Source organism: Stenella coeruleoalba (assembly GCF_951394435.1).
Source record: "Stenella coeruleoalba genome assembly, chromosome: 5".
In the NCBI taxonomy this organism is placed as follows: domain Eukaryota; kingdom Metazoa; phylum Chordata; class Mammalia; order Artiodactyla; family Delphinidae; genus Stenella; species Stenella coeruleoalba.
In genome coordinates this window covers 77,797,490-78,295,401 of record NC_137150.1, presented here as the reverse complement: position 1 = coordinate 78,295,401, position 497,912 = coordinate 77,797,490, and the positions used below count along the sequence as shown (strand labels likewise).

The 497,912-nt window shown below is 36.0% G+C and overlaps 1 protein-coding gene across 2 annotated transcripts; it reads left to right on the top strand.

The window, feature by feature from the left end:
• Positions 1-118,924: 118,924 nt before the first annotated feature.
• Positions 118,925-488,486, top strand: STXBP5L (syntaxin binding protein 5L). Of its 2 annotated transcripts, XM_079922719.1 has the most exons (29): positions 118,925-119,130; positions 120,263-120,459; positions 168,787-168,884; positions 208,744-208,825; positions 212,497-212,597; positions 238,785-238,919; positions 245,336-245,399; positions 266,717-266,800; positions 272,062-272,185; positions 303,346-303,424; positions 306,639-306,793; positions 311,828-311,900; positions 315,051-315,198; positions 316,114-316,181; positions 345,690-345,730; positions 349,414-349,631; positions 351,762-351,934; positions 354,867-354,992; positions 395,085-395,236; positions 410,161-410,226; positions 416,805-416,897; positions 430,424-430,474; positions 462,223-462,393; positions 464,632-464,871; positions 475,928-476,288; positions 480,610-480,775; positions 483,229-483,340; positions 485,309-485,529; positions 486,106-488,486. In XM_079922719.1, the coding sequence occupies exons 2-29, from the start codon at positions 120,271-120,273 to the stop codon at positions 486,145-486,147; spliced, it is 3,633 nt and encodes a 1,210-aa protein (XP_079778845.1). In that variant the 5' UTR covers positions 118,925-119,130; positions 120,263-120,270; the 3' UTR covers positions 486,148-488,486. The 2 variants fall into 2 exon arrangements, with proteins under 2 accessions (XP_079778845.1, XP_079778846.1); XM_079922720.1 differs by lacking the exons at positions 118,925-119,130; positions 430,424-430,474 and having other exon boundaries at positions 120,265-120,459.
• The last annotated feature ends 9,426 nt before the right edge of the window (positions 488,487-497,912 follow it).

Genomic DNA, 497,912 nt, shown 5'->3' with positions numbered 1-497,912 from the left:
AGCTGCTTGTAAATTTTGGAGATTAATCCTTTGTCAGTTGCTTCATTTGCAAATATTTTCTCCCATTATGAGGGTTGTCTTATTCATGGTTTCCTTTGCTGTGCAAAAGCTTTGAAGTTTCATTAGGTCCCATTTGTTTATTTTTGTTTTTATTTCCATTTCTCTAGGAGGTGGGTCAAAAAGGATCTTGCTGTGATTTATGTCATAGTGTGTTCTGCCTATGTTATCCTCTAAGAGTTTGATGGTGTCTGGCCTTACATTTATGACTTTAATCCATTTTGAGTTTATTTTTGTGTATGGTGTTAGGGAGTGTTCTAATTTCATTCTTTTAATGTAGCTGTCCAGTTTTCCAGCACCACTTATTGAAGAGACTCTCTTTTGTCCATTGTATACTCTTGCTTCCTTGATCAAAAATAAGGTGACCATATGTGCATGGGTTTATCTCTGGGCTTTCTATCCTGTTCCATTGATCTATATTTCTATTTCTGTGCCAGTACCATACTGTCTTGATTACCATAGCTTTGTAGTATAGTCTGAAGTCAGGGAGCCTGATTCCTCCAGCTCCGTTTTTCTTTCTCAAGATCACTTTGGCTATTTGGGGTCTTTTGTGTTTCCATACAAATTGTGAAATTTTTTGTTCTAGTTCTGTGAAAAATGCCATTGGTAGTTTGATAGGGATTGCATTGAATCTGTAGATTGCTTTGGATAGTATAGTCATTTTCACAATGTTGATTCTTCCAATCCAAGAACATGGTATATCTCTCCATCTGTTTGTATCATCTTTAATTTCTTTCATCAGTGTCTTATAATTTTCTGTATACAGGTCTTTTGTCTCCTTAGGTAGGTTTATTCCTAGGTATTTTATTCTTTTTGTTACAGTGGTAAATGGGAGTGTTTCCTTAATTTCTCTTTCATATTTTTCATCATTAGTGTATAGGAATGCAAGAGATTTCTGGGCATTAATTTTGTATCCTGCTACTTTACCAAATTCATTGATTAGCTCTAGTAGTTTTCTGGTAGCATCTTTAGGATTCTCTATGTATAGTATCATGTCATCTGCAAACAGTGACAGTTTTACATCTTCTTTTCCAATTTGGATTCCTTTTATTTCTTTTTCTTCTCTGATTGCTGTGACTAAAACTTCCAAAAGTATGTTGAATAATAGTGGTGAGAGTGGGCAACCTTGTCTTGTTCCTGATCTTAGTGGAAATGGTTTCAGTTTTTCACCACTGAGGACGATGTTGGCTGTGGGTTTGTCATATATGGCCTTTATTATGTTGAGGAAAGTTCCCTCTATGCCTACTTTCTGGAGGGTTTTTATCATAAATGGGTGTTGAATTTTGTTGAAAGCTTTTTCTGCATGTATTGAGATTATCATATGGTTTTTCACCTTCAATTTGTTAATATGGTGTATCACATTGATTGATTTTTGTATATTGAAGAATCCTTGCATTTCTGGGATAAACCCCCTTGATCATGGTGTATGGTCCTTTTAATGTGATGTTGGATTCTGTTTGCTAGTATTTTGTTGAAGATTTTTGCATCTATATTCATCAGTGATATTGGCCTGTAGTTTTCTTTCTTTGTTTGGTTTTGATGTCAGGCTGTTGGTGGCCTCATAGAATGAGTTTGGGAGTGTTCCTCCCTCTGCTCTATTTTGGAAGAGTTTGAGAAGGATAGCTGTTAGCTCTTCTCTAAATGTTTGATAGAATTCGCCTGTGAAGCCATCTGGTCCTGAGCTTTTGTTTGCTGGAAGATTTTTAATTACAGTCTCAATTTCAGTGCTTGTGATTGGTCTGTTCATATTTTCTGGTTCAGTCTCGGAAGGTTGTGCTTTTCTAAGAATTTGTCCGTTTCTTCCAGGTTGTCCATTTTATTGGCATAGAGTTGCTTGTAGTAATCTCTCATGATCCTTTGTATTTCTGCAGTGTCAGTTGTTACTTCTCCTTTTTCATTTCTAATTCTATTGATTTGAGTCTTCTCCCTTTTTTTCTTGATGAGTCTGGCTAATGGTTTTTCAATTTTGTTTATCTTCTCAAAGAACCGGCTTTTAGTTTTATTGATCTTCGCTATCATTTCCTTCATTTCTTTTTCATTTATTTCTGATCTGATCTTTATGATTTCTTTCCTTCTGATAACTTTGGGGTTTCTTGTTCTTCTTTCTCTAATTGCTTTAGGTGTAAGGTTAGGTTGTTTATTTGAGATTTTTCTTGTTTCTTGAGGTAGGATTGTATTGCTATAAACTTCCCTCTTAGAACTGCTTTTGCTGCATCCCATAGGTTTTGGGTCATCGTGTTTTCATTGTCATTTGTTTCTAGGTATTTTTTGATTTCCTCTTTGATTTTTTCAGTGATCTCTTGGTTATTTAGTAGTGTATTGTTTCACTTCCATGTGTTCGTATTTTTTACAAATTTTTTCCTGTAATTTATATCTAGTCTCACAGCGTTATGGTCGTAAAAGATACTTGATACAATTTCAATTTTCTTAAATTTACCAAGGCTTGATTTGTGACCCAAGATATGATCTATCCTGGAGAATGTTCCATGAGCACTTGAGAAGAAAGTGTATTCTGTTGTTTTGGGGTGGAATGTCCTATAAATATCAATTAAGTCCATCTTGTTTAATGTATCATTTAAAGCTTGTGTTTCCTTATTTATTTTCATTTTGGATGATCTGTCCATTGGTGAAAGTGGAGTGTTAAATTCCCCTACTATGATTGCGTTACTGTTGATTTCCCCTTTTATGGCTGTTAGCATTTTCCTTATGTATTGAGGTGCTCTTATTTTGGGTGCATAAATATTTACAATTGTTATATCTTCTTCTTGGATTGATCCCTTGAACATTATGTAGTGTCCTTCTTTATCTCTTGTAATAGTCTTTATTTTAAAGTCTATTTTGTGTGATATGAGAATTGCTACACCAGCTTTCTTTTGGTTTCCATTTGCATGGAATATCTTTTTCCATCCCCTCACTTACAGTCTGTATGTGTCCCTAGTTCTGAAGTAGGTCTCTTGTAGACAGCATATATACAGGTTTTGTTTTTGTATCCATTTACCCAGTCTGTGTCTTTGGTTGGATCATTTAATCCATTTACTTTTAAGTTAGTTATCGATATGTATGTTTCTATTACCATTTTCTTAATTGTTTTGGGTTTATTTTTGTAGGTCTTTTCCTTCTTTTGTGTTTCCTGCCTAGAGAAGTTCCTTTAGCATTTGTTGTAATGTTTGTTTGGTGGTGCTGAATTCTCTTAGCTTTTGCTTGTCTGTAAAGCTTTTGATTTCTCCATCGAATCTGAATGAGATCCTTGCTGGGTAGAGTAATCTTGGTTGTAGGTTTTTCCCTTTTGTCACTTTAAATATGTCCTGCCCTTTCCGTCTGGCTTGCAGTTTCTGCTGAAAGATCAGCTGTTAACCTTATGGGCATTCCCTTGTATGTTATTTGTTGTTTTGCCTTGCTGCTTTTAATATTTTTTCTTTGTATTTAATTTTTGATAGTTTGATTAGTATATGTCTTGGCATGTTTCTCCTTGGATTTATCCTGTATGGGCCTCTTTGTGCTTCCTGAACTTGATTGACTATTTCCTTTCCCATATTAGGGAAGTCTTCAACTATAATCTTTTCAAATATTTTCTCAGTCCCTTTCTTTTTCTTTTCTTCTTCTGGGACCCCTAAAATTCGAATGTTGGTGCATTTAATGTTGTCCCAGTGTTCTCTGAGACTGTCCTCAGTTCTTTTCTTTCTTTTCTCTTTGTTCTGCTCTGTGGTAGTTATTTTCACTATTTTATCTTCCAAATCACTTATCTGTTCTTCTGCCTCAGTTATTCTGCTATTGATTCGTTCTAGAGAATTTAAATTTCATTTATTGTGTTGTTCATCACTGCTTGTTTGCTCTTTATTTCTCCTAGGTCCTTGTTAAAAGTTTCTTGTTTTTTCTCCATTCTATTTCCAAGATTTGGATCATCTTTACTGTCATTACTCTGAATTCTTTTTCTGGTAGACTGCCTATTTCCTCTTCATTTGTTAGGTCAGGTGGGTTTTTGCCTTGCTCCTTCATCTGCTGTGTGTTTCTCTGTCTTCTCATTTTGCTTAACTTACTGTGTTTGGGGTCACTTTTTCACAGGCTGCATGTTCATAGTTCCCGTTGTTTTTGGTGTCTGCCCACAGTGGCTAAGGTTGGTTCAGTGGGTTGTGTAGGATTCCTTGTGGAGGGGACTGGTGCCTGTTTTCTGGTGGATGAGGCTGGATCTTGTCTTTCTGGTGGGCAGGACTGCATCCGGTGGTGTGTTTTGGGGTGTCTGTGCTCTTATGATTTTAGGCAGCCTCTCTGCTAATGGGTGGGATTGTGTTCCTGTCTTGCTGTTTGTTTTGCATAGGGTATCCAGCACTGTAGCTTGCTGGTCGTTGAGTGGAGCTGGGTCTTAGTGTTGAGATGGAGATCTCTGGGAGGTCTTTCGCCATTTGATATTATGTGGAGCTGGGAGGTCTCTGGTAGACCAATGTGCTGAACTCGGCTCTCCCACCTCAGAAGCACAGGCCTGCCACCCGGCTGGAGCACCAAGACCCTGTCAGCCACATGGCTCAGAAGAAAAGGGAGAAAAAAAGAAAGAAAGAATAAAATAAAATAAAGTTATTAAAAAAATTTTAAAAATTATTAAAAATAAAAAAATTAAAAAGTAATAAGGAAAGGAAGAAAGAAGGGGGCAGCCAAACCAAAAAACAAATCCACCAATGATAATAAGCACTAAAAACTATACTAAAAAAACAAAAGCAGACAGACAGAACCCTAGGACAAATGGTAAAAGCAAAGCTACACAGACAAAATCACACAAAGAAGCTTACACATCCACACTCAAAAAAGAGAAAAAGGAAAAAAATATATCTATATATATATTTAAAAAAAAAAGGATGAGAGCAACGAAATCAATCAACAACTCTACCAATGATAATAAACTCTAAATACTAAACTAAGATAAACATAAAACAGAAACAGAAACAATTTAGTTGCAGAACACAAACCCCAAGTCTACATTTGCTCCCAAAGTCCACTGCCTCAATTTTGTGATGATTTGTTGTCTATTCGGGTATTCCAGAGATTCAGGGTACATCAAGTTGACTGTGGAGATTTAATCCACTGCTCCTGAGGCTGCTGGGAGAGATTTCCCTTTCTCTTCTTTGTTCGCACAGCTCCTGGGGTTCAGGTTTGGATTTGGCCCCGCCTCTGCATGTAGGTCGCCTGAGGGCATCTGTTCTTTGCTCAGATAGGATGGGGTTAAAGTAGCAGCTGTTTAGGGGGCTCTGGCTCACTCAGGCGGGGGGAGGGGTACAGAATGTGGGGCGAGCCTGTGGCAGCAGAGGCCAGCATGACGTTGCACCAGCCTGAGGCGCCCCGTGTGTTCTCCCGGGGAAGTTGTCCCTGGATCACGGGACCCTGGCAGTGATGGGCTGCACAGGCTTCCAGGAGGGGAGGTATGGATAGTGACCTGTGCTCGCACACAGGCTTCTTGGTGGCGGCAGCAACAGCCTTAGCGTCTCATGCCGGTCTCTGGGTCCGCACTGATAACCACGGCTCCTGCCTGTCTCTGGAGCTCGTTTAGGTGGTGCTCTGTGTCCCCTCTCCCTGTGAACCCTAAAACAATGGTCTCTTGCCACTTTGGCAGGTCAGACTTCTTCCCGGACTCCCTCCCGGCTAGCTGTGGTGCACTAGCCCCCTTCAGGCTGTGTTCACGCAGCCAACCCCAGTCCTCTCCCTGGGATCCGACTGAAGCCCGAGCCTCAGCTCCCAGCCTGCCCTGGCGGGTGACCAGACAAGCCTCTCAGGCTGGTGAGTGCTGGTCGGCACTGATCCTCTGTGGGAATCTCTCCGCTTTGCCCTCTGCACCCTGTGGCTGTGCTCTCCTCCTTGGTTCTGAAGTTTACCCCCCACCCACCCCCTACCCGTCTCCACCAGTGAAGGACTTCCTAGTGTGTGGAAACTTTTCCTCCTTTCCCCTACCCAGGTATGTGGGGAGTTTCTTGCCTTTTGGGAAGTCTGAGGTCTTCTGCCAGCATTCAGTAGGTGTTCTGTAGGAGTTGTTCTACATGTAAATGTATTTCTGATATATTTGTGGGGAGGAAGGTGATCTCCACGTCTTACTCCTCCACCATCTTGAAGGTCTCTCTGGATTTTCTTTTCTGAAGGAATTAGCTTCTCTGCATTGCCCTTTATATCCATTCCTGGGATTTAGACTCTAAGTCCTAACATAGATTCATTCTGGCCATCTGAGTACTAACCTGTGACTGTGATATCTGTGCTCCAGTTCTCTGTCACAGAGTCAAGCCTTTAAGTCCAGGGTCATAGTGGGCTAATGTCTTCTTTTGGTTAAGTATGAGGTGAAGCCCTTCTGTTTGAACATGCTTGGAAGTGTACCAATATCAGGGGTGGAGGTGATGGTAATTGTTAAGATCCAGAGGATGGATCCAGAACTAAGCATTTTCTCAGTATGAAGTCAACTTTGATCAGCCCTTTTCTACCAGATTCAAAAACGGGAGGCTGGCAGCTTTTCCTTTCAGGGTAGTGACCTACCTGGGAGGTCTAATGAATGATTCTGAGAATGTTCCAAGAGAATCCTTCCCTGCTTTTATGTGCCTGTGTGCAGGTATAATGTGTATGTAGGAGGGTGGAAAAAAGGCAAGACGGGTGGGCCTTTATGTTTAGTTGGTGGGTGGAGAGGACCTAGCATGCTGTTTATGTCACATTTCACATCTCTTTGACAGGTTATAACTGTAGTAAATTTATGGATAATTTCTTTGCTGCTTTTTCCACTGAGACTCATTAAGCTATAAAATTATGGCAGTGATATGGAGACCTCTCTCCATGTCTCCTGCATTAGTCTAGTTCCTTCAAGACTGACACAGTCTTTTTCCTCCTTCCCCCACCCCAGCAGTTAAGAACAAAAACACCTAACAAGCAAAAAACTAATTGAAAGTCTGTGACAGTGGCTGCTTTTGCCTCCTAAACCACTATTTCTCAAAGAGTGCATTGAGCTACTTTGGGGATTCTTAAACATATCCTCACAGTGTTTTGAGCAACAGATATCTTCATTTCAGCATCTGTCACATTATACCACCTCCCTATCTCCCAAAGTGCACTTGGTAAATCCCTTTTTTAAACTTGCTTTTCTCCAATAAGTGGTACTTTCCCTCTGCTGCAAATCCTCCCTTGATGTTCTTCCCTCCTGTGTCCTGTGTCCTCTTCTCCACAATCATCATTTCAGGAACAAGCCTCTTAAGCCTACTTCCTATGGTGGACGTGGGTGGTTTTCATTTGTTCTCCCACAGTTTGCATTTCTCCCCCATTTTCCATCCTTATGATTCAGCTGGGATTGATGCCAGTCATAGTGATTGATTCAGAGAGGAGCATATGATCCAGGCCAGATGAGAGTTACTTCAGGACTTTTGTTGAAATGAGAAAAAGGTACTGCCTTTTTCTACTAGGGTTACTAAACTGGTAGAGCATAACTGGTAGCTGCTGGGGCAATCTTTGTCACCATTTGAGGACAACCTGCCTGAAAATGAAACCAACATAGAGGAAGGCAGACACTGGAGATGGAGAGAGCGATTTCCAACCACAGCACTTGAGCACCTGAATCCTGCCATACTTGAAGCCATTTTTACCCTTGTAATTATTTCTATTATGTGGGTCAATACATTTAATTTTATTCTTATACCGGTTTGAGTTGGGTTTCTGTCTCTTGCAATTGAAAAAGTCTTGACTTATTAGACAATGCCTATCAGCCCACTGATATCTCTACTTCATCTTCACTCTGTCTTTCACTCTGGGCTCTGTTCAGTTGGAGATAGTCTCACCTATATCCTAACCACCCTCAACTCTTCCCACTGATCCACATCTCTGTTATAATCCCACACATACATTTATCTAAGGCTTTGTAGTCTACCAAGGGGCTTTCCTATCTCATTTGATTCACATAAATCACTGAGGAAGGTAGAGGAGGCATGATTATCCCCTTTCTTCAGCTGAGGAAACAAGTTGAAAGAAGTTTATGATGATTTGCCTGTATCATATTTATAGTCATTGCTGGGACTCAAATACAAGTTCCCTGACTGCTGATCTAGAAGAGTTCTTTTTTCTATATTGTGTTTCCTCCCCTGGCTCTAATGTAAACTCACACTCTCCTCTCCCATGGAGGCCTCCTTTTTCTAACATGTATAGACTCAGTGGACAGAAGGCCTTATCTTTGTATCAGTATCTCATATTGGCTGTCCTCTGTTTTCCATCATTTGGATTCCATTTTATCTGTCTGCACCAGCTGTCACAAGTCTTTGTTGTAGGTTATTTCTCAAGGACTTAACCTAGTTTAAGAATATGACTGGTTCTGGGTTATATTATGACTTTGGCCCCACTGCCCATTTGAGGACCCCTTGACTTCTTCAACTCTTCAACTTCTTTAACAACCCAAGACCTCACACAAAACCCCTCAAATCATCCACCATCCCTACATACCTTCCTGATATACTTTTTATGTCCCCATGCCTGGGCTGGGAAGTGCAGCAGCAAAGATGCTAACTCATGCCCTGGCCCTGCTGCCTATTTTCATCTGGGCCCTTCCTGCTGTGCAGATCTCTAGATGGCTACAGTCCTACAGTGGTTCTCTCTCCCTCAACCTTTGCCAATCTGTTCATGATCTTCCTTTCTCCATTTCTGTGATGTCTGAGATCATTTTGCCTTCATATAACTTCTATAATAAACATTATTGATTGCCTATTTAGCATCCATTGCTCCCTTCCTAGTAGTACCTAATTTTTGCTAAGGGATCCCTTTCCCAAGGAAGTACATGTGCTTCAGGAGAAGTCATCTATACAGCTGGTCCTGATTGGGCCAAGAACAATTGCAGTAGTGATTGTAGCTATTCTCAGATATTCTCGTTCTCCTAGATACATAATAGAATTGCATTTCATAACTTGTTGAATGTAGGTGTGGCCATGTGACTTGCTTTGGCTAATAAAATGTGAATAGAAGTGATATATGTCATTTCCAGGTAGAAGCCTTTAAGGGCTAGTGTATGATTCACCGGGTCCCCTTCCCCTTGATACAGTGATTGCTAAAGCATGTGTCAAGATGAAGCCTCCATCAGCCTGGGTCCCAGAGTGACTATAATGGTAGAGCTCCCCCTGACGACCTATACCAGCATATAGTAAGAGCAAGACAAATTTTTGCAGTATTAAGCCACTGAGATTTGGGAGTTGGTTGTTACTGCAGTATAAGCAGGCCATTCTAACTGATATAGTAATCTCATCCTCTTAACAGTGCCTGGGTCAGAAACCTAGTCCAAGCCAAGTAGTCATGGCATTTCTTGGTCAAGAAATTGGTTGAGAAAAAGGTTGTGACTCACTTGGTACACTGAAATGAGAACGGAGATTTGCTGGGGCCTTGAGGAAAGATCTTTCCTCACTTTTAAGAGAGCCGCCAGAAGAGGTGAATTCTCTCTTTCTCTGGATGCTGTGTATAAATGTGAAGCCTACAGTTACTACAATCATCTTGCTACCAGCCTGAGGATAAAGCCAAAACAGGGGAGTGGCACCAAAAGAATCACAAAGAAATGGAGACAAAACCCTGACTGGATCATAACCACTCATTACCCTTCCTCTGGAATTTCTCAGATAAGCCAGTAAGTCCCCTTTATTGCTTAAGTCATTTGAGTTGGGTTTCCTGTTACATACCTCCAAAAGTTACCTAATAGTTATGACTTCCCTTCTTAGTTCTTATCTCTACTTCTCACTCTTTTATCCACTATCACAGAAATAATAGCTAATGATAGTTCACTTATAGAAGACTTACTATGTGTCTGGAACCGTGCTAAGTGTTTTCCAGACGGATTCTGATTCCATTTTAGAATAGAAAGTGTATGTGTGAGCTCCTTGAGAGTTCTTTTCTTATTTATATGTTTCCCTCACAGTGGTGATTTGGTGCAAAGTAGATGCTTACCAGATACTGAATAACTGAACAAATATAAATTGAGTTTTGCTTTTAAAGAGCTTATAGTATTATTGACTATCCAAGTCTCACAAACCTCAAAGATTGAGACTAATACAAAACATTATGAATGCCTTTAGGTACTAAACTGAAGTTCCAAAAGGCAGGTTAAAGGCTGTGAAGAAAAGATATCATTATTGGGTGAAGGCTGGGAGTGAAAAGCTTTTGGAGAAAGTCAGATCTGTTCTTTTTAAAAAAAAAAAAAGGATCAGATATGGATAAGCATAGCAGAGTGGGAGAGTGATATTACTTAAAGTTAGGGCAATAACAAGCAACAGCATGGTATCAAGAAGGAACATGGTGTACTGAAGACCATTCAATACATTCAATTTAGGTGCTCAGTAAATGTTAGATCTTTTTTTTTTTTCATTTTTCTCACCATGAGACAATAGAGAGCCACTTTCCCTTGCAATGTTTGACGTAGACTTGATACAAAAGGGATGTTATGGACACTACTCTGACTACTTAGCTCCTTACCTGCTCAAACCCCTTGCACATAGTAGGCAGTCATAGATGTTTGTAAAATTACAAAGACATCCATCAATGCACTATTTCTCCCTAGAGAAAGAAGTTTTTGAGGGCTTGTCTGCCAAGCATTCTACTTTTATGGCTCTTAACTCAATGCTGGGCACACACCGTTGCACAGTAGGCCCTTAGTGAAGTACTTGATTGAATGGATTCAAATTATCTGGCTTGGGAAGAAGTTCTTTACCTAGTGAGCCTGGTTTTTCAGTACGTCAACGCTTCACCAAACCTCTGTCAGATCAGATTCTCAATAGGGTATCTTAAATACATGCTATTAAAATACCTAAATAGAAGTCCCATCTGTTTGAATAGACTGAGCCTGATGAATCAGCCAGAGAGGTGGGAGGTTTATCCAGCCAGACATGAACTGATCAGGCTGGGAACAGGCAGCTCTCTCTCCCTTTGCCACCCCAGAGTGCTCACATCAGAATGTACAGATTTATAAAGAGAAACCAGTTTGCAAAATATGAGGACTGAAGCATGCCACTGGGCAGGGTCTGTGGGCTAATCAACAGAGAGGTCTGGCTGGAGCCCTTTGTCCCAGCTGCAGATCATGCTGAAGAGCATGTCAGAGCAGGAGAAAGAGGAGCACAGGGACTTGCCCCTTTCATAATTCCTGCTCCTCTGGAATCTAGATTTTGTTTTCATGCAATTGCAAAAAACAGGTTTATTTTGGGAACTGTCACTGGTGAAGTCAGCAAAGACTTAAAGACCTAAGGTAAAATACAATGATGGAAAAATGTTGAGGAAGCTGCAGTCTTTTTTATTCCCCAAGAAGCATTTTGCACAAACATCCATCCCTGATGAGATGTCATCAAGACCTCATTTCCAAATGGTCTTGGCTGCCAGAGTCCTAATCAAAGTCAGCTTCTCAACTACCACAGTCTCCCTTTCCACCTCCCCGAAATACACTGGGTGTGGATTATACTCTTTGGTGCTGCATTAAAGAAGGAAGAAGATTTGGGGGTGGGGTGTCACTCTTTGCCACACCAAAATACATGCTTAAAAATATTCTTTCTGAAGCTCTCCTCCTCTTGATAACACTTAGCACATGAGGGCTTGTGCACAATAGGTACTCAATTCAACTGAACCATTCCTCAGTTGTCTGGGCTAAGAAGAAAGAAAATGTGATGTGCTTTCTTATTATCCCCACTGATCTGATTTCTCTTCTGCTCTGCTGTCTACCCCTCCATACCCATGTCCTTAACCTAATCTCCCATACACATGTGCAAACACAGTCCCACTCTATCTCATTCAGGTGATTCTATTGCTTCTTTAGGGTTTTGTTTAGAGTATTTTTTAAATTAAATTAGAGGAGAAGTGAAAGGAATAATGTATAAGAGCCAAAAGATCTGGATTCTGGTCCTAACTGGGCCATTTACTTTGGATCTAAGGTAAGTGACTATGTGCTCAGATTCCTCATCTCAGGAATAATAATAATAATAATATATGCCTGACTCACCTCGCAGGTTGGTTCAAATGTCAAATGAGCTAATACATTTGAAAGCCCTTTGAGAAGAGAAAAAGCAATTTAAATGACTCTTCTTATTAGGTTAGGTTCTTACAACATAACCCCTTCTGAGCTAATGTACCCAATAACACACATGTAGTATCTAGAAAATCTAGGGAATTCCCTGGTGGCCCAGTTGTTGGGACTCCATGCTTCCACTGCAGGGGGCCCGGGTTCGATTCCTCGTCGGGGAACTAAGATCCCACAGGCCACGTGGCGTGGCCAAAAAAAAAAAAAAAGGATAAAAGAAAATCTTCCATAGTGTGTCTCCCTGGGAAATGGGCTCCTTCTCATTTTCCTTCTCCAAGAGAGGTTAACTGGCTGGTTTCCTGGGGCCTGCATGGCATGCTTTTACTCTGATGAATTCACTGGGACCTAGGGTCAGGCCCTCAGCTTTGCAGCACCAGAATTCAATTTCTGCAGAACCTCTGAGTTGATCAGACTCAAGGATGCTGACTCATACTAACTCACAAGAGACAGATATATAACCAGAATGCCAGTTTATTAATTTACAATAGGAAATATTTGGCCTGATCTGCACCTTTTCTCCCTATAGACTAGTTGCAAGGGAAGAGAAATCATTAGAAAGTTGCTCAGTGAGCAAGGAACTTTGATAAGGGGAGTCAGTCGATTCAAATGTTTAATAACATCAGGCTCTGCTCATTTGGCTTTGCTATCTTCTCAAAAGGAATCCACCCTCCAAATAGTCTGGATGTTTCTGGAACCCTGGCAGGGCACCCAATTCTAGAATTTTGCTTACTTGAGCCAGAATGTGCCAGTTGTGCCCTTTTCTCCACATTCCCTTTGCTGACCAGCCCTCTTCAGACCTACACATTGTTCCTTATATATGTTAATCCTTTTCAGACCTCTTGCAGTGGTTCCCAAAGCCAGTCTGCTGGCTAGGCTGGGGTTTATTGCCACAAGATCACCTGGAGGGTTTACAAAGAAAGATATTTTTTGGCTCAACTAGAAATTCTAATTTATTGGGTCTGTGGAAAGGCTTAGGAATCTGAATGTTTACAGGGATCCCAAGTGACTCTGATCATTAGCCAGGTTGGGGAACCACTTATTTGGCTAAGAATCTGTACTGTCCCTTTAAGATGACTTTGCATATTCTGATTTGATCCGTTATGAATTGGTTGTATAGATTAACTCTCAGAACAAAATTTTATTTCCTAATTCTCAAGGACCAATCACAGTTGCATCCTTGAACCAATCTTCCTGCCTCCTGCCTTCCTTCCTACCTTCCTTCCTGCCTTCTTGCCTTCTTTCTTCCCATAAATATTTATAAATATCCAATGCATAAGGAAGCTTACTAAGAGAAGATTGTGGCAGTCAACCCTTCAAGTGCCAAAAGCAAAAGCTGCTTTTAGGTGATAACAGACTTTGAGGATTGGGATATATAATCCCAGTGCATAGACAGCTCTAAGGCCAGCCAATAAAACCAAGGCCTGACATTAAACAATCTAGAGACAATTTCCCTGTGATAAGTAATCCTGGGTCTTGGTATACTTCCTGAGCTGATGTCCTCTAGGAAACAACCTTGTACCCACAAGTAGCCTTGATGGAAACTCCAAGTACCATGTCCCCATCCCACCCATGACAAAGAAAACAGGTCAGTGTCTTTCCTCTCAAACGTGGTTCTCATCTCACTAGCACCTGGCAGTGGCTTGCTCCTAGCAAAGCACCAAAATCAGGGGAATCAAGTGAGCATCATCTAAGGAGGGGTGCCAACATGTGATGGGTATCTCAATATTCCAGGCATTGTGTCTCCATACTTGGATGAGCCTTGTGCATCCCAAAAGCCACTGATAGGGGGTAATATTCCTGTCTTGGTTAAATGACTTGCTAAAGGTCATATAAGCAGTAAGTGTTGGAATTGGGATTTGGATCCAGGCCCACTCAGTTTTCAAGTTCTATGCCCTTTCCCCATGACCCCATGCTGCTTAGTAAAGAGGTGGTTTTAAAGTAGGAGTTTTGAGCATAAGATTCATTGTGCTATAGTTAATATTTAAAATTTCTCTCTATATAATAATATATATGTATACCAATTACATATAGATATATTATATATATTAGCATCTAAATCTGCATTTGGTTATATAGCTGATTCTGATTCCTTTCTGCTATAACTGGGGACAGGATTGAGAATCAGGATACTTGGTTTGTAGTCCTGGCTCAGCCATGCACTCACTGTGTGCCTTAAGAAGCTCCTTTTTCCTACCTGGGCCTCAATTTCTTCATCTGCAAAAGGACGGGTCAGACTAGACCTCTAATATGCTAGGATTCTAAGAATCTGGTGACAACAGTTACCAACTTTCTTAATTGTTTTAGATCAAAGCATAGCAATTGAATACCAGAAAAAATGAAAGCTGAATATATATATTAGAAAACTATTTTAAAATAACATATTTATTAAGAACTATATAGATGCCAGGGACCATAATAACTAATTTAAGACTTGATTAATTCTTATCACATCAACTCTACTTTTATGTACCCATCTCTGAGGAGCAGAAAGATAAGTAATTTGCCCAGGACCACATGGCTGATAGGTAAAGAATCCAATACTGAAATCTAGGACTGATTTTAGAGCCAGGTCCCAAGTACGGTCCTACTCTCTATTCTCTTGTTTTATGGCTCCCACTCTGACGACTGTGTAGGACATTTCTTAAAGTTCCATTTGAGATTACCTGACCTTGAAATATGAGGAAAAAGCAGCCCATATAATCCTATGTAAGGGGATCTCCTGGAGATTTTTGTTACGATTATCTCCCTGTGGGAGGGGAGATATAAAAGTCAGATTGAATATGTTTGGGTTCAGAGAAAACATTATACTGGTGAGCAGACCCTGGCCATAAAATTGTTTCTATTTGTTAGTTTTATTAGTAAACTTTGTTTTCCTAATATTAAGCTCATAAAAGTTAGCCCCATTTCCTCTGACTGGCTCTAAATAGTAGGAACTGAATCAATGAGGGAAAAACTCCTTTTCTGTCTGGTACTGATCCTGTGGAGGTGAAGGGAAGAGGGAGGAAGAGCTGGTTGCTGGTGGGAAGATAGAGAATTATCAACAGGCTGGGTCTTGTACAGACTGGGGCTGCTGCATCTGACTTCCATCCTCTTCAAATGTTGCCTCGATACCAACCTGTTGCCTCTGATCTTCCTGGACAGGGAAGTTGGGTGGCTAGGCTGAGCACTGGTCTAGAAAGAGCTATAAACACATTGTCAGCCTCATTTACCCCAAGGGATGATGCCTGAATCAGAGCACAAGAGTGTACAATCCTGGGACTAGGGATAGGAGAATAGGGAAGATGGAGGTAGTGTCACTACTTCTTTCCTTTTTCTTTCTTGCTCACTACCCACGGGAAAGAGGCCTCTTTTTCTTCTTTGTGTGCCTTGCATTGCATGTCATGCGGGTGGGTTGGAGAGAATTGAAAAATGCTGTCTATAAATTGCTCAAGCTAATTTAGAAGTCATTCTGCAACATGTACCCAAGCCTACACTTCCAATAATGTCAGAAAAGTTTGCTTTACTTTTGCAATGCATTAATAGGTTATGGCATTTTTACTAAACCTACGAGTGACACAAAGCTAGAAAGTATAGCCACAGAACTAAATCAGAATGCAAAATTGTCTAGACAGTCTAGAGTGTCTTGTCTAACTCAATAAGATAAAATGTATCAGAAATAATTGCAGAATTCTACATTTAGGGTAAAAAAGAAACACAGCTATTAAGAATGGAGGAGATTACCTAGACAGTGTTTATTCATATGAAAGAACTGGGAATTTTAATTAACCACAAGTTGAATATTTGCCAAGACTATGATGTGTCTGCTGAAAAAAACCAACCCAACCTTTGACTACTGCATGAAGGGAAGTGAGGTGGAGATCACAGGCAACCCTGGTCCTATTGCAGTGGGCTGTGGTCAGACCACACTGAAGTACTGGGTTCCGTGGTAGGTACCACAATTCTTGGGGGATATTGACCAACTAGAGCAAGGCAAATTGAATGGTGAGAGTCAGGAAGTCAGAGATAGTTGATAGAAATGGTCACATTTAGCCTGGAGAAGAAAAAAATATCAACCAAAGGAACAGCAGATTATTGTCTGCAAATGTTTCAAAGGCTCTTATGTGACAGGCAGAATAAATTTGTTTTTCCCTATCAAGATGTAGAACTAGATCAAGGAGTAGAAATTAAAAGGCAGATTCCAGTTCAGCATGAAAGCTGTTCAACAGCTGAGCCATTGCCCTAGAGAGAGGGAGCTCCCAGATTCCAGAAGTACTATGGCCAAGGCTATCTTGGAGGAGAATTTTACACTGGGCAATGGTGAGGTGAGACGTGAGGAAGCATTATTTGTTTGACTTATGTTCCCTACACCAAAGAGACCACCATTTTCTCTGTTTTCCTCCAGTTGGATTCACTTCTCTGATTTCACCTGATACGTATTTTATAGTTTTTCTTCGGCCTTAATTTGGGAGCCACTGACATCTGCTGGAGGTCCAGGATTCAAGGCCCGTGACTTCCTGAGGAGGGACCACCATTCTGGAAAACGTGAGTGGCTTAGGAATTCTCCCCACAGTGAAATTTAAGTTCTTGTACTCATCCATTAGCTTAATAAGAGAAAGACTCACTTTACTTTTTGAGTATATATTAGGCAATTATTTTTTCTGCTGCAGAAATATTTTTATTATTTCATATATTGTACTTTTATTTATTTGAGTTTCATTAGGTAATTCTTAGACACTTTTTCCCCTGCTTTTAAAAATGATGAACAGACCTTTGATAATATAATAATTTTAATTGATTACACGAAGGAAAAAAAAGATGAACAGGAAATTTCTGCTCTGAGTGTTGACTGTGTAGTTAAAATGATACCAGGAGACTTCTCTCTGCAAAGTGCATCCATTCAGCCCCCAAAAGGATTGACCACCATGCCCCCTTCATCCCTTACCTCACAGCTATCCCGCTAGGAAAGGTCAGGCAGTCTCATTCTTAAAATCCTTGATCCAGGAGCTTAGGAGAATTATAGCCCAGATTTCTTTTCAGGAGGATACAAGCCTGGCTTCAAAATATCTTGGAATAAAATAATAATAATAATAACAATAAGGACAGCAATACTTCCATAGTACTTACTATGTGCCAGGCACTACTTAAGCATTTTATGTAATATAACAGATTTAATCTTCACAATAACCCCATAGTAGGTGCTATTATCTCCATTATGTGGATGGAGAAAATATGGCATGGAGAAGTTATGTAACTTGCCCAGGGTCATGGAGGTAGCAAGACTGTACACTGAGAGTTGAACTCGTGAGTTCTGGCTCCAAAATCCAGGCTCTTAACCACCATGCTATATATACTACCATGCCATGTACCCTCTCGTTTTTAGAACAGTACAATCCCTTGAGATAAATCCATGACTAAATTTCTAGTTTCAATATCTTATAGTCTTTTTTTAATGTGTACTTTTTCCGTTATAAAAATAATATTGTGGTAGCTAAGAGTCCTGACTTTAATGTCAGCTAGACCTGGACTTAGATGCAGGCTACTCACTGATAAGTTACTTAATTTCTTTAGTTTCCTTATATGTAAATCCATAGATTTTTAAAGAGGATTAAGTGAGATAAAATATGTAATGTGCTTAGCAGAGTGCCTGGCCCAGAGTCAGTACTCAGGAAATGTTAATGTTTATTAATATGTATTATAATCAAAGAAAGTATGGGAAGACTGAAAGTAGAAAGAAGAAAAAAATAAACCACCCAGAATTCTACCACCTGAACTGAGCTATTTTCATTTTGTCTTTTATCTATGTGTAAAAGAAATTAATGTTTTGTTGTTTATAATTCTGAGAGGAGGTCCTGGTAGCTAGAATACTCTCTGTTTGCCAAGTCATCATGGGTGGTGGGGAGAAAATTTGGAGGTAGAAGTTGGGCTGTATGTGTGTGTAGAATTGCTCTGCATAACACAGACGGTAAATGAGATTTCCTAGGGAAGAAATAATTTAATCTCTGGATTAGATCTTATAAGCAGCCTCTATTAAGATAGAGAAGGAAGCTATTGAGGGCCCCAAGTTTTAGAACTGCCCCTGTCAGAATGGACTTCCTTTGTAATGTCTTTATAGCAGTTCTTTTTTTTAAAATTTTTATTTCTTTTTTATACAGCAGATTCTTATTAATTATCCATTTTATACATATTAGTGTATATATATAGCAGTTCTTAATTCATTGAGAGTAATATGACTCTCTGAAAACCAAGCCTCAGATACTCATGCCCAGAGATGTTTATCTAGCCTTCCATCTCTGCCAAGTCATTCTTCTCTGACCCATTCCTCCCAGGGCCAGCCAAGCAGGTCTCTTCTGTGTTTTCCTATCTCAAACCAGGCTCTTATGCAAGTGGGAGCACACATGAGCCAAGTTAAATCACATTAGTCAATAGTCCTGTGAATGCTTTATTAGTAGGGAATCTGGACCAGGAAGATTGCTTCCCTGAGGGTTTGGGTTAAGGATAGCCACGAGAATCCAAGGAGAAAATACTTGACCAGACTAATTTATAGTCACAAGCTAATGTTGCTGAGTGATAGTTTAGGATAGAATTGTACTTACCACTAAAATCCAGGCACCGAGTTACTATTTAATAATTTACTTTGCTTATTTTTATCCACAAGTTGGATATTTTAGATTGGCTTAAAAGTTATCACTTATCCATTAAGTAAATCTACATCTTAAAAATTTCAGATCCTATGTGTTGCTAGAATAATAACTCAAGGAGAAAGATAAGGGGTAAAAATAATATCATGGAACAAGGGCCTCTCTAGTTCTATGGCTAAACTTTGGGGGAAAATTTTCCCCCAAAAGCTTCTTCATTAGCCACCTATGGATAGATTTTTTTTCAGCTGGGTCTAATCAGCAATGATCACCCCTTGCTGGAACTATGGGGACTAGTCACTCGATTTGATAGAGACTGTTAGGAAGGGAAAATATATATCTGGAAATAGATAAAATTTAAGCACATCTTAGGTGATGTTCTACAAAGAAATATTACATGTAAATCTTCTGTTAAGCATTTAGTATAAAATTGTCTAGGCTGACCCCCAGCAGGTGCAGACACTAAATTGAGGAGGGGGTGGAATGAGGAGGGGCGGGTTTAGAAGGAGCAGCAGCTTCCCAGGCAAAGCCAGGCCTTTTCAGCAAATGCAACGGGAAACGGGCAAAGGTAAGAGGAAAAGAACCTAGCCCTGGGTGTCAAGAGAGTCAAGTCTAAAGAGTCCAAAGGGTGAGGTTGTGGCCTTGCCAAGGCACCAATGTGGGAGGCGGAGGTGTGTAGAGAGGACTGAGAAACCCCAAGTAACCAAAGGATCCAGACTTAGAGGAACCATTAGGGCATTCAAAGAGAGCATTCAAGGGAAGCTATCTGAAAGCATTTCAGAGTTGTTTGGCTCTTGTGTCAGTAATTTTTGGCTTCAAGTAAAAAAAAAATTCTGATAAAAACATAGCTTAAACAAGATGGACATATACTTTTCTGTCAAAGAACATAAAGTTGGAAAGTTGGTAGTCCAGAGCTGGTATAGCAGCACCACAATGCCAAGGTTGGCCTTATTCCTTAGCCTGTAGTTTTCATCTTCAGGATTGCCTTATGGTCACAGTTGGTTTCTGCAGCTCCAGCCATCACATCTACCATACAGGTAGGAAGAGGGAGGAATCGGGGAGAACAAAACAAATGTTTATCAACTGAGTCAGCCAGTCCCCTTTAAAGAGCATTCCCTGCACTATTCCCCCCTGTGACTGCTGATTACATCTTTTCACCAGGTCTGTTTCATTTGACCAATCCTAACTAAAAGAGAGGCTGCAGAAATATAGTTTTTTAAGCTTGGTATTAAGTTGCTTTAAATAAAATTGGGGTTCTCTTAGTAAGATAAAAGGGGATTATGGATATTCAATAGAAAATTAGCAGGCTATACCACAAACCCCAACCATATAATGACAGAAAATTGATAACTCCCAGTTATGTGCTGGGTGAAGCTCTAAGATTTATTCGTGTTCTGTGGATGTCCTTTCACTGATTCTGAGGAAGAACAAGACAGTTTGTAGACAGCTTATTCCAGCACCAATTTAGAGCTAAGTCAGATTAAGGACATATAACAATGATATGAAAAAGAGATGCCTATGAGAACAGCCCGGAGGAAGTACATCATAGTGATTACAATGGTGGGTAAAGTGATAGGATCACGACTTTCCCAGTTTTCTGTTATGCATTTGTTGTATTTTCCATTTTCTTTAAAAAGAAAAAGAGAGGATTTTCTGTTGAGTTCTTTTTTCCTGTTTTAAGACTCCTTTTAGAAAGAAGGAATTTGGGCCAGCCTACTTAAAGTGAAACATATGTCCAATGTGCAAAGTAAGCCAAAAGGCCACAAAATGTGTTTAGGAAACAAACCAGGGCATTTGAGATTGCCCTTGCATAAACATATTGTGTGTGTGTCATACTGAGCTCCCTGTCATCTATAAAGATGCTATAAAGAGCTGTCAAAGGCCCCCAGGAGGGAAAATTAGAAGATAGAGAGCTGCCCAAGGAAAGCTACTGAAGACCAGGCATGACAGTAGGAGGCCTGTGGGAGGGGGACCTGGGTTCTATGTCTTTCCCCACCCCTGCCTTTAACTGGCTATATGATCCTGGGAAAATTAACCTATCTTGTCCTGGTTTCCTTATATAAAAAATGAGAGAAGGGGCTTCTCTGGTGGTGCAGTGGTTAAGAATCCGCCTGCCATTGCAGGGGACATGGGTTCGAGCCCTGGTCCGGGAAGATCCCACATGCCACGGAGCAACCAAGCCTGTGTGCCACAACTACTGAGCCTGTGCTCTAGAGCCCACGTGCCACAACTACTGAGCCTGCGTGCCACAACTACTGAACCCTGAATGCCTAGAGCCCGTGCTCTACAACAAGAGAAGCCACCGCAATGAGAAGCCCGCACACTGCAATGAAGAGTAGCCCCTGCTTGATGCAACTACAGAAGGCCTGCATGCAGCAACGAAGACCCAACGCAGCCAAATTAATTAATTAATTTAAAAAAGAAAAGAAAATGAGAGAATAGGACAAGATGATCATTAAGGATCCTTGCAGTCCTAAATAGTTTTATCTTCTGTAATTGTGCAACCAAGAGAGAAAACAGAAATATTTTGTAAGGTAAGTGTAAGGGGGAATGAAAGTAAGCAAGTAGCCTAACATGTGAGCATGTTTAGCCAAAAGTAAAGACTTGGAAGTGGAACATGAAAGCAAGGAAACCATTTGGGGGTGGTTTTAGGTACGTGGTAGCTATATGGAACCCCTCTGAATTGGGGGATTTACCATCCCCCATTGATGAATTGAACATGCTGACTGCAATTCTAGCACTAGGAGGGGTTCCCCATGTGTATACGGTTGTAGCCACCCAATTAAAATTCCTGAAAAAGGGGATTACTTTTGTAATCACCTAAGTCCGTGAAATGGACTAATTCCCTGAGAAAGATTTTTAACACAATTATTTTTAAACAGCATTAATTCCACAGTTCTCTTAAACTTGTCATATAGCTTTCCTTAATGTCTGTTCATCCAAACTCCCAGTCCTTTTCTCTCTAAACTTCCACGGGTCTTTCTGCCTTAAATTTAGGAACATCTAGTGATCAGTTTATATTACTTTCTGGTTGCTTTTTAACTTGAAAAGTATGTATGTACTTTTAATTGGAAAATTAAGGGTATATGTCTGTGTCTGTTTGTGTGTGTACATGCAAGGCATCGCTATGGTTCTTCTGAAATGTTTTCCTGGAAAATATCTTATAATCTAATACACTGTTCTAATGAGATTGTTTTTCAAATGCAAATAAGGCCCTGAATTCAGCAGAAGAAATGGAGCTTCTCTCCCTGCACTACCACGCTAATTATAGTTATTTTGTTATAATAGCTCTTCCTTGAGCAAAGCTTTGCTCGTTCTTCTTGCCACCAGCAACTTGGGGATCAGGACATAAAGTCTGTTCTTGGGTGGGTGGGTAAGTCAATGAGCTGAATGTTAAGGAAGAGGAAGCAGAACAGTGCCGATTTAGCTACAATTTGCTGGAAATTAAGGCTTTTCACCTTCACTGTGGCCTCAGTGTAGACTCCACTCCTTGGCTCTCCTGAGCCTTCGGGACTACTTTGATCAACATGGGAATTCTAAAGCTTCTGCACAAAGTCCCTGCTTTCATTTCCTTGGCACCGACATTCCATGAAACTACTCTTTCAAAATTGCCCTTCACTGTGACAGAGAAAACCCTTCCCAACTGTGTTCCCTCATCCTACCCTCCAGATCTAGAGAAAGAGGTGCCTCTCCATTTAAAGTTAATGTCTGTAATGTACACTTCTCCAGAGTTCCCAGAGACCATACCTTTAGGGAAATCTGAAGGAGCTGGGCTATCTAGCTTTCATCAAGGCCAGACTTGGCACATTATTGAAGACTAAAAAAACCTGAGGTAGAAAATTCTAAAGGGCAATGTAGATCTTCATTAAAAATTCTTGAGGACGTTGAGAAGGGATATGCAAAACTTCCTTAAAGTATCTTGTAAACTTTTCACCTTTCCAAATCACACTTCCTTCTTCCTTGCCTCTCCTCCCTCTACTTCCCACTACCCAATCTTTCCCTCTGGGGGTCAACTTCATCTTCTAAGCCATTTGGCTTCTATCAGCTTTTCCAGTGACCCTCTCCCCTCCGACCACATGACATAACTAAGGCTCAAAAATTAGCTGCCCAGGAAAATGTTCTTTCTCTTTAGAGCTCAGGGGACTGGGTGATGCTCATCATTCAACATTACAAAATAGGGATAAGAATCATACTTCATACAGTTGTTGTGAAAATTAAATGAGATAATATATATTAAGTTCTTTGGACAGTAACTGATACAATGTAAGTGCTAAATACATTTTAGTTCCTATTACTACTAGCTGTCTTTTCCTAGCACATCGCATTTATTTCTTTCCTTTTCTAGCAGTTTTCCCATTTGCTCCTGTTCTCCATCGTAAACAATCTATATTGACCATTTCTGACTATTTTTTTAAACAATAAGTTTTTGGGAAATATAAGCTATTCCTCTACATTTTCATTTTCTAAGTGCCTGTTACTCCTCAAGCCCTTGATTTCTACAAGTCAAAAGAGGGGAAAATACCATGAAAAGAACACATTGCAATACATACCTCTGCCTTACAAAGTTTTTAGTGCCAGAAGGATGGAGGGCATATTAGGCTAAGTGGAGTGGTCTGGGACAACTTTAGCAGGGTTTGAGAAGAGGGGAAGATAATTTTTGCAGAGGGTGGGGAAGGGCATCCAGATGGGCATGAACTGTGGTTTGGAGCAGAAATGTATAAAGTGTTCAGGGAATAGTAAGGTTGTTATGATGAAGTAAAATGTCTGAAACAGAGCAATGGGATGTGAGCTTATTGAACAGTATAATTTGTGATGAATGAAGACTAGGCTGGAGGTAATTGGTAGAGAGCTTAAAGCAAATGCAAAAGTGTCTAGATTTAATACAAAGAGCAAGAGTAAGAGTACATAATTCAGGCTTGTAAGTATTAATAATAACGATGATTGGTCTTATATTTGGAGGGCTTTCTATGTCCAAGTCATTGTGCAAGAACCTCCTAAATGGTCTCTGTGCACTTTTTCTTGTTCTTCTGTTAATTCTTGCCTCAACAGAGCAGCCACAGTAATTTAAAAAAACTGCAAATCTGATCGTGTTGTTGACTTCTCCCTCACCCTTCTTAAAATTCTTCACCAGCTTCTCTTTGCTCTTCTGAAAAAGACCAAAATCCTTTTTCATGGCCTACTAGGTCCTGCCAGATCTGGCTCCAGCTTCTTTAGCTTCAAATCTTGTTCTCTTTTGGTTCCTTAACCCAAATCCTCCCTCTCCTGGCAGAGTGCTTTCACAGATGCTCTTTCTTACCCTGGACAGCTCCTGCTGGTACCTCTTGGTCTGGTTAACACTACTTTATCTTCTACATCTCCATGTAAATGATACATTGTCAGGGAAGCCTAGGTTAGGTTCTGCATTAACCTCTCTTAGAGTTTTCCTTCATAGCATGGACAGCCATGGAGGTACACCAAGTGGATCTTCCTTCAAGAATTTGCTATGCAGCTGCAAAGAGTACAGATGACTGAATGCCTTGTTTTAGTGACTTCAGGACCTGCCCCAGCTTTCTAGCCACGGCCACACTCTTCCAGGAAGCCCCAGTCTAATGAGTGGACATAGCAGATAGTCCTACTGCCTGGTCATTTCTATCCAATGTGGGATTCCTCTAATGGACAATCTTTTTTCCTAAGTCCCTCTTGACCTGGCCGAGCCTTTGGCAGATCTGCATTTCAGTCTGAGACTCTTCTGCCCTATTCTGCTTTCTCTGCCCTTAATGTTTCTCAGGCATTAACCTCCCCCCAAAATCTCTTTTGCTTATAATTCTGTCTTTGCATCTGTTCCCTGGAGGGTCCAAATGACACATAGCACTTATCGCTTTTTAAACTATATATTTACTTGTATGACATCTAATTAATGTTTGCACCACTGAAAAATTCATGAGGGGCACTTCTGCACTCAAAACTGTATCCTTAGTTATCTTCCAAAATATATAAAAACCCTCAAAAACTATGACAAGAAAGTAAAGAACTTTTACTTGCATTATTATCTCACTAATCCTTTGAGAGAGGTTCTATTTTTGTGATATTTTGAAGATGAGGAAACTAAATGGGAGAGATTAATTTGCCCAAATTTGAATCCAGGTGTGTCTGATGTCAAAGATCTTCTGAACCACTACTTAATTCCCTTCCTGAGCAGGTGAAAAAGAGGATCAGAATGATTCTTCAAGTAGGATCCTTGGGTTTTTGCCTTGCTGGGTCCTTGCGCTCCTACCAAATATTGTAAGCTTGATTTGAAAGGAATCTTGCCAAATTAATTTTTATATTTCTAATAGTGCCTGACATAGAAAAGTACTCGCTCCATGTGTAGTAAGCTGGATGGGCAGTGGAGGGCAGGGATAATGCTTAAAGAAGATGATTCTTGCTGCCTCTGTAGATGCCAGTAGAGGAATGTGTGTCAACTCTATGAATTCTCAAGAGGAATCGATGCCCAGGACTCTGGAGCACAATTTTCTTTGCTCACAACTCTCCTCCCCCCATGTCTAAGGCAATATGGCAGTGTTCTCAGTAAATTTTCCATTCATGCTGCAAAGAGAAATCAGTGCATCTGAGAGCCAGTCATTTCTCTCTTGCCTTCAGAGTTGTGATGCACTTGATGCAGTTAAGAATGAATTATTGCAGCAGAGCCTGGAAGGAATCTTAGAGAAAGACTTAGCCTACTTATTTTGTATGGAGAAGAAATTGAGGGCCAGAGAGGTGAAGAAACTTGCTCAAGTAGCTGAGGTAGAACTGAAACCAAATCACATGTTTCTCCATTCCTGACTTTCAGCTTGCAGAAGAATCTACGGATCTTCATTTTGCTTCCTAGCAAGAAGGCTAAACTTTGCTTCAGGGAGAGTCACACAACTCCCTTTTGCTAGGATGTGGCCCAGGGGGAGAGGAATGGGGGTAAATAAAGGATTCTAGAGCAGCAATACTGTGCAAGAATCAGTATTTCCAAGTCTGACTTCTGAAAATAAGATATATTTGCTGGAAAGAGAAGTGTAATTGCTTGACTACAGAGCTAATCTAGTTTGGATCTTATTGTTGGAAAGTCTGAGCAAATTTGAGTTCTCCTGTACTGCTTTCTCAAATCTTTAATAGTTCTAGCCTAAAGCAATCACTGCTTTCTTTCAAGGAGCTCTTGCCACTGCTCTGACATTGAGTGTCTCTGTGTGAAGATTTGTGACTTCTGGTGTTGTTTTCATCTTATAAATAAAAAAGGAGGCAAGAATAGATCCTGCCAAAGGTCACACCACCTCAATATTAGGACCAGTCTCTCTTCATTTACAAAGGGATTCTCAGACTAGGAGGGATGGACCAGGTAGCCTTGGTTCTTTTCCAGCTGCTGGTCCTCTCTGGTGCCTGTCAGCCCGCCAAGAACCAGTGCTGCAAGGCTCTTACTGCTCATGATTATCCTGGTTGGTGAGGAGGCCCTGCTAGGTTTGGAGAGGGTCAGGGCACAGGGCCAGCCAAGGTGAGAGGCCAGAGAGAAGAAATGAGGGGGAAAATCCTGGAGAAATGCATTAAAACAATGCTGAGAGCACAACTCTGGCTATGGACTGAGGACTGGCAAGAAACTGAAATAGCCTTGTTCAAGGTCAGAGCAGTGAGGACATTCTGTAGCTGGAAACTGAAATCAATTCTTCTTTCCTTTCAGCCTGGCAGCTGAATCTGGTGGGTGCCTAGGAAGCTGGAACACTAAGAGGCAGCACTGGCAGCAGCACAAGTAAAAGGTAAAAGGCTCACAAATACAAGGCTGGGCCAGAAAGGAGCCCTTCTTTGACCCTTTTCATGGGTCCCTTGCTAATAAAGGCAGAGCTACTCCATGGCCTGTGAAGGACATCAGGGGAGTATCTATTCTTGTGGGCTCCCATTTTCATCACAATTAGTTTTTCATAAGTTCGTTTTTAAAATACAGGAATCATATGTCCTTGTAGCTAAGGCCATGTTTTGATAAGAGTTGGGGTGGGAAGAGGCTCTTCCTTTCTCATGAGTTTTAAAATTCAGGGCAGGCTAGAACAAAAAATTTTACAATTTGTATGGAAACACAAAAGACCCCAAATAGCCAAAACAATCTTGAGAAAGAAAAACAGAGCTGGAGGAATCAGGCCCCCTGACTTCAGACTATACTGCAAAGCTACAGTAATCAAGATAGTATGGTATTGGCACAAAAACAGAAGTATGGATAAATGGAACAGGATAGAAAGCCCAGAGATTAACCCACGCACATATGGTCCCCTTATCTTTGATAAAGGAGGCAAGAATATACAGTGGAGAAAAGACAGCCTCTTCAATAAGTGGTGCTGGGAAAACTGGACAGCTACATGTAAAAGAATGAAATTAGAACACTCTCTAACACCATACACAAAAATAAACTCAAAATGGGTTAAAGACCTAAATGTAAGGCCATACACTATCAAACTCTTAGAGGAAAACATAGGCAGAACACACTATGACATAAATCACAGCAAGATCCTTTCTGACCCACCTCCTAGAGAAATGGAAATAAAAACAAAAATAAACAAATGAGACCTAATGAAACTTAAAAGCTTTTGCACAGCAAAGGAAACCATAAATAAGACAAAAAGACAACCCACAGAATGGGAGAGAATATTTGCAAATGAAGCAACTGACAAAGGATTAATCTCCAAAATTTACAAGCAGCTCATGCAGCTCAATATCAAAAAAACAAACAACCCAATCCAAAAATGGGCAGAAGACCTAAATAGACATTTCTCCAAGGAAGATATACAGGTTGCCAACAAACACATGAAAGAATGCTCAACATCATTAATCATTAGAGAAATGCAAATCAAAACTACAATGTGATATCATCTCACACCGGTCAGAATGGTCATCATCAAAAAATCTACAAACAATAAATGCTGGAAAGGGTGTGGAGAAAAGGGAGCCCTCTTGCACTGTTGGTGAGAATGTAAATTGATACAGCCACTATGGAGAACAGTATGGAGGTTCCTTAAAAAACTAAAAAAAGGAATTACCGTATGACCCAGCAATCCCACTCCTGGGTATATACCCAGAGAAAACCATAATTCAGAAAGGCACATGCATCCCAATGTTCATTGCAGCACTATTTACAATAGCCAGGTTATGGAAGCAACCTAAATGCTCATCGACAGATGAATGGATAAAGAAGATGTGGCACATATATACAATGGAATATTACTCAGCCATAAAAAGAAACGAAATTGAGTTATTTGTAGTGAGGTGGATGGTCCTAGAGTCTGTCATACAGAGTGAAGTAAGTCAGAAAGAGAAAACAAATACCATATGCTAATACATATATATGGAATCTAAAAAAAAACAAATGAAGAACTTAGGGGCAAGATGGGAATAAAGATGCAGACCTAGTAGAGAATGGACTTGAGGACACGGGGAGGGAGAAGGGTAAGCTGGGACAAAGTGAGAGAGTGGCATGGACATATATACACTACCAAACGTAAAATAAATAGCTAGTGAGAAGCAGCCTCATAGCACAGGGAGATCAGCTCGGTGCTTTGTGTCCACCTAGAGGGGTGGGATAGGGAGGGGGGGAGGGAGGGAGAAGCAAGAGGGAAGAGATATGGGGACATATGTATACGTATAACTGATTCACTTTGTTATAAAACAGAAACTAACACACCATTATAAAGCAATTATACTCCAATAAAGATGTTAAAAAAATAAAATAAAATTCAGGGCAGGAAAGCTGCTGCACTTCTTACCAGAGTAAATTCTTGCCAAGACAGGTTCAAGTGTTTTGGGTTAGTGGAGCAAGAGTAAGGGAGGTGGCGGAATATAGAAAAAGCAAGCCCCTTTTCTCTCTCTTCTGCTTCACTGCTTAGTGGGTGCATAGAGGAGGATATAATTTAGGAGTGGAGAAGGGGTTGAGGGAAAATAATGTCCAGAGGAAAAAAGTATCACAGAACGAGAATTTTTAGAGAAAGAAGAAAATCCATATTTGGAGAATTTCAGCATGAAAGACACATTTTCCACACACAAACAGTTTATGTAGATCTGTAATTGAGCAAATAAACTAAGAAGGGAAAGGGAAAGACAATACAGTGGCCAGAACAAGGTGGGCTGGTGGCAGGTCTGCCAGCCTCTGTAATGGAGAAGAAAGAGAAAAGATGTGGTGGTGAGAGCACATTTTCACGTTTCAATTCAACATTTACTGAGCACATATTAGGTGCCAGGCAATGTGCTGGACGCTGGGTGTTCACAAACTAACAAGATAAAAGTTATACCCCTAAGGATTTCACATTCTAGAAGAGGAGAGAGATCTGTTCACAGACAATCTCAAAACAAGGCATAATGTGACAGATTCAATAGAGCTACACACTGCTTGCTACAGAAGACAGATGAGGCTGACAATAATTCCATCTAGCAGAGCACGGATACCATCACAGAGGAAGTAACATTTGCTCTGGAATGTGAAAGATGATTTTATTTTTCCTTTTCACTGTGCTTTGATGCTTTCCTTATATGTAAAGGTAAAGTTATTACCTTAAGAAAATTATATCTCTCCATTTTGCATTATAACAACAGCAGGGACAATATGTGAGATGACTCCTTGGGGATGTTATCATTATCTATCAGAGGGAAGGTCCACATTCAGTTGCTCCAGTAGCCAGGCAAAGGGTCTTATGGAAACAAAAGAATGCAGAATCCAGAGAGAACTCAACTAGCTACAATAAGAAATAGGAATTTCTCCAGGGCAAAGACAACTCATTATTTAAGACAAGCAATATTGCCCCTCCCTCAATAATATCCAGCTATTACATTCTTGTAATTACGTCTCAGATCATATTTACAATCCACTATTATTTTTACATGTGAAATTGCTTTAAGAACATAGCCAAGTATTAAAGTCAGGGACTGGACTGCCTTACGCAGGTGTTTTAACCAGAGGTCAGCAAACGTTTTCTGTAAAGGCCCAGATAGCAAATATTTTCAGCTTTGCAGGTCACATGGTCTCTGTTGCAACTACAGGGCTCTACCCTTATAAGCATGAAGACAGCCATAGGCAGTATGTAAATGAATGAACATGATTGGTTTCTAATAAAACTTCATTTACAAAAAGAGTGAGCTGCATTTAGTCCTAAGGCCATAGTTTGTCAACTTCAGCTTTTAACCCTCAGTTTAACACGACTCTCCACAAACCCTCCCACGTCTGTAGCATGAAGGGCAGAGGAGGTATCCATTAAAAGCATAGCCACCTTTCCAGCCCCTCATCAGTATTTTCTAATCAATAATTTCTTTTTATATTTTAAAATCAAAGCATTCTATACCTACTTTTTCACCTAAATTTCCACCTCCATTTTTTCTACCTCTAGCCAGGCATATCTTAATAGCTACATGGATTAATCTTCTCATCCCTAGCAACAACTGTGGCTAAGCTGCTCTAGAATCAGAATTTCCAGAGCTCTATCCTGAAATGTGGCATAGATTGCCAGTTGTTAGCCTCAATATTTATTCTTCTCTTTCCTTAGTAATATAAACCCCAATATTTACCTAGGCATATAGCCTCCCAGAATATAGACATTTTCCAGTTTCCTTGTAGCTGACCCTCAGGACAAGGTAATTATGATCTTGCTAATGTGAGGTAAACAGAAATATTGTTCAGCACCTTTCAGGAAACCATTTTAAAAAGCAGCTGATGGGTGTCTTCTGCCCTTCTCCTTCATCCCTTTCTGTATTATTCTGCCTGGAAATATGATGTGATGACTGAATTCTAGCTACCCTCTTGGACCATGAGGACAAAGACTTTGTCATAGAATGTCAAAGCAGTGATCTGGAAAAAGCATTAATACTTGAAGACTGTGGATTCTCATACAAGCCCTGGGCCACCTTACTTTTACCTGATAGAGAAATAAACTTCTACCTTGTTTAAGTCACTGTTACTTGCAGCCATACCTAATTATAATGAATACGTTCAGTTGCTTTAAATTTTTAAATAAGGAAAAATTTTTTTGAAACGACTGAGATGAGCTTCACTGTAGTTCTTAAAATGACCATTTTTTTTTAAAAAAATGATAATTTTAAGTCTTAAATCACCAAATATTTATGATTGTTAATTGTGGCAGAAGAGAGCACAGATGACTATTTGAATTTATTGCAAGTTTGTACTATAGCCTGTAAACTTTTTGCTTCTTACGAATTCAGATAACAAATAGAAGCAATGGAGAAACATTTACTAATACATTAAGTAATCCTGGGATCTGGAGCCTGCCTGGATCTCTCAGCAACAGGGCAAAGGTTATGCTATGTAACCAGGTTAAATTGACACCATCAGAGTGCTGAATAGAGCTGAGGGTGTACATCTACAGTTCCCTGTTGCCTACTTGCACTCCACACTTGTAATCTGCAGCAAAGCCTGTCCCCTCCCACCCCAAACTTGTATTCTAAGGGCAGTTTGTTGGAAGAGGTAATCAAAAGGACATGCCCTAGCACAAGGAGATCAGCTGGATGCTTTGTGACCACCTAGAGGGGTGGGATAGGGAGGGTGGGAGGGAGACACAAGAAGGAGGGGATATGGGGATATATGTATACGTATAGCTGATTCACTTTGCTATATAGCAGAAACTAACACAACATTGTAAAGCAATTATACTCCAATAAAGATGTTTAAAAGAAAAGAAAAGAATGTGCTTGGCCAGCGAGAGGATCAACATGGAAATTAGCTGTGGCTGGAGTGAGGGGAGCAGGGGAAGAATTCACAGAAAAAAGGGTTGAAACTACAAAGCTACCGTAATCAAGACAGTATGGTACTGGCACAAAAACAGAAATATATATCAATGGAACAGGATAGAAAGCCCAGAGATAAACCCATGCATATATGGTCCCCTTATCTTTGATAAAAGAGACAAGAATATACAGTGGAGAAAAGACAGCCTCTTCAATAAGTGGTGCTGGGAAAACTGGACAGCTACATGTAAAAGAATGAAATTAGAACACTCTCTAACACCATATACAAAAATAAGCTCAAAATGGATTAAAGATCTAAATGTAAGGCCATACACTATCAAACTCTTAGAGGAAAACATAGGCAGAACACTCTATGACATAAATCACAGCAAGATCCTTTTTGACCCACCTCCCAGAGAAATGGAAATAAAAACAAAAATAAACAAATGAGACCTAAAGAAACTTAAAAGCTTTTACACAGCAAAGGAAACCCTAAACAAGACCAAAAGACAACCCTCAGAATGGGAGAAAATATTTGCCAATGAATCAACTGACAAAGGATTAATCTCCAAAATTTACAAGCAGCTCATGCAGCTCAATATCAAAAAAACAACCCAGTCCAAAAATGAGCAGAAGACCTAAATAGACATTTCTCCAAGGAAGATATACAGATTGCCAACAAACACATGAAAGAATGCTCAGCATCATTAATCATTAGAGAAATGCAAATCAAAACTACAATGAGGTATCATCTCACACCAGTCAGAATGGCCATCCTCAAAAAATCTACAAACAATAAATGCTGGAGAGGGTGTGGAGAAAAGGGAAACCTCTTGCATTGTTGGTGGGAATGTAAACTGATACAGCCAGTATGGAGAACAACATGGAGGTTCCTAAAAAACTAAAAATAAAACTACCATACGACCCAGCAATCCCACTACTGGGCATATACCCTGAGAAAACCATAATTCAAAAATTGCCATGTACCAAAAATGTCATGTACCATGTCATTGCAGTTCTATTTGCAATAGCCAGGACATGGAAGCAACCTAAGTGTCCATTGACAGATGAATGGATAAAGAAGATGTGGCACATATATACAGTGGAATATTACTCAGCCATAAAAAGGAACGAAACTGAGTTATTTGTAATGAGGTGGATGCACCTAGAGATTGTCATTCAGAGTGAAGTAAGTCAGAAAGAGTGAAACAAATACTGTATGCTAACACATATATATGGAATCTAAGGGAAAAAATAAAGGCCATGAAGAACCTAGGGGTAAGACAGGAATAAAGACACAGACCTACTAGAGAATGGACTTGAGGATATGGGGAGGGGGAAGGGTAAGCTGTGATAAAGTGAGAGAGTGGCATGGACATATATACACTACCAAACGTAAAATAGATAGCTAGTGGGCAGTAGCTGCATAGCACAGGGAGATCAGCTGGGTGTTTTGTGACCACCTAGAGGGGTGGGACAGGGAAGGTGGGAGGGAGGGAGACGCAAGAGGGAAGAGATATGGGAACATATGTATATGTATAACTGATTCACTTTGTTATAAAGCAGAAACTAACACACCATTGTAAAGCAATTATACTGCAAAAAAGATGTTAAAAAAATAAAAGGGGGTGTCCTGGGGCCAGATTATGTAAGGCCCTGTAGGGCATGGAATAAACAGTCGTGATCTGGTTTACAGTTTTAAAGTGTTGTTCTGGCTGTTGTGTGGAGACTAGACTGTAGAGGAGCAGGAGTGAAATGCCAGTCAGGTGGTGAGTACGTATAGTAATCCAAAGAGGGGTGATGACAGCTCAGACTAACATGCTACTGCTGGGAAGGTAGGAAGTGGATGGATTGTGATAAATTTTGAAGAATTTGCTTTTGCACTGGATATTGAATATGAGGGGGAAAAGAAAGCAAAGTTGACTTAAATCTTTTTTTGGCCTGAGAAACTGCGTGTTGTCATTTTCTGAGAAGGAAAACATTGGAGGATGAATAGGTTTAAGTAGGGGATATCAAGAGTTTGATTATGGTAAACTTTTTTTCTTAGATTGATGAGTTTATTTTAATCTCTGAAAGCATCTGTTAATTCTCAACATCATTTCTATAACATATAAAGATAGTAAATTGAGTATGTCAGTTTAGATACTTGTTGCACAGCAGCAAATGTAATTTGGAGTTAGATAAGACATAATTTTCATGATCTTTAATAAATTTAGTAATAAAAAGTAGTAAAATAATAACAACAGAAAGTACTTGACTAGCACTTACTATGTATCAGACACTATTCTAAGTGCTTTACATTCTACTAACTTAATCCTCAAAATAACCGAGGGGGAAACAGGCATAGAAAATTTCTGACTTGCCCTAGATCACACAACTAGCTAGTGGTGGAGCTACTATAGAAACCTATGTAGCTGGTTCCAGGGACTGTGCTCTTAGCCATTATGCTCTACTACCTCATGTGGTTTTGTTTCTTGGTCTATTAATATGGTGTATTACATTGATTTTCGTATGTCAAGCTACCTATACATTCCTCGGGTGGATCCCACTTAGTTGTGACATATGATTCTGCTTTCTGGTATTTTGTTAAAGAGTTTTGCTTCTGTATTCGTAAGGGATATTAGTCCCTAGTTTTCTTTCTTGGGATTTCTTTGTCTCCTTTTGATATTACTGGCCTCATAGAATTAGTCAGGAAGTATTTCTCCCTGTTTTATTTTTTGGGAGAATTTGTGAAGTGTTGACAACCTGGGCTTTTCTTTTGGGAATTCTGTCAATTACTAATTCAATTTCTCTATTTATTATAGGTCTATTCAGATTTTCTACTTCTCCTTGAGTCAGTTTTGTGTCTTTCTAGGGATTTGTCCATTTTCATCTATATTATGTATTTTACTGGCATACAATTGTTCATAGTATTTCTTTATAATCCTTTTTATTTCTGTAAGTTTGGTAGTAATGCTCCCTCTTTTACTCCTGATTTTAGAAATTTAGATATTTTTTTCTTGATAAATAAAGACTTGTCAATTTGTTGAATTTTTCAAAGACTCAACTTTTAATTTTGTTAATTTTCTGTATTGTTTTTCTATTATCTATTCCATTTATTTCTACTATGATATTTATTATTTCCTTCCTTTTACTTGCCTTAGGTTGAGTTTCTTTAGTTTCTTAAGGTGGAAGTTTAGATTACTGATTTGTGATCTTTTATCCTTTTTTCCCCAGTTTTATTAAGGTATAATTGACAAATAAAACTGTATTATACCTAAAGTATACAATGTGATGATTTGATTCATGTATATGTATGAAAGAACTCACACTATCAAGTTAACTAACACATTCATCATCTCATGTGTTTAATTTTTTTGATGAGAACACTTAAGATCTACTCTCTTAGCAAATTTCAATTATACAATAAAGTATTATCAACTATAGTCACCATGTTATATATTAGATTCTCAGACCTTATTCATCTTATAGATTAAAGTTTGCACCCTTTTACCATCTTTCCCCATTTCATCCACGCCAAGCCCATGGCAACATTCACTCTACCATCTCTTTCTACGAGTTAAAAAAAATTTTTTTAAAGATTGTACATATTGTGATACCATGCAGTATTTGTCTTTATCTGTCTGATTTAGTTCATTTATCATAATGCCCTCCAGGTTAATTCATGTTATTGAAGATGGCAGGATTTCCTTCTTTTTGGGTCTGAATAATATTCCATTGTATATATATACCACATTTTCCTTATCCATTCACCCATTGATGGACACTTAGGTTGTTTCCACACCTTGACTATTGAGAATAATACTGCAATGAACAGGGAGTGCTGATATCTCTTCAATATCCTATTTTCATTTCCTTTGGATATATCCCCAGAAGTGGGATTGGTGAATCATATGGTAGTTCTAATTTTTCATTTTGTGAGGAACCACCATACTGGCTTTCCAGGTTTTCTAACACCATTTACTGAAGAGATTATTCTTTCTCCATTGTACGTTCTTGGCACCTTTTTTGAAAATTGACCATATCTGTGTGGGTTTATTTATGGGCTTTGCATTCTGTTCTATTAGTCTATGTGTCTGTTTATATGCCAATACTGTACCATTTTGATTACTATGGCTTTATAATATAGTTTGAAATCAGGAAATGTGATACCTCCTGCTTTGTTCTTCTTTCTCAAGATTGCTTTGGCTATTTGGAGTCTTTTGTGGTTCCATATGAATTTTAGTGTTATTTTTCCTTTTTCTGTGAAACGGGCACTGGAATTTTGAAGGAGCTTGCATTGAATTTGTGGATTGCTTTGTGTAGAATGTATATTTTAACAATAGTAATTCTTCAAATCCATGAACATGAAATATCATTCCTTTATTTGTATCTTCCTAAATTTCTTTCATCAATGTTTTATAGTTTTCAATGTACAGATTTTTCATCTCCTTGATTAAATTTATGCCTGAGTACTTTATTCTTTTTGATGTTATTTTAAATGGGATTGTTTTCTTAAAATTTCTCTTTCCAGTAGTTTGTTTGTGTATACAAACACAACTGAGTTTTGCATAATGGTTTTACATCTGCAACTTTACTGAATTCATTTATTAGTTCTAACAATGTTTTTTTTTGGTGGAGTCTTTTGAATGTTCCATATATAATAGCATGTCTTTCTGGGACATCTATAATACATATGTTGGCCTTCATGATGTTGTCCCATAAGTTATTTAAGTTATCTTCACTCTTTTTTATTCTTTTTTCTTTTTGGTCTTCTGATTGGATGATTTCTACTGCCCTGTCTTTGAGTTTGCTATTTTTTTTCTTCCACTTGATCTAGTATGTTGTTGAACCCCTCTATTGAATTCTTTAGTTCAATTATTGTATTCTTCAGCTCTATGATTTGTGTTTGATAGTTTTCAATACTTTCTATCTCCTTGTGGAAATTATCACTTTGTTCGTGCATTCTTCTCCCGACCTCAGTGAGCTTCTTTATCATCAATAGTTTCAACTCTCTATCATATAAATCACTTATCTCTGTTTTATTAAGGTCAGTTTCTGGAGATCTATTCTTGTTCTTTTGTTTGGAATGTGTTCCTATTTCTTCATTTTCCTTGACTCTCTGTGTTGTTTTCTGCACATTAGATAAAACCACCTCTTCTAGTCTTGACAGACTGGTCTTGTGTAGGAGAAGAAGCTCATCAATCAACCCGGCTAGAATTCCTGCTTACCTATCAAACTTTTGTCCAAATTGCTATCTTTGTTCTTAGTGGCTGTCTGTAGTTGAGGTTTTGCCAGGACCTGTCAGTGTCCGAACAGCATGGAGAATGCCCATACTTATGCCTGTTCAGACTCCCAGAGGACTACAAATTGCCTGCACCTTCAGCTCCATGATGCAAGAAGCCTGAGCTTTAGGCAGTGTCTAGGAAAGTCAGCACATTAGATATGTACTTTAGGCCCTATCAAGGAGAAACTGGGAGCAGCATTTTCTTTGCTACTCATTCTGTGCTGAACCAGAAGGAATAGTTCCTGGGAGTGCTTACAAACCAAATAGAATCACCTCTTTGTTTTGTGTGGCTCTGGGAGACTGTGAATGCTGAGCCTTGATAGCTCTCAGAGCTAAGTGATTTGGGAGTCAGTACCTTGGGTGGCAGCCATAAAAGTTGGGGTCCTAGATATGCAGACAAGCTTCTTTCAGGGAGAAGATAGTGGCTTGATTTTATTACTGGAGTGAGCCAGAGGGTGACAGCAGGAACATGCCTACTCAGACTCCTTGAAGGAGCCTAGTCAGCTTCCATAGGCAGGCTGATTAGAAACCAGGACTTCAAGAAGCATCTGGTGAAGTGTGCAGTCAAACTCCTTCCAGGGAAAAACTGGGAGATGGGCTTTTTTGCTTGTTTCCTCTGTGTTGAGCCTGGTGAGGGAATAGCTGCGTCAAGTGTTTCTGTGCCTCTTTGAAAACTCCTTTTTAAAAATTAATATGGTTCTGTGGGACTTGTGAAGGCCAAGCCCTTTTGGCAATCAGAACTAGGTGATTTGAAGGCCCATATTTCAGATGGCACACAAAATTTGGGGTGCTAGATATGTGGACAAGCTTTTACCAGGTAGAAGCTGGAGACTTGGTTCTTTTGTTGGAATGAGCAAGAGGGAGAATGTGGGGTAAGTGACTACTAGCCCACCAGTTCTTTTTGGTTCCTGGGAGGATTCCAGTCCTTGCCTAGGTGCAGACTGATTAGAAGCTAGCCCCTCTGGCAGCAGCTAGTAAAGTGTAAGTAAACTTCTTCTGGGGAGAAACTGGGAGATGAACAATTTTGCCTGCTCCTTCTACAGTGAGCCTACGTATATAGCTGCAGACAGGGCTCACATGCCTGTTTAAATACTGCTTCTTTGGGAATTTCCTGGTGGTGCAGTAGTTGGGATTCTGTGCTTTCACTGACAAGGGCCTGGGCTCAGCCCCTGGCCAAGGAACTAAGATCCTGCAGACCATGTGGTACAGCCCAAACAAACAAACAAAACAAAACAAAAAAACCCACCTGCTTCTTTGTTGGCTAAAGTCCTGTGGAACTCATGAATGAATGCAAGCCAGACTGGTTATCACAGCTAGGTGATTTGAGGGTCTGACCCTTAGGTGGCAACCGTAAAAGTTGGGGTGCTAAATGTATGGACACGTTTCTTCCAGGTAGATCCTGGTGAATTGGTTTTACCTTGGAGTTAGCCACAGAGAGAAGGTGGGAGAAGGTACCCACTGGCTGTTTTGGGGTCTGGGCACGATCTCAGTCAGCATACAGATGTGAGCTTATTAGAAGCTGGACCCTCAGATAGCAGCTGGTAATCAGATAGGAGAAGAGAAGTGTTATAATTCTTTTTTAAATTTTTAAATTTAATTTTATTTATTTTTTAATACAGCAGGTTCTTATTAGTCATCAGTTTTATACACATCAGTGTATACATGTCAATCCCAATCGCCCAATTGATCACACCACCATCCCCTCCCACACGCAGCTTTCCCCCCTTGGTATCCATATGTTTGTTCTCTACATCTGTGCCTGAACTTTTGCCCTGCAAACCGGTTCATCTGTACCATTTTTCTAGGTTCCACATACATGCGTTAATATACGGTATTTGTTTTTCTCTTTCTGACTTACTTTACTCTGTATGACAGTCTCTAGATCCATCCACATCTCAACAAATGACCCAATTTCGTTCCTTTTTATGGCTGAGTAATATTCCATTGTATATATGTATCACATCTTCTTTATCCATTCGTCCGTTGATGGGCATTTAGGTTACTTCCATGACCTGGCTATTGTAAGTAGTGCTGCAATGGACATTGGGGTGCATATGTCTTCTTGAATAATGGTTTTCTTTGGGTATATGCCCAGTAGTGGGATCACTGGATCATATGGTAATTCTGTTTTTAGTTTTTTAACGAACGTCCATACTGTTCTCCATAGTGGCTGTATCAATTTACATTCCCACCAACAGTGCAAGAGGTTTCCCTTTTCTCCACACCCTCTCCAGCATTTGTTGTTTGTAGATTTTCTGATGATGCCCATTCTAACTGGTGTGAGGTAACACCTCACTGTAGTTTTGATTTGCATTGCTCTAATAATTAGTGATGTTGAGCAGCTTTTCATATGCTTCTTGGCCATCTGTATGTCTTCTTTGGAGAAATGTCTATTTAGATCTTCTGCCGATTTTTGGATTGGGTTGTTTGTTTCTTTAATATTGAGCTGCATGAGCTGTTTATATATTTTGGAGAATAATCCTTTGTCCGTTGATTCACTTGCAAATATTTTATTCCATTCTGAGGGTTGTCTTTTTGTCTTGTTTATGGTTTCCTTTGCTGTGCAAAAGGTTTGAAGTTTCATTAGGTCCCATTTGTTTATTTTTGTTTTTATTTCCATTACTGTAGGAAGTGTATCAAAAAAGATCTTGCTGTGATTTATGTCAAAGAGTGTTCTTCCTATGATTTCCTCCAAGAGTTTTATAGTGTTCGGTCTTACATTTAGGTCTCTAATCCTTTTTTTTTTTTTTTTTTTGTGGTACGCGGGCCTCTCACTGTTGTGGCCTCTCGCGTTGCGGCCTCTCCCGTTGCAGAGCACAGGTTCCGGACGCGCAGGCTCAATGGCCATGGCTCATGGCCTTAGCCGCTCCGCGGCATGCAGGATCTTCCCAGACTGGGGCATGAACCCGTGTCCCCTGCATTGTCAGGCAGACGCTCAACCACTGCGCCACCAGGGAAGCCCCTCTAATCCATTTTGAGTTTATTTTTGTGTATGGTGTTAGGGAGTGTTTTAATTTCATTCTTTTACGTGTAGCTGTCCAGTTTCCTCAGCACCACTTATTGAAGAGACTGTCTTTTCTCCATTGTATATCCTTACCTCCTTTGTCATAGATTAGTTGACCACAGGTACGTGGGTTTATCTCTGGGCTTTCTATCTTGTTCCATTGATCTATGTTTCTGTTTTTGTGCCAGTACCATATTGTCTTGATTACTGTAGCTTTGTAGTATAGTCTGAAGTCAGGGAGTCTGATTCCTCCAGCTCCATTTTTTTCCCTCAAGACTGCTTTGGCTATTTGGGGTCTTTTGCGTCTCCATACAAATTTTAAGATTTTTTTTTTCTAGTTCCATAAAAAATGCCATTGACAATTTGATAGGGATTGCGTTGAACCTGTAGATTGCTTTGGATAGTATAGTCATTTTCACAATGTTGATTCTTCCAATCCAAGAACATGGTATATATCTCCATCTGTTGGTATCGTGTTTAATTTCTTTCATCAGTGTCTTATAGTTTTCTGCATACAGGTCTTTTGTCTCTCTAAGTAAGTTTATTCCTAGGTATTTTATAAGTTTATTCCAGGTATTTTATTCTTTTTGTTGCAGTGGTAAATGGGAGTGTTTCCTTAATTTCTCTTTCAGATTTTTCATCTTTAGTGTATAGGAATGCCAGAGATTTCTGTGTATTGATTTTGTATCCTGCGACTTTACCAAATTCATTGATGAGCTGTAATAGTTTTCTGGTAGCATTTTTAGGATTCTCTATGTATAGTATCATGTCATCTGCAAACAGAAGACAGTTTTACTTCTTCTTGTCCAGTTTGTATTCCTTTTATTTCTTTTTCTTCTCTGATTGCCATGGCTAGGACTTCTAAAACTGTGTTGAATAATAGTGGTGAGAGAGGACATCCTTGTCTTGTTACTGATCTTAGAGGAAATGCTTTCAGTTTTTCACCATTGAGAATGATGTTTGCTGTGGGTTTGTCATCTATGGCCTTTATTACGTTGATGTAGGTTCCCTCTATGTCCACTTTCTGGAGAGTTTTTTTATCATAAATGGGTGTTGAATTTTGTCAGAACCTTTTTCTGCATCTATTGAGATGATCATATGGTTTTTATTCTTCAATTTGTTAATATGGTGTAGCACATTGATTGATTTGCATATACTGAAGGATCCTTGTATCCCTGGGATAAATCCCACTTGATTATGGTGTATGATCCTTTTAATGTGTTGTTGGATTCTGTTTGCTAGTATTTTGTTGAGGATTATTGCGTCTATATTCATTAGTGATATTGGTCTGTAATTTTCTTTTTTTGTAGTATCTTTGCCTGTTTTTGGTGTCAGGGTGATGGTGGCCTTGTAGAATGAATTTGGGAGTGTTCCTTCTTCTGCAATTTTTTTTGGAAGTTTGAGAAGGATGGGTGTTAGCTCTTCTCTAAATGTTTGATAGAATTCACCTGTGAAGCCATCTGGTCCTGGACTTTCGTCTGTTGGAAGATTTTTAATCACAGTTTCAATTTCATTACTTGTGATTTGTCTGTTCATAGTTTCTATTTCTTCCTGGTTCAGTCTTGGAAGGTAATACCTTTCTAAGAATTTGTCCATTTCTTCCAGGTTGTCCATTTTATTGGCATAGAGTTGCTTGTAGTAGTCTCTTAGGATGCTTTGTATTTCTGTGGTGTCTGTTGTAACTTCTCCTTTTTCATTTCTAATTTTATTGATTTGAGTCCTCTCCCTCTTTTTCTTGATGAGTCTGGCTAATGGTTTTTCAATTTTGTTTATCTTCTCAAAGAACCAACTTTTAGTTTTATTGATCTTTGCTACTGTTTTCTTTGTTTCTATTTCATTTATTTCTGGTCTGATCTTTATGATTTCTTTCCTTCTGCTAATTTTGGGTTTTGTTTGTTCTTCTTTCTCTAGTTCCTTTAGGTGTAAGTTTAGATTGTTTATTTGAGGTTTTTCTTGTTTCTTGAGGTAGGCTTGTATAGCTATAAACTTCCCTCTTAGAACTGCTTTTGCTGCATCCCATAGGTTTTGGATTGTCATTTTTTAATTGTCATTTGTCTCTAGGTATGTTTTGATTTCCTCTTTGATTTCTTCAGTGATCTCTTGGTTATTTAGTAACGTATTGTTTAGTCTCCATGTGTTTGTGTTTTTCACATTTTTTCCCTTGTAATCCATTTCTAATCTCATAGCATTGTGGTCAGAAAAGATGCTTGATATGATTTCAATTTTCTTAAATTTACTGAGGCTTGATTTGTGACCCAAGATGTGATCTATCCTGGAGAATGTTTCGTGTGCACTTGAGAAGAAAGTGTAATCTGCTGTTTTGGGATGGAATGTCCTATAAATATCAATTAAATCTATATGGTCTATTGTGTCATTTAAAACTTCTGTTTCCTTATTTATTTTCGTTTTTGATGATCTGTCATTGGTGTAAGTGAGGTGTTAATGTCCCCCACTATTATTTTGTTACTGTCAGTTTCCTCTTTTATAGCTGTTAGCAGTTGCCATATGTATTGAGGTCCTCCTATGTTGGGTGCATTTATATTTATAATTGTTATATCTTCTTCTTGGATTGATCCCTTGATCATTAAGAGTGTCCTTCCTTGTCTCTTGTAACATTCTTTATTTTAAAGTCTATTTTATCTGATATGAGTATTGCTAGTACACCTTTCTTTTGATTTCCATTTGCATGGAATATCTTTTTCAATCCCCTCACTTTCAGTCTGTATGTGTCCCTAAGTCTGAAGTGGGTCTTTTGTACACAGCCTATATATGGGTCTTGTTTTTGTATCCATTCTGCAAGCCTGTGTCTTTTGGTTGGAGCATTTAATCCATTCACGTTTAAGGTAATTATTGATATGTATGTTCCTATGACCAATTCTTAATTGTTTTGGGTTTGTTTTTGTAGGTCCTTTTCTCCTCTTGTGTTTCCCACTAAGAGAAGTTCCTTTAACATTTGTTGTAGAGCTGGTTTGGTGGTGCTGAATTCTCTTAGCCTTTGCTTGTCTGTAAAGCTTTTGATTTCTCCATCGAATCTGAATGAGATCTTTGCCACATAGAGTAATCTTGGTGGTAGCTTCTTCCCTTTCATCACTTTAAGTATATCATGCCACTCCCTTCTGGCTTGTAGAGTTTCTGCTGAGAAATCAGCTGTTAACCTTATGGGAGTTCCCTTGTATGTTACTTGTTGTTTTTCCCTTGCTGCTTTCAATAATTTTTCTTTGTCTCTAATTTTTGCCAATTTGATTACTGTGTGTCTCGGCATGTTTCTCCTTGGGTTTATCCTGTAAGGGACTCACTGTACTTCCTGGATTTGGGTGGTTATTTCCTTTCCCATGTTAGGGAAGTTTTCGACTATAATCTCTTCAAATATTTCTCGGGTCCTTTCTCTCTCTCTTGTCCTTCTTGGACCCCTATAATGTGAATGTTGTTGCATTTAATGTTGTCCCAGAGGTCTCTAAGGCTGTCTTCATTTCTTTTCATTCTTTTTTCTTTAGTCTGTTCTGCAGCAGTGAATTCCACCATTCTGTCTTCCAGGTCACTTATCCTTCTTCTGCCTCAGTTATTCTGCTATTGATTCCTTCTAGTGTAGTTTTCATTTCAGTTATTGTATTGTTCATCTCTGTTTGTTTGTTCTTTAATTCTTCTAGGTCTTTGTTAAACATTTCTTGCATCTTCTCGATCTTTGCCTCCATTCTTTTCCCAAGGTCCTGGATCATCTTCACTATCATTCTGAATTCTTTTTCTGGAAGGTTGCCTATCTCCACTTCATTTAGTTGTTTTTCTGTGGTTTTATCTTGTTCCTTCATCTGGTACATAGCCGTCTGCCTTTTCATCTTGTCTATCTTTCTGTGAAGGTGGTTTTTGTTCCACAGGCTGCAGGATTGTAGTTCTTCTTGCTTCTGCTCTCTGCCCTCTGGTGGATGAGGCTACCTAAGAGGCTTAAGCAAGCTCAGGGACCGGTGGTGGGTAGAGCTGTGTGTTGCTCTGGTGGGCAGAGCTCAGTAAAACTTTAATCCGCTTGACTGCTTATTGGTGGGGCTGGTTTCCCTCCCTGTTGGTGGTTTGGCTTGAGGCAACCCAACACTGGCGCCTACCTGGGTTCTTTGGTGGGGCTAATTTCAGTCTCTGGGAGGGCTCACACCAAGGAGTACTTCCCAGAACTTCTGCTGCCATTGTCCTTGTCCTCACTGTGAGCCACAGCCACCCCTCACTTCTGCAGGAGACCCTCCAACACTAGTCGGTGGGTCTGGTTCAGTCTCCCTTGGGGTCACTGCTCCTTCCCCTGGGTCCTGATGTGCACAGTACTTTGTGTGCACCCTCCAAGAGTGGAGTCTCTGTTTTCCCCAGTCCTGTCAAAGTCCTTCAGTCCAATCGTACTAGCCTTCAAAGTCTGATTCTCTAGGAATTCCTCCTTCCGTTGCCGGACCCCCAGGTTGGGAAGCCTGACGTGGGGCTCAGAACCTTCACTCCAGTGGGTGGACTCCTGTGATATAAGTGTTCTCCAGTCTGTGAGTCACCCACCAAGCAGTTATGGGATTTGATTTTAATGTGATTGTGCCCCTCCTACCATCTCATTTTGGCTTCTCCTTTGTCTTTGGATGTGGGGTGTCTTTTTTGGTGAGTTCCAGTGTCTTCTTGTGGATAATTGTCCAGCAGCTAGTTGTGATTCTGGTGTTCTCACAAGAGGGAGTGAGAGCATGTCCTTCTACTCTGCCATCTTGGTTCCTCTCCAAGTGTTATAATTTTTAAAAATATTTATAATTATAATTTTTATAATTACCTAAATAATTAATGTTACTGGTTCTCTTTATTTTTTATGTGGATTTGAGTTATTTTCTTGTATCCTTCACTTTAGCCTAAAGGTCTCCCTTTAGTATTTCTTGTAAGGTAGGTCTGTTAGTGATGCATTTTCTCAGTTTTTTGTTTATCTGGACTTTCTTTATTTCACTGTTTCTGGAAGAAAATTTTGCTGGGTGTAGAATTCTTGGGTGACTGTGGTTTTCTTTTGGTCCTTTGAGTATATCAGCTCACTGTCTTCTGGCCTCCACAGTTTCTGATAAGAAATCAGTTGTTAATTTTATTATAGCTTCCTTGTACATGATAAATTTCTTGCCTTACTGATTTCAAGATTCATTGTCTTTGGCTTCCAACAGTTTGATTACAATGTGTTTCAGTATGGATCTCTTTGAGTTTATCCTACTTGGACTTTTTTGAGTTTGATTATGGATATGTTGATTAATGTTTTTCATCAAATTTTGGAAATTTCCAGCAAATATTTCTTCAAATATTCTTTCTGCCCTTTCTCTCTCTGTCTCTGTCTCTCTCGTGCGCGCGCTATCCCTCCCTCCCTCCCTCCCTCCCTCCTGCCCTTCCTCCTTCCTGGGACTCCTGTTGTGCCTATGTTGATATTTTTGATGTGTCCTACAGGTTTCTGACACTCTGTTCATTTACTTCTACTTCTAGAAGCATGTATACATTCTATTTTCTCTGCAAACTGGATAATGTTGATCTATCTTCAAGTTCATTGATAATTTTTCTTCTGCTGTCTCAAATCAGCTGTTGAGTCAGTAACAGCTGAGGTAGTAAATTTTTTATTTCAGTACTGTACTTTTCAACTCTAGAATTTATATTTGCTTTTTAGAAAATCATAATTTCTATCTCTTGATAGTTCTTATTTGGTAAGACATTCTTCTTTTATTTTCCTTTAGTTATTTGAACATATTTCTACTAGGTTATATAAAGTCTTTGTTTAGAAAGTCCAATGCAGTATTCATAGATTGCTTTTCTTGTTTCTTTGTATGTATCTTAATTTTTTTGTTCATAACTAGGCATTTAAAATAATGTGTCAACTTTGCACATCAGATTGCCCCTCTTTCCTGGGGTTTGTTGTTTTTCCCCTTATTGTTGTTATTGCTTCTTATTTGTTTAGTAACTTTTATAAACTAATTCTGTAAATTTTGCACATGTTCCATTACTAAACTCTCTGCTTGATTATCTTAGTGGTCAGGTAATAATTGCACAGTGATTTTCTTAAATGCTTTGAACTAATATGTCTCCTATCCTTTGCTAATGAGCTCTGTGTGTGTGTTGGGGCACACCCTTCAGCTCTCTGGTAGTTCACAACTCCGCTTTATCCCTCACTACCTGTTTATGTAGAACCTCAGTGTTACCCAGAGTCAAGAATTTAGGAGCTTCTCAATTCTTTCCTGGGCATGTTCACAGGCTTGCACATGTGTGTAGCCTTCTAGATTTCTAAGAATATGATGGAGCTTTTCAAAGCCCCCTAATGATATCTTATTCCCCAGCTTTTCTTCTTAGGTTTTTTTGATAACCTCTTATTTGTCCCAACAATTATCTTCCTTGCAGGCATTTGTGACATTAAACAACTACCACAAATTGTTTTTGACAGATGCCTCAGGGAAAAGACTATATAAACTGAATGAGTTCTGGGCCAGATCAAATAAAGCCCTGTGAGTTGGGGCTTCCAGGGAGCTGTCAAACAAGTAAGATAATGGTAATTCTCTGATAAGGTGGTGTTCCAAACCAATTTTGTCTCCTACCAGTGGCTGCTAGGCTGATATTCACAGCTATGTATTCACAAGGTTGTTAATATTCAAGGCTACTGAGGAGCTGGGAAGAGTGGGATGGGAATAGGGCAACTTAAACACTAAAAAACCTCACCTGTTTTTTGACCACTTTTCTTAAATAAATGCCTCTCAGATTATAGCAAGTCTTTGGTTAATTTCCAGAGTTCTGAAACAGTTGATTTTGACTATTTTTTTTGCTAGTGCTCTCTTTGCTTTTATGGAGGAAAGGAATTTTACTCTACCATTTCTTATACCACCATTCCATAAGGGCTCTCTTGAATATGTTAAATTTGAATTATTTATTAGCATAAGGCAAGATTACAAAATTAACAGCATGTAATCTAGAACCAGATTTGCTTGGTCTGCTGATTTCTAGCTGTGATAATTTTGCCTTAGTTTCCTCTTCTATGAATGGAACATATTAATAGTAACTATCTCATAGGGTTGTTGAGAGTATTACAAGAGTTAATTGCAAGTACAGTATGTAGACTAGTAGTTGGCAAACCATTGTTTGTAGGCCAGTCTTGCTATTTTGCTTTTTAAGGTCCATAAACTAAGAATATTTTTTTCATTTTTAAATGGTTTTAAAATCAAAAGAATATTTCCTGACACATGAACATATGAAATTCAAATTTCAGTGTCCATAAATAAAGTTTTGTTGATACACAGCCACACTCATTCATTTACATATTGTCTATGGCATCTTTTGCACGAAAAAAGCAGGGTTGAGTAGTTGTGACCAAGGCTGTATGGCCTACAAAGTCTCAAATACTTACTATATGGCTATTTGTAGGAAAAGTTTGCTGGCCTCTAATATAGTACACTAAAAGGCATCAAAGAACTCAATAATTGTTAGCTATGATTTTTACTAGACAGCTCATAGTTACTGCTCAGTCTCTGCTCTTTTTTAAAGGTATCTTTCACTTAGTCCACAGAGGTCTCAACTTTGTTTCATTAGGTCACATTGTACTCACCATGGCCTCCCAATCTCAGCATGGTCTGGCTCCTGTCTCCCTCTCTGAGCTCATCTTTCTGTCTTTCTCACTCTGATCTAGTTGCCCTGGCCGTCTGTCAGTTCTGGGAATGTGCCAAGCAATTTCCTTCCTCAGGGTCTTTGCATTTGCTTTTATCTATGTTTGGAACATTCTCTCCCTGACTCTTCACAAATCTGGATCTATGTCATTTTTCAGGTCTCAGTTTAAAAATCACACATCAACAAGTCCTTCCCAGACCCTAGAGTAGGGTCTCTCTCCCTTGCTATTCCTTATTCAAATATTCTATTCACTTCCTTTGTGGCAATAATAATACTCTGTCATTATCTTATTTATTTATTTATTTTTAACTGCTTTTTGTCTGCTTCCCCACTAGAACATTAGCTCTTTGAGAACAGGGACTTCATATTTCTTATTCCTTATTATAGCATGGTAGTGCCCTCGCAAAAAATATTTGTTCAATGAATGAATGATATTTTAGCTCCAACTCCCATGGTTAAGTATATTCATTCTCTCCTTTTTCTTATATTCACATGCCAAGGAAACTGATAGCCCTTACATATCTTTTTGCTCAAGGGCATGTCATAGTCTCTGGCTGAGCTATTGTTTGGCTGACTGCTGCTGAAGGTTGTCTTGTTCCTCACAGAAAACCCTCCTCGGCACTGTTCTAACCAGTTCCAGGTCAACAGCCTCTTTCCTGTGTTGTCCACAACTGACTCACAGCAAACAAGCACCTTGGCTATGCTGTCAGTGGGGATGTAGTTACCTACCAGCTGCAGTGCTCTATTCTCTGCCTCAGGGTACTTCCGTCAGTCTCTAACCCTTTAGATACCTCACCGTTGACCTGGAGATGCATTCTGAACTCTGGTGTTCTCCCTGATACTCCTCTCACTGGGCTTGAGGTGGAATAGAGGGTTCCATGTTGGTGCGAGGTGGGCATGATGGGGAAGGAGAATGTCATCCCACTTCCACAGCTCACTCTAGAAGAAATCTTTTTCTCAGTCTCCAAAAACTCTCTCAGCATCTCCAGCCTTATTTTCCTAGGTAGGGAATGGGTGATCAACTAATGGTTACAAAACAGCAAGCCCTGCTTAGGGGATTTAGCACCTCACGTTGGAATGTGGGAGTGGTTGGTGTTTGTTATCCTTGGAGCTTTGGCCAAAGGCCGAGTCTTATTTTAACATCTCATTACACATGTCTGGTACCCTCTGAAACATTACGTCTCATGCATGAAACATTCAACTTGTGTGCGTGTATGTTTTGTGTGTGTATGTGTGTGTGTGTGTGGCAGTTTTTATTAATTCTAAAGTTTGCACCATATGCTTTTCAATCTGTTCTGGAGGGTTTGCAAAGGTCTGCGGCCAAAATGTTTTAGCCTCATTTATGATCTAACTTAGACTATTGAGTTAATATTTTAAAAATCATGAGCAAAAATTAAATTTTTTTTTTTTTTTTGCAGTGCATGAGCCTCTCACTGTCGTGGCCTCTCCTGTTGAGGAGCACAGGCTCCGGACGTGCAGGCTCAGCGGCCATGGCTCACGGGCCCAGCCGCTCCGCGGCATGTGGGATCTTCCCGGACCAGGGCACGAACCCGTGTCCCCTGCATTGGCAGGAGGACTCTCAGCCACTGCGCCACCAGGGAAGCCCCCCAAAATTAAATATTTTAAAAATAGTTTCAGGTGTGTTAGGTGGGGTGGTAGAGTTTTACTGCATGGCAGATTCTACTTGTATCCCTTGAGGCATCTTTTCTGTAACACAGTTTATAAAGGCAGCAGAAGGTAGTTCTGCGTTTATTACTTATGTGTTGGTGGAGTGAGAAAGAACAATTTCTAATTTCTGCCAGTGAAATTCTTTTCTGTTCCTGTCTGTTGAGCTTGTTCTGGCAGTAATCATATTCTCCCTCCCATTTTCTCCCCCTAGCCTTAACAGAGATACATTTGTGCTCATGCTGGATTGATGTAGGAAAAGTGGAAAAACTCTTCTTTTTTGGAACCATTAATTTCTTCTTGAATTCAGAAATTAGGATTGAGCAGCCTACACATCTAATTGTCTTCTCTGCTATAAAGTAGAAAGAGCTTATGAAGACAGATAAAGAGTTAAATGCTTTGCGTCATCTTATTAGCAGCCTGTATCTCTTTAGCTCTTACTAATTATTTTCTCTCCACTTCCTTGTCTATTCAGTGACTTACCCCTTCTTAGAACCTTCTTTTTTTGAATGTGGGTGACATTGGGCCTGGATCAGAGTCGGTACTCAATATACGTTAACAAATGGATAAATGATTTTCTAGGAGTAACTCGCTATATGGGTACCATGGGTACTATGGCATTTAAGACGTCTCATGTTAGGGCTGCTTGACTAGAGAGCTGTCCAGGTACAGAGTGCTGAGGTCAAGTGGCCATAAAGTTGGATGAGCACTACAAAGTGGAAGTCCCTGTTCCATTTGATGCTAACTGCCCTTGGACTTAACTCAAGCAAGAATACTTTGTGCGGGCTTCCCTGGTGGCGCAGTGGTTGAGAGTCTGCCTGCCGATGCAGGGGACACAGGTTCGTGCCCTGGTCCGGGAAGATCCCACATGCCGCGGAGTGGCTAGGCCCATGAGCCATGGCCGCTGAGCCTGCGCGTCTGGAGCCTGTGCTCCGCAACGGGAGAGGCCACAGCAGTGAGAGGCCCGCATACCGCAAAAAAAAAAAAAAAAAAAAAAAGTTTGTGGCCCCACGGTTGATCTTAACTGGCTAGGAGAATAATAATGGTAGACTCAAACTCTGGCTTAAAAAAAATATCTGTGGGTCATATTTTACATCACTTCCAGTTAATGCCTGAATGAACAATTACTACTTCTCTCAGGAATTCAACCCACCAACAATATTAGCTGTTAATATTCAGCTCTTTCCTATAGTTCGTAAGGAGTTTTGTGAAAGATGATTCTCAGGAGCCCTGGGGCATCCTTGCACTGAAGGCTGACTCCCTTACCATGGAGACTGCACTCTCTAATCAGATAGGGGAGCTGCTGTGGTTTACCATGCATGCCTCTCTCCTTTGAAAGCTCCTTGTCTGCCTTATCTTTTAAATCTGTGTTCTTAACTATAGTAAAAGCTGCCATTTATTGATCTCTTACTATATGCCTGCCACTTTACATACATAATCATATTTAATTCGCCAGTGCTCCATCTTAAATCCTGAGTTATGCTCTGTCTTTCTCTATTCACCAGGAGAGCTTATCTGTTTCAATGGCTTCAACTATCATCGTCATACTTAATCTGGATATAGCCACATCACTGGGTCCACACATGAAAACCTCAATCAATGTTTCCCCATGGATGACTCGCCATCACCACTCTAATTCAACATTTTGGAAACCCTTTCATTTTCCTCCCCCATCTTCTTTCTCTGTGTGTGGAATCATCATCTTTGCTATCACCCAGACTTAAAACTTGTAGTCATCCTTGACTCATCCTTCTCCTCCTTTCATTCATATATATATATATATATATATATATATATATATATATATATATATATATATATATATATATATATATATATATATATATAAGAGACTCACCAAGTCCTACTGATTTTCTTCCCTCCATTCCCTCTACCAGAATGTTACTTCAGATCTCCTCACCTTGCAGAGGAGTTACTGCAGATCACTTTTGGGGGCCTTCCCAATTCCAGGTACTTTGCTCTTTGATGCATACTGCTACCACACTTGGCCAATCTTTACACACTGTTTTCTCACATTACTCTGGTTGCCAGTGGCCCACGGAGTGAAGTTCACACCCTTATTCTGACCCTATTTATCTAACTTTATCCATGCCACCTTCTTCTTCTTTTTTTTACAATATGTAGTCTCTGCCTTAGTCAAGCCCAAGATCTTCTATAACTTTCACCTCCAGGCCTCTGATCATAAGGTTCCCTTCATCTAGAATTTTCTCCCTTCCCTCTCTTGGGATAAAAAATCCAAGGCTCAAAGAAGTTGAATGATTTTTCTGAGCTTGTATTGCAAGTGACTGAGCTGGATTTAAATCTATTCTTCTGACTCTCAAGACAGTGCTTTCTTTCCTTAGTCACACTGCTTGTTTCAGAATCAGATTAATATAGGATGGAACCATAAATGGAAACTCAAATTGCATTTGTATAGCACCTGCCTGACAATAAAATACAGGAAAACATTAGCCTCTGAAGACTCTCTCCCTTATACTGGACCCTAGTCCTGGCAAATGAAGATATTTTAACATATCCAGCCAAATTAATCTGTAAAATATGGCTTAATTTTTATGGCTTTTCAATCTGTAATCCTTAAAGGAAACTTAAAATTCAAAAAAATGATAGTGGGATGCCCACTATTTGTTTTAAAATTACTAAAAATTCTCTATTCAAATTCAATTACAGAGGCATTGCTCCGAGTTGTCCTGGGTTTGTACTTTAAGATGCACCCAAAGTTCCAGCACTGTTTTTTTTTTTATGATTCTAAAAAAGGATCAGATAGCACATGTTCAAGCTGAGCAAGCTACTAGGATGCCAATAGTATGTTTCTGTAAACTTTTGATTGTGGATTTCCTATGCAAATGGGATTTCTCAGGGTCCTGCCTAGTATTGCTTTTAAATGAGGACATGACCTTCAGTTCAAACGGATATCAAAGATCACTGGACGCTTATTCAAAGTCTTTCTTAGGTGTCCTTAGAATGCAGAGATTTGGATTTGTGATCTGGCTGCTAACTTGCTGAATAACCAACAGATATCTTTCTTCATCTCTGTTTCCTTCTCTAGGGAAGAAAGGTAACAACTGTCTCTTTCTATTCTCCCAGGGGTATCAAGGATTAAGGATGTTGTGAACATTCTTAAAAGAGAGGTTGTATTTTATTGCATAAAAATATCATAAATGTAATCACATCATGACAATAGCTAAGTTTTATTACAGGTACATACAAAGGGCCGTTCTTTTTGCTCATTTATTCAGCTTAATTATTTACCATCACCACATTGATTTCCATCTAAAAAGCCAGAATCTCAGGAACATACATAAAATTTGATTCAAACTATCAACACTTATGCAAATGTCAGATCTTTAGAGACAATTAGAAACTAGACATTGTTAAAATCTGCCTCCGAGTCACCTTCTTTTTTCTTAGATTTTAGTGGTTCAGCTACACAGGCTAGTTGCTGATAGTAGCAGAAGATATGTCAGCCTCATCCTGAGCTCTCCAAGCCATGATGAAAAGCTAGTAACTTTCTGTGGTGAACACAGCAACTTCTCTCTACTGCTTTCCCAATAAAAGAAAACCACACATTATACAACAAACCAGATACCACTGACCGCTAATTCTGTTATTAATTCAGTACCTACAATGTATAAAACATTCTTTGCAATGATGGGGCTGGGGAAGAAGGTTCAATGCTGAATAAGAACACAGTCTCTGCCTTCTAGGAACCCATAATCCAATGCAAATTTGTTGCACTAGCAATACTGTTAATTTGTAATTCATATCTAATAACTGAATTATTTTTCTGCGTTTCTTTTTATACATGGAGTGGTGTAAAAAGCTTCATATGAGTGGTTCAAAAGCTTGGGTCTTAGGACTGGCTCTGCCATTGACCAGCTTATTTGACCTCGACAAGTCACTTTACTTCTCTGGACCCCAATGTCTTTAAAATCCAAGCTTTAAAGTTCTGCTCATTCCTCCAACATTCATCAGCTTTAAAGTTCTGCTCATTCCTCCAACATTCATCAGAACCTACTATATGCCAGGCACTGGTCCAGTTACTTGGGTTACCTTAGTGACCTAAACAGACGTATATCCTGCCCTCTCTTCTCTTATATTCTATCGGGGAGGAAGACAGACAATGAACAACATGATAATAAATATATAATATAGTATATTAGAAGGTTATAGTACTATGGAATAAAGAGCATAATGAAGAGGGAGTGTGGTGTGGGGAAGAGTTGCAATTTTATATAGAGTGATCAGGTGGGACTGAGAAAGTACCATTTAAGCAAAGATGTGGCAATGTCCTGTCCAATGCCCTCTCAAAGTATTTTTTCCTATATGGTAAGAGGGAAAAGAATTAGTGAGGTGCTAGGGCAAATACCACAGAGCAGGTCCACCCTTTCCTTGCTTTGCTCTTTCCTTTCCTTGCAGCTGAAGTTAGATATATGATCTAGAACTTCTCTGACCAACATAGTAACTGCTAGATATATGTGGCTATTGAGCTCTGGAAATGTGGCTAGTCCAAATTGGGATATTCTGTACGTGTGAAATGCACACCAGATTTCAAAGAATGTGGAATACCTCATTAATGCTTTTACATCGATTGCATGTTGAAATGATAATATTGTGTGTACACTGGGTTAAATAAAATATATTTTAGTGTAGCTACCAGAAAATTTAAAGTTATCCATGTAGTTCACATGATATTTCTGTTGGGTAGCTCATACCTAGAACTTGAAATGGGGGGTTTGCTATTAGAGTGAATGTCATTCTTGCTTTGCTAGGTAAGTCAGCTCTCATTTTGTTGAATGTCTTCCCTCTGGTGTCTCCTCACCCCCACCACCGTGGCCTCTGGGTCAAGAAATGCAATCACAGGGTTCACATTTCTAGAATTCAGGATACTTCAGAGCTACAATTAAGATGTGGTAGGGCCAGGGAAGGAAAAGGAATTTAGGTTCCAGAATAGAACATAGATTCACAAGGGCATGTTTTAGAAACTATAAGACAGAACATTTTTATTTAGTTATTATGTTAATTAGACTGAATTATTTCTATCTTTAATATTCATTCTGAACTTGATGACAGTTGAAAATGTTAGTGGTCACAAGTGGTAAATGAGGGTAAAACTGGTATAAAATAGGAACCATTTCTCCAAACCACAACTAGTCATGGAAGTCAACAAACTTTGGAAAGTCAAATTTAAAATTAAGAGAAGGGCCCATATAAAATACAGATACCTCTTTTTGTTTTTTATTTTAGAAAGTCAGGTTATAGCATGGGATCAATTCAGCATACAGCTCTAAACAATTCACTTTCTAGAATCCTGAATTCCCCTGAATCATGTTTTTGGAAGTATTCTAAAGTCAGGCAGAATCTGAAAGATTGTTCAGCTACCTTTCTTTAAGAAGGCAAAGAATTAAATCTTCCAGCTCAGGGAGTTGTCTGTCCTCTTTATGATGATTCCCTAAGGATAGCAATAAATATTTATTGAATAATTAGAGATTTTACAGTCCCCTTAGGAGCCTGTTTCAGTATTTTATCCATCTGAGAGTAAGGAAAGCTTTGCTGGTATACAACTAAAAATAATATTCTTTATTCTAAGCCAATTTCTTTCCTTTCCCTTCCTTTTTTTTCCTGTCCCTGGAGAATGCCTGATGAGCACTAGTCTCTTAAAATTTTTCAAGTATGTAAGAAGTCTAAATGCAGTTCATCCCTCTCTTTTTCCCTTTGCAAATCATTCTATTAGCTGAAAAGCTCTACACAGTTGCACAGTATTGTTCCCTACCTTGTATTTATATATTTGTGCCTCTGTCTATAAATCAACTACTTTGAATTTTCTTTATTGAATTTCATTTTATTGTTCTATTTTCACATTTATCAGAGTCATTATCAACGTTTTTTTCCTTTCACCTCATCTTACCAAATAGATGTATTTCTGAACCTGCAGTATCAGAATGCCATGAACCATGACACTCACACTCCTAAAATATATGTTCCAACAGGGAATCAAGACAAACCAGTTTCCACTGAAGATCATAGAAGAGAAGGAACAAAGAATGTGCGATTATGAGGAAGTCAATAACTGAAAATCAGATAGGAGTCACTTACCACAGAACACCAGGGAAGAGGAAAAGACAGAACTTGTTGAAAATAAAATGATTCCTGGATATCTCAATTTAAATTACATAATTTGGATCATCTCAAGAAATAGGCTATTTAGAAGTTCCCAGCCCATTCAGTTTAGAACAATTCAGTTTGGGCTCTTTTATTCAGAGCACGTTTCCTTGAGAAAAACAGAGAGTAAATCTTGTTCAGGTCCCAAAATTTCTTCTAGTCATTGTTTTTAGACCAGTATCACCACTGGTGAGTTAGTCAATCTAACTGCTGTTGTCTTGCTGGGCACCAAATAAAACTCTGACTGAATGATATATAACTTTTTACCGCTGGACTTAAGAATCATTTCTTCAATAAAAATGTAAAATACTCATGAGATAATTGCTTACTAGGGTAGGGTAATACTGCCTTTTGTGACTATGTGGGTCAGGGAGGGGAATTCCTAGAAAAGTAGCTGACAATTCCAGGTGTCTGATATAATTGCAATTATCTAGTTTTTTCTCTGTCTCCTCACTGGTCTGTAAGCTCCTTGAGCGTATTGATAGTGTCTTATTCATCTTGGGGTCTCCAGATCACACTTCAGTTTCAGAACAATAGGTGCTCAATAAGTAAGTAGTTGATCAGTGAATGAATGAATCTGTAGATGTATGGATCAAGTAATCTATTTATGAAGAAAAACAAATGGCAACAGCAATATTTCAAAGCAAAATTATTCATTTATTTCCTCTAAAATCATTAGTAATAATCTAATTTCTGTATAATTCTACGTTAAAACATTAAAGTAATAAAGTCCCTTAATTTTATATAAATTAGTTTGGTTGATAAAATAAGCAATATTAATATATAAAAAGAATTATATACATAATTTATGTGTATATATATATATATATATATATATATATATATATATATATATATATATATGAAAGTACTTGGAAATGAAAATCAAGGTGATTATCAGTGTAACCTAAGCTTAACCAAAGAAGGTAGCAAGTCAGTCTTGAATCTGACTTCAATTGAATGCTGGTCATGAATTTATGGAGAGATGTTGAGAGCCATGCAGGCAAAGAGAAAAATCATTAAAAAATGAACAAAAATGGGAATTATCAAGAGTTGGTAGGGGGGAATGGTAAGAATATCAGTTTGACTTATACCATGCAGAGATACTAAGAAATGAGGAAATATTAATACATAAACATCTATCTACCTGTCTATTTATATTTGAGTCAATAGACAAGTGGAAGAAATTGGTTGTTCTTAAGAGAATGACAAGATGAAAACTTTTTTTGAAAGCTTTTCTGGGAAGAGTTGGAGACCAGAGGAAGAAAGTCCAGTCAGGGGGATATTATGATGATATGATAGTGAAATGATTAGTGTTTGTACAAGAATGACAACTATGGGATAAGATAGGAAAGAAGAGATATGAAAGACATTCAGTAAAACAAACCACAGAACTTTGTACAAGGATGTACATGGAACAAAGAAAAGAAAGTAAATTTGAGATTGTGAGTAAGGGGAAACTGAAGATACATGTGTCATCAATAATAACGGAGAATTTAGGAAGGTATAATATTTTGAAGGGGATAATTTTTGACCTGTTAAGTTTGTGTCATTAAAATAGGTACCTCTGGAAGTAGCTGGAAATTTAGGACTAACAAGAGGAAGTCAGGGCTGATTTTTGCATATTCCTTCCTCTCAGCCTGATTGTTTCTCTGCTCCAGGGATGATTTTCTATTTATTTGTTTGTTTATATGTTTTATTTACTGGCTTTGGGCCAATTTGGAGACTGATATTTGCCTTTACAGGAAGGCTGTGTGAGCCTCTGAGCCAAGACAAATCTTTCATTTATTCATTCTTCCAAGTGATATGAACTGAGTACTTTCTCTGTGTTAGGAACAAAGCTGAGTGCTGTAGACACAAAGACAAAAAGATGATCTCTTAGTAGTCAATCAAACAAATAATTATAAAAATATAATAATCACCAGTGAAACCCAGGTTACTTATTCATCCTTGCTTGAGGGTAAAATTCAGAGTACAAAATTCATCATGAAACTAAGTCCCTAGTTTTGTCCCTAACATGCTCAGCAGAAAATCTGGCCTTTTCAAAAGCCTTTATAATAGTTTAGGATTCCTTATTAGTGTCACACGTTTTCCCTTACCTACCACATGGCATCTCCTTTACACACTAAGGTGTGTGGAAATTTCTGGATCTAAACCCACCTCAGTATTGCTAGAATATAAAGTATGAAGTGAAGCCTAGTAGGATATGAGGCTGGACAAGTAGGGATGGTCAGATATCCATCTGGACTTCTCTGACTTCATAGTTTGCTTTTATGAAATGGTACCTAGTCTTCATAGGAATATTCCACAGGACTGCTGTTTGTTCAGAGGAACAAAGAAAAGCAAACAGATTTCTTTGTTTTGCATACTTGGAAATCTTTTGGTGTGAGTTGGGCTTGCTTCCTCTGATGGAATGCAGCCATTTGCCTCCTTTGGATGCTCCATCTCTCTTTTTCTCTTCTTTTTTTGTCTTATAACAGAGTCTGTTACCAATTTAATCCCTGGCTCTTCATGGCTAAGTATCTTCTCCCAGTCATCTAGAACTTTCTCCTGAGAGGATCTTTAGAGTTGCCTGATATTTTTTAAACTCTTACCTGCTTTGCTGGCCAAGGAAAGGAATCTGTTCTCTCACCAAGAGGTTCCACCCTTCCCCCTGCAGTAGTGCTGTGCTGGGCCTTCCCCCTCGGATTTTTCCCAGTCTAGCTTTGGTTCAAACTGCAATTCATCATCTGTCTCCAGTTCCACAGATGAGCTTCTTCCTCCTGTCCTCTCTTTATATAGTCTGTAATGCTCTTTTGGATTCTCCAAGGATGTACTAGACCAGTATTTTTCAAGCTTTAAATTACATAGAAATCACCTGTAATTTAAAATGCAGATTCTAATTTAGTAGGTCTGGGCTGGAGCCTGAGATTCTGAATCTCTAATAGTATCCTTAGGTGAAACTGATGCTGCTGGTCTATGCATCAGACTCTAAGTAGCAAGGTTCTGAAGATTGTCTTCTTGGGGGTCTATCCTAGCTCAGGTCTAAGTAAGCCACCTCAACTGAAGATGAGATGGTGGCCACCACTACATCTGCCTGGCTGAATTATGCTTTCATTCACCTGCATTCCTGGGTCCCTGAGTTTCCAACCAGGCCTCATGAGATTCAGCATGAGTCCAAGTGGAATTAACCTCATATCTGGTCACCAAATGTCAGGGAACCTCATATAGGCCCTTCTACCACTCAGCCCCAAGGTTTCCAAAGCAGCTCTCTGTGCTCTCCTGTTTTTCTTTCTGTAGCTATTGCCATCTCTGGAGATCTGTCCCCCTACCCACCCCAGTTTGGCTACAGAGACACAGACTCCTTAGCTCCCCAGTCTCTTGAGGATCACAGGCTGTGTAGGTTTTAAGGGTGTTCCTTCTAATTGTTTTGAAAATAGTTTTTTACTACATTTATAGTAAAAAGTATAAACATAAAGAAGTTACAGAGATTAAAGCTCTTAAAATCCTGGTCCCTGTTTTGCAACAGCAGCTATCTTCCTCTGAGATGGTGAAATGGATGCCTAAAATCCCTTCTCTCTGTTATCAAAGTCCTGCATTCCTCTGGTTGCCTCATACCTGTCTTTTGGTTTCTCCCTGTTTCTCTGGTTATGTGACTTTCTTCCTTAGTTGCTGTCCAATATCTGACCCACTGTCTCATGACCCTCTCACTTCTTGTACATTCCAACTCTAACTTCCTACTTCTGGTCCCTTGCCTGCTCCAGCCTGTCCAACTCGCCATTTTGCTTCCTCCAAGGATGCAAGGGACCAGGAAACCCTGTTGGTTTGAGAGCAATCTTTTAGATGTTTTAGAATGCTGGCTCTGCCAATATTACTTGACTTTGTTCCCTTAGACTGAAGCTCTGGCTCCTGACAAACACTTTGAACCTCAGCTGTGTTAGCGCTATGCCTTTGTCAACTGCCCTGGTGTTCCATTATTTCTGCCACTGATTATTTTCTGTCACTTAATTTGGACTCCTTGTTCCTATCCCCATTTTCCAGTTCTAATCCACACACCTGCTGCCAAACTACAAGTATTTAGCATAGAGCAATTAGGGCTATCTCTCACATTTATACAAGATTTACTATTAACAAATTGACTGTCCTTGCTACATTTTAAACGAGTTGGAAAATCCAAAGTTTGTATCATAAATTCAAAATAAATTCAGAGGGAATATGCATTTCTTTAAAAGTTGACCAGCCATTCCTCAGCTGCACTGGCCTTTTTGCATATGCTGTTCCCTTCCAACACTTCCTCCCATGGCTCTGTAAGTGGCTGGTTCCTTCTCATCATTTACATTTTTGTTTAAATATTACCTTCCATAGACCCCAATGTCCTTCTTGTTTCATTATGCTTGGTTACTTTATTCTGTTTATTTTCTTCTTAGGCTAATCACAAGCTGTGCTTATATATTTACTCATCTCCATTTTTTAAAACTATTCACTAGGCTATAAATTCTACAAGGACACATGAACTATATCTGGTTAGTCCAATATTAAATCAGCAGCATGCTGATTTAAATAAATATATAAATGAGCATGCTATGTTGCAGGTGTTCAATAACTACTTGGAGAATGGATACTCGAATTGGATCTAAACTTGGTTGGAGGCAAATATACCAGCATTATGTTATCTACCAAAAGAGTGTTTTAAGGCTTCTCAGTGATGGTGGAGGTCCAAAACTTTGAGTTGAAACAGACTGAATGGGAAGCCTGAAGAATCATGGGAGTTCTGTAATTCCAGAAACCTCACAAAGGTTTCAAGGCTAATCAGCAATTGAGCATAGTTCATCCCTTGACCTACTTTTTGCTGAAATCCTTCCTGAGACCATCAAACAATTATTGGATTAATAGACAAAGGATTAATGGGGCCTCTTGTTCAAATGGTTTGAAAAGCTGATATAAGGCATTCATATTCTCTTAGTCTGTCCCTTGAAAGATTATCTTTTTTCTCTGTCCTTAAATTATTTGCTGTAGCTCCTATATATAGTTCAGTATAGTTAAAAAACAGATGTGATGTCTCTAGGTGAATCAAGAGGTGAGTGGAGAGAAGTACAAACTGGTATGATTAGGGAATGGAACTATGCATGATTTCAGAAAATTTAAATATATGGTTAGAGCTCCTGAAAATAGCGCTGAAGAAAATTAAAATAATTTTCTGCCATGGTTGTGAAAAGGGCAAACAGGAGCACAGTGAAGAGTTTTATACAACATTCTCAGTCTCTCTTCTCAGAAGAAGGCTCTGTTAACCTTAGACTATCCCACTTTTATTAAATCTAGGAAAAGCAAATAAGCTTCATGTAAAAGAATAAAACATATATGAATGCAGGGAAGTTTAACTATAAGAGGGAAGGAAGAGGAAAGTTATTCTTTGTGTGCAAAGCAAAAACCAAATTCTTTCCCTGAAGTGTGAAACCATTATATCCCCAAAAGTGCTTGGTAGAACTGAAGCCAAAAATGTGCATATGACTCAGCAATTCCAGTCCCAGGATATAACCAATAGAAAGGCATACACATATTCACCAAAAAAACACGCACTTGAATGTATATAGAAACACTATTTATAATAGCCTCAAACTGGAAACTACCCAAATGTCCAACAAAAATAGAAAGGAAAAATAAATTGTGGCATATTCACACAATGGAATACTATCTTGCCATGGAGAATTAAGATCTAAAACTGAACACAACAATATGAATAAACTTCACAAATGTAGCATTGAGCAAAAGAAAACAGTCACAAAGAATATATATGATATGATTCAAATGATATAAAATATGAATACAGGCAAATCTCTGCTATTAGGAAATAGGATAGCAGTTACCTTTGAAGAGGAAAATAAGGACTAGAAGGGGCCTTGGGGTATAGGGTTTCTGGAATGCTGCTAATATTCTGTTTCTTGATCAGAGTATTGGTTAAATGGCTGCATTCAATTTGTGAAAATTAATCAAGCTATATGCTTATCACATATGCATTTTTCTATAGGTATACATTACGTATTAATTTTTAAAAAGATAGTTCTCCTTTGGAGCTAAGTTTTTTTTTCTCCCCAACTATCAGATAGTTACACTTTCCCCCCTGCTTTCATCCTTTTTGGTTGGCATCTTGAAAATTTAAAAGAGGAACAAGAAGCAGTGATTTAAATGGCTAAGCCCAAGTGAAAGGAATGATAATCAAAGAAAGCTTTTTCAAAAAGGAGAAGGAAAGAAAGCAAGATTAAAAAAAGAAAGAAAAGCAATCCCATCACCTAGTGTCAGCCCCTATAACTCCCTTTTTGTGACTGGGCTACTAGATCTCCCATAAACAGCTGCCATCTTCCTGTAGCCTCTCCATCACAGAGAAGCCAAGTCCTACACAGTCTGGGGGCTTTGTCAGGAAGACATGGCTGAATGGAGAAAGGAGAAAGAAAAAAAGGGGAGGAAAGGATAGAAGGAAAAGGAGTCACCATCTTCAGTGAGGCTCTTTATAAATCACTACCTGCACAATGTTTTGAAAATTTTACTTATTTTCTTGTCATTTAACTATACAATGGACACTTTGAAAAATACACTCAGTAAAAAACATTAGATTGTGGTTTTCAAATCAAACACATTTAAGCTAGATATAAATTCTCCACTTATTCCTAAATATAACAAAAATACAAAACTTACTTCTCCTTTCAATACCATGATCAAATTTTATTTTTTATCTATTTCAAACTGTATTTCTGGAAGTAAATTGCTTTCATTCTCAAAAATGTCAATGGCCTACAGGAGATAAAACTAAAAATTACTTTCTGACAAGATTCTTTTGAGCGACTAAAACTTGATCTGGCTGAGGCTGAGTTAAGCAACAGAGTAAAAAGACAAGAGTCAGTTTGATCCCAGATATTACTGTTGTATATGGTAATTTGTGATGGCTCTTACCTGTTCCTGAATTGTTTACATATTAACTTCTATATGAAAAAGCCCAGTTGGCTCTTTTGTCTTCACAATACCAAAACTTCAGGAACATCTCAATGATCTCTTTTCCATCCAGAAATAAAGCATTAACATAAACATTGTTACTGTTCTCCAAAAAACTGGAAAACAAACTCTCAGAAGTCAAAAGAAGTCCCATGGCCTGGAGTCCTAGGTAAAGAAACTCCAGTGATTACCAGGTGCCGATTCCTCATTTTTATAGATGAGGAGGCAGAGGTGAAATAGCTCACTTAAGGTTAGACAGGAGTTGGTAACTGGAACCCAGGCCAATCCAGTCGTGGCATCCCTGGATAATATGTGATGCATGCTATCAAATATTGTTTTTCAGAATCTGGTTTCAGTTCAGGGCACAGGAGAGAATTAAACTACTTTCAGTTTTTAAACTTTAGATACAATTATCATGGAACTAGGAGTATAGATTATAGAATAAATGTCCCCCAAAAACTTCTTTAAAAAAATGTGTTCCTACAAGGATATTTTCTCTGTGTGTCATCTTTTCTTCCATAATATTTTTTCTGCCCTTTTCCCAAATCACTCAGTCTTGCATTATCTGTTTTTATTCATTCATTCTTCTCATTTCTGGGTTCAACTGGGAGATGATTTAAAAATAAATATATGGTTGAAATGTTCACGTATAGACCTTTCACTAGTTTAAAGGGCCTACTTATAAAAATATTGAAGTAGAAATAAAAGTTTATCTTACATAAAATTTTACTCAAATTCTATTTCCTTTTGAAAAATATTTTGATACAGAACATCATTCTGAATTTTTTTTTCATTCTGAATTTTTAAAAATAAATTATTTTCTCCTCCTTAATCTAGAATAATTGTGGAAATTTAAAGAATATTGGGTAGTAAATAACTATTTTGTTATGTAAGTAAATTTTTTACAAAGCCTTTAAAAGAAGAAAGCATTTATTTTTCTCCTTTGGGAAAAAAGAGTTTAAAAGAGTTGTCTTAGACACTAGGGTATCATGAGATGAGGATGTAATCTTTTACAGTTTACAGAGTATTTTAACACATATTAAACTTGCTTGATCCTTGTTAAAGTATGAGAAATAAGCAAGAGAAACATTATTATTACCGTTTCACAGATGAGGAAACTAAGACCAGGAGAAGTGAAGAGATTTTTTTGCACAGTCAACTAGCAATTTAGTGGCAAGAAACAATTTGAAACTAGATTTTTGATCTCTTAGGTTCTGTGTTCTGTGACACATGGCTGCTGCCCGCTTTCCCCCTCACCTCCCCCGTACCCCTCCACCTTGTCAACTGCCCTTCCCATAGTGCTTATAAGGTGGCCTGTTCAGAGAATATACTCAGGAAGATATATTGAATTAAGAATTCTGGCTGTACAAGCCTCCACCCTCCTACCCAAGTGAAAAAATTCTGGATGGCCATCTGTTTAGTCAAGCATGTGCCTGATGGCTGTGGGAGGATCGACAACTGTACCACCATGGATTCAGGCCCCAGAGAGTAAATATTGAAACATGTGTTTGTTTCTGTACATGTGTCTCAGGGCTCAGTGATGGGCACATTTCAAAGATCTAAATAATAATAGTGATGGTGATGCTTCCAGCCCCAGTACTATTGCAGTACCTGAGCTTCACTTGAAGAGCTGTGGCCATTTTGCTGATTACACAGTCTCTCTCCCTTTCATGCTATGTCTCCAAAAATCCCTGCTGTTCCCATACTTGCCTTGGTTCTCTTCTTCCTACTCTCACAGCCATATTTTCTCTTTTGAAGGGGCCACTGTGTATTCCCAAGGATTCTTGACAATTGATTTCTTCCAAGGAGATGCCTAAATTCCCATTTTTTCTCCTCTATATGTTGGGCTACCTCACTCCATGTATCAGTTAGAATCAAATAACACATCATCAGGATTTTATGAGTATGGTATGTATCGGGTGTTATGGGAGTATGCAAAACAAATGGAAAGCTGTATCTTCCCTCATTACAACTGGTTTAGAAAGTAAAGGATGAGATCACCTAAGAAAAGCAACATTTAAATGGGTGCCAAGTGTTATATGTGATGGCACTTGTAGGAGAATCAAGGGAATTCTGAGTAAAGGTATCAGGTGGGGTTACACAGGGGTAGATTTAAGGAAGAAGAGAAAAGAGTGTCAAGTAGTGATTTAAGTGTGCTTAGACTCAATAATTTCCATGAGCACTCATTCCCAAACTACCCCAAATAAACATACTATCCAAGCTAAGAAAAACAAGTTTCCTATACAATTTCAGCAGTAAAATAAGACCCGTAACTACTCCCCTCAGATCAGGTTGCCATATAACCTGAGTTCCTCAAATTTAAAAGTCCTGGAGGTATACTGAGAAGAAATGAATTTCAAAGAAAATGATGCATGTAGAATTTTATTTATTTATTTATTATTTATTTAAGCAGCAAAAGGTAGATTATTAAATTATGTAACTGAAAAGTCCAGGGGATGTTCTTGTTGTGTGTTTGTTTTTCGTTTTGATGCATGTAGAATTTTAGAAAAAAGGTTAAGGAAGATTTTTCCATTTGGAGATAGAGGTTTGTACAAAGCCAGTAACAAGCATGGAGAAAGGAGATATGGCTAAAGCAAAAAGAAAGCCATGTCAGGTTGTAGGGAGAAAAAAAATGGAGATTGGAAAAGGGTAAACTGATGGAGGTTCCTGAAAGCCAGTTAAATGATAACAAAGGCTAACACTTCTCAAGCCTCAGTTATATACTGGGCTCCATGTTATGTATCACAATAAGATAGGGTACTATCTTAGCTCTACAACAGTCCTACTGTTTTGCCGAAAGATTTATGTTCTGCTGGAAGACTTACTTTCGGTTTTAGGTTTAGAGGATTTACTGGCAAAATAACCACTCCACACTGCAATAAGCAAGAAATAAGGAAATTTATTATATTAGTAGTAGGTTACAGTATAAGGACAAGCTATATATATATATATATATATATATACACACATACATCATTGACTTGGGAGCACTTACATCGCCACATACGTTACTAGTTTGAGAGAACTTTCATCACCAAATTGAAAGAACAAGCATCATCATCAACCTGGGAGAATTTGCATCACCAGTTTGGGAGAACAAGCAATACATAAAGAGACAGAAGCGCATACATCAGCAATTTGGGAGAACTTCATCCAGATCCAAGCAATGCTGGGGAGTCCCTGGAATAGCAATCTGAAGTCACAGTTGGGAAGGTCCTGGGTGGTGCTTCCACCCAAAGGGTGAGACTCTAGAGTGTCGTCCAAAGGAATCCTGCTTTTATCGCCAATCTGCAAACTGATAATCATCAGCTTACATGCAAATGTGTAGCTCTGGCTATTATGTTAAATGCTTGTATTTCTAATCATAAGTCTCAGAATGTTCACTGATCCCCAGGAACTGGCCAGATTCCCAGGGCCCAGGAAGCTTTGTGACTTACTCCCTTTGCTGGTTCTCAAAACCTGCCAGACTTACTCCCTCCCCTATCTGTTGGTTCTCAAGACCTACTTTCGTGGCTTCTGCTGGTCAGCAGTTTGGCATGTAACTCTTTTAAGGTCTCTGTTCAGTCAAAGGCCTATTATTGCCTATGAAGCCTAAACAAGACTATTTTTATTAACTTCCCTCACACCTACCAGAAAGTATTATGAATCCTGTTTTAGATGATGCAATAAAAGGCTTAAAAAGGTTGACCAAAGTCACACAGCTAAAAAGTGACACATCTGTCTGAATCTGCAGTTCATGTTCTTTCCCCTTTTCAAAATTTGAGTGACAAGTAGTTTAGATTGACTATGCTAGGAAGCTGGGGGTATTTACAGGTTTTATTTTTCAATTCAATTTTACTTTTGTCAGAATAATATGTGCAAATTGTTTTGAAAGTCAAATATAAGACATAAGAAAATTTATCAGTTCCCTGTCCACTTCTCCCTCCCTGCCTCTGGTACTGCTCCTCAAAGGCAACCATGCCCATTTCTTTTAGTTTTTTTTCATTCTATTCTGTTTCCTATATTTCAAAATGAAATACTTGACTGCTGTTTATTGTTTCATCATTTTAAAACATTATCTATCGATATCTTGTTTTTGTAGATGAGGATTTATCTTTTATATACCTCTACCTCTTCTTCCTCTGTCTACTCCATCCTCTCAACAATCATATAATTTGGGAGGGGTAAATTAATACTTAATGTTTACATTATGATGATGATATAAATAATGTTTACTGCTTAGCTAGGTATTGTACCCTGATTATGTTTCCTTCTTGTATACCTCTTTGCCTTTTTTTTTTTGAGTAAGAAATTTCCTTGTTTTTTTAATGACTTTGTTTCTTATCCACTTACTGCTAATTCTTTCTAAATGAACCATAGATTTTTAGAAACATCTCACAATACTATTTCTATATGGTCAATTTCATCAGATAACCTATCAGTTCCCCACCCCCCCTTTTTGTGGTCTTTGAGAACCTTCTTTCTGCCCCCATCTCCTGCTCAAATCTGGACTTGTTATCCTACTATCATCTTTCACTGCTCCCTTGTGTTAGAGTTCATGTTTCCTGAATTATGTAACTCTTTATTTCTCAGTTTACTCTGTTGCTTTTAGTGGTGCACATCTCCCAGAAGCATCCTAAGAAAGGGTATATGGAAGGTCCAGTTTTGAGTCCTTGAATGCCTAAAAACATCATTAGTCTGTTCTTATAATTGATTGATAATTTAATTTAGCATAGAATTAAGGTTAAAATTTCCCTTAGACTTTTGAAGGTATTTCTCCAGTATCTTACAGCTTTCGGTGTTGATGTTGAAAAGTCCAGTCATTTCCAATCCTTTCTTTGTGATTTGTTTTTTTCATCACAATTTTCTCTTTATCTCTTATGCTATCATTTTCTATGAGCCTTGGTACTTGGCTCTCTTCTTTTTAATCTTTTCCCTTCTATTATTCATCTCTTTGTCATTTATTCTATATTTGAGTGCTTTCCACATCTTTATCTTCCAAGCCTTTTATTGCATTTTTATTTTTATCATATTTTTGTTTACCAAAAGTTCTTAGCCTCTAATTGTTCTTCCCTTCCCATTTTTGCTTCATAAGTGCAATAACTTTTCCTTTTTTCCCACAGATATTAAATCATGAGTATTTTGTTCTTGGAAATTTTTTTCTTTTCCTTGCATTTTCTTCTATGCTCTTTTTCTCCCTGTTTGTTTTGGTCTATTTTTCATGTTGAAGGCTTTCTTTACGTGTCTGGTCACCCTAGCCTGACCTTTCATATTTAAGAATGACATACTATAAAACTGGAAACTCCATGAGTGGGGGCAGTGTAGGGTGATAGAGCAGTCAGATAGCTTCTTCATTGAGGACCTTCAAATGCCAGTATTGAGTAATTATGTTTTTTCTGAAGTCATTCAGTTTCTACAGAGAAAAATCCCCAATCTATTTTTTGAGGTCAACACTCCAGCCTTTGTGAAGAGAACTTATAGGAGTAAGCAGAGGGGAGGGGAGCAGTCTTCCTATTCAACATTCAGATTTTCATTTATTTCCAATATTTTCAGCTCCGAACCTCACTCCTCCTCTGGTGATCCTAGGATTCACAAATTCAGAGTCTCCCTACTCTGTTTTTTCTAGGAAATAAATCTCTAGTCTTAAGCAAAGATAAAAGAAGAAGCCTAGGAGCTGTAAGCATTTGGCATATTGATTTCAATCAGTCCCCTCTTGTCAACGTCGTTTTTGCATCTGCATCCAGAGGCTCCTGTCCTTCCAAGTCCTGAAACTTTCAGCGGTCTTCTGGAAGAAATCGTCCAACTTCTCATTGGTATCCTACTCTACAAGCATTTTTACTGCTTCCTCTTTTCTGCTAAAACAACTGTTATCCCTTCATAGACAGAGCTTCTTTTCTTTTCACCTGAGTTAAAAACAAGACCAATATTACTTTACCTTCATTTTAATGGAGTTTCTGAGATATAGAATACATATGTGTATGCCTAATCTGTCATGTTTAACATAGTCACAGTTTGGTTTCCCTGGAAACAGTTGCTGAGTTAGTTTGAGGTTCAAGGTTAGAGATCAATACTTGTGAAAGGAAAGAGGAGGAAGCAGGATTGAGCAGAGGGAGAAGTCAAACCATGATGCAGGTCTGACAAAGCCTCAGGCAACCCAGCAAGGAGCTCTGTAGTGAGCACTGCTAGTCAGAACTGCTCTTGATCCAGTGGCAATAGCTGGGTCTTTATACTCCTGCCTTACTGGAATGTGGGCTGCCCTGGGAAGGGTGTGACCTTGGATGTAAAGGAAAAGCTCATTTTTCCACCTGTGCTTTTCTCCTGTGAGTCTCCTTTACTACTCACGCAGAACACTTCACTTCTGACACTTCTGGTCACCGAATGTGTGGAAGTTTACTCCCACAGCAAGCAAGTCTCTGCAACACCAGCTGGGCGTCCCACAATTTAACTCAATTATGACACTATCTACCGAAGATAGTGCCAGATCCCACAGGATAAGGGCTCAGACCCACCACCTCCTACCTTACTTTAGATGCCTACTCACAGGGAGTAGGCCCCCGGGTTACCCACAGCTTCTGTCCAATTTGGCTACAAATCAGAAGTTCCCACGACCCCCTCCTCCACTTCAATTAATTTCCTAGAGTGGCTTGCAGAACTCAGGGAAACATTTATATTTAACAGTTTATTAAAGGATATGATAAAGGACACAGATGTACAGCCAGATGAAGAGATATATAGGGTGTGGTCTGGGAAGGTCTGCAGCACAGGAGCTGTGGTCTCCATGGAGGTGGGGTGTGTCACCCTCTCAGTAGGTGGATGTGTTCACCAACCTGGAACTCCAAACCCGGTGCTATTTGGATTTTTATGGAAGTTTCTTCATGTACTCATAGTCAATTACTAACTCCATTTCCAGCCTCTCTCCCCTCTCTGGAGAAAGGGAGCAGGGGGATGGGGCTGAAAATTCTAAGCTTCTAATCATGGCTTAGTTTTTCTGGTTACCAGCCCCCATCCAGGAGCCACCCAGAGTCACTTCATTAGAACAAAAAATACTCCTAGTGCTCTTTTCACTTAGGAATTTACAAGAGTTTTAGGAGCCCTGTGTTAGGGATGGGGTCAAAAACAAGAGGCGCTCCAGGTGTTCTTACCACTTAAAAAATTACAAGGGTTTTAGGAGCTTTGTGCCAGGAACCAGGGGCAGAGACCAATGTATATATTTTCTGTCATCTCACATTGGGCAAGGCAGCTCCCTAAATCTGAGGGTAACCCTGAAGGACCTGATAGCTGTAGGCTCTCTGCTGACTATGCCCCTCACAGCTGGGCAGCAAGTCCTTCCTTGAAGGGGGATGTGGGTAGTGTATCTCCATGTCTATGATAAACAGGAGGCCCACAATAGGTTTTCTTTTAAAACAGCTTAATAGAGGTATAATCCACATACTAAGTGATTCACCTACGTAAAGCATACAATTCAATGGCTTTTAGTATATTCACAGAGTTGTGCATCCATTACCATAATTTTAGAACATTCTCTTTACTACAAAAAGAAACACTGCTCCCCTTATCTGTTACCCTTCAGTCCTCCCGTCATCTCCAGCCCTAGGCAACCACTAACCTACTTTCAATTTCTATACATCTGCCTATACTGAACATTTCATATAAATGGAATCATACAATATATAGTTCTTTGTGACTGGCTTCTTTCACACAACATAATGTTTTCAAGGTTCATCAATATTGTAGCATACATCAGTTCTTCAGTTCTTTTTATTGCTGAAGAATATTCCATTGTATGGATATTATTTATCCATTTATCAGTTGATGGACATTTCACTTATTTTCACTTTTTGGCTATTGTGAATAATGCTGCTATAAATATTCATGTACAGTTTTTGGTGTGGACATATGTTTTCATTTCTCTTAGATATATACCTAGGAGTAGAATTGCTGGATCATATGGTAACTCTATGTTTAACCGTTTGGGGACCCGCCAAACTATTTTCCAAAGTGGCTACACCATTTTCATTCCCACCAGCTGTTTATAAGGGTTCCAACTTCTCTGTATCATTGCTAACATTTGTTATTGTCTATCTTTTTAAAATTATAGTCATTCTAACGGTGTGAAGTGGTATCTCCTTGTAGTTTTGTTTGGCATTTCCTTGATGGCTAATAATGTTGAGCTTCTTTTCATGTGTTTATGGGCCATTTATACAACTCTTTGGAGAAATGTCTATTCAAAGTCTTTGCCCATTTTAAATTGAATTATTTGTCCTCCTGTTATTGAGTTGTAGTAGTTCTTTATAGACTCTAGATACAAGTCCTTTGTCAGATATATGACAAGCAAATATTTTCTCTCATTCCATAGTTGTCTTTTCACTTCCTTTATGATGTCCACTGAAGTACAAATGTTTTAAAATTTTGGTGATGTCCAGTTTAATGTATTTTTTCTTTTGTTGTTCATGCTTTTGGTGTTATATATAAGAAACCATTCTGTAATCCAAGGTCATGAACATTTACATCTTTGTTTTCTTCTATGAGTTTTATAGTTTTAGCTCTCACATGCAGGCCTTTGACCCATTTTGAGTAATTTTCGAATATTGTGTGAGATAGGGGGGCCAAATGTGGATATCTACTTGTCCCAACCACCATAAATGTTAAAGCTTGAGAATGGCATGATTAATTTTTTAAAAAGTTAAGAAAATAGCTATTGAACACCTATTCTGTATGCAGCACTATAATAGACATTATGAGACATAGGACCACAATCCTCTTTCTGGTTATGAGTTTCTGATTCTTATGCACTAGACGACTTGCCTTTAAAATTTTACTTGTTGATTGCTAGTATGAGAGTGTTGAAAAGGATAATGGTCATGCACAGGGCATTTAAAACATGCCACTTAATAATTCTGCTGTGGTTGACCTCTATCTGTTCTGCTGTGGTTGACCTCTATCTGTTAAAAAGTTCATTTTGAGTAGACTTGTTTAAGTGCCTATGAATTCAGGAAAAATGGCTTGGGTACTTAGTATTTGTCAAGCATTGAATTAAGTACCGGTGATACAAAGACATATGAAATATGTTCCATTCTGTCATTGCGCTCACAGTATAGTGGGAGAGAGTGACACATTCTGAAGAAATTTCAACCCACTGTAAACCATCATCCTATCTCACAACAAATCATCTTGTCCATGACAGTCTAAAAGCCTTACTGAAATCATAATTTGTCTTTAGAATTTCTTTTATTTAGCAAACCTCTAATCTTAATGAAAGAAAATAATTTTTTTTTTAAGATCCCATACTGGGTCCTGATGGTCACTACTTCTTTATCTATGTGCTTATTCACCATTGTAAATAAATCTGTTTGTAATTTCATACTTGTTTGTCCATAGTTCCAAGTCATAGAAAAAGTTGCTCTCTTTTACCTTGCCACTTTTGTTAATTAGGTAAAGTTATCTTTTTCTAATCTCTAGGCTTCTTTACTATCTTCTATGATTACTAAACATTAATCTGTAATGGTTCTGTAAAATTGACTTTTCTTGCTAATTTAGTTAGGAAAAAATTTCAACCTTACATATGACTTTTTACATAAGAGTCTTCTTTTCCATTTTAGTAAATGCAGTCACTTTATAGTGGACCAAGTAGGGCAGGGAGATATAGTCCAAAATCAAGAGCTATAATGAACAAGAATTTACCTTATATGAGGTAGGAAAAACAATTTAAAAAAATAATGGATGATGGTGACTCTGTAATTTAATGGAATGGAAAAATAAGTAAGAATGAGTATAAAGACATTTACAATGTTCTAATTTTTAAAGCACAGCATATATTTTTGGTGCTAAGGATCCTAGTAAAGGTAGCAAAAGCTTATCTGAGCCTCAAATCTCCTTATCCTAAAATAAACATACTTTGGTCTGAAGACATGGTGCAAGTTCATAAGTGTCTTTCCTACCATTTCTCTCAAATTCCGGCCTCGCCTTGGCTATATGGATTCTGGGAGTCTGATTATATTCTGTTTCCTAGGAACTGGCCTAACTGGCTTTCTCAATCCCTCTCAGAGCAAATTTCTTTTCTTCTGGCTCAAAAGTCCCAGAATTGTTTGAGTTCTTGCATTTAACTTGGATTTCTCATCCCAGAGATGTGCTTTATTTACAGGCATGGCAAAAGTAATTGACATGAGTTCCCCTCTTGAGCTCAGGTTATTGATTCTCACAACTCTGGGTAATTTGAAGACATGGAATTACCAGGGAACGTAATGTTTCTTCAAAGTTTGAGGATTTTGTAGAATGAGTGAATCTTCCTGACTGTCTATCACCTATTATTGCAGATGATGTACCCAGCAGAGGTTTATAAGATTGCACCAATTCATTATGGACTTCTGAACATGCTTTAAAGTTAGTCTTTTAAAAAAATTGAACCCATGATGTCTAATTTTTTCTTGTACTTGGTCTCCTTCTAAAAATATAAAGCTATAGTAAATATCCGCAAGTGAACTCAGTCTCAGTAGCTGGGTTCCTATTAACAAAGATTTTACTATAAGAATACTCATGAAGTAGAAAATGTTATTTTTTTAAAAAAGTGATTATAAGCCAAACTCTACCAGTGTTCCCAACTCATGATTAGAAGTGAAATATCTTGTCTTTCCCCTGATTTTCATGTGCAAACAAAGAATTGTGTAAGCAGTATTTTCTGTTTATCATTTTTATTATAATTTCACTGTTTATGCTGTACCATGTTGAGAGGAGCATTATATGTGAAATCACTATGAATTATTGTTGGCAGAAAGAAGAACAGCCAGAATAAATGATTAGAAAAAGAATGAGGCAAGGGTCTGGTGGAGATAGGTTGCAGTGCTGCAGCTGCTACCTCAGCATGAGAACAGAGACGTGTTATGCACGTGGTGGGGAACACATGGTCTGCTTCCATCCTTGCAGAGTTCCTATTTCCGCTGAGTTCTCTGCTGACCCTAGTTCTCAGCCCAGAAAGAACTGGCACAATGTTTACTGCCTGGAGGGATCAGAAATAAAGACCAAGGCCCCCATGGTGCCTTTGAATAAGTAAGCTTAGAAAGCCACAGAAGGGTGGACAGATTGCTAATAGCAGTGGGAGGTGGGTGTGCCTTCTATAGTATGGTCCTAAGTGAGTACTGTCTATGGGCAACCAGAAAGAAGAGTCAGATCTCTGCTAGAAAAAAAAATTTCATTGCCTGGGTAGGGACTGATCAGAGACACTGGCCCTCTGTATATGTACTGTTGAGAGGACTGCTTAGGAAGAATGAGCACACATAAGCAGCCATTCCCCTGTTGGAAATTGCCTCTTGGCATGGTGAGCTCCTCATTTTTCGCATATAACATGTTGGCACCTAGACACAAAGCTCCTTGGAAATTCTCCAAGTGCACTTTCTGGGACATGCCAGGTTCATAGCAGTCACTTGGGATCACAGAATCTTAGAATTTAAAAGTCAGAAGGGACCTTAGAGGTCATCCAGTTAGCTGTGTATGCCCAACAGACATGGAGTGAATCATGAGTTTTCATCAAGTTTGGCATCTGCTTGTGAATTTACATGATGTCACTTCAATGCTGACAAAAGAACAGCCCAGCTAGAGCCAACACTTGTGTGGGATGCTTCATCCACAGGCGTTAGCTGGTTAATTTGATGAGAAATCAGTTCTTTTTGACTCAATGGACTGCAGCATCAGACTGTTGCCTGGTCTGGGCTTCATTTTCCTGTCACTGTCAACATGATTGCTGGGGCTCTGATCCTATCCTTTCTCCACTCTCCTGCTGACTTTCTGGTGGCTAGCTAATTGGCTCACTCTTCTCTCCTCTGTCCAGCTCCCCTTGCACTCTGTATTCTCAAATTTCTCCTCTCAAATCAGGGAGAAAGAGGGGCATAGATCAGGCCTCCTGTCTCAGGATGAAGGTTGATTGTCCATCTTCCCTCAACCTGAAGTTCCTCCCTTCTCTTCCCCTCATTCTCTCCCTCATCAGCACACTGGGAGGATTAGGCAATGGGAACACCTACACTGATCCTGATTTCAGCCTGTGGGTCAGGGCCTGAGACCAGGCCAGACATGGAGAGGGAACTGCAGAGATTTAGTTCCAAAGAAGACCTTTGAGTTGGGTAAAGACACAGGAGTCTGCAACCTTAAATTAAGGGGACCTGCAGCTATAGCAACAATGAACCAGAGGTGGGATAAGCTTCAGACCTTTCTCTTAAAATCACTTGGCCAAAACCTGTCTCCTCACCCGAGGCCATGAGCCCGAGAGAAAGATACATACACATCAGAGAGATGAACATTAAGGTCAAAACCAGAGAGACAAGTGTGACTGAGATAAACCAAAACAGGGAGACAAATTTTACCTTGGGGATGAATAAAAGCAACGTTTGTCCATTCCATTTCTAAATGAATAAGTAATCCTAATCTTGTTGGAGAATCTTGAGAGTTATGATAGTTAAACATTTGTACTAAGGGGGAAAATCCCCATAAATTCTGAATCTGTGATTTTCAACCTTGGCTGTACATTGGAATCATCTGGGGAGCTTTAAAAATACTGATGTCTGGGTCCTAGTCTCAGAAATTCTGATTTATTTGGTCTGGGGTGCTGCCTGAGCCTTGGAATCTTTAAAATCTGTCTAGGTAAATCTAACTTAACAGTCAGGGATGAGAACCAATGTTCTGAAAAGGAATGATGATAAGTAGCAGGGAAACTTTCCAGAGATTAAGTTTCTTTTTCTTTATTCTAGGAAGAGAGATACAATGAAGCATCTTGGAAATTACTTCAGGACTCTTTTAGAAGGCAAATTACCTTGGAATCTGAAGTTGGTTCCTTTCAGACTGGCAGGTGTATAGGAGCCCTGGAGTCTGAACTCAGCAGTCACTGTCTAGATAAAAGGGGATATGACATTAGATGCTTTAGGTTTTGAAAGTTCAAAAGAAAAGTCTACTCAATCCTCAGTTTCAGATCCTCAGAGAAAAGAGATAGTGGTACAGGGTTGACTGATGTCCTGGTAGGTGTCTGTATATGATTTGCTTTTGCTGCTCTGTGCCTGAAATTCAATAGAATGGTAGAAAGCAATCATATGAAATCATCTCCATATTTAAAGTACTATGACATTGGTTTAAATACACAGAATAAATAAGAACATAAAATATAGAATATATAAATTTCTCAGCATGTTACCAGTCAGTGGTCCAGGCATCATGTGGAGTGGCTGGAGGTGAGGCTGGGAAGACTGACTGCAGCCTACTGTGAGAAGCTGTGTGTGCTGTAGGAAGCATTTGGAATTTACACCAAAGTGTTAAGGAGCCAGAGAAGTCCTCCAAGCAGGAAATAACAAAATCAGATTAGTAATTTAGAAAAGGATCAATGAGTTTAGAAAAGGGTCCATCTCATGGCTTTCTGACAGATTTAAAATAGTGCAGCAAAGTGTGATATCAGGTAGGAGGCTACTGTCCAATTAAGAGATGGCAAAACGTGTCCTCTATTCTTAGTTCCAAATAATAGACTTACCAGTTGTTATGGGCTGAATTGTGTACACCCCAAAATTCATATGTTGAAGTCCTAACCACCCTCCTCTACTACTTCAGCATGTGATTATGTTAGGAGATAGTGTCTTCAAAGTGGTACTTAAAAAAAAATGAGGTTATTAGGTTAGGCCTTAACCGATGTGACTGGTGTCCTTATAAGAAGAGGACATAAGGACACATACATACACACAGAGGGGAGACCATGTGAAAATACAGGGAGAAAACAGCCATCTGCAGCCAAGGAGAAAGGCCATAAGAAACCAATTCTCATGACAACTTAATCTCAGACTTCTAGCCTCTAAAATTGTGAGAAAATAAATTTCTGTAGTTTAAGCCACCCAGTCTATGTTATGTGTTATGGCAGCCCTAGAAAACTAATACACCAGTAAACTCTTAGGACACGACACATTGGTAAGTTGTATACTGCTGTTATGTACTATTTTTCATGATTGGCTGCTCTAGGGCTTGGTACAGTTTAGGGGCTGGGGAACAGATATTTTAACATACAGTGTGTGACTAAATTGTAAGATAAGAACATCCTAGAAACCTAGGGTTTGAAAGCACAATATGAACCTTTCAAAATCCTTGAATAAAGATATTTTTCATCCATTTTAGCTTTCCCTCAATGAATATATTAGAAATTGATATTTTTCACTTTCTCTCCCCCTCCCCTCCCATTCAACTTCAAACATGCACTCACATCCACTTAATTGTATAACCTATTGAGAGGATCTGCAGTATGACTCTGTTGGTAGCAAGTAACCCTGTCCCACCATGGCTACAGTGACCACAGGAGAAGTAGTCATCTGACTCAAAGAGATCTAATGTATAGGCAAGGCTGACCAATCAGCCTCTCTGTCACACACACATGCATTAAGAACCAAGAAGCCTAGAAGTTGAGGGCATTGGCAGCTGAATACTGTTTATGGTGGAATCCTAGACTGAAAACTGAGAATGACTGTTACTGAGGTTGATTTGACTTTTCTGAGGCCTCTAGGTTTGTTAGAGATCTGTATCATTATAATAAACTCCAAATCCCCCCTATTTTTAAAAATTTAAGTATAGTTGATTTCTAATGTTTTGGGTGTACAGCAAAGTGATTCAGTAAGTATATATATATATATATATATATATATATATATATATATATATATATTCTTTTTCAGATTCTTTTCCATTATAGGTTATTACAAAATATTGAGTATAGTTCCCTGTGCTATACAGTAGGTCCTTGTTGTTTACCTATTTTATATATAGTAGTGTGTATCTGTTAATCCCAAATTCCCGATTTATCCCTCCCCTCCCTTTCCCCTTTGGTAACCATAAGTTTATTTTCTGTTTCTGTGAGTCTATTTCTGTTTTGTAAATAAGTTCATTTGTATCATTTTTTTCAGATTCCACATATAAGTGATATCATAGGATATTTGTCTTTCTCTGACTTACTTCATTTTGTATGATAATCTCTATGTCCATCCATGTTACTGCAAATGGCATTATTTCATTCTTTTTATGGCTGAGTAATATTCCACTGTGTGTGTGTTTGTGTACATATATATACCTTATCTTCTTTATCCATTCATCTGTCAGTGGACATTTAGGTTGCTTCCATGTCTTGGCTATTGTAAACAGTGCTGATATGAATTGGGGTGCATGTACCTTTTCAAATTAGAGTTTTCGGCTTTTCCAGTTGTATGCTCAGAAGATTACTTGAGTCATTTTAAGAAGCCTTCTCTTCCCTGCAACCACATGTGACCTAATACAAAGGATAAAATTACTTCTATGGATGAGATTAAGCTTTAGAGACCAAAACCATGAATAACTATTGGTATATGCCAAAATGTGTGTAATTCTACATATCCTTTTATTCTTTAGAATAGAGGACAAAGTTCATACCATATAGAGGGGGCAGAGTAGAGAAAGAAAAACAAAGGTGGTTAAATAGCTGCTTCTGTGATTCATGTAAACTTTCTTTTGAATCTTTTAAAAATAATATTTTCGGGCTTCCCTGGTGGCGCAGAGGTTGGGGGTCCGCCTGCCGATGCAGGGGACACGGGTTCGTGCCACAGTCTGGGAAGATCCCACATGCTGCGGAGCGGCTGGGCCTGTGAGCCATGGCTGCTGAGCCTGCACATCCGGACCCTGTGCTCCACAATGGGAGAGGCCACAACAGTGAGAAGTCTGCATACCGCAGAAAAAAAAAAACCATAGTATTTTCATTTATACATGAAAGAGCACATATGTATGCATATATGCATATGCCAAATTTACCAGAATACTGGATAGAGTGTTACTTAGAAAAGAAAGAAGGCAGAAGATATGGAATTGAAGCATGAAGTTCCATGATATATATAGAAAGCAAACAATTTAAAATCTATTCCTATAAATACTAAAATGTACATGTGAAACATGAACATAGTCTAAATTTTTTTTCAGGAAACTCTAAACAGATGCCTGAAGTTTTCATTTTCTTCAGCAATTTTAAGTGTTATGACTAACCAATTGAAAGGCTTTATCTAAACCCATGTATTATTTTAATCAAGGAAAATTTAGTAGATTTCTGAATTATAATTGAATTCCTGTACATGAGTATTTAAGTCATCCTTAATTCTCTGAAAATACCTGGTGGGATGATTCTGGAGTGTGATTCATTTTCCTCTTCTCTCTGACTCAGTTCTGCCACAGGAGCATTGCTTTCTATGGGCATTGCCATAGATTCTGACTAATGGCCCAGCTTCCTTTTCCTTCTAAGAGGGTTTGGGGAAGCTTTCTGGACTTAGTGGAACATTTCTGGCAGGGTTCTGCATTCAAGGTTAGGATCTGAAAATGGGATTCTAAGCTGATGAGGTGTGGCTCTCCAGGAAGAGGCCTGAGTGCTTCATCCCTCACTGACCCAGGACCCGCTGCGCCTCAGGGTGGCCCTCCAACTGGCTCTCATTACGAGCAGAGAGAAGCCAAGTGAAGTGAATCTGACCTTCCCTTCTCAGCATCTGTGACAGAGGAAATAATTGGAAATCAAAGATTAAGTGATCAGTCCAGGGTCAGAAACATGGAGGCCAGGCTGGCTCAGAGAACAGAAGCAGCAAAGCAAATGTCCATGTAAGGACAGGATAGGATGGTCTAGCAGTTAAGTGCACAGATACTGAAGTCAGGCTACTGAGGCTTGCACTCCAGCCTGCCATTTATTTACTGAGTCTCTTGACGTCCCCAAGTCCTAATGCCCCCATCTGAATAGACATATGGTAATCATAGAACCCACCTCATAAAGTTACTTTCAGTACTAAATGTGATAATATATGTAAAATGAGTTGAGTCTATCTCATGTGTGACAAATGTTTTATGCTAGTAATATAAGGCTTGCCAACCTAGAGGAGAGACACACCGTGAGGGGGAAGGGTCAGGGGCCATAGCACAGAGGAGATACAGGATAGGTATAGGCTGCAGGTCATACCACCTTGCTCTCTACCTGTCATAGGTGTAGCCTGTGCTCTTCTTGTCTGGGCAGCTGCACCAACACAGAATAAAATAAGAGATGTGTAAACTCCTCAGAAAGGAAAGAACAGCTGTGATTTTCTCCTCAACGCAGCTTATTTTTGTTCCCATGAAGGCCATTATAGCTACTGAGATTAAAAACAACCCCCCTCCCCACAAAAAAGCCTCTCTCCAGTGAACCAAGAGATTTAAGTGGCAGCACCAGTGACAGAATATTTGGTTGTTTGGCTCCTGTGTGCTGGCGTTTCTCCACCCTACCCATCTCCATCCTAGTTTTGGCTTCCTTAGTCAGACTTCTCTGCATAGCAGCAGAGGGTATGTGCAGCAGCTTTGTCCAATGACTGATGGACCTGCTGCAGCCCCCCGCTGGGGAGGCCAGGCTGAGATTCAGACTTCAGAGCACATTTGGAGGGTATTGCTTCTCAGCTGCCAGTAACAGTATTAGATGTTGTGTTCTGTTTGTGATGGGCACTCCGTGGTCATTTTTCTTTTTTTTTTAATATTTACTTATTTATTTTTGGCTGTGTTGGGTCTTCATTGCTGCATGTGGGCTTTTCTTTAGTTGCGGTGAGCGGGGGCTACTCTGCTGTGGTGCGCGGGCTTCTCATTGCGGTGGCTTCTCTTGTTGTGGAGCATGGGCTCTAGGCACATGGGCTTCAGTAGTTGTGGCACACGGGCTCAGTAGTTGTGGCTCACGGGCTCTAGAGTGCAGGCTCAGTAGTTGCCGCGCACGGGCTTAGTTGCTCTATGGCATGTGGGATCTTCTGGGACCAGGGCTCGAACCCGTGTCCTCTGCATTGGCAGGTGGATTCTTAACCACCAGGGAAGCGCTGTGGTCATTTTTCTGATTAATCACTTCTCTTGTCTACCTAACCCTCTTCCCAATGACCCTGTATCTTTACCCCATCTCCCTTTTCTTTCACCTCCTTATTTGCCCTTGTGAACAACTACGCATTTCAGTGTATTTGGATATAAAGTTCTCTCTCTAATCAGATGGACAATGAAACTTAAATGTGAATCACTTTGGAAGGGTTCTACTTAAAGACAAATGAGGCTACTCAAAAGAAGCCCCTTAGCCTACAACCAAAGCCCGTCCAGGGGTATATGAGTTTCTTCAGCTGGAGGACCTATAGACATTTCATTGAGCCCTCAGGTTCCCAGATTCATCCCCTCAGAATGATCATGTGTGTAATCAGACTATTCTTTTCAGAGCCTGGGACCCTGAACCTTCAGAGACATGTCTGGTGCCCCTCATCATCCTATGGTAAGTCCAAGTTATCTTATTCACATGCATATTGTATTTTTGCAAAGCACACAGACCTGTTGTTTATTGTGACTAAGGTATTTATAACATAAGTAGTAGACCAGAGCACTGGGGTTTGACAAAGGTACCCTAGAGATTGCTGTGGTCACAATGAGCAAGATTAGAGAGAGGCAAGCTGGCAGACCACCCTCCCCCACCCCGCCACCACCCAATTCAACAAGAGTAGCTCTGCTTTATGAGTTTTGCATATTTGGTTTTGCACTGGATATTCTCTGTTTGCCTGTTTAAATCCATTCTCTGCCCTTCTCCATCTTGCTCTTTGCCCCCAAGAAGCTGACTTCCATGGATTGCATCATCTGGTCTTCCTTGCCCTCAAGCTGGGTTCAGCCAAAGGGAGGAGCAGTAGGAGACTGTAGGGCAGAGGAGAGAGAATCAGGGGTGTTTATTTCCCTGACTCCTTCCCTTCTAGGTTGTGGTTTGGCAATGGCTACATTCCTCTATAAAAGTCCACAGCTCCTATCTGCTGGTGCCTTCCTATAGCTACAGTTCTTGCCAGATTCTGGTAACCATTCTGTCTCCTTTGCCCCTTCAAGCCTAGGGGTGGCCATTGCATTCCACTGTGGTTAGTCCTGTGTTATTTTTACCATCCCTTGCTGGTTTCTCTTTACCCTATCCAGTCTTTTGTGAATAGTCCATTCATTAAACCCTTTTCAGTCACCCTTTTTGAGTTTTCCATCTGTGTTTGAATTTTCCATGCTAGGACTATGACTGATTCAGTCTTCTATTGTAAGATCTTGTTTAGTAGAGGATTCTACTGCTAAATAAAACCACAAAATTCTACTGCAAAATAAAACCACTTGGAGAACCACAACACTGGATCAATCAGAAGCATTGTAAGAACAAATGTCACATTCTTTGTGAATGTGAATTACCCAAGATGGAGCAAAGTCTTCAAAAAACTGTTGAATTAGATAATCTTTACCATACATTTTAAAGTTTCTATTGAAGAATACATTTAATTCAGTACTAAATTTAGTTACTAAATAGAGGCTAAAATGACTCTGGAGTCAGACAGACTGAATCCTGACTCTGGCACTTATCATCTGTGTGATTTTGAGTAAGTTATTTAACCTCGCTAAGCCTCCGCTTTCTCATCTGTAAAATGGAAGTAATAACATTCTCTATCTCATGGAATTGTTGTGAGAATTAAGTTAGATACTATATATACAGTGCTCAATACTAAGCTTGATACTTAGCTTGATACCCAATAAACTTTAACTCTTGCTACTATGATTTATAATAATAAAATACAAAAGAATATATCAAACTAGTATAAGTCAACAGTTTGAAGAAACAATAGTTTGAAAATCTAAAAGTCTGGATGGGGAAGCGACAAGTGCTTCACTCACACAAATGCCAGACCTGTTTCTTCCTGGAGCTTGTAGGAGTTTAAATCAGTCTTCCTGTTCAAAGACCCATGGTGAACCAACATGCATCCTGGGCCAGCAGAGATTCACTGGTGCCATCAGTAAATTCAGCCAGGTGTACAAAAGGCAGTGAAAGTAGAAGTTACCTGAGGAAGTTACCAATGTTGGAGATCCTTCTTCAAATCTTGGCTCAAATGTTGCCAATCTGTTTATTTATTACATTTTTGGTTTACTGTCTGTCTCTTCCAGTTGGACTATAAACTGTGTAAAGGCAGGTTTTTTTTGTCTTATACACTGATGTTTGCCAGCTTGGTACTTGGTAAATATTTGGTGAATATGGTTGAGTCATCTCTGCATTACACTGTGTGTGAGATTTGGCTAACGTAGTATGCTAAATGATAACCTCTGGGTAATTATTTAATTGTATTCAATAGATGTTTACACCAGTTTAACAGGTCAGTTGTCATTTATCACTTGTGTCTGGCCTGTACTTGAACTGTTTCTGTTTAGCCGTCTCGCACAAAGTAGACACTCAGGTGTGTTAGTCCCCTTGTGTGTTTAACTTTTTGTTGGATATAGCTTTTTTTTTTTTAAAGATTATTCTTTGTGTACATGTATCATTGCAGGTGGGTATACCTCAAGGCGCATCTGTGCTTGAGAGCAGTGTTAAAAGTCCTCAGCTATCTATTTGCAGCTTAGCAGAGAGAAGACATTAATTACCTCTTTAGTATTCCCTCTAACTTCGAGTGTTCCCCCTCATTTCCTTCTTCTCCACAGAGTGACACATTTAGTTTTCTAAGTTTTAACCATTTAGGTTTTTTCCCACATTGAATGCTTGATAGGACAGAAGCAAGCAAAGTCCAGCATAATTTTTCTTTGTCAGTCTGGGGACTGTTTGTACTGTCCCACCCACTGTTAGAAAACCCTGTGATTCCTGTCCAAATTATCTTCTAAGGGTAGCAGATACCCCTTCACTGCTTTCTTCTGATCAAAGGTGAGATTGGAAATTAACTTGATAGTTCACATATTCAGTCCAAAGGCATAGTACAAAAAGCTGGATCTAAGTCCAAGACAAAGGACATGAGATGGAGAATACATGATACTGAGTAGAAGCATCTTGGAAGGAGAAACCAGAAGTTTTGTGAATCAAAGGGAGGAGAGCTTTTATAGGATACCTGTAATATGAACTGTTAAGGGTTCTCTTCTGCTCTGGAGAGCAGTTACCTGTTTTCTGAAGACCCATGGGGATAAGGTATCCTAACAAGTGATAGCAAATAGGGTCCGTCTTAGGGCCAACTGTGTTCAGTTATGGTAGTAACTGACTGAAGTAGTGTTTCTCACAGTGTGGCCCACCAACCAGCAACATTAGTATCACCTGGCAACTTGTTAGAAATGCAAATACTTGGTCCTTACCCCAGACCTACTGCCTCAGAAACTCTGAGGTAATCTCTATTTTAATAAGTCATCTAGATGATTCTGATGCACATCAGTGTTTGAGAACAACTGGTCTGGAGTAGTGTGTTGAGCTCAGGGGAGAAAAAAGTGCAGTAATCGACTGGTGATGTTACCACGAACGTGGGTGGGAGGGGTAGCAGTGAGTAGACCCTGTAATTTGTGATCTCACTTCTAGACAGAGTTTATAAATATAATGCAAATGAGTGATCTAAACAAGCCACCAAACTTTGGCAACCCAAAAGTTCTGAAGAACTAAAAGAACAATTGGTCAAAGTAAATAACAAATGCAGATGGAATTGTGGCAGTGGACTGAAGGAGAGTCACATGACTCCTCATCTATGAACATCTATAAACAGGTAAGAGAAGATGGTTATTGGAAGGATAACATAATAGGCCAGAAAGCGAAAGGAGTAAGAACCAGAATGGGCTGGTTTGGGGAAAAGATTTATTCTGAGTTTTTAAAGCAGTTTGGAGATAGAATTGAGGGAGGTGAAAAGTACATATAGAGAGAGATGGAGAGAGAAAACTTAAAGAAATTTTGCTATGCATTAGGATAAAATTGATATTTTTGAGAGACTTCTGTAAAGATTTAAATTTTTTTAAATTATTATTATCACAATAATTTCTATTTTGGTTGTTGAACTGTTGTTTCTTTCTGAGTGATATCATACTAAAACTGAGCTTTATTGGATTAAGTATTTGTATATTTATTTGTTACTTTGTTTTTCCTCTGTCTTCCTCTAAAAATACTTTATTTAAGGTAGCTTATAGACAACAGTAGTGCTAATAACTTACATTTGCTTAAAGTTTTGTAATTATAAAACTTTATAATCTTTGATTATCTTTTTGGTAGAACATTATGATGAGGCAGGTGGTGAGGGGACATTATTATCCCCATTCTCCAGATGAGGACACTGAAACTTAGTGAAGTTATGTACCTTGTTCTGAGTGAAACAACTAATAAATGATGGATTTGGGATTCAAACTTGGGTCTCCTAACTCCAGATCTGGCATTCTGTTTATTACCTCATATAGTAACAAAGAGTAGTGTAAAGAAACGTCTCCTGTTGGGAAGGGTAATTTGTTTTAAACTTTAAATTTACACCATGTCTCATAAAATATGGTTCTACTTTTAAAGCTTTTTTTTTTTTTTTTGGCCATGTCCTTCGACTTGTGGGATCTTAGTTCTCTGACCAGGGATCAAACCCGGGCCCTCGGCAGTGAAAGCGTGGAGCCCTAATCACTGGACCGCCAGGGAATTCCCTTGGTTATACTTTTAGTCACACCTTGTAAGGAATTAGGGTCTCATTTGAAAGGTGAGATTACTGTAGGTTTTTGTAATGGGAACAAGGAAAGTTTTTCATTACCAGAACTGGAGCAATGACATTTTGAAAGCAGAAGGCACTCAGTCTAGCTTAGTCTAGTTTACAGAGGATTAAAATGACCTCTTGGTGAGAGTTATTAAGAGAGGGCTTTGAGGCTCAGCATATGTCTTAATAGAGAGGATACAGATGGAATAGGATAGAAAGCGAGCTGGCTACAAGACTGTCAGAAACTGCTGCCTTGTTTTTATCCTTTTGTACTCTGCTTATTTTCTTTTTCTTCTTCTCTTCCTATTTAATAGAGTTGTGTTGAAGGTTCCATCCTGCCTAGCCAAGCCAAAGGGAACCAAAGAAAGGGATTTGGTCTTATTGGGTTGGAGCTTTACCTGCAGACCTCTGAGAATTCAAAATGGTGGTGTGGATGGAAAGGTCAATTTCTAGGATTTAGAGTTGGGGTGATGTGGTCAGTTGGCTCTTCTTACATAGAGATACCCCTTTCTTGGATAAAATGTTGGAGGAATGTGTTCTTTTAATTTTTATCTGTTATTTCCCCCTTAAGAGAGAGAGAATCTTCACATGATTTGATGAGAATTGAAACAGGGTAAAGGAGTGGGTGGGAGGAAAAATTAATAATTATCTTATAAACTCAGGAATTTTTAAAATGTTCTTTTAAAAGAAAACTGACGCTAAAACTGTTTTAAAAAATAAATGTTTAGAATGAGGCTTTTTTCTATTGATGGCTGGTCTTTGCGCATTCCAAATTCAAAAGGAATTTTTTAAAAATGTAAACCTCTGTACAGTGTCAGGTGACAAGTAATACAGCACAGCTCTCAAAAGCAAAAATAAAATAAATTTCAGAATATCTTTCTATTTTTCCAAGCTGAAGAGAACAAAGAATTAAGGGCTTTCTTTCCTTATAGTCTTCTAATTTAAAAGTTGGGGAGCTTTCCTATTCTGCTGATTAGGCTTTGAAGTCTAGAGTGAAACAGTGGTTACAACAAACATCTACCCGCTTAGAGACTGGAATCAAGAAGCATATTGCCCTAATTCTTCAAAGACTATTGAGGAAGAGAGAAAGTGAAAAAGAGAGAGAGAGAGGGAGAGGGAGAAAGAAAGAGAGAGAGAGAGGAAGGTGAATAAATAAATCTAAAGATATAATAATTGGAATATGGCTTTTCCTGATTCACCAAGGAGTTGAAAGATCACCACTGACAAATAAGAGTTCAAATATACACAAATGGGAATACTAGACTATATTTTAACAACATTAGCATATTTTCCTAGCCTTAAAAATTGTCATTGAAGTTCTGTTTACCAAGTGTTATTGCATAATCACCTACTCAAACTTGGCAGTGAAATGAAGCCTAGACTTCATTTGTTTACATTTAACTTTGTGGGGACCCATCCCTATATTGGCACATGCTGTAGGTTGGCATTTACATGCAAATTAGCCAATTATTTATATATTTTTTTGTTACCCCCACAGCAGAATGGTGAAACCAATTCCTTGGATGTATAATTCTAAGAAGAAATGTAATTCTAATGAAAAAAAAATCACAAATGCTGTCCAATAAAATGTACAATTCCAATGTTACCAGGATGACCAAGCACATTTTTATATATAGGAAGTGTACTGCCGTTTTTTTTTTTTTTTTAAAGGAATCCTTCATGGATATAGGAGAGAAAGAGTCATAAAGAAGAGAGACAAGTTGCTTTGCCACTATTCTATCGCCACATGTTCTGCTGCTACTTTTGCAAAATGAATAGAGAGGTACCCAATTAACTTCCTTGAGTAATCAAATATTTAAAACAAGTGAATACACAAAAACCTTTCAGTGACCTTCATTTGTAGGCAAGGTAACCACAGAGAATCAATAAATATATTGACCAAACACTTGTAAGAAGAATGAATTTGTCACAGGGCAGTGTTGTTTACTGACAGTACACCTGACTTTCTTCCTGCCCCCAGATTCCCCTCACCTAAATCTACCTGGAGGCTTTGCTTCCTCTCAGATCTTGGAATGAGTTTATCCAACTCATTGATTTGAGATCAAGTCAGGTTTGTTGATGGCCCCTCTCTAACCCTAGTGTCTGTTCTAACTGTTCCGGGTTAGGTTCATTTCCTATTTCCTAATTACACAAGTGACTGAGCTTCTTGTCAATTTCTCCATATCTCATGTTTTTCTGTTCTCTGAAGCTTATATATTAGTTTGCTAGGGCTGCTGTAACAAAGTACCACCAACTAGGTGGCTTAAACAACAGAAATTTATTCTCTCACAGTTTTCTGGAAGCTAGAAGTCCAAGATCAAAGTGTTAGCAGTGTTGGTTTCTTCTGAGGGCTGTGAGAGAGAATGTTCCATGCCTCCTAGCTTCTGGTGGGTTGTTGGAAATCTTTGGTGGTCCTTGGCTTGTGGAGGTATCACCCCAATCTCTGCCTTTATGTTCACATGGTGTTCTCCTTGTGTGTGTATGTCTATCTCTTCATATGGTATTCTTTTTATAGGGACAACAGTCTCATTGGATTAGGAGCCCAACCTACTTCAGTATGACCTCATCTTAACTAGTTGTATCTGCTGTATCTTTCTGGGCTTCAACTACCTTTCCCTTATCTACAAAAGGGAGGTAAAAAGGCATACCTTTTACTATGAGGATTAGTAATAATATCTGTAAATGCAACTAACACAATGAATTGTACATTCATTGTACAATTAGGTACATTGTACATTAGGTACTCAGAATGTGGTAGTTATTATTATGGCATTTTAACTTCTTAAGACCACTCTTCCATTTTTCTACTGCATGCTCTATTTAATCAAGGCGCATCTTGGAGTCAGAATATAAACAGGTCATGGGATCTTGAAAGGAAGAATCAGTGAGGAATTGTATCTTCTATGAATCCTAGCCTTTGAGAGTTTTAAAAAACTTCAAAAAATAGCATTAGTTATTAATAATCTTACCGTACTCAGAAAAACAGGGGCAAATCACCTAAGGCAGTATTTTGAGTTTAACTACAAAATTTAGCTACGAACTACAGAATATTTTAAAACCACAGTATTTAGTAATCATTGCCTCTGAATCAAGTAGCAGTTTTGTTAGGTACTTGTCAACTAAATTATGGGTAAAGTCAACTTAAAATATATTTGGGATTCAAAATGTGTTTCTAATTTTAAGAACCAAAGAACATAAATAATAGACTTTTATTAAGAAACAGGAGTAATTGTTGTTAGTTAATTCCTGCTGCTGCAAGTTTCTTAAATCCCAGATTCAAAAAAGAAATATGGAGCCAGCTCTATGATCACATTTTACAAGACTAGAAAGCAAGTGGTATCACTCTTGGAGGAACAGATGGGATCCAATGGGTAATTCCAGTTGCAGAGAGCAAGCGCAATGACTGGAGTGAAGCCAGAATAACAGTTGTAAGAAAGAGGCTCTCCAGAATTTAGGGGAAGCTCCAGGATGGAAGTGGAGTACCTGGAAGAAATACACACCTTCCTCCTGGGGAGGAGCCAGATGCCCTGTTCAGACAGGTTGAAGATCAAAGTATGACACCAGAATGTGTGTAATGCACAAGGAAGTAAGTGGGATTTATGAGGAAGTAGAAAGTTTCTGGGTGTGTCTAGAGGAGAGAGGACTGAAGAAACAGAGTCAGGAACAGCATGACATCACTCAGGATCACTGATCAAGAGCAAAGTAGGGGATACACAAGGGGACTTCAGAATCCAGCAGGCAGTTACTTCTAAAGATGAGCTTGTAGGCATGGCCTAATTTCCACACTGTCAACCAGGACCTTCTGCCCACTATTCTCAGTTCTTAAAGTGGTCAGGCCTGGCCAGGTGGACAACAGTGTGAGTCTTGGCAAGCAGCATCCTTATGATTTGATACTGCAAAGACAGAATATCTTCAGGTGGTAGGTCCCAGAATACAGGCTAGGATTCTGCTAAACCAACATGTCCTGGAATATGCTGAAAAGGCCTTTGCACAGCAAGGCTGCTGGCATCTCCTGCTTCTTGTCTGACTAAGATGTCCCTGACTTCTTCAGCCAGTGACAAAATTAAATGTTCACTCCAAACCAAGCTATAACCTGGCTTGCCATGAAGCAGAAAATTGTTTCAATTTGAGCAATCCTGTAATTTTTAGAAGTCTATAAAATGAGAAAAGTGAGATATCAGATGACCAGAGTCAATTGGAAACTTCCTAATTCATCTCAGTTATTGATTTATGTAATGATTTCAGTCAATTGGCCTTGCACGAGAAGTAAAGTCCTCAACTGCATTTATAATTCTAAATGTAATATATTGGTGTGATATCTTGCTCTTTGAGTTGGGAATACCCTAACCTCATTCCAGGGTTGATAAATGGTTGTGATATGAACTAGGAGTGTTTGCTGTATCTTACCTAGATGAATAAGTAAGTATACCTAGATAAAATACAGAAAAATATCTGAAACGTTGCAGGTTGCTGCTACATGCAACCCACATTTAATTAGAAACCATATTATTTCAATTCTGCCTCCTAAATATCTCCCAAAACAATCCACATTTTTTCGAGGCCTTTTAGTCACATTATCCTAGTTTAGAGTCCATCATCTGGATTATTGAAACAGCTTCTTAATTGGCCTCCAGTCTTGCTCTCTCTCATTTATTCCAATTCTTTTCACACTACGGGAATTCTGGTTTTTCTAAATATTTGATCTAGTCATTTCACTTCCTTGGGTAAAACATTTAATGGAGCTTCACTTTTCTTGGGATAAAATATTCTTTTCTCCTATATTTCTTAAAGTGGTCTGCAAAGATGTTCATGACCTGCCCATCATTCACTTCACCAATTTGAATTCCATAATCCAGCCCTAATGGACAACTTTCAAGTCCCACATGCTAAGCTCTCTCACCTCCGTGTTTTCTATTTTATGTTCTCTCACCCTATAACGTGCTTCATTATCTCTCTCCCAGTCCTCTTCCCCTTCAACTTTCACAGCTACTGCTACTCTCCCTTCAGATGTGGTAGGCACTACCTGTGCTCACCAGCATCGACCTTTCCCTCTTCATCCTTGGCTCATGGCTACACTACAATCCTAGCCTCCATTGCAGTTAAGTGTGACCATGTAATTTAATAAAATGTGGTGGAAGTGATGTGCCACTGTCAGGACTGGTCCATAAAACCCTGCCACAAGCAAACCTTGTTCTATTTTGCCATCCACCATCTGACTGAAAAGGATTCAGTACTTTTCAGAACTTGGAAGAGGACAGAGGCCAAAGATGAAGGTGCCTGGGACTTTCATTTGGCTGTAACATGAACAAGGGTAAATCACTAGTGTATTAAATTGCCCAGAAATTGGGGTTTGTTTCAGCAGCTGGTATTACTTTCCTAAGCAATACAAGGTTTTAGCTTAGTTTTAAATTTCCTTGATAAACCTTCTTTGACCGACAATGTCTGTTTCTCCACTCTACTGTAAGCTCGGTAAGAGTAAGGGCAGAGTCCATTATTTTATTCACTATTGTAGCTTCAGTTCTTATTACAGTGTCTGTATACAATGCATGAACAAACAAAAATATCTGTTGAAACTTTAACGAATTGGCTTTATATTGAAGCTTAGAAAATTCAAATTTGAGTTTTCAGAGGTTAAACATGTACGATTAAATTTGGAAAAGTACATTTAATTTCTTTACAGAACAAAGAGAAAACTATGAAACACTGGAAAATTCTTACATACTTGCAAACAAATAACTTAAAAGACCAAATCAGCATGTTGGGGACAAGAACTTTAATACAAAGTGCCTCACTTTGCCACTCTAGCTTGTCTGATTTTTTATTTTACTTAGAAGAGAAAACCATGATAAGGATATCTGTCACCTAGAGTGTCAAGAAGCTTTTGAAAAGCTGAAATAAGCTCTGATTTTTCTTATCAGTTTTTAGAGCTCCAGGCATTTCAAACCTGTTCAAACTGGCAGTTGACATGTCTGATAATGGTTGGAGCACTTTATTACAAGGCCACAAAGTAATAATCATCTACTTATGAGAAAAATGTTGCCAAGAGAAAGAAACTTGTTTTCTCTATAGCATTAATATGAAGCAATTTCTACTTGGACAAACCAAATCTCTAAATTTGGCCAAGATTTTTTTTTGTGTGTTAAGTGATTGTTAGGCTCTCTCTTAATTAGGATGTGCTGGGCTTAACAGTGGCATATAAAAAATATTCTGGAATGACAGTGTGAATGATTTTCAGAGAGGGAAAGAAGAGAGAGAGAGAGGGAGAGAACATACTAGAAAATTCTCTGTGTGACTAGAAAGCCTAAGGTTTTCATGTTTCCTAGAACTCCTTCAGCTAATAGAAGTTATACAATTGAGCGTCGAGGGACATATGGCCAAGATGGCAGAGTAAGAAGACCCTGCACTCATCTCCACCCACCGGCACACCGAAGTTACAACTATTTGCAGAGCAGCTATCTATGAGAACAACCTGAAGACTAACAGAAAAGTTTTCCCACAATTAAAGATGTAAGGAAGGAACCACAAGATGGGTAGGAGGGGTGGAGATGCAGTATAGTAAAAACCACACCCTTAGCTAGATGACCTACAAACAGGAGGATAATCACAACTGCAGAGGTTCTCCCCAAGGAGTGAAGGGGTTTGAGCCCCACATCGGGTTCCCCAGCCTGGGGGTCTTGCATTGGGAAGACAAGCCCCAGAACACCAGGCTTTGAAGAACAATGGGGCTTGTGTACAGGAGGACTGGAGGGCTGTTATAAACAGAGATTCCACTCTTAAAGGGTTTGCACAAAATCTCACGTGCTCTGAGTATCAGCACAGAATTAGTAATTTGAAAGGAGACTGGGTCAGACCTATTTGCTGATTTTGGAGGCTGCCTGGAGAGACAAGAGGCAACTGAGATCCACCTGGGGACATAAATGTTGGTGGCAGCCATTTTGGGGAGATTGTTCTACCAGGACACTGATGCTGGAAAGCACCATTTTTTAAAAAAAAAGACTTTTATTTATTTATACAATTAATTAATAATCGAAATAGTTTATTTACAATATTATATTAGTCTCAGGTGTACAACATAATGATTCAATATTTTTATAGATTATACTCCATTTAAAGTTATAAAATGTTGGCTATATTCCCTGTGTTATACAATATATCCTTCTAATTTATTTTATGCATAATAGTTTGTACCTCTTAAACCCATACCCCTATCCTGCCCCTCCCCCATTCCTTTTCCCACTGGTAATCACTAGTTTGTTCTCTTTATATGTGGGTCTGTTTCTGTTTTGTTATATTAACTTGTTTTATTTTTTTATATTCCACTCATAAGTGACAACATATAGTATTTATCTTTCCTGTCTCACTTATTTCGCTAATTATAATGCCCTCCAGGCCCATCATGTTGCTGCAAATGGCAAAATTTTGTTCATTTTTATGGCTGAGTAATATTCCATTGTGTATGTATACCACATCTCCTTTATCTATTCATCTGTTGATGGATGTTAATGTTGCTTCCATACCTTCGCTATTGTAAATAATGCTGCTATAAACATTGGTGTGCATATATTTTTTCAAATCAGTGTTTTCATTTTCCTGGGATTTACTCCCAGACATGGAATTGCTGAATCATATGGTAGTTCTATTTTTAGTTTTTTTGAGGAAACTCTGTACTGTTTTCCATAAGGGCTGCACTAGTTTACATTCCCACCAACAGTGCACTAGTGTTCCCTTTTCTCCACATCTTTATCAACATTTGTTATTTGTGGTCTTTTTGACAATAGCCATTCTGACCAGTGTGAGGAGATATCACATTGTTGTTTTGATTTGTATTTCCCTGATGATTAGTGATGTTGAACATCTTTTAATGTACCTGTTGACCAACTGTATGTCTTCTTTGGAAAAATATCTATTCAGGTTTTCTGCCCCTTGTTTAATTGGGTTGTTTGTTTTTTTAATATTGAGTGATACTGAGTTGTATAAGCTGTTTATGTATTTTGGATATTAACCCCTTGTCAGTCATATCATTTCCAAATATTGATTTATTAGTTCTAATAATTTTTTGATGGCGACTTTAGGGTTTTCTATATATAGTATTATGTCATCTACAGTTAGTGAGAGTTTTACTTCTTCCCTTTCAATTTGAATTCCTTTCATTTCTTTTCCTTGTCTGATTGGTGTAGGTAGGACTTCCAATACTATGTTAAATAGAAGTGATGAGAGTAGGCAACCTTGTTTTGTTCCTGATATTAGGGAAAAGCTTTCAGTTTCTCACTATTGAGTATGATGTTAACAGTAGGTTTGTCATAAATGGGCTTTATTATGTTGAGATATGTTCCCTCTATACAAACTTTGATGAGAGTTTTTACCATGAATGGATGTTGAATTTTATCAAATGCTTTTTCTGCGTCTATGAGATAATCATTGACTTTTATCCTTCTTTTTGTTAATGTGGTGTATCACATTATTGATTTGAGGATATTGAACCATCCTTTCATTCCTGGAATAAAATACCAAGATACATTATAATTAAAAATGATAAAATTTATAGATAGAGAATCTTAAAAGCAACAGGAGAAAAGTAACTGGTTACATACAAAGGGACTCCTATATGTATCTCTGCTGACTTTTCAACAGAAACTTTGCAAGATAGAAGGGAGTGGCATGATATATTCAAAGTGATGAAAGGAAAAAACCTACAACCAAGAGTATGCTACCCAGCTAGGCTATCATTCATATTTGAAGAAGAGATAATCAAAAGCTAAGAGTTGGCAACACTAAACCAGCTTTACAAGAAGTCCCTAAAGGGACTTCTCTAAGAAGAAAAGATCACAACTAGAAATATGAAAATTATGAAAGGAAAAGTCTCATTGGTGAAGGCAAACACACAGTAAAAGTTGTAGATTGTACAAAGAACTCATACAACTCAATATCAAAAAACCAAACAACCTGATTTTAAAAATGGATAGAGGGGGCTTCCCTGGTGGCGCAGTGGTTGAGAGTCCGCCTGCCGATGCAGGGGACACGGGTTCGCGCCCCGGTCCTGGAAGATCCCACATGCCGCGGAGTGGCTGGGCCCGTGAGCCATGGCCGCTGAGCCTGCGTGTCCAGAGCCTGTGCTCCACAACGGGAGAGGCCACAGCAGTGAGAGGCCCGCATACCGAAAAAAAAAAAAAAAAAAAAAAAATGGATAGAGGACCTGAATAGACATTTTTCTAAAGGAGACATACAGATGGTCAATAGTCATATGAAAAGATGCTCAACATCATTAATCATCAGGGTAATGCAAATCAAAATCACAATGAGATATCACCTTACACCTGTTAGAATGACTTTTATAAAAAAGACCAAGAGATAAAAAATGTTATCAAGGATGTAGAGAAAAGGGAACTTTTATACACTGTTGGTGGAAAAGTAAATTGGTATAGCCATTAAGGAAAACAGTATGGAGGCTATTCAAAAACTTAAAAATAGAACTGCCAGGCTTCCCTGGTGGCACAGTGGTTGAAAATCTGCCTGCTAATGCAGGGGACACAGGTTTGAGCCCTGGTCTGGGAGGATCCCACATGCCGTGGAGCAACTAGGCCCGTGAGCCACAACTACTGAGCCTGCGCGTCTGGAGCCTGTGCTCCGCAACAAGAGAGGCTGCGATAGTGAGAGGCCTGCGCACCACGATGAAGAGTGGCCCCCACTTGCCACAACTAGAGAAAGCCCTCACACAGAAACAAAGACCCAACACAGCCAAAAGTAAATAAATAAATTAATTAATTAAAAAAAAATAGAACTGCCATATAATTCAGCAATTTTACTTCTGGGTATTTACCCAAATATACCAAGAACACTATTTTGAAAAGAGATATGTACTTCAATGTTCATTGCAGCATTATTTACAATAGCCAAGATATGGAAGCAACTGGTAGATAAAGTGTCTACTGGTAGATAAAGGGATAAAGAGTATGTGGTATAAATATACAATGGAATATTACTTAGCCATAAAAAAGAAAAAGCAAAAATAAATGAGTAGGAGTACATCAAATTAAAAAGCTTCTGTATAGCAAAAGAAATAATCGGCAAATTGATAAAGCAACCTATGCAATGGGAGAAAATACCTGCAAATCATCTATCTGATAAGGGGTTAATAACCAAAATATATAAGAAACACATACAACTCAATAGCAAGAAAACAAACAATCTGATCAAAAAATGGGCAGAGGACTTGAATAGACTTTTTTCTATAGAAGACATACAAAGTGCCAACAGGTATATGAAAAGATGCTCAACATCAGGAAAATGCAAATCAAAACTACACTGAGATATCACCTCACACTTGTTAAAATGACTGTCATTAAGAAGATAAGAGATAACAATTGCTGGTGAGTATGTGGAGAAAAGGGAATGCTTGTGCACTATTGGTGAGAATGTAAACAGTATAGACGTTCCTCAAAAGATTAAAAATAGAACTACATATAATCCAGCAATACCACTTCTGGGTATTGATCTGGAGAAATTAAAATCACTATCTTGAAGAGATATCTGCACCTCTATGTTCATTGCAGGATTATTTACAAACACATTGATAAATCAATGAATAAAGAAGTTATGGTATATATATTGTATATGTATATTATATATATATGGCATATATATGATATATATATATCATATATATATATGGTGGAATATTACTGAGTCATGAGAAAGAAGAGAATCCTGCCATTTGTGACAACATGGATGCACCTTGAGGGCATTATGCTAAGTGAATAAGTCAGACAAAGACAGATACTCTATGTTCTCACTTATATGTGGAATCTGAAAATGTCAAACTCATAGAAATAGAGAGTAGAATGGTATTCGTCATGGGCTTGGGATTGGGGGTAATGGGGCGATGTTGGTCAAAGGGTACAAACTTCCAGCTATAAGGTGAATAAGTCCTGGGGATATAATGTACAGCATGATGACTGTAATTCACAACACTGTATTATACACTTTAAAGTTATTAAAAGAGTAGATCCTAAATGTTCTAACCACACACAAAAATAATGTGAGAGGATACAAGTTATAACCTTATGTGGTAATCATTTCACAACATATTCACGTATCAAATCATGTTGTACACCTTAAACTTATATATGTTATATGTCTACAGTATCTCAAAAAACTAGAAAACACACACTCTCTCCCTCAGCGAGGAGAAGCAAGTACATACTTCCTCAAGCTGCTAGTGAAGCTCCTCATCACATCAGAAGCATCTTAATGAGGATTCACTGAGGAACCCCTGCTAGTCAGGAACATGTCAAGGTTGCCCCCTGTAACCACTACTAGTTAATGTTTCACTGGAGGTATTACTCATTTCAACTATATGAGAGAAAAAAAACTAGTGATATAAAATCTGAAAGAATATGTAAAATTATGACTATTTACAGAGGATATCATTGTATGATTGTAAAACACATGAGAATCAAATGACAAAAACCACTACAAATAAGAAGGTAAGTATGTTGCTGGGATATAGAATTAAAACAAAAATAAATAATTTGTAAAAAAAAACAAGTCTTATAGTTATAAGAACCTGGGCACCATATTAGATGGGACTAGCAGTCAGACAGATAATACTGGAATGGTGAGATATTATTCTCACATGTAAGAATTTTTTTTAAATTACCCACGATAAGAACAGGACTGGTCATCAAGTCTGGGGCATGGCCAAACATTTGGTCCAAGCCAGGTAGGTAGACTCAAATTGTGGCATTAGGGAAAATGAGTCACTGGTAGGCAATTGTGTAGAAAGAGTTTTGATAAAGTTATGGCTATAGATCTCTATTAACCTATTATGGGGATTAGAGATGTTTGATTAATTATGTTTTGAGGGTTAGAATCTCAGGACCTCTTTATCAACTACCTCTCAGTATCAGAAGTTGGGCGAGCTCAACCATTCAGCTGACCCAGAGCATAGTAAGAAAAAATAAATGCTTGGAATCAGAAAATCTGGATTTGAGTTCAGTGTTGTGACACTTAATAGCTCATTGACCTTGGAAAAATTACTGTTACTCAGTTTTCTCCATGAATGTAATACTCCTTTTCCTCAGTTCCTTCCAGGGTTTTTGCTAGGCTCAGATAATATAATGTATATAAGATCTTTTTGTATACTTTTAAATGCTACATGAATGTTGCTTGTCATGATGATGGTGACGATGATAGCAATTCATATGCCCACTGTGGTGCCTGGATATTACTCAGGAATTACTAATCTCAATTACCTCCTTCTAAAAACCACAGCAGGCTCTTCAGCACTGTCATTCATAAACATCTCTGTCTGGATTCAGACAGCAAACAGATATCTAGGGTGTAATTGCTGGAGTCATGGCTGGGCTATTGGCTAGCACATTTCTGGTAAACTCTCAATGTTACTGCCAACCTGAGGTGTGTTTTTCAGCTCACAGACTCCTGTCATCTGTCAGAGGCTGAGAGATTTTTAGTGAGGGAAGAAAAGTCTAAGGGCCATTTGCCCTCTTGCCCTTGAAAAGAAAATATAATTGTTTGGTAGAAAAAACATTCAGAGGTCTGACAAAGGCCTAACGTTCTTTTAAAATGTGCTTATTATGAAATAGTTCAGACATATAGAAATTCATACCAATTTATAGTGGACATTCACAAACCTACTGCCCATTTTAAGAAGTAAAACACCAGCAATACAATTAAAGCCCTCTGGTACCCCTCTCAGATTGCATCTCAGGTAACTAGTATCTTGAATTATTTTGTTGTTTATCATAGAGGGAATTTCTCTATATTTTTGCTAGTAACCAACCTCAATTCTTTATAAGCACAGCTCTTACTAGATTTATCACAGTTGTATATCCCAATATTCTTCTTTATCTTCTTTATCTCAAGAACTCAGTTTGGTGGAATATATATATTTTGGTAAAAAGTAAAGCATCAATACTTATTATCTTTATACAGTGCAGAATGTCTCCCCCACTCACCTCCCTCTTCCTGAACCTCTTCTCCCTTCTTTATTTGCATTGGCATGTGGACTTCTTGTTCCCACCAGATGAGTCAGTCAAGATAGAACGGATGTCAATGTCTCCTGAAAAAAAGATGCCATACTTTCTTGTAAAGTCACGAAAAAGCATTAGTTTGAGCCAACGCTGAAAACAATTGGGAGAGCTCACATAAAAGTCTGGATTTCTGACTTCTTTTGAAAAATTGAAAAGACTGATAACATAGTGCCCATGTTCCTAAGTGGCAATAATCCACCTGAGCCAAAGAGCAGCTGCCTCTTTTAGATGGGGCCCTCTTCATTTTGCCATATTCCTGTCACTCCTTTTTGATCCCTGAGACTAAGACCAATAACATTTGCCATTTATTATCCTACTCGGACTGCTGATGATCCACATGGTAGAGAAAAAATTTTTCCTTTACCCATATCAGTACTATCAAAAGTGGTGAAACAAAAAAATCTATCAAAAAGGCCACCTCTATTCTCACTCTACCCTTAAATAAACACAGGTGCCTAGAAAAAACAGTGTTCCTTTCACAATCACAATGTTAAGAGAAGTCCCCTTATCACTCAGATGGTTGCCTCTGAGGTCCTCTGCTGTAAAAATGTACTCTGGTCATCCCCTTCCCCTGCCCTGCCCCCGCACACACAATCACCAGCCTCTTCTCTTGTCTAGATTCATATGTAGTTTTCATAGACTTGAGGCAATGGGTGTGGAAAATGAGGCAAGAGAAATATAAGAAGAAGATAAATGTCAAAACACTCCCAATGTAAGCTAGAGCTTTAAATTTAGGAGTGAGACACAGGAATCAACACTTGGTAGATAGCACTCTTTGCAAAACAATTTCACAGGGGAGACCCACTTTAAATATCATTTATAAAGTGTTGCTGGTGAGATTAAGGTGTCCGATCTCCTAACATCTCATCAGGAAGCCAGTCTAAAATGTGATGATGAAGGCTAAGCTCTAACCTTGGAAATTATATTGAGAGGTAAGGCTGTAACGACTGAAGCACTTTGTGGACTAATAGGGAATATTAAAAAGGAAGAGAAGGAAAGTGAAAAAAAAAAGATGAGTCTTCAGCTAGTTGTGTCCAAGGGCAAAAAGCACTGTCTGTCTGGCAGGTAGACATAAGAATTCTAGTCTCTAGCAAGGTTTTCTCTGGACAGAGCAGGTATAAATCTTTTGGCTTTTGCATAAATTATTCAGATACCTTCTCTCTGGCTTCAGGTTTAAGGAAAATCTTCTAATTATTATTTTGGGAAGAATATATCTTAACTAATAGATATGAGGTCAAGTACTCCCGGATCTGAGAATATCTGATTTACAAACAACTGGAACCTTTGGAATATTTTCTCAATATTACTCACAACCCTGTTTCATATACCATCCTTCCCATCTCTGATACCCCTGCTATTTGTTCTCTTATTGTAGAGCACATGAGAAGTGAGGTGTAGGTGGGAAATTAAATGTTATGTGTGCCTAGAAGTATCAACCTAGCATCGGGTGACTGCTCCTATGTCACTTCTCCTCCTTCCACTTCTTCCCTAGGTCCCTGTACCATCTCTGTCATGGGAGGGGGAGTGTCACGGGAAAGCTGCTGTCACAGGATAAATGTATTCTTGGTGTCTTTATGTAGAATTCAGAATGTCTTTTTGTCTATAAATAATATTATAAACTGTGGCTAAGTGTAGTCAAAATAATATGGAAAGCACCATACTCAAGCATGTTTTGGGGTGGATCAATCTTTTAAAATTAGCCTGGGACTTCAAGTATGATTGAAAAACATATCCCACACTTAAAAAAATAAAATCTATGTACACATGAGATTTGGGGAACAACCAGTTTCGGAATTTGGGAAATGTCTTTGCTCTATCACTATTATAAATTACTGCTCATCATTAATTTATAATAACCCTATTTTCATTATTTTTGATTTTTTAAACAAATGAATGTAATTAGGAGACCTGACATCCTCCAGGAGTTAGGGAAGACTAAGGAGGGCTAATTGGGGGCCTGAAAGATGTGAGGAGTTAGCCACTTAACCAAATGGAGAACAGGTATCCCCATTAAAGGAGCAAGTATCTGCAAAGAATCTGAAGTGAGGAGGAGCTTGAGGTACTGGAAGGACTGAAAGGAGGCCAGTGTGGCTAAAGTATATTTCATGAGCTAAGGCTGGAAGGTAGGCAAGGACTAGATCAGACAGGATGTTGCAGGCCTTGTCACAGATTTTAGACTTCATTCTAAGATCCATGGAAAACCACTGGAGTATGTTAGTCAGGAGAATGACACGACGACATGATTAGATTTAGGTTTAGATCCAGTATCAGGTCTACAGTGACCCCACGAAGGTTTAGCTGTCCCCCTAATTTAGCCTGTAGCAAATAGCTGCCTCAGTCCACTATACTGCAACCAGTAGCATTCTGTATAATGCATTTTTATAGTGTAACCAGTAGCATTGTATATAATGCATTTCTTAGTCCATTCTTGGAGTAAGTCCTTAAAATTTAAGATCACTGTGCTGCACATTGCTTCTTAGAAAAATTGACTTTAACTTCTTAGCCTAAGGCATGAATGCAGGGACTAATGTTTTCTTTATTTCATCTTTAGTCTTTTAAAATCTAAATAATTTATCATTTTTTTCCTACTGGCCTCTAAGTTCCTTTCCTAGAAGTCTGACAGGGTTTAGAGTCAATGTCAACTTTTAGGCCACTAGGAATTCATTTAGGGAACTGAAGAGGCAATTTATTAGCAAACTGGCAGGGAAGCCCGTTTCTTTACTTTATATTTGTTTCTGCATTTGGGCCATTCTGCAAAGTAGCAGTTACTTAAGGTCTGAGAGATCACGTGCAGCAACCAGATTGCTTAATTTATGACTAGTGAGATATTCTACTGGGAGAATTTGGTTCATTATAAAATGCTTTATAAGCATATCTAGAGACTCTTTGGCATCAGTCTCCTTAAAAAGATTAAATAAATAAAAGTAACTAAATATAACCCACCCCAGACTTGAGCTATTGTCTTTTTCTCACATGTGCAGAACTATCTCTGATTATGCAGAGAGCTCAGCCTGCAGAAACAGTGTGGCGGGGGGGCTGGGCGGACAGAATGAAGTCTTGGCCCTCCATTGCAAACTGTTGCCTTTCCAAATGATGCACACATGCTTGGTCCATCTGTCTTCAAGGACTCGGCAGAGTAGTCAGTAAAACTTTCTATTTAGTGTTTGAAGCTGCATTGCCAAATATTAATAACTCATTTTATTTATAACTGAGTCTCGAGAGTAGGAAAAACAGGTGGTACTCATGGAAAACTCAATAGTAGCCAAATTTCAAAGGTCAGCTGCTGCAAGTGTGGAATGAGAGAAAGAATTTTGTGTTCATTCTCTTCCTGTAAAAATGTTTCCTGTGGTTCCTTTTCCCAATCATAAAACTTGTACTTAAGACTGCCCAGGACTTCTCTCTAGAACTGCCCCCCACCCCCAAATCATCATTCTCAAGAAGTTCCCCAGAATGCAGACTTTTAAAATGTCCCCATCGTCCTTCGTTTCCTTCCCACATGGTCTTGCTCTGAAAAATTATGGCCATCTAATCTCACAAATTTATCCATAAATTGTTTTAGTGATGATTGATGTTAAACCCTTCCTGGAGATGATGACTGTACAACACAATGTCTATAGTGGTGAAAGATTTCAGCTATGTGGCATGTCAGTAGGAAAGATAATTGTGGGCAGACAAGATCTTTCTCTTAGTCTCCCATCCTATGACCATGAGAATATTAATAAACTTCTGAGGGATCAAGAACTGAAGGGATGCCAGGAGACAGCATAATGAAGCTCAGATTTTCAACAGGGAAAAAAAGGTTACTTTTTGGTTTTCCAGTGTCCCTCTATCCTTCTTTTCATTAAAACACTGATACTTCTTTTGAGAAATTACCTCTTTCCCCACTGACATGGGATATTAGGGGTACTTGATGTCCCCTAGCCATGGGGTGGGCATGTAACTGATTATAACCAAGCTATTCCCAACCCCTGGATGAGCATCAAAAACACTGAATTTGTGTGGATTTCATTCACCCTAATAGGGACACCTTGAAGAGGCCGTTCATTTATTTTTACTACTGAGACACCCAGAATGGCTCTGATTTTCTATCTTTCTGAACCTGGTTATTTAATCTTCTCTTTTTAGTCCTTTCTATGAATTCCTTTTTGTTGCTTAAGATAGCTAGAGTCAATTTCTGTTGTTTGCAACTAAAGAACTCTGATTGACAAAAATGTTAATTCTAAACTGGTGAATATGGTATTCATCCTGTAAGACTCTAGGGATGTGGACAGTCATTAGTATTATCTTTCCATTTCCCTTGCTACTTACTTGGTAGGACTGGCCTTCCTCGTCTCCTTAGAAGGAAAGTCATATGACTTTTTTTTCATTTTGGCCAATGAAACATGATTGGAAACGATATGGAGCATTTCCAGGTGGAAACTTTAAAGAGCCTGTGTGCAATTTGCCACTGTTCTGGTGATCAGGGAAGCTCCTGTCCAGATGAAGTCTATTAGCTTGGGTGTCTGAGTGACTATGATGAGGAGAGATTCTCTCCTGTTCTACATGAGACTTGTAGTGTGAGGAACATAGAAACTTTTGTTATGTTAAGTTATTGAGATTAAGGAGTGGGGAGTGTTACTGACAATACTACAAGAGTGACTTTATAGGATGTAGAAAAGTGGATAGTTTTCTGGTTGCCAGCATGCGGTGATAAAGGACATGTCTCTCACTTTTTAAAATCAGAGTCATTAGACTAGAAATATAAGGAAAATGGAAAAGACTGGTGTTTCTCCAACTCTAGTAATAATTAAATCTAAATTATTTTTATTTTAATGATAATCAAATATAGATAAGACTATATACCAAGATCATCCAATATGAATCTAATAAAGCTACAAAACCAGAATTATTTAAATTCATCCCATTAATTTCATGTGACAGTTGGCATTGTTTAGATGAGCTAAAATCACTGTTTAGCAATGTGAATGTGGTACTAACTTCCATGGGTTTGATCTTCCAATCCTACCACATGCCATGTGATGATTCAGGTCACCCACGTCTTTTCTTTATTTGAAACACTGCAGAATCATCACTTACAGAGGACACAATGATGTCATTTGGCCTGCTTTTTGTGTGCATGCGTCATTTAAGTATTAAGGCATCCTCTGTGTTTTTTTTTTTTAAACTAACAATTAAAGTAGTACTTCTTGGTATCAATGTGAGGATAAATGCAGACCCAGAAACAGAAGTGTAGCAGTCTTAACTTATAAAGAGGTCATCCAAATTATATTGAATATGTCTGTATCAATTTTAAAAATTTAAATAAAAGGACACTAGAATAGTTCTCATATGGAACTTGAGGACCTCTGAGGATATATCTGCGGACTACTAGGGGCAGCATATGCTAAGCTGAGAAACACTGAACTTGATATAAAATATCAAAATTTCAATAAGGCATGCCTTGTCTCACAATACTGGACATCCTTATGGATGCACAAGATAATTATATTATTAAACCATAGCAATAATTAGTTGGATGTTTATTAATGGGTCAGTATCAACCTGGAGGGAGGTTTCTAGTGGCATGGTTTGGAGCTCTATCCTTAGATTTATTTTGTTCTATCATTTCATCTAAGTCACAAATAAAAATGTAGAATATGTGTTAAACAAAGATCAATGATAATCTGAAGATGAAAACAAGTATGTTGCGTACAGAAATATCCAAAACAACCTCTAAACCATCTCCTCTTAAGATTTGATTTTTATGTCATCAGATGTCTATTCCACCCACTACCCCACCTGTTTGCAGTCACGTACTGACCCCCGGTAGATCACTCCTCCTCATTTTTGTCACTCTTTCCAGTAACACTGCTGTCTTGATTCTTCGTAATTTCTTTATATACATAGATGATCCTTCCAGTTGCCTGATTTTTCAGTTTCTCAACTTCCTCTCTTCCAATGACCTTGTCTTTCACCTTACCTCACTCACCCTATAGGTCACAACTTAAACCTTGTGCTTGTCAATAAGTGAAACCTCTGCATGATTTCAATGTCAAACTTTACACACCGACTACCTCTTTCTCTAACCTTTCTAGTTCATTTCTTTTAGTACCTCAATTCCAACAATCCCTTGAACTCACCAAGACCAATAAAGTATCTATCCTGTTTCCTTTTCACTATCTCATCATTTATGTCTTCACTTCCTTAGTTATTCAGCTTGAATTCTATAGTCAATCACTATACTAACTCCTTGCCTATACTCTCAGCCTCTTTCTACTTTCTTACTAAGTTGTTCTCACTTGTCTTCAATCCTAGTTAAATCCAATTTTATGCTTCTTGCATGCCTGTACTTGTTTAGTTGATATGACTAAAGAAAAACACACAACCGAGCTGGCCAGTCTCCATTAATATTCACTACCATTAATCTTAAATGGGCCCTTAATGCTGCCTAGGAATTATACTCCCACTCTGTTAGACATAGATAATTATTTCATACTTCTTTCTTGTTAAACCTCCAACACTTCTTCCTTCATCCTCACTTTTAGTTTATGATCTTTTTTCCTCTTTTCCTGAGAAAATAGAAGCAATAATTAAAGAACTTTCAAAAGCAACACCACCTTTTCTATCTACCCTCACGCGTCTGTAACCATATACTCTGCTTTCTCCCTGTTATTATGGATAAATTCTATGTACTTCTAGATAAGATCAGGCCCTCAACCTGTGTTCTCAATGTTTTCCCTTCTCTCCCACTCAAGGATATTCTCCAACTATTCTCCCCACTTTTCATGCATCATTGATTTCCTCCTCTCTAATGGATTTTTCCTAATGGTAAACAAACATGCTGTTTTTATTCTATCTCAAAAAAAAATCACTCTTCTCTCAGTCTCAGTTTCTTCCAGCTCCATGCTACTTCTCTTCTTCTTTCTGCAGAAAACCCAAAGAAAAAGTATTTATACACTTGATCTCCAATTCCTCTATTCCCATTCTTTGTTGAATCTGCTCTAAATAAGCTTTTGCTCTTGGCACTGCATCACAACCACCCTTGTCAATGTCATTCATGACCTCAAGTCTTCATCTTACAGACTTTCAGCAGTATTTGACATAGTTGAGCACACTGGCATGCAGAACACGCTCTATCAGTTTTTCAGCTATCTCATTGCTCCTTTTCATTCTTGTTTCCTGGTTACTACCTACTACTTTATGTCAGAATGCCCTAGGGCTCAGTCTTTGCATCTCTTCTCTTTTCTATCTATACTCATTCCCTTAGTGGTCTCATCCAAAATCATGTCTTGAAATACCATCTAAACACTGGTGACTCACAAATTTATATCTTTCTACTATTCATAGCTCAGACCTCTTCCTTGAATACCTGACTTAAATATCCAACTACCAACTAACAGGGACCAAAATAGTAACAGGTCCAAAATTAAGTCCTGTTCTGCCCTTCCTTCAAAACTTTCTCCTTCCTAAGTTTTTCCCTGACTAGTTAATGGCAACTCTAGTCTTTTAATTGTTCAGGCCTGAGACTATAGCCTTTCATTCATAGTGTACCATTATATACTAGAGGAGTATCACTTTTTTAATGGTTCTTCATATTACTAAACTTTTTAAATTGTTGATCAACTACTTATCTTAATACTTTAAGTAAGATGACCTTTATTTTATGGTATCTAGGATCAAGAAGATAATCTCCATATTTCTGGGAACAATAATTTAAGAGGGCTACAGGTATTTGGAAAGTAATAGGAGTAAAATGACCAAGATATTGAAGGAAAGTAACATGTTTTATGAGGAATAGTTGAAGAATTTGAGGGTATATTTAACCTAGAAAAGAAATTGAATAAGATGTGGTATCTATTATTAAATATTTCTAGAGTCCTTCGTGTGAAAATGTGATTACCATACTTGGACTGTCCATTTTGGTTCACTTAGATCATTAAAGATGTGACAATGCTTTCTTCTTCTGAGAATGGATGGACTTGATAATCAGGAGAACACGATACTGTAAGACTTAGGTCATTTAGTTCCCAAGATATCTTTTATATATTTATAACAAAAAAGGAAGTAAACAATACCTTAAGATGTTTTACAGTCTTAATATCTTGCTCTATGTTCTAAGGATTTTTGTATGGTTGTTACTTTGCAATATCTCTGCTAGGTACAGAGGAAGCCCATCATTCGGTGTCCTAAAAGAAAATGTTTACTTGGATGTTATCACATCTCACATGAGAAAGAGATGGGCAGGCATCTCATGGGTAGAGAAGCAGTGACAGGGTCATGTCCATGGACCCAGACTCTACATGAAATTTTCCTGTCTAATCCTCTTTAGACAGGAGCTTCTCTTCCACTCAAATATGCAAAAGTTTAAGGAAAGAGATATTTCCTTCAAGCACTAAAGACAAATGGGTATCAATGTGATGTCTTCACTTATAGTTTTGAAACTTTCACTCATGCTTATAAATATAACCTATTATTTCATTTTTGATCTGACAAGGAGATGAGAGTCTTTCCCTGCACTTCAGCTGAGAATTCTCAAGAAAGCTGCTTTTAGGACCAGTAGGCAAAAGTTGCAGCGTGACCGACTTTGGCTTCCAGTAAAAATCTTACCATTTTCAGGACGTATTGCCTCTAGAGAGGTGATCCTCAACCTTGGCTGCATTTGGAATCACTTGGGAAGTATTAAAAAATTTTGATTTCTGGGTCCCATCCCCAGAGGTTGATTTAGTTGACCTGGTCTGTAACCTCAGTGTGGAGATTTTAACAATCTCCCATGGATGTTCCATTGTGCAGCCAAGGTTGAAAACCTCTTCTCTAGACGTATTTTACTCCTTCTTGCTGTTGCAGGGGATAGGTAAGGGTAGGATACTGGGAAGAGGAGGGTAACATTTCAGATACCTGCTGGAAGACCACTTGGAGCAAATATTGTTGAGATAGTTTGAATAATAAACAGTTGATTGCAGTAGATGACCTTTTATATCTTTCCCAACCTTGAGATTCTATTATTTTATATCAGCCCACCACAATGCATGTATATGGAATCAAAGAATTATACACAAGGACACAAATTCCACTGAGCTATATTAATGAGGATGATTTTGCTAGTATAGCTGTGTTCCTAGTTGCTGCCTCTTTGGGTGGGTGAGCTATTCTTTTATTCTGGCTGCTTTTCAGTGTACATGACACAGTTTTATTAGATTACGTTATGCACAGCATCACTGAGTCAAATAGATGTTATTAGCCTGCTAGAAGAAGCTTCTTAACCAGCTGTGAGGGCTTATTAATATACATTACGATGTTAATAGTGCACATGAATATATGTGAGTAGGTGGTAGGGGACAGAAATTTAAACCAAATAAAAAACGTGAGAGACTGCAGCACATGGGAAATAAATGCTCATTGCCACGAGTCTCAATTATTTTTCATTATTTTCAAGGTCAAGTTGGCAATTTTTCACTTCTACCCACAAATGCCCTTCCCGATTGATTGACTCTTACAGCTAGAAGCTCTCCTTACACCCAGGAGGCAAGCCTGCTTTTTTATTGTATTAAAAAAATCTAAATGCCAAAGCAAAAAGAATACTGGGCTTCTGTTTATTTTTATCTGAATATCAAAACACCATGCAAATTCTAAAGCAATTAATTTAGTAGTAATCTGGGATTTTAAAAAAAGTTTCAATGATTTAAAAAATAATATGTTGAGGAAATTGTTATTCTTACTGAGAAGCCGAATAAAGCCTATTATAATCCTCCTAGGTAGGAATCTTCTAAATCTTCCTTCCCATGCTCCCTGGCATTGCAAAAGAAAATCTTTCCTTCACCATTACTTCATTTCTACTGTAGAATGAAGAAATATCTTATGTTCACTTATAACTGTGTAGGACTTTTTCTCATGAGTATTTTTGTCCTAAAAATCAACCATAACTTGGAAAATTAGGGTAAATGATCATTTTTTTTTTTTTTTTTTTTTTTGCGGTATGCGGACCTCTCACTGTTGTGGCTTCTCCCGTTGCGGAGCACAGGCTCCGGACACGCAGGCTCAGTGGCCCTGCATTGGCAGGCGGCCTCTCAACCACTGCGCTACCAGGGAAGCCCTGATCATACTTTTGCATGTAGAGAAGGTGCGAGGTTCCCAGGAATTCTTAATTGTCATACTGATAAACAAAGAGAAAGACATATGTGAAGCTTGGTAGAAGCAGGAGAGTGTAGCTAAATGTGAGAAGGAGGGAACAAGGTGGGAGGTAAGGGCTGTTAGTAGGAGAATTCCCTCTTCAATTAACAAAGGGGTGGGATGAGAGTGTGAAGGCACAGAGGGTGCTGATGTTATTATCTATTACTGCCTTGAAGATGATGGTAGGAGGACGAGAATATTCTCATTTAATGGCTTCCATTTTCTCTGTTAAGGGCAAAACCATCTGCTAGGGTTGTAATGAGAGGGGAGAAGTTGGAGGGTTGGGGAAAGTACAAAGATTATGAAATTGTTGTTATGGACTATGACCTTGTTTCACTGGTTATCTTATTTTACTCTTGAATCTTTAATATTTTTCTTTCTGGTTTTACCTCTCTGTCCAAGAATATTCTTCATTTCTATCCCCTCCAGCCCCTCTCTTTTCACTTTTAAATTTTCTCTACTTTCTTCTTTTCCCTTACTACCAAACTTCTTGAAATAATAATTTATGATCACTACCAATTCTTGTTCATATTCCATTTGCTCCTTAAATCCTTAGGGGTTGGGAAAAGATGACTCAGTGAAGGAGGTGGAAAACACCTCAAAGCAGTAGAAGGAAAATCAACATAGACCTGTGTTGAGGAAGCTAAGTATACAAAAAGATTCAGGGAGAGCTAAAACCAACCTTCTCAATTCTTTCAGCTCTTCTTCACTGAGGCACCTGTAAGAAATAATTGTTTATTCTTTCAATGCAATCACAGGGCTCTGCTTATACCATTCACATTACTCTCAAAATTCTGTTTATAAGTAATTGTTTGCATGTCTGTCACTTTCCATACTCAATTATTGTAGGTCTTTTGAGTCAGTATTACTCTTTCTCTTTCTTTTGTGCCCTATAACATCCAGCATCCTACCTAGTGCAAAATAGGCATGCGATACATACTTGTTAAATAACTGAAGCCTTTTATCTAATTTGTGGCTTAATTACATTTTCAAAAAATTCAGACCTGAAATTCTTGCATGGAGCATGAATATCATACACTAATATTCATTTGTTCAGCAAATCTAAACACCTACCACGTGCCAGACACTACTGTAAGTGCCAAGGATATAACCATGAACAAAATAGACAAAATTGATGTTTGTAAGCCATTTTACAGATTATAAAACTGACTCATATCTATTCTTGGTATTTTTCCTCTTTTCTCATCCTGTACTATAAAAGACTAAGGCCTTCAATAGGCCTGGTATATATAAGGGAAATTAAGCTCCTTCCTCATTCTCTGCTTTGCTTCTCACATCCTTTGGAACATATGCTTTTGTAGCCACCACCCTTGATTCCTTTAGCTTCTTTCTTTCTTGGATTGTGGAAATCTCTGTAAGAGTTGATGAATTATAAATATGGTAACCACATTTTAAGATTTATAAATAAGGGCATATATTCTTACAAAAGGTTTATTTTTTCTTATTTGTAAACAAATTGACATCAAAAGTCTTACAGTGGCATAAGTCTTTATATCACATTAGATTATACATATAATGTATAACTTTCATTTAAAAAGTATACAATTACGTGAAGAGAAATTTAAAAATTCAGCCAAGAGATATATTAGTTAATACAATATTTGCATTGTCAGTTTCATCATCTGCTGTTGAAATGATGGCACATTATTCTCCGCATACTTGTTTGAAGAACTCGGTTTGCTTAATAATTATTTATTCTTTCCAGTTTTTTTCCAGCATTTCTTGGCAAGTCTCTGAGTACTTCATGTGGATTATCAGGAAAGAGTTTATAATACCCAGTGGCTGCCAATGGTTATTCCAATTTCCAAAAGTTGTTAATGAGGAAAAAAAGACAAAGCACAAAACAACAACAAAGAGTAAGCAAGTAAACAATAACAGCAACAACTTTTCTCCATCCGGAGTTTGGACAAAGAGAGACTGAGTTTATACATTTTCTTTCTGTTTAGAGGAACAATGTTTCCTTGTTGAAAACCTTTAAACATATTCAACCATCTTTGATCTATAGATACATTTTCCTTCCCATATTTCACTAGCAAGTTCTCATTAAGATGTGACTTAAGGATACAGTGTTCATTAAAAAGATAATATGACTAAATTAATTGCCTATTTTCCAAGATTTACCATTCTGGGCCTCCCCAACTGAAGCCAGCCAAGTTTATAGTTTCTACGAAGATTTCCTTTCCAAAGGGCTAGTTAATTATTAATCTACAAATACCCAGCTGCCTACTTCCCAAGGTCCTAATCACAACAAATAGCATTTTAGTAGTTTTCATGTTAAGATATTTTACTTTAGCAGTAGAATTAAATTTTTTTCTTACAATTCTTTTATGATCACCAATATTCATATGAGACTTCTGGTGCTGAAAAAATAATAGCTAACATGTATAGAGGGTTTCCTATGTGCCAGGCAGTGTGCTGAGTGCCAGCATGAATTCTCTCACTTAATCTTTACAACCATCCTATGAGGTTGGTAATTTTATCTTCCTTTTATAGATAAGAAAATTGAAACACAGAAAAGATAAATAACTTGTCCAAGGTCTCATGCTGAATAACTAGCAGACCTGATTTCAGGTCTGTCTGAAATCAGAGTTCCTGCTCTTAAAAATATATTATTGTGTATCCTCCTTCTCCACAGGTTTTGCCAAATTTTAAAATGGCATCATGGAAAACAGTGGTATTTGTTGAGTAGCTGGAAAGTTTTTTGAAGTGGTTTTAATGGTTTGTGAGAAGAGTGGCATAGAATATTTTAAATAGAAACTGTTCCAGAAAATCCAAGAAATTTGGTCTCCATAATTAAAGAACATTAGATAGACACAGACATGCTTGAAAAACTACACAAAACAAAGTAATATTTGCATTAAATAAAGGATTATGGCTGAAGACAATAGAGAGTGTGATAATGGGGAGGAAGGAGTGACGCAGAGAAATAAAATTTGTTTTTCTAACTGAGGAGAGCTAGAAGAAGCCATAAATCACTCTGGATGTTACTGAAAAAATACTTGTAAGTTTCCTCTACTTTGCAAAAGTTAAGAGAACAACAACGTTTTGTCAGCCCAAGCTAGCCAAGGAGCTGATTGAAAGGGAAAGCTTATCCTGCAGGGCCAGAGAGGACACACAGGGTTTTCTCTTGTCTTAGAGTCTGCAACTGGGCAGACAAGAAGTCACTCATCCTTCTACACTCCTCTCTTTGGGAACTTTTGTTTATGGGAAAGCAAAGTCATGCCGGCACCCTGGCTTATACTCTGAAATTCTAGGGTGCCAATTTTTGCAGAGCTAATAACTAATATGGACATTTTATTGTCCATATTATAAAAATCTTATCTTAACCCTTTGTTAACCATTATAAAAAATTAGGTAATGGCATTATTAAATTTTGTGATTGCCATCACAAAAACAAATGCATATTCCTACTTAAATTGGTCCAAGCATCATGAGTCATGGTGAATCAAAGCTTCAGGAAACAAGAGGCTGGTCATAAAAGAAACTGTTTCCACTTATCTCCATATTCCAAACCCAGGAAAGGCTGTCAACACTTTATAGTTGTTATCATCTGCATTAGGGACAGAGCATCTATGGTCTGTGGTCTGAATCTTTTTCTCCTGTTCAATTTGTATAACAAATTCCAAGAGTTCGCATCTCTATTTAGTCTATAGTGGCAAAAATCCAACCTATTTTTAAAAGCCTTAAATATTCTTTTAAGATTTGGTTGTTTTCCTGTGAAATTATGATTCTGTAGGTCTATCTGTATTTCTTTTTTATCCTTTAAGCTCTCCCTGTGCTTATTTTCTCATTTTCCTCCTCAAATAACAATAGCATATGACAAAATTATAATTTTAATTTGTTGATATAACTGAATGGAAGTTTATGTTATTTCTTTTTTTTTTTTTTAAATTAATTAATTTATTTTTGGCTGCGTCGGGTCTTCGCTGCTGCGTGTGGGCTTTCTTTAGTTGTGGCGAGCAGGGGCTACTTTTCATTGCGGTGCATGGGCTTCTCATTGCTGTGGCTTCTCTTGTTGCAGAGCATGGGCTCTAGGCGTGCAGGCTTCAGTAGTTGTGGTGCGTGGTTTGCAGTAGTCGTGGCTCAAGGGCTCTAGAGCGCAGGCTCAGTAGCTGTGGTGCACGGGCTTAGTTGCTTCCTGGCATGTGGGATCTTCCCAGACCAGGGCTAAAACCTGTGTCCCGTGCATTGGCAAGTGGATTATTAACCACTGTGCCACCAGGGAAGCCCCTGTGTTATTATTTCTTAAATTTCAAAATCAAACATGTGAATTACTGTTTCTTTCTAAGTTTAAAGTTCTATGAAAACTTTTATATTTTCTTCCTCCAAACTGAAATTACAAGCATTACTCAAATTATATGTTTTACCTTGTCATATTTTTCTGCTCTGTTTAGTTGATTATGCTTACCAAGTCTTATAATTTCAAAACCTTATTAATTTTTTTCAACATCTAAACAAAAATGTCAATGTAGCTGGTATGGGATATCACTTTACAAAAATGTTTATTGTAACTTGAGTTCTCCACAGGAACATAAGCTCATAATGAGGGTATAATGAGGGTGCAACCTTTTAAAAATAAAATGTAGAAATAAGTTTGAAGACATATTATTTTGACACAGTAATATTCCCTAAAAAAATCTGATTGAAGAGTTCCTGTCTGAGGAATTAATATCATGCAAAAATTTAATATACAAAGCACATTTATGAAAAAATGATCTGAAACTTTGCCAAAGATCTAGTATAAAAGTCTTCTCACCATTATCATTTATAATAGTGTAAAATTAGAAATAAATGAAATATCCAAGAATGTGGAAATGATTAAATACATTGTATAAATATCTGTATGACTGAATATATACTGACATTCAAAACAGTATTTCTGAAGAATATTTAATGAAATACGGAACACAAAATTTTGAGTTCACAACAAAACGTTTAGTTAAAAAAACCCCCAAATCAAAGTGGTATATACTGGACACTTCCAATTTGTTCAAAAATGTCCTGAAATGGACTAGAAATAAATGCTTAAATATTGTAAAGTTTTTATAACAAGCACACCTTACTTTTATAATCAGATATATATGACATTCATATAAATAGAAATATTAATAAAAAATGTGATCTCCAAGTATGTCTAACTGGTAGACAGAAGGTTTTTAGGATTCCTATTTTTTTTGCCTACTGTAGGCTGCAGTTCAACTCTGTTGGCCTGTACCTAAATGGATATCTTTTAAATTACTTTTTCAATGATGCTTTATAGTATTTAGGAAGAGAATGCAGTGAACCTTGACTAAATAAATTATATAAAGACAGAATTCTGGATTGGAAAGAACCTTAAAGATCATCTAGTCCAAACCTCTCCTTCAATTTCAGCAACAGTAAATCCAGAGATGCAAGCATCTTTTATATTAATAATAATGGGAAAATAAATTCAACTCTAAAGTAAGTTCCTATAAACTGTTTCACTAAAGCAAAAGAATAATGAAAATAATAACAATATATTTGTATAGTGGTTTGCATTCTACAAATTCATACATAATCCCATTTTTTTCTTAAAATAACCTACATATATAAAGGAAAAACCGAGGGTAGGAGGCTGAAAGGAATTGTTAGTGCTTCAGTGAGTAAACTTAGTCCTGTCTCAAGACTAAATCCCTTTCTTTTACCACATCCCAACGTGATGGATGGATATGTGAAAATCTATTTTTAAATATGCACGAAGAGCTGACTTTAATTACATGTTTAATGGCAAATATTTGCGTTTTGCCCTAGAAGGCATGAGTTCTGTTTGCAATTCTGTCATTGATTGTGTGCTGAGCCATACTTTGTATGTTTTGGGTCTATCCTAATGACACTTGTCTGTTTATCTAAAACCCATGAGGGCTATGACATTATTTAATTAACCCTGTGGTTTCTCCCTTTGTGGGCTTGGAGTAGGCTGAATAAGGGATTTTAATGCTGGTTGCTATTTCCTGCCATATGACAGAAAGCTGACAATTACCAATCAGTACCCCTCCTGAAGGATATATAATAAAGTCAGAAAAAAGTCAGATGAAGATTTAGGAAGGAAATATAATTCCTAATCCTTTTGAAAGTTTTGCCAGAAAGGCTATAGGTGGAACCTGTTTTTCAACTGTGTTCTCTTAATGAAATTCTAATTCTTAGACTGGCAAATACTAAAGGATGGTGCTATAACTTGACTGAGGAGTCAGAAACGGGTGATAAGTTAAGTTGCTCAGTCCAAAAGCCAGTATCTCTAGTAAGCAGATTGGAAACGTTCACACTTGCTAATGTAAATAATTCCCAGCCTGGCCTTATGGTAAGTCTTGCGTCATCATCCAGCTGTTATGATATTTCTGAGACTATGGCCTCTCTGAGCAATGTCTAATTAGTTACAGAATAACTGATTTTCTTTGGTGGGAATACTCCCCTGGGACTCTTAATATACTTCAAATTATACTTAGATTTATTGTGAGATAAGACTTCCTATTATCTTGCCATCCCAAATGTTCTCTGCTGCTAGTTCTCACTCCCCCGCCAACTCTCAAATGTCTTTTTAGGTCTAGTATCCAAACTCCTTAGCATATATTTTTCCTTTCTTTTATCTCTTCTGTCTGTTTTACCCTAATATTTATATTCTATAATAATATCCTTTTCTGATATCAAATATCTATATAATGGGATTTCTTTTTTTTCTCTAAAGAAAGCTAACAGCATGAGGAAAGAGCTTTGAGGTATGATTTATAGGAGTCCAAATTCCTATTTCACAACCTACTAAATGTATGATATTGGACATACTACTTAACCCTTCTTTGCTTCCATTTTCTCACCTGTAAAATAGAGTTCTCAATAGCTACGATACATGACTGTGTGAGAATTAAATAAGAAATGAAATGTAAAATTGTTTACACAGTCCCAGGTCATAATAGATGCTCTCCTCAAAGAACCTTGAATTTGATTGCCACATTATTATGGACTGAATTGTGTCCCTCCTACCCCCAAATTCTTATTTGAAGCCCTAACACCCAGTGCCTCAGAATGTGACTGTATTTGGAGATAGGGCATTTAAGAGAGTAAGTTAAAATGAGACCATTAGGGTGGGCCTTAATCCAATCTGAATGGTGTCCTTATAGAAGAAAATTTGGACACACAGAGACACCAGTGATGCACACCACAGAAGAAAGACCATGTGAGGATACAGTAAGAAGGAAGTAATATACAAGCCAAGGACAGAGGCCTCAGAAGAAACCAACCCTGCTGACACTTTGATCTCGGACTTCTAGCCTACAGAACTGTGAGATACTTAGTTTCTGTGTTTTAAGCCACCCAGTCTGTAGTATTTTGTTATGGCAGCCCTAGCAAACTAGTACACATATATTCACTATTTCAGAGGAATTGACCCCCACACTTCTCCTGTTCCTGTTTTTATTTAATCCTCTACTTAGTGATAGGGCAGTGATTAAGAGCATAATCTTAGAAGTTAGCCTTGAATTTGAAGACTGGGTTATATACATAAGTGAACTCAGGTGAACTTCTCAAATGTTTTTGAGTCGTAAATTTCTTCACGTGTGAAATGGGGATAATACCTATCTCATAGAGTTATAGTAAGGATGAAGTTTAAAAAGATGTTTATAAATTTCATAGTATACTGTCTGGCATACAGGTGCTAAATAAGTGGTAGAATTTATCAACTTTATGTATGATGGACCATTTGACTGCGTTTTGTCAATTTGGCTTAGTTTTTTCTCCAAGCCTGGTCAGTTTAGTAAATCTTCTCTTTATGAAGTGCCACACACATACATACTTTCTATGATTATTTGATTATTTTTGGGGTGTGGAAAAGCAGCATCTGTTAGCTTCCTTGTTGGCTTGAAGCCAAGATCACAAACCCATGAAGTGAGTTGTAATATATTTTCTTTTTTTTTTTTTTTTTTTTTTGCGGTACACGGGCCTCTCACTGCTGTGGCCTCTCCCGTGGTGGAGCACAGGCTCCGGACGCGCAGGCTCAGCGGCCATGGCTCACGGGCCCAGCCGCTCCGCGACATGTGGGATCCTCCCGGACCGGGGCACGAACCCGTGTCTCCTGCATCGGCAGGCGGACTCTCAACCACTGTGCCACCAGGGAAGCCCTGTAATATATTTTAAACATATATCCGAAAAATCCTTCTAATGTATTAGACTTGTTTAGATTATCTGATAACTTTTCTCCAAGGACCAAGTTAGGCTATTTTTCTTTCTTGAAGTTCTTCAAACTTTTCATTTTAGGAAAACATCACGGCTTATCAGAAACTCCACTCCATGAGGTATTCTAGTTTGCAGTAGAAAGAACATAGTTCTACAATTTCAGTATCTGACTCAATTCTAAAGTTCTCTATATTATTTATAAGGTATATTTCATAGTCTGGTCTCATTCCCTTTACCAGATGGTTTATAGAATAACATCTTATTTCTCTTTAATTAATTAAGAATGGAATTTGCTTCCATAGATATTTCACTATGCTTCTCTTACCTGGTAAGAATTTTAGGCTATAAATGTTTATGCTGTCTCCTCATGTACATAATTCACCCTATCTCTTGCTCATTTCTATCTTTTGCTCACAGTTTGTAAACTGGCATCATAATATCCTTTGTCCCCAGTGTCTCTCTCTCTCTCTCTCTCTCTCTCTCTGTGAGACTGCAATTATGTGAAGATTTTTACTTGCTATAATTTATTCAAATTAATATTTACTGAGCACTTACTATGTATAAGACACTGTGTTATGTATCTACTGTGGAGGAAGAAGAATATTTAGAATAGCCTCAAAGAGTCCACAGTCTCATTCTAATCATATTTTTTTAGGCTTCTAATATTTGTTTGAAAACATTTATATATTCTGATGACTTTTCTTCTACTTCCCATTCCTATTTGTTGTCCCATCTGAAGAGATATCTACTCTGTCACCTCTTTTTTTTTTTTTTTTTTTTGTGGTACGTGGGCCTCTCACTGTTGTGTCCTCTCCCGTTGTGGAGCACAGGCTCCGGACACGCAGGCTCAGGGGGCATGGTTCATGGGCCCAGCTGCTCCGTGGCATGTGGGATCTTCCCGGACCAGGGCACGAACCCGTGTCCCTTGCATCGGCAGGCGGACTCTCAACCACTGCGCCACCAAGGAGGCCCTGTCACCTCTTTTTAACTCAAGAAAGCCAATGAATTCCCTCCAGGTCCTCAAGCAGAGTCTTTGTCAATCTGTTTTGTGTGCTTTTTCATTCTCAGTTCTCCCATAATATTTAGAATAAAACCACCACTTAGTTTGCTAAGATAGTATAGTGTTAGTGATTAGCAGCTTAGGGGGTTTTCTTGCAAACATTACCTGTCACTTTGCTGAATTAGGATATCTTCTTTCTTCATTCTCATCAAAAGACCAAACGATCACTTGCTATAGGTTTGTTTCCCTTTATTTGAAAATTAAGGAGTTGCCAATAGACTTTCTGATGAAGGAGAGGAGGGCATCTAAATCCATTATTTTAGACCACAATGCCTACTTCTCAAAGAGTTGAAGCAATTCCCCTCTCCCCTTTTTAAAAGAAAAGCAAGACATAAAAAAGAGGAAAGCAAACTCTTCAGCCTCAATAGGCACCCATGCTTAGAGGTGAAATGGGCCAGGAAGAAGAGAAGAAAAAGAGAGTAAGGACAGATACACATTGTTAGGAATCCAATATAAAATTTGGAACCCTACTAAAATGGGTTTATATCAGACATGGCATTTGCTTCACCCTTATTTTTACCCCTCCAAAGCTAGATATAATTGGGTGCCATCTCATAAATCTTTTACTAATGACTGTCAATAACCCAGTTGTTCAAAACCCTTTAAGCACCTCTTATGTGTGAAACATTGTGTCAGGTGCTGAATAAGATAGGAGAAATATACAATACCATGTCTGACTACAAGAGCATTACTTTCTAACTGTGGCAATAAGAGACTACTAAGCAGTATTGGAGGGGTCCTTGGGAGGTCTCCAAAGGAGTAAAATAGTACTAAAAAAATAAAAAAGAGAACATGAGCATTGAGCTGAGGATCCAAAAAAACTGTGCTCTATTCTATCTCTGCCATTTCCTTGCTATGTGACCTTGGGCAACTCATTTCTCTTTCAGGTCTCCCCTTTCATCCCTCATCCCTTCCATTCCCTTCCTCCAAAGGAAAAAAAAAGAGAGAAAAGAAAAGAAAGAAAAAGAAGAGGTTATCCTAGAAGATCGCTAAAATGTAAGAATATATGGGATGATTACTAATAAGCTCTGTTGCATTGCCCAGATTGTAGTCTACAGCTTGCTATGGTCCCCTGAGCTGCCCTTCATTTTCGGAGATGAAGAAATCGAGGTCCAAAACTCCCCAAATTCAGTAGCAAGTTAGGACTCAGAACCACATCTTCCCATGCATCTTTCAAAATGATTATAGTGACTCATAGAAAAAGCTTAAAAAATATTTTTGACATGGCTTACTAAGTGAGAGAGATGTTTCTTAAAAAATTTTTTTTGTATATATGAAAATGGGAGGAAGGGACAAGTCTACGTATTGGAACAAGGTGAGCGATTCATTCCTCAGGATCTGAAAGGCTGTATATTCCAAAACTCTATTGCAATAACATTCCATTTGGCAGATGTGACCTGTTAAGCAATTATACAAGTAGCACGGCAGTGAGGGAAGCCCATAGATGCACCTGGAGAGCGGGAAGAGGCTCAGAGGTGGTAAACTGCAAAATAGTTGCCCAAATCACAATATTGTCCAGAGTCAGACGTAGGGAAACCCTTCCTGTAGCCTTGAAGGCGCCCAAGTTCTCACGCTTCCTGGCATTCTATTGATTCACACTTGCGTCCTTCAACAGGTAGCGCCAATTACAGCCCACAAAGCACGGCCCCCCAGCATAGTGGCCAATACCGCTGTCAATCAAATACTTCACCTGCCTTTCTAAATTTTCCCCTCCCCCTTTCATTGGCGCTTCTTTCGACCTATCCACAAATTTCTTCCGCGCCTCGCACCGCGGAACTTGGCTATTTGGAGCCTAGGATTGGAGCCGAGGCTACTCCCGCCCTTTGACGTACCGGAGCTCTCCGCCCCTTTCGCGGGCCCCTAGCAGCCAGGGGAGAAAGGGCGGGCGAGCGAGGGGGTGGTTTGGGGGCGGGGCTTGCCTCCCACGGCGGGAGGGCGGAGCCTGCGGTGGAGACTGCCTGCTCCGGTAGGACCTCGGAGAGCGCCGGACGCCGCTCGCTACCAGAGAGACTGGAGAAGCGGCCGGAGCCGGGCCGGACCGACGCCTGCGAGCCCGCATCCCTCCGCACCCACAGCTTTCCGGGCTGGCAGGCGGATAGTAGCGGCTGAGTAAGGTGCCTAAGTCGGGAGTCAGTCATCTCTCTGGGACGCCGACGCCGCCGTCCAACCTTGGCTCCCTCACACCTGTGTGTGTGTCTGTGCGCGTGAGCGCCCGCGCGCGTATGTCTGCGTGAGGGTGTTTGCGTGTGCTCCGGCTGGGCGCGCGAATGTCTGTGTGAGGGTGTTTGCGTGTTAGCGCGCCCGCGGGCGAGAGCCCGGCGCCTAGGCGCTCGGCCCGGGGAGGGACCGCGGGAGCGGCGGCTCTCCTTGCCCAGCAGGCTGTGGCGGGACTCGGGCCGCAACCGTCGTCACCACTGCCTCATGTCCCCCAAGAGCCACCAACGTGCTGCGGGGAGAGCGGACGGGCGGGCTAGCGAGGCGGCGGCTGCGGGCAGAGCGGGGCGGGGGTGGTGGTGGTGGTGGTGTGGAGGGTGAGAGCAGCGGGGTGGGGGCAGAGACTCGGGGAGGGAAGGGGGAGACGGAGGGGGAAGCGGAGGCAGTCGGCGCCGCTGCTGGCCCCTCCCGTCGGCTGTTGCTGTGGGTCACCTGCAAGTGTTTTGGGGTCCGGGCTGTACCGGGTGGAAATGGTAAAAGGCACCCTCACCACCCCGCGTTTCCTGTTGAGAAAAAGGGAGCGTTGAAGATGATGAGGGAAAGCCCAGAAGGTGGTGGCAGAATAAATACGAGCTCTCCCCCACCACCATTTTTCTGAAAATAAAATACTGAGCTCAACCTTTAGGAGGAAAGCCCACCTTTAAGAAAGAGAGTCTTGGTCTGATGGACTCTGGTTTGATTGTATAATAATGATGATATAATGCTAATGACGATGATGACACTGCCTTTTATTTTTACCCCGGTGCTGATAAAGCGTAGCTACAGCTGGGGATAAAGCCCTTGAAAATTTGGTGTCTGAGGAGGGAATACTGGTGCTTTTGGAGTTGTGTTTTCTTTTTCTTTTTCAAAGATATGCATTTTAGAATTAAAATTTGACCAAAGGTTGATTTTTTTCCTTTTTTTTTTACTCATTGAAAGCCAATGCTCGTAAAATGCGGACTGGCTACTGCCATGACTGATGAAAAGCTAAACACTTTTACCCACGTATAATTCCATGTGTTAAGTCACCCTTTCCTTTGAATTTCTCAACAGTTTTTAAAATGAAGAAGTTTAATTTCCGAAAAGTTTTGGATGGCTTAACTGCCTCCTCCCCTGGCAGTAGTAGCAGCAGTGGCAGTAACAGTGGTGGCGGGGCTGGAAGTGGTTCCATGCATCCAGGAGGAACTGCAGGGGTTCTCAGAGAGGAGATTCAGGAAACCTTGACTTCAGACTATTTCCAGATTTGTAAGGTAAGTTTTGAATTGGCTTAAAGCTTATTATTTCTTTATTTTACTACTGTGAGGAAAGAATTAAAACACTCCAGGGACTGGAAATTGTTGAGATGCCAGTATCAGAGAGTCTGGTGCAGAGAATTTTGTGGGTAGGTCAGTTTGAATTAAGATATTCCAAGCATCAACTTAAAAAGCAATGATAGTTTAAGAGGGAAATAAGCAAACATAAAAAGTAGACTCTGCAAGATAATATTAAGGCCCATTAATGGACTACTTTTTAAATTTAATATTTATGTATAAATAGTTAATCCCATTCTGTCATTCAGAGAAACTAATTTTATTTCACTGTTCAGTATAAAATGATTAAAGCTATTAAGATGTTGCTAGAATTAAGTGGATAAGAGCTAGATGAATATGTCCATTTTAAAATATCTAGTGGCAGTGTTTAAAATTCTGAATAAAAACACACCCAGATTCTTAAATTCTTAATAAACAAACAAACAAACGCTATGGGCTTAATACTTGTAAGAACGCAAAAATAGCCTGTGTTCTGGTTTAGTGAGGAAGCATTTTCGGTAATTATACTTTAATATTGAACTTCTAATAAATAAGCAAAAGAAAGAGTTTCTGATGGGGAGAGATGAGAATTTACAAAACAAGCATTGTGTTAATATATAGAGATAATTGTTTTATTTTCTGACATCAAGTGATTTATAATTTGTATTGTCCTTTTTTGGGGGGTGGCCTAAGAATGTGCTTTTGACGTGTCATGTGCAGTAAGAAAGTTACCAAGTCATTCATATGATGCAGATGAATATAGTTTTATAAATGTGTTTGAATACATGAGAAGAAATAGTAAATTTTTGAAATTAAGTATTAAATTTTTCAGTAATTCAACACAAATTTTTTTGAAATTATTAAAATTATTTTTGTAGTAAACAGATTGTGTGTCATGGGATAAGTTTCAATTATTCCCTTGATTTCTGTTCCCAGTAGGGTCATTATAAAAACAAATCTATAATTACTAAAATATTATAGATTACATAAAAGCAAGTTTATTTAGAATTAGTTTAGATAAACAGATTTAATTCTAATCTACCCTGTGAAATTTGTATACAATACAATTTTGTATACAAAGTTGTATACAATTTTGTCCTCACTTTGAAATAATAGATATTTTGTCAGATTAGGGAGGAGCTTAACAGTGGTCATGAGGCAAATATGTGAAAGGGTCCTAAAGGCCAAATTTGAACTGCTAAGCAGGGAACTTAGGCCCTGATTCTCTAATCTTTGATGTATTACTATTACCATTCCAAGAATCTTAAAAAATTTCCAAAGTCTCTCAGTTCGTGAATATGATAGTAATGCAGGATAGTTTTAGTAGAGGTAAACTTGATATAGAAAAGATAAATTTCTGAAACAGAATGGCATTGGACTGTTGATGGTATAAACTGGTAGAGAAGGTTTTAAGTAAAACATTTCAGGGGAAATGGGTGAATGCAAGAGAGGAAAATGGGATAGATAATCACCTTCCTATTTATTTAGGCAAGACAGTCATGCAAAGTGGCTGAAGTTAAATATGTATTACTTCAAAAACATATGGGATGGTAGGTAGAGCACTGGCCTGGGAATCAGAAAATTTATATTTTATTTAAAGCTCTGCCACTTGCCAGCCACATATTCTTTGGAAAGCCATTTATCTGCCTTGTGACTTGATTTTCTCATCTGTAGTATGGTAATAAGTATTTCTGCTCTTCTTACCTAAGAGGGTAGTTGGGAAGATCAAACAAGACAATTAGGTGAAGGCAATGTATAAGTTGGAAAAGGCAGTGAAACGCATATTTATATGATTGTTAAAGTTTTAAAATCACCTTGTTCTTGGTGGAATGACTATAACCAGTGGGTTATAAAATATTAGGTAACAATATTCAAAGAAATTATAAGGATAGAAAGCTATGTGAGCTGAACACTAATAGTATTGAAATCTCACTAAATGGGGAAAGTTCTGTGACATCTTTAGATAGGAATATAGTTAATTTTAAGAAGTGGTTATATGACTTTAGGTTACCTGGACTGTAATAAAATGTGTAAAGATGCATTAAAGAAACTCCAAAATTAAAACTGTTACTAAAATGGGGAATTAATTTGGACTCACTGATTAGATGTGCAAAGAACATTCTATTCTGAGTACTAAGCAGTTGGTACCTTCTGAGTACTTCTACCTTTTTAATATGGCCAAAATTAAAGTACAAATCAAGAATCTGCTCTTTTGAAAACTATCTTCCTCTCTGTTATTTGATTGGTTGTCAAATTCTATCCTATTTCCTTAGTATTTTTACAATTTATTCCCTTCTCACCATCTCCAGTACTTGTTCATTCCACCATATTTTCTTGCCTGGTCTCTTCTTTTTTGTGTGTGTGTATGTAAAATTTATTTTGGATCTATAACATGTTTACTGATTTGAATAAGGCTTATTTCATTAACATGTAATTTCCCCCCTGTAACTGTTACTAACAATGCACTCTGTTGAATCTCTCTCTGGTATCAGGTTCTCTTTAACAATTCAGTCCAATTTCATAGCCTTAAAAAACACCTTTATTGTGAAAAGGAGGGATAAAGTGTTTAAAAAGCTTCTCTGACTGCACCTTGTTTTATAGTTTTGATTTTGGAACAAGTGAACATTTCATATAATTAAAAAATTTGGATCAAAAAGGAAAAAAACTCCTACAAATCTGAAACAAATGGATACAAATGAACCTAGGAGTATATAAAATTGATAGTATAAACCACACAGAAAAGAACAATATTTCAAATGACATTAAAACTCAAACTTTTGGGCTTCCCTGGTGGCGCAGTGGTTGAGAGTCCGCCTGCCGGTGCAGGGGACACGGGTTCGTGCCCTGGTCCGGGAAGATCCCACATTTCGCGGAGCGGCTGGGCCCGTGAGCCATGGCTGCTGAGCCTGCGCGTCCGGAGCCTGTGCTCTGCAACGGGAGAGGCCACAACAGTGAGAGGCCCGCGTACTGCAAAAAAAACCCAAAAAACAAAAAACTCAAACTTTTAATGGACCTCCATGGTGAGGTATATCCTAAAGAGCAAAAAGAACCACAATGAAATATTCAGTTGCAATTCATAGTTCTTTTTTTTTTTTTTGACCACACAGCTTGTGCAAGTGAAAGCATGCAAGTGAAAGCTTGGAGTCCTAACCACTGGACCACCAGGGAAGTCCCACAATTGATAGTTCTGTTGTTAGTAGTAATACTAGTCTTGTAGCTTTGAAACTATTTTATGCATAATATACATTATATATGTATATGTTATGTATATGCATAAGCAAATACGCAATCATGTTAATGTCATTAAAACCAAGATTTTCAGTGTGAAAGCAAAGGGATACAAATATAATAATTGATGATTTAATTGTTCACTTAAATTGGAAATATCCATATGAATGCATGATTTAGTTTTCTTTCTGAAATTCACATATTTCCTAGCTTTATTTACTGAGAGGGCATAGAAATAATAATGACAGTCTGGTAGAAGTGAGCATCCCCAGTGCTGATCATAGTCTCTGAAAGCCATTTACCAACAAAAGGAAGAAGGGCTCCTTGAAAAGAATGGCTGATTCTAGGTCCAGGGCAGGAAATGTACCAGATGAGCTTGATACCTCTTGCTATGTCAGAAAGCAGGAATGCTTTCAATACCACTGGGGTTGTGTGGATACAGGGGTCAACTTCAAGGAGTTCACATTGGCCAAATTTGGGACAATTTGAGCCTTGAATACTGCAGTGTATAAAGCATAATGTATACAGGCATACCTCATTTTATTGTGCTTTGCTTAATTGCGCTTTGCAGATACTGTGCTTTTTACAAATTGAAAGTTTGTGGCAACCCTGCGTCAAGTAATTCTATTGGAACAATTTTCCCAACAGCATTTGCTCATTCCATGTCTCTGTGTCACGTTTAGGTAATTCTCACAATAATTCAAACTTTTTCATTATAATTATATTTGTTGTGATCTGTGATCTTTGATGTTACTATTGTAATTGTTTTGGGGCACCACGAACCTGTGCCCATTTTTTTTTAACATCTTTATTGGAGTATAATTGCTTAATGGTGTGTTAGTTTCTGCCGTATAACAAAGTGAATCAGCTGTACATATACATATATCCCCATATCTCTTCCTTCTTGTGTCTCCCTCCCTCCCACCCTCCCTATCCCATCCCTCTAGGTGGTCACAAAGCACAGAGCTGATCTCCCTGTGCTATGCGGCTGCTTCCCACTAGCTATCGATTTTACACTTGGTAGTGTATATATGTCCATGCCACTCTCTCACTTTGTCCCAGCTTACCCTTCCCCCTCCCCGTGTCCTCAAGTCCATTCTCTAGTAGGTCTGTGTCTTTATTTCCGTCCTGCCTCTAGGTTCTTTATGACCATTTTTTTTTTTTTTAGATTCCATATATATGTGTTAGCATACGGTATTTGTTTTTCTCTTTCTGACTTACTTCACTCTGTATGACAGACTCTAGGTCCATCCACCTCACTACAAATAACTCGATTTCATTTCTTTTTATGGCTGAGTAATATTCCATTGTATATATGTGCCACATCTTTTTATCCATTCATCTGTCGATGGACACTTAGGTTGCTTCCATGTCCTGGCTATTGTAAATAGAGCTGCAATGAACATTGTGGTGCATGACTCTTTTTGAATTATGGTTTTCTCAGGGTATGTGCCCAGTAGTGGGATTGCTGGGTCATATGGTAGTTCTATTTTTAGTTTTTTAAGGACCCTCCATACTGTTCTCCATAGTGGCTGTATCAATTTACATTCCCACCAACAGTGCAAGAGGGTTCCCTTTTCTCCACACTCTCTCCAGCATTTATTGTTTGTAGATTTTTTGATGATGGCCATTCTGACCCGTGTGAGGTGATACCTCATTGTAGTTTTTATTTTCATTTCTCTAATTAATGATGTTGAGTATTCTTTCATGTGTTTGTTTTGCCTGGTCTCTTGAAATCACTTCCTAACTGATTTTGTCACCTCTTGTTTTACCCTATTCCAATTCATTTTGTTATAATAATGGTTATTTCTGAATTATAATGTAATTATGTCATTTTCCCTGCTAAAAATTCTATGTTGGTTTCCCTAGAGCAGTGGTGATCTAGAAACAAGGGTCTTATGTAAAATCCAAGCAAAATAACACCTATTAAAACAAATAAATATGGTACTTTATTGGTGTACATTAAAAAAATAAATTATAATAAATTATTCAGCCAATAAATAAAAAACTGTTTTTTATATTTGGTTTTGTTGTATGATATTATCCATAGACAGGTCGTAGGATATTTGCTAACCTTAAAAAAGTAAAAGTACAGCCTTTATAATCAGTGACACATCTATATGAAGTTCAAAAAGAGAAATGGTAGAAGAAATTTTTGTTCAAGGTCAGCAAAAAACAGGTTAATGGCATCGGTTTACTGCAATGTTTTAAGTTCAGTATGTATGCATTTGAATGCCCATGATGTTTGTGCAGTAATGAACTGCCTTTTCCAAACTTGAATTCCATGAACACAATTTGAAACCACTGCTCTATACACTAAACTTCAGACTGTTTAATTGATCTTTATATAGTTCCTTTCAGAAGGGGCTCATGTTTACCTTTCCATCCTCATTTCCTTGATACCCTAAATATATTGTATTCCCTGAAAGCACCATATTTTCTCATATCTCAATGCCTTTTCTTAGCTTATTGCTACAGATTAGAATATCTCTTCCAGCTTTAATATAATTAGAGAATTCCAGTTACTTTTCATTACTTTGTAGTTGAAACACCATCTATATGAAACCAGCTCTGACCACTGCCTTCCTCATCTACCCACCCCAGGCAGAGTTAGGTTTTTTTTCCTCCTCTTCTCTGTTTGCTTATAGGATCTGCTATAGTGTGAATTTAGCAACTTATTGTGGTTAAAAAAGATTTTTTTGTCACTACTATTATACTGTGAACTCTGGGAGACAATTATATTTTATTTTCTTATTATTGTTAGGGTGCTCACTACCTGTTAGGCCACTGGTTCTTAACTCTGTCTAAAAGAAAGATTTCTAGCTCTACCCAGTCTTAGAAAATCAGAGTTTCTAGGAATTGGGCCTAGGCACATGCATTTTTAAAAAAGACCCCACAGGAGATTCTGATGCACAGTCAATATTGAGAACCAGTATAGCAGGCACTTGATATACTTTATAAATGAAGTAGCATATACATGGTTGGTTGATTAATTGAAAAGAGATTAAAGCATAAAGTCATTAATAATGATATATGTCTTAAACATTTTATTTTAAATGAAAACATTTAAATATGCATCAATTTACAAATCACTTGATAAATGACCAAAATTATTTTGTTGCACACTGGTTCTCTGATTAGAGTTCTATGTGAACTTCTCATCCATAAACCGTCCCAAATTCATTACGTGCAATTTTCAGTTTTTGTTTGTTTAAAGTAGAATAAGGAGGAAACTTCAGTGTCAGATGAGATATATATTTCAACAAGCAAATAAATTATATATATATATATATATATATATACACATGTATATATATCAGCTGACAGTTTATACACATGGGTGTATAATCTAGATGAATATATATATATATATATATATATATATATATACACAGACCTATATACAAAGTATAGATGAACATACATATGTGTGTGTGTATATATATATACATATATTTTTTTTCTAGATTTATTTTGTGTTCATCCCTATAGCTACCTGGCCCACACCTAGTTAGTCTGGGAGCAGGAGGGTGTGAGTATTCTAGCTACAAGTTTACTAGTTTCAAGCATTTAATGAACCATTAGTATCAATCTGTGTTTTACAAAGAGAATGGAAAGTTTTTGTTAATCTAGTAATTTGCTTAAGTTAAAATTAGAAAGCTTCATCTGCAAAATATCCCATCTGACCTTCGTAACAGTCCTATAAAGAAGCCAAGGATAGTGTTAATATTTTCCTTTTACTGAGAAGATATCTGAGACCAGAGAATTTAAGTGGTATCCTTACATCTCCAAGTTGGTAAGAGACATAGATAAGTTTAATGCTCTGGTTTTTGATTCTCAAATCCAGTACTTTTTCTGCTTCATTTTTCTTACTTATTAGAAAAGGCAACATGATTAATTCCTTAGGAAACATAGAGACTTTGAGAAGATAAAGACTATTCTGTTGCCTCTCCCTTAAAAATACATCTCAAATCTGACCATGTCTCTTCCACCACATGTCTTGCCTGGGCTACTATTTTATGGCCTTTTCGGGTTTCCCCTGCTTTCACTCAGTCTTCACCACAGTCTCATAATAGGTAGAAGAATCCTTTTAAAATTTAAATCATATCATGTCATTCCTGCTCAGAGTTCTTCAATGGCTTTTCATTTCTCTTAAAAATAAAATCAAAAGTCCTGTTATGTCTTACAAAGCTCTAAATGATCTGGCCCCTGACAAGACATGATTTTCAACTGTTTTCTGTTACTTATTCTGCACCAGCTACACTTGCTTTCTTACTGTTTCTCAGACATGATTCCTGCCTCAGGGCTTTTAGCATTTGCTATTTCCTTTACATGGAACATTTTCCCCCCAAATAATTATATTACTTGTTCCCTTTACATCATTTAATTCTTAGTTCAACTATTAACTTCTCCGAGAGATCTTCATTGACCACTGCTCATCCCCTTTACTCTCTACCCTTATCCTGATATTTTTTCTTGATAACACTTATAACTACCTGTTATTAAATTATATATTATTTGCTTGGTTTTTTGCTTCTCCTATTATAATGTAATTCCATGAGGACAGGGCTTTATTTTGTTCACAACTATCTCTAATTCCTAGAGCAGAGCTTGCCACATAGAAGGCAGTCAAATATTTGTTGAGTGAATAAATGAGAGCAAGGAATCTGATAGAGTGATGTATTAAGAGCAAAATAGATATATTTTGAACAATTTTTTGGAAAAGGCTTTTATTAAATACATTTTATATTACATAAACACAAGGAAACCACTGAGCAAAAGAGTGACACCACTTTAGGAACATGGTATATATTTTTTAGAAAGATACGGAAAAGAAGATTGTAGAAAGATTCAGTTAAATTTATTTCAATTTTATTTTTGTTTCCAAATGATCTTTTTAGGGGAACAATTCAGAAATATTAGACTGACAGTGACAAACATACAGGATGTTCTAGACCTAATTAACAAAATAGACAAAATAAATACATCACTAGAACCAGATGGCATAATAGCTGAAGTTTGAATAAACTCTTAAATTAACCAACTCACTATTCATCAACATTTATAAGTTGAATTTATAAATGGTCATGGTGTCAGAGACAATGTGTAGATAACTAGTGTAACTTCTTACATGGAAATGGATTTGTAATCATGATATTCATACCAAACATAATATCAGATCTTTCCAGATAAACTGGTGTAAGCTCAGAAACATGGTCGTGGACTGTGGAGAGTTGGGCTTTCCAGGACCCTGGAAAGCTGAAAGGAGATTAATTGCCTAGATATCCCTTCCTCAGGTTTTTCATTGTCCCATATTTTTCCAATTTCATATCATTTTACTTGGGAGATTCTGTACCTGAGATTGGCACAAGACCATGATCATAGTTCCACATTTCTGCAGTTTTCATTCATTAAAAGAACTATACAAGATTCCCTGAGATGTGTGGACTTGTCTCATTCTATACTTATAAATGGGTTGAATAAAACATAGTACAGTTGATACTGCAGGATAACTTATTATGGATAAAGCATCTGACAAAGACTTCATGCTCCCGTCACTAGAATGTACAGTAGCGAATAGACATCTTTAAGAATAGTAATGGAGGCAAACCAGAAGAATTAAGCTCTCTTGTTAGGACTGAGGTGTTAACAAATTTAAGAACCAAAAAGAATTAAAATAAAATTTTTTTAAGAGCTAGAAAAACCAAAGCCAAGTTATTCAGTACTCTAGGCTCTCTACTTTGCCTATCCTGAGAGCATAAGGGTGCAGGGGCAGGCTTGAGTAAGAAATTATAGATTTGTGGGAAGTATGATTACAAATTTTTTAGGTTACCATAGAGAACAATTATGTTTTCTCACAAAAGGTCCTTTGGTACTAGTATATTTTCAGCAAATTGAGCTGTTGGTCTCATTTAGTATGGCAGTTCTTATGTCCTTAAAAACAAACGGTGTCGTGCTTTGTGTATGTCTCAATATAGAACTAATTTAAAATCTTATGTAATTTCTGACTTTGGTTATCTGTAGGATTATCAGTAATGATTAGAGTAGATTCCTATCTCTTGAAGTTTAGTGCATTTCTGTAGACCCCTTCCGACTTTACTTGAAGATGTGCCTGTGAAAAACCATAGTTAAGTTTCATAGTTTACTTGTAATGATAGAATGATTATATTGATTTCCTACATTATGTTTCCATGAACCATTTACATATTAGTTTAATAGCAATAACTTTGTATCCATTAAAGTTTTCAAGTACAATAGAAGTCCTGTTCTAAGCTTTTAAATTGAGTTTTTCTTCAGAGAAAATTGAGTTTTTGTTCCTAATTAATTGTCAAAATAATAATCTTTATAAAAGATCTTAGTTATAGCAAGAGTTCTTTTCTTTTTTAATTTAAAAAAGAAGACAACTTTTCTTCTTATCTTTTCTTCTTTATTATTTGAAGGCTAATCTTTTGATATGTGTTAAACACAAGTGTTTTTATTTAAAAATATATATTAAGCATACCGGGGAATCATTTCTACTTATCTAAGTAAAGCTAAAAGTTATTTATAAGGACTGGTAGAAAATCAGTGATTAAGTTTTAGAAAAAAAAATAGAAATTGTATTTAAAGGATTTATAGAAGGTAGTTGTAAACAATAGAATATAAGACTTCCAAAAAGTGCATAATAGGCCTACTGTGATACATGTAGAGAGGCTTGGTTAAATGGAGCATTCATAGTCACTGAAGGAATACAAGAAGATATTTTGACAAGTTTATTATTCAAAACATATTTATTATACAGAGTTAAAAATGATTAGGTCATAAACCATTCTCAGCCAACTGACTCTAATGAGTGAAATAATGTGTTTTGGTTGACTTATCAGAGAAATCACTTATGGTACTTTCTGGACTTACGTAAGATATTAGAAAGAAAGTATGATTTTAGTTCCATTGGAGGCCCCAAGTTACCAATTGTTGTTGATGGTGTAGAGAATGACTTTGAATATATTATGTAATGATGATATATTATCAATATAATGAATTTTAATTAAAATATATAATATTTAATGTATTAATTTTAGTTGTGTCTTATAATTGGATTATGTGTATACAGTAAGTATCTCTTGGATTGAAAATAGCATAAAAGCAACAAATAATGGTGGTTTTAGATGTAGGTTTAATACCTGGATTTAAAAGGTAGGGTAGCTAGAGAAAACTGTTATATTTCTTCAGTTTTTCTCCTCTGTTAATCACCTATAGATTTCAGTCACATTAGAAATCTAGTACTTTACCTAAATGAACACAATAAAATTAGACTGTCATGAAAATTTATTGGATGGCTTAATGTTCAGCCTAATTTGTTCATTATAAATTGACTAAAAACCTGTCTATAAGTCTGCAAACCAAAGAAAGTTTGAAAATAAGCAGTACAGTAAATTGAGAAGTTAGGTTGAGTCTGGGGGAAATGCTTAGTTTGTCAACATTTAAGTAGATGGAAAATGTAAAGCTAGCAAAGGAGACATAGGAGAACTGAGCAGAATGATATGAGGAAAACTCAAAAGTAGAAGCAGATAATCTGAAGCTTTCTTAAGAAAGATTATTAAGAGACAAATTCAAGAGTATCTCAGCATTGTAAAGAGATCAAGGATGGTGAAAACGAAACAAATGAAAAACAAGCAAACAAACCAAGAACTACCAAGAGACAGCTGAATTAGACCAAGAGGAAGTTGATTAGGGTAAAAATATTTATGGTAAAATGATGGACAGAATTAAGGTCACACTATAATAGAGAGTAGAATTGATAGGATTAGTACTTTTAAGAGTAAGCGTGTAAATTGATTTTAAATAAGAGAAAAGTGTTGGGAAAGTAGCAGAGATGGTAGATTCTGATAGCATTTTGGTATATTGTAGGGGGGTAATGCAGTCTATCCACAGAAGAGAAATTGAGGCTACCAGAAAAATGAAGAGTAGGGTGGGAAATAGAGGTATGATTTGCCCTTTAAAGTAGTAAGGGTATCTTCCTAACAGAGTTTACTGTGGTTTAGAAATTTGCAAGGGCTTCTTTTCCACAAATGCCACCAGCAGATTATACTTTTGTCAGCAGTGCTCTGTTTTCTCCTTTTAATACCACCAAACTTAGACCTGCATCATTCATGGTATAAATTTTACTCTTGCAAGATAATTCCCTCTCTCTCTTAAGACAAGGTTAGCATGATATAAAAGCCTTGTTATTTTGTTTTTCAAGACAAAGGCAAGCTTCCCTAATTGAATTTATAGTTATTAAAAAAGAAAACAAAAACAAACAAAATAAGACACAAGAAAAAGAAATATCCTGAGCAGTAAAAGATTATTTTAAACGAAAAAAACAACAAAAAAAGTAAGGGTATCTGATTTGGAAATTTTTCTTTACTTGAGGAGAATACATATTTCATTTGAATTCTCAGTAAACTCTGTGCTTTATCTCCATATAAAAATATGTGGTTCTACTAGAAGATTGTATTAGTTTCTATCTCTGCTGCAACAAAGTACCAAAAACTTAGTGGCTTAAAACAACACAAATTTATTATCTTATAGTTCAGGAGGTAAGAAGTTTGAAATGGGCATCACTGGGCTAAGATCCAGGCATTGGTAGGACTGCATCCCTTTCTGGAGGGTCTAGGAGAGAGTGTTTTCTTTCCTTTTCCAGCTTTTATAGGCTGCTCACAATTCCTTGACTGGTGGCCCCCTTCTGTCGTCAAAGCCAACAGTGGCCAGTTGAATCTTTCTCGCATTGCATCACTTTACCTCTCCTGCTTTCCTCTTCCACGTTTAAAGACAGTCGTGATTACATTGGGCCCACCAGGATAATCCAGATTAATTTCCCCGTCTCAAGGTCCACTGATTAGCAGTCTTCATTCCATCTGCAACCCTTAACTCCCCTTTGCCATATAACGTAACATATTCACAGGTTCTTTGGGGAGCCATTATTCTGCCTTTCACAAAGATGCTCATTACTTTCACCTGTCTTTTGTTTTCAGTTACTTTATGGAAAACAAAATAACAACAGAGACAATAGTATAATAAACTCTTAGCTTCAACGATTATCAACTTTGTAAATCTTCATCTCCCATTTCATTATTTTAATGCAAACCCCAGACATTATACCATTTTATCTGTAAAAACTTCAGAGATCAGATAAGGGCTCCCTCTCTCTTTTAAAAGCTATGAACCCCAAACCATTGTCACATCTAAAAACATTAACAAAATTTCTTTATATAATCTAATATGCAGTTAATGTTTAAACTTCCTAAATTGTTCCATAGTATCATTTTATAATTGAATTGTTTGGATTGGGATCCAAACAAGGTCCACATTTCATTTTCATCTGACTTGAACTTATCTTTAGTTCAATTTGTGTGCTGTTAGAGTCTGTTGGTTTGTTTTGAGATCAGCTATCCTGTGCTTTTGTGTGTGTTGTTGAGAACAAAGCTCTCTGATTCATTTCTGAACTGGATGACTATATGTGAGGAAGTGGGTGGGCTGTGCAGTGTACCACAAGATGAAAAGTAGACTTAAAAGTTATTTTCTAGAGATGGTCACATCTTTTAAGGAATTGGAAAATAATATTTTAAGTCAGCCTGAGCTATTCCTACTGTTTGTTGGTACTGTGGGGTATATTTCCCTGAGAATATTAGAAAAGAGGAAAATATTAAAGACATAGGATATATCAAAGTGAATAAGAGTGGAGTAGATTTTTTAGGTTGCACTCAACAGTATTAATTTTTATCTATGTAATAACTTACTGGAGGGATAGGATGGGATCCCGTTGCACGTCTCTTTTTTTAAGTGAATATTTAAAAGACAGGTGAAAAAAGAAAACATTTGCAAGGACTCACGCTACTTAGAATTATGTAGCAAGAAGCTGAAAGTGCATTGGTCAAGTCTATTAATGTAGATTTCTTCTACATTATAGGATATCAGATTAATAGACTATACTTGAAGAACTGAATTAGAGTGCATTAAGAGGAGGAGCAGAATACTGATGAGGAACGTACTTTGATTTATTGAGAAATCCATTTATAAATAATTTGTACACTATTTTTATTGGTTACTTATATAATTCAAAAGCCTCCTGGTAGTTTATTTATTATAGGATCTTTCTTTGCTTTTTCCAGTTCTATCTTAACCAAAATTCCGTTGCTATTTGAGGTAATATTCAATACTCTTTTTTTAAATTCTGGTTTTAATGAGATATAATTGACATACAGCACTGTATAAGTTTAAAGTGTACAACATAATGATGCGATTTACATCTATTATTGATTAGCACAGTAAGTTTAGTGAATATCCATCGTCTCATATAGGTTCAAAATTAAAGAAATAAAAAATTTTTTCTTATGATGACAACTTTTAGGATTTACTATTAACAACTTTCACATATAATTAGCAGTGTTAATTATATTTATCATTTTGTACATTACATGCCTGGTACTTATTTATTTTATAACCAGAAGTTTGTACCTTTTGACTGCCTTCATCCAACGTCCACCCCCCACCCCACCTCTGGTAACCACAAATCTGATCTCTTTTTCTATGAGTTTGTTTGTTGGTTTGTTTGTTTTTGAAGTATAACTGACCTACAACACTATGTTAGTTCCTGTTACATAACATAGTGATTCAGTATTTCTCTACATTTCAAACTGATCAATATTCAGTACTCCTTTGTTCTGACACAGGTATTAGTATTAGCCTAGGCATTAGGTGAATTCATTTACTTATTATGTATATTACGTATTATGTACTTATTTATTAAAGACCTATATTATGTATAACTCTATATTAGGTACTTTTTAACTAGGTCATCATTTTTTTGGAATGAGTTTGCAAGGCCAGCACACACTATATGAACCATTTATATTTTTATGGGATTAATGATTTGCATCATGTGTACTTCATTTTTTTGGCAAGTTTTATAAAACTTCCTCTTTTATTTTCTTTAATGAAATTTTAAAAAGTGGCTTAAATTCTTTGCTTCTTCCCTCCTCTTTATTTGTACTTCTACTATTTTTGCATCATTTTTAACATATGTATTGTCTTTCTCTTTCTATTTCTATTCTCGACTAAAAGCTCTTTTATTCTAAAATGAAAGAACCTGGAAAATGTTAAAAACATATTTCTTTTGCCACAATTTTCATTCTCCTAACAAGTCTAATGGTTTTATTGGGACTATTAATATACCAAAATAGCTGTTTAAGTCACAGATTCTCTTTTATTTATCAGTATTCTCTTTAAAGGATTGAAAGGTGTTTAAACTTGGTATGCTCAGTGTAATCCTTAAAGAATTATCTTCAAATCATGCTATTTGATAACTAACCTAATTTCTGTCTTCATACAAAGCAGGATTATACATTTATGATAAAAATTTTATTTAATTTAAACATTTTTCACATGCCCATGTATTTTATTCTGAGGAGAGCTATAGGTTTAAGAAGCTTGGAGTAAAAGATAAATATCGAGAGGATTGGATACTAGGAGAAGAACACTCGAGAGCTGACAGCTGAAAGCAACATAAGAAAGAGCAGGGAAGCAATAATTTGAGGTATAATTTACACATCATAAAATTAACAGATTTTAAGTGCTCAATTCAATGAGTTTTCAGTTATAAACACTATGTAACCATCAGTCAAAATATGATATAGCATATCTTAAATTTTTAAAAAGTTTCTTCCTGCCCCTTTCCAGTCAGTTTCTACTTCCACCACTTTCCAGAGGCAATGAATTCTTAACTTTTATCACCATAGCTTAGTTTTGCCTGTTTTTGGACTTCATATAAATAGAATCACACAGTATGTATTGTGTGTATGTGTCTACGTGTGTGTGTATGTCTTCTTTCATGCAACATAATGTTTTTGATATATGTCTGTGTTGTTGAATCTATCAGCAATTTTTCTCTTTTTTATTGCTGAGTAATAGTCCATCAGATATTTTTATTGAAAAATTACATTTCTATTACAAATATAAACATGCTCATAACAGAAAATACAACAGGTAGAGAGAAAACACTCCTAAATTATTCAAATTTGTAGTTTGAATACTCAGATATAGATAATGATCAGTGATTTCTTTGAGGTACATTTTATATCAGAATTTTTTGTTTAGTTTTTTGTTGTGTGGAAATAAATGACCACCCATATGAGAAGAGATGTTGTTTTTTCAAAGCTTGCTATAGCAAGGGAGTCAGTGACCATTACTTGCTTTTGGCAAAGACTCAAAGACCAGCAAGGGAGTGGGGAAAGCTTTATACTGAAAAAAAGGGTAGGCTTCAGGTATGCTCCTTTTTTTTTTTTAAACTGAAGTACAGTTGATTTACCATGTTGTGTTAGTTTCAGGTATACAACAAAGTGATTCAGTTATATATATGTATATGTATATATATATGTTCTTTTTTCAGATTCTTTTCCATTATAGGTTATTACAAGATACTGAGTATAGTTTCCTATGATATACTTGTTTATTTTATACATAGTAGTATGTATCTGTTGATCCCAAACTCCTAATTTATCCCTCCCCCCCTTCCCCTTTGGTAAGCATAAGTTTGCTTTCTACGTCTGTGAGTCTATTTCTGATCTGTAAATATGTTCATTTGAATCATTTTTTTAGATTCCACATATAAGTGGTATCATATGATATTTGTCTTTCTCTGTTTGAGCTACTTCACCTAGTATGATAATCTCTAGGTCCATCCGTGTTGCTTCAAATGGCATTATTTCACTCTTTTTTATGGCTGAGTAAGGTCTGCTCTTATTGGAGGTTGTTGGCATGAGAAGCTGGAGGCAGACTAACTATAAGTAGGGCATCCTATATGATGGGTTTGGGAATCATATTTGCCTTTCTTATTAGTACTGAGTTTGAAGTGTTGTGGAGGAGGGGTCTGCAAAAATTAGGAAGCCCAGCAGTCATTGACCAAATCTTAATGTTCTGGGCTGATAGCTGCAGACGTTGTGGTTTGGCTTCCTGGAATGATTGCTGCAGGGATTGTGGTTTGGTTTTCTGAGCTTACTTGCTGCTGCAGAGTTGTGGACCAGAGCTCTGTTGTCATACCTGGTCCAGCATTATATATTGTATTGTATGTTCAGTCTCTCAGTTGTATTTTGGTTTGTGTTGTGGATCCTATATAGAATTCTACATCCTAGGATTTTTTTGCTTATTATTAAACATTAATATTTTTTTCATGTTGTTAAGATTTTTTTCTTTGCATAAGTTTAATGGCTTTAGAACAGTCCATCTAGTGGATGCACTCTTCCTTTATTATTGGAAATTCAGGTTGTTTCAGTTTTCCATTCTTTTAATAATGCTGTTATGAATGTCTGTGAGCATTAAACCTTCAGCATATTTATTATTATTTCTTCAGACTAGATTCCTAGAGGTAAAATAGTTGGGTTATATAGACATATATATATATATATATATATATATATATATGAGTTGGGTTATATATCTTGCTGAATTACTTTCCAAAAGGATTCACCAATTTAAACTCACTTTAGTAATATATAACTGCCAGTTAAATAATAGTCACCAGCTTTAGATATTTTAAAATATTTTTTATAATTCAGTAGATGAAAAATAGAATTTATTTTAATTTGTATTTTTTGATTATTAGTGACCTTGATTATTTTTCCATATATTTATTAACCAGTTGAGTTTCTTCTTTCATGAATTATTTTTTCATATCCTTTACCCTCTTATCTATTTGTTCTTAGTAATTTTCTATTAGTTTGTATAACATTTTTATAAAGCATACTAATCAATTGTCTTATATTTTTGTGAAAATATTCCCTAGTTCATGATTTTCATTTATATATATACATATATATATTTACATGTATTTATTGATTTATTTTTTGTATGGTTAAATCTATTGGTCCCTTTTTTTTTTTATCTCCTAAGCAAGGAAGTGCCTCTAAAATTCAGAGTTTTGGTTAAATACCTATTTCTATTTTTTTTCTGGTGCTTTGATATTCTATATTTTAATGTTTTTATCCAAACAGAATTTGGCTGCATAGTGTGACTCTAAAATGATTTTTCCTCCAAATAGACAGTCAGTTTTAACATACCACTTAATAACTGATTCTTCCTTTTTCTACTGTTTGTGATACTCCTTTGTTATATATTAACATTTGATATGTATTAGGATTTGTATCTGGGATTACAATGTTTTTACATCTTTCTGCCTGTTCTTATACCAATACCGTACTGACAATTTTCAGGCAAAAGACTGATCAAAATAATGTGTAGGCTGGGTTTTGGAATATTTGAAAGGAAATGCAGTGTCTGTGCCCATCAACCAAAGACTGTATAAATATGATCAAACAAATCTGGGTTTATTACAACAAAGGAGATTGCATACCATAGGGAACCATGAGACATCCCAGTAAGAGGATGTTAGGAAGGGCTTGTTATAGGATACGGGCTTGGGTCAGGTGATTTTAGCAAAGTTCAAAGAAACATGAATTGAGTGTTGTTAGAAAGTTGGGGACATTTCTGTCATTTGGTATCCTAAGAATTTTTATCCAGGAAGCAAGAGGAATGGCATAAAACTATAATTGCTAAAGAGCAGCAGTTGCTTGTGTTAGCTAGATGAGGGGAACGTTTAATCATTAGTGTGGTTTGCGCAATGTTCTTGTATTTATCTGACCTAGACATGGTTCTGCAGTGGTTTTGTTTTTATCTTGCTTCATAGAGTGGCCTTGTTTGATATCTGTTCTGTGAAATTGTACATGTTCAACAGGAGAACACCATGGCCTGCCTAGCTGTTAGTGCCAGGCAAGCTCCAGCTGACAGCTGTTAGAGGCTGCTTTTTTTCTCTTTTAGCAATTTATTACTTTAAAAGTAGCTTTTGTAGCTGAAGTTCCTACAATATGTTGCTAAGCAGGCCTGGTTCAATACTTAGACAAGAGAAATTTTTCTTATTGACAACCAACAATCCATGTTGGTTGATTTGAGTTTGTTATATAATTGTTGGACAACAGCTATTGTTTAGTATAATTATATAGTTGAAATAGTGTACTTGAAAACAACTATCCTAAATAAGTATAATTTCTTGTTTTCTTTTCATTTGCACTATTTCTCCATTTATTCACATTTTCTTTTCCTCTCCATTTTGAGAAAATAACGCAGATTTTATTTCCTCTGTAAAATGCTCCCTGGCAGGCAGCCAGGTAACTCTCTTTTTAGGTTTTTTTAAAAAAAATAATTAATTTATTTTTGGCTGCGTTGGGTCTTCATTGCTGTGCATGGACTTTCTCTAGTTGTGGTGAGCAGGGGCTACTCTTCGTTGAGGTAGCTTCTCTAGTTGCAGAGCGTGGGCTCTAGGCATGCGGGCTCCAGTAGTTGTGGCTTTCAGGCTCTAGAGCACAGGCTCAGTAGTTGTGGCACATGGGCTTCGTTGATCTGTGGCATTTGGGATCTTCCCGGACCAGGGATTGAACCTGTGTCCCCTGCATTGGCAGGTGTTTCTTAACCACTGTACCACCAGGGAAGTCCTCTTTTTAGTTTTTTAAGGAACTTCTATACTGTTCTCCATGGTGGCTGTACCAATTTACATTCCCACCAACAGCGTAGGAGGGTTTCTTTTTTTTCCACACCCTCTTCAGCACTTATTATTTGTAGACTTTTTGATGATGGCCATTCTGACCAGAGTGAGGTGGTACCGCATTGTAGTTTTGATTTGCGTTTCTCTAATAGCGATGTTGAGCATTTTTTCATGTGCCTTTTGACCATCTGTATGTTTTCCTTGGAGAAATGTCTATGTAGGTCTTCTGCCTATTTTTTGATTGGGTTGCTTGTTTTTTTGTTATTGAGTTATATGGGCTGTTTGTATATTTTGGAGATTAAACCTCATTTGCAAACATTTTCTCCCATTCTGAGGGTTGTCGTTTCGTCTTGTGTATGGTTTCCTTTGCTGTACAAAGCTTTTGAGTTTAATTAGATCCCATTTGTTTATTTTTGTTTTTATTTTCATTACTCTAGGAGACGGATCCAAAAAGATATTCCTGTGATTTATGTAAAAGAGTGTTCTGCCTTTGTTTTCTTTTAGGACTTTTATAGTATCTGGTCTTACATTTAGGTCTTTAATCCATTTTGAGTTTATTTTGGTGTATGGTGTTGGAGAATGTTCTAATTTCATTCTTTTACATGTAGCTGTTCAGTTTTCCCAGCACCACTTATTGAAGAGACTGTCTTTTCTCCATTGTATATTCTTGCTTCCTTTGTCACAGATTAATTGACCATAGGTGCATGGGTTTATTTCTGGGCTTTCTCTCCTGTTCCATTGATCTATATTTCTGTTTTTGTGCCAGTACCATACTATTTTGATGACTGTAGCTTTGTAATGTAGTCTGAAGCTAGGGACCCTGATTCCTCCAGCTCCATTTTTCTTTCTCAAGATTGCTTTGGCTATTCGGGGTCCTTGTGTTTCCATACAAATTAAATTTTTTTTGTTCTAGTTCTGTGAAAAATGCCATTGATAATTTGATAGGGATTGCATTGAATCTGTAGATTGCCTTGGGTAGTATAGTAACTTTAACAATATTGTTTCTTCCAATCTGAGAACACAGTATTTCTTTCCATCTGTTTGTGTCATTTTCAGTTTCTTTCATCAGTGTCTTACAGTTTTCTGAGTACAGTTCTTTTGCCTCCTTAGGTAGATTTATTCCTAGGTATTTTATTCCTTTTGATGTGATGGTTACTAGGGTTATTTCCTTAATTTCTCTTTCTGATTTTTCATTGTTAGTGTATATAAATGCAACACATTTCTGTGTATTAATTTTATATCCTGCAACTTTACCAAGTTCACTGATGAGCTCTAGTAGTTTTCTGGTAGCATCTTTAGGATTTTCTACGTGGAGTATCATGTCATCTGTAGGCAGTGGAAGTTTTACCTCTTCTTTTCCAACTTGGGTTCCTTTTATTTCTTTTTCTTCTTAGATAGCTGTGGCTAGCACTTCCAAAACTATGTTGAATAAAAATGGTAAGAATGGGCATCCTTGTCTTGGTTCTGATCTTGGAGGAAATGCTTTCAGCTTTCACTGTTGAATATGATATTAGCTGTATGTTTGTCATATATGGCTTTTATTATGCTGAGGTATGTTCCCTCTATGCCCAGGAGAGTTTTTATCATAAATGGATGTTGAATTTTATCAAAAGCTTTTTCCACATCTATTGAGATGCAGCCATTTTTAAGTTCCAGCAGGTTAAAAAGAAGATTTGAAGTAACTCTTGCTTTTCTGAGAGTTCAACCCAGCAAATTAATTTAGTATTTTTGTATAGCTGGGTGGATATGCAAAATTCCATTTACTGTGGAAATAAAACTGATTTTCAAAAATACACTATTTATAGAAATAAAGCTAATTTTTGAAAATCCTTTGGGAAGCTCTGTTGTGTATGAGTGAAGTAAGCTGTCTATAATACTCTGATTTTTCTTCTGAACTCTGTGACATCAGCTAAACTAGTTATTTTAACTAAGTTCCAGAGAGAAATTATTATCTGTCCTACATCACTGCAAACATTTTACAATGCTGAAACAGTCTCACTTCTATTTTTCGAACCCTTTCTTTTTAGTCACTCCTATACTGGCAAACATAGATTATTTGATAAAAGAAAATTATGTGAGGTAAAATAATATCCTTAGCAATTATGTATTTTGAGGATAGAATTGCATTTGGGAACAGGATGGCCAGGCTGTTGAATGAATCATACTCAAAAACTTAACTTACTGAGTCTGGTGGAGATGCAGGCAAGGAAGTGCATAGGGCATAGTCACAGAAAGCAGTTAATTTGTCTAAAGATTGTATTTGCTAGCTTTAGTGTGATCATATATAGTTAGAGATTAAGATTCAAGATGAAGGCTTGGAGGGAAGAGTGATGCAGGAGAACTGTGATATCACTTGGTACCTTTCTCCATTCATTTATTTTTAATTGATCGGTGTCTTTACAAATAAAGTAGGTTACTTGTGGAAAAAGTATAGTTGAGCTCTTATTTTCTTTTAATCCACTTTGACAGTCTCTGTCTTTTAATTGGTATTTCGTCTATTGATATTTAAAATCGTTATTAATGTAGTTGGATTAACATATATTATACTTGTTACTGTTTTCTATTTGTTGCTCTTGTGCTTTGGTCATTTTTTTTTTTTTTTGTCTTAGACTTTTTCCCTACCTTTCCTGGTTTTAACTGAGCATTTTATATGATTCAATTTTCTCTCTTTAACTTATCAATTATACTTCTTTTTATGCTTCTTTAGTGATTGTCCTTGAGTTTGCAGTATACATTTACAACTAATCCAAGTCCTCTTTTAAATAACACTCTGTCACTTCATGGGTAGTACAAGTTCCTTTTAACAGTGTATTGCAAATTTCTCCCTCCTGTCCTTTATAACATTGCTCTTGTTCATTTCACTTATCTGTAGGTTATAATCACCGAATTCATTGTTGCTATTATTATTTTGAACAAACTATCATCTGTTAGATCGATTAAGAATAAGAAAAATAAAAGTATTTTTTAACCTCTATTTATTCCTTCTCTTACACATTACTTTTCTATATGTAGATTTAAGTTTCTGACCATTTTCCTTCTTTCTGAAGAAATTCTTTTAACATTTCTTGCGAGGTGACAAATTCACTCAATTTTTGTTTGTCTTAGAAAAATTTTATTTCTCATTCACTTTTGAAGAATAATTTCACAGGATACAGAATTACAGGCTGGTGGTTTTTTTCTTTAAACACTTTAAATATTTTACTCCACTAATGGTTTCTGAAGAGAAGTCTGATGTAGTTCTTATCCTTGATTCTTTACAGGTAAGGTTTTGTTTCTCTGGCTTCTTTCAAGATTTTTCTCCTGGTCTTTGACTTTCCACAGTTTTAATATGATATGCCTATGTGTAGATTGTTTTGGTATTTATCCTGCTTAGAATTCTCTAAGTTTCCTGGAACTATGATTTGGTGTCTGTCATTAATTTTTGGAAATTTTCAGTCATTGTTGTTTCAAGTATTTGTTCTGTTTCTTTCTCTCTTCTCTTTCTCATATTCTCATTACATGTATTACACCTTCTGTAATTGTTCCATAGTTCTTGGATATTCTATTCTGATTTCTTCATTCCTTCTTCTCTTTGTATTTCAGCTTTGGAAGTTTCTGTTGACATTTCTTCAAGCTCACTTATTCAGTTCTCAGCTGTGTCCAGTTTATTGATGAACCCACCAAAAGTGTTCTTCCTTTCCATTTTATAGTGTGCTTTATTTCTAGCATTTTTTTTATTCTTAGAGTTTCAATTGTTATACTTACATTACCCACCTATTCTTGTGTACTATTTTTCTTTTAGAGCCCTTAGCATATTATCATAGTTGTTTTACATTCCTGGACTGATAGTTACAAAATTTCTGCCATATCTGAAACTGGTTCTGATGTTTGTTGTCTCTTCAAACTGTGGTTTTTTTGGTTTTTAAGTATGTCTTATAATTTCTTGTTAAGGGCCAGACATGATATACAGTGTGTTTTCCCCATGATTAGGTAACCTCCTTATATAATACATTATGGAATATAGGAATACACAGATTGAATTCAGGACTATTTTACTTGGCTCATGCAACTGGGATGCAGATTGAAGACTTCCAAATCTTGGGGAAACCATTGAATCCCTTGGAGATAATTTGAAATCATCACAAGATTTTAGACATGGAAGAGAATTTAGAGATAATAAAGTTGAATGTATGCCTTTTACAAGTGCAGAAATCAAGTTCAAAGACATTAAGATTACATTAAAGTAACATTAAGGTTAGACAGTGTTGACTATTGTTATATTTTTGCCAAGTTTTTTGCAAAGGAAAATAACCCATTCTGTGCTCTTGAACTAGAGATATAGTTTGAACTCTATTTTAATAAACACCTCATAATGTTTTATTCAGTATAACACATCTATTCCCATATTTCATTAATGTCTTTTTATTAATGTTAATCTCTTGAATGCCAGTTCTTATTCAAATAATGCTTTCATATGTCTCTTTGCCTTTAACAAGCTGTTCAATAAAGCTGTACTTTTTTTTTTTTTTTTTTTTTTGCGGTACATGGGCCTCTCACTGTTGTGACCTCTCCCGTTGCGGAGCACAGGCTCCGGACGCGCAGGCTCAGCGGCCATGGCTCACGGGTCTAGCCGCTCCGCGGCATGTGGGATCTTCCTGGACCGGGGCACGAACCCGTGTCCCCTGCATCGACAGGCGGACTCTCACCCACTGCGCCACCTTAATTTTCATAGTAAATTAGCAACGGATAACTACTTTGCAAACAACTCAATGTTTACTTCATTTTTATATTTGAAATTTGTTCTGAAAGGAAAGCTAGATAGCCTCCTTACTCTCCTTAACAAAATAAATAAAAAGAATTTAAGTCTTAGGAATTAAGATTCTGTGCATATTTGGTGAATGAACTCCACCGCTTTTTATGAGATGGAAATAGTAAGAGAACTTTATGGGCAAACCCAGCCAGCCTACAAGGACTATGGGTGAAGAATTGGGTAAACTAAAGTTATATTTTGGGGAAATACGGGTGTTTTTGAGCTCTGGATGTAAATTTTATTTTTGTTTTCTTGGAATTGTTCCTCATTGTCTCTGTGATAAAAGTGGTGCTCAAGAATGTGAGCAGGTCTTTGTTTTGGATGAAACAATAGCACTATAACACAATAGTTACTATAGCACTGTTTGCTAACAGGAAACACTATGGATACATGATGTGGTAATTTACAAAGTAATTTGGGTGAGTTTTAGTTGTTTTTTATCTTGCTGAACCCACAATTGCTACCTGAAAGCTGACCAATGCCACCTTCAGTTTTAGCTTTTGTTGGCATTGAGTTAAAACAATTTCTAAAAGCAAAATACCCTGTATTAAACCCTAAGATAGTGTTGTGAAATTAATTAAATAGTGTTGTGAAAAGTACGCAGGGCGGAATACACCCCTGCTATAGGAACACCCCTTTATACAATATCCTTCTTACCCCTACTTATTTGAAGATATGTGGTATATTTGATGTTTTCCTTATGGAAACCAATACTAATAAGAAGCATATGAATCTATTCTACATAGTATAGTGCTGGACAACTATTTTTAGTAAGACTTTTGAAGTTTCTTTGAATTCTTAAAAGGTATTTCAATTTTTTTCAGATTTCTCTAAAAGACAGTACTAATCTGGCTGGTCGAATAGTATATATGCCAGAGGATCCTTGAGACAGATAAAGAAATTGAAAGACAAGGAAAGCTTATTTACCCTCTGATCTATCTATTTGGCCAGCTGAGCATTCTTTTTTTTTTTTTTTGCGGTACGCGGGCCTCTCACTGTTGTAGCCTCTCCCGTTAGGGAACACAGGCTCCGGACGCGCAGGCTCAGCGGCCATGGCTCAAGGGCCCAGCCGCTCCACGGCATGTGGGATCTTTCCGGACTGGGGCATGAACCTGCGTCCCCTGCATCGGCAGGCAGACTCTCAACCACTGTGCCACCAGGGAAGCCCTAGCTGAGCATTCTTTAACAAAAATATTATAGGGAAGAATTTTAATATAGACAAAAATAGAAGAATATAAAAAACTATATGTATCCCTCACTCAGTTTCAATAGTTATCACATTTTGCTGTTATTATTTTGTCTATTACCCCTTTCCTCAAACACACGACTTTTTTGTTGGAATATTTTATTTTATTAAATTTCATTTAAGTATAATTTCAGATATACAGAAAGATTGCAAAAGTAGTACAAAGAATTCCATATATCTTCACCCAGATTCCACAAATATTATTTTATCACATTTGAGTTACTATTCTTTCTCATTTTCTGTACTGTTTGAAAGTATGTTACAGACATGATGCCCCTTTGTCCCTAAATACATAAGCTTTTATTTTCTTGAAATAAAGACTTAAAAAAAACAACACAGTACAATTATCAAAATCAGGACATCTGCATTGGTATAATATTACTATCTAATCTATAGACTTTATCCAAATTTTGCCGGTTGTCTCACTAATGTCTTTTATGACAAGATAAAAGTAAATTTATTTCTGAGCCAGGATCTAATCCAAGATCATATGTTATATTTAGCTGTCATGTCTTTTTAGTTTCCTTTAAAATGGGGCAATTACTCAGTCTTTGACTTCTCTCATCTTGATATTTTTGAAGAGATCAGGTCAGTTATTCTGTAGAACTTAGAAACAATTTACTGGAGTTATTGGTTTACTGGAGTAATTTAAAACAAATCCTAGAGCCTTTGTGGAGCATCTGCCCTGCTCCTTCCCCATCTTCAGCAGTCAGAGCTCCCCACCCTTCACCCCTAGCAGCCTCCCAGAGAGAGGACTACAGAGGCAGAAGCCCTTCTGCATGTTTTTAGTCCCTGCCTTTCCCCTGGAATCTGGGAAGTGCTTTTGTTTTTACTTTTATAGGTCAGCATTGTATTCAAGACAGAAGCTGTGACTGACTGTCAATGCCAAGGAAAGGGGTTTCCTGTGTGTCCCTGGGGTTTTGGGCTCTTCCCAGAGAGAGAGGTGTTCAGTGTCCCCCACTGTCACTCCCCACACAGCTCATGAGATGTGTGACCTGTGTTGGATGTTCAGTGTTTGGTAGCAAAGAGGTGGGGGATGGTGGCAAGGAGGTGGCACCCTCTTGGGAAGCCAGGCAGTGTCCCCTGTGGGTAACACCATGAGTCTGCCAGAGAAGCCCACCACGCTGGCATGTAGTGTTTCTCATTGAAAGCTGTTTCTCAGGCATTCTTTCTAGCCCTTTTTCCCCTTCAGTGTGCCTCAATTGTCTCCTTCACAGAGTGAGAGGGCTGTGACCCTCCCTCTACTGGACTAATTAAAGAAAGACACTTGTGTTCCCAAGTGGTGGTTTTATTTTTTTTAGTTCTTATGTTTGTGTGGGAAATTGTGGATAAAGTGAAAGAATTGTAAATAAATAATGTATTTCCTCCTCCAAAAAGTAAAAATAAAACAAGTCCTAGATATTTATTATTTCACCCAATAGTACTTAAGTATATATTACTAACATGTAAGGATTTAAAAGAAGCAACCATAGTGATACTATCTTAGCAAAATTAATTCCTTAATATTATTTAATATCTAATACTTGTTTAGTTTTTCCCGATTGTCTCAAAAATGTCTTTTTATAATAGATTTGTTAGTATAATGATACAAAGGCCATGCGTGCTTTTTCTTTGCATATGTCCCTTAAGATTATTTTAATTTATAATAGTTCCCTTTCCTTTTCTTCCATGCTATTGATAGTTGAAGAAACCAGGTCATTTGTCTTAGAATTTCCCACATTCTGTATTTCGCTGGTTGCTCAACTGAGTGCTCTTAACCTCAGACTTTTTAAAAAGGTGGGCAGTGGCTTAAGAAGGAAATATTGGTGCAAACCACTTCCCCTTGGTCAGCTCTCTTGGTTCCAGAGCATGTTGTTTTCATGGTGGAGGCATTCTTCTTTATAATTGTTATAATGTTGATGATGACTCTTGAATCATGATTTGGCTCTGCTCTTCAGTGTCTGCCTAAGGTGCTCTTTTTACAGTCAGGCATAGGGATCAAGTCCAGTCTAAAAGTATCAACTGAACTAGCATGATGGTCACTGTAAGAATTTTAGTATATGATCAGGGCTTATTTTGTCTCATAATTCTATTTCACTCCATCTAATACAAATATGACTTGCTTTGTTCCTAGTCCTAAAATTGTTACAACAAAAATGAAGGCTTATTTTTCATTAGCTTGTTCTACTTCTGAGACTAATTTATTTAGAAGCAGGGGCCTGATTCTTATTGACTCATCTGCTTTATCTTGCCTAGGGAAAGACAGTTGAATAAAGTAGAACATAAACTATTTTTGCCAGTACTGACCAGTTCAAGCTAATGCCTTTCTGCCACTCCATAGGATTTAGGTAACTTGGCATTTAAATATTTTTTCATCATTTTTTTTCATGTTTCATCACACACACAGACATAAATATACCCACATTTTCCACTAACTAGACTAAATCATCAGCCTGTCAGGAGGAGAAGGTAACAGTAAATTTAGAGATGCTAAACATAGAGTAAGTGGATTTTAAGGACCTGACAAAGCCAAGGATAGTCAAAATGAATATCTGGTATCATTTTTTACATTAAATTATAAAAGAAGGCAATGATAATAGTTAAAATTTATTTAGTGCCTACTTCTGGTCATGCACCAGAAATACAGTAAGTATGCAGAAAGTATGAAGCACTTTGGAGGGATTACGTCTTTTGGTTGTCATCATAACAACCCTATGAAGTAAGAATTGTTCTTATTCTCATGAATCAGATAAGAAAATTAAAGTTTAGAGAGGTTATATGAATTGTCTAAAGTCACATGACTAATAAGTGTAGGGCTATGATTCAAAATCCAGTCTGTTTAACCTGAGAGTTACACTCTAAGCCAGGTCAAATTTGCCAGTTTTTATGAGTTGTTTCACTATTGCCAAGTCATTTATCACTAGTAGTTCTCTTAATTTCTGCTTATTTATCTGAAAATAACCTCCAACCACTTAAATACTTGAATACTATCTTAGGTGTTTTCAGACAGACCTGCCTAGTAACAAAGGCAGTCCTGTCTGTAAAATAGGCAGGTCTATCTACAAAATCTTGTTACTGACAATCCAAAGGCTTTGTTTCCTTTTTTCTTTTCCTTTTCTGGCTTTACAAATAATCTTTTATTTTGCTCATGATTCTGTGCGTTAGCTGGGCAGGTTTTCTGCTGTGGACCCACCAGCTAACCACAGACACAGGCTCAGCTCTCTCCCATGTTTGGGATCAGCTGTTGGGTTGGCTGGTGGATTAATGATCTAGCATGGCCTCACTCATATGTCTGGAGTTTGTGCTGGCTGTCAACTATGATTGGTTTTCCTCCCTGTGGCTGCTCATTCTCCATTAAGCTAGTTTGGGCTGGATCACATGATGATCTTGAGGTTCTAAGAGCAGCAAAAGACCAGTTCCCAGTGCACAACACTTTTCAAATGTTGGGTCATATGTACTGTTGTCCTATTGGTCAAAGCAAATCACATGGCTAAGATAGAGAGGAGGGGAGGATATAGGCTCTACTCATTGATTGGAGGGAAAGAATTTTTGGTCATTTTTCCATCTATCAAAGAACTCCAGGGTGAGAAATACAGTGGCACTTTTGAAACATTTTAGCCAAGACTTAGAGTTCAGTCAAACATCAAGACTTTGTGTGGTGTGATTGAGAACCTAAAATTATTTTTCTGAGTAGTTATTTAATTTCCTGAATTCCAATTCCTGAATAATTAATTCCCTTCCTAGTAATTCTTGATGTTTTCTTTATCATATGTTAAATTCAACCAAAAATCATGGTCTGCTTCTGAGATATCAATTCTATTTCATTCATTGGTATCTAGTCCTACCCTAGTAGCATACGGATTTATTTAATCATTACACATTTAGAACATGTTTTATTAAGTGGTAGACCTAGTTTTTTCTTACTACACTTTTTAAAAGTGTATATATTTCTTGCTAAACTTAAGAATCTTAATCTACCTCCTCCAGTACACATAAAATGCATTGAGATTTTGATTTTAAAAATATATTAAATCCATAAGTTAATTTGAGAAATAAGTAGTACCTTAATATTTTTCCTATCCATGCAGGTATGTGGATCTCTTTCTGCATTTGTTCAAATCTTTTATCTTGGTCTTTTTATCCCATATATTTCTTGTTATAATGAATCCTGATTCCGATATTATGCATTGTTAGTTTTTGCTACTATGAATAAGCATATTTATCCTGAATCCAGATCCTTTAATGAAATTGATGAGTAGATTTAAAAATTTTATTGCTATCTTTCTTTTTGAAAAATAAAAATTGTATATAAGATATACAACATGATGTTTTGATATATGTGTGCATTGTGAAATGATTACTACAAACAAACTGATACATCACTTCCCATAGTTGCCATTTTGTGTGTGAGTGTGATGAGAATCCTTGAGATTTACTCCCTTAGCAAATTTCAGAGATACATATATTATCATTAATTATAGTCACCATGTTGTATATTAGGTCTCCAGACCTTATTCGTCTTATAATTGAAAGTTTGTACCATTAAATATCTCCCCTTTTTCCCCATCCCACCAGCCTCCTGTAACCACTGTTCTACTCTCTGTTTCTATGGGTTTGACTTCTTTTACATTCCACATATATGTAAGATCATGTAATATTTGTCTTCTGTGTTTGGCTTATTTCACTTAGTATAATGTCCTCCAGGTTCATCCATGTTGTCACATATGGCAGAATTTCCTTCCTCTTAAAGGCCAAATAATAGTCCATCGTGTGTGTGCACATGTGTGTGTGTGTACACAGTATTTTCTTTATCCATTCATCCATCAACAGACACTTAGGTTGTTTCTGTATCTCGTGAATAATGCTGCAGTGAATATGGGAGTGCATATAACTCTTTGAGATAATGTTTTTATTTTCTTTGGATACCCAGAAGTAGGATTGCTGAGTCATATCATAGTGCTATTTTTAATTTCTTGAGGAAGTTCCATATTGTTTCCTATAGTGGCTGCACCAATTTATAATTCCACCATTTGTATGTCTTCTTTGGAAAAAAATGTCTGTTCAGGTCCTTAGCCCATTTTTTTTTTTTTTTTTTTTTTTTTTGCGGTACATGGGCCTCTCACTGTTGTGGCCTCTCCCGTTGCAGAGCACAGGCTCCGGACGCGCAGGCTCAGCAGCCATGGTTCACGGGGCCTAGCTGCTCCACGGCATGTGGGATCTTCCCGGACCGGGGCACGAACCCGTGTCCCCTGCATCGGCGGGCGGACTCTCAACCACTGCACCACCAGGGAAGCCCCCTTAGCCAATTTTTTTTAGCTGGGTTATTAGTTTAGTTTTGTTTTTTTGCTCTTGAGTTATATGAATTCCTTATATATTCTGGATATTAACCCCTTATCAGATAGATGGTTTGCAAATATTTTCTCCCATTTTGTAGATTGCCGGTCAATGGCTTTCTTTGCAGTGCAGAGGCTTTTTAGTTTGATGTAGTCCCACTTGTTTATTTTTGGTTTTGTTGCTTGTGCTTTTGGTGTCAATTCCAAACAATTGTTGCCAAGACTAATGTCAAGGAGCTTTTCCTGTATCTTTTCTTTTAGGAGTTTTATGGTTTCAGGTCTTATGTTTAAGCCTTTAATCCATTTTGAGTTGATTTTTGTATATGGTATGAGATAAAGGTCTAGTTTCATACTTTTGCATGTGACTGTCCAGTTTTCCCAATACCGTTTATTGAAGAGACTATTCTTTCCCTATTGAACATTCTTGGCACCTATGTTGAAAATTGATTATATATGCATGGGTTTATTTTTGGACTCTCTATTCTGTTCCATTGGTCTATGTGTCTGTTTTTATGCCTGTACCATACTGTTTTGATTACTACAGACTTGTAATATAGTTTGAAATCAGGAATTGTGATACCTCCCACTTTGTCCTTCTCTCTCAAGATTGCTTTGGTTATTTGGAGTCTTTTGTGATTCCATATAAATTTTAGGATTTTTAAAATTTTTGTGAAAATGCAATTGGAATTTTGATGAATTGACTTGAATCTGTAGATCATTTTGTGAAGAATGGACATTTTAACAATATTAATTATTCCAATCCATGAACACAGGATATCTCTCCATTTATTTGTGTCTTCTTTGATTTCTTTCACCAGTGTTTTAAGAGAATTATGAGCCAATATCCATGATGAACATAGATGCAAAAATTCTCAACATAATAGAATCAAACAGAATTCAACAGTACGTTAAAAGGATTATATACCATGGTCAAGTCAGATGATAAATCCCTAGTAAGCAAGGATGCTCAACATACACAAAGCAATAAATGTGATACACCACATTAACAAATTGAAGGATGTAAATGATATGATCATTTCAATAGATGCAGAAAAAGCATTTGACAACATTTAATATACTCTCATGATAAAAACTCTCAACAAATTAGGTATAGAAGAGTGTACCTCAGTCTAATAAAAGCCATATATGACAAGCCCACAGCTAACATTGTACTCAATGGTGAAAAGCTAAAATCTTTTCCTCTAAGATTAGAATGAGACAAGGGTACCCACTCTCACCTCTTCTCTTCAACATAATACTGGAAGTCCTAGCCAGACTAACTAGGAAAGAAAAAGAAAGAAAAGGCATTCAAGTTGGAAAGGAGGAAGTAAAATTGTCTCTGTTTGTAGGTGACATGATCTCATTATATATAGAAAACCCTGAAGACTCTCCTAAAAATCCTGTTCAAACTAATAAATTCAGTGAAGTTGCAGCATAAAAAAAAAAACATATAAAAACCAGTTGCATTTCTATATGCTAACAATGAACTATCTGAAAAAGACATTAAGAAAACAATCCTGTTTAGAATAGCAAGAAAAAGAATAAAATACTTAGGGATGAATTTGATCAAGGAAGTGAAAGATCTGTACACCAAAGGTGTTTGTTCTTAAGGTTTCTTTTTCTTCATCTTTCTACTGCTACTACCCAAGGATCAGGGATTATAAATCTTTAAGTATTACCTTTGGGATTAATGTTTTTCAACATGAAAACATCTTTCATAGCTTCTATTTCAGTAGATGAGGTTGGTATTCAGCTTCCAGTCTTCTCTTTCTTAACTTTTTCCCTACTATTATCTTGACATCCCTCCCACACTTTAGGAGTATAAACACTGCTATCATTATGATAGTCCCATTGTGAAAAGGTGTTTAGTCAATGTGTTGTTTTATAAAATGTGTCTCCCAGGTGTTGTCTTTACTAGGTATTTGTCTTTTGAGTTTTTGTTGCTGTGGTATTAAAAAATGTGTTGACCTTCTGAGAGTTATATTTTGGGCAGTGGACTAAATTAATGGAAATTATGGGGGTATATGGAGCCAAAAAATATTTACACTGCTTCTGAAATTCTGCTTTGGTGGGTAGAACTCTTAGAGTCAGCATAAATAGCTCACATTTTGCCCTCTCAAGCATCCACCTGTTTCTCAGTTTTTACCTAATGGACTGACTGTGCTGGCTATAGTTGAGGCCTATTACCAGCAGCAACTTGAGGTGGAGGCCTGACAGAGCGCAGGGTCACTGGCCTATATTTTTTCCCTTTGGTGATCTCTGCCAGCCTTTTTCTTTCCCCTTTGAGTGTGGACCTTGTTCTCCTATTCCTTCTTTTTTTTTTAAACCATTAAAAAAAAAATTTAAGTATAATTAATGTACAATGTTTTGTTAGTTTCAGGTGTACAGCAAAGTGATTCAATTATACATATACATATATATCTATTTTTTCACATTCTTTTCCATTAGAGATTATTACAAGATATTGAATAGAGTTTCCTGTGCTATACAGTAGGTCCTTGTTGTTTATTGCATATACAGTAGTGTGTATATATTAATCCCAAACTCCTAATTTGTCTCTCCCCCTCTGCCCCTGCTATCCCTTTTTGTTCTCCCATTCTTAATTATAAATTTCTGAGTTCTTGTATCCATTTTTACTGTACCCTGAACCACCATACTTTTGCTATCACCATGCTCTTGTTTTTTTCTGCCCTATTTTTTTGTAAAATGAACTGTTTTTACACATTCCAAGAAAATTAATAAGCTAACACTTTAGATTTTTATAAGTACCTTGAGGTATAAAGCCATAAGAACTTAAAGGTTGGCATGGATCAGTTTCTTCTTAACATGAAATAGCTTATTCCAGAATGGCTCTGAGTAGTGGGAGAAAAAAAAAACATTTTTAGCATTTTGGGGACTTCCCTGGTGATGCAGTGGTTAAGAATCCACCTGCCAATGCAAGGGACACGGGTTTGAGCTCTGGTCCGGGAAGATCCCACATGCTGTGGAGCAACTAAGCCCGTGCGCCACAACTACTGAGCCTGCGCTCTAGAGCTCGTGAGCCACAACTGCTGAGCCCGTGTGCCACAACTACTGAAACCCGGACGCCTAGAGCCTGTGCTCCACAACAAGAGAAGCATCACGCACCACAACAAAGAGTAGCCCCCGCTCGCTGCAACTAGAGAAAGCCCACGCGCAGCAACAAAGATGAAGACTAAATAAATGAATAAAAAGGGGGAAAAAAAACATTTTGCTGGTTTGTAATGCCCCTTTTTCCATACCCTATGACTCAAAGATCAGGGATGACCACAGCTCCTCCTTATTTTGATACAATCTTAATATTTTCTTGATTGAAGCATGAAGCATCCTTCACTTGATTTTATTTACACAACTTAGTGAAGTTAGGAGCAGAAGTGTTTGGTTATTGTCTTTGTGGTTTCCCTTGATATTGATTCTACCCCAAGTTGAAACTCTGATATTTCTTATGATCCTTTTGAAAGGCATTTCTTGTTCTGATTTTAAATTCTTATCATGCAAATCAGAAGGTTACATTCTTTCATCCTGAGATAAGATTAGAGTACCAAAAAGCTACATGGCTCTCATTTCCAAAGCTATCAATCGAACTGTTTATCCATTAGCTTGGTGACTTTGGATAGGTTGATTAACTTTACTAAGCCTCAATTTCTTCCTCTGTAATGACACCACCTACCTCATGGGGCTACAGAAATAAATGCAAATTGTAAAGTGTTCTTCACTATACCCTGTACATAGTAAACAAATGGTGGTGACAGCGACCCTGGGGGCAAGGACTGTATACATATAGTCTTCATTGTCTATTTCTAATGTAGCAAGAGGAAAATTTTCATTTTCACATTCTTTGCAATTGACAGTAAATAGGCTGAGGAAAGAAAGACATCAGCTCTGCATTACTTCTTTGGTAGAGAGCAAAATGCTGTTTCTGCAAGTAGATTGTAAATTTAGATCTTATTTTATTTGTAATGGAGGCTCAAAATGTCTACCCTTCCTATTATTGGAAATTTAAGAAGGTGCCATCTGAGGAAGAGAGGTGGCCCTCAAATACTTAAAGACTATTTATACTAATAGAAATAACAATAGTATCAGCTATCTCAGTGGACTGTTTGAAATCCAAGTATGTAGCTCACAAGGGAATCAAACTAAATAAACAGCAAATCATTTTTAATAGTCTAACACAGTAACTAAGTAGATAATTAGTCCTTTTGAATCAGGGAATATGCCACTAAATATAAGCCCATTGTTTGTTTCTTTTAAGGAATACATTCTTTGTGAGAAATATCTATTGGTCTATCATGTGTCTTTAAGTCTGCCATTGTTTCTAGTACAAGTATTTGTATTAGGAGTATAGTATGGAATTGGAAAACACCTTGAAATAATTTAGTTCATTCCCTTTATTTTATAGATGAAGAAACTGAGAGCTTAAGTAATGTGTACAGGTTAGATAGTCAGTGACAGAGTTAGGACCTGGACTAGCTCTTCTAACTCCTAGTGCAATATTCTTCCACATCATCCTACCTGTAATTTTGCTTCACAAGATTTTTATTTTCTTTTCTTTTAAAAGTGATTTTTATTTTACCCCTAGTCCAGATTATTTTTCTATGACTACTGATTTCCATTTTTCTTATTTATCAATGGGAAAAGATCTTTAAGTTCCCAGAAATTTGTTTGATAGCTATATAGACATATAAAATAGTTTCAAAAAAGATGTATATATTTCCTTTAAGCATGATACAGAATTAAGTTGAAATGTTAAATAAGTTGGGAATAGACACTAGTGTAGCCAGAAAGAAAATAAGGGTATCAAATAAGTAGGGTTTAAGAGGAAATACTAGGATAGTAAGAAAGATGGAATAGAAGTGATGGCAGGAAAGGTACTGTGAGTGAATATAGAGAATGCCAAATCTGGGTTCTTGAAAGAGGTCTGGAAGTCTATGATGATGAGGCTGTGTTCATTTGAGGCTGGTGATGTTAATTGTGGTGCTCAGTTGAATTTAAAGGGAAGGAAGAATGATGTAGTCAAGGTGTATGATAGATTGAAGCAAGGATATTGAAGACATAAGGCTGTTAATAGGGCTCAGAGTAGAAAGAAAATATATAAGCCAGATGGTGAAATCACCTAGAAGATAAAAATGAGTCCTGTGGATGGAAGAAACAAAACATAAACGGTGGAAGTACTTTGGAGAGAACAATCTGGCCACATTGAAGACATTCTATCCTTCAGTTGTGTCCTTTATTAAATAGTAAAGATGATAGATTTGGATACCTTTGGGTATACCCATGGTTACTTGTTATTAGTGTGCTCGTATTCATATTACTTATGTCAATACATATTTGTATATATATCTCTATACGTTTCTGTAGTGAGAATTAGGCCTGTTCATGTTACTTGGTGTGTTTTTTTGAAGGTATATTTTAGCATACCTACGTGATATTATGAGAGACCGTGATAATATGAGAGATAATGAGATAGTATTAGAGAAGATAAATTCATTTAATTTGAACGTGATTCCCTCATGTTTTGAAAGGACACCTTTCTATTAAGTTTAAATACTATAAACATATATTTACATAGTATGCTCAATTTATAAAGCACATTTACATGCATTACCTCATTTATGAGTCAGATTTTTTTGGTAAGATTAACAGTGTGAACTATAGAGTCCAAGTTACTCACTATATGTGTTAAACTGTTGTAATAAAAATCAGTAGTTTTTTGAATGCCTGTAAGGCTGTTAAGCTTGAAACAACAGAATCTCTAACCTCAAGTAGTTTGTAATACAATATGGTAGGAAGAAACACAATTAGGTAGTAAAGAATAACCTACTTTTACATTAGATTTAATGATACATTAGTATCTATAACATATTCCCAATTAAATATATATAAAATATATTATCCAAGTGTGGGTTCTTTTTCTGTTCTAACACCTTAGCATTATGTAATTGCATGTGGTTATAATAATTCACGAAGGTGCTCAGAGGGAAAAGGGTGAGAATGATAACTATTGAACATTTAAAGTAAAATCTCAAGTGTGCTTTCATTACTGTGGAAAGTTGAGACAATAGCTCCAGATACAGAGATATTCTAGATAAAGATTTTATTTCAATACTTATAAAATATTTGGTTGTAAGTAATTATTCATCTTTCTTAAAAATATAAGAGAATAGTTTTTAAAGGAACTACTGCTTACATGGACAAATCATATTGATGAACTTTAAAAAGCCTAACTATTTAATCATAGCACTAAGCTTAGTGAAGGGGACACATTAAAGGCATGGTCCCTGCTCACAAAGGAGTTAGAACTTATTTGGGGAGATCAAAGGGCAATAATCATTCTTCAATAAGTGCTACACTGTGGTGTTGGTTTAGAATTTTAGTAAATATTTCATGTAGGAGTGAGAACTTGACTTGGAATTTGAGAGATAAGTAGGTAAATACTTTATTTTTGAAAAACACTAATAATTAGGACCTCATTTGTTTATTACTATGTATAAATAAAATTTCCAGTTTTTCCTATGTGTAAATATATTTTCCTACAAAAAACTAGGTTTTTGTAGATACTTTGGAAAGAGATGCTTTTAGCAGCTTAAATCACACAACAATAATGAAAAAGTTTCTGAAGTATATAAACAAATAATTGCTTCTTGAATACTAAATCCTGATGGGATTTTGTTGTCCTAGCTACAACAGAAACTACATCAACTCTGCATTTCTAATAGAATTTTAACAGTTGTGTTGTAACTTCTGTAGTATTAAATAAACATTGATACATATGAATATAATTCTATTATTAATCACTAAGTTCTAGTCTAGTGAAAAATATTTTGTCTCCCTAACCATTTTATATATTAGAAAATATATTATTCAATGCTACTGAATAAAACATTTATTTTTAGACTTTTAAAAAATTTGACAGACTTCAAATTAACAACCAAAAATAAAAATGGGTATTTCCCCCCCAATTTTATTGGTAATTGGTTACTTTTAGTGGAGGGAAAAGTTGCTGATTTTTGTCTGCTTATCATGTATCTAGACGACTTACCAGATTCTTTTTCTTCCAAAAAATTTTAGTAATTTGTTTTTTACTTTCCTATATTTATATATTATTTCAATTTCTTGTCTTACTAAATTAGCTTGAATCTCTAAAACAAAGCTGAACAATAATGGGAATAATGAACATGTATTTCTTCTTCCTGACTTTACTGGGAATACTATACCTTTCTGCCGTTTAGTATTTTATTTGTTGTTATTTTTGTTATTGTTAATATTTATCATATATAAGTAGTTTTCCTCTGATCCTATTTTACATAAGATGTTTACTTGGATTGACTGCTGAAGTTTATCAAATGTCTTTCCAGAACGTACTGATATAATCATGAGGTTTTATCTTTTTATTTGTTGATTTAATGAATGTCAGTATATATCCTCATATTGAGCTGTCTTTGTGTTAATTTAAATGAGATTAGGCAACCAAACTCTATCTAAACCCAACAGAGACATACTTTAAAATTTTATTTTTTCTTCCATCCTTATGAAAGAAAAAGTACTAACGATCTTCTTATGGCTTTTTCAAGAAAACTCACATGTATTTATATTTTTCTGAAAATGCTATGTCAATTTAAATATTATTGTCAGGGGAACACATTAATAAATAAAACAACCAATCAGAATTAGAGACTGCTTAAAAACTAAAGATTGCATTCACAAGAGGTAGCATCAATTTGTAGGGTATAGGCTCCTTTTTAGAAATGGCATTTGCAAAGACATTTATATGATGAAGAATATTATTTGCTTTTCTGTGTCTGTATCTTGTCAAGGTTTATTTTGTAAGCCGAAGTGCCCCCAGTTTCAAGGCTAAGGCCTGAAAAACTTAAAATTTAAATTAAGGAAAAGAAAAGGATGAAATATGTTAGTAACAAATGAAATATGAGGTATATATACTTACTTAAATTTTTGGGATAAACAATAATTTGGTCTTGGTTTATCATTGTTAGTATACATTACTGGATTGGATTTACTAGTATCTTATTTAGTATTTTGTACCTATATTCATAAGTATTTACTTTATAATGCTTAAAACAATCTGAAATTATGTATACTGTACTATGTGATGTGTTTCCTGTGAAATCACTAGGACAGACATTTTCATCACTTGTGGCCTTTGCAGCAGCCCATCCCTCTTTCTGTTCCTGGACCCAGGCAACAGCTGATTTGCTTTTAAGTCATTAGGGATTGTTTGAATTTTATGTAAATAGTCTGTCCCTTTCTCTCTCTTTCCCTCTCTGTCTCTTTCTCCTTCCTCTCTCTGAATCTATATACCTGTTGTGTTTAACATATTGAAAGATAATGTGGGCAATTGGGGAAAAGTTTGGGGTTGAATTAGTGACAAAAGCACATAAAAACTTAGCAAATGCAACTTAAAAAAATGTAACCTCAGGGAATAAAACATTTGTGAGGCAAAATAAGAGAGCAGTATTAATAGAGTGTTAACACTAACTGCTATGATTTATTGAGAAGATAGGGATATGGCAAGTGTGCTTGTATGTGTAATGAGGAGGTGGGAGAAAAGAGAGAGAATTTTTTGAAGTCAGTGAATAGCAATATAAAAATGTTATTTTCAGGGCTTCCCTGGTGGCGCAGTGGTTGAGAGTCCGCCTGCTGATGCAGGGGACATGGGTTCGTGCCCTGGTCCGGGAAGATCCCACATGCTGCGCAGCGGCTGGGCCCGAGAGCCATGGCCGCTGAGCCTGCGCGTCTGGAGCCTGCGCGTCTGGAGCCTGTGCTCCGCGAGCCATGGCCGCTGAGCCTGCGCGTCTGGAGCCTGTGCTCCGCAACGGGAGAGGCCACAACAGTGAGAGGCCCGCCTACCGAAATGTTATTTTCAGACTCATTAGGTAAATGCCAAAACAAATAGCAAAAAGATCCTCTAGAAAGCAGGAAATGGGCGAGGGAAGGGGACAGCTTATTTCTAACTTTCGTGACATGTCCTATAGAATTATCTGACTTTTTAAATTATGTGGCGTGATTGAGTTTGATGAAAATAAAACTAAAATGAATATAAAATTTTAAAATATTAATGATAAAATCACATTTCTGTTATATCTACTTCCAAATATCTTATCAAATGGGGGTATATTTGGGCATTATTCTAATTTAATTTTTTTTTTTAATTTTTTGGCCACGCTACACAGCATGTGGGATCTCAGTTCCCCAACCAAGGATAGAACCCGCGCCCCCTGCATTGGAAGGGTGGAGTCTTAACTGCTGTACCGCCCGGGAAGTCCCTCTCCTTTAATTTTAATATCAACCGCCTTTTAGATCTTTGAGCATGGTGGTTTTCTCAATCTTTCAAGAGATTTAAAAGTCTTAATGAGAAACTGGTACCAATACATCAATTGCCAAGGGCATTTGCATGAGTAGGTATTTTGCCATACTTGTGCATATAGCACAATCTTACCTTTCTATCGCAAAGTGACAGGGTTTCATAGGAACTTGTTATTTTTGTTACCATTATGCCACTCCATGGTGTCATATGCCTATCATAGTTCTCTTAGTCTTATTCTTCATCTAAGGGAGCAGGAAATCATTCAGCAATATTTTCAGGGATCTAAGATGACATCACATCTAGAGAAGAGCTATGGACATACACACATATCCCTAAAAACCCTCAAAGTTCAAGTAATTTGGCTGTTATTGGAAACAAATATCATTGAAATTGAGGGACTTTTCCCATCAATGGGAGTTGCTCCAGTTACAGTAATAATTGGTTTTTGCTTACCAAAATATGTGTGTCCATGTGAGCGTTCTTTTTTGTAGTAGAACAGCCCAGATATTTTATCTCAGATTATATGACTTTATGACTTACTGAACAAATTTTGAGACTGTGATTAATTTCCAGTTTCTGGATCCAAGATCAGGAATGATTTACCCCACTCTACCCTTTGCCAAGATTGTAACATTTGTAGACCTAACCAGGCAAGTGAACTTATATCAGAAAAAGTACATATTATGTAATCATAAATATTGAGAGGCAAATTGTCTATCTAGAGGAAGTTTAAATAGAATTAATTTATTTCATAATTGTAATATTCTATCTTCTGTAATCTATAGGTAGTTTTATTTTCTATATATGGTAGTTTTCAATTGTTGCATTCATGTTATTAGATGAAAACTGGTATATGATATTAGGAATTCTATGCTCAGATTATAGAAATGATAGCTTTGGCATATCAGTAGTATAGAGATAAGTATAAGCATGAATCACCAATACAGTAGCAAGTTGGAATCCTAGTAGTATACAATCAAAAGCCATATTTGTATCTTTTTAAAAATTAATTTATTTAGTTTTGGCTGCCTTGGGTCTTTGTTGCTGTGTGTGGGCTTTTTCTAGTTGTGGTGAGCGGGGGCTACTCTTCATTGTGGTGCACAGGCTTCTTATTGAGGTGGCTTCTCTTGTTGCAGAGCACCGGCTCTAGGTGTGAGGGCTTCAGTAGTTGTGGCACGTGGGCTCAGTAGTTGTGGCTCGCAAGCTCTAGAGCACAGGTTCAGTAGTTGTGGCACATGGGCTTAGTTGCTCCCCGGCATGTGGGATCTTCCCGGACCATGGCTCGAACCCGTGTCCCCTGCATTGGCATGTGGATTCTTAACTACTGGGCCACCAGGGAAGTCCCATATTTGCTTCTTTCATTTTTCACACTAATGAGCAATACTAGGGAACATTCCCCATAAACTAACTTGTTGGTTTAAAAAATATTTACTTCTTTTTAGGAATGAATGGTTGGTATGGGTGTTAGGATGACAGTTAAGATGTTTTAACAGGCCATAATAACTGCAGCTTAAACAATGTAGAAGTTTATTTCTCTTTCATGAAATCTGTCTAATTTTAAGCAACCAAGGACTGATTCAATGGCTTTATGGTATCTAGAACCCAACAAGGTCTTTCTATCTTGGTGCTGTACTGTCCTTGACATATGGCTTTCATCTCATGTTCTAAGTTGGCTGATCCAATTCCTGCCATTGAATCCATTTTCCAGTTAGTAGAAAGGTGAGAAAAATAAGTTGTATTTGCCCTTATGTTTATGGGTTTATATCATTTCTGCTCTCACTCCTTTGTTTAGAATCTAATCTCGGCTGTGGAGGCTGGGAAATGTAGTGTGAACTGGATTGCCATGTGCTGAACTCAAAATTTTAGTACTATAGAAAAAGGGGAGAAGAAGATAGTGGGAAGCAACAGACAGTCTCTGTCATAGGTGGTTTTGAGGCTGTTTTGAAATATTATGATAATATTAAGCCCAGTCAGCCAGGCCTAATATGAGTTCTTCTTTGTCTCATACTGCCCTTGTTCCATACTGGCCCTTCGGTGTTCTCATTTGTATACTGAGGAAATTAAAATGAAAACTAAACTAAAGCTAAATGTTCAGAATTCCTTCCTAGCTGTGTTGTGGTTAGATTCTGCCAATGGAAGGTGCCAGATTAAAAGACACGAAGAAAGTAAGTCATTTTATTTCTGCTAGTGCCTTTTGCAGTGTCAGCAATGAGTACAAGTTTGTGTCTTTCATTTCAGAGATAGTAACAGCTTCCTAACTCAGGGTGACATGACCAGCATTTCCACCTATTTGTAACCATCTTTTTTTGCTCCAGATATCTAGAGAGATTTGTGTAACTTTTGGTACAGTTGGCCACCTTACCTCATCCCCTGTAATGTTTTGAAGGGAGAATGCTATGGACTGAATTGTGTTCTCCCAAAATTCATATGTTGAAACCCTAACCCCCAGGGTGATAGTATTTGGATATGGGGCCTTTGGGAGTTAATTAGAATTAGATGAGGTCATAAGGATAAGGCCTCATGATGAGATTTGTGGCTTTGTAAGAGGAAGAGACAGAGATGCTTATCTCCCCATTATGAGGACACAGTGAGAAGGTGGCCATCTGCAACCCAGGAAGAGGGCTCTTACCAGCAACTGAATTGGCTAGTAACTTGATCTTGACTTCCTAGCCTTGGGAACTGTGAGAAATAAACATCTTGTTTAAGCTACCCAGTATTTTGTTATAGCAGCCTGAGCAGACAAATAGAGAGCAAAACAAAGCAAGAGAAACAAAATAATATTAGGAAAAATTAGATATTTAAGAACCTCATTTTATTTGTTGCTTATCAGCTTTGCTTATTTCACCAGCTGAACATAAACTATAGTATTTCAACAACCCTTTCTGACTCTGTCTAAAATTGAGAATTTTTCACCTTGACAAGTTGTCTTCAGTTGTCCTACATTTTTCTCTGCTTCAATTTTTTTTTTTTTACCACATCTATGCCATTCCAATTGATAGCCTTGATTCTTTTGAAATCAGCCAGGTATCCCAACTGATCCTAACTTCTTATTGTATACATTGTCTGATGATGCAATATCAGAATATTTGATATTCTTGAGGAGAACAGTATTTTTTCTTTCAAATTACAATAAAATTCACCCAGTTAAAGCATACATTTCACTAGTTTTTAGTATATTCACAGTTATGTAACAACTACCATAATCAGTTTTAGAACATTTCATCACGCCCAAAACAACTCTGTACTCATTAGCAGTAAATGCCCATTATCCAGAGCCCCTCTCCCCCATTCCTAGGCAACCAGTAATATATGGGTTGGCCAAAAAGTGCCTTCAGTTTTTAAGTAAAAATAAAAGATACATTTTCATTTTCAACAAGAACTTTATGGAACAACCTATTCACCCTTTTGTTCCCCTACCTTCTGCCATTTTTCAGGCAACTTCATAATTCCATCTTCCCAAAACTTTTTATCTTTTTGAGCAAAGAACTTTTCCAGGTGCCTTTTACAGTCTTCCAGGGAATTGAAATTTCTTCTATTAAGAGAATTTTGTAAAGACCTAAATAAATGGAAATCTGAAGGTGCAATGTCTGGTGAATATGGTGGATGAATCAGAACTTCCCAGCCAAGCTGTAACAGTTTTTGCCTAGTTGTCAAAGAAACATGCAGCCTTGCATTATCCTGATGAAAGATTGTGCGTTTTCTGTTGACTAATTCTAGATGCTTTTCATCAAGTGCTTCTTTCAGTTGGTCTGACTGGGAGCAGTACTTGTTGGAACTGTTTCGTTTTCCAGAAGGAGCTCATAATAGAGGACTCCCTTCCAATCCCACCATATAAACAACATCAACTTCTTTGGATGAAGACTGGCCTTTGGTGTGGTTGGTGGTGGTTCATTTCATTTGCCCCAGGATCTCTTCCATTCCACATTATTGTACAGTACCCACTTTTCATCACCCGTCATAATTTGTTTGTTTGTTTGTTTGTTTTTGCGGTATGTGGGCCTCTCACTGTTGTGGCCTCTCCCGTTGCCGAGCACAGACTCCAGACACGCAGGCTCAGCAGCCATGGCTCACGGGCCCAGCCGCTCCGCGGCATGCGGGATCTTCCCGGACCCGCGCACGAACCCATGTCCCCTGCATCGGCAGGCGGACTCTCAACTACTGCACCACCAGGGAAGCCCCATAATTTGTTTTAAAAACGGAAGTTTTCATTATGTTTAAGTAGAGAATCGCATGGGAAATATGGTCAAGAAGTTTTTTTTCACTTAACTTATGTGGAACCCAAACATCAAAGCAATTAACATAACCAAGCTGGTGCAAATGATTTTCAACACTTGATTTGGATATTTTGAGTATGTCGGCTATCTCCAGAGGGGTATAACGTTGATTGTTCTCAATTAATGTCTTGATTTGATTGCTGTCACCTTCAACTGGTCTAATGACCGTGGAGCATCGTCCAGCGAGAAATCTCCAGCATAAAACTTCGCAAACCACTTTTGACACATTTGATCAGTCACAGCACCTTCTCCGTACACTGCACAAATCTTTTTTGCGTTTCAGTTGCGTTTTTACCTTTCTTGAAATAATGCAGCGTAATATGCTGAAAATGTTGCTTTCTTTCTTCCATCTTCAATTTTAAAATGGCTACACAAAAATTCACCAATTTTGGGCTTCCCTAGTGGCGCAGTGGTTGAGAGTCTGCCTGCCGGTGCAGGGGACACGGGTTCGTGCCCTGGTCTGGGAAGATTCCACATGCCGCGGAGCGGCTGGGCCCGTGAGCCTGTGTGTCCGGAGCCTGTGCTCTGCAACGGGAGAGGCCACAACAGTGAGAGGCCCGCATACAGCAAAAAAAAAAAAAAAAAAAAAAAAAATTCACCAATTTTGTTGGCTTTTTTTAAATGCACACTGATATGACAGCTGTCACATACAATCTAACAAAATTGTTTTGAATGGAGTTAAAGATGACTAAGAGCTATTAGAGCCATCTTACAGAAAAAACTGAATGAACCTTTTGGCCAACCCAATAATTTCTGTCTCTATAGATTTTTCTATTCTGTACATTCCACGTAAATGGAATTATACAATATATGACTGGCTTCTTTCATCTTCAAGGTACATCCCTGTTGTAGCATGTATCATACTTCAGTTGCTTTTATTGATGAATAATATTCCATTGTACAGACATACAAATTTCATCTACTCATTCATCAGTTGATGAATGTTTGAGTTGTTTCTACTTTTTGAATATTTTGAGTCATGTTGCTATGAATATTTGTATAAAAGTTTTATATGGATTTCTTTTTTATTTTCCTTGGTTATATACCCAGGAGTGGAATCCCTGGGTTATAGTGTAACTCTATTTCACATTTTGAGGAAATGCCAAACTATTTTCCAAAGAAACTACATGATTTTACATTTCTACCAGTAATGTATTAAGGCTCCAATTTCTCTACATCTTAGTCAGCCTGTATTAATATCTTTTTTTGTATCCATCCTAGTGAGTATGCCGTTATAGCTCATTGTGGATACGATTTGCAGTTTACTAATGGCTAATGATGTTGAGCATCTTACCATGTGCTTATTGGTCATTTATATATATATTTTTGGATAAGTGTCTATTAAGATCCTTTGCCCATTTTTTCAATTGAGTTATTTGTCTTTTTATTATTGAGTTGTAAGAGTTCTTTATTTATTCTGGATATAAATTCCTTATCAGATATATGCTTTGCAAATATTTTCTCCCATTCTTTGGGTTGTCTTTTTACTTTCTTGATAGTATCCTCTACAGCACAAAAGTTTTTAAGTCTCACGAGGTTCAATTTATCTATTTTTAATTTTATTGCTTGTGCCTTTTGAGTCATATGTAAGAAACCATTGCCTAATCCTAAGTCACTAAGATTTAAGCATATGTTTTCTTCTAAAATTTTTATAGTTTTGGTCCTTACATTTAGGTCTATGATCCATTTTGAGTTAGTTTGTATATATTAGTCCAACTTGATTCTTTTGCATGTTGATATCCAGTTGTTGCAGTATCATTTGTTAAAAGACTGTTCATTTCTCGTTGAATTGTCTTAGCACCCTTGGCAGTAATCAACTGACTGAAAATGTGAACATTTATTTCTGGAATCTCAATGCTGTTCCATTGATCTAAATGTTTATCCTATGCCAGTGCCTCATTGTCTTGATTACTGTAGATTTGTCTAAATTTAAAAAATGTGAATGCTCCAAATTTGTTCTTCTTTTTCAAGATCATTTTGGTGTTCTGGGCCTCTTGAATACCCATATGAATCTTAGGGTCGACTTGTCAATTTCTGCAAAAAAAAGCCAGCTGGGGTTTTGTTAGGGATTGCATTGATTCTGAAGATCAATCTGTGGAGTATTGTCACCTTAACAATAGTATTTTAATCCATGGGTATGAGAAGCCTTTCTTTTTATTTAGGTTGTCTTAAATTTTTTTCAAAAGTGTTTTGTAGTTTTTAGCATGTAAGTTTTGTACTTCTTTTGTTCATTTTATTACTGAATATTTTATTCCTTTGGCTGCTATTGTAAATGAAATTGTTCTCTTAATTTCATTTTTGGATAGTGCATTGCTAGTATATAGAAATATAATTGATTTGTACATTAATTTTGTAATCTTGCTTAACTTCTTTATTAGTTCTAGTAATTTTTCAGTGTATTTCTTAGGCTTATATACACAAGATCATGTCATCTGCAGATAGTTTTAGTTCTTTTTTCAAAAAAATCTGATGTCTTTCTTTTTTTCTTGCCTAATCGCCCTGGATAGGATGTAGAAGTGGCAAGAGCGGACATACTTGTTTCATTCCTGATCTTAGAGGGAAAGCACTTATTCTTTCACTAATTAGTATGATGTTAGCTGTAGGTTTTTTGTACATGCCATTTATCAGATTGAGGAAGTTCTCTACAGTTCTGTTTATTCAGTGCTTTTTAACATGAGTGGGTGTTGGATTTTCTGAAATAATTTTTCTGCATCTATTGAGGTGACCATGTGATTTTTGTCCTATGTTCTATTGAGATAGGATATTACATTAATTTTTTGATGTTAAACCAACCTTGCATTCCTGGCATAAATTCTACCAAGTCACATTGTATTTCCTTTTTATATGTTGCTGGAATTGGTTTGCTAATATTTTATTGGGGATTTTTATACCTATATTAATTAAGAATTAGTGGTATTTAGTTTTCTTTTCTTGTGATGACTTTGTTTCTGGGATCAGGGTAATACTGGCCATAGAGTGAGTTGGGAAGTGTTCCCACCTGTTCTGTTTTTTTTTGAGAGAAACTATATTCAATTATTGTTATCCACATTGATCTGCATGAAGATTATGAATATCTTCCTGTTGACAATTCTGTTTATAAGTCAAAATAAGAAGGACAGTTCAGAATCAAAGGGAAACACCTCAGTTAAGGATCATGAATAGAAAATGGGTCTTCTTAGTAATAATTTTTTAACCAACTTAGTTGAGAATTCTTTGGAGGTTATAGAACAGTAGTTGGTTGGTTAAAGACATTGTGGTATATTCATACTATAATAAGCTCTGCAACTTTTAAATAGGTTGAAGCATTATACATCTAAACATATTTTTTTGTGGAAATATTTCTATGATATACTGCTAAGGGAGAAAACCAGATTACAGATCTGGTTATATATTAGTTAATATGCATATGCATATATGTTCATATATGCTTTAAAAGAAAATGAGGAGTTTATGCAATGAACTCCTTACCGTGTTTTCTCTGGGGAATGAGTTTTAGATAAACTACATGCTATAGTTAATCTTTTCATCTTCAAATGTTTACAAAAGCCATATTTTATTATAAAGATATTTCCATTAAAAATAGTTTTTGGAGCACTAAATATGTGGCTGAAAAGGTATAGAATCCCTTTTATCCTGACCTATGTGGGTCCTCTATTTTTTTGGAAAAGTTATAGCACATTTCATATTGAAATTAGCTCCTGTCTAATATTGCATATTCCTTTTTTACATGTTAGTCTTATCTCTTTTGTGATATTATGAACTCTTTATATTTTCTTTCCTTTCTTTCCCGCTGTGTTATTATGAAAGCTTTCAAACATACAGAGGAGTTGAAAGAATTATACTGGAACACTCATATATGTATTTATATGTTGTCACAATTTTATTGTACTGTTTGATGAGTTTTGACTAAAGTATACATGTTTGTAATTCAAACCTTGTCAAAATAAAGTTCCTTCATACCCCTTCCAGTCAGTTCTCCTCAAATCAACCACTGTTCTGATTTTTTTCACCATAGGTTAGTTTTACTTGTTTAGAATTTAATATAAATGTAATCATACTATATGTACTCTTTGTGTATTGCTTCTTTTACTTAGCATAATATATTTGAGAATCATCCATGTTTTGGCTTCTGTCATTAGTTTATCTTTTAATTGTTGAGTAGTATTCTATTGTATGCATATACCACAGTTTTGTTTTTGAATTCTCTTGTTGATTGTCACCTGGGCTGTTTCTAGGTTGTTATGTATAAAGCTGTTAGGGACATATACAAATTATTATGTGGGTATATGCTCTTCATTTCCTTGGGTACATACACAGGAGTGGAATTTCTAGGTCATAGGACGGGTATATGTTTAGTTTTTAAAGAACTACAGCACATTTTTCTAAAGTGGTTGTGTCATTTTACACTTCTACCAACAATACTTGGTAGTAGTTTTTAAAAAATAAATAATTATTTTAGTCATTCTGGTGGTTGGATAGTGGTATCTTGTTGTGATTTTAATTTTTATTTCCCTGATGACTATTTTCACTGTTTTCTCTCTTTCAGACAGTTCGGCATGGTTTTCCTTATCAGCCCACAGCATTAGCCTTTGATCCAGTTCAGAAAATCTTGGCTATTGGGACGAGAACTGGTGCTATACGAATGTATCCTTATTTTTTGGTTCATTATTTGCTATATTAATACGAATTACATTTCCTTAAATATTTAGGTAAGTGAAATATTTATGACCAAATAAAGTTTACTGTTTCTTTAGCAATGAGTAACCCACATCATCAAATTTATTGGCATATATTTAATGTCTGTGAGATAAGTATTGATGCTCCTTTTAAAATCCCTGATATTGGTGATTTGTGTCTTCTACTTTTTTCCTGATTAGTCTGGCTAGAAGCTTATCAGCTGCACTGATTTTCATAAGAACCAACTTTTGGTTTCATTGCTTTTCTGTATTGTTTTCCTATATTTTATTTCATTGATTCCTGGTTTGATTTTTTTTATTTCCCCTCTTTTGATTAATTTTGGGTTTCATTTTATCTTTTTCTAGTGTTTTAAGGTGGAAACTGAAGTCACAGATTTGAGAACTTTCTTCTTTTCTAATATATGCCTGTAGGGCTGTGAATTTCCTCCCAAATTTTGTTTTAGTGTCATCCCGTTTCTGTAAATGTTTTCCTCTAAAAGTTTTATAGTGTCTGGCCTTACATTTAGGTCTTTAATCCATTTTGAGTTTATTTTGGTGTATGGTGTTAGGAAGTGTCGTAATTTCATTCTTTTACATGTAGCTGTCCAGTTTTCCCAGCACCACTTATTGAAGAGGCTGTATTTTCTACATTGTATATTCTTGCCTCCTTTATCAAAGATAAGGTGACCCTATGTGCACGTGTTTATCTCTGGGCTTTCTCTCCTGTTCCATTGATCAATATTTCTGTTTTTGTGCCAGTACCATACTGTCTTGATTACTGTAGCTTTGTAGTTTAGTCTGAAGTCAGGGAGCCTGATTCCTCCAGCTCCGTTTTTCTTTCTCAAGACTGCTTTGGCTATGCGGGGTCTTTTGTGTTTCTATACAAATAGTGAAATTTTTTGTTCTAGTTCTGTGAAAAATGCCATTGGTAGTTTGATTGGGATTGCATTGAATCTGTAGATTGCTTTGGGTAGTAGAGTCATTTTCACAATATTGATTCTTCCAATTCAAGAACATGGTATATCTCTGCATCTGTTGGTATCATCTTTAATTTCTTTCATCAGTGTCTTATAGTTTTCTGCATACAGGTCTTTTGTATCCTTAGGTAGGTTAATCCCTAGGTATTTTATTCTTTTTGTTGCAGTGGTAAATGGGAGTGTTTCTTTAATTTCTCTTTCATATTTTTCATCATTAGTGTATAGGAATGCAAGAGATTTCTGTGCATTAATTTTGTATCCTGCTACTTTACTAAATTCATTGATTAGCTCTAGTAGTTTTCTGGTAGCATCTTTAGGATTCTCTACGTAAAGTACATCATCTGCAAACAGTGACAATTTTACTTTGTCTTTTTCGATTTGTATTCCTTTTATTTCTTTTTCTTCTCTGATTGCTGTGGCTAAAACTTCCAAAACTATGTTGAATAATAGTGGTGACAGTGGACATCCTTGTCTTGTTCCTGATTTTAGAGGAAATGGTTTCAGTTTTTCACCATTGAGAATGATGTTGGCTGTGGGTTTGTCATATATGGCATTTATTATGTTGAGGTAAGTTCCCTCTATGCCTACTTTCTGGAGAGTTTTTATCATAAATGGGTGTTGAATTTTGTCGAAAGCTTTTTCTGCACCTATTGAGATAATCATATGGCTTTTATCCTTCAGTTTGTTATTGTGGTGTATCACATTGATTGAATTGCGTATATTGAAGAATCATTGCATTCCTGGGATAAACCCCACTTGATCATGGTGTATGATCCTTTTAATGTGTTGTTGGATTCTGTTTGCTAGTATTTTGTTGAGGATTTTTGCATCTATGTTCATTAGGGATATTGGTCTGTAGTTTTCTTTTTTTGTGACATCTTTGTCTCGTTTTGGTATCAGGGTGGTGGCCTCGTAGAATGAGTTTGGGAGTGTTCCTCCCTCTACTATTTTTTGGAAGAGTTTGAGAAGGATAGGTGTTAGCTCTTCTCTAAATGTTTGATAGAATTTGCCTGTGAAGCCATCTGGTCCTGGGCTTTTGGTTGAAGATTTTTAATCGCAGTTTCAATTTCAGTGCTTGTGATTGGTCTGTTTATATTTTCTGTTTCTTCCTGGTTCAATTTCGGAAGGTTGTGCTTTTCTACAAATTTGTCTATTTCTTCCAGGTTGTCCATTTTACTGGCATATAGTTGCTTGTAGTAATCTCTCATGATTCTATGTATTTCTTTTTTTAAAAAAAAACATCATTATTGGCGTATAATTGCTCTACAATGGTGTGTTAGTTTCTGCTTTATAGCAAAGTGAATTGGCCATACATATACATATATCCCCATATATCCTCCCTCTTGTGTCTCCCCCCACCCTCCCTATCCCACCCCTCTAGGTGGTCACAAACCTTTATGTATTTCTGCACTGTCAGTTTTCACTTCTTTTTCATTTCTAATTCTGTTGATTTGAGTCTTCTCCCTTTTTTCTTGATGAGTCTGGCTAATGGTTTATCAATTTTGTTTATCTTCTCAAAGAACCAGCTTTTTGTTTTCTTGATCTTTGCTATTGTTTCCTTCATTTATTTTTTATTTTTTTTTTTTGCTCTCATTTATGATTTCTTTCCTTCTGCCAACTTTGCTTTTTTTTTGTTCTTCTCTAATTGCTTTAGGAATAAGGTTAGGTTGTTTGAGATTGTTCTTGTTTCTTGAGGTAGGATCGTATTGCTATAAACTTCCGTCTTAGAACTGCTTTTGCTGCATCACATAGATTTTGAGTCATTGTGTTTTCATTGTCATTTGTTTCTAGATATTTTTGATTTCCTCTCTGATTTCTTCAGTGATCACTGGGTTATTTAGTAGCGTATTGTTTAGCCTCCATGTGTTTGTATTTTTTACATTTTTTTCCCTGTAATTGATATCTAGTCTCATAGCGTTGTGGTCAGGAAAGATAATTGATATGATATCAATTTTCTTAAATTTACAAAGGCTTAACTTGTGACCCAAGATATGGTCTATCCTGGAGAATGTTCCATAAGCACTTGAGAAGAAAGTGTGTTCTGTTGTTTTTGGATGGAATGTCCTATAAATATCAATTAAGTCCATCTTGTTTAATGTGTCATTTAAAGCTTGTGTGTCCTTATTTATTTTCATTTTGGATGATCTGTCCATTGGTGAAAGTGGGATGTTAAAATCCCCTACTATTATTGTGTTTCTGTCGATTTCCCCTTTTCTGGCTGTTAGCATTTGCCTTATGTACTGAGGTGCTCCTGTGCTGGGTGCATAAATATTTGCATTTGTTATATCTTCTTTGATTGATCCCTTGATCATTATGTAGTGTCTTTCTTTGTTTCTTGTAATAGTCTTTATTTTAAAGTCTTTTTTGTCTGATATGAGAATTGCTACTCCAGCTTTCTTTTGATTTCCATTTGCATGGAATATCTTTTTCCATCCCCTCACTTTCAGTCTGTATGTGTCCCTAGGTCTGAAGTGGGTCTCTTGTAGACAACATATATATGGGTCTTGTTTTTGTATCCATTTAGCCTGTCTATGTCTTTTGGTTGGAGCATTTAATTCATTTACATTTTAGGTAATTATTTATATGTATGTTCCTATTACCAGTTTCTTAATTGTTTTGGCTTTGTTTCTGTAGGTCTTTTCCTTCTCTTGTGTTTCCTGCCTAGAGAAGTTCCTTTAGCATTTGTTGTAAAGCTGGTTTGGTGGTGCTGAACTCCCTTAACTTTTGCTTATTTGTAAAGGTTTTAATTTCTCCATCGAATCTGAATGGCATCCTTGCTGGCTAATCTTTTTTGTAGATTTTTCCCTTTCATCACTTAAAATATGTCCTGCCACTTCCTCTGGCTTGCAGAGTTTCTGCTGAAAGATCAGCTGTTAACCTTATGGGGATTCCCTTGTATGTTATTTGTTGTTTTTCCCTTGCTGTTTTTAATATTCTTTCTTTGTATTTAATTTTGATAGTTTGATTAATTTGTGTCTTGGTGTGTTTCTCCTTGGATTTATCCTGTATGAGACTCTCTGTGCTTTCTGGACTTCATTGAGTATTTCCTTTCCCATGTTAAGGAAATTTTCAACTATAATCTCTTCAAATATTTTCTCAGTCCCTTTCTTTTTCTCTTCTTCTTCTGGAACCCCTATAATTCGAATGTTGGTGCATTTAATGTTGTCCCAGAGGTCTCTGAGACTGTCCTCAATTCTTTTCATTCTTTTTTTCTTTATTCTGCTCTGCAGTAGTTATTTCCACTATTTTATCTTCCAGGTTACCTATCCGTTCTTCTGTCTCAGTTATTCTGCTATTGAAACCTTCTAGAGAATTTTTTTTTTGTTGTTGTTGTTGTTGTTGTACACGGGCCTCTTACTGTTGTGGCCTCTCCCATTGCAGAGCACAGGCTCTGGACACACAGGCCCAGCGGCCATGGCTCACGGGCCCAGCCTCTCCGTGGCATGTGGGATCTTCTCGGACTGGGGCACGAACCCATGTCCCCTGCATTGGCAGGCGGACTCTCAGCCACTGCGGCACCTGGGAAGCCCCCTTCTAGAGAATTTTAAATTTCATTTATTGTGTTATTCATCATTGTTTCTTTGCTCTTTAGTTCTCCTACATCCTTGTTAAACATTTCTTGTATTTTCTCCATTCTATTTCCAAGATTTTGTATTATCTTTACTATCATTACTCTGAATTCTTTTTCAGGTAGACTGCCTATTTCCTCTCATTTGTTTGGTCTGGTTGTTTTTTACCTTGCTCCCTCATCTGTTGCCTATTTTCTGTCTTCTCATTTTGCTTAACTTACTGTGTTTGGAGTCTCCTTTCACAGGCTGCAGATTTGTAGTTCCCGTTGTTTTTGGTGTCTGCCCCCAATGGGTAAGGTTGGTTCAGTGGCTTGTGTAGGCTTCCTGGTGGAGGACACTGGTGACTGTGTCCTGGTGGCTGTGGCTGGATATTGTCTTTCTGGTGGGCAGTGCTGAATCCAGTGGTGTGTTTTGCAGTGTCTGTGAACTTAGTATTAGTTTAGGCATCCTCTCTGCTAATGGGTGGGGTTGTGTTCCTGTCTTGGTAGTTGTTTGCCATGGGGCGTCCAGCACTGGAGCTTGCCTGCCATTGGGTGGAGCTGGGTCTTAGTGCTGAGATGGAGATCTCTGGGAGAGCTCTCGCCGATTGATATTACATGGGGCTCGAGGTCTCTGGTGGTCCAATGTCCTGAACACAGCTCTCCCATCTCAGAAGCTCAGGCCTGACACCAGCCTGGAGTACCAAGATCCTGTCAGCCACACGACTCAGAAGAAAAGGAAGAAAAAAAGAGAAATATAATAATTAATAATAAATAAAGAAATAAACTTAAATAACATTAAAAATTATTAAAATAAAAAAAAAGTAATGAAAAAAGAAGAGAGCAACCAAACCAATAAAAAAAAATCCACTAATGGTAACAAGCGCTTAAAACTATACTGAGATAAACATAAAAATCAGAAACAAGTCAGTCACAGACAGCAAACCCCAAGTCTGCAGTTGCTACCAAAGTCCACTGCCTCAATTTTGGGTTGATTTGTTGTTTATTCAGGTATTCCACAGATGCAGCGTACCTCAAGTTGATTGGGGACATTTAATCCACTGCTCCTGAGGCTGCATGGAGGAATTTCCCTTTCTCTTCTTTGTTCCCACAGCTCCTGGGGTTCAGCTTTGGTTTGGGCCCCACCTCTGTGTATAGGTTGCCCTCAGGCTTCTATTCCCACCCAGACAAGATGGGGTTAAAGCACCAGCTGATGAGGGGGCCCTGACTCACTCATGCAGTTTGGAGGGAGGGGTACGGTTATTATAATTGGAATGCGGGGTGAGCCTGCAGCAGCAGAGGCCACTGTGACACTTCAACAGCCTGAGGCGTGCCGTGTGTTCTCCTGGGAAATTTGTCCCTGGATCATGGGACCCTGGCAGTGGCAGGCTGCACAGGCTCCCGGAGAGTGGGTGGGTGGGGAGGGCATGTAGATAGTGATCTGTGCTTGCCCACAGGATTCTTGATGGCTGCAGCAGCAGTGTTAGTGTTTCATGCCAGTCTCTGGTGTCTGAGCTGATAGCTGCAGCTCATGCCCATGTCTGGAGCTCGTTTAGGCGGTGCTCTGCCTTCTGTGGGCAGACAGGGAAGGAATCCCCTCTCCTCGCACACCCCGAAACGATGGTCTCTTGCCTCTTAGGCTGGACCAGAGTTTTTCCTGGACTCCCTCCCAGCTAGCTGTGGTGCACTAGCCCCCTTCAGGCTGTATTCATGCAGCCAACCCCAGTCCTCTTCCTGGGGTCTGACTTCCAAAGCCCGAGTCTCAGCTCCCAGCCCCCACCCGCCCTGGTGGGTGAGCAGACAAATTTCTCAGGGTGGTGAGTGCTGGCCGGCACTGATCCTTTGTGTTGGAATCTCTCTGCTTCGCCCTCTGCACCCCTGTTGCTGCCCACTCCTCCGTGGCTCTGGAGCTTCCCCCGCCCACTCCCTGTCTCCGCCAGTGAAGGGGTTTCCTATTGAGTGGAAACTTTTCCTCCTTCACAGCTCCCTCCCAGAGGTGCAGGTCCCATCCCTATTCTTTTGTCTCTGTTAACTTCTTTTTTTCTTTTGCCCTACCCAGGTACGTGGGGATTTTCTTGCCTTTTGGGAAGTCTGAGGTCTTCTGCCAGCGTTCAGTAGGTGTTCTACAGGAGTTCTTCCACATGTAGATGTATTTCTGATATATTTGTGGGTAGGAAGGTGATCGTCACGTCTTACTCCTCCGCCATCTTGAAGGTCCCTTGTTTATCTATTTTATATATACTAGTTTATATCTGCTAATCCCAAACTCCTAATTTATCCCTCCCTCTCTTTTCCCCTTTGGTAACCATGTTTGTTTTCTATGTCTGTGAGTCTGTTTCTGTTTTGTAAATAAATTCATTTGTATCATATTTTAGATTCCACATATAAGTGATAATATGATATTTGTCTTCTTCGTCTTTAACTTGTCTTTTCACCCTCTTAACAGGGCCTTTCAGAGTTCAGTTTATCAGTTTTTCCTTTATAGGTGCTGGGAGCTGAGGCTAGGGCTTCAGAGGTCAGACCCCAGGGATAGGACTGGGGTTGGCTGTGTGAACACAGCCTGAAGGGGGCTAGTGCACTACAGCTAGCCGGGAGGGAGTCCAGGAAAAACTCTGGACCTGCCTAAGAGGCAAGAGACCTTTGTTTCGGGGTGCGTGAGGAGAGGGGATTCCTTCCCTGTCTGCCCACAGAAGGCAGAGCACCGCCTAAATGAGCTCCAGAGATGGGCGTGACCCATGGTTATCAGCTCGGACACCAGAGACTGGCATGTGCTCTTTTGGAATCACCTTTTAGAACTCTTTGTCTAACCTTGGATCTTAATTATTTTCTTTCATTTTTTTCTAAAAATTTTATAGTTAAACATTTTATATTTAAATACAGGTTCCATTTTGAGTTAACTTTTTATTTCTATTGTCTTTATCTGCTTTCGGTATTAGGGTAATACTGGGTTCATAAAATGAATTGAGAAGTGTTCCCTCTGCTTCTGTTTTCTGTAATAGTTTGTATAAAATTGGTGTTAATTCTTTAAGTGTTTGGAAGAGTTTTCTAATGAGAGTACCTGGGCCTAGAGATTGTGAGATTTTTTTTATTACAGATTCACTTTTAAAAATTAGTTTTAGGACTATTTTAGCTTTCTCTTTTATCTTGTTAAATTTGCATAGTTTGTAGTCTTACTAGTGGTTTTTAAATTTTACTGATTTTTTGTTTTTGAGGAGCTAGGCTTTTGTTTAATTGATTTTTCTCTGTTTTATTCTTTTCAATTTTTTTCTGAATTATCTTTATTATTTCCTTTCTTTACTTTTCTTTGAGATTATTTTGCTCTTTTTTCCTAGTTTTTTGAAGTAGGAACCTACGTTACTGATTTGTTCCCTTTCTCTTTTCTAAGGTATACATTTAGTGTTATTAATTCTCCTCTCAGCATGGCTTTAACTGGATTCCACAGATTTTGATATGTGCATTTGAATTTTCATTCAATCATATGTAGTTTTAAAAATTGCCTTTGAGACTCCTTTGAACCATCAGTTACTTAGAAGTATTTTAATTAATTGGCAACTGTTTGGAAGTTTTCTTGTTATTGATTTTTAGTTTTGATATCATTATGGTCAGAAAACACACTCTTTATGATTTCAGTTCTTTTAAATTTGTTAAGATTTGTTTTGTGGCCTAGGATATGATCTGTCTTGGTGGATACTCTATGGACTATGGAAAAACATGTGCATTCTTTTCTTGTTGAGTGGAATGTTTTCTATTTGTCAACTAGATATTGTTGGTTGATTGTGTTGTTGAGTTCCATATTCTTGCTAATTTTTTGTCTGAAAATTCCTGTCAAATCCTGAAAGTAGAGTGAATTAGTTCTCCAGACTCTAATTTTGGATATATTTATCTCTTTCTAACTTCATTAGTTTTTGCTTTCTGTATTTTGAGACTCTGTGGTTTGGTGTGCACACATTTAGGATTGTTATATCTTCCATGGATTGATCCCTTTACCATTATGTAATGTCTTTACTTATCTCCAGTAATTCTCTTTGCTCTATAATTGACTTTATGTGATCTTAGTATAACCACTCCTACTTTTTAAAAACAAGTTAATGTTTACATGTTATATCTATTTCCATTCTTTTACTGTAAATTTATGTCATTGTACTTGAAGTGAGTTTATTGTATACAGCATATTGCTGGATCATTTTCTTTCTTTTTTTATTGAGGTGTAATTGACATATAACATTATCTTAAGTTCAGGTGTACAACATAATGATTTGGTATCTGTACATATTGTGAAATAATCACCACAATAAGTCTAGTTAACATGCATCACCACACATAGTTACAAACATTTTTTTTCTTCTGATGAGAACTTTAAAGATCTACTCTCTTAGTAACTTTCAAATATACAATAGAGTATTATTAACTATAATCACCACGCTATGCATTATGTCCTCAGATCTTATTTGTTTTACAATGGAAGTTTGACCTTTTGACCACCTTCATTGATTCTGCCCACCCCACACCTCCCACCTTTGGCAACCACCAATCTGTTCTCTATATCTACGTGTTCAGTATTTCTGTTTGTTTGTTTTTTAGATTCCACTACAAATGAGATTGTACAGTATTTGTCTTTCTCTGTCTGACTTATTTCAGTCAGCATTTGCCTTTAGTGTCCATCCATGTTATCACAAATGGCTAGATTTCATTCTTTTAATATGGCTGAATAACACTCTGTTCTCTATGTATACCACATTTTTTGTCTATTCATCCATCATTGGACACTTAGGCTGTTTCCATATCTTGGCTATTGTAAATAATGCTGCAATGAATATGGGAGTATAGATATCTTTTTAAGTTAGGTTTTCATTTCCTTCTGATAAATACCCCAAAGTGGAATTGCTGGATTGTATGGTAGTTCTATTTTATTTTATTCTTAAAAAAATTATTTTATTTTATATTGGAGTATAGTTGATTAACAATGATGTGTTAGTTTCAGGTGTACAGCACAGTGATTCAGTTATACACATGCAAGTATCCATTCTTTTTCACATTCTTTTCCCATTTTGATTATTAAAGAATACTGAGCCGAGTTCGCTGTGCTATACAGTAGGTCCTTGTTGGTTAACTATTTTAAATATAGTAGTGTTTACATGTCAATTGCAAACTTCCATACTGTTTTTCATAGTGCCTGCACCAATTTACAGTCTCACTAACAGTGCACAAGGGTTCTCTTTTCTCTACATCCTTGCTAACACTTGTTATTCCTTGTCTTTCTGGTAATAGCCATTTTAACAGGTGTGAGCTGGTTTCCCATTGTGGTTTTAAGTTGCATTTCCCTGATGATTAGTGATGTTGAATACCTTTTCATGTACCTCTTGGCCATCTGTATATCTTCTTTGGAAAAATGTCCATTCAGCTCCTCTGCCAATTTTTTAATTGAATTGTTTGGGTTTTTTTGCTATTGAGTCATATGAATTCTTTATATATTTTGGATATTAATCCCTTATCAGACATGATTTGCAAATATTTTCTCCCATATGACAGGTTTCTTTTTCATTTTGTTGACAGTTTGCTTTGCTGTGCCGGAGCTTTTTAGTTTGATGTAGTCCCACTTAGTTTTGTATTTTGTTGTTGTTTTTTTGCTTTTGGTGTCAACTCTAAAAAATCATTGCCAATAATGATTTACAGGAGCTTACTGCTTATATTTTCTTCTAGGAGTTTTATGGTTTCAGGTCTTTTGTTCAAGTTCTTAATCCATTTTGAGTTAGTTTTTGTGTGTAGTGTAAGATAATGTCCAGCTTCATTCTTTTGCATATGGCTGTCCAGTTTTCCCAGCATCATTTATTGAAGAGACTGCCTTTTCCCCATTAAGTATTCTTGGCTTCCTTGTCAAATATTAGTTGACCATATATGCATGGGTGTATTTCTGGAATCTTGATTCTGTTCCATTGGTTTATGTGTCTGCTTTTATGCCAGTATCGTATTGTTTTGATTACTTATAGCTTTGTAATATAGTCTGAAACCAGGGAGCATGACACCTCCAGCTTTGCTCTTCTTTCTCAAGATTGCTTTCACTATTTGAGGTCTTCTGTGGTTCCGTACAAATTTTAGGATTATTTGTTCTAGTTCTGTGAAAAATGCCATGGGTATTTTGATAGGGATTGCATTGAATCTTTAGATTGCTTTGGATAGTATGGACATTTTAGCAGTATTAATTCTTCCACCCAAGAGTATAGTATATCTATCCATTTATTTCTGTTTTCAGTTTCTTCCATCAATGTCTTATAGTTTCCAGTATATAAGTGTTTTACCTCCTTGGGTAAACTTATTCCTAGATCTTTTATTCTTTTTGATGCAATTGCAAATGGGATTGTCTTCTTAATTTCTCTTTCTGGTAGTGTATAGAGATGTAACAGATTCCTGTATATTAATTTTGTATCCTGCAACTTTACTGAATTTATTTATTAGTTCTAGTAGTTTTCTGATAGAGACTTTAGGATGTTATACATTTAGTATCATGTCATCTGCAAATAGTGACAGTTTTACTTCTTCATTTGCAGTTTGAGTGCCAGGTGGGTGTGCATGTTCAGTTACTTGGTGAGCCCTGTCAACATACCCCCAGAAAAAGGATAGTGACTGACACTGCCTCACTTAAAATGGATGGGGTGGAAGTTCATCTTCCCACTGTGCTCCAGTGACATCAGGAGATATAAGAAGCATAGCATAAATCACTTCTCCCTGCACCACCTTGTTTTGCCTCATCAATGTGAATAGAGGTTCAGCTCCTACTAGGATTCTCTGATACAGTGTGGTTGCTGACTAGCCCTGCTTCACCCACCTTGTTCAGTCTTGTTGCTGTCAGGTGGAAGTGAGGATTCTGGTTCTGAATGACCACCTTGCTGACTTGGAGTGCTAGGAGGGTGTGAGTGAAGGCTAATGATGACTAGCCCCACCTTATACTACCTCATTCAGTCTTGTTGCCCCTGGACTCCACTGATGCTATCTTGGTGGGGGAATTAGAACAACTTTTCCTTATGCTTGTAAGGGGATGGAAGATCAACTGCTAATTTAGACTCACTACTACTACTGCGTCAGGATTGGATTGCTGCCACCTGCCTCCGCTTGTATGGAGATGGGTGATCAGCATCCTGCTGAGTGCACTGATACAACCTGGCAGTGGAACAAAGTGCTACCTGCTTCTTCCAGGCAGGGGATGGGTGATTAGCAACCTGCTTGTGACCTTAAATACTACCTTCTGGGGGAGTTGAAGTGTGCTCTCTGCAGTGTGGGAGTGAGATGAGGTAGAAGATCAGCTCTGCAGTCAGCTCTGTTGAACTCCCATGGAGTGGGAAAGAGAAGAGTATGGTTTTCTCATTGTTGTTTGGCTAGAGTATGGTTTTCTCATTGTTTGGCTAGAATTGTGGGTAATGCCACAATTTGCTTTTAGCCTACCCTCTTCTCTGTCCTTTGACTGGGAGAACAGCCTTTTCTTGGATTGTTTTTTGTTTTTGTCTTTATTTTTTGCTTGTGCTAGTTGGTGGTCCTGGGTTGGAAACTTCTGCAGCATCCTGTCCAGGACATATGGGACACAATAAGGAAACTCAAGGAACTCACTGCTGTGTCACTCCCCATTTCCTGAGATGCCTAGGCATTTCTCCCTTCTACCTCAGAGTTTCCTTTCACTTGTTTATAATATTATCTCCAGGGCAGGGTTTTTATTTTTGTTTTCAGTTGTGAAAGACAGAAACTGGGAGGAATAGGGCTCTTTCATCTTGGCAGAATTGTAATTCTCCATCCCCAGATTTTAACATGTTGTTTTTTCCTTCCATTTAACTTAAAATATTTTCTAATTTCTGCTTGATTTCTTTTCTTTATGTGTATGTTATTTATAAGTGTTTTATTTAGTTTCTAAACATTAGAGATTTTTCCAGAGATCTTTCTGTTATTGATTTCTAATTTAATTCAATTGTGGTCAGACAATATACTTTATATGACCTGAATACTTTTAAATTAATTGAAGCTTGGTTTATGGCCCTGTCTGTGGTCTATCATGACAAATGTTAAATATGCATTTGAAATGAATGTGTATTCTGCTATTGTTGGGTAGATTTATCTGTAAGTATTAATCAGGTAAAATTGATAGTGTTCCCTAATACCATACACAAAAATAAGCTCAAAATGGATTAACGACCTAAATGTAAGGCCAGAAACTATCAAACTCTTAGAGGAAAACATAGGCAGAACACTCTATGACATAAATCACAGCAAGATCCTTTTTGACCCACCTCCCAGAGAAATAGAAATAAAAACAAAAATAAACAAATGGGACCTAATGAAACTTCAAAGCTTTTGCACAGCAAAGGAAACCCTAAACAAGACCAAAAGAAAACCCTAAGAATGGGAGAAAATATTTGCAAATGAAGCAACTGACAAAGGATTAATTTCCAAAATTTACAAGCAGCTCATGCAGCTCAATAACAAAAAAACAAACAACCCAATCCAGAAATGGGCAGAAGACCTAAATAGACATTTCTCCAAAGAAGATATACAGACTGCCAACAAACACATGAAAGAATGCTCAACATCATTTATCATTAAAGAAATGCAAATCAAAACTACAATGAGGTATCATCTCACACCAGTCAGAATGGCCATCATCAAAAAATCTAGAAACAATAAATGCTGGAGAGGGTGTGGAGAAAAGGGAACACTCTTGCACTGCTGGTGGGAATGTGAATTGGTTCAGCCACTATGGAGAACAGTATGGAGGTTCCTTAAAAAACTACAAATAGGGGCTTCCCTGGTGGCACAGTGGTTCAGAGTCCGCCTGCCCGACGCAGGGGACACGGGTTCGTGCCCCGGTCTGGGAAGATCCCACATGCCGCGGAGTGGCTGGGCCCGTGAGCCATGGCCACTGAGCCTGCGCATCCGGAGCCTGTGCTCCGCAACGGGAGAGGCCACAACAGTGAGAGGCCCGGGTACCACAAAAAAAAAAAAAAAAAAAAAAACTACAAATAGAACTACCATATGACCCAGCAATCCCACTACTGGGCATATACCCTGAGAAAACCAAAATTCAAAAAGAGTCATGTACCAAAATGTTCATTGCAGCTCTATTTACAATAGCCCAGAGATGGAAACAAGCTAAGTGCCCATCATCGGATGAATGGATAAAGAAGATGTGGCACATATATACAATGGAATATTACTCAGCCATAAAAAGAAACGAAATTGAGCTATTTGTAATGAGGTGGATAGACCTAGAGTCTGTCATACAGAGTGAAGTAAGTCAGAAAGAGAAAGACAAATACCATATGCTAACACATATATATGGAATTTAAGGAAAAAAAATGTCATGAAGAACCTAGGGGTAAGACAGGAATAAAGACACAGACCTACTGGAGAATGGACTTGAGGATATGGGGAGGGGGAGGGGTGAGCTGTGACAGGGCAAGAGGGAGGCATGGACATATATACACTAACAGACGTAAGGTAGATAGCTAGTGGGAAGCAGCCGCATGGCACAGGGATATCGGCTCGGTGCTTTGTGACTGCCTGGAGGGGTGGGATAGGGAGGGTGGGAGGGAGGGAGACGCAAGAGGGAAGAGATATGGGAACATATGTATATGTATAACTGATTCACTTTGTTATAAAGCAGAAACTAACACACCATTGTAAAGCAATTATACTCCAATAAAGATGTTAAAAAAATTGATAGTGTTATTCAAATCTATATTTATGCTGATTTTTTATCCACTTCTATCTATTACTGAGACAGAGGTATTGAAATCTCCCACTATCATTTTAGAATGATCTGTTTATCATTGAAGTTCTATCAGTTTTGTTTTGTTTTATTTCATGTATTTTGAAGCTCTGTTTTTAGCTGTATGAACAGTTAGGAGTATTAAGTTATTTTGTTGAGTTAACTCTTTTAACATTATGAAATGACCTTCTTTGTCTTTGGTAGTATTCTTTGATCTGAAATTTACTTTGTCTGATATGGATATAGCCGCTGAAGCTTTCTTTTGATTATTCTTAGCATGGTGCATCTTTTTCCGTCTCTTTTACTTTAACCTATTTGTGTCTTCATATTTAGTGTGTTCTTGTAGGCAGCATATAGTTGGGTATTGCTTTTCTGCCTAATTTGACAGTCTCTGTCCTTTATAATTTTTTGATTCATTTTTATATTAAAGATAGATTTATGTTTTAACATAATAGTTATTTTTAAGAGATGTTACTTTTCTTGTTAGAGAATACATTAATCAATTTAAATTTCATCTTTTAATATTATCATATAGTAAATTTGACTTTTCTTTTAATAATATACAGTTCTATGAATTAAGTACAGGTATACCTCGTTTTATTTTGCTTTGCAGGTATTCGTTTTTTATAAATTGAAGGTTTGTGGCAACCCTGTGTCTTCAGGTCTATCAGCACCATTTTTCCAACAGGATTTGTTCACTTACTGTCTCTGTGTCACTTTTTGGTAATTTTCTCAATATTTCAAGTCCTCCACCAGCAAAAAGAGTGCGACTCACTGAAGGCTCAGATGATGGTTAGCACTTCCTAGCAATAAAGTATTTTTAATTAAGGTATGTACATTTTTTTAGACATAATGCTATTGCACACTTAATAGACTACAGTATAGTGTAAACAACATTTATACACACTGGAAAATCAGAAAATTCGTGTGACTCCCTTTACTATGACTGCCTTCCTCTATTAGTTTTATAGTTTAGCTTTTTAATTTAAGCTGTGATTCATTTTGAGTTAATTTTTGTATATGGTATTAGGATGGGATCTACATCCTTTCGCATGTGGATATTCAGTTGTTGCAGCACTATTTCCTAAAAACAAATAATCTGTCTCCATTAAATTGTCTTGATATCCTTGTTGAGAATCAGTTGACTAAGTATGTGAGGGTTTATTTCTAGAATCTCAATTCTGTTCCAATTAACTCTATGTCTGCCTTATTCCAGTACCTTATTGTTTTGATTACTGTAGCTTTCTATACAATTTTAAGTTAGAATCTTCCAACTTTATTCTTGTTTTTTAAGATTATTTTTATATTCTGTGTCTCTTAAATATCCATATGAATCTTTGGATCATATTGTCTGTTGCTGCCAAAATGCAGCTGGGATTTTGATAGGGATTGAACTGATTCTGAATTTGGGGAGTACTACCACCTTAATAATATTGTCTTTTGATCTATAGGTATGAGATGTCTTTCCGTTTATTAGGTCTTTAATTATTTTCATCAATGTTTATAGTTTTTAGAATATAAGTTTTATACTTTTGTTCAGTTTATTCCTATTTTATTACTTTGGATGCTACTATAAATGGTATTATTTTCTTAATTTAATTTTTGGATAGTGCTTTGCTAGTATATAGAGAAACATAATTGATTTTTGTACATTGATTTTGTTACCTGCAGCCTTAATGAACTCTTTTATTAATTGTAATAATTTTTCAGTATATTTCTTAGGATTGTGTACAGACATACCTTGGATATACTGTGGGCTCAGTTCCAGACCATTGCAATAAAGCAAATATTGCAATAAAGTGTCACATGAATATTTTGGTTTCCCAATGGATATAAAAGTTATGTTTACACTCTGCTATTGCCTATGAAGTATGCAATAGCATTATATCTAAAAAAATAATGTATATGCCTTAATTGAAAAACATGTGTACATGCCTTTATTGCTAAAAAGGCTAATCATCATCTGACAATGCAGGGTTGCCATAAACCTTACATTTGTAAAAAAAACTCAGTATCTGAGAAGTGCAATAAAGCAAAGCACAATAAAAGAAGGTATTCATGTGTGTACAAGATCATGTTACCTACAAGTAATTTTAGTTCTTCCTTTGTAATCTGGGTGTCCTTTATTTCTCTTGTTTAATTGCCATTGATAAAACCTTTAGTATATATTTGTCTCATTTCTGATCTTAGAAGGAAAGCATTCATTGTTTCACTAGTATGACATTAACTAGCAATGGGTTTTTTGTACACACCCTTTATCAGATTGAAGAAATTTCTTTCTATTGTTAATTCATTGAGAGTTTTTTATCATGAAGGTGTACAAAATTTTCTCAAATACTTTTTCTGCACCTACTGAGATGACCAGGTGACTTTTGTTCTTTATTCTATTGATATGGTATATTACATTAATTGATTTTTTAATGTTAAACCAGTGTTGCAATCCTGGAATAAATCTCACCGGGTCATGATAAATGACCCTTTTTAGATGTTGCTGTATTCAGTTTGCTTATATTTTGCTGAGAATTTTTGTGTCTATATTAATAAATTATTGGTCTTAAGTTTTCTTTCTTTGTAATATCTTTGTCTGTTTCTGATTTCAGGGTAGTCTGGCCTAATAGAATAAGTTGGAAAGTGTTTTGTCTTCTGATTTTTAAGAGAGTTAATGAAGAATAGGTATTAATCTTAACTTTTTGGTAGAATTCACCAATGAAGCCATCTGGGCTTTTCATCCTGAGAAGTTATTTGATTACTAAATCAATCGCTTTAAAGGTCTATTCAGATTTTTAAACTTCTTTTCTAATCAATTAGCTTATGTCTTTCTAGGAATTTTTTCATTTTATCTATATTATCTAATTTGTTGGCATATAATTGTTTATAGTATCCCCTTATAATCTTTATTTTTGTAAGATTTGTAGTCTGTCCCATTTTTTACTTCCTGATTTTAATTATTTGTGTGTTTTCTTTATGGTTGATCTAGATGAATGTTTGTAAATTTTGATGTTTTTTTAAAGAACCAACTTTTGGTTTCACTGATTTTCTTTATTTTTGTTTTATACTCCATTTTAGTAATATCAGCTCATCTTTTTCATTTCCTTTCTTCTGATTGCTTGGGTTTAGTTTACTCTGCTTTTGTTGTTTCTTATGGTGCAATTTTAGGTTATTAAATTGAGATCTTTTTTTTGTATAGATGCTTAATTTCCATCTAAGAACTTCTTTAGCTGTATCCCCTAAGTTTTATTATGTTGTGTTTTCATTTTTATTCATCTAAAATTATTTTAAAGTTTCCCTTGTGACTCCTTTGACCTGTTGGTTATTTAGGGATATGCTCTTTAATTTCCACATATTTGTGAATTTCCCAAATTTCTTTCTGTAACTGATTTCTAACTTCACTCCATTGTGGCCAGAGAACATAATTTATATGATTTCAATCCTTTTAAATGTATTAAGGCTTGTTTTATGGCCTATCTGGTTTCAACTTCTACATGTGAAGAGCTTGGAAGTTGTCAAATGAAATAAAATGAAGTTAAAATGTTGGTCAAACCTAAAATCAACAACCTTTCCTGAACCTATTAGAGAAATAAGGTTGCAGGGCATACTTCCACCCCAAAATCTGAAGAGAACAGCAAATCTAGAGAGTCACAGACATTTCAGAAGCCGCTGGAACCATAAGCTGGTAGGAACACTCAAATAGTAATTTTTTTTCCAAATTGTTAGATGCTGAATGTGTGATTAGCATGAAAACATGAAACTCCTGAGGGCCAAAGTGTTAGGGGAGCCCCCATACTTTCAACAAAAAATTGTAAGCCATTCCAACAATAAGACATGCCGTCTAAACAGCAATAAGAAATACAATCTAAATAGATAAAGCAAGCATCATAACCAGACTCAGCTATGACACAGATTATAGAATTATTAGATAAGAAATTAAAAATAACTATGATTAATATGCTAAGAGTTCTAATGTAAACATTAGACAATGTGTCTAAAAGTTAACCACATGTAAGATGGGTAATCTAAGCAGGGAGATGGAAACTCTAAGAAATAGTCCAAAGGAAATGCCAGAAATCAAAAACACTGTACAGAAATGAAGAATACCTTTGATGAACTTATCAATGGACAAGACTCAGGCAAAGAAAGAATCATTGAGTTTGAACGTGGGTCAATAGAAATTAAAGAGTAAAGAGAGAAAATAATTGAAGAAAAAGCATGGTAGAATATCCAAGAGCTGTGTGCCAGTTTCAAAAGGTGTAAAGTAAATGTTCTTGGACTACCAGAAAGAGAAGAAAGAGTGAGAAGAACAGAAGAACTATATTTGAAGTAAACTATGGCTGAGAACTTTTCAGAATTAATAACATACACCAAATCACAGATTGAGGAATCTCAGGGAACAACAAACAGGATAAATACAAAAAAGAAAACTGCATGAGGCATGTAATATTCACTTTAGATAAGAAAATACAGAAAATCTTGAAGGAAGCCAGAGGAAGGAAACTGCCTTACTAGTAGAGGAACAAGGATAAGAGTGAAATATATGAAGTGTTGAAAGGAAAAGCCAGCAACATATAATTCTGTATCTAGGAAATTATATTTCACAAGTGAAGTGGAAACCATGAAAATTAAAAAGAAATGTTAGAACTAATAAATAAATCCAGCAGAGCTTCAAGATACAAAATCAACACCAAAAAATCAGTTTTTTCTATATACTAACAATGAATAATCTGAAAAGGAAATTAAGAAGACAATTCCAATTACAGTAGCATCAAAAAGAATAAAATATTTGGGAATAAATTTAACCAAGGAGACAAAAGACTTGTACACTGAAAACTACAAAATGTTTCTGAAATAAGTTTAAGAAGATCTAAATAAATGGAAAGAAATCCTGTGTTCTTGGGTTAGAAGGCTTAATATTGTTAAGATGTCAGTACTACCCAAAGTGATCTACAGATTCAGTGTAATCCCTATCAACTCAATATGTTTTTCAGAAAGAGAAAAATTCATCCTAAATTTCATATGGAATTTCCAGGGACTCCAAATAGCTAAAACAATCTTGAAAGAGGACAAAGTTGGAGGTCTCAAACTTCCTGATTTTGAAACTTATTACAAAGCTATGGTCATCAAAGCAGTGTGGTAATAGTGCAAAGACAGACATATAGACCAATGGAATAGAATAGAGAGCCTACAAATAAACCCTTGAATACATGGTCAAATGATTTTTGGTAAGAGTGCCAATACCATTCAATTGGAAAAGGACAGTCCTCTCAACAAGTGGTTCTGGGAAAACTGGATATCCACATACAAATAATAGAGTTGGAATCTTACCTTAAACCATATACAAAAATTAAGTCAATATGGATCAAAGACCTAAAAGCTAAACCTATAAAACTCTTAGAAAGAAATAAAGGAAAAATTCATGACAATGGATTTAGCAATGATTTTTGCTTATGGTGTCCAAAGCATAGGCAACCAAAGAAAAAAATAGATGTATTAGACTTCTTCAATATTAAAAACTTTTGTGCATCAAAGGACACTATTAAGAGAGTGAAAAGGCAACCCGTGGAATGGGAGAAAATATTGGCAAATCATATATTTGATAAGGGATTGATATCAGAATATGTGAAGAACGCTTACAACTTAACAGCAAGAAACCAAACCCAGCTAAAAATGGGCAAAGGACTGGAATAGACATTTCTCCAAAGAAGATATACAGATGGCCATTAAACATATGAAAACATGCTCAATATTAGGGAAATGCAAATCAAAACCACAATGAAATACCACTTCACACTTACTAGGAAAGATATTATTTAAAAAAATTTAAAACGTGGATGGATGAGCAGAAAGTAGTACATATACATGGTGGAATATTATTCAGCCTTGAAAAGAAAGGAAATTTTGATACATGCTACAACATGAATGGACCTTAAAGACATTATGTTAAGTGAAAGAAGCCAGTCACAAAAGGACATGTATTGTCATTATATGAAGTTCTTTGAGTAATGAAATTCATAAAGACAGAAACTAGAATGGTAACTTCCAAGGCTAGGAATGGAGAGCGTAATGGGGAGTTATTGTTTAATAGGTACAGAGTTTCAGTTGGGGAAGAACAAAAAAGTTCTGGTGATGGATGGTGGTGATGGTTCCCAACAATGTGATTGTACTTAATGCCACAGAACTGTGTACTTGATAATGGTTAAAATGGTAAATTTTATGTTATATATATTTTATCACAATGAAAAAATAAAATAAGAAAATAATTAAAAATTTTCAAAAAGAAATAAAATTTGGGGAGAGAAGTAAGTAGAAATAAAGAGTTCCTCAGACAAACAAAAAATCAGAGAATTCACTGCCATCAGAGCTGCACCTAAAAATGTTAAAAAGAAGTGTTTTAGGGAAGAAGAAAATGATATGTCAGAAATGTAAATCTATGTAAAGGAAGAGTGTTGGGGAAGGAATAAATGAAGGTAAAGCAGAATCTCCTATTTTTTCTTCTTATTTTTTTATTGAGATATAATCAGAGTATAACATTGTATAAATTTAAGGTATACAGTATGTTTGATACATTTACATATTGCAATATGATTACAATGTAGTATTAGGTATTGTTCCCAAACTCAGGAGCACCCCAGGTGAAATTCAAAACTGGGTTCCATACACAGAGGGCAAAGAGAGGCCAAAGAAAGAGGCAGACCAGTCCAGATTGGTAGGTGGTAGTTTTAATCAGCAAGGCAATTTGCATACAAGGCTTGTCCTGAAAGACTGCAAGATGAATAGATGACCACTCTGGCCCACCAGAATCCTGAAAGTTTATATAGAGGGCTTAACTGGGTTCAGCCATGTATTCAATCTGGATGGTCTCAATAATACATTACTCTCTCAAAGCTGCATCTTTGAAATGGCTACTAGTATGAGAATAGCAGTTGGGTGGACCTTACATTCCAAGGACAATGGAGGGTGTGTGGAGCCTCTAATTGCCTGGATAGACTGGTGGTTTTATCTTCTTGATGATATCCTCCAACATACCTTCATCATATCCCATAATTATCTTTTTATTTTTGTGATCTAGTTTCTTTATAACTTTGTAAAGAGTTTCTTTACAACTTTGAAGTATATAATACAGTATTTTTAACTATAATGACAGTGTTATACATTAGACCTCCAGAACTTATTCATCTTCTAACTGCAAGTTTGTACCTCTTGATCAACATCTCCCCAATTCCTCCACCTCCTCAGACCCTGGTAACAACCATTCTAAGTTTCTACAAGTTCAAGTTTATTAGAGTCTACATATAAGTGATAATATACAGTATTTTTCCTTCTCTGTCTGACTTATTTCACTTAGCATAATGCCAACAAAGTCCATTCATGTTGTTGCAAATGGCAGGATTTCCTTCTTTCTCATGGCTGAATGATATTCTATTGTGTGTGTGTGTATGTGTATACATGCATTACATATATATGTATATATGTACATATATTTATACACACATATATAAAAAATGTTTTCTTTATCCATTCGTCTGTTGATGGACACGTAGTTTGTTTCCATGTCTTGGCTGTTGTGAATAATGCTGCAGAGCATGGGGCATGGGGATACTGATATCATTTTGAGAGAGTGATTTCATTTCCTTAGTATATATATACACCCAGAAGTGGAATTGCTGGATCATATGGTATCTCTATTTTTATCTTTTGAGGAACCTCCAAACTGTTTTCCATAATAGCTGTACCAATTTACATTTCCAGCAACAGTGCACAAGGGTTCCCTTTTCTCCACATCCTTGCCAATGCTTTTTGATTACAGTCATTCTGACAGATGTGAGATGATAGCTCATTGTGGTTTAGATTTGCATTTCCTTGATGATTAGTGATGTTGAGCATGTTTTCATGCTGTTGGCCATTTGTATGTCTTTTCTGGAAAAATGTCAGAAAAAATTCAGGTCCTTTGCCCCTCCCCTCCTCTTGTGGCTGTTGATTTCTATGAGTATTTTGGTACATTTTGGATATTAACCTCTTACCTGATATATGGCATGCAAGTATGTTCTCTAGTTCTGTAGGTTTCTTCTTCATTCTGTTGATTACATCTTTTGCTGTACAGAAGCTTTTTTGTTTGCTGTAGTGCCACTTGTTTATTTTTGCTTTTGTTGCTTGTGCTTTTGGTGGTATCCAAAAAATCATTGCCAAAACCAATGTCAAGGAGATTTTGGTGTATATTTTCTTCCAGGAGTTTTATAGTTCCAGGTCTTACGTTGAAATCATTAATTCATTTCAAGTTACTTTCTGTGAATGATATAAGATAGGGATCCATTTCATTCTCTTGCATCAGAATATTTATTTCTATGTATAGAAAACACCCAATGTCATTTTTTGAAAATACTATCCTTTCTTCATGGTGTATTCTAGGCTCCCTTGTCAAATATTAGTTGACTGTATGTGTGTGGGCTTATTTCTAGGCTCTTGATTCTATTTCATTGGTCTCTGTGTCTGTTTCTGCACCAGTATCATACTGTTTTGGTTACTGTAGCTTTGTAATATAGTTTGAAATCAAGAAGTGTGGTGGCTGCAGCTTTGTTCTTTTTTTTAGGGGGTTTGAAAAATGTAATAGTTGAAATAAAATTCTTTTTTTATACATCTTTATTGGAGTATAATTGCTTCACAGTGCTGTGCTGGTTTCTGTTGTACAGCAAAGTGAATCAGCCATATGCATACATATATCCCCATATCCCCTCCCTCTTGAGCCTCCCTCCCACCCTCCCTATCCCACCCCTCTAGGTTGTCGCAAAGCATTGAGCTGATCTCCCTGTACTCTGCTGCTTTCCACTAGCTATCTGTTTTACATTTGGTAGTGTATATATGTTGATGCTTCTCTCACTTTGCCCCAGCTTCCCCCTCCCCCACCATGTCCTCAAGTCCATTCTCTATATCTCCGTCTTTATTCCTGCTCTGCCACTAGGTTCATCAGTACCATTTTTTTTAAGATTCCATTTATATGCATTAGCATATGGTATTTGTTCTCTCTTTCTGACTTACTTCACTCTATGACAGACTCTAGGTCCATCCACCTCATTAAAAATTACTCAATTTCGTTTATTTTTATGGCTGAGTAATATTCCATTGTATATATGTGCCACATCTTCTTTCTCCATTCATCTGTTGATAGACATTTAGATTGCTTCCATGTCCTGGCTACTGTAAATAGTGCTGCAGTGAACGTTGTGGTACATGTCCCTTTTTGAATTATGGTTTTCTCAGGGTATATGCCAAGTAGTGGGATTGCTTGGTCATATGGTAGTTCTATTTTTAGTTTTTTAAGGAACCTCCATACTGTTTTCCATAGTGGTTGTATCACTTTACATTCCCACCAACAGTGCAGGAGGGTTCCCTTTTCACACACGCTATTCAGCATTTATTGTTTCTCGATTTTTTGATAATGGCCTTTTTGACCAGTGTGAGGTGATACCTCATTCTAGTTTTGATATGCATTGCTCTAATAATTAGTGATGTTGAGCATCTTTTCATGTGCCTCTTGGCTATCTGTATGTCTTCTTTGGTGAAATGTCTATTTAGGTCTTCCACCCATTTTTTAATTGGATTGTTTGTTTTTTTGAGGTTGAGCTCCATGAGCTGTTTGTATATATTGGAGGTTAATCCTTTGTCCGTTGGAGATTAATCCTTAGTCCATTGTTTCATTTGCAAATATTTTCTCCCATTCTGAGGGTTGTCTTTACATTTTGTTTATGGTTTCCTTTGCTGTGCAAAAACTTTTAAGTTTAATTAGGTCCCATTTGTTTATTTTTGTTTTTATTTACATTACTTTAGGAGGTAGGTCAAAAAAAGATCTTGCTGTGGTTTTATGTCAAAGAATGTTTTCCTATGTTTTCCTCTACGAGTTTTATAGTGTCCAGCCTTACATTTAAGTCCTTGATCCATTTTGAGTTTATTTTTGTGTATGGTTTCTAATTCTAATTTCATTTCATTCTTGTACATGTAGCTGTCCAGTTTTCCCAGCACCACTTATTGAAGAGGCTTTCTTTACTCCATTGTATGTTCTTGCTTCCTTTGTCGTAAATTAGGTGACCATATGTGCATGGTTTATCTCTGGGCTTTCTGTCCTATACCATTGATCTATATTCCTGTTTTTGTGCCAGTACCATACTTTCTTGATTACTGTAACTTTGTAGTATAGTTTGAAGTTGGGGAGCCTGATTCCTCTGGCTCCATTTTTCTTTCACAAGATTGCTTTTCCTTTTCAGGGTCTTTTGTGTTTCCATACAAATTGTAAAATTTTTTGTTCTAATTCTGTGAAGAATGCCATTTTCTCCACATCCTTGCCAACACATTATTTGTGGTCTTTTTGAAGATAGCTATTCTGACAGGTGTGAGGTGATATCTCATTGTGGTTTTAATTTGCATTTCCCTGATGATTAGCAATGTTGAGCATCTTTTTTTTTTTTTTTTTTTTTGTGATACGTGGGCCTCTCACTGTTGTGGCCTCTTCCGTTGTGGAGCACAGGCTCCAGACGCGCAGGCTCAGCAGCCATGGCTCACGGGCCCAGCTGCTCCGCGGCATGTGGGATCTTCCTGGCCTGGGGCACGAACCCGTCTCCCCTGCATCGGCAGGCGGATTCTCAACCACTGCGCCACCAGGGAAGCCCGAGCATATTTTTATGTGCCTGTTGGCCATCTGTGTGTCTTCTTTGGAAAAATGTCTATTCAGGTCTTCTGACATTTTTAATTGGGTTGTTTGTTTTTTTGATACTGAATTGTGTGACCTTTTTATATATTTGGAATATTAACCCTTATTGGTCATATTTTCAGTTTTTTCTCCCATTAAGTAGGTTATCATTTCCTTTTGCCAATGGTTCCCTTTGCTATGCAAAAGCTTTTAAGTTTAATTAGGTCCCATTTGTTATTTTTCCTTTGTTTCCTTTGCCTGAGGAGGTTGATCCAAAAAAATATTGCTATGACTTATGTCAAAGAATGTCCTGCCTGTCTTTTTTTTTTTTTTTTTTTTTTTGTGGTACACGGGCCTCTCACTGTTGTGGCCTCTTTCGTTGCAGAGCACAGGCTCCGGACGCGCAGGATCAGTGGCCATGGCTCACGGGTCTAGCCGCTCTGCGGCATGTGGGATCTTCCCGGACCGGGGCACAAACCCGTGTCCCCTGCAATGGCAGGCGGACTCTCAACCACTGCGCCACCAGGGAAGCCCCCTGCCTGTCTTTTATACTAGGAATTTTATGGTTTCTGGTCTTATATTTATATATTTAATCCATTTTGAGTTTATTTTTGTATAAGGTGTGAGAAAATGTTCTGATTTATTTCTTTTACATGTAGCTATCCAGTTTTCCCAGCACCACTTTTTGAAGGGACTTTTTTCCTATTGCATATTTTTGCCATATTTCTCATAGATTAATTGATCATATGTACATGGGTTTATTTCTGGCCTTTCTCTTCTGTTCCATTGATCTGTGCGCCTGTTTTTATGCCAGTGCCATATTGTTTTGATGACTGTAGTTTTGTAGTGTGTCTAAAGTTAGGGGGTGTGATACCTCTAGCTTTGTTTTCTTTTTTTTTCCCTCAAGATTGCTTTAGCTATTTGGGGTCTTTAGTGGTTCCATATAAATTTTAGAATGATTTATTCTAGATCTGTGAAAAACTTCATGGGTATTTTGATAGGGATTGCATTAAATCTGTAGATTACTTTGAGTAGTATGGATACTTTATCAATATCAATTATTCCAGCCCATGAACACAGGATATCTTTTCTTTGTATCAGCCTCAACTTGCTTCGTGTTTTATAATTTTCAGAGTATAGGTCTTTTACCTCCTTGGTTAAGTTTATTCTAAGGTATTTTGTTTTTCTTGATATGATTTCAAATGGAATTGTTTCCTTACTTTCACTTTCTGTTATTTCATTCTTAGTGTATAGAAAAGCAACAGATTTCTGTATGTTAATCTTGTATCCTACAACTTAAGTGAATTAGTCTGTAAGTTCTAATAGTTCTTTTTTTTTTTGGTGGGCGACACTTTAGGGTTTTCTCTATATTGTCTCATGTCTTCTGCAAATAGTGACAGTTTTGTTTCTTCCCTTCCAATTTGGATGCCTTTTTCTTTCTTTTCTTTTTTTTTTGTCTGATTGCTGTTGCTAGGAATTCCAATACTATGTTAAATAGAAGTGGTGAGAGTGGGCATCCTTGTCTTGTTCCTGATTTTAAAGGAAAAGCTTTCAGCTTTTCAACATTGAGTATGGTGTTAGCTGTGGGTTTGTCATAAATGGACTTTATTATGTGGATATATCTTCCCTCCATACCAACTTTGATGAGAGTTTTTATCATGAATGAATGTTGCATTTTGTCAAATGCTTTTCTGCACCTATTGAGATGATTATGTGATTTTTATTCTTTAATTTGTTAACATGGTGTATTACATTGATTGATTTGTGGATATTGTAACCTTCCTTGCATCCCTGGAATAAATCCTATTGATCACAGTATATTGTCCTTTTTATATATTAAGTTTGGTTTGTTAATGTTTTTGAGGATTTTTATATACACATTCATCAGAGATATTGGCCTATAATTTTCTTTTTTAGTTTCATTTTAGAGTATACTTCTTTAACAATGTTGTGTTAGTTTTAGGTGTACAGTGAACTGAAAGTGATTCAGTTATACACATACAAGTATCCATTCTTTTTCAAATTCTTTTCCCATTTAGGTTATTACAGAATATTGAGCCAAGTTCCCTGTGCTATACAGTAGGTCCTTGTTGGTTAACTATTTTAAATATAGTAGTGTGTACATGTCAACCCCAAACTACCAATCTATCCTTGCCACCACCACCTGTTCCCCCTGGAAACCATAAGTTCATTGTCTAAGTCTGTGAGTATTTCTGTTTCATAAATTAGTTCATTTGTATCATTTTTTTTAGATTCCACATATAAGCAATATCATATGATACTTGTCTTTCTCTGTCTGACTTAACTTCACTTAGTATGATAATCTCCAGGTCCATCCATGTTGCTGCAAATGGCAGTATTTTATTCTTTTTAATGGTTTAATCATACTCCATTGTATATATGTACCACATCTTCTTTATCCATTCATCTGTCAGTGGACATTTAGGTTGCTTCCATGTCTTGGCTATTGTAAACAGTGCTGCAGTGAACATTGGGGTGTGTGTATCCTTTCGAACCATGTTTTTCTCCAGGTATATGCCCAGGAGTGAGATTGCTGAATCATATGGTAGCTGTATTTGTAGTTTTTGGAGGAACCTTCATACTGTTCTCCATAGTGGCTGTACCAATTTACATTCCCAGTGGTGTAGGAGGGTTCCTTTTTTTCCCACACTCTCTCCAGCATTCATTGTTTGTAGACTTTTTGATGATGGCCATTCTGAGTGGAGTGAGCTGGTACCTCATTGTAGTCCTGATTTGCATTTCTCTAATAATTCGTGATGTTCAGCATCTTTTCATGTGCTTCTTGGCCATCTGTACATTTCTTTAGCAAAATGTATATTTAGATCCTCTGCCCATTTTTTGATTGGTTTGTCTGTTTTTTTCTTTTTTTTTTAATATATTGAGCTCATGAGCTGTTTGTAGATTTTGGAGATTAATGCCTTGTTGGTTGCATGGTTTGCAAATATTTTCTCCCAACCTGTGGGTTGTCTTTTTGTTTCGTTTATGGTTTCCTTTGCTGTGCAAAGGCTTTTGAGCTTAATTAGTCCCATTTGTTTATTTTTATTTCCATTACTCTTGAGAAAGATATTGCTGTGATTTATGTCAAAAAGTGTTCTGCCTATGTTTTCCTCTAAGAGTTTTATAGTATGTGGTCTTACAATTAGGGCTTTAATCCATTTTATTTTTGTGTATCATCTTAAAGAATGTTCTAATTTCATTCTTTTACATGTAGCTGTCCAGTTTTCCCTGCACAATTTGTTGTAGAGACTGTCTTTTCTGTTTGTATACTCTTGCCTCCTTTGTTGTGGATTAATTGACCATAGGTGCATGGGTTTATTTCTAGGCTTTCTATCCTGTTCTATTGATCTATATTTCAGTTTTGTGCCAGTGCCATACTGTTGTGATGACTGTAGCTTTGTAGTGTAGTCTGAAGTGAGGGGAACTGATTCCTCCAGCTCGGTTTTTCTTTCTCAAGTTTGCTTTGGTTATTTGGGCTCTTTTGTGTCTCCATACAAATTTTAAGATTTTTTTGTTCCAGTTCTGTAAAAATTGTCACTGGTAATTTGATAGGGATTGCATTGAATCTGTACATTGCCTTGGGTAGTGTAGTCATTTTCACAATGTTGATTCTTCCAATCCAAGAACATGGATATCGTTCCATCTGTTTGTGTCATCTTCAATTTCTTTCATCAGCATCTTATAGTTTTCTGTGTACAGGTCTTCTGCCTCCTTAGGTAAGTTTATTCCTAGGTATTTTATTCTTTTTTATGCAGTGGTAAATGGGAGTGTTTCTTTAATTTCTTTATCTGATCTTTTATTGTTAGTGTATAAAATGCAACAGATTTCTGTGTATTAATTTTGTATCCTGCAACTTTACAGAATTCATTGATGAGCTCTAGTAGTTTTCTGGTAGCTGCTTTGGGATTTTCTATGTATAGGATCATGTCATCTGCAAACAGTGAGTTTTACTTCTTCTTTTCCAGTTTGGATTCCTTTTATTTTTCTTCTCTGATTGCCATGGCTAGGACTTCTAAAACTATGTTGAATAAAGGTGGCGAGAGTGGACATCCTTCTATTGTTCCTGAACTTAGGTAAAATGCTTTTAGCTTTTTGCCTTTGACTGTGATGTTAGCTGTAGGTTTGTCATATATGGCCTTTATTATGTTGAGATATGTTCCTCAGTGCCCACTTTCTGGAGAGTTTTTATCATAAATGGGTGTTGGATTTTGTTAAAATCTTTTTCTGCATCTATTGAGATGATCATATGGTTTCTATTCTTTAATTTGTTGATGTGGTGTATCACACTAATGGCTTTGCAGATATTGAAAAACCCTTGCATCTCTGGGATAAATCCCACTTGATCATGGGGTATGATCCTTTTAATGTATTGTTAGATTCAGTTTGCTAGTATTTTGTTGAGGATTTTTGCATGTATGTTCATCAGTGATATTGGCCTATAGTTTTCTTTTTTTGTGACATCTTTGTCTGGTTTTGGTATCAGAGTGATGGTGGCCTCATAGAATGAGTTTGCGAGTGTTCCTTCCTCTGCATTTTTTTGAAGAGTTTCAGAAGGATAGGTGTTAACTCTTCTCTAAATGTTTGATAGAATTCACCTGTGAAGCCATATGGTCCTGGTCTTTTGTTTGCTAGGAGTTTTTAAATCACAGTTTCAATTTCAGTACTTGTGATTGGTGTGTTCTTATTTTCTGTTTCTTCCTGGTTCAGTCTTGGAAGGTTGTGGCTTTCGAAAAATTTGTCCATTTCTTCTAGGTTGTCCATTTTGTTGGCATATAGTTGCTTATAGTAGTCTCTTAGGATGCTTTGTATTTCTGTGGTGTCCATTTTAACTTCTTTTTCATTTCTCATTGTATTGATTTGAACTCTATCCCTTTTTATCTTCATGAGTCTGGCTAAAGGTTTATCAATTTTGTTTATATTCTCAAAGAACCAGCTTTTAGTTTCATTGATCTTTTCTATTGTTTTATTTGTCTCTATTTCACTTATTTCTCCTCTTATCCTTATGATCTCTTTCCTTCTACTAACTTAGGGTTTTGTTTGTTCTTCTTTCTCTAGTTGCTTCAGGTGTAAGGTTAGGTTGTTCATTTGAGATTTTCCTTGTTTCGTTAGGTAGGATTGTATTGCTATAAACTTCCCTCTTAGAACTGCTTTTGCTGTGTCTCATAGGTTTTGGATCATCATGCTTTCATTTTCATTTGTCTCTAGGTATTTTTTGATTTCCTCTTTGATTTCTTTAGTGATCCATTGATTTTTTAGTAGCATATTGTTCAGCCTTCACGTGCTTTGTTTTTTACAATTTTTTTTTATTGTAGTTGATATTTAATCTCTTAGCATTGTGGTCAGTAAAAATGCTTGGTATGATTTCAGTTTTCTTAAATTTTCCATTGCTTGCTTTGTGGTCCAGCATGTGATCTATCCTGAACAACGTTCCATGTGCATTTGAAAAGAATGTGTATTCTGCTGCTTTTGGATGGAATGCTCTATAACTATCAGTTAAGTCCATCTGGTTTAACGTGTCATTTAAGGCCTGTGTTTCCTTACTGGTTTTCTTTCTGGATGATCTGGCCATTGATGAAAGTGGGGTGTTAAAGTCCCCCACTATTATTGTGTTACTGTTGATTTCTCCTTTTATGGCTGTTAGCATTTGCCTTATATATTGAGGTGCTCCTATGTTGGGTGCATATATATTTTCCACTGTTATATCTTCTTCTTGGATTGATCCCTTGATTTTTATGTAGTGTCCTTCTTTGTCTCTGTTTCAGTCTTTGTTTTAATGTCTTTTTGTCTTATATGAGTATTGCTACTCTGGCTTTCTTTTGATTTCCATTTTTATGGAATACCTTTCCATTCCCTCACTTTCAGTCTGTATGTGTCCCTAGATCTGAAGTTTGTCTCTTGTAGACAGCATATATATGGGTCTTGTTTTTGTATCCATTCAGCAAGTATATGTCTTTTCATTGGGGCATTTAATCCGTGTACGTTTGAGGTAATTACTGATATGTATGTTCTTATTGCCATTTTGTTAATTGTTTAGGATTTGTTTTTGTAGGTCTTTTTTCTTCCCCTACTCTTTTATTCTCTTCTTTTGTGATTTGATGACTAATTTTAACATTGTGTTTGGGTTTCTTTTTCTTTTTTGCATGTGTATCGTAGATTTTTCGGTTTGGGGTTACCATGAGGTTTTTTTTTTTTACCATGAGGTTTTGATATAAGTCTATATAGGAACAATATTGTTTTACGTTGCTGGTCTTTTGATTTCAAATGCATTTTCAATATCCTGCATTTGTGCTTTCCTCTTCTCACGAATGCTGGTTTTGATATCTTATTTGTTAGTGGATGATTTCCTACCTTTACTGTGTGTTTTTCTTTACCAGAGAGGTTTTCCATTCGTAATTTTTTTGTGTCTAGTTTTGGTCTCTTCTTTTCCCTATAGAGAAGTTCCTTAAGCATCTGTTGCAGAGCTGTTCTGGTGGTGCTGAATTCTCTTAGCTTTTGCTTTTCTATAAAGCTTTCATTTCTCTGTGGAATCTGAATGAGAGCCTTGCTGGGTAGAGTATTCTTGGTTGTAGGTTCTTTCCTTTCATCACTTTAAATATATCATGCCACTCCCTTCTGGCCTGCAGAGCTTCTCCTGAGAAACAGCTGATAACTTTTTGGGATTCCTTGTAAGTTATTTGTTGCTTTTCCCTTGATGCTTTTAATATGTTTTCTTTGTCTTTAATTTTTGTAATTTGATTACTATGTGTCTCGGCATGTTCCTCCTTGGGTTTATCCTGCCTCTGACTCACTGCGCTTCTTGGGCTTGGGTGACTGTTTCCTTTCCCATGTCAGGGAAGTTTTCACCTGTTATCTCTTTAAATATTTTCTGACGGCCTTTTTCTCTCTCTTCTCCCTCTGGGACCCCTATAATGCAAATGTTGGTGCATTTTATGTTGTCCCAGAAGTCTCTTAGACTGTCCTTGTTTCTTTTCATTCTTTTTACTTTATTCTGTTCTGCAGCAGTGATTTCCACCACTCTGTCTTCCAGTTCACTTATCTGTTCTGCCTCAGTTATTCTGTTATTGATTCCTTCTAGTGTATTTTTCATTTCAGTTATCATGTTGTTCATCTCTGTTTGTTTATTCTTTAGTTCTTCTAGATCTTTTTTAAACATTTCTTGTGTCTTCTCGAGCTATGCCTCCACTCCCTTTCTGAGATCTTGGATCATCTTTACTGTTATTACTGTGAATTCATTTTTGGGTAGATTGCCTGTCTCCACCTTGCTTTGTTGTTCTGGGGTTTTATCTTGTTCCTTCATCTGGGACTTATTCTTCTGCCATATATCATTTTGTCTAACTTTCTGTGATTGTGGTTTCCTTTACATTGGCTGCAGAGTTTTACATTGGCTGCTGTAGTTTTTCTTGCTTCTGCTGTCTGCTCCCTAGTGGATGAGGCTGTCTGAGAGGCTTGTGCAGGACACTGGTTCTTGCCCACTGGTGGGTGGAGCTGTGCCTTGTCCCTCTGGTGGGTAGGGCTGTGCCAAGGGATGTGTCTAGAGAGCTGTGGGTTCAGGAAGACTTTATGCACCCTGTCTGCTGATGGGTGGAGCTGTTTTCCCATCTTGTTGGTTGTTTGGCCTGGGTATTCCAGCACTGGAGGCTGCAGGCTGTAAGGTGGGGCCAGGTGTTAAGAAAATGACAGTCTCTAGGAGGGCTCACACCAATGAGTACTCTCAAGAACTGCCATCGCCAGTGTCTTTGTCCCTGTAATGAGCACAGCCTTCTCCCACCTCCACAGGAGACCCTCCAATACCAGAAGATAGGTCTGGCACAGTCTTTTATGAGATCACTGCTTTTTCCATGCGTTCTGACGCACACGAGACCTTGCATGCACCCTCCAAGAGTGGTGTTTGTGTTTCCCCCAGTCCTGGAATTCCTGTGATCAAACCCTGATGGCCTTCAAAGCCAGATTCTCTGGGGGCTCCTCCTCCCCTTGCCACCATTGTCAGACCCCCAGGCTGGGGAGCCTGATGTGGGGCTCAGAACTTTCACTTCTGTGGTATAATTATTTTCCAGTTTGTGGGTCACCCACCTGGTGGGTATGGGATTTGATTTTATAGCAGTTGCACCACTCTTACTGTCTCATTGTGGCTTCTTCTTTGTCTTTGGATATAGGCGATTTTTTTGGTAGGTTGCAGCTTTTTTTGTTTATTTTGTTTTGTTTTTTGTCGATAGTTGTTTAGCAGTTAGTTGTGATTTTGGTGTTTTCATAAGAGCAGTAAGCTCATGTCCCTCTACACCATCTTGTCTCCGTCCTTTGTAATTTTCTTTCTTTTTTTTTCTTTGCGGTGTCTTTGGTTTAGGTATTAGGATAACAATGGCCTCATAGAGTGAACTTGGAAGTGTTCCCTCTTCTTGACTATTTTGGAATAGTTTTTGAAGGACAGGTATTGATATTAGTTCTTCTTTTTATGTTTGTAGAATTTCCTGGTGAAGTGGTTTGGTCCTGGAGCCTTGTTTGCTGGGAGCTTTTAAAAATTATAAATTCAATTTCACTACAAGTGATAGTTTGTTCAGATTGTCTGTCTCTTCCTGAATCAGTCTTGGAAGGATATGGTTCTAAGAATTTATTTATTTTATCTAGGTTGTTCAATTTATTGGCATATAACTGTAGTATTCTCTTATGTTTTTTTGTACCTTTGTGATATGAATTATAAATTTTCCTGTTTCTTATGTTGTTAATTTTGATCTTTTTTTTTTTCCTGATGAGCCTAGCTATAAACTTATCAATTTTGTTTATCTTTTCAAAAAATAAGTTCTTGGTTTTATTGATTTTTCTGGTTTTTCTTTGGGGGGGGTCACTATTTTATTTATTTCCTTTCTGATCTTTATTATTTCCTTCCTTCTCCTGACTTTGGGCTTTGTTCCTTTTTTTTTTTTTTAATTCTTTCAGATGGTACATTAGGTTGTTCATGTGAGATTTTTCTTATTTCTTGATGAAGGCCTATATCACTGTAAACTTCCCTCTTAAAACGGCTTTTTTTGTGTGTGTGTCCCATAGATTTGCAAAGTTGCATTTTTAGTTTTATTTGTCTTGAGGTATTTTACGATTTCTTCATTGATCTATTGGCTTTTTAGTTGCATGTTGTTTAGTCTCCATTTTTTTTTTTACCTATTTTTCTTTCTGTGATTGATCTCTAGTTTTGTATTAGTTTCTAGTTTTTTTTTTTCAGAAAAAATGCTTGATGTCTTTTTATCCTTTTAAATTTGTTTAAACATGTTTTGTGGCATAGCGTGTAATATGTCCTGGAGAACATTCCATGCGCCCTTGAAAAGAATGTGTAGTCTGCTGTTTGGTGATGTAAAGTCCCTTAGATACCTATTAAGTCCAGTTGGTCTAATGTGTCATTTAAGACTACTGTTTCTTAATTTTTTTTCTGGATAATCTGTTTATTGATGTAAGAAGATGTTAAAGTACCCTACTATTATTGTACTATTGTCAATTTCTCCCTTTACGTCTGTTAAAATTTGCTTCATTTACTTATGTGCTCCTATATTAGCTGTATATATGCTAACGAGTCTTATATCCTCTACTTGTATTGATCCCTTTATCATTATATGATGCCCTTCTTTTTCTTCTGTGGTTGATTTTGTCTGATGAGAGTATTGCTACTCCATCTTTCCTGTCGTTTGCATTTGCATGAAATATCGTTTTCTATTCCCTCGCTTTTAGTCTGAGTGCCTTTAGCTTTGAAGTGAGTCTCTTATAGCCAGGATATAGATGTGTCCTGGGTTTTTTTTAAATACAATCAGCACTTTATGTCTTTTGATTTGAGCATTTAATCCATTGACATATAAAGAGAGCATTGATTGGTATGTACTTATTTCCATTTTGTTACTTGTTTTTTGTTACTTGTTTGTTGTTTTTGTTCTTTTCTGTTCTTTTCTTCTTCTTTTAATTTCTTCTCCTGTGGTTTGATGGGTGTGTGTGGTATGCTTGTGTTCCTTTCTCTCTAGTTTTTGTGTACCTATTGCCTATTGTATGGTTTTGATTTGTGGTTAACATGGAGTTTATATATGTTGACCTATAACTATGTCTACTTCTTCCAAAGCAGTAGTCATTTAAGTTTAAACACATTCTAAAAGATCTACATCTTTTACTCCCCTCCCCCGTGTTTTTTGTTTTTGATGTCATATTTTACATCTTCATATTTATCCCTTAACTGTTTATTGCAGTTATAGTTGATTTTGCAATTTTTGTCTTTTAATCTTCACATTAGCTTATTTAAGTGGTTGATCCACAGTCTTTACTATATATTTGCCTTTACTAGTGGGATTTTTCCTTTCCTATAAATTCTTACTTGTTGTAGCCATTTCTTTTCCATTTAGGGAAGATGCTTTAACATTTCTTTTAGGGTCAATTTAGTTAGTATTGATGAACTCTTTTAGTTTTTGCTTGTCTGAGAAATTTTTTTCTCTCCTTCATTTATGAATGATAATCTTGTGGGACAGAGTATCTCAGGTTGTAGGTTTCCCCTTTCAGCACTTTAAATATATCATGCCACTCCCTTCTGGCCTGCAAAATCTGTAGAATAATAAGCTGATAGCCTTATGGGTATTCCCTTGTATGTGACTCTTTGTTTTTCATTTGCTGCCTTTAGAATTCTCTATCTTTAACTTTTTCCATTTTAATTATGATATCTCTTGGTGTGGGTCTCTTCAGTTCATTTTGTTTGGGACCCTCTGTGCTTCCTGTATCTGGATGTCTGTTTCCTTCTTCAGGCTTGAAAATTTTTTAGCCATAATTTCATCAAACACATTTTCAACCCCTTTCTCTATCGCTCCTTCTTGAACCCCTATAATGCAAATGTTAGTATGCTTGATGTTGCCTCAGTGATCCCTTAAACTATCCTTACCTTTTTTTTTTTTTTTTTTTTTGTGGTATGCGGGCCTCTCACTGCTGTGGCCTCTCCCGCTGCGGAGCACAGGCTCCAGACGCGCAGGCCCAGCGGCCATGGCTCATGGGCCCAGCCGCTTCGTGGCACGTGGGATCCTCCCAGACCGGGACACGAACCCACGTCCCCTGCATCTGCAGGCGGACTCTCAACCACTGCGCCAAAGGATAGGTAAGCCCTATCCTTACCTTTTAAAATTTATTTTTCTTTTTGCTGTTATGATTGGGTGATTTCCATTATTCTTTCTTACAGATTGCTTATGCATTCTTCTGCATCACCTAGTCTGCTGTTAAATCCTTCTAGTATGCTTTTCATTCCAGTTATTTTATTCTTTTTCTCTGACTGGTTCTTTTTTATATTTTCTAGTTCCCTGTTAAAATTCTCACTGTGTTCATCTATTCTCTTCCCAAGTTCAGTTAGCATTCTTATTACTAATGCTTTGAACTCTTTATCTGGCAAATTATTTATCTCTGTTTCATTAGTTGTTTTTTCAGGGCTTTGTTTCTTGTTCTTTTGCTTGAAACAAATTCCTTTGTCTTCTCATTTTACTTAACTTTCTTTGTCTTTACAAAATTAGGTGAAACATTTACCTATTTCAGTCTTGCAGGGGTGTCCTGTGTGACAGCATCCCCATGCAGTCTTCACATGCTGGGTGGCTTTCTTGGGATTGCTAATCTGAAGTGAGCACAGGTCACATCTTCCCTTTGGGTGTGCTGGCAGCTACCACCTTGCTGGGAGGCAGGGGTGGACGTGGAGGGGCTAGAGCCAGAGCCAGGTGTGAGCCTGGGTTTCTTCTATGCTCAGTGGCTGTCACCACCCTATGGGAGTGGGTTTGGGGCCCAAGATGCTGGAGCTGAAGTCCCATGTGTCGATTGGAGCTGGTTCCATTCCCTGTAAGTGTGCACTCTCCCCTGCCCTCGGTGTTGGCACCTCCATCCCAGTGGAAGGGAACATAAGAGGAAGAGGGGCTTGAGCGGCCCCCAGTGGGGCTGGGTTATGCCCTGGTATGGTCCCAGCAAGCCAGTCAGAGCCCCAGGCCATTTCTGATCCGCTGCCTTCATGTGCTCACCAGAAACATTCTCCCTTGCCCTGTTTAGAAGCGGGGCCTGGCCCTAGCTGGCTCTGCTTCCTCCAAATGTGTGTACCTTCACCCTAGTGGAGAGCAGCTCTGGAGCAAGAGGAGCTGGAGCAACTGCCTGCCGTGGGCCAGGATGCCTGCTGGGTTGATTCCCATACAGGAGTCAGAGCCCCAGGCTGCTTCCAAACTGCTTCCTTCCCACACACCAGCAGTGGCCGCCCTCACCCTGTTCAGATTCAGGGCTGGTTGCACACCAGCTCCATCACCTCCAAGTATGTTATTCCTTAGCAGTGGCAGCCTTTGCCCTAGTGGAGAGGTGTGCTGGAGCAAGAGGGGCTGCAGCAGTCTCCAGATGCAGGCTGGGGTGCACTGGGGCAGTAGTGGGAAACTGGCATGAGCCCTGGGGCGTTTTCAGCCTACTTTCTCCACCTTGTTCCTGGGAGTAAGCAAGCATGTGTGAGTGGAGTCTCAGTTTCTTTCAACTCTCTGGTACATCCCACTGGTTTTTAAACCTGCTCAGGGGACTCATCTACCTGATGTCCAACCCAGTGGCTGGGGTGCCCAATATGTAGTTCAAACCCCTCAGTCCCCAGGGAGGATCTCCCAACCTGTGATATCTCCTTCCTCTTGTCTGTTTCCTGCTACAAGAACTGGTCCCAGACTGATCCCCTCTCCTCCCTTCCTACCTGACTCCATGTGGGTATTTCTTTATAGCCTTGGTTGTAAAAGAGCCTTTCTGCCAGTCTCTAGTTTGTTTTCAGCTAGAGTTGCCCCACACATAGATCTGTTCTTGATGCATTCATTGGGGGAGGTGAGCCCAATGTCCTACTCCACCATCTTGATTTCTCCATTTCTTTATTAAATGCATTTAGTTCGTGAATTGTTTTCCTGATTTTGCTTAGTTGTATATCTGTGTTTTCTTGCATTTCATACAGTTTAAGATGATGATTTTACATTCTTTGTCAGGGAAATCATAAATTTCCATTTCTTTGGGGTCAGTTGCTGGAGCTCTATTACTTTCCTTTGGTGGCATCATATTTGTATAATGCTTTGTTGTCTATGTAGCCTTATATTAGTGTCTGTGCATTTGTGAAGCAAGCACCTCTTCCAGTCTTTACAGACTGGTTTCAGAAGATAAAGACGTTCTGTTTGTTTCCCGAGCTGATAGGATTACTTCCATAATTGCAGTTGTGCTGCATTGGAGCCAGTTGTGAGGCTTTTGCTGGGTCTGCAGTAGCATCTATGATTTGTGGGCTTGCTACTGGGTCTTATGCTGGTGTGGATCCCTTCCAGTCCCCAGGTAGATGTGACTACCTGCAGTACCTTGTTCAGTAGGGTGGGACTGGGACAAGGGTCTGCTTTGGGGTCCACGTGTGGGTCCCCAGGTAGCAAGCCTATTACCAGGTAAATGGTGGGTGTGCCTCCTGCCAGATCTTGGGTGGACTGCTGCCTGGTCACTGGATGGGTCCCTGGATGGACAGGACTGACCCTGGACTGTAGCTGAGAGGTACTGGAACTGAGCCTCAATGCTGTTTCAGATTCCACAGCCAAGATTTGCTCTGCAGTCATGGATGGGTATGTCTCCCTCCAGATCACTGGATGGGCTGAATTGGTCCCTGACTGTGGCCAGAGGGGCTGGAGTTGAGTATAGGGCCCTTTCAGGATCTCTTGGAGTGCAGTTATGTTTTCTGACAGGTTCCTGTGCCAGGACTGCTTGGGGATTGTGGTTGGGAGTATTAGGCCCTTTCAGGATCTCTGGGAGTACATACAGGAGTGTGTCCTGTTGGGTACCTGTGGCAGCAGAACTGTTCACAGTCTCCAGTTGGAAGGGGCTAGGACTCAGTGTAGGGCCCTTTCAGTTCTCCAGGGTTGCAGCCAGGTGTGTTTCCTACTGAGACCTTGGACCCTCAGGACTGCTGTAGACTGGCAGACTGTAGTTATGAGGAAGCTGGAGTCACATACAGGGCCTTTTCAGGAACTCCAGGGGACAGAGACAGGAGTGTCTCCTGCCTGGTCTTTGTGCAAGCAGAAATTCTAGAAGACTGGCAGTGAGGGGGCTTGAGCTGAGTATAAACCCCTTTTAGGATCTTAGAGGGTACAGACAAGCGTGTTTCCTATAGGGTTCCTTTGCCAGCATGATTGTTCCTAGACTGTGGCTGGGACTTGCTGGAGCCCTGTTACAGGCCGCTTCAGAATCCACAGTCTGACGGACTGTACCTTACTTCCAGGGGCTTACCTTCAGGGGTTCCCACACCGCAGCCTAGTGAGGCTGGAGCTGGTTCAAAGGTCACTTCCTGTTCTACAGCCAGGAACAAGTTCTTTAAGTTCTTTATTATGCCTGTTACCTGATACATGAATGAGTGTGACTCCTTTGGGTCCCTTGACATGTGGCATATACTGGTGACAGACCCAGAGCCAAATGGAGCTGTAGCTAAGTTCTCAGGGGTACAGAGCTATTTCTGTTTCTATAGCTGAGACCACAGTCAGTGAGTCAGCTGCCTAAGTGCAAGCCTGTCTCCTCAAAATGGCTGTCTTCATTCTTGGACTGCACCAGGGTTTCACAATCTCCAACCTGGATCCTGAAGCTCCTGTGAAGACACTTTTGTCTGTGAGTGTAGATGCAAAATTACTGTTCTTGAGGGGGGTTGATTATGTACGAGGGACATTTTTCTGACAAGCAATGCTATATAATGTAATTTCCATCAACTAAGACCAAGATTTTTCAACTCTTTATTTACAAAAATAAAGATAACTAGTAAGCCAAATGTCAGTTGCTAAGTAAGTTAGTTTTTTCTTTACACATTAGTATTAATGCTAATTAAAATGTTAGAATCCTTGACTTTTATTATTTTAGACTTGGGAGACCTGGCGTTGATTGTTATTGTCAACATGAAAGTGGTGCAGCTGTTCTGCAGCTCCAATTCTTGATCAATGAGGTAAGGATTTTCTTAGATATTTCTATCTCACACACACATTGTGTAATCTTTTTAATATTATTTTTCTACATGCTTAAAGATATATACGTATGCAATATTGTTCATGGTCACAGTTTTCATAAAAGACTGTACTCCTGTATTTGTCAGTTTATTAAATTTTAAAGGAAAAATTTTGTATGTACCAGAAGATCCTGTTATTGTGATTGTGTAGTATAATTTATAGATTAATTGTTTAAATGGTTTTTAAAAAATTACTAAAATCCTTTGATTGCTACACTGACCATTAATTCTCCCTCTACACACTCTCCTCCCACCAATTTGTTTTCTAATCCAGCATTAATTTTCATGTTTTGTCTTTATCTTCCATTAAGTAATCTTTTCAGTTATCTACTTTGGGCTTCTTTGTCTGTATATATCTCCATATTCATTTGTTGGTATACATATGCATAGCTTTATAACAATTGGCTGCCTACCCTACTCCTATTTTTATAGACCTATGGTGATGAGGAACTCCCTAAAGACAAAGTTTGTAAAGCTCAGAAAGTTTGCAGATCTTCCAGTAGTTGAAGGCTACTTAAGGCCTTCTTTTTTTTTTTTTTTGCGGTACGCGGGCCTCTCACTGTTGTGGCCTCTCCCGTTGCGGAGCACAGGCTCCGGACGCACAGGCTCAGCGGCAACGGCTCACGGGCCCAGCCGCTCTGCGGCATGTGGGATCTTCCCGGACCGGGGCACGAACCCGTGTCCCCTGCATCGGCAGGCGGACTCTCAACCACTGCACCACCAGGGAAGTCCCTTAAGGCCTTCTTGACTCATATTTTTACAATGGATCCTTGAGTCTTTTGAACTCTTTTATATTAAGTGATTCAGTCAATGCAAAAATGTTTTAAGAGTTTATGCCATACCAAATTTGGGCACTTAGGAGATTGAACTCAGTGTATTGAAAGAAAAAAAAAGAGGTATCACTGGTTGTTTCTTGTGGCATGAATGGTGATCTTTTATTCAGTATCTCTATATATTTGCATATATATATTCTAAGAACTTTTACTCATAAACATGGGTGAAATGTTTCATATAACTTTACACCAGAGATACCTGAGGCATGAAAAATTTGTGATACTGGGAAATGTCCACTTTTTACTTCTCTTAGCTCAAAAATCTTTCTCATAAGGCTGTGAGATTCTCCTTGTTGACCAGCCTAACATATTTCATGTTGTAGGCATACTTGCTGTGGGGTACCAAAACGAGAGAGGGAAATAAGGAAGAGCAGGGGAAACATTAAAAAAATATTTTATCGTAATAACTAGTCTTTAGTATCTAGACTGACAACCTTTTTGAAGTCTCAGTGTTACTCTATAGCTCCTAGTTGAGAGATCTCAGCCTTTTGCCTTCTGCATGGATGTTTACTGGCAGGCATAAATTGTTCCCAGGTGATTTTCTGTGTGTCCTGTCCTCTGAGAATTGTCTTCAAGGCCATAAGTTTGCCTCTGTGCTGTTACATAACTAAGAAGAAATAAAAGCAAGCCTTCAACATCTTTCCAGTGTTTACATTGTCTGTCCTGAACTGCTCACCTCGATCTGCCTTATACTCAACTTCTGTACCTTTTTCCAAACTTCCCAGCTTCTGACCTCTTGACCTGTGTTTTTATTCAGTTTTCAATCTTTTCACAGATCTTCATTAGTAGTGCTTTTTATGGATTTGCTTTTGTAAATGAGCCCTAGACACCCTGCCAATGTGCTTACTTTCACGTGTCTTATGTTTCTGTTGGTGTTGTTCAGTGGTTCTGTTCACCTCCCTCAAATGCTAAGTTATCTCCTAGTTTTATCATAGAATTATTAATACTGACTTCCTTCCTAGATTTATTCAGCTATTACACTAAGATATTATTGAACATCTGCTGATTTATTTTACTTTCATTGCCGTTGGCATATTATATTATATCTTTTGTATAACACATAACTATTTACTGTAGACAATGTTTTATTAATTTTATATATCATAGTCTATCTTCACCCTATCCCAAATGAGTTTCCACTTTCCTGAGAAATGAGATCACTATTCTATATCTCAAAAAAAAAATTGTAGTTCATCAAGTACTTCCAAGCAGTCCTAATAATTTTCTAATTTGAATATGTAGAACACTTGAGAACAGTTTACAAAAAAAAGCAGACAAACAAAAATCCTCAAGGCATGTGTAGGATACATTTTATTGCATGAATGTAATTATCTATGAGTTCATTTTAAAATGTATATATCAATGTATACCTCTTTGAATATGTGTATTAACATATTTATATACAAATATGCAATTTGTACACATTTTAAAACATTTTAATGGTTATACTCTCTGGTTATGATTATTGTTTTAAAAGTTATTTTTCTTTGAGACTAAAATCATAGGTATATAATATCGAGAACCATCATAGGCAACATGAGCATATGTTTGTTGTAGGAATTGTTATGGAAGAGCATTTAGATTCCTATATTCTCTCTAATTCCTAAAGAAGAAGTAAATTCTAGGAATTTCAGTATAGTTCTTCCTAACATCTACATGGTTTATCATTTTTATATCTGTGATTGATTTAATAAACTGTGAAAGGTTACTTGTAACCGAGTACTTTGTAAAGTATGAAAAGAATTTTAGGTATCTCCAGACTACCATAATTGTGCAAGATCACTTTTACAGAACACATTCAATACTCTAGAGTAGCTTCAGGCTCTGACAGGGCAAGCATTGATGTTTTTTTGCTGGGAAACTCAATGGCAAAAGTTCTGACGTAGTTTAAGATGATCTTAACTCAGTAAAATAAATAGTTTATAATAGTTTAAGATGATCTTACTTAACTCAGTAAAATAAATAATTTAAAATATGTATATGAAGTCATACATGGCAGCTAATTTTCTGCCCATATGGTGTCTGCCATACTAATAGGTAGAACCCATCCTATTGTATTTGAAGTAGGATCCATTTTTATTTGGAGGCTTTGTATAAAAAGGATCTTAGTATTATTTTTGTAGTTATACTGAATTCTAGTTGGAGAAATGTTTTCTTTTATTACAGGTGTTTTCTTTTGTCATAGATGAAGCTTTTTGAAGTAAGAAAACAAATTAAATTATGTCAAATATACTATATAGGAAGACTATATACTTCTTAACTATACAGAAAATTTTAAGGAAGACTATATACTTCTTTTAGGAAGACTATACACTTCTTAACTATACAGAAAATGTTTACAAACAGTGTATTTTTATATGACCAGATTGCAATTTAAAACTGGGTTGGATATTTGCTTTTCTGTAGAGCTACATGGTATATGTATAAATAGTAAAAACAACAAAAAAATTAAACTTAGTTTTTCCCAAAGAAAATATAAGAAATCTTTAATAGTCACAATGATTCTTATAATAATAATCCCTCTATTGATAAATGCATATTCCTTGAACTAATCATTCTCACCAATCCATATACAGTAGTTTACCTGCTTCTTCTACTGTTAGCATTCTTAGGCTTCCTGACTGAAGTATGTGCATTGTCCTTCCTTGTATTTCTACATTATATAAATACAAATAACATTAAAAGCAGTGAAAAATTCAGTAAATTAGCTTGTTTTTGCTTCGCAAAAAAACCCCCATAAATTAGTAAATCGCTCACTTTGTCTTCATTTTGTTCCAGGGTGCTTTGGTCAGTGCAGGTTCAGATGATACACTTCATTTGTGGAACCTTAGACAAAAAAGGCCAGCTGTTCTTCATTCTCTTAAATTTAACAGAGAACGGTAAGAATGTAAGAGTTAAACAATATTTTAACGTGTAAGAAAATTATTTCCCGATCAAGTTTCAGGTTAATTTTTGAAAGAATTAAAAAAATAATATTAATAGCTAGAAATAATATTTATGCTTACTTTTCTAATAGTTTATTTTCATAGAAAATTCATAATTGATATAGATTCAGTCCTTTTCTAATGGGAACTCCTAGCATTCTTGTTCTCCTTGCTATAAACTAGGACTTCACCAATGATGTGTTCTTTTCCTTAGGTCAAGGTGCTGAAAAGCCAGACCTAAAATTTAAAAGTCAAGTAAATACTAAATGTATTTCCACACCTTTTGATCATGGAAGTTACCTCCTACACTTTCACCCTTTTGCTTAAATATTTTTTACCTTAAAAAAATATGAGACAGAGGTTTTAGACATCCAAAAATGTTGGTACTAAGTGTTGCGCAACATTGCACATCCAAGATTGATATTTTCAAAGATGGTGAATGGATCAGAATTCAAATTCTCCCATTTTAGAATGAAATAATAATTAGAAAAAGAAAATTTTATGAATGGATATGGAAAATGTTACTAGATTTTATTTGTAACAAATTGTCCCCAATTTTAATGTTTCTAGTGTTGGTTTCAACCAGAGCTAGAATATAACAGACATCTACTTAGCTGATAATCCACCTTGAGATGAAGTAAAATTTGTATTTTATTATCTGTATCTGTTATTTAACTATTAAATGATCTGATATTTGTTTATTATTTGGGAAACAGTCAGACTTTTTGGTGTGATTGAGAAGGGCTATCACAGGAAAAATTGATATTAATGAAAGAAAAAGAAACCTCTGAGAAGTAAATTTACACAGATTAGCAAGTACTAGTCAAAACTGAGTTAGGTAGATGATAGAGACAGGCAGCCACTGCTGAGAGCTCAAGAAAGTGCTTATTTTATTTTGTTGAATGGTAATAGTTCATAAGGAATCATCACTGTATGGGCAGAGCTTAATGAAGTAAACCTGTTTTTATAGGTTTGTTGAGAAAAAAGGATGGCAGCTATAGACATTCTTCCTTTTTCTATTTGGAGCTTTTTCTTTTTCTTCTTATATGTGTACTGTAATATTTGAATCATTAACCTTCAATATTCTGAGTAGTATTCATGAGTATTATGTCCACAGTATTTTGGGATTCAGCATCAATGGAAGTTTTTGTTAATCCAGTATTTTTTTGAGAGGAGGAAATTTATATTTTAGCTATTTGCTAAAACTAGATAGGACTTCTTTCTTTATATTATATCTAATTTTGGTTATTTTATCTTAAATTTTAAAATAAGTAATGTAGCAAATATTTCAGGATATGAAAAGTTGAAAGATCAGTCAAGAGTTGTTATACTGTTCCTTGTACCTTTACCACTAAAAATATTACCTACCTCAGATATTGCCATATTGATTTTATCTCTTTCTCTACTTGTAAGATTTTTTGTTTGTCAATGTTTTGAGTAGATCTGGCCCTACCCTTTTGTGTAGATGGGCAGAATGAGTTTTTTTCCCCTCACAATTGGAATGTTGAAGGAAATGTTCTGGCCTCTTTTATAGCCATTTTGGGGAGAAGAAATGATTGATGGTGATGATTTCCAGTTATAATTTTATTAACTCATTTGAGGTATATTTAACTGGTAGGAACGTAAAAGACCAAGCTGACAGATTTTGGACAAGTTTAAATCTTAGGAACTTTGCAGGCACTGCCTATTTTTTTAAATTAATTTTTATTGGAGTATAGTTGCTTTACAATGTTTTGTTAGTTTCTGCTGTACAGGAAAGTGAATCAGTCTTACGTATACATATATCCCCTCTTTTTTAGATTTCTTTCCCATTTAGGTCACCACAGAGCATTGAGTAGAGTTCCCTGTGCTATACAGTAGGTTCTCATTAGTTACCTATTTTATACATAGTAGTGTATATATGTCAATCCCAATCTCCTACTTCATCCCACCCACCCACCTTGGTATCCATAAGTTTGTTCTCTACATCTGTGTCTCTATTTCTTCTTTGCAAATAAGTTCATCTATACCATTTTTCTAGATTCCACATGTAAGTGATATTATACGGTGTTTGTTTTTCTCCTTCTGACTTATTCACTCTGTATGACAGTCTCTGGGTCTGTCCACATCTCTGCAAATGGCACTATTTCATTCCTTTTATGGCTGAGTAATATTCCACTGTATATATGCAGCACATCTTCTTTATTCATTCTTCTGTTGATGGACATTTAGGTTGCTTTCATGTCCTAGCTATTGTAAATAGTGCTGTAATGAACATTGGGGTGCATGTATCTTTTTGAATTATGGTTTTCTCTGGGTATATGCCCAGGAGTGGGATTACTGAGTCAAATGTAGTTCTGTTTTTAGTTTTTTGAGGAATCTCTGTACTGTTCTCCATAGTGGCTGTGTCAATTTGCATTCCCACCAACAGTATAGGAGAGTTCCCTTTTCTCTACACACTCTCCAGCGTTTATTGTTTGTAGGTTTTTTTGATAATGGCCATTCTGACCAGTGTGAGGTGATACCTCATTGTAGTTTTGATTTGCATTTTTCTAACAATTAGTGATGTTGAGCATCTTTTCATGTGCCTCTTGGCCATCTGTATGTCTATCTAGGTCTTCCGCCCATTTTTTCTTTGGGCTATTTGTTTTTTTGATATTGAGCTGCATGAGCTGTTTGTAGACTTTGGAGAGTAATCCCTTGTCAGTTGCTTCGTTTGCAAATATTTTCTCCAATTTTGAGGGTTGTCTTTTCATTTTTTTAATGGTTTCCTTTGCTGTGCAAAAGCTTTTAAGTTTAATTAGGTCCCATTTGTTTATTTTTGTTTTTATTTTCATTACTTTAGGAGATGGTTCAAAAAAGATCTTGCTGCGATTTATATCAAAGAGTGTTCTGTTTATGTTTTCCTCTAAGAGCTTCATAGTGTCTGGTCTTACATTTAGGTCTTTAATCCATTTGGAGTTTATTTTTGTGTATGGTGTTAGGGAGTGTTCTAATTTTATTCTTTTACATGAAATTAAAAGACAGTGCTGTCTGACATTGCCTGTTTTAATGCTTACAAAAATGTGATATTTATCTTTTTGTGAAAGTTAAATTAATTATCTTGAACTTGAGAATAATAATTAATATCACAATTTATTGTGGAGCGGAAAATATCTTTAAATGTATCATGAATGCAAGGCTTAAGTCAATGAAGGAGAATTTAACCAAGTGTCTTTGGGAACTCTAAGCCCTCTTAAATCGGCCATTTAACTGTATACATTTCTATATACTTGTCAACTGGAAGAAAGACACACAATATGAGAGTTGGGAGTGAAGTTTTATTGAGGGTCTTACTGAGGACTATAGCTGGGAGATAGCCTCTCAGATAGCTCTGAGGAACTGCTCCAAAACCACAGGGGAGGAGCCAGTATATAAATTTTTTGGCTGGGAAATACAAGTAGCAAGCATAAAAGATTACTGCTAATCACAAGGAACAGACATCTCAAGTTAATGATTTAAGTGCTTTTCTATGTATGGGAAGATGCAAGAATCTGGGGTCATTCAAATTCTTCCTTAGATATGAATCTTAACTGTCTAGGGACCATATATCTAAAACACAGAATGTTCCATCCTGTTTTTCTCTGTCCTGAATTCCCCTCTGGGGGCCCTGTCAGTGGGTGACTGCAGTGGGTTGTAACTTAATCCTTGTAGAACTGGAATGTTGGGCAATATTCTTTGTTTATGTATCCTTGTGCTTATGCCATATACATATTTAGTTTATATAGTTTGTAAATTTTAGGTTTTTTTAATTAGGGCAACTTCAGTCTTTGGTTTTATAGTCTTTGAAGGTAGCAACCAGGCTTAGATTGTTGAGAAGTAGGTTTAGATATTCCAGCTGCTTCTGGTGGATGATCTTTGGGTTCCTCTCATATCAGAGTTTATAAACTTAAATATGGAAGAAAAACTTTTGATTTCTGTGGTACATGATCTGAAAAATGAATAAAATCAAGCATTTACATTTCAGGCATATTAACAGTCCTTGCTATCACTGATCATAAATCATGTAATGTTGGGGAAAGCCTAGAATTGTTTTATATGGTTTTCAAGTAAAATTCAACAGATAGGCTATAATATACAGATCATAAAGTATTTGTACTAATTATATCAGAGTTTATTTTTTCTGTCAGTGGTGTTCTGCTAATTAATATTGTCAGAATACTTCTAAGGAATATTAGCTAAACCGCCAGGAAGGAATATGTTATTAAGAACCTTATTTCTGAAATCTCTAGCAAACTTGACCCATCAGAGTTGGCTTTGGGGGACACTATTTATAACCCAAATTTAAAATATTTTATTGCTTTATAAAGATAATCTGAATTACTTTTCTTTTAAAATTTTCTTAACTAATTAGCATATTTGCCTGGTTTGACAGTCAAAAGATAAAAGTTGTATGTACAGTGAAGGATCTTTCTTCCCCTCCTGTCCCCTGGACACTCTGTCTATCCGCAGAGCCAAGCAGTGTTATTAATTCCTTGTGTCTTTCTAGAGATTCATTCTGTACACATATAAGCAAATATTATATGTAACATAATTTTCTTCTTTATGTATTTATAGACAAATATGAAAGTATCATATATTTCTGTTACATAAGTTGTAGCACATTATACAAACAGTTTTGTACCTTGTTTTTTTCCCTTTACATGTTCTCAAGATCATTCCTTATTAGTACATAAAAAGTTTCCTTATTCTTTTTTTGGTGTGTATGCAAATGTTACCAAACTGCCAAGAAACTGTGTAAATATTAAAGTGTATGCCTTGAAATAATTTTACATCCATGTGACAAATGCACAATTCAAGAAACAGAAAATTGCTAAAGCCACAGAAATCCCTCTGTGTTACCTTCTAATCACTACCTAACCCCCAAGTGTAACACTATTCTGATTTCAAACATTATAGATTGGTTTTGCCTGTTGTTTTTCACAGTTATAGGAATGGAATTGTACATATCTACTTACTTGTATTTGGCTTCTTTTTTTAAAAATAAATTTAATTAATTAATTAATTAGGCTGCATTGGGTCTTTGTTGCTCTGCGTGGGCTTTCTCTAGTTGTGGCGAGCGGGAGCTACTCTTCATTGCTGTGCGTGGGCTTCTCACTGAAGTGGCTTCTCTTGTTGCGGAGCATGGGCTCTAGGCACGTGGGCTTCAGTAGTTGTGGCTCGTGGGCTCTAGAGCACAGGCTCAGTAGTTGTGGCACACGGGCTTAGTTGCTCCCTGGCATGTGGGATCTTCCCGGACCAGGGCTCGAACCTGTGTCCCCTGCATTGGCAGGTGGATTCTTAACCACTGTGCCATCAGGGAAGTCCCTATTTGGCTTCTTTTGCTCAACATTATATTTGTAAGTTTCATTCATGTTGCATGTAGCCATAGTTTATTATTTTCATTGTTATGTAGTATTCAATTTAATGAATATTCTTTAATTTGATTCTTTAATTTTAAAAATTTAATTCTTTAATTTAAAAACTTTTAAAATTTTGTAAATTTTAGAAATAACTTGTCAAATTCCACAAACACATCTGAGATTTTGATTAGAAATATCTTGAATCTGTAGATCAATTTGGGGAGAACTGACATTCCCCATGATGATGGGGAATGGCAATATCGATTGATTGTCATTAACAATGATGACATATTGATTCATTGCCTGAATCACACACAGTCAGGGAATCAAACATGGTATATATCCCACCACTTACTTAGGTATTCTTTGATTTCTCTAAATGACATTTATGGATTTCTCGGTAGAGGTCTTCTATATTTTTATGTTTAGTCATAAATATTTGATAATTTTAAATGCTATTGAAAATTGTACATAATGATAAAAGGATAATATATTGTAAATTGTACGTAATGATAATTATATTACAGTATATTATTTTTAATATTTTTGTTGGAATATGAAAATATAATTTATTTTTATATGTTGACTTTGTGTCCAATGACTTTACTTAAATTCAAATTGCTTATCTATTGTAGATTTTCCTGTGTACACAGTCATGCCATCTTCAAATAATGACAGTTTTATTTCCTTCTTTAGTTTTATGTCTTTGTATTTATTTCTTTTTATTATTGCACTGGGGTTAGGACCTTCTATTAGTTTTTTTTTTTTTTTGCACTGTTGGAGTACTGAAGCATTTATTTATTTATTATTATTAATTTTTTTTACATCTTTATTGGAGTATAATTGCTTTACAGTGTTGTTAGTTGCTGTTGTACAACAAAGTGAGTCAGCTATATGTATACATATATCCCCGTATCCCTTCCCTCTTGAGCCTCACTCCCACCCTCCCTATCCCACCCCTCTAGGTCGTCACAAAGCATCGAGCTGATCTCCCTGTGCTATGCAGTGGCTTCCCACTAGCCTTCCATTTTACATTTGGTAGTGTATATGTGTCAATGCTACTCTCTCACTTCGTCGCAGCTTCCCCTTCCCCCGCCTGTTGTATTAGTTATTTATTGCTGTGTGACAAAATTACACAAACTTAGTGGCTTAAAACAACATGCATTTCTTATCTCAGAGTTTGTAGGTCAGGAAACCAGGTGCGGCTTAGATGAGTTTCTGTTTCAGGATCTCACAAACTACAGTTAAGGTGACTGCCAGGGCTGTGACCTCATCTGAGGCTTGATTGGGAAAGGATCCATTTTCAAAACTTATTTGGTTGTTGGCAGCATTCTGTTCCCTAACAAGTTGATGCATCGAGAGCCTTAGTTTTTACTGGCTGTTGACCAGAGACCACTGTCAATTGCTTCCAATATGCCTTTCTCCATAGGACATCTGACAACCTGAAAGCTTCCTTCTTCAGAGTCAATAAGGGAGAGAGTCTTCTCACAAGATGAATGTTACAATCACATGTGATTTAGTAATGAAAGTGGCATCTCATGACCCTTGCTATATTCCGTTGGTTATAAGCAAATCACAGGTCCTGTGCACATAGAAGGGGAAGGGGATTATGCAAGGGCAAGGATATCAGGAGGTGGTGATTGTGGGGACTACCTTGGAATCTGTCCATCATAGACTTCCAGTACAATATTGAATAAAATGTCCAAGGACAATGCTTTTCTTGTCTACTTACTGATCTTAGGGAAAATATTTTTATTATTTCACCTTTAAGTGTATGTTTGCTGCACGTTTTTAAATAGATATTCTTTATTAGTTTAAGAAAGTTTCTTGTGCTCCTAATTTGTTATAAGCATATATATTTTAAAATTATGAATGGTGTTAAATTTTATCACATAGTTCTTATGCATCTTTTGTGATGATCATATTATTTTTTTCTTTTTTATCTATTAATGTGGTAAATAACATCACTTGATTTTTGCATGTTAAATGACCCTTGTATTCCCAGAATAAATACAACTTTTGTGATGTATTAGCATTAATATATGTGCTGAATTTGCTAATATTTTGCTAATAAGTTGGTTAAGAGTTTTATATTTATGTTAAAAAGAGCTTTGCTTGTAAGTTTCCTTTCTTTTGAATTCCCTGCTAGGTTCTTAAGTCATAGTTATTTTGACCTTATAAAATGGAGGGGAATGAGGGAATGTTTCCTCTTTTCTATACTCTACAAATACTTGTGAAAGATTGGTATTATTTCTTTCTTAAAATTTGAAAAAAACTTCATCAGTAAAGCAATCTGGGCCTGGGTTTTTCTCTGTGGGAAGATTTTAAATGGCATATTCATTTCTTTAATAGGTTTAGGAATATTCAGATATTCTTTTTTTCCTTGAGTCAGTTTTGGTAAGTTATGTTTTGATAGAAATTTATCCTGTTCATCAAAACTTTTAAATTTATTGGCCTTAACAGTAGTGTCTATAGTAATTTCCTGTTTTTCATTCATTTTTTTTCTCTCTTTTAAATTGAGGTATAGCTGATTTAGAATATTGTGTTAGTTTCAGGTATAAAGCAAAGTGATTCAGTTATATATTTCAGATTATTTTCCATTATAGGTTATTATAAGATATTGAATATTGTTCCCTGAGTTATACAGTAAATCCGTATTGCTTATCTGTTTTATATATAGTAGTGTATATTCATTAATCCCATACTCCTAATTTATCCCTCCCCTCTTCCCTTTCCCCTTTGGTAACCCATAAATTTGTTTTTTAAGTCTGTTAGTCTGTTTTGTAAATAAGTTCATTTATATCATTTTTTTTAGATTCCACATATAAGTGATATCATATGATATTTTTCTTTCTCTGTCTGACTTACTTCACGTAGTATGATAATCTCCAGTCCATCCATGTTGCTGCAAATGGCATTATTTCATTCTTTTTAATTCCATTGTATATATGTACCACATCTTCTTTTTCCATTCTTGTCGATGGACATTTAGGTTGCTTCCATGTCTTGGCTATTGTAAACAGTGCTGCAGTGAACATTGGGGGTGCATGTATCCTTTCGAACCATGGTTTTCACTTTTCTTCACACCGTTTCCAGCATTTGTTGTTTGTAGACTTTTTGATGATGGCCATTCTGACCAGTGTGAGGTGATATCTCGTGGTTTTGATTTGCATTTCTCTGATAATTAGTGATGTTGAGCATCTTTTCATGTGCCTCTTGGTCATCTGTATGTCTTCTTTGGAGAAATGTCTATTTAGGTCTTCTGCCCATTTTTGCATTGGGTTGTTTGTGGTTTTTTTGGTATTGAACTGCATGAGCTGTTTGTAGATTTTGGAGAGTAATCCCTTGTCAGTTGATTCATTTGCAAATATTTTCTCCCATTCTGTGGGTTGTCTTTTCATTTTGTTTATGATTTCCTTTGCTGTGCCAAAGTTTTTGAGTTTAATTACGTCCCATTTGTTTACTTTTGTTTTATTTCCATTACTCTAGGAGATGGATCGAAAAAGATACTGCTACGATTTATATCAAAGGCTGTTCTTCTGTTTTCCTCTGAGAGTTTTATAGTATCAGTCTTAAATTAGGTCTTTAATCCATTTTTAGTTTATTTTTGTGTATGGTGTTAAAGAATTCTTTCATTCTTTTTTATAGCTGAGTAATATCCCATTGTGTGTGTGTGTATATATATATATATATATATATATATATATATACATGCACCACATGTTCTTTATAGATGGCCAACAGGCACATGAAAAGATGCTCAGCATTGCTAATTATTAGAGAAAAGCAAGTCAAAACCACAATGAGGTATCACCTCACACTGGTCAGAATGCCATCATCAAAAAGTCTACAAATAATAAATGCTGCAGAGGGTATGGAGAAAAGCAAACCCTCCTACACTGTTGGTGGGACTGTAAAGTGGTGCAGCCACTATGAAAAATCAGTATGGAGGTTCCTTAAAAAAGTAAAAACAGAGCTATTATATGATCTAGCAATTCCACTCTGGGCATATACCCAGAAAAGCTGAAAACTCGATTCAAAAAGATACATGCACCCCAATGTTCATAGCAGCGCTATTTACAATAGCCAAGACATGAAAGCAACCTAAGTGTCCATCAACTGATGAATGGATAGAGAAGATCTGTTCTTCATTCTTGATATTGGTGATTTTTGAGTTATCATTTTTCATGATCAATCTGCATATTTATCATTTTTGTGATTTTGATAGATTTATCATTTTGATGGATTTGTTGACTTCCTCAGTTGAACAATGTATGTTACTCTAGTTCATTGATGACTACTCTTTGCAACTTTTGTTGTGTCTGATTAACTATCTTTTAACTAGATTCTTGAGATGGAATCTCATGTAATTAATTTAATATTTCTTCATTATAACAAATGAATTTAAGGCTAAAATTTTTCCTGTAAATTATACTGTTTTAGCTGTATTTGGAGATTGTAGGTATGTCTTATCCTTATTAATGTGAAGCTAAAATCTGTTATAATTTCTCCATGATTTCTTGTGTTATTTATAAATGACTTAATTTCCAAGCAGTTGGAGGTTTTCTATTTATCTTTTTATTTTTAGTAAACAATGAAATACTACTGTGGAGAGATTATAGTCTATATGATTTTAGTTCTTTTTTCATTTGTTAAGACTTGTTTTATGATTCTGAACATGGACAATTTTGGTAAATGTGCACAAAAACTGAATTTTTACTCATCTGTTACTGGGTGCATGTTATATATGTAAATTAGACCAGGTTTGTTAATTGTGTTGTTTGGATTTTTAAATTATTACTGGCTTCTATTTGTATTTGTTCCAGGTAGTATTGAGGAGTGTTAAAATATCCCACTATGATTATAGATCTGACTACCTCTCTTTCTCTCTCTTTTTTTTAATTGGGGTATAGTTGTTTACAATGTTGTTAGTTTCTGCTGCACAGTGAAGTGAAGTAGAGGGATACTTCTCTTTTTAATGCTAACAATTTATATGTTTTGAAGCTAAATTGTTGGATGCATACAGATTTGGAATTGTTATATATATTTATTTATTCCTTTATCAGTATGAAATATCCCCTTTCTCTTTAGTAATGTATCTTGTTTTAAAATATACATTGTTGATATTTATATAGCTATACCAGCTTTCTTTGGTTAGTTTTTGCATGGTGTGTATTTTCTATTTTTTTACTGTCAATTTCTCTATGTTCTTTTTTGTAAACATATACTTTAAAAAATTAGTCTGACAATCTTGGTCTTGTACTTGGTATATTTACATTTAATATAGTTTACTGATATATCTGGGTTTATATCTACTATCTTAATGTTTTTTATTTCACTCTAATTTTTATATTTCTTTTTAATTTCCCTTGCTTTCGATTTAAACTTTTGATTATCCTATTTTCTCTATGTGAAGTTAATATGTATTTTTTCCCTTTTGTTTGAGGGTTTAACTTAGAGGTTTCAACATAGAAGCTTCACTTATTTCAGTCTAAAACAGTATTTCTTTTGTCACTTCTTTGATAATGACAGTAACTTAACGTTTATCTCCATTTACCATCCCTCTTGCCTTTTGCATAATTGATACCATGTGTTTTATTTCTAGATTCACTTTAAACTCCATAATGTATTGCTAATATAGTTTATAATCTCAATATTCAGTTTATATTAATATATTTTTACCACTATATGTTTATTCTTTCTTCTGATCCTTATCTCTTTCTGTAATTCTGTTTGGATTCATTTTCTTCTTCCTAAGAATATTCTTTATTCTTTATTTTACTGTAGGTTTATTGGGATGAATTCTCTCAGGCTTTGTTTGTTGTTATTTCACTTTTTAGAAAACTTCTTATTTTGAAATAATTGTATATTTGCAGCAAGTTACAAAAATAGTACAGAGAGGTTCTGTGTTCCCTTCACCCAGTTTTCTCCAATTATAATATCTTATAAACTATAGTACAATATTAACCAAGAGATCAACATTGTACTACTCACAGTTTCAGATTTCACTCACTTTACATGTGCTCATTTGTGTGTGTGTGTGTGTGTGTTTGTAGTTGAGTCTGCCATAAATAATGCAATTTTATCATATGTGGACACTCATGTAAACACCACTACAATCAAAATAAGAAACTGTTCTATTATTTCAGAGATCTTTTTTGTGCTGTACCTTTGTAGTTACACTCACTCTCTTCCCTCCCTGTCCCATTACTAACCCATGGAAATTTTCTGCATATAGATCTTGTACATATGTTGTTAGAATTATATCCATGCATCTCATTTTTTGGTGCTATTATAGATGATATTGTGTTTTTAAACTTAAATTTCATTTGTTTATTTCTGGTACATAGTAAAGCAATTGACAGCAATTGTCCTGTATCCTGAAACCTTACTAAAATTGCTTATTAGTTTTAGGAGGTTGTTTTTGTCAGTTCTTTGGAATTTTCTACATAGAGAATCATGTCTTCTATGAACATAGACATTTTTATTTCTTTTTTCCCAATCTATATATCATTTATTTCTTTTTAATTTTCATATTACATTAGCTACGTCATCTAATACAATGTTGAATAGGAGTGATGAGAGGGGACATCATTCCCTTGTTTCTGATCTTAGGGGACAAGCATGTATTCTCACCATTAAGTGTGATGTTGAAGCATTTTTGTAGCTATTCTTTTTTTTTTTTTTTGCTGTATGCGGGCCTCTCACTGTTGTGGCTTCTCCTGTTGCGGAGCACAGGCTCCGGAAGCACAGACTCAGCAGCCATGGCTCACGAGCCTAGCCGCTCCGTGGCATGTGGGATCTTCCCGGACCGGGGCACGAACCCGTGTCCCCTGCATCGGCAGGTGGACTCTCAACCACTGCGCCACCAGGGAAGCCCCTGTAGCTATTCTTTATCAAGTTGAAGAAGTTCCTCTTTATTCCTAGTTTATTGAGAGTTTTTGTTATTGAGCAAGGGCTCGTGTGCCCACGGCGCAGAAAGCCAAACTCTGACAGTGGTTGTTTGAAGCCAAGTTAGGGCTTATTTGTAGGGCGGCAAGCAAGGAAGTGGGAGACGTGTCTCAGATTTACTCCAACTTGGTCTTTGAATTAGAGTTTTTTTTATAAGGGGGAAGAACATAGAGGCTGGATTAATCATCATCTCGTGACATTTCTTAATCTTTGTTTCAGGAGAAAGGATGTCTCTAGTTTATGATTCTCAGGCCACGTGGTCCATGGCTCAGGGGTCTGTTAGCTCATCTTGCCCTGGAGAAACAACCTGAGTTTGTACGTTAATGATGATATCTATAGTAGCAATTTTAGTACATTAATGATGTCATCAACAATAGCAATTTTAGTCATTTGACTCTGGTTGATTAGTTTTCAGTTAGCACCAAATTGATGTCAGAGGGGACAAGAAAGGGAATAATGTTTTTGATGGAGAGGTTAATCATAAACTCAGTAAGGGAACTCAGATTTAGCAAGAGTTGGTTTCATTTTTGTTATGAATGAGCGCTGGATTTTTTCAAATGTTTTTCCTGCATCTATTGACAATATCCTTCTTCTTTCGACTGGTGGTATAATTCATTACATTAATTGATTTTCAAATACTGAACTAGCCTTGCATACCTAGAATAAATCACGTTGAGTTGTAGTGTAGAATTATTTTTATACAGTTTAAAAATTTTATTTGTTAATATTTTGTTGAAGATTTTTGCAGGTATGCTCATGAGAATCATTGGTCTATTGTTTTCCTTTCTTGTGATGTCTTTGTCTGGTTTTGGTATTAGGCTAATGTTAGCCTCATAGCATGAGTTAGAAAGTGTTGCCTCCGCTTCTATTTTCTGGAAGAGATTATAGATAATTGGTATTTTCTTTTCCTTAAATGTTTAGTGGAGTTCACTGATGAACCCATCTGGGCCTGTTGCTTTCTTTTATTTTTTTAAAGGTTATTAATTCATTCAGTTTCTTTAATAGGTATAGTCCTACCGTGTGACTGAACCACACAGATTCCATTTTGTTAGCTCCATCTTAGGCCTGAAGTCCTAATTCTTCCTCTTTCTGTGGGACTGAGCTTTAGCCTACTCACAAGGAATATGCCCAAACCAGATAAGTCCCCAATCAACTTCTACCCTTATGCCCTTATGAAAACTAGAAGAATGCCTTTTGCTGATACAGATGCTTAATGGTCATGAGGCCCCCGGGGTGGGGGGAAACCCTTGTTCCTGTTGGTACGGACATGCTTCTCACTTGGTAGGCAGATTCTATTCTTACCTTTGGCCCTTTTATATCTCTAGGCACCCCTTTCATCCTCTTGGAGTGCAGCTGCAAATGCCTCTGAATCATTGTCCACCCAGTCCTGCCTTTGTGTAAGATAACTACAGTAAACTTCATAATTACACTTTCTGGAGATGCCTGCTTCATTTTTTGGTCCTAAAGTTCCCTCTCAGTTCAAAGAATATTATTCAATATCTCCACCTCCCAACACCTATTCAGATTATCTACTTTTCTTTGTGTGAGTTTTAGTAGTTTGTGTCTTTCAAGGACTCAGGCCATTTCTTATAGGTTATAAAACTTGTGGACATAGAATTTTTCATAGTATTCCTTAATGATCCTTTTAATATTCATGGGAGTAGCATGATGATCCTCCTTTGTTTCTGACATTGGTAATTTGTGTTTTCTCTCTTTTGCTCTTGATTAGCCTGGCTAGAGGTTTATCAATTTTATTAATCTTTTTAAAGAACAATATTTTGGTTTTGTTGATTTTCTCTATTTTTTACTTTTTTTACTTTTGCTCTAATTTTTTACTCTTTCCTTTATTCTTCTTGCTTTAATATTAAATTGCTCTTCTTTCTCTAGTTTCCCAAAGTGTAATATTAGATTATTGGTTTTAAAACTCTTTTTTTTTAAGTTTTATTTTAAATTGAGGTATAGTTGATTTACAGCATATTCTGTTGTGTTAGTTTCAGGTGTACAGCAAAGTGGTTCAGTTATATATATATGTATACACACACATATATTCATCCTTTTTCAGATTCTTTTCCCATATAGGTTATTACACAATATTGAGTATAGTTCCTTGTGCTATACAGTAGGTACTTGTTGATTATCTATTTTGTGTATACTAGTATGTATATGTTAATCCCAAATTCTTAATTTATCCCCGCACCACCACCTTTCCCCTTTGGTAACCATGTGTTTGTTTTATTTTCTCAAATATTCACTTTGGTGCTATAAATTTTCCTCTTAGCCCTGCTTTCACTGTGTCCTGTAAATTTTGAGTAGTTCTGCTTTCATTTAGTTAAAATATATAAAAAAATCTTCTTGAGATGTCTTCTTTGAACCATGCTTTATTTAGATATGTATCTCTAAATGTGTGGGAATTTCCCAGCTATCTTTCTGTATTTGATTTCTAGTTCAGTTCCATCATATTTTGAAAACACACTTTATGTAATTCCTACTTTTAGAATTTGTTAAGGTGTGTTTTATTCCAGAATGTGTTTGTCTTAGTGAATATTTCATGTGAGCCTAAACAGAATATAATTTTGCTGTTTTTATTTGGAGTAATATATAAATGTCAATTACATCAAGTTGATTGATGCTGCTATTCTGGTCACCTGTATTCTGACTTTCTGCCTCGGTGTTAGAGTCTCCAGCTATATTAATAAATTCTTCTCTTCATACTTGCATTTCTATCAGTTTTTTTCATGTATTTTAATGTCTGTTGTTAATTAATTAATTTATTTTTGCTGTGTTGGGTCTTTGTTTCTGTGCGAGGGCTTTCTCCAGTTATGGCAAGTGGGGGCCACTCTTCATCGTGGTGCATGGGCCTCTCACTATGGCAGCCTCTCTTGTTGCGGAGCACAGGCTCCAGACGTGCAGGCTCAGTAGTTGTGGCTCACGGGCCTAGTTGCTCCGCGGCATGTGGGATCCTCCCAGACCAGGGCTCCAACCCGTGTCCCCTGCATTAGCAGGCAGATTCTCAACCACTGCGCCACCAGGGAAGCCCTTAATGTCTGTTGTTACGTGCATATACATTAAGATGTTACATCTTCTTGGAGAATTGACCTTTTTATCATTATTTTATGCCCATCCTTATCCCTGATAATATTTATTGTTCTGATGTCTGCTTTGTCTTAAGTTAATATAGCTACTTCAGCTTTCTTTTGATTAGTGTTAGCATCATATGTATATCTTTCTCCTTTCACATATAAGTGAAAACATGCAGTATTTGTCTTTCTCTGACTTCACTAAATATAGTACCCTCCAGGTCCATCCATGTTGTCACAAATGACAAAATTTCATTCTTTCTATGGCTGAGTAATATTCCATTGTATATATCTCCCACATCTTTATTTACTCATCCGTTGTTGGACACTTAGGTTGCTTCCGTATCTTGGCTGTTGTAAGTAATGTTGTTATGAACCTTGAGGTGTGTATATTTTTTGAATTAGTGTTTTCATTTTCTTTGGATAAATATCACAGAGTGGAACACTGTCAGTATTTTTAAGAGTTTTTGTTTCAATAACCCATAGTTATTTTTCTTATCTACTTTGAAAATCTCTATCTTTTAATTTGTCAACAAAGACATTTACATGTAATTGTTGAATAGTTGAATTAATATCTACCATATTTGTAACTGTTTTCTAAACATTGCACTTATTCTTTAAATCTTTTCTTCCCCCTTTTCTACCTTTTCTGGTTTTAATTGGGCATTTTGTATGATTTTGTTTTCTCTCTTCTCCTAGCATATCAGTTATACTTCTTTAGAAAGTTTGTAGTGGTTTTTCAACATGCATTTACAATGAATGTAAGTCTGCTTTCCAATACCATACACTAAGGACACTAACAGGTTGTAAGTGAAGGGATGGAAAAAGATATGTCAAGAAAATGGAAACCAAAAAAGAGCAAGGGTAGCTATACCTGTATCAGCAAAATATACTTTAAGTCCAACACTAACAAAAGACAAATAGTTCATTATATAATGATAAAGGGGTCAATTTATCAAGAGGATATAACAGTTGTAAACATATACATATTAAATATTGGAGCAGTTAAGTATATTAAGCAATTGTTAACAGATATGAAGGGAAAAATAGCAATTCAATAATAGTAGGGGACTTCAATACCTACTTTTTTAGCAATGAGTAAATCATTCAGACAGAAGATCATTGCAGAAATAATGGACCTGAATGACACTTTAGACTAAATGGATCTAACAGACATACACAGAACATTCCACCCAACAGGAGCAGAATATACATTCTTCTCAAGTGCACATGGAACGTACATACTTTAGGAGAGATCACATGATACATCACAAAACATGTCTTAGCATTTAAGAAGATTGAAATCATACCAAATATCTCCTGACCACAACAGTATGAAACTAAAAATCAATAACAAGAGGAAAGCTGGAAAATTCACAAATATGTGGAGATTAAACAACATGATCTTGAACAGCCAATGGGTTGAAGAAGAAATCAATAGAGAAATCAAGAAATATCTTGAAACAAATGAAATTGGAAACATAATATATCAAAACTTATGAAAGTCTGCAAAAGCAGTTCTAAGAGGGAAGTTTGTAGTGATAAATGCCTACATTACAAAATGAGACAGACCTTAATAATTTCACTTTACACTTCAAGGAACTAGAAATAGAAGAACTTGCCTTGTTCTTGATCTTAGAGGGAAAGCATTCGTTCTTTCACCATTAAGTATAATGTTTCTGTAGGCTTTTTGTAGCTGATCTTTATGAAGTTGAGAGAATACTCTCTAATACTATTTTTGATAACTTTTATCATGAGTGCATGTTGAATTTTGTCAAATGCTATTTCTGCATCAATTGATATGATCATATTTTCTGTTTTAGCCTGTTACTATGGTGAATTACATTGACCGATTTCCAAATATTGAGCTAGCCTTGCATTCCTGGAATAAGCTTCTCTTGGTCTTTTTATATATTGCTGAATTCTATTTGCTAATCTTTTGTTAAGGATTTTTACATCAGTATTCATGAGGAGTATTGGTGCATACTTTTTTCCCCCTTCCAGCTTTATTGAGTTAAAATGACAAGTAAAAGTTATATATTTTTAGGGTATACACTTTGTGGGTTTCTTTATTGTATTGTCTTTATCTGATTTCACTCTCAGGTAATCCTATCTTTATAGAATGAATTGGGAAGTTTTCCCTCTTGTATTTTCTGGAAGAGATTGTTAGAATTGGTGATATTTTTTCTTTAAATATTTGATAGAATTCTCTTGTGAAACCATATGGACCTGAAGATTTCTTTTCTGGAAATTTTTAAATTACTAAATAAATTTTCTTACTAGTTATAGAACTATTCAATCTACTTCAGATTTGGGGAATTGCTCTAATTTGTGCTTTTTTTTTGTTTGTTTTTTGTTTGCTTTTTTTTGCGGTATGTGGGCCTCTCACTGTTGTGGCCTCTCCCATTGTGGAGCACAGGCTCCTGACGCGCAGGCTCAGCGGCCATGGCTCACGGGCGCAGCTGCTCCACGGCATGTGGGATCTTCCCGGACCAGGGCACGAACCCGTGTCCCCTGCATCAGCAGGCGGACTCTCAACCACTGCGCCACCAGGGAAGCCCTCTAATTTGTGCTTTTTGAGGAATCAGTTCATTTCATAAGTTGTCAGAATTACTTGTGTAAAATTGTTACTGTCATATTTAAGTTTGCATGATCTGTAGTGATATTCCTTTTTAATTCCTAATATTGCTAAATGGTCTTCCCTTTTTTTTTTCTTGTCAGTTTTGCTGGAGATTTTTCAGTTTTATTGAACTTTTCAAGGAAACTGCTTTTTGTTTCATTGATTATTTCCATTGCTTTACTGTTTTCAATTTCATTAATTTCTGCTTTTTATTATTATTTTTTTTGTCTACTTGGTTTAGATTTATTTTGCTCTTATTTCTCTAGGTTCTTGAGAGTGGGAACTTAGACATAGATTCGAAACTTTTCCTTTTTTCTAATGTAAGTATTTAGTGCTATAAATTCCCTTTTGGCATTGCTTTAGGAAAAGTTTCAAATCAATGTCTAAGCTCCCACATATTTTGATTTATTGTATTTCCAGTGTCATTCAGTTCAGTGTATTTTTGAATTCCCTTGTGATGACTTCTTAGGCCCATGGATTAGAAGTGTGTTGCTTAATTCTAAGTATTTGGAGATTTTTTTCCTATTATCTTTCTTTTATTGATTTCTAGTTTGATTCCATTGTGTTTAGAGAACACATTGTATATGATCTGAATTATTTTAAATTTACTGAGGTTTTTTAGCCCAGGATATCATCTATCTTAGTATATGTTTTATGGCTGCTAGGAAAGAATGCCTATTTTGTTGTTGTTTAGCAGATTATTCTATAAATGTTGATTAGTTTCTGTTGGCTGATGGTTGTGTTGAGTTCTTCTGTATCCTTACTGATTTGCTAGAGACAGGTGTTGAAATCTACTAGCATCATGGAGTCTCTCTTTTTTTCTTTTCAGTTTTATCAGTTTTTGCTTCATGTATTTTGCAACCTGTTGTTTGGTGCATGCACATTTGGGATTGCTCTGTCTTCTTGGTGGACTGACCTTTTATCTTTACATAATGTCCTTCTCTGTCTCTGGTTATCTGAACTCTTTTTTATCTGAACTCTTTTTTTAATCTGATATTAATATAACCTCTTCTGCTTTCTTTTGATTAATGTTTGCATGATATATCTTGTCATTCTTGTTACTTTCAGCTTTTCCATGTCAATATAATTGAAGTAAGTTTCTTGTAGACAGTGTATAGTTTGGTTATGTTTTTTCAATTCACTCTGTCAATCTGTGTATTTTAATTGGTGTTTACATTTTCTGTAATTATTGATATCTCAGGACTTAAGATCTCATTTTATTTTTTGTTGTCTGCTTGATCTCTCTGTTTTTAACCTACTTGGTATTTTTTTTCTTGCCATCCTGTTTTTACTTGAACATTTTTTTAGAATTTCATTTTGATTTATCTTTATTATTTAGTGTCTTTTTGTATCACTTCACTTCTTTAGAGGTTGCTGTAGACATTTCATTATATATAAACAATTTACCACAGTCTTTTGCTATTGCATTTTCCCAGTTTGAATGAAGTATAAAGACCTTTTCTTTTTTATTTCCCTCATTTATAATAAATTTTCCTCTCTCTATATTTAGAACCAAATCAGACTGTGTTATAATTTTTCCTTCAACTGTCAAACATAATTTAGGAAATTATGAGAAGGAAAATATATTGTATTTACCCATAGTTTTACTTTTTGTTGTTTTTTATTCACACTTGATATTCAAATATTCCTATTTAAAAAAAAATTATTCCTTTTTGTTTAGTAAACTCCCTTTAACCATTCTCTTAGAGTTGATCTTTTAGTGACAAATTCTTGGCTTTCCTTCATCTAATAAAAGCAGAAATATATTTGGCATGTATAGAATTCTGGGTTGACAGTTCTTTTCTTTAAGCCCTTGAGTAATGTTCTACTTCCTTTTGGTCCCCTGTTTTCTGATGAGAAATCTGCTATCATCGGAATTTTTCCCCTGTAGTTAAAGTGTTGTTGCTCTCTTGCCACGTTCAAGATTTTTTTCTTTTCATTTTTAGTTTTCAGATATGTGGTTGTGATCTGTCTTGGTTTTATTTCTTTGGGTTTATCCTTTTCAGTTTTTTCAGCTTCTTGAATCCTTTGTTTTGCCTTTTACCAATTTGGGAAGTTTTTAGACATTATTTTTTTGACTCCTTTTTCAGTCCCATCCTTTTCCTTCTGGGACCCTGATAACATGATTGTTATCACATGTTTTGTTTTTGTCCCACAGGTTTCTGAGTCTCTGATTTTTTTTTTTTACATCTGTTTTCTGTCTGTTTTACAGATTGGATAATTTATATTGCTTTATATTTGAGTTTACTGCCTCTTCTGTTTCCTCCATTATGCTATTCAGTTTATCCGTAGGTTTTAAAATTTTCTTTATTGTACTTTTTAGTAGTAAAATTTGCATTTGATTCTTCTTTTTATCTTCTGTTTCTTTGCTGAGACTTTCTGGTTTTTGTTTTTTTTTTCATTTTATTCATAATTGCTTGTTCCATTTTATGATAGCTTCTTTTAAATATTTTTCAGTGAATTTTAACATCTGTATCATCTTGATATTGGTATCTATTTTTTAATTCAAACTGATTTTTCTATTTCTTGGTATGAGTGATTTTTTAATACAAACTGAACACTTTCAGTATAATGTTATGGCACCCTAGGTCTTATTTAAACCTCCTGTTTTGGGTGGGTTGTTTTGACCTTGCTCTGGCAACAGAAGGGCAGATGACCTCTTGTTGCTAACTGGTGGGAATAGAAGTTCAGGTTCCCTATTTGGCCTTCAACTAACACCTGAGGTTGGGAGAGGCATCTTACTGGGGTGGGGTTATGGCTCCCCATCATACTTCTACTTTTATCACCCTGACCAGAAGACCTGTGATTCATTCCTGCTCCCCACGTGGCCTCCACTAATTCAGTTCTCCCGTTCAGAAATTGAAATATTCTATGAATTTAAATGATGATAGAAAATGTTATTTCTTTCACTGTAGGAGAATGAAAATAAGCTTCTCAGAATTGCATTTGCCAAAAATCATTGTTATTCCCTATGCAAATGCAGATTTGACTTATTTTTAAAATTTGACTTACATTTGTTAGTTTTTCAACTAATTATGGGCAATAAAATTCAGTGAATTTTTTACTGTCTGGTTAATTAGAGCCCATTAAGACAATGAATGAAATTTAACTATAATGTCACTACCTATTTAATTTTATCTCTTGTATTATAATTCAGCTAGATATAGGTTGTCTAAAATTATCAGATTCTTTTTCATAAAGAAAATTTAATTCCTTATTTTTGCTTTTTATATGATTTGAGTTTTTCCACTAAAACTCCTAAATATCAGCCTTTGACTTAAGATGTTGAGGGAATCTTAGGGTAGCTATCTGTCCCTTTCCCTAGCTGTTGTTGTGCTTCACCTTATCATCATTATTATAACCATCATTAGCTGTTTGGGGGGTACTACATAGCTTTATCCCTACTACTAACTTAGTAATTTAGGTTCTTATCCTAAAACTTGAAGAGTAAGTAAGCAGCAGTCATTCAGCCACAGAACTACATTTCTTAAAATGTAGTTCATGAATTGTCTGTATCAGAATCACCTAGAGAAGTGCTTCCTAAACTTTCATGTGTGTGTGACTCACCTGGGGGTTCTTCATAAAATTCAAATTCTAATTCTGGGATTGGGCCTGAGATTCTGAATTTCTACTAAGCTTCCAGGTAACATCCATGCTGCTGGTCTATGGACTGCATTTTGAATAGCAAAATATTTGTTAAAATATCAGTCATATGTTCCATCCTAAGTCCAAGGAGTCACAGTTTGTGTGACTGGAATCTGGGATATGCATTTTAATGAGATATTTATCTATACTAAAAATTTAAGGTTGTTGTTATAATTTAGTAGTTCTTAACTGTGGTTATGTATCAGAACCACCCAGAAAGAGTTTTAAAACAGTATTCCTAGATATTACTCCAGAACTATTGAATCGTCATCTCTGGTTTGTATTTTTAATATGCAGAATCATATACCTGATTCTGAGTATAACCAGGTTATAAAGAATGATTATAAATATTATAGAAGGGACTGGTGCCAGAGTCATCATGCCCGGTACTAGAAGTTTCACCTGGAATCCAGACAAAAAATAAGATTAAAATTGAACTATGTTAGAACTTAGTGGGGGGGAAGGTTTCAAAACTGAAATCTTCCACTAAATTTTATACAGCATAATTTTTGTCATTTTAAGCCATTTTCCTTTTTACAGTATATTTTTGGCTTGTGTATTGACAGTGTTTCTCAAAATAGGATTTATAGTCTTGGGGTTGTGAATTATCCACAGTAATTTATAATCAGACTAATGGAAACATTCTGAATGATTTGAATAAACCCTCTTATGCAAAAATACTGCCATACAATTTCAATATGTGAAGTTATATTTGCATTTATGGTTGTGTTGGTACCAAGTAGTATTATTTTAATTGTTATGGGTTAATAAAAAATCAAAGTGGACTATGCACATGTATTATGTATTCATACCAAATGATTATAAAATTATGTGATGGTATACTATGGAACAGAATTCAAAGGTATTCAAGTAGAGGCAAGTGGTGAAAGAGAGACACAGAGTAAGTATAGACATAAAAGAACCTGTGGAGTCAGAATCATATCCATATTGTGAGATTGTTTTATTTTTGTAAAAAAAATTCATATGTCATGTAAATTAATTGTCATTTGAATTCTAGTTTTATTTGTATTTAATTTGTTTTTTGTTTTATGTATATATGAGTCATAAGTATGAGAAATTTCTTATTTTTATATATAAGTTAAAGAAGTTATAAAAGTAAGTCAAAGTGAGGATCAGCAAAAATTTTTTTAAAGATCTGTATATTATTCAAGCTTGAGAAACATGTATTTTGTTTATTTAATATGCTTATGTAAAAAATATATCAAATTACAGAGTCCTTTGGCCCAATTCAAATACTGTACAGTTTTCTACCTTAGCTTTCCTTGATTTCCCTTGAATTAATCCCTCCCTCCTTTGAACTCTTTATAGCAATTAACACATTTTACTTTTATTTTTCTTGTCAACTTGTCTTATCTCTCCTGTTAGATGTTATATTTTTTTAAGGAAAAAGATTAGGTATGTTGTAATCAAGGACAGTACTTTTTATAAAGAATTATTCAGTGAAGCTTGAATAAATGGATGAATGGAAGGAAGACAATGTGTTAGATGATTTACTACGAAAGAATGAGTGAATATGGATATAGGAACAATATTATTTTTCCAAGGCCCACATATAATAGAAAATCCTTCATCTTGCAGGTGGTGGTGGTAGAAATACATTATAAATGAAAATGTAGCTATTAAGTACAGTAAATTAAGTTCTATAAGGATATTGATTAGTCACTTATGGTTATCAAACACACAGCACAAGTTTAATGATGCCCTCTCCTTCACCTATGTCAATCATCTTAAGTAAATCACATTACTTTTTTTTTTAATTTTAAGAGTTAATTTGAGCGAAAATCAATTTGAATTGGGCAGTGCCAACAGAGGTGGTTAAGAGTGCTCCACAGATAGCTAGGGGCAAGACTTTTATAGATAAGACATGAAAGCAAAGCAAAGGATTATGGGATTGGCTATAGCTTAAGTAGTTGCTTTATTTAGGAAAGCATAGCTGGCTTTTTCGAGTGGTTGTCCTTAGGTTTCAGTTTCTTTTTTTTCCTTGCAGTTTTATTGCGATAAAATGGACATACGGCACTGTGTAACTTTAAGGTATACAGCATAATGACTTGACTTACATACATCATGAAGTGATTATGACAATAAGAAGAGTGAACATCCATAATTTCATATAGATACTAAATAAAAGAAAAAGTATAATTGACCTACAACCCAATGTTAGTTCCAGGTGCACAACATAGTGATTTGATATTTCTATATATAATGATCACCACGATAAGTTTAGGTATCATCTGTCACCATACAGAGATATTACATTGTTGACTCTATTTACCATGCTATACATTTCATCCCTATGACTCATATGTTTTGTAACTAGAAGTTTGTACCTCTTAATTTTCTTCACCTATTTCACTCATCCTCCCATCTTCCTCCCCTCTGGCAACCACCTGTTTGTTCTCTGTATCTATAACTCTGTTTCTGTTTTGTTATGTTCATTTGTTTTGTTTTTTAGATACCACATATAAGTGAAATCATATAATAGTTGTATTTCTGTCTGACTTATTTCACTTAGCAGAAGTCCATCCATGTTGTCACAAATGGCAAGATTTCATCCATTTTGTAGCTGAGTAATATTCCATTGTATATACCACATGTTCTCTATCCATTCATCTACTGATGGGCACTTACATTGCTCCTGTATCTTGGCTATTGTCAGTAATGCTGCAGTGAACATAGGGGTGCATATATCTTTTCAAATTAGTGTTTTTATTGTTTTATTGTTCTACTTTTCAAACTGGGTTCAGATTAATTCTGGGAATCTCTTACTTGTTTAACCATGACCCATCAGTTGGACTTTGGACATAAGATGAAAACCTTTTGTCATAAAGGGTCTAGTTTCTTATCAATAAGAATGAGGAATACAGTAGTGTTGGTCCAAGGAATATTTATATTTCTGTTTGGATCTTCATGTATTCCACTGTTCTTGTACTTACTGTAAAGTCTGTCTATATTGGAATTTTGCTGCTTGCTTCAGGTCTCATTAGTGAAACCTGGCAGTTCTTAGACTTTTCTTCTTAACCTTATAAATGACCGTGTAATATTTAAGTTTGCTCCTTTTCTATCTGAACTCCTGTATTTGTGTCTACTTTAATGGGATTGGTGTTTTTTCTACTCTCCCAATATTCAGAAAGGGTGATCATAGATCCTTTTTAAAATGAGCTTCCTCTTTCTACATGGATTGAATTGAAAATTGATTGTTCATTGCCTAGAAACATGACTATCAAGTTATTTTCTGTGGAACATTATTGAGTATCTCTTGGCAACAGCAATTCTAGACTTTAGGTTTTAATCAAAATTGTCCAATGTCATATATGTTATACTTTAATTAGATTGTCAATTGACTCTGTAAATGTGTATGTAATAACAAGGCTTCTAGTTTTTTGGATTGTAGTGTGCAAGGTGCCTTCAACAGAATACTTTTGAATAGATAAAGTTTGGTGTAGAGAAAGTCAATGAACCAGATTGAAAATATAAATTTGACATACTGCATGTTCACTCTTATATAAAGAGGTACAAGATGGAATCCTTTTTGGAATTTACCATTCATTTTCCTTTTTTTTTTTCCATAGTTGTGTGTCTGCTTGGTGTCAGAATTCTGTTTTGCTCTGCTAACAATTTACCAGCTCCTTTTCTAAATAAACTCTAGGAAATATTATGATTTAGTAACAAGTTCGGATAAGGAATAACTGTGAACTTATCCCCCCATGTCTTTTTAAGAGTGGTTAGGGAGCCTAAGTAGGCCCAACTAGAAAAAGTGATGATGCTGTGGATAGAAGACTCTGATAAATTCCCAAATTTCATATATAGGAGTCATGGTTGCTTTGGCTGTGGAACAGTTTCCCAGAATTGGTCAGAAAGCCCATTGTGAAGATGAAGGCAGAACAAAAGAATAAGGGAATAGTATAATGGATCTCTGACCTTATAAGTTTTCGTTATACTACTTAGATGCCAAACATCAGAGTAAAAAGTAAATAATTCATCACCTCATGTAGACAAAGCTACAGACTCTCTGACCTCTGAAATTTATGTTTCATATATACCTAATTTTTATTTCAAGTGAAAAAAAGCAAACAGTGTAGCATTGTAGAAATATGGCAGTTTTTCAACCAAACAGGAATGGATTTGAATCCCAGTTTTGCCACTTATTAGCTGTCAGTCCTAGGCAAGTAAAAGCAAATATTTTTGTGAAACAGAAATATATATATGTCTTGAAGTGCTATTTTCAGTTAGAAATAATATATATCAATGCCCATGTTAGATACTTAATAGTGGTTGTTTTATCATTATTATTTTTAATGACATATTATTGTTATTTATCCTATAAACTCTAACTAATAACTAAGGGCTACTGAGTATATGGTAAATTTTATTGTTTATATAGGTATCGCTATGTTATAAGCATAAGGAAAATATAATGCTGACCAGATATAAAATTTAGATATTTTAATTGTAATTTTCTTTCTTTCAGAATTACTTACTGTCATCTACCTTTCCAGAGTAAATGGCTCTATGTTGGAACAGAAAGAGGAAATACACATATTGTAAATATTGAATCTTTCATTCTTTCTGGATATGTTATCATGTGGAACAAGGCAATTGAACTGTAAGTTTGAACTTGAATACCACTTTATTTGGATTAAATATATCTTATGGTTATGCAGTATATATATCAAATTGCAGAGTTATTTGAAACATCAATGGCTAATTTATGATGAATTTGAGTGAAAAGTTCATCTAAAATAATTTAAAACTCGAAAGGCTTTTAAAAATAGATATTGTAGTATTAACATATGCTAATTTTAGACTTTCCAAATACTGTAAATAATTAAGGGTTATTATGTATACAAAATTTGATGACAAAATATTAAAGCTTATTCTAAAACTTATACATGAAAATCATCTCATTTCTTTATAGTCAACCTTAGTATAGCCACTTCCAGTGGGAGTGGCAAGTGGATTATGACCACATTTAGCTTTATGTAAAAATAATTATGATCAGTTCACATATTTTTAAATGCTGGTAGCTTATTCTTCACTTGCCTCATTAACATATTGTTCTGAGTTCCAAGAAGAATCAGTTCATCAGTATCTTCCATGTTGTGATGTATACAGCTCTTTGGGTATGTGGCTGATGGCAATTACCACTTTCATTTGGCACTGATATTTATGTTTCTACACATGTGAAATGTGAAATCCCTCGAATGTGAAATTTCATGGAATTCCAAGCCATCTTTTGTAGCATATACAGAGACAATTTTCCTGGTCAATGTGTTAATTGGAAAAACAATTTTTCTTTAATAAATGTTTGTGCTCTGTACATATTAGGTCCTTAATAAGGTACGTTTGACTTGAGGTTGGCTCATTCTCTCACGTATATATACATTCTAAATTGCATAATTAGTTTTCTCTAAAACTCTGATTAAAACAGCCTATTTTCGTGAAACTTGACTGTGGTCTTTAAAATAAATCTACTATTCCCTATTCCCAATGTTTCAATGTTCATGTATATTACTTGATAGGGAAGGTTGTTACTAGTTATATTCTTATTAAAATATTCCTCTCATATTATGTCCTAATGAGTTTTTTTAATTAATGATAATTCTTCCTCATTAGATTAAGAACTGCTCCAGGGCAGAATCCTTTGTTCATTGCTCTTTTTTTCTTCATATTTGGCTTATTTTGGTGCTTTCCACAGAGTGGCTACTAAATAACTAATGACAGTGAAAATTAGTATGATAAATAGATACAAGTGCTGTTGACTTACAGCTTTCATTTATAATTATAATTGGTGTGAGCTATTTTGCTCATATATATTTTAATATTCTATGTGTATATTTTTAAAAACACTTGTCCGGTGGACAATTATGTGTCTCCCAAAAAGTTATCTATTTTTTCAGCTATTTGGGAAAGGCTTTTCCCCCTATAATCTTAGTTCTATAAAAGCACTAAATAGGGCTGAACTTAATATTTGTTTTCATAATATTGTTTTGGGATATTGATAAAGTAAACTTGAGAGATCAAACATAGAGATTTTATATAAATTTAATATTAGTACAGATAGTAATAGGTGTATCATTTGTGGTCAATTCAATGCTGATAAAGTAATTAAGAAGAGTTTTTTATCTAAACAGATCAAATATTTCACCACACTTGCAATGTTGTTTCTATATTCATTTACTTAACAAATCCTTTTCATAGTTCAGATTAATACGACCTGAACTATGACTTACACCCTATATGTATTTACATAGTCCATACTTTATGATTTCAGAACTAATGAAAATTTTAAAATGTATATTATAAAGGAGGGTAAAATTAGGAGAAATTAAAGAAATAAAATAAGGCATTTTATTTTTTCATAATATTTTCTTATGCATGTGATTCTGAATAAAATCTCACATTTATATAAATCCGGTGTTTTATAGAGTTGTATGTGCCTCTGAAAATGACTTTGAAATATCCTCAAGAAATCATTAGTAGCCACCTTATCTCCTGACTGTTTCTTGCTTTATTTACACCAGATTTCCAGAAGTCTTTTCCATGAAATTATAGTCCCACTGTGATAGATATAATTTTAAATGCTAACTTCCAGTCTCCCTGAGCAGTCAGTCTTTTAATTGCTCTCTACCTCTTGAGATACATTAGAAAATGCATGCCACTTATTAATATGTGTTAAGGGTATGGGATAATAATAAAATACATATTTAATTAAGAAGAATCATTTTATAATTAGAAATTTAAACAAATTTTAACAGTACATGTTTTAAGTGTGAGAAATGCAGAATTATCTTTGAGCTATATGGGATTATTTCTATTTTAAGTTCTTACTTGAAATACTTTTCATTCAATGTTTGTTATTTTTTTAGCTTGTTTGTGTTTTTAGTGAAGTCTCCTAATTGTAATTGTAGGCAGTTCCCATAATTATAAATAGCTTGTGTTCTCATAATGTGTATATTGGTTATTTGGAAACTGGAAGCCATTTTTGTGATATTTGTAGAAACGGTAATGTTTGTAGAATACCTTATAAAATAGTAGTATAGAACAAAAATGACATTAAAAAATTTTATATGGGAAAATATGTTCCAGGTTATAGCACAGAAATAGCTGTTTCTGAAGGACAGCCCTAGCTTTAAAAGAAAAAAAAATAACCAGTTTTTTCTACATGTGATTAAAAATTTGAGCATGAAATTTAGAACTAAATCATAGATGTAAGGCATACAGACTTCAAATATATTTATTGAGCACTATGATATACTAGCTCCTGGAAACAAGTATAAACTGAGAAGACATAGTTTCTCTCCTCTCGGGATTCCAGTGTAATAAAGGTGAGATTAAGTAAAAAGGCAATTACAATATATTGGAAATATAAAGTGAAAATTCTATAAGAAGGATACCTAATATAGACATGAAGTCTCAGAGAAGTATCTGTGAAGGAAGTTACATCCATGAGATCTGAAGGATGAGTTTCAGTTAGGTGAGTGGAGAACTGGAGGAGAGGGCTTCCAGGAAGAGGGAACAGAAGTTTTAAAGGATAGAATGTGAGAGTTTTTGTTCCATTCACAGAAATTTTAAGTAGTTTAGTTGGTTGGAAAGGCTGGGGGAAAGGATGGCAAGAGATAAGGTTGAGAAGATAATAAAAATATATAGTATGAAAGGCTTGTAAGCCAGTTTGAGCATTTAGACTTTATCTAAGGTCGGGAGCTAGATTTTGAAGAGTTTTAAGCAAAGAATTGACTTGACCAAATTTGCATTTAGGAAGTCCACTCTGAATGCAGGTATGGAGAAATCATTGAAAAGAGAAAAGACTGTATTCTTGGTAAAAATTAGGGTGGATTTAGGAGTGAAGATAAGCTGACATATTAAACAAATAGTTAGAAGATAGAAGAGGCAATACTTGGGTATTGTGGGAAGATGTAAGAATAATATATTAAGAATTAAGAGTGACCCAAAGCGTTTGACCTGAGTAACTGTGTTGATAAGGGTGCCATTTAGTGAAAGAATGCAGGAGATGGAGTAGGTTGGGAGTAAAATAATGAGTTCAATTTTAGGTAGGTTGAGTTGTATGTGTTTTTAAGTTATTCAAATGGAATTGGTATGGGAGAATGGTAGGATGTAGGATATATGAATCTGAACCTAATGAGATCAGAATTTACATGGTCATTGAAATTATAAGAATATTTGAGATTGTGCATGAAAAGTGTATATAAATGAGGTAGCAAACTTGTAGACAGTGAACCAATTCTGACTCACAGATATGTTTTGTTTGCCCATCAGAGTATTTAAATATATTCTGAATTATTAGTTTCCAATATTTAAGAACTGGTAGAGTAGAGATAAAAATTTGGATTTCCATCTTTTCATGAAAAAATTCCTGATGAAACAATCCCAGTCCAGTATTCTTGCATGGAAGTCAGTAATCAACAGGAACTGACAACTTTCGTTTTGTAGGTGGGTAATGTGCTATCCAGTTTGGCACAGTTCTTATTCAGCCTGTTGAACTCATTTGCAGTACCTGCCTGGCTCCTGTGGGCTCTTGAATTCATGACCATATATAATATGGGAATACATTGCAGTCTAGGACAGAATACAAAGGAATACCAGTATTTAAGATAAGGGAAGAGTAAGTCCACAAAGAAAACTATCGAGAAGCCATTCTGGTGAATGGGAGGGAGAGACATAAATAGGGATATTAGAAAAATTGTTTAGATGACTATCCCATGAAGTTAATTTCATTGATAATTCTATCTAAAGTAATTTTTATGGGATTTATAGAATCCAGGGTACACAGTTGCTTTTTAAAGTCAATTTCTAATGGCCGTAAATTTTGCAAGTAATGCTTGGTAGTTTTTGGAAATTTAATATTAGGGAAAAAGTCAGAAAAAATATCAAAATGTTAACAGTCATATCTAGGCAGTGAAATAATATGAGAGATTTTTTCTCTTAAATTTTGTTATCTTCTGAGTTTCAGGGTTTTTTTTTACAATTAAAAAGAAGTCTCTTCTATAGTCTGAAAAAGTTATTACAAATACCTGAAGATTAATTGTAGATTTTTTTCCTGAACTTGAGTGTTTTATAGAGTCATAAGCTAAATGGAAGAGTCTTTCATATGGTCTAAGTAGTGTTTCTCAACGTGTATTTCAGTGATTCCCTCAATAGAGGATCAATGAAAAAGGATTCTATGGACCAAAATTTTGGAAAATATTGAAGATTTGCAATGGTGATTTGCATATTATGGCTCTAAGAAGTTCTGTAAAAGAACTTGAATATTATTAAATAAAAATATTTAATTTTAATTCAAGGTTTCCCAAACTTTTTTTTTTTGATATGGGACAGTCTTTATGTGAAACATCTTATATATATTCACTAGTTTATCATGGTGTACACTTTGGGTATTTGTTGTTCCAATCAAACCCAAAAGACAGATAGGGTTTTTGGTTTGTTGGATACTATTAGTTACCAAAAGATAATTGAAAAACATTGTCTTTTATCAGAGGCATTTATACTGTAATAAAGCACTGCATTTATATGTGAATAATATATTACATATAAACATAAAAGGAATGCAAAAAACCCTGTAAACGTTTTATGAAGTCTTTTCTTCCTGCACATATCCCAGAATGCAAATAGTAACTCTAATTTCTAATTATTCCAATGATTTACAACAATCATAATACATACTATTTATTGAGTACTATGTTTTGGCATTATGTTAGATGCTATGTGTATATTTTAACCCTCACAGTTATTCAGTAGGTACACTGCTATCATCTCCATTTTTTTTGTGGTATGAGGGCCTCTCACTGTTGTGGCCTCTCCTCCCGTTGCGGAGCACAGGCTCCGGATGCGCAGGCTCAGCGGCCATGGCTCACAGGCCCAGCCGCTCTGCAGCATGTGGGATCCTCCCGGACCAGGGCACGAACCTGTGTCCCCTGCATCAGCAGGCAGACTCTCAACCACTGCGCCACCAGGGAAGCCCTATCATCTCCATTTTTAAGTGAGAAAATTTAGGATAAAGCCACTAACAAAATATCTAAAAAAGATGTATTTTTCTGAGTTACTCTGGTGAGTCAGTATCTAGGGAACCTGGAGTTACTTAATTTGTCACTTTTGTCTGAGTCCAAAGAATTTCTAAAATTTAAATCTTCATTATTTTTTTGTGCAGAATATTTGATGATTTTCATGTGTGCTTAAGAAATAAATTATAAATATGTCAATATACTTATACTAGGGTTAATCTGGCACAATTAGGTCATTGAAGAAAGGATTTGGAAAAAAAGAGCAATAATAAATCTATGTCATATCCGTTCATGTCATATTTAACCATGACATATTCATACTCAACGGTGACATCAGTTAAAGTAGGAAATATAAAAGAAACATGCCAGATATTAGAATAGAATAAATTTAAAGTCAGATTAACAGAGCAAAGATCCCTTTAACAATACGCTGTTACACTATTATTGATTACCCTAGTTAACCAGATAAATGAGACAGAACCAGTGAACTACGTTTCCCTAGTTGCTCAGTTTTCTGTAAGATGGCTATCACTAGAAAGGGTCTATTTGTAAATAAAAGGAGCCACTGTACTTTCCTTTAGGAGCAAAATCAGAGATTTCATGTCAAAGGAAATTTTAAATTTGGTATGTAATTTGCAGTTTGGTTGAAACAGGTTTGCAGCATTAGCCTTGTGGCTGTATAAGTAAAACTTCATTGTCAAATTTTCAGAGAACCAGATCTGGCAACAAACATATAAGCATATAAGATAATAAAGAATCCCATTGTTATGTGGATCTATGTCCTTAAACCTGATTTTTAAAAATAGACCTACTTTAATAGAGTTAGTAGGAGAAAAAAAAGTAGTCTTAAAGAAAAACAACCAAAGACTCAAATCAGTCTAAGCTAAACTCTAGAATATTGGGAGTGTATTCCAGTATAATCTTAATTTCTTTGTTTCAGTCTCTAACGGTAAGGTGTTTTAATGTTTTTTTTTTTAATTACTCTTTTGAATTGATTTAACAGATCCACAAAGACTCATCCAGGTCCAGTTGTACATTTAAGTGATAGCCCAAGAGATGAAGGGAAAGTGAGTATTACAATACCACTATTCTTGAATTTATTTTCCTTATTCTTGAATAAAGGTGTTTCTTACTATTATTTTATACCTAACATCTAGCACAGTGCATTCAGTGTAATCTAAAATTAAAATATGTTGAATGAATGAATGAGCAAATAAATGAACATATTATTTACACTAATAATGGTCCCAAATTGAGTCTTTAGTTTCACCTAAAGTTGATATTTAATTCTAGAATTTTGAGGAAGGCATGTAACACATAGAACAACTTTAATTTTCAAATATTCAATGCCTGAAGTTAAAAATATTGTCAATATCATTAATCATTGGTCCCTGATATTCAGTAATGGTAATGATAAACAACCAATATTAAATAATCATAAATTAGCTAATCTTAATTTTATAAATAGGTAATAATATAGAAAATGTTCTAAGATTACAGAAATAATCCTTATTAATTTTGATTATTCATAATTTTCCTTTAATTATGAGAAACAAAGTTGATAATGTGAAAATCTCTAGAGTGTCACTTTCATTATAAATATCCCTTCAAGTATATAATTTTTGCTAAGTACTATATAAAACACCTAAATAAATTATTTAGTATGGGTTTGGTTCTTTATTTTTAAATGATAGAAACTGAATTAGCCTAATAAATATTGAACCTGAAAGACAAGTCCCCTGATGGTGAGAGAAAAAACATTGAATTTCTTCGAACTGATTTATAAATACAGTGTAATTCCAATCAGATGTCATTAGAATTTACTTTTTTAATTGAAGTATAGTTGATTTACATTATTATATTACTTTCAGGTGTACAACATAGTGATTAAGTATGTTTACAGATTATACTCCATTCAAAGTTATTGAAAGATAATGGCTCTAATTCCCTGTGCTATACAATATATCCCTGTTGCTTATCTATTTTATACATAGCAGTTTGTATCTCTTAATCCCATACCCCTAACTTGCCCCTCTGCCCTTCCCGCTCCCATCTGGTAATCACTAGTTTATTCTCTATATCTGTGCATCTGTTTCTGTTTTGCTATACACACTCATTTGTATTATTTTTTAGATTCCAAATATAAGTGATATATATTTTTGTGTTTGTTTGAATAATTTCACTAAGCATAATATTCTGTAGGTCCATCCATGTTGCTGAAAATGGCAGGATTTCGTTCCTTTCTATGGCTGAATAATATTTCATTGTGCATATATGTATATATACCACATCATTTTTATCTGTTCATCTGTTCATGGGCACTTGGGTTGCTTCCATATCTTAGCTATTGTAAATAACGCTGCTATGAAGATTGGGGTACATGTATTTTTTTGAGTTAGTGTTTTCATTTTCTTAAGATATATACCCAGGAGTGGAATTGCTGGATGATATGGTTGTTCTATTTTTAGTTTTTTGAGAAACCTCCTTACTGTTTTCCATAGTGGCTACACCAATTTACATTCCCACCAACAATGTACAAGAGTTCCATTTTTTCCATATCCTCTCCAACATTTGTTATTTATGGACTTTTTTTTAATAGCTTTTAAAAAAATTTATTTAATTTACTATTTATTTATTTTTGGCTGCTTTGGGTCTTCATTGCTGCGCGCGGGCTTTCTCTAGTCGCGGTGAACAGGGGCTACTCTTGATTGCCGTGCATGGGCTTCTCATTGTGGTGACTTCTCTTGTTGCGGGGCACAGGCTCTAGGCGATGGACTTCAGTAGTTGTGGCTCATGGGCTCAGTAGTTGTGGCTCATGGGCTCTGTAGTTGTGGCTCATGGGCTCTAGAGCCCAGGCTCAGTAGTTGTGGCACACGGGCTTAGTTGCTCTGCTGCAGGTAGGATCTTCCTGGACCAGGGCTCGAACCCGCATCCTCTGCATTGGCAGGCAGATTCTTAACCACTGTGCCACCAGGGAAGCCCTATTTATGGACTTTTTTTTTTTTTTTTTTTTTTTGCGGTATACGGGCCTCTCACTGTTGTGGCCTCTCCTGTTGCGGAGCACAGGCTCCAGACACGCAGGCCTAGTGGCCATGGCTCACGGGCCTAGCCGCTCCGCGGCATGTGCGATCTTCCCGGACCGGGGCATGAACCCGTGTCCCCTGCATCGGCAGGCGGACTCTCAACCACTGCGCCACCAGGGAAGCCCTTTTTATGGACTTTTTGATGGACAACCTAGATGAAATGGACAAATTTCTAGAAACATACAACCTACCAGGACCGGATCAAGAAGAAACATAATTTGAACAGACCAATCACTAGGAGTGAAGTTGCATTTGTAATTAAAAAAAAAGAAACCTTGCAGCAAAAATGTCTAGGATTGGACAGCTTCATAGGAAAATTCTGACAGACATATAAAGAAGAACTTATACCTATCATTCCCAAACTATTGCAAAAAAATTGAAGAGGACAGAACACTCCAAAAATCATTCTACTAGTCTAGCACTACCCTGATACCAAAAACCATAAAAAGACATTACAAAAAAAAGAAAATTACAGGCCAATATCTCTGATGGATATACATGTAAAAATCCTCAACAAAATGTTAGGAAGCGGAATCCAACAGTGTGCAAAAAAGATCATGCACTATGATCAAATGGGATTTATTCCAGGAATGCAAGGATGGTTCAACATTTGCAAATCAATTGATGTGATATACAACATTAACAAAAGGAAAAATAAAAATCACATGATCATCTCAATAGATGCAGAAAAAAGCATTTGGCAAAATTCAACATCCTTTCATGAAAAAAACTCTCATCAAAGTGGATATAGAGAATTTACTTACATTTTTAAAGAATTTACAAGCTGATTTTAAAATTCATAAGAAAAATGAAATGTTTAAGAATAGGCAAAACATTTTTTCAGAATGAATAACATTGTGATATTGGTACAGGGGAATATAAGAAGACCAATAGATCTAAACAGATATTCCAGAAATGGTTCAGGTGTTTGGGAGAATTTTGTATATTTTGAGAAGATGTTTCAGGGTATGATAAACTATTGAATAAATGGCTTTGGCCAATTAGTATCCAGTTTGGAAAAAATATAAGACCTCTACCTTATACCATTCACAGAAGTAAATTCCAGATGGAGAAAATACACAGATATTCAAATAGCAACTCAGAGAGTTTTAGAAGAAACAATAAGAAACAGGTTGTTACTGTGGAGTAGGGACCTCTTTAGGAAAGCTTTAAGGAATATGCCATAAGATAAGAGACAGGCAACAAACTGGGAGACAGTGTTTTCTAGATATATAGCAGGCAAATAATGAATATGCAAAATCTATAAAGATCTTTTGCTAAATCCTCATCTTTCATAATAGGAAATCAATAGATAATGTCTAATTAATAAATCAAGAAATGGCATTATAAATATAATTAGAAATATGAAACTAAGTCTACTAGAAAAGATGATTTTAAGAGTTGAAGGTGTGGTTGCCTCTTACCTCTGAAGATAAGGGTTTGGCAGTGAGGAGGAACCAGCCTCATTAGTAATCACTAGGGAAATGCAGTATGCCCCTTGTCCCCCATTAGACTGGCAAAATATTAAAAGTTGAAAATATTAATAATATCAGGTAATGGAAAAGGCATTGAAAAATGGGCATCTAGATGCAGCAATCATGGGTATACATACCAGTATGGGCAATTTGTTATCAACATTTACAACATGTTGATAGATAGAAAATCCATTTCAGATATCTATCCTGTTTATATGACCAAAGGTCAAAATACTGAAAACAGCCTAAAGATCTATTAATAGAAAATTGAATAAATGAATGATGATGTATACTTACTGTGGAAGGCAGTGATGATAAGGAAAGTTCTTCAAACCACATTTTTAAAAGAAAAGATGTAGAATACTAAGTGTAGTATAAAACCACTTGAATAATGAATTTGTGTTTTTACTTATATATTCAGATACTCAAGGAAAAAAGCCTAAAAGGAAATGTATAAATCTGGGGAGGATACTAGTGATTAGAATTGCGGAAAATGGTCAAAGTTATTCTTATTTTACTTGTGTTCAAATTTTTATGAAAGAATATAATATGTGTTAATTATGTAATTAAAAATTAAAAGGAATGCAAAATAAATTAGTATTACAGGCAGAAGACTGTGTTTGAATTGTGGCTCCACTGCTTATTAGCATATAACCTTAAATAAATCACTTGACTTCCTGTTGACTAGTTTTTCCATCCGTAGCCTTTTGTCACATACAAATTCTTGATTTGAATGTACTCAGCCTTTTCAGTCTTTTTATTTGACTCCTGCATTTTGTTTGTTACCCAGTAGATCTTTCTCTTCCTGAGGGAAAATATAATTCTATTTTTTCTATCAGTTTTAAGGCTTTCCATTTCACAATTCGATTTTAATCTATGTGTAATTTATTTTATGTTGGTTTGAAATAAGGGTATACTTTCATTTTTACATATGAATAATTCATTTATTGAATAGTCAGTTCAGTTTCCACTGATTTATAAGGACATCTCACTTATATATCAAGTTCCCATATTTGGGTGGGTCTTTTTCTGGATTTTTTTCCTCTGTTGCACTGATATATTTATCTATTATTCTACTAATAGCACACTTTATTAATTATAATAACTTTACAAAATATCTTGATATTTGGTAGGTCTCCCCTTCTCCCTCTCTCATCTTGGCTTTTTATGACCATTTATTCTGCTATATGAATTTTAGGATTAGCTTATCAAGCTCTGTGTAAATCCTTGTTGGGATTTTGTTTGAAACTTGAACATATTGATGTATTTAGAGAAGATTTACATAGTTAATACATGAGTGTTCCATCTTTCCATCTTATAAACACGGTATATTTACTTTGGCTTTCTTTTATGTTTTTTATATGGCTTCGTAACTTGTTCACGAAAGTCATACATATCTTTTGTTACCTTAAATTTAAGTATCTTATAGATTTTATTGCTCCTATGAATTAGTTTTCTTAAAATCAGTTTCATAATTAACTGTTAGTATATAATATATTGTTCATTTTTGTTATTTTATATTTGACTACATCACGGAATGTTTTGTTTTTAGTAGCTGTCTTTAGATTATCTGAAATATTTTGTGTATAAAAGCATAGCAATTGTAGACAAATTTTGTTTCATATATATGTTGATGGAAAATTAACCAATAGTCAATTTTTGAAAGAGATGGAAAATATTATTCGAGCCAAATTGAAGATTATAACCTGGGAACAGCTTGTCAGAAAACTCTGAGAACTGTTCTACCCATTAGAGGTCAAAGCACAGTTATATAGGTTTTTGAGACAGAGGGCTATACACTTAATGATGTAGATAGTTTACACAATCCAGATCTGCAAGTACAAAGTGATGGGTCATTGTGACCCCTTACAAGATTAAAAAGGAATGTTATCTTTTAAGGAGTTGTCTAGTTGGTGCTAGGAGAATGTTGCTCTTTATCGTTGAGCAGGTATTTCTGCCGATGCGGTGAGTGGGGGGGTTGGTCAATGCGTAATGCAGGTGCACAAAGTACAGTAGAGGGGAGAGAGGAGGCCAAAGGGCAGGAAAAATTTTTGTGTTTAAATTTTCCTTGACTTACCTTAAAATATATATATTATATATATATTTGTTTTGTTGGATAGGAACCCAGTGTAGTGCTGAATATAAATTGTTTTAATGGGAACTGTCTTTTGTTTCTAATTGCAAAGCAAATGCCTCCAAGGTTTCAACTTTAAGATGTTTGCTGCAGGCCTTTGATTGATGAAGTTAGAAAGTTTCCACCTCTTTCCAGTATTCCAAGGGCTTTACATTATGAATGGTGTGGAATTTTATTTAATGCTTTTCTATAGTATCAAGATGTGTTTTGTACCAGTCTCAGCCTATTGTTAAAGATGGTATTGACAGTGATAGTAGAAATGCCTGGTGACACTCAATTGGGTGAGTCTTCACAAATGTTAACCCTTTTGAAGCCAGTGTTGAGGCTGGAACAGCCCTTGTGATTCTTACTATGATTGCAAGACACACCTCAGCAACAACTATCTGAGGACTTTGAAAAACATGGTTTATTACTCATAGCTCCTGGAGAGTACATGGCATGCCTGGGGCCACACAGGGATGTCGTGGTCAGGGAGAGAGGGAAATAGGGAGGGGGAGACAGAGAGAGAGAGAGAGAGAGAGAGAGAGAGAGAGAGAGAGAAAAAGAGAGAGAGAGAGAGAGAGAGGGAGGGAGGGAGGGAGGGAGAGAGGGAGGGAGGGAGGGAACATGGACCTGGAGTTTTATTGAGATCGGGGTGGGATACCTATGGTTTCACAGGTTCACTTTATTGGTGAATTTAAAACAAGAGGAGGAATTAAAGTGCAAGAAGGGAAATGCAAGCAGTCAGTCAAATGACCAGTTTATCTAAGTCAACCAGAGCTTTCTTAAGGAAAAAAAAAGGAAACTTCCTGGGTGGCTCATCCTGGCTCTTTATCTAGTAGTGTAGCTGGCAATGGGTTTATTTCAGATGGAGGTCTTTGCAATAGATGCCTCAGTAATCAAAAGCTTAGTGTCAGGCACTTACATTGCAATTTAAAAAGCTAACTGTCAGGTACTTACACTACAAAATGACTGTTCCTTAATTATTTGTTGAAATATGTAAATAGATTTTCTAATGTAAATATTTTTGCATTTCTGGGATAAATTCAACCTGGAAGGGGAAAACTTTCATGGAGGCTTGTTGGTACAGTGAAAGAAGGAACAAATTACTTATGTTAAGGTTCCTGCTGAAACAAAATAGTATCATAAAATCAGAAAATAGAACCCCCTGTCCCTGAGACACCATTTACTAAAGAAACTGCATATTAGCCTATCAAATACAAGAGGGTGCTCTTGGACTGAGAGGTACCTGTATTGGGCATGTTACTGTGTACATCTCCTTAGATTCTCTCAGCTTTGCATATCTCTCAAACCCTTGGCTGCTTGCTTCATCTCAGTTTTGTCAGGGTTAATCAGCTTCATGCAGTACTACTTTTTGAAGCTGACTGGCTATACCCAGAGTCTTTGGCTCCTCTCTTTAATTCTGGATTTAGATAATGTGCCATACTGTAAGGCATGAGATCTGGCTTCCCTAACAGATGCCAAAGGGGTCAAATGACACAGCCCTGGAGTGGAGGGGTGTTAATTTCCCATGAAGAAAACCTTGACCAATATTATTAGATAAGACACAAGAAATAAATTCTCCCTCCCTTCCTTCCTATGGTTGGGCTATTCTGAATCATGGTTTTTCCCTGTAAGCTGTTAGAGACATCCTGCAAGCCAAGTAAATACACCTGCTGGGTTATTGGCTATGTCTCTTCTGCTTCTCCCCAAGAAGTAGTGGTTAGTATGATAATGAATCATCTTTTACTTCTTTGCTTTACTTCACTTTTCCTTTATTATTGCAGCCCTGAGATTATACTTCTTAGTGAAACATTAGCACTTAGGCCTTGCCTCAGTCTATTTTCTATAGAACCCCAGTTAAGATAATAGTATCAGAATTGTTCTAGATCAGGGATAGGAAACTGTAGCCCATGGGACAAGTCTAGTGTACTGCCTGTTTTTGTAAAATGATTTCTTGGAACACAGCCATGCTCATGCATTAACATGTTTTTCTGTGGTTGTTTTCTTACTACAAAAGCAAAGCTGAACAGTTGTGACAGAACTATATGCCTGCAAAGCCTAACATATTTGCTGTCTCTCCCTGCATAAAAAGTTTGTTGACCCCTGTTCTAGACTGTAGACCTTCAGGATGGGATTTTAGAGTTGGGTTATCTCCTACCTAAAATCAAAGGACCCAGTGAAGGTGTCAAGTGAAGTATTAAACCCTATCATGTGGTGACATCAAAATTACTCAAACATTCTCCTTTGATTAATTAGGATGAGGGGCTAATGGAAAGGCAAGCCAACAGGAGATCGAATATTTGTGGTGCTTAATTCATAAAGGGCAATGATAATTATAATGATGATGGAATAAAATAGCTTGCTTTGATGCCATTTGTGTTATTTTCTATTCCAATTTAAATTATGACAAATTTGGTAGTTTGAAACAACACAAATGTATTGTCTTACAGTTCTGTAGGCCAGAAGTCCAACACAGGTCTCACTGGGATAAAATCAAAATATTACAGGGTTGCATTACTTTCTGGTAGCTCTAGAGGAGAACTTTTCTTGCCTTTTTCAGATTTTATAGGCTTTACACATTTCTAAGCTTGTAGCCACCTTCCTCCATCTATAAAGACAATAATTTAGCATCTCTTTGACTTCCTTCCGTTATCAAACCTCTTTCTAACCACAGCTGGGAAAGGTTCATCACTCTTAAGGACTCGTATGTTCAGATTGGGCCCACTTGGATAATCCAGGATACTCTCTCCATCTCAACAAACCTTAATTACATCTAAAGTCTTTTTTTGTAATATCAGGTAATATATTTATGGGTTCTGAGGACTAAGGCATAGACAGTTTTGGAGGGAGCATTATTTCACCTACCAAAACACAGAGACTGTATGAAAATAAAATGATCAACTTAGAACAGTTCATTACTGATTTAAGGCATTCCAGAGGCCCTCTAAAACAACTTAAAGGAACTCTTAGCTTCTGCAGCTCTAGGGCAGACTGTGCTAAAAATAGGCCCAGGATCTTTTTATAAGGAGACTGAACACATAGTTTGAAAGGTCTTATTTGTTAAAGTCAAAGCCCTGATAGGAAAGAGTATGACCCTGACACCTGGTATAGCTTTCTAGGGCTGCCATAACAACGTTGTATAAACTGGGTAGCTTAAAACAACAGAAATTTACTAATTCACAGTTTGCACGCCAGAAGTCTTGGTTGGGCCATTCTCTCTCTGAAGGCTCTGGAAGAGAATCCTTCTTTGCCTTTTCCAGCTTCCGGTGCCGCCTAATGTTCCTTGATTTTTGGCAGGATAACTCCAATCTCTTTCTCTGTCTTTACATGGCCTTTTCCTCTGTGTCTCTGTATCCTCTCTTCTTCTTTTATAAGGACACCAGTCATTTGATTTTAGGGCCCACCCTAAATTAAGGATGATTTCGTTGCAAAATTCTTAAATAATTACATCTTCAAAGACCCTATTTCCAAGTAAGGACACTTTCTGAGGTCTTCCAACTCTCATCTGGTGAGCAGAAGTGGCAAGTAGCTATATAGCTCATAAGATTCATATGTCAGAGACTCATGTGTCCTAAGGCTTTATCCCATAAATATCTAGGACCTGGCCCTATATGTGATGATTTTGAAGGTCTAATGGTCTGGGGATGGAGGGGCATCTCCTCTAAGGTAAAATGTAAGCTTTTGTATTTCTCCTTATTAAGAAAGTGTCATGTCACTTGGTGGGTGCTTTTGGATTTAGATAATAGTATATAAGGCCCTAGAAATTACTGTTCCAAATCAGTTTTTTAGGTTATCCAAAATTCTGCCACTTTTGAGTAGAGCCTAGAGAAAAAAAGGTCTCTTCCCTAAGTCCAAGTGCAGCCTACCCTACCATTTGGTATCTATGATCTGCTAGAGCTTAATGTATTTGGTAGTTAAGAACACTCTATTGGAAAGCCCCATAAGAGAGGAACAACAGTTGCTCTCCATTTTCAAAGTAACTTCTGGTATGCTAATGGGCCCTTGTGGAGACTGAACACCTAACCATGGGACACCAAGTGACTGTGACTTGACCTGTCCAGCATGAGTTGGATGTCATCATATTCATTGATTCCTAGGATTGGGTGAGGGATGTGACAGTCCATTTTACAATGGAAGAGGTATATTTGGGAAATCAACCTTGAACTGTCCAAAAGGCCTAAGTGAATTGGATAAATGGGGAACCAAGAATTCCTATGTTGCAACAATGCCTTTCTCTCAACCCACATATATGGTCTTATGGAGTAGGAGGGGAATATCTAAAACAAACTAATGGAGTAGGACAGAATTCAGGCCTGGTTCATAGACAGGGTCAGATGATTGGTTGGTACTATCTGGGCAAGGAGTACTGCTCAATTATGTCTCCACTTAGGGGGTGACATGGAGTGACCTGATGAAGAAAAATTCTTACAGTGCATAGATCCCCACACACTATACTTGATTGTGCATTTCGTATTGAGAATGAAACACAATAATAAAAAAATCCAGAAACAAAAATTTCTTTCCATTCGATGGGAATGTACATTGATGCAGCCACTATGGAAGGCATAGTGGTTTTCCACTATGAAGGCGCCTCAAAAAATTAAAAATAAATTGATCTTGTAATTCCACTCCTGGATATTTATCCAAAGAAAGCATAGACACTAATTAGAAAGGATATGTGCACCTCTATGTTTATTGCAGCATTATTTACAATAGGCAAGGTTTGGAAGCAACCTAAGTGCCCATTAATAGATGAAAGGATTAAGATGTGGTACACACACACACACACACACACACACACACACAGAGGAATATTTTTCAGTCATGAAAAGAATGAAATCTTGTCATTTGCAACAACATGGGTAGACCTAGAGTGTATCATGCTAAATAAAATAAGTCAGACAGAGAAAGACAAATACTGTTGTGAATCACTTATATGTGGAATCTAAAATACAAAACAAATGAACAAATATAACAAAACAGAAACAGAGTTACAAATACAGAGAACAAACAAGTGGTTGCAAGAGAGGAGAGTTTGGCGTGAGGAAAGAAATAGGTGGGGGAGATTAAGCTTAACAAACCTCCAGTTGCAAAATAAATGAGTCATGTGAGGAATACAGTCAATAACTGTGACTCATTGTGGTGATCATTTTGAAATGTATAGAAATACCAAATCACTATGTTGTGTAATAGGAACTAACAAAATGTGGTAGGTCAATTATACTTCAAAATAACAAAAAACTCATAGAAAAAATGATCAAATTTATGGTTACCAGAGACAGGGAGTGGAAGGAGGGGGAATTGGATGAAGGCTGTCAAAAGGTAGAACCATCCAGTTATAAGATAAATAAGTACTAGGGATGTAATGTACAACATAATAAATATAATTAACACTGTTGTATGTTATATATGAAAGTTGTTAAATAAGCAAAACCTAAGAGGTCTCATCAAAAGAAAAAAATTTTTCTATTTTATTTTGTATCTGTATGAGATGATGGATGTTCACTAAACTTATTTGATGAACATTTCATGATGTATCTAAGTCAAGTCATTATGTGGTACACCTGAAACTTATACAGTGCTGTATGTCAATTATGTCTCAAAATTGGAAGAAAAAAATTAAATGTCATTACTAAAGAAAGACACAGCTGTAATTTGTGTACTTTTCTATATGTATATTTCAATAAAAATATTAAAAAATATTAAAAATATTAAAAAATATTTAAAAATATTAAAAAATATATTAAAAAATAAAAAATATTCCTGATAAAATAAATTTATAAAATATTGAATGAATTCATACTTCTTTAATGATATATGTTATATATATTATATATGTATGTATAATTATATAATAATAATATTATATATATATATATATATAAAATCTGGGATTTTATTTAATAGGGAAACACCAAGAGACATTGTCACTAAAGTTAGGAAGAAAGCAAGGATGCTCATCCCCTCCACTATTTTTAACACTATAGGATGTTTTAGTAATGCAGTTAGACAAGTACAAACAATTAGAGGTATAAAAATTGGAAAGGAAGAAGTAAAATAGTCTCTATTTTAGATTATATGCTAATATAACCTGGAATGCCTAAGAAAATCAACATTAAAATTAATACAAAGAATAAAATAATTTAGAAGGTAGCATACTAAAATCCAACTATAGAAACAGTACCCTCTTAGAAAACATAATAAAGAGAAGATCCTGTACAAAATAGCAACAAAAGTTTTAAAAATAATTTGCTATAAGATTAACAAGAAAATCTATATGTGGAAAACTCAAAATTCCTGAAAACTTGAATAAGTGAAAGGTATGCTTTGCTCCTGGATAAGATGACTCATTTTTTCTTCTATTTGTTGGATTTTATTCTTTTTCTTGACATTCTACTGTTAAATGCTTATATTTATTAAAAATTTATACTTTTCTCCTTTTAATATGTACAGGCACGCCTCGATTTATTGTGCTTCACTTAATTGCACTTCACAGATATTGCATTTTTTTTCAAATTGAAGATTTGTGGCAACCATGAGTCGAGCAAGTCTATTGACACCATTTTCCCAACAGCATTTGCTCACTTTATGTCTCTGTGTCACATTTTGGTAATTCTCACAGTATTTCAAACTTTTTCGTTATTATATTTCTTAAGGTGATCTGTCATCAGTGATTATTTTTAATTGAAATATAGTTTACTTATATTAATTTCAGCTGTACAACATAGTGATTTGATACTTTTATAGATTATGCACCATACAAAGTTACTATGATATTATTGACTATGTTCCCTGTGCTGTATATCACATGCCTATGACTTATTTTAAAACTGGTAGTTTGTGCCTCTTAATCCCCTTCACCTATTTTGCAACCCTTCCCTCTGGCAACCACTAGTTTGTTTTCTGTTGTGAGTCTGTTTCTGTTTTGTTGTATTTGATTGTTTTGTTTTTTAGATTCCACATATATAAGTAAAAACATATACTATTTGTCTTTCTTAGTCTGACTTATTTCACTTAGCGTACTACCCTCCAGGTCCATTCATGCTGTCACAAATGGCATTATTTCATTCCTTTTTATGGCTGAGAAATATTGCAGTGTGTGTGTGTATGTGTGTGTGTGTGTGTGTGTGTGTGTGTACCACATCTTTATCCATTCATCTGTTTATGGACATTTAAGTTGCTTCATATCTTGGCTATTGTATATAATGCTACAGTGAACATTGGGGTGCATATATGTTTTTGAATTAGTGTTTTCCTTTTCTTTAAATAAATACCCAGGAGTGGAATTGCTGGATTGTATGGTAGTTCAATTTTTAATTTTTTTGAGGAACCTCCATACTGCTTTCCATAGCGGCTGCACCAGTTTATGTTCTCCCCAACAATGCACGAGTGTTCCCTTTTCTCCACATCCTTGCCAACACTTGTTAATTATTTGTTGTCTTTTTGATGATAGCCATTTTGACAGGTTGAGGTGATATCTCATTGTGGTTGTGACTTGCATTTTCCTGTTGATTAGTGATGTTGAGCATCTTTTCATGTGCCTGTTGGACATCTGTATAGCTTCTTTGGAAAAATGCCATTTTTTAATCGGATAGTTTGTTTTTTTGATATTGAGTTGTATGAGTTCTTTATATATTTTGAATGTCAGTCACATCATTTGCAAATATTTTCTCCTATTCCGTACTTGTCTTTTAATTTTGTTGATGCTTTCCTTAACTGTGCAAAAGATTTTTAGTTTGATGTGGTCCTGTTTGCTTATTTTTGCTTTTGTTGTCCTTGCCTGAGGAGACAGATCCAAATAAATATTGCTAAGACTGATTTCAAAGAACATACTGCCTATGTTTTCTTCTAGGAGTTTTGTTGTTTCAGGTCTTATATTTAAGTCTTTTGTACATTTATTTATTTATTTTTTAATGGTATGCCCATTGCTATGGCTTTTTAAAAAAATATTTATTTATTGGGCTGCATCAGGTCTTTGTTGTGGCACATGGGATCTTCATTGCGGCATGTGGGATCTTTCGTTGCAGTGCTCATTGTGGTGCATGGGCTCTTCATTGCAGCACGTGGGCTTCTCTCTAGTAGTGGCATGAGGGTTTTCTCTCTCTAGTTTTGGCATGCAGGCTCCAGGGTGAGTGGGCTCTGTAGTTGTGGTGCACGGGTTCCAGAGCATCTGGGCTCTGTAGTTTGCAGCATGCAGGCTCTCTCGTTGAGGTGCATGAGCTCAATAGTTGTGGCGTGCAGGCTTAGTTGCCCCACAGCATCCACATCTTAGTTCCCCGACCAGAGATCGAACCCCCGTCCCCTGCATTGGAAGGCAGATTCTTTACCACTGGACCACCAGGGAAGTCCTCTTTTGTCCATTTAGAGTTTATTTTTTTATATGTTGTGAGAAAATGGTCTAGTTTCATTCTTTTACATGTAGCTGTCCAGTTTTCCCCAAACCACTTATGTGAAGAAACTGTCTTTTTCCCATTGTATATTGTTGCCTCCTTTGTTGTTGATTAATTGACCGTATGTGTGTGAGTTTATTTCTAGGCTCTCTATTCTGTTCCATTGATCTATGTGTCTGTTTTTGTGCAGTGTCATACTGTTTTGATTACTTTAGATTTATAGTATATTTTGAAGTCAGGGAGTGTGTGTGATACCTCCAGCTTTGTTCTCCTTTCTCAAGATGGCTTTGATTATTCAGGGTCTTTTATGGTTCATTGAAATTTTAGGATTATTTGTTCTAGTTCTGTGAGAAATGCCATCAGTATTTTGATAGGGATTTCATTGAATATGTAGATTGCTTTGGGTGGTATAGACTTTTTTTTTTTTTTGCGGTACGCGGGCCTCTCACTGATGTGGCCTCTCCCGCCACGGAGCACAGGCTCCAGATGTGCAGGCCCAGTGGCCATGGCTCACGGGCCCAGCCGCTCCATGGCACGTGGGATCCTCCTGGACAGGGGCACGAACCCGCGTCTCTTGCATCGGCAGTTGGACTCTCAACCACTGTGCCACCAGGAAAGCCCCTAGACTTTTTAACACTATTAATTCTTCCAATCCATGAACATAGAATATCTTTATTTATGTTGTCTTCAGTTTCTTTCATCAGTGTCATATAGTTTTCAGAGTGTAGGTCTTTCACCTCCTTGGTTAACTTTATTCCTAAATATTTTATATTTTTTTGATGCAATTTTAAGTGGGATTGCTTTCTTGCATTCTCTTTCTGATAGTTCATTTTTAATGTATAGAAATGAAGATTTATGTATATTAATTTTGTATCCTGCATCTTTACTGAATTTATTTATTAGTTCTAATAGTCTTTAGGGATTTTTATATAAAGTATCATGTCATCTGCAAATAGTGACAATTTTACTTTTTCCCTTCTAATTTAGATGACTTTCATTTATTTTTCTTGTCTGATTCCTGGGGCTAGGACTTCCAATACTATGTTGAATAAGAGTGGACATTCTTGTCTTGTTCCTGAACTTAGAGGAAAAGCTTTTAGCTTGTCACCTTTGAGTGTGATGTTAGCTGTGGTTCTGTCACAAATGGCTTTTATTATATTGAGATATATTTCCTCTATACCAACTTGGATAAGGATTTTTATCATGAATAGTTGTTGAATTTTGTCAAATGCTTTTTCTGCACTGATTGTAATGATCATGTGATTTTATCCTTCCTTTAGTTAATATGGTGTATCACATTGATTGATTTGCAGATACTGAACCAAACTTGCACCGTTGGGATAAATCCCATTTGATCATGGTGTATGATCCTTTTTATATATTGTTGAATTTTGTTTGCTAATATTTTGTTGAGGATCTTTGCATCTATATTTTTCAGATTTATTGACATGTAATTTCCTTTTGTTGTAGTGTCTTTGCCTGGCTTTGGTATCAGTGTAATGCTGGATTCAAAGAATGAGTTTGGAAGTGTTCCCTTCTCTTCAGTTTTTTAAAAGAGTTTGAAAAGGATAGATAGTAAATCTTCTTTCAGTGTTTGGTAGAATTCCAGTGTGAAGCTATGTGATACTGGACTTTTGTTTGTTGGGAGTTTTGGTTTTGTTTTTTATTACTGATTCAATTTCATTACTGGTAATTTAATTGGTGTCTGTTCATACTTTCTATTTTTTCCTGGGATATTGTACATTTATGAGTTTGTCCATTTCTTCTAGATTGTTCAAGTTGTTGTTGTGTAAATGTTTGTAGTATTCTTCAATTACTGTATTCCTGTGATATCTTGTATAACTTCATGTTCATTTTTGATTGTATTTAATTGGACCTTCTCTCTTTTTTCTTGATGAGTCTGGCTAAAGTTTCATCAATTTTCTTTATCTTAAAAAATAACCTCTTAGTTTCATTGATCTTTTTCTCCTTTTTTTGGTCTCTATTTTATTTATTTCTCCCCTGATCTTTATTATTTCCTTCCTTCTACTAACTCTGAGTTTTTTCTTTTTGTAATTCCTTTAGGTTTCAAGTCAGGTTTGTTGAGATTTTTTGAATTTCTTGAGATAGGCCTGTACTGCTACAAACTTCCCCCTAAGAACTGCATTTGCTGCATCCCACAGATTTTGAAAAGTTGTGTTTCAATTTTCATTCGTCTCAAGACATTTAAAAAAATTTTTCTCTTTGATTTCTTCATTGACCCATTATTTTTTTTAGCAGCCCATTGTTTAGCCTTCATGTGTTTGTGTCTTTTTCACCTCTCATTCTGTAATTGATATCTAGTTTCATACCACTGTGGTCAGAAAAGATACTTTATATGATTTTACTCTTTAAATTACTGAGATTAGTTTTGTGGCCTACCATGTGATCTATCCTGGAGAATGTTCCATGTGTACTTGAAGAAGATGTGTATTCTATAGTTTTTGGATGGAATACTCTGTAGATATCTATTAAGTCCAACTGCTCAAAGTATCATTGAAGGCCAACGTTTTCTTATAGATTTTCTGTCTGGATGATTTATTCATTGATATTAAATCCCCTACTAATACTGTGTTACTGTCAATTTCTCCTTTTATGTCTGTTAATATTTGGTTTATATATTTAGTTGCTCCTATGTTAGGTGCATATATGTTATGAATATTAGTTCCTCTTTTTGGATTGACCCCCCTCTTAACATTATGTAATGCCCTTCTTTGCCTTTTGTTACAATCTTTGTTTTAAAGTCTATTTTGTCTGATATGAGTTATATTACCCCTGCTTTCTTTTCATTTCCATTTCCATGGAATATCTTTTCCCATCCTTTCACTTTCAGTCTATGTGTGTCTTTAGCTCAGAATTGAGTCTCTTATAGGCAGCATATAGATGTCTTGTTTTTTTTTATCCATTCAGCCACACTGTGTCTTTTGATTGGGGCATTTAGTTCATTTACACTTAAAGTGATTATTGATAGGCATGTCCTTTTTGCCATTTTGTTATATGTTTTCTGGTTGTTTTTGTAGTTCTTCTCTATTCTTTTCTTCTTCTTTTAGTCTCTTCCCTATGGTTTGATGATTTTTTTTTAGTATTATGTTTGGGTTTCTTTCTCTTTGTATTTGTGTATCTAGTCTAGGTTTTTGGTTTTTGGTTACTATGCAATAAATAGGTAGGTAGGTAGATAGATATTTGTTTTAAACTGATAGTCATTTAAATTCAAACACATTCTTAAAGTTCTACAGTTTTTATAATCCCATCACCATGTTTTATGTTTTTGACATTATATTTTACATCTTTTTGTTTATCCTTTAATTACTCATTGTAATTAGAATTGATTTTACAACTTTTGTCATCTAACCTCCATATCAGCTTTTTAAGCAGTTGATCCACTGCCTTTACTATTATATTTGCTTCTACCAATGAGATTTATTTTCTTCATGTATTTTCTCATTTCTTGTTATGGCCTTTTCTTTTTTGCGTAAAGAAGATCCTTTAACATTTCTTGTGTGGCCTGCTTAGCGGCGATAAACTCTTTTACTTTTTGCTTGTCTTGGGAACCTTTATATCGCCTTCAATTCTGAATGCCTAACCTTGTTGTGTAGAGTATCCTTGGTTTAGGTTTTTCCCTTTCAGCACTTTAAATATATCATGCCACTGTCTTCTGGCCTACAGTTTCTGCTGAAAAATCAATGAGAGCCTTACGGGGGTCCCCTTTTGTTTGATTCTTTGTTTTTCTCTTGTTACCTTTAGAATTCTCTCTCTTTAACTCTGGCTGTTTTTCTTATGATGTGTCTTGGTGTTGATTCTTTGGGTTCATCTTTTTAGGACTGTCTCTGATTCCTGGACCTGGATATCTATTTCATTCCCAGGGTAGAGAATTTGTCAGCCCTTATTTCATCAAATATATTTTCTGCCCCTTTTCCTCTCTTTTCTCCTCCTGGGACTAAATCCTATAACATGAATATTGTGACACTCAGTGTTGTCTCAGAGGTCCCTTAAACTATCCTCATTTTAAAAACTTTTTCTTTTTACTGTTCTGATTGGGTAATTTCCACTATTCTGTTTTCCAACTCATTTATTAATTCTTCTTTACCACTTGATCTGCTTTTTATTCTCTCTGGTATATTTTTCATTTCAGTTATTGTATTCTTCAGCTCTGATTGGTTCTTTTTTAATATTTTCTAATTTTTTATTGAAGTTCTCACTGTGATCCTCTATTCTTCTGAGTTTGGTAAGCATTTTTATGACATTGCTTTGAAATCTTTATCATGTAAATTACTTATCTTCATTTCATTAGGAGTTTTATCTTGTTATTTCATTTGGAACATATTCCTCTGCCTTCTTAATTTGTTTCACTTTCAGTGTTTGTCTTTATTAATTAGGCAAAACATTTGTCTCACCTGGTGTGGAAAGTGTGTCATTGTGTAGGAGTGTCCCTTTGCAGACTGTGTGTGCTTGGTGGCTTTGGTGGGAGGGCTGGAGCTGAAGTGAGCATTGGCTGGGGCCTCTGAGTTTGTAATATCCCCTTTGTCTTTTGGGTGACCTGCTGGGGGTGTGGGTCCTGACTAGATCACTTCTTTCACCCTTGTACCTGTCTCTATGTGATTAAAAAAATATATATCCTTAATTGTAAAAAAGCTGTACAGCCAGTCTTCAGGTTGTTCTGAGAGAGAGTTATTTTATATATATGTTGTAGTTTTGGTGTGTGCACGGGAGGAGGTGAGCTCAGGGTCTTCCTACTCTTCCATCTTGATCCCATCTCTGCCCAGTGATCTTTGATATTACTCTTGAAAAAATATGAGTCACTGAAGGCTCAGATTATGGTTAGCATTTTTTAGCTATAAAGTACTTTTAATTAAGTTATGTGCATTGCTTTTTTAGACATAATGCTATTGTACACTTAATAGATTACAGTATAGAAGTCTACATGCACTGAGAAACCAAAAAAAACTTCTATAACTCACTTTATTTTGATATTACATTCTGTTGAGGTGGTCTGGAACTGAACCCACAATATCTTCAAGGTATGCCTGTATTTATAAAACCATATATTTCCCTCTTGATGAGGATCATCTGTATCCCACAAGGTTCAATATGAGGCATTTTTGTTCTTTTCTGTTTCATACTTTTCATTATGATTTCTTGTTTGGCCATAATTACTTAAATGCATATTTTTTAGTTTCCAAAATATTTTTGTCAGTGAGTTCTAATTTTATTTCATGTTTGTTAGAGAATATATAGTATCTTTGATTTTGATTATTTGGTATTTACTAACTAATTTAACAGATATTTTTGCAGATACCTATTTTCTTCAGAAACTTTTCCAGGTCCTGATAATATGTAGTGAAGAAATCACCTACTTCTTTGCCTATATATATATATATATATATATATACACACACACACACACACACACACACACACACACACACACACACACACACACACACATATATATGTACACACACGTACATATATGATATGTATTTGTGATGTGGGCAATATTCCTGTTTTGATGTGATCAGGCATGATTACAGAGGGATCTTATTTTTGTCTTGATTCATCATGGTCACAGAATGACTTTGTCTGGTGTCTCCTGGATGTCAGGGGCTGTTTTTCTCATTCTCAATTCTTTAAGTGTTTCTAATATATTTTCATATTTCCTATATCACAATCTTGTATAGTTATCTCAATTTTTTGATACTTTGAGGTTTATTATTTTATATTTTGTGATTTACTGGGGCTATTGCTTATAATGTTTTATAAACAAAATGACTTCTATCTTATGTTTATTATAAAAAATATAATAGCATTTTAGAATATCATTCCATTACATCTTGAGGCTCAATTTCTGAAAGGTTATATTATTCATTTTCTTGCTTAGGTCAGATTTTCCAAACTTTTTAGACTTATAAATCTTCTTTTCATACATTTCATAGAAACTTTTATCATACACCTCATAGGATTTGGTTTTATTGTTTATCATTTTCTCTGGTATATAAAAAAAAGTTGAAGTTAATACATATCTTAGTACAGTATATATTACTTTATATAAATTTTATTTTAAGAAAGTCTTTGTTTACACTAATTTTGACTTTTTAAATTTATGAAGTCATTATGCCATTTACTTTAACTTAATATGTAGAAAGCTCAATTTTTTAAGTCAATTTTAGAATTTATTGTTTGCAGTTTAATAATAAAACATTTAAGTATATGCTATGCCTTCAAAAGTAATATGCATTGCTTTCATGATCTGATATTTGAAATTTTGTTTCCTGTTAAAACTACTAGCTGGCTTATTTTTGTTGTTTTTTTGTGTTCTGTTATAAAATTTCTAGGGAAATGATTAGGTCTCAAGAAGCTATGTAGGAGTAACTTATAACTACCATTATATTTTCTGTTTTTACCACTGTGTTTTGGAGTTACTGAAACATCTTTATTAACAGTATAAGAATTTTCACCAGAGAAATACTAATGGATTTCAAGAAAATCATCTTAAGGCACATTCCTGTGAAATATTATTTGAACGTTGGCCTATTTTTATCCTTTCTGGGTTTTTTTTTAACTAATGGTAGATTAAATTTAACAAAATATAACTACAAATAAAACTCAGAATCATAGTAAAAACCATCAGCACAGCTAGCAGTATTTAGCTGAATGACTGAGTGTTGAATATGATCATCTAATAATCATTTTCTGTTCTCAAATCCTTTTCTTTTGAAATGAAGAATGTATATTTTGTTAATTGTCTTATTTATTGATTTATAAATCAGTATCAACTATATTTAATGATGTGAATCTCTAGAATACCTTTTTGAACTGCAGAGAGTTCATAAATCACCAATTTAAAATACTGACGTAAGTCAGAAAATTGGATTTGATAGAAAGAAATTTGAAGCCAAATTTGTGGCCACATTTTTCATGTGCAAAAAACTGAATGGCATATACACTGTTTGTTAAAGTTATCACATTTCATCCTTTATTTCATCTTCATTTTCAATCCCATTTTTCTTTTGTTCCAATGTTCTCATTTATTTTTATGTTGTTTCATATATACTTACGTATTTTCTCAGTATACTCTTTGGAATGAGGTAGATTTCATTGGTAAATGTTTATATTGAAGTAGAGTTTATTTGCCAATTTTTTTCAATGTAGAAAACCTGTATTCAGGTTTGGAAAAATTGGTATTCTAAATAAAGTTGTATAATGTAGTATGATTATACTTTATTGTATTAACATTAATCTTTATTTGGAGCAAGGTAAAATTAATGTTAGAATTACAAAAATGATTGTTCTAATGTTTTCCAGCTGCTAATAGGTTATGAAAATGGTACTGTAGTATTCTGGGACTTGAAATCTAAAAGAGCAGAACTGAGAGTTTATTATGATGAGGTAAGTGATTTCTACTGGAATATTTGAAAAGAGTATTGTGATTTTATGCCTGTTTTCTACATTTAAGCCTTGTATGTTACCAGTATTTTTATCATTGGAAAACTGCCTAGTTCTGATCCAGTGCCTCACACTGCCTGTTGGTATTTGCACGAGTTCCACCTCTGGGTTGTTCTCCTGAGTGGAAATTTTGCCTTGACGGATTATTTTTAAGCCTTTTTTGGGCATTTACATATGTTGGTGTCTATTACCTATCTTTTTCTTTCCTTTAGGCTCTATGTTTGTTTCTTTCTTTTTTTTTTGTGGTACACGGTCCTCTCACTGTTGTGGCCTCTCCCGTTGCGGAGCACAGGCTCCAGACGCACAGGCTCAGCGGCCACGGCTCATGGGCCCAGCCACTCCGCGGCATGTGGGATCCTCCCGGACTGGGGCACGAACCCGTGTCCCCTGCATCGGCAGGCGGACTCTCAACCACTGCGCCACCAGGGAAGCCCTATGCTTATTTCTTAACCTTTTTGTCCTTAAGGTCTCTAAAGATACTATTCACATCTTTAGAAAATTGTTTTTCTGTGGCAGAAAGTTTAAGTAGTCAGTTTGAAAGGCCTTATCTTCTAATACTTGCCTTCTTACAGTAAAGAGAGATTTTTAAAATAGTAATACTTAATAATAAAAGTCAGATCTTGAAGTACATTTTATCGTACAGAATTGAGATTTTAGGTTTTCATGTAGAGAAAACAATGAACTCTTATCAAGGATAGTCTGTTAATTGATACTTCGGTTGTTCGAAGATTGATTCTAGGCTATTATTTCCTTCTTAAGAAGAAGCTAATGTGAAAAGAGTGAGGCTAGGGGCAAAAGGTGAGAAAGGGAAATTATATCTTGTAGCTGTGGAAATAAAGGGGATCATCTAGGCTCTCAATTAAACTAAAAATTGTTACAGTGATGAGAGATAGGAAAATACAGGTCAAAAATCAGTGTTTAGAATTACCCAGGCTTAAATGGGAAGAGTGCCAAAGAATTTAAGACAACACTAAGATAAATAGAGAAATAAATTTGAAAGGAAAACACATTTTTTTAGAACAGTTTCTTTTTATGCCCTCTTCCATCCCCTTATAAAAATAAAATTTAAATTTTGGTGCTTAAAGGTACAAGCCTTCGGCTATCCCATAACCCCCACCCCCCATTCATTTCTTAGTGGTTCTGGAAAACTAAGATTTTATGATATATACAAGATTATTGTCATGGTGATAAAGAATTCAGAAGTAAATGATATAACAGCTGGGTAATTTGGTCATGATTAGTGAACAGTACTCTGGCAAGCAATGTCATACAATTATGCTCTTTATGATCAACTTACGAGGCACCTTGAATCATAAGGCAAGAAGGTCCTAGAGAGCTAAGCTAGGGTTTTCCTTTTGTTAAATACATAAAATACAAAGATGAGTATGAAGATCACTTCCTCTCTTAAGACTAGCAGTTAGGGCTTCCTAACCGGATGCCCGGGTCCGGGAAGATCCCACATGCTGCAGAGCGGCTAGGCCCGTGAGCCATGGCCACTGAGCTTGTGTGTCCAGAGCCTGTGCTCCACAACGGGAGAGGCCACAACAGTGAGAGGCCCGCGTACTGCAAAAAAAAAAAAAAAAAAAAAAAGACTAGCAGTTAGATAAGAGTCCAAATACCATCTGTGTATTTAGCCAGTTGGAACTAGAGTGGAGCAGCTGAAATGGAAATCCAGATGAGAATGCTCAATCAGCTAGTTTTCCTGTGGCCTTAAAAAGTGTGGAAGGAAGATTTCTAACTTTAAAAAGTAAGTGAAAGTAATTTTGCAATGAAATGTTTAAATAAAGGTTAACAATGTTTAAGTCAGTAGAATACTACACTTTATACTTAGAATTATATGAATATATATAAAATTGATTTACTTTAATGCATAATTATATGTCCTATCATCTTAATAAAGATAGTTGTATACTTCATGTTATTACCAAACTTTTCAAACTTTCCTCATCACTTTACGTCTCATATTTTGAAATCATCTGTCCTGAAATGGTTTCTCATAAGTCACCAATGATCAGTGACCCCTTCCTTAGTCTTTTAAGTTCCTCACTAAACCTGTGACTTTACATCAGTCCTTCCTTCTTAAAATGGTTTCTTCCCTTGTTTGTGTTTTTCCACCTCATTTTTCACCCCTCCTTTCTCCATCACTGGTTCTTTCCTTAACTCTCCTTTACATTATAGATACTCTTCAGGATTCTACGTCTTCACCCTCTCTTCATTTCTCCTTCAGTTTACATTTATGTTCATATCCCCTCCCACCATTTCAAATATTACCTATATTATGCTGATAAATTAAAAATTCATATATCTTTAACTCTTACCTCTCTCCTGAGATCTAGATCCAAATATCTAATAATCTATAAGTCCAGATGAATATTCCATTGGCACTGAATTTATATTTACAGGTCTGAACCTCTTTTTCAGTTTTTCAATTTTGATTTAGTTATTTTAATTTATAACCCTCAGAGTCATATTTGACCCTTTTTTGTTCTTCATATATCATATGCAATCACTTTTGTGGTCTTCTTGATCCAATTTTTATATTGTCTCTGATTTATTTCTTCTCCTTTTTCATTCCCACATTCAGCATCCTAGTTGAGGATGTTATCTTTTGCCTGGAAGACTTACAGTAGCCTTTTAACTAATCATGTTTCCTCAGATATCTTACCTTTTCAATATATCTTTCACTAACAAGATTATCATTTTAAGACATAGCAGATCAGGTAATTCTCTACCTCAAAACCTTTGAATGGCTTCCAGTTGTCAACAGTACAAAGTCTTATTCCTTGACAGGAGGTTTAAGGCCCTGGTGCTTTTTCCCTTGAATTTAATTTACTGCATCCTTCTACACACTTCTACACTTCAGACATGTTACTCACTGTCTCCTAAACATACCATTTACTTCCTACCTCCAGGCCTTTGCTTCTGCTAATACCTTATCATGAACTCCCTTCTTTCCTCTTATGCATATCAAAATTCTATTATTTAGCTACTGTAAAGCTATTTGGACTATCTAACTAGCCACTTGATAAATAACCACTGATGAATTCAGAGTTTTGTTTTGGAAATCCAAGATCATTTTCAGAAATAACCATATGAATTTTACTTCCACATTAGCTGTGAAATTTTTGTTTCATTACATCAATGTTTCTTAAATAATCTCTGATAGAGAAATCTCTCAGAGTCTGACATGAGGATAACTTTTTAATTCCTTACTAACTGCTGTTTTTCCTTTTTTCAGATTGTTACCTAGCTTTTTGGGTTTCCTTTGTCTTTTTCGTTTACAAGAAATTCAGTCACAGCCACTGAGTTTATTTTCCATATTGTTCTTCATTAAAAATTTTTTTCTTTAATTAGTTGTATTATATTTGGTTTTTCAGCAAATGCTTAAGGTCCTTTTTAAAGAAAAGAGTGGTGTATAATCAAATAAATAGAAATTGAATTTTTACCCATTATGTCAGTTCAAATTCCAGCTGTTCAGTCTCTTCAATGATGGGCTATTTGACATCCTATTCTTTAATAACAAGTTGGTTTTACATGCCTACTCTTCTGTACAATAAATGTACTTCTTTTATAGTACTTATCTTGGTTTTATGTTATATATATCATTTTTATATCTGTCTTCTCCAGTAGACAGAAATGCAGTGGGATAGAAAGAAAGGTTAGGGCTGGGGCTCTGTGCCTACCATTTATAGCAAAGTAGTCTGAGAGAACTTTAAATTGACTAAGGTTCATCCAGGTTAACATGTAGAGGAGGCAAGAAGTGACATTTCCCTTTAGTCACATAAAAAATGAGAAGAAATACGCAGAGGAGAAGACAAAGAAGAGCGTTTTTTCCCTCTCACTGCCTCTGCTGAACCCTGGCAATAAAGAAGTCTTCTCTGCCCAGTAATAAAGACCAGGGTGAGAGAAAACATAAGTCCAGTGTGTCATGGTATCTTTTGCAATTAACCAAATCTTACTTATCTTGAGGTCCACTCATATACTATTTCATTTCTGATATGTCTAGTGACTGCTCTAGTCATCATTTATTTATAACTCTAACAATACTTATTGTTTGGAAATATGTGTGTGTGTGTGTGTGTGTGTATGTATAAGTTTGGTATAAAATAAATATATACATAACTTAGTTTTATAAATATAGATTAAAAAACTAAACGTTAAAAGTTCCAAACAATAAGTAGTATTAATATTGGTATAAATGTTTCCTACCTCGCAGTTGTTTAAGTTCTTTTAAGGAAAGGATCATGCTGTCTGCATATATATCTGTTCAACTTTTATGCCTACTAGAGTTTCTTTCATTCTGCTTATTAGCACATTACCCAAGTTCCATATATACTTTATTAATTTTGAAAGAATACCAAGAGTGTGGAAATATTTGATAACATTAATTACTTATTCATTTAACAGATATTTTGAGTACCTACTTTATGCAAGACACTGTGCAACCACTGGGAATAAAACAAATTAGGAAAATGTAATGATCACTTTTTAATTTTATTTAATTCACATCTACAGAATGAATCTGTAAATACAAAAATTTTAAACTCTTCTTGCTTTAAGTCAAATTAAATAGTATATGTTAGAGTTAATATAGTCCAATGATTCCAAATATGGGTTTTGTAGTCAGACACTGGCTTTGAGTGGTGTAACCTGAGCAAGTATCTCAATCTTTCTAGGCCTATTTCACCACGTGTAATTTGGAAAAACATAATATCTGTTTTGTAGGATTAAATGAGATAATGTACCTAAACTGCTTACCCTGGGGTCTGTCATGTAGTAAGCCCTCAAATTGCAACTCTTATGTAAACTACCTTTTAAGTTGGCTATTTTAAGTGGAACTAGGCTTCTACCTCACCAGAGATTATTTTCTGATAACCTTGCTTTTACTTCTGTGTAATAATTTTCAAAGAAGCATTAAAGGGTACGGGGAGGACCTAGAATTTACAACAAAAAGTTCTGGGATCTAACAATACTATGAAATTTACTTAACTTTTCTTTATCTTAGGAGGTGAGTTTTTGTAGCCTTCTATAAGCCTATAGAAGGTTGAAACCAAAGGTAGTATGACCTAGGTCAGAAAAATTACATATGTTTCCTAAGTGTTATTGCTATAATAATTCTGTGTTAAAATATTTTTCCTTTGGAATATAGAATGATATATCAACTTTTCCCCTCCTCTACTTGTTTTTAATTGTTATTTCATTAGGCTATTCATTCAATTGATTGGCATCATGAGGGCAAACAATTCATGTGCAGCCATTCAGATGGTAGCTTGACTTTATGGAACCTGAAAAGCCCAAGTCGTCCTTTCCAGACCACAATTCCACATGGTAAGATGTATGCTTTCAAAAGAAATCAACTCTGGACATTCAGTGCCGTTACTTGAAGTAGGAAAGTTGGTATCATTATCACTAGAAAGAGGTAATAGCACATAGCTTCTGATTCTAAATACCCCTTTATACCTCCTTCAGATCCCTACATTATGACCCAAAGTTTCTATACTTCCCTTCCTCCTATCTATCAACTTTCCTACATTGTAAGTGATACCTATTCAATTTTGATACCAAAAATTGAATAACTGATGGTTGATGTACCTGAAGCAGAGGAGATAATATAGGATATTTGACGAATTTTAAGGGGTAAGGAGCTAGTGAGAGAATGGCACTTTATAGATCTGACTCTTGGACCTAATTTCTATACTGCTTTGGAGTCTGTTGTTTTCTAAATTCTCCCATTTATTTCCATTTCTGCCATTTGATTCCACTAAATTATGACTACCTGGTTTTTATCGTAGGTTGTATTTATCTTATTATATTCCTCATTGAAAGGAGATATTTAGGATTTATGTTGGATCTAACTAGGCAGAATAAAAATTTCAAATGTATGAATATTTTTTATTCAGAGGCCATATTATTTTCCCTAATATTGGTGATGATCTGAGTTTTGTGTTTATCTCTTACCATTGGTTGGTTGTAAGAATAAAGAGGTCAAAACCTAGAGGTTAATGAAATACATTCTATTTCATAGTTTCTGAGTGTTTATTATAGTTTCACATTGAGAAAATAGTGGTATGTTTTTATAGTGGGTGAAATCAAAAGATGGAACTATTCCAGCTTGGGTTGGTTTGCCATTTTTTGTACCACAGTTGCATGTTCCACCACAAAAGATTAAATTATTGCAACATTTACCTTAGCAGTTTACTTAGCGATTACGTTACATTTAAAAACTTACTTAGAGATGCTTTATTTATTTATTTATTTAAATAGAAGTACAGTTGATATATTATTTATATCAGTTTCAGGTGTACAACATAGTTTTTCAATATTTTTATAGATTACACTCCAGTTAAAGTTTTTACAAAATAATGGCTATAATTCCCTGTGCTGTGCAATATTCCTTATTGCTTATTTATTGTATACATATAAATAAATGTATATGTATCTCTTAATCTCATACCCCTAATTTGCCCCTCCCCCCTTCCGTCTCTACTCTGGTAACCACTAGTTTGTTCTCTATATCTGTGAGTCTGTTTCTGCTTTGTTTTTGTTTTATTTTTTGGTTCCATGTATAAGTGATAACATAGAGTATTTGTCTTTCTTTGAATTATTTAACTTAGCATAGTACTCTATGCTATTCTGCCATCCCTGTTGTTGCAAATGGCAGAATTTCATTCTTTTACATGGCTGAGTAATATCCATTATATAGATGTGAGATATACACACACACACACACACACACACACACATATATGATCTGAGTCAAATTTGAAATTCTCATTTTTACTTTGTACTGTTTAAATCTTCACTGTTTTTTATTATTGGTTGATTTTTCAATTCTTAGAGAAGTAAGTTAAAATATGTGTTATGAATATTTTCCTTGTACTTCTATTTATTTTTGTTTTTATACTCTAAAAATCAAATAGCTAAATGTGGCTGATATCGTTTATCAGATATTCTGTGATTTAACTGGTGTTTGACTAGGAATCAATTTCTGAGAAAGCGGTATTAAAATTTAATGATTATAGAATTGTCTACTTTTCACTTTAATTCTGTACTTTTTTGTTTCATGTATTTTAAGGTTTTATTGTTAGGTAGCTATCATGTCTCCTGTAGAGAACATATAGTTGGGTCTTGCTTTTTTATTCAGTCTTACATAATTTAGTTGGAGTGTTTAGTCCGTTAATATTAAATGTAATTACTGATGGGACTGGATTTAGGTATACCAGTTTATTTTTTGTTGTTGTTGGTCCTATCATTTTTTGTTCCTTTTATCTCCCCTTTTTGCCTTCTTTTGGATTATTTGAAAGTTTTTATTATGATTCCATTTGAATTTACATATAGGCAATTTATCTTCACATATTCTTTTTAATCTGTTGCTCTAGGGATTACAATATATTGTACTTCCTTAACTTTCCATATTCTATTAGGGTTAATTGTAACACTTTACATAAAATGTAGAAATTTCACTACCACATATATTTATTTATCTTCACCCATTGTCCTTCATGCAACAGTTATCATATGTATTACATCTAAATACAATGTCACAATTTTTGCTTTCAATACTCTTTAAGTATTTTTTTATTGATGTATAGTTAACTTACAATGTTTTGTTAGTTTCAGGTGTACAGTGTAGTGATTCAGTTATTTTTATTTTCATATTATATTCCAGTATAGGTTATTACAAGATACTGAATATAATTCACTGTTTGATACAGTAAATCCTTGTTGCTTATCTATTTTATGTATAGTAGTTTATATCTGTTAATCCAATACATGTAATTTGTCCCTCCCAACCTCCCTCCCCTTTGGTAACCATAGATTTGTTTTTTATATTTATAAGTCTGTTTCTGTTTTGTATATAGATTAATTTTTAGATTCCACATATAAGTGATATCATATAGTATTTGTCTTTCTCTGTCTGACTTACTTCACTAAGTATAATATTCTCTAGGTCCATCCATGTTGCTTCAAATGACAATATTTCATTCTTTTTTATGGATGAGTAATATTCCATTGTATTTATATACCACATCTTCTTTATCGATTCATCTGTTGGTGGACATTTAGGTTGTTTCCATGTCTTGGCTATTGTAAATAGTGCTGCTATGAACATTGCAGCGCATGTATCTTTTCAAATTAGAGTTTTCATTTTTTTTCTGGATATATACCCAGGAGTGGGATTGTTGGATCATATGGGTAGCTCTATTTTTAGTTTTTTGAAGAACCTCCATACTATTTTCCATAATGGCTGCACCAATTTATATTCCTTCCAACAACATACAAGGGTTCCCTTTCCTCCACATCCTCTCCAGCATATATTATTTGTAGACATTTTGATGATAACCATTCTAACCAGTGTGAGGTGATAACTCATTGTGGTTTTGACTTGCATTTCTCTAATAATTAGCAATGTTGAGCATCTTTTCATGTGCCTGTTAGCTATATGTATGTCTTCCTTGGAAAAATGTCTATTTAGGTTTTTGCCCATGTTTTGATTGGGATTTTTTTTTGATATTGAGTTATATGAGCTGCTTGTATATATTGGATATTAACCCCTTGTCAGTTGCATCATTTACAAACATTTTCTCCCATTTTGTAGGTTGTCTTTTTATTTTGTTGATGGTTTCCTTTACTTTGTAAAAGCTTTTAAGTTTGATTAAGTGCCATTTGTTTATTTTTGCTTGGATTTCTTTTGCCTTGGGAGACTGATCTAAGATAATATTGCTACGATTTATATCAGAGAATATTTTGCCTATGTTCTGTTCTGGGAGTTTTATGGTGTCAAGTCTTGTATTTAAGTCTTTAAACCATTTTGAGTTTATATTTGTATCTGGTGTGAGGAAGTGTTCAAATTTCATTGATTTATATGTAGCTGTCCAGCTTTCCAAGCACCCCTTGCTGAAGAGACTATTTTTTCTCCATTGTATATTCTTGCCTCCTTTCTCATAGATTAATTGACCATAAGTTGTGGGTTTATTTCTGGGCTCTCTGTCCTGTTCCATTGATCTATGTGCCTTTTTTAGTGTGTGCAAGTACCACATTGTTTTGATGACTGTAGCTTTTTCTGAAGTCTGTAAGGGTTATACCTCCAGCTTTGTACTTTTTCCTCAGAATTGCTTTGACAATTCTGGGCCTTTTGTGGTTCCATATAAATTTTAGGATTGATCTAGTTCTGTGAAAAATGTCATGGATATTTTGATAAAGATTGCACTAAATCTGTAGTTTGCTTTGGGTAGTATGGCCATTTTTAACAATATTAATTCTTCCAATCCAAGAGCATGGAATATATATTTTTTTAAATCACTTTTAGTTTCATTTATCAAAGTTTTATAGTTTTCAGTGTAAGGTCTTTCACCTCCTTGGTTAAGTTTATCCCTAGGTATTTTATATTTTTGATGCAATTTTAAACAGGATTTTTCTTTTATTTTCTCTTTCTGACATTTCAGTGTTAATATAAAGAAATACAACAGATTTATGTATATTAATCTTGTATTCTGCTACCTTGCTGACTTCTTTTATTAGTTCTGATAGTTTCTGTGTGGAAACTTTAGGGTTGTCTACATACAGTACCATGTCATCTTCATAGAGTGACAGTTTTACCACTTCCTTTCCAGTTTCTTATTGCTGTGGTTAGGTTAGGACTTCCAATACTATGTTAAATAGAAGTGGTGAGAGTGAACATCCTTGTCTTGCTCCTGAGTTTAGCAGGAAGTCTGTCAGCTTTTCACTGTTGAGTATTATATTGGCTCTGTGTTTGGTGTAAATGGCCTTTATTATGTTGAGATATGTTCCTTATACCCACTTTTATGAGAGTTTTTATTATGAATGGATGTTGAATTTTGCCAAATGCTTTTTCTGTGTCTGTTGAGATTATGATGTGATTTTTATTTTTTCTTTTGTTAATGTGGTGTATCACATTGATTGGTTTGTGAATATTGAACAATCCTCATGACCCTGGAATAAAACAAACTTGATCATGGTGTATGATCCTTTTTATGTATTGTTGGATTTGATTTGCTAATATTTTGGTGGGGATTTTTGCATCTATATTCATCAGAGATATTGGCCTGTAATTTTCTTTTCTTTCTTTCTTTTTTTTTTTTAGTGTATTTGTTTGGTTTTGGTATCAGGGTGATGGTGGCCCTATAGAATGAATTAGAGAGTGTTCTATTCTCTTCAGTTTTTTGGAATAGTTTGAAAAGGATAGGAATAAGTTATTCTTTGTATGTTTGGTAGATTTCCCCAGTGAATCTGTCCAGTACTGGACTTCTATTTGCAGGGAATTTTTTTTTTTAAGATTTATTCATTATTTATTTATTTATTTTTGGTTGCATCGGGTCTTAGTTGCAGCACTCGGGACCTTCATTGAGGCATGTGGGCTCTTCATCATGGTGCATGGCCCTGTCTCTTGTTGCTGCATGTGGATTTCTCTCTAGTTGTGGCGTGTAGGTTTTCTCTCTCTAGTTGTGGTGCGCAGGCTCCAGGGCGAGTGGGCTCTGTAGTTTGCAGCACGTGGGCTCTCTCGTTGAGGTACATGAGCTCAGTAGTTGTGACACACAGGCTTAGTTGCCCCATGGCATGTGGGATCTTAGTTCCTTGACCAGGGATCAAACCCCTGTCCCCTGCATTGTAAGGTGGATTCTTTGCCACTGGACCACCAGGGAAGTCCCTAATTTTTTTTTTTTTCTATTTATTACAGATTCTATTTTACTTCTAGTGATTGGTCTGTCCACATTATCTGTTTCTTCTTGACTAAGTTTTGGCAGGCTGTATGTTTCTAGAAACTCGTCCATTTTTTCCAAGTTGTCTAGTTTTTGGCATATAATAGTTGTTCATAGTATTTTCTTATGATGTTTTGTATTTCTGTGCTATCAGTTATTATTTCTCCTCTTTCCTTTCTTATTTTGTTTATTTGGGTCCTCTTTCTTTTCTTCTTTGTGACCTTGGCTAGTGAATTGTCGATTTTGTTTATCTTTCAAAAAAAACGGCTCTTGGTTTCATTGCTCTTTTTTGTTATTTTTTAAATCTTTATTTATTTCTTCTCTGATCTTTATTATTTCTTTCTTTCTGATAACTTTAGGCTTTTTTGTTCTTTTTTTCTAATTCTTTAAGGTGGTCACTTAGGCTGTTTGAGATTTTTCTTGTTTCTTGACGAAGAGCTGTATCAGTATAAACTGCCCTCTTAGAAATGCTTTTGCTGCATCCCATAGATTTTGTAAGGTTCTGTATTCATTGCTATTTGTCTTGAGGTATTTTCTGATTTCTTCTTTGATTTCATCATTGACCGATTGGTTTTTTTAGTAGCATGTTGTTTCGTCTCCATATGTTTCTTATTTTTCCATTTTTCTTTGTATTGTTTATTTCTAGTTTCATACTGTTGTGGTCAGAAAAGATGCTTGAAATAATTTCTGTCCTCTTAAATTTGTTGAAACTTTGTTTTGTGAGCTAATATGTGCTCTATCCTAGAGAGTGTTCCATAAATACTTGAAAATAATGTGTTTTCTATTTTTTTTTGGATGTAGTGTCCTGTAGATATAAACTAAGTCCACCTGGTCTCTTGTGTCATTTAGGACCTGTATTGCTTTATTGATTTTCTCTCTGCATGATCTGTCCATTGATGTCAGTCGGGTGTTAACTTCTCCTATTATTATTGTATTCCTGTAAATTTCTCCCTTTATGTCTCTTAGTATTTGTTTTATATATTTAGGTGTGCCTGTATTGTATGCTTATATGTTGATGTGTGTAATATCCTCTTCTTATGTTGATTCTGTTATCATTATGTAATTCCCTTCTTTGTCTTTGTTATAGACTTTGTTTTAAAGTCTATTTTGCCTGATATGAGTATTGCTACCATCTCTTTCTTCTCATTTCCATTTGCATGAAATATCATTTTCCATCCCCTCACTTTCAGTCTCTGTCTTTAGCCCTGAAGTGAATCTCTAGTAGGCAGCATATGGTAGGCTCTTGTGTTATTTATTTTTTATCAACTCTGCCACTCCATGTGTTTTGATCAGAGCATTTATTCCATGTATTGATAGGTATGTATTTATTGTCATTTTATTCCTTGATTTCAAGTTGATTTTGTAATTTTTCCTTGTTTATTCTTTTTTTTTTAACATCTTTATTGGGGTATAATTGCTTTACAATGGTGTGTTAGTTTCTGCTTTATAACAAAGTGAATCAGTCATACATATACATATGTTCCCATATCTCTTCCCTCTTGCATCTCCCTCCCTCCCACCCTCCCTATCCCACCCCTCCAGGCAGTCACAAAGCACCGAGCCGATCGATATCCCTGTGCCATGCGGCTGCTTCCCACTAGCTATCTACCTTACTATGTTTGTTAGTGTGTATATGTCCATGACTCTCTCTCGCCCTGTCGCAGCTCACCTTTCCCCCTCCCCATATCCTCAAGTCCGTTCTCCAGTAGGTCTGTGTCTTTATTCCTGTCTTACCCCTAGGTTCTTCATGACATTTTTTTTTTTTAAATTCCATATATATGTGTTAGCATACGGTATTTGTCTTTTTCTTTCTGACTTACTTCACTCTGTATGACCGATGCTAGGTCTATCCACCTCATTACAAATAGCTCAATTTCGTTTCTTTTTACGGCTGAGTAATATTCCATTGCATATATGTGCCACATCTTCTTTATCCATTCATCCGATGATGGACACTTAGGTTGTTTCCATCTCCGGGCTATTGTAAATAGAGCTGCAATGAACATTTTGGTACATGACTCTTTTTGAATTTTGGTTTTCTCAGGGTATATGCCCAGTAGTAGGATTGCTGGGTCATATGGTAGTTCTATTTATAGTTTTTTAAGGAACCTCCATACTGTTCTCCATAGTGGCTGAACCAATTCACATTCCCACCAGCAGTGCAAGAGTGTTCCCTTTTCTCCACACCCTCTCCAGCATTTATTGTTTCTAGATGTTTTGATGATGGCCATTCTGACTGGTGTGAGATGATATCTCATTGTAGTTTTGATTTGCATTTCTCTAATGATTAATGATGTTGAGCATTCTTTCATTTGTTTCTTGGCAGTCTGTATACCTTCTTTGGAGAAATGTCTATTTAGGTCTTCTGCCCATTTTTGGATTGGGTTGTTTGTTTTTTTGTTATTGAGCTGCATGAGCTGTTTGTAAATTTTGGAGATTAATCCTTTGTCTGTTGCTTCATTTGCAAATATTTTCTCCCATTCTGAGGGTTGTCTTTTGGTCTTGTTTATGGTTACCTTTGCTGTGCAAAAGCTTTGAAGTTTCATTAGGTCCCATTTGTTTATTTTTGTTTTTATTTCTATTTCTCTGGGAGGTGGGTCAAAAAGGATCTTGTTGTGATTTATGTCATAGAGTGTTCTGCCTATGTTTTCCTCTAAGAGTTTGATAGTTTCTGGCCTTACACTTAGGTCTTTAATCCATTTTGAGCTTATTTTTGTGTATGGTGTTAGGGAGTGATCTAATCTCATAATTTTACGTGTACCTGTCCAGTTTTCCCAACACCACTTATTGAAGAGGCTGTCCTTTCTCCACTGTACATTCCTGCCTCCTTTAACAAAGATAAGGTGACCATATGTGCGTGGGATTATCTCTGGGCTTTCTATCCTGTTCCATTGATCTATATTTCTGTTTTTGTGCCACTACCATATTCTCTTAATTACTATAGCTTTGTAGTATAGTCTGAAGTCAGGGAGCCTGATTCCTCCAGCTCCGTTTTTCGTTCTCAAGATTGCTTTGGCTATTCGGGGTCTTTTGTGTTTCCATACAAATTGTGAAATTTTTTGTCCTAGTTCTGTGAAAAATGCCAGTGGTAGTTTGATAGGGATTGCATTGAATCTGTAGATTGCTTTGGGCTGTAGAGTCATTTTCACAATGTAGATTCTTCCAGTCCAAGAACATGGTATTTCTCTCCATCTATTTGTATTATCTTTAATTTCTTTCATCAGTGTCTTATAATTTTCTGCATACAGGTCTTTTATCTCCTTAGGTAGGTTTAATCCTAGATATTTTATTCTTTTTGTTTCAATGGTAAATGGGAGTGTTTTCTTCATTTCAATTTCAGATTTTTCATCATTTATGTATAGGAATGCCAGAGATTTCTGTGCATTAATTTTGTATCCTGCTACTTTACCAAATTCATTGATTTTCTCTAGTAGTTTTCTAGTAGCATCTTTAGGATTCTCTATGTATAGTATCATGTCATCTGCAAACAGTGACAGCTTTACTTCTTTTTTTCTGATTTGGATTCCTTTTATTTCCTTTTCTTCTCTGATTGCTGTTCCTAAAACTTCCAAAACTATGTTGAATAAGAGTGTTGAGAGTGGGCGACCTTGTCTTTTTCCTGATCTTAGTGGAAATCCTTTTAGTTTTTCACCATTGAGGACAATGTTGGCTGTGTGTTTGTCATAGTCATATATGGCCTTTATTATGTTGGGGAAAGTTCCCTCTATGCCTACTTTCTGCAGGGTTTTTATCATAAATGGGTGTTGAATTTTGTCGAAAGCTTTCTCTGCATCTATTGAGATGATCATATGGTTTTTCTCCTTCAGTTTGTTAATATGGTGTATCACATTGATTGATTTGCGTATATTGAAGAATCCTTGCATTCCTGGAATAAGCCCCACTTGATCATGGTGTATGATGCTTTTAATGTGCTTTTGGGTTCTGTTTGCTAGTATCTTGTTGAGGATTTTTGCATCTATGTTCATCAGTGATATTGGCCTGTAGTTTTCTTTCTTTCTGACATCCTTGTCTGGTTTTGGTATCAGGGTGATGGTGGCCTCGTAGAATGAGTTTGGGAGTGTTCCTCCCTCTGCTATATTTTGGAAGAGTTTGAGAAGGATAGGTGTTAGCTCTTCTCTAAATGTAGATAGAATTCGCCTGTGAAGCCATCTGGTCCTGGGCTTTTGTTTGTTGGAAGATTTTTAATCACAGTTTCAATTTTAGTGCTTGTGATTGGTCTGTTCATATTTTCTATTTCTTCCTGATTCAGTCTTGGAAGGTTGTGCTTTTCTAAGAATTTGTCTATTTCTTCCAGGTTGTCCTTTTTATTGGCATATAGTTGCTTGTTGTAATCTCTCATGATCCTTTGTATTTCTGAAGTGTCAGTTGTTACTTCTTTTTCATTTTTAGTTCTATTGATTTGAGTCTTCTCCCTTTTTTTCTTGATGAGTCTGGCTAATGGTTTATCAATTTTGTTTATCTTCTCAAAGAACCAGCTTTTAGTTTTATTGACCTTTGCTATCGTTTCCTTCATTTCTTTTTCATTTATTTCTGATCTGATCTTTATGATTTCTTTCCTTCTGCTAACTTTGGAGTTCTTTTGTTCTTCTTTCTCTAATTGCTTTAGGTGCAAGGTTAGGTTGTTTATTTGAGATGTTTCCTGTTTCTTAAGGTGGGATTGTATTGCTATAAACTTCCCTCTTAGAACTGCTTTTGCTGCATCCCATAGGTTTGGGTCGTCCTGTCTCCATTGTCATTTGTTTCCAGGTATTTTTTGATTTCCTCTTTGATTTCATCAGTGATCACTTCGTTATTAAGTAGTGTATTGTTTAGCCTCCATGTGTTTGTATTTTTTACAGATCTTTTCCTGTAATTGATATCTAGTCTCATGGCGTTGTGGTCAGAAAAGATACTTGATACAATTTCAATTTTCTTAAATTTATCAAGGCTTTATTTGTGACACAAGATATGATCTATCCTGGAGTATGTTCCATGAGCACTTGAGAAAAATGTGTATTCTGTTGTTTTTGGATCGAATGTCCTCTAAATATCCATTAAGTCCATCTTGTTTAATGTATCATTTAAAGTTTGTGTTTCCTTATGTATTTTCATTTTGGATGATCTGTCCGTTGGTGAAAGTGGGGTGTTAAAGTCCCCTACTATGAATGTGTTACTGTCGATTTCCCCTTTTATGGCTGTTAGTATTTGCCTTATGTATTGAGGTGCTCCTATGTTGGGTGCATAAATATTTATAATTGTTATATCATCTTCTTGGATTGATCCCTTGGTCATAATTTAGTGTCGTTCTTTGTGTCTTTTAATAGTCTTTATTTTAAACTCTATTTTGTCTAATATGAGAATTGCTACTCCAGCTTTGTTTTGGTTTCCATTTGCATGGCATATCTTTTTCCATCCCTCACTTTCAGCCTATTTGTGTCTCTAGGTCTGAAGTGGATCTCTTGTAGACCGCATATATATGGGTCTTGTTTTTGTATCCATTCAGCCCATCTGTGTCTTTTGGTGGGAGCATTTAATCCATTTACATTTAATGTAATTATCGATATGTATGGTCCTATTCCGATTTTCTTAATTGTTTTGGGTTTGTTATTGTAGGTCTTTCCCTTCTCTTGTGTTTCTTGCCTAGAGCAGGTCCTATAGCATTTGTTATAAAGCTGATTTGGTGGTGCTGAACTCTCTCAGCTTTTGCTTGTCTGTAAAGGTTTTAATTTCTCCATCAAATCTGATAACATCCTTGCTGGGTAGAGTAATCTTGGTTGTAGGTTTTTCTCCTTCATCACTTCAAATATGTCCTGCCAGTCCCTTCTGGCTTGCAGAGTTACTGCTGAAAGATCAGCTGTTAACCTTATTGGGATTCTGTTGTGTGTTATTTTTCCCTTGCTGCTTTTAATATGTTTTCTTTGTATTTAATTTTTGACCGTTTGATTAACATGTGTCTTGGCGTGTTTCTCCTTGGATTTATCCTGTATGGGACTCTCTGTGCTTCCTTGACTTGATTAACTATTTCCTTTCCCATATTAGGGAAGTTTTCAACTATAATCTCTTCAAATATTTTCTCAGTCCCTTTCTTTTTCTCTTCTTCTTCTGGAACCCCTATAATTCGATTGTTGGTGCGTTTAATATTGTCCCAGAGGTCTCTGAGACTGTCCTTAGTTCTTTTCATTCTTTTTTCTTTATTCTGCTCTGCAGTAGTTATTTCCACTATTTTATCTTCCAGGTCACTTATCTGTTCTTCTGTCTGAGTTATTCTGCTATTGATCCCATCTAGAGTATTTTTAATTTCATTTATTGTGTTGTTCATCATTGCTTGCTTCATCTTTAGTTCTTCTAGGTCCTTGTTAAATGTGTCTTGCATTTTGTCTATTCTATTTCCAAGATTTTGGATCATGTTTACTATCATTATTCTGAATTGTTTTTCAGGTAGACTGCCTAATTCCTCTTCATTTGTTAGGTCTGGTGGGTTTTTATCTTGCTTCTTCATCTGCTGTGTGTTTTTCTGTCTTCTCATTTTGCTTATCTTACTGTGTTTGGGGTCTCCTTTTTGCAGGCTGTAGGTTCGTAGTTCCTGTTGTTTTTGGTGTCTTTCCCCAGTGCCTAAAGTTGTTTCAGTGGGTTGTGTAGGCTTCCTGGTGGAGGGGACTAGTGCCTGTGTTGTGGTGGATGAGGCTGGATCTTGTCTTTCTGGTGGGCAGATCCACATCTGGTGGTGTGTTTTGGGGTGTCTGTGGACTTATTATGATTTTAGGCAGCCTCTCTGCTAATGGGTGGGGTTGTGTTCCTGTCTTGCTAGTTGTTTGGCATAGGGTGTCCAGCACTGTAGCTTGGTGGTCATTGAGTGAAGCTGGGTGCTGGTGTTGAGATGGAGATCTCTGGGAGATTTTCACCGTTTGATATTACATGGAGCTGCGAGGTCTCTTGTGGACCAGTGTCCTGAAGTTGGCTCTCCTACCTCAGGGGCACAGCACTGACTCCTGGCTGCAGCACCAAGAGCCTTTCATCCACATGGCTCAGAATAAAAGGGAGAAAAAGTAGAAAGAAAGAAAGAAGGAAAGAAGGAAAGAAAGGAAGGAAGGAGGCAAGGAAGAAAGGAGGGAAGGAGGGAAGGAAGCAAGAAAGGAAGGAAAGAAAGAGGAAAGAGGATAAAATAAAATAAGATAAAATAAAATAAAGTTATTAAAATAAAAATAATTATTAAGAAAAAAATTTTTAAAAAGAAAAAAAAACGGATAGATAGAACCCTAGGACAGATGGTGACAGCAAAACTATAGAGAGAAAATCTCACACGGAAGCATACACATACACACTCACAAAAAGAGGAAAAGGGGAAAAAATAGTCAGTCTTGCTCTCAAAGTCCACCTCCTCAATATGGGATGATTCGTTGTCTATTCATGCATTCCACAGATGCAGGGTACATCAAGTTGATTGTGGAGCTTTAATCCGCTGCTTCTGAGGCTGCTGGGAGAGATTTCCCTTTCTGTTCTTTGTTCGCACAGCTCCCGGGGTTCAGCTTTGGATTTGGCCCTGCCTCTGCGTGTAGGTTGCCGGAGGGCATCTGTTCTTCGGTCAGACAGGACGGGGTTAAAGGAGCAGCTGCTTCGGGGACTCTGGCTCACTCAGGCCAGGGGGAGGGAGGGGTGCGGATGCGGGACGAGCTTGCGGCGGCAGAGGCCGGCGTGACGTTGCACCAGCTGGCGGCACGCCGTGCGTCTCCCATGGAAATTGTCCCTGGATCACAGGACCCTGGTAGTGGCGGGCTGCAGAAGTTCCCGGGAGGGGAAGTGGGGATAGTGACCTGTGCTCGCACACAGGCTTCTTGGTGGCAGCAGCAGCAGCCTTAGCATCTCATGCCTGTCTCTGGGGTCCGCGCTGTTAGCTTCGGCTCGTGCCCGTCTCTGGAGCTCCTTTAAGCAGCGCTCTTAATCCCCTCTCCTCGCGCACCAGGAAACAAAGAGGGAAGAAAAAGTCTCTTGCCTCTCTGGCAGGTCCAGACTTTTCCCCGGACTCCCTCCCGGCTAGTCGTGGTGCACTAACCCCTGCAGGCGGTGTTCACTCCGCCAACCCCAGTCCTTTCCCTGGGATCCTACCGAAGCCGGAACCTCAGCTCCCAGCCCCGGCAGGTGAGCAGACAAGACTCTCGGGCTGGTGAGTGCCAGTTGGCACCAGTCCTCTGTGTGGGAATCTCTCCACTTTGCCCTTCGCACCCCTGTTGCTGTGCTCTCCTCCGTGGCCCCGAAGCTTCCCCCTCCGCCACCCGCAGTCTCCGCCCGCGAAGGGCCTTCCTAGTGTGTGAAACCTTTCCTCCTTCACAGCTCCCTCCCACTGGTGCAGGTCCCTTTCCTATTCTTTTGTCTCTGTTTATGCTTTTTTCTTTTGCCCTACCCAGGTACGTGGGGAGTTTCTTGCCTTTTGAGAGGTCTGAGGTCTTTTGCCATTGTTCAGTAGGTGTTCTGTAGTAGTTGTTCCACATGTAGATGTATTTCTGGTGTATCTGTGGGGAGCAAGGTGATCTCCGCATCTTACCCTTCCGCCATCTTCCCGATTCCCCCCACTCTGTGGTTTTGATTGGCATTTCCCTAATGAGTAAAGATGTTGAGCGTCTGTTCATGTGCTTGTTGCCTGTTTCTGTGTATTTTTTGGAGAAATGTCTATTCAGTTGCTTTGCCCATTTACAAACTGAAGGTTTTTTTTTTTAAATTATGGAGTTGTAACAGTTCACTGTACATTCTGAATACATATCTCTTATTAAATATATGATTTGAAAATATTTTCTCCTGTTCTGTATGTTGTCTTTTCACTTTCTTAATGGTGCCCTTTAAGCACAAAACTTTTAATTTTGATAAAGCTCATTTTATCTGCTTTTGATTTTATTGTTTATGCCTTTAGTATAGTATCTAAGAAATAATTGCCTAACCTAAGGTCACAAAGATTTATTCCTGTTTTCCTTTAACAGTATATATATATATTTTTTTTTTTGGCGATACGTGGGCCTCTCACTGTTGTGGCCTCTCCCGTTGCGGAGCACAGGCTCCGGACGCGCAGGCTCAGTGGCCATGGCTCACGGGCCCAGCCACTCCGCGGCATGTGGGATCTTCCTGGATCAGGGCACGAACCCGTGTCCCCTGCATCGGCAGGCAGACTCTGAACCACTGCACCACCAGGGAAGCCCTAACAGTATATAATTTTAGCTCTTATATTTAGGTCTGTGATCCATTTTGAGCTAGTTTTTATGAATGGTGTAAGGAAGAGGTTCAGTATCGTTCTTTTGCATGAGGATATTTTATTGTTCCAGCATCATTTGTGAAAAAGATTATTTACCCATTGAATTTTGTTGGCACCCTTTTTGAAAATTAATTTACAAATAATGTAAGAGTTTATTTTTGTATTCTCAGTTCCATTCCATTAATCTATATGCCAGCACCACACTGTCTTGATTACTGTAGTTTTTTGGTAGGTTTTGGAATCAACAAATACAAATACTCCAAATGCAAACTTGAACGTTTGCTCCAAAGGCTCCATGGAGTAGAATGGAGGGGAGTAGGTAAAACCTAGAGGCCTACTCGAGGTGAATAGTCTAATAAGAAACACTTGTGTAAAGCCTGTACTCAAGGTGGTTGTACAGTTAGTGAAACTAGTTAACAAGAAGTAAGTTCTACCTTTCAAAAATGCACAAAAGTAAAACTTGATTGCCTGCATCAAAACTAGTGCTTATTAGGAAGGGAGATAAAAGTAACCTGAGAACTGCCAACCAGAAACCTGCTTTAAAAATGCCATTGTGCACTGCAAATTTATATTACCTGTTCTCAGAAGGAGAATTTAATTTTATTAATTTATTCAAGTTTAGAATTTTAGGATGTAAGAAACCATTGGTCATTTTGTAAATCATCTCTATGCCTAATAATGCTTGTTGTCTTAAAACATTTTGTCTGATAAGAAATATGGCTGTACTAGCTTTCCTTTGAACAGTAGTTGCCTGATATATATAGTTTTTTTGTTATTATATGATTCTTTATTCATGTAGTCAACAAGCACAATAAAATTCCTGTTTTTCATGTTCATGTATTATTAATTTTCCTATTGAACAAACTATTTGATTTTTATTTTATAATAATTTTTTATACAGCAGGTTCTTATTAGTTATCTATTTTATACATATTAGTGTATATATGTCAATCTGAATCTCCCAATTCATCCCACCACCACCATCCCACTCCCGCTTTATCCCCTTGGTGTCCGTATGTTTGTTCTCTACATCTGTGTCTCTATTTCTGCCATGCAATCCAGTTCATCTGTACCATTTCTCTAGATTCCACATATATGCATTAATATACAATATTTGTTTTTATCTTTCTGACTTACTTCATTTTGTATGACAGTCTCTAGTTCCATCCATGTCTCTACAAATGACCCAGTTTTGTTCCTTTTTATGGCTGAGTAATATTCCATTGTATATATGTACCACATCTTCTTTATCCATTCATCACTTGATTGGAATTTTGGTTGCTTCCATGACCTGGCTATTGTAAATAGTGCTGCAGTGAACACTGGGGTTCATGTGTCGTTTTGAATTGTGGTTTTCTCAGGGTCTATGCCCAGCAGTGGGATTGCTGGGTCATATGGCAATTCTATTTTAAGTTTTTTTTTGTTTTTTTTTTTTTTGGTACATGGGCCTCTCACTGTTGTGGCCTCTCCTGTTGAGGAGCACAGGCTCAGCGGCTATGGCTCACAGTCCCAGCCGCTCCACGGCATGTGGGATCTTTCTGGACTGTGGCACAAACCCGTGTCCCTGCATCAGCAGGCGGACTCTCAACCACTGTGCCACCAGGGAAGCCCTATTTTTAGTTTTTTAAGGAACCTCCATACTGTTCTCCATAGTGGCTGTATCAATTTACATTCCCACCAACAGTGCAAGAGGGTTCCCTTTTCTTCACACTCTCTCCAGCATTTGGTTTTTGTAGATTTTCTGATGATGCCAATTCTAACTGGTGTGAGGTGGTACCTCATTGTAGTTTTGATTTGCATTTCTCTAATAATTAGTGATGTTGAGCAGCTTTTCATGTGCCTCTTGGCCATCTGTATGTCTTCTTTGGAGAAATGTCTATTTAGGTCTTCTGCCCATTTTTTGATTGGGTTGTTTGTTTTTTTAATATTGAGCTGCATGAGCTGTTTATATATTTTGGAGGTCAATCCTTTGTCCACTGATTCATTTGCAAATATTTTCTCCCATTCTGAAGGCTGTCTTTTTGTCTTGTTTATAGTTTCATTTGCTGTGCAAAAGCTTTTAAGTTTCATTAGGGCCCATTTGTTTATTTTTGTTTTTATTTGCAGTACTCTTGGAGGTGGGTCAAAAAGATTTTGCTGTATTTTATGTCAAAGAGTGTTCTTCCTATGTTTTCCTCTAAGAGTTTTATAGTGTCTGGTCTTACATTTAGGTCTTTAATCCACTTTGAGTTTATTTTTCTGTATGGTGTTAAGGAGTGTTCTAATTTCATTCTTTTGCATATAACTCTCCAGTTTTCCCAGCACCACTTATTGACGAGACTGTCTTTTCTCCACTGTATATCCTTGCCTTCTTTGTCGTAGATTAGTTGACCATAGGGGTGTGGGTTTATCTCTGGGCTTTCTATCCTGTTCCATTGATCTATACTTCACTTTTTGTGCCAGTACCATATTGTCTTGATGACTGTAGCTTTGTAGTATAGTCTGAGATCAGGAGTCTGATTACTCCAGCTCCAGTTTTCTTTCTCAAGATTGCTTTGGCTACTTGCGGTCTTTTGTATCTCCATACAAATTTTAAGATTTTTTGTTCTAGTTCTGTAAAAAATACCATTGGTAATTTGTTAGGGATTGAATTGAATCTGTAGATTGCTGTGTGTAGTATAGTCATTTTCACAATATTGATTCTTCCAATTCAAGAACATAGTATATCTCTCCAGCTGTTTGTGTCATCTTTGATTTCTTTCATCAATGTCGTATAGTTTTCTGAGTACAGGTCTTTTACCTTCTTAGGTAGGTTTATTCCTAGGTATTTTATTCTTTTTGTTGCAATGGTGAATGGGATTGTTTCCTTAATTTCCTTTCTGATTTTTCATTGTTAGTGTATAAGAATGCAAGAGATTTCTGTGCGTTAATTTTGTATCCTGCAACTTTACCAAATTCATTGAATAGCTCTAGTAGTTTTCTGGTGGCATCTTTAGGATTCTCTATAGTATCATGTCATCTGCAAACAGTGACAGTTTTACTTCTTGTTGTCCAATTTGTATTCCTTTTATTTCTTTTTCTTCTCTGATTGCCATGGCTAGGACATCCTAAACTATGTTGAATCATAGTGGACATCCTTCTCTTGTTCCTGATCTTAGAGGAAATGGTTTCAGTTTTTCACCATTGAGAATAATGACCTTTATTATGTTGAGGTAGGTGTCTTCTGTGCCCACTTTCTGGAGAGTTTTTATATAAATAGTGGTGAATTTTGTCAAAAGCATTTTCTGCATCTGTTGAGATGATCATATGGTTTTTATTCTTCAGTTTGTTAATATGATGTAATCACAGTGATTGATTTGCATATTTTGAAGAATTCTTGCATCTGTGGGATAAATCCTACTTGATCATGGTGTATGATCCTTTTAATGTGTTGTTGGATTCTGTTTGCTAGTATTTTGTTGAGGATTTTTGCATCTATATTCCTCAGTGATATTGGTCTGTAATTTTCTTTTTTTGTAGTATCTTTGTCTGGTTTTGGTGTCAGGGTGATGGTGACCTTGTAGAATGAGTTCAGGATGTTCCTTCCTCTGCAAGTTTTTGGAAGAGTTTGAGAAGGCTGGGTGTTAGCTCTTCTCTGAATGTTTGATAGAATTCATCTGTGAAGCCCTCTGATCCTGAACTTTGTTGGAAAATTTTTAATTCCAGTTTCAATTTCATTACTTGTGATTGGTCTGTTCATATTTTGTATTTCTTCCTGGTTAAGTCTTGGAAGGTTATACCTTTCTAAGTATTTGTCCGTTTCTTCCAGGTTGTCCAATTTATTGGCATAGAGTTGCTTGTAGCAGTCGCTTATGATTCTTTTGTATTTCTACAGTTTCCGTTGTAACTTCTCCTTTTTCCTAATTTTATTGATTTGAGTTCTCTTCCTCTTTTTCTTGATGAGTCTGGCTAAAGGTTTATCAATTTTATTTATCTTCTTAAGAATCAGCTTTTTGTTTTATTGATCTTTCCTATTGTTTTCTTTGTTTCTATTTCATTTATTTCTGCTCTGATCTTTATGGTTTCTTTCCTTCTACTAACTTTGGGTTTTGTTTGTTCTTCTTTCTCTAGTTCCTTTAGGTGTAAGGTTAGATTGTTTATTTGAGATGTTTATTGTTTCTTGAGGTAGGATTGTATTGCTATAAACTTCCCCCTTAGAACTGCTTTTGCTGCATTCCATAGGTTTTGGGTCATCGTGTTTTCATTGTCATTTGTTTCTAGGTATTTTTTGATTTCCTGTTTGATTTCTTCAGTGATCTCTCGGTTATTTAGTAGCATATTGTTCAGCCTCCACGTGTTTGTTTTTTTACAGTTTTTTCCCCCTGTATTTGATAGCTAGTCTCATAGCGTTGTGGTTGGAAAAGATACTTGATACAATTTCAATTTTCTTAAATTTACCAAGGCTTAATTTGTGACCCAAGATATGATCTATCCTGGAGAATGTTCAATGAACACTTGAGAAGGAAGTGTATTCTGTTGTTTTTGGATGGAATGTCCTATAAATATCAATTAAGTCCATGTTGTTTAATGTGTCATTTAAAGCTTGTGTTTCCTTGTTTATTTTTATTTTGGATGATCTGTCCATTGGTGAAAGTGGGGTGTTAAAGTCCCCCAATATTATTGTGTTACTGTTGATTTTCCCTTTTACAGCTGTTAACATTTGCCTTATGTATTGAGGTGCTCATATGATGGGTGCGTATATATTTATAATTGGTATATCTTCTTCTTGGATTGATCCTTTGATCATTATGTAGTGCCCTTCCTTGTCTCTTGTAACATTCTTTATATTTAAAGTCTATTTTATTTGATATAAGTATTGCTACTCTAGCTTTCTTTTGATTTCCATTTTCATGGAATATCTTCTTCCATCCCCTCACTTTCAGTCTGATTGTGTCCCTAGGTCTGAAGTGGGTCTCTTGTAGACAGCATATATATGGGTCTTATATTAGTATCCATTCAGCAAGTCTTTTTTTTTATTGGAGTATTTAGTCCACTCACATTTAAGATAATTTTCAATATTTATGTTCCTGTTACCATTTTCTTAATTGTTTTGGGTTTGTTTTTGTAGGTCCTTTTCTTCTCTTGTGTTTCCCCCTTAGAGAAGTTCCCTTAACACTTGCTGTAGAGCTGGTTTGGTGGTGCTGAATTCTCTTAGCTTTTGCTTGTCTGTAAAGCTTTTGATTTCTCCATCTAATCTGAATGAGATCCTTGCCGGGTAGAGTAATCTTGGTTTTAGGTTCTTCCCTTTCATCACTTTAAGTATATCATGTACTCCCTTCTGGCTTGTAGAGTTTCTGCTGAGAAATCAGCTGTTAACTTTATGGGAGTTCCCTTGTATGTTATTTGTCATTTGTCTCTTGTTGCTTTTAACAGTTTTTCTTTGTCTTTAGTTTTTGTCAATTTGATTACTGTGTGTCTCTGCGTGTTTCTTCTTGGGTTTATCCTGTTTGGGACTCTCTGCGCTTCCTGGACTTGGGTGGCTATTTCCTTTCCCATGTTAGGGAACTTTTCGACTATAATCTCTTCAAATATTTTCTCGGGTCCTTTCTCTCTCTCTTCTCCTTCTGCGACCCCTATAGTGTGAATGTTGGTGCATTTAATGTTGTCCCAGAGGCCTCTTAGGCTGTCTTCATTTCTTTTCATTTTTGTTTCTTTATTCTATTCTACGGCAGTGAATTCCACCATTCTGTCTTCCAGGTCACTTATCCATTCTTCTGCCTCAGTTTTTCTGCTATTGATTCCTTCTAGTGTATTTTTCATTTCAGTTATTATATTGTTCATCTGTTTGTTTGTTCTTTAATTCTTCTAGGTGTTTGTTCTTTAATTCTTCTATTCTTTGTTAACCATTTGTTGCATCTTCTCAATCTTTGCCTCCATATTTTTCCAGGTCCTGGATCATCTTCACTATCATTATTCTGAATTCTTTTTCTGGAAGGTTGCCTGTCTCCACTTCATTTATTTGTTTTTGGGGGGCTTTATCTTATTCCTTCATCTGGTATATAGTCCTCTACCTTTTCATTTTTTCTATCTTTCTGTGAATGTGGTTTTCATTCCCCGGGCTGCAGGATTGTAGTTCTTGCTTCTGTTGTCTGCCTTCTGGTGAATGAGGCTCTCAAACAGGCTTGTGCAAGTTTCCTGATTGGAGGGACTAGTGGTGGGTAGAGCTGGGTGTTGCTCTGGTGGACAGAGCTCATTAAAATTTTAATCTGCTTGTCTCCTGATTGGTTGGGCTGAGTTCCTTCTCTGTCAGTTTTTTGGCCTGAGGCGACCCAGCACTGGAGCCTACAGGCCCTTTGGTGGGGCTAATGGCGGACTCTGGCAGGGTTCCCTCCAAGGAGTACTTCCCAGAACCTCTGCTGCCAGTGTCCTTGTCCCTTTGGTGAGCCACAGCCACCCCCTGCCTCTGCAGAAGACCCTCCAACACTAGCAGGTAGGTCTGGTTCAGTCTCCTATGGGTTCACTCCTTCATCCCCCTGGGCCCTGATGCACACACTGCTTTCTGTGTGTCCTCCAAGAGTGGAGTCTCTGTTTTCCCTAGACCTGTAGAAGTTCTGCAATCAAATCCTGCTAGCCTTCAAAGTCTGATTCTCTGGGAATTCCTCCTCCAGTTGCCGGACCCCCAGCTTGGGAAGCCTGACGTGGGGCTCAGAACCTTCACTCCAGTGGGTGGACTTCTCTGATATAATTGTTCTCCAGTTTGTGAGTCACCCACCCAGTGGTTATGGGATTTGATTTTATTGTAATTTCACCCCTCTTACCATCTCATTGCAGCTTCTTCTTTGTCTTTGGATGTGGGATATCTTTTTTAGTGAGTTCCAGTGTCTTCCTGTTGATGATTGTTCAGCAGTTATTTGTGATTACAGTGCTCTCGCAAGAGGGAGTGAGCACATGTCCTTCTACTGATATATTTAGTTTTAAAGACAATTTTTAGAGCAGTTTTAGGTTCACAGCAAAATTAAGAAGGAGATACAAATGTTTCCCATAAACCCCCTGCCCTGCACACATGAGTAGCCTCTTCCATTATCAACATCCTCAAGCAAAGTGGTACATATGTTATAACTGATAAACCTACATTTCCACATCATAATCACCCAAAGTCCATAGTTTACCTTAGGGTTCACTCTTGGTGTTGTGCATTCTGTGGATTTGCACAAATGTATAATGACTATATCCATCATTCTAGTATCATACAAAGTAGTTTTAATAACTTAAAAATCCTCATGCTCTGCCTATTCATCTCTCTCTCACCCTCTTCCCCCACAACCCCTGGCATTTTTACTTTCGCCGTAATTTTGCCTTTTCCAGAATATAGTAGGAATCATACAATATGTAGCCTTTTCAGATTGTCTTCTTTCACTTAGTAACATACATTTAAGGTTTTCCATATCTTTCATGGCTTGATAGCTCATTATTTTTAGTGCCAAATATTATTCCATTATCTGGTTGTACCACCATTGATTTATGCATTCACCTATTTTAGGACATCTTGGTTGCCTCCAAGTTTTGGCAGTTTTGAACAAAGTTGCTATTAGCATCCATGTGTGAGTTTTGTGTAGATGTACGTTTTCAGCTTCTTTGGGTACATACTAAGGAGTGAAATTCCTGGATCCTATGGTAACAGTATGTTTAGTTTTTTACAAAATTGCCAAATTGTCCGGTTTTCCAAAGTGGTGTACCATTTTGCATTCCCATCAGCAATGAAAGAGAGTTCCTGTTATTGCACATCCTCTTCAGCATTTGATGTTGTCAGTATTCCAGATTTTGGCCATACTAATAAATGTGTCCTGGCATCTCATTGTGGTTTTAATTTGCATTCCCCTTGTAACATATGGTGTGGAGCATATTTTCATATGCTCATTTACCATCTGTATATATTCTTTGGTGAGGTATCTGTCAAGACCTTTGGCTCATTTTTTGTTGGGTTGGTTGTCTTATTGCTGCCTTTTAAGAGTTCTGTGTAAATTTTGGATAACAATCCTTTATCAGCTGTGCCTTAGCAAATATTTTCTCTCAGTCTGTGGCTTGTCTTTAATTCTCTTATCTTCCACAGAGCAGAAGCTTTTAATTTTAATGAAGTCCAACTTACCCATTATTTCTTTCATAGATTATGTCTTCGGTGTTGTATCTAAAACGTCATACCAAAGGTCAGATAGGTTTTTTCCTATGTTATCTTCTAGGAGTTACGTAGTTTTGTGTTTACACAAATTGATCTATGACCCATTTTTAGTTAATTTTTGTAAAAAGTGTAACATCTGTGTCTAGATTCATTTTTTTTGCATGTAGGTGTCTAGTTGTTCCAACATTATTTGTTGAAAAGACTGTCTTTGCTCCATTGTATTGCTTTTGCTCTTTTGTCAAAGGTCAGTTGGCTATATTTACAGAGGTCTATTTCTGGGATCCCTATTCTGTTGTACTGATCTATTTGTCTATCTTTCTCCACATTGTTTTGATCATTTTAGCTTTATAGTAAATCTTGAAGTCCCGGTACTTTCAGCCCTCCCATTTTGTTCTTCAGTATTGTGTTGGCTATGCTAGATATTTTGCCTTTCCATATAAACTTTAAAAATCAGTTTGTTGGTATCCACAAAATCCCAAATTCGATTGGGATTGCATTGAATCTATAGACTACATTGGGAAAACTGACATCTTGACAATATAGTGTCTAACTATCCGTGAACATGAAATATCTCTCCATTTATTTAGTTCTTTGATTTCATCATCAGCATTTTTTAGTTTTACTCCTATAGATCTTGTACATATTCAGTAGACTTATACCTAAGTATTTCATTTTTTTGGATGCTAATGTAAATGGTATTGTGTTTCAATTTCAAATTCCAGTTAGTTTTTGCTGGTATATAGGAAATAAATTGACTTTTGTATATTAACAATGTATCCTGCAACCTTGCTATAATCATTTCTTAGTTCCAGAAGATTTTTTGTCAATGCTTTTGGATTTTCTACATAGGTGATTATGTTATCTATGGATGGATAGTTTTATTTCTTCCTTCCCAGTCTGTATACCTTTTATTTCATATTTTTGTCTTATTTCATTAGCTGGAACTTCAGTACAATGTTGAAAAACAGTAGTGAGAGGTGACAGCCTGGCCTTGTTCCTAATCTTAGTGGGAAAGATTTGAGTTTCTCACCATTAAGTACCATATTACCTATAGAATTTTTGGTAGGTATTATCAAGTTAACAATGTTCCCATCTGTTTCTGTTAGTGAACCAAACTTGGGTACACTTGCCTGTGTGCAGTAAAGTCAATCTGCTGATACTGGGTTTTTGTGAAGAAAAGTACAGTATTTATTGCAAAGCGCCCAATGTGGGGCAAGCAAGGAGAATGGGCAGCTCATGCTCAAAAGACCTGAACTCCCCATTGGCCTTTAGGGCTTTTAAAGACAGTGTGTGGGAGAGGGTTGCAGAGTACATGATCAGCTTGTGCTCTGGCTGGTTGATGGTGACATAACAGGGTGATGTTTCTAAAATCTCGATCATCAACTTTCTGGTTCCAGCTAGTCTGGGGTCTACATGCTGGTTGTCAGCATGCAGTTAACTTCTTCCACCTGGTGGGTTTTTTTTAGTATCTGCAAAACAACTTAAGGATATGGCTCTAAATATTATCTATGGCTCTTGAGGAGGAGCTAAGTATCCTCATGATGTTTTATGGCTAATTAATATTATTTTGTCTTGCTTGGTGGTTTTCCTTTGTTCCTGTATTTTCTCACTTCTTTAATTAAAGTTGCTCTTTGGAACTCGGCAAAGGCCTAGGAGGCTAAACCTTCTTCTACAAACAAAAGGCAGGGGACACAGTGGGGTGTCTGTGTCTGAGAAGGCCTCTCAGGGTCCTGCTCAGTTTCATTCTAGTTTACTGAGAGTTTTTGTCATGAATGGGTGTTGGATTTTGTCACATGCTTTTTATGCATCTATTTATATGATGATGTGGTTTTTCTTTTTTAGCCTATTGATATGATGGATTTATCAATTGGTTTTTGAATGTTGAACCAGCCTTGCACACTTGGGATAAATAGCACTTAGTCATGGTGTAGAATTCTTTTTACTACACTCTCTTTCTTCTCATATCTATTTTCATGAAATACCTTTTTCCATCGCTTCAATTTCAGTCTGTGTCTTTAGCCCTGAAATGAATCTCTTATAGACAGCGTATTGTGGGCTCTTGTTTTATTATCCAATCTGCCACTCTATGCCTTTTGATTGGAATGTTTAGTGCATTGACATTTAAGGTAATTTTTGATGATTGCCATTTTAAACCTTGTTTTCCAGTTGATTTTATATTTCTGTTTTGTTCCTTTCTTTTAGTTTTTCTTTCCTTTTATGGTTTGATAATCTTCTTTTGTATTATGCTTGTGTTCTTTTTGGGTTTTGTGAATCTATTTTATGTTTTTGATTTGTGGTTAGTGTTTTTCAAGTGTATTAACCCATTACTATACCTACTTGCTTTAGACTTGTAGTCATATAGGCTCAAACACATTTTTTAAAAATTCTCCATTTTCTTACACCCCTCCTCAACATTTTATTATTTTGATGCACTGTTTTACATCTTCATGTTTATCCTTTTGCTATTCATTGTAGTTTCATCACGTTCAAATTTTTTTATCTTTATTTTTAAAATTTATGTACTGGCTTTTTAAAGTGATTTGCTTTCCAACTGTGATTTTCTCTTTCCTATAGATTCTTGCTTCTTTTCTGTTTACATAAGTCCTTTCAATAGTTCTTTTGGGTTACATGTAGTATTGCTGTATTCCTTTAGTTTTTGCTTATCTGAGAAATTCTTTATCTCTCCTTCTAGTCTAAATGCTAATCTTGCTGGATAGAGTATCCTAGGTTGCAGGTTTTTCCCTTCTAGGGCTTTGAATATATCTTGCCACTCCCCTGTGGTCTGTGTTTCTGTAGAGAAATCAGATGATAGCCTTATGGGGGTTCCCTTGTAACTGACTCTTTGTTTTTCTCTTGCTGCCTTTAGAATCCTCTCTTTAACTATAACTTTTGCCATTTTAATTATAATATATCTTGGTGTAGGTCTATTTGGGTTCATTTTTTTTGGGACCCTCTGTACTTCTTGTACCTAGATATAATTTCCTTCTTTAGATTTGGGAAGTTTTCAGCCAATTTATTTGTAACTTCTTCAAATACATTTTCAATCCTCTTTTCTCTTTCTTCTCCTTCTGGGATCCCTATTAAGTGTAAATTTGTTTGCTTTATATTATCCCATAGGTCTTGTATGTTGCTTTCACTTTGTTTTTTTTTTCATTTGTCTTTCTGTCTGTTGTTCTGACTGGGTGATTTCCATTCTAATCTTCCAGATCACTTATTCGTTCTTCTGAATTATGTAGTTTGGTATTTATTGCTTTAGCTCAGCAAATTAGTTTTCTAATTTTAATTGGCTCCTCTTTATAGTTTCTAGTTCCTTGTTACAGTGGTCTGCATTTCTATTAATAGCCTTTATTAATTCCTTCAGTATTTTTATTACATCCTTTTTGAACTCAGGATCTGGTAGACTGGAGAGATCTGTTTAATTGTTTTTTCATTCAGGGGATTTCTCTTGTTCTTTTAATTGGTTCCTCTGATTCTTCATTTTATATTTCTGTGACTCTACGAATTTAGGAGAAACAGTTATCTACTGTGGTCTTGAAGGGCTGTTTTTATGTGGGACCCTCCCTGTCTAGCCTGTGTGAGTCTAATATTTTTGGTTAGAGGGCTGTTTTTAGTATGGATGCCTTCCTTGGCTTTCCTCAGTGTGTGCTGCCTGTTATCCTCTTGATGTGGGGTGTGGCTGGTGTTGGGGTGATCAGAGCCTGCACTGGATGTTGAGCGGGGCCTCCGTTTTGCTCTGTGGTTTACACAGCCCTGTTGCGGGTAGGGTCTGTTCCCCAACTGTTGGAGTAGAAGCTTCCTGATCCGTTTCTAAGCTGTGGTGTGAGGTAGGTGGGACTGAAACACTTCCACTGGAAGAAGAGCCACTGAGTGTTCCTCCACAGGAGCTGTCTATTGGGAAGTGCACTCTGTGGTCTAGCCCATTACCTGTTGTGTGGGCTCACAAAGTATACTGTTGTTGGCACTGCCCTTGGCCCTGCCTCAGCCTTGAGAATGCAAGCAATCAGCCCAGATTTCTCTCAGGCGCTGTGCTCACCAGTCCACCAGCATAGATAGGCTGGCACAGATCCACTGAAATCAGGCACTGGGACCAGCCGAGACTTATGGAGTCAACCCACACCTCGACCCTGCCTCTGTGTGTTCTGGAAGCTGCTAATGCTGGATCCACCCAGCCACAGGAGTACCAGTAGTCTGCTCGAATGTTCCGTAGGCACTGAGCTTACAAAGGAGATGATGGCATAAAACCTCAAAAGCCACCAGGACACTGCTCAAATTTCAGCCCCGCTTCGAAAGTTGTGCGGTTCCTGGGGATCAGCACAGATTTCAGCCTTGCCTCTGAGTGTGGACAGCCCATGGTGCTTGTGTACTCCCAGAGCTCACAGAGGCAGAGCTGTGCCCACTGCAAGCATGTTTTGGTGGGGCTCCACCCTTCCCTTCTTGCATACACTAACAATGGGGCTTCAATGGGAGACTTGGGCTCTGTCCTGCGTACCCCCAGTTGCAGCCTAAGGCACACTCCAGCCCCTTCAGGCTGAAATAGGTAATTATGTTCCATCTTCTGTGTGTGTGTGTAAGTCTTTTATCTCTGTCTGTCTCTTTTCTGGTCAGTTTAGCTAAAGGATTGTCAATTTTCTTGATCTCTTTAGAGAATCAAATTTTAGTTTAATTGATTTTCTATATTTTTCTCTTTTCTATGTCATTAATTTCTGCTCAAACCTTTATTATCTCTTTCTTTCTTTTTGCTTCAGCTTCAGGTTGTTCTTTTATTCTGTGACTTAAGGTGAATGGTTAGGTTAGTGATTTCATATATTCTTTTTTAATATAGCTGCTCGTAGGTATAAATTTCCCTCTCTGTTCTGCTTAGGCTTCATCTCAGAAGTTTTGATGTGTTGTATTATACATTGTTCTACAATTGTTGAACGATGTTGTGAACACTGTTCATTGTATGAATGGCATTGTAGCATACACTGTTCTACAATATTCTTGTTTTTTTCTTTCACCCATTTGTTATTTAGTCAAGGGTATATATTATATATATATATATGTATGTGTGTGTGTATATATATATATATATATATATATATATATATATACAAACTCACATATGTATAAAATTTGTTACATTAGCCTTTCTGCTTCTGAGTTGTGGTTCTCTTCCTTTGTTCTTGTGGACTCAGGTTGCCATTTGGTGTCATTTTCTTCCTCCAGTGTAACCTTGTTCCCATACACCTTCTTTGTGTTATTATTTTCAAATATATTATATATCCCATATTACAATTATATACATATTACTTTTTACATTGCTTTTTTAACCAGTTAAGATTGGAGAGGAAATATGCAATTATACTGTCTTTTATAATTATCTACGTTAATTACTTTTCCTTGTAATCTTTTTTTTTGTGTGTAGATTCATATTACTCTCTTTCAGCCTGAAGAACTTAAGTATTTTTTGAAAGGGAGCTCTGCTAGCAACACATTCTGTCAGTTTTTGTTATCTGGAAACATCTTTATTTCACCTCCATTTTTTTTTTTTTTTTTTTTTTTTTTTTTTTGCGGTATGCGGGCCTCTCACTGTTGTGGCCTCTCCAGTTGCGGAGCACAGGCTCCGGACGCGCAGGCTCAGCGGCCATGGCTCATGGGCCCAGCCACTCCGCGGCATGCGGGATCTTCCTGGACCAGGGCACGAACCCGTGTCCCTTGCATCGGCAGGCGGACTCTCAACCACTCCGCCACCAGGGAAGCCCTCACCTCCATTTTTGAAAGATAATTTTGATGAACTTTGATTCTTGGTTAACAGGGTTGTTGTTTTTTTTCCCAGTACATTAAGTATGTCATTCCACTACCTTTTGGCTTCATTGTCTTTGGTAAGAAAGTCAGCTATTAATCTTATTGGGGCTCCCTTGTATACAATGAATCATTTTCCTCTTGCTGCTTTCAATATATATTTTTTTGATTTTAGCATTTTTACCTTGATGTGTCTGGGAGTAGGTTTCTTTGATTTTATCCTACATGGAGTTTATTGAGGTTCTTAGATGTATAAATAATGCTTTTCAAAAAATTTAGAACATTTTCAACCAATATTTCTGAGTGTTTTTCTCCTCCTTTCTCTCCTTTCCTTCCAGTACTCTCAAGATGCACATGTTGGTGTGATTAATAGTATCCCACTTTTCTTTGAGACTGTTCACTTTTCTTCAGTTTTTCCTGCACAGTTGTGATTATCTTCTCCTTGTTTTCCATTATCAGTATCTTACATCCTCAAAATTTCTTTATTAAATAAATCCATATTAATATTTCTGAGGCATTGCTTACACATATTATTCCCCAACTTGAAAGCTTCCAGTGACTCTCCCTTGTCTATACTGCAAATCAGTTTTATAGATTGCCATTGTATGGCTCATCATACCTCATCAGCCTTTTTGTACTCTTCTTCTACATTAATCTTTTAATCTGCCCAATTTGGCTTATCCATTATTCTCTCAACATACTAGGCACATTCTGCCTTCATGTCTTTTCTTATGCTCTCCTAGCCAACTTCTATCTTTTAATGTTTAATCTAGCTTCTAGGAAGTCTTCTGTGAAAATCTAGGTAAGTCTGTTGTAAAAGGAAGCCACAGTTTTATTCTCAACTCCTACAACACTTCATGTCTATCACTTGTTTATGGTACCGCGTGTTGTCATTTTCAAAAATTGTTTTGTTCAGTTTAGTAAATTTTAAGCTTTTTGGTAGTTAGTTATTTCTTTGCATCGTCCCACTTAATACAGTACTCTGAACATAAGGAAAAGCAATAAATGCAGTTGTTGATAATGTTTTATGCAACATGACATTTAAGCATATTTCAATTACTGACAGGCAATGAATATAATCAAAACAGAAAAGCTTTACCCCCAAATTAATTATTAGAGTTGGAAATTGAAGTAAAACATTAATTAATTAAACAATTACTCTTTTCTACTAAAATCAGTGCATGATAGTGGTGTTTATTGATTGAAAAATAGTAGTTGGTCCCATATATATAAACAACTGCAAATATACTGTTTTGGTCAACTAATGGTTTGGCGATTATTAGAGAAGCTCTGGATAGAAAAAACATCAACTGAGAAGAATGGGTTTCTTTGCTGACTCTGTCATTTCCTTCAGTTCTCTCTATTTCCATTCATTATCAAAACTAGTAATCACCAACCAGATGTTCCTCACCTCTAAGACCACTGTTCAGAGTGAGTGCCTGAGCCAAAGTTGTCTCTTTGTAATGATCTATATTTAATATCAGCAATTGTTTTTCATATATAATACAGTTAATGTCAGCACTTCTTTTTCACATATAATATAGATACTTTTAATCCTATTTTACAATGTGAATGATACTGACCAGTATTTTATTATTGGGTTGCCTCTTTAGTTGACATAAAAGAAAGAGAAGGCAATTTCAGAAAGCATGCCATGGAGCAGATAAGGTGTATTCTATGCTGATAGCCCGTTAAGCAAATTGGATAAAATTGTCCTGACATCCTAGTTGGATTTGGCTTTGCCATTCTGAAATTTTAACTTATATGCATGTAAACATCTATCTACATAATAGGTTTCTGTGTCTATAAACAGCTATGGCAATACAAGAATAAATAGGGTACTTATTAAAATAACAAACAAACATATCTTGAAAAACAGATGAATTTTATCAAAATGAGATGTAGAATTATAAGTAAAATCATAACTAGAAAGATAAGTATGTTATAGGCAGAAGCAGCTTTATTTCCATTTTCAACTCTTCTTGATCTTTCATTTAGACTCTTATGGAGTCTAAACAACATAATCCTTCCCTTATAAGAAACTATTATTTTTGTTTTATGCAAATAGAGGACATCATTAAAATTTTAAAAAATCATGAAATATACCATCAGTGTTCATTGTCTAATGGACTTTCCTTTAAATAAATTTGATGAAAATGCAAAGATTTTCATAAGTTTTAAATGGCAAATCTTTCTGCATAAGAAAGGGATTTGCTTGTTTTATAGGTAAAATTTTCAGCCTAGTATGGATTTTCATTATACATTTCATTATGCAGATAAGTATGTATGTGTATGTCTTCAATTCTGAAGTTGTTTATCTTGAAACTTAAATAATTAAGATAACTTTATATGATACTATATTTATACATGGAGAATGTGAAGCAATACAAATATGTTTACAAATAACTTTATTGTTTATATAACAGTCAATTATTAGGGTTCAACAAATTGTTTATAAATTTAACAAATATGTTAGGATGCGTAGAAATGTGTTTATTGTATTATGAAAAACACATAATTACATTTAAAAATATTCCTTTAATTAAGCTTTTAAAATTCTCATGGGTTAGTAGAATTTAAATCATATTTAATAAAGTCCTTTTTCTTTCTTTAGGAAAAACTCAAAGAGAAGGAAGAAAATCTGAATCTTGCAAACCAATTCTTAAAGTAGAATACAAAACCTGTAGAAACAGGTATGCATTTTTACTTTGAGAGTTATGGGAAAATATGTAAGAAACAGAGACAAGAAATTCAGATAACCTTTAATGTTTATATATTGTTTAAAGTTTTACATAATTATATTAACTGGCTGAATCTTCTTCATTGATAATAACAGATTTCTTATTGTTCAAGTGGCAAATGTATTATGTCAACGTTATTATAAATAGCAAATCAGTTATTTTAAAATTTATATGAATATTCAGATGAGTATTATATACATTAATTTTAACAATATAGGGCTTTTGGGCCATGCAATTACAAGCAGCAGTCATTCAACATTATTAAACAGCAGAAGCTATGTACCTGTTGGTATTACACATGAATTAAATACATAACCAAGTCTCTGTACTTTAGGATCTTACATTCTGAAGTTGGAAAGACTATAGTTAGTTGTGAAGGTAAACATTTATGTATATTGCCATAATACAATAGTGCTAACTTTTAAGATATAGAAAATTAAATAAAAAATAATATTTAATAGAAATTTATCTTGTATATACAGCAGCCATATCCTATGCATCAGCAATGTTTATACTTACAGTAATTATTAGTGGCAATACTCTCATCCAGAATTACCATAATTACAAATCTTGCCTAGACCTTAGTTTTATTTTAAGTCTAAATTGGATAATTCTACTTTATATTACTTAAATGTTCACACTAGAATATTTTCCTGTTGTCATAGGTGCATTTAATGTTTGCTTATAGCTGCTCTTCTCAAGGTATAGTAGATAGATGGATCAATACCTCTTTAGTTCAGCCTAATGTTACTATGTATAACTAGTAAAAATCATCATGATTTTATTACTATTGTAACTAAAGTATTAAAACACTTAAAATTTAATCATTATGGATGAAAATATTTTACATATATTCTTTTCCTTCTTAAATCAGTGTTTATAACTTAAACTTTGCTTGAGTCTTCAGGCTCAATGTTATTTACATCCATTGTTATACAGTGTCACACTTAAAGGACTATTGAAGCAGTTGACCACTTCACACTTATTAACTGTTCCTAGCAGCTTGTGGTTTCTTTTTTTTCTTTTCTTTTCATGTATGTATTTGTTTTTGAAAGTTTTCCTCTATCCTTCAGTTTTGGGCTTTTGGGACTTCTAATTTCCATTGTGTTTATCCACTAGTATCTAGTCTTTTATTTGCTATAGACTAAGAAATTTGAAACCCTAGTTTGTAAAATGAGAATGAAGAGGTTCATGTGAAGGCGTGAGAGGTTTTTCCCTGATAAAGTACATGATCCATGGACTTCATGACATGTATTTTGTTATATATAAATGTATTTTTTATGAGGTGCTCAACAATATGTAGCTTAATTCAATTAAAACAAAATGTATTAAGTTATTACTGCATAATGTGCATTGAGCAATTTGTTTGGCACACTAAAATAGAAATTACCGCCTGCTTTTGAATCTGTTATGGTCTAGTACCAGAAGTAAGCCCATAAACTCGTGGTTTCTATACAACATGTAAGGTGCTTTTATAGAGACATGCTATGAGAGCACAGCAAAAGGACAGCTAACCTTGCCTAAAGGGAGTAGGGAGGACAACAGTGAAGAGAGAAATCACTGAAATTCTTCTTAGGAAAGGAGATGCCTGAGATGGGATTTAAGGGATGGAAGATAGGATGGTGCCAGATGAAGGGAGAAAAGGGTAAACATGAAGAAAATGTACTTCAGAAATCAAGAATTCAAGGCAAGGCAGTTTAAAATAATGATTAAGATCATTGCGGCACTATTTACAATAGCTAGGACATGGAAGCAACCTAAATGTCCATCAACAGATGAATAGATAAAGAAGATATGGCACATAAATACAATGGAATATTACTCAGCCATAAAAAGGAATGAAATTGAGTTATTTGTAATGAGATGGATGGACCTAGAGCCTGGCATACAGAGTGAAGTAAGTCAGAAAGAGAAAAATAAATACCGTGTGCTAACGCACATATATGGAATCTAAAAAAATAAATTAGAGCATTTTCCCTTTTTTAGCTTACAACACAAATATTTATATGAAAATATTAAGACAGAACTTTAAATAAAAAGTAGTGAAGGCATTTTATATGTAGGTTTTGATGGAAACTTTTTAAAAGGGTTTTTTGTTGTTACTACATAGCCAGCATAAGATTAGCAAATGTCCCTTTGATAATGTTTGGTATTATGTATGATACAAAATGGAAAAGAAAGGGAAATTTTATGGAGTGAGTTCTAGAAACAAGTAGATTCTTCAGTTTAGTAGATGGATAGAAGTGAATTATTTAGAGAAACATGTTCTCAAGGAATTTGGTACAATAAAAGTGTCTAGTTCCTTTAAAAAAAATTTGGAGAGTATTTTCAGTTTGCTCTTATTGAAAAATACTTCATATCAACACACATTTTCTTTTATATACATATACTAGAGATACCGATATTTGAGAAAAGGAAAATGAAAACTTTTGGAGATATTTCATAGCTACGATATTTTATGGTCATTTCAGCCCCACTCTATTATCTAACTGTAATCTGCAGTTAACAGAAATGAAAAAATTTGTTCGAAGTTAGTTTTACAAGCTAAATAGAACTGGCTGACCCTAGGTAAAGTTGAGAAGAAGGTCACATTTACTTTTGGTGAATCATTTTCCCGTTATATATTCGTTTTCTCCATCTGTTTGTCATAACCCTTTCCCACAGAAACTCTATTATGTAGACTTTTCATGTTACCTTCTACCATTCTGGGCTTGCCACTGTCACATTTCATTTCATGTTGAAATTTGCCTCTATTTCTTAGTGATTTGGGGTCCCACATGCCTACTGGTTAATATGATAAAGTAACATAGCCTAATATTCTAATAGTAGTAATTTAGAGTTTGGTAACCAACTAATATATGTGAAGATGTTCTGTTGAGTCAGTCAGCATCTTCCCCTCTCACCAACCTCACTGCCTTTCCCCCATCTCACCTCAACATCTTTAGATTGATTCATTAGTAATTTTAATGGTGAGAATATACATCCAGAAAAAAGGAAATGGTAGAATAGTAAATTGTTGGGTGAGATATTTGGGGCCAGGAAAGGCTTTTACTCTCTGTCAAATTATTGTATATAATCCCTACTAAGCCCATTCCTTTTTGCCTCAATACTGTGAGATTGTGTCATTTTAAAGAACTCAGTCTCATTAACTTTTTTTCCTCTGTAGTGAACCATTCATAATATTTTCTGGTGGGCTGTCCTATGACAAAGCTTGCAGAAGACCAAGTTTAACCATCATGCATGGAAAAGCAATTACAGTGCTTGAAATGGATCATCCTATTGTTGAATTTCTAACTTTATGTGAAACACCCTATCCAAATGGTAAGTAACTAAAATGAAACTATTAATGTTGAAAAATCATTTTTGAAATGATAAGTTCCTAACAAAATTAAGCTTAAATATTTTTAGTTTTAGCAGCTGATATCGACTGTGATACAACACGGTGAGCTACAGGTGCTGGAGCAGGTTCTGCAGCTGTACCTACTTGAGAAAATGGAAGTAAGACAGATGTAGTGCAACAGTGCTGGAGTTTCAGGTTCTAATATCAGGTAAGTGCTTTAAACTTTGATAAGGATGGTGGAAGCTGAGCTGGGAGGGTCCACTCAGGGTCCGGGGTGAAATCACTTGGAGAAACTGAGGTCTCCTAATAGCCTTTCCTAGGCCAGCTCCACCCATCCCAATCCTGTGCCAATCAAAGTTAAAGCACTTACCTGAGATCAGTGATCTGTAACTCTGGTGGTGCTGCATCTGTTTCACATCTGGCTTTGCTTCAGATGCAACTGTAGCACCTGTGATTACTCTAGGATTGCTGATGTATGGTTAGTGATTTATTCCAATTTTGAAAATAATTAGAAGAGCCTTTGGGAGGAGAGGTGCTTATGTATTTTTATTATCCCAAATATAAAGACTTCGTAAACGTAAAAAAACAGTCTAAACTTATATGCAAACTGTATAATGGAATCTAATGATGAAATATTTTAATAATGGAATCTAAAAATTGAGAAGGGTGAAATATAAAAAGGGAAATATGAGTTTATGATTACAAAAGGTAGTATGTATATATATATATATTACTACATTTTCAAGAGGGAACATAGATGTAGGGAAAGGAGCACTGTACTTGGAGACAGAGTATTTGGGCTTATGATTTAGCTCTGTCACTTACTAGCTATGTGACCTTGGACAAGTCACTTCATATTTACAAGTTTGATTAATCATTTGAAGAAAGAATATAATATTGATACCACATGATTACTGGAAGGCCAAAGGGAATATACCTTATAAACTATGAAGATAAATAGCTATTAGTTTTATTATAAATGTATTCATTGTTTTAAATTATTGAGTTTCATATTTAAAAACTGAAATAAAGTGATATAAAATAACAATCAGTGTGGCACTTTATTCCCAGAGTTTCCAGGGGCAGACAAATTACTTGTGTTGTAAATTAACCAACAAATATTTATTGGATGCTTCTATGGCCTCAGTATGACAAGAACTTGTTGAGAATATGGATGAAGTATGAAACTGATCTCTGATGTCAAATCAGAAAATCTGGCCACATGAGGAAGATAATTATGACTTAAGTTTAAAAAACATAATGGCTTAATTAAGCGCTGAGTTATACGAATCAGAGTTTAAATAATGTACCAATTTATAGGCTAGTCAGGTAGTCGATGACTGAAATATTCATGCAAAGCTTCATGGAACAAGTAGGATTTAGATAGGGCTTGAAGAATGACTTGGGCCTTGAAAATAATATTGAGTAAAGGTTTTAGAAATTGTGAGGTTTTGCTAGAGTGAGATCAATTCAGAGAAAAATTTGAAAGCCTTTTGGAGGTATTTGGAAATAGGGAACTACAGAGGAATTTTGAGGAAATATTAAGTGAAAGAAAGCAATGTTCTAGTGTGTGGGTTTGAAGAGAGAGACCCTGAAATCTAAAACTTCAGATTCCAACTGGGAGGCTTTTGTGGTAGTGTACATTAAAATGGTCAAGATCTGAAACAGAGTGCTGCTTGTAGGAATGGAAGATGAAAACCCATTGAATTTGGTCAACAACTGGATTAGGGAGTGATATGAGAGATGAGTCAAAGACAACATTTTAGGAATAGTGGTTTCATATGAAGTAATAACAGTTCTTGGAAAGAGAGAAAAATAAGTTTGAGTCAGTAGAGTTGTTTAGAGAGCAGAAAAGGAGAGAGAAAAGGTCTTTAATATTTATTTTTGAGTCGTCAGAATATAGATGCTCTTTGGAGTTGTGAGAATGAATGATAAAGGAACAAAGAAAGAAAGAAAGAACAGAGGACCAAAAGCTGAGCTTAGGAAAATGCCTTCTACTAAGGAGCCTCAAGAAAAAAGGTGTGCATACCAGTAGTAGAAACTGAAAATGTGCGGTTGCCAAGATCAAACACTATAGGTATATGTGTATATACATTTGTGCACATCAGTAGAGATGTTAGGACAGTTTCTAATAATGTTAAACAAATTATAAATGTACTGTAACCAAGCCTAATCACTTCCAAGCCACATATATTACTTTGCTTTTCAGAGAAGTGGTAATGAGGATGGAACTTTTTACTTACTAGGAGCTGGGAGAAATAGTTTAACTTTACTCAGTAAAATATAAGTGTATTTTATTAACTATTTCTGATTAAAACAATAGTACATGAAAATGCCAGAAAAGAACCCTACAATACACAACAGTATATAGTGAAAACTTTCTCACTGCCCTTCCAGGGGCAACCACTATTACTAAGTTTCTTATGTATTCTCCCCAAATAATGTATGCATATATGCATTATCTTTTTTATACAAATGACAGCATACTCTATATGTTGTTCTGTATCACACTTTTTTCACTTAACAGTATACAGTATTTTGATTATGATTCCATATTAGTAAATATGGAACTTTAATCTCCTTTATAGCCACATAATGATAAGTGTTATGCATATGTTAAACAAAATACACTTATTAACAGTTTTTAATATTGCTGAATCATTTGTGACATCTGACAATTCAGCCTATTTCTCAAAGAACACAAATGCCTAATCCTCTTATCTCAGGGGGCATTGCCCAGAGTAACTAACCAACTATACTCCGAATTTGTCAGTTTTGCATCTATATTTAATTGTATCTGGTCTTCTACAAGTGTCATAAATAATGCATTTCTCTTCAGAGAAGTAGTATTTATGATAGAGCTTTTCCATCTTGTTGGGGGCTAGGGTTAAAAGGCTGAGCCTGCTCAAAAACAACCAATCTAATAAAAAAAGTAATACAGTTGGCATCTATTGAGTACTTACTATAGGCCAGCCTTTGCATCAAACATTTTTATATACATCTAATCTTTATTAACAGTCTAAGGTAGTATTATTTTGCCATTTCAATGGGTAGAGAAATTGAAAATCAAAGAAGTTAACTAATTTGCTTAGGATCAAACTGTTAATAAATAATAGACACAAATTGAACCTAACACTGACTCCACAAGAAATCTTTTTATTCAGTGGTTACCACAGCACACCAAGTACTTCTACAAACGTGAAACTTTTGCTACCAGTTTTTATTATTTGAAAAGAAACAATAATCTAAAACAGGTGTTATTACCTAAAATAAAAATTTATTTAAGACTTTTGCTCATTCATGCCAATGTCTCAGCTGTTTTATTTTTGTAGCCATTGCTTCCCAACCAGTGATTTTCCTAGAGAGGGATGAGAAGACAAAGAGGAAACTAGTAGTATTCTTCAAACTGAAAAACAAACAAAAAAATCCCCAAACCCCAAAACGTTTTGAAATAATGTTGAAAACTTAAAACAGCTCTAAGAGATAAGGGAGAAGAGGGGAAATGCCTCAGTTTGAAAAAGTTTGAGTAGCAAATAGTTTGAGGACTGTATACTGTTGTATAAATATGCACCCAAACAAGGTCAGGCTCCTCAATTTTTGTTCTTTTGTGTTTTTTTGATTCTAGTTTTTCTCTCATAGCTTGTGACTTAAAAAATAAATATGAATAGGTTCTGTAGCTTCTCAGGACTGGAAGGACTGTGAAGGCCATCTATTTTAATTTACCATTCAAGACTTGAATACTCTTGAATACAAAATTCCTGACAAGTGATTGTTGAGTTTAGGATTAAATACCTCTTAAACTAGCCAGTAGAAACTGCTGGTGTAATGAAAACAGCATGCATTAAAGTTTCAGGTCTATAACTTACTAGTTTCGTAACCTTGTGCCAATCTCATAACCTCTTTGGACTCCAGTTTTCTTTATGAAATGAAAAAATGATGATACATGCTCTAGCTACTGAGAATCAAATACCATGTATGTAAAATGTTTTTGTAAATACTTTTTTCCTTAAATTGAGCTAACACTGTAACTGTGGCTTTCCTTTATTAGTCCTTTATTATAGATGGAAAGCAATGTCTTCCTTGACCACTATAACTAAATTAGTGTTCCCCCACCAACCAGAAGTCATTTCTTATACTATTACCCTTGTTATTTTTTTCATAGTTCACTTTACTTTCTGAATTAATCTTATTTGTTTACTTGTTCATTGTTTGTATGTACCCCTAGATTGTAAACTTTATTAGAACAAAGACCTTGTCATTCTTATTCCCCATATATCCTTTGTTCTTAAGACAGTTTCTGAAACATCTTGAAGGAAGGAAGGGAGGATGGAGAAAGGGAGAAAGGAAGGGTTGAATTTTAAGAACTTGAAAATCCTAGGCTATCCTCAGACTCTGATTTTTTGAGATATATACTCCTGGGCACATAGTAGGAAGTCTTTAAGTACCTGTTAAATCACATTGAATTGAAAGTAATTTTTTTAGTATAAGGAGTGTTGCTCTCATAGGGAGGTGAATATGTATCACAACTGAGAGAAGCAGAACTGTTTCCTTAGTATATCTCCTGTAGGCATGAAATCAGATCTGAAATGGAAGGTTATGGAAGACTAAGATAAATGTGAGATGGAGGTGACAGACTCACTCTCTTCAAATAATCTACTACTATCATGATTATTGAGATAATATTTAACTCTATGCTATGCAACTTCTCATTTTTTCCTTGTTTCCTATAATGGTCTTAAACATTGTTTGAGAAACACAACATATATATATATTTTTTGAGTCCCACGTTTTTCTTTTTCTCTTTTTTTAAACATCTTTATTGGAGTATAATTGCTTTACAATGGACAACATATATTTTTAAAAAGTGCTCTTTGTTACTTCTTATTTTAGCTCATACTTTGGTCTTCTCAAATCATTTAAATAACATTTATACAGGAGATAAAGGAAATACAAGTTTGGTGATTTTATAAAATGTTAAATATGAAAACTTTTCCATTTTTCTTTTCTACTTGTAGAATTTCAAGAACCCTATGCCGTTGCTGTACTTCTGGAGAAAGATCTCATTGTAGTTGATCTGACACAAAGCAAGTAAGTTGTCCATGTACGGATTAACACTATTTTAGACTCTATTTATTGCAATTAAAATATAGGAGGACATTATAGATAATTGGCATTAGAATTCTTTAGATGGTAAATATTCTTTATGTGTAATATTGTTTTGCTAGAATTACAAAAATGTAATTTGGTTCAATAATGAAAACTAAACCAGGAGAGTTTAGGGGACACTGAGAATATTGTAAGATATTTTAAAGGCAACACCTAATGTTTAAAAAGATGCCTTTGGGGACTCCAAACACATAAAATGGATCACATTTCTGCTATTTCCCTAAGCAAAAAACAATTGTTACAAAAATTACATAATGTACTGTTTGTCCATCTGCTCTATTGACTAAAGAAAAATGGCACATGATAAAAGTATTATTGAACTACTGTGGCAGACGATACAGAAGATCAGGATCTCGAGGCAAGAGATGATAGATGCCTTCTTTTACTTTCTTTTCTTTTTCATTATGTTGTGGGCAGTAGAAACAAATATTAAATATTGCTGTTAGAGTGGTGCTCTCCACTACTTTACATGTACAGTAAAAGTAGACTTGAAACTGATGAACACTGTCTTCCTGCTACATATTTTCATTATCAATGATGATAGGCATGAAGCTCATTTTCCCTCATTCTTTGTTCTAGACTCACTGATCATTTTTTAGCCCGTTATATTTGCAGAGCTTTTGTACATTCTCTCTTCTCTGCATGGAATAATCTTCCATTCCTTTTTCTCCTTACTAACATCTATAAGAATCTCAACTCAGATATCGTTTTCTCATTAAAGAAAATCTTTCATTATCTGTATAATTTGGTCAAATATCCTATTAAGGGCTGTCTTAGATCCATGTTCCTATCCTTCATAGCTTTGACACAGATGAAATTTTCCATTTGTTATTGTTTTAAAGATTGTCTCCCTACTAGACTGTAGGCCTCATGAAGGACAGGTTTTGTCTCCACATGAAGTAGGTTCTTAATAAATTTTTGTTGGATGAAGTACAGTCTGAGTTTTACTCTCAGTGTAGTTTGTGAATGTAAGAGCCAAAGTTCTTCTTTGTGATAATTTGCATCACATGTATTTCAATATTTTGAAAGGGAATAGGGTTGGTCCATAATATCACCATAACTGAATTCTGCCTAGCTGCTGTATTTATCAGCATAAAACCTGATTAAGTTTTGTGTACGAGTGTGGATTTATGCCTCTTTCTCTAAGTTCTAATATAGGTTTTATTAAAATATACTTTTCTGATCTCACTGGTAGTCACCTCTTCCTTCTGTGCCATATTTGTTGGTTCCTCATACCTTGTCTAATTGTCTAACATCCTCCAAGGCCCACTATACTTTGTCTTTAATACTCACATTCTTTAGCATATACATTTATTCTTTTTAAAACTTTTTTATTGTGGTAAAGTACATATAACATAAAAGTTACTATTTTTATACACTAATTCTTATGCTTTTCATTACCTTATATAAATATGTGAATTGACGTTTTGTTTGCACGTTTTTATCTAATATTTTGCCTTCTTCAGCACCATGTTTTAAAATCTATGTGACATTCCTATTTTGTTGTCTATTACAAGAAGTTTAATGTGGAAAAACTGAACATGTTCTCTTTCCCTCCAAATAGTTACCTTTAGCCATGTTTAATGTTAACAATTAAATTGCAGCTTTGTACTCATTTTTCAAATTAATTTATTCCTTCCTTCCTTCTTTTCCAGTTAATCCTCTACATGAAAGCAAGCATTAGGGCTTAAAAATTTTTCCTCTTCTTGGATTTACATCTTTGTTTACATTTCTACAACAACCAGTTCACACTTTCACATGTAAATTTTTGTAATACATTTTTAGTTATTTCTTTCTTAAATGTCATTTTTCTACTCTTTGCCAATATAATAAAGTTATTTTCCCCAAACATTTCCATGATATTGTTCACCTTCTCAGGAGTCTATCATTGTAATCTCTTGCTATTATCAAATCCCAAATTGTAGATCTGATCTTTAAGGTGATGCACTTATTTTACTTCTAATTCTTCAATATCAGAAATATTGATAATTTCTGCTCTGAAACAGGGAACCTCTGATCCATTCAGTTTAAACTACTTGCCATTTATTAAACACAACTTTCTCCTTTCCATGTGATTTTGCATATACTACTATTCTTATCTGGGAAACCATTAAGATTGGAGGGAAGAGAACTGCTGTCAACACACACATACACACACACACACACACACACACACACACCAAACTCTTTCTGGTGTTTGAACTAAGTTTCTGATTAAGTTCCTATAATATGGGGAAAATTATTTTTAATAGTCCTCCCCACCCCCCAAAAGCACGCTGTATCAGAAGTAACATGATCACACAGACTGAGAACGGATGCAGCATAGAATAATACTCCATTCCATCTACTACAGTACCTGGTACATCTGGTACATGAGAAGTGTACAATATATTGTGGTTCTAAGAATTCTTAATTTGGTTCTTACTGATACCCTTTTTAAAAATGATATATGGCTTGAGGATATGAAATTTACTACAGCCATAGGTCTGCATTTCCCCTGTTTTCTAGTTTACATAGGAAACAATCTTAAACATGTGTAATCACACACATACCTACATTGCACACACAACTTTCAGTTACTCCCTATAAAAATACAAAACCAAAATACTTGCCTATGTATTATGTCCCTTGGAGAGCATGTAAAATTTTCTAAGATATTTTAATACTTGTATTATATAAATATATAGATAAACTTGTATGTAGATAAAGTACCTAGTTGATAATGTTTTAATAACTGACTGATAAGTCAACTTGCTACATATTTTCAATTTAACATAATTTAGTCTATCCATTTTAGAAAGTGATATCACTGTGCAATTTTGAAATTACTGGAAAGAAAATGAGTTTATTCAAGTAAAATTCTACCAGTATTCATATTACATTTTATAGATATATATTTCTAAAAGAGAATTCTTATTCAGGTGATCATTGTTTTATGATGCTTAAAAAACAATTATGTGAAATATATTCAATATAATCAATATTTAGAAGAGTTTAGGGTTTGTTTTATAAAAGTTATTTCATTTTTATATCAGTGCAAAATGACACTAATATATTATCTTTATCTATTAGCTTTCCTATCTTTGAAAATCCATATCCCATGGACATTCATGAATCACCAGTTACGTGCACAGCATACTTTGCTGATTGCCCACCAGATTTGATTCTAGTGCTCTACTCTATAGGAGTCAAGCATAAAAAACAAGGATACAGTAATAAGGTAAAAGCAACAATTAGAAATTTTCTTGTATTCATATCCATATCATATGATCATACTTTTTTCTGTTATTTTCTGACTTTCCGTAGAAGAAAACTTGAACTAAATTCTTTTCAAGTCATAAGCTGGCACCTATAAAAGACATAATTTCTGAAATTCAAATTTCCTAAATGCTACATAGCTTTAAGTCTACGAGAATATAAATTTCTTATATAAAAAGTATACAATTATCTACTAAGATATACTTACCTATCATATATATTTATATACTAAATATATGTTTAAACTAACATATGCTTGAATCATAAGATGTTACTTTTGATTATTTTAGGTGAAGGATTACGTTTTAAGAAATTCAGGAGTCAACTCTCTCTAGTTATTTCTTATCAATCAATGGTTAATAAGACATAATTGTCAAAGACTTTCATTAAATAACTTTCTAGAATTCCATTTTGTTATATTTAACTACAGGATTCAAATACTTACAATTATAATAGACCCCCCTATTATGATTTCTGTTATTTGAACAGGACTGTTGAGATGGACAACTCCAGGGGGCACAATTTACATAGTATTTTGTGTTAAATGGCACCACCATAGTTTGGAGGTACATAGATTACATGGAAGATGTAGCAACACCACATTTGTATGATTAAAGATACTTCTTTGCATTTTTAATATGAATGGTAATATCTGTTAAAATCTATATTTTTAAAGGATATGAAATTTTGCATTTGGAATTGTTTGTTCAATGAAGGAGTTAAAAAATAGGTACACATTTCATTCTTCATTACTTAACAGCTATTTATTTTTAAGTGAAACTTTTACTGTTATTTTAAAATATTTTTATTTTAAATTTCTAAGTTATTTAAATTTAAAAAATAAAACTTATAAATTCTTCCCACATAATCTGTTTAGGAGTGGCCAATCAGTGGAGGAGCTTGGAACCTTGGCACACAGACATATCCAGAAATTATTATTACTGGGTAAGTGGGATGTGATTTATGAGTTTATCAATTTATCATCAAAAAGATTTCATTGAATTTTCACACTTTCCCATAATTGTGCTGTAGGAATGCTGACAGTTTAAATTAAAATATAAGACACAGCTTCTATCCAAAGATTATAACCTTTATAGAAGATAAAATCAAATCATTGAAAACATAGACATATAACAAAAATAAGTAAGTATAGATTATAAGACCAGAAGAAAGTCAGAGATAGAAAAATCATGAGAGATTAGTCAAAGAAGAATTTCTGTAGAAATCATAGATTATTAGCCTTAGACAGGCCCTTACCAATATCTCTTGATTCCATCTAAATCCAGGAATCAGTGCTCTGTATCTCCATCAAGTGGCTATTTAAAGTATACTTCAAAACTTATAGCACCGGAAATGTTGTTACTTCCTATAGCAACCCATTTCATGCTCTAATATTAGGAATGAAAATGGAAACATAGCAACAGATAAAGATAAGACTTAAAAGATCATAAGGAGTTCTGCTTATGAGGTATGGAATAGATGTACTTTTCCCTATTCTTCCCACTAAGTACAATTAAAACCCCTGGATATTATTATAATATGACTGGAAAAGATGGAGAGAAGTCAGACTGGATAGGTCCCCAAAGACTCAAGGAATGACATGGAAGTGAGTTTCCTGGCTTTTCTTTTTGCCTCATATATCCCAGAATTGGAGCTGAAGAAGCTGGCAACCTGGAGCTCCAGGCACAAACCTAAAAAGCCCAACGAAAGCTAGCTCTCTCTAGCCAAAAGGTGAGGAAAGGAGAAGCCTATAAAGACAGTAAACTTTTAGAAAATAATCTTTCTATTATAGCTAACCAACACAGAAAAAAACTATGACTCCACCCCTACCCACTTCATCAAAGGTTGAGTGGAGAGCGTGGACTTTCACCCTCATCAGGCCATAATAAGGTGCCTCAACTTGCCCATGAAGGGGGTGTCAGTTTCTGACACTGAGCTAAGGCTGAGTAGGGTGCTGGGACTTTTAACCCTGCTGAATGGTAGTGAAACTCTTTACCTGTGGTGACAGAGATAATGTGGGGAGAGAATTCCCAGCACTGCCCAGCAGTAATGAGGAGCCATATACCCTCCCCTTTTTTGTCAATGGAAGTCCAGTGAGGAAGGAGGAAAGAACAGAGCTTAAAAAGTTCATAAGGAAATAATGGTTGAAAACTTCCCAAATTTGGCAAAAGACATGAACCTAGAGATTGCAGAAGGTGAGCGAACCACAAGAAATTCACAATAAGACACATCATAGTCAAACTTTTGAATACTAAAAACCAAGGAAAAAAATATGAAAACAGCAAAAGAGAAATCACACCTCACCGACAGGGCAAAACCAATTTGAATGATGGCATATTTCCATTAGAAACCATGGAGGCCAGAGGAAACCTGAATCTTTTTCAAGTGCTGAAAGAAAAGAACTGGCAACCTAGAATAATATACCCAGCAAAAATATTTTCCAGGAATTAATTAGAAATTAATACATTCTAAAATGAGGGAAACTAAGAGTATGTCAACATCAGACTACTCTGAAAGAATGGCTAAAGGAAATTCTGTAAACAGAAAGCAAATGATAAAAGAAGGAACCTTGGAATATGAGGAAGGAAGGAAGAACACAGTAAGCAAAAATATGGGTTAATACAATAGGCTTTCTTTCTCTTGAGTTGCTAAAATTATATTTGATGGTTGAAGAAAATATTATGGTTACATTGTTTGATGTGGTTCTACATATGTATAGAGGAAATATTTAAGGTAATTATAAATGGGTGAGGGTAAACTGGTATAAAGAAAGGTAAGGTTTTTATACTTCCCTTGAAATGGTAGTATGATAACACCAGTAGACTGTGACAAGTTAAATGAATATTACAATGCAGTACCTAAAGCAACGCTGTAAAAAGATCTGGGCTAAGAGATACACTGAAAAACATTATTGACACATAAAAATGGATGTACTAAAATAACTAACCTACAGGAAAGCAGGGGGAAAAAAACAGTGACAATAAAAGAGGGAAAAATAGAAAAGAAAAAAAAAAGACGGACTTAATTAATCATGGAAGTGTTAAGGCTTAAATGTAAATGGTCTAAATACATCAATTCAAATGCATTGATTAGCGGAGTGGATTAAAAAACATAAACCAACGCTATGCTATTAACAATACACTCACTTCAAATACCACAGTATAATCAGGTTTAGAGAAGAAGGACAGAAAAATACTTTATAAAAGAATCAATGGAGGGCTTCCCTGGTGGCGCAATGGTTGAGAGTCCGCCTGCCGATGCAGGGGACACGGGTTCATGCCCCGTTCTGGGAGGATCCCACATGCCACGGAGCGGCTGGGCACGTGAGCGATGGCCGCTGAGCCCGCGCGTCTGGAGCCTGTGCTCTGCAATGGGAGAGGCCACGACAGTGAGAGGCCCGCGTACCGCAAAAAAAAAAAAAAGAATCAATGGAGAGTGACATCAGCAAGATGTCAAAATAAGTAGCCCCAGACCTCGTTCTCCCACAGACACACTGATGCAACAATATATGGTCCAAAAACCTTTATGAAAACTCTAGAAACCAATTAGGAAATCATAGTACCCCAGGGAAGCTCAAAGCCAAGAGTAGCCACACTGAAATGGGTAAAAACAGCCATTTTATTTCAACTATATCAGCTTCTTCCCCAAATTGGCACAGCTCTTGTTCAGGAGGAATCTTCTCTCATGAGAGGGAAGTAGTGGAGTAGACTGTACATCCAATGTTCCTGCTTTTCAGGGGACTTCCAAAGAGACTAGTTTTTATCTCCCCTGAGTCAGAGTACTGATGGAACCTGGATGCCTGGGGGCTGCAGAGAACAAAAGAGAGCTCAGTGGCTTATTGAAGTGCTAAGAAACTTGCAGAACTAAGACAGATAATAGAAGGAGCAAGAGATGCAAGCTCCTGAAAAAGAAACCAGCAAACCTCTCTAATTGGGAAATCACACATACAGTCCCAGAGAAGATGCATCCCCATTGAAGGTTTGAGAGACCCCAAGGATCTTGAGCTTGGAGAAGGTCTTCCCCTGTATAAAGCCGTCCATAACAGGTGGCTGTTTTCCAAATGCTAAATTCACAGTAAAAAATAACAAGGTGCAGGAAGAAACAGACAAACACAACCCAATCAAAGGAACAAGATAATTATCTAGAAACTGACCCTAAACAATTTGGTATCTGTGAATTACCTGACAAGCAGTTGAAAATAACTGTCTTAAAGAAGCTCAATGCATGAAAAGAGAACACAGGTAGACAACTAAATGAAATCAGGAAAATGATGTATGAATGAAATGAAAATATCAACAAAGAGGTAGAAACTTTTAAAAAGAACCAGAAAGAAACTCTTAAAGAGAAGAATACAATAACTGAATTGAAAATTTTACTAGAAGGGATTAACAGCAGATTTAATCAGAAGAAAGAACCAGCAAACTTGAAGATAGGTAATAAGAAATCACTGAGTCAGAGGAACAAAAGGAAAAAGAATGAAGAAAAGTGGTGAATGCCTAAAGGACTTATGGGAAACCATCAAACATACCAGTATAGCATTATGGAAGTCCCAGAGGACTAGAGAGAGAATGGGACAGAGAACCAATTTGAAGAAATCTTGGCTAAAAACTTCTCAAATCTGAGGAGGTAAATGGACTTCCATATTCATTGGATATGTATCAGAATATTCTAATGAGGATGAACCCAAAGAGGTCCACACTGAGACACATTATAATTGAATTGTCAAAGACAAAGAAACAATCTTAAAAGCAGCAACAGAAAAGCTACTCATTATCTGTATGAAAAATGTCATGAGATTATCATTGCATTTCTCAGCAGAAATGTTACAGGCTAGAAGGGAGAAGGATGATATATTTAAAGGGCATAAAGAAAAAAGAAAAGCCAGCCATGGGACACTATATCTGGAAAACTGTACTTCAAAAAAAAAAGGAGAAATAAAGACCTTCCAAGATAAACAAAAATTGAAACCAGGGCTTCCCTGGTGGCGCAGTGGTTGAGAGTCCGCCTGCCAATGCAGGGGACACGGGTTCGTGCCCCGGTCCAGGAATATCCCACGTGCCACGGAGCGGCTGGGCCCGTGAGCCATGGCCGCTGAGCCTGCGTGTCCGGAGCCTGTGCTCCGCAATGGGAGAGGCCATGACAGTGATAGGCCGTGTACTGCAAAAACAAAAAACAAAAAAAACAAACTGAAACCATTTATTACCACTATACCTGCCTCACAAGAATTGATAAAGGGAGTCCTTTGAGTTGAAATGGATGAACACTAGACAACAAAATGAAAGCATATGAAAATATAAAGCTCTCTGGTAAAAGTAAATACACAGACAAAAACAGTATCCTGTAACACTGTAGTGGTGGTGCATGAATCACTTTAAATTCAGGTATAGAATTTAAAAGATAAAAGCATTTTTAAAAACTATAACTATAGGAGGGAAAGCTTCGGAGCCGCAGAGGAGAGCACAGCAACAGGGGTGCGGAGGGCAAAGCGGAGAGATTCCCGCACAGAGGATCAGTGCCGACCAGCACTCACTCACCAGGCCGAGAGGCTTGTCTGCTCACCTGCAGGGGCGGGCGGGGCTGGGAGCTGAGGCTTGGGCTTCAGTTGGAGCGCAGGGAGAGGGCTGGGGTTGGCAGAGTGAACACAGCCAGAAGGGGTTAGTGCACCACGGCTAGCCGGGAGGGAGTCCGGGGAAAAGTCTGGACCTGCCGAAGAGGCAAGAGACTTTTTCTTCCCTCTTTGTTTCCTGGTGCTCGAGGAGAGGGGATAAAGAGCGCTGCTTAAAGGAGCTCCAGAGACGGGCGTGAGCCGCAGCTAACAGCGCGGACCCCAGAGACGGGCATGAGACGCTAAGGCTGCTGCTGCCGCCACCAAGAAGCCTGTGTGCTCGCACAGGTTACTATCCACACCTCCCTTCCAGGGAGCCTGTGCAGCCCGCCACTGCCAGGGTCCCGGGATCCAGGGACAATTTCCCCGGGAGAATGCACAGCGCGCCTCAGGCTGGTGCAACGTCCCACCGGCCTCTGCCACCGCAGGCTCGCCCCGCATCCGCACCCCTCCCGTGCACCGTCCTGAGTGAGCCAGAGTCCCCGAAGCAGCTGCTCCTTTAACCCCGTCCTGTCTGAGCGAAGAACAGACACCCTCCGGCAACCTACACGCAGAGGCAGGGCCAAATCCAAAGCTGAGCCATGGGAACTGTGCAAGCAAAGAAGAGAAAGGGAAATCTCTCCCAGCAGCCTCAGATGCAGCAGATTAAAGCTCCACAATCAACTTGATATACCCTGCATCTGTGGAATACATGAATAGACAACGAATCATCCCAAATTGAGGAGGTGGAGTTTGAGAGCAAGATTGACTCTTTTTTCCTCCTTTTCCTCTTTTTGTGAGTGTGTATGTTTCTGTGTGAGATTTTGTCTGTATAGCTTAGCTGTCACCATTTATCCTACGGTTCTATCCGTTTTTTTTGTTTCTTCTTGTTTTTTTTTCTTAAAAAAAATTGTTTTTCTTAATTTTTATTTTAATAACTTCAGTTTATTTTATCTTACTTTATTTTATCCTCTTTCCTCTTTCTTTTCTTCCTTCCTTCCTTCCCTCCTTCCTTCCTTCCTTCCCTCCTTCCTTCCTTCCCTCCCTCCCTCCCTCCTTTCTCTTCCTTCCTTCCTTCCTTCCTTCCTTTCTTTCTTTCTTTCTTTCTTTCTTTCTTTCTTTCTTTCTTTCTTTCTTTCTTTCCTTCCTTCTTTCTCTCTTTCTACTTTTTCACGCTTTTATTCTGAGCCATGTGGATGAAAGGCTCTTGGTGCTGCAGCCAGGAGTCAGTGCTGTGCCTTTGAGGTGGGAGAGCCAACTTCAAGACACTGGTCCACAAGAGACCTCCTAGCTCCACATAATATCAAATGGTGAAAATCTCCCAGAGATCTCCATCTCAACACCAGCACCCAGCTTCACTCAATGACCAGCAAGCTACAGTGCTGGACACCCTATGCCAAACAACTAGCAAGACAGGAACACAACCCCACCCATTAGCAGAGAGGCTGCCTAAAATCATAATAAGTCCACAGACACCCCAAAACACACCACCAGACGTGGATCTGCCCACCAGAAAGACAAGATCCAGCCTCATCCACCAGAACACAGGCAATAGTCTCCTCCACCAGGAAGCCTACACAACCCACTGAAACAACTTTAGGCACTGGGGAAAGACACCAAAAACAACGGGAATTACGAACCTGCAGCCTGCAAAAAGGAGACCCCAAATACAGTAAGATAAGCAAAATGAGAAGACAGAAAAACACAGCAGATGAAGGAGCAGACTAAAAACCCACCAGACCTAACAAATGAAGAGGAAATAGGCAGTCTACCTGAAAAAGAATTCAGAATAATGATAGTAAAGAGGACCCAAAATCTTGGATATAGAATAGAGAAAATGCAAGAAACATTTAATGAGGACCTAGAAGAACTAAAGATGAAACAAGCAATGATGAACAACACAATAAATGAAATTAAAAATACTCTAGATGGGATCAATAGCAGAATACCTGAGGCAGAAGAACGGATAAGTGACCTGGAAGATAAAATAGTGGAAATAACTACTGCAGAGCAGAATAAAGAAAAAAGAATGAAAAGAACTGAGGACAGTCTCAGAGACCTCTGGGACAACATTAAATGCACCAACATTTGAATTATAGGGGTTCCAGAAGAAGAGAAAAAGAAAGGGACTGAGAAAATATTTGAAGAGATTATAGTTGAAAACTTCCCTAATATGGGAAAAGAAATAGTTAATCAAGTCCAGGAAGCACAGAGAGTCCCATACAGGATAAATCCAAGGAGAAACATGCCAAGACACATATTAATCAAACTGTCAAAAATTAAATACAAAGAAAACATATTAAAAGCAGCAAGGGAAAAACAACAAATAACACACAACAGAATCCCCATAAGGTTAAGAGCTGATCTTTCAGCAGAAACTCTGCAAGCCAGAAGGGACTGGCAGGACATATTTAAAGTGATGAAGGAGAAAAACCTACAACCAAGATTACTCTACCCAGCAAGGATCCCATTCAGATTTGATGGAGAAATTAAAACCTTTACAGACAAGCAAAAGCCGATAGAGTTCAGCCCCACCAAACCAGCTTTACAACAAATGCTAAAGGACCTTCACTAGGCAAGAAACACAAGAGAAGGAAAAGACCTACAATAATAAACCCAAAACAGTTAAGAAAATGGGAATAGGAACATACATATCGATAATTACCTTAAATGTAAATGGATTAAATGCTCTCACCAAAAGACACAGACTGGGGCTTCCCTGGTATCTCAGTAGTTGAGAGTCCCCCTGCCTATGCAGGGAACACGGGTTCGTTGCCTGGTCCGGGAAAATCCCACGTGGCGTGGAGCGGCTGGGCTCGTGAGCCATGGCCGCTGAACCTGCGCATCCGGAGCCTGTGCTCCGCTACTGCAAAAAAAAAAAAAAGACACAGACGGGCTGAATGGATACAAAAACAAGACCCATTTATATGCTGTCTACAAGAGACCCACTTCAGACCTAGAGACACATACAGACTCAAAGTGAGGGGATGGAAAAAGATATTCCATGCAAATGGAAACCAAAAGAAAGCTGGAGTAGCAATTCTCATATCAGACAAAATAGACTTTAAAATAAAAACTATTAGAAGAGACAAAGAAGGACACTACATAATGATCAATCCAAGAAGAAGATATAACAATTGTAAATATTTATGCACCCAATATAGGAGCACCTCAATACATAAGGCAAATACTAACAGCCATAAAAGGAGAAATCGACAGTAACACATTCATAGTAGGGGACTTTAACACCCCACTTTCACCAATGGACAGATCATCCAAAATGAAAATAAATAAGGAAACACAAGCTTTAAATGATACATTAAACAAGATGGACTTAATGGATATTTAGAGGACATTTGATCCAAAAACAACAGAATACACATTTTTCTCAAGTGCTCATGGAACATTCTCCAGGATAGATCATATCTTGCGTCACAAATGAAGCCTTGGTAAATTTAAGAAAATTGAAATTGTATCAAGTATTTTTTCTGACCACAATGCTATGAGACTAGATATCAAGTACAGGAAAAGATCTGTAAAAAATACAAACACATGGAGGCTAAACAACACACTACTTAATAACGAAGTGATCACTGATGAAATCAAAGAGGAAATCAAAAAATACCTAGAAACAAATGACACTGGAGACACGATGACTCAAAACCTATGGGATGCAGCAAAAGCAGTTCTAAGAGGGTAGTTTATAGCTATACAGTCCTACCTTAAGAAACAGGAAACATCTCAAATAAACAACCTAACCTTGCACCTAAAGCAATTAGAGAAAGAAGAACAAACAAAACCCAAAATTAGCAGAAGGAAGGAAATCATAAAGATCAGATCAGAAATAAATGAAAAAGAAATGAAGGAAACGATAGCAAAGGTCAATAAAACTAAAAGCTGGTTCTTTGAGAAGATAAACAAAATTGATAAACCGTTAGCCAGACTCATCAAGAAAAAAAGGGGGAAGACTCAAATCAATAGAATTAAAAAGGAGAAGGAACAACTGACACTGCAGAAATACAAAGGATCATGAGAGATCACAACAAGCAACTCTTTGCCAGTAAAATGGACAACCTGGAAGAAATGGACACATTCTTAGAAATGCACATCCTGCCAAGACTGAATCAGGAAGAAATAGAAAATATGAACAGGCCAATCACAAACACGGAAATTGAAACTGTGATTAAAAATCTTCCAACAAACAAAAGCCCAGGACCAGATGGCTTCACAGGCGAATTCTATCAAACATTTAAAGAAGAGCTAACACCTATCCTTCTCAAACTCCTCCAAAATGTAGCAGAGGGAGGAACACTCCCACACTCATTCTACGAGGCCACCATCACTCTGATACCAAAACCAGACAAGGATGTCACAAAGAAAGAAAACTACAGGCCAATATCACTGATGAACATAGATGCAAAAATCCTCAACAAAATGCTAGCAAACAGAATCCAAAAGCACATTAAAAGGATCATACACCATGATCAAGTGGGGTTTATTTCAGGAATGCAAAGATTCTTCAGTATATGCAAATCAATCAACGTGATGCACCATATTAACAAATTGAAGGAGAAAAAAACATATGATCATCTCAATAGATGCAGAGAAAGCTTTTGACAAAAAAAAAAACACCTATTTATGATAAAAACCCTGCAGAAAGTAGGCATAGAGTGATTTTTCCTCAACATAATAAAGCCATATATGAGTAACCCACAGCCAACATCGTCTTCAATGGTGAAAAACTGAAACCATTTCCACTAAGATCAGGAACAAGACAAGGGTGTCCACTCTCAACACTCTTATTCAACGTAGTTTTGGAAGTTTTAGCCACAGCAATCAGAGAAGAAAAGGAAATAAAAGGAATCCAAATCAGAAAAGAAGTAAAGCTGTCACTGTTTGCAGATGACATGATACTATACATAGAGACTCCTAAAGATGCTATTAGAAAGCTACTAGAGCTAATCAATGAATTTGGTAAAGTAACAGGATACAAAATTAATGCACAGAAATCTCTGGCATTCCTATACATAAATGATGAAAAATCTGAAAGTGAAATGAAGAAAACACTCCCATTTACCACTGCAACAAAAAGAATAAAATATCTAGGAATAAACCTACCTAAGGAGACAAAAGACCTGTATGCAGAAAATTATAAGACACTGATGAAAGAAATTAAAGATGATACAAATAGATGGAGAGAGATACCATGTTCTTGGATTGGAAGAATCAACATTGTGAAAATGACTCTACTACCCAAAGCAATCTACAGATTCAATGCAATCCCTATCAAACTACCACTGGCATTTTTCACAGAACTAGAACAAAAAATTTCACAATTTGTATGGAAACACAAAAGACCCCGAATAGCCAAAGCAATCTTGAGAACGAAAAACGGAGCTGGAGGAATCAGGCTCCGTGACTTAAGATTATACTACAAAGCTACAGTAATCAAGACAGTATGGTACTGGCACAAAAACAGAAAGATAGATCAATGGAACAGGATAGAAAGCCCAGAGATAAAACCACACACGTATGGTCACCTTATCGTTAATAACGGAGGCAGGAATGTACAGTGGAGAAAGTACAGTCTCTACAATAAGTAGTGCTGGAAAAACTGGACAGGTACATGTAGAGGTATGAGATTAGGTCACTTCCTAACACCATACACAAAAATAAGCTCAAAATGGATTAACAACCTAAATGTTAGGCCAGAAACTATCAAACTCTTAGAAGAAAACATAGGCAGAACACTCTATGACATAAATCACAACAAGATCCTTTTTGACCCACCTCCCAGAGAAATAGAAATAAAAAGAAAAATAAACAAACGGGACCTAATGAAACTTCAAAGCTTTTGCACAGCAAAGGAAACCATAAACAAGACCAAAAGACAACCCTCAGAATGGGAGAAAATATTTGCAAATGAAGCAACTGACAAAGGATTAATCTCCAAAATTTACAAGCAGCTCATGCAGCTCAATAACAAAAGAACGAACAACCCAATCCAAAAATGGGCCGAAGACCTAAATAGACATTCCTCCAAAGAAGATATACAGACTGCCAAGAAACAGATGAAAGAATGCTCAACATCATTAATCGTTAGAGAAATGCAAATCAAAACTACGATGAGATATCATCTCATACCAGTCAGAATGGCCATCATCAAAACATCTAGAAACAATAAATGCTGGAGAGGGTGTGGAGAAAAGGGAACACTCTTGCAGTGCTGGTGGGAATGTGAATTGGTACAGCCACTATGGAGAATAGTATGGAGGTTCCTTAAAAAACTAAAAATAGAACTACCATATGACCCAGCAATCCCACTCCTGGGCATATACCTTGAGAAAACCATAATTCAAAAAGAGTCATGTACCAAAATGTTCATTGCAGCTCTATTTACAATAGCCAGGAGATGGAAACAACCTAAGTGTCCATCATCGGATGAACGGATAAAGAGGATGTAGCACATATATACAATGGAATATTACTCAGCCATAAAAAGAAACGAAATTGAGCTGTTTGTAATGAGGTGGATGGACCCAGAGTCTGTCATACAGAGTGAAGTAATTCAGAAAGAGAAAGACAAATACCGTATGCTAACACATATATATGGAATTTAAGAAAAAAAAATGTCATGAAGAACCTAGGGGTAAGACAGGAATAAAGACACAGACCTACTAGAGAATGGACTTAAGGATATGGGGAGGGGGAGGGGTAAGCTGTGACAAAGCGAGAGAGTGGAATGGACATATATGCACTACCAAACGTAAAATAGATAGCCAGTGGGAAGCAGCGGCATAGCATAGGGAGATCAGTTCAGTGCTTTGTGACTGCCTGGAGGGTGGGCGGGAGGGAGACACAAGAGGGAAGAGATATGGGAATATATGTATATGTATAACTGATCACTTTGTTATAAAGCAGAAACTAGCACACCATTGTAAAGCAATTATAGTCCAATAAAGATGTAAAAAAAAAAAACAAAAAGAAACTATAACTATAAAGGTGTGTTAATGGTTACAAAATATAAAGAGATGTATTGATAATTTACAGCATCATTAACATTAAAGTGAGGGGAGAGAGAAAGGAGTAGTGTTTTTTTCAGTTATAACGTGCTGTATTACTTAACGTAGATCACATCTTCCGTTGTTAATCCTCAAATATGCATTCATGGCATCGTCTTCAAAGGCTTCTGTCCATTCCCAACACAAAATATTAATCCACCCTCCACTGAAACCTTTGGTTTATTTTCAAACAGATCTGTGATGTAAACAACTTCATGCTCTGGATCTTATGGGGAATGGAGGCTCAGCTCACCTGAGGACAGGTGGTCATGCCTTGCCCCCGGGGATTCCTGTGGGTCAAGTGGGCCCTGAGAGGAGAGGGGGCTAAAGGCCCTGAGGACTAAGGGTATTTTGGGGTAGATTTCTAAGGGTGACCCCTCACACAACCCTAAACGTTAAATACACCATGTGATTTCCACTAACCCAGCAGCATCTACCCTAGGCAACAACAAGGCCACACCTATTCCAGGAGGAGCTCAGCCACTAGGAAACAGGCCCTGGAAAAACTACTCAGTGGTCTCAGGTGTGCTATGCGTGATATCTCTAGCTCAGTGCTACTGAATACGGGCCTGAGGGAATAATATCTGCACCAATAAGAAAACTTGTTAAAGGTGCCATTTCATGAGCCCCACAGGAGAATCATAACTTACAGTGGGGCCCTGATTCCCTCCAAATTTGTATGCACTTTAAAGAATCAGAAGAAATGTTTGCTATGTGGTTGCCATGCAGTTTCCCACTAGTATTACATGATGAGTATTTAGAAATTACATCACATGTGCCCTCCCCACAGAGTCTGTCTATTGATCTGGGTGGGAGCATCCATGTTGTTTTAACTCCAGGTGATTCTAAGTTTAGACCAGGTTTAAGCCCAAGGGCTGCTGGGTACATTGGTGAGAGTTGCTTCCAGTTTTTAGTCCCTTTGCCTTTGGGAAGACATCAGTGTCTGCTCTACATGGTATTGGAATGGGCAGGTCAGTGTAGCCCACTTAAGGAGTAGGGTTTTTGTATGCAATTGAAGTTAAATTGTCACTTTAAAATAGATCAGTATAACTACAAGATGTTTTACATAATACACAAGGTAACTGCAAAGAAATTGAACAAAAGAAAGTGAGAAACAAATCAAAACATGTCACTATAAAAAATCAATGAAACAAAAGGAGGGCAGCAAGAAAGGAAACAAGGGGCAAAATAAATACAATATAAGCATAAAACAACTTTTAAATGGCAGTGGTAAGTCCTATACTATCATTTCTTTAAAGATAAATGAATTAAACTCCCAAATCAAAAGACACAGAGTAGAAGAATGGAAAAAGAAACAAGATCCAACTGTATGCTGTCTACAGGAGACTCACTTTAGATATAAGGGTGTACATAGCCTGAAATGAAAGGATGGGTAAAGATACTGCATGCAAATGCTAACAAAAAAAGGCATCGGGGTGAGCATGCTTTTATCAGACAAAATAGACTTTATGCCAAAAACTGTCAAAAAGACACAGGAGGATAATATATGATGATAAAATAGTCAATTCACCAGAAAGAAATAAAAATTATAAATGTATATTCACCTAACAACATATTGCCCAAATATATAAAGCAAACACTGACAGAATTGAAGGGAGAAATAGGAAATAGTGCAAAAATAGTAGTTTTCAATACCCCACTTTCAATAATGGATAGAGAGCACCCAGACAGAAGTTCAATAAGGAACAGAAGACTTGAAAAACAGTATAGAACAATTGGACCTCATAGCCATGTACAGCACACTCTACCCAACAACAGCAGAATATACATTCTCCTCAAGTACACGTGAAACAATCTCCAGGATAGATCACATGTTAGGCCATAAAACAAGTCTTAATATTTTTAAGAAGATTGAAATCATAACAAGTATTTTTTTTATAACCACAATGAAATGAAATTAGAAATGAATAGCAAAAGGAAGACTGGAAAATCCACAAAATATGTGGAAATTAGGCAATACCCTCTTGAACAACCAATGGGTTAAAGAAATCACAAGGAAGTTGGAAAATGTCTTGAGAGAAATGATAAAGAAGACAACATATCAAACTTATGGGATGCAACAAAAGCACAACTAAGAGGTTTACAAGTAAACCTCTAAGAAGTTTATAGTAGTAAATGCCAACATTAAAAAAAGATCTAAAATCAACAATTTAACTGTACACCTCAAGGGATTAGAAAAAACTAAACCCAAATTTAGCAGAAGGAAGGAAATAACAAAGATTAGAACAGAAATAAAAACAAAATAGAGGGTAGAAAAACAATAGAAAATATTAAAAACTGAGATTTTTAAAGATCAACAAAATTGACAAACTCTTAGCTAGACTAAGAAAAAAAGAAAAGACTCAACAAATATCAGAAATGAAAAAGGAGACATTACAACTGATGCCACAGAAATAAAAAAGGTTCATAAGAGACTACTCTGAAGTATTATATGCCAACAAAATGGATAACTTAAAAGAAATGGATAAATTTCTGGAAACATACAACCGACCAAGACTGAATAATGAAGAAATTTAAAAATCTGACAGACTTATAATCAGTAAGAACATTGAATCAGTAATAAAAAAATCTCCCAACAAAGAAAAGCCCAGAAGTAGAGGGCTTAACTGGAGAATTCTACCTAACATTTAAAGAATTAACAGTAGTTCTTTTTAAACTCCTCAAAAAATTGAAAAGGGAACACTTCCAAACTCATTGTATGAGACCAGCATTACATGATGTCAAAATCAGACAAAGATACTACCAGAAAAGAAAACTACAGAGCAATATCCCCAGTGACTATTATTGCAAAAATCCTTAACAAAATACGAGCAAAACAAATTCAACTACACATTAAAATGATCATAAACAAGTGGGATATATCCTCAGGATGCAAGGATGGTTCAACATGAAAAGCAATCAGTGTGATATACCACACCAACAAAATGAAGGACAAAAACCACATGAACATCTCAGATGAAGCAGAAAAAGCATTTGACAAAATTCAACACTCTTTAATGATAAAAACATTCAACAGTCTAGTAATAGAAGGAAATTACCACAACATAATAAAGGTCATGTGTGAAAAGCACATAGCTAACATCATACTCAATGGTGAATAACTACAAGTTTTCCCTCTAAGATCAGAAACAAAGGAAGGATACCCACTCACACAACTTGATTCAACATAAAGCTGGAGTCCTTACACTTCCTGATTTCAAAAAAAGATACAAAGCTAATCAAAAATATTACAAAGTAATCAGAACAGTATGGTACTCACATAAAGACAGAGATATTGACCACTGAAACAGAATAAAGAACTTATAAATAAACCATCACCTATATGGTCAAATCTTTGATAAAGATACCAAGGCTATACAAAGGGGATAGGATAGCCTCTTCAACAAATGATGTTGGTAAAACATTATTTGCACATGTGAAAGAATGAAATTGGACCTTTACCATATACCATACACAAAATCAACTGAAAACAAAAACCCCTAAATCTAAGACCTGAAACTAAAGAACACCCAAAAGAAAATGGGAAATATTTCATGACACTGGATTTGGCAATTATTTCTTAGTTGTGACACCAAAAACACAGGCAACAAAAGCAAAAATAGACAAATGGGACTACATCAACTTAAAACCTTCTGTGAAAAAAAGGGAACAATCAACAGAGTGAAAAGACATCCTACAGAGTCAGAGAAGTTATTTTCAAACCGTATATCTGATAAGGGGTTAATATCCAAACTATATAAAGAACTCCTGTAACTCAACAAGAAAAACATACAATTCAATTAAAATGGGCAAAGGACTCGAATTAGGTATTTCTCCAGAGATACACAATTGGCTTATAAGCGTATGAAAAGATGTTCAACATCACTACTCATCAGGGAAATGCAAGTCAAATCCACAATGAGATATCACTTTACAACTGTTAAGATAGCACTATGCAGCACCAACACGAAAATAAGTGTTGGTGAAGATGTGGAGAAATTGAAACCTTTGTTCACTGTTGGTTGAAATGTAAACTGAGGTAGCTGCTATGGAAAACGATATGGAGTTTCCTCAAAAAATTAAAATTAGAATTACCATATAATCCAGCAATCCCATTTCTAAGCACGTATTCAAAAGAATTGAAAACAGGATGTCAAAGGTGTTCCATGTTTATTGCACATGTTTATTGCAGCATTTATTCACAGTATCCAAGAGGTGGAAGCAACATAAATGTCCATCAAAAAATGAATGGGTTTCTTAAATGCATTGTATACAATGGAATACTATTTAGTTTAGCCTTAGAAAAGAAGGAAATCTTTCTATTACATGGATGAACCAGAAAGAAATTATGCTAAGTGAAATAAGCCAGTCTCAAAAAGACAAATACTGCATGATTCCACTTATATCAGGTACTTAGAATAGACAAATTCATAAAGACAGAAGACAGAAAGGATGGTGGTTCTCAGGAGAGAGGGTAAAAGGGAGTTGTTGTTCAATGGATGTGGAGTTCAATTTTTCTAGATGAAAAAATTCTAGAGATTTGCTGCACAACAATGTGCATATCGTTAATACTATTGTATTATACACTTTAAAATGGTTAACATAGTAAACTTTATGTTATGTGCTTTTTACCACAATAAAAAAAATCAATATGTAACTAAAAGTTACCATAACTGAAAATAAGAACTAAATAAATTGGCTTAACAGCATGTAGTGACAGCTGAAAAAAGGATTCGTAATCTGGAAGATAGTGAGTAGAAAATATCTAGATGGAATCACAGAGAAAAAAGAAAACCATAAGAGATATACGATACTTGGTGAAGAAGTTTGAACATATATATAACTGGAGACACAAACAAAAGAGAGAGAGAATAAAGCAGAATAAATTATTGAATGATAATGGCTCAGATTTTTTCCATTGCGAACACAAATTCAAAATGTGCTAAAAACTAAAAGCAGAGTAAATAAAAGGAAAACCATCTACACAGATTGTAGTAAAACTGATGAAAACAAAGGGTAATGAAAAAATTCTCGAAAGCGGCCAAGGTGGACACTTTACAATAAAACAAACAGTAATAAGATTGAGAGTTGATATTTTAACAGAAATGGTGAAAAGAGAAGATATTGGTATAAAATCTCTATACTACTGGGAAAAATGCTAATATAGAATTTCATACTTAGCAAAAATATTCTTCAACTATAAAGGCAAATTTTTTTTCAAACAAATGTTGAGAGAATTAAAGTGAATACTTTAAATAGAAGGAAAACAATACCAGATAGAATAATAGAAATGCAGAAATTAAATAATAACAACAGAAAAAGGTAAATGCAAGAATAAATCTAAATAAATAGCAATAATATTATGTTTTGGTATAAGTATTAAAATGTCAATAATTTTTAATAATGTGATGTAGAATGAAAATATATCATAATGCTAGCACAAAAGGTGGGAGAAAGGAAAATAGAGATAAAATATTTAACATTCTTGCTTTGTCTGGGTAGGTGTCAAATTAACAACTGAAGGATCAACAATTTAAGGGTCAGTTTTGTAATATCTGTGTTAGCCACTAAAATAATAGTGCAAGAATATAATACTCAAAAACTAATAAAATAGAGTAATATTTTAAAATGTGATTAATCCTTAAATGGACAGAAAAGAGAGAGAAAGAAGACAGAATTGGTTAGACAAATAGAATATAATTGTGAGGTTGGCAGATTTAAATTCCAGTGTATCAGTAATTACACTAAATATAATTTGACTGTATTCTGCAGTCATAAGCAAAGACTGTCAGTCTAAATAAAAAAAATTCTAAATCACTTATGAGACACATTAAGTATATGTATGCTAAAAATTTGAAAGTAAATACATGAAAAATTGTAACATGAACAATTTAAAATTTTGGTACATCTCTACTTATATCTACTTATACCAGTAGTTTTCCATTGCTGCATAACAAATCACCACAAACTTAACAGCTGAAAACTCATTTATTAACTCACAGCTCTATAGGTCAGACATCTGGCACTGTATGATTGAGATATTTGCTCAGTGTACCATAAGACTGAAATCAAGGGGTCAACAAGGCTGAGTTGTCATCTGGAGGTTCTGAGGGAAAATCTGCTTCCAAACTCATTGTTTTTATTAGAAAAATTTAGTTCCTTGTGGTTGTGGGACTGAGCTCCCAATTTCCTTGCTAGGTGTCATGGGGGGAGAGCATGTTAGCTACCTAAGTCTGCCTGCATTTCTTGCCACGTGGCCCCTTCTTACTTCAAGCCAGTAACAATGCATCTAGTACTTCTCATGCTTCAAATTTCAAAATTCTTTCATCTTTGACCTCTAGATCTATATTTATAGGTTTCATGTGATAGGTTCACCCAAATAGTATCCTTTTCTTAAAGTCAACATAATATAACTGTCATGGGAGTGATATATTCTCTATTATATCCACAGTCCCAGAGAATATACAGGATTATCCAGAAGGCAGGAATCCTGGGGAATATTTTAGAATTCTGCCTACCACAGTAAACTTTAAAGCAAGAAGCATTATCAAATGTAAAAGAGACTATTTTAAAATAATAAAAGGATGAATCCATAAGAATTTTGAGTTCAGGGCCCCAAAATACACAAAGAGATAGACAATTCTGCAATAAGTGGAAGAAAATATAACAAACCTCTCTCTGCAACTGATTTTAAAATTAAAGGAAAAATCCATAACAATAAAGAAAGTTTTGAACAGCATGATTAATAAGTCTGACTTAACTGACATATTTAAAACATTACACTCTACAGTTCAAGAATGTACATTCTTTTCAAGTGCACATGAGACACAGGCCAAAATTGACCATATGCAGGACCATAATAAAAGTGCCAATAAATGTCACAGGATTGTAATCATATATAACATGTTCTCTGACCACAGGGGAATTAAACTAGGAACGAATGACAAAAATATATAAAGAACATTCACAAGTTTTCAAAATTAAGCAGTCTATTCCCAACTAGCTTACTGGTTAATAAGCAAATCACAATGTAAAATTTTAATATATCACAAACAGAAAGATAGTGAAACTAAAATATAACATGTGGATAAATCTAAATTTATGTTTAGAGGTAAGCTTATACCCATGTTATATGTTTATATAAGTTAACATAAATTTATACCCATGCATGTTAATAAGAAGACTAAAAATTTAATGATCTAATTATCTATCTTAAGAAGTTAAAAAGGATAAAAAATTATTCCCCCAAAAGTAAAAAGGAAAATAATACTGTTAAGAACAAAAATTAGGACTTCCGGGAAGATGGCAGAAGAGTAAGACGCGGAGATCACCTTCCTCTCGACAGATACACCAGAAATACATCTACGCGTGGAACAACTCCTACAGAACACCTACTGAACGCTGGCAGAAGACCTCAGACCTCCCAAAAGGCAAGGAACCCCCCACGTACCTGGTTAGGGCAAAAGAAAAAACTAAACAGAGACAAAAGGATAGGGACGGGTCCTGCACCAGCGGGAGAGAGCTGTGAAGGAGGAAAAGTGTCCACACACTAGGAAGCCCCTTCGCGGGTGGAGATTCGGGAGGCGGAGTGGGGGAGCTTGGGAGCCGCGGAGGAGAGCACAGCAACAGGGGTGCGGAGGGCAAAGCGGACAGACTCCAGCGCAGAGGATCGGGCCGACCGGCACTCACCAGCCGAGAGGCTTGTCTGCTCGCCCGCCGGGGCGGGCGGGACTGGGAGCTGAGGCTCCGGCTTTTGTCGGAGCGCCGGGAGAGGACTGAGGTTGGCGGCGTGAACACAGCCTGCAGGGCGTTGGTGCGCCGCGGCTGGCCGGGAGAGAGTCCGGGGAGGGGTCTGGACCTGCCGAAGAGGCAAGAGATTTTTACGTCCCTCTTTGTTTCCTGGTGCACGAGGAGAGGGGATTAAGAACGCTGCTTGAGAGAGCTCCAGGGACGGGCGCGAGCCGCGGCTAAGAGTGCGGAGCCCAGAGACGGACATGGGACGCTAAGGCCGCTGCTGTCGCCGCCAGGAGGCCTGTGTGCGAACACAGGTCACTAGCCACGCGCCCTTCCGGGGAGCCTGTGCAGCCCGCCACTGCCAGGGTCCCGGGATCCAGGGACGGCTCCCCGGGAGAGCGCACGGCGCGCCTCAGGCTGCAACGTCACGCCGGCCTCTGCCGCTGCAGGCCCGCCCCGCACTCCGTGACCCTCCCTACCCCCCGGCCTGGGTGAGCCAGAGCCTCCGAATCAGCGGCTCCTTTAACCTCGTCCTGTCTGAGCAAAGAACAGACGCCCTCCGGCGATCTACACTCACAGGCGGGGCCAAATCCAAAGCTGAGCCCCTGGGAACTGTCAGAACAAAGAAGAGAAAGGGAAATCTCTCCCAGCAGCCTCAGAAGCAGCGGATTAAAGCTCCACAATCAACTTGATATACCCTGCATCTGTGGAATACCTGAATACACAACGAATCATCCCAAATTAAGGAGCCCTGTGGATGAAAGGCTCTTGGTGCTGCAGCCAGGACTCAGTGCTGTGCCTCTGAGGTGGGAGAGCCAACTTCAGGACACTGGTCCACAAGAGGCCCCCCAGCTGCACATAATATCAAACAGCAAAAATCTCCGAGAGATCTCCATCTCAACGCCAGCACCCAGCTTCACTCAACGACCAGCAAGCTACAGTGCTGGACATCCTATGCCAAACAGCTAGCAAGACAGGAACACAACCCCACCCATTAGCAGAGAGGCTGCCCAAAATCATAGTAAGTCTACAGACACCCCAAAACACACCACCAGACGTGGACCTGCCCACCAGAATGACAAGATCCAGCCTCATACACCAGAACACAGGCACTAGTACCCTCCACCAGGAAGCCTACACATCCCACTGAACCAACCTTAGCCACTGGGGACAGACACAAAAAACAACAGGAACTACGAACCTTCAGCCTGCAAAAAAGGAGACCCCAAACACAGTAAGATAAGCAAAATGAAAAGACAGAAAAACACACCACAGATGAAGGAGCAAGATAAAAACCCATCAGACCTAACAAATGAAGAGGAAATAGGCAGTCTACCTGAAAAAGAATTCAGAATAATGATAGTAAGGTTGATCCGAAATCTTGGAGATAGAATGGACAATAGAATGGACAAATTGCAAGAATCAGTTAACAAGGACCTAGAAGAACTAAAGATGAAGCAAGCAACGATGAACAACACAATAAATGAAATTAAAAGTACTCTAGATGGGATCAATAGCAGAATAACTGAGGCAGAAGAACGGATAAGTGACCTGGAAGATAAAATAGTGGAAATAACTACTGCAGAGCAGAATAAAGAAAAAAGAATGAAAAGAACTGAGGACAGTCTCAGAGACCTCTGGGACAACATTAAACGCACCAACATTCGAATTATAGGGGTTCCAGAAGAAGAAGAGAAAAAGAAAGGGACTGAGAAAATATTTGAAGAGATTATAGTTGAAAACTTCCCTAATATGGGAAAAGAAATCGTTAATCAAGTCCAGGAAGCACAGAGAGTCCCATACAGGATAAATCCAAGGAGAAATACGCCAAGACACATATTAATCAAACTGTCAAAAATTAAATACAAAGAAAGCATATTAAAAGCAGCAAGGGAAAAACAACAAATAACACACAAGGGAATCCCCATAAGGTTAACAGCTGATCTTTCAGCAGAAACTCTGCAAGCCAGAAGGGAGTGGCAGGACATATTGAAAGTGTTGAAGGAGAAAAACCTGCAACCAAGATTACTCTACCCAGCAAGGATCTCATTCAGATTTGATGGAGAAATTAAAACCTTTACAGACAAGCAAAAGCTGAGAGAGTTCAGCACCACCAAACCAGCTCTACAACAACTGCTAAAGGAAATTCTCTAGGCAAGAAACACAAAGAAGGAAAGGACCTACAATAACAAACCCAAAACAATTAAGAAAATGGGAATAGGAACACACATATCGATAATTACCTTAAATGTAAATGGACTAAATGCTCCCACCAAAAGACACAGATTGGCTGAATGGATACAAAAACAAGACCCATATATTTGCTGTCTACAAGAGACCCACTTCAGACCTAGAGACACATACAGACTGAAAGTAAGGGGATGGAAAAAGGTATTTCATGCAAATGGAAACCAAAAGAAAGCTGGAGTAGCAATTCTCATATCAGACAAAATAGACTTTAACACAAAGACTATTAGAAGAGACAAAGAAGGACACTACATAATGATCAAGGGATCGATCCAAGAGGAAGATATAACAATTGTAAATATTTATGCACCCAACATAGGTGCACCTCAATACATAAGGCAAATACTGACAACCATAAAAGGGGAAATCGACAGTAACACATTCATAGTAGGGGACTTTAACACCCCACTTTCACCAATGGACAGATCATCCAAAATGAAAATAAATAAGGAAACACAAGCTTTAAATGATACATTAAACGAGATGGAGTTAATTGATATTTATAGGACATTCCATCCAAAAACAACAGAATACACATTTTTCTCAAGTGCTCACGGAACATTCTCCAGGATAGATCATATCTTGGGTCACAAATCAAGCCTTGGTAAATTTAAGAAAATTGAAATTGTATCAAGTATCTTTTCTGACCACAACGCCATGAGACTAGATATCAATTACAGGAAAAGATCTGTAAAAAATACAAACACATGGAGGCTAAACAATACACTACTTAATAATGAAGTGATCACTGAAGAAATCAAAGAGGAAATCAAAAAATACCTAGAAACAAATGACAATGGAGACACAACGACCCAAAACCTGTGGGATGCAGCAAAAGCAGTTCTAAGGGGGAAGTTTATAGCAATACAAGCCCACCTTAAGAAGCAGGAAACATCTCGAATAAACAACCTAACCTTGCACCTCAAGCAATTAGAGAAAGAAGAACAAAAAAACCCCAAAGCTAGCAGAAGGAAAGAAATCATAAAAATCAGATCAGAAATAAATGAAAAAGAAATGAAGGAAACAATAGCAAAGATCAATAAAACTAAAAGCTGGTTCTTTGAGAAGATAAACAAAATAGATAAACCACTAGCCAGACTCATTAAGAAAAAAAGGGAGAAGACTGAAATCAATAGAATTAGAAATGAAAAAGGAGAGGTAACAACTGACACTGCAGAAATAAAAGAGATCATGAGAGATTACTACAAGCAACTCTATGCCAATAAAATGGACAATCTGGAAGAAATGGACAAATTCTTAGAAATGCACAACCTGCCAAGACTGAATCAGGAAGAAATAGAAAATATGAACAGACCAATCACAAGCACTGAAATTGAAACTGTGATTAAAAATCTTCCAACAAAGAAAAGCCCAGGACCAGATGGCTTCACAGGCGAATTCTATCAAACATTTAGAGAAGAACTAACACCTATCCTTCTCAAACTCTTCCAAAATATAGCAGAGGGAGGAACACTCCCAAACTCCTTCTACGAGGCCACCATCACCTTGATACCAAAACCAGACAAGGATGTCACAAAGAAAGAAAACTACAGGCCAATATCACTGATGAACATAGATGCAAAAATCCTCAACAAAATACTAGCAAATAGAATCCAACAGCACATTAAAAGGATCATACACCATGATCAAGTGGGGTTTATTCCAGGAATGCAAGGATTCTTCAATATACGCAAATCTATCAATGTGATAAACCATATTAACAAACTGAAGGAGAAAAACCATATGATCATCTCAATAGATGCAGAGAAAGCTTTTGACAAAATTCAACACCCATTTATGATAAAAACCCTGCAGAAAGTAGGCATAGAGGGAACTTTCCTCAACATAATAAAGGCCATATATGACAAGCCCACAGCAAACATCATCCTCAATGGTGAAAAACTGAAAGCATTTCCACTAAGATCAGGAACAAGACAAGGTTGCCCACTCTCACCACTCTTATTCAACATAGTTTTGGAAGTTTTAGCCACAGCAATCAGAGAAGAAAAGGAAATAAAAGGAATCCAAATCGGAAAAGAAGAAGTAAAGCTGTCACTGTTTGCAGATGACATGATCCTATACATAGAGAACCCTAAAGATGCTACCAGAAAACTACTAGAGCTAATCAATGAATTTGGTAAAGTGGCAGGATACAAAATTAATGCACAGAAATCTCTGGCATTCCTATATACTAATGATGAAAAATCTGAAAGTGAAATCAAGAAAACACTCCCATTTACCATTGCAACAAAAAGAATAAAATATCTAGGAATAAACCTACCTAAGGAGACAAAAGATCTGTATGCAGAAAATTATAAGACACTGATGAAAGAAATTAAAGATGATACAAATAGATGGAGAGATATACCATGTTCTTGGATTGGAAGAATCAACATTGTGAAAATGACTCTACTACCGAAAGCAATCTATAGATTCAATGCAATCCCTATCAAACTACCACTGGCATTTTTCACAGAACTAGAACAAAAAATTTTGCAATTTGTATGGAAACACAAAAGACCCCGAATAGCCAAAGCAATCTTGAGAACGAAAGAAGGAACTGGAGGAATCAGGCTCCCAGACTTCAGATTATACTACAAAGCTACAGTTATCAAAACGGTATGGTACTGGCACAAAAACAGAAAGATAGATCAATGGAACAGGATAGAAAGCCCAGAGATAAACCCACGCACATATGGTCACCTTATCTTTGACAAAGGAGGCAGAAATGTACCGTGGAGAAAGGACAGCCTATTCAATAAGTGGTGCTGGGAAAACTGGACAGCTACATGTAAAAGTATGAAGTTAGATCACTCCCGAACACCATACACCAAAATAAGCTCAAAATGGATTAAAGACCTAAATGTAAGGCCAGAAACTATCAAACTCTTAGAGGAAAACATAGGCAGAACACTCTATGACATAAATCACAGCAAGATTCTTTCTGACCCACCTCCTAGAGTAATGGAAATAAAAACAAGAGTAAACAAATGGGACCTAATGAAACTTAAAAGCTTTTGCGCAGCAAAGGAAACCATAAAGAAGACCAAAAGACAACCCTCAGAATGGGAGAAAATATTTGCAAATGAAGCAAGTGACAAAGGATTGATCTCCAAAATTTATAAGCAGCTCATGCAGCTTAATAACAAAAAAACAAACAACCCAATCCAAAAATGGGCAGAAGACCTAAATAGACATTTCTCCATAGAAGATATACAGAGTGCCAACAAACACATGAAAGAATGCTCAACATCACTAATCATGAGAGAAATGCAAATCAAAACTACAATGAGATATCATCTCACACCAGTCAGAATGGCTATCATCAAAAAATCTAGAAACAATAAATGCTGGAGAGGGTGTGGAGAAAAGGGAACCCTCTTACACTGTTGGTGGGAATGTAAATTGATACAGCCACTGTGGAGAACAGTATGGAGGTTCCTTAAAAAGCTACAAATAGAACTACCATATGACCCAGCAATCCCACTACTGGGCATATACCCTGAGAAAACCATAATTCAAAAAGAGTCATGTACCAAAATGTTCATTGCAGCTCTATTTACAATAGCCCTGAGATGGAAACAACCTAAGTGTCCATCATCGGATGAATGGATAAAGAAGATGTGGCACATATATACAATGGAATATTACTCAGCCATAAAAAGAGACGAAATTGAGCTATTTGTAATGAGCTGGATAGACCTAGAGTCTGTCATACAGAGTGAAGTAAGTCAGAAAGAGAGAGACAAATACCGTATGCTAACACATATATATGGAATTTAAAAAAAAAAAATGTCATGAAAAACCTAGGGGTGAAACAGGAATAAAGACACAGACTTACTAGAGAATGGACTTGAGGCTATGGGGAGGGGGAAGTGTAAACGGTGACAAAGCGATAAAGAGGCATGGACATATATACACTACCAAACGTAAGGTAGATAGCTAGTGGGAAGCAGCCGCATAGCACAGGGAGATCAGCTCGGTGCTTTGTGACCGCCTGGAGGGGTGGGATAGGAAGGGTGGGAGGGAGGGAGACGCAAGCGGGAAGAGATATGGGAATATATGTATATATATAACTGATTCATTTTGTTGTGAAGCTGAAACTAACATACCATTGTAAAGCAATTATACTCCAATAAAGATGTTAAAAAAAAAAAAAAGAACAAAAATTAATGAAATAGAAAGAAAATGTACAATAGCAAAGATTTACAAAGCCAAAGTTGGTTTATGGAAATAAATAATAAAGTTGCTAAAGGTATGTACAAGATTGTCAAGAAACACAGAAGAAACAAAATGGAACAATCATAAATTTATGGAAATCAAGCAACACACTCTTAAACAACCAACAGACCAAATGAGAAATCACAAGGGAAATTAGAAAATACTTTGATATAAATAAAAAGAAAAATAATAGCATGGAGATGTAGCAAAAACAGTACTCATAGGGGAATTTATAACTGTAATCACCTACATTAAAGGAAGAAGAAAGTTCAATAACCTATCTTTACACCTTGAGGAACTAGAAGAAAAACTGATACCAGCAGATATAAGAAATAATAAAAATTCGAGCAGAGATAAACAAAACAGAGAATAGAAAAGCAATAAAGGAATTCAATGAAACCAAAAGTTTGTTCTTTGAAAATTTCAACAGAATTGACAAAACTTCAGTTAGAGTGACTCAAGAAAAAAAATGGGGGACAATTATTAAAATCACAATGAAAAATGAGTATAATACTGTCAATCTTACAAAAATAAAAAGGATTATAAGAGAATACTGTAAACAGTTCTATGCCAACAAATTAAATAACCTAAATGAATGAATAAATTCTGAGAAATTCACAAACTATCAAAACTGACTCAAGAAGAAATAGATAATCTGAACAGTTTTATAACGAGTAAAGAGATTAAATCAGTAATTGAAACCTTCCATCAAAGGAAAGACCAGGACCAGATGGCTTTGTGATGAATTCTATCAGTCATTTAAATAGGTAACACCAAATGCTTTTCAAACTTTTCCAAAAAATAGAAGGGAAAACGTCCTAACTCATTATCTGAGGCATCATTCTAATACCAAACTAGACAAAGACACTGAATGAAAAGAAAACTGCAACAATATTCCTTATAAATATAGATTCAAGTATACTAAACAAAATATTAGCAAACTGAATCTTACAGCATATTAAAAGGATTATAAACTGTGATCAAGTGGGATTTATCCTAGGAATACAAGAGTGTTTCAACATATAAAAATCAATGTAATACCCACACTAATAGAATAAAGGGGAAAAAACACATAGTCATCTCACGCATAAAAAAAGCATTTGACAAAATTAAACACCACTTTCACGATTTAAAACTGCAACAACAGCAACATGCAGAAAACTAGGAGCAGAATGGAACTTCCTTAACCTGGTAAAGGGCATTTTTGCAAAACCCACAGGTAACGTCATATTCAATGGTGAAAGACTAAAAGCTTTCCCTCTGAGATCAGGAACAAGACAAAGATTTCTGCATTTGCTACTTCTATTTCTTATTGAACCAGAAATTCTAGCCAGAGGAGTGAGGCAGGAAAAATAAAAGGGCATTTGCAAGAAAAATAAAAGGGCATTTGCAAAAATGCCCTTTACCAGGTTAAGGAAGTTCTATTCTACTCCTAGTTTTCTGAGTGTTGCTGTTGTTGCAGTTTTAAATAAAAGACATCACAATGGAAAGGAAGAAGTAAAATTATATCTATTTGCAGATGACATAATCTTATATATATGTTAGTGTGTTTCTATATACTAACAATGAACAATCTGCAAAGAAAATTAAGAAAGCAATTTTATTTACAATAGCATCAAAAAATAAAATACTTATAAATAAATTTAACCAAGGAGATAAAAGCCTTGTGCACTGGAAACTATAAAACTTTGCTGAAAAAAATTAATACACAAATAAGTGGAATCATTCCATGTTTATGAATTAGAAGGCAATATTATTAAGATGGCAGTATCTCAAAGTGATACAGATTCACTACAATTCATATCAAAATCCCAATGATCTTTTTGCAGAAATGAAAAAAGTTTATCCTAAAATTCATATGAGATGGCAAGTGACCCAAAATAGCCAAAATCATCTTAAAATAGACCAAAATTGAAGGACTTACACTTCTCAATTGTAAAATTACCTACACAGCTACAGTAATCAAAACAGTGTGGTACTGACATAAGATCAGATTTATAATTTAATGGAATGGAATTGGGAGTCCAGAAATAAAACCATACATCTATGACTAATTGGTTTTTCACAATGGTGTCAAGCCTATTTAATGGGGCAAACAATAATCTCATCAACAAATGGTGTTGGGAGAATTGAATATCCACATGCTAAAGAATAAAGTTGGACCCTTATTACCTCCTAGCATATACAAAAATTAACTCAGATGTGGTCAAAGATGTAAATTTACAGCTAAGACTATAAAACTCAAGAAAACAGGGATAATATTTCCTGAATATGATTGTGGCTGTGGCTCTTAGATATTACACCAAAACATAGAAATTATAGGAAATGGATGCTGGATTACTAGCATGGCAGCTCAGACAGCAGGAGAATTTTCAGGGGAAAAAAAAGGAAGCAGAAAAATGCTCCTAAACACCAAGGGGCTCCTCTATGGAACCCATGACCAAGTCAATAAAAAGCAACTCCTGTCTCCCTTCCCCAGTCTCTCTGGCTTTCTTTTCTATTATCTACCTGCTTCATCCCAGCCAGAAGAGAGCCTGTAAGCTCCCCATCTGTCTTCAGAGCAAAAGAGCTTGGACACCAGGAAGAATAGGCTGTAAGATCACTTCCTTGGGAGGGTGGCTCAGTGCCCTCACTCCTGGCTCCATTCCAGTTCAGCAGAATCTTGCTGTGGGATATTTACCCACTCCTTTGCAGGCCATAGACCTGGCCCAACTATGAGCAGTAGCTGCTCTGCCAACATGAGAAAGGGGCAGCAGTTTTCCTAGTTTTAGCTATGCACTCAACCCTTTAACGGCCCATACACAGCTCAGGCTTCATGCAATTATGCATTTAATAAATGTACTGAAGAAAAAGGGGAAAAAGCATAAGCAACAAAGAAAAAAATAGATAAAATGGTCTTCACTATCAGGTGAAAAGGTAACAGTGAATGGAAGAAACTTTTAAAAATCATATATCTGATAAGGGTTTAGTATTCAGGATATATAAAGAACCCTTACAGCTCAAAAACAAAAAGACAAATATACCAATTTTTTAAAAGTGGGCAAAGGATTTGTATAGATTTTTTTCAAAAAAAGATATACAAATGGTTAATGAAAAGATGCTCAACATCATTAGTCATTGGGGAAATGGCGATTATTTGTAGACGATTTCTTATAGAATTACCATTATACCTATTATCAAATAATGATACAACTCTAGATAGGTTTAAGGATTTGCTTTTTACATTTTTATGCTCAACTTTAATTCCGCTATGATATTCATTTCAAAATTATTTTAATGTAATCTAACTCAGGTCTCTATTCAGTGAAAACAATTTTATATAAAATTATACTGTTCATTCTTCACAGATCAGTTTTCATTGTTATTACATATAAAATATTCTTACAATAAATCTAAATAATTATTGTCTTTTTCTAAAATTTAGATTCTTGTGTGGTATTTAAAAAATAAACCATTGTTTTAAGCTTAGAAATGGTTTAGCATACATTAGTTTTCATTGAAATGGTATTTTTAAACCAAATTTTAATAGTAATTCAAGTTTTTATACATTTAGAACAATTATGATTTTTATTTACCATACTTAATGCTAATTTATTTCTTATCTAGTCATGCAGATGGATCGATAAAGTTTTGGGATGCTTCTGCAAGTAAGTTTTAAGTTTCTCCTTATATTACAGAAAACAGTTAATATTTACTCATAGCCATTGACCACTTTTTAGTTTGGACAGTTAATATTTTTGATACATATTTAGCATACACATATGGCTGTGTTACAAAAATGCATTTCCTATATTATTGAATCAGTCTAAAGTATTATCTCTACTGTACTTTTATGATATAAACAGACACAACTGAAATCACTCTTTATCAGCAACCTATTATATTTATGAGGTAATGTACATTGGAAAAAGTACCAAACTTTGTCAGACTAACTCTTTTCAAGGAATTTCCTTCACCTCCTCACTCTTAGAAAAGTGCTTTTATCCCACTAGTCTTCACTTTTCTTTGCCACTTGTCTACCAAGTCCGTGAGAATCAAAAGAAATAATTTGATAAATGTAAAACTTCTTTTGAAATCTTGAGAATTACATAATTTAAGGACTACAGGTACTCTGTTCAATGTTGAAGGGCATGCAAAGATTTAAGACTTGATTATACCCATACATACCCTTCAGAGAACTTACAGGGCAAACAATATGATAAGAACTCTAAATGTAGTACAACCCAAATTCTATTTTTTATCGGAAATGGGAGATTTATTTGAACCAGGTAGATCCAGGAAGGGTAGTTTGGTGGGGTGACATTTAATGTGAGTTTTGGGAGATAGTTAAGATTTTGATAGTCAGGACTAGGAGGAGAAGAAGTGAGTAATGTCTCTAAGTTTCTGAGTAACCATCAAGATAGAGATAACTCTTTGGAAATAAGGATACAGAAGAGTTCTGGAAGTTTGGATTTTGTTGGAACACCAGGAAATTCAAGTAAAACTGTCTATCAGGTAGGGAGAACAGTCAAGAATGGTAACTAATTAAGAAGCAGCATAGAAGTGATACTTGAAGCTATAGAAGTGAACTGAGAAAGACTGATAAACAGAAAAGCAGAGGGAAGAAGGTTGAACATTAGTGATAATCTTCGTCTGCAATCTAGAGTCCTTTAGCAGTGGAGCAAAGCATCAGCAAGAGGAAATGATTAAAAGATTTAAAGCCATGAAATCTGAGGGCCCTTTCTGACCTCACACAATAAAGATCAATTGTTCAGGGGGAAATTCCAAGGGACAACAGATTTTTTATTTTTATGAACCTTTTCATGTAAATCTGAGTTTGTTCCACGAACACAGTTAATTGTATAGTTACAATTACAACGAGCAAACATCTTTGCTCGTTTTCCACCACCTCAGAGTCACTCCTTAGCTTCTAAAATGTGAGAAGACACTTTAACACTCTAATGACTGAAGTGCATACCAGCCTTAAGCATGCACGATAATATTTTAAGAAGTTAATTTTAAATAAAATATTTTATTACATTCAGAACATATGTTGCAGAGGTTTGCAGCATGTTTAATATTTTTACTGTAATCAATTATAAGGGCATATCTCCAAATCGATGGATGTCATTGGAGAAATATCACTTAATTTGCCAATTTTGTGGGATAAGGTCCAGTACAGGAAATGAGGTTATACCGAATTTGAAAGTTGAGTTTATGTTAATATGTGTACCGTTGACCTTGAACAACATGGGAGTCAGTCAGATTGTGCCAACCCTCTACACAATCTGAGCATAACTTATAGTTGGGGCATAATTTATAGTTGGCCCTCACTATACACTATTTCTCTGTATCTGTGGTTCAGCATCTGAGGATTCTATCAACCTCAGATTGTGTAATACTGTAGAATTTACTATTGAAAATTATCTGAGAATAAGTGGACCAATGCATTTCAAACCCATACTCTTCAAGGGTCAACTGTATACATCTTCAGTTGCTGAGTATTAAATTACCACAATTTAGCAATTTAAAACAAAACCCATATACTGTCTCACAGTTTCCGTGTGTCATGAATCTGGTTCAGGTTAGCTGAGTTCTTTGCTCAGGGTCTCAGAGACTGCAGTTGAGGTGTTGGCTAGGACTGCAGTTTCACCTGCAGCTCAGAGTTCTGTTCCAAGCTTTTGTGGTTGTTGGCAGAATTCATTTTCTTGCAGCTTTAAAACTCGTGATTTGTTTCTTCAAGGCCAGCAAGGGAGTGTCTCTCTAACTTCAGGGAAGGCCCTGATCCCTCTTTTAAAGGGCTCACCTGATTCTGTCAGGCCTACTAAGGATAATCTCTGTTGATTAACTCAAAGTTAAATAATTATGTCTGCAATATTCTTTAATATTTCCATGTCACATCAGGCTTACAGAAAAATCATAAAAACATACTATGAACTGTTGTATAGCCTTCAGCCAGATTCCCCAAATATCTATGTATGCATGTGTTCCCTTCACCCGCCCTCCTCTCAATCTAGCACTTGCTTGCTCCCTCTCTCTCTCTTCCCTTCCCTCCCCGCTTCCTCCCTCCCCCTCCCTCCTGTCCTCCCCCACCCTTTAGTCTTCCTCTCTTCCCTCCATTTTCACACACACACACACACACACACACACACACACACATACATATATACATATATATATAGCTTTTTATAATCATTTGAGAGTAAGTTGCAAACATCATGCTCCTCTAACAGTACATGCCCCCCTAAATACTTCAGTGTATACGTCCTACAAACAAGGGCATTCTTCTATATAATCGAATTATAGTTATCAAAATCAGGAGCTTAATATTAATACAATACTATTATCTAACTTCCACATCTGACTCAGTTTTAGCCAGTTGTTCCAATAATATCTCTCATAATAAAAGAAAATCTAGGATTATTTGTTGGATTTAGTTATCGTATCTGTTGCGTTTTCTTTAGTCTGGAATGGTTGCTGAGTATTTGAAATTGACATTTTTAGGAGTTCAAGCCAGTTATTTTGTAGAATCTCTTCCAATTTGTGTTTGACTAATGTTTCTCATGATTAGGTCCAGATTATGCACTTTTGGCAGGAACTCCTAGAGTTTTAGAATGTTTCTCAAGGATCCTTTGTAGAATCAGAGCTTTTATATAGCGGAGTTATCATCAGGTTCTAAAATGGAACTAATATTCCCCCAAATAAATATTCCCCAAAACAATTCACAAAACCAGACTTTTTTAGCAATTACAACTGACCATTTCCTAACACAGAGCTACTCAGAAAAGATTCTTTCTAAAAGAGTCCAGATCATTGGACTCCCAATATTACTAACTGGTACTGGTAAATTACAAATGTTTCTCATCTGAAGGAGTGTCTAAAAATCTGTTGAGAGGAATAAACCCTCGAAGAATAGCATCAACCTCTCATCTAACAATCAAAGGAAAAAATTGTGAAATAGTATTGAGGAGTCCCCCTTAAGAGAGAAGTAGGCTCAGTAGTTTCATTTAAAAGTTTCTGAACCCAAGTATTTTTGTCAATAAACAAGGATAAAAATACTCACTTCGCAGGACTTTTCTGAGGAGCTCATGAGACAATGCATACAAAGGTCCTACATGTTCTTTGGTATGTAGTATATGTTCAATAAATGTTTATTTTTTCCCTATAGTCTTCCTCCAGCTAAATGGTACTGATATGAGAGCATGACATTGAATGATTCCTTGTTAAAATGTAGTTTATTTTGTTCAGTTGGGTTTTACTTTTGTGATTTAATATGTATATTTAAAAGGCTTCGACAACATCTATGAATTAAGTTCAAATTAGAAGATAACTATGATTCAATATCTTATAGTAACACTGCAGATGCTGTACAAGCTAAAAACTTCAAAAGTGTTTGAAAAACAGAAGGTAGGAGAAGGAAAACAAACATGTGAAATTGTAGAGGAAGATCCATATGCCATTCAGATGATCCACTGGTGTCCAGAGAGCAGAATATTCTGTGTATCAGGAGTCTCTGCATATGTCATAATTTATAAATTCAGCAGACATGAAATTACAACAGAAATAGTGGTAAGTCATTTAAAATTTAACTTTCACACTTAGAGTTATTAAAAGAAAACAGTTATCATAGATCTTAACTAGTGCTTGGTATGGTTTTAAGCCACCAAGAGTACAGTATGTGGCCAGTAATCCAATTCATAGAATTTTTAATTGTTCTTGTTACTTATTATAACATATTAAAAAAAAATTTGGCTTAAAATGACAAAAACAGTTCTCTATCAAAATTTAGTATTATTAAATAGGATAGATTGTGCCTATAGGTTTTATATAGATAGTTACTGATTTATTTTATATATAAATGTCAAATTAATGCAAGCTTTGTTCTATATCTTTATTAAATTTTTTAAAAATTTATCTTTTTGCCAACTAATTGCCATAAATGATTATTTCTCAACTACAATAAGATTACTTTGAATGATTTTTTAAATAGCAACATATTTGTAGGGTGGAAATAATTATGGGCCTGCCTTACGTAATCTTAATTTTTAAACTGATGAAATAATTTAATTATTCAAAATAATGATGCTCTCATGGGATAAATTAAATCTAACTTAAGGCACCTATAGATAATGGGTCTTCTCTACCCAGTCCATTTTACCATTTTATCAGAAAATAAAGATTATCTATTAAAGGCCTATGTATAACTGTTTTTACCTCAACGGCTAAAATTAAACATTGCCCTTAAAGTATATATTAGTTAAAACCCAGGCTTTGGAGTCAGATGAGCCTAGCTTTTAATTCTGGCTTTACCAATGAATATCTGTGTGATTCTGAACAAGTCACAAGGCCCATTAGTCAGTAGTACAGTCTGGGTAAGTCTCAACTTCATCACTCATATAACTTCCTGTGTAAATAAAATAGAAAAACAGAAAATAATCATAAACTAGAAATTGTAATGCCACTTTCATAGAGTTCTTGTGATGATTATATAAAGTCATTAGCAGAGTGTCTTAGTAAGCACTCAATAATTGGTAATTGTTATTGTCACCAGAGGTTTTAAGTTTTAAGATAATTATGACAATCATTTTGATAATATTGCTGTATTCACTACTCCATAATTACACTTTTTGTAAGCAATTGTTTATAATCTCAAAAATGCTTATTTTTACATTGAAAAGTGAATGTTTATGTTATAAAATAGATTTTATTTGAGCATTGAATGCAGTCATAAAGTAATTTAAAAATATTTTCAGCTTTAAAAAAGAAGGGTGTGGATCACCTTTTTATTCCAGTATAAATTATCATATGTTTTTCATTAAGCAATTCTGACCAAGCTAATGAAATTATATAAGAGCTAAACTAATGAAACAAACAAAAATATGGAATTTATTTTGGAAAATTTATACTGAAGTAATTCAAAGTCAAGATTGAATGAAGGTTTTTTAAAGCTAAGAAGCTTTGTACAAATAACAATTTGTGTGTTGCGTGTGTGTGTGTTTTTACAGACACACACATCCAATTTAGTTTCTTTCATTGGAATAACCATGACCAGTTTCTCCTTTTATTTTATCATATATGGAATTGTAATTTATACTTTATCTTAAGGAATATTTATTATACAGAAAATTTATCTCCACTGGTAGGTATTTTCTTATAATTCTGAAGAATTAAAAAACATTTTAAGGACTTCCCTGGTGGCGCAGTGGTTAAGAATCCGCCTGCCAATGCAGGGAACATGGGTACAAGCCCTGGTCCAGGAAGATCCCACATGCCGCAGAGCAACTAAGCCCATGTGCCATAACTACTGAGCCCGTGTGCCACACAACTGCTGAAGCCCACGTGCCTAGAGCCCATGCTCTGCAACAAGAGAAGCCACCGCAGTGAGAAGCCCGCACACCACAATGAAGAGTAGCCCCTGCTCGCCACAACTAGAGAAAGCCGTGCACAGCAACGAAGACCCAACACAGCCAAAAATAAATAAATTTATTTATTTTTTTAATTTACATTTTTTTGTGAATGCCACTGAATATTCTATATAATTTATTATTTAATTCAGTTTGGGGTATCTCAACTTTACTATGAATTGAACTAATTAATCTGAAAAAAATAATGAATAATTACTGAAAGAGTACCAGATATTTTAATGTGATTGTTATGAAAATCTAGGTTAAATCAAAACTTGATTTTTCTTTTTTTAAGTCATTAGAGGTACGACTTCAGTGTGATATTGAAGATATTATTACGCCAGAACCAGACACAAGTCCTCCATTTCCTGATCTCTCATCCCAGCTTCCTTCTTCAAGGAGTCTTTCTGGGAGCACTAACACTGTGGCTAGTGAAGGAGTAACGAAGGATAGTATCCCATGCCTCAAGTAAGAGTTGCTACCAAATTTTAAAACAATTTTACATGTTAATTGTATAATTCATTGAAACTGTACCAAATAAAATCATCCTCCTCTTTTATTAAGTTGTTGTCAAGTGGTCTACAGTCCACCAAGGGGTACCTTTGTCTTCTTTTTTTGGAATATCTATGAAGAGGGCACAATATTTCCATTCTTCATTACTAATTAATATATTTCCTTCCCTGACCGACCCTAAAGAAAACATAGCTTTGATAGAATGGGAAAACGTTTGGCAGAGCAGAAACTTGCCACTTGCCTGGTACTTCTCAACTGATAAAGTATTTTTAGGGAACGTCTTCAGCCTTCTTGTAATCCAAAAGTTAAACCAAGTTTACTACAAGAATACTATGTCAGAAAAAAGGCTTTTTTTCTCTCATGGTTACTAGGATATTGCATAATATTTCTTTCTCTTTTTTCAACTGATACTATTTTGTAATAAACTGCATTGTCTCAGTATATCTAAACAAATTTAGTGTCATGCTCAAATAAAACTTAAAGTTAATCAAGCCTATAGTGATGTTTATCTTGTTTTTATGCTTTCTGGTAATAGGGTACAAAAGAATGCAGTTTCCTTAAGTTACCACTTACTGCTTCTACATCGTCAAACCAAATGTTTCTAGTATTAGCTGGTTGGAGAATTTAGCCTAAGCAAGGAATTTCTCTGAGCCTCATATGAAACTATCTGAGTCTGCTACTCAAGAAACTGTGGATAACTAGTTTCCTCATTTCCTATAAAAACACTTATGGGAAATTTAAAGATGAGGTTTCAGGAGAAAAATAAGCTTACCATACAGTTAGCAGTTGCTGTACTTTTGTAATCATTGCTTCTGCCCCGCACCCCAAATTTTTCTTGTGAAATTAAAAAAGGAAGTATAAGTAGGCATTACTGAGAGGAAAATCTATGAAGGGGAAACAAAATCATTAAACTTTAGCAAATGGAAAACTTTCATAATGTTATAATTTTACACATTTAATTTTTCCTTCATATCACTTTGCTTCACTTAATTGATTTATATTAAAATGAAAGACAGAAAGAGAACAAAAAATTAAACAAAGCTTAAGAAAGCACTATAGATTTATTAGCTAAGAAGACCCATCACTAAAGTGGGTCCTGCAATGACCTGAGTATTTTTCTATAAAATTTAAAAAATATAAAAGATAGGGATAAAAGAGAAAAACCAGTAAAATCAGCAGAAATCTGATAGTGGAGATGAAGTAAATAATACCATGTGTTGTAGCATTTAATGCAGACTTGTAAAGTAGTAGTGACAATCTTAAGGATTATCAAGAGAACCAAGGGGATTCAGTATAATCCTCTATGTATATAAGCTCCAAAGGACCAAGCAGCAGAAGTATATTATTCTTTGAGTTACAGTATATTACAAGTGGTTCTTGAGTTGCATATAATCTATGCTTTACTAAATTATATGTTGGCATCCATCCCTAAATGACTTTCCTTTGCTGGATTTAGATATCCATATATATAAGCTAATAAATAAGCCTTTCAATACTGCCAGCTCTTCATTTTTAGCAATATTACAATTCTTATCAATATACACATGTTTGTGCAATTATCTGATTTTCTTTTGACTTTGTATGAGGTCATCATAGGCCTCATTAGGAGGATGAGACTTAAACCAAATGTAGATGAGGGAGTTATCTGAAGAATATCTGGTAGAAAAGTATTCCAGGCAGCAGGAACAGCTAAAGCAAAGGTCTTAAAGTGCCTGGCATATAAGGAGGTCAGTGTAGCTAGAACAAGGAAAGGATGGTGGGCAGTAGAGGACAGGTAGTAGGAGATGAAGTCAGATGGGTAATAGAGGGCAAATTATAGGCCATTGTAAGGACCTTGACTTTTATTCCTAATTAAATGGGGATGATTATAGGGTTTTAAATACAGAAGTGATATGATCAGACTTAAATTTTAAACTGGTCACTTTGGTCACTATGGTGAAGGTAGATTTGGGGATGGAAGGGAAAGGTAAAAGATGGGAGACCAATAAGGAGGCTATTGCACCTACCTAGAGATAATGTTAAGGTCTGGCAGATTCAGCAAAACAGAAGAAAACAAAACAGAACAGGATACACTAATTTGAATTTCAGAGAAACAATGAACATTTTTAGTATCAGTATATCCCAAATATTACATGGGAAATACAGTAAAAAAAAAAAAAAACAAAATAAACAAAATAAACCCATTATTTATTGTTTATTTGAAATTCAGATTTAAATGGATATCCCATATTTTTATTTGTCAACTGTAACTAGGATGGTAGCAGTACTAAAGTATTATAAAAAGTGGTCAGCTTCTGCATATATTTTGAAGGTAGCACCAATACATTTGATAATTGGTTGGATGTGAGATATGAGATGCACGGTATAAGAATATTAGTCAAGGATTACTTTAAGGTTTTTAAACTCAATAACTAGAAGGATAAGAGCTGCTATCAGCTGGAATAGAGAAGGATGCAAGTGGAGCAAATTCATAGAGAAAGCAGGAATTCAGCTTTTGAATATGTTGAACTCTTAAGTTGGGTGGTAGATTAATGGTCATAGTTTTTATTGTTATGCATTATAACTTACATATATGTAACAAATATTATGTAAGAAAAATAAATAATAAAAATAATTAAAAATACTACTATCACAAGAGAAAAAGGAACTGATGAAAGCCAGGTGAAGTTGTGGATCTGACTGAAAAACTACTTAAAGGAAAGGCTAAGAAATCACAAGTGTCTTGGTTTATTTTGAGACAGCTAGAGAAGATACTGCCTACCTGCATAATGTCCTCAATGCCTGGTGTTGTATATTTCTGTAGGAAGATTTGTTGTAAATTCTGAAAATAAGCATGAACATACGTATTTGAACTGTATATGATGCAATTACTTTTTCTGTTTTCTAGTGTTAAGACACGACCAGTGCGGATGCCTCCAGGGTATCAAGCAGAACTTGTTATTCAGTTGGTCTGGGTGGATGGTGAACCTCCACAACAGATTACTAGCCTTGCTGTAAGCTCGGCATATGGAATGTAAGTAGTTAATAGTCTTCTAATGTGTACTGTTTATCTGATATGTTTGATATATTTAAATGTTTCTTTTAAAATACTTAAGTGAAATCCTAAAAATGGAAAGAAGCCCTTACCTGGATTTTTATTAGATTGAAAATGGTACTAAGAAAAATAATAATTTAAATATAAACTGTGATTCTGTGTTCTTTCTTGATGTCAAACTTTAATAGTATCCCCACTTTTAATGTTGTTGGGAGGTTGTTAGGATGTTAATACACTCATACATGTTTGTTTGTTTGCTTTGTCTTTTCTATCCTTTCCCTCCTTGTGTTTCATTTTGGATACTTTCTTCTGACTTGTCTTTAAAAGTTCACTAATTCTTCAGTGCTGTCTAATCTAATGGTAGATTGACTCATGGAGTTCAATTTCAGTTATTTTTTAGTTCTAGACCTTCCATTTGGTTCTTTTTAAAGCTTTCTGTTACCTTCTTAAATTATCACTCTTGTCTTTTATTTCCTTGAACATGTCGAATATAGTTACTTTAAATATGTGTTTGATAACTCCATAACTGGTTTCTAGCTTAGCATTTGTCTTGGTTTTTGGTCACATTATATTGTCTTCATGTAACCTACGTTTGCTTTTTGATTTTGTTTCCGTTTTGTTTTTTTTAATTCAAAATTATATGAACATTATATACTCCCATATATATATATATATATATATATATATATATATATATAATAGAGAATATTATAGAGATAATTTGAGGTTCTAAATGATGTTATCATTCTCCAAAAAGTATTTTTCATTTCCTCTGACAGGCTAAACTGAGAGTCAGTAGAAAGTGCAGAACAGCATAATCCAGTCAGACATCCTGTCTTTGAAAGTTGGATTGTATTCCCTTTAAAAGCTAATTTAGTTCTAATTAATCCTTATTCCTAGGTTGTTGCCCTGCATAGAAGTTGTACCAAATTCTACTCCCACCAGCAATGTTTGAGAATACCTGATTCCCTACAACCTTTCTAACAATAGTATATAACCAAACTTTTAATCCCTGTCATTTTAAGTAAAAGGGAGTATATTATTGTAATACTAACACTTCCCTTGTATCTTAAGTGAAATTGGACATCTTTTTCTCTATTGTGACATTTCTGTTTCTATTCTTTGTCCATTTTTTGGCAGAGTTGTTGTCTTTTAGATTTGTGAAAAATATTTACATAGTAAGTAAGTTAGCTTTCTCTGTGATGTAACCTATAGATAGTTTCCTTTCTTTTGTTTCTTTTATGACTTTGTTTAGGATGGTTTTTTCCATGCAAAAATTTAAAAATTTTTAATTTAATTTTTAAATTCTATTTTTTTCTTTTATGGCTCTGGATTTTGTGTCATACTTAGAAAAGCCTTTTTCACTTCAAAATAATGAAGAATATTGTCCTATATCATTGTTTCTTTAATATATTTAAGTCTTTATCTAGAGTTTATTTAGGTATGAGGTATGAAATAGGGATTAAACTTTATTTCTTACCTGATGACTAAGAGTTATGCCAATACCACTTCCTGGATATTTCATCTTTCCCCTCTAAATTTGGAATCATCTTTTATCAAATAATACATTAAAATATATATATATTTGGCTCTATTTCTATACTTCCCAGTCTGCCCCTAAGCTAAGTCTCATGAGCTCTAAGAGAACTCCTTGAAGCCAGCTGAAAGGGTGAATACCTGAAGAAAACCTGTGTTCCTAGAATTTGGGGCGGGGGTAGATGTATGTGAATATGATATTGGGAGCTTGCTTCTTGGCTGAAAAATTCTTTGGTAGGAAAGCTGGCAGGAACAGTCCATGGATGAGGGGAGGAAAGGAAGGGAGTGTGGGGACAGCTGATAATCCCATTGTTTGATATGGCAAGAAGATATGCTTATCTTTTAACCCGGGTAGTTATCACTGAAGTTGGCTGAGCTCAAGCCATTTTCAGGGTTCCCTACTTAGAGACTGACCTACAAAGGCAAGGCACTGCCAAAATTAAGAGCTATGAAGGTGTATTGCCAGGTTCAGGAGCTGAAGGTTGTTGGAATAAGTAAGTCAGGTAGAGAGCATATTTCCCTTATAAAGTTACTGTGGGGTTGACAGTCATTACAAAGCCTCTGAAGAACCTACACTTGTATGAGAAAGCTTCGACGCCTGCCTCATAGATACTCTCAACTGCCAAAAAACTCCAGTTCAATTGGCTATCCATGTATATTCCACCAAAGTTTTAGGAAATAAGTAACAACAGTACTTATTTTCTTTCTGAGAACTTATTCCTCTTTCTGAGAATTGTGAAAGAAAAAAATCATATTCCTCTCATTTTATGAGGCCAACATAACCTGATGTCAAAACTTGAAAAGGGATTGGATCAAGATGGCAGAGTAGGAGGATGTGGAACTCATCACCCCCCACAAACAACTCAAAAATTCACCTACATGTGGAACAAGTCTCATGGAACTGGAAACTGTCAGAAGAATTCCTATACAACTAAAGCTGCAAGAAAGATTTCCATGTAACAGGGTAGGATGGAAAAAAGTCATAGGGTTGGGACCTCCACCCTGGGTAGGGAGCTGAAAGGTTGAGAAGGTCTGCACCTGTGGACCCTTACCCTGGGGGCTGAGTAGGTCAAGCCACAGACTGGAATTCCCAGTCCTGGGGCCCTACACAGAGGAGACAAGCCCCTTTGGCTGTAGATAGAACTGCCTGCCAAAACTGAATCAAGAAGAAACAGATAATTTGAACAGACTGATCACTAGAAGTGAAGTAGAATCTGTAATTAAAAAAACAAAAACAAACAAACAAAACAACCTCCCTGCACAGAAGTCAAGGACTGGATGGCTTCAGTGGGGAATTCTACCAAAATTACAAAGAAGGACTTATACCTGTCCTTCTCAAACTATTCCAGAAAATTGAAGAAGAGGGAACACTCCCAAATTCATTCTATGAAGCCACCATCACCCTGACACCAAAACCAGACAAATATACTACAAGACAAGAAAATTATAGGCCAATATCACTGATGAATATAGATGCAAAAATCCTTGACAAAATATTAGCAAACCAAATCCAACAATACGTAAAAAGGATCATACAACATGATTGAGTTGAATTCATTCCAGAGTCACAAGGATGGATGGTTCAACATACACAACTCAATCAATATGATACACCACATTAACAAAAGGAAAGACAAAAACCATGTGATCATCTCAGTAGACAAAGAAAGAGCATTTGACAAAATTCAATATCCATTTATGATAAAAACTCTCATCAAAGTGGGTATAGAGGGAACATATCTCAACATCATAAAGGCCATTTATGACAAACCCACAACTCACATAATACTCAATGGTTAAAAGCTAAAAATTTTCCTATTAAATTCAGGAAGAAGACAAGGATACCCACTCTCACCACTTCTGTTCAACATAGTATTGGAAGTTCTAGCCACAGCCATCAGGCAAGAGAAAGAAATAAAAGGTATCCAAGTTGGAAGGGGAGAGGTAAAACTGTCACTATTTACAGGTGACATGATACTCTGTATAGAGAACCCTAAAGTCTTCACCCCAAAACTATTAGAACTAATAAATGTATCTAGCAAGGTCACAGGATACAAGATTAATATGCAGAAATTTGCTGCATTTCTATACACTAATAATGAAATATCAGAAAGAGAAATTTTTTAAAATCCCATGTAAAATTGCATCCAAAAAACAAAAAAAAAAACCCTAGGAATAAACTTAACTGAAGAGGTGAAATACCTATATGCTGAAAGTATAAAACATTGATGTAGGAAATTGAAGATTATTCAAAGAAACAGAAATGTATCCCATGCTCTTGGATTGGAAGAATTAATATTGTTAAAATGGCCATACTACCCAAAGCAATCTACAGATTTATATGGAACCAGAAAAGACCCATAATTGCCAAAGCAATCCTGGGGGGAAAAAACAAGGCATACCCTTCCAGATTCTATACTATACTACAAATCGACTGTGATCAAAACAGTGTGGTAGGGCTTCCCTGGTGGCGCAGTGGTTGAGAGTCCGCCTGCCGATGCAGGAGACACGGGTTTGTGCCCCAGTCCGGGAAGATCCCACATGCCACGGAGCGGCTGGGCGCATGAGCCATGGCCACTGAGCCTGTGTGTCTGGAGCCTGTGCTTTGCAACGGGAGAGGCCACAACAGTGAGAAGCCCGCGTACCGCAAAAAAAAAAAAAAAACAACAGTGTGGTATTGGCACAAAAATAGACATATAGAACAATGGAACAGAATAGAGAGCCCAGAATAAACCTACACACCTATGGTCAATTAATCTATGACAAAGGAGGCAGGAATATACAATAGAGAAAAGACCGTTTCTTCAACAAGTGGTGTTGGGAAAGCTGGACAACTGCATATAAAACAATGAAATTAGAACATTCCCTCACACCATATACAAAAATAAACTTAAAATAGTTTAAAAACCTGAATGTAAGACATGACACCAAAACTCCTAGAAGAGAACATAGGCAAAACATTCTTTGACATAAAATGTAGCAATATTTTCTTTGATTAGTCTCCCAAGGCAAAAGAAATCAATGCAAATGTAAAAGCTTTTGCACAGCAAAGGAAACCATCAATAAAATGAAAAGACAACCTATGGAATAGGAGAAAATATTTGCAAACTGTGCCTCCAACAAGGGGTTAATATCCAAAATATACAAACAGCTCATACAACTCAATATCAAACACACACACACACACACACACACACACACACACACACACACACACACACACAAAGAATCCAATTTAAAAAATGGGCAGAAGACCTAAATAAACATTTTTCTAAAGAAGATGTACAGATAGCTAACAGGCATGTGAAAAGATGCTCAACATCGTTGATTATTAGAGAAATGCAAATCAAAACCACAATGAGTTATCACCTCACACTAATCAGAATGGCTGTCATCAAAAGGTCTACAAATAATAAATGTTGGAGAGGATGTGGAGAAAAGAGAACCCTTGTACAGTGTTGGAGAGAATGTAAATTGGTGCAGCTGCTATGGAAAATAGAATGGAGGTTTCTTAAAAAGCTAAAAGTAGAACTACCATATGATAAGCAATTCTACTACTGGGTATATATCCAGAAAAAATGAAAACTCTAATTTGAAAAGATACATGCACACCAATCAATGTTCATAGCAGCACTATTTACAATAGCCAAGACATGGAAGCAACCCAAATGCCCATCAATAGATGATTGGCTTAAGAAGATGTGGTACATATATACCATGGAATATTACTCAGACATAAAAAATGAATGAAATATTGCCATTTGCAGCAACATGGATGGGCCTAAAGAATATTATGCTTTGTGAAATAAGTCAGAGAAAGACAAATACTATATGATATCACTTGTATTGTAGAATCTAAAAAATATACACACGAATCTATATACAAAACAGAAACAGACTCACATACATAGAAAACAAATGTGTGGTTGCCAAAGGGTAGAGGGAAGAGGGGAGGGACAAATTAGGAGAATGGGGTTAACAAACACAACTACTATACATAAAATAGATAAGCACAAGGTTTTTACTGTATACCACATGGAATTATACGCAGTATCTTGTAATAACCTATAATGGAATATAATCTACAAAAAACCCAAATTACCATGCTGAAACTAACACAATACTATAAATCAACTATAGTTGAATTTAAAATTTTTTAAAATTAAAAAATAAAAATTTGAAAAAAGCATTACAAAAAGTGAAAATTATAAGTCCATATCATGCATGAACATAGATACAAAAATCCCAGCCAAACTATAAATAAATATAGCAATAAAAATATCATAATCGAGTTTGGTTTTATACCAGGAATGCAAGGTTTATTCAACATTTGAAATGAATCAGTGTAAATCATCACATTAATAGGATACCGTAGAAAACCATAATGATTAAGCCATAGATGAGAAAAGCAAAATAAACATTTACTAACAACTAACTGAAACAAGAAGGGAATTTCTTTAGTGTGATATATGGCAGCAAATATTATTCATACTTAAAAATGTTAAAAGCTTTACCTCTGGGATAAAAACAAGACAAGGATGACTGCTGTGACCACTTCTATTTTCATTGTACTGAGAAAGGTAAATAAATCAGTCGTATGGATTGGAAACAAAGGAAATGTAAAAAAAATCATTTAGCAGATAAATTATTAGAATTAGTAATTGAGTTTAACAAGGTTACTGGATACAGAGTCCAGGTAAAAAATAGACTATATTTTCATATACTTACAAAATAGTTAGAAACTAAAATTGTATAAAGATTTCATCTACAATAAAATAAAAATAATAAAAGATCTAGGAATAAATCTAATAAAAGATATTTAAGACTTCTACCCAGAAAACTATAAAACTTAAGATAAATTTAAGAACCTAAACCATGGAATGAAAAATTCAGCAGTAGTGTAAAGATGACAATTTTTCACAAATTGATCTATAGATATACCAGAATACCAATATAAATTTCAGCTGATATTTTCCCTTCTAAAACGTACAGAGAAATGCAAAGGGCCACAACTAGCTGAGACAGTATTAAAGAAAAACAGAATTAGAAGACTGCTCTACTTGAAAACAAGACTTACTAAATAAAGCTGTATTAGTCATGACAGTGTTCTTATTGGTGCAGGATAGACAAATAGACCAATGAACAGAATAAAGAGCACAGAAATAGATACAAGCATATTTAGCCAAATTGGTTCTGCAGAGCAATGGAGGAAATGACAGGTTCCCTGCCACCCAATAAGTAGTACAAAGTCAATTGAAAAATTATATAGAAAAAATGAAATTTGACTCTTCCACTGTACACAAAGATTCTAGAAAGTGTAATAGGAGAGTTTCTTCATAATACTTGGGTTAAGGAATTATTTCTTAAACAGTACTCAAAAAGTATAAACCACAGAGGAAAACATTAAGAATTTCTTGGGGGCTTCCCTGGTGGTGCAGTGGTTGAGAGTCCGCCTGCCGATGCAGGGGACACGGGTTCGTGCCCCGGTCCGGGAGGATCCCACATGCCACGGAGCGGCTGGGCCCGTGAGCCATGGCCGCTGAGCCTGCGCGTCTGGAGCCTGAGCTCCGCAATGGGAGAGGCCACAGCAGTGAGAGGCCTGCGTACCGCAAAAAAACAAACAAAAAAAACAAACAAAAAAAAGAATTTCTTGGAAAAAAATGCACAATTAAGAGAGTGAAATGGCAGGACAAGGAAGAGATATTTGGATTAATTTTATCTGACGGTGGACTCCTATCCAGAGTGTAAACAGAATCATCAATAAGGAAAATATAACTCAATAGCAAAAAATGCAGAAGAAATTTGAACAAACATGTCATAAAAGAGAGTATCTAAATGACATATATTTTCATATTTATATGAAAAGGTACACCATTACCATTGGTAATGTTGGTAGTGTTTGCAATGATATTGGGTATCAAGAACTCTCAGATGCTGCTGCTAAGAGGGTAAATTGGTGAATCTACTTTATAAAGTTGTTAACTTTATTTACTTCATTTTAGCATACCTATGTATGCATGCCCTACAACCCAGAAGTTTCATTTCTAGGTATATACCCAATGAAATGCAAGCACATATGCACCGAATGACAGTAGCATTATTTGCAATGGCAGTTTTATATTTATAATAGTCCCAAACTACAAACAAATGACCATCAGAGTAGACTGAATAAATAAATTGTATTATATTAATCCAATTGAATTCTACAGCAATGAAATGAATTAACTTCATTTATGTGCAACAATATTTTAGAAAAAAGTGAAACATTTATCAACAGCAAGCAAAACTGATTTTTGGTGTATGTAGGAAGTCAGATTTGGGGAGACGAGAGAGGAGCAAAAATCAGGAGATGCACAGCACAGCTGCTGGTAACATTCTATTTCTTGATGTAGTGGTAATTATTTAAGGTTGTTCACTTTCTGATAATTCATTGAAGTGTACAATTTCATTTATGTGTCTTATACTTGAATTAAAGAGTAAAATATAAAGTTTTTTTCAAATAATTGAGTAATTTTATTTCTAGAAATTTATCCTGTAAATATACTCAATATTTGAATGCAAAGTAATTTATAAAGGATATTCATTATTGTGTTGTTAATAGCAAAAGACTAGAAGCAACCTTGTTGTCTGTAACAAAATTCTAAGTAAATAAATTAGAGTATACACAAATATTTTGAAGCCACTTAAAAAACTAGCTTCCTATGAATTTATATAAATAATTACCAAAATATATAGTAAACTTTATAAAATCAAGATTCATGATATTATTTGCACCAGGCAAAATTTGTTTATCTGTAATATGCTATAAACATCCAGAATACATTTCTATATGCTATAAGCTCCCAGAATACATTAAAAATTTCTGTAAATTGATATGAAAAATAACCCAATCAAAAGTAAGCAAAGTATGTAAACAAAAGAAATACAAATGGCTAACAAACCTGAAAAGATTCTCAACGACACTAACAACAAGGAAAAAGAAAAATGAAATAACAAAATAGTGGTTTTTGCTTATTATATGAGCAAATTTTTAAAGATTACTAGTATTTTCTGTTAACAGTGTTAGAAAGTAGATCCTCACATATACATATATTTTATTTTTTTAAATAAAACTAAGCATATCTTTTGACTCTAAAAATCTAACCTTACTGAAATTTTAATAATTCCTGGAGACTGTCACTTATGCACAAAGTTTGTCGAAGGATGTTCTTTGCATCATTATATATAATAGCAAGATATTTGGAACCCATGTAAAAGTCCATAAATAGGAAGATATTTTTTTAATGTTACTTTTATACTATAGAATACAATGCAAAAGTTAAAAAACACAGCAAGGAAATACCTCTTAGACATATTTTAGTGAAAACAAGAAAGTTATAGAACAAATATCTACTTGTTAAAATATAGAAAAAGGCCAAGAGGATATAAACAAAACTGTTTGTGGAAGTAATCTGAAAAGGGGATTGGCATACAGTGGGTTGATTTAAGGGAACTTTCATTTTATAGTTATTGTTTCAATTTTTTAAAGTAAGAATATTTTCAAGTGTAATTTTTAAAACTTAAAAAAAACCAAGAAGAAATAGCACTATGCCTCTGAAAAGTACCTTCCTTTGGGAGTTGGGGATGTGAGGTGGTGAGAATCATCAGATATCAAAAATGACTATAAAAGCTTGGACCTTTGAAAATAATTACTCCCTAGAATTCAGGGGGAAAAATGCGCTACCCTCATTCAGTTTATATTCTAGTCAGGGTATTTAATAATGGAAATATTAATATACTGTGACTTGAAAGTCATTTAAAAGAGTAAATGTAGAAATTGATAGAATGCAGCAAAGTAACTGACAGAACAAAATGAGTGTAAAAAAGAGCGTGAGAAATCAAAGTCATTGAAGGAATCTTATGAGAAGATAAAGTGTGACTACTTCACTTTTATTCCAAAGATAAAAGGAATTATGTTGAGTCAGCTTTTCTATTATTATCAGCTCTTTCTCCTCCCATCATTTCCAGAGGATACAGAACCATGGAGCTTTGATAATTAGGCTTAGTGGAGAGCTCTGTTTTTTTATTTGTTTGTTTTTACTTACTAAGATAGTCTAGTATAGAGTTAAAGAGCATTAACACTAGAGTCAGATTCTTTGAGACTCAAATCCTAATTCTGCTTCTTTCTAGCTGTTGGATTTTAGAAAAGTTACTTAAGCTTTTTGTGCTCAGTTTCTTTTTCTGTAAAATGACAATAAAATGTTGAGAGGATTAAATAAATATATTAACACATATAAAGTATAATCTGTTAGGCTTAGAGCAGGATACACATGACATATTCAAAATAGAATAATTTGAGGAGTTTTTATAAATTGATTATTTATCTAGGATGTAGAGAAACAACATGAGCTAATGTAGTGTTCCAGAGCTAGAAAGAACAGTACTTTATTACCACCTGTCAAAGGATAACTCAGACATACTTAATTGTTACCACATTATTTACTTGAATACAAAGTAAACCAATATGTCGATTTTGTCTAATACATACAAAACAGAATTTATATACGAGAAAGGAGAAAGCAGAGAAAGAAAAACCACAGACACTTTCTAAATAATGAACTTTGCGTTTTCCATTAAAATGGTAATGGGTTAGCAGCTAACAAAGAGACCAGTCAGGGTATTTGCTGTTGGGCAACTGTATGAATCATTAACTAAAGCAGTTTTAGTTATATATGGCATCTCCAGAAGACCTTAGCTGTTTAATTTGTGACCTATATGTAAAAGACCTTTTCTGCATTATGTTTGTCATCATTTAGGAATACTTCCATCTGAAATATGCCAGGTCTGTACCATTTTTCTTGTTAGAATTTCTCAATTCCACCCTTTTGGTCAAACTCAACCCCCTCAGCTGACTGACTACGAGGGCCTCAGCCTCTTTACAAAGCAGATAATTTGTTGAATAGTGCCCCAGATCAGTGATTTTGTGGCAGCATTTAAGTACCTGGATATCAGACATCAAAGAAGGAGAAAAACATAAGGACAATCACAATTATTATAAAAAAGATTTGAAACCACTTGCTGTCCAATATCCTAGTTGGCCTAAGTCTAACCCAGAGAATAAGTCCCAAGGATTAGTGTAATCAAGTTTAGCCAACTGAGTAGCCCTATTTTCCCATTGATTATTGATTGTTCTACTCTTTTGAGCAATTTATCAAAGGTCAACTCTTAAGTCAGAAACTTTGCAAGATTAAGATTTTCCCCTCTTACAAGCTAGTTAATTAGCCTTGCCACACTTTTGTGTGTATAGTGACAGAAGACAGGCATATGTGTCAGAGACAAAGATAGTTTATTATTGATAGCAAAACCAGCAGCTAGAGCAACATCTTGCATCAGTTCCTGACCCTCAGTCCCAACATGTTAATATGGTGAGGAACAGAAGGTTCCTGCATGTGCAGTGGTATAACGAGAACGCAAGTTTTTAAAACTCAGATCTGAAAATAGTTCTGCTGGTGGTCTATCCATTCTCCCATCTAGAGAAAGAAACCTTATCTTTACTCTGGAATGTAAGAAAATCTTCTCTGGGGAAGAAAAGGAGAGGTCTTTATCTTTACTCCCTTGGAGTGTCTTCAGGAAGGGAGCTACCTCGAAGCCTGGGATGTCTGGGAACGTTATACAAACGTCCTTAACTTGGCTGTAAATGCCTTCACTAAGAAGACACGGAGGATTAACGGAATTATTCATGGAGAATGGTCTGCAAACAACAGTGTGATGTGGTACCTATTGTACATTGTTATTTAGGAATAATTTACTCAATTTGGTTATGTTAGTCTGTGAGGCCCTTAAAGCTTGAATTGTTTTACTTGCCATTTGAGTCTATGATCAGAGACAATTTGTAGATCTCTCCTTTTTCTTTAGGAATTTTTTTTTGCTGTAATAGAGATTCTTGTAAGAACCTTTGAAATCTAGATTTGGGGGTATATTACCATATTGGACTTTTAATAAGATGTGAGTAACTGAGGGTTTTTCTCTGAACTTGGAAAGATAACAAATTTAAGAGTTGAAAAGTGATCTATATCACTGTGTATTTCTTAAGAACAAGGACATTCTTTTACAGCATAAGTATAGTACATTCCCAGAACAGAATCAAATCCAGGCTCTTACATCTTAGTTTTCATTTCTTAATTTCCTTTAATCTGGGATAGTTCCTCAGCATTTGTTTTTTTTTTTACTTTGATATTTTTCAAGAGTACAGACCAGTTATTTTGTTTAATGTACTTCAGTTGGAGTTTGTCTGATACTTTCTCGTGATTAGAATCAAATTAAGCATTTTGGCAGGTATAGCACAGAAGGCAGTGTCTTCCTTAGTTTGTCATATCAAAAGGCACTTGAAAATAGTTTATCCTAACATTAGTCGTGATAATTTTGATTGTTTGGTGAAGATGATGCCCACTAGGTTTCACCGTTATAACGTTATTATTTTCCTTTGTAAATAGTAAGTAATTTATGGGGAGATTTGTGAAATTATGTAAAAATTTTATCCAAGTTTCACTCATTAGTTTTAGTATCCGTTGGTGATTTTCTAGCTCCATTATTTCCTCTACATTTATTCATAAGCATTTTACTGGTTAGAGAGTATAACCTCCTATCTTACATAAATATTTACTTATTCATTTGTTTATATCACTATGGAATCATGAATTTCTATTTTATTCAATGAGATAAGATCTGTTATTATCATTTGTTATTGTGATGCTCAAATTGTTCCAGATTCAGCCCTATGGGACCCTATCAAGATGGCTTCTGTGTCCTTTTTATACATACCCATCATTTTTTCAGCAGGTTCTTATTTTCTCGTGCTCCATAACATTTCATATTTATCTTTTTTTTTTCTTTTTGTGACTGGTTTATTTTCACTTAGCATTATGTGCTCAAGGTTTATCCATGTTGTGGCATATTGCAGAATTTCCTTCCTTTTTATATTTATATATTTTTAATTGAAGTGTAGTTGATTTACAATGTTGTGCCAATCACTGCTGTGCAGCAATGACTCAGTTATACACATATATTCTTTTTCTAATATTCTTTTTCATTATGGTTTATCACAGGATATTAAATATAGTTCCCTGTCCTATACAGTAGGACCTTGTTGTTTATCTGTCCTTATATATAGTAGTTTACATCTGCTAATCCCAAACTCCCAGTCCTTCCGACCCTCCCCCTCCCGCTTGGCAACCACAAGTCCGTTCTCTATGTCTGTTTCTGTTTCCTAGGTAGGTTCATTTGTGTCCTATTTTAGATTCCACATGTAAGTGATATGATATGGTATTTGTCTTTCTCTTTCTGACTTACTTCACTTAGTATGATAATCTCTAGTTGCATCCATGTTGCTGCAAATGGCATTATTTCATTTTTTATGGCTGAGTAGTATTCCATAGTATATATGTACCACATCTTCTTTATCCATTCATCTGTCAATGGACATTTAGGTTGTTTCTGTGTTTTGGCTATTGTGAATAGTGCTGCTATGAACATAAGAGTGCATGTATCTTTTTGAATTATAGTTTGTTCAGGTATATGCACAGGAGTGGGATTGCTGGATCATATGGTAATTTTATTTTTAGTTTTCTGAGGAACCTCCACACTGTTTTCCATAGTGCCTGCACCAACTTACATTCCCACCAACAGTGTAGGAGGGTTCCCTTTTCTCCACACCCTCTCCAGCATTTGTTATTTGTAGACTTTTTAATGATGGCCATTCTGAATGGTGTGAGGTGGTACCTCATTGTAGTTTTGACTTGCATTTCTCTAATAATTAATGATGTTGAGCATCTTTTCATGTGCCTACTGGCCATCTGTATGTCATCTTTGGAGAAATGTCTATTAAGGTCTTCTGCCCATTTTTTGATTGTTTTGTTGTTGTTCACTGGTATGAGCTGTTTGTATATTTTGGAGATTAAGCCTCTGTCTGTACCATCATTTGCAAATATTTTCTCCCATTCTGTAGGTTGTCTTTTTTTTTTTTTATGGTTTCCTTTGCTGTGCAAAAGCCTGTAGGTTTGATTAGGTCCCATTTGTTTATTTTTGTTTTTATTTCTATTGCCTTGGGAGACTGACCTAAGAAAACATTGGTTCTATTTATGTCAGAGAATGTTTTGCCTGTGCTCTCTTCTAGGAGTTTTATGGTGTCATGCGTTATGTTTAAGTCTTTAAGCCATTTTGACTTTACTTTTGTGCGTGGTGTGAGGGTGTAGTCTAACTACATTGATTTACATGCAGCTGTCCAACTTTCCCAGCAGCACTTGCTGAAGAGACTGTCTTTTTCCCATTTTATATTCTTGCCTCCTTTGTCGAAGATTGACTGTAGGTGTGTGGGTTTATTTCTGGGCTCTCTATTCTGTTCTGTTGATCCATATGTCTGCTTTTGTACCAATACCATACTGTTTTGATTACTTTAGCTTTGTAGTATTGTCTGAAGTATGGGAAAGTTATGCCTCCTGCTTTTTTTTTTCCCTCAGGATTGCTTTGGCAATTCTGAGTCTTCTATGGTTCTGTAAAAATATTTAGATTGTTTTATATTTATCTTATAGATTCCTTGCCCTAACCCTGGAATCAAATTTTTGCAAGGAACTCTGGTTCCTTTTATTAGAGAATTATAAACCAGTATGTATGTGGGTATATGTGTATGTGTATATATGTATATATGCACACACACACATACTCAAATATATGTATATATATAGTTGATCCTTGAACAACATGGATTTGAACTGCACGGGTCCACTTATCCATGGAATTTTTTCAATAAATACTACAGTACTACACCATTGTGGTTGATTGAATCCAAGGATATGGACCCACAGATATAGAGGGCCAACTACAAAGTTATATGGGAATTTCAATGCAGAGGGTTGGCACCCCTAACCCATCTTCCATGTTGTTCAAGGATCAACTGTATAAATATGTTTGTATGTGTATATATGTATACATATATATATATATATATACACACACACACATATATGTATACACACAAGTTTGTATCAGATACTGGTTTCTAAATAATATTCACCAATATATAAAAACGTATACATATGTATGTATATGTGTGTGCATGAGTGTCCAATCCTTTTATTGCTTGGAAGTTTACCAATATATGAATACGTCATGATTTGTGAATATGTGAATTCCAACATGTGAATACGTCACATTCTCCTGTTAATGGACATTTGGGCTATTTCTATTTGGAGGCTATTGTACATGAAGCTTCTAAGAATATTCTTGTACAAGTTTTAAGGGACTTGTACAGTCATCCCTTGGTATCCATGAGGGGGTTGGCTCCAGGACTCTACACAGATACCAAAATCTGTGTATGCTTAAGTCCCATAGTCACCCCTCCATATATGTGGGTTCCATATCCACGGATTCAACCAGCTAAGAATCATGTATTACAGTTTACAATCCACAGTTGGTTGAATCAACAAATGTGGAATCCATGGATACAGAGAGCTGACTGTATTTATTGAAAAAATCTGCATATAAGTGAATCTGCACAATTCAAACCTGTTTTGTTCAAGGGTCAACTGTATTTTCATTTCTATCAGTAAATACCTAGGATTGGAATCACAGGGTAATAGGATAGATGTATGTTTAATTTTTATAAAAAATACTTTAAAAAATTTCAAAGTGGTTGTACAGTCTACATTACAGCCAGCAGTATGTAAACATTCAGTTGTTCTATATCCTCAACAATCAATTTGGTGTTGTAAGTCTTCTTAATTAACCTTTCCACACGGTCTAACTCATGATGTTGAACACCTTTTTCACACGTCTGTTGATCATTTATATATCTTCCCTTATGGACAGTGTGTTCAAAAATTTACCCATTGTTTTTCTTTTTATTATTGAATGCAGAATGTTTTAAAAGTTAATTCTGTATTCAAGTCTCTTTGTTAAGTATATGTATTGCTAATATTCACCCCCCAATCTGTGGCTTACCTGTTTTTAATGGTGTCTTTTTATGAGCAGATTTTAATTTTGAAGTAGCTTAAGTTATCAATTTTTTTCTTTTATGTTTATTGCTTTTTGTGTTCTAAGAAATCTTTGCCTACCTCAGGAGATTTTTTTGAACCAGAAGTTTTATAACTGTAGGATTTATGTTTAGGTGTATGAGCAATCTCAAATTAATTTTGAGTATGATGTGTAGCAGTTGATTTCTTTTCTGTTCCTCATATATTCAGCTGTTCCAATACCATTTGATAAAAAAGATCCTCTGTTCCCCATTGACTTCTTTTGGCATGGTTGTCAAAAAATCAGCTGTGAATCTATTTCCAGAATCTCTACTCTGCTCCATTAATCTATTTTATTCCCTATGCCAGTATCACAGTGTCTTGATTAATGTAGCTTTATAGTAAGTCTTGAAATCACGTAGTATAAGGCCTTTGAATTTGTACTACTTTTTCAGAATTGTTCTGGCTATTCCAGGTCTTCTGAATTTCTGTCAGAAACACAGCTGGGCTAGAGAGAGAGCTGAGCTCCTTAGGTATCAGAGTAGCTGCTTAACACAATGAGCCAAAATGAAGCCTTCAATCACTTACTTTGATAGAGTAAGCAAGAAGTAAAACTGGAAAAAGCACCAACTGCCCCCTGTTCTATTTTCCCCCTATGGAACAGCACATCAGTGGAGGATCAAGTGAATCAGCACAGGAATAAGGGTCTTCTCACTGTTGGGATGGCCCCAAACAGAAGGCTCTGGCAGTGCTATGGACCTTGAGTCAGAGGAGAGGGCAAAGGGGGAGGGCTAGGAGTGGAAGAGTACTAGGTACAGAGTCAGAGTGGGGAAAAAGTATATTCAGAGTACCACCTCATCCCCAATGAGGAGGCATCAGCAGAGGTGCTTGAAGACTTCTGCAAAGGCCTCAGAAAAAAATACCTACCAATGAAGGCACTTGAGCTAGGAATGAAAATGGGCATAAGAGCATAACCTGCTAGAGGGGCCTGGATCCTTGACCGCACCTCCCTTCAGAGACTGCAGTGCATTGGCTGTGCACTAAATCTGGTCTTCTGAGGGCAGCTTTCCCTTGAGAAGCCTACCAAGTAAAAAGCCTTTGTAATTGCCTATGGTCAGACTGAAAAATCACACAAAGGTTTTTAGCCCGGAACTGGACTCCTCAATTTCCATATACATTTTAGAATCAGCCTGTCAGTTTCATCCAAAACAGCTTGCTGGGTTTATGATTCAGGTTATATTGATTCCATGGAAAAATTTGGGGAAAATTGGCATGTTGATATTATTGTCTTCCCATCTATAAACATGGTGTAGCATTCTATTTATTTGGCATCTTTAATTTCTCTCAGCAATGCTTCATAATTTTGCAAGTATACTGTTATTGCATATATTTTGTTAAATTTATTTCAAAGTATTTTGCATATGTTGATAATATTGCAAATGGTATTATTTTTAAATTCATTTTCTAATTGTTCACTGCTTGTATTTAGAAACACTAGTGTTTTTGTATACTTGTATCCTATAGCTTTGTTAGTTAACTTATTGGTCTTAGTACTTACATGTGGTTTCCTTAAGATTTTATATATAGTCAATTATGTTTCTATGAATAGAAATCAGTTCTACTTTTGACTTTCTAGTTTTTTTTGTCTAGTACAGTGTTGAATAGACATGGTAAGAATGGACACTTTGCTTTATTACCAACCTTGGGGGAGAGTATTCAGTATTTCACCATTAAGAATATCATTAGCTGTAGATTTGTCAGAGATGCCTTTTAATCCTTATTTGCTGAAAAATTTTATCGTGAGTGACTTGTACATTCAGTCAAATTTGTTCACTGTATCTATTAAGATGGTTGTATTATTTTCTCCTTTATTTTGTTACTTTGGTGAATTACACTGATTAATTTTCAAATAGTATACTATTATTGCAGTCTTAGAATAAAATCCATTTGGTCATAATGTGTTATGCTTTTAATATATTACTCTGTCTGATATGGCAGTGTTTTATTAGGGATTTCTTAGAGCTTTTTTTTTTTTTTTTTTTTTTTTGTGGTACGCGGGCCTCTCACTGTTGTGGCCTCTCCCGTTGCGGAGCACAGGCTCCGGATGCGCAGGCTCAGCGGCCATGGCTCACGGGCCCAGCCGCTCCATGGCATATGGGATCTTCCCGGACCAGGGCACGAACCCGTGTCCCCTGCATCGGCAGGCGTACTCTCAACCACTGCGCCACCAGGGAAGCCGTCTTAGAGCTTTTTGATGAGGAATGTTAACCTTTAATTTTCTGTTTCTGTAATGTGTTTGTCAGGTTTTGGTATCAAGGTTTTTAGGCCTCATAAAATGAATTGAAAAGTGTTCTCACCTCCTCTGTTTTCAGAAAAATTTATATAAGGTTTGTATTATTTCTCTCCTAGATATTTGAACTAGCCAGGAAAGCCATGTGGCCTAGCGTTTTCTTTGTGGGAAGGTTTTAAATTACAGATCAATTTTTAAAACAGATATAGGGCTATTCAGATTTTCTTTTTTTTTTCTGGTTGTAATATATAATTGTATTCATGAAATCAATTTAACAATACTATAAAAATCTATTAAAATGTCCTTTTTTCATTTATTTTTTAATTGAATGGAATATTCTTTAAGTTCTGTAGTGCTTTACAATTTTCTTTTTTTTGGCTGCATTGGGTCTTCGTTGCTGCACACGGACGTTCTCTAGTTGCGGTGCACAGGCTTCTTATTTGCAGTGGCTTCTCTTGTTGCGGAGCAGAGGCTCTAGATGCTTGGGCTTCAGTAGTTGCAGCATGCGGGCTCATTAGTTGTGGCACATGGGCCCTAGAGCATGCAGGCTTCAGTAGTTGCAGCACGTTGGCCCTAGAGTGCGTGGGCTTCAGTAGTTGTGGCATGTGGACTCAGTACTTGTGGCTTGCGGGCTCTAGATTGCAGGCTCTATAGTTGTGGCACACGGGATTAGTTGCTCCATGGCATGTGGGATCTTCCAGGACCAGGGATTGAGCCCATGTCTCCTGCATTGGCAGGCAGATTCTTAACCACTGCACCACCAGGGAAGTTCAGCTTTACAATTTTCAAGTTTCACACACATGATTTCATATAATTCCATAATAACCTTTTTATTTATCACCTACCCCTATCTCGCCCTCTCCCCACTGGTAACAACTAGTTTATTCTCTGTATCTGCGATTCTGCTTTTTTTGGTCTTATTCACTAGTTTTTATATTTTTTAGATTCCACATGTAAGTGATATCATACAGTATTTGTCTTTCTTTGTCTGACTTATTTCACTTAGTATAATGCCCTCCAAGTCCATCCATGTTGCTGCAAGTGGCAAAATTTCATTCTTTTTTATGGGTGAGTAGTATTCCATTGTATATATCTATCTGCCAGATCTTCTTTATTTATTCATCTGTTGTTGAACACTAAGGTTGCTTTAATACCTTGGCAGTTGTAAAGAATGCTGCTATGAACACTAGGGTGCCTTTATCTTTTCAAATTAGTGGGTTGTTTTTGTTTGTTTTTTTTTTGGATTATATACCTAGAAGCAGAATTGCTGGCCACATGGTAGTTCTATTTTTAGTTTTTGAGAAACCTCCACACTGTTATCCACAGTGGCTGCACCAGGGACTATTTAGGTTTTCTATTTCTCTTTGTGTCCATTTTAGTAATATGTGATTTTCAAGGGACTTGTCATACATGTGAGACATGAAAAAAGCAATAAACATAATGATAGTTTGAAGTGGTTTTCAAAATTATTTTAATATAATTTTTATAACTTAAAATTCACCCATTTAAATTTACAGTTCAGTTATTTTGCAGAGTTGTGAAAACCATAAACACAATCAAGTTTTATAACTTTTTAACCACTCCCCCAAAAGACCCTCACTTTAATTTGTCATCAATTCTTATTCCTACCACTAATTTCTTTTTCATCTCTATAGATTTGCCTTTTCTGGACATATGGCATACATGAAATCATTTAATATGTGGTCGTTTCATCTAGCTTCCTTAACTTAGCATAATGTTTCTGAGATTCATCAATGTTGTAGAATCTATCAGTATTTCATTTCCTTTTATTGCTAAATAATATTTCATTTTATAGATATGCTAGATTTTATTTTTCTACTCAAAGCTCATGGACATTTAGATTGTTAATACTTTTTGGATATTATGAATAATGTTGCTATGAAAATTTATGAATAAGTCTTTGTGTAGACATAAGTTTTCATTTCTCTTGGGGATTTACCTAGAAGTGGAACTGATCTAGTTTTCTTGGGATATCTTTATCTAACTTTGATATGAGGGTAATACTGACTATGTAGAATGAATTCCATCTTGTATTTTCTGGCAAAGTTTGTAAAGGATTGGTCTTTTTCCTTAAATGTTTGATAGAATTCAACACTAAAGACATCTGGGCTTGGGTTTGCTCTGGTAGAACCCAGGCTGTGAAACTGGGGAGGGAGGAATCAGAGCAGCCCCTGGCCAAAATTCCACAGACTTCCACTGTTTTTACTCAGTTTCAGTAGATTTTCTTCAACAAACAATTCTCAATTTGATGTATGCTTTGGGAAATTTCCAGAGGCCTAAATACTGGTTTATGTCAATTTTGTCCACTTTTGTCATTGCTTTTTGAGGAAAGGACTTCTTGAGCTCCATATGCAGCCATTTCTATAAGTCCTGCTGACATAAAATTTATATATAACATTTCCTCATTATCCTTTTTATGTCACTGGGATTCTCATTTCTGATGTTGGTAACTTACATCTTCTCTCTTTTTTTTTTCTTGATCCATCTTATTAGAGACTTTCAATTTTATGAATATATTCAGAGAACCAACTTTTGGCTTCTGAATAGTCCCAATTGTTTTTCTGTTGTCTATATCATTAATTTAACCTCTTATTTTATTTTCTTCCTTCTACTTAGTTTGGATTTAATTTCCTCTTCTTTTTGTAGCTTCTTAAGCTGGAAGATTGCATAATTGCTTTCAGGTCTTTCATTTTTTCTTCTTTTTTTAATTGGGGTATGGTTGTTTTCTTTCTTATATTACCATTTAGAGTAATACATTTTTTCCTGCAAGTACTGCTTGAGCTACCTTCCATAAATATTGCCTTGTTATTTTCAATATCATTTAGTTTAAAATATTTCTTTCCTTTTTGCTCTTGGGTTATTTAGAACTGTGTTGTTTAATTTCCATATATTTGGGACTTTTCTATATACCTAATGATTATTGATTACCAATTTAATTACGTGTTTGAAAGAACATATTTTGTCATTTTTCATTCCTTTAACATTTATTGAAAATTTTGTTATGACCCAGCATATGATTTATTTTGGTAAATGTTCTGTTCCTTCTTTAGCCCCCAATTCTATAGTTTTAATCTGGTGTCATTTCCTTTTAGCCTCAGTAACTTATTTAGTATTCTTGTAGTAGAGTCTGATGACAGTGAATCTTCTTTCTATTTAATGGTGTAAATGCATGTAGGACTACTTATTTGTAAATCAACTAGAGAACTTTATTAATCTGGGCTTTATTCTTAATAATTGAGGGGATTTTTTTCCCCCAGGTGTTAGATTACTTCCAATAGTCATAATTTCTTTTCCTTTTTTAAAAACTGAAATATCCAAATAAGATATTCCTTTTATTTTTACAGTATATCAAAATCATGTGCCTCCCTGAATGCACATCTACTATCAGTACATTAAAGTGGATCTAAATAAAATAAGTATAGGTAATAGAATATTTTATTTTAGATACTTTATATTAAAATTATAATATTTAACTATAAGATATATCTGATTTCTTAAGTATACAAACAACAATCAATTAATAGTATATTAGAGTTGAACATCGGTCAAGTCAGGATGAGACAAGTTAAAAGTTTCAATAGCTATGAGATGATCATGTGATTCACCTTCATCAGGAAGGGAAGTAGTTTAGCTGGGTTTAGATTACAGCTATATTGAACAGTTATGTGGGAAACAAATATTAACAATTTCATCAGCACTACTGTGACCAGCTGACAAATACTGAATATTGTTTGGTCATCACTTTAAGCAGGTAAAAAATAAATAAACTTTTTCTAAGTGTTAAGAGAAATATTAGGCTGAGCAGAAAACTTGTAATACATTTCTCATTTTGAATTAGAAACCCTAAAACATAACCTTGTCTTTTATACATAGTGAAAAGTGTTTAACATAATTAGAAAGGTCCATCTGCTTAAGAAAAAAACAGATTTTATGATCTGAATACCTATCTGTATGTCTTTTTCTTGTAAATTATCCAGGTATCCTAAATTATCAGTAAATTCAGTTTGACACTAAACTAAGTTCTTGAATATAATTAAAGATCTAGAAATTATAATTTGAGCCAATACATGAAGGCCTAATGATTTGTAGTGTTATAAGTCCATTTTATTCAGGTCTTGTCTTTTATAATTTCTTTAAATACGGAATTTTATAATATTAAAATAGTATTTGTTTCTTTGACCAAGACAATTGATATTGGGAATTTAGGAAATTAAAATTAATTAGACTTTTTATGAGAAAATAAACCTAAGGCTTACATAACTTACAGCTGTCCAATAGAACTTTGTGCAGTAAGGAAATGTTCTATAATCTGTGCAGTAAAATATGGTACTGCTAGCTACACTGAGCACTTGAAATAAAGCCACTAAGACTAAGGAACTGAGCTTTCAATTCTGTTTGATTGGGCTTAAATGTTTAATTTTAATTTAACTTAATGTTAGCAATACTTGTTTATTTTTACATGGTGGTAAAATCAGAGAGAAAACACAAAGCTGTTTTAAAGATGAAATTATTAAATCAGTCTAATTTTTCCAGACTGTATCAACTACATATCACATGAGCATTTTTCCTGAGTATATATCAATAACAAAAATGTTAAGGTACTTAAAAGCAAATTTTTGCTTTTCATGTTGTGACCTAGTATCCAGTCATTAAATAAACTCATATTTAAACTTGTTTTTTGTCAATATTTTGAGTTACAGCTTTAGAAAGGAAAGTAATTTCTTTTTTAAAATTTAATTTTATTTATTTTTGGCTATATCGGGTCTTAGTTGCGGCACGTGGGATCTTCTTTGAGGCATGCGGGATCTTTCATTGAAGTGTGCGGGCTCTTCATTGTGGCGCACAGGCTCTTTGTTGTGGTGCAGGTGTCTCTCGTTGTGGCGCAGAGGCTCCAGGGCACGTGGGCTCTCTAGTTGTGGTGCGTGGATTCCAGAGCACGTGGGCTCTGTAGTTTATGGCACACAGGCTCTCTAGTTGAGGCACGAGAGGTCAGTAGTTCTGGTGCCCTGGCTTAGTTGCCCTGTGGCATGTGGGATCTTAGTTACCTGACCAGGGATCAAACCCACATCCACTGCATTGTAGGGTGGATTCTTTACCACTTGACCACCAGAGAAGTCCCAGGAAAGTAATTTCTTGAAGCACCAACATACATTTAAAGATATGAAATAGGAATATTTTTAAAATATTTGATTTTCACTTATGTAAGTGCTTATACATTAACATTGTTTATAAATGGCAAATAGAACAGGATGCCCATAGGACTTGTAGAGAATTTATAATCTATACTTTTAATTCCCTTTCTAAGGTAGACAAATTATATTAATTTCTTTATTTAAAAATATTTTATACTAATAAAATAGAAAAGTTTATCAACCCATACAATTTAAAAGAGCTAATTTAATAAGACACAGACTTTAAGGTAGATGTTGATTAAAGAAACAAAGAAGGGACTAATAAAATTAGTTATTTTTATTATAAATCCCAAATCTTGAAAATATCTCCCTGTTGATTAGTATTTTCTTTTGAATTTCCTCACCTACAAAATATTGGAAGAAAAAAATCACACACTTTTTTCTCAGTGAAATTACCTTTTGTGTAGGTTAACCAAAATATCCAATTAAAAGTATTTTTTTCTCTACCTATTATTGTTCTCTGTCCATTTCTCTCCAGAACACTATTAGGGACCACAATCCACAACTCTATAACTCTAGCTGTGATTCTTTCAGACTGCCATTTTGGTGGTATTTTTTTTTAATTTAATGTTTTTTATATTGGGGTATAGTTGATTTACAATGTTCTGTTAGTTTCAGGTGTACAGCAAAGTGGTTCAGTTATACATATACATAGATCCATTCTTTTTCAGATTCTTTTCCAATATAGATTATTACAGAATATTGAGTAGAGTTCCCTGTGCTATACAGTAGGTCCTTGTTGATTATATATTTTATATATAGTAGTGTGTATATGTTAATCTCAACCTCCTAATTTATCCAACCCACACACCTTTCCCCTTTGAAAACCATAAGTTTGTTTTTGAAGTCTGTGAGTCTGCTTCTGTTTTGTAAATAAGTTCATTTGCATCATCTTTTTAGTTTCCACATATAAGTGATATCATATGATATTTGTCTTTCTCTGTCTGACTTAATATGATAATCTCTAGGTCCATCTGTGTTGCTGCAAATGGCATTATTTTGTTCTTTTTTATGGCTGAGTAGTATTCCATTATATGTATGTACCATATCTTCTTTATCCATTCATCTGTCAATGGACATTTAGGTTGTTTCCAAGTCTTGGATATTGTAAATAGTGGTCTTGGATATTGTAAATAGTGCTGCAATGAACACTGGGGTGAATGTATCCTTTCGAACCATGGTTTTCTCCAGATATATGCCCAGGAGTGGGATTGCTGGATCATATGGAAGTATTATTTTTAATTTTTTTAGGAACCTCCATACTGTTCTCCATAGTGGTTATACCAATTTATCTATACATTACCACCAACATTGTCGAAGGGTCCCCTTTTCTCCACACCCTCTTCAGCATTTATTATTTGTAGACTTTTTGATAATGGCCATTCCGACAGATGTGAGGTGATACCTCATTGTGCTTTAGATTTGAATTTCTCTAGTAATTGGGAATGTTGAGCATCTTTTCACGTGCTTTTTGGCCATCTCTATAAATTCTTTGGAGAAATGTCTGTTTAGATCTTCTGCCCATTTTTTGATTAGGTTATTTGTTTTTTGTTATTGAGTGGCATGAGCTGTTTGTAGATTTTGGAGATTAATCCCTTGTCAGTGGCTTCATTTCCAAATATTTTCTCCCATTCTGTGGGTTGTCTTTTCGTTTTGTTTATGGTTTCCTTTTCTGTGCAAAAGCTTTAACTTTAATGAGGTCCCATTTGTTTATTTTTATTACTGTAGGAAGTAAATCCAAAAAGATACTGCTGCTATTTATGTCAAAGAGTCTTCTGCCTATCTTTTTCCTCTAAGAGTTCTATAGTATCCAGTCTTACATTTAGGGCTTTAATCCATATTTGTGTATGGAATTAGAGAATGTTCTAATTTCATTCCTTTACCTGTAGCTGTCCAGTTTTCCCAGCATCACTTATTGAGCAGGCTGTGTTTTCTCCATTGTATATTCTTGCCTTCTTTGTTGTAGATTAATTGACCATAGGTTCATGGGTTTATTTCTGGGCTTTCTATCCAGTTCCATTAATCTGTATTTCTGTTTTTCTGCCAGTACCATACTGTTTTGATGACTGTAGCTTTGTAGTATAGCCTGAAGAAGTCAGGGAGCCTGATTCATCCAGCTCTGTTTTTCTTTCTCAGGATTGCTTTGGCTATTTCAGGTCTTTTGTGTTTCCATACAAATTGTAAAATGTTCTACTGCTGCAAAAAATGCCATTGGTAATTTGATAGGGATTGCATTAAATCTGTATATTGCCTTGGGTGTATAGTCATTTTGACAATATTGATTCTTCCAGTCCAAGAACATGGTATATCTTTCCAACTGTTTTTGTCATCTTCAAATTCTTTCATCAGTGTCTTAGAGTTTTCAGAGTACAGCTCTTTTGCCTCCTTAGATAGGTTTATTCCTAGGTATTTTATTCTTTTTGATGCAGTGGTAAATGGGATTGTTTCCTTAATTTCTCTTTCTGATCTTTCATTGTTAGTGTATAGAAATGCAACAGGTTTCTGTGTATTAATTTTGTATCCTGCAACTTTACTGAATTCATTGATGAGATCTAGTAGTTTTCTGGTAGCATCTTTAGGATTTTCTATGTATAGTATCATGTCATCTGCAAACAGTGACAGTTTTATTTCTTCTTTTCCAATTTGGAAGTATATGGCTTATATGGCCTTAATTATGTTGAGATATGTTCCCTCTCTGTGCCCACTTGCTGGAGAGTTTTTATCATAAATGGGTATTGAATTTTGTCAAAAGCTTTTTCTACATCTATTGAGATGATCATATGGTTTTTATTCTTCAATTTGCTGATGTATTGTATCACATTGATTGATTTGTGGATATTGAAGAATCTTTGCATCCCTGGAATAAATCCCACTTGATCATGGTGTATGATCGTCTTAATGTATTGTTGGATTTGGTTTACTGGCACTTCGTTGAGAATTTTTGTGTCTATGATCATCAGTGATATTTGCCTGTAATTTTCTTTTTTTGTGATATCTTTGTCTGGATTTGGTATCAGGATGATGGTAGCCTCATAGAATGAGTATGAGACTGTTCCTTCTTCTGAAATTTTTTGGAAGAGTTTCAGAAGGATAGGTGTTAACTCTTCTCCAAATATTTGATAGAATTCACCCATGAAGCCATCTGGTCCTGGACTTTTGTTTGTTGGAAGTTTTTAAATCGCTGTTTCAATTTCAGTGCTGTGATTGGTCTGTTCGTATATTCTATTTCTTCCTGATTCAGTCTTTGAAGGTTGTACCTTGCTAAGAGTTTGTCCATTTCTTCTAGGTTGTCCATTTTATTGGCATACTGTTGTTTGTAGTAATCTCTTTTGATCCTTTGTATTTCTGTGGTGTCAGTTGTAACTGCACCTTTTTCATTTCTACTTTTATTGATTTGAGCACTTTCCCCTTTTTTTCTTGATGAGTCTGGATAAAGGTTTTTCAATTTTATCTTTTCAAGAACCAGCTTTTAGTTTCATTGATCTTTTCTACTGTTTTCTTCATCTCTATTTCATTTATTTCTTCTCTGATCTTTATGATTTCTTTTCCTTCTACTAACTTTGGGTTTTGTTTTTTCTTCTTTCTCTAGTTGCTTAAGGTGTAAGGTTGTTTATTTTTCTTGTTTCCTGAGGTAAGATTGTATTTCTGTAAACTTCCCTCTTAGAACTGCTTTTGCTGCATCCTATAGGTTTTGGATCATTGTATTTTTGTTGTCATATGTCTCTATTTTGTTATTTCCTCTCTGATTTCTTTGGTGATCCATTGGTTTTTTAGTAACATATTGTTTAATCTCTACGTGTTTGTGATTTTTACAATTTTTTTTCTTGTAGTTGATTTCTAATCTCATAGTGTTGTGGCTGGAAAATATGCTCGATATGATTTCAGTTTTCTTAAATTTACCAAGGCTCACTTTGTGGCCCAGCATGTGATCTATCCTTGAGAATGTTCCATGTGCACTTGAGAAGAATGTGTATTCTCCTGCTTTTGGATAGAATGTTCATCTGGTCTAATGTGTCATTTAAGGCCCATGTTTCCTTACTGATTTTCTGTCTGGATGATCGGTCCATTGATGTAAGTGGGGTGTTAAAGTCCCCCACTATTATTTTTGTGTTACTGTTGATTTCTCCTTTTATGGCTATTAATATTAGCCTTACATATTGAGGTGCTCCTATGTTGGATGCATATATATTTACAATTGTTATAATTTCTTCTTGGATTGACCCCTTGATCATTATGTAGTGTCCTTCTTTGTCCCTTGTAGTGGACTTTATTATAAAGTCTATTTTGTCTGATGTGAGTATTGCTACTCCAGCTTTCTTTTGACTTCCATTTGCATGGCATACCTTTTTCCATCCTCTCACTTTCAGGCTGTATGTGTCCCTAGATCTGAAGTGGGTCTCTTATAGACAGCATATATACGGGTCTTGTTTTTGTGTCCATTCGGCCAGTCTTTTGGTTGGAGCATTTACATTTAAGGTAATTATCAATATGTATGTTCTTATTGCCATTCTGTTAATTGTTTAGGATTTGTTTCTGAAGTTCTTTTTTCTTCCCTTTCTCTTTTGTTCTTGTTCTTCAGGCATCCCAGCACTGGAGTCTGTAGGCTGTTGGGTGGGGACATGTCTCAGTGCCAAAAGAGAGTTGTGTTTGGATTGATTTTTCTGTTTTGTGTGTGTATCTATTGTAGGTTTTTCATTTGCAGTTACCATGATGTTTTAATATAGCAGTCTATATATATACAAGATTTTTTTAAGTTGCCGGTTTCTTACTTTCAAATGCCTTTCCAATATCCTGCATTTGTGCTCTCCTCTTCTCACAGTTGCTGGTTTTGTGATCATATTTGTGTGTGTATATTTTCCTACCTTTACTATATGTTTGCCTTTACTGGTGTGCTTTCCCATTTGTAATGTTCTTGTTTCTAGTTGTGGCCTTTTCTTTTCTGCCTAGAGAAGTTCCTTTAGCATTTGTTGTAAAGCTGGTTTGGTGGTTCTGAATTCTGTTAGCTTCTGCTTGTCTGTAAAGCTTTTGATTTTTCCACTGAATCTGAATGAGAGCCTTGCTGGGTAGAGTATTCTTGGTTATAGGTTTTCCCCTTTCATCACTTTAAATATATCATGCCACCACTTTCTGGCCTGCAGAGTTTCTGCTGAAAAATCAGCTGATAACCATGTGGGGCATTCCTTTGTATGTTATTTGTTGCTTTTCCCTTTTGCTTTTAATATTTTCTCTGTCTTTATTTTTTGTCAGCTTGATTAATATGTGTCTTGGGGTGTTCCTCCTTGGTTTTATCCTGTATGGGACTATCTGTGCTTCCTGGACTTGAGTATTTCATTTCCCATGTTAGGGAATTTTTTGGCTATTATGTCTGCAAATATTTTCTCAGGGCCTTTCTCTCCTCTCCTTCTGGGATGCATATAATGTGAATGTTGGTGCATTTAATGTTATCCCAGAGGTCTTTGAGACTGTGCTCATTTCTTTTCATTCTTTTTTCTTTATTCTGTTCCATGGCCATGATTTCCACCAATCTGTCTTCCAGCTCACTTATCCTTTCTTCTGCCTCATTTATTCTGCTACTGATTCCGTCTAGTATATTATTTCAGTTATTGTATTGTTTATCTCTGTTCTTTAAATTTTCTATCCCTTTGTTAAACATTTCTTATATCTTCTTGGTCTATGCCTCCATTCTTTTTCTGAGATCTTGGATCATCTTTTACTCTGAATTATTTTTCAGGCAGATTGCCTATCTTCACTTATTTGTTCTTCTGGGGTTTTATCCTGTTCTTTCACCTGGAACATATTTCTCTGCCATCTCATATTTCTCTGCCGTCTAACTTTCTGTGTTTGTGGTCTCCATTTCTCAGGCTGCATGTTTGTAGTTTCTCTTGCTTCTGGTTTCTCTTGCCCCCTGGTGTGTGAGGTTGGTCCAGGGGCTTGTGCAGGCTTCCTGATGGGAGGGACTAGTCCCTGCCCACTGGTGGGTGGAGCTGGGTCTTGTCCCTCTGGTGGGCAGGGCCTTGTCAAGGAATGGCTTGCACTCCAGACAACTTTATGCGGCCTGTCTGCTGATGGGTGTGGCTGTGTTCCCACCCTGTTGGTTGTTTGATCTGAGGCATCCCAGCACTGGAGTCTGTTGGGTGGGGACATGTCTCAGTGCCAAAATGGCGACCTCCTGGAGAGCTCACACCAATGAATATTCCCTGGGGCCTCCACCACAAGTGTCCTTGCTCCCAGAGTGAGCTACAGCCGACCCCCACATCCCCAGGAGACCCTCCAGGACCCACAGGTAGGTCCAGCTCAGGCTCTTATGGAGTCACTGCTTTGCCATGGATCCCGGTGCACACAAGACCTTGTGTTTGCCCTCCCAAAGTGTAGTCTCTGTTTACCCCAGTCCTGTGCAGCTCCTGTACTCATGCCCCACTGGCCTTCAAAGCTAAATGCACTGGGGGCTCCTCCTCCTGATGCCAGACCTCCAGGCTGGGAAGCCTGATGCGGGGCTCAGAACTCTCACTCCTATGGGAGAACCTTTGTGATATAATTATTTTTCAGTTTGTGGGTAATCCAAACAGCAGGTATAGGATTTGACTATATTACAAAAGTGCCCCTCCTACCATCTTGTTGTGGCTTCTTTGTCTTTGGAATATAGAATATCTTTTTTGGTAGGTTCCGGTCTATTTTGTTGATGGTTGTTTAGCAGTTAATTGCAATTTTGGTGTTTTCGTGAGAAGAGCTGAGCTCAAGTCCTTCTACTCCACCATCTTGTCCTCAACCTCCCCCAGACTGTGGGTGCTGTGCCATGCCATGCCAGGGGCATAACGGCCCGTGGCTTCCCCAAGTCCAGGCTGGTGAGTTGGAGTCATTGCTCTGGCCTAGCTGCTTTTTCTGGCCTCACTGATTCAGGGCTGGGGCCACAACCCTAGGCCAGAGGTGGCACCCTCAAAGCATGGTGGGACGGTCAACCACCAGGTCAGGAAGCACGTGGGTCCATTCTGGTAATAATTTAATTAAATATTAATGTTAAAAATAAACTTTATTAAAGTATTAATGTATATGAAATAAAGTTTCCTAATTATAAGTATGTAATATGAGTTTTGACAAATATACATGACAATATAAGTTATGTAACCACAACAGACTAATTTTATAAAAACTATTCATCACCTTAAAAGGTTCTCTCGTGCCCTTTGCATTCAATTATTACCTCTCACTCCTTGGCCCCACAAAACCACTGATTTGCTTTGTGTCACCATAGTTTTTACATTTACTACAATTTTATATAAATAGAAACATAAATAATTTTGTTTGTTTTCTTTCACTTAGCATAATGCTTTTGTGATTCATCCTTATTTTCATTGCTGCATAATATCCCATTATGTGGATATACAAAAATGTGTTGTGTCCGTTAACGGTGGAAATTTGGGTTGTTTCCAGTTTGGGGCTGTTATGAATAAATCTGCTATTAACATTCAGGTAAAAGTCCTTGTGTAACATTTATTTGTATTTTCTTGAGTAGATAAGAGGAGAATTACTGAGTCATATGGTAAGTATATGTTTATGAGACAGGATAAACTATTTTATAAAGAGGTTATATCATTTTGCTATCCCACCAGCAATGTATGAGGGTTTTGGTTTTTCCACATTCTTGTCAACACTTCCTATTGTCGATATTTTCAATTAGATACCAGTGATGGGTGCACTGGTATCTAGTAGTGATTTTAATTTACATATTCCTAGTAACTAATGATGTTCAGCATCTTTCAAGTGCTTATTTCACATTTGTGCATCTTGTTTGGTGAAATGTCTGTTCAAAACTTTTACCTACTTTTTAAATCAAGTTGTCTTATTATTACTGGGAGTTCTGTAAATATTTTGAATAAGATATGTATTTTCCAAATATCTTCTCTCAGTCTGTGGCTAATCTTTTCATTTTGTTAATGGTATCTTTTGTAGAGCAAAATGATTTAATTTTGATGTCATGCAGGTTATCAATTTTTTATTTTATGGTTTGTGCTTTTCATACCCTTTTAAACTGTTGTCTAACCCAAGATTACTATGATTTTCTTCTGATCCATTTTAAGTTAATTTTTGCGTTTTATGAAAGGTGAAAGTTAAGGCTCTATTTTTAATTTATGGGTATCTAATTGTTTTATCATTTATTGAAAATATTATCTTTCCTCTGAGTTGCCATAGCACTTTCGCCAAATATTGTCATTTATGTGTGTGTTTGTGGATATTGTTTCATTACACTAATATTTATATTTTTTCAATACCAGCCTATTGTGATTCCTGTAGCTTTAGAGTATGTCTTGAAATTTTATAGTGTAGCTCCTTAAACTTTTTTATTTTTGAAAACCATTTGGGCTATTTTAGATCACTACATTTTCATACATAGTTTAGAATCATGTTTCAATTTCTTAAACAAAAAAAGTCTGCTGGGATTTTGTTTGGCATTGCTTTCACTTTGTAGATCAATTTGGGGAAAATGAACAATATTGAGTTTTCTGACCATTGATCAAGGTACATCTCTTTATTTAGGTCTTCTTTCATTTCCCTCAACATGGTTTATAATTTTCAGTATACATATTTTCTACATGTGTTAAATTTATACCTATTTTATAATTTGATGCTATTATGAGTATTGGATGGAGAGTTCTATAAATTTCAGTTTAGTCAAGGATGTCAATAGTGTTGTTCAGAACTTCTATATTCTAATTATTTTTTGCCTAATAATTCTATCGATTATTGAAAGAAGAATGTTTGCATCCTCAGCCTTAATTGTAGATTTGTCTGTTTTTCCTTCTAACTCTCAGTATTTCTCCATGTATTTTGAAGGTCTGTTACCAGATGAATCCACATAAAAGGTTGCTATATCTTCTTGATGAATTGACTTCATAATCATTCTCCCTATTTATCTCTCAAAATTTTTCTTGTTCTGAAATATACTTTGTCTATATTAATGATCCATTAATATAGCCACTTCAGCCTTCATTTAATTAGTGTTTTCATGGTATACATTTTCCATTCTTTTAACTTATTTTTAAACTGTATTTGTCGTAGGCAACATATATTGGATCTGAATTTTTTTTTCCACTCAGGCAATCTCTGCCCTTAATTGGAGTGTTTAGACAATTTATTGACTTTAATGTGATTATCCCTATTGTTGCCTTGAATGAAAAGATTTTTCTATTTGTCCCATTTGTTCTCGCATTTGTTTCTTTTTTATGTTACCTTTTAATGATTCTATTTTATGTCCTATTGTCCTAAGTATTTGTTTTAAATTTTAATTTAAAAACTTTTTTTTTAATTTACATTTTGCTCTTTGGTTTATTATGTATATTATATATATATCTTTAACTTCAAATAAATAAACAGCATTATACCACTTCACATATAAGAATCCTTTAACAGTATACTTCTCTCTTCCTGTTCTCTCTCTCTTCCTGTTCTTAGTACTACTGTTGCCATATATTTTATTTCTATCATGTTATAAATCCCACAATACATTGTTATTTGCATTTTAAGTGATCAATGATTTTTTGAAGAAATGAGTCTTTAATATTAATCCACATATTTAACCACTTATGGTGTTCTTCATTACTTAGTGTAGATCCATATTTTAATCTGGAATCATTTTTCTTCTGCCTAAAGGACTTCCTTTATTATTTCTTTTTAATACTTCAGCTATTTTATTTAAAGATAAGTTATCAATACTGACAGGCCAAAAAATTCTAGACTAAGATAATGCTATGGAGAATAGGGTAGCTATTTTATATACAAGGGATTAGAAGGCATATTGTGTTCCTACAGTACAGTTGCTCTAGTTTTTATATACAATGTTTAAAGGTTACTTTCCATTTATAGTTATTACAAAATATTGGCTGCATTCCCCATGTTGTACAATACATCCTGGAACCTATCTTACACCCAATAGTTTATACTTCCTACTCCCAGACCCCTCCCCTTCTCTCCCCACTGGTAACCACTAGTTTGTTCTCTTTATCTGTTGAGTCTGCTTCTTTTTTATTATATTCACTAGTTTGTTGTATTTTTTGTCGATTCCACATACAAGTGATAACACGCAGTATTTGTCTTTCTCTGTCTGACTTATTTCACTTAGCATAATGCCATCTGAGTCCACTCATGCTGCTGCAAATGGCAACATTTCATTCCCCTTTTTGCTCTATTTTATATTGGAAATGCTTTTTAAAATTTTAATGTTTATTTTCTTATTAGTCATCCTTTTTTTTTAAGAAAATTAAAATGTGAAAAGTGTATATTTAGGAGTTGAGCAAATAGTACATATGTATGTGTGTGTGTATATATATATATATATTTTTTTTTTTTATTCAAACAGAAAGTCACAAAAATTATAAACATCCTCATCAGTTCACTCAGTCCCGTGTAATTAATGTTTTTTATCTTGATCTTTTGTTAGCACTTTTATGAGTTCATCAGTTTTCCATTAGAGTTCTGAAAATGCTTATTCATTCAGTTCAGCAGTATAGTCAGTTACCAGAAACCTGTACTTGTCAGAGTCTTTTCCATGAATTCCTTGAAGATGAAACCCTTTTATAGGAACATACTTTCAAAAGCATCAGAATACACCCAGAACTGTCTGTAAATGACAAAAGACTTAAAAATGACCACGGTTAAAGATTTGATGAAAGTTCATAATAATGCAATTGACAAGGAAATTTAGTTATTTCTGAGATATACATTTTAAAGTAATAACTAGAATTATGACATATAACATTATACCAGAACATATAAGATTTTTAGAAATTTCATGTAATGTCTGAAACATTTATATTAACATATTTCCATACAAATAACCCAAAGAAAGTTTAGTATTAGTTGTTTTGTTTGTTTGTTTGTTTGTTTATATTGCAGGTTCTTATTAGTCATCCATTTTATACACATCAGCGTATACATGTCAATCCCAATGTCCCAATTCAGCACACCACCACCACCACCCCCCGCCACTTTCCCCCCTTGGTGTCTATATGTTTTGTTCTCTACATCTGTGTCTCAATTTCTGCTCTGCAAACCAGTTCATCTGTACCATTTTCTAGGTTCCACATATTTGTGCTAATATACGATATTTGTTTTTCTCTTTCTGACTTACTTCACTCTGTATAACAGTCTCTAGATGCATCCATGTCTCTACAAATGACCCAATTTTGTTCCTTTTTATGGCTAAGTATATTCCATTGTATATATGTACCACATCTTCTTTATCCATTCGTCTGTCCATGGGTATTTAGGTTGCTTCCATGATGTGGCTATTGTAAATAGTGCTGCAGTGAACATTGGGGTGCATGTGTCTTTTTGAATTATGGTTTCCTCTGGGTATATATATGCCCAGTAGTGGGATTGCTGGGTCATATGGTAATTCTATTTTTAGTTCTCTAAGGAACCCCCATACTGTTCTCCATAGTGGCTGTATCAATTTACATTCCCACCAACAGTGCAAGAGGGTTCCTTTTTCTCCACACCCTCTCCAGCATTTGTTGTTTGTAGATTTTCTGATGATGCCCATTCTAACTGGTGTGAGGTGATACCTCATTGTAGTTTTGATTTGATTCTCTAATGATTAGTGATGTTGAGCAGCTTTTCATGTGCTTCTTGGCCATCTGTATGTCTTCTTTGGAGAAATGTCTATTTAGGTATTCTGCCCATTTTTGGATTGGGTTTTTTTTTTTTAATATTGAGCTGCATGAGCTGTTTATATATTTTGCAGATTAATCCCTTGTCAGTTGCTTCGTTTGCAAATATTTTCTCCCATTCTGAGGGTTGTCTTTTCGTCTTATTTATGGTTTCCTTTGCTGTGCAAAAGCTTTTAAGTTTCATTAGGTCCCATTTGTTTATTTTTGTTTTTATTTCCATTACTCTAGGAGGTGGATCAAAAAATATCTTGGGTTTATTTTTGTAGGTCCGTTTCTTCTCTTGCGTTTCCCATTTAGAGAAGTTCCTTTAGCATTTGTTGTAGAGCTGGTTTGGTGGTGCTGAATTCTCTTAGCTTTTGCTTGTCTGTAAAATTTTTGATATCTCCATCGAATCTGAATGAGATCCTTGCTGGGTAGAGTAATCTTGGTTGTACATTCTTCCCTTTCATCACTTTAAGTATATCATGTACTCTCTTCTGGCTTGTAGAGTTTCTGCAGAGAAATCTGCTGTTAACCTTATGGGAGTTCCCTTGTATGTTATTTGTCATTTTTCCCTTGTTGCTTTCAGTAATTTTTCTTTGTGTAATTTTTGCCAATTTGATTACTATGTGTCTCGGCATGTTTCTCCTTGGGTTTGTCCTGTATGGGACTCTCTGCACTTGCTGGATTTGGGTGGCAATTTCCTTTCCCATGTTAGGGAAGTTTTCGACTATAATCTCCTCAGATATTTTCTCGGGTCCTTTCTCTCTCTTCTTCTTCTTCTGAGACCCCTATAATGCGAATGTTGTTGCGTTTGATGCTGTCCCAGAGGTCTCTTAGGCTGTCTTCATTTCTTTTCATTCTTTTTTCTTTATTCTTTTCTACAGCTGTGAATTCCACCGTTCTGTCTTCCAGGTCACTTATCCGTTCTTCTGCCTCCATTATTCTGCTATTGATTCCTTCTAGTGTATTTTTCATTTCAGCTATTGTATTGTTCATCTGTTTCTTCTTTAATTCTTCTAGGTCTTTATTAAACATTTCTTGCATCCTCTGGATCTTTGCCTCTGTTCTTGTTACGAGGTCCTGGATCATATTTGCTATCATTATTCTGAATTCTTTTTCTGCAAGGTTGCCTATCTCCACTTCATTTAGTTTTTCTGGGGTTTTATCTTGTTCCTTCATCTGGTACATAGCCGTCTGCCTTTTCATCTTATCTTTCTGTGAATGTGGTTTTTATTCCACAGGCTGCAGGGCTGTAGTTCTTCTTGCTTCTGCTGTCTGCCCTCTGGTGGATGAGGCTATCTAAGAGGCTTGTAGAAGTTTCCTGATGGGAGGGACTGGTAGTGGGTAGAGCTGACTGTTGCTCTGGTGGGCAGAGCTCAGTAAAACTTTAATCCACTTGTCTGCTGATGGGTGGGGCTGGGTTCCCTCCCTGTTGCTTGTTTGGCCTGAGGTGACCCAACACTGGAGCCTACCGCGGCTGTTTGGTGGGGCTAATGGCAGTCTCTGGGAGGTCTCAAGCCAAGGAGTACTTTCCAGAACTTCTGCTGCCAGTGTCCTTGTCCCCTGGTGAGCCACAACTGCCCCCCTCCTCTGCAGGAGACCCTCCAACACTAGCAGGTAGGTCTGGTTCAGTCTCCTATGGGGTCACTGCTCCTTCCTCTGGGTCCCGATGTGCATACTACTTTGTGTGTGCCCTCCAAGAGTGGAGTCTCTGTTTCCCCCAGTCCTGCCATCAAATCCCACTAGCCTTCAAAGTCTGATTCTCTAGGAATTCCTCCTCCCATTGCCAGACCCCCAGGTTGGGAAGCCTGACATGGGGCTCAGAACCTTCACTCCAGTGGGTGGACTTCTATGGTATAAGTATTCTCCAGTTTGTGAGTCACCCACCCAGCAGTTATGGGGTTTGATTTTATTGTGATAGCACCCCTCCTATCATCTCATTGCAGCTTGTCCTTTGTCTTTGCATGTGGGGTATCTTTTTTGGTGAGTTCCAGTGTCCTTCTGTCGATGATTGTTCAGCAGTTAGTTGTGATTCCAGTGTTCTCGAAAGAGGGAGTGAGAGCATGTCCTTCTACTCCGCCATTTTGAACCAATCTCTTCCTTTATTATTTCTTATAGTACATGTCTCCTAGTGATGAACTCCCTCAGATTTTTATTCATGAGTAAAAATCTGTATTTCACCATTTGAAAGATATGTGCTGAGTATAGAATTTTATTTTGACCCATTATAATCATTTGTTGCTTTCAAGATGTCATGTCATTTTGGACTGTGTAGTTTCCAGTGAGTAGATTTCATCATTCTTATCTTTGCCTCTGTGTAGGAAATATATCTTTTCTCTCTGGCTGCTTTTAACATTTTTTCTTCATCACTAGTTTTCAACAGTGTGATGATGTATTTTCCTTTGTTTATTCTGCTTAGGAGTTTCTTGGATCTTTAGGTTTACTGTTACCAAGTTTGGCTATCATTTTGCTATTTTGGTTTCATTGCTGTAAATATGTTTTCTGCTGATCTTCCTTTCTGAGGCTCCAATTACATTTATTCTAGACTGCTCAATTTTGTCCCAGGGGTCAGTGATGCTTTGGGGTTTTCTTCTCTCTCATGTTTCTTTTTGGAAATTTTCTATTGCTTTTTATTCAAGTTCACTATTCTTCTCTGCTATGATGTCTAATATTCAGATAAAAATATATCTGAAATGATTAAATTACCTCTCAAAATTTGAGTCTTTTTAATATCTTCTAATTCTCACTTTATCACATTCATGTTTTCCTCAGCCTTCTTGAATATCTGGAATATATTTTCCAAAGCATTTTTAATATCCTTTTCTGCTAATTTTATCATCTCTTTTATTTCTAGGTATGTTTCTGGTGATTTACTTTTTTCCTCTGGTTATCCATCTTTTTCTTGATACCTACTACTTTTCACATAGTTAACATTGTGAATTTTACATTTATGGTGATATTTTGTTGGATTCTTTTCAATAGATAGTTATCTGGAAGGAAGTTATGTTACTTAGAATCAGTTTTTAAGCTTTTTTAGGGTGGGTCTAGAAAAGCCTTTAGTTTATGGCTAATTTGTTCCCACTACTGAAGTGACACCCCTATATCTGTTTTCCCATGTAGTTGGAGATCTCAGCAGTTTGGCTGGTAGTGACATGAAATATTCTCAGCCTTGTATGAGCTTTGTGAATTGTTCTGCTTTATCCTTTTGGTGGTTTGTTCCCAAGCCTGGGGTAGTTTATTCACATGGATGCACAGATCAGTACCCAGACAAAATTTCAAGAGAACCGTTCTATAAATCTCTGGTGTCTTCTATCTATGCAGCTCTCTTCTCTCTAGTATTTTGCCTCATAAATTCTGTTTTTGCCACATTAGACTCTGATTTCTGTCTCCTTGGTTTGGTGAGACTTCTGATCTCTCCTTGAGTTTCAGTTTCCTGGGAAATCGCTCCATTCAGTAAGCTAGAACACTTAGTTTAAACTAAAGTTTACTTCGATTGTTATCCTTCTCTCATCTTATTCTATGTTGCCTGTTGACCAATATGTGAAGACTGCCGTTTAATATATTTTGTTCAGCTTCCTAGTTAAGGTAGGAGATTAAATCCAGTATCCATGTTGACTTTTCAACAACAATTGCCTAACCTCCCCAAACCTAAGGTATAACTTTCCAGGATTCTTACTTACTTACTTACTTGTTTATTTATGGCTGCGTTGAGTCTTTGTTGCTGCATGCAGGCTTTCTCAGTTGCATCAAGTGGGGGCTACTTTTCATTGTGGTGCACAGGCTTCTCATTGCGGTGGAGTTTGTTGCGGAGCACGGGCTTTAGGCACATGGGCTTCAGTAGTTGTGGCTTACAGGCTTAGTTGCTCCCCGGCACATGGGGTCTTCCCGGACCAGGGATCGAACCCGTGTCCCCTACATTGGCATGTGGATTCTTAAGCACCGCACCACCAGGGAAGTCCCCAGTATTCTTATTTTTAATTCAAAAAGAAAAATATTTTTGTTGGTGTCATACATTCTAGTTGCCTTTTTTTCTCTTCTCAGTACTGCATTTGGGAACTCTCTCATACCTGTAAGCAGAAGTAATTAACTACTTTTTAACATTAAAAGTTTAGAGATATTAATTTGCTACAATATATAGTATGTATAATATTGCACTTATAATAATATTAAGATCAGTTCTACTTTTGTGTGGAAATTTTTCAAACTACTTTAATAACATTTGTGACTTGATGCTAATAAAAGCTCTGTGAACTAGATAAATCTAGCGTTATAATTCTCATTACAAAGTAAAGAAGCTAAGGCCTCACAAGATTCATTAATTTTTCTCAATCGCATAACCTATAAATGATGAGATAGGATCTTCTGACTTTTATAACAATGTTTTTTCCAATTTTCCAGAGTCTGTCTTCCTGGAAGATATAGAACTTTATGTAAAATAGCAAAACATCTAGTATAGTATGGTAGCAAAACTTTTCACTTTTCGTGAGGAAGGCAATATGGTGGAATAGAAATAACTAGATTTAGAGTAAGCGGGTGATTTGTCAGTCATATTCAATCTAAGTAATAAAAACAACGTGGAATTACATAAAATGAGCAAAACAACTTTTATACAACTATTTTATATTTACTTTAGGAAACAAAAAGCAGATTTACAATTGTTCAGCTAAAGGGCATGTTGTAAATGGAGCAAAAAGAGAGTTTAGTGTATGCCAGTTGTTAAGGTGACCAAAATGCCTGCTTAGGAGATCCATTTTAATTTTTCAGGAGATTTAGTTAAGAAATTAATCAAATGGCCTTTGTATTTTAGTAAATGGGACAAAATAAAGAACAAAAGATTGAGAAATTTTTAAATTTTTGTGAATGAGTTAGATCTCTGTTCATACCTACTATGGTGTCAAAATCTTTGATATATGTAGTTAATCTTTATGTAAAATCTTGTGTTAAGTATACACTCTGTTTAAGAAGAGAATTAATTTCGAACCTAATAATTATTATTTTTGAAAAAAGTCACCTAATTGCATACCTAAGCAGCTGTAGCTATTGAAGTATGACATTTCTTGATCTGTTCCCCCCTTCATAGCAAAAAGATTTTATATGATTCATCTGTAAAAACATAAAATCAAGTTAAAGAGCAAGTTGAGTAATCACTACTTACATGATAAAATATATGAGAAAATATGATTGCAGGTCATTCCTATTTTTTGCAGTGGTCATGGCTATTATATAAGGTTAACGTATCCTATGTAAAGGCACCATATCCTTCCTGACTTTCACCAGTCACTGCCTGACTTACCCAACCCTAAAGCATTACTTTCCAATAATCTTATTTATTTTTAAATTCAGAGATAAAAATAATAATGGTTGGTGTAATACATTCTAGTTGCATTTTTTTTTTCTCTCAGAGTTGCATTTGGGAACTGCAATGGGTTGGCTGTGGTGGATTTTATACAGAAGACAGTACTGTTAAGCATGGGGACCATTGACCTATATAGATCAAGTGACCTGTACCAACGACAACCACGGTCTCCTCGAAAAAACAAGCAGTTCATTGCAGGTAGGAGATAAGATCATTATGAACTTGATTAGTTCACCTGTTTTCTTACCTTTAGATTTCTTGTCTTTCTTCTGTGATGCTATTCAAATGCACAGCAATATAAAGTCAACATACTTTACAATACCACGTAAGTAAAATTGGTCAGAAACATAGTAAGAATCTTTGAAAGGGTAAAGGAGGTGTTTAAACTTCAATTTGTTGTTAACGTTAGGAAGGATCTCAAGTTTCTTAAGTTGAATTCCTAAAAAATAACAAAAGATAAGAAGGTATTAAATATAAAAATGCTAAAATCAGGCTATCTAGTTGAAAAAGCTGCTTGCAATGGTTGTGTTAACTGGGATAGTTTTCTTCTAATATATGATAGCTTTAAAAATATAACTTAAGGTCATTCACTAGTTTTAATATTTTAAAGTAACTCCATTTTTTGGCTGTCACCTTTCCTTGTTGGATGGTGACTTTCTTGGAGGTATTTTCACAAATGCAGTAAACATTATTAACATCTTAAAATGCTATGAAAGATGATATTTTTCTTGACAAATTAGAAAAACATACAAAGTTAGTAAAATACAAGCCAAAATACTTTCTACGCATAACGCCAAACCTTGATATGCCAAATTATCCAAAGTTGTACTAAAATTTCAGTACATATCCAAATAGCTGGCTTTGCAAACATTGCCAACATTTTGTATATTTTCTGTCCACTGACATAGTTTAGTTGGTAAAATATTGGCTGAGCTAAAAGGTTTGCAGGTGGAAATGCATCTATAGTATTATGTGTTATTTTATACAGTTTTTAAAATTTTCTACTGTTTTTTAAAATAATCAGTTGAATATTGACACTTTTACTAAATATACCCACGTAAAGACTATTTTAAAGTAAAAAGAGTACATTATGGTAGGTGTTATTTTCTAAATAGCAAATGTGCCAAATTTAACATCTGAATGTGGTAATAAATGAAGTTTCCTTTTGAACTAATGATAAATTACTTGATATACTGAAATTCTCCTTCTTTGTTAATCTTTCTTTTGTAAACCTATACCCTTTCCAAATTGCTAATTTAGACCCTTTTCAAGGAGCACAAAAGTTCTCCTTCAGAACCTGGAGCTTCTTTGTTTTTTGTTAGGGATCTCAACTTTTAGCAATATTTTATGAGTGCTAGCAATGTAAAATTAGACAGGTTCTGCTTCTACCACTACTGGCTTTTGAAAGAAAGGCAGAGTAAGAGAAATTGTGCATGAATATACCATGAGATCCCCTCACGATTGAGAAAGAGAAAGTTGACTTTTGAAAGTTCATGGACTCTTGATTGATAGAAAGATGTTAGGGGATAGTAGGCACTGTTTGCATGCTGAAACACTAATTCAATCAGAAAAGCTGTGGATCCTAAGACAACATCTAAATTACTTGCTGGATATACACAGTGGGATGACAAAGTATATATTTTGACAGAGGTAATACAATTATTATTTAATTTAAACTTACTTACTGAGCCTCAAAAATTATGATTAGAGCTCAGAATTTTAATGACTTTAAAATTAGGAAAAACTGTGATGAAGTTGTAAACTCTGCTTGTATTTAGTATATATAATGAGTACTCTGTTATTAAAAAAAAAGACTAAAATCCCTAAGCTTTCTTGTTAATACTGAAGATTAAAGACAACCATTTTTATATTTATGAGGTAACATACATATTACTTATAAGCTAAATAAGTTTACTATGTAAAAAGCATAAAGAGAAATATGCCATTTATTTTTATAAGATATTTGATTAACTAAAATTACTACAGCATTCTCATCATTCATCTATCACCTCACTTTCTAATTGATTTAATTTTTTAATATCTCCTTTCTAATTTGATTACCTAAACTTGCTGCAATTTCTTCATCTTGGCTGTTCTATATTCTGGTATGATATCACTTCCTTTCACTTTAGACTATTTTTCTCTCTTTCTTCTGCCTGCTGCTGATGCTGGTGTTCTGGCATGTTCCAAAGACAACTTTTGCATGCGTGGCCTGTCTAACTTTTATCCTGATTTAACGAAACGGATCCGTACTTCCTACCAGAGTAAGTTCAATAAAGGTTAGGCAAATAGCTTTTTTTTAAGTCATAATGCTTGAGTTAAATCCATATATCTGTGCTTAGTAATGTGTTTTTAAAAACACATTCAGCATGCATGCAAATTTTTGTTTTGTTACGGAAATGCAACCTGATAATGTTAATAAAAATTATATAAATATTTCAAATAGTTATATACCCATTTACCCATATTCATTGTTTCAGTGTTTATTTCAAACCATGTGTACCATGTGCTATTAGTCCAAGAGCCATTGTCTTTTGTTTTGAGGAGGAAGAGCCATGGTGTCCTTGTAAATAATAAACCTGATATTCTAGCATCAATAATAATTGAATGCTTATTTTGGAAACCTTATGCCTTTGGCCATTTTATAAAATTATTTTAACCAGGGCCACAATACTTGCTTTTTCTAATGTAATTAGATTTCTTGGAGGTAGCATTTCTGATGCTTTTCATTAAAATAGAATATACAAACACACATTTCTATAGTGAATTTAGGAAACAAACATTGTGAAACTGGGGAATTAAGGTCACAAATAAAAGTCACTAATATTAACATTTACCATGGTAGCAAATGCAAATCTGAAGATGGTGTGTCAGATATTCTATTAAATGGTGCAGAAAGAGTGGGGAGTGAGAGTATGATTGGAGGTGCAGATGATACTAGTGATATTATGGGTGAATACTTATTGACATGAGAAGATGTATATAATATGTTAATCAATATGTTTAAAAAGAACTTAATACATATAAGACAATCTCATATTTGTATAAAATATATATATGGATACATACATGTTTGTTGCTTGTATCCTAAATTTCTTTAGACCTCACCTCACCAGCTTGTACATACTTAATGGAATTACATCACTTATAAAAACCTAAAATTTTGTGTTCCATTAGCTAAAAGAAGTCAATACCTGTGAAAGCCTTAAAGTTTTTCTGGGGTGCAGAGGGTGACTTATTTTTGCTCAGAACTATTCTTTAGTTTTCTACTCTGAGCACCCCCTTTTTCAGTGCTTCCCACTGCCTCTACTCCTGGTGCCTTGTGATAGAACACATATCTGTGTTGGCTTCTGCTGTTACTAAAACAGAAACTTATTAGGTATTATAACATTTCTTGACACCTGAAAATTATATGAAATTTTAGTTTCCATAATTAAAATTTCCATAAAAGTTGTATTGGAACACAGCCAAACTCATTCATTTACATATTGTTTCTGGCTGCTTCCAAACTACAATGGCAGAATTGAGTAGTTGCAACAGAAACCATATGGCCCCTAGAGAATGGACTTGAGGATACGGGGAAGGGAAAGGGTAAGCTGGGACAAAGTGAGAGAGTGGCATGGACATATATACACTACCAAACGTAAAATAGATAGCTAGTGGGAAGCAACTACATAGCACAGGGAGATCAGCTCGATGCTTTGTGACCACCTAGAGGGGTGGGATAGGGAGGGTGGGAGGGAGGGAGATGCAAGAGGGAAGAGATATGGGGACATATGTATATGTATAACTGATTCACTTTGTTATAAAGCAGAAACTGACACACGATTGTAAAGCAATTATACTCTAATAAAGATGTTAAGGGCTTCCCTGGTGGCACAATGGTTGAGAGTCTGCCTGCCGATGCAGGGGACACGGGTTCGTGCCCTGGTCCGGGAAGATCCCACATGCCGCAGAGCGGCTGGGTCCGTGAGCCATGGCCGCTGAGCCTGCGTGTCCGGAGCCTGTGCTCCGCAACGGGAGAGGCCACAACAGTGAGAGGCCCGTGTACAGCAAAAAAAAAAAGATGTTAAAAAAAAAAAATTGCCCACCCGAAAAAAAAAAAAGAAACCATATGGCCCATGAGACCTAAATATTTACTGTCTTGCCCCTCACATAAATTTGCTGACCTCTCCCCTATACTATTCTTCGTTACCCATCCCCTACCACCTAAATGGTTTCAGCCACAACCTTTCCTGAAAATAGTTTCCAGGTGGTTTAACACACATACTCAGACTTCAGAATCCTAGTTTAGCCTTCTCAAGGTAGAATCCCCCTACTGTGTGTGTGTGTGTGTGTGAGAATGCATCCATCTGTACAGATAGAAGAAGTTTCTGGAACATGAGACTGTAGATTTTATAAATTTCTTTTAATGTATTTTATAGTATTTCTATAATAAAGACATAATGCTTTTATAGTAAAAAGAAGTTGGATTCTGAGGATAAGAAGCAGGCTCTTAGTTAATCTGAATTCTACAATATCAACCATGATATTAAAGTTAATTACTTCAATAATCTTATGTTGCCTTCAGAATAAAAAAGCCAAGATTTTAAACCTTCATTCAGGGTACTCTAAAATATAATTCTTATCTGCATCTTCAAATGAATTTTCTACTACTGCTATAAAAACACTCCTCTTAAGCCAGTGTATGTATCTTACTACACTTATAATTTATTTATAAGTGAAACTTTCCTTAGATTTCACTCCCTATAGTAAACCTTTCCTGCTGCCATTAGAGCCCTTTGCACCAATTCCTTAATTTAAATGTCTATAGTGCCTACGGTGTACAGGCTTCTACACAGTAGTGTCTGAACCATTTAATTGGTACTTAGATTTATTTGTATTTTTATGCATATGCTCTACCTTTATAAATGCATGATAAAAACCTGAAAACCATATCTAAAATTGTTATTATCCTCTACACCCAGCACAGGTATGAGCTCAGCAAGTCAATGATGATGGTAGTGAGATAGAGCATGACAGGAGACTCTTTGCTCACAAGAATAGCCAGCAGAATTTTCAGATTTGATAAATGAGAGTAGACATGGCTTCTAGGTTCACTGGAATTTTGCAAAAGAAATCATAGTTTCTTCTAAACAAAGAATTAAAGTGTCAAGACAGAAGTAAAATCAAGTCCTCAGAAGGCCATAAAAGATGTTCTATGTCTTCCATGGGACTATGATTTGTGGATGCAAAGAAATGCTTTGGAAAGAGCAAGAGACATAGGGTGAGAAGGTTTATATCAAGTTCTGCCTTTTCTTCTTACTGACTACTCATTACATTTATAATCTTAAGCAAGTCATTTAACTGCTCTGAGTTTCTTTTTTCTCATATATAAAGTAAAAATCATAATCCCTACTTTCCCCTTAGAGACTTTTGGAACTTTTCAAGATTAGTGTTTATAATTGCACTTCTATAAATATTAGATATTATTATTATAATAGAAGATGAAACCACGTCACACGTTAAATAACCTTTCCAGAATACAACAAATCTATGGAAGAATTTAGGGCTAACATCCAGTCAGCTGCCTCATCACCTAGTGCTCTTTCTACTTGTTATAATGACAAATTCTGCTAGTTAATGCTTTGTGGTTAAAGGTTTTTGTTTGTTGGTAATATCTATAATTTGACTACATAGTAGAAGTGCACATTTGAGAAAAGTTCACAATGTACATAAACAAAAGGACATGCTTGCTTGACAACTTAAAAGGTAGTTGAGAAAGAACATTATTAGAACAACCTTACCAGTGTTGAAGAGGTATTTACTTAAAAAAAAAAATTGATAATATACCATTTGCACCAAAGGAGGTTTGGAAGGTATGCTTAAGGTAGAACATTGTCAGAAAAGGTGCTTATGCATCAATTTCTAGTTATGCATTGGGAAATCCTTTGGAAAGTTTCAGTCCTATCTACAGACAGACATTTTCTCTCTTTCACTGCATAGTTTGTTCAGAATGTGGGGAGTCATAACAGATCCTGGAAATACAAATCAGTAACATAAAGAAAAATTGAACGAAAAGGGGAAGATAAGAGAAAACTAGCAAAGAAAGGCAAATAAACATTTTCAAAAATGAATGGAGCGGGCTTCCCTGGTGGCACAGTGGTTAAGAATCTGCCTGCCAATGCAGGGGATACAGGTTCGAGCCCTGGTCCGGGAAGATCCCACATGCCATGGAGCAACTAAATCCGTGAGCCACAACTACTGAGCCCACATGCCACAACTGAAGCCCACGAGCCTAGAGCCCATGCTCCACAACGAGAAGCCACCGTGATGAGAAGCCTGTGCACCGCAACGAAGAGTAGCCCCCACTTGCTGCAACTAGAGAAAGCCCACGCGCAGCAACAAAGACCCAACGCAGCCAAAAATAAATAAATAAAATAAATTAATTTTTTTAAAAATGGAGAAAGTCAAGAATGGAGGAGGAGTAAAACAAATAAGAGGAATGCCTCAAGGAACAAAAACTAGCAAAAATTATGGTAAACAATGAATGGGAAAAGTCCATTTATTTAAAAAATATTTATTAAGCATCCTCTGTATAAAACATTTTTTAGGCAGTAGATATATAATGATGAATGAAATAATTATAGTCTCTTCCCTCAATTTATAAGAGAAAACATATAAAGAAATTCATAGATATACAATTACAGTTGAAAAAAGAAAGCAATCCTATGAAAGAGAAAAATTAGACGTGGAAAAGTTGGACCTATTTTTGAGAGTGTTGTTAGGGAAGGCCCTATCTGAGGAGGAAACATTTAAGTGAATCCTTACAAGATAAGAAGGAATCAGACAAAGCTTTGAACTTACACTTCTGACCAAGGTAGAGTAACAGGGACAAGATTTAACATCCTGCCTCAAACAAACAGAAACAGCCATAATAAATGAAGCTGTGGTTTTTAAGACATGGGACATCAGACAATGAAGAAGAGTAATTTCTGACAGATAAGAAACAATTAAACCCTATAACCATACCTCTTTATTGCCCTGAGAGAGTTTCTAGACCGCAGCAAAGGGAGAAGGGGAAACCCAAGAGGAAACCAGTCAACTCCCTATGCTGAGAAGATGGAGATGAGAAACTGGGGACACCAAAGCAGCTACAGATCCTAAAGAGAGGATCCCAGATATCTACAGTTTCCTCCTCCAACAGATCAACACATACCTATGATGTAGCTACACAGGGACAGGTAAAGAACCATCTGAAAGGATTAAAGGAAATGGTATCCAACACTCAAAGGGAATAGTGCCTATTTTTTCCCACCAGGCAGACTAAAAAAAAAAAAAAAAAAAAAAAAAAAAAATATATATATATATATATATATATATAAAATTCACATCTGCTTCTAATTAACATTGTACTGGGGATTCTAGCCAGTGTAGTCAGGCAAGAAAAAGAAAAGTTATCCAGACTGGAAAAGAAGTTAAATCATCCTTTTTCATAGACAACATGATCATCTATGAAGAAAATCTAATGAAGTCTACAAAAGAGCTACTAGAACTAGTAAGTGAGTTTAACAAAGTACAGGATATAAGGTCAGTATACAAAAATCAATTTTATTTCTGTCTACCTGCAACACTTAGCCATAAGTTAAACAACAGATGTGAAAGACCCATGCGCTGAAAACCGGAAAACATTTCTGAGAGAAGTTAAAGAAGACCTTAAAAAATGAAAAATTACATGTCTCAATATTATTAAGATATCAGTTCTCTCCCAATTGATCTGTAGTTCAATACAATCCCAATAAATATCCAGCAGACTTTTTAATAGAAATTGACAAACTGATTTCTAAAGTCCATATAGAAATGCAAAGGATTTATAGTAGTCAAAACAGCTTTGAAAAGAACAATCTTGGAGAACCAACACTACCTAATTTCAAGACTTTTTAAAAAATTAGTATGTTATTGAGTCAGGTTGGTATTGGTCCAAAGACAGATATGTTAATGGAACTCAACAGACTCCAGAAATACATCTACACATATATGGACAACCGATTTTTTTACAAAGATGCAAAGGTAATTAAGCAGAGAAAGAATAATCTTTTCTACAAATGATATTTAAACAGTTGAATATCCTTTTGTAAAAAAAATAACTTTGATCCATACTTTGTACTATATTTTTAACAGTTAACTTACAGTGGATCATAAGCTTTAATATAAAACCTAAAACCATAAATCTAGGAAGAAAGAAGAAAAATTTTGTTACCTTAGGTTAGGCAAAAGTGTTTTAGGTAATATACCAATGACATACTCCATAAAAGAACAAATGTATGGATAAATTGGATTTTTTCAAAAGTAAAAATTTCTGCTCTTTATAAGACACTGTTTTGAGAGTGAAAAGTTAAGCCATGGACTAGGAGAAAATATTTGCAAAGCATATATCTGATAAAGGACTTGTATCTAGAATAACATTTTTTAATTTCTCAGAACTCAATAATAAGCAAACAACCCAATAAAAATATAGGCCAAAAATTTGAATAAATAATTCACAAATGAAAATATAGTGATAAAAATAAGAATATGAAAAGATACTCAAAAACATTCATTATTAAGAAAATCAAATTAAAACTACAATGAGATATAATAATACATCTATTATCATGACTATAATTTAAAAGACTGATCATACCAAGTACTGGCAAGAATGTAGAAAAAATAGAATCTCTTACACGCTACTGGTGGGAATGTACAATGGTATAACCATTTGTCAGGTTCTAAAGATTTAAACATACACTTATAATATGACCTAGCCACTTTAATCTAGTTATTTACCCTAGATAAATGAAAGCATATATCCATACAAAGACATTCATAGCAGCCAAAAATTCAAATATCTTTAGTAATCAAAAACTAAAACAACTAAAATCTCCGTCAAAAACTAAATGAATAAACAAATCTCGTATGTTTGTTCATTGGTCTACTACGCAGTAATAAAAATGTATGCACTATTGATATGTGCTATACCATGGATGAATTTCAAAATAATGAATCTTACATTGAATTAGAGAAACCAGACATAAAGGGCAGATACTGTATTATTCCATTTATATAAAATTCTAGGAACTGAAAACTAATGCAGAGTGACAGAAAGCAGACCAGTGGTTGCCTGGGGATGGGGAAGGGGCTGATATGGAGAGGGCTGGAAGGGAGGGTTACAAAAGGACACAAAGAAACTCTTGGATACATTTATTATCTTGATTGTAGAGATGGTTTCACAGGGGTATACATATGTCAAGATTTATCAAATTAAATACTTTATAAATATGTCAGTTGAACCTCAAAGAGTTATTTTTTAAAAGAGAACTAGGCACATAAAGGGCAGGGAGCAGTGTATTCCAGGCAGAATGAACAGCTTATAAGAAGGTTCTAAGGTGGTTCTAAGGTGGTCAAGGACTTTAACTATCTTCTAGAAATAGAAGGTCAAGGAGGCTTGGGGTGTAGTGATTGAGAGGGAAAGTGGGTTAAGATTTTGATGTCTAGATGAGCAGGGACAAGATCATACAAACTTCTAAAGCAATTGTAAGAAATTCTGTTTTGAGCAAGAAAATGATATGCTTTGATTTATATCTTAAAAATGTTATCCACACTGCTGAATGAAGAAAATATTGTGGGGCCAAAAAGAATGAAAGCCAGTATACCAGTTGGGAGGCCAATATTATACTCCAGGCAGGAAAAGGTAGCTTTGGCCAGGGTGATAGCACTGTTGTTGGAGAAAAAAGATAGGTGCAAGAATCACTTACAGAGCTACTAATTATAATTCAATTTGGGAGATCAGAAAGTGGAATCAAAGATTATTTCCAAATTTGGGCTTGAGCCAATGACTGTCATGATATTATTTACAAAGATGAAGAAACTAGGGTTGAGGCACAGTATGTTGGTAGGGAATAGAGTTCGGTTTTAGACATGTTAAATTTTGGTGTGTATTGTTTATCCAAGTGAAGACGATAAGTGGATAGGTAAACAAATCTGAATATCAGGGCTGTAATTTAGTATGTAATGTTATGGGAATGAAGTTATGTAGGCATGGAGGGAGCAGAAGAAGGGAAGAGGGGACTTGTGGATAAAGAAACAGGAATTTCAACATTTAATTTCCAAAGGAAGAAGAATAGCTGGCAGAGAGGACTTGCCAGAGAGAAGAGAAGAAATGAGACTATTGCAGAAGCCAAATTAAAGGGGAGTGTTTCAAGAAGTGGTCAACCACATCAAATGCTACAGATAGGATAAGTAGGGTAAGCTTAGAAAAGGGTCTAGTGCGTGCTGTGCTGTGAAGGTTATTAGTGACTCTCTAAAAAGTAGTTTTGAAAAATATTGGGATAGAAGCTACAATTATATTAGACTAAGGAGTGGCAAGTGAGGAAACAACACAACTAAATAACTCTTTTGAGATGTTTGGTTATGAAGGGGTGCCAAAAAATAGGTCAGTACCTGCATTGGAATAAAATGTTAAAAGAAGGATTTTTTTCATTTTAGATAAAGAGCATATTTTAAAGTTGATGTGAATATTGAATGATCCATAGAGAAAGAGAGATTGGTGGTAGGGGACAGAGGGAATAATAACTAAAGAAGCAAAATCCTTCAGAAAGTTACAGGAGAGGAAATCAGAGCATATGTACAAAGATTAGTATTTAATAGGAAGTTTTCTCTATTGTAATAGAGAGGTACATAAAAGAAAAGAAGAAAGCTACAGAATCAGAGGGATAAGTTACAAAATGTATGATTTGGTTGAGAAATGAAACAAGTGATTTTCACATCTCTGCTTTTCAGTTCTGTATTTTAATAGGTTTCTTTTTGAAATCAGTTTGACAGTGTTTTCTTACTCCAAACTTTGTACTGAAAAGCACACTGATAAAAATATAAGGTTCCATCTTTGAATTCTAAAAAAATGAACAAAGAAATTAAAAATAGGGGAGATATTACTTAGTAATTTATGTGAGTTTTCTAGAGTTTAGTTTAATAGTAATTTCAGTGTGACTCGAACAAATAAAACAGCTAATATAACTTAGGGCAGTGGTTCTCAACCCGGCATGATTTTGTCCCCCAGAGGATATTTGGCAATGTCTGGAAACATTTTTTGTTGTCACAATTGCGGGGAGGAGTACTCTACTGGCATCTAGTGGGTAGAAGCCATAGATGCTGATAAACATCCTGCAATATATCACCCCACAACAAAAAAATTATTTGGCTAAAATGTCAATCAAATTTGAAAGCATTGAGACCAGAGAAGTTTATATGGTAAATGGTAATTTGGTAAGAACATTCCCAAAGTGTAGACTATTTATATATGTGAAGACATTTGTACACTGGGTATTAGTCTCCTAAAGAATATTGGTATTTTATTTAACATTCACAAGTTGCTACTTCAAATAAGATATTGATTAAATTATCCATTAAGACACATTATAGGTATATATTCTTAGAAATCTTTAAATAAATGTTGATATAATTCATTGTACCCAAGGGGGTTTTGTCTTCTGATATTCAATTATTTATTTACCATAAAATATCTCTATCTGATCTTAACCGGGATTTACTATTTTCTAATGAATCACCATACAAATCTTCCAAATTTAGTTGTCCATTTGCTTTACTTATCCATATATCAAACATAACTTTCTCCACATAATCTTTGGGAAATCTCACCATTGAGTGTTCAATATATTATGAGGAAAAACACAATTATTTGGCATTACCCTGAGCACTTCAATGAATACCTACTAGTGTCAGTAATGGATTAACCAGTTTACCTGGTTTCCATTCCTTTGTTCCACATGCCTTCAATACAGCTTTAACAGTATTTCCAAGAGATTAGACATAAATGGAGGGGCTTTCCATTTCCAGATAGGATGTTGAAAGATATAAAAATTCTTCATCCCCATGGTAACAATGATGACACAACAATAATAAAATCCTGTGATAATAACAATGATAAAATTAAAATTATACTTTTCTACGAGGCTTCTGAAGAGTGGATTCAAAGAAGCCTTGATTAACTGAATTCCAGAGAGATAAGAGCCATTCATAGATAAGCAGAACCCCCAGCTGCTTTTATACCTGGGGCAAGTGACTGAGCTGGACACAGGTCAGGAAAGGAATGGGCTTTCTATAGATGGACAGACTGCAAAGAATAGGAACAACTATAGGTTTAATGACTATCTGGACTGAACTGTTGAATGGGAATCTGAAATAGCTCTAAACACAAAATTATTCAGTTTGGCAATTCTCTGCCAACTAACCCCACCACTCTCAGAATTTTTCTGAGGAAGTGGCAGCAAATGAGAAAGCACAGAGAATTTATGCACTCTCAAAGTGCTTGCATTCAGGGGTTATTATAGAATTTGACCCAAACTGAATTAAACTATCTGAAACTGCATCTCAACCCTCTTTCTGCACAAATACTGGGAAAATTAGGAATCAGCCCCTTGAGGAAGGGTTAGGGAAGTTTGCGTGTTGGATTGAGGAGCAAAGAGATTTTGAAGGGAAACCTAATCTAATTAAAGCTGCAGACCAGCCCTAGTTCAATTCAGTACTGTGTAGAATCTGATTGATTAGCACTTCACTTGAGTTGTCTAAGGACAAAAATTGGTAAGGCTATAAAAAACTTAAGCAACTCTCTTAACCAAATTGACCTGACATAAATAGACACCTACACCACACTAATGAAAATGTGCATTTTTTTCATTAGATGTGGAATATTCACAAATATAGACTGAGTCATGAAACAATAAAGAATTAAAATCAAGCAGAGTAAGTTCTCTGATCATAAAAGAAATTAAATTAGAAATCAGTAACAAATATGTCTTAAAATCCCCAAATATTTGAAAATTAAGAATAGCTCATGACTTAAAAAAGAAATCACAAGGGAATTTTAAAAATATTTTTAACTTAGTGAAAGTATAAACACAAAATATCAAAATTTGTGATATTGAGATGTTACTAAAGTAGTGCCTAATGGAAAATTTACAACATTAGAAGCTTAAATTAGAAAAAAGATCTCAGATCAGTAATCTAATAGCTCTACCAATATCAGACAAAATAGATTTTAAATCAAAAAATTTCACTAAAGAGGGACAATTTAAAATGATTAAATGGTCAATATATCAAAAAGATATAACAATTATAAATATATGCACCTGACAACAGAGCTACAAAGTACATGAAGCAATATCTGACAGAATCAAAGGGATAGACAATTCAACAATTATTGGTAATTTTAATACTCCACTTTTAAATATAATACGAGAACTAGGCAGAAGGCCAAAGAGGAAATAGAAGACTTGAAAAATGCCATGTATAAGACCTGTACACTCAAATCTACAGAAAGAAAATGTTTAAACATTATTGAAATGGAGGAGATACCATCTTTATGGGTTGGAAGACTCAATATTTTTAAGATATTTATTCTACCAAATTATCTATAGATTTATCACAACTCAATAATAATCTAACATATCTTTTTATAGAAATTGACAAACTGATTTTAAAATGTATGTAGAAATGCAAAGAATCTAGAATAACTAAAACACTTTTGCAAAAGAACAAAGTTGGAAGATTTCACTTCCTGATTACAAGATGTAATATAAACCTGCATTAATTAGATAGTGTGGTAGTCAAAAAAAAAAAAGACAAATAGGCCAATGATTACAGAATAGAGAATCCAGAACTTGACCCATACATACATGGTCAATTTATTTTTGACTAAGGCACTAACACAAATCAATGAGGAGGGAAAATCTTTTTAATAAATAATCATGAACAACTGGGCAAATAGGGGGAAAATGGACCTTAATCCCTACCTCACACCATAATCAAAATTAACTTGAGATTAATTATAGCCCTGAAAATGAAAGCTAAAAATTAAAAAAGTTTCTTGAGAAAACAAAGAGTGATATTTTCATTACCATGGGGTAGGCAATGATTACTTATATAGGAACCAAAAAAAAAAAATTCTAAAGAAAAGAAAAAAATCAATAAATTGCCCTTAAGGCAAATTAATCTTTTGCTCATCAAAAGACATCTTATTGTCACCAAGAAAATGGAAAGTTAAGTCACAAATGGAAGAAAATATTCACAATACCTACTTCCGACAAAAGACTCTTAAGGAAAATATATAAAGAATTCTATTGAAGATTTGGCACTACTCAGTTCTGTAACCTTAAATAGTTTAAGCTCTCCGAACTTACAGTTTCTTATTTATAAAATGTAAGGGTTGGGATAGAGTGTGACAATGGACATTTTCTAAAATTCTATGATTTTTTTGAACCTACAGCAAGTTTATTGGTACAAATTATATAAAGGAGGTGGTGGAAAGGAATATGAATAAAGATGGTTTGGGTAATTGACAATGGCTCTTAAGTACCCCTGGGTATGGGATTTACATTAAAGTAGAAACTCTGAATACTTATTTACAAAGAAAAAATATGAAACTCTCCAATAAGGGTAGGAAAACCCTAAGGATATTTTGTGAATGACACAGGAAAGCAGACTGGCAGATAGTGGGAATTACAAAATGTTTATTAATCTATTGTGCCTATCCTCATATTTTTCAGGAAAGTGACAATAGAATATAAGAAATATTAGAAATGAGGAAAATATAGTGCTTATTATAAGAAGGAATTTGATACCATTGAACAAATCATTTAGTATTTACTATACAATACTGCATTTTTATAAATAGGTATAATATTTAAAATTTGTTATATCTCCTTGAAGGTCTTTTAAAAAGCCAATAACCGTTTCTCTTGGAAGTGGAAGATTTGATTAGATCTTTTTAAAAACCCCTTCTACTTCATGTTTTTCTTGGTTTATTTTCAGATGAAACTACATCATTTACTAAAACAGTTACTTCATATGAAAAAATAAGAAAAGGACTTTTATATCTTTCCACCATCATATTCAGTTACCCTTTATATATCAGTTATTGCTTATTTTTTCCTATGTCATTGTTAAAATTTTTCAAAATAATTGTCATAACATAAGCATAGAAAAGTTCTCACGGGGAAAAATAAAACCTTTTAAAACTTATAGGAATTAATAAGAATTATCTGCGAAATTTTAGCAAATTTTCTCATTTTTTGTCATTTTATTTTCAGGTTTAACTGAGCTGAATGACAGTCCAGTTCCCCTGGAACTTGAGCGTTGCAAGTCTCCCACTTCAGGTAAACATGAGTGGTATTTTTCAATCTTCTGAAGATTACTTCATTGCAGTAATCTACTGCTTTATCTTCATAATTCTTGAGAAATTCATAATTTTGGTAATTAGGTGTAATTTCATTTTGAAATTTAACCATAAGCAAATTCTATTCCAAAATAAAATAGAAATAAATGTCTTAAAATATTTATTACTTCCCAAAAAATTAAGATCAGAGGTATGAGTATAATACTTCTAAAAACATTTTAAAGGAAGTTATTTTGCAGATATATTAATAATGCTAAGTAAAAATTGTAATATTATACAGAAACTGTCTCATAGCTAGAGCTGAATTAGTGGGAAATATATACTGTAGGTGCAGTAACATATGAAACCATCCCTCTGGATCATAGTTTTGAAACATGTATATTCATTGGCAAAAGAAAAATGATAATATATGTTGTGAGCCCATTATATTAAAAATATGAGTATAAAGCTTCTTAGGAATAAGTTTTTAAGGTCTGTGAAAAAAAAAGGTATAGTACAAATTGTTGGGTGTCAGCATTGTGAATAATTTGCTTTTTAAAGATTTTTTATTTACCTGATTTTTCTGTAATATACACATAGTAATGTGTAAATTTTTAAGCACCAAAAAATTAGGTATATCTTTGACATTGAATTGTAGATCTGTTTTCATAGAGTATCAAAAAATTATTTTTTTATTTAAATTATTTTATTTATTTTATTTTTAACTTCATGCAAATTTATAAACATTTAGTTATCTCTTTATAAAGCAATGAATTTTGACTTTTAGAAATTCAGCTGGAATTGTGACATTCTTCAATCTACTTCCTTAAGAGTTGTTAGTTGTTTATTGTTATTCTTCAGGAATGTAGGCTGAATAGAATCTAGTTGTGTCCTGTGTAAATTTCTGTTTTAATCATATCCATCTAATCCTTATTTTACTGCTTTCATGTTAAGCATGGTCTCATACATTTACCCTTTCTTTTGCATTCCCATTGGCACCATCTTAATATAGGTATTTATTACACCATACCTAGAATATTACAAAATTATTCTAACAGGTGTCTCTATTTTCCATCTCTCCCTCTTAGAATTCATTTTGCATATCATGTTGCAAAATTAATCTCCTTAAAATATTACTTTGATATTTTCCCGTGTCAGAAATCTTCAATTAAAATATAATTTAATATTCTATATCAAATTCAATTAATTTAACCTCACTTTAAATTCTCATCCATAATCTGAATTTGAATAGTAATACATTTATTAGGTTCTAATATCAAAAAGAAATAGAATAAAAATAAATTTCCCTCCCATCCTTCCCCATACATTGTTTCTACTCTCTTGAAAAATTAAACATTATTGGTAGTTTCTTGTTTATCCTTCCAGGCAATTTGTGTTTGTAAACAAACCAAAAAGAAACAGACTTTTGCCTTCTGTTTTGTACAAAAATAGTAATATTATGCACTTCGTTGTACTTTGCTTGTTTCACTTTACAGTGTATCTTGCTTTCCATTTCATTACATAAAGTATTTTCTTATTATTTACATTTATATGATATTGAATTATATGTGTGTACTATAATTTATTTAATCATTTTACCAATTAAAGGACATACAGTTTAGTGCCAGTCTACTGCTATGTCAAACAATGCCACAGTGACTAACCTTGGTACATTCCTCACTTTAAATGTGTGCAGGTATATCTATCAGATAAATTCCTAAAATTGAAGTTGCTGGGTCAAAGAGTATACACCTGTTTAATCTTTATAGATACTCCCCAACTGCTCTTCTTGGGGTTTGCACAGTTCTCTCTCCTTCTAGCAATAACATGAAAATATTGGTTATCAAATTTTTTTATCTTTGCAAGTCTGTTTGGTAAAAAGAATATGTCAATGCAGTTTCAATTTACCTCTCACATATTATAAGTGATGTTGAACACCCTTTTATATATTTAAGAGTTCTTTAAATATTTTTTGTAAATTATCTATTCATATACTTTGCCCATTTTCTATAGGGTTGTTCATTCTTTTTAAATTAATTAGTCCTCTTCATAAGTTAAGAAGATTTTCCCTTTATGACATGAGATCCAAATATTTTTCTCAATTTTAACTTTTAACTTTGCTTGTGGTATATCTTGCCTTAGAGCAGTTTTTTTCTAATCATTGATCTTTTCTTTTAAGGACTTCTTTATGCCCAACAATTTAAATACTATTGGTTATCTACTTTTTAACATTTTAGTAGAATTCCCCTGTCATTTACCCTTTATAGTTACTTATCTTGTATGTTTGTACTTTCTCTGAAAAATTTTTTCATTACGGAACATTTCTAAAAATATACAATACACATATGAAAAGATTGAGAGCCTTTCTTTAATTAGGGTAACTAAATTGATCTATTTTGCTGTTTAAACCCAAACAGTGGTTTTACTGGTTTTTTTAAATTTGTTTTTTAGCTTACTGATTTCTGCTTTATCTTTATTAGTCTCCTCTGTTTTCCTTCATTTTACTTTTTCCTTTTTCACCTGTTTGTGGTAGATGCTTAATTCATTTATATTTATTGTTTCTTACATATTGATAAAACAAGGCTAAATTTCTCTTTGAACTCTGTTTTAACATGTAATAGCTTTTGATATATTATGATTGCATTAACAGTATTTTCTATATAGTAAACAGTTTGTTTATATTTCTTTGACCCAAGAGTTATTTAATGTAAATATGTGGCATTAGGTAGCTGTAAGTTTTACCTTATTAATCATATTATTTAAGTCTCTCATGTCATTACTTATATTTTGATTACTTGACTTGTCAAAGATGGGGAAAAGGTGAATTAAAATATTGTATTAATCATGTGTTTCTGTCTATTTTTCCTTGTATCTGCTGTTTATTTTTTAAAATATTCATGTGTAAATATTCAAAGATATATCCATACATTCTTTACCATTAATCACCATTGTTCATTTCATATTGTGTCCTTCACCTGAATTCACCTTGTTTGCTATTAATACCACAACTCTTGCTTTTATTTGTAATTTCTTTTTGTATTCCTTGGCCTTACCTCTTTTGAGGTAAACTTTTTTTAAACTGAGGTGCAATATGTAAACCTCAAAGTGCATAATTCTTAAGAGTTCAGGTAGACTAGTTTTTACAAATGAATACACCAAGTAAACTTACCCAGATCAAGATATAGAATGTTACTGGAACCCCGGGCACCTCCCCTTATGCCCCTCTCAGCCACTAACCCCCACAAAGTTACCTACTATTCTGACTTTTATCATCATAGATTAGTTTTGTGGGTTTTGGACTCTCAGATGAATGGAATCATTCAGTATTTACTTTTATTTTTTGCTTATTTTGTTCAACATTATGTGTATGATATCTATGTTGCTGAATGATTTTTATTGATGTGTAATGATCCATTATATGAATATATCTCAATTTATTTATGCAGTTTATTATTGCTGAACATTTTAGGTGGTTTTCAGTTGGGGGCTATTATAAGTAAAGTTTTTATGACCAATCTTGTCTAATTTTTAATACAAATATAACTCATTTCTGTGTTACATGTATCTGGGAGTGAGTTTTGAGGTCATAGGGTATGCATATGTTCAGCTTCAGGAAATACTACCAAGTTTTCTAAAGTGGTTGCACCAATTTTACTTCCATTAACGGTGTATAAAAGTTCTATTTGTTCCACATACTTTCCAATTTTCTTTTTTCAGTTTCAATCATTCTGGAGTGTATATAGTGCTGTCTTGCTGTAGAATTAACTTGCAGTGCATATCCCTGATGTCTAATGATTTTGATGAACTTTTACATTTATTGACTATTTTTAATATCCTCTTTTATAAGATATTCAAGTATTTTACTCATTGTTATTATGTTGCCAACTTTCTTTGATATATAAGAAATTCTGCATATGTATGTAGATAGGTAGATACATACATAAAAAGAAGTACTTTTGTTGGATGTATATAGGGCAAAATATCTTTTCCCATTCTGTGCCTTGCTTTTACTCTCTTAAAGGTGATCTTATCATGAGCAGAAGTTTTTAATGCTAATGTTATTCAATTGATCAATACTTTCTTTTATTATTAGTGCTTTATGTGCTTTGTTTTATTTTTAAGAAAATCTTTGCCCACCCCAAGTTCATAAAACTATTTCCCTATCTTCTAGGAGGCTTATTGTTGTACCTTCACTTTTAAGTTCAAGTTCCATTTGAAATGTATTTCTGTGTCTAATGTGAGGAAAGAGTCAAGGTTTATTACTTTCATTTAGGTATCCAGTTGACAAGGACCATTTATGAGAAAACTATCATTTCCCCCACTACACTGAAATGGTACTTTTGCCACAAATTAGTGTACTCTACCATGTATGCGCATGTTTCTAGACTTTATGTTCTATTTCATTTGTGTGTTTACCATTAATCCAATTCCACACTGTTTTAATTGCTGTAGCTTTATAGTATTGCTGGTTGTATAGGTCCTCAATTTTGTTTTTGTAGCTCTTTTTCAAGAATGCTATAGCTATTTTAGGTCTTTTCTTTTCATATAACTTTTAGAAAAAACGTCAGTTTGCACACAAACAAATATGTCTGGATAGTGATTGTAATTTTATTTCATCTATAGATCATTTGGTCAGAAATGACATTCAACAATGAATTTTCCACTTGGTATCTCTCCATTTATGTGTCTTCTTTACTTTAATATTTTTAGTCTTCTTTGTAGAGGTCTTACACATCTTTCATTAGCTTTATTACTCAGTATTTGATATTTTTATGTTGTAAATTTTTAAATATCTTTTTATTATTTTTTATGGCTAGAATATAAAAATAATTAATTTTTGTATATTGACCTCACGTCCGGAATATTTGATAAACTTATTTCAGTAATTTGTCAATTCTTTTAGATTATCTATGTATCCAATTATGCTCCCCCCTGTTAAAATGACAGTTCCATTTCTTCTTTCTAAGGGAAAAAATTAGCTAGGACCTCCAAAACAATGTTGAATAGATGTGGTATTAGCAGATATCTTTTCTTTTTTCCAGTCTCAGGTATGAGTCTTTCAAGATTTCAGAGTTAATTATGAGGAATATCTCTGAGTAAGAGAGGTCAGAAATTAGGAGAGCCAGAAACTGATAATCATTTTATAACTCTGCTTTCCTACATGGATCTTAAACTCCCTTTTAGCCCAATAAACCACAAGTAATATAGGGTGAAGTTTAATATTTTATTAAATTAAATATTAATAGAATAATAATTCTAATTAATAGAATGACTATTAAATATTTCCTTTAGGATGATGAGAGAGACAAGAGTAGGGATTGGGAGCTGAAAGGGTCCCAGTGAGCCAACCAGAATGCTGATGTTCTCAGCTTCCAGGATAACAATCATTTCATATTATTCATTCACCCAACTATTTAACAAGTAATTTACAATATCTACAGTTAGAGTGATATTATGATATCCACTGAGAATAAACTAATGAACAAAATTAACATACCCCATGCCAAATGGAACTGACAGTCTATCTGCAGAAACCAACATTAAAGCAATAGTTATACAAATTGTTATTATTTTTCCTTAAAGCTGTGTAACCATTTTTCCCTCACCAGGTAAGCTTGTGCATTTTGTGCACTGCATAAACATACATCCCAAGGGGGTGAGCAGAAGCTAACATGAGCCCTAGCTCCACTTACCTGGAACAGAACTGCAGTCCCCTAAAGGAAACAGCCCCTTTTTCTTTGGCCCAAGAAACTAACCAAGCCTTCAACTGTAGGGTTATATCTGCCCACAAGGTGTGCATTTTTCTAATTTGTCCTACTTGAAGGTTTGCCTTTAAAAATCATTTTCCCAGTTCAACATCATTTTTTAGGTTAGCATTATGTCCTAATACAGCTGCTACCTATGCAGCTATCCATCCTCATGATTCTCACTGTCCACAATATACAACAGACTTATAATGCTACCAAATTCAAGTGAAGACTAGGGTGATAGAAATATTTATCCTTAAAAATATCTTGGGCTTCCCTGGTGGCGCAGTGGTTGAGAGTCCGCCTGCTGATGCAGGGGACGCGGGTTCGTGCCCCGGTCCGGGAATATCCCACATGCCACGGAGCGGCTGGGCCCGTGAGCCATGGCCGCTGAGCCTGTGCATCTGGAGCCTGTGCTCCACAACGGGAGAGGCCACAACAGTGAGAGGCCCACATACCGCAAAAAAAAAAAAAAAAAAAAAAAAAAAAATCTTTATTAAAAAATATCACAAAAAATAATGTCACAAAATACTAAAAAAGAAGTAATCAACTCTGTTGTTCTCAAACCTGAGTTAGAACTAGGTCTCATAGCCTAGTTTGAATGCTGCCTCTGTGTGATTCTACATGTCTAGAACCCTGTTACATCCTCTAAAGAAGAATGCTTCTTCCTTCCAAAGAGTCCTCTGTTGAGGCAGTACCAAAATACTCAGGTAAAGGCACAAAACAGACACCCTTCCAAATAGTTATCATGAAATTCACCTCTAAGGTAAAAATACTTGGTTTACTTGGGCTAAAAATTACATGCCAATAGTTTTTTATTCCCTTCCTTTAGGACTTGCTACCAGAACTCCCGAGGCAGCACCAGGCTTTTATAGGAATGAAATACCAGCTGTGAGACAGAGGAATCAAGTACATCACTTGCCAGGTGAAAGTGAAAATCTCTTTTATGAACAAAGAAGTTATTCATACTCCATAATTTTCTAGACTTCACAATTTGTCTCAAAACCTTTATTCTTACGTGTTGTGCTGAAAACACAGGTCTCTCACGGTGAATGAAGACTAATTTTCCTAAAGCAGTGGTTAAAACTACAGACACCAACTTCAGGAGATATAAAGCAGGAATACCTAAGGCTTTTGACATTTGCCATAGAATTTAGATAGTGGTGGGGTTTTTTTTACTGTAAACCTGGATAATTTCATCAGGCCTATAAGAAAATAATGGAGTGGCCAACAGATAATTTAGGGAAAACCTAACAGCCAAAAAGTAGTTTTGTAAAAATTCTTCTTAACTCTTCATGATACAATTAAATATTTTCTGTGATCAGAAACAACTGTGATTATCATGGAAACTGCAAAGAATCACCTCAGAGGGGCACTGCTCTCTCAAAAGTAGTGAGCAGAAAAAAGGTCCTGTAAATTTTATGCAGATTCATTGAATATTTGATGCTGCTCATAGGGACCAAATCAGAATCAAACACAAGTTGTACAGCTTCTTAAATTAGGCATTCATTAAAAAATAGTTGTGACTAGATTTACAACTTTAACAAACCTGAATTACCAATGTTCTAGACCCCAAGTAAAGTCAGTGACTAAGGAACCTAAAAATAATTGTAACCCACAATTTTCCAAGACAGCAGTTTCTTTTTTATTTCTTGTGTAATACAACACCCCTGTGATATGCCTTTTTTCTGATGAGAAAACTGAAGCTCAGAGTATTTAAATAAGTGGAGCTAGAATCCCAACTGAGTTCTATTTAGTTGTAAAGCCTAAGCTTTCCCCCTGATTTTCATTAATAAATTGAGAACAAAAAATATGGGAATTACAAAAAATAATCACAATTGGAATTATATGACATCCGGTCAGTGGAGACAAGATGGCAGAGTAGAAGGATGTGAGCACACCCCTTCTTACAAAAACACCAAAATAATAACTGCTGAACAATCAACCACAAAAAATGCTGGAAAATACCAAAAATGATCCTCTACATCCTACAAGACAAAGAAACCACAGTGAGACAGTAGGAGCACAATCGTGATAAATCCCATACCCACCAAGTGGTCAATCCACAAACTGGAAGTGGGCAGGAAGCAGTCCCTCCCATCATGAAGCCTTCAGAAGCCTCTTAGACAGCCTCCTCCACCAGGGGGAAGACAACAGAAGCAAAAGAACTACAACCCCACAGCCTGCGGAATGGAAACCACAATCACAGAAAATTAGACAACATGAGACATCAGAGGAATATGTCCCAGATGAAGGAAGAAGATAAAACCCCAGAAGAACAGCTAAATGAAGTGGAGATAGGCAATCTACCTGAAAAACAATTCAGAGTAATGATAGTAAAGATGACCCAAGATCTCAGAAAAAGAATGGAGGCACAGATCAAAAAGATACAAGAAATGTTTAACAAAGACCTAGAAGAACTAAAGAACAAACAAACAGATGAATAATATCATAAGTGAAATACAAAATACACTGGAAGGAATCAATAGCAGAATAAGTGAGGCAGAAGAATGGATAAGTGAACTGGAAGACAGAATGGTGGAAATCACTGCTACAGAACAGAATAAAGAAAAAAGAATGAAAAGAAATGAAGACAGTCTAAGAGTCCTCTGGGACAATATAAAATGCACCAACATTCACTTTATAGGGGTCCCAGAAGGAGGAGAGAGAGAGAAAGGACCTGAGAAAACATTTGAAGAGATAATAGTTGAAAACTTCCCTAACATGGAAAAGGAAACAGTCACCCAAGTCTAGGAAGCACAGAGAGTCCCAGGCAGGATAAACCCAAGAAGGAACATGCAGAGACACACAGTAATCAAATTGAAAAAATTAAAGTCAAAGAAAAAATATTAAAAAGAACAAGAGAAAAATCAACAAATAATATACAAGGGAACTCCCATAAGGTTATCAGCTGATTTTTCAGCAGAAATTCTGCAGGCCAGAAGGGGTTGGCAAGATACATTTAAAGTGATGAAAGGGAAGAACCTACAACCAAGAATACGCTACCCAGCAAGGTTCTCATTCAGATTTGATGGAGAAGTCAAAAGCTTTACAGACAAGCAAAAGCTAAGAGAATTCAGCACTACCAGACCAGCTTTACAAAATATGCTAAAGGAACTTCTCTAGGTGGAAGAGAAAAGGCCACAACTAAAAACAAGAAAATTACAAAGGGAAAAGCTCTCTGGTAAAGGCCAACACACAGTAAAGGTAGGAAATCATCCACATACAAATACGAATTTAAAACCAGCAATTGTTAGAAGAGGAGAGTACAAATGCAGGATATTGGAAATGCATTTAAAATGAAAAGATCATCAACTTAAAACAATCTTCTTTATACATAGAGTGCTACATCAAAACCTCATGGTAACCACAAATGGAAAATCTACAAAGATACACAAAAAAGAAAAAGCAATCCAAACACAACATGAAAGATATTCATCAAATCACAAGAGAAGAGAACAAAACAGGAAGAAAAAAGACCTTCAAAAACAAATCCAAAACAATTAACAAAATGGAAATAAGAATATGTATATCAGTAATTATCTTAAACATAAACAGATTAAATGCCCCAACCAAAAGACAGAGTGGCTGAATGGATACAAAAACAAGACCCATATATGTGCTCTCTACAAGAGACCCACCCACTTCAGATCTAGGGACAAATACAGCCTGAAAGTGAGGGGATGGAAAAAGGTATTCCATGCAAATGGAAATCAAAAGAAAGCTGGAGTAACAATACTCATATCAGAGAAAATAGACTTTGAAATAAAGACTGTTACAAGAGAAAAAGAAAGACACTACATAATGATCAAGGAATAAATCCAAGAAGAAGATACAATTGTGAAGATTTATGCACCCAACATAGGAGCATCTCAATATATAAGGCAAACACTAACAGCCATAAAAGGAGAAATTCACAATAACAATGGGGGACTTTAACACTCCACTTTCCTCATTAGAAAGATTGACAGACAGAAGATCAGTAAGGAAACACAGGCCTTAAATGACACATTAGACCAGATGGACTTAATTGAGATTTATAGACCACTCCATCCAAAAGCAAGAGAATACACATTCTTCTCAAGCACACATGGAACATTCTGAAGGATAGATCACATGCTAGGCCACAAAGTGAGCCTCGGAAAATTTAAGAAAACTGAAATCATATCAAGCATATTTTCGAACCACAACACTATGAGATTAGAAATCAACTACAAGAAAAAAAAACTAAAAAAAACACAAATACTTGGAGGATAAACAATATGCTACCAAACAACCAATGGCTCACTGAAGAAATCAGAAAGGAAATAATACCTAGAGACAAATGAAAACAAAAGCACAATGATCTAAAACCTATGGGATGCAGCAAAAGCAGTTCTAAGAGGAAAGTTTATAGCAATATAGTCTTACCACAGGAAACAAGAAAATCTCAAATAAACAAGTTAACCTTACAACTAAAGCAACTAGAGAAACAAGAAACAACAAAACCCAAAGTTAGTAGAAGGAAAGAAATCATAAAGCTCAGAGAGGAAATAAATGAAATAGAGACAAAGAAAACAATAGCAAAGATCAATGAAACTAAAATCTGGTTCTTTGAAAAAATAAACAATATTGATAAACCTTTAGCCAGAATCATCAAGAAAAAAAGAGAGCGGGATCAAATCAATAAAATTAGGAATGAAAAAGGAAAAGTTACAATGGACACCACAGAAATACAAAGCATCATAAGAGACCACTACAATCAACTCTATGCCAACAACATGGACAACCTACAAGAAATGGACAAATTCTTAGAAAGGTACAACCTTCCAAGACTGAACCAGGAAGAAATTGAAAATATGAACAGACCAATCACAATTACTGAAATTGAAACTGTGATTTAAAAACTCCCAACAGGGCTTTCCTGGTGGTGTAGTGGTTGAGAGTCTGCCTGCCAATGCAGTGGACACGGGTTTGTGCCCCGGTCCGGGAAGATCCCACGTGCTGTGGAGCAGCTGGGCCCGTGAGCCATGGCCGCTGAGCCTGCACATCCAGAGCCTGTGCTCCGCAACGGGAGAGGCCACAACAGTGAGAGGCCCGCATACCGAAAAAAAACAATAATAATAAATAAATAATAAAAACTCCCAACAAAAGTCCACAACCAGATGGCTTCACAGGTGAATTCTATCAAACATTTAGAGAAGAGGTAACACCTATCCTTCTGAAACTCTTCCAAAAAATTGCAGAGGAAGGAACACTACCAAACTCATTCTATGAGGCCACCATCACCCTGATACCAAAACCAGACAAAGATATCACACAAAAAAGAAAACTACAGATCAATATTGCTGATGAACATAGATGCAAAAATTCTCAACAAAGTACTAGCAAACCGAATCCAACAATACAATAAAAAGATCATACACCATGATCAAGTGGGATTTATCCCAGGGATGCAAAGATTCTTCAATATCTGCAAATCAATGTGATACACCACATCAACAGATTGAAGAATATAAGCCATATAATCATCTCAATAGATGCAGAAAAAGCTTTTCAAAAATTCAACACTGATTTATGGTAAAAGCTCTCCAGAAAGTGGGCACACAGGCAACATACCTCAACATAATAAAGGCCATATATGACAAACCTACAGATAACATCATACTCAATGGTGAAAAGCTGAAAGCATTTCCTCTAAGAACAGGAACAAGACAAGGATGTCCACTGTTGCCACTTTTATTAAACATAGTTTTGGAAGTCCTAGCCATGGCAGTCAGAGAAGAAAAAGAAATAAAAAGAATACAAATTGGAAAAGAAGTAAAACTGTCACTGTTTGCAGATGACATGATAGTATACATAGAAAATCCTAAAGATGCTACCAGAAAACTACTAGATCTCATCAATGAATTTGGTAGTTGCAGGATACAAAATTTATACACAGAAATCTGTTGCATTTCTATACACTAACAACGAAAGATCAGAAAGAGAAATTAAGGAAACAATCCCATTTACCATTGCATCAAAAAGAATAAAATAACTAGGAATAAACCTACCTAAGGAAGCAAAAGACTTGTACTCTGACAACTATAAGATGCTAATGAAAGAAATCAAAGATGACACAAACAGGATGAAAAGATATACCATGTTCTTGGATTGGAAGAATCAATATTGTCAAAATGACCATACTACAGCTTCAGTGCAATCTCTATCAAATTACCAATGGCATTTTTCACAGAACTAGAATTAAAAATTTCACAATTTGTATGGAGACACAAAAGACCATGAATAGCCAAAGCAATCTTGAGAAAGAAAAATGGAGCTGGAAGAATCAGGCTCCCTGACTTCAGACTATACTACAAAGCTACAGCCATCAAAACAGTATGGAACTGGCACAAAAACAGAAATATAGATCAGTGAAACAGATAGAAAGCCTAGAAATAAACCCAGCACCTATGGTCAATTAATCTATGACAAAGGAGGCAAGACTATACAATGGATAAAAGACAGTCTCTTCAATAAATTGTGCTGGGAAAACTGGACAGCTACATGTACAAGAATGAAATTAGAACATTCTTTAACACCACACACAAAAATAAACTCAAAATGGATTAAAGACCTATATATAAGGCCTGATACTATAAAACTCTTAGAGGAAAACAATTGAAGAACACTTTTTGACATAAATCACAGCAATATATTTTCAATCCATCTCCTAGCATAATGGAAATAAAAACAAAAATAAACAAATGGGAACTAATTAAAGTCAAAAGCTTTTGCACAGCAAAGGAAACCATAAACAAGATGAAAAGACAACCCTCAGAATGGGAGAAAATATTTGCAAACGAAGCAACTGCCAAGGGATTAATCTCCAAAATCTAAAAACAGCTCATGCAGCTCAATACCAAAAAAACGAACACCCCAATAAAAAAATGGCCATAAGACCTAAATAGACATTTCTCCAAAGAAGACATTCAGATGGCCAAGAGGCACATAAAAAGATGCTCAACACTGCTAATTATTAGAGAAATGCAAATCAAATTACAATGAGATATTACTGCACACCAGTCAGAGCAGCCATCATTAAAAAGGCTACAAACAATAAATGCTGGAGAGGGTGTGGAGAAAAGGAAATCCTCCTACACTGTTGGTGGGAATGTAAATTGGTATAGCCACTATGGAGGACAGTATGGAGGTTCCTTTACAAACTAAAAATAGAGCTACCATATGACCCAGCAATCCCACTCCTGGGCATATACCTGGAGAAAACCATGGTTTGAAAGGATACATGCACCCCAATGTTCATTGCAGCACTGTTTACAATAGCCAAGGCATGGAAGCAACCTAAATGTCCATTGACAGATAAATGGATAAAGAAGCTGTGATACATTTATACAATGGAATGTTACTCAGCCATTAAAAAGAATGAAACAACGCCCTTTGCAGCAACGTGGATGGACCTGGAGCTTATCACAGTAAGTGAAGTAAGTCATACAGAGAAATACAATTATCATATGATACCACTTTTATGTGGAATCTAAAAAAATGATATAAATTTATTTACAAAACAGAAACAGACTCACAGAGTTGGAGGATGGACTTGTGGTTGCCGGGGTGGAGGAATGGGAGGGGATGGATTGGGAGTTTGAGATTGACATATACACACTACTATGTGTTGAACAGATGGCCAACGGGGACCTGCTATGTAGTGAAGGGAGCTCTGTTCAATATTCTATGGTGGCCTAGATGGGAAAGGAATTTGAAAAAGAATAAATACACGTACATGTATGGCTGAGTCATTTTGCTGTACACTGAGGCTGATGCATCATTGTTAATCAACTATACCCCAATATAAAATAAAAATTTTTTAAAAGAGCTGGAAAGGGCTTCCCTGGTGGCGCAGTGATTGAGAGTCCGCCTGCCAATGCAGGGGACACAGGTTCATGCCCCAGTCCAGGAAGATCCCACATGCTGCGGAGCAGCTAAGCCCATGAGCCATGGCCGCTGAGCCTGCGTGTCCGGAGCCTGTGATCGGCAACGGGAGAGGACACAAAAGTGAGAGGCCCACGTACCGCAAAAAAAAAAAAAAAAAAAAAAGCTGGAAAAAAAAAACCCAAGCAATTATGACATCCAAGCAGAGAGAAGTTGCTAAATTATAAAGAGACAATGTTTTAACAAAAAAATTAAAAAGAACTTAGATATATTTTTCATGAAACATCAGAAACACTGTTTACCATTTAAGTTCCAGGAAAAACTGGTTTTGAAAGTAGTTTTTATAATTTATATAATCAAATTATCACAATCTGAATTTATTAAACCTTGTTTGCTAAAAACAGTAATCAACATTGGTATAGTACTTTAAAGTACTCAAGGTATTTTTCATGAGTATTATCATATTTAGTTCTATAGCAATCCTGTAAGGTTGGTATAGTTCTCATTTTATATGAGTGGAGAATTATGGCTAAGAAAAATAATTCTATAACTTGCCCAAGTTTATCGTGCTAGTACATGGCTTAGCTGGAACCAACCTAATCTTTAGACCTCAAGTTCCTCTCACTCCACAAATTACTTGACCTCCTTTTGTATGCTTTCAAAAAGGTGTGTTGAAAAACCTAGTTCTCTCTAGGAGTTTATAATTCAAGATAGACAAGAACAGAAATAAAGTTTCATAATCAGTTAACATTTGCTCATATGGAGCTTATCATATGACACTAACATTTGCTCATATGACACTAAGAAAAAGTCACTGATTCACTAACATCATTTAGATAGAAATGTAATACATATTTTCAGGTGGCAAGAAAGCTAGAGTCATGACATTAAAATTTTGTATGCTGGGGCAAATTCTAATAAATATACCTCTTTGCCTGGCTATATCATAACCACTTATAAAAAAATGGGGGGTGGGAAATGGCAACAAAATTAGAGGTGTATAGGTCTTTCAGGACTCCACCATGGCACGGTAACTCCAAAATATTTTTATGTGTGTGTTTTTTAACTACACTTGCACGTATATATATGTATATGTATATATACATATATATGTATATTTATATATGTGTATATATATACACATACATACACACACACACACACACACACACACACACACCCCAGGTGTTTTTGTCCTATCTTCGTTTCCAGCATAGGGAAGATAGAGACAAATGAAATTAATTAACTGACTGGTTGGAATATAGTAATGAATCAATAGATAGATAAACTTTACAAACATTTTAATCTAAACAACTTTTTATTTTAATTTAGTGTTAGGTTTATTTATTTTATAGAAGATGTCTAGGATACATAGGTATCTTCTATGTCAGGAAGATTGTATTGCTTAGTGCAAAGGGCATAGCTTTGGAGTCTTAGAAATTTGACCTTACCCTACCTCTTTCTACCATTATAACTTTAGCCAAGTTTCTTAATCTTAACTGTGTGCTAGTGACCAGAACAGAGATTCTCAATAATATACAATAGTGGTTATATTATAAAAGCAATGATGAACTCCCATGGCCTAAAGAGACTAAACGTGTTCTCCTTGACCATTCTAAATTTCCAATTAATAGTTGTAGCTTAGCCTTAAAGTAGAAATCCTTCATGGGAAATCAAAAAGTCAATCCAGTTGTTTCTAATCAACAAACAGCTTATCAAAGATTTGAGTTAGAAACTTCTAACCTAGCTTTTTATGATATTTCCCATTAAAGTAGTAGCCATATTCAGACTGATTGAGGGTTCATCTCTGTTGCTAAAATTTTGATTCAAATGTGGAACCAAGGATCTGAATAAAAAATTATTTGAAGCCAATACGACATTCCTCTGATAAGCCAGGCTGCACTAATTATTTACTTTAAATTGAATCAGGACTTAGGAAAAAGGCATATGAATATACAGGCAATGATACAGTCAAGATATACTGAAGCCTCCTAGGCAAAACCCTGTTGTAATACCTGAACTTCTGTTTATATTTAGGGCTGAGCATATGACCCCATTCTGGCATAAGCTATGGTAAACCGTCACAGTACCATGTCTCATTACTGTAAATGAACCTGAATTTGGGAGGCAGATAATCTAGGAGTAGAGATGAATAGTTTTGCAAAGGTTTATAATCTGGTCCTATTGTAGCGCTTGGCTGTCACCAAATCTTTAGGCCTGAATTTATAAATATTAATATGTATTTTGCCATCAGCTAATCCTTTTACTCATTTGCATCATCTTTGGTCTCTTATGACATCCTACCTAACAATTTCTAGGTGATTCATAAGGTGATAGATATGGTTAGGTAAGTGAGTAAAACTATCTGTGGGGATGCTTCAAATTTTTTAAAACTCAGATTTAGTGGCATGTAATTTACATTAGAATAAAATTCACCTTTTTAAATGTACAGTTATTCATTTTCTTTCCTTTGTTTTTATTTTCAAAAATGTAAGCCACAACATGTTAAGGTAGCAAGAATTTCCTGACAATTTTCCCAGAATCTAACAGGACTAGGATAATAAGAAATCAAACTGTTCTAATACTTGCTGCAGCAATATTCCCTGCCCCGCAGCTGGATTACAGTATGGTACTGTTTTCTGTATTACTGTCTGTGAGCCAAGACAGGCAGCTTTTCAAGGTGTTGAGGGATTGTGCAGAGGAAAGAGATAATGGTACCATATGCAACTGGAGGCATTATCAAACGTGCTGTATTTAATACTAGACACTAGATTGCAAAAAGGACATGTTGTCTGGGTAAGTCATTTTTGATACAGAATACCACAGAATGACAAGCTTTCTTGCCAACTAAGTTTAATAAAGAATATAATACCTAATATTATTTACCACACCATGTTAAGTACTTTACACATATTTCTTTAATACTGACAAGATCCCTTTGAAGTAGGGACTAATTATCAAACCCCTTCTACAAAGGAAGAGAAACAGTCATCCTGAGATTTAAGTAACTACCAGACCAGGGTCACTCAGCTGGCAAATGTTTGAGTTATGGTTTGACTTCAGCTATGGTTTTGATCACTGGGCTTCATTTCGCCAGACCCTAGGAAACTCACCTTGGAGAAAAGCAGAAGTCTTTGTGGAGCTTTACAGAAGGGAAAAAACATATCTATTCTCTTCTAATAGGAGCATTACTATCCTTGTAACTATCAACTTCTCTTCCTCTTTAGAAAACGGAAGATCAAAGACAGATACGAAAAAAATTGCTCAAAAGGAACTAAAAAAGTACCTGTTAACTTTATATATATATATATATATATATATATATATAAAATCATAATCACCTTAAAATGCTCAGCAGCATAATATCTATATCAAACTTAACAACTAAGGACAACATGGCATCTCTTTAATGGAAAATCTGAGATGCATCACAGGATGTACTTTTTTGTGGAAGGGTCTTGAGTGAAAGTCCCATAGGTTGGTTAAAGTTTATAAAACAGTAAAACATGATTTCTCAAAATGTGATCTATCTGCCAACCTCTTTTATTAGTATTGCCTGCAACACTTATTAAAATACAGATTCCTGCTGACCAAATCAGAGTACCTAGATGGCCCGTAATGCTTTAAGAACTGGCATATGAGAGCAAAAATGAGGTACTTCTTTTTTTTTTTTTTAATTGTGCCAGAGGTTAGAACTGGAACAAACTAGTAAATGGTAAAGGAAAGTAGTTTGAGCTCAAATGGAAGGAAATTTTGTAGCAATTATAGCAACCCAAAATTGGATTTTTTTATACTTTGAAGGTTTCTATCACAAACAGGTATGATGTCAAGAATGTTGTAAGAGAATACTTATATTGAGTAGGATATTGGACTATGTAACCTTAAAGATTCCTTTGAGCCAGGATTCTCCACCTCTCTTAGTGCAGTGTGCTAAGACAATGAGTAATGTGAAGTTTCTATTTCCCATTTTCTCCTCTTTGGCTAACAATATGAAATGATAGTGGTATGTATGCTTTTGCTAGGTAACAGTAAAAATGAAGAAATTCAGAGAGCTGCATTCCCAAGGGCACATTGCACAGGTTAATATGTACTGTTTTCATTCAGTTTATTTCCAGGACTACTTGCCTCTTATTCCCTCTTGCCTTACTCATCTTCCAACCCAAATTCCTCAAATGTTAATGTGTAACATATTCTTGTACCACTTGAAACATGCTTTCTGTCTGTTTAGGCCTCTTCAGAATAACCCTTCACCCCTACCTTCCGACTTTACTGTTTTTTTTTTAAACTTTCATTCAGCAAACACTTATTGTACATCTATTCTATGCCAATAATTAATTAGGTATTGGGAATATAATCCCCATCCCTAGAGAACGCAAAGTTTCAGTATTTTAGTCGATAGTAGACAGAGTAAAAAAAAATCAAGTATAATAAAATGTGTTATAAAAGATGTGTACAAGGTGCTATGAAAGTTAAGATAATGGCACCAAATGAAGCCTTAAGGCTGAGGCTGCCTTCGAGGAGGTGGTGATTTTTCAGCTGTCTTAAAGGATGAGTATGAGTTTACTAGTAGCTGGACAAGTGAAGATTTTTCTGTGCATAAATAACAGACACCTGTTATTAACATTGTTATTAAAGAAGTTTGTCAATCAATCCCACCATCTAATTGCTCCCTTTTCCTCCCCCATTTATACAATTGAGGTTGGGGTTTGTTACGGGCCCCCAATTTTTAGGTAGGAAGCAGTCTACAGGAAGCCAAGAAGGTTGGTGGTGAAGTGGAAGGGGTATCCCAAAAAGTGGAGATTTGAGAGCCAGAGTAAATTAGATACTAGACTAATAGAAAGGAACTGTTTGACTTCTTTCTGAAAGCATCTTTATAATCCATTTTTGAATTTATACTATATAGATATATTGAAATACCCTATTTAAAAACAAAATAGAAACAATTAAAAAGAAATTCTGAAACAAATCCTTACATTATAAAGAATTAGTTCCTATTTTAAAAATTAAGTGAAAGATTTAAAATAGTAACATCCCACTTCCTCAGTCTATCTGAATTGTGAATCAATTTACAAAATATACTTTATTTGCAACCTGTTCTGGCATAATTATTACATATATTTATTTAGTTTGACATATTTTTATATAAATACAATCTTTTTGTTGTGCTGCTGATTCTAAACCCAAATTGCTCAAATTTGATTTGATTTCTCCTTAATAGAATTATTTAATATCTTTTTTATAGAGACAACTGCCTGTTGCTATTATTTTTATTAGAATGATAATGCTTAGATTTCCTTTAATAAGTAGTTTAGCATGGCATATTGTAGTCAGCAAGCTACAGCCCACAGGCCAAATCCAGTTTGCAACCTATTTTGGTATGACTTGTGAATTAAGAATGGGTTTTTTAAATGGTTGGAAAAAAATCAAAAGATGAGTAATATTTCATGACACACAAAAAGTATATTTAGGTTTCTATTATATTTAGGTTTTATAAAATATATTTCAATAATTCCAGCTGAAATATTAGAGATACTATCAAACATGTTATTTGACAGATGGGAAGATTAAGCTGAAAATTGATGAAGGAATTTTTATAAAATTTTTTCAAAGTTTTTTAATTAGGTGGTAACAATTCAGAAATTTGTGACTCATGTTTTCTGAGTTTAAATTGAGTATTCTTTCTACTGTATCATACTGCATCTTTATTTTAAAATATCTTTCCTAATTGTAAAGAAAATCACTCATTAGAAGGTATAAATTGATAGTATCAATTTGAGTCTTAATAAAGTATTAACTGACAGAAAATATTTCTAACATGATTTCCCCTAATGCAATTTCTTTATATTGTAACATTCCAGTTAAATATTTTATGAGATGCCCAATGTAAAATTTTTATTAACAGATAATGAGGCAAATTTTCAATAAATTGTAGGAGTTTTCTTGGTTTATTCAAACATTTTATGACAGCTTGATTTATAATAATATAATTAAATTTATTTTCAAATATTTTTTATTTAAGATTTTTTTATCTATTGAATTTAACATTGTAGTATTCAATATATAAGTCATTTCACCTGCCATAGGTATGGTAAAGTTTCCTTCACTATATCATACACATCTATAATAGAATTTTCTTTCTATTTCAAAAAATGCTTACAGAGTTAATCAGTTTTCCCCCTTACCATTGTTATTTATGATCTGAACTTATACATTTGTTGCAGTACTTCTTTATCTATCAGATTTATCTGGAATTGATTTTTGGTTCTTTCCAAAATAAGAAATCACTTCTCATGCTACATGTGAAAAAAACTATGCAAAGATGCACTTAATTATTTACTGTAATAACAATTGCTTTTCTCATGTTTCTGTTTGCGTATTATTTATTCCTGAATGACAACAAACTAACACTGAACAATATTTCTGCTTCCATAATGCTCACTAAATGTAACGTTCACAATACTTATACTGTAAAACATACTGTTCCCTCACACTCCTCTTTAATTTTATATAATTAACTTTTTCCTTTTTCTGTTGTTTCAGTTAAAGGATCAAGAAAGTTAAGTCTGCCAACAGATCTTAAGGCTGATCTTGGTACGGTAGGCAAAAGCCAACAATTTTAAGTTTTCTTACATTCATTTGGCTGAACATTTTAACCAACCAGTCCATGAATAACAAGTTTCCTAGATGGCAGTGTTTAATGGCTTTCCAAAAAGCCTTTCTTAAAAATCACCATACAGTTCTGTTGGCAGCATTCAACATTTTGTTTGTTAATCATTTTACAAAATTATGTTTCATAAATCATTACACACCAAGGTATATAATGTTTTCGGGTTTTTGTTTTTTATCATGAGAATGGTTTTAAACATTAACTAGTCATGCATATGGACCCTTGTGACTGTAACCATGTAAATGAACATCACTTTTTCTGGAACTGTTTTTCCCATTTTGTATATTAATATCATTTAGAATTAATGCTATTTAACAACAACAACAACAAAGTCCGATACATAAAAGAATAGAGTTCTCTCCATTTAAGAAAGTTATAGGAGATTTTATTCACTTTTAGTTTATTTTTTGTGGTGGTTAAGGGCTTATTCATAATTCTAGCTCTGAAATAAATAGGCTTTCATAAATTTTTCTTTCAGAACTTTTATCTGCTTGTGCCAAGAGTTTTTTTTTCTGAAATTTAATTGAATTACTTTTATTTTCATCTCCTTTATTCTGACTTAAAGTCATAGCATTAAATCCTACTAATGTCATGGTTGAAATAAGAAAAGTACAATAATTAGTCTTTGCATTATTTTTTAGTGTACAAAGCTGTTTCACATACATTATTTTATTTGACTTTCTTAGCAACTCTTTAAGATAGTTATTATTGTTCCCAGTCTTTTTTTTCAGAGTAGAAACTGAGGTTATATTGTTAATAAATTGTAGAATTAAGATTTTAACCTAGATCACAGAACATAATACCCAAAGTTTATGGAGCATATTCACATACCTCATCTCATTGTATCTAAATTAAATAACTTTTAGTCAAATAGTTTGTTACATTCAAAATCTGATTACATATCATCTTAGACGAATTTGATTAAATTGGACAATTATGTTATTGTATTTTTAAATGCAAAGCACTAACATATTTAGTATTATTATTAGTTTAATATTAACAAAATTGTTATGAAGTTAATTAGTATTTTGCCAATGTAATTGATGTCAGAGGAAGAATCAACATTCTAGCTCCATTTATTGACCTGCTACTACATGTCAGACATTATGCTACATAATTTGTACAAATTATCCGAGATAGATCAGTAATATTGTTCCCACTTTACAAATAAATTAAGGCTATGAAAACTTCAAATTTGTCTAAGGTCATACAACTATAGCAAAACTGAATTTAAATCAGGTATATATCATTGCAAAACTTATAATCTTATAATTACCTATCATTTTGTATAGCATGTACTGTGACAAATGAAGACTAAAGAATGAGAATGCTTTTCTCTAGAAAAATATGCATTCTGATATTTATTCACATAATTTCCACATATCATAATTTCTTTCCTAGAATGTTGAACAGGAATAATAAAAAAAAATAGAAGATTCTCAGCCCACTTCCATATTTATTGGAAGTAGCAAAGAAAGCTCTTAGTTTTAATTCTAATCTGGAGGTCAGTTAGGCATGATTGTTATTAATAAACATATTAATAAACAATTCCTAAAACTGTCAGTCGCCAATTATCTCCTTCCCAGTTGTTTCATTCTATTTTTACACATACTTTAGACAAAGATGATTATGAAAACTCACATATATAAAAGATAAAATAGTCAAGTGCTTATCACTTTACTAAAGGATTTTTTGCAATTAAAAGTATTCACAATAAAATTTCATTAAATCCCTATTTCTAACTATGTTGTCAATGTAATTTCATTTTTAAAACTTGTTTCCCACAAATCTCCAGAAAAAAAATTGTAAGGATTCTGAAAGAGGATAAATGTCTTTATGTATGTAAATTCTTCCAATGTAAAACTTTGCTGTAAAATATATCCTGGGTTGCTTGTAACATGGTTTCAGGAAGAATATTCTCCAGTGGTGTATAACCCTTTAGTGAAGGAGGAAAATGTGTAAGAAGCTATTGTAGTACACCAAATAAGGACCAAAGTAGGATAACAACAGTGAAAATGAAGAGGTGTTACCATGGGAGACTTTACAACTGGGATTGGGAACAGTGAGGGAACAGGACTGGTAAGGCATAAGGAAATAGGGGGAGTCAAGGATGACTACAGAGTGCAGAAAATGGAGAATACCATTCTCATGGAGAATACCTGGTTTGAGAGGAAAGGAAAATGAGTTTGAGTTGCTCAGGGACATTCATGTTAACCACTCAGTGAGCAATTAGAAATGTAGGACTGTTTACCATATAGCACAGGGAACAATATTCAAAATCTTACAATAACGTATAATGAAAAATAATCTGAAAAAAATATATGTATATATCATTTTGCTGTACACCTAAAACTAACACAAATTGTAAGTCAACTATACTTCAATTAAAAAAATAAGGAAAAAAAAGAAATGTAGGGCTAGAGTGTAGAGGGGAAATCTCAAGCCCAAAGTAATAGATAACAGTCATCTGTGTAAAGGTATTAATGACTGTGTATATGAGCTGTTCACTGAAGACAAAGGAAAGATGACAACGTGTTGGAGAGCTTTGGGTACTAATGTAATAACTTCTTTGTTACAAAAATCCTTATCTGGAGTGGCAGTATAACAGTAAAAGTAAAATAATAGTAATAACAGTAAAAACCTCATACGTTGGACAGTTATGCAATTAGAACCCTCAAGTTGTTAGCCTTTTATGAAGTAGTTACCAGAATCATGGTAAATTGCTTTATTCCCTAACATTTTAACATTCAGTGAAAAACTATCTTGTTTCTCAATTTTTAACAAAAAATACAGACATTTCTCTTTCTTAATAAAGACTTTGAATTAATGACCTAAAAATGAATTGATAATTCAAACCCTGAATGCACATAATCCAGGGGCTGGCACAACGTTATGAATATAGTGTTATATATGCATTATAGAATACTGTAAATGAAACACAGGCCCCTGTGAACCCTTAAAAATATCTACTACAGGATGGCCTCCAGCCAATGAAAAGATGCGTGGAGAGGCCATGGTCAAAGGACAAGTAGTGATAATTTAATTTATTTAATTGTAAAACTAAAGTTAAATGACAGTGGCAAATATTATTATAAAATAAAATGTAAACATAAAATCCATAATGATATAGAAATACCTTAACTTTTATTTTTTCGAGAGGGAAAAGAGAGGTTAAAGTTGCTAACAAGAGTTAGTATTTCTATAGCTAAGTGTGGTGGTTAATCGGTGATGAACTGAGAGCAAAGATAAGCAGAGGAAGAGGAATTATACTTAATTTCACCTTTCACAAGGGGAAATAAATTGACATTATGCATATATAGCAATTCAAGAAGAATTAAAATTATATCTTCAAGATAACCACTAAAAAAATTAATACCCCAAATAAATCAGGCAAAGGATAATACATATAAAAAAGAAAATAAGAAAATACAGGCCATATAGTGAAAGAAGCTACAGAAACTAGAGAAGGAAAAAGAAGAAGGAAGAGGAAGAAGGGGGGAAGAGGAGGAGGAGAAGGAAGAGGAAGATGAAATAATCTACATAAAACTTGCAGAATGGAACACAGCCTGTTGCTGTTGACTGACCAGAGTCTTCAAATTCTACACTCTGAGCCTGTCAGGACTGCCCTGACCCCAGCTTTCTAACCTTTAAAAACACCAAAAATATTGTCCCTGAAACAATTTTTACTGGAGCCAGTTGCCGTGCCATACTCAGATTGCCCTTAGCCACAATACCCACAAAGTTCCCACCTCTAAGAGGAATGGGAGCCAGTGGGTGAAACCTCATGCACTCCAGGAGCACAGTGGAGACATCACAGGTAGGGATAGAGCTCTCGAGCATGATCACACTGTCCTTTGCAGGAGTTGGAAAGATGGGGTTTGGACGCTAACCCTGGTAACCTTGAGAATTAATCATGCAGCCACTTTTGTGAAGTGGTCCCCTCTAAAGAACAAATTTGCTGTGGAGAGTGAAAAACAATTCATTTCTGTCTGTCACTTGGATATAAAAATGACGAGTGGGTAAGCAAGAACATTAAAAAGCCAGTTCATTCACTGTCCTTAGTTTGGACCGGTATCTCCGTGTTTTGCTGACAGCAGGATCATGTGACTTCAAATGCAGAGTGCTTCTACATACAATTAAAAAGTGGATGAAAAGCCAACCAGCATGCCATGGAGCAGCAAGATGCATTTTGGTTAACTGATGTCACAGTTTGGTGGCACTGGAGGCTGGGTCCCTGGTTCAACTTCTCTACCACTGGGAGCCTGAGTAAGCACCACATGCAGTCCTGATGTCTCAAATAGTGTTCAGGTTGCAATCTGAAAACAGAGTTCCTGTCACTCCTGAGTGTATTATTTGTCTCAGAGAACAGTGGTGTTGTAGCTCCTGGCCAAGAATGCTGCCCAGTGCTTTTTAACTAAGATGACCATGGCTGCTTGACCTTAGTCTCCAAACTAGACTTTCCAAAACACAGCATGCAGCACATGTTAGCCATGGAACACTTCCACAACATAGACAAGAGTCACAATCAAGGACCATAATACAGTCTCAGAGATGGTACACCAGAATAGCATCACTCAAGTACCTATTTGCAAGATAGACAAGCAAGATGATCAGAAATTTTGCCCTATAGGAATCAATGGAGCCATGATGATTTGGGATTTCAAGACCTTAGAGTCCTCCACCCAGGGCCTTCAACTAATATGAAGCTGAGTGAACCTCTATGATCTAGCATGACAGACTACAACTGACTGCAGCTCTGTTTGTAACTTGCAAGATGGTGAGGAAAGCCAACCACAAGGAAACACTAAAAATGCATATGCCGATATCATTTGAGTGTTGTTTGAATATAACTGGTGAAAATGTTGGATTTTTAAACAGTCTTTTAAAGTTTTTAATCTATTTTTTTGTACGTTTGGTTTTTGGCTGTTTCATTCCATTCTAGACCAAAGCTTCTCTTTAAGCAGTTCATTATGGAAAATTGTCACATTAACTTAAGAAGGGGGTTAGTATGTAAATTGTCTCCCAGAAAATTAAGTAAAAATACTAAATGTGTTTTTTTAAATGACAGAACTATAATGAAATGTCTCTGTCAATAGACATAAAAAGTGAATTACTTTACTTACAAGAAAAAGGCTTTCAGCATGTATAGCAAAACAAAATTCACAAGAGAGACATCTAAAGCAAAGTGATTCAAAGGCTAGGAGTAGGACATATAAGACAACTACTAGCAAAAATAAAACAGGAATTATGATGTTAATATCAGCTGAGTTCAAGGCAAAATACATTAAATTAGAAAAGTGCTGATACTTATAGTGCAGAAATGTACCATCTACAATGAAACTGTTTACAAATTTTAATAAACCAAATAATGTAGGATAATAATTACATTTCTTACAATTCTTGATGTACAAGAAACATTAAACAGAAATGTGATAACCATAAGAGATTCTAACATAATTTAATGACAACTCAAGGAGGCAAAAAGTAAGAAAAACCATATGGGAACAAAGAAACATAATTTACTTGGAAGATTTATTTAATATATCCTGAGCTTTATACCTTGAAAATGTGTTATAATTTCAAGTGCCCACTGAAAAACTTATAAAAGTTAAACCAATGTTAAAACCACAAAGAAGACCTTAATATGTAAAAGTAGAATCTTACAAACCACATTTTTAAATCAAATTAATGACCTAAGAAATTAAAACAAAAAAATAGAGAAAACAACAACAACCCCTACCACCTGCATGATTTTAAAACCCTCAAACAATTCTTGGGCCTGGTTTCTGACTTACTAGGTGAGTAGCTAGCTCTTTTTTCTTTTTCTTTTTTTTTTTTTTTTTTTTTTTTTTTTTGGCCGTGCCGTGCATTTTACAGGATCTCAGTTCCCTGACCAAGGATCGAACCCAGGCCCACAGCAGTGAAAGCACCAAGTCATGACCACTGGACCGACAGGATTTCCCACTAGCTTTTTTTTCATAGCTCCTGCAATATCATGGATCAAGAACTCTGAAAATTATAGACTTAAAGATCTGGAAACTAGTGGAAAGCAACTATAAAACTACTTACCCAGAGTAGAGAACAAAGAAGGGGGAGCTGGAGAAAAAATTCCAGACTACATAAAAAAAAATCTCGTGCTAAAAGAGACAAAAGTTAAGTACTACAATAGTTCATTCTATATGAAATTAATTTTATTAAAAGAATAACAAAGACTTATTTTAAAGACTTTTAGGATACTCAAAGGGAGCAATGAAACAATTTTTTAGAAGATTATGAAGCTAAAACAAGCACAAATGAAAAAGCCAATTAAGAATTGGATAACAATGGATGAACAAATAGAGACTATTAATAAAGAAATAGAAATTATAAAAAGGAACTAAGTAGAAATTCTGGAGCTAAAAATTACAAAGGCTAAAGTGAAAAATTCACCAGAAAGGTTTAACAGCAGATTTGAGCTGGCAGAAGAAAGTGGCCAATTGAAATTATCAACTCAGAGGAGCAAAAAAATATGAAAGAAAATGAACAAAGGTTCAGTGACTTGTGAGACACCACTGAGTATGCCAGTATATTATGGGAGTACCAGAAGAGAAGGAGAAAAAAGGGAAGAAAGAATATTTGAGGAAATGGCTGAAAACATCCCAAACTTGAGGAAAGATGTGAATCTCTACAGCCAAGAAAGTCAATGAGCTCCAAATGTGAAAAACTCAAAGAGACCCACACTGGGACACATTACAATCAAACTTTACACAGAGAATCTTAAAAGCAGCAAGAGAGAAGCGACTCATCATGTATAAGGGCTCCTCAATAAGATTAAAAGCCAGTTGCACATCAGAAACCATAAAAGCCAAAATGCAGTAAAATGACATATTTAAAGTGCTGAAAGAAAAGAAAAATGTCGACAAAGAATTCTATAACTGGCAAAATTTTCCTTCAAAACTGAAAGAGAAATTAAGACATTCCCAGATAAACAAAAGCAAAGAGAGTTTATCACTAGTAGACCCCCCCCCCCCACACACACACACAAGAAATACTAACGGGAGTCTGCCGGCTGAAGTGAAAAGACACTAGACAGTAACTTGAAGCCATTTAAGGAAATAAAGAACACTGGTAAAGGTAACTAAATAGGCAGATACAAAAGCCAGTATTATTATATTTTTCTTAACCCCTCTATTTTGTTTCCTACATGACTTAAGAGACAAATGTATAAAACTGTTATAAATCTTTTTTAATGGGCATGCAATGTATAAAGATACTAAGGCAACAACAACATAAGGGGAGGTGAGGGAGCTCTATAAGAGCTGAGTTTTGTATGCTATTGAAGCTAAGTTGGTATCAATTCAAAATAGATTGTTATAAATTTATGATGTTAATTATAATCACCAGAATAACCATTTGAAAATAACTAAAAAATACACAGAAAAGGAAATGTGGAGGGATAAAAAAGGTATATTAGAAAAAAAAATGAATCAAAAAAGAAGGCAGTATTGGAGCAATTCAGAAAGATATTTTTTGAAAACAAATATAAAAATGGCAGAAGTGCTTCTTTATTAGTAATTATTTTTTAAAGTAATTACTTTAAATGGATTAAACTCACCATTTAAAAGTCAAATTGGCAGACTAAAAAGTATATAAGATCCAACTATACAAGAGACTCATTTTAGATTAAAAAAACAAATATATTAAAATTAAAATGATAGAAAATGATATTCTATGCAAATAGTAAACAAAGCTTGGGTGGCAATATTAATACTAACAGACAAAGTAGACTTTAAGTCAAAAACTAACAAAGAAGGACATTATATATTGATAAAGGCATCAATTCAGTGAGAAGATAAAACAATTGTAAATAAATATGCACCAAATAGCAGAGTCCCAAATATATGAATCAAACATTAACAGAATTGAAGGGAGAATTAGACAATTCTACAATAATAGTTGGAGAATTCAATAGGCTGCTTTCAATGAGGATAGAAAATTTACACAGGTGATCAAAAAAGAGGATGTGAATAACACTGTAAACCAATTAGTCCTAATAGACATATATAAAGTACTCTACACAATAATAGTAGAAGACATATTCTTCTCAAGGGCTCATGGAACACTGTCCAGGACAGGACATATTTTAGGCCACAAAACAAGACTCAGTAAATTTAAGAAGATTAAAATCATACAAAGTTTTCTCTTTAACCACAATGGAAAGAAACTAGAAGTCAGAAATAAAGCTGGAAGGCTTCCCTGGTGGCGCAGTGGTTGAGAATCTGCCTGCCAATGCAGGGGACACGGGTTCGAGCCCTGGTCTGGGAAGATCCCACATGCCACGGAGCAACTAGGCCTGTGAGCCACAACTACTGAGCCTGCACGTCTGGAGCCTGTGCTCCGCAACGAGAGGCCGCGACAGTGAGGCCCGCGCACCGTGATGAAGAGTGGCTCCCGCTTGCCGCAACTAGAGAAAGCCCTTGCACAGAAACGAAGACCCAACACAGCCAAAAATAAATTAATTAATTAATTTTTAAAAAGGAAAAGAAAAGAAATAAAGCTGGAAAATTCATCAAACTTGGAAATTAAATAGAACACTCTTAAACAACTAATGGATCAAAGAGGAAATTAAAAGGGAAATTGGAGATACTTTGAGACGAATGAAAACAAACAACTAAATCGATAGGTTACACCGTAGACACATCTCAGAGGAAAATTATAGTTATAAATGCCTATATTAAAAAGAAGAAGGCTCCTATTTACAATAGCCAGGACATGGAAGCAACCTCAGTGTCCATCGACAGATGAATGGATAAAGAAGATGCGGCACATATATACAATGGAATATTACTCAGCCATAAAAAGAAACAAAATTGAGTTATTTGTAGTGAGGTGGATAGACCTAGAGTCTGTCATACAGAGTGAAGTAAGTCAGAAAGAGAAAAACAAATACCGTATGCTAATACATATATATGGAATCTAAAAAAAAAAAAAAAAGAAATGGTTATGAAGAACCTAGGGGCAGGACAGGAATAAAGATGCAGACGTAGAGAATGGACTTGAGGACATGGGGAGGGGGAAGGGTAAGCTGGGATGAAGTGAGAGAGTGGCATGGACTTATATATACTACTAAATGTAAAATAGATAGCTAGGGGGAAGCAGCTGTATAGCACAGGGAGATCAGCTCAGTGCTCTGTGACCACCTAGAGGGGTGGGATAGGGAGGGTGGGAGGGATACACAAGAGGGAGGAGATATGGGGATATATGTATATGTATAACTGATTCACTTTGTTATAAAGCAGAAACTAACACACCATTGTAAAGCAATTTTACTCCAATAAAGATGTTAAAAAGAAAAAAGAAGAAAGCTCTCAGAACAATAATCCAACTGTACACCGTAACAAACTAGAAAAGATCAGCCAATTAAACCCAAAGCTAGCAGAGTAAGAAAAAAAATAAAGATGAAAGAAAATAAAATAGATAATGGAAAATCAATAATCAAGCCATAAGTTGACTCTGAAAAGATCAACAAATTGACAAACCCTCACCTAGACTAAGGAAAAAAAAGAGAATACAAACAGTTATAATCAGGAATAAAAGTGGGTACATTACTATCAACCTTACAGAAGTTAGAGGATTATAAGAGAATACTATGAACAACTGTATGCCAACATTAGATAATCTAGATGAAATAGGCAAATTCCTAGAAATACATGAATTACCAAAACTGACTTAAGAAGAAAGAAAATCTGAGCTTAGCTATTCAATGTCAAGTAAGGACATTGAATCAGTACTCAGAAACCTCCTGACAAAGAAAAGTCCAGGATGAGATGGCTTCACTGGTGAATTCTACCAAATATGTAAAGAAGAATTAACACATATCCTTATCAAACTCTTGCAAAAAAATAGAAGAGGGAACCTTTCCTAATGCATTCTATGAACCAGCATTACTCTGATTACAAACCTAGACAAAGAACACCCAAGATAATAAAATTAAAGACCAATATCCCTTATGAATATACATGCAAATATTCTCAAAGTATTAGCAAAGAAAATCCAACAGCATATTAAAAGGATTATATACCATAATCAAGTGAGATTTATCTCAGAAATACAAGAGTGGTTCAACAGAAGAAAATTAAAAAGGTAAAAAAACCACACTAACAGAATGAAGGAAAAATCCCACACATGATCATCTCAATTGGTGCAGAAAAAGGATTTGACAAAATTGAATACCGTTTCATGATTCAAAAAAAAAAAAAAACCACACAAAACAAAAAAATTCAGAAAACTAGAAATAGAAGGGAACGTCCTTAAACTGATAAAAGTCATTCATGATAAGCCCACAGTCATTCTACTCAAGGGTGAAAGACTGAAAACTTTCTTCATTAAGATCAAGAACAAGACAAGGATGCCTTTGTTTACCACTTCTATTTTGTACTGGAAGTTCTAGCCAGAGATATTAAGCAAAATAAATAAGTAAAGAGCATCCAAATTAATAAAGAAGTAAAACTATCCCTGTGGCAGATGGCATGATCCTCTATACAGAAAATCCCAAAGAATCCACAAAAGAACTAGAACTAATAATTTAGCAAAGTTGCAGCGTATAAGATAAACACACAGAAATCAGCTGCATTTCTATACATCAGCAATGAAAATTTTGAAAAAGAAATTTTAAAAAATTCCATTTGTAAGTCTCCCAAATAATAAAATACCTAGAAATAAATTTAACCAAGGAGATGTAAAACTTGTACACTGAAAACTACAAAACATTGCTAAAAGAAATTAAAGAAGACCTATGTAAGTGAAAATACATCCCTTGTTCATGAATTGAAATGCTTAATATTGTTTAAGTCATACCCAAAACAATCTAACAGATTTAATGCAGTCACAGCCAAAATACCAATAGCCATTTTAAATAATGAAAAAGCTTATCCTAAAATTCATGTGGAAATGACAAAGCAAAAATAGACAAAACAATACTGAAAAAAGGAGAAAGTTGGAAGACTCACACTTCCCAATTTCAAAACTTCCTGCATAGGTACACATATCAAAACAGTGTGATAGGGGCTTCCCTGGTGGCGCAGTGGTTGAGAGTCCGCCTGCTGATGCAGGGGACATGGGTTCGTGCCCCGGTCTGGGAAGATCCCATATGCCGTGGAGCGGCTGGGCCCGTGAGCCGTGGCCGCTGAACCTGCCCGTCTGGAGCCTGTGCTCCGCAACGGGAGAGGCCACAACAGTGAGAGGCCCGCATACCGAAAAAAAAAAAAAAAAAAAAAAAAAAACAGTGTGATATTGGCATAAAGATAGACATATAGATCGATGATAGAACTGAGAGTCCAGAAATAAAACCATACATCTATGACCAATTGATTTTCAACAAGTTACCAGGACAATTCAGTGAGGTTTGGGGTGGGGGGCAGGGAATAGTCTCTTCAACAAATGATACTGAGACAACCGGAAATCCACATGCAAAATATTGGAGATGGACCACTACCTCATACCACTTCCAAAAAAAAAAAAAAAAATGGATCAATGACTTAACTTTAAGAGATAAAGCTAAAAAACTCTTAGAAGAAAACATAAGGGAAAATGTTCATGACACTGAATTTGGCAATGGATTCTCAAATATGACACCAGAAACACAAGCAACAAAAGAAAAATTGGACTTCAAAATTAAAAATTTTTGCACAAAGGACATTATCAAGAAAGTGAAAAGACCACCTACAGGGAAAATATTTACAAATCGTATGTCTGATAAGGTTCTACTATCCAATATTCAGAGAACTCCTAAAGTTCCATAACAAACAACTCAATTTAAAAATGGGAAAAAGAGTTATATAGATATTTCTCCAAAGAAGATATACAGATGGCCAATAAGCACATGAAAAGATCTTCAACTCACTAATCATCGGGGAAATGCAAATCAAAACCACAATGAAATATCACATACCCAATAGGTGGTGGCTACCATTAAAAAATAAAACCAGAAAATAATGTGTTGACGAGGATGTGGAGAAGTTAGAAACCTTGTGTACTGTTGGTGGGAATGTGAAATTGTACAGCTGCCATGGAAAACACACATTATTGACAATAGCTAAAATATGGAAGCAACCTAATCCACAGTCTATCAGTGGATGAATGGATAAACAAAATATGTGTAAAACATAAAGTGGAATTTGTTCAGCCTTAGAAAGGAAGGAAATTCTGACATACACTACAACATGAATGAACCTTGAGGATACTATGCTAAGTGAACTAAGCCAGTCACAAAAAGAGAAAAATTGTATGATTCCAATTGTATGAGGTACCCAGAGTAGTGATATGTATAGATAAAGAAAGAATTGTGGTTGCCAGGAGCTGGGGGAGAGGGAAATGGGGAGTTATTTTTTAATGGGTAATGTGTTTCATTTTTACAAGGTGAAAAGAGTTCTGGAGCTGGCTGGTGCACAGTACAAATGTGCTTAATACCACTGAGTTGTACACTTAAGATTGGTTAAGATGGTAAATTTTATGTGTATTTTACAATCTTAAAATATTTTATCTTAAAAAGGCATTACTGATTCATGCTACGTAGATGAACCTCAAAAACATTACATGAAGTGAAAGAAGCCAGACAAAAGGCCACATATTGTATGATTCCATTTATATGAAATATGCGGAATAAGTAAATCCTTAGAAACAGAGAGCAGATTGATGGTCATCAGTGGCTAGGGAAGAGTAGAGTGGGCAGTGACTGCTTAATGGGTCCGTGCTGTTTTTTGTGGTGATGAAAATGTTTTGGAGCTATGTAGTGGTAGTTGTTGCACAACATTGTGAATGTACTAAATGCCACTGAACTGTACATTTTAAAATGGTTTTATATGAATTTCACCTCAATAAAAACTGTAGGAAAAAAATTTTTTAAACTGGTGAAATATGAATGAAGTCTAGAGTTCAGCCAATAGTAGTGCACCAAGGTGACACTGGGAAAGGAGAATGAGAAATTTATGTATTCTATTTGCTACTTTCCTCTAAATGTAAAATTATTCCAAAATGAAATATTTCCTTTAAAAAAAAAATGGGCAAACTACTTGAAAAGACTCTTTGCCAAAGAAGATAGATGGCAAATAAGCACATGAAAAGATATTCAACATCATTAGCCACTAGAGGAATGCAAATTTAAACAAGAATGGAATGCCACTAAATACGCATTAGAATGGCTAAAATTAAGCATACTGGCAAAAACGAAGTGATGATGAGGATAACACAGATCAACTGAAACTCTCATACTCTGCTGGTGGGAATGCAAAATGGTATAAGCATTGTAGAAAAAAGATTGGCATTTTCTTATAAAGTTAAAACACAATTACTCTATTATCTAACAATCCCATTCCTGGGTACTTACTCTAGAGCAGCAGTCCCCAGCCTTTTTGGCACCAGGGACCGGTTTCGTGGAAACCGTGGGAAAAAACAATTTTTCCACAGATGAGGGGAGGGGATAGTTCAGGCAGTAATGCGAGGGATGGGGAGTAATGGGGAGTGGCAGATGAAGCTTCACTGGCTCGCCCGCCGCTCACCTACTACTGTGTGGCCTGGTTCCTAACAGGCCATGGACTGGTACCTGGGGGTTGGGGACCCCTGTTCTACACAATGAAAAGTGATCTTCACTCAAAAATTTATATATAGATTTCATAGCAGCTTTAATTGTAATAGCCAAAAGCTAGAAACAACCCACATGTCCTTCAACTGGTGAATGGTTAAACAAAATGTGGCACCTTATACCATTAAATGCTATTCAGCAATAAAAGAGAACAAACTGTTGATATTCACAACTTGTATGGATCTCAAGATAATTGCACTGAGTGAAATAAAGCTGATCTTAAAAGGTTAAGTACTATATGAATCCATTTATATAGCAGTCTTGAAATAAAATTATAGAGCTGGAAAACTGATTAGTGTTTGCCAAAAGTTAGGAATGGGTGAGGGAAGGACTAGTGTGGCTATAAAGAAGTAACACGGGAGATCCTGTTGATGATGGAACAGTTCTGAATCTTGATTATAGTGGTAGTTCCCCAAATTGACACATGTGACAAAATTATTTGGAACTACACATACATACAAATAAGTACATCTAAAACTGACAAATTTGAGTAAGCTCTGTGAATTGTACAAATGTCATCTTGGTTTTGATTTTAAACTATAGTTATGCAAGATATTAGTGATGGGGAAATGGGTGAAGGGTACATGGAAACTCCCTGTACGCTTTTAAAAATAACATATATATATATATATATATATATATATATTTTACTTTTTATACAATTTTTAAAGGTTATACCCAATTTAGTTATTACAAAATATTGGTTATATCCTCTGTGTTGTACAATACATCCTTGTAGCCTATAATACACCCAATAGTTTATAACACCCACTCCCCCACCCCTATGTTGCCCCTCCCACCTCCCCACTGGTAACCACTAGATTGTTCTCTGTATCTGAGTCTGCTTCCTTTTTGTTATATTCACTAGTTCGTTGTATTTTTTAGATTGCACATATAAGTGATATCATACAGTATTTGTCTTTGTCTGACTGACTTCATTTAGCAAATGCCCTCCAAGACAAACCATGTTGCAGCAAATGGCAAAATTTTTTTATGGCTGTGTAGTATTCCACTGTGTGTGTGCATGGGTGTGTGTTTTATATATATATATTTATATATATAACATCTTCCTTATCTATTCATCTGTCGATGGACACTTAAGTTGCTTCCATATCTTAGCAATTGTAAATAATGCTGCTATGTACATTGGGGTGCATGTATCTTTTCAAATTAGTGTTTTGGGTTTTTTTTTGGATATCTACCTAGGAGTGGAATTGCTCGTTCATATGGTAGTTCTATTTTTAGTTTTTTGAGAAACCTCATGCCATTTTCCACAGTGGCTGCACCAATTTACATTCCCACTAACAGTGTATGAGGGTTCCCTTTTCATATTTTTAATATAATTAATGTTTTAAAGCAATTTTACATATTGCGTATTCCCCTTCCCTCCCCCCCCCCCCCGAGAGCCTTCCCCACTCTTAACATCCTCCACCAGAACGGTACGTTTGTTATAACTGATGAACCTATATGAATACATCATCATCTCCCCAAATCCATAGTTTGCAATAGGGCTTACACTTGATGTTTTAAAATATGTATAATGACATGTATCCATCATTATAATACATTACAGTGTAATACAGAATAGTTTTACTGCTCTGAAAATCTTGCATCACCCTGCTCATCCCTCCTTCCCCCTTAACTGCTAGCAACCACAGATCTTTTTACTGTCTCCATAATTTTGCCTTTTTGAGACTATCATACAGTTGGAATCACACAGTATGCAGTCTGTTCAGATTGACTTCCTTCCTTTAGTAATATGTAACTAAGTTTCCTTTATGTTATTTTCATGGCTTGATAGCTCATTTCTTTTCAGCACTGAATAATATTCCATTGTCTGGATGTACCACAGTTTATTCATCCATTCAGGCTTTTGTATGGACATAAGTTTAACCTCTTTGGGTAAATACCAAGGAGTATGATTGCTGATCATATGGTAAAATTATGTTTAGCTTTTTAAGAAACTAGCAAACTGTCTTTCCACAATCAATTTAGCATTCCCACCATCAATGAGAGTTCATGTTGTTACACATCCATTCTAGCATTTGGTGTTGACAGTGTCTTAGATTTTTGCCATTCTAATAGCTGTGTAGTGGTTTCTCATTCTTGTTTTGATTTGAAATTTAAAATATTTTTGTGTGGTCATTTGCCATCTATCTTCTGGTGTGGTATCTGTTTAGATCTTTTGCCCATTTTTTAGTCAGGTTGTTTTCTTTTTGTTGAATTTTAAGAGTTCTTTGTGTATTTTGGTTAACGGTCCTTTATCAGATATATATTTTGCAACCATTTTCTTCTAGTCTGCGGCTTGCCTTCTCATTTTCTTGATAATGTCTTTTACAAAGTAGAAGTTTTCAATTTTAGTGAAGTCAAACTTACCAATCTTTCTTTCATGGATTGTGCCTTTGTGTTTGATAATGTCTTTTTAGATGTAACACCAAAGTCATCTACATTTTCTCCTATGTTCTCTTCTAGTAGTTTTACAATTTTGTATTTAACATTTAGGACTATGATCAATTTTGAGTTAACTTTTGTGAAGGGTGTAAAGTCTGTCTAGATTTGTTTTTTATGTATGTATATGTCTAGTTGTTCCAGTACCATTTGTTGAGAAGACTATCTTTTCTCCATTGTATTGCTTTTGCTCCTTTGTCAAGGATCAGTTAACTATATTTGTTGAATCTGTTTCTAGGCTATTTCATTCCAATGATATATTTATCTTTTTACCAATATCATCTGTCTTCACTACTTTAGGTTTATAATAAGTCTTAAAGTCAAGTAGCGTCAGTCCTAAGACTTTGTTCTTCTCCTTTAGTATCCTATTGGGTATTCTGGGTCTTTGTCCTCTCCATATAAACTTTAGAATCAGTTTGTCAACATCCACAAAGTAACTTGCTGGAATTTTTATGGGGATTGTGTTGAATCTATAGATCAAGTTGGGAAGAAGTGATGGCTTGACAGTATTGAGCCCTCCTATCCATGAACATGGAATCTCTCTCCATTTATTTGTTCTTCAGTTTCTTTTATCAGTAAGGAATTTTTGTAATTTTATAGTTTTCTTCATATAGATCATGCACATATTTTGTTAGATTTATATAACATGCTTTGTTACATTTATACCTAAGTATTTTATTTTTCAGGATACTAGTGTAAATGTTAATTGCTTTTAATTTCAAATTCTGTTGCTAGTATATAGGAAGGTTTTTGTCCCATGTGAATGCTTACCAAAGGGTGACCTCAGCTGGGGAGCATTTTAACACTCAAGTAGATAGAACGACCCATTCTGTGGATACCAGTCAGCTTCTTTCCCAGCCACCCTGTCATCGCCAAATGTGCTCATGAACAGAGTAACCATGGTCACAGGGATGCAGGTTATGCAAAGGCTCAGCAACATGGACTTCCACTCACCAAGGTCATCTTGACTACAACCACTGTTGAGTGCCCATTATGACAACAGCAAAAATCAACACTGTCTCCAATATGGCACCATGTCTCAGGTGATCAGTTACCTGGTGGCAGGTTGATGACCCTGAACTTTCATCATGGAAGGAACAGCATGTTGTTCTTACTAGAATAGACACTTACACTGGATATGGATCTGCCTTCCCTGAATGGAATGCTTCTACTAGAACTATTATCCATGGGCTAACAGAATGCCTTATTATGATATTCTGCATAGCATTACTTTTCATCAAGGAACTCATTTCACAACAAATGAAGTATGGCATCGGGCCAATGCTTATGGGGGGCATTGGGCCAATGCTTATGGGGTCACTGGTCTAACAATGTTCCTCACCATCCTAAAGCAAATATATATATATATATATATATATATATATATATATATATATACACACACAGCTATTAATCTATTGATTAATGTTAGGGTGGTATATCTTTCTCTATCCGTTTACTTTTAATCTATATATGTATCCTTAAATTTCTTGTAGACAACATAAAGTTGGGTCCCTTTTTTTTTTTTTTTTTGGCGGTACGCAGGCCTCTCACTGTTGTGGCCTCTCCCGCTGTGGAGCACAGTCTCCGGATGCGCAGGCTCAGCGGCCATGGCTCACGGGCCCAGCCGCTCTGCAGCATGTGGGATTCTCCCAGACCGGGGCACGAACCCATGTCCCCTGCATCGGCAGGCGGACTCTCAACCACTGTACCACCATGGAAGCCCTGGGTCCCATTTTTTGAATCACTTTGATAGTCTGTCTTTTAATTGATGTATTTAGACAATTGACATTTAAAGTGGTTATATAGTTGGAATAATGTCTACCACAGTTGTTACTTTCTATTCATTTCCCTTCTTTTTTGTTTCTGTTTTCTTCTTCCACTTATTTCTTCTTTTTGTGGTTTGAATTGGGCATTTTATATGATTCCTTTTCCTCTCCTTTCTTAGCTTATCAATTATACTTCTTTTTTACTTTTTTTTTTAGCAGTTGCCCTAAAGTTTGCAATATACATTTACAACAGATACAAGTCCACTTTTAAATAATACTGTACTGCTTCATGGATAGTGAAAGTATCTTATAGTAACAAAATATTCCTAATTTCTCCCTCCTGTTACTTGTATTACTACTGCCATTCATTTCACTTATCCACAAGCTATACTGCTATCCTGTATACTTTTTGGGAACTTGCTGTGGTTATATATTTATTTCAAAGTAAAAAGCAAAAAACTGTACCATTTCTAAAAAACACTGTGCCCTGGAACAAAAATCAATATCTAAAGAATAGAAAACAAATAGCACTTAATAACACAGGCATCCAGGCAATGATACCATGTCAACAGGAAAATACAATCCATGATAAATGGAAAATACAGTTGATAAAGACAAAATATCAGTCAGTAGAAACTGACCCAGAAGTGACACACAGGATAAAATTAGTGGACAAGGACATTAAATCAGCTATTGTAAATATACAGATGATCCTTGACTTACAATGGTTCAACTTACAGTTTTTCAACTTTATGATGATGCAAATGCAATACACATTCAGTAGAAACCATACTTCAAATTTTGAATTTTGATCTCTTCCCAGGCTAGAAATGTGCAGTACAATACTCTCTTGTGATGCTGGGCAGCAACAGTGAGCCACAGCTCCCAGTCAACCACATCATCATAAGGGTTAACAACTGATACACTTCTAATCATTCAGTGCCCATACTAACATTTTGTTTTTTACTGTCAGCATAGTATTCAATAAATTACATGAGATATTCAACACTTTATTATAAAATAGGCTTCGTGTTAAATTATTTTGCCCAACTGTAGGCTAATATAAGTGTTCTGAGCATATTTAAGGTAGGCTAGGCTAAGCTATGATGTTTGGTAGGTTAGGTGTATTAAATGCATTTTCGACATAGGATATATTCAATTTATGATGGCTTTATTGGGACTTAACCCCCTCATAACTCGCAGATCTATACCTCATATATTCAAGGAGATAGAGGAAAGCACCAGCATGTTAAGAAGAGACATGGAAAATATAAAAAAGACCTGAATTAAACTTCTAGAAGTGAAAAATACATATGAGATGAAATATACACTGGACGGGATTAACATCAGAATTGACACTGAAAAAGAAAACATTGCTGAAATCAAAGATTTACCATCCAAAATGACACAAAGGAAGAAAAAGACCAAAATCAGTGAACAGAGAATGAGCAATCTATTGTTCAACTTCAAGTTGCCTAATAAACATGCAATAGGATTCCTAGGAGAGGAAAGAAATGATGGGACAGAAAAAATGTTTGAAAAACTAATGCCAAAAATCTTTCTAATTTGATGAACATGTAAATCCACAGATCAAAAAAATTCAATGAACTTCAAGCATAAGAAACATGAAGAAAATTACGCCAAAGCACATCATAATCAAGTCATAAAAAACCAGCCAGCCAAAAAAAAAATATATATATATATTAACATATAGAGGAACAAATAACAGCAGACTTCTCCTCAAATTATACAAGCTAGAAGACAGTGGAAGAACATATTTAAAGTACTGAAAGAAATTGTCAATCTATATTTCTATACTTGACAAAATATCATTGAAAAGTGAAGGTAAAATATATTACAGACCCAAAAGCTAAAAGAATCCAGCACTAGAAAATCAGCACTACAAGAAATATTATAGGAAGTCCTTCTGGAAAGAAAGGAAAATAATACCAGAGGGAAATCTAGATCTACACAGAAATGAAGAGCACTGGAAATGGTAAATGCATGAGTAAGTAAAAACAATTACTTACTTAGTTTGTAAATCTCTTTAAAAGATAATTGATGACTGGAAACACCCCAAATATTCATCAGCAGGTAAATAGTTAAGCAAATTGTGGCATATCCATACAAATACTCCTCAGCGATAAAAAGAAATGAGCTCTTAATACATACAACAACATGGTGGAATCTCAAACTAATCATAGTGAGTAAAAGAAGCCAGACAAAATCAAGTATAAGTTGTATGATGCTCTAATATAAAATTCTATGAAATGTAAATTAATGTATAGTAACAGAAAGTACATCAGTGGTTGTTGAGAGTAGAGCGCCAATAGGGAGAGGCAGGATAGAGGGATTACAAATAGAAATGAGAAAACTGACCAGAGGTGATGGATATATTTATTATTTTTACTGTGAGATTAAGAACAGATTAGTGGTTGTCAATTTTAAATATGTGCAGTATGTCAATTATATCTCAACCTGTGCTGAGGAATGTAATTGTCAAATAAGAATCTATCATCCAAGAATGAAGGGGAGCAATGACTTGTTCAGACATCCAAAAATTAAGAGTTTACCATCTGTAGACTGTTAGCTTACATTTTAAGTTCTAGCCAATGAAATTATATAAAAGATATATTATGTATATGTATTCAAAAGAATGCAATAAAAAGTATTATACTTACAGGGGATAAAATTTTATACCTGAAATCTCAAGAGAATCAACTGAAAACTAATAAAAATAGAGTGAGTATTCAGTGATGTGGCTGATTACAGATTCATACCCCAGTAGTAAATAAACAAACATCAACTTTAAAATGGGGAAAACCACGTTTATAATGCTATCAAAAAGATAATATGTAGTAATAAACTTGAATCCATAGGATCTATGTGAAAATGATTTTAACCTCTATTAAAGAACATTTAAAGGACTTGAATTAATGATAAGACATACATTGCTTTCTTCCTTTTGGATAAGAAGACTTGAAATTGGTGTACATTTTATACTTTAGAAATAAATAATTCTACTGAAAATAACAGTAGAAAAATCTACTGATTTTTCAGAGGAGTAAAAGGTGATTTTAACATTCATCTGAAAATGTCAACATGTAAGATAGCCAGGAAAATTCTGAAAAACAAGTCATAACTATCTGGTCTAGCCCCACCAGATAGTTAAATACAGTATTAAATTACTGTTTAAAATATATTATGTATCTACTAATAATTATACCAATTTTGGTACTGATGTATAGAAAGTTCAATCAGTAGAACAAAGCAGAAAATTCAGAAAGAGACCCAAATGCATACATAAATTTTGTCATTGTAAATAAGTAGTCTTGAAAATCAGGTAGGCCATTCAATAAATAAAGATAGGTCATTTAATAAATGTTTTGGGGATGAGTAACCGGGCATCAGAAAAGTAATCTCCTTAAGCCAAAATAAATTCTAGATGATAAAAATATAAATGTATAGAGAAAAACCATGAAAAGTGCTAGAAGAAAACATGAGAAATATTTAGGCTTTGCTAAAGATGGCATAAAATTCAATACCCATGTAAAAACAAAACAAAAAAGTTGATAAATTTGATTATATACAAATATAGAAAAAATACAAATGACAGTCTGCAATAACTTGACAAATAAGACTAGTTTCTATAATGTGCAAAGTGCTCATACATAAACAAGAAATGGAAGAAAACACTGGACAAATTTACAAAGGTTAAGTACTGGTAGTTCACAAAGAAATATAAGTGTCTTTAGAATAAAAAGGTGTCCAACACTCATTATTAAAGAAATGAATATTAAAACAGTATTTTTTCTATTAGATCAACAAATATCAAAGAATTGTATAAAGCAAAATGTTAGTGAAAATGTTGGGAGACTGGAGTTCTCATATACTGTTGGTGTGAATGTAAATTGGTTAACCATTTTTGGAAACCATTTGCAATCAAAACTTAAAATGCATATTCTTTTGCCAAGCAATTTCAATTCTGAGAATTCATTCTACAGATATAATCGTGCATGTGTACAAAGAAGTATTACTACGGTCATTAAAGTTTGTTTTGAAATAGTAAATGCTGAAAGCCTAATGTTCATTAATAAGAAAATAGTCAAATTAATTGTTATATAGCCCTAAAAATGGATACTTTTTTCCTTTGTAAACTATTATACTATACTAAAAACAATTATGTATATCTATATGGAATGGCCTCCAAGGCACAGTGTGAAATGGAAAAAATACTAAGGTACAAAATATTGTGAAATGTGCTTCCACTTCTTTTGAAAAATGATTAGATTAATTCTGGAAGGATACTCAAAGAAAATGTTAACACTCTGTCTAAATGGGAGGTGGGACTCTGAGGGAATTAAGCTAGAATTTTAAAATTAAAAGTTATTTTAAAGAAAAGTAAATTGGAGATGGATACTACAGTATCCAGAGAACACTGTTAGAGCATAACATTGCATAGTATATACAATAATAAAACTCAGTCTTAATCTTTTTAACCAAACAATTTAAACTCAACGTATTAGGATATTTCCCCCTCAAAAGGAATAGATTCAAATTATTCATTATAAGTTTTCACATGACTTAGAAAATATATACTGTATGTACAGTTCATTGTGAAAGGAATATTCAGACACAAAAACATTAAGAAGTGATTATTGGTTTGCAAGTGTTTTACAAGGAAGTTCAGAATTTGAAGAACTGGCTCACTGAATGTAAATTACAGCAGGTGTTTCAAAGAAACAAAAAACTCATAAGCTTTTTCAAAGTTGAGGTAAATTTGTTCATACTGGGAGAGGGGGGATGATTTTACCCACATGATTATTATATCTTTAGACATTAGTTTTGCAAATTTCAGGAATTACAACATTTTGTTAAGCAATGAGCAATTTAGCAACACAAGATTTCATCTCTTTGGAGACTATTTAGATAGACTAACTTCTTTCTTATTTGTTTCTCAGCATACACTGTGGGTTCACCCACACACACACACTCTTCCCACTCTTAACATGGGACTTGAAGTGAACACTTACTTATGTGGTGCAGGGTAAGGTGTCAGTTTGCTTCTTCATCATCAATCAGGATATACTGGTGTTTTAATGTTACAATTTTTTGTTATTTCAAGTTATGGTCCAAGATGACAACATAGCAGACTTTTGAACTCACCTCCTCCCACTGATACACCAAATCTAAAGCTCTAAATGGAGCAATTTCCTCTGAAAGATGTCCAGAAGTAGCTGATTAACTTCTAAACATTGGATGAATGAGAAAATACCCATGCGGAAACAGGTCTTGGCATACTCTCAAATACTGGGAGCCACTAAGAACAAAAATGAGCTTGGACAATCACAAAGGATTTAGAGACTACCAAGAGCTCATGCCAGGCTGAATGCTAAGGGTCACCTCCTGTAAAATGCCACTCCATCAAGCCTGGGGGAGGCCACAGCTTTGTCTATTGTGTAGAAACCAACACAAGGAAAACAAAGAAGGAGGAACATAATCCAAACAAAAGAAAAAGGTAAACTCCAGAAACAGAACTTAGTGAAACAGAGATAAGTGACTTACCTGATAAAGTGTTCAAAATAAGAACAATGCATTGAACAATGAATTTAAACAAAGAGATAGAAAATATATGAAAGTACCAAAAAGAAATCACAAACCTGAAGAATACAATAACTGCACAGAAAAATAGAGGCATTCAACAGACTGGATGGAGCAGAAAAGGATCAGTGAACTGTAAGACAGGAGAGTGGATTACATATAATCAGAAAAAAAAAGAGAGTGAAGATTACTTAGGGGACTTATAGGACAACATCCAGTGGACCAGTATTTGCATTATAGGGATCCCAGATGGAGAAGAAAGAGAAAAGGAAGAAACTTATTTGAAGAAATACTGGCTGAAAACTTCCGTAATCTGGGGAAGGAAACAGACATCTAGATCCAGGAAGCCCAGAAAGTTCAAAATAAGATAAATCCAAAGAGGCCTATATCAAGACACATAATTGTCCAAAGTTAAAGACAAGGACAGAACCTTAAAAGTAACAAGAGAAAAACAACTTGTTATCTACAATGGAATTTCCCATAAGACTATTAGCAGATTAGCAGAAAATTTGTAGGCCATCATGGAGTGGCATGATATATTCAAAGTGCTAAAAGAAGGAAAAAAACCTGCCAAATAAGTAACCTCTACCCAGAAAAGTTGTTCTTCAGAATTGAAGTAGAGATAAAGAGTTTTCCAAACAAGCAAAAGCAGAAAGAGTTCATCACCACTAGACTGGCCTTGAAAAAGTTATTAAAGGGATTTCTTTAATTTGAAACAAAAGGGTGTTAATTAGTAACAGGAAAACATATGAAAGTATAAATCTCACTAAGTAAATATATAGTAGAATTAAGAATAATCTAATGTTGTAATGGAGGTGGGTAAATCAGTTATAAATCTAGTATGAAGGCTAAAAGACAAAAGTAGTAAAAATAACTATAGCTAAAATAATTTCTTAAAGGATACACAAGATAAAAAGATGTAAATTATGATGCCAAAAATACAAAATTTGGGAGGGAGGGTAAAAATATACAGCTTCAGAATGCATTTGAACTTAAGTTGTTATGAACTTAAAACAGACTGTTATAAATATGTTTGTATACCTAAAACTAATACAGTTGTTCCTTGGTATCACTGGGGGATTGGTTCTAGGACTCCATGCTGATACCAGAATCTGCAGATGCTCAAGTCCTTTCTATAAAATGTCATAGTATGGTTGGCCCTCCATACCTGAGGGTTCCGTGGTTGGTTGAATCCATGGATGTGGAACCCATGGACACAGAGGTACAATGTTATGTGTCAAAAAATACATCAAGTTTTAAGGAATTAAAATAATGGTTTATATAAGCCTCAAAGTAACCACAAAGCAAAAACTTGTATTATATACATAAAAGAGAAAGGAAATCTAATCATACCACTACAGGAAAGCATCCAATCACAAAGGAAGAGAGCAAGAAAAGAAAGAAACAGCACTTATAAACAGCCAGAAAACAATTAACAAAATGGCAGTAAGTTCATACCTATCAATAGTTCCTCTAAATACAAATGGACTAAATTATTCAATGAAAAGACAAAGAGTGGCTTGAATGGTTTTATTGGGTTAGCCAAATAGTTCATTTGGGTTTTCCCCGTAACAGCTTATGGAAAAACCTGAATGAACTTTTTGGCCAGCCCAACTCAAAAATAAATAAATAAATATTAAGAGTTATAGAGGCAGAAATAGACAACAGTAGAAATAGTAGGGGAATATCCCAATTTCATCAAATGACAGTTCATCCAGACAGAAAATCAACTAATGTGTCAAATAAGAAATCAAAAGAAAAATTAAAAATCTCTTGACACAAATGAAAATGGAAATACAATATAACAAAACTTACGGTATGCAGCAAAAGCAGTTCTAAGAGGGAAGTTCATAGTGATAAGTGCCTACATTAAGAAACAAAATCTCAAACAACCCAATATACCTCAGGAACTGGAAAAAAGAAGGACAAATGAAGCCCAAAATTAGTAGAAGGAAGGAAATAAAGATCAGAACAGAAATAAATGAAATAGAGACTAAAAAGACAGTAGAAAAGATCAAAGAGCTGGTTTTTGAAAATACAAAATATACAAACCTTTAGCCAGATTCAAAGAAGAGAGGACTAAAATAAATAGTCAGAAATGAAAGAGGAGACGTTACAACTGGTACCACAAAAATACAAAGAATCGTAACATTCTACTATGAGAAATTGTATGCCAACAATTTGGAGAACCTAGAAGAAATAGATCAATTCTTAGATACAACCTTCTGGGACCAAGTCATGAAGAAATACAAAATCTGAACAGACCAGTTACTAGTAAAGAGATTAAATTAGTAATCAAACACCTCTTCACTGGTCAATTCTACCAAACATTAAAAGAATTAACAACACTCCTTCTCAAATTCTTCCAAAAAATAAAGAGGAGGGAACACTTCCAAACTCATTTTACAAGGCCAATATTACCCTGATACCAAAACCAGAAAAGGACACTACAAGAGAAGAAAATAACAGGCTAATATCACTGATGAACATAGATACAAAATCCTCAACAAAATATTATCAAACCAAATTCAGCAGTACATTAAGAGGATCTTATGATCAAGTAGAATTTATTCCAGGGATGAAAGGATGTTTCAACATATGCAAATTAATGTGATATATCATATTAACAAAATGAAGAAAAATTATATGATCATCTTGATAGATGCAGGAAAAACGTTTGACAAAATTCAGTATCTGTTTTTAATAAAAATTCACAACCAAGAGAGCATAGAGGGAATGGGCCTCAACACATACTGAAGACCATAAATTGACAAGGCCACAACTAACACCGTACTTAGAAGTGAAAAGCTGAAAGCTTTTCCTCCAAGATCAGGAATAAGACAAGGATGCCCATTCTTGCCACTTTCATTTAACATAATACTGGAAGTTCTAGCCAGAGCAATAAGGCAAGAAATATAAAGGGCATCCAAATCAGAATAGAAGAAGTAAAACTTTCTCTATTTGCAGATGACATAATCTTTACAGAAAACCACAAAGACTCCACCAAAAACTGTCAGAACTAATCAACAAATTCAGCAAAATTCCAAGATAGAAAATCAATATATAAAAGTCAATTGCGGGCTTCCCTGGTGGCATAGTGGTTGAGAGTCCACCTGCCAATGCAGGGGACACAGGTTCGTGCCCCGGTCCGGGAAGATCCCACATGCTGCGGAGCAGCTAGGCCCGTGAGCCATGGCCGCTGAGCCTGCGCATCCAGAGCCTGTGCTCCGCAACGGGAGAGGCCACAACAGTGAGAGGCCCGCGTACCAAAAAAAAAATTTTTTAAAGTCAATTGCCCAGCTTCCCTGGTGGTGCAGTAGTTGAGAGTCCGCCTGCCGATGCAGGGGACACGGGTCCGTGCCCCGGTCCGGGAAGATCCCACATGCCGCAGAGCGGCTGGGCCCGTGAGTCATGGCCGCTGAGCCTGCGCGTCTGGAGCCTGTGCTCCGCAATGGGAGAGGCCACAACAGTGAGAGGCCCGCATACCGCAACAAACAAACAAAAAAGTCAATTACCTTTCTATACACCAACAACAAATTATCAGAGAAATTAAGAAAAGAATAAAATATCCAGGAATAGATTTTACTGGGGAGTTGAAAGATCTAGACACTGAAAATAAGATGTTAATGAAAGAAACTGAATAAAACACAAATAAATGGAAAGATATTCTGTGCTCATGGATTGGAAGAACTAATATTTTTTAAACGTCCATACAGATTTAATGCAACCCCCTATGAAAATTCCAGTGGTATTTTTCACAGAAATAGAACAATCCTAAAATTTGTATGGAACCACGAAGGACCCCAAAGAGTCAAAGCAATCTTGAGAAAGAAGAACAAAGCTAGAGGCATCACATTTTCTGGTTTCAAACTGTTTCAAAGTTATAGCAATCAAAACAATATGGTATTGGCACAAAAACAGACACAGATCAATGGAACAGAAGAGAGATCCCAGAAATAAATTTATGCATATATCGTCAATTGATTTACAACAAAGAAGCCAAGAGTATACAATAGGGAAAGTATTCTCTTTCAAAATATTCTGGTGCTGGGAAAACTGGACAGCCACATGCAAAAGAATGAAACTTAACCTCTGTTTTACACCATACAGAAAAGCAACTCAAAATGGATTAAAGACTTGAATGTAAGACCTGAAACCTTAAAACTTCTAGAAGAAAACATAGGCATTATGCTCTTTGACATCAGTCTTAGCATTATTTTTTTTGGATTTGACACTAAAAGCAAAATTAAACTACATCAAACTAAAAAAGCTTCTGCACAACAAATGAAACCATCAATAAATGAAAAGTCACCCTACAGAATGGGAGAAAATATTTGCAAATCATATATCTTATAAGGGATAATATTCAAACTATATAAAGAGGTCATACAACTCAGTAACAAAAATCAAACAATCTGATTTAAAAAATGGGCAAAGGTATTGGGGTGCTGGTGTGATGAACTGGGAGATTGGGATTGACATATATACACTAATATGTATAAAATAGATAATAAGAACCTACTGTATAAAAAAATAAAATAAAATTCAAATCAAAAAAAATAATAAGGGAGGGAGGGAAAGAAGAGTTACCTCTGAACTATAAAAGTAAGCAAGGGTAAAGTTATGTGGGTTTTCATATATTTTAACTAACTGTTTGATACTGGCAACATTTTATATAGTTCAAAGCAAAGCCTTTTTATTTCATTTGTTTTCATGAATTTTAAAATCCAATACTTATTTTGATTTAGTATTATGTTGAACATTTATTTCACCATAGAATCACCCTCTGTGGCATAGGCATAATACTAATTCTCATTTTCTAGGAATCGTATGGTATATTAAAAAGTTTAACAAGACTAGTGTATCAAGTATTAAATTAAATCTTCATTTACATACTACTATAAAGCTTTGGCAAGGACTATGTTAAAAACAATTTCAACTGGAGTCAATAAGCCATTTTTCAGTAAATCACTATTGTACCTTACTCTATATAATATATACAATAAATCAAATACTGATTTAAAGATACAAGAGAATCAGCTAATTTAAAGAAACTTGTAATTTTTTTAGATTTGAGAATCTTTCTGTAAAATAAAGAATAACAATTTCCCATTTGCTCTAATCTGCTTATTGTTTTAAGGTTGAATTTTTTAGAATGTTGAATTTTCTCTAAATGGCATAGAGCACTACAGCTGAGATAAAACATCATTGTAATCAGGAAGCAGTTGTAGGAAACAAACCATTCCATTTATATTATGCAGAAAGTGACTTAATACAAGAAACTAGGTGCTTATCAAGTCATTGAAAGATGGAGACGTAAACTCTAAGCTTGGCCTACAGGTATGACTTTCAGAATAAGGCCACCAAACAGACATACCAGGGAAGCAGACAACTTTGCTACTGTTAGAAACAGAATCAGAAGACTACTGCCGATCAATTGTTGAACTGAAGAGCACATTGTTATAAGATCAGCGTTCTACTACAACTGCCTCTTGACATACAGAAAGCTTGTGACTGGACACTGGAATGTTGCTTCCAAAAACAAAACAAAGTAAAATCTCCATTGCAATAACACCAAAGCAGCATAAATATTGCTTCCATCCCATTTTCAAAATCACTTGCCAGACATTTTGAAGCCCTGAGCCACTATGTAAAAATGGCCACCATGCTATGAGGAAGCCCAAGCCTTCTAAAGAAGGCACCATTGACAGTCCCAACTGAGCTCAACCTTTGCATCATTCTAGCCCAGGCCATGTGAGTAAAGAAGCCTCCAAAAGGGGCTTCCCTGGTGGCGCAGTGGTTGAGAATCTGCCTGCTAATGCAGGGGACACGGGTTCGAGCCCTGGTCTGGGAAGATCCCACATGCCACGGAGCAACTGGGCCTGTGAGCCACAACTACTGAGCCTGTGCGTCTGGAGCCTGTGCTCTGCAACAAGAGGCCACGATAGTGAGAGGCCTGCGCACCGCGATGAAGAGTGGCCCCCGCTTGCCACAACTAGAGAAAGCCCTCACACAGAAACGAAGACCCAACACAGCAAAAATAAATAATAAACTCCTAACCCCAACATCTTCTTAAAAAAAAAAAAAAAAAAGAAGCCTCGAAAAGATTCCAAGCCCCTAGCCATTCAAGCATTCCTGACTAATGCCACAGACATCATGGATATAATATCCCCACCTTGCCTTAGTCTAAGTCCTTGCCCACAGAATCTGTAAGCATAATAAAATGATTGTTATTTTACATTATTAACATTTGGAGTGGTTTTTATGCAACAAGAGCTAAGCGAAACACATCATAGATATTTTATAAGTTTCAACAAGCATTTCAAAAACATGTTTAAAGATTATAATACTCTGTTATGTAATATATACCACAGTGTACCTAAAAGTTTATGCTAAATTGTAAAGGAGAGCTGGTTTCCAATTTTTATCTATAACTTAAACTATACTGAATAATTTTATCAATAGAGGTTTTTGTTTCTCTTTTGTATTTAGCATTATTTCTTTATCATAAATTTCCAGAATGACTGTGTCCGGGCTATAACCAAATTTCTTTATAAGTGTTTTGTATCTACTCATATCTATCTTGAATATTTACTGTGGTTTTAAAAAAATTAAAGCAAATTAACTTCCATATATTTAAAAATTTTTAGCAACAACAAAAAAAATCCTTTAAGTTAATCAGCCCTATTGAAAACAGAAGAATATGGCCAAAAACTCTGGGCTACCCATGTATAGTAATTTCAGCCAGACCTCATGAGTCAATCATGAGGAGCTGGGGAAAATGTGGCCATACAGTGGGTAGGGGGAAAAAAAGACCAGCATATTGAGTAATCTAATAATTGATACTGCCCTATTATGAGCTCAAATGAAACAATATTCACATGAAACAGCCACCAAATGATGGTAATAGATAGGCAGGGACCTTGGCTTAGCAAGTCCAGAGTCCTGGCTAAGTGAACAAATTTTACTGTTCTCAGAGCTCTGCTATATACTTTTGTACCTAGATAAGAGAACGTGAAGAGGACTGTAATCCATCCCACATTACTCTGGATAAGCCCTAGAACAAGGCTTCACACCTGTGGAAGGGGCAACTTTTCCTAACTGGTATGCCCAGAGGGGGGCAATTTGTACCTCCAAAGTAGTCACTCTAAGTCTTTGTTACTGGCAGCTATTGCCCTCAGTGTTCTTCCTATTTATAAGACTAGATTTGTTAGCAAAGGAGGGCTAGAGCTCTTGACTTCTGCTTCCCCCTAGCTAACTCATCGTGTGATACTTGTGCCTTTCCATTCAGGAAATCTGATTTCAGAGATCTAGGTTAATATGGAAGATGACTGGTCCCAAAGGGCTTGGATCTCAATGTACATTATACAGGCTATTCCTAAACCCTACGAAATATGCCATCAAAATTGCTACTCCTTACCAAATATTTTAGCTGACCCTGTGGCCTAGTTTTTAAGCATATAGACACTAAGTGAGAAAAATCTGGATTAGAATCCTGTCTCCATGAATACTACTTATGTAATATTAGATGATTTTCTGAACCCTTTATTCTGACCTTCATTTTCCTCACCTGCAAAAATCAGGATAATAAAGCACCTACCTTGCATAGTTGTTGTGAAGATTAAATGAATAATGTGTATAAAATACCTAGCATTTAAGTATTCAATAAATGTTAACTCATTTTAAAAAAATAGTAAAACAGGGCTTCCCTGGTGGCGCAGTGGTTGAGGGTCTGCCTGCCGATGCAGGGGACATGGGTTCGTGCCCTGGTCCAGGAAGATCCCACATGCTGCGGAGCAGCTGGGCCCGTGAGCCATGGCCGCTGAGCCTGCGCGTCCGGAGCCTGTGCTCCGCAACGGGAGAGGCCACAACAGTGAGAGGCCCGCATACAGCAAAAAAAAAAAAAAAATTATGCAAAAGAAAGTCTAATACTATAACCTATTTTGTATTGCTATTAAATGGCAGAATACATAATGAGGACATAGAATAAATTTTAAACTATGTTAACTAGTCAAATTTTAAAAACGAATCTTATATTTAATAAATATCATGAAAAATTTGGCTAAATACTTTGGCAAAATTGAAATTGTGACTAAATACTAAAATAGCACGGACTTAGCCATCTTTATATGTTTTGAAAAAAGGAATTCTCTTCATTTATTAATCTACACACTTAGATTCCTTTATATTAAGATTTAATTATGATATTTATGCTGCCTTCTTCCTCTTGGTACAGATCATGTAAATGGACACTGCACAAGTCCAACTTCTCAGAGTTGCAGTTCTGGAAAACGTCTTTCCAGTGCTGATGTTTCAAAAGTAAATCGCTGGGGTCCTGGAAGACCACCATTTCGAAAAGCACAGTCAGCTGCTTGCATGGAGATTTCTTTGCCAGTTACAACAGAAGGTAGGTTAAACATACAAATTTTTGTGGATACAATTAAAATTTGACATACCACAGTAACAGGAGCTGGAGGATAAGGGATGGTGGTCAGGTGTGAAAGATCTGAAAAACTATGGTCAGCTAGACAGTGAGCAGCTGAGAACCTGGTCGAGCCGTGGCCATGACTCCAAATCCATTCCTCACTACACCTCTTTCATCTCTAAAACCAGAATGGCTGTTTATGAGTAGGCTTTCACCTCCTCTGTACAAAGTGAGACCTATGTCTTAATCTGCACTCCCAGTTTCTTTCCATCTCAATGGTAAGCCTCTTAGTGTCTCTATCTGTAGATAGTTATTTAATGTCTTATAACCTTAGTTTCCTCAACTGTTAAGTGAATGTGACCAAGAAAAAGGGAAGACATTAAATTCTAAAGTTTGCAATCTCATCTTCGTATGTTTGAAAAAGGGAAGATTATTTGCTTACTTATGGAATTACTGTTAGGGGCAGGGAGTAAAGCACAAGAGCCAGAAGGCCTAAAATTAAGACACACACACACACACACACACACACACACACACACACACACACGGGAGTCCTGTAACTGCTGCTATTGTCTTGCTGATAAAAAGCTTTGGGACTAGAAATAGGAAAAAATAATCTTAGGAATATGCTATGGTAATTCTATGCTATAAAGTAATTCACCATTACCACCCCTCAAAAAACTTGGTAGTAATGATCTATATTATTCTTCAAATTTTTAAAATAAAATTTTTAGGGACTTCCCTGGTGGTCCAGTGGTTAAGGCTCTGCACTTCCACTGGAGGGAGCGTGGGTTCGATCCCTGGTTGGGGAACTAAGATCCCACATGCCATGCAGCTTGGCCAAGTAAAAAAAGAAAATTTTTAGTTTTTTCCTTTAACACTATGCCGTACTAAATTTGGTCCAGATGATCTTCTCTCACAGGTGCCTATGAATAGCAACCTAGAAACATTAGCTAGGAATGTTATAATGGAAGCAAAATGTAAAGGTTATAAAGGAAGTAGTACTTTTAATCACTGGATTGAATTGGGAATTTTGAGTTTTAGACTTTTCTGCCTCTAACTTGTTGATTCTGGGAAAATTACTTAACTCTATGTCTCTGTCTCCAAATCTGTAAAATATATAGATTATTTCCAAGCTCCCTCTCAGATCTAAATTCTATTACAAACAATTATTTGTATAAACTTGCTGAGGGATAGAAGGGGGAAATTAGGAATATTATATTTTGGTTTGTAGAAAAAGGGATAGTCTGGGGAACTTATATTTGGTTTTATTGTATATTATTTTATTTATATATTATATTATCTCTTTTTATAAAAATGAGTCACACTTATACCTATCAAAAAGGAAAGGAGAGGGAAGGCAGTAGAAAGAGGAATATGAGGAACTTGTACTCTGGAGTGATTATATGAACAATACAACCTTCCTAATATTTACCTGAGGTGGTGAGTTTCTGCTTGTTGGAGTGTTACACATGTGTAAGAGTTGATGAGCAGGAGAACCTGAAACCACCTTGTTTCCTTTAAGTGGGCTGAAGCCCTCTCAGAAAGATTATTGGTGGGGTGGCATTGTCTAGGACTCTGTATTTGGCCCTAGGCAAAGCCAAGACTGTATTTGCATTCAAAGTAGGCAGCTTGTAACTAGTTCAGGGAGATAACATTTGCTCTTTAGTCTTGGTGTAAATATAAATAGTTCAATTTTTACAATTTTAATTACTCCAAATATAACAAACTCAGAGGAATGTATTTACCACAGAACATTTGTGACCCTTCAGGTAAGTAGCCACAATGTTGTCAGTAAGTGGGAATTGTCAAGAAATCATTAGAAGTACTTCCAACAATTGAGAGATAGGAGGGAAACATAATTAAAACTGCACCAGAAGTTCTTGTAACCTTAACTATTCAGACTAAACATCTTTTTTTTCTAGATTAGAGAATTTCAACTAACTTGTGAGGTGAGGTAGAGAGAAAAACACAGTGGACTGGATCTCTGGAGACTCAAGGTCTAGTTCCAGCTCTTCCTAAGTTTATGATTTACACTTCTGGACTTGTCTCTTCATCTTCAAAATAAGCTGGTGAACTGGATAAACTGCCTTACAGATCAGTTAACAACGAATCAAGTTCTACTTCTCCCCCATAATTTTGGTTTTCAGTTACTAAGTTTGACTTTACTTGTTCTGGAAACACACTAAAACTAAATTTTTGGTTTTTAAATTCCCATAGAAAGTCGAGAAAATTCCTATAATCGCTCGAGAAGTTCTAGCATCTCCAGTATTGACAAAGATTCTAAAGAAGCGATTACAGCACTATACTTCATGGAGTCCTTTGTTCGGAAAAATGACTGTACTATCTCCCCTTGTTTGTTTGTTGGAACTAGTCTGGGAATGGTGTTAATCATCTCCCTAAACCTACCTTCAGCAGATGAACAAAGATTTACAGAGCCAGTCATGGTATTGCCAAGTGGTAAGAGTTTTTATTTATTCCTTCATTGCTACTTTTTCAAATTTAAATATATGGTATTTTAAAACATTTAATTTGTATTGATCTGGAGCAAAGATTTAAGTATTCTGTATAATAGGAACTATTAAGAATTTTATAAATCATATACTATCCCAAGTATTGCAGCTTACTTGCAGGGTGAAATAGTCAACCATTTCTATGGTAATAAATTGTGGAACTCCCAACCTAAACAATGCCTTGGGAAATAAGTTTCTGAAAAGCATTTAGGAAAGCCTTAAAGCGAAAGTTTAAAATTTTTAATGAATTGAAGCATTTCTCCAAAGTTACATGCCAGATCAGAGCCTATGAGTGTTTTACATCATCCTTAAAGAACTCAGATGATTAAGTTGGAAGCAGTCTGACTTGACGTGGCTTTCTGAATTCATTGATAATCTGTGCCCATCTTGTTTTGAAGCCATGCCACACAATTTCTTCCCTTTTTATCCTAGTACCTAGAGAATTTGACCCACGTTATGAGTATTGTTGCTAAAGTATATGTTGTATTCTCTTCCTACTTGACTTGTCTTTTTCCTTTTAAAGAGATGTGTGATTCCTCCTGTTATTCCTTTGAGTATTTTAAAATTTATTCTGATCAATAGCTTTTTCATATATAGAAAAGAGAGTAAAAGTTATCTGAAAAACATTTCTTAAGTAAAAATAATTTTATTAATATATAGGATAAGGGATTTTATTTTAAAAGAACACATATATGGCATGGTAAGTTAGATAGAGTTCTGTTTTCTTTGTTAACTGGTATGCTAAATTCATATAGATGGATTGTAACTTACTGTAGGTAGAACAGTCAGCTCTCTACTAGTGAGGCAAATTCAGATAAACATATTGTATTTTGTGTGTGTATGGCTTAAAAAACAGAAGTTTATTTTCTCACACTTCTGGAGGCCCAAGATTAAGGTGTTGGCAGGGCTGGTTTCTTCTGAGGCTTCTCTACTTGGCTTGCAGTTGGCCACACTCTCACCATATTCTCACGTGGCTGTCCCTCTGTGTGCTTGTACCCCTGGTGTCTCCCCATGTTTCCTAACCTCTTCTTGGAAAGGCATTTGACAGTTTGGATGAGGGCCCGCCCTATCAGCCTCATTTTAATTTAATCACCTCTTTAAAGGCTCTGTCTCAAATATGGTCACATTCTAAGTCAATGGAGTTTAGGCCTTCAACATATGAATTTGGCGTGGGGGAGGACAAAATGCAGCCCATAACATGCACCATATTTTAAAAGTTAATCTGTTAGGATCACTAGATTTTAATTGTAAACATATTTCACAATAAGAAAATATCTTTTATTATAGTTCTAATTTTAAGGAAATATGTATAATTCTCTTATACTGGTTGAGAGAGAGCCAGATCAGTAAGGTCAAAATGAATTTTTAAGTATTAATTCAATCCATTATTTAACTCAATAAATTTGTATACAGATTGGATACCTAATATATGCCATGTATTCATCAAATTTAAAGGTAAAAATCAAACTCCTGTATACACAAGTTTACAACTGTGAGTGAAAGACAGTTTTCTAATAAGAGATTTTCTAACGAATGTGGTTTTCTATGCCACAAGCATAGAAATAAACAAGTGTCTGGAACTAATTTAATGGATCTCTCAGTACTATAAGAAAGTTCTTCAACATTCTTAGCAATTAGACTTAAAATGATGGCAAAATACAAAATAAGTATATATTTAACTTAATATTCTGGCATCTGGTTCATAAATATTTGCGTACTTTTTCCTTATCCATTAAAGAGAGATAATGAGAAGCTATCTTCAAGTTTCTATGTCAGTATTCCATTCTTTCAAGATGTTAGTTAATATATCAGTATCACTTCATCAGTTGTAACGAATGTACCACACTAATACAAGACCTTAATAACAGGAAAGGACAAAGGGGGCATATGGGAACTCTCTGTACTATCTGCTCAATTTTCTGTAAACCTAAGATTGCTCTAAAAATATTAAGTCTATTAAGCAGTACCTGTAAGGGAGGAAACTATGAGTCTAGGTTCAGATCTGTTTTATAATTAACCACTGAAAGAGAAATAGCCTAATTGGAAGCCATAATTTATGACAATAAAAAGAAAAAGGAAGGTGGAGTTTCATAAGAAAATATAGAGGAACTTCCCTGGTGGTCCAGTGGTTAAGAATCCGTCTTGCAATGCAGGGGACACTGGTTCGATCCCTGGTCAGGGAACTAAGATCCCACGTGCTGCGGGGAACTAAGCCCGCGTGCCGCAACTACTGAGCCCATGTGCCACAACTAGAGAGCCCGAGTGCCACAACTAGAGAGCCCACGTGCTCTGGAGCCTGTGCACCACAACTAGAGAGAGAAGCCAGCACACCCGCGCACTGCAACAAGATCCCGGGTGCCACAACTAAGACCTGACGCAGCAATCAATCAATACATACTACAACAAGAAAGGGTTGCAAGTGGAATAGTCTGATAGAACTTAAAAAAGAAAGAAAAAGAAAAACTATAGAGATGACAGAAAGCCAATTCAAATTTAAAGTAGAAAACTTGTCCCCTCTTCCTCACATCTCACTTCCTGACTCCTTCTTCACCTTCTTTCCAGTATCTACTCTCCACTAGTCTCCACTGTTCCACTAGTCCCTGCCCTATCGGTACTGCTCTAGATTATGGGAACCATTTTTAAAGGTTTGGAATCGGAGGCATCTCCCTCTTCTGTTGCCAGTGCTAAAGTGGGTGACATGTTCTCAGGCTCTGAAGGCATTCTTCCCATCAAAACATTGTTAAATTACCTTTTATCAGTTGGCCTAGCAAAATTTATCTGAGTCTAGCAATTTCCTCAAAGTTGAATACAATCTATTTTGAAATTTATTCATCCATTCATTCAACATACATTTCCCAAGCTCATACTAATTAATTAGTCACTGGGGATACAATGGTGATCAGGACACAGAATGATCTTTATTCCCAGATTATATGTAGGGAAGAACAAAAGTAAACAGAAAATTACAATCAGGAAAGTAAAGAATACTGTGCAGCATAGGAGGCGGGGGTTTGGGGAAGACCTCTCTAACACAGCAGCCATCTGAAATGGGACCGGTTTGGAAGGGAGCTGTGCATAGTACTGATGTTTAAGAGTAATTTAAAGCAGCATGAGTAAAAACCTAGAGGTAAAAAAGAGCATGGCACAGCCAAAGCCTAGAGATAGAATGGTGCTAGTTGAGGCTGGAAAAGCAGGCAGGGGAAGATTAGAGGGCCTTACAACCATGTTAAGGAGCTGGAAAAGACTTCCTAGATCTGTGGGGTTTTTGTTTGTACAAAAAAAAAAATTGTGACGTGGTATGCTTTTTTATCTCAACCGCTGGTGCTTAAATTTTCTAATTGTAAAAAAATCCAAATACAGATGAAGATAAATGAAAATTACGCCACCAGCAAACATTCCCCCTTCTCTGTCGCATCTCCCCCTCCACACTTCTGCCCCTAGAAATTTTACTCTCCAACAGTAATTCTTTGAGAAATTTGCTGAGATTCTAATTTTAAAGCCACTTTATTGAAGTATGATTGACATATAAAAAGCTGTACATATTTAACGTAAACACCTTGATGAGTTTGGAGACAAGTACACATCCATGAAACCATGACCAAAATCTATGCCATAAACTTATTTATAACCTCCAAAAGTTTCCTACCCCTCTAATTTTTTGAGACTCACTTTAAATCCTATTTCATTTCCATGTAACGCTTTGTGCTACCAGCTACAAATTATTCTGTAATTACCAATCCTGCTACATGAAGTGCCTATCACTGCTTTGTAAAAAAAAATTATTTTCATGCTTCATGATCAAACTAGAGATTTAAACTCATGATTAAACTAAAGATTTTCCATAATAAATTCATTCTCTTTACCCCCGAACTATTTCTTCTTGCTCTTCTCCCCATTTCTGTTAATAGTGCCATGATGCTACCTAGATGACTTCCATCACTTCCGTTTCTTTTCTGATCCCTTTACTTACTGCCTCTGTACTGGTCTTATTACAATATTGTCTTCATCACCTAATTTCTATACACCATATTCTCTGATACCTTTCACTTACCCATAGAAGCAATTTCTTGAAAATCTTGGAAGTCAGTGATCTCTATAAGCTCAGCTTTGTTCTACCTTTCTAATCTGATTTCCTGCTACTTCCCAGCACCAGCTCTCTGGTCCAACCAGTCTTATTTCCTCACTTCCCTTTTCTCTTTGCTACCTGTCAATCATCTATCATTGGTGGATATCATATGAACTTCATGTTTGTTGCCAAAATTTTGGAAAACGTGTATCAAGTTTCTTGGGAGCTGTAAGATTTGGAAGAATTTTCTACAGACTAGCTCTTGGATCCAGACATTTCAAATTTCAAATCTTGTTTCTTCTACATTATCTATATATTTCTAATATTGACATAGTATATAATTTGTAATATGATCTTCAGCCCTGCACTTCCATGTCAGATTAATGCTGAGTTGCATCAGGGTGGTGGGAGTTTTCCTAGGAGCCATTCCTATACCTAAAAGGCTTTCAATAACCTAGACATGGTAGTGATTGTGAATCACGTACATAAGTCTACTAAATTCTAGATGTACCCCCATCTTAATTTCCCCTTGTCCAGATTCCTGAAATGCCTATTCACTACAATGTCACTTAACTGGAAAAAAATTACAGTGGAAAGAGAAAGGAGTTTAACTTGATTGTGGTTAAAATATTTTAGTTTCACAAACTCAAAACCCATGAACACATGCCTCACTTAAAGAAGGGCTGATAAAGAAAAATTAAAAATGTAAGAGATAAAGATTTGTGTAGATGGACTTACCTCATTTTCTCTAGATTTTCCTTTTTGTATACTAAGGATATGATTTTAACTTACTAATTCAGTTTTTTATTACATATTATCTAAGCTTAGATATATTTGTTTACATATCATCTAAGCTTAGATATATTTGTTTTCATATGCAAAAGTATATCAGAGATGATCTTCTTGCCTTTATTCTTTTTCTTACAGTATTCTTGTGTTGTCCTTTGCCTGCTGACAAGAAATATCTCCTAGACTTACCCTCTACTCTAGACTTTTCCCAGCCCACTCCCTATGTCAGACTTACTTGCTAGCATTTAATTCCTTTAAAATCTAGCTCTCTGATGAAGAACAATTAACTTATGCAAATGTATAGATGAGTGAATGTGCTATCTCACAGATATAATATGAAACTAGTTAATAGGTTTTGTCTGGAGATCAAATGAGAAGGATGTAGTTTTTCATCTTAAGTCTAAACCTTGATGAGAAATTTCGCTCTATGCAAGTATTTAGTTAGGGCCTTTCCATGTAAGATGTGTATATTTCAAACATATTTGTGAAATTCATGCATTATATCTTAAAAACTAATACAGTAAGAATATAGTTCAAGCATAATGATTGTATTTGACTGAAGTATAATCACAGCTTAATACAGGAAAACAAATATACACACTCCACTTATAGGTAGCAGCTCTATTAGTTGTTTACAGTTCTTATTACTAGTTGTATTGAATGTGCTTGTAGCAATTCTATTTTCCCCAAAGTAGATATACTGTCACTTGAAACTGCTGAATAAAGCATGGAATCTGTCTAAGCCCTTAATAGCTAGACACGTGGGAAGCTATTAAGATTTTTAGATATTTTAAAATTCATTGAATTAAAAAAGCAAAATAAAATTCTCTACAGGTACTATCAAAAAAATGAAATTTCACATACCCTTTTGTCACATGCTACTGTCATGAATTCAAACTCTTGCCAGACTCCCTTCTTTTATGGAGAGATTAAAAGAATGTACTTCTTTGGGAAAATCCAATGATCTAGATACATAGTTCTTAATATAGTAGGATAACCTAGAAGAAATGGATAAACTCCTAGAAACATATAACCGACCAAGACTGAATCATGAAGAAACAGACAGTCTCAACAGACCTGTAACTAATAAGGAGATTTAATCAGTAATCAAAAATCTCTCAACAAAGAAAAGCCCACTTATCTTTTTAAATTTAATTTCACATTAATTTATCTTGATTGTCTTGACAACAAATTCTCATCAATGATACGGAAATTTGAACTAAAGCACTAAATCACTGAATTTTAGAGTGAGAAAACACCTAAAGATTATCCATCCCAGTAGCCATCACTTTAGTCTGTATCAGAATCACTTGGAGGGTTTGTTACAACCATTCTCAGAGTTTCTAATTCAGTAGGTCTGGGATGGAGTCTGAGAATTTGCTTTTAAATAAGCCGCAGGTGATAATAGTACAAATGCAGTTTTGCATGCTGGGATGGAGAAAACAATGTTCTTTCCTCCTGTATAGGGAAAAAGCCAGTCCTTCCTCCTTCTGTGTTTCTCCTGTGCGTTTCCTTTACTTTCACACGACTACCACACTCACAACACTTCTGACACCAGATGAGTGGAGGTTTTCTCCACAAACAAGCAAGTCTCTGAGACACCAGCTGGGTGTTCCACAATTTAACACAATTCGGACACTATCTACATGGAAATAGTGTCAGATCACACAGGGTAAGTTCTCAGTCCAATGAGACTGTCCCCTCCCGCTCTTTCAGATGCCAATCCCAAGTCACCTGTTCTTCTGACCTGAGGTTTCCACAACCTCCTCCTCGGGTTCAATTAATTTGCTACAGCAGCTCACAGAAATCAAAAAAACTGTTTACTTACTGCTTAGCAGTTTCCTATAAAAGGATATAGCTGAACATCCGATGGAAGAGATGCCTAGGGCAAGGAACGTAGGATGGGACGTGGAGCTTCCATGCCTTCTCCAAGAGCTCTCTCCCACAGCTCTGCCTGCTCAACCCGGAAGCTCTCCAAACCCCCACCTTTTGGGTTTTTAATAGACGTTTCCTTACACAGGTGTGATTAATTAAACCATTGCCCATTGGTGATTGAACTCAATCTCCTGCTTCTTTCTTGGCCCCAAAAGTAGGGGGGTGGGGCTGAAAGTGCTAACCCTCTGATCACCTGGTTGGTTCCCCTGGCAAGAAGCCCCTATCCTTAGGTGAGGCCCCCAATCACCTAATTAACAAAATGAAAGACACCTGTGTTGCTCTTGTCAGGAAATTCCAAGGATTTTAGAGCACTGTGCCAGAAACAGGAATAAAGACCAAATAGATATTTATCATAAATCATAACATCATACATACGTAATATGGTTAATCACAATCCTGGTTAAATTTAATTCTACCTACTTTATTTCTGTATCTGTGTAGCTGGATATGGCTGGAGAATATATAACCAGACTAAAAAGTCTCATTTTGAAATAAATCATCATTAACCTCAAGTGGGTTCCTGTGCTGCTGGGTAGTCCTCTGTCCACCCTCTTGAACAATAATTACATATTTTCTCCACTCTCCTCAGAGCTCCCATACCTCCTCCACTGTTTTCAATCTCAGCTAATGACCATGTGTCCTCTTTCACTGAGAAAACTGAAACGGTCAGATAAGAACTTCAGCAGCTGCCACCACCATGTCTACCAACCTGTCTGTCTGTATCTCCATGGTCTCTACCTTTTCTCCTGTTGTGACTGAACTGTAAGCTCCTGACTTGGTGAATGTCTCCACTTGTACACTAGATTCTACTCCCTTTCACCTACACAAGAAAGTCAATCCAGGAATTTTTCCTGTTTCCTTTATATAATTATAATAAATATTCATCATTTTACTAGATCAGCATACAAACATGCTGTTATTTCGCCCATTAAAAGAGAAAAACCCTCCTTGAATCTATTCTCCTACAATGCCCCATTTCACTTCTTTTTCTTTAGTGCAAAATTCCTTGAAATAGTTATGCTATATTCACTATTTCTAATTTTATTCTCCCATTCGCTCTTGAGTGCATTCTAATCAAACTTTCCCCCACACCAATCAACAAAAAGCTCTATATAAGTCATCACTGACCTCACTGCTAAATCCAATGGTCAATTCTCAAGTCACATCTTACCTGACACATTAGCAACATATTGCAGTTTACCATTTTCCCTACCTTATAACATTGCACTTTTCGCTTAGATTCCAGGATACTTTATTTACCTAGTTTTCTTCCACCTTTATAGCCATTCTTTTTCAGTCCCCTTTGCTCGCTCCTCTACATTTCATTGGACTTAAAACACCGGCATGCTCAAAGACAGACTCCTTAAACCTTTTCTGTTTTCTATTTATATTCAAGCCCTACATGAAATCAGCCAGCCTCATTACCTTAAATGCCTTTTGTAATCTAATGGGTCATATATTTATACTTATAGTCTGGCCTATCCCCAAATTCCTGATATAGGTATCCAGTTATAGGTATATGACATACACTTGGATGTCTAATAAGTATCTCAAACTTATGTCCCAAACTGAGTTCCTAATATTCCTTTCCTTTCTCCCACAGTCTTTCCCATATCTGTTAATGGCAATTCCATCCTTCCAGTTTCTCAGGTCAAAAGGATTAGAATCAATCTTGACCACTGTATCTCTTTCACACTCTAACCCCAACTTATTGGCATATTCTGTTGGCTTGACCTTTATAATATACTCAGATTCTGACCATTTCTCACCCTTTATACTATTACCACCTGGTTTGAGCAAGCCTCTATCCATTTCTCACCTGAATTATTGTACTAACCTTTTAACTGCTCTCCTTTCTTCCAACCTTGACTCCCTTTAGGATATACCCAGCACAAAGAGTGATCCTGTTAAATGGAAATTAGATTATATTACTCTATTCTCAAAATCTTCCCATCTCATACCAAGTAAAAGTCTAAGTCTTTACTGTGTCCTACAAGAACCTACATGACTTAGCTCCGTATTATCTCTGATCTCATCTCCTATAAGTCTGCCCGTAACTGCTCCAGAAGGTCAAGATCTGTGAATAGTTTGAGATTTTACTTTACTTGCAAGCTAATAAATTTAAGTTGCCAGTTTCATGGATGCTGATAGAAGACGTGAGACTCTTGGATCAGAGATAAAGGATAATCACAGTTGCCAGAATATTTTGTGCTGGTTTCCTGAGCCTTAATTCCACAGTACAATGCAAAGAAGCCTCCTCTTCTGTATAAATCTGCTCAGGCTGCCTTAACAAAATACCACAAACTGGGTGACTTCAACAACAGAATTTTATTTTCTCACACTTCTGGAGACTGGAAGTCTCAAATCAACATACCTGCACTGTTGGTATCTGGTGAGAGCTCTCTCCCTGAGTTGCAGACAGGTGCCTTCTCACTGTGTACTCATGTGACCTTTCCTATGTGTGGGGGAGGGGAGGGGAGGGGAGGGGGGGGAGAGAGAGAGGGAGAGAGAGAAAGAAAGAGCTAGGTCTCTGGGTGTCTCTTCTTATAAGGACACCAATTCTATCAGATCAGGGCCCTACCCTTATGACCTCCTTTAACCTTAAATATTCCCATAGAGGGCCCATCTCCAAATATCAATACATTCACACTGGGGGAGGGGGGGAGGGCTTTAATATATGAATTTGGGGAGGGGAAATGAACAAATATTAGTCCTTAACATCTTCTACTCTATTTAAAATTTAATCACACCCTTTTCCAAGAATTTCTATCCCCTTTTCTGCTTTATTTTTTCCTTAGTACTTATTGCTATCTAATCTCATATATATACTTACCGTATATATTGTCTGTCTCTATCATAGAAAGTTAGTTCTGTGAAGGTACGGATTTTTATCTGTTTTATTCACTATTTTATTCCCCTGTGCCTAAAACAGAGCCTAGAACACATGGTAAACCCTCAATAAGTATTTGTTGATTGAATGAATTAAGATTTTAGTGGGGAAGACTGGTAATTTGGAAAGCTGGAGAAGGTACACTTCTAGCCAGTAAGACCTCTTTTAGGAGGAAAATCCTCATTAATTGTCTGGTGAATTATTTACTGTAGACCGAATTGTTAATATCTTACTACAGAAGTCCTTAAATTTAAGCTTCCTTTGTAATGTGTATTTCTGAAATAGTAGAGGCTATATTTTGGACTTACTGAGCTTTTTTTAAAAAATCATGTTACATCATCTAAACATGTTATTTTTAATTTTAAATACTTTATAAAGTACTTTCTAAATGGAATGTATTTTTATAACACCCTTCCTAAGTCTCTGGTACATGTACACTCCTGAGGTATATCAGCCTGGGATAACTTCCTTACTCTCTCTACATGATGTCAAAGGAGAAAGGAAAGAAAAGGCTGCTAGGGCGCTGCTTAGGGGAGAATCTGCAAATGTCCAAAGGTCAGTCTACCCCAAGTTACTTCCTAAGCTTCATTGTATCTTGTCTCTGGGACTGGTAAAAATCACCCATAGGTAATAGTTTGGCATGGATATTCAACCTTGGAGAGTCTAGGTGAGTAAACCATTTTTCTGTATAAAAGATGCATAAGCCTGCCTAAACATCAAAGCTAGTTTGGATTTTTTTTAATACAATCAAAATTGCTAGCATGAACTCTAGATATTTAAATTTCATGAAATATTCTGAGTGTTCATTTTCAGAAGAAGAAAAATAGCATTTTCTAGTGAATGAGTCTATAAAATAAAGAAGTGGAATCAGTTGGCATTATTTTTTCAGCTGGTTATTCAATAAATTAAAATTATAAATTTTCTAAAATTTGCTCTTTAAAAAAGTATTTTAATGAATACTATATAGTATAATGAAAGGATACTGGATTAGGAATTAGGAAACCTGAGTTCTAGTCCAGGCTCAGCCACTGACTTGCTATGTGACCTGGCCCAAGTCTCATCATTTTTCTGGGTCTCTGTTTTCTCATTAATATAATGAGAGGATTTGACAAGTTGATGTCTTAGACTCCTTTTAGACCCCACCTTTTATGATTCCAAGTTATTGCAACTGACGAACTCACAAATCTACTGATTTATGTATAATACTGCAATATTATGACACTATAGATATGAATTATCATAATATAAAACATTTATCACCCATAGATGAATAGCAGCTGTTTTAGAATTTCATGTGCCAGTGATATGAAATTGTTTTTATAGGTACATTCCTCTCATTGAAAGGAGCTGTCCTAACATTCTCCTGTATGGACCGAACTGGCAGATTAATGCAACCACCATATGAAGTCTGGAGGGATCCAAACAACATAGATGAAAATGAGAAATCTTGGAGAAGAAAGCTGGTCATGAACTGCCCCTCTCCATCCCAAGAAATAGGAGATCATCAGTATACAATAATTTGCTCAGAAAAACAAGCCAAAGTCTTCTCACTGCCTTCTCAGACTTGCCTCTATGTTCACAACATCACCGAGACATCTTTTATACTGCAAGCAGATGTGGTGGTCATGTGTAACAGTGCCTGCTTGGCATGCTTTTGTGCCAATGGGCATATCATGATAATGAGGTACTTCCCTTCTTTATAAATTATCTGGTAATCATAATAGTGCAAACAAGGTACAATTATGAAAAGTATATGTGTAATGTGCAAGATGTTATCAAGAAGCAACCTGAGATCATTGTTTCATTATGTTTGTGAATGTTTTATTGCTCAAAAGTTTGAGGAGACTTTGAGTTTTTATTTGTTTTTGTTTGCTTTTTGTTTGTTTTTTGTTTTTGCTAAAAATGCTTTGCATTGTGAATGAAATATGTTAATTGACATCAAGGAATCTAAGGAAAGAGTGATTCTCCAGTCATCCACACATTCATTCAACATTTATTGAGCACATGTTATCTCCCAGATGCTATGCTAGGCACGGGATATATGAAGATGAATAAACTACAAGGAAAAGAAATGAACTGTTACCTTTACTATGTTTCATAGTACACACAAGAATTTTCCATACAGAATTTAATTTTATCCTTATAACTTCTCTAGGACATAGGAAAATAAAGTGTTATTTGCATCCTCCATTTTACATATGTTAACAAATTTGCCTGAGGTTGCAAGTCTAGGAAAAAGTGAGATCAATACTGAACAGTATACTAAAAGTCATTTTATTTTAACCTGCTCTAGCTATGCATTAAGAAATATACATGGAGGGAGAGCTTGGATGCGCTTTTGAACTGAAGTCGTAACTATATTGAAGGCTAGGTGGAAACAGATGTGAGGGATAATTGAGGGAAATTTGCTGAATGTAAAACCAATTGGTTGTGAAAGGTAATGGAGGTCTTTAAATCTCAGGGTTAGAAAAGAACTTAAAGGTTAAAAAGTTTTATCATGAACTTGGATAATAGTGAGGTCATTAGCAGATAAGAAAGTCAGAATTTAGAAAGACTGATAATGAGAAGTTTGGGAATGAATTGAGAATGAATGCTTGGAATGTGAGGTGCTTATATGCCAGCCTGCAGAAGTTTAGCCAGCAATTTAAGGTCTGGACTCTTAAAAAAATAGGGATGGAAGATACAGCTCTGGAAACCATTTACGTAAATGCATTAGTGAAAGTTGTAGCCGTGAATGAAATCATCAAAGAGGACACTATAAAAAAAGCGGAGAAATAGACTGGTCTTAGGACAAAAATTGAGGGGGAGGGGTGCATATGTCTACATTTATGTAGTGGAGAAAAAAGAAACTCCAGCAAAGGAGATTGAGAAGTCATCAGAGAGCTAGGAAAAGGATCAGAGTAGCAGAACTTCATGAAATGAAAACGACAGCAGAGTATCAAAACGATGGTCAAGAGGTAGTACAAGAAAAAACCCTAGATCTGGCACCTAGATATTAGTGATCTTTGAGAAAGCAAATCTTAGGAGCACGGTGGAGGTAAGACTAAATTTCAAGGGGGCAAGAAGAGGCAGTGGCATAGATCAGGGGCTGACAGACTACAGCCCCAGGCCATATCTACCCTGCCCTCCCCCAAATCTGATATTGTAAAGCTTGCAAGCTAAGAATGGTTTTTACATTTTCAAATTGTTGAAAGAAATCAGAGAAGAATATTTCATGGTATGTGAAAAGTATATGAAATTCAAATTTTCAATGGCCATAAACAAAGGTTCGGGGAACACAACCACACCCACTTGCTTACATACTGCCCAGGGGGGCTTGTGCACAGTAGGGCAGAGTCGAGTAGTTGCCCTGGAGGCCTAAAATATTTACTATCTGGCTCTTTAAAAAAAAGTTTGCCAACCCCTGAGACAGTATTCTTTGGGGAAATTTTGGTAAAAAGAGAGATGAGAGACAGGAAAGTAGTTCGAGAGCAAACCTGGGTGTTTGAGAGTGTTTTTATTGTTATGTTTTATTTAATAGGGGAGACATGAGTAGATTTGTAAGCCAAGAAGTAGTTAATGAAGGAGAAAGTTTTGAAAACATAAAATCATTTATGGCCTGCTCATTCTCTTACATATTTCTTACTCTTTCTCTCTTCATCTGGTTTCTCTTTCTCAAGCTCTTTTTAAAGATTTCTGAAGGCCATTCCAGTCTTGTTTGAAAATAACGACTTAACTCCTAGACATGCCTTAGTTTAGAAGGAAAAAAAAATGTGTGTATACACTCCCCTGAGCTCACGTTTAGTCACTCAAAAATGTTATTTCGCAATTGAGTTTTTAGCTTGATAGTGACTACTTACCCTGTTTTTGCAAAATTTTAGTATGTCTTCTTTTCTTAAATGGTACATCTGAAAATTAATTTCTACTTAAATGAATACATGCTACATCTACATTTATGAGGAGGGGAATTTCTTGAGAAATGAAAAGCAAGAGTTTAAAAAGCAACAGGAGTCATAGCAATAGGAAAGATAAAATGATCTCTCTGTCTCTGCCCTTTGTAAAAGCTGTTTTACATGATAATGACTACTTTAATATTATGTCCTAGTGGAAACTCTTTGTGTTCACGAGGATCTCAAAAATATTTGAAAAGTGATTTTGACATGATTTTAGTAATGTGTAAGGTGTGGCTAGGAAACATGTGGCTTGAGTAACTGGAGTCTACAAATTGGCATGCTCCTGACCTTGCTAAGCATATTCCCAGATCTTTCCAGACCCTGTCAGAACTTAACTACGGGACTTTCCTGGCAGTCCAGTGGTTAGGACTCCGTACTTCCAATGCAGAACTTAACTACACTGAGCCCAATCTCCTCAAGTCCTAGTTTTCAGATAGTTGCTAGGTAGGTATGATTGCTCATGTGCCAATGTACCCAGACCTAGAAAAGAGTAGAGAGAGATGCAAGAGGCTTATCTATGTATAAAGTTCTCAAATTGGGCTGAGAGAGCCATTTTTAGTGGGAACCATCTTTAGTTACCTGACACTATTTCCTTATAAAAATGTCCTTGCACAGAAAAAAACTTTTTTTTTTTCATCTTTAAGAGTACTTGTTTCCTAGACCTTAGCAATTGACTTACTCTTTCCTTTTCCTACCAAAAGTGATTACACCTGTTGTATTTTGTTGGCTTACTTTTATTATGCTACATAGACAACACAACTTATCAGGAAAGTCCATAGGAACCTCTTCCCCACCACAGCCCATTAATCTGAATGAATGGAAGTCTGTTTAACTGGGTTTGTTCTGGACTCATATCCTAAGGATCTTTGTTACTTCAAACGCCATCACATGTATTTTTAATATACTTTTTTCATACTAAATCTTTGAAATTCAGTATATAATTTACACTTACAGAATATCTCAAATCAGACAAGCCATATATCAACTGCTCAATAGCCACATGTGGCTAGTGGCTACCATATTGGACAGCACAGCGCTAGGACCTCATGAAAAACTTATTCCTATAGCACAGATTTCAGGTCCCATTTTATATGGTAAGATTCTAGGGCTTAAGTTGTAATTACAAACTACTTTGATAAGAGAAATAAGTACTTTTTTTTCAAGGTGCTGGTTTTATGATCTGGGTTAATTTAAAATCATTGTGCACCCTACAATTAGTAGAATGATTTCAAAGCTTGAGATTTAACTACAAGTTTATTTTTCTCTTTTTGGCATTAGAGATGTGCTTTAAAAGCATCGAGATTGGTTTTCTTTAGTAGTTTGTAAATCTGGCTCCAGTGACAGTATCCAAAAGTACATTTTTATAAATATGTAAGCAGAATCATTTGACTACAACATTAGGATAAGCATAGAGCCAATCAGTAAGACACTTGAGATGTGGTATTAGCTTGGATGTGCAAATTTTGATCTATTATTTGTAACTAATTCTGTTACAGCCCCCAGCCATGTTTGTTTATTAATCATCCCTTCAGTGCAGGTGCCCTAAGTCATAGGTGATTTTCACTTTCTGTGTATAGAGGAAGTAAAGGAATGGGGAGCAAAGCCACTCCATTCCCAGGCACAGTGAACAAGACCCACTTCATCAGTGTATAACCTCCTCAGACCCAGTTCTGCCTTAAAAAGAGACAATAGACCAAGTATGCAGGCAGCCACTTTCTAGCTGTGGTGTTTCTGCCATAATCAAAGATTATAACTGTACTGTAGGAACCTGTGAAAAGCTCCAAAAAGCATTTTGAAATTGCTGGCCACTGCGTTTAATCCATCCTTCAAAGACATTTGCTAAGTATCTGTGTGGATTAAGATAGAAGAACTGTGCCCATAATTTTTTGTGAATATGATTTTATGTGAAAGTCTAGTTTACTACCATTGAAAATTCAAGAGGATAAAGAAACAACCATAAAGTAGTGGTATAAAAAGTATTGTTTCATGTAAGGATCTGCACATTTTATACAAAGAAATTAAAAGCTTCTAACAACTTGAAAATGAAATGTGGATTTGTTTTTTTCCATTCAGCCTACCTAGTCTTCGCCCAATGTTGGATGTTAATTATTTGCCACTGACAGACATGAGGATAGCACGGACGTTTTGTTTTACCAATGAAGGACAGGCATTATACCTTGTCTCTCCTACTGAAATTCAGCGGTTAACATACAGCCAAGAGATGTGTGATAATCTACAGGTAGGTCAGGCACATTTATGAATAAACATAGGACACAGTTGTAAAAAGAGAAAAAGTTAGAAAGATGTCTAAAAGCTAAAATATTATTGAGCCAGACAATAAATATGCCTGCCCTAGAACATGTTTTGAATATATGTTCATCATTGTGATGCTACCAAGTTCTAGTGTGGTTCCAGATATACACAGAAAAAAATAAGAAAAAACGGGATGTGCGAAGAATGTGATCATACATATCAATGGTTGTTTTGTGTGTTTTATTGGTTTTTTTGCCTATGGAGAATCCTCTGAAAGATTATGAAAATCTTCCTCCAGGGTGGGGAATATGTATGTACACACAAAAATTCTGCATACAATTCAGGGAGTTAATGAAATTTTTTTAAAGAAATCTTAATTGTGATTAAGAGCCATACAAAATAAATACATATCCTGTAGGTTAGAATTGGGCATTTGTCTTTGATCATAGCGGTTAAGCAGAACCTAGAAACAAATATAAAAGGCTATCTAACCTTGGATAAGTAAATGTGGTCACAAAATGTTAAAAGGCATCTTAGGGATTTAATTGGTTTCTCCTCCTTATTTTAGAAATAAGAAAACTAAAACCCATTCATTACAATATAGAGGTTCAGAGCATAAGCTCTGAACTATTTAAGTAGCATTTTGCTCACTTATATAACTTTGGCCATTTTACTTAATCTACTACCTTGAAGCACTGCTGTGAGAATTAAGAAAGAATTCATATAAAGCACTGAGCACAGTGCCTGGAACATAATAAGCTTTAAAAATAAATAATAATAAATGTTATTCAACAAATACTTAGAGTTTTTTATATGCCTGGTACTTGGCTGGGCTCTAGGAACACAATCATAAACAAGATACGAGTCCCTACCTGTTAGTGTGGAGGGAGAGATAAGTAAACAGACAACCACAATACTCTGGAAAATGCTGTTATATGGCTGTGCCGGTGCTGGGGAGACATGTGAGAGGGGCACCTGGGTTGATGGAACAAAAGGGAAGGGGTAGTTAGAAAAAGGTTGTGAAGGATGAATAGGAGTTATCCATAGGAATGGATGGCTGGAGATGGAAAAGGTAATAATATTCTTGACAGAGCAGAGGCATGCGACAGCCCCAAGGTTCAGGCAACTTCCAACAAAGTGCTGAGTTGGGAAGTGGAGAGAGTGAAGGGTTGATGCTGGAGAGTTAGTCAAGAACAGAGCTTGGAACACCTTGTAAGCTCCTTAAGGAATCTGGCATTTATCCCCAGGGCAATAGCAAGTCATTGAAAAGGTTTAACAAATTTGTTTATTAAAGCTAATATTCTGGTTGCAGTATGGCAATTAGTTTTGTGGAATTAAGACTAAAAGTAGGGAGAAAAATTTGGAGGCTTTTTAAAATAATTAAGGCCAAAAATAATAGTGGTTTGAAATAAGGCAGCCAACAGTGAGGAGAGAGAAAAGTTAGCAGATTCAATGGCTATAAAGTGTAATCAGTCGGATTGGAGGGTTATTAGATGTAGGAGTGAAGGAAAGGAAGGAGTTAATAATTATTCCTGTATTTCTGGGTTGGGGAACTAAGTAGATGGTGCAGCCATTTCCAAAGAGAAGGGATTCGGAGGAAGAGCACAGGTCTGGGGAGTAGAGGTGAAAGGGGATGATGATGACAGTCATGCTGCAAGTTCACAGACAAACTGATATTAGGTCAACGGTCTGACTTTGGGTTGAAGTTCCTTCCTCCAAACCAATGGTTCTCAAATTTTGGTCTGCTTTAGAAAGACCAAAGCAAGTTAAAACTTTTTAGGGCAAGTTAAAAGTTAGGAAAAGTTAGAGCAAGTTAAAAATACAGATAACCAGAATACATCTATGCAAATTTTGATTTAGTGCATGTGGAATAAAGCCAGTGCATCTGTGTTTCTAACAAGATATCTCCCCAGTCATTCTAAATTACATCAAATATTAAGAACAATTTTACCTCACCATGCAGTAGCTGCCTACTTTGACTCATTTAAATTATCTTGAGCTACTTCATTATTTTGTACATGATATAAAAATAAATCCAGCCTTTCTCTACACACCACCTGGTTCCAGAAAGGGAACTAGGACAGGAAAGACGCTATGGTAATTGAAAAAGAATCAGAAGTCTAGATTGGCAGTCACTGATCAAGTGTAAATTAATCCTAGGGTGAATATTAGCTTCCCATGCTTTCTAATTGTAGAAGGAAGAAACGAAGAGGGCAGAAAAGTGAGAATTTTAGGATGTCAGTTCTTGGAGAAGGGAAGGGAAAGGAAGGAGATGGAGAAAGAAAGGCCAGAGAGAACTGGGAGCAAAGCAAAAATCACCAGGAAAATATATGGAGAACAGACTGCCTTTTCATGACATGCTCTAACCTGCCACCATGTTATCTTTTGATCTGTTACTTTACTCTTAGTCTAATGCTGTTTTCTTTTGATCTGATATAGGACATGCTAGGAGATTTGTTTACTCCCATAGAGACACCAGAAGCTCAAAACAGAGGCTTTCTCAAAGGACTGTTTGGTGGAAGTGGACAAACATTTGACAGAGAAGAGCTCTGTGAGTAACAGAAGACCTATTTCTAGACTAGCGTTTTGCTTCTATACCATGAAAACTATTTGTTTACCAAACATGAATAAAATTGGTCACTTTATATTAGATGCACTTCTAATAGTATATGCAATTCATAGTACATGCAATTCATACAAAAAATGAGTAAGCTAATAAATGTGTCATTTGCAGGTAGATCATACCTGCAAGGCAGGGTGAAGACATTTGATTACTAAAATCTGAAAAAATGTTTTTGAATCTGCCTGCCTTTACTTCTAGGAAACAGATTATTTATTCAGAATTCAAGGTTTACCAATGGTACAGAATAAATTACTTTAAAAAAATCTACCTGCGAAACTCTGATGAACAATAATCAAAATGCAGTAGAAAGATACTAGGGAACATTTTCAGAGATAAATTAAGAATACATTTTCCAGAATATCTCACCCACCATTTGGTCTTACAGATCAAAACTCCTTTTTTGAATTTTTAACTATGCAAAAGATCTAGGTACCTCCATACAATGGAATAGTATTCAGCCATAAAAGGAAATGACGTTTGATACATACTACAACATGGATGAACCTTGAAAACATCATGCTAAATTAAAGAAGGAAGACAAAAATGGCCACATATTGTATGATTCCTTTTATACAAAATGTTCTGAATAGACAAATCCATAGAGACAGAAAGTAAATTAATAGTTGCCAGGGACTGAGGCAAGGAGGGACTAGAAAGGGACTGCTAATAGGTACAGAGTTTTCTTTTTGGGGTGATGAAAATGTTCTAAAATTAGACAGTGGTGATAGTTGCACAAATCTGTGCATATGCTAAAAACCACTGAATTGTACACTTAAAAAGGGTGAGTTTTGGGAATCTCCTGGCAGTCCAGTGGTTAGGATTTGGAGCTTTCACTGCCGGGGCCAGGAGTTCGATCGCTGTTCTGGAAACCAAGATCCCGCAAGCTGTGCAGCATTGGCCAAAAATTAAAAAAAGGGGTGGTGGTGAATTTTATGATATGTGAATTTTATCTCAATAAGCCTCTTATTTTTTAAAAAACTGATCTAGATTCCATTCCTAATGTTATATCCTTGGGAATTCTCACTAAATTTTTACTAAGAGAGCTGTTTTTCAATATTTAAAAGTTACTTCATTAAAATTAAGTGAAAATGCGCTTTGTAAATGATGGGGAAATTTTTAGTCTTTTATAAAGTTCCTACAAATGTTTATTAATGCCCATCATGCATACACCCCATTCTCTAGTATTTACATACACACACACACAGAGATTTTTGAAAAAACGACAACTGCGGCCTACAAAGACTGACAGCAAGATGAATACAGAAGATTGGAATGCCAACTTGGGCAGAAATTTAAATAAATGATCAGGCCTGAGATTGGAACAGACACTAATATGGGTTAAATATGAGGTCACAATAAAATTGTGAGCATCCCAATTCAGCAATGTCAAGAAATGCATTTGGGCTTCCCTGGTGGCGCAGTGGTTGAGAGTCCGCCTGCCGGTGCAGGGGACACGGGTTCGTGCCCTGGTCCGGGGGGATCCCACATGCCACGGAGTGGCTGGGCCCGTGAGCCATGGCCGCTGGGCCTGTGCGTCTGGAGCCTGTGCTCCGCAAGGGGAGAGGCCACGGCAGTGGGAGGCCCGTGTACCGCAAAAAAAAAAAAAAAAAAAAAAAAAAAGAAAGAAATGCAATTATGCCGTATTGTATGGAACACCCCCCCACACACACACATAATAAGGCATATGGTACCAATATCTCTCTCAGTCTCTTTCATGGGCATTTTTCTTCGGTAAATGCTAACATCTGCAAATACAGATCTATGATAGGAACAAATATGTCTCTTCATGAGAATTATGACAGTAGAATTCAATGTAAGTACTTTGGTGATAAACTTGACTATAATTACTTGAATTACTGACAGAATGTTTTAAATTGCTATGGCTTGAACTCCCAGTTGGGGAAGCTTCAGCAGGAAAAGCATCACGCAGCCTCGCACAGCACATTCCTGGACCAGGTGGTATAGAAGGGATGAAAGGTGCTGCCGGAGGGGTGATGGGAGAGCTGACTCGTGCACGGATCGCACTTGATGAGAGAGGACAGAGGCTAGGAGAGCTGGAAGAGAAAACTGCAGGCATGATGACCAGTGCAGAAGCATTTTCCAAACATGCACATGAGGTAAACTGCCTAAGTAAATAAAGGCATCTTCATACAGTAATAACTTTAAACATTTAGGTCCTGCAAAAGAAAGCCTAAACAGAGATGTCACTGAAAGTAATCCTGTGTGAGAGCCAAGGTAACTGGGATCTCTTTATAAGTATTATAACTCCCCTCATATTGGGGGGAAAAAATTTTTTTAATACTATATTGATACTTCTTTACCTTAGAGGATGACTTAAAAGAAAATTATCCACTGGTTCTGGTACACTGGGTCTATATTGTGCATCAGCTGCTAAAAAGGTACTTAGGTTGATTACATGATCTCCCCCAACAAGGTGTGAGGGGGCAGTAGAGGCTGGGATCCACACACCCCTTTTTGTCTCAATCATTAAAAATCATTTCCTGTCAGGCAAATCTTTAGAGCTTGATTGGTTTTTTAAAAAGTCTTTCTATATGCACTTTATTTCAAAAAATAAAGGAAGTCTTATAAGTTTTGAGATTTTGATATGCATGATTAGCTCAATATGAGCTTGCTTTGATTAGCACTTTTAAATAATTTTTTAACATCTTATGGTGACTATTTTTTCTTTGCAGTTAATGCTGAAATATAAGGATAAGAAATGGTACCAATTCTAAACTTCTAAAGAAGCTATGACTGCTTTGAGAAACCATTATTCAGGGAAACCATATTTATTCCCGGCATCACTATTCAACTGCTAGAAGACAGTTTCTTCCACAAAATGTTCCATTACAGTCCATCTGAAGTTATCATAAGGGAGACTTATCAGAGACACTGTACAACCCAAAGGCTGGAACCCTGGTTAAAACCCCAAGATATGGCTGAATTTGCCTCTTCCCACGTGGAATGGAGCTATCATCTTGGCATGTCGTTTGCTAAGGATTTACATTTAGGAACTACGGGGAGTCCTGATTTGAAAAAATCCTGTACAAACAAAAACCATTAATGCACTTAATGAAAAAAAATTTTGCATGATAAATTAACATCTTAAGAGGAAAAGAAAAAAAAAGCATGTTGTGACAGAAGAAAAAAAGATTTATGGTAAACTATTTTTATAAATTGGACCACACCTGACAATTTAAAAAAATCTGTGTTAGAAGATATCAGTGCATTTCAAGTACATTTGCAATACCCAACTGAAAAAACAAACAAAACCAGACTTTTCTTTTCATCTATAACTTTCATTATCTAGAACATTATTGAATTCTTATGGCAAGAGTCTGATTAACGTTCTTCTCTCTCCATAATATTTTACATTATTCACAGTTCTTGGTCATAATCAAATATTGCCAGTACAGTAAATTATTCCTAACACAATTATATCCATTTCTATCACCTTCAGAACAAGTTGCTATTTTTAGTCACAAACCGTGCAGGGTTGGGTCACCTCGAAGCATTTTTTCAGCCTGGCTTATACTCTGCAGGGGAGTTGACAATAGGTTTGGGGAAACTAGACTTACAGGAACAATGTAGTTAGCTTTGAGAACTGATTTCACTCACTCTGGTTTCAGGTTCTAAAGTGATATATTTTTAATGCTCCATTTGTATCCTTGTCTGCCAATTACACAGTATATTACTGTTCAATCCCAGTGGGGTCTTCAATTCAAAGGTGCTCTTGCAGCCTGACACTCACAGACCAAACTGGTCATTCTCTTTAGTCTGATTCAGTAAAACCTCAGTTAATGTTTTAGGAAAGGGATTCTGACATTTCTGATTAACAAGGGCTTTCATTAGAAATTACTTTTTGGTTCAATACTTACTATTAAAAATTGTTATAAAGTGGTGGTGTTTTTGCTATCTTGGCTTTAGTCACCATTATGGACAACAGAAATTTTGTCACTCAACAGGCTAAATAACATAAGCCACAGGATTATGTCAACAGGTACCAAATACCTATTCCTTATTAAAAGCTCTTTTAAAAATGGAATGAAGAGGCTTCCCTGGTGGCGCAGTGGTGAGAATCTGCCTGCTAATGCAGGGGACACAGGTTCGAGCCCTGGTCTGGGAAGATCCCACATGCCGTGGAGCAACTAGCCCCGTGAGCCACAACTGCTGAGCCTGCGCGTCTGGAGCCTGTGCTCCGCAACAAGAGAGGCCACAATAGTGAGAGGCCCGCGTACCGCGATGAGGAGAGGCCCCCGCTTGCCACAACTAGAGAAAGCCCTCGCACAGAAACGAAGACCTAACACAGCAAAAATAAATAAATTAATAAACTCCTACCCCCAACATCTAAAAAAAAAAAGGAATAAAGAATATCCTTAACATGATAAAAGATTATCTATTATAACTCAACAGAGAGCTAGTAGAGGCAAACAAAATAAAGATGTCTGCTACCATCATTTAATATGATTCTGGAAGTCAAAAGTCTTAGGAAATGAACATATGCAGATTCTGGGACCCATCCTATAATATGTATGTTATTCTTTCAAAAAGAATCTTTTTAAAGAAAATTAATGGGTTCGGCTCATTGAATTTTGATTAATCAAGGTCTTACCAGACTCACATTGTTTCTTAAGAATTCACCATTTTCCTGAAGTCCAGGCTATTTGAGTAGCCAAAAATAGTATTTCTGCTTGTTTTTTTAGTTTTTAAATTTTTAGTGAATTTGTTTAAAGTGGCACTTCTTTCAAATGTTCTCAGTAATTTTGAGAAGAACAAATTAATCTTTGAGAAGAGTAATCTTTGAAAAGAGATGGGGGAAAGAGTCAGAAAATGTATACCAGGATAGCATTTCTCAGAGTCCTTGAATTCTCCTGATTTCTCAAAAAAGCCTCTCTAGGAATCTCTCCAGACTCCTGTGAACAGCCTTAGGGTAACAGAACCTGACTTTGAAATACAAACATGATACATAAAATTATATAGTAAAAATACTGAAGAAACTTGAGACCAGGATTTGGAAAACACTGGTAGGCAAATTGCACTGTACTATTTGTACCATCAGTTTTAAGGACCCAGTTTTCTGATTTTCTGAACAAATACTTTATCATTTCTATACTTAAAAAAAAACCTAAGAGTAAAATATTGGTTTATTTTAGAAGCAATGAAATAAAGCCCAAAGTGGCATTAAATTCAATGACTATCTCTAAAGCCCCAATAGGATGTGACTTAACTTGTTCTGTATCAGGGTTTCTCAACAATGGCACTGTTAACAGAAAATTCTTTGTTATGTGGCACTGTCCTTTGCACTGCAGGTGTCTAGCAGCACCCCTGGCCTCTCTCCACTAGATGCCACTAGCGACCCCCACTCCCACCCGCCCCAAAATGACAATCAAAAATGTCTCCAGCCATTGACAAAATTACCCCCAGTTGAGAGCCACTGTTCTACATCATTTGGAGACAGATTAAGTGTGAATATGTAATATGTCTTGTATAAAATTAAACATTGTTAGTACACAGTAACAAATTATTATACCCAAAATTACATGTGTGGTTCATATGCAATAAAATGCTATTTTGGGGAAAGCTTACATGAATCACTGAAAGATAACAATTACAGAATATTTTAAAGCATACAGAAAAAATACCAGAAAGGACAAAATAGCATTTCACAGAAGTGCTTAAAACTGGCTTTAATGAATAGATCAAAAGTTTATAATTGGCACGTCAATTGGAAGTAAGGTGCTTCTGAAATGCTTGAAAAGAATAGGTTCTTTTCGTCTTTCAATATTGTTTTTATAAACCCTTTCTTAATGTAAGGGTAACTTCATCCCACAAACTCCTGATTAGTGGAATACAAATTAATGAGGTTTTACTGTATCAAAATTATTTTTCTAATTCAGAGATAGCAATAACAAGAATCTAATATGGACGTGATTTTTCTCTTTGAACATTTCTGTTGCACTGACCTTAGCATGCGCGTGCACGCGCGCGCACACACACACACACACACACACACACACCACCATCTCACCATCATCATCATCTTTAGAAAATGAGTACTGTTGATCCATGTAATACTTTACATCTCTCTTCTCTACTATTTAAATGTCTTGCCTCTATCTTAGAACATAAGAAAAATACTCCTAGTAACTTGAACAATGATAGAGAAAATGACTCTGAGCCTTAGTTGTCATCAAAATTACATTTTGTCTGCTTAAGGTGACATCAGAAGATAAGGCTTGCAAATCACAGTCTCTCTACAAGTTGACCATATCTCATTATGATTCCCTGAAGAGATAACCCCTTCTTAGTGTCCCAGGAGAAAATAGGCCTTTAGCATTATAATTCATCATGGAGCTAGAGGTATTTTTTTTCCTGGTTCTAATATGCGAGCAATAATCCCTACCAAGAAATCACCCATTAACCTTGGAGTTTGGAGGGATGGATGATTGATTTATCATTTATTTTAATCCACTGCAAAAGCAGTACTGCCAGCTCTGCTTTCTACACTTCATTGAGACCCAGACTTAGTGCCCGTCATCATCATGGCCATTATCTGACTAACTTTGGAAGGATGGTGACAGAACTGAGTGAGATGTTTTCTGATAATTCAGTCATAAAGATAATGTTTCAAATCTTTCATATAGCATTTGAATGATTCTCCAGTTAATAAATCAGAATCCAGGTCTCTAGTACTCGAAGATCTTAAGGGATTGTAAAGGAAAAAGTTTACCGTTGGAGTCTTTTTTTAAAATGTGAACCATGTGTCTGTTATCTGCATTAAGGGATCACCATGGCTTTGAGGAAGGAAAAGGAAAATAAAGATTATGCCCAAGGTTGGTTGAAGAAGATTAAGATTAGCTCTTTGAGATACTTGGTTTTAAAATGTTTGGCAGAAGGGAAAAATGAAGCATATTTAGAAGAGTAAGCTAAAAGCCCTCTCATTGGTTTAGGGTCATTGGGACAACCCAGGAGTATCTGTGTGATTATAGCCCGTGTCCATGGGAAGGCATTGTTAACTTGACCACTTTTGTTCTGAGAGGGCAATGTCAAGAGTCAGATGTTTCTGCGAGGCCTGCCCTTTGCATCAGGAGAAAAGTGGTAGCCTTTGCAGCTTCTTCACCTATGTCTTCTGTAGCCCCAACCCCACTTGTGACGTTACTGTTTCACAGACACACTGCTCCAGGGGCCAGAAATACTTGCCAGTAAGTCATGTATTTGGATTGCACCGTTCCAGGGAGCATGGCTGTAGAAGTTTATTGTGTATATGTGCAGACAACATAGCCCTGAAAGGACAAAATTCAAAATAGGAAAGGTCTGACTTAGGAAAGAAGAGAAAGTGCAATTTGGTACAAGCGGGCTGGGGTAAAAAGGGACATGGGAGCCAGAGTGAAGCATAAGAAGCTTTGATGAGGAACCGAGGCACAGTTGGTCTATTTATACATTTATGTAGGGAAGTGATTCTCAACTTTGGCTGTGCATAAGCATCACCTAAGGCGCTTCTAAAATTCCCAGTTACACCAAAATCTTTCAGAGTGGGTACCAAACATCAGTGTTTTTGAAAGCCTCCAAGATAGTTCCAATGTCCAGCCAAGGTTGATAACTATTACTAAGGAAGACACATTTGTCTACCCTGACTGGCGTCTCAGCCCCACTTCTGAGGGGTCAAGGAAAACAAGATATTGGAGATATTGGCCAGATTGATATTTATTCTGTGTCACAACCCAAAACAAATGTTCTGTAAAAATTTCTGACCAGGCAGTGCCCCATTAATTCTTAACATCTCTATCTTTGTGATTTTCTCCTATATGACTGGCCACTAATTATTCCAATTCAAACATCTAGGTTTCGATTGCCTTATACATGTGACATCACCAGACACCAAAGATATCATAAGAAATTTAATACCATGCAACGTGAAGTGGAAAACTAATTCTCAATAGTGGGATAGTAGAAATTCTCAAAACAATCATTTACCAAATCAGGTCCAAATTTATTACTCATTCTTCATTTGGAGGAGACATGGGTACCAGGTACCTGGTTCTGCCACAGCTATATTTTATTGGATTTGATCTTAGCAAGAAGGGAGAGCAACTCTCCCTTTTTGATTTTTGTCTTTGCTCTCAGGGCAAAGGAGTTTGGATTTATTTTCTTAGTTACTGGACATGTGTTTAAAGGGAGAAGAATGCCTGCAGCTGACTATGTGGCCTCCAGTGCCCTGAAAGAGTGATTTCACCTTCAAAAACGGGAGAGTCCGCCTATCCAACGCAATACTAGTCAATGAGAAAACAGAAGAGTTCTCTCCTCTCACACTGCTCCCCTCTGGTATTGGCCCATCCTTCTCAACTGCAAAGCCAGAAAATAAACTAGGTGGTAGTTATGGACAAGTGTGCACAGGATCAAAATCTCTAATAACCTATAATTTTTAGTACTTAATTATGTGATGTTTTATTCTAGGAAATAAGAAACAGATGACATCATTGATGTATCTTTCTTTCATCTTAAGAATTTTTGCATCTTTTCAGAAAATGACAAATTACTATTTTTCTGTTGCACTCAGCAATTGTGACTATACTTAAAATTCTTGTAGTCTGTAGAGATATCAATAAAATTGTATATGTTTGTACATAGATGCTCTCTTATGTTATGTCATACACCACTAATGACTGTTGCCAAGATTAAATGTGGACAGAGGTAAGACCCTCATTTGCAACAGTGTGAACTATGGTTTTGCAAACTAAAATTGTTTTAAAAAGGGGAGGTGGGTGGGGGAGCGATGTAAAGCATATGTATTGGAACTAAAATAGAGAAAGGGGTAAAAAAAAAAAAACTGAACACAAGTTCCCCAAACTGAAAGATTTTACTAGTTTATTAATCTAAAATGGTAGAAATAAATAAGATGTACTTACAAATTCAACATTCATACCTACTTCCTCACTTTTTTAAAGTTCAGACTTTAATCCAATGCAGGCAAAAAAAATAAGCTATTATGGGCTTACACCACCACCTACTGGTTATTATGAACATACATTAACCAGCACCTCCAAAAGTCCCCCAGAAAGCCTGCACTCTTCTGCTCCTCTGGCTTTCAGCTGCATGGTTAATTCCTCTTCATGCACTTTCTTTATATTTACCTCCACTGTGGCCTTGGCCAACTACTCTTACTCTTCCAAATGCTGTCTAAGTATTTCAGAAAAAATTTCCCACCACCACCAAATTTCCCTCCTAGTTTCGGTCTATATAAAAATGGGAAAAAAACCGAACCAACCCTAGGCTAAAGAATGTTTTCTGATTTAAAGTTAAAACTATTAAGATAGACTCTTTAAAAATCCAAATACCCAGTCTCCCCTTCGCAATTTTCTCAAAAGGATCCATTTACTTCCTCACCCTCTTTGAATTACAATCACTCAGGCTTCACGTAGCTGTAATTCAGTGTTTAAAATACTGATTTGACATTTTTCCTTCCTTCTCTCCCTCCCTCTTTTCTTTGTCCATTCATTCAGTCCAAAAGTCAACCAACCTGAGCAAGTTCTGACCACAGCCCCACGTAGGGACTGCACTGGAGCAGGGTGAGAGGGACAGCCCACAGGAGGACAGAGCTGGAGCGAAGGGCAGGGTCAGCCCTCAGGTGGTCAGTAGCGGTGCCTGTGTGAGGGAGGCGGTGGAACAGGGCAGAAGCCAGCCCAGCAGGTCAGGAGATTAGGGACTGAGCAATTGGGTGAATACACTGAGGAGGCAAGAGGCAGGTTTCTCACTGATGGAGAAGAACAAGTAAAAGGGAAAGTGAGAATAACCTCTGTAGCACTGGACTAGAATTTGAACTGTCAGTATGAGTTTTATATATACACATACACACACATATATATGATGTAACTAAGTGTGTGCGCGTGTTGGACACATGCATATCCTAAGTCCGAACACCGAGAGGACTGGGAACACCACCTGAGGAAAAAGGAACATACCTAGTGCCTAGATTTTTATTTCTAAACACTATTCTCTGTTAAAAGGAACTGGGGCTCCTTGAAGAAATAGCTGATTTCAAGGGTGAAGCATGTTTTTGTGCCAGAAAATATTCAAAGAATCATGGGGATGTGTCAAAAGGACACAGAAGTCAGCTTGAAAAGGAATATACAGGCCAAATCAGGGATAATTTGTATCAAAAAGTAATGATAGGAATTGAATAAAATAGGAACTCATGAGTCCACATTGACATTAATTGATTAATTAGGAAAAGAGAAAGCTCTTCTTTACTGCAGAATGTCAATAAATGTGGATGGAATTTTCAGATTTCTCTTTGGCAACCACTGTAGTGATAATATGGACAACAGATACCAGTGGATGCTAAAACTAGCGAGTTAACGTGGGATAGAGGAATAGGATATTTACATTGTCTCAAAGTATCTTCACAAAAAGTACTTACTAATCACCATACACACACACACACACACACACACACACACACACACACACACACACACACAATATATGTAAATAATTTTACACTGGAGAAACCCGGCAGACAATATTTAATCAGGTGATCAATGTTACCATCACCAGTAGGGGAACAATCATGTGCCATCTGACAGCATGTAATGAAAAGAACACAGCATCACCTCTGTGATAATTCTGACAAAAATGAACAATATGGAAATATTGGATAAAACCAAACTGAGAGACATTCTATAAAATGACTACCTTGTATTCCAACTTTCCAAGGTCACGAAAGTAGAGGAAAGATGGATGTTCCAGATTTAAGGAGACGTGACAAGTGGGTGCAACACATGATCTGGAATTGGACCGATTTGCTATATAAGACATAATTGGCCCAAATCACAAAACTTAAGTGTGGTTTCCCACTTAAGTGGGAATGTTTGTGCTATTCTTGAAACTTTTATTTAGGTTTGAAATTATTTCAAAATAAAATTATAAAAATAAAAAATACTAAATAAATAAATAAATAAAAATTAAAAAATACTTTCAATTTTGTTGATTTACTTGCATTTCAAAAACATTGTCTTCTACCTTTCACAGCAAATGAACAGCTGCTTTATGGATTAAAGAGTAGTTCTGAGCTGGTTTGGGAATCCAAACATTATTTAAAATTTTTCTTTCAAAAATGTGTTTTAATTACACATGTAATACATGAATACATATTTGTAGTGACACCAAATAATAAATTTAGACAAGATAAAAGTGCAATTTCCCTTGGTCACCTCCTTATCTGTACTAGTTATTGGTTTGTTTCCTTCCAAACATTCTTCCCTGCTGCAACTTGCTTATTCAAATACTGTGTCTGAGATACCTTTCCAGGTCAGTACTTCAAACATCAATCATTCTTTTTAACTTACTTATATTATTGCATGGTGTCAATAAAGCATACTTTGTTACTATTACTCTACTAGTAAACATTTAGATATTTCCCAATCCCTCAATATTACAAACAAGACTGCAGTGAACATTGTTGCACATGCATTTAGCATATCTGCAAGTGTTTCTCCAGGGAAGATACTGTGGAATTCAGTCAAAGGGTGTGCTGGTTTAAACCTCTTAAATAGATGTTGCCAATTAAACTATTCTTCACCAGTATATGAGAACTACTGTTGCCCTACATCTTTGCCCACTCTCAATATTAATTTTTTCTCAATCTGAAAGGTGAAAATGGCATCTTGTTTTTATTATTCCTGATTAGTGAAATTGAACTCCTTTTTATGTTTACGTTCTTACCCCCTCTTTTGTGACTTGTCTGTTTGTAATTTTTTATTATGTTCTCTTAATAGTTCTGTTGTGGTAATCCTACAGAAGTAGACTAGACACCCTACCCAAAATTTGGTTTGGATATTAAGACTAATGACACATACACACACCCTAGGAGGACACAAAAAAGATTTACTATTGACATAAAGAGGCTTTCTGGGGAGAGGAGGGTAGCACTCAAAATGGTCTAAAATGGCTTGAGAGCACAGGTAAGGAGACTGGTTCAGGGTTTTTATTGTGGTTGGGAGTGGGACCAGAGTTTGCAGAGAGAGGCTGCACTGGAAAGAGGGGAGCACTCAGGCTTTCTTCTCAGTTCACCCAGACATGGGGCTGGAGGGGAAAAGAGGGGGTGAGGCTTGAAACTTGTCAGCAAACATCAAGAGATGGAGTCGGACTCTTTACCACAGGTTATCTATTATTGATTTTTAGTATAACTCTGGAAATTAGTGTAGTTACTTTTTATAACTGCTTTTTCCTTATTTTTGAGTCTTCCTAAAGATGATTGGTTTCTGGGTTTAGAGGAAGGCTTACATGAACTCGGTGTAAAGGAAGAAGGGTCCTGGTCCTTGTGATTCACTCTGAGTCCTCTGTGATTCCCTCTATAACAGTGGCAGGTCTGTTCGAGACACTTGAGCACCTTTCACTGATTTGTGCTAAAGTACACTTAGTGAATGTGTGCCTTGCTCTCTTGTTTGGGGCAGGGCCCTGTAGTCTCACTTGCTAACTCAGACTCATCTAGGCTATGGAGCCCTCTGGGGTTATCTATGCCCCTCTCCTGGATTAGGCTGTTCAGTATCTTGATGTCATCACTTTTTCATATTGAGGATTTTTTTCTTTTAATGTAGTCAAATTTTATCATCTTTTAGCTTTATGATTTTTGAACTTTGTTTTAAAGGCCTTTACATCTATAAAATAATAAACTCTCATATCTCCTTTACTTTCAAAGTTTTATTTTTTATATTTAAGCCTTTAATCCATCTGGAGTCTCCATACTTTTACAAATGGAAAACATATCATTACACCCCTATTTTTAAATGACTTATCCCTTCACCTCTAATTTGAAGTGCCATTTAAATCATTTCCCATATACACCTAAGTCTGTTTTCTAAATTTTTAGTCTGCCCAAGTAATCTATTTGTCTATTTCTAGGTCCTTATCAAATAGTTAAATTACTACAATCTTTATAATATGTCCTAATATTGATCTTTTTTAGTTTAATAGGTATTGAGTTTTTTTCTCTAGGTGAATTTTAGTATATAATTTATCTCAAAAAAAAAATTCCTGTTGAGACTTTGATTGGAATTACAGTAAATTTGGAGGTTAATAAATAACAAAGATTTTTGCTGAAATCGCTTCCCCTAGGATATCTTCATCCTCTTTGTCACAACCATTTCCCTCATTTATGTTGATAATTTTGCCTTCTAGGTTTTTCAAGTTGCATATCTAGAGTATCTAGAATGGCATCAGTGTCAATACTTCCACAGTCAACTACTTCTTATATAACTCTACATCCAATTTGAAGTTCACTTTATACTGCTGTCATTTTTCATTTCATTTCATTTTTCATTTCATGGTGCACCTGCATCTTAATTAGCCAATTTCCTCTTCTGGTTAACCATTTTTATAAAATGTCACATGGATTTAACACTGGGAGACTAGGAGTCAACACTGCTACGTGCTTTATTGTCTGTATGTAAAGTAAATGACAGATGTACAGTGACCAGTCATTGACAGACTTTGCAAGAAATGACGCAATTGGTAACTCACCATGTGTATTAGTTTCCTGTTACTGCTGTAACAAATGACTACAAACTTACTGGCTTAAAACAACACAAATTTAGGGGTGACATCACCAAGATGGTGACATAGGTCATTCCCAACTTCACTCCTCCTCACAAGAACAACTAACAACTATTCATGGACAAGACACCACTGAGAAAATCCTAGAATGTGGGGTGAGACTGAAGCATCCCCTGTACCACAGAGACTGAGACAGACCATGTTAGAAGGATGAGGGGAGCTGCTACATGCTGACCATACTGCCTCTCCCCCAGGCCAGCACAGCATGGGTCTCCCCTGAACTTACAGTTCTTCCAGTGGGAAAAGAGATCCCAGTGGACATCCAGCTCTTCCAGTGTTTTGGGTCCCTTCTTAGGAGTCCCACTGGGGTCTTGCCTTATGGGGATAACAAGGGAATCTGCAGGGCTTGACCTCTGAGAATCAGATCCTGATGAAGAAGGGGTGAGAGGCCTGCAACAACCAGCACTCAGATCTTGCAGACCCAGGTCCTACTTACAACACCCAGGTGGTAGTCCCAACTAGTGGCTTTGCTCATCAGCATAGCCAAGACAGTGGTGCAGTCTGACCAGGGAACTCAGCAAGGTGCAGGTCTGCCTGACTTGGGACCTCAAACAAATACCCCTACCCACCCTGGAGCCTGGTCTGCCTCCCCTCACCCTCCACTCTCCCCATCCAGGCAGGGGAGCAGAATCATAGCTCCACTCACTGTTCAGTGTAGCTCCCAGTCCTGCCCAACCAGAAAGCATCCGGGTGCAATAATTACTTTCATGGATTAAATTATCCAATCAAAACATGAATGGATTAAAAAAAAAAAAAGAACACTACATGACCCTCACTTTAGCCTTAAAGACACACATAGACTAACAGCAAAGGGATGGAAAAAGATACGTCAAGCAAATGATAAACGCTGCCCCCCCTCCAAAAAAAAAAGCAGGGGGTATCTAGACTT

Excerpts from the sequence above, each read along its gene's own strand:
- STXBP5L (XM_079922719.1), top strand. The coding sequence starts at position 120,271 with ATGAAGAAGTTTAATTTCCGAAAAGTTTTGGATGGCTTAACTGCCTCC. Across the intron at positions 306,794-311,827 it reads TGAAACACCCTATCCAAATG|AATTTCAAGAACCCTATGCC; the intron begins GTAAGTAACTAA and ends TTCTACTTGTAG. Across the intron at positions 464,872-475,927 it reads AGTCATGGTATTGCCAAGTG|GTACATTCCTCTCATTGAAA; the intron begins GTAAGAGTTTTT and ends TTGTTTTTATAG.